Source organism: Schistocerca americana, chromosome 4 (assembly GCF_021461395.2).
Source record: "Schistocerca americana isolate TAMUIC-IGC-003095 chromosome 4, iqSchAmer2.1, whole genome shotgun sequence".
Classification (NCBI taxonomy): Eukaryota; Metazoa; Arthropoda; class Insecta; order Orthoptera; family Acrididae; genus Schistocerca; species Schistocerca americana.
The window spans coordinates 73,924,231-74,489,969 of record NC_060122.1 but is presented as its reverse complement, the minus strand read 5'-3'; the positions used below and the strand labels follow the sequence as shown (position 1 = coordinate 74,489,969).

General features: G+C 40.1%; 1 protein-coding gene across 1 annotated transcript; it reads right to left on the bottom strand.

Moving 5' to 3' along the window:
- Positions 1 to 152,978: 152,978 nt before the first annotated feature.
- Positions 152,979 to 565,229, bottom strand: LOC124613268 (atrial natriuretic peptide receptor 1-like). The gene is made up of 12 exons (XM_047141960.1): positions 565,107 to 565,229; positions 457,419 to 457,595; positions 365,620 to 365,779; positions 357,330 to 357,488; positions 347,909 to 348,077; positions 308,478 to 308,624; positions 297,866 to 297,989; positions 244,037 to 244,105; positions 219,336 to 219,510; positions 188,455 to 188,553; positions 153,211 to 153,437; positions 152,979 to 153,092 (listed from the first exon to the last, which is right to left on the bottom strand). Exons 1-12 carry the CDS (start codon positions 565,227 to 565,229, stop codon positions 152,979 to 152,981), a joined length of 1,743 nt encoding a protein of 580 aa, XP_046997916.1.
- Between the last annotated feature and the right edge of the window lie 510 nt (positions 565,230 to 565,739).

Below are 565,739 nucleotides of genomic sequence, written 5' to 3'. Positions count from 1 at the left end.
AATGGTTGAAATTGGTAACTAGAATTGACCTATATATGAGTTCAATTTTACTTACCGAATCCAAGCATTCGATGGTTCATAATTTTGGACGTGTTTGCAGTGAGTGTGTAAACCCAGTTTTTGTAGGATTTCTACAGTTCTTGTTGATCTCTGAACTACTGTGAAAAAGTAACGAATATTATAGGTACCGATTCTAAGTTTTCTCTGTTTTTCAAAGTAGTGAAGATAGGAATACCAAATGTAGAAACCCTACAACACTGTAGTGCACACACTTATTGAAAAAACTGCCTGAATACCAAACCGTGGAATGGCTGGAATCGGAACCTAATAGGTCAATTCTAGTTATCAGTTCCAGTATTAGTTACTTTTTCCCATGAGTTAAGAAAGCAATTACAAGTGCATAAATCCTATTGCGTTTCAGTGTACACACATACTAAAAAAACTATCTAAATAATGAACAATGGAATGTTTGGAATCCGTAATTAGCTAGATCCTATATGGCTTAAATCTACTTACTGATTTCAATATTTGTTACCTTTTGTGAATTTTAATTACTTCAGTACTTTTCTTTCAGGATTTCTGTGTCAGTTTCTCCAAATTTCATGCTAGTGTGCTTTTTACATTTCAAGTATTTTACTATTTATTTCATCTTCATGGTGTTGTGTTACATTTTAGTTTATCTGGTCCACAGCCTCCGCTTTCCGGCGATACTCCCGTTAGACTGAACAATTATTATTATAAATTAAAACTATTTTACAATATTACGATTTCACCACTCGTTATACTGTAATGAAATTTAAAGATTCTCTGTGTTTTTCTTACTCGCATAAATTACGAGGAAAAGGAATTTCAAACAAATTTGATTCTCATTTGTTTTGTTCTTCTTTATTTACGTTCCCCTCAATTCTTTTCGATATGATTCGTCGCTAAGTAAATAATTGCGTGAATTGTGACTGTAATTTGGTCGTGTGCTACTTTCCTTTCATTGCAAATATCATTCGCTGCTTTCAAAGACTGCCTTTATGTGCGTCCTTCTCTCTGATATGACGCCATTGCTCAAGTCCGGAAATGAACCGTTTCGATGTAAGATAAGTTTCAAGATCGGAGTCAATGACCTGTGGGCATTATTGTGGACTACCTGCGTCCCTTCATATTTAATAGCTTCCTCAATGTCGACGGTGTCTACTAGCAGAATAAGTGTTCGTGTCACAAAGCCAGTTACAGTAGTTTGAGGGCGTGTCAGTGAACTTGCGTTGATGTCTTGGCTACCAAATTCGCCGGATCCAAATGCGATGGAACACACGTGCGACGCTATCGCGCGCCAGCACCGCTCCCACCAACCACCGACCATAATTTATGGGAACTGCGAGACACAAGCGTAGACATCTGGCGCCACATATCTCCGAAAATGTACCAACAACTTCTTGAATCGATGCCACTCAGTATCCGCAGTATATTGTGTTCCAAAGGTGGGCCAACACACTATTAAACCGATGGTGATAATGTTTTGGCTCATCATTGTATACCTGATTTCTGTAGGCACATCACCCAGACTTGTTATTTTTTGCATTAGACAGAACAAAGTAAACAATAGATGCTAATGTTGCTACGTTACCGGTGATCTTTGGGTACTGCACAGTTGGTGAAGTATGAGTTGAAAAGAGTTCAAAAATGGTTCAAATGGCTCTGAGCACTATGGGACTTAACTTCTGAGGTCATCAGTCCCCTAGAACTTAGAACTACTTAAACCTAACTAACCTAAGAACATCACACACATCCATGCCCGAGGCAGGATTCGAACCTGCGACCGTAGCGGTCGCGCGGCTCCGGACTGTAGCGCCTAGAACCGCTCGGCCACCCCGGTGAAAAGAGTTCATTTGCGTTAAAATCGTTTCATGCCTTTTAAACACGGCTGCTGTAAATAACTTTCTCACGTTCAGAAATCCAGTCGGAAAGAGTCACCGATTCGCTTAAAATAAGACGGAGTTGCTTGTCGTCTAAAACGGAGGTCGAAAACGGAAATTTGTAAACCGTTTCATATTGCAATCTCTACAGTGTCGAGGATAATTAAAAACTGAGAACAAATTGCGCAATGTTCGATTGAAGCAGGAAATGCATGAGAACGGCTAAACATGAACTTGCAGAGACTACGTAACTGGTTTGGATCCACAAGCTCTGTGTCAGAATGCTCCCTATCAGGAGTTCTAACGCTGGAATGAGCTGTTGGGCTCGCAAAACAGACTGCTGCTGTGTTTTCTGCAAATCCAGGAAAGAGAATGGCATAGCGTCAGAAAATGTCTGCGTTTAGGGTAACGAAATGTTACTGACTGTGACTACAGATTCATTGCAGTCTACATTGCCTTCAGTACGTGAATAATACGACGTGAAAAATGTCTTCATCGCCGACGAAACTGGAAAGTTTTATCACTGCTTTCCCAATAAAACTTATTGTTTAAAGGATAGTCGGGTTCAGGTTGAGAGGGAGCGAAAATCTCAAAGGAAACAATTACCGTATTGCTAGAATGTAGTTGGATGATCTGAAAAAAGTACTTTGTCATTGGGAAAAGCTATTACTACACTGTAATCAAATTTGACGCGATGGAAAAATAGTAATTTTTTCCGTATACGTTGTTCAAAATTAAATTCTTTTAACGCAAAAAAATCCTGTCGTCTAAGTGTCGTACTAAACATTCATCACTGTATTTTGTGTTTGATGTTATTTTGTTGTTCATAGCGTTGGCAACGGGCCACAGCTTAGTCTTCAGCATGCAAAACACGGTTGGAAATTTGTGGTAATATCTTTTGGTACCAAGCTGCTGAAGTCATAGGTCCCTAAGCTTACACACTACTTAATCTAAGTCAAACTAAATTACGCTAAGGACGACACAAACACAACCATGCCCGAGGGAAGACTCGAACCTCCGACGGGGGCATCCGCGGCCAAACACGGCTGGATAACACAACACTGTAGATAAATTAAACACATTAACGAACGTGAAATCTGCTTCACCCAGGAAATAGGAAGGATGTGTTAATCGGAATACCAACTAAAAATGTTAAAGCCTGCAAAGCTGTGGCGTAAATGTAGGCCCAGAAGCGCCCTCTCTCGTTTTAGCGGTAATGTCAGGATATGCCAGACTCAGTCAGGTGCTCAAACGAAGTGCAAATGTGCAAAAAAGTGCCATTTAATCTGTCTCGTTAATGTGACAGGGAGCAATATGCAATGGAGTGACGAATGCGGAAATATACTGTTTCCGACCGAGTCTCGATTCAATCTATTTTTAACTGATGCGTGACAGATGGAAGACTCAGATCTGACTTACCAATTTTGTTATTTATCCTCGCTATTGAATCCTTTTTGGTAGATCGAAAGAAGGATCTCTCAGGTATAAATTTCCGGCGCAGGCAGATAATCGATTTCCCGTCGTGGTGGGTGTTTAATCACGGAAGCTGATAAAATAAAAAATTTAGGAAGACCATCGAAAAATTTTCCAGACGTTCTGTAGCAAAAATAAATATACTGCCAACCTTGTCAGTAATCAGCAGGAAGATTAATGTGATAATGGGATGGTTCTTGTGTAAAGGATAAATTTTAGAGATCATTTTAAAGAGGCAAACCCTCCCAGAAAAGAAAAATAGCCTAAGTTAATAGATATATCGGCAAAGTAAAAGGCTTTACTCATGAAGAACGTGTTGCGTGATTTGGGAACACGTCCAGATAGTTAACGCCGTTTGCCTCAGGCTATAAAAGCAGTAAGATTTAATTATCTGAGACCCCCTATTCACATGAATAATATAAATTAAATAATTTTAGACCACTTCATTAAGTAAAGCTCTCGGAAAAAATAATATAAAACAAGAACCTAGAACAATGCACTAGATACATGGCTGTATACTGAAGTTAAAGGAACGTGCACTAATCAGCTTCTAGTAGAGTATATATGTCAATAAATATACAAAGAACTCTAATTTTAAGGCTTCACCTACATACATACAAATAGAATTCGACAGCTAAAACAAGTTACACAATCCAAAAAGCACAGTGAAATATGTCCCTGATGGTATATTCGGAAATGGATAACACTGTTCATACAGTGTACTGATAAATGGAAATTCAGATTGCTTATTTCATAGAGTAGTAATGCCAACTCTACCGATAAAAGTCTATAGGCTACTCCGAGGCATTATCTCAGTTTTTTTGTATAAAAAACTCACAATGTCCTATGGCTCATTTCACTGTAATTTCTTACCACAATTTATCTTTTTCCCTCTGTTGGACTGAAAATATCTACATAGCAGTGCACACGTCGACGACATGCGCTTTGTTTTATTCATTCACAATACCTACTGTTGATAACAGTAAAGCCCACTTTCCTGTCCGACCTCAGTGCTGCATTCAATGCAGTCTCGGTTTTGTTTTCCAGGCAGTGATAGTTGTACATTAACTATTATATACAGAGGTACGGATAGTTTTATTTACTTAGTTTTCTTGACAAGATTAGGATCATCAGATCTTATCTCATCATATACACTAAGACAAAATAGAAAAAAAGATGCATCATGAAGGAATTATCCGAATGGGACGGAAATCGGAAGATATGATGTACATGTAGAGAAAAACAAATTGTTACAGTTTTAGAAAAATTGGATGATTTATTCAAGAGAAAGAGCTTCACAAATTGAGCTAATCAATAAGACATTGGTCCACATCTGGCCCTTATGCAAGCAGTTAATTCGGCTTGACATTGATTGGTAGAGTTGTCGGTTGACCTCCTGAGAGAAGAGGGCCCTGCCCATAATGCTCCTAATTTTCTCAGTTTGAGGAGAGATTCGGCGACGTTGTTGCCCAAGGTATGGTTTGGCAAGCACGAAGACAGGCAGTAGAAACTCTCGCAGTGTGCAGGAGGGCATTTATCTTGCTAATACGTAACACCAGAAGGGCTTGCCATGAAGGGCAACAAAACGGGGTGTAGAACATCGTCACGTACAGCTGTGCTGTAAGATTGCCGTGGGTGACAGCTAAAGGGTTCTGCTGTGAAAAGGAATGCAACCGGAGGCCATGACTACTTGTCGGGCCGTATGGCTACAACCAGTTTGGTATCCCACAACTGCTTGCTTCGTCTCCAAACAGGTCTTTGGCCTGGAATCTGAATGACTGGAGTGGAATTGTCTTCAGTGATGAGTCCCGCTTCAAATGGAGCCCCGATGAGCAGCGAAGACGTGTCTGGAAACGCCACAGACAGCGCTGGGAAACCTATCTAGCTGTCGCCTGCCATACGGCCCAACAACCGGGAGTGATGGTCTGGGGTAGCATTTCTTTTCATAGCAGGACACCTTTGGTCGTCATCCGCGGCAACCTTACAGCACGGCGGTACGTCGACGATATTCTACGCCTTGTTTTGTTCCCCTTCATGGGAAGCCATCCTGGGCTTACATTTCAGCAATACAATGCCCGCTCGCACACGGCGAGACTTTCTACAGCTCATCTTCGTTCTCGTCACACCCTGCCTGGGCCAACAAGGTCGCCGGATCTTTCCACAACGTAGAACTTTTGGAGCATTATGAGCAGAGTCTTCCAGCCAGCTCGGCATTTTGACGATCTAACGCGCCAATTGGACAGAATTTTACACGATATCCCTCAGGAAGACATTCAAAAATTCTGTCAGTCAATGACAACTCGAAAAACTGCTTGCATAGTAACAAGACGTGGGCCAACGCCTTACTCACTTCCTCGATTTGTGAAGCTCTGTCTCTGGCATCAACTGGAAAGACTTGCACCTCGGCGGCCTATCTTTCCCAAGCGGGGACTCCCGATCATCAACGCCATACGATTATTTCATTTTTTCTTGAATAAATCATCCATTTTTTCTTAAATTGTAATCATTTGTCTGTCCGTAAATGTAGATCACAACTACCGCTTCCCATTCGGATAATTCCGTCGTGGTGCATCTTTTTTTTCTTGTATTAGAGTATACCAAGATGTTCTACATATTTTACCTTACTTTCACATAACGATACAAGTGATAGAAAATGACTTACACTTAAGACGGGATGCAGAACTTAGAGATATTTAGTTAAGCAGTAGAAAGCAGTGGTGGCTGTATAGTAAAAAGCAGAGCTTACATTAGCTTATGAAAAGCGGAGTTAGAAAGGCAGTCAGGCGCGCTTGAACTGGGGGTGCACAATGAGGGTGGCACAGGGGGAGAAAGGGGAACGTGATAGAAACATAAGGAATGAAGAGGGGGGAACAGAGTAGCGTGACTGACTGATAAGCGAAGAAGAAGAACGCGTAACTGGGTGATGGATGCATTTACTTTACAGTTAGACAGGAAGAAAACGCTGATAGTTGTTCATTTTTGAGGAAATGTTATCACATTGAAGAAGTAAATGCTTCAATCTGTTAGCCGGCCTCTGTGACCGAGCGATTCTAGGCGCTTCAGTCTGGAACAGCGCGACTGCTACGGCCGCACTAGAATCCTGCCTCGGACATGTATGTGTGTGATGTCCTTAGGTTAATTAGGTTTAAGTAGTTCTAAGTTCTAGGGGACTGATGACCTCAGATGTTAAGTCCCATAGTGCTCAGAGCCATTTGAACCAACCCATTTTTCAACTTGTTCTTCAATGCGATATAGCACTGAATTGTGTGCAGAGAACAGAATAGCTTCTTACTGCAACGTACAGTAGCAACGGAGGAATAAGCACATTTTCTTTTCTTTTTGGTTGAACACAGCTGCGAAACTACATAACACTGATGAGAAGTAGCCCGATATGCTCTTCGTGTATGAGTTCACTGAATAAAATGGAAGAGTGGCACCACCACGCTATACTGAACTACACCCAGAGCGACGGCAACCTCATCACAGTAATTCTGCATCTGGCTGAGGAATGATGCTTTATTCCGTATCCTTTTTTTTGCGTTTCAGTGATTGCTTATCACAGATTTTTTCTCTGTTGTGTATGTATTTTCGCAGAAACAAACCAGATGAATCACAGCTACATTATTCCTCTGAATTTAGAGAGCCCTTTGGTCTCTTATACTAAAAGACTCAGAAACTATCCCTAAATAACCAACAGAATTTTGCCGGTGGAGCTCAGGTTCGTTCTGTATTTCAGAGCAGTTTTATTACACCGTTAGAAATCTTTTAATTACGAAAGTGACATAAAAAACACAAGACGATGCTAAAGGCCGAAGCAAGTAGTAAAGATAGGACTGAAAATTGATGTTTGAGACTTTTCCGTACTCAGCACTCGCTGTACACATTATAAAGAGAGCATCATCTACAGAATGATAAATTAGGGCTTGGGTACAGAGGAAGAGGAACGTCATGATACAGAAGAAGGAAAATGGGATAAGGAATACCACCACATTGGATCGACAGTGCTTCTGTACTCCACTTAGAAGAAGTTGAAAAATCTATTTTGCATGTGTAGTTCTTGACGAATGCATAAAAGTCCTCACTCTATTAATGCTACACTTGGCATTTCCTTTTTTGTAGTATAAAATAGCCTACTTAGCCTATTTATGACCCTAACTAACAATGGTTGAACAGATACTCAACAATTAAATTAGGCCTATATGAAAAACGAGATACTACGTGTAAACTCTAGAAAAAGTGTCGAGTAAGATGAAAATAATGGTTGAAGTGACTGCTCGTGAAAAGCAGGAAATCGGGGATTTAGACTAGGTGTGCAGAAATTTTCAATAGTCACGACATAACGTCACCACTTGATTGACATGCGTAACTGTTAGTATACAACATGCCAATTAATTCCTTCAAAAGGAAGGGCATGACCTTTCACTTATGACATGTAACTGCAGAACAAAAATAAAATTTGCAAGGCACAACATCTTCGCAAGAAATGTCTGCAAACTTTGATTTCATTAGAGAGATTCTTGTTGATTTATTCAACTCTTCCACTTCCGTCTTGTTATATTTTTCTGTAGTATATTGGAGGCTTGTGTATGAACTGCGTCACATAAATGTTGAATATGTGTGTGAGATTATACATAAAAAGGAGAAAAAAATAAGCAATGCAAAACTAAAAAACATATGGCATTCGGTAAAAATCCCTAATTCGTTCCACTTTCAGTAATTTTGGGGTGCTATGACACCATTTCGAAATTTCTCTGCAGCATAATTTATTAGAATAGTCTTGGCAATCCGTCAATCATAGCACTGTATCAAAAATTAAAAAAAAATAGCTGCTTATCCCTTCTTTTTTCTGTAGTGAAAAAGTAGCATTATCTGAACTGTTAGTCTTGTTGGCAACGAGTGAAATACCATTCCAGTTTGCTCTTCACGGTTTTAAGATAAGTTGTTACCAGACATCAAATACAAATTGCTAAGGTGGCATCGAGACGTGTAGGCAGAATCTACAGTACTACTTAACGGAATCTTACATTCAAAAACCTGCTCCGTATCCAAGTCTCGTGACCAGCATGGCAATGTACAAAAATTCTCGTTCTGTACAGCTGAATACTCAGTCCAGAGATATTTCCACCCTATGGTTTGAAGGCATGAATGCATAAATTACACTGTTGAAATGCATATATATTCGATATCGTGAATGCCCTCAAGTCATTCCAACAGCTAATGCTCACACAGATGCTGCTTATATTTAACAACTTTCTTACCTTGAAAGAATCAGTGGTTTCTACTGAAGAGGCTGCGTGTAAAATCGTAGAGGAGAATTAGCGACTTAGATCCGATTCTTCGTTCCTTATCGCGAACATTGAAGAAAAACACCGTAGCGCCGCAGTAGTATACCAAAACGTACATTCCGTGTCAGCAAAATAACCCCATGTTGTCATTGTCTCACCCAGAGATAAAAAAACGCTCCAAGATCCAGAGATAAAGTTTACAAAAAGGAAAGGAAATATGATGAAAACATTATTCTAAATTGCGTAAATATGGGTCAATATTACATTTATACAATGATGCCGTGCCCATGTATCCAGAACAAGTCAACAACTAAAGATAGTTCAAAAGTTTCTGTGCTAAATGTGTAAAAACTAATCTTAATTGTACGACAAGATGGCGATCATTATTCATCTGCAGTCGACTCTGCATGATGTCACCACTTCTCGAGTTTTGATGGTATATTTTCTTTCTAATTTGGCTTTCTATTAGCTGGCGCTCAGCAGATCGATTTGTGAACTTTTGGTATCGGCGGATTTTCGTTGCATGCAGCTGTTGGCAATTCGTTATCTTGGTCGTAGCAAGTCAGGTGATGGTATACGGTAGCAAATGAGAACCGCTCAGTCGTCGTCACGTAATAGCACAACTTGAATTCCTACGAGTGGATCGAGCTGCAATTATTTTCGTAGTCTCGCTTATCACAAATATGTAGCTGTTTTTTCTGATTGCATGACGATTTCCGAGGCTGTAGTTATGATGGAACCTAAGAGCACAGCTTGCTGCGAGAGAAATAAAATATCAACTCATTCAATTTCAGCGAGTGAAACAAAATATAAATTAATTTCATTTACTAAGCAAAGCAAATTTCGAACGAGAATATCATTGGCTATCTACCAATCTGACTGGTGACTCGTCATGTTGTCTTCCCACTATTCAATGCGCTAGCCATGTAGTTCTTAACGGTGAGAAGACGGCAGCGCTGCAGCAGAACAGTCGCAAGCCCATGGCATATTTGAACAGAGCGTCACGTATGTCTTATAGCTTCCGCGAAGCTAAAGCCTCACAAAAAAAGAGACATCGTGCCTTTACATGGGAGCCTTGTAGTGAGGCTGAATTTCGTCGTGATCCAATAACTGCATATGTTAACCATCGATGAGTCGCCTTAAGGAGAATGAGTAAAAAATATGGGCACTGTAACGAGTTGAAATGGAAGGATGAAGCGGTTGGTATGTGTTGCTCTGGTGGCAAAGTCTCACTACCAGTGCCTACCAGGAAAGCTAGAATAACACCTAAAACCTCTACTTCTGTACTAATGTAATGAATCGATGTTTTTATTTTAATATAAAAAGGCAGTACAATATATGCTTTCAGATGGCTTCATTTGGGTTGTGCACAAAAGTCAAAATGTAAGGTTCTCCACCTACTTTTAGGATTCAAGGTAAAATTTATCATACGACTGGCTCTTCGCTTCCATCATCAGCAAAAGTTTCTACAGATTTACTTCATGTGGGATGAAACCAGTGAAGCCGTCTGTAGAAGTAATGATATCCAAAGCGTGGAAAAAAGGGACGGTTTTGAATATTCATAGATCGTTGTAGAGAGACTCTAATAACCACTTTTAAGACGCTGGAGAGAAAATACCAGAAGAAGATTACAGATTGGTGATCCATCCAGACCATACACGAAATGACGAACACGAGTTATGGTACAAACCTCCATTCATAAATGAAGTAGCAGTCTTCGTCACAGGCGAACAGTTCGCAAGTCGCGACATCGTTTTCTATGCCTGCGACAACAGACTGACCACGCTGTCTGTTACAGATAAATATTATGATGCATTACAAAGTCCACTAATTTTTAACACAGGATAGAAAGTTATCATTTTCAAATAGCGCAATTGAACCCTATATCGGGTTATTCTTATGTAACAAAAAAAGTATCATGTATGAACAAATGCATGATTTTAGTATTATATCACGATACAAGCAACTGACCATCCAGTTTTATGTCTGATGCATGTAAAAGTAGAAAGCGAGTGACCGCGATACACACCATTAAATCATGTTAAGCTGACGACAAAGTGTTATATTCATCTTGAAGATGGTGTGGCAATTGATCCAAATGTATATCTTAACAATATGGACAAGACGGAAATTCTACCCTCTTAATTTGTAAACAGTCCATGATACTTGCTTGAGGATACTCAAGACGCATTCGCCTACGTGCGCAAGTATGGTTGTCCTGATTTACTCACAACCTTTACAAACTAGCGTGCAGGGAATTATTACCAAGTCACTGCTATTGACTGCTTTTAGGTTAAAAGTGAAGAATCTAATGTCAGTCTTAACTAAGGGACAAAAAAAAGAAGACACGCACCACAAAGGAATTATTCGAATGTGATGGAAATCGGTAGATGTGACGTTATGTACAGAGAAATAAATTATTACAGTTTCAGAAAAATTGGATGATTTATTCAAGACAAAGAGATTCACAAATTGAGCAATTCACTAACGCGACCGTCCATCTCTGTCCCTTATTCAAGCAGTTATTCCATCACGGCTTTGATTGACAGAGTTGTTGGTTGTCCTCCTGGTGGATAACGTGCCAAATTCTGTCCAACCGACGCCAAGATAATTGAAGGTTCCTGACCATTATGTTTCAAACTTGCTCAGTTCGGGAGAGATTCGGTGACCTTCATTGCCAAGGTAATGTTTGGCAAGCACGAAGACAAGCAGTAAAATATCTCGTCGTGTGCGCGCAGGCATTATCCTACTGAAATGTAAGTCCAAGATGGCTTCCCACGATGGGGAACAAAACAAGGCGTAGAATATCATCGACGTACCGCTGTGCTGTAGGGGTGCAGCGGATGACATCGAAAGGGGTCGTGCTATGAAAAGAAATGTCACTCCTGGCTGTGGAGCCGTATTGTGGGCGACCGTCAGGCTGGTATGCCACCGCAGTCCGGGCCGTCTCCAGACACGTCTTCGATGGGCACAAGTGCTCAGTTCGAAGCGGAACTCATCGCTGAAGACTATTCTACCCAGTCAATGAGATTCCTGGAAGAGGATTATCACAACAGTTTATTCGAGAGTTTTAAGATAAAGTTGACAGGTATAGTATTTCTCAGAATCAAGAACTATCAGAAGAAAATTTATTGGAGACTTTCAAGATAAAGCTGATTGCTCTGTCGTCAAAAAGTATTATCAGAAGGTTTTATTAAACAATTCGAAGGTAAGCTTAACTGGGAAGGTATTTCAAGGTGCCAAAATTACTAGACATTATACAGTAAAATGCAGCGCTTCGCTCCGCCGGCTCTCGACGTGAAACAGCACATTACACTTTATGAGTCACAGCTTCTTCTCGTGAATACTCTGCGGCCACTCGCACCTGCGACACCACCTAACAAGTGTCCCAAACCCTTTGATTTAACGCAACAGTTAAATAAGTGGCTGCGTAAGTGAATATTCTCAAAGCACCCTTGATTAGCAAAAACAGAAGTGTACGCGTATAACATTTTTTAACATTCTTCATTAACACAGTCAAGATAAACACAGCATTGTTCTTAAGAGAAGACTTTCTAAGTCTAACTATATCTTGCTGATACTGTTCGTTCCTAACAGTCACATCTTCTCAAGAGAAGCATTTCTAAGTCTAATTAGCTATACCTTGCCGACACTGTTCATCCTTGACAGTCCTAAATTGTACAATTAGGTCTTATTTTTCGCTTTCTTTGGCTTGCCGTGAGTCCACTGCAAGACTCTCATTTCCGTTCTACTTGGCCACAATGATTAAAAAGCTATTGCACTGACATCAACATCAAGCCTCTTTATTACTCCTGTATTCAGCATTTTTTGTAATTCTTTTTCTATACCTTCTTTTCTGCCCCGTGAGGCTTGATAAGGCGGCTTAAAATGTACTTTATGACGTTTTATTTGTGTAGGGTGTGGCGGGCCTTTTATTGTTCCCAGTTTCTAAAAAAATCTCCCTGAACCTTTCAATTAATTACGATAGCTGTCCAGCTGATACACTTCCTGTATTAAAAATTCCATTTACTTTGCTTTTCTTCCCGAATAAGCTCATTTGCTTCTTCCTCACTGCCGGCTGGAGTGGCCAAGCGGTTCTAGGCGCTACAGTCTGGAACCGCGCGACCGCTGCGGTCGCAGGTTCGAATCCTGCCTCGGGCATGGATGTGTGTGATGTCCTTAGGTTAGTTAGGTTTAAGTAGTTCTAAGTCCTAGGGGACTGATGACCTCAGAAGTTAAATCCCATAGTACTCAGAGCCATTTGAACCATTTCTTCCTCACTAGTAGTAGATATACCACTTCAGGTATCATTTACTAAATTTTCTTCTTCTGCTTCCGCTTCTTCTTCGCAAGTTGTCAGTTGTTATATGTGAGGAAAAAAACATTGTATTCTATCCACCGTCGTTTCGTCATTAAATTTCTATTTTTTCTCCTTTTGCCATGTCGTAAAACTTTGTTTTATTGTTCCCATAACCTATCTCTGTATTGTACTCTGTCAACCTATCCGAGACTATAATAACTTCTTCTCTAAAATTATATTCGAATAAGCGTCCATTCAGTATGATTCTCCTTCTGTTTCAACTTGCAGCATTACTTAACAGTCAATTTTTTTCCTGTACTCATCTACAGCTTCTTTTAGTTTGAACCCATTGATTGGCAAACTCAGTATTTCATCTCCTGACTCCAGTAATTCGTTATACACGTTGCTTACTCTTGCAAACATCTGGCTTCCCCAGTCGACTAATGATTTAGTAGCACACCCACATATTTTGACCTCAATTGTAGGTGTATCTACTGCCTCAGCTATAAATATAGTATCCTCTTCTAACAGGTCATCCGTTTGTCACTTAATATTTCCGTTTTTATTACATAAATATTTCTCTCTTATTGTTCGAGGCTTCTCCATGGACGTTTCAAGTCTTGCTAACCCGGAAACCCCTGTGTGTTTCCCGTTTTCTTATTGTCTACCAGATCCCCTTCACTTCTTATACTCCATCCTTCACATCTAGGTTCAGGCTTGGCAGGCTCTTCTTCCTCTCGACCTCCTGTGTTGCACCTTAATTTGTGTCTCCGTCGGCCTTTTTATGCGCTTCTGCTGCATAACCATCACTCTTCTTTATGCTGATCGAGACGTACTATCTTTGCCGTATCTTCCTTGAATTCGTCGGTTACGTTATTAACCTTAGCCTTGGTATCTTCTCAAATTATTTCCTGCAAACCGCTTCAGTATTCTTTGATTCCTTTACACGTTCGTGCACTGCCTATTGCACTCCCGAAACTAGATTTCTCCTCGTTCCAATATCGTTTCACACCTTGGTTTCCATTTTTCTCATCTTACACATTTTCTCATCCATATTTTCTCCCATGTTTTAAACATTTCCTTGAAGTTCTCCTCTTGTTTTTCCAATTTTTATCAATTTTCTCTCCTATGTTCCCCAATTTGTTATCAGTATTCTGAATTATTGATGGTGCGATTGCTTCGATTGACGTTTTAGTCTACTTTTGTTCCTTCCGCATTTCTCTCAAAGCTTCCATTAATTGTTCGATATCGATTTTGGAGTTTCTAGGAACATGTCATACCCACTATCTTTGCTCGCTACAACTGTTTTTCGCCTGTCTGTTCTGGGTGTGTTCACGTTTCCCGCGTTTATCGTTTGCAATGTTGCTACATTTCCATCTCCTTCTTGTGCTATGCTCTTCTCAAAGCAGAATTCAGTCTGGTCACCGTTGAGATATTCCTCCCCACTTTACTCTTTTTCCTGCTTGATTTCACTTCCCAATAAAAGTTGTTCCTCTTCTTCTACATTTGACTAATACGCATCCTCGCGTGATACACTTTCTTTTTTGATCTTATCCATCTGCAATTTCTGCTCCAAATTTGCAATTTTAAGTTTACTGTAATGTTTCCTGAATATCATATAATAGCTATCTATATTTAAAATTCTGAAATGTCACTTTTTGTTACACGAATAATTAATTACTTCTTAACCTGTGCTGCACTATTAAACAATTTCTAGAATAATAATTTTTGTTGATGGCCTTTAGCAACTTGCGACACTTGCATTCTATATTTTCTGCTGCTGCTGGCTGCTATTCGTTGTGATTTGGCGTCTGCTTGATCCCTTGTCTCGTTCTGTGGTCCGGATCTTTCTTCTTTCTTGTAGCCGTTGTTCCTTCATATCGAAACGTTTGGAAACTACCCTTCCACTCGTTCCACCCTTCCGAGGATGCACGCAGTTCGTCTTGTCTCGCATCGCCATATGTATTTTGACGTTTTATTTTTCTCTTCATGCCTGCATTCGAAGATTTGGACAGTACAGTAATGTCACCGGTAGACAAATGTAACTATAGTTGACCAGCTTAGCGCCCTCTACTTCGCCCGCTGCAGTGATTGTTTTTCTTTTATTGAATTTTTATTTTGTTCGCAAACTGCAACACCTTCCAAACTTTTCACGCTAGTTTAGGCCATAGAAAAATGATCTTTTCAGAATGTACTTCCGACGAAAAAGCGATTCTGGCAGCTAGAGCCTTAGCTTTTTGTCAATCATGCCTTTTGAGCTCTTACGATGATATTTCCATAGAAACTTTAATCTCCTAACACGTATTTCGTTATATCTAACCGAGAAGTGAAATATCAGTTTTCATTGACTTAGCTTTAAAAAATTTTTAATCTAAAGAAATATTGTCTTAAAATTTTTCATCCTCTATTTCACCCCCTAAGGTGTTGAATATCCAAAAGCACTGAAACATGGATTTTTTTTTGTTGCTAACTGAGAAGTCAAATACTAATTTTCATAGATGTGGTAGCTTTAAAAATGCTTTAGTAGTTCTTTAATAATGATTTATTTTCAAAAAATCTCACCCACTGTTTTACCCCCTTAGTGGCTGAATTTCCTAAAATCCTGAAACATGTATTTTTTTACTTCTTACTGAGAAACCAAATACAAAGTTACATAGATTTTGCTTCAAAAGTGGTTGCGTTATGAAATATTCCCACAAAAACTTTCATCCCGTATTTCACCCCAAAGGGGATTGAATTTTCAGACAGAGTGAAATGCGTATTTTTTAATTTCCAACCTAAAAGCCAAATTAATTTTTTTATAGATTTAGCTCTAAAAATGCTTTCATAATGAAATATTATCACAAAACATTTCATTCCTTATTTCACTCCTTTAGGAGTTGAATTTCCATAAACACTGAAAGACGGATTCTTGATTCCTAACTCAGAAGTCGAATGCCAGTTTTCATAACCGTAACTTTAAAAAAAAAACTTCAGTAGTTTTTATAACGATTTACTTTCAAAAACATTTCAGCCACTTTTTTATCGCCTTTGGGATCAAATTTACAAAATTGCTAAAATATGTATTTCTTATTTCTAAACGCGAAACTTAATATGTACCAATTTTCGTAGGTCTAGCTTCAAAATTGCCTTAATAGTGACATATCTTCGAAAAACTTTTCATCCCATATTTCACCCCCTTAGGGTTGGTATTTCGAAAAATCCCTTCTTAAACGACGCCCACAGTATAAGATCAACACCATCTCCAAATTTCAAGCCAGCAAGTTAGAAGATTGCCTTTTCTATCTATAGATTATTACTTACTTTAGTCTGGCTTGTTGGAAAAACAGGCATCGGCCATTCATAACTAGCCAGTTATGGAGTGCGAACATACTCCTAAAGTACATGCGCCGATAACTAGAGTTCTGATTTTGAGTCTACAGTCCATGCCTTATCTATTATCCCACGCTATTATACAATTCATTCCCTTCCAAAATATTCTAATAGTAATGAAGAGGTTGTAATATGTGAACACTTTTGTACAACACGGTTAATTTGTTTGCCTTTAAATTCAAGTATCATGTTCCTACTACTGATCTCACTCACTCTACAATTACAGTCACTCGTGTATCATGGGCTTCTATGAGTTCACCATTCCCGATCGTCATTTAATTATATAATAGCCTCCCCCAATATGAAATTGATCCTGAGCTTCAGAATTCTCTCTTTGCTCATAAACACCAGCGTCCTATTTGCGACATAGTGACGAGACATTACAGTCTCTCCCTAAACCTTTACCAGCTGCCGATGAATTTCGGTTATATGTTTCGTCCCCAGAAATCGAATAACTGAGCGGATTTCTTCACGAGACCACTTTTGCAAATGAGTCGCCATTTGTGTTCAGCGCTGTAGGTGGTGATTGGCTGAAACTGCAAAGTTGCCAAAGACATGTATCAAAATTACCGTACATCACTTATTTCTGCATAATAGACGAAACTGCAGGAATATCGGCCTTGTACCGTTTCTGATCACTCCTCCCACATTGTTTATTACAGTGGCCTGCTCTTTTTCCAGTAGCAGTTTATAGTTGTCCGTTATGGTTGTTGTTTGCGCCATATTCTCTTGTTTTAGTTCTCCTCTCCATTTCCAGTTTTCTTTTGTGTGCATATAACATGTTAACTGGACTTAAAGGAACAAATTTTTAATAGGGAACTGTTTAAGTCAATGCGACACATTGGGAATAACGTTTTTGGGGGAAACAGTCATAATTCGGCAGCATCTGTATTTGATGACATTGAGGAGATTAATGACCAGACGTGCTAGATACCGCAAACCCCTTATCTGTTTGTGACGGTTCTGATGATTGTGATCGCGATTAGAGTTCAGTAATCATAAGTGTATATTGCAACAGTCAACCAGCTTCTGTTTTGCATGCACACCGCTATTCTACATCTCCAAAACACCTATTTATGGAGGACATTTAACAGCGTATATTTATTAAAGTATCAGCCTCAGCGTTTTTCTAATGTTAGATGCCACTCCCCAGGATAAGTGTTTTTGAGCCACTTTTTTCCTTTTGTCTCTGTTATGTGATGATCACACTCTAGGTTGGCTCAGATGTTTACTTGCAAGTGTTTTATCGCCGCCATTGTTTATCAGCAATGGTGTACGGGAAAGCCTCTTTATAAGCAGAAGTTACCGTTACCTGCGTTCGGGTTCCTGCAGCAATAATTCTCTCCCACAATTCGTTACAGACGTACAACATTGTAATCTTGTTGTAAACAGCCAGACCTTGCGCAGTACAGTGATACACGCTGCGAAACTCCAGTCTTCGATTATTGTGGTCCTGTACACGAATCATTAACTGACTGGCAAAGTGTTCCAGTGGCTCCTTAGAGAATCCACGCTTGCACTGGCTTTTGTCTCATCTCCCTCCTGTATTGCTGCGTAATCTTATTTGATGGCATATATTTACATAGTTTTTTCGTCCCGTGCTCTATGTAAAGTGGTGTAAGAATTCTTCGTCGTATCTCTATTAAATTGTACGTATGTCGTGTCATCTCACTTTTTGCAGTACTTATGCTAAAGCTCCCCAGATTCTGCTACAAATTCCGATTATTTTGCTTATACAATAGTGTAAATACATGATTTTTGGAGACAAATTGTCGTCCGACCGGCTCTAGGCGCTTCAGTCCGGAACCACGCGGCTGCTACGGTCGCAGGTTCGAATCATGCCTCGGGCACGGATGTGTCTGATGTCCTTAGGTTAGTTAGGTTTAAGTAGTTCTAAGTCTAGGGGACTGATGGCCTCAGATGTTAAGTCCCATAGTGCTTAGAGCTATTTGAAGGAAAATTAACATTGTCGGTTGGAATAGTTGTGCAGAGTATATATACAATAGGCTACTACGTACAATAGACTACAGTACACCTGCAAATACAGTCAAATGGTATAGCATTTGATGTCTGACAAGACATCAACGATTCAGGTGCTAGCGGCTGGAACTCCGTATAAAGGCAGTCGTCTCTGTGCGGTGTTAGTGTATGTGTGTGCGTGCCATTACTGCAGATAGGAAACAGATGCATTTAGTGACAGGCTGTGTTGTGAACATAAACTGCGCTAAAGGCATATCACGCATTGCCTGGCGGAACGCTAGAATGAATTCTGACATGTCCACTGAGACGCTAGAGACTGAATTGATTAGAAGGTATGAGGATCTAGTTGACGAAAGGCTAGTGTTTCAACAAGATAACGCGGCTGTAGATGTTTCTGCTACAACCAAAAAGTGGTTTGTAGATACAGGTATCGATGTCTTGCGCTGTCCTGCACGTAGACCGGATTTGTGACCCATGGTGAACCTTTGGCAAACACTTCCAAGGCGTGTTTATCTCAATGGCAGGCAATTTGAGCCTGTATGTGAGCTAAAAAGAGCGATACAAGAAGAGCTGGCTGCAAGAACTACAAACCCTAACAAAATTAATCCCGAAGAGCATTTTTGAGGTAATTAGGAAGAACGGATGTTGATCAAAATACTAACAAACAGGACAGTGAGTGGATTTATACAAATTTCCATCCAGAAAACACAGACGCCTTACTTTATTACTCGTGTTATGGAAGAAATTTTATATTTGCGTCCTGATTTTTTATGTCTCATATGTGTTTACGAGTTTCTAATAAATTCGATACATGTACCTTCCAGACATCGTACTATTACTTTCATACGAACCTTCCCTTTATACCGATTTCCACTACTGCATACTTTTTCTAACTGTATCTACAAATCTCTGTAATATAAAATGGATTTGTAACTACTGCTTTACAAGTGTTAACAGAATCAAGTATTGTTCCCTGCAGTACACCCCGATACAGCATCAAGTTGCTGCTACCTTAGTGGAGTGTAAATGATGCCTCTGGAATGCTGTTCCCAACTTCGCAATGCACACTTTTTAGTGAATGATACGGAACTGTATAGTGTAGGTCAGTTTTTTCGAAGGATGTGAAAAGGTAATAACCATCATACTAATAGTAGATGCACATAGATATTACTTGTCTCAGTATAGAATGTTGATTTGCGAAGTTTCGCTTTAATAAAACACAATTGCATCGTTTGGATGTATAAAACTATACATCATTTTCTGCAAACTCTACTGTAGTGTTCGTGAGTGTACATCTCTAACGTAATGTAAAATATTCGGAATATCCGAAACATCTACTTATCCTCCTTGTCTCCCATGTCCGAAGCATACTGTGAACTACTGCGTATTGCTATACGAACTGTCTCCAGAAAGTAATGCAATTCTTTCGTTTGCTGGTACTTAAAGTGACATCAGAGGGTTTCAACCGGTTCCGTTAGGTGGGACAAGGGGGAAAGGACTCTCACCTTCAAAACGATGCCTTCGCCAGTCTGCTCTGAGCAGTTGGAGCGTCAGGACTACTGTCTACACGCACCCACGTTTAATTCATGTGTCACGAAACCCAATGGAATCGCCACTCGAGCAACGTTATGCGATTAAGTTTTGTTCGAAGCTGAACAAATCTCTTGCGGAGACCCACCAAACGATTGTGAAAGCTTATGGGCTATCGTGCTCTATCGTAGTCACAAGTTTTGGGCTGGTTGAACGCGTTTAAGGAAGGCCGGGAAGAGAGGGTCGGGAGACCACTCACTGGATGGCTGCCAACCAGCACAAGTGACTATAACTTGCCCCGTGTGTGCGAACTGTTAAGTTAAGAGTCCCAGATGATTGCAGAAACTCTCAACATTCCCAAAACAATCGTACACGTTCTGGTGACCGATAAATTGCACATGAGGAAGATGCGTGCCAAGCTGGTTCCCAAGTTCTGACGTACGACCTGAAGAATTACCAGGTGACTGTAGCGACTGGACTTCTCGAGCTCATGGAAAGTGAACCTTCTTTCATGGACAATTTCGTTACTGGGAATGAAACATGATGTTTCGAATACGACACAGCAACGAAACGTCAGAGCTGCGAGTGGCACACTTGGAATCCCCAAAACCGAAAAAAGCAAGAGTGAGCAAGTCGAAAGTGAATACTATATTGATGTCTTCTTCGATGCCGAAGATATGGTCTGCAGAGTTCGTCCATCAGGGCCAAGCCGTGCACGCTGTCTACTATGTTTATGTGCTGGAAAAACTGCGTCCGAGTACGAAAGGAGATCTCCACTCCCTGGGAGCTCCACTATGACAATGCTCCAAGCCACGCCGCTGTGTGCGTCCGTGAGTACCTGGCGAAGCACAGCTCGTCGGTGTTGCTGCAACGCACCTACTTCTTTCTATTCCCACGGACCAAGGCCACCCTGAAAGGAATTCATTTTGGATCGACTGAAGCTGATACCTTGCAGGATCTGTACTATGCATGGTAGATACACTGGAAAAAGTATGCAAGTGCACAAGCGAACTTCTTTGAAGATAATCTAACGTTTGTAACGACATCTGCAGTAAATCTACTGAATAAAAATAAATGCATTACTTTCTGGACACACCTTGTATGTTACAGTAGTGCTGTGTTTTATGACATGAATACTCAGAAGATGGTAATAATCTGCTACAGAGACTGCATACACTGTGCTTACCGTTGTATGAATACCGACATCAGCTATTCCATTAGTGGTAGTACGTGACCCAAGTGTATTTCTCTACTCCCACAGAACAATTAAATTACAAAAATAGTGCTACATATACTGGAAATACGTATTAGGGAGGGGTTTAAGTCTTTTCGACGTATTTGTACTTCTTCTTAAGACATGTTGAGTAACATATTTGCAGGATGTAATCATAATTCGGTAGTATCCCTATATTTGATGCTGTTCTGGTAAACAATGTTCTAGATTGAGAAAAAATATGTTTTCCTGCTTTAATATAACATTTAATATGTATAGACAACCATACAGACGGTCAAATACAAACAATCTATTCCACAGCTTGAGATTATATTTCCTATGAATAATCTCTAACATGCCTCCAGCTATCGCAATATTGCTTCCATGTAGGAGAAATGCTAGTTTTCTCATGAGACCATGACTTCGTAATGTTTCCTCTATTAATTAACACACATGGGGTGTTGTCTCTCTTGTATATCTAATGCCTACAGTAAAACCCTGTTGCTTCTGACGCAAATTTCGATTACATTGATTGTATAATGCGGATTTTTAAGAGTATCCATAATCAGCGTAGGTGACGAATTATAACAGCTATATATGGTGTAACAGGATTGTACATGTTTTTTTTTTTTTCATGCAATACATCTGATACAGCATCAAGTCACTACTAGCTTAGCTGGGTATAAGTTGCCTGTGGAGTGCTATTACCACAACACAAAGCATTTGGTGCCACATGATGGAGAAGGTTTTAAGAGTAGTACTCCACTGCGCATAAAGTCATGGGTTTTAATCCTCTGGAAGACCACCTGTATCAACAAACACTGCTACTTTCTCTCAATTCTACACTTTGATACTAAAAATCATGATTCTTTAATACTGTTCAGTATTTTCGAAGGGTGTGTAAAGATCATGGAATAATCATAACTGCCATGTTTAGAGCTGACCTATGGTGAGGTATTACCTGGATCGATACAGAATGTTGATGTGCAGTATATCACTTTTAAAAACTAGCTATATCCTTTGGACATACATAATTAAACTGCATTTTTTGCTTACTGTACTGTAGGATTCGTGACCGTATATCTCCAAAGCAATTTAAATATGTAGAACATAAAAATGTCTACTTATCTTATATGGAATAACTGTACACTGATTAGCAAGAACATTATGACCACCTACCTAATAGACGGTATGTCCACCCTTGACTTGGATAAGAGTGGCAGCATGTTATGGCATGGAAGCAACGAGGGCTTCAAAGGCTGCTGGACGGAGCTGGCACCACATCTGCACACCCAAGTCACCTAATTCTCGTAAATTCTGGGGAGGGGGCAATTAGCTCTGACACCATATTCAATCAAATCTCAGATATCTTCGACTGGGTTCAGGTCTGGAGAGTTTGGCGGCCAGCACATAAATTAGAACTCACCAGTGTGTTTCTCAAACCACTCAATCATTCTCCTGGCCTAGTGACAGGGCGTATTATCTTGTTGAAAAATGCCACTGCCATCAGAAAACATGATCATCATGAAGGTGTGTATGTTGACTGCAACCAGTGTACGATACTCATTGGCCATCTTGGTGCCTTGTACCAGCTCCACTGGGCCCATGGATACCCACATGAATGTCTCCCTGAGCATAATGGAGCTGATGCCAGCTTGTCCCAATTCCACAGTAAAATGGTCAAGGAGCTGTTCCCTTGGAAGACAATGGGTTTGTCCCCTCCCTTCAGCATGATGAAGAAGGTATTGTGACTCATCAGACCATGCAATGTTCTGCCATTGCGCCAACTTCCAGTGCCTATGGTCATATTTCAGTCGTAGTTACTGATGTTGTGGTGTTAAGATTGGCACAAGCATGGGTAGTCGCCTGCAGAGGCTCATCGTTAGGAGTGTTTCGTGCGCACTTGAACTCTGCCCTGCATTAAAGTCTGGTGTTAGTCCCAGCACAGTTCGCCACCTGTCTCATTTTACCAGTCAGCCCAGCCTGTGACGTCTGATACCTGCAATGAGATTGTGCCTGCCCAACCCCATGACTTCTGGACGTGGTTTCACCTTCGATTCGCCACCTGTTGAATACACTCAACACAGCACTCCTGGAACACCTTACAAGTCGTACAGTTTCTGAACTGCTCGTTCTGAGTCTCTGGGCCATCACAATCTGCCATCGGTCAAACTCAGACAGACTGCCCACCTTCCCCATTCTACACAAGGACAGCACTCTCACTGATACTACATGCACCATGCATGCATCCGACTAGCAGTCATTCCTCGCCAGGTGATGCTGTTATCGCTGGATGGGTTTTTATTGGTAGTAGGTCAGTGGTCACAATATTCTGGCTGATCAGTGTATTTGTGGGTAAGATTAGAAGTTTATAGTACTTTTTTTCTGAATACATATTGAATAACAAGGTGTGCATTATAGAGGGCACCACATGCTGATACAACATAATCATCCTTTGAAAGCAGATTCCAATGGGAATGGAGGGTAATAAACAGAGTAGATGGACAATATTCTCTCAGAATAAAGTATGAATGAGTGTTACCATTGTTAGGTGGTCATAGAGCTAGATTTTTCTAAGAATCTGTAAGAATAAAGCTGTATTTGAGACAGCTAAAGTCAACACATCTGTGTGCAATTCACTAACTAGAATTGTAACATACCCCACATCCACCACAACCCATGTGTTTTAGTTTATATAAGGGTTGGCTCTGACAGCTAGCATTGTATGTTTACAGAAGTTTTTCTGGGCAGACATTTGGAGGAAGAAGAATAAATGCTCTTGTAAACACTTTGTAGATACTATAGTTAGTTGAGGGAATTGGAATCACTGTTTGATGCTACAGGAATTAAACTACACCTGGTAGGATGGTGAATAAGAATATGCACATTCTTGTACAGAAATCTTGATTAATCATTGCATATACGTTTACACTCAGAACATGGAAAAATACGAATGGCAAATACAGGATATCTACATTTACTATACATGCTAATGTAAAGTGGTCAGATGTTGGCATACATGCAGAAAAATAATGGATTCGACGGTGCTTAACATACTAGGGAATACATGGATAACCTGTTTATAAACCCCCATTCGATAGGTCTTAAGAAAAAAAGCGCCATAAATTGTTACTCTTCCCACAAATACTATTATTCTGCAGGTCTTAAGAAATAGATTAAGGTAAACCCCTATTAAAAATTACTCCTTAAGATGCAGTTAAGGTGGAAAAACTGGAAATAGAATAGATTAAGGTCAGAAAAGAAACGAAACTGCTTTGTTTGGCGAAAACAGTTTCCAGAAAGGAAAACTGAAGACTGTCACCAGAAAAGAAGCAGGCTGTACTAATGTGTAGGCAACGCTGACTTTAAACAGAGTATATGGAAAAAAATCCAGATATGAATGGGGGAGGGGGGATGCAAAATATCTGCATGCAATGTAAACGCTACGTTAATTTGTCAAAAATTATGACGTTTTCTATTACATTAGGGGATACGTGTTGTGTGATATGTGATTTATTCGTCTGATTATGTACAATTTTCAAATAATCTGATTTGATGTACAGGAGACATGTCAAGGTTTACAAAAAGAAACTTTTTCTCTTTTTAAGAGAAATACAAACCTTTACATTGTATTTTGCATTTCTAAGTTACAGCTACACAAGTACATAAAGTAATACATGTAATACAATCCCGGCATTCAGACTGTGAAGCTGTTCAAATGGTTCAAATGGCTCTGAGCACTATGGGACTTAACATCTGAGGTCATCAGTCCCCTAGAACTTAGAACTACTTAAACCTAACTAACCTAAGGACTTCACACACATCCACCATGCCCAAGGCAGGATTCGAACCTGCGACCGGTTCCAGACTGAAGCGCCTAGAACCGCTCGGTCACTTCGGCTGGCTGTGAAGCTGTCCTCAATGAATTCTTTGACATAATAATAACACTTTTCCACCAGAAGAGCAAAGAGAAAACTTTTCCTTGAACCAGGCTCCATCTTAAATATATTACTGCCTTTTATTTTATTGAAATTTTTAACCCCATATAATCTGGCGTTTGGGCATAAAGTTTTAATCGATGTGTTGGAAGTTTTGTATGTTAATTTTTATATAAGAACACCACATACATGTGTAGTGAGGGGAGGGAAAGTATTTTTAAATTTTTTTTTTTACAGTGGTCGACAGGATTCCCATTTTTTTGCAACGCACATGTTTCTAATTACTTTCTTTTGTAATACTAGGAGTTGAATTTCCCCAGAACATTATGCCATAACGAACAAGTCACTCAAAGTAACAGTGATAAACTACCTTTCTGGTATCCATATTTGTGGCACCTGACGAAATACACATTGCAGATACCAAGCTGTTCAGTTTATTTGCTAATTAATCTATGTGTACCTCCAGATTTAAATTTTTATCAAGATTTAGGCCTAATAACTTCACTTGGTTTGCTTCTGTGATATCGTGATCGTTGCAAGTTATCTTTGTTTCGGTCCTTTCTAATGATTTAACTTCAAATTGCATCATTTTGGTTTTAGTTACATTTAGTTTTAGTCCGTTTTGATGGAAGCAAGATTCGAGTTTTTCTAAAGTATTTTTGGCTTTTTCTAGAATAATTTCATATACCTCGTTTTCAATTAGAACTGATGTATTATTATCAAATAAGACTGAACGAACATCAGTAGCAAGTGTTAGGTCATTTACGTAAAAAAGAAACAGACAGGGACCCAGTATCTAACTTTGTGGGACTCCTTGGGGAACTGTTTCCCAGTCTGAGGAATAATTGATTGCATTTGAAGTTAAAATTACTCTTTGTTTCCTATCTGACAGGTAAGAGATAAACCATTTTAAAGCAGTGTCCCTGATTCCATACATTTGTGGTTTGTGGAAAAGTAATGCATGGTTCACTAAATTGAAAGCTTTACTTCGATCACAGACTATTCCTGTGACCTTTCTACCCTTATCTAACGTGGAGCATATTTTTTGGATAAACTCATTTATAGCATTCACAGTGATTTTACCCTGTTGGAATCCAAACTAATTTTTAAAAATTATATCATTTACAGTAAGAAATTTATTAATTTGTTTTGCTGCAGTCTTTTCAAACAGTTTAGAGAAGACAGGCGAAAGAGAGATAGGGCGGTAATTCCCCATATCTTCTGTCGATCCTTTTTTGAATAGAGGTTTGATCTCAGTATATTTCAATACATTTGGAAAGCATTCCTGTTCAAAAGATTGATTTATAATCATTGACAGTGGTTGAGAAATAATGTATTACACACACTTGATTACAGATGTGGCTGTTTCATCCCAACCATGTGAGATTTTGTTTTTTAGAGACAATATTTCCTTTTCCACAACCCCTTGGGTGATTTTTTCAAATTACAAATATACAAAAGATATCCTTATAAGCCTCTTGTTGGTGATCACATTTTTGTTAATTTGTCAAAAATGATGACGTTTGCCATTATATTATGGGATATACAGAAGATACCATTATAAGCCTCCATTCTCATTTGGAACTGATTTAAAAGGGTGGTTATATTCTGGATGATGTACATTTTGTTTTTCCATGGAACTTCAGAATAAAGCACCATAAACCTCTACTGTTAGCCACAAATATTTGTAATCATTGTTTGATGCTGTCTGCCCCTGGTAGCTGAGTGGTCAGCGCGAAGGAACGTCATACCTAACGGCCCAGGTTCGATTCCCGGCTGGGCCGAAGATTTTCTCCGCTCAGGGACTTGGTGTTGTGTTGTCCTAATCACCATCATTTCATCCCCATCGACACACAAGTCGCCGAAGTGGCTTCAAGTCTAAAGACTTGCACCAGGCGAACGGTCTGCCTGACAGGAGGCCCTAGTCGCACGGCATTTCCATTTTATTGTTTGGTGCTAATTATCCATGGGAGATAAGTAGACATTTTTTTATATCTGCATTGCTTCGATTACTCCGCACATCCAGTGCCTTCCTATGCCCTATGCCAGCTGTCGAGGCCCACTGTTAGGAGTGTCCAATGCACAGTGTCGTCAGACACACTTGTTCTCTCCCAAGCATTAACGTCTGATTTAGTCCCAATGCAGTTCACCACCAGTCCCATTTTACCAGTCTGCCTAGCCTACGACATCGAATATGTGTAATGGTGGGTGGCCATCCAGCCCCACAACATCTGGATATGGTTTCATTTTGGATTCGCCACCTGTTGAATACCCGCAACACAGCACTCCTCGAACACCTGACAAGTTGTGCAGTTTCTGAAATGCATTTGCTAAGCCTCTGGGCCATCACAGTCTGCCCTCGGTCAAATTCAGGTAAATCGCCCACCTCCCCTGTTCTGCACAAGGATAGCACTCTCACTGATACTACATGCGCCATGCATGCGTCTGACTAGGAGTCATTCCTCACCAGAAGATGCTGTTATCGCCTGGACGGGTTTATATTGACAATATGGAATGGACGGTTTGTGTTTGACCCTGTGGAGGGTTGACTAATTCTATTAAATGCTAGTGATACTGAGGTGTTATATTAAAGCTGGAGAAACATATTTTTTCTCAATCCAAATCATCACTCACCACAATCCCAAGAAATGTAAGGACATTACCGAATTACATACTTAAACTGGAAGGTTGCACAGGTCACACCAATATTCAAGAAAGACAGTAGGAGTAATCCACTAAATCACAGGCCCATATCGATAACGTCGATATGCAGCAGGATTTTAGAACATACAGTGTGTTCGAACATTATGAATTACCACGAAGAAAACGGTCTATAGACACACAGTCAACATGGGTTTAGAAAACATCGTTCCTGTGAAACACAACTAGCTCTTTATTCACATGGAATATCGTCTCAGTTATGTGACTGGATTTGTGATTTCCTGTCAGAGAGGTCAAAGTTCGTAGTAATTGATGGAAAGTCATCGAGTAAAACAGAAGTGATTTCTGGCGTTCCTCAAGGTAGTGTTATAGGCCCTTTGCTGTTCCGTATCTATATAAACGATTTGGGAGACAATCTGAGCAGCCATCTTAGGTTGTTTGCAGATGACGCTGTCGTTTATCGACTAATAAAGTCATCAGAAGATCAAAACGAATTGCAAAACGATTTAGAAAAGATGTCTGAATGATGCGAAAATTGACAGTTGACCCTAAATAACGAAAAGTGTGAGGTCATCCACGTGAGTACTAAAAGGAATTCGTTAAACTTCGGTTGCAGGATAAATCAATCTAATATAAAAGCAGTAAATTCATCTAAATACCTAGGTACTACAATTGCGAAAAACTTAAATTGGAAGGAACACGTAGAAAATGTTGTGGGGACGGCTGACTAAAGACAGCGTTTTATTGGCAGGACACTTAGAAAATGTAACAGATCCACTTAGGAGACTGCCTACACTAAGCTAGTCCGTCCTCTTTTAGAATACTGCTGCACGGTGTGGGATTCTTACCAGATAGGACTGACGCAGTACATCGAAAAAGATCAAAGAAGGGCAGCACGTTTTGTATTATCGTGAAATGTCACAGAAATGATACAGAATTTGGGCTGGACATCATTAAAAGAAAGGCGTTTTTCGTTGCGACGGAACCTCCTCACAAAATTCCAAACTTTCTCCTTCGAATGCGAAAATACTGTATTTTGGTGTTGCCGACCTACATAGGGAGAAACGATCACCACGATGAAATAAGGGAAATCAGAGCTCGTACAAAAAGATATAGGTGTTCGTTCTTTCCAGGCGCTGTACGAGATTGGATTAACAAATAATTGTGAAGGTGGTTCGATGAACCCTCTTCCAGCCACTTAAATGTGATTTTCAGAGTATCCATGTAGATGTAGACGTAGAAACCAACCCCTATTAAAGATTTTGAGTATAAGATACATACTTAGCACTAATTGTAACTTAATTATTCTGCAGAAGAAGAGAAATACATGTGGCTCACATTTTGCCATTAATGGAGTAGTGGGTGTCAGTATGTATCCAATGGTAAGTGTAGTGTATGCTGACCCTTTAGAAATTTTTCCATCTTCTAAGTCTTGAGGTAATACAACGTGGTATTGTTATGACATATAGTAATATGCACTTGTTTACACTATATACCCTACGGTAAAAAAGAGATACACCACGAAGGAATTATCCGAATAGGACAGAAGTTGGTAGATGTGATATACTTGTACAGGCAAACAAATTAATACAGTTTCAGAAAGATAGGATCATTCAATCAAAAGAAAGAACTTCATAAACTGAGCAAGCACATGAAATGTTGGTCCACTTCTGTTCCTTATGCAGACAGTTATTCGGCTTGGCATTGTTTAATAGAGTTGTTGGATGTCTTCTTGAGGGATATAGTGCGAAATTTTGTCCAATTGGCGCGTTAGATCAATAAAATCCCGAGCTGGTTGGAGTGCCCTGCACATGATGATCCAAATATTCTCAGCTGAATTCTCTTGCTGAATTCTCTTGCTGAAATATAACGACGGCCTGCCCTGAAGGGCAACATAACGAGCTGTATAATATCGTCGATGTACCGCTGTGATTTAAGGGTACCACTGATGACAACGAAAATGGTCCTGACATGAAAAGAAATGGCACTCTAGACCATTAGCCCTGGTTGCCAGACCTTATGGTAGGCGACAGCCAGGCTGGTATCCCACCACTGTTGGGTATGTCTCTATACACGTCTTCGCCAGTCATAGGAGCTCAGTTCAAAGCAGGAATTGTCACTGAAGACAATCCTACTTCGATCAATCAGGTTCCAGGCTAATGGCCTGTTTAATTGATGCGTGTTGTTCTTTGTTTGTTTACTCTGGGATGTTTGAGTCCATTACTGTATTTTCTTCTTCTTATTGCACATTATTTTCTTCCAGTATTTGTTGTACTTGTTGTTTGATGTTTTCTATTTCTGACTGGGGTATCCTGTTATTTTTTATTATCACACGGATCTGATCAGCTAGTCGTCGTTCTGTTAAAACTTTTAATTCTGAGTATCTGGTAATAAATGTTGTGTATACTTGTGATCTGTATCCAGTTGTGTTGGTTCCTAGGTTTGTTGCTTGGTAATAACAGAACATGAGGTGTCGATTAACTTCTTCTGACCATCTCATCCTCTGTCTTTGTTTTCCTTCTAGGGTGATTGCAGGAAGCATGTCCTGCAAAACACCTCTATTTGGATTTAAATCATTTTCCAGTTGGCTAGCAGTGTCGTTACCATTGTGGGCGGGCATAGGGTTTAAGCGTCGTCTCCGACCATGACGGCGCTTGTCCGAGGATTCTTTAGTTCTGTCCTGAACCAACTAATCACACTAAAAGGGGGGTTAGTCCTATTAGTGGTTTGTTCTTTTCGTCGCCTTTTACGACTGGCAGAACATACCGGAGGCCTATTCTTTTCCCGGGCATCCATGGGATTTATTATTATTATTATTATTATTATTATCAAGCATCAGATATCAGATTGAGAAGGGGAAGTCACATATACTTGCGTGGATCCCTTTCCCGTTTAGAAAGTGCCGCGTACCATTGTGGAATAGCAAGGCTTCGTGCGAACGATGTGCGATTTGAGAAGTGAAGTTTGCTGAGAAATTCGCGGACGTCACTCGCACTGAAAATGTACCTAAGGGCCAGTTTAAAACTGAGTTTGAAGAATATTACAAGGGGGAAATATAAGTAGTATGTTAACGCCGGCCTCGACTGTTCTGTCCACACAATGACACGTCGGACACGGTTGGCTCTGTGGAAAAAAACTTGGCACATAGAAATTGAATGATTACGGTTGTCCAACAACCAAAGCAAACGCAGTTTTAGCGTAACTGACACTATAATTACGAGCTTGGATTTAAAACACATATAACATGTTACACTTACGTCAATAACAATGACAGAGCCTGAGTGGTTTGAAGAGTTTAGAAATCACGTAGAAATGTTCATTCATTAACCACTCTGCATTTTCCACACATACTAGTCTCACATGCAACAAAATAACAGTATATCTCTGTAGATGTGAACAAATTACAAATCTTATAATGATGCTTATATAATGATGCGTCCGTATTATACAGGAGACCAAAAGAGAGTGATATAGTCCGGCAGTGGTCGATGGGTCGCGCGCTTGCTTTTTCTAAACATTCAAATGTCTTCAGAGTGTTTTTAATATCGATGTTTGTACATGCGAGCTGAATTAGTCCATAGTTTCTTAGGCGCATCAGTGGTGCTGGATTCATTTTTCCTTGAAAATCGTCAAAATATATCATTATCATGCATAGTTAAATATTATTCGTTGACAAATAAACGGCTCTTGGCCTCTTTCGTTACTCAAATCAGTGTTTTATGTGACGTGATGTAGCGGTGTGAAACTACAACATTTCATCGCCTCCCATGTGAAGAAAGAGAATTCCTACTGTATTCTCGTGATCTACACGTAATTCCAGTGATGTTGTAGTTGCACACAGTACGTGCATTCATGTAAATTGTCAAAATCACACTCATAAATTCATTAACATATCATATACATCATAATATTTATCAAATAAGTGCATAGAAGTGTTTATGCCTTGAACTTAAAAGTCCATTGTGTAGTAACCGCAACCAACAGCGGGAACGCCTTAGGCTGCGGATCGGAGCCGCCAGGCGGGGAAGCCGCCGGCGGTGGAGCACGCACCACCAGGGTAAACTCAGGACGAGTCGGACGACAGACCAACGACAACTGACAACAACCGACCACGACCGACTATGAGGGACACAACAAGGAAGAGAAACAACGGAGGCTCGTGGAAACCACAACACCAAACACCAAACGTAAAGCCACTCGGAACCAGAGCCAGGCAAATGTCAACAACGAGCAACGACCAGAACACAGTACCGCCGAGATAGAAACGAAATCCAGAGCGAGTACCAGACTGGCTGGACTAGGGTTTTTTTTTTTTTTCCTTTACTGTATTTCAATTCCCCATCGGGGCGGGCTGGCAGCAGCATATGCGCTGCTCTTAAGCCGAAAGACATAGAACAAACAATATAAGACAGTGAAAAATATACAAAGGAGAGAATATGGTGAACATAGATATAAAAAAGGGGGACATCATGGAAGGCATTTGACAAAAAAAGGGGGCGACTGTAAAATGGAGATAAAAAACAGTTTAAAAGTAGGGCACACAAAAAGCCACACACTGCGACAATTAAAAGAACACAAGGCACAGTATGACTGGAGCATAAGAAGTATCGACTGATGGCGTAGCACATAAACACTGACGGCGAACCTCAAGGCAGTACACAATTAAAAATGACACCTCTTGACGCACAGGAGAAACAGCACTAAACACAACACTGACGTGGCACACTGATGATGATCAAAACGGAGGATCTGCCAGGCGCAAGGAGATGAGGGAGACCGGAAGAAGGGAGGGTGGGAGGGAGGGAGGGGAAGAGAGGGGGGAGATGGGCGGTGGGGTGCGCTGAAGAGGGCCAGGTAGGGAGGGATGTGGGAAGGAAAGAGGCAAGTATGGGGTGTAGGGTCTCAGGGGGGGGGGGGGGGGGAAGGAGGAAAATTCGCTCTGGGAGAAGGAGGGGAGAGAAAAAAGGGGGCGCTGGGGAGGGGGGGAACAAGGCCAGGTTATAGTCGGAAGGAAGGGTAGATGTCATGGCGTAGTTCGTCATCCGGGAGGGGGAGGCGCTGGAAATTGCCCTGATGAAGGAGATGGAGGGTGTGGAGGTGGAGAGAGAGAGGGATACAGCGATAGAGGCGCGGCAACGGGCGGGGGGTGGAGAGGAAAGAGGAAACCAGAGGGTGGAGGGGATCAAGCCGGCAGACAATGTAAAGGATGCGGAGATGTTGGAGGAACAGGAGGAGGTGGGGGAAGGGGATCAGTTCATACAGGAACTGTGTGGGGGAAGGAAGGCAGATACGGAAGGCAAGGCGGAGCACATGGCGTTCAAGGATTTGGAGGGCCTTGTAAAAGTGGGTGGGGGTGGAGATCCAGGCAACGCTGACATAACAGAGGATACGATGGATGAGGAATTTGTAGGTGTGGAGGATGGTAGAAGGATGCAATCCCCATGTCTGGCCAGACAGGAGTTTCAGAAGGTGGAGGTGGGAATGGGCTTTCTGCTGGATGGTCTGGAGGTGAGGGGTCCAGGTGAGATGTCGGTCGAGGGTGAGGCCAAGGTATCTCAGGGTGGGGGTGAGCTGGACGGGACAACCATAAAGGGTAAGGTAGAAATCATGGAGGCAAAAGGAGCGAGTGGTGCGGCCTATGATGATTGCCCGGGTTTTGGAGGGGTTGAGATGGAGGAACCAGTAGTTACACCAAGTGGTGAACTGGTTAAGGTGGGAGTGGAAGATATGTTGGAACTGTTGAAGGGTAGGATAGAGAGCCAGGAAGGCGGTGTCATCAGCATACTGGAGAAGGAGGACTGGTGGGGGTGGCTTGGGCATATCAACCGCGTACAAGAGATAGAGGAGAGGACAGAACCCTGTGGGACGCCAGCTGTGGGATAAGAAATACGGGAGATTGTGTTGTGGAGGGTGACATAGGAAGGACGGTGCAAGAGGAAGGAAGCGACCAGACGGACAAAATTGATAGGCAAGGCGTAGGTTTGGAGTTTAAAGAGGAGACCGGAATGCTGTACATGGTCATAGGCATTTTGGAGGTCAAGGTAAACAAAAATGGCGGAGCGACGGGAGTTGCGATGGAGGGACAGGAGGTGACCGAGGTTTAGGAGTTGGTCTTCAGCAGAGGGGGGTCGGAATCCACACCTGGTAAGGGGGAGGAGGTGGTGTTGGGTAAGGTGCTGATGGATACAATGGGAGAGGATGGATTCAAAGACCTTACTGAAGAGGGAGGTGAGGCAGATGGGACGATAGGAAGAGGCAGCAGAAGGGGGTTTGTTGGGTTTGAGGAATAAGAGTATGCAGAAGGTCTTCCACAGGTCGGGGTAGAAGCCAGTAGAAAGGATGACATTATAAAGATGGGCAAGGACAGTCAGGAAGGAATAGGGGCTTTCTCGAAGGAGGCGGTAGGTGACACAGTCGTGACCAGTGGCCGTGTTGCGTTTGGACCAGAGGATAAGTTTAATGTCTTGTGCTGTGATGGGACTGTTTGTCAGAGGGGGGGCAACTGCCCCAAGTACTGGAGACTAGGAGCAACTGGAGCGACCGAGGTATCGGCACGTTCCATGACGGTGGGGAAAAGAGAATAATCAAAGTGGGGTGATTTGGGAGACCTCGGAAAGGTGGGAAGCAAAGTGATTGGCCTTACTGAGGTTGTCAGGAAGGGGCGATCGTTATGGAGAAGGGGGGTAGTGGGGAGCGGAAAGGGAACCAGTAAGGCGATGGAAGGCACACCAGTACTTGGAGGAGTTGATAGGGAGGGTGGTGTTGAGTCATGTGCAGGTCTGGCGCCAGTCTCAGCGTTTCGTTGCTGTAATAAGGTTCCGTACGTGTCACTGTATTTGCCAGTGGCGTTGGAGTGTATCCCTGTCACAAGTGTGCAGGAAGGAGCGATAGAGGCGGCGGGATTCACGGAGGAGGAGGACGGCCTGCGGAGGGAGAGTGGGATGGTGTGGGTGGATGGTTTTAGTAGGAACATGGGCCTCCACAGCATCAGTAATTACTTTCTGAAGGAAGGACGAGGCATGGATGATGTCAGGATGGCGATAGATAAGAGGGTGGCTTTCGACCTGGGTGGAGATGGAGTCCTGGTAGGCATCCCAGTTGGCACGGTGATAGTCATGGACGACCTTGGGAGGGGGTGCAGACATTATGGTGAGAAGGACAGGGAGGTGATCGCTACCTGTGGGGTCAAGGTCGGTGACGGCGATACGCCCAAGGAGGTTGGCGGAGGCAATGACATCAGGGGTGGTGTCACTTTCAGGTCGGGTGTGCTGGGGAAGGGGAACAAGGTCACCTTGGATTGTGGAGAGGAACTGATGCCACTGCTGAAGGGTGGCAGGAGTGCAGCTATGGATGTTGAGGTTGGTGGCAATCACATAGGTGGAGAAGGTGTGGTCAATGTGCGAGATGAAGTCATAAGGAAGAGGAGCAATGGGGCGGACATAAATGGTGGCACAGGTAATGGACAGGGAGAGGAAGAAGATACTGAGGATAAGGTGTTCAGGGGGGTCATTGAGGAGAGGTTGTGGCCGGATGGGGATTTGCTTAAGCTGGCCAATCAAGACTCCACCCTGCGCACGAGGACCAGGAGCGTCAGTGCAGTGGAGGATGTAGGGATAGGTGTGGATAGAATGGTGGGGCAGGAGAAAGGTTTCGTTCAGGAGGAAGGTGTCAACCTGGTGGTGGGTGTGCATGAGGAGGTATTTGTTGGAGCGGAAGGAGCGAATGTTCTGGAAGATGATGCGATACTTGTGCCATGCCATGGCGGGAAGGAGGGGGGGGGGAGGAGGCTTAAACTAGGGTGTCGAGGCGGGTGAAGGTGAAGTGGGCTTGGTTGTGGGAGTAAGTGGCGAAGGTGTTCAGGTGGAAAACGGAACGAGCGGCTAGGGAGATTTGTTGGAAGGTGTGGGGGCGCTAAAAAGGGTGAATGTTTTGGAGTACAACAGTAAGGAACTAGATGATGTCCTCTGCCATTGGGGTGGACGGAGGGAATTGTTGGGATGAATAGGGGGATCAACGGGATGGACAGGGACTGTAAGCTCAGGGGTGGCTGGAGGGGGTTTAGCTTTACACTTGTGGGAGTATGTGGGATGGGGGCCATTGCATGTGTTACAGGAAGGAGGAGCAGCGAGGTTGGAGCAGTTTTTGAGAAAGTTGGAGGCCTTGCAATGGGGACAGGTGGGGGGGTTTTTGCAGTTGGGAGTCAGTTGGTCATTGTACATCAGGCACCACTGGCAACGGTAGAACTGTGGAGGGGATTTGGAGGATTCAGCAGGGTGGCGATGGTGGTATATCAGGGCACCCTGGGTGAGAAGATGGTCAATGGAGGGGGCGGACTAAGAAAAGACCCGCATGAGGTTTGTGGGGCCAGAGGCATTGTGGATACGGCGGGCAGAGTGGATTTCCAAGTCCGGGTGGGAGTTCAGTTCTGCCAACACTTCATCCTCCGTGATCACCGGGCTGAGCTTGGTGATCACAGCTGTGTAGGTGGGGGGGGGGGGGGCGACGGGGAGGCTGGGGCTGACGAGGAGTGGAAGTGGAAAGGAAGGGTGTCAGAGAGGTGTGGGGGCCAAACATAACTCATGGGAGTTTACGAAGGAGGTTTGTGTGAAAGGATGGGGATGGGGACTTGATAAGGACTGAGTCCCTGCGGGGAATGAGTTGGGAGATGGGAGCAGCAGGTAAGTACTTTCGTATTTCCATGGTGAGGGTACAAGCATTGATGAACTTAGGATCGGGAGTTGACAGGACAAAGGTGTGGAGGGTAGGGGCTGGGGTGTGGGTGGCTGGAGGAGGGGTGGTGTCCATGGAGATGACAGGAGGAGGGGGAGGTGGTGTTGACCTTTTGTGGGAAGTAGTGGGAGCAGAGTCAGTAATGACGCGCTTTTGGGGTTTTTTGGAGACTGGGTGGAGGGGAGAGGAACAGGAAGGAGAGGGAGGTGCCGGGTGGCAGATCCCTGTGGCGTAGTGGAGGTGACGGGAGAAGCAGCCGGTTCAGTGGTGGCGAAGGTGGCTTGGCACAACGTGATGTGTGCGGGAGATGCAGAGGACAAAGCGACAGGGTGGGTGAGAGAGGGGAAGCCGACCACCTGAGGGGTGGCAGCAGAGGCGGCAACAGAGGCGTATGTGAAGGCAGGGGTAGTAGTGGGAGCCATTGAGGGTGTGGAGGCTGGAGGCAGAGTAGAGGTGTGGGTATACAGCAGGGGAGGAGATAGGGGGATGGATAGGTGGGGAAAGGGGAGGTGAGGTGTAAGGAGGGAGGCCAGGGGTGGCACTCCAGGAAGTGACTGTGGGAGAGGGGGAGGTGTAGATGACAGTGGAGGTGGAAGTACTCATAGGGGACTGACGGATGGACGGATGGGCGAACAGCTACAGCAGCGAGCGGCGGGCGGGTGGGCAGGCAGACAGACAGACAGAATCTTCGAAGACAGAGATTCCACCCTGAGAGTAGCCCAGGCGTTACAATCTGACACTTTTGAAGGAGGGGATCCAACCCTCTAGATGCTGGACTAGGGTTTTTTTCTTTTACTTTATTGTGATTTTAACACCTGAATAATCAGGTAGGCTGGCAGTGGCATACAATGCCGCTCTTCAGCCAGAGGATACACAAAGAGAAGAAACACTGAAAAGACACATAAGTTACAGAACGGTGGGCAATAAAACAGTAGACACATAAAGACAAACACGAAGCCGTTCACACTCGACGATAATCCACACTGCAAACTGTTGATACGACGCACAAATACTGAAGAAGACGATGGCACTGGTGAACGATGGAGTGTGACGGTGAAACACTGAACACTAAACATGACGGCACACACGAAACACTGATGGCAGTGATCTCCGGCGCGCGAATGTCCACTGAGCGTGTGCGAGTCCGGGGACCTGCCAAGATGGGAACAGGGGTGAGGTGGGGGAGAGGGGAGAAAAAGGATGCCAATGGCTGAGGAGACGGGGGCAAGAGGAGAGGGTCAGGGGAGGGGAGGCCCAGGGGAGGAGGGGGGAGAAAGGAACGAGGGAGGGAAAAGGGAGAGAAGGGAGGGGGGGGTGCCCAGAGGAGCAAGCACAGGAGGACGGCGGGAGGATCACAGTCGGTAGGAGGGGTATATGGAGGGGAGGAGGGCATCATCAGGGAGGGGGAGCTGGCGGAAGCCACCTTGGGAGAGGGTAAGGAGGGTGGAGAGATGGAGACCGGGTGGGACGAGCGAATACAGGCGCGGCAGCGGGCGGGTGTGGGAGAGGATCGGGGAAACGAGCGGGTGAGGAGGATCGAGCTTGCGGGAGGTGTACAGGATCCGTATCCTTTCAAGGAAAAGGAGGAGGTGGGGGAAGGGGATGAGATCGTACAGGATCCGCATGGGGGAGGGGAGACGGATGCGATAGGCGAGGCGGAGAGCATGACGTTCAAGGATTTGGAGGGATTTATAAAAGGTAGGGGGGGCGGAGATCCAAGCTGGATGGGCATAACAAAGGATAGGGCGGATGAGGGATTTATAGGTGTGGAGGATAGTGGAGCGGTACAGACCCCATGTATGGCCGGAGAGGAGCTTGAGGAGACCGAGTCGGGAGCGAGCCTTGGCTTGGATTGTCCGGAGGTGGGGAGTCCAGGAGAGGCGGCGGTCGAGGATGACGCCAAGGTACTTAAGGATGGGAGTGAGGGCGATAGGACGGCCATAGATGGTGATATAGAAATCAAGGAGACGGAAGGTAGGGGTGGTTTTGCCTACAATGATGGCCTGGGTTTTGGAAGGATTGACCTTGAGCAACCACTGGTTGCACCAAGCGGTGAACCGGTCAAGATGGGATTGGAGAAGGTGTTGGGAGCGCTGTAGGGTGGGGGCAAGGGCAAGGAAGGCGGTGTCATCGGCAAACTGGAGAAGGTGGACGGGTGGTGACGGCGGCGGCATGTCCGCCGTGTACAAAAGGTACAGAAGGGGGGAGAGGACGGAGCCTTGGGGCACACCGGTGGAGGGGAAAAAGGTGTAGGAATCGGAGTTATGGATGGTGGCATAGGAAGGATGGCGGGAGAGAAAGGAGCCGATCAGACGGACGTAGTTAATAGGAAGGGCGAAGGTTTGGAGCTTGAAGAGGAGACCGGAATGCCATACGCGTTCATAAGCACGTTCGAGGTCCAGGGAGAGGAAGATTGCAGAGCGACGGGAACTAAGCTGTTCGGAAAGGAGATGATTGAGGTAAAGGAGAAGGTCGTCGGAAGAGAAGGACGGTCGAAAGCCACACTGGGTAATGGGAAGGAGGCGGTGCTGGCGGATATGCTGGTGGATGCGTCGGGTGAGGATAGATTCCAGGACCTTGCTGAAGACCGAGGTAATGCTAATAGGACGGTAGGAGACAGCGGACGGCGGTTTGCCAGGTTTAAGGAACATGAGGATACGGGAGGTTTTCCACAGGTCGGGGTAGTAACCGGTGGACAGGACTACATTGTAGAGCCTGGCCAGGGTGGAGAGGAAAGAGACAGGAGCTTCATGAAGGTGATGGTAGGTGACACGATCGTGACCAGGAGCGGTGTTGCGTTTTGTGCGGAGTGTATCAATGAGATCCTGTGTAGTGACAGGGGCATTGAGTTCCGTGTGTGCAACGTTGTCCAAGTACTGGAAACCAAGAGCGAGGGGAGGGACAGAGGTGTTAGTTCGATCGCGGATATCCGGGAAGAGGGAGTAATCGAACTGGGGATCATCGGGGATGGAAAATACATCGGAGAGGTAGGAGGCAAAGTGATTGGCCTTGCTAAGGGTGTCAGGGAAAGGGCGATCATCATGGAGAAGAGGATAGTAGGGGGAGAGCTTAGTTCCGGTAAGGCGACGGAAGGCCGACCAGAACTTGGACGAGTTTATCGGGAGGGTAGCATTTAAACAGGTGCATGTCTGTCGCCAGTCCCGGCGTTTCTTAGCCGCGAGCAAATTACGAATGTGTCCCTGTAGTTGCCAGTGGCGTCGTAGTGTGTCCGGGTCACGCGTGCGGAGGAAGGCACGGTAAAGACGACGGGATTCACGGGGGAGGACGACGGCCTGTGGGGGTAAGGTAGGATGGTGGGGGTGGACGGCGACAGTAGGGACGTGGGCCTCCACTGCCTCAGACAGTGTCTGCTGGAGAAAGGAGGCAGCATGGGTAACATCGTCAGGGTGGTGGTAGGTGAAGGGGTGGCTATCGACCTGGGTGGAAAGGGCATCCCGGTAGGCATTCCAGTTGGCACGGGAATAGTCATGGACGTACTTGGGGGGAGGGTCATTACGAGGGTCGGGGCGGGGGCGACGACCGTCTGAAACGGTGAGGAGGACAGGGAGATGGTCGCTACCAAGAGGTCCAGGACATCCACCGTTATGCGGCCAAGAAGGTTGGGGGAGGAGAGGATAGCATCAGGAGTGGAGTTGGATTCGAGACGGGTGTGCTGGGGGATGGGGATGAGGTCGCCTTGAAGGGAGGAGAGGAACCGATGCCACCGCCGTAACTGGGCAGCGGAACAACTATGGATGTTGAGGTCGGCGGCGATCACGTAGGAGGAGAAGGTGCGGTCGATGTGGGAGAGGAAGTCGAAAGGAATAGGGGCGTTGGGGGGGACATAGATGGTGGCGCAGGTAATGGTAAGGCTGGGGAAGAAGAGACTAAGGATCAGGTGTTCAGTGGGGTCGGGAAGGAGAGGTTGGAGCTGAACTGGGATCTGGCGGTGGTGACCAATGGCAACTCCGCCACGCGCAATTGGGAGGGGATTATCGGAGCGGTGGAGGAGATGGGGTGAGGTGTGGATGGAGTGGTGGGGTTGGAGGAAGGTTTCATTGAGGAGGAAGGCATCCACGCGGTGGGTGGCAGGGGTATGCAGGAAGAGGTTCTTGTTGGCGGGAAGGGAGCGGATATTAGCCCTCTATGGGCTAACCACGTCCATTTGTTCTGCCACGTGTTCGACTTCCGCGGCGGAAGGTACTAGACATTGTTTTCGCACTATTATGCTTCAGTTCATTGTCGTCGGTACCATGGTCATTTGTGTTGTCTGTCAGCGAAGAGGCGGTGACCTTCATTCTTTGAAAAATAATTGTGCAATACACTGATCTAGCTTCCATTTTCTTAAATTTAATAAATTCACTCTTGCTGAAAAGAGAGAAACTTATAATCTAACATGAAAATCAGAGGTAGGTGGCTTATACACTAACCATTGTCTGTACATTTGTACGATGTTTTAGTTAGTTTAGGGATTTTCTCTCTTTTGTAGAGTTTCTTTAATGTTTGAATTGCACGGCATTTGCTTATCGCTTAAATTTACACTAATAAACTTTCAAGGTGCAAACGAAAACAAAACACTTTGACGTTCTGCGCTGTGGGTAGTCGATGGTAGTCTGTGGTCTTGTCTCACCGTATCTTGGCATGGTTAGGTGGGCTAGACAAGGACGTTGCGAAGCTGGAGTCTCATTATGTGAAATGTTCGTCCATGTAGATAAATGTCCGCGACGTGCATTTTTTTATCATGAAACAATAAACAAAACCTGAGTTAGGTTCTGCTTAACACTAAGCTGACATCACTAATAAGGCAAGGGATAAGGATGTGAATATCAGATTTACAAAGCTAGCCTGAGTACTCGCTCGCTTCATTTATATACTGTTCAGTAATATCTTATTTTCGCTCCGAAATGAGGTACCACTGTTCGTGTTTAGTGTACAATCGGTACTTGACATAAGTCCTTAGTTTGGCTGCATTTATTGTTAGACAGGTGTCTATATTCGGGAAAATGTAGACCTAGATATTTTGAATTGCCGCTGGGCACGCGGCTGTTAAAAGTCAAGTCAGCTAGCATTGACAGAGGCGAAACACTGTTGCCGTAACTTACCTAGCCGTTCGCACGCAGTACAGGCTTGGCGGTTGTCGCCGGTACCTTCGGGTTGGCTAAGCTGCCTTCGAAGTAGTGTATTGTCTTTTCGTTGATAACTCATTACTTGACTGCATCGTGAGTGTGCTCGACGCATCTGCGAAGCTCACTACAGGGCGAACTTCACTTTGTGGTCCTTGGATCGTTGCTGTGATTCGTCGTCTGCAAGCTGGAAGACTCGCCTGCAGGTAAGGACCTTTTCAGCATGCACGCTGGAGTGAAAATTCGTTGCACTAGTTATAATTCTCAATGCCTAACGTGTCTTGTGATGTTTTGTGTTAATCGGTGATCATACACTTGAACTTAGTCACTTCCGATTCATATGAGTAAAACACAAGTTTATAATTTTGTCACTCGTTGATTCACATGAGCAGTGCACATGGTCATACTTTGTTCGTTTCAATTTACGAAGAAAAATTGCTACTGCTCACAATGTTTGCTTAATCACTAGTATGTACAGTTTATTTACTAGTCAGTTCCTTTGGTGTCGGTATAACAATTCAGTTTCGCTTTCAGAGTAACTTTAATTTTGAATTATGTCTCAAAGATACTCTTTAAAATTAATAGAGTTTTTACATATTTGTTACTTTCTTGTTTATGATTTTTAAACCATTTACTTTCATTGAATATGCATTAGAGACAATGGTGTCCCTACTCGCAACAACGAGAACGTAACTTTAGCCAACTGTAACTGTCACGGCATTCGGATATTCAATTTCATGTGTTCCAGCCGATAAAAGTAATAAAGAAGACAAATGTCCGACAATTGACTATTCGCGGTAAAATCCTATCATAAAATGCGAGATCGCGGAACGAAAGTTATCGAAACGTTTAAAAGAAATTTGGAAGATGCGCGGAGTCCCGAAGTGTTATAATCCTTTGCATCCAGTGTATGATCGCATTCCGTTTACATACCCTCCATTCAACTACTGATGCTCGCTTAGGATGGGAATACGATAGGTAGGAATTCATGGATATTTATATACTGAGACGAAAATGTTAAAGTTCCTTGAAATCTTGAAGACAAAAAAAATTTCGTTGACACTTCTGCTACATCAAAAGTATCAATGAAATCAAATTACTTCTAAATTTACATCTAATACTATTCTCTATCTATTTAGGCCTACCTTTTATTTACAATGTCCATATCAGGTTGCCTCCTCGTGGGGGGTGGTATTTACATTTGGCTTCTAATAGAAGAACAGTACAGATTTAAATTCGTAGACTCATGTGTCACTCCTTTGTAATGGTTTCACACTTCTTGATAAATAGCAAAAGGTTTTGGTCTTCGTTCTTGTAACGCTTCAATATTCTAGTAGCTTGATCATATCCTTAAATGTGGAAACTTCCATTTTGAATAGGCGTGGTCACATTATCTCGTTTTCCTGTGCTGTGCAGTATTCGCTTCGCGCGGCGATCCGTAAATATTTAAGCTGGGCGTGTCAAGGGACAAATGAGTAATAAATTCCGTGCGTTTGCCGTCAGGGTCACGTCGTACGTTGCCTTGTTTTTCTTCTTACTGCTCAATCCTCCTGGTTGATTATCTCACTTGCCGTTGGAGTTTCTTTCATCATCCGCGCGTCTATATCTGACGTTACATGCGTTGGTGACGAATAAATGTTCTCTCTCCATCGTGTCAGGGCGTCTGTGCCTCGGATAAAATTATCTTCGTCCTGCATCTAACAAAATTCATCGTGTAGGCTGTCGGTAGTCGGCTCATCGGCTACGTCCTTCCTTTGTATTCAAATAAAACCTGAATATAAATCGGCACCCATGGCCATCAGTCGCATAGGACTTCATCTTCTTAATAACTAATTTAAAACAAATCCGATAATTTCTCCTGAAAATCTGGTCGGCGATTTTCTTTAGTAATTTTCTTTTCTTCTTCCCTCTTTTCTGTGCGGCAGTGTCTTGACTCGTGGATTCATCCTTCTTTTTGTCTTTCAGCGGTCTTTTTGTAGATGTGATCGGCAAAATCTTCCTCAATGGTCATTATTATTTCCTCGGCTCGAAGCATACTTCTTAATGTCCTGATGGTGGTATAGACCCTTTATTCTTCCAGACACGGGATCGGCTATCAGATAGCAACCAATGTGTGGTTTGCGCAAAATTATGTACGGACCCTCGTACGAGTATCTCCACTATTTATGTAGACGGTGCAGTAATGAAGGTTTGTAATGCGTCCTCACTAATACTTTTTCATTAAGTTTGTAGTCTACCACTTTCCCGAGCTTCTTATCGTGTGCTCTCTTTCTGATATTCGCATGAACAGTAAGTGATATTATGGCCTGTCTGAGTTTTTCATCGAGTTCCTCTTCATCACTCTGAATTTTAGGTATAGGATCGATCCACTCGTTGAGTTCCCTTTGATTCGACATTAGTTCTGCTGGCGTGTAACCGGTTGACAAGTGGGGTAGGTTACTAATTCCACTCATTTTGTTTGGCGTGTCGGAATATTTGTGCGGATGAATCGGTTGAATTCCTTAAATACGTGTTCTGTTAAGTTTGACTGTGGTCTGAATTTCGAAATCAATATTTGCTTGATGTTGTTCCTTGCGAGAAAACTTCTGCATTGTATGCCGATAAAGTTCGAGGCATTGTCCGAAAGTATGGCCTCCGGTTTGCCGAAACGTGGAAACAGTCCTTCTCTGTTCTTCTTATAATCGACGGCGCGTTTGACGACTTCGTCGCGTACAGACGTTTATGTTTTGTAAACAGATCTAGAAGTGCCACAACGTATTTCGCACCTCCTCTTCCTGTCGGGAGCGGTCCAGCGAGGTCTGTACTTACTATCTGCCATGGTTTCTGGGTTAATATGGGATTTAATGGCATATCATTTGACAGATTAAATAGCTTGTCTTTCTGGCATACTAGACAGCTTCGTACGAGTTGGTGTATCTTTCCGTGCAAATTAGGATACATTGATATTTTCTTCTTGCATTTTTCAGGACCGAAGTGTCCCCAAGACAGGTTCCACATAGGCATGGGGTATGCACACGCACCGTCTTCCGGTTTCTGTCGTCCGATGAAAAACTACTCCCTCATGTAATTTGTAAGATTTCGCAAACCGATGTTGAGGATTTAACGTAAATATTCCCTTTACTTTATTCCATTTTCTATCGGCATCTTGAAAGGTCTTCATCTGTCTGCATAGTTGTAGGTAGTTTCGGTGAATCGGGTCTTTAATTAACAATATCTGTCCATTGCGTAATTGTTCCTCAAATTCACAATTTTCGGGCATTCCCTCCGACATGCGTGATAGGGCATCGGCTATGACATTGTTCTTTCCTTTAATGTAGACAGTTTCAAATTGGTATTCCTGTAGGAAAAGGCACCACCTTGTTAACCTCGGGTGCAGTAATTTACAAGAAAGGAGAAAGCTGAGGGTTTGGTGATAGGAATTTTTTATTTTTCGGCCATATATATAATAACTGAATCTCCCAAATGCCCATACGACGGCTAAACCTTCCAATTCCGTTACTGAGTAATTTCGCTCAAACTCCGTCAATACACGACTCGCGAAACCTTCAATTCTGATTTTCTTCTCTCGGTTTACTTGTTCTTCCAGGAAGAGACAAGCGCCTAGACCCTGAAAGGAAGCGTCGCAAGATATACAGAGGTCTTCATCTAAATTTGCATGGCTCAAGATATTACTAGAGAGTAATGCTTCTTTTATCTCCTTGAAAGCTCGTTGACACTCGTCCGTCCAATTCCACGGAACGTTCTTTCTCAACAGGTTGTGTAATGACGGGTGGTTAAGACTTTGCCCTGATAGAAAACGTCGAAAGAATGACACCATTATGATGAACCCTTTAAGTTGGCGTTTCGTGGTGCGTGTAGGAAAGTTTTCTATAGCTGCAAGTTTCTTGGGATCCTGTCGAATTCCTTCTGAAGATATCACGTGGCCTAAAAATTTGATCCCTTGTTTCCCCAATTTTGACTTCCTGGTGTTGGCAGTAACTCCGTAGTACGTTAACTTCTGAATACCTTCTCGATCAGCTGGATGTGCTTTTCCCATGAAGCGGTGGCAGTCAGCAAGTCATCGACGTACACCATCAATTCGTCTAAAATTTCCGGTCCCAGCACGTAATCCAAAGCCGGAATAAAGATTCCAGAACTGACATTCAAACCAAACGGAACTTCTTTGAACTGATACGACCGGCCGGCGATTGTTGTGACAGGCGAACCTGCCAGTAGCTACTTCTTAGGACAACGCTAGACAGATACCTTACATCTCTAAATATCAGTAATCTCTCCTCAAGCGGTTCAGGCTTCGTGCAAACCGGTGATATTATTTTATTAATGTTGCGAGCGTCCAGTACCAACCTTACGCTGCTATCTTCCTTTATAACAGGAACTAAGGGGCTGCAATAGGGTGAATCAGAGTTTTCGATAATGTTCCACTTGATCATTTTTCTTATCTCGTCTCTAACGGCTGTCTTCTTGGATTGCGGAACCGCATAGGTGGTCTTGCAGTATGTGTCATGGGGAATGACCTTCAGGTCGAACTCAAAGCCTCTTATTGTCCCTGGTTTGGTAGAAAATACGCGTGAATATCTCATTAAAAGATGGAATAAGTCTTGCTGTTGGGCGTCTTCTAGTTCACGTCATTCCGTGGTTTTCTGGGTTATTTCTTCTTCAGCCGGTATTTGCTTGTCTTCGTCACAATCGGCAATGTGTTGGCTGAAATGCAACAGGTGATCGTTGCGCGCTTTACCCTTCCGGTACAGTCGGCCCATCAAAACATGACGTTGTCTATATGCTACTCTTGTCTTGCCACGCAAAAGTTGAACCATAATTGCTTTCTCTTTGACTGTTAACTTGCGGAGTGACTTGGGTGTAGAATATGGGCGGATTGTATGTTCCAAGCCGCTTCTGATTTTGTTTAATTGCTGCTGATTACTTGCATTCGTTGCTTACTGTGGTAACACATTTTGATGGTATTGTATGACTTGGTTCTGCTGCCGAAAATTGTTATGAATTCGCGACCCATTTTGGTAGCCTCCATCGTTTTGTTCGCCGTATTGGTTCTGTCCGTAGTTGTTACGTTGGTAGCCGTTGCCGTATCTATTTCGTTTGTAGCCGTTGCCATCATGGAGGTATAAGGAGGGGAGATGGCACTATGGCCGTCTGCTGTACGTCTGTTTGAGGAGGATGCTAAGTTCACCGGACTTGGATACGATGTGACGTTATTATGACGTATACACGCTACATCGAAAACGATAGAAACCGTATATCGACTATTCGACATTTGTGAACTTTCGAGAGGTTGTGACAGGGTAGCGCTGTGCTCTGCGCCATTCGTTTAAATGTGTTTTGCGTTCCTTGCGTTTAATCGTGTATTGTACTGTGTTTGTGACCTGTGCGTGGTTTTTCGTTTGCTCGTCTCTAATTATGTGTTCAGCATTCGAGAGACTAATGAGAGAAAAGCTGAAAGAGTTCAGCATCGATGACGACGGGCAATTGCGTGGTTATTGTGAATCTCAAGCAGAAATTGATGTACTTCTGACCCAGCTGAAGTGCGTCGGTTATTCGTACTCGGAGAGAAGAAGCACTCAGCAGCCAAAATCTTTAGATGCGTCAAGACACTAACCTTTGGTTAAGATTACATTGAGAAATCCACTTCCCCTCGTATTTCATCTCCGGTCGACGATTTTTCTTCAACAAGGCCTCATATTTTTCTTTTTAAGTTCGAAATTCAATCATTCTATACACCAGTCATTACTGGACACTAAGGTACCTGTCTCTGCGGTCCGAGTGTAAAATTACTTGGAATTATGGTTGATAAAAGACTATCTTGGGATGGACATATAAATTACTTAGCTAACAAACTTGCACGAGTTCTCTTTCAGCTATATAAATTAAGAAAAAAAGTCAGCAAGAGTATGCTGCTACAATCTAATATGTACTGACAAGACCAATTGTATGAAACCACACTAAAATATTGATAATAAATAAATATTATTTTCGGCATAAGCGTTCAATACAACAATCACACAATCTAATCTGGTCGGGACATAAGAAGACACTTTTTTACGAAACGTGTTGTCTGTGGTGTTTTCAAGGCCACGGTCAGGAATATTTCTATTAATATCCAGCTCTTTTACTTTTATTTTGACGAAATACATATACGCTGCCACACTGAGCTGTTATCAGAATCGCACGTGTCAAAACAAACCACTAGCTGACGACAGTTTAGAATCTCGAACGTTCGTAAAAGTCGATAGATGTGTTAATCGACTAAAGCGTATATACGTCATAATGACGTCACATCATATCCAGGTTGGGTGAACTTAGCATCCTCCTCTGTTTGAAGGCGGTGGGCGTGGTCGGCCGCCATGTTGGATTGGTCAAAACAGTGACAGGGCTCTTGTTAGAATTGCGTGTTCTTCATATTTAACGTTTTGTCTGCGAAATAATTTCAGATGATGTTGAGTGTTACAATGTTTACATGCATAACACAACGTCAGACTAGCTTCTTCAGGCGTTTTCGTTTTGTTTTTAATGCGTTTTTGCCCCAGCTATACAACTGATTTGGTCTCGTTAACTTAAGTGTTTCTTTTGGATACGAACTTCGAATGATGAAAAATAATAGTGTACAAAGCTCTTTTCAAACTCAAATCACCTTTTACTGTATTTGTGTCGATGTAAACTGAAAGCAGAACCCGAAAGCTATGCTAGTTTACATACCGGATGATATTTCTTACTCGTTTACACACTTATACAAAATTTCATTTGTAAATACAAACATCGTTTGTGCTTCATCAAGAAAAATAAGCATATGATAGTGCTTTTGTGAATGTCAACACAGCAAACTTGTACAAGTACACACAATGGGATTTTCAGTACCATTGTAGTTTAAACATCTGAACATTATGAAATCACAACTGTTGCTCTGTATATGATTATTAATAGCACAATAGGCCTATATGTCAGATGATAATTAGGAAACCTTCCTTTAGTGTATAAGTCAATACGTCATTAAGTAGCAGTTTTGATGCTAATCATGAACTGCTAAACAAATCTCAATTACACAAATTTGTGTAAAGGACAACACTGCTATTACAATCACCAATAGTTAAATTAGGATGCCCTGCAAACATGCATGCTCAAATTTCAACCTGTAAATCAAGCTGAACACTTGCTGATAATAGGTACTTATGTGCAATAGTCTGAAATTTCACTGCAATGTATAAAACATAATGGAAAAGAGTGAGGCACCTTTACTGTTTCAACCTAACTCTTTTTTTACTATAGCATTTAAACTAGCATTAGATTTACACAATAATGTTTTATCACTCACCTTTTACAATTACTGTAACATACCACAGACTTCCATGGGATAAAAGTTGCAAAAGTAAAGGATAAAATAGGAGAGAAACAATAAATGGCATACTATGATGTTTTGTACATTTCATCTCACTAAAACACATTTTAAAGTACAAATTATCAAGCTGTGTTCTTGCATTATCAAATTGTCAGTTTCAATCTCATTATAGCCTATCCACTAACATTCCATATAATCATATGTGAAGTGTGGGACTAACAAAATTTTTGGGAAAGTCAAACAATGTAGTTTTGAGAAACATTTTAATCTCTTGGATATAGAACAATATTAATATTGACATTTAGGTTACAACAAAGCACTTACATATCTTCAATGTCCTCAGGTTACACAATATGTTTTGTGCCAGTAACAAGCCAACAAGACAATTATATCTGGACAGTGTTATAACAAATGTAAAAATAAGTAAGTGTGGATTGGGCTTTTTAATATTATGTAGCTATCAGAACATGAAGTAGTATGGCTGGAATTGGTGATAAAAAATCCCACAGAACAATGTGAAAAAAACCACTTTCATATCACAGCTGTATATCATAGGAGTGGTCCAATTTCCTGGATCAATTTACAAATGAGCCCTTGAAAGCCTTAGTGGTGTAAGTCAAGAAACACAATTTTCCTTCTGAAACCACTAAACTCTCATTACAATGAACTCCGTTACTAAATGCAGTACTCTTTAAATTACATGTAGCTACAAATTAAGGTAATCATTTCATCATCAAAATACACCACAAATAAAAATTGGCCAGCCCTTTACAAAATTCACAATGGCTATATATACCCTGGAGAAGAAACTGTTTAATGCACTGCCACCAGAAGCGCACACTACCTCATTAAAATACTTGAGAAATGTTCTCCAAAAGGGGGTAAAGCCTTGATATGTACCCTCAAACACAGCTTTGAAAGAGAAAATTAAATAACAGAGGAAAGAAGTGTGGAAAGCAAAGTTCACAAATTCATTGACCTTTAAAAAGAACTAATTTGGTGTACACTGTTCTCAATTTCCTTTCATCGAGTGAATCTGTTACACATTTTGCAGCATGTTTCTGACGTGTCAGCAGGTACCTTTTCGCAATAGATTTGATCAGCAGTTCCAAGTGATTATCTAATGGGTGCTGATCCTTCATGTGCTCTCCCAATTCCTCAAACACAGGCTTGAACAGAAAAGTGCCAAGTACCTCTGACACACATTTAGTATTAAGATCTTTCACAGGAACCCTCCTATTTCCAGCACTGTATTTTCAAAATACTTTTTCGGAACACATACAAATGTCAACAACATCGTCAGATGGTGAAATCAAACCACCTCTACTCTTTCTGTGTATAAGAGAATAGGCAGTATGACTCCCTTCCGCTCGCAACACTGACAAGAATGTTTCACACTGTAAAGCTCTCTCTAAGTGACGAACCACAAATCCTGAAATATAAACAACAATATGGGTTCCCACTTCAGAGAGAATCATTCCAGCTTCAATGTAATCATGATCATGGCTCACCAAATGGGTTTCCATTTCTAATAATTGCCTACGTTCAGTGGTGAAATTGATTTGTTGTTCTATAGTCTGACCACTGTATGTCAAAATAGGGATCTCTTCCAGGGCTATACAATTGCCTCTGTCTGATTCACGAATTTCATTGTGAATCAGGAGCCTCTTATAGGCAGATATGAAGTGTCGAGCTGTTGGATTGTTATTCCACCCACCACGACTACGGATTGCACTAAAAAGCATCTCCAAATGATCTTGGCAGCACTTATAAATGGGGAGGAACTTCAACAAAGGTGCAGGGGATTGTGGTCCAAGCTTTGTATAGAGGTGCAAGACACTAGAAATACACACTCGGAAGCCAATGAAACCTGTTTTCCTGTTACTGTCCACAACTCTTTGTCCCTGACACACAGTAAGTGTTTTGATATATGTCTGAGCCTCCATTAAAAATTCTTTAACAACCTTGAAATTATGAACATTCAAAGGCTGCTTCCACTTATTCTGCAGAAGGCTTCTGGAATTTAATATATCAAACAGGCAGTTGAATATCCTTATAAATTTTATTGTAGCATAAGCATCTTCAAAGCCTGATATCTTCATATCGCAGCAGTACTGCATTGCGTCTGCCACGGAAGTGCTGAGCAGCTGGGCTGCTAACCTAACTTTCATTTTGGTATTCACAAAATTGATGTGGCTACTCCTAATGCTGTTGCCTAAGTGGAGACCTTCTTTCACTTGTAACTTATGCAGTAGTTCAAATAGGTACCATGAAATTACATTACCTTGCCCACCCCAAATATGTTTTCTCTCCCCTAATGCATTTCTTACAAGTTTTAGCATATGGGGTGGATCTAACAGAAATGCAGCTTCAAAATTGTTACCCTGAACAAAAAAGGTGGTCTTTAATCCATCAACGTCAATATTGCACCCCAAGCATTTGGCCATAGATATATTGGAGGCACAACCGTCACACGAGAGAGACACTACTTGAATGCCACTGGCACTGGCAAGGCTAATGCATTGTTTAACCAAATGAGCTTTCTGCTCCCCAGTCAACCCACATGTCAAAAAAATACCCTACTGGTAACTTCCATGACTCATTGATTGCGACTAACATTAATACAAAGGCCTCTTTAGCTACAGGTAAACTATCCATAGCAACAGAGGATCCCATATCTATGTACCCATAATACTGTGTTCCATCAAATTCTATGTGTTGCCTGATTGCAATTTCATCCATTAACAAACTGCATAGAATTTTATTAGTCTGATCCTGATGAGAAGCTTTTGCTTTAATAATGGCAAATGCATCCGTGGTAAAGCCAGGAGCACCATCCACACCCTCGTACCACCTTGCTAGTGTTATTGGATGTGGCAGACACATGTCATAGCAGCATCTAGCATATTTACACGCTTGTGGGGAATAAAAGTTTAATGTAAGAGCAAACGAACGTAGCTCAGGACTGTAAGTTCTAGGTACACTCTTACAGTTTGCCTTTGCTGCCTGTCGTTGCAACAGCTGCTTGTGCATTCCAGGTATGCTTGCAATAACACTTAGACTGTCTTCATTCACAAAATGTTTTTTTCTCAGTTCTTCCATCACTGTACTCAAACATGCCACTTTTTTTATTAAAGGGCGCTTGGATTGCTGAAGAACTTTGATTTTCTTCCTATAATTTTAATTTTTTGTCAGCAGCACAGACACATCCCTCTTAAGGTTCCTCACTATTAGTGTTTCTTCAGGATTTACATCCAATGGTGTGGTGGGATTAGCAGGATGAGAAGCTTCAGCCTGAAAGCCACTGGTAGTGGCTTCATGTTGAGTTCTGCATGTAGAAGTTAATTTAACTATACATTTTGATGTCTGCTGCCTTTGTGTTGGTGGTCGTCTCTTCTTCTGTTCCTACAGAAAACAAAGATTGAAAACAAATAGAAACTGTTCAGTTACACCTTACAGCCTACTTATAATTATTTGCATTCCATAATGCATTTACAATATTTGTAGATTCTGATTGGACTTGTTACTATTTATTTGCACTACAATGACAGTACAGAATGTGAGGGGGTAAGAAACCTGCCTTTATGGAAAGCTGCATTTGGGGGGGGGGGGGGGGGGGGAGGGTCGATGTACTCTCAGTGCAGCAGTGCAGTAAGAAAGTGCCAATTAGGTGGTTTTGATCCACTGTATGTTTTGAAATAGTAGCAATATACACTTGAACATATGATATATTAGACAAACTATCTTACACAATTAAGCACTTTTTTCCAATAAGATAATTTGTCACTGCCCATAACAAGAATAAATGCAATGCTGTTACTGCGGCATTTAAGTAGTGTTCTTTCACTACAGACACCAATGCTTACAGGTGTGAAACTATTATCAAAGAATACTGATTCAACTTGTTGAATTTTCCAAAATGGATGATTAAGTAATTAACGAACGAAAGAAGTAAAATTAAATATGACCAAGAGGAAGAGCAGATTATGGCAGTTATAGCTTGACTTAATGCCTGAAGTCTTATTACACAGAAATAAAATTACACAAAACACAGAAACTCTCACGAAAAAAATAGAAATTTACGCCCGAAAATGTGATAAAACTATGAAAATATTGTTACATGGAATAACTCCACTGTAATCCGCACATGTTATTGGTTATAGACAAAAACATAACTGAAATTAGAGGCCTAATTAAAACATTCATACTTTCTGGCATTGTTCGTTTATTTCCTAGTTTTACAGGAATTCAGAATCAATATGCTGATTTCACGTAGACTACCTTTTGTAAGTGAGGTGGAAAGGCAGGAAAAATTGATGGTACAGCATTTTCCCTGATTCGAACACTCGAAACTGAAGTTCGGTCAATATCTTCTTCTCAAAAATGCTGGGAACATACTTTGCTCCATTTGTTATGTATCCAGTCTTTCCTTCTTACCATATGAACCCACAGAGCTCTACGAGCTTCATTGATCGGAAATCTGAAATAAAATAAGAAGAAAACAGTTTCACTAAACGTAAACAAGGCCGCACGTCTCACGAATATAAACGACAAATATTTTACGAACGGAGCCACTTACGCATGGAACGTGATTCCTTTTAACTTGGTAGCACTATTCCAACGGTTAGTACACCCGTAAACAACGCAAACCGGCATTATAAAATGTAAAAAACTTCCGCAGCTCTACACAGTAGCACAATCGGAAACGAGTCTTTTGACCAAACTGCAATGGCGGATCTCGGTTTCTGTCGGCTTCAAGTTTGTGACGTCATGTCATCTCCCCTCCTTATACCTCCATGGTTGCCATAGTTTTTCTGATTGTCATTATAAATGGGGTTCTGTCTGACTGTTCCCGCTCGCGCTGCAGCGGGTGTCGGCGGCCGGTGGACTTGGCGTTTAATATCCGTAATTGTGGTTATCCTGAACACGCGCGTCTTCATGTATCAGGTCTAAACTGTCCAACACGAATAAGAACATCTCCTGGTCGTCATCCGGAACGTTTACCAGTTTTTCCCTTATCGATATAGGCAATTTCGACTTAAGAATCACTATTACATTTTTAGTGGTGATTGGTGTATCGCAATAGCGAATCTTCCTCAAGTACTTCTCGAAATACCTCCTTAGGCTCCCAAATTCGGCATGAAAAGGGTCGGCATTATACACTTCTTCTCGAAGTCTCTGTTGTTCTCTTGAGCTCCAAAACTTATGCAGAAATTGGTGTCCGACTTCGGCATAGGTATGACATGTATCGAGCATCTCTATTCCCCATAACGCATTTTCTCCTTGAATGAATCCAACTGTATGCGTTGGCGGTCTGACCAACTTTCTGGGAATACGCCAGAAAATCCTTTTAAAAATACGACAGGTTGAATGTTTCTTTTCTCTGGTATGAATTTTTGAAAGACTCTATGCTTCAATACGCTTTCTTCTTTCAATAGATTTGCAAGCGATACTTAAGCTATTTGTTCCGGTTGTAAAGGTTGGTAGTTCTGCTTCGGTACTGATCGTGTGGAAGCTTGTTGCTGGCGGTCGAAATATTCCGGCGAGCTATTTACGGTTGGTAATTCGCTTTGGGATTCGCTCTGCGCGTCATTGTTTTGGAGATAATTTAAGCGGTGTTGCATTGTCTCAATTTGACTGTCAAATTTGCGTTTCCACTCTAGTAAATCTCTCATTAATACACGTCGAATCTGCCCTAACTTGGCTGCAGACTGTGTCTCCTGAAGTTCCGGTAGCAGCTAAGACTTCTAGTGAGGCCGATTTTGCGGCGCCTTTGAGCTCGTTCGTTACCTGTTGGAAATTTCTCTGTGTTTGGTCTCCACCCAATCTTCGTATCTCTTATTCAGTTCTGTGGTGCACGTGTCTAAGCCACGCTTTATTTTACTTCCAATATTCAACTTAGCCATGTCATCTGACAATTGTCATTTTATCGTCTATTTTCTTGATATTGTCTTCAAATTTGTTGACCTTTCCAGACACTTCTTCGTACTTTTTCAGCGTCTTCGCCGCCCCAGACTGGTACGCGGTTACTTGTAGCTGAAATTGGTCGGCAATTGATTTCATGCCATTTTCCAACTTCACAATTTAGACTGCTACCGTGGAAATGTTACTATCTATTTGCGCACGTAAGTCGGTTTTAGCCGCATCTACTTCATATTTGAGACCTTCTTTTAGTTCGCCCTTTACCGAATCTATCTTGCTTTCCACTGTACCAAATTTGGTTTTCATATTACCCTTTACTTTGTCGATTTCTGAGAGAGATCGATTTGTGAAAGAGATCAATTCTTAGTATGATGGCTATTATCTTTACACTTCCTTTGAAAAAAACTGACCTTTAGTACACAGCTCCATGTCATCCACTAACAGGAGTGGTTTGCGATTTTGGGAATAGCACTCCAGTGGCATCATGTACACCTCACTGAAGTAGTGCTGACTCGATGCCGTATGGGAGTGTATTGCTTGAAACAATATCTGATTCTGTTAATACTTGTCACATAATAGTATAATATGCCTTAAGTTTAGTGCGTAATGGTTTTATCAGACTTTGGCCGCCTACTACAGAATGTAACCTACAATGGAACTTTGAAGCAGACTTAGTAGGTCACTGTTATTACACACCCATTAAACGAATATCAAACAAGGGCAGTTTGGGCTTTAAAATCATTTTGTTTATAACGAGAAACAAGCTTCTGACACCAGGCATAGCATCAAAGATGTCAGGAACAGTATCTGTTTGTGCTGACCGCAGCCACAAAATTCAGAAACGAAACTGCAAATATTTGTCAAAACATATGAGAAAATGCACCTAACGACTCTTATGAGGGACATGCTATATCTCCAACCGCTAAGATAGTGGTGGTATTGTAGGTAGTTGTCTGGATATTTTTGATAAGATAGTTTATACAGACTGCACGTCGCTGCAAGTGTGACAAATTCGCTCGAATAAGTTTCGTAGTTAGACTACCGATCAATGGAAAGAGGCGTGACGATTCTGCTGCTGCTTGCCAGTGTGGTGGACTTGCTGAGAATGGTCTTACCTGGCTGGGCAGGTTAGCAGGTTGTGTGACCCCGCGTGAAACTGTGGTGCAACGCCTGCGGCCTTCAGCGCTGGCTGGTGGTTCCAGTACCCTCTTCCAACATAGCATGGCTGTGGCTCTTGCTGTGATTGATTTGTTAGTAAAGTCATCATAACCGACTCACTCCTTCCATAAGACATCTGGTGGCACAGAGTGACTGGGTAAAAAACGACAGCGGGCTATTAGTGTAATTCTAGATTCTAGCGATGTCTTGTGTGTGATCTGCAATTCAATTCTTAAATGGCGTTTTCTGTGTGTGTGTGTGTGTGTGTGTGTGTGTGAGAGAGAGAGAGAGAGAGAGAGAGAGAAAGAGAGAGAGGATGGACTTCCAGCTGCAGGTCTATGTCCAGTGTGAGGGATAGATTAATACTTAAGTACATTTATCTTTGTATTCTGCCTGGGGTGGTGGCAGCTGGTCCCTGCTGCTGCTGCTGGCACTTCCACTTCCAATAGCATTTCAGGTGTGTGTCTGTAGTACATGGGTGCAGATAAGAAATGTGAATCCTCAAACCCTATCATGTTCGCAATTCCATTACATGTAAATGTGAAGGACGTTATCATAAGGGGGAGAGGCTGGACGGGAGCAAGCAGTGGCTATCAGTGTATTTTTTATGAACCTTCATGTTGTAACTGCTGTGTGTCTAGATTGTACTAAATTAACCCTGCACCCACACAGTGTGATTGTTACGTGTGAGTGTACTTAAAATTCGAGAACCATGTGGGCTATGCCCTTTGATTTCACAGCCACCTTTTGTTTTATATTTCTCATCGGGAAACAACTATTTTGCTGCGAGAAAATCATAGCAGCCATTATTGGGCAACGAGTTATAATAATAACTTGCAGTAGAATAATTGGATAGTAACAACTAGGACAATACCCCAACTCACTTTTTCTTATTCTGTCTGGTAGTGGTGACTAATCTATGTTGCTGCTGATGATAACATTTCATGATGATCCTTTCTCCGTGGTATACAGAGTACAAGGGAGGAGTTAGTCTGATGATTAATAAGAGTAAGGGAGTTTTGAGGATCATTATTTTTCTGGACTGGGGGGCAGAATCCTTATTTTTGGTAATAAATAATAAAGCAAGTTATCATCTGTCACACTAGATACCTGGGTACGAAATTATAAGAGTACCGTAATAATAATAATTTCGCATGACTCAATGGCCTGATGCAAGTCTTTCTATTGGGTGTTTCTTCAAGATAGGTCATTAATAAAGGTGATAGGGGATAAGGCGGCTAGTCCATGTAACTGGCTTGTAAAAAACAATAGAACCTATATGTCATGGAAATTGGTGCGAGGGGGGGGGGGGGGTGGAGGGGAGGACATTGCCCTCAGATAAAAGTCACACAACTTCCTCAGAATGAAGGACATTGACCATGAAAGTAAGGAGGACATTGACTTTTGTCCTTGATGATAAGGAGAAAAATGGGCCATTGAGGCGAAATCTGCCTCGATTCACTACTGACGTTTGATCTCTGAAATGGTGCACAGAAATGAAAGTAGTTCATTGTTTATGTACATGACCTACCGTTTTGTTTCGCCTATCTCGACGACTTATTGGTGGTTTCTTCTTCATCACAGCAACGTTGTGAACATCTGATGCAATTTCAGTGGCTAATCGATTTTTGGGTTATCATTACTTCCTCCAAAACCGCCTTTGGTGCATCCTGGGTGACAATCCTGGGCCTCAAAGATTTATGGTTCAAATGTTTCAAATGGCTCTGAGCACTATGGGACTCAACTGCTGAGGTCATTAGTCCCCTAGAACTTAGAACTAGTTAAACCTAACTAACCTAAGGACATCACAAACATCCATGCCCGAGGCAGGATTCGAACCTGCGACCGTAGCAGTCTTGCGGTTCCAGACTGCAGCGCCTTTAACCGCACGGCCACTTTGGCCGGCAAAGATTTATGCAGATGACATCATTTCCTGAACAAACTGAGACTATTCGGGAAATTGAGACCACGAACTTTGTGAAAACTCCACCAGTTCCTCGTAATCTTGAACTTCTATCACCTTCATCCACCCAGCACAGCCTCCACTTAAAAGCCACTGACAAACACTCTTGCTGGTCCTAAAACTAAGGGCAACCGTCCCATTCCTTGAACAGACCAAATGGATGCCGTTTTCACTGCTGCCAAAATCAGCCTTGTTGATGCTGCATGTCCGGCTCACCCAGAACATGATGCTGGCTGGCACTGGTGGTTGATGCCAGCCAGCACACCTTAGGTGGAGCCTTGCAGCAGTACATCAATGATTCCTGGAAATTGTTGGTCTTATTTTTACAGACGCTCAAGCCTACACAGCTCAAATGGAGTACCTATAACATGCATCTACTCCCACCTATGAAGCAATCATCTGCTCTCACCCATAACTGGAGGCCAGGAACTTTGACATTTGCCTGCCATAAACCCATTATCTACATCTTTCAGTGAACCAACAGTCGCTCCTTATCATTCTACTTCTGCCATGCAGAATATGTCTTTCAGTTCAGAAGAAACTTTCGGCCTATCTTGGAAAAGGATACCACTGTTGCCGATTGTATGCACGAATCTCCTTTGACAGCATCCAAAACCCGTGGCACACTCGCATTAAGGCCACTGCCACACTTTTTAACCATGGCTACATGTGGTCTTGAATCTATTCAAGACTGTTGCAGTCAGGCCTGCTACTTTGTGACTTGTCAGCATAGTAGGGTTGGCTGGCACATTCATGCTCCCAATGGCGATTTCCCTGATGCTACAGGGATGTTTTCCCACGACCATAATGACATGGTTCATCCGCTTCCCATCTCTGACGGCCAGTGCTATCTTTTAACTATCTCTGATCACCTCATATGTTTGTCAGAGGCGACACCAGCTTCTGACATCTCAGCTGAAACTGTGGCATGAGCATTTGTGAGTACATGGATAGCTTATTTCAGTTCCCACTCCGTATCACCACAGCTAGTGGAAAGCACTTTGAATCCCAGCTGTTCAATAAGTTTCCCTGACTCTGAGGTACTGAATGTCACCACACTCCACGTATCACCCAGCCAGCAATGATATTGTCAAGTGATGGCACCACACTCTGAAGGCTACACTACTTTGCCACGACACAACGTGGGCAACTGCATTTCCCGTTATACTCCTTGGCTTCTCCATCTGTTTCAACATGGACTTCAGCAGATCACTGGCCAAGTTGGTCCATGGTGACCCTATTTGGCTAACTAGAGAATTTGTTGAGCTCTGTGTGACCACTTCTTTCTCCATCATACCAGCCTACCTCAATAGGCTGCACTCCCATACTGCACACATCTACCCTCAACCTGTCTCCCTTAATACCACCCACCTTCTTTTATTTGTACGGATTTGGCTGTGGTCATGCATGTAAAGGTCTAGATTGAGTGAGTCAGGTCTGGTTACCAATCTCTGAGTCCAGTCTTCACAAGATTATTGGGCAATGTGGCCATACATTGTCCTGGGGGACACCTCCACATCTGAGCTTCACTCTTTGTGCTCCTCTCAAACTTCCCTGTCTCCCCATCACCACTAAAACCTCCCAAGTAAGCACACCCAACGATTCAAGACTGCCAATTGGGGGGGGGGGGGGGCGGCGTGGGAGGAAGTGCGTGTGATGACTACCACCTGTCCACCTGTGACAGCCAAGCACAACCTGCTACAATACAGCCATCTATTGGTTAAGCTGCAAACTTATAGTGCAGGCCGCAACACAGACAGCATGTTTAACCAAGCTACAAACTTACAGGTTGACCACAGCATGATGCATCAAGATCAAGATCAAGGTGATCAAGAATTTTATACACCGTAGATCATTTTACAATGATATTGGCTTCGTCATGCAAGATGTACTAGTACATACAGAATAACAAAATAAACTTCTGTCAATACATTATAGAATACATTTGAAGCATGGCAGTGTACCAAATTACAAAGGATAGCTTTTAAAAGTTAACGCAACAAGCTATCTTATAATCTAATATAATATGATATTTTATTGTTTATAGTATAAATTTGTAATTACACACGATTAACCACAGCACAAAATAATATGTTTAACTACAGACAACTTTTAAATGCTTATATTCTCCTCAGGCATCTCAAAGAATTCTTTAATGTCATAGAATGGATGATCTGACAGCCAGCTGTACCACTTAATTTTAAAAGAATTTGTATCCATAGACTGAACATGAACTGGCATTTTATTGAACATTTTGAGTGGGTTAACTTTTTGGGAATTTCCTGTTCTCGCTAATCTGTGGCGCGGTATGTCTAAATTACCGTTAGCCCTGGTGTTGTGTTCCTGTATTTCCCTTCTGGCAATAAATTCTGAAATATTATTTTTAATATAGAGTACAGACACATAGATGTATAGATTTATAATTGTAAGTATTCTGAGTCTGGAAAAAAGAGGACGACAGCGCTCCCTATGACCTCTTTTACATATTATACGTATGACTTTTATTTTGTAATTTCAATACATTTTTGATGTGAGTGGAGTGCCGCCATATAATCAGACCATATGAAATATGTGACTGGAATAGCCCAAAGTATGTCACCCTGAGGTACTCCAAGCTCACTACCTCCCTTAGTTTCAAGAGAAGGTATGCCACCCGAGATATTTTTTCACATTCATGATTGACATGTTCCTCCCAATACAGTATTGAGTCAATGTGAATACCTAAGAGTTTTACCGACTTATTGCCTACTTCATTTGATGTTCCCATTAAAAGTTGTTGTGTTTTGTCAGGGTTGCATAGGAGCTTATTGGCTGCAAACCAGTCCAGGGCCTTATCTAGTGTTTCTTTTGATAGGTTATTCAGATCTGAAATGTTCTGATGTGTGGTAAGTAGTGTTGTATCGTCCGCATAACACACAACAGGGTGAGCTATATTTGTAGGTAAATCATTAATAGCGACAATGAAGAAGAAGGTCCAAGGATAGACCCTTGTGGTACACCTGTGCTGATTTCCATGATGGAAGAATTTAAATTTCTGACTGAAACGGATTGTTTTCGGTTACTTATCACAGATAAAGTGCTCCCTCTCACCCCATAAAACTCTAGTTTCCCCAGTAGTATGTCAACAGGAATGCAATCGAAAGCTTTGCTTAGGTCACATAATACCAGTGATACCATGTTATTATTTTCAAAAGCTGTTAAGGTTTGGTCAATGATTTCCAAGATGGCACCTGTTGTGTTCTTCCCCTTTCGAAAGCCAAACTGATTGTTACATAGGATATTGTGTTTTTCAAAGATGTTGCTTATTTGCATGTGTATCAGCGCCTCAAATACCTTTGAGAATATTGGAACAATGGAGACTGGTCTGTAGCTTTGGGGGAGATGTTTGTCTCCTTTTTTAAAAACTGTGACAACTTTTGATACCTTGAGTGCATCCAGAAAAACTCCAAATTCTACATATTTATTAAAAATATAAGCTAATCGTTTGGCGATTGAGTATATTGTCTTTTTAATTATGTTATTTGATAACCAATAACAGTCCACACTTTTAGAACCTGAAAATTTGGATACAGCTTTTATAACATCAGCAGGTGTGACAGCCCTCCATTGAAATGCCAGGTTAACAGGCAGTGGTGTTCCAACAAGGTTCATTGCAGATGAATTTGTTGCTTTGATACTGTTACTTATTTCTTTAACTGAGTTTAAAAAGTACTCATTTAATTCTTCAGGATCAAGCAGAGCTGTTTCTGTGCATTTCAGTGTATTCTCTTGTTTTATTATTTGCCAGGCTGCCTTGCATTTATTGGGAGCTCTTTCTATATAGTTCTCCACTGCTTGCTTTTTTGCCAGAAGAAGTTTAGCTTTATAGTATTTTTTGCGTTTCAGAAATGACCTATGAATGTTCACACTCTGTTCTGCCCCTTGGTCAGAGGCTTGTTTATGCATCTGGTACAGCATATGCAAGTTTCCTCTAATTTCTACTAGCTCTTGTGTGAACCAGTTCAGACTTTTCTTTTTCATTTCATTTGGATATCTATTTTTTTTTATTTTTTTTTTACTGGTGAGCAAGAATACCATAAATCTGTGTACTTTTTAAAGAAGTTACCAAAGCTAATTTCAGCTTCCCTTTTTCCAGATTGACAATTATGTATGAAGTCCCAATCTGCATTTCCTAATCTATCAACAAACATATTTATGTACTCTTCCTTCTGTCTTCGTACCATTACTACTTCAGATTCTTCAGTTTTAACTGACTGCCTCTTACAGAGTGTAAGGAGTAGTGGCTCATGATCTGCAAGTCCACTTCCTGCAAGTCTAACTGTAAAATTCTCCCTATGGACATTCACAATAATATTGTCTATACAGGCATTTTTATGTGTGGCACAGTTATTTGTACAATAGAGGTCTAATGATCTTAGCATATTTAAAAATGTCCTAGCAACTGGTCTCTGTGTGTTTACCATTTCTATGTTGAAATCACCACATACAGCAATTCTCGTTTTACTCTTCAATATTTTTTTAATTATTAATTAACATTTTTCAATAAACAAATTTACATCACTATCTGGCGACCTATATAGACTAACTACCACTATATTTTCATTCATTAGTTTTACACAACTAAACTCCCCATCTAGCTCTGAGGAGTATGTAGATACATTAATTCTGGAAAACATTATTCCTTCTTTGACAAAAATTCCCACCCCACGATTCTTTCTCTGTTGTCTACATATCATGTCTCCCACAACATACCCTTGGGGAATGAACATATTTACTTGTTCTTGTGTTAACCAGTGCTCAGATACACATATAACATCTACATGCTCAGTGTTACATAAATGTTCTAATTCTAAAATTTTATTTCTAATGCAACGTACGTTAACTTGTAGAAAAGTAAGTAGTTTGTCTCTGTATTCCTCTGAGAGCAATTTGACTTTATATTTGAAGCTGTAGGTTCCGTTAATGTCTTTAATCTTGATGCACTGTGATCATATGTGTTATGATAGTCACATACCTGTTCATCCACTTGATGACTCACTTTGTTAACTGCTTTCATCTGTGAAACCCCTGCTGATCCCACCAAAAATCCTGGTCCCTCGGTTGTGGTTTCTTTTTTCGGGTTGACTGCCGTACTCCACGTGTTGGTATTCTCATCCCTTGAGCTTGATTTGCTGTTCTTCTTTTTGCAAGTAGGTCTCTCTTCTTATATGGTGCCTTCTTTCCTTCCACCTCATTTGCTGCTTCTTCAAACTTTTGCACTGTCCTCTTGGGTAAGTTCATTGCTTGAGTAATTGTCCTCTCCACACAAACAGAGTTCACTTTTAAGGATTCTGTTGTTATTTATGCTGGAGTTGTGTCAGTAACAATTCTCACTGATTCTTTATCTGAGACTTCAGTATCCTTCCATTTTAGTTCTATTGCTGTTTTGTACACTTTCCTGTTTGTTTCCACTGATTCATAAATCCTTGTGGCAATTAGTTCTTTACCAGTTGCATTACAGTGTTGTCCATGTGCTGTATAAAGCTCCTTGTTACTAGAAGTATCAATAAAACAAGTGTTATGGAAGCCTTTCACTATTTTTTTTAGTTTTCTGCTTGCAGATTGAATTTCTTGGTTTACACAAGACCATTCAGGCAGGTCATGTCTATGTGGTACACCAACTACAATCACCTTTGTATTTGTATTTTGTAATGCTGACACGGGTTTATGTAGGGAACGAATTGCCAACTTGGTTTCATTCTTTGCTACATCATTAGCCCCTGCCCAGATAACTGCAAAATCTCCACTTGTCAACTTATGGAGGTCATTGCATTTTTTTAGTATTACACTAGTGGGGGCACCTGGTATCACCTTCCCTTCAACATCATATTTATTTGAAGGTAAGTTTAAAATGTTTCTTGCACAGTCTCTGCCATGGCTATCTGAGGCAATGAATATTTTGGGTCTCCTGTTCACTGACTGACTCTCATTAACAAAGGTTTGCATTTTCATTGCTGCACCCATAGATTGATTTCCTTTTTGAACTGCGTTCTGTGTTGTGGTATGCACACTGTGTTGTGAATCGTGATTTATGTTGGGTGCATCAAATCTGTAGTTTTTGCACATTTCTATCTTGCCTGATTCTCGCTTCTGTAGTTCGTTTGTTAGCAAACATATAATTGTTTTCGAATACTTAAGTTCCTTTCTTACTATTCTGAGTTCATTCTGTAACTTTTCGCACACTCACGTTTTTAACGGGTCTGTTTTGATTTGTCCATATCGTCACCGTGAGTACGAAAACAATCACTGCATTTCCAGCTTTTCACTCTATTCGTTGAATTTACACACGAGTAATGGAATTTCCTGTTACACTTTACACAACACACGCCATTTCTTGCTGTTTTGTTACAGTAACACGGTTTGTTCCACGCTTCCTCACTTATTTCGTAAATAGTATTCAAATTTTCCGAACTGGTCGCGGCCATTGTGCACTAGTACACAGACCTGCCAGACACATAAAAATAGAAACACAGGACCCTAATGATGGAGGCTATAAGTGTAGCACCCAATACCTACCAACTGTAACGTTATCTCATTGGGTAGGATTATGCAGCACAGTAATCTCGTATGTTCCCTCCACCAAAAATACTCTGGGCTCAGATACAACTGCACTCTCACAGACGCATTGTAGTTCCAGTAATCGCCTGAGTGATGAATTACGTAGACTCATCAGTGGTCACTTGTCTGATGGGATATGTCAGTGGTTGCAGTGATCATCTGAGTGACAGATTGTGTACAGTGTTTTCGGTGATAGCTCCTGTAACAGGGCATATACAGTGACTAAGAGGTCACGTCTGCTATGGGTAATGGTTCAAATGGCTCTGAGCACTATAGGACTCAACTTCTTAGGTCATAAGTCCCCTAGAACTTAGAACTACTTAAACCTAACTAATCTAAGGACATCACACACACCTATGCCCGAGGCAGGATTCGAACCTGCGACCGTAGTATGGGTAATGTTTCGTGAGATTGTGATCATTTCTGTGACTGACTTCTTGTATTAACAGTGTTATCTGTAAGTGTCAGCTTAGTGAGAAATTCTGCCTTTTATATGTCAGAATATACCTTTTTTACTTTCGGTGTAAATTATCACCAAAAACTATATTTTGATGAAAAAGAATGTAGTCATGAGAGAAGGTGCAAGCTGTGAGGAGAGGTGTTAGCTACCTTATGGTTTCTAGTCACACTGGCAGAAATTACGAGGACCTGTAATTCAGTACAGCTGTATCCCCATAATGATTAAAATGATTCCTCAGATCTGCAGTGTTAATTATAGTTGTCAGAAGAAATACTTCACAGTAAAACAAGTCAAATAAAATGAATTATGTTCATCTAAATATTTTGAATTTATTTATGTATTAGCTGTTACCCTTCCTGCATTTGATACCAGTACATCACCTGCCCTCATGTGTCTGCCAGTTCGAGTGAGCATAGCTCTTGGTCAAGGTTGCTACGTAGAAGGTTGGGCCAATGTGTTCGGCAGCGATCGGGCGCTTCCGTGTGTCGTCACTGTCGAGAAGCGTCAGCAGCGCGAGACGATCGCATACGGCACTAGTGCGCTTAAACTAACATTAATTCAAAATACCAATACAGGGAATGAACGTTAATATCTGCTACGACTGTGAAACTCTTATATTGTCTCTCTGGTAATGACAAAAGTAAAACTACAGATTTGTGGCTCCCCCTCAATTTATATTCTATTACTCAATATTTTTTGTTAGATAACAACACTCTGGTATGCTTCAGTCCATTTTTTATATATTTTACAAATTTTAATAGTACTGGAAACGCAACAATTACAAGAGCTTTCAGTTTACTAAACACATTTTGTGTATCACAGTCGGCAATAGTGTGTACCATCTTTTTCATGCAGGTATTAAGCAGCAACCATGCGTCTAGTTAGTTAAGACATTACTACACATAATGATACAGAAGCCCGGTTTAATGAACTCACATTCAAAAATTTTAAGAAGAATTTAAATACCTTAATCAGATCTTGAGGGGACTGCAGAAGCTCTCCACCTATGTGCTGCTTTCTGTTGCTGCTGTTTGGCCCTCTGTGCCTTTGCAGATGTGTTGAGGTGCCTTATCCGGATGAATGTTCTGGTTTGAGCGTACACTGTAATGACCTCTTGAGGAATAGTTGGAAATTTCCCAATTAAAAGTCTCGTCAGGTTTCTGATCACATTGCCGTCTTTACACGGACTGCTGCCATGAAAATTTAAAAACAGCACCTCTAACTGCTTAACAACATCAAACCACTCATCTGAAGGGATGATTAAGCCACCACGAGACAGTTTCTCAATCCACCCAGAACTTGCATGGTCTTTCGACACTTCGAGTGTCTTACCACTAGGATGACCAAGTGATTTGTGAATGGAGACGCACCTGGAGGCAATATATCCAGCGATGTAGCGGAGACCTTCTAGAGAACACTCTGAATCTTCTATCAAAGGTGGAACAATTAAGTCATGTACTGTAATGTCCCTCATTTGTTGACCACCTTCTATCATTGACAACGCTTCCTCAATGCCCAGTACAAGCCCTGTAAACAGGTTGGAAGTCAAATAATTTGTTTCAGTTTCCGCCGAGACTGGACAAGAACTGCGTAACTGAATGTCAGCAATACTTTTGTTCATAACTAAAATACGCAAACAGCTTTTAAATTCCACTGGTAAGGGATGATCATAGGCTCTGCCAATTGCTCTTATCTGGGAAAATAAGTTTTCAAGGCAGTCTTGGTTGAACCTTGAGGTCAATACATACTTCAAACCGTAGCCATGTTTTAAATCCGAAAAATAAACAAGCAGTGACCGAATCGAGGTGAGTAATCCCTTTTGGAAAGGAAGTAAAGTTTTATGATTTCCCACTCTCATTTTTCCACAGACGGAGTAGAATCTGCGAAGAACTTGCTCCTGCGTCTCCTTACACAACCCAAAAGCACTTGAAATTGGTCGTTTGCCCACAGGTACCCTTGAAATCATTACATCAAAAGTGTCGTTCACCAATTTGAAGAATTCTGCCGTGTCTTTTTCTTCAGGCATTACAAAAGAAATTGTTTCTGATACAGCGTTGGAAAAGAATTGGCAAGCAAGATGAACGCGCTGTCGATCTCTTCCGCAAACTGTCAGATGATGAGCAGTAAGCTTAGGGCACAGTTTCAGTTCTTCATTATCTTTCGACAATAGCTGATCGATTACGCGCTTTATTATCGTTCTTCTGTCACTTAATGAGAAACCATCCTCTAAAAGGTGGTTTCTGCGAAGTTTCACCATATGTGGTACATCAGCAAATACCCAAACACGTTTCGTTTCATCATCTGGGTTGGTGAAGCACGTGTTTGTGTAGTCGATGTGGAATTCCTTCCACATTTTCCCATTTTTACCCCCCAAATCAAACACTATACCAACTACGATAACTCCCACTTTCTGCGTCTCTCTGACGATACTGATCAGTGAATCCCGATTCATCGTAGTATCAAAGTTATAATATACGGGCTGCTTCCAGGTTCCACACAAACCACGTGCCACAACAACCTGTACCTGGCTATGTGGTCCGGATATGGTGTCAGTTTCTTGGTCGTAGCATATGCGACTGTCCGCATTCATTTCGTCAAAGCTTAACACACACAGCTTCTCTGCTTGATTTAAGTTTGTTGCTTGCTTATTCATTATGTACATACAATACATCAGTCAAAATTCCGGGAACACAACGAAAAGAATTGGATATCCATCGTTTTAACGTAGAAAATCCAGGTAATGGTATTCCCATTATGTTTCTTAAATAAATATAAGTTTTTCTGGACAGAGAGGGCAGAAGCAAGGTTTTGCTTATATCACCCTGGGTCCAATGGGTGCTCTTCTTTGATTTCAGAAGACATTCAATTTGTGCGTTCGTAAACACTTTTTTTTTAAAACTTGGTGTACTTTAGTTGTCACTTTAGCACTTCGTTGATACTGAAGGCTTTGGCATAGCTTTCTCTGTCTGCTTAATGCATGAGCCAGTAATTTGTTTCTCGTTCTTAGCGTGTTGTTTTCAGCTATCAAACGCTTATTTTTTTCTGTCTGTAGCGATAATTCCTTATGAAGCCTCTTCATTTCATCCTCGATGCGGCCTTTTTCAGTTTCTGTGCTTTGATCCACTTTTTTTTCGGTGACAGTGAAGCTAGTCTGTTAAGTGGACGTTTACGTGTTTCACGATCTTTCCTTCTGTCATTTCTTTCTTGGACAGAAGACGAAGCAGCAGCAGTTGCAGATGTGGCTTTAATGAGGTGCAATGAAGGAACTGCAGTCGGCTTTAAGATCTTCTTTGGCGGAAGTTTCATTAATTCAGCTTCGAGATCCCGTAAATAATCGTCTTCTTTAAAATGTACGCTACAGATAGTAGCATTTTTAATGTTAATACCATCACTTCTTCTACAGAGCTGAACTCACCGAGCACATGTTTCAGGATCTTTCGGAAACTTACGATAGGAAATACTACTCCCTTTAGTCTTCTGATTATAGTTTTCACACACAGTCACGGCACAATTCGGCATTGTTAAAGTGTCGCAGAAAGAATAAACTCGATTCAACACGATAACAAACAGCAGCAACACAAAACTTACGTGCTTCAACACATAAGAAAGCGCGCGCGCGAACTGAGCGGAGTAGACTTGGCCACTGTTTCTGTGTTTCGATACAGTGTATCGATACGTGGAACTGATTCAATGTTTCGGAACGGCTACGGTTCATTGTTTCGAAACAGTGGTTCTTCATTCCGCCCCTGTCTCGGACAACTGGACCAGATTCGATCTCGAGCCAGACACAGAAACTGTATCGTTGTTTCGAAATAAGACTGTTTCAGTCCACCTGTGATTGGAACGGACTAATTGTATCGAAACAGTGATGTTTCATTCCGCTCTGTGTCGGACGAGATTCGGGCTCGGCACAGGTACTGAAACACAACATACCACTTCATGAAACACTTTCAAGAGTGTCGAAATCTTTTTGACAAGCAATAGCATGAAGCTTAAGATATCCGAAAATAAAACTTCGTTTCTAGGTGACTGTCATATTCCGAAATGGCGTAACATCTGCTTTATAAACAATAACCAAACAATAAAACAACGCATACTATTCACATTCAAAATAATAAATATGTGAAAATCATTCAGTTAAATTACACTTTTTGATAACATACGCTTCTCTGTTCATGTACAGTAATCATATTAAGAAACGTAAGTAAGCCTACAACATTTTGAATAAAAAAAAGGCGTAGAGTGACAGTTATTAGACATATACATAAATTTGATGTAGGTATAATTGCAAGCAATCTGTTTGACATATCACTGATGGCGTAATGGTGAACGGGAAGGACTAGGAAGCATGGTGAATTTATAGTAACTGTTCGAAACATCTTGAAAGACAAATTTTTTTTGTTATATTTTGTTATTTATTCGAATTATTTGGCGTTATTTGTGAGTCTCTAGTCACTGTGCCTGGGCCCAGGAAATGACCTGGGGAGGTCTCTGCAGACATCATGAGACTCTGGCATAAAATGGGGCTGATACGCGATTACAAGAACTCAGCAAGAGAGTTATCACAGCCTCTGTCACCTCAATTCTCCAACTTCCTACCTACACGTGGTGCCCCTGTTAAGCCGAGCAACTCAGCGGAAGGTTGGGTAACCAACCCCAGCGGGAAACTGAGTCGGTGAGCAGATAGGAGTTGGAGGACAGTGGAAGGCAATGGGAAACCACCACTGAACTATCCCAAGAAAACCCCATGGCTTCGCTCAGCTCAAAATGTTCCGGAGTTTCAAGTTCCCCGATCGGATCTCCGGGGGGAACCAGGTTGAGAGGAGCTTCACGAAGAGTAAGATGGTGCAAAGAGAAGCACTGCATAGGAACATGGAATGTAAGATCCATGTATCAAGGAAAACTAGACATAGTGAAAAGAGAAATGGAGAAAATTAACATCGACATATTGGGAATAAGTGAAATGAGGTGGACTGGCATGGGAGAATTTGCTTCGGATGGCCATATGGTGTATTATTCTGGGCACGATAACAACAGAAGTAATGGAGTAGCCTTCATAGTTAGTGATAAAGTGAGAAAAGCTGTGATGGGATGCAAATATAAAAATGATAGAATGATGTCCATCAGACTTCAAGGTCAGCCCCTCAACATCACAGTAATTCAAGTTTATGCACCAACAACCGATGCTGAAAAGGAAATTATTGACCAGTTCTATGGAGATTTACAAGAATTAGTACTGTCAACACCAAAAAAGGATGTCGTCTTCATAGTTGGAGATTGGAATGCAAAAGTGGGAAATGAAGCTGTAGAAGGTATAACAGGGAAATATGGTCTTGGTACAACAAATGAAGCTGGACAGAGACTCCTACAATTCTACCAAGAAAATTCATTGATAATTACTAATACACTGTTTCAACTACCAAAACGACGCCTATATACCTGGACTTCGCCAGATGGCCAACACCGGAACCAAATTGATTACATACTTTGTAATCAGAGGTGGAAGAGCGCGGTTCAGTCAGCTACAACAAGACCTGGGGCTGACTGCGGATCAGATCATGAGCTCCTGATTGCAAAATTTCGGCTGAAACTTCAGAATGTACCAAAAAGTATCCCAACTTGCAGATACGACCTTAACTCTATACCCTCCGACTATGCTGCAGAGGTACAAAACGGATTTAATGTATTACAGCTGGAGGACAAAAGCTCGCAAGAGATGTGGACAGAAGTAGCTAATACTGTCAAGGAGGCAGCAGAGAAACACATTCCCAAGAAAAGGAACAGCAAGAAGGCTAGATGGCTATCAGTTGAGGCACTGCAAGTTGCAGAAGAACGAAGGAAAGCAAAAATCAAGGGAGATAGATCAGCTATGTTTTAATTAAATAAAGATTTTCAGAAATTAGCTAGAAGAGATAAAAATATATTCTTTAATGAACAGTGCAAGGAAGTTGAAGATAGTAACGTAATGGGGAAGACAAGAGATCTTTATAAGAAAATTAGAGAAATGAAAGGAAAATGCCAGGCAAAAATTGGAATGATAAAAGATAGAAACGGAAAAGATCTGAGTGAAGCGGAGGATGTTAAGGAAAGATGGGCAGACTATGTAGAAGACCTATACAAGAGAGAACTGCATCATGACAGGGCTCCTACTGCTGATGTTAATGTTAATTTAGAACTAGAGCCAGATATTTTGGAGAGCGAAATCCAGTGGCCCCTTGAAAATATGGCTGATAACAAAACTAGTGGACATGATGAAATACCAGCAGAATTGTTTAAAGTCACTGGAAAGGATGCAGTGAAAGTGCTGCACACAATATGTCAAAAAATATGGATCACGCAGCAGTGGCCAGAAGACTGGAAAAGATCAGTATTCATCCCCATTCCAAAGAAGAAAAGTTCTAAAGAATGCTCAGATTACCGAACAATCGCACTTATTTCACATGCTAGCAAAGTTATGTTGAAAATCTTACAAAATAGACTTCGCCAATATCTAGATCGAGAGCTGCCAGAAGAACAAGCTGGATTTAGGAAAGGAAGAGGAACTAGAGATCAAATTGCTAACATTCGGTGGATTATGGAAAAAGCGAGAGAATTCCAGAAAGATGTGTACCTCTGCTTTATTGACTACGCCAAAGCCTTTGACTGCGTCGATCACAACAAATTATGGAACGTACTGAAAAACATGGGTGTACCAGATCACCTCATTCATCTGATACGGAGTTTATACCTTGACCAAGAAGCCACTGTGAGAACTGTGTATGGAACAACGAAATGGATAAAGATTCAGAAAGGGGTCCGGCAAGGCTGCATACTGTCACCGTACTTATTCAATCTGTATGCAGAACATGTCATGAGGAATGCGAGGCTAGATGAAGGAGAAACAGGAATTAAAATAGCTGGAATAAATGTAAACAACCTCAGGTACGCGGATGATACGATCCTATTGGGAGAAAGTGAAGAAGATTTGAGAACACTCTTACTGAAGGTAAAAGACGAAAGTGAAAAGGCTGGTCTTATGCTGAATGTGAAGAAAACGAAAATTATGGCAACTTCACTTACCAATTCGTGGGATATAGCAGGAGAAACCATGGAAGTAGTGACCACATTCAGTTATCTCGGTTCCCAGATCTCTGCTGACGGTGACTGCAGCCATGAAATCTGGAGACGCCTGTTGCTCGGTAGACAGGCGATGTCAAACCTTGACAAGGTTATAAGGTCCAGAGATATAACACTAGCAACAAAGATCCGTATTGTGAGGGCTATGGTCTTTCCAGTTGTGATGTATGGATGTGAGACCTGGACCATTAGAAAGGCTGAACGGCGAAGAATTGACTCCTTCGAATTGTGGTGTTGGAGGAAACTTCTTAGAGTCCCATGGACTGCAAAGAGAACCAACAGATCAATATTGGAGCAAATTAAACCAGATTTCTCCCTGGAAGGTCTAATCTTAAAACAAAAGCTGACCTACTTTGGACACACAATGCGAAGGCATGCCTCGCTGGAAAAAACATTAATGCTGGGGAAGATTGAAGGAACTAGAAGAAGAGGACGTCAGAGGATGAGATGGATCGCTGGCATCACAGAAGCAATGTGTTCCAACCTAGAAGGTCTACGGGAGAAAGTGCAAGACAGGAAAAAGTGGCGTGATTTGGTTCATGGGGTCACGAAGAGTCGGAACCGACTAAACGAATAGAGAGAGAGAGAGAGAGAGTCACTGTGCCTATTATCCTCAATGATTCCCTTTTTGTGCATGGAAATTAGCAGGATGGGTATATTACCCATACTAACGGAATGTGGGAGTCCCAGTAGCATATCCGTTGTTTCTGCAGTTCGCTCCCACCTCCAGTTCCGTTCGTGGTGGCTCTTCTGTCTTCAGCTATGGCTGTCCTCAGCCAATTGAAAAGTATGGAAGTCACACGACACAGAAGCAGCGCATTTACTGCTTGAAATAAGAAACTGCCAAGACGCCTAAGTGATAGTTTCATACTTTCTGCGATATGATTATCACTCTCGCACCTCATTTGTATAAAATTTGTAGGTTTATTAGATGACAAAACACAAACTGTTTCACTGTTTCGAAACAGCGCTCGAAACATTACATTGTACTGTTTCATTTCTTTCGAAACAGTTTCGTGTTTCAGTTTGCCCATCTCTAGAGCGGAGTTAGCCTACGTCATGCGCAGTACGGCGAAAAATCTCTGTTCTGCGCACGCATTATGGGCCCCCCCTGGCTCTTGGTACGCGACCTCCTCCCCCCGCCCCCCCCCCCCCCACAACTGCCGCTACGCATATGCGGTGACAAGCATTGTAGTGTTGTAGCCGAACGGCGTCTTACGTGGTGGAGCGTGAGTAGAAGCGTGGGTGTATGCATCGTGCTACTGGAGTAGCGAAACATCATACAACATACGCATTGTAGAACAATTTCAATTTTTTTTAACGTGTCTCCTATTCATTGATGTACAAAACATGTCCCTCTTCCCATTTCATACTTTTAGGGAACGATTTTTTTTTTAGCTTTCTAAAGTAACCAATGTTCTACCTCCACACCAAATTTAATCGAAATCAGTTCAGTCCTATGGTCGTGAAAACATGAGTGTGGCACTTTCGCATTTAATAATACTGTCACGGAAGCGTGGGTTAAACATGTCGAGAGTTGTATAAGCAATTTATTAATTGCATTGAATCGTTTACGTAGAACATATCAACCAATAAAAACATTTTTATAAATACGATGAAGTTCAAAACTCAAAGAGGAAATTACGTTTTCAAAGAGTATATATGTTACCCTAATTCGAGTTATATACAATTCATCTGTCACTGAGTTAAAATGAAACCCTGAATACAGAAAATAGTAACAACCTTTTATGTCTGGCCTAATACGTGTACATTATTTTTACGTACGAGTAAACATTTGTTCATTCCGAAGAACTACCACCAAAGAGAAATAGTATCTAGAAATACAACTGAACGAACTCCAATTGTTGTCAACCGAGGCTGGTTCGTCAATGGGGTATCCGTCGAGAAATAGTTACCGGTATGGTTTGTGTTTGTAGTTTGAAAAATTTAAGCCACTGCGCTTCTTATTTCACATTGCTCTACTGCAGCAGAATCGCTGAGTGGCAACTGACCTCCCGTATATTTTCCGCAACTAAATCGAAGTAAGTACCGTACCGTACCTGATAATAGTAATCAATATTTCTTGTGGCTTCTTTTTGATAGGCAGTGAAATCACGTGCAGTATTTCTTAAAGTGTCATGTTGAACAAATGGTCGAACATTTGATGATGAAATTGTAAATAGCAGTCGAGTAATGAGTACGGTGTGCAAATTAATGTTATGCTATCATTAGACTATCCAGCCAAGCCATACTTAGCGCTTTGTAAGTGAAACTGAAGGTTGTGAACGCAGGTTTAAAATAGGTTAGTGAAGTACTTTACCCTAAACATTAATAGGTATAATTTCACTGTACACCTCGCTTTAGGATCAGCCATAGTATTTAAAAAAAGGAAAATCCTGTTTATTTAAAAGTCGTATTCTCTATACGTTGATAGATATATACTGCAAGTATATGCGTGTTTTTAAAGACGTGTTTATTTTATTACGATTAACATTATTTGACCAGGCTGTGTTTTGAATTATTTTATTTGCACTCTGTTTCCTGCACTGCCCCTTCTCAGGTGCATGTAGAAATATAACACACCATGGAAACAGGGAGCCAAACGTTGTTTTGTCGATGCACTTGAGAATATGCAGTGCCCGAAACTATCAGTGAGAATGAAATGATTTAGAACGCTTACTAATGGTATAATTTCCTCCTCCAGATTTATTTAGGCTGTGGTGCCCTGCCAAAAGAAATTGATATTTGCTTTTTAGTTAAACACAAGCCAGAATGTGCGCCCAGCCCATAAGCACTGGGGACATCCAGTAGTTGAGGTTTGTCCGAATCACAGTCGTTCATTAGGTTAAATTTTACTTACAACAGCGGTAGCGTAGTCTGCTGATGTTGACTACGATCGTTGAATATCTGGAATTATGTGACGTTCATATTAATGCTAACGTTTTGTTATAAAGTGCTTGCTATACAAGGATATTTAATTTATTGAGCGGACAGTGGTGCAGATGAGGGAAAAAATGCTTAGAGCATTTGTATTTTTTTCAAAAATCGGTTTCCAAGATTTGGAACCAATTTACAGAAAAAATAACTTTAATACAGTGTATGCAGGGCTATAAATTATAGAAAATTGCAAGCTATTCCGTATGTTTAACACACAACATTTTTCAGTTGCTTGTCCGTTGGCCTGTGCTTGCAACAAGATCAGCTGACCAAAGCTGCTTTCAGCAGTAACAGCCCGACACTGTTCGTGAGACCGAAGATAGAACTGGCCAAACATAGTGTCAACCCCCTCCCCCTTTTATTTTAAAAGCTCGTACAGCTGTAGTTTGTTTGCTGGTCTCCACATCGTAGCGCTAAATGAAATATTGACAAGAGTGAATGTACTCTTCACTTTTATGTTGGGTTATTTCCAAGAATGATTGCCTATCGAAGTCGAGGTGTCCAAACGATATGAGCTTGAGACCGTAAATCGATCATGTGACTCCACTGGCGGGCGTTCTGATCAATTATTTGTGATCTTCATTTTTATCTGTTTTGCATCGTTCCCTTAGTTGCTCTAAATTACACACCTCCGCGAATTATTCGTGAGTTGCTAGGGAAACCCAGATGATTTAAGTCGTTAGTTGGTTGGATGTCTGGTGTACTTGACGTTTCTTCGGCGGATTCTCTCACATGGAAGAATCTAATTCCAAGTTTATCAAGCGTAGAAAATTGTTCGGCTTATTTCGCACATATGGAGTACTACCAGTTGAGGAAAGAAAGGACTGTGTATACTGTGATGGTGCGAAGTGTGTAAAACTTCGTAAGAACAGCTTCCATGCTGAAATACCGTTACACTTTTATTGCGGACAGTGCGGAAAACGAACGAATTTGAGGAAGAACACGTGGTTCGACTATTCCAAATTATCCATCCAGACCACCGCAATGGACTTTCACATGAAAGCATACCGACGACGGGTAAGGTCAGTCGTCTCCATTGCAGTGACAAGTATTTTTGTAACGCTTTTCTTTTCTCGTTACATAACGCCCGCCACCAGAGTCGCATGGTCGATGTACGATTGCACGCTCGATATCTATCGTTTGAACCCCTCGACTTCGATAGGCAATCATTCTTGGAAATTACCTTATGTTTTATAAATTATGACAGTGTCAAAGTTGAGAGTCTTTTGCTTTCATAATTCTTAAATCAATTGCATGACACAAAAATTTCTCAAATTTTCGTATAAATGCTTTTAACCTGATACATTTTTCTCCCTGAGTTACAATTTATCGCAGGACTTGCTAAATTTTGTTGTGTGCTTTTTTTCCAATACCTGTTGTATTGCCTATTCATTTATTATACACTACACTGCAGGTAAGTTTTTTACCACAACCAAGATTTCAGAGTGGGACCAAGCCAAAGTCCTTATTTATTCTGCCTTGAAAACCATTTAAATTTAGTATTTTATCTGTAAATAACTTTCTCATATTTCCGATTCTTTGTGGTTGTTTCTTTTAGTTATTTTCTGATTTCTGTAATCCATGTTTACTGTATACTTCTTTTGCCAGAAATATTTATTTCATTAACATGTTCTGATATGTTTCGTAGAGGCTCTGCCGGTACTTCAGATATTTTCTGTATATTTTAGTAGGTCTCATTGTTACTTACCATTTTCCAGTCATCGGTACTTTACACTGAAACCCATTATGTAGGAATAATTAGGAAATTCTAATAGTGCGTCTTTCAAGTATTGCTATACTTCTGTTGTAGATATTTTTGGCTGAACCATATGCGTTACCCGTTCATTTACTCTTGTACCTATTGGCAATTTTTCTAGTTCATTCTGCTACATGGTCTCTCCAAGATATTTAAACGTAATAACTTCATCTGTTTTGTAGCTACAAACAGACCTGACATCGACGGCGTCTGAACAGAGACAGGGAATAGTGACAATGATGTCGTCATAGCGACTATGGCTACCAAAGTTAATATTGTAAATCAATTAAGAAGGCTGGGAGAATATTTTCGGTAGAAAGAGCAGATAAGCAGTTGTTAGAATCCCACCTACATAATGAAATGATATTATTTAGTTCCAGTATAACTATAGGGTCAAAGTTTGAACGGACTACGAATAGTGTTCTGAAAAAGTGTGTGCCGAGTAAGTAGATTAAGGGAAGAAAAGATCCACCAGGGTTTAACAATGAAATTCGGAAAATGCTGAAGGCTGTTGCACTCGGTTCAGAACAGAACATGCAAATGACGAGACTTAGAGATTCGCGCATACGAGTATGCAAAAGATCGATGCATACAACTACACAATCATACTTATAGCAAAGTATCTTGCTTAGGACCTGAGGGAATTCTGGTCCTCTGTAAGATCCCTAAGCAGGTCTAAGGCTTTTGTTCGTTCTCGTTGACCAACCTGGTGTAGCAGTAGAAGATAGCAAAAGGAAAGCCAAGGTTTTGAATTTCACGTTTAAGAAATAGGTCGCACAGGAGAATCGTACAAACGTGCCATTGTTTGAACAATACACAGACTCCCGTGTGCAAAGCACAGTAATAAGCGTCGTTGCTGTAGAAAAACAGCTGGAAGTGTTGAAAAACAATAACTCGACAAATCCTGATGGAATCCCCGCTCGGTTTTAGAAAGAGTAGTCTACAGCATTGGTGCCTTAGTTTTCATTTATTGCCAATCTCTCACCCAACACCAAAGTCCCAAGTGACTTAAGATTCCTATATATAAGAAGGGTAAAACAACGGACCCGCATAATTACAGACAAATATCCTTAACATCTCTCCGTTCGAATATAATAAATTTCCTTTAGAGGGAGAAGCTTCTGTCCACGAATCAGCATGGTTCAAGAAAGCATCGCTTGTGCGATCTCCTTTTCTTGTAAGAAATCGTGTGAACATTAGCTGAAAGTCAGCAGGAAGGTTCCATGTTCCTAGATTGCCAAAAAGCATTTGACACGATGCCCCACTGCAGACTGTTTACGAACTTTTCTTCTTGTACAGATGAAGCTGTGGGGTCATTCCATGTTAAAGAGACTTTGTGACAAAAAAATTAAAATGACAATATTACAAATATAACCTTAAAAATGTAAAGTTAAAAGTACATTTGTTCATTGCAAAATAATCATGAATATGAAAAAAATAAATTTCTACCTTCACTAAGTGTTTAAAGTGCACTACTCTATGGCACCAAAGAGAGGCATGTTTTATGCTATTTCCAGATGAATATTAGTTGTGTTATCTATGGCTGATTGTTCTATTGTTACAAAGAATATTGAAGTCAACATTGTTATAGCTCATAATAATTCATTTTGCTGAGGTAAGCTAATTGCATTTCTTTATTTTGTTAGTTTTATAATATATATGCAGCTTGTAACACCCGTAACAAAAAAGATACAAAAGTTTTATTTGTAATCTAGTAAATTTGTTCTGTACAATACCTTTCTGTAAAAGTGAGGTTATGCACATATTTTACAATATCATACCATTACATGGCATTTTGAAATCTTATTTAACACTCTTAGAGTTGTTACGTGTGTTACTAATTTTTGTTTCGGGTGTTACTTAACACATGCGTAACACCCGTAACTTGAATTGAAAGGTTTAATGCCACCTTAATCTTTAGTAGGCCTAGGCCCTACATTTAAATTATCACCAAATGGTATTATTACTAATGAATAAAGTTTCTTAATTATGTTTATGACATATGAAAACAGTTTTGCCGGCCGGTGTGGCCGTGCTGTTCTAGGCGCTTCAGTCTGGAACCGCGTGACCGCTACGGTCGCAGGTTCGAATCCTGCCTCTGGCATGGATGTGTGTGACGTCCTTAGGTTATTTAGGTTTAAGTAGTTCTAAGTTCTAGGGGACTGATGACCACAGATGTTAAGTCCCATGGTGCTCAGAGTCATTTTTGAAAACAGTTTTAAGCATGAAAACTAAAATTTTTATTCCACTGCATACCTTTATTTAAGCACTACACCTACGTTATAAAAGTTAATTAAGGCACTAACCTGACTCAACTGACATCCTCCTAAAAAGTTAATTAAGCCCAAAATTAGATTACATATAGTTTCTGTTTTCTATTCTAACTTTTCCAAGAACAACAATGTTGCTAACCTCAGTTTTAAATTTTATATAGGCCCAGTAAACTGCTCATTGAGGCAGACTCTAGTCATTCATAAGAGCCTATGCTTAACAATGTCTTTTACTTTTATCTCTCTGGACAGCGTTATGTTTATACATATATATGCCTACATTATCATGATTTCTGCCTTCGGAGACCATGGCACCAGTACCAGCAAGGGGAAGAGTGAAGAAGTACCAAGAAAAGATGAAAGAAAACCATGAAAACAGAGAAGCTTACTTGAAGAAAGAACGAGATGAATTAAGAATATTGCAGGTTAAAAAAAAAATTGAAAAATAATCAACGTCTTAGAGATAAGAATCGAAGAAAAATAAGAGAGAGAGAGAGAGAGAGCATTCAGAGAAAAGAAAAAAGTAGAACTCACAAGATCAAAAGTTCCAAATGAATCTTCTCCTATTGGGACTTACAAGTGTAAAATACATTTGGTAAAGCTGTGAAGAAAGTGTTGAAGGTACTTCCAAAAAGCCCCAGTAAAAAATTGGTGTTATTAAAAAGATAGTTTCCGATATAATTGGCTCTGAAACTTTGGATTGACAGCTGAATGGAATTTTTTTGCCAGTTGACATGGTAAAGGAGCCATGGATGGCATAGGAGGTGCACTGAACAGGAGTGTGTGGACAGCTGTTAGATCTAGGAAAGTTATTATTAACAACGCAATTGACTTTTATGACTACGCTCTGAAGAATTTTTCTAAAATTAAGGTACTATGGGTTGATAAGATAACAGTGGAGCATAACATTCCTATTTTGGATGAAAGGTGGAAAAATTTACAAGCAATTCCTCAAATCCAGGGCTGCCATCACTTTCGGGCTTATAACATAACTGATTTGCTGGTTTCAAAAACAGCAGAGTCATTAATGACAAGGATGTCAGTATTTATTACTGAGGATGCCAAAGTTAAAACATTACATGCAAAAAGATGCATAAACTTCTATGAAGTGTGCAGTTCTGATGATTCTGATCAGGAGACTGTTTCACCATCTGAATCACAAGACAATATTGGGAGTGCTTGTGAGTTAAGCCTAACTAATAAAATTGAAAAGTCTGATTTAAAATTTGGGTTATTTGTCTTGGTTGACATTCCAAGTGACATAAAGAAGCCAACCCTATCCAAAATTCAACACCTTTACTTGGGAATCTGCCAGAGTGAGGTTGATGAAGAGGAGGATGTGAAAATAATGTTTCTGAAGTCAGTAGGAAAAAATAAAACACTTTTTAAGCTAGATGATGTTTGTTTTGTGAAATTCAGTCAAGTAAGGCAACAACACCAGAAATCAAACAAGGTAACCGTTTGTACTATGAGTTCAATTTTGAATTGGATGTTGCTGGAAAAGTTTATTAAATGAAGTTTTTAAACCTATCAATAATAAGAAAACATTTTTATCATAAATTTATTAGGCCTACAAAATGAGGTAAATGTTAAGTAAGTAACGATATCTTGGCCTAGTTGTACTATAAAATTGTAACAAAATTTTTTGTGTAATAAATAGCTTTATCCTTCAAATATGTTCTCTTAAGTACATACTTTTATTCCAAATAAACTACAATACTTCTTTTCTTTTTATGCAATTGTAAGAGGTAGATTTATTCCTTCAAGAATCAAATCTGATGCATCTACGTAACACCCGTAACATTTAATGTAACGCCCGTAACAGCAAAAAATATAGATATACTGAGTTATGATGTCCAAAAAAATAAAAATTTATATTTCAAAATAAAATTTGGGGCAATACCTCTTCACAGTTGTTTTACAAGAATAAAAGCTTCGTCAAGTTTGCAGAAATTAGAGAATTCCCTAACTCATAACTGGGACCAGGTCTACTTTTGGTAACACCCGTAACACTACTTTTTTGATTAATAACTAGGAGAACAATAAAACAATTCCAGTATCAACATTTCTAACATGAAATATAATGTAAGCCTTAAAAGTTTTCAATATTAAATTCAATAAATATTTTTCCTTACATTATTTTTCCTGATTTTAAAATGTGTTCATGTAACACCCGTAACTATGGAATTGCCATGTGGTTGATTCAATTTGGGGCTTCTCAACTCAAATGCATTCAATTTTATTCAGGTTTTGCCAACAGAATGTTTGTAAATCAAATGTGTGAGTGTTTGGCATACCTTGTGTATTGTAGGTTAGTTTGTGGAGCCAATGATTTTATTGTGCCTCCAATTCCATCACATCCACTCGGCATTTACAGCAAAACCTTTGAGGTGATATAACAGGTTGGTGAATAAAAAATTGTTCTTGGCTGCAATCCGATCAGTGAAGAAGTATATGATTTTCTGCAGATTTGTCATTTTTTTGTTTCAGTAAACCTACAAGTTTTGTCAAGATGACAAAATGTATCATGTCTTTAAGGGTGTATGCTATTTTTAGTTTATAATTGCAGTTATTATTTTAAGTTTATTGGTGATTGGTTTCACCTCATCAGTTGGGGTGAATCCAATCACCATTGTATTTTGTATGCAGGAATGGAATCAGACTTCCAGTGGAGTGAATCTGATCACTATTTTGATTTTTGAAAAATATATTACTGTATTTGCAACAAAATTTTCTAATTTGTAGACTAAACAAATTTTTAGAATCTCATTAAACTTGAGATTTTTGCAATAGAAACACTTGACTTCTCGAAATTTGACAAACAAATATTAATTTTTAGTTGCTGTTGGTCATAATAAATGTGAACAGTATTTACTCAATGTCATAATCATCTATCCTGTAAAAAATAAATTTACCTCACCTTTTATATTATGGAACAACTTATTTAATAATTTGGGCTCTTTCTATCTCAGTTGCATCATCAGTTTCTGGAAAGACAAAATAAACATTACCGTCAAGAACTTTCTTCCTGAGAAATTTCATTTCATAGGTGTCATTAAGAGATGCTTTCAGTTTTATCAATGAAAGACCTGAACCCTTTTTCGTAGGAAATTTTACTATGGTGAAATCATTTTCTTTAAATTCATACCAATCTTTATCCTTCTCATTGTCCATTTCTTCATTTTCATTTGACTCATGCTGTTCTAGATCACAATTGCATGTTCCGAATATGGACTCCCTGCTTGCAGCCCCGTCACTATATAATTTTTATTGAAGTTGCTGATAATAATTCCTTTTCCTGGAATTAATGCTAAATGCTTTGTTTGGTATTAGAACGAACCAGTTTCTACTGCATTTTGAAGGCTGTTGCCCAAGAAACTTCTGATGAGCTGGTGCCATGTGCATTCTTATCGGTTGCTTTTGGAATCTGTGAAACGACTTTATCGGGACAGAAAGGAAATATCCCTGATTTTCTGGCCCCGATATTACATGGAATTCGGCGTACAACTATATTTTCAATTTTTTTTTCAACAATTTAGGAAATTTGGATTTTGGCAATATTTATCTTTTTTTTGTTTTCCAATCATCCAGCACATTTCTCCAAGCAAATTTTAAAAGTCTAAAAAAGGCCACATCAAGTGGGTGACACAAATGAGTAGAATTAGGTGTTAGAAGCACAAATTTAATGTCCTATTTCCAGCGCAGTTTAATCACATTACATGACAGATGACTTGAGAGATTGTCACCTATAATCAATTTAGATCCCTCTAATTGCAAGGCATAAGGCAAGACAATTTTAACGAACCATGATTAAAGCATTGTTAGGTCAAACCAACCACTTTCATTCCTATTATAACCTGTGCCAGTTACACCTCTTTCAGTTCAAGAACCATAGAGGTGTTTTGCCCTATAAACTGTGTATGGTGGGGATGACAGAGCCATTGGCAGCTGCTACTATCATCACACTGATATTTGACTGTCCACTATCCTTTCTGGATGTCTTGTGCCTCGCTTCACTATTACTTTCACTTGTCAAGGATTGTCACAAAAGTTTGTCTCATCATAGTTTATAATGTTGGAGGGAGAGACATCACTCAAGGTCACTTCAAGATTTTTAAAATAATCACTTACTGTTTCTCGGGTAACTGCTGCCTTTGTCCTCTTCACATGTTACGTACTCTAACTGTCAGTTCTTTATTTCTTTTCAGAAAAGACTTTACCCACTCATACCCAGGTCGATTGTCATGAAATCTTTTTTCAGTCCTCGTTGCTCGAATGAGGTATGCCTGTACAATGTCCCTAATATTATAATTCCTCAAAGGAAAGTCATTTTTCCCTTGTTCTGTTTGAGGGTGGAACAGGGAGAGAAGATGCTAGTTGTGGTACGAGGTACCCTCGGCCACGCACCGTATGGTGGATTGCCGAGTATGTATGTAGATGTAGATATAGGTAAAACCCCTATTTTTCACAACACAATAATCCTTCAACCAGGCTTTTTTCCTCACTATTGGTTAATGCTGGGTGGCTGCCTATTTTGTATTTGTACCTTTCCTTGGTTTTGTCATTTAATGTGTATTGCTCTGAAGTTTTCTGGATGCTTAACTTTCCTGATTTTACAGCCTTCACCACATTTAGAAGAAATTCTGGTTTTTAGTTAGGTTTCCGTGTTGGTCCCAGAACCTTTTCGTATACTTGCATGATCGGATTCACCCTACAAAAATGTAATTTTTTAATTAGGCCTACACAGTGACTAAGCAATATTAGCAATGAACAAAAAATGAAAGTGTATCACTTAAGACGTTCATGTGCAAGCAATAATATTGCAAGTTACCAGTTACACTTTGGAAGTAACAGACACCAGCAGTAGTTTTTGCACTGTTGTGTTGACTACATGAGTGTAGAACAAGAATCACACACTTACTGATAATGCAATTTGCTGGTTGCGCACACTCCAACATGCCATTGTTGTTGATAGATTAGTCAAGAATTTATGACAATGGTCAGCTGCAATGCAATTGTTAAAATGCAACATTCAGTTATCCAAACATGGAAAAACCGGTAAATGATTGGATTGATACCACCTGATCGGATTCACCTCATTGTGTGGAATGTCCACATCTTGTCTTATGGTCTTAAACTGTCCCCCTTATGACAAATGTATGTTGATTCTCTTTAACAAAGACACAATAGTTGTAAATATATAGGCTAGGCACTGTCATTATATTCAGTTTCTTAAAATAATCTCAAGATAATTCATATGGGTTAAATTCCGCAATGCACCTTCCAGTTTTCTTTTGCCTTTTAAGCAGTAATTTTGAGGCTATGGAACTGTTACGTAATACTATTCTATAACTCGGGTGGGAATGGAAGAATGCAGAAATTGCATATAATAGAAGTTCGTCACTGACACTACTCATCGGTTTTTACAGCAGATAAATGACATATGCTGGTCTCTCACATAATTTCCCTATGTGAGTGTACCAGCTGAGCTTTTGATCTATGTGAAACCCTAATAATTTGACTGTGATGTTATCATGACTGGGACCATTCAGACTGAATATAATGTCTTCAGTTGTACCATCATTCTTCTGGCGTACATTTGCCTCAAACCATATATCTATAGTCACTGCCATGCTCTGCTTCACATTTTTAATTTTGGTACCACATCCTGTGTTGTGTCATCTGCATATAGCACTGCACTTTGGTAAATCATTTATGTAAATAATGAAAAGGAAGGTTCCAAGAACAGTTCCTTGAGGTACACCCTTTACAACTGCAACACATTCTGGTATTTGATTATTTACCTTAAGGGTGTTTTGTGGTTTAGAAGTTTCAAAAAAACCGATTTTTTAATCGCATATTTCAATACTTTATGTTATGGATAATGTGTCGGCAAAACCGTTTTGCCTGTAAACTACTGCATATAGTTGAAATACATGAGCATCACACTGGCAGTCCCGTGTCGTCAAGCACTTACAGACAGTGCTCAGAGGCAGTCAGACTTGTATATGAAGATCTATCAAATGACAATTTTTTTGTAAAGATGTGTTGATACAAACACTCAAAACTCTAATTAGTCAATAAATTTGCTGATTTCGATGGTTTCCCCAAAATACAATATTCCAGTAAAGAAGTAGTCTAAATTTCAAACAATTTGGCTGCAGTTACCTTCAATGGCAGCGTCACGGGACTCGCACAGGCAATGAATGTCATGGGCATTCAACCTGGTAACACGTTGTTCGAATTTTGCAGGAGGTGCAACACGGACTGCCTTGTACGCTCAGAGCACTGCGCATCTCTGGTCAGCAAAGAAGCCAGGTCTGCAGCCTGGGAGGAAGCAGTGCACATGAATGAGATTTATAAGATCGAGGGAGGCTCCAGGTATCGCAGATTGGTGGTAAGTTGCAAAAAACCAGCAAAAACTCTTTCCATAACTTGAAACATGATTTTGTACAGGTCACATTTTTTCTGGGTGTTTAGATTGCCATAAACTACTTTGCTACTTTTGATCCGTAGAGAAATAAACTGCGTATGATCTTAATTTTTAAAAGTTAAACATTTTCCAAAATATTGGTTTTTTATGTATGTTTAAATGCCCATACAAAGTCGATTTTTCTTACTTTTTTCAAATAGCCACCATTTTGTGAGAAAAATGACATTTTTCACTTTTCAGAGGTTCTGACCATAGTCTATTTCAGACTACCATGTTACCTGAACCATGTCCATCCACTTACCAGTGCACAGTGTGCATTACAATCTTCAGTGCCATTTTGTTTAATAACCTCGTAGCATTTTGGGCAAAAAAATTGTTAATCCAGTAAAACATAGGTGAATAAATGGACAGAACCAGTGTTTAATTTATCTTTTGATTTCACTGAAACAAAAATATTGAAAATCGGGTAAAAATCGGGCTCCTAGAGAAAAAAAGAAAAAAACTTAACCAGCTGTTTTCTATTATCCAAGTAAGGACCATATCAAACACTTCTGTAAAGTCCAACAGTGTTGCACTGATAAAAATCTTTATTTTCAAAACAGTTGTATATTTTTGCTACCATGCTCCCAACTGCTTTGACTGGAGAAAGGCTGGATCTGTAACAATATTGTGGGGAGGTAAATGGTATCATTATGTTCAAAATATTGACTCATCTGTTTTTGCATGTAGTGTTCTATTATTTTGATATTATTAGTATGTCTGATATAGGTTGGTATTTATCTGGAGATGCTATATCTCCTTTCTTAGGTACTGGTTTAACTACAGATATTTTTAAACATTCTGGATAAATACCTTCATTTAAAATTTTATTGATTATTTTAGCCAATGGCTTTGCAGTTTGATTTCTGATATATTTAATGAAATAATCTGAGAGGCCATAGTAATCCTGTGCTCTAGAATTATTGAGCATAGCAATTGATTCATTGGCCATCTTCTCAGTGACACAAGTCCAGCAAAAGCTGCCCATATGCTTACTGTTTATTGCTGGCAGCAGTGTCCCTGCTTTACTCACATCCTCCATGATGCTGTCATCTGACTGGGGACTGACAAAATGTGCATTTAGAATATGAGGGGGAATCAGTATCTGGTGTACTTTAACATCACCGTTTATTTGAGTTTTAATAATTTCCCATGCAGCTTTTCATTTATGCTAGGAGAAATAAAGTTAATTGTTGGGTGTTATTACCGGCCACCAGGTTCCACTGTGACAGTTCTAGAATCATTCAAAGGGAGTCCACACTCTGTATCGCAGAAGTACCCGGATCATGCTATATTAGTTGGAGGCGACTTCAACCTACCTAGTATAGACTGGGATGTCTATGGATTATTACAGGTGGTACAGGCAAGTCATCATGTGAATTACTTTTGAACACTTTATCCGAAAACTGTCTTGAGCAGCTAAATTGACAGCCAATGCATAATGGAAATATTTTAGATCTGGTAGCCACTAACAGACCAGACCTCATCGACGGTGTCAGTGTTGAGGCAGGAATTAGTGATCATGATGTTGTCATTACGACTATGGTTACAAAAGTTAAAAAGGCAGTCAAGAAGGCTAAGAGAGTATTCTTACTAGAAAGAGCAGATGAGCAGTTGTTAGCGTCCCACTTAGTAAATGAATCGACTTCATTTACTTTCGGTACAATGGACGTGGAAGAATTATGGGCAAATTTTAAACACATTGTAAATCACAAATTGGACAAGTATGTGCCAAAAAAGTGGGTTACGGATGGAAAAGATCCACCGTGGTCTAACAGCGCAATTCGGAGAATGCTCAGGAAACAAAGACAGTTGCACTCGCGGTACAAGAAAGATCGGGAGAATGAGAACAGGCAAAAGTTGGTAGAGATTCATGCTGCCGTAAAAAGAGCGATGCGCAATGCATACAACCATTACCACCATCATACCTTAGCAAAAGATCTTGTTGAAAATCCAAGGAAATTCTGGTCTTATGTAAAATCGGTAAACGGGTCGAAGGCTTCCATCCAGTCACTCACTGATCAGTCTGGCCTCGCAACGGAAGACAGCAAAACGAAAGCTGAAATTTTAAATTTAGCATTTGAGAAATCTTTCACGAAGGAGAATCGTATAAACATACTGCCATTTGAGTCTCGTACAGATTCCCATATGGAGGACATAGTGATAGACATCCCTGGGGTTGTGAAGCAGCTGAATGGGTTGAAAATAAATAAATCGCCAGGTCCTGCATTGGTGCCTTACTTAGCTTGCATTTATCGCGAATCTCTTGCCCAACGTAAAGTCCAGAGCGACTGGAAAAAAGTGCAGGTGTTGCCTGTATATAAGAAGGGTAGAAGAATGGATCCTCAAACTTACAGACCAATATCCTTAACATCGGTTTGTTGCAGGATTCTCGAACATATTCTCAGTTCGAATGTAATGAATTTCCTTGAGACAGAGAAGTTGCTGTCCATGCATCAGCACGGCTTTAGAAAGCATTGCTCCTGTGAAACGCAACTTGCCCTGTTTTCACATGATATCTTGCGAACCATGGATGAAGGGTCCCAGACGGATGCCATATTCCTTGACTTCCAGAAAGCATTTGACTCGGTGCCCCACTGCAGACTCCTAACTAAGGTACGAGCATAAGAGATTGGTTCCCAAATATGTGAGTGGCTCGAAGACTTCTTAAGTAATAGAACCCAGTACGTTGTCCTCAATGGTGAGTGTTCATCGGAGGTGAGGGTATCATCTGGAGTGCCCCAGGGAAGTGTGGTAGGTCTGCTGTTGTTTTCTATCTACATAAATGATCTTTTGGATAGGGTGGATAGCAATGTGCGACTGTTTGCTGATGATGCTGTGGTGTACGAGAAAGTGTCGTCATTGAATGACTGTAGGAGGATACAAGATGACTTGGACAGGATTTGTGATTGGTGTAAAGAATGGCAGATAACTCTAAATATAGATAAATGTACATTAATGCAGATGAATAGGAAAAAGAATCCCTTAATGTAGCGCTTGACACAGTCACGTCGATCAAGTATTTGGGCGTAACATTGCAGAGCGATATGAAGTGGGACAAGCATGTAATGGCAGTTGTGGGGAAGGCGGATAGTCATCTTCAGTTCACTGGTAGAATTTTGGGAAGATGTGGTTCATCTGTAAAGGAGACTGCTTATAAAACACTAATACGACCTATTCTTGAGTACTGCTCGAGTGTTTGGGATCCCTATCAGGTCGGATTGAGGGAGGACATAGAAGCAATTCAGAAGCGGGCTGCTAGATTTGTTACTGGTAGGTTTGATCATCGCCCGAGTGTTACGGAAATGCTTTAGGAACTCGGGTTAGAGTCTCTGGAGGAAAGGAGGCATTCTTTTTGTGAATCGCTACTGGGGAAATTTAGAGAACCAGCATTTGAGGCTGACTGCAGTGCAATTTTACTGCCGCCAACTTATATTTCGTGGAAAGACCACAAAGATAAGATAAGAGAGATTAGGGCTCGTACAGAGGCATATAGACAGTAATTTTTCCCTCGTTCTGTTTGGGAGTGGAACAGGAAGAGAAGATGCTAGTTGTGGTACGAGGTACCCTCCGCCATGCACCGTATGGTGGATTGTGGAGTATGTATGTAGATGTAGATGTAGATATGCACAGAGTTCAGTATGTATGTATTATTCACTTTGCACTTTGCTGCTTTGATTTCAGACTTGTAAATCTTTTTCGCTTTCACAAACATGTTGTCAGCATTATTATGCTTAGATCTATCACGATAGAGTAGCATTATTGTGCTTTGATATGAGATGTACCAGTTTTTTGATTTTGTGGTTTGGTGCAGCAATCCTGCTTCAGTATTTTCTTGTAGTGTTTAGTGTGGTGTCACCGCCAGACACCACACTTGCTAGGTGGTAGCCTTTAAATCGGCCGCAGTCCGTTAGTATACGTCGGACCCGCATGTCGCCACTATCAGTGATTGCAGACCGAGCGCCGCCGCACGACAGGTCTAGAGAGACTTCCTAGCACTCGACCCAGTTGTACAACCGACTTTGTTAGCGATGGTTCACTGACAAAATACGCTCTCATTTGCCAAGACGATAGTTTAACACAGCCTTCAGCTACGTCATTTGCTATGACCTAGCAAAGCGCCATTATCAGTTACCATTGATATTGTGAATCATGTACTGGCAAGACCGACGTTCTTCATTAATGGATTAAAGTTAAGTATTCCACCAGCTACGTCCGTTTTTCTAAATTCTGATTTCCTTGTCCTGTTCCAGACCTCACGCCAGCCTGCGTGAGCTAAAACGTGTGCCTTTCAGCCTCCTCTAGTAACACGGTGTTGGCTCTCCTGCCAACCAAAACATTTAGGACAACATGTTTCAGAATGTTCAGTTAACAGCTCTAAAAATTAGTTTGTGTAGTAATTTGCATGTGCAATGTTTATTATTTCATCCCATTGTATTAAACACAATTTACTTTTTGTTTAGCTTTGGTTCATTAATTGGTGTTATAATTTTTCTATGTTCAATGGAAGTTTCAATTATTTTACTGTTAAGAGTTTGTCTGAGCTGTATTTCTCATGGTCAGAAACGCATAGTTTGATTGTGCCAAATTCTGTTTTGTTTAGATGAAAATTATATATATCATCTAGTCATATTTCCTTCCTTATGGTTTTGTCATTTATGTAACAGAAGTTAAGGGATCCTAATGTATTTAGCAAATGATCAGTTTTTCTTGTCTTAAACTTAATAGCTATATTTAGATCACCAAATATTAGTATTCTGTAATCTTTGTATTTCTGCAGTAAGAGTATTAGTTTCTCCAGAAGCTCCGCAAACAGGTCTTCATTTTGTTTTGGCAGGGGGGGGGGGGGGGGTGTATACTGAAGCTACTATGATTTCCTGTTTTGGCAGCATTATGGCTGCAGCATCAAATTTTGCTTCTATGCACAGTCCATTTACATCTGCAACTTCATAGATTAGATTAACACTATTTTTAACATATGCAGATACACCACGATGTTTAATACTTGCTCTACAGTAGGTGGATGCCAGTTCATATCCAAATGGTACACTTAATTTCTTCGTTGCTAAGCCAGAGTTCATTTATAGAAATCATAGTGCAGTTTAAGTTTTACAGACAGTACTGAAGTTCATTAAATTTATTCTTAAGAGACTGCACATTAGTATGGAAAAACATAACCCTTGTGCTTATCTTACCGTGGTTTTCCTGTAGTCCTCCAGTAAAAAATCACTGAAATGGGATGAAACTGCTGCTTTCCTCTTCCTAAATAGATGACAATTTGATGGTGGAAGACCCAGGTGCAAAACCTGCCCAATCCACCCACCCAGCACTTCCTATTCTAGTCCTGTCACAGGTTTATCCTACCCCATCAGGGGCTGGGCCACCTGTGAAAGCAGCCATGTCATTTACCAACTCTGCTGCAATCATTGCACCACTTTTTAGATTGGTATGACTACCAACTAGCTGTCCACCAGGATGAATGGCCACTACCAAACTGTGCCAAGAGCAGGTAGACTACCATGCGGCACAACATGCAGCTGAACATAACACACTGGATTATTTCAATGGCTGCTTCACTACCCGAGCTACCTGGATCCTTCCCTCCACCACTAGCTTTTCTGAACTGCACAGATGGGAGTTATCCTTACAACACATTCTCCATTCCCATAACTATCCCAGCTTCAACTTAAGGTAACATACTGTCCCCACACCCTCCACCCAACAGTTTCCATCCCCTGTGTCCTATCATCTCCTCCCCATTCTCATCTCCCAGCCTTTTTTATTTCTTTTTACCCCTCCTCGTTGCCCCATAACCTCCTGACAATGTGCCTGTTGGCAGTCTTGTTTCTGTACACTCCACCAGACAGCATTCATCTCTCTACCCACCCATAAACTACCATCCCTTCCCCTTCCCCACCCTCTTCAAATTGCTGCTTGCATCCCACATGATGTTGCATTTCAGCTGGAGATGCTGGAGTTGGCAGTTGTGTGTGTGTGTGTGTGTGTGTGTATGTTTGTGTGTGTTTGTAAAGGCTGTGTGTGTCTCTCTCTTTACTGATGATAGCTGTGTACAAAAGCTAGGTAAGAGTGTATTTCAATCATGCCTGTCTGCAACTTGATGTGTCTTCTTTACAGTAAGCAGCAATCTATTGTTTCCTACATTGTTGGGCATTTGATAAGTTTTTCCAGTGCTGACTGCTCCAGTTTTTGCAAGGCATCCATTTGTTGTGCATCTTTTGGTAGGACAATCACTTGTTCTGCAGCTTTTGGTGAGGCATCGACTTGTTCTTCAGCTTCTGGTGAGACATCCATTTGCCCTGCAGCTTCTTGTAAGGCATTCACTTGTCCAGTCTTGTAAGGCATTCACTTGTCCAGCAGCTTCTCCATCTGTAGTTGTTTCTTGTTTTTTCCTTGGTGGAGATATTTTTGGAAATCTTAGCATAATGTCCAAAAGAACATAATGTGGAATCTGCAGTGGTGATACATACTATGTTAACTGAAGGTGGTGGAGGGGGAGGGGGAAGGAAGTAATGATATCAGCTGCATCGAGACTTTGTGCGGAATCAGCGGCAATAAATGAAAATGTGCACCAGACTGGGACTCAAACCCGGGATCAAATTAAGTAAATCTTTGTATTCATTCATTTAATAAAGTGAACTAGTATTTCATATGTTGTAGTTACAATGAGCCATCTCCCAGAACAATCAAATAATTCAGTGTGGCTGGACTCTTGTAGTTTTACCCATAACACATTAGGTCGTTATGTTGCTGCAAATGACATGCAGCTAACAAGTCAAAATTGTGTTTATAAAGCTGGAAGGAGAGCAATACCTCTTTCCAGTCTCAAATAAACAGGTGACAAATTGGTTGTTGGCTACAATGCATTACACCTGTCGCCATGGCCACATACTGTGCAGGGTTGTGGCTCATTCCTTTTTGTATGTGGTTTGTGAGGTCAGTACAGTCACACTCTTAAGATAACATTGTGTTAACAGTTACTTTTGTTTTAAAGCTAGAGATGGACAATCACAGACCCAGAGGCAGAAGTAGCTATGTAATATGCATTAAGTTTTCTTATCTACTAACACTTTCATTCAGTATTATTCAGTAACTGTCTTTGTTCACATATTGTCAAACAAATGGTATGTATTCCAGTGAGCAACGGAAGTGAAATTGGATATTATTATTGATATGACCAAAGCCTACAATGTGCTGCGTGATTATGAATGCGAGAGAGATGCTCACTAAATTGAAAACAGATTTACTGTGAAAGAATTTGATATAACTACAAACTTGAATGAAAGAAGATGAGGAAATATGTCAGCAGTAAGGAACAGTGATGTGGTGACCAGTTTTTTGTAAGTGAGACTGGTGAAGTCCTCTGGCTGGACAGAAAAATCTGAGGTGTTGTGCAAGGCCGAGTATGAGTTCTCATATGCACTTCCCTTTACATGAACAATTTTATTAATTTAATAGTTTCATCTTGATTGGTTTTTTTTTCCTGTAGTTGTACCAGTAAATTCTTGGAAACATAATGAAATAAATATGCTAGTGCTGACTCTTCCTCTTAAGTATCTAGCAATCTGTTTTAGAGCAGTGGTTACTGAACATTGGTTGTTTAGTGTCCCATTTTTATTGGTTTAAGTATTACTCTTTCCAACAACTTAATCCTCAAAGTCAATCATTGCAAAGGAATCAGTGCCATTACTGATGATTGTCCACAAAATGAGCATGGGAACACTATCCTTTGTCGCACCTTGTAAGAAATCTTCCACTGATGCTGCAATTCATTTCATTAGTTGTGTTTGTTTAAGGGAAACAATTAACAAATTACATACTTATCCTTATATCAAAAAGGAGAAAGAGAGTGTGTATATTACATGTAAGTTAGACACGTGTATGTTAGAGATGTTTCCTTGTATCCAACAACAAAACAATGGGTAAACAAGTAAGCTTTAAGCCAAAATGCCTGGTCTGGCCTCGGCAACCAGAGATAGTGGTTGCGTGTGTGAGTTGTATTTGCGTGAATATGTGTGTGTGTGTGTGTGTGTGTGTGTGTGTGTGTGTTTTGTCTAATTCAGGAGGAGGCCTTTGGCCAAAAGCTTACACGTTTAGCAATCTTTTCGTTGTGCCTGTCTGCCGCTCAACATCTCCACTATGTAGCAATGTAACCTTTCCATAACACTGAAAAAAGATTGTTAATTGTTGTTAACTTTTACTCACAACATACTATTTAAAAAGATATTCATGTGTAAGTGAGGTCCTGAAACTGAAAATACTGAGTACGACATTCACTGGGGAAGTGGCATCTAGTCATGAGACTTAAATTTTTGGGTTAACTTTAACTGAAAATTTTTAAAAAGTTATGGGGTTCAGTAGAAGAATTCATTGAAAACAACAAACCTTTTTTTCAAAATTTTAAAATATAAAGTTAATGACTAGATCACAATATTTTCAAAATGTATCGCAAGGCTTAAGGAGTAGGAGGAAACTCTTTACTAGTTGTTTGATCAGATACAATTTCTTCAAGTCCTAACAGCTCAAATATTCTGTGCCTTTTTAACTGAGAGCTTTGCATTCTGGCTGTAGTATGGGTTCATCCTCATTGCCACAGTCTGCACTATCTCTTTAAATAATATGTTGTGAGTAAACGTTAACAACAATTAACAGTCTTCTTTCAGTGTTATGAAAAGGTTAGATTGCTACATAGTGGAGATGTTGAGTGGCAGACAGGCCACAACAAAAAGACTGCTAAACATGTAAGCTTTTGGCCAAAGGCCTCCTCCTGAATTAGACACCATACATCTCCCTCTACACCCATCGTATGTAAATATTTCTTAAAATTCTCATGGCCAGTCATGTGCCCTACCACGAGATTAATCTGTTTCCTCTTCACATTGAGGATTACAGAAATTCTCTTGAAACAAGGCTTCGGCATCATTACCTTGCCATGTTTTTGTTTTTGGATTGCAGTCCAATATTCTTCATGCTGCCTCCTGAGCATTCATTTTACCATTACCTTAGTGATGGTTAGGACAGGTTCATCACACCTGTCCTGGCCAGCTTTTTCAGCTTGTCCACTGCTGCTAATTTTTGAGTGGCCAGGGACCCTCAGCAAGTTTATCCCCTTGCTTTCCCCTAGTCTCCCAAGGGTTTCGTGGCATTCTTCGATGGTCGTTGATCTCGTTTGGGGGCTGTCTGAATAAATTCAGATGCTATGATCCTTGCAGTACCTATGCAAATTCTCCTCCACACAAACTCTGATAACAGGTATTTCTAGCTGGAATACTGTGACCTGATTTCCTAGAGACTACTCACTCTAGACTACGCTGTAGCCTGTATACTCCAGCCGCAGCACCTTCATCTGTTTTCAACTCATCAATAAACCAGACTATTCCTTCTGAATGATGCCATAGTTTATTCATGCACTGTCCCCTTCTTTCAAATGTTACATTGAAAGATTTATTAAAGCAGCTGCAAGTTATCGTATGATCAGCCAGCATATCCCCGACCATTCTCATATGTACCATACTACTATATTGGCAAGAATTCTTGATACCCTAAAGGAATCCAGTTACTTCCAATTTTTAACCTATATGTGCATGCTGCTGCCTCTATTGTAACCCAAAGGTGGGTGGGGGCATGTCCAACATAGTCTCCATCCCAGCAGTGGATGTGCTGCTGATTCCACCTGTTATGGCTGAGCAGGCTAATCTATTCACTTTGCTAAGCTCCTTAGCAGCCACCTTCCTTTCTACTTTATTACATCTTACTGTAGCACCATAAATTATCATAGGTCTTATTACAGTGGCGTATATCCAGAACATTCACCTAGGGTTTAGACCAGTTGCTACCACAGGAACTTTTTGTGCTCTTTGTCTTGGAACCTATATCTTTTATATGAGAGGTCCATGATAGTTGCTCATCCAGGGTTACACTTACATACTTCTCTATCCCCTCTGTTGGTAGAGCTTTATCGAGGAGTGTTCCAGTATGTGTGTTGAATTTGCTTCCATGTAAATGGTTCAACAGCAGTTTTCTTGGGACTATCCCTTAGATCCTGTTTTTTGGACCAGTTTTCCACAATGTCTAGTGCACATTGTGGCATTGTTGTAAGAGTAGTAGCAAATTTGCCAATTATTAGTATGACTAAATTGTCTGCTTATTCTTCGCACAAGTAGCCTCTAAAAGTCAACTCCTCAATGAGATGGTTCTCCGCTAGGTCCCACAGTAGTGGCGACAACACCCCTCCTTATGGACACTTCCTGATAGTGTTGATCACCATTATCTTGTTTATCATAGTGGCTTTCACCTTTCTTCTACTTGCATATGGTGGTCTCATTGATACACTCTTCTGCAGCTCAGCACATGGATTCAAAGGCAGTATTGCCAAAAAGAATCTTGGTATCCAGGAAGATATAGAAAGCAGTTTACTGGAAGTGTAGAGCTTTTTCCATCTTCCCACCAAGGTGGTGAAGTGCTATTTCACATGATTTACATCTAAATCATACTCCACAGACCACCTAATGGTGTGTGGTGGAGGGTATTCTTTGTACCACTAACTGAGCCCTCCAGCTCTGTTCTACTCGCGAATCGCGTATGGGAAGAGTGATTGTCAGTAAGCCTCTATATTGGCTCTAATCTGTCAGATTTTCTGCTCATGTTCATTCCATGAGATGTATGTGGGGGGGAAGTAATATGTTCCTTAAGATTCTTCCTATGAATCTGAGACTGGCATCTGATTTCCCCTCTATTTGTTTTATGCGGTCATTGCACTTAAAGTTGCTCTGCAGCTGTTTGTCATCAATATTATTGCTGTACAGTAGTAGATTTCTTTTCCTATGTGTGTGCAAAATCTTACATTTATTTATGTTCATGGTCAACTGCCAGAGCCTGCACCATTCATCAATTCTCCATATGTCATTCAGCAAATCGCTACTGTCTTCTGTTATTGCAGCTTTGTTATAGACAACCGCATCATCTGTGAACAGCCTTCAAGAGCATCTCATGCTTTCTACTAGATCATTTACATATGTTACAGTAATGGTCCTCTCACACTTCCTTGGGTACTCGGGGAATTACCTTTACATCTGTCAATTTTGTTCTGTTTCATGTATTGTTGGTTTATGTGCAGAGGAATCTCAGTTAACCTCATCTCCCTAACTTGCACATTAACCAGTTTTTCTGTCTTTAGAAGAAAGGAGAAACGACTGATCAGTCTTATATCCCGAGCTTCAGAATGATAACAGCTTCACTATCCTCCATGCATTAGCTCAGCTGACCTTAAACAATCCGTTTATAAATCTAATTAAATCCTCTCCTGCTTGTTGCAGTAGAGCTGGAAAGATACCATTTGGGCCTGGTGATTTGAATGGCTGAAACATTCCCACTGCCAACTGCATTTTTATCAAATCAACATAGTCATTGGTAGATTCACAGTTTTCCCTGAGATTACATATAAACCAGTGTCTCTCAGAGGCTGGCTTCTGGTTTGTATTATGTGCCAGAGTGCATTGAGGGAAGTGAGTCTTGAGAGTACATCCAATATCACACTTACTGTCCCTGTATACATACATACCATCTTCCTTCTTTAGAGTAACTCTTCCATTAGTTGGTAATCTGGTGAGGATTTACAAAGTCTATCATGAATGGCTGTGCCTCTGCTTCACTCACAAATCACCTTCCAGGAAGATAGTTTTGCTTGTTTGATTGCAAAGTTGCATCAGACAAGGACCTCCCAGTATTTTACCCATTTTCCTTTCTTTTCTTGCAAGACTGAACCATCTTCTTACCAGCTTCCTTTGCACTACCAGATTGTTGTTCCACCAAGATACATTTCTGTTTGTGCACTTCTTGGTGATATGCCAGTTTTCTAAATATGAGGTCAGAATGGCAGATGTTACTGCATCTGCTATTACCTCAAAATCTACTGGGTTCCTTATTGAAGTTCAGACTTGTGAGTTTAGGTCTTTCCTGTATGATTCCCAGTCAGTTTTCCTGGGATTTGTATAGGCCATGCTGTGTTTAACATCCATTTCAACCTCAAACTTAATATACACAGAGTTGACAAAAATCATGTAATACCACCTAATATTGCGTTGGTCCTCCTTTTGGATGGTATAGTGCTGCAACTCGATGTGGCATGGAATCACTAAGTTTTTTGAAGTCCCATGCAGAAATATTAAGCCATGCCACCTCTATAGCTGCTCATAATAGTGAATGTGTAGCCAGTGCAATTCATCTGGGTCAGAGGATCCAGCCCATTCCATATAAAATGGCCCACACTATTATTGAGCTACCACTAGCTTGCATGGTGCATTGTTGCCTCATGGGGTCTATGCCACACTCGAACCCTTCCATTAGCTCGTACCAACTGAAATTGGGTCTCATCTGACCAGGCCATGGTATTCCAGTCATGTAGGGTCCAACTGATATTGTCACAAGCTCAGGAGATGTGCTACAGGCCATGTCAGGCTGTAAGCAAAGGGACTTGCTTTGGTCGTCTGGTGCCATAGCTCATTAATGCCAAATTTTGCCACACCATCCTAATGAATATGTTCATCGTATGTCCCACATTGGTTTCTGTGGTTATTTCACACAGAGTGGCTTTAGTGTTAGCACTGGCAATACTAATCAAACACCACTGTTCTCAGTCATTTAGTAAAGCTCATGAGCCACTGCATTGTCCGGGGTGAGAGATCATGGTTGAAATTTGGTATTCTCAACTCACTGTCGATACTGTGGATCTCAGAATATTGAATTGCCTATTGATTTATGAAACCGAATGTCCCGTGCATGTAGCTCTAACTACCATACCACATTCAAAGTCTGTTGATTCCTGTCATGCAGCCATAATCGCATTTGAAACATTTTCACATGAATCACTTGAGTACAAATGACAGCTCCACCAATGTACTGCCCTTTTACACCAACTGTATATTTGCTTATTGCTATCCTATGACTTTGGTCATCTCAGTATATATGTTTTCACATAAGGATGGCTCCATCACCACATGCTACAGTCTGATGTAGCTAGCCATTACAGTGGACCCAAAAGTTATGTCAGTAACTTCTTCCCTTTTTCTGCTGCTATTCAAAATTTCAAGATTATTTTCTAACAGATATTCGAGTAGGTGCCCATCTCTGCTGTTGGTGTCACTTTTTCGCCACATCAGGTTGTGAGCATTGGCATGACAACTGATGTTCATTCTGCTGTGAGTCTTGTCACTTCCTGGGAAGGAGAAGTACTGTACTCATAAGCAAGGTAAGCTGAGTCCAATATAATTTCCCTTGTGCTTCCTTCCTCACATTGTTTCATTCTGATGGTCAATAAGTCTCTAGAACATAAATGCATGTTCTGGAGTTTGAAATGTTTCCTGGGTATCTCTGTAACTGTTTTGGCTGAGGAGTGCAATACATTAGTTGGAGGGCAGGCTGCTAATGTCAAAACACCTTTTTCTCATTACCTACATCTTGACTTGAAATGATCTCCCCTCCCCACTCTCCAAATCTTACTGCTGAGTGCTGAAAACTCAACAACAGAATTTTCTGCATGCTACTAAATTTTGAGAGAATTTTCTTCTAATGTTAACTACATATCATACAATAACTTTTTACACATGGAAAATAATTCAAACAATTTTCTGATTGACACATGGAGTAACTGAGTCTACTGCCGGATGTTTGTGTCGCTCTGGCACAATATTTCGGCCACGTAACTCGTTGCCTTCTTCAGGTGCTACCTGAGACTGCCGTGTTGGAGGATCTTGTCCAGTATTTATGCCCAGAGGGCGCTGGGTGCTCTCTTTGCCGTCCGCGCCCGCCTGGCGCTGCTTGTAAGGTGTTGTTTCTTCCCCGGTGTTCCCTCGGACGTCCACGCCCGACTTGGGCGCCATCTGTGGCAGCTCTCTGAGGCCTGTCATGTGTCAGGCGTTCCGTTCGTGGTCCGTGCCCGCCAGGTGCTGCTCCTGAGGTTTTTACCCCTCCCTGGTGCTCACACGGACGTCCGCGCACGGCTCGTCCACCATCTGTGGTCGTGGCAGTTGTCTGGAGCCGGACCCACATGTGGCGTTCCGTTCATGGTCCGCGCCCGCTTGGCACTGCTCCTGAGGTGTTGGCACTTCCCTGGTGCTCCGACGGACGTCCGCACCCGGCGCCTGCCTAGTCCACCATCTGCAGTTGTGGTAGCTGTCTGAGGCCCATCTCGCGTCGGGGGCTCTGTTTGCAGTCCGCACCCGCCTGGCGCTGCTTGTAAGGTGTTGTTTCTTCCCCAGTGCTCCCTCTGACGTCCGCACCCGACTTGGTCTCCATCTGTGGCAGCTCTCTGAGGCCTGTCTTTTGCTGGGCCCTCCATTCGCGGTCCACGCCCGCCTGGCGCTGATCCTGCGGTGTTGGTACTTCCCTGGTGCTCTGACGGTCGTCCGTGCTCAGCGCGTCCATCATCTGTGGTTGTGGCGGGTGTCAGGGGCCCGTCCTGCGTCGGGAGTTGCGTTCGCGGTCCGCACCCGCCTGGCGCTCCTCCTGCCCTCTGGGCATAAATACTGGACAATATCCTCCAACACGGCAGTTTCAGGTAGCACCTGAAGAAGGCAACGAGTTACGTGGCCAAAATATTGTGCCAGAGCGACACAAACATCCGGCAGTAGACCCGATTACTCCACATGTCAAGATCTCGCTGGGAAAGCCTGAAGAGTTACAATTTTCTGATTTCTTGGCATGTATATTTCAATGACATCCACAATGAAATGAGTTACAGTTCATAGCAGCCCTACTCTCAAACCTCTTTTGTTCTGTGACTTCCTTATGCATTGTCACAGGCACCTTCCTTCCATGTAGGCCAGCACAACTACAAGGTGGGATCTGTTGCACAGAAAAAATGTTAAGAGGAGCAAGTGAGGCCAAATTTAAGCTACCACCAGTATCACCCCATTCACTAGCAATTTCATCCCCCCACCCCCATTTAGTCAACACATGCACACAGAAAAACGACTCACTTGACACATGTCCCACCTTCCAAACTACATTAAATAAATGTGCTTCAGCAGTCAACGATCGTCATTCATTGTTTCTAAATACCACGTGCAACACAGCACTTTAACAAAGTGATAAGTTACACTATAAGTTATTTAGGTTTATAGTATAAATCAACTTACCTCAATTTTCTCTGAGACCTGAAATGCTCCTTTTACACAGATAGGATTCCTGTATTAGGGCCATGTCCTCTCCTATCTTCCGAGAAGACGACTTGGAGTGCCAGTTGTCCCTATTTATCTGCAATACTTATAGCCTCCAATTTGCTGCCATAGTCACTTCTGATGTCTCTGATTATCCTGATGGCAACTTGCAAGAACACTAAGTGCAATTTCAGGTCCTGTTCTCAAACTGCCATCAAGAATTTTTGACAGAAAGCTCACTAGTGTCAAAGCTCCTTCTCAAGATGGATCAAAATTTGAGAATTCCAGCCAATAATCTTGTTAGTTGTGTTTATATGATGATTGATTATTTTTTATCAGTTGATGTTGGGAAGTTTGGTCACAGCATATGTGGGAGAGTATTAAAAGAGAGTTGTTTCAGTGAAGTATTGTTGGGAGGTACATGCCATCTCCCAGAACCTAAGACTTTGCTAGAAGAAGACAGCCAGTTTCTTTATTTCTTTGCTGTGGATAAAGCATATCCTCTCATGAAACACATAACGAGACTGTATCCTTGTAAACATCTTTTGGTATGTTAGTGCTGAAAATTTAGATTGGTTATTTAAATTAATTGTGACATGAATAAAATCAATGTGATAGTTCAGACCATTTGTTTGCTTCATAACTTAATATGGATTCCTGATAGTGTATATTCTAAGTCATATGTGCGGCACAAAGTATATCACCCTATTGAGATCTCACATCAAAACCCAGAAAATCAACAGCAGCCTGTTCTAACTAGGAACACGAGGAAACCCACAGCCATAAAAGAGATGCAATTTATTTGGCCATGGAGTGGCATCAACAAGAGTACAAAAGAAGTGGTTTACATGTCTCAAACACATTGAACAACTAAGAGCCCAGAGGCTCATCCATGCCATTATATAGATGCTATCCACATCAGTTGTCACTGGTGTAGTGCTGCATGTGCACAGCAGATGTGGTGATGGCTGTTGATGAGTAGCTTGCCCCTGGCATCCACCTCGGGTAGACGCAGGAGTGCCGTTTGAATTTCAGCTTGTGCTACACATGACGTAGTGGCCTGAATTACATCCACTGTAGGCAATACGTGTAGTAATTTGTAGGTTACTACAGTCCTTCTCTCTTGCAGGAAAAAGACCACGCGTCACTGTCCACAATGCTGTGACTGAAGAGATGTCCATTGCCTCCATGGCACTGTTGGTGGTGGCAGCTAAAGGTACCATAAGTTCCCAATCCACATGCACCAGCACATACAGACAAAAGTGATTGGGATGAAGGCACTCACAGACCCTTGCAGTCCACAGTGAGGGGTGATGTCAAGGAAAGCAACAGCGGTGGACTGGAGAGGAGAGGCTCTGGTGACAGAGACCTGGTTTCTGTCCCTGCTGATGCTGTCATCTGCTCACCACAGTGGAGGGTGCTGGAATGAGATTCAGGAAGCAAACCCACTATCAGCACTGATGGATATGGTGGAGGTGGGCACAGCCATGCCTGCTCGGCCCCTGGAGTGGCTAGGGCCAACAAAGAATGAGCCCTGTGCCCCTCCTTTTTCCAGTTACAGGCCATGAGTTGATCCTTGGTGCAACCCATGCAGGCATGGTGACTATGCTAGCTATGAATAACAGCTGGGATCCGATGAAGGTGCCATCTGAAAACCGTGGCCTAGACTGGTGCGCCGGGCATGTTCATCAACACAGTGGCTGTGCAGGAGTTATGTGGGACTCTTGGTCCCAAAATGACGTTGTTATGTAAGAGCTTAAAAAAAAATGTGAGGGCCTTCTCAACTGGGAATTCTTGACCATCTGTATCTTAAAAGTTTGGACAAGGCATTCTGCCTCACTGTTCAGTTGATGTGAGAAGAGAGCACCATGATGTGGCAAATGCCACTGTGCCTACAAAAGCCCTTGAAAGATTGTTCCACAAAATGAGGACCATTGTCTGAAGCCAGGGTGCGAGGCAAGTTTTCTGTGGGCAATATATTTGACAGGGTCATAACAGTCATGTCAGCTGCCACTGACAGACATCAAACAACATAAGGAAAATGAGATAAAGCATCAGTTTCTAGTGAGCAGAAAGTGTCTAAAAATGTGAATGAAATCAGTGTGGACTCTTTCCCAAAGCTGTTTAGGGGCTGGCCATAGTGAAAAAACAGTACACAGTGCCACTGTTCAGCACTTGCAGCAGTCCACAACAAGGTTTTCCACCTCCCTGTCAATACCCGGCCAAAATACAAGGCAGTGCACAAACAGTTTTGTGTGGGAGATCCACCATTGACCTTGATGTAGAAAGCAGAGGACCTGCCACTGCAGAGCCATCGTAACTATGACGTGGGGTGTACCCCTTCCATTTGACAGGAGAATAACACCATCCACTGTTAATCTTGCCTCCATATCCAGTTGAAAACAAAGTAGTTCCTCCTGGTTGAACGAGATGTCACGCTCTGATGGAGTGGAGACAGAGCATCTGCATTTGTGTGTTGTGACAGGAGACAAACATGGACTTATAATTGTACTGAGACAAGAACAGAACCCAGCATTGAAGGTGATGAGCAGCTTTGTCCAGTAAGGATGCCAATGAGCTAAACAGTGAAACTAAGGGCTTATGGTTGGTAACTAAATTAAATTTTGCACCTAGCAAGAAAACGTGAAATTTTTAAGACATAGAAAATAGGAAGAACTTCTTTTTCCACCTGAGAATAATTTTCCTGCACCTGTCATGATGATATCTTCAAAATAGTTAATATAATGAGAGACAACTGTTGTAACTTGTAAACAACGTTGGAAGGCGGCAGATGCACTAGTGACAACAAACATTGGCTACTGATACTGATAGAGGTGAAACACATATTAACCACAAGAAATTGTTTTATACCTCATCCAACGAAATCTGAAGGTAGGCTTTGACCAAGTCAATTTTCAGAAAGAATTAACCTCCAGCCAACTTTGTAAGCAACTCGTGGGCAAGGCAGGGGGTAAATGCCTATGACTGCCTGTCTCCACGTAGCAAAAGCTGACTGGACAGCTTTTTTTATGGTCCGTAACAGCGTAGCCCATTCACTTGAGAAGATCAGTCTATTCACTCCCAACGACGTTAAACAATTCAGCTGCATCTTAACCTTGTTGCAGGATAGCACTGACACCAGCCGCATGTGAAAAAAGTGAGGGCAGGCAAAGTGTGCAGGTGATGTGTGCCATAAAATTGTTTGCACAACCTAAGCGTGGGACAAACAAATCTGAAAACTCAGAACACAAGGAATCCAATTAATGTAACACACTTGGTCTGACACCAGATTCACCACATCTGCAATAGGAAAGCCAAAGGTAGGAAAGGCATCTAACTAAAACAAATTTTCAGTGCTCATACTATTAACCACCAAGTACATGATGGGACAGACAGCTGACTTCAAAATGTATCAACTGTGAACTGGCCGAGACTAGGAATTTGCGGTTTGTCGTAGCTTAGCAGATGACACTCAGTGCATGCTAGTGGTGGGGACCTTCCCCTGGCGTAAGTGTGTGAGTTGAGTAAGGGTGTGGTGGCTCCTGTGTTGACTTATGGCTGATCCATTGCCTGCACTGCCATGAAAAATTTTGTCTGGCATGCAGACAGTGGAAAACACAGTGATGAATTAGTATGAATACTGACATCCATAGATTCCTGCAGTGACTCCCAGGTGGGGGGAGATCGACATACTGCTGCTAAGTAACCATTTATTTATTTATTTAAATGAGGCATACTGCTTCAAGCAGGCTCCTGACTCTTGCTGTATGAAATAAGAGGGGCACAAAAATAAAATGGCGTTAATTGTTCTTGTTGGCAATGATGTGTTTGTCCGCCCTCCTCATGGTACCGCTTTATCATAGGCACCCTTAATGCCAGGTGGGAGGGTTTGTGTGCTGCAGTGACGTTGAGGGTTGTGCAGGCAGTAGCATAGCTACTGGCAGAGTTACCCAGGCCAGACAGATCTCAGTGGAGGGTCCTGAAGAAGAGTATCCTATAACTTAGGGAAGGGTGGAGTCTGACTTATGCCCAGAGTTTATAGTAGAAGGTTTCTGGCAGTGCTGGCCATTCCCCTGCTTGGGAAACCCAGGGTCACTGCACTCATATCCAACCATTGCTGGTGGCCCTCCAGCCTCATGGTATGATATGTGTTGATGAGGTGAATGGCTGTTGAGGTAAAACAGTCTCTACTGGCCAGTCTTGGGGGCAGCTGCCACCCTCCAGTTGTATAAGGCTTGCTCAGGCATGTGGGGCTCTGCCTGGGTTGACATTTGTTTCTCTAATGGTTTGTGGGATCCATATGGAGCTACCAAAATTCAAACCTCCTCCTGATGGGGTGGGTGTACCGCCAGGCAGTACCTACATTCACCCAACAGAGAGAGCTTGGTTGGTCAGTCTCCTCAGAAGAAGTCTCAGAATTATAGTAAAAGGGCACAAGTTTGTCATAATATTTTCACTATTATCAAGAGAGGAGAGGGAACCTTTGAGAAGGTCTCCCTTCTCAATCTGTGGTTGTTTGCTGATGCAGTGGTGCACGCTAAGGTGTTGAAGCTTAATGACTGTAGGAGGATATAATATGACTTACACAAAATTTCCAGTTGGTTTGATGAAAGGCAGCTAGCTCTAAATGTAGAAAAATATATGTTAATGCAGATAAGTAGGAAAAACAAACTCATAATGTTCGGATACAGCATTATTAGTGTCCAGAAGGCAAATGATTGACTTCCGTTTTTTGGGAGAATTTTAAGAAAGTGTGGTTCATCGGTAAAGGAGACCACATGTAGGATGCTGGTGCGATCTGTTCTTGAATGGTCAAGTGTTTTAGATCCATACCAGGTCAGATTAAAGGAAGACAGGAAACAGTTCAGATGCACATTGCTATATTTGTTGGTTAGTTGGTTGAAATGTGGGAGGGGACCAAACAGCGAGGTCATTGGTCCTATGGTTTAGGGAAGAATGGGGAGGGATGTTGGCCTTGCCCTTTCAAAGGAACCTTCCCAGCATCTGCCTGAAGTGATTTAGGGAAATTACGGAAAACCTATATCAGGATGGCTCGACCTCACTCGGTATGTTTGTAACTTGTTTGAACAACAAGTAAGTGCTATGGGGATTCTTCAGCAACTCAAACGGGAATCCCTGGAGAAAATTTGGAGAACCAGTATGTGATAAGATGCAAGAAATCAGGGCTCGTATGAAGGCATATACAGAGTTGTTTTTCCCTCACTCTATTTGCAAGGGTACAGGAAAGTAAATGACTAGTAGCGGTACAGGGTACCCTCCTCCATGGGTCATATGTTGGCTTGTGAAGCATCTATGTAGATTTGGATATAGATATATTTACAGGGCATTGGAGGATATTGCTGGCTCCCAAAGTGTCAAATGACTTTGTAATGGATCATTTCTTTTCCAAACTGCCATACCAAACCAAGAAAGCTTCTCAGATTTAAGGCCTTGGGTGACTACCCTGTGGGGGCTGAGTTACATAATACCCTTAACTTCTGTAAAGGCGCGATTACCAGCTCCAAAATGCTGTGGATGGACACTAAGGAATTGCGTGGAGAATAAAAAAATATGGGTGTCTCTGAAGTGCAGAACTATGAGGTATGTTCAAAAAATTCCGGAATATTCGTAATTTCACAACCGGCAGGTCAGGTCAAATGTCAAAGCCATGCTGATAGTTTTCTTTGACTAGTTCATCATGAATTCATGCGACAGAGACAAACTGTTAATCAATAATACTATTGGGATGTGTTGTGACACCTGTGAGAAAATGTGAGAAGGAAATGTCCTGAAATGTGGTGAGATAATTCATGGCTCTTGCATGATGATAATACACCTATTCATTCATCAATGTTAGTATGTTACTATTGAACAAAAAATGAAATCACTGTGATGCCTCATCCTCTGTACTTCCCATACCTGGCCAGTGCAGATTTTTTTATTCTCAGAGTTGAAAGTCCCATCAAAAGGACAAAAATTTGCAACAATAAATGAGATAAAAGAAAATTCACAGATGGCATTTCATGCAGTCTGTCAGGAGTTGTACCAAGATTTGCTTCTGGAAGTGGAAACAGTGTTGGGAGCAGTGTATCAGTTTTGGAGGAGAGTATTTTGAAGGAGACCATGCACAATAAGCAAAAGAAAGCATAGAAAAATTTTGTGGACAAAGTTCTGGAATTTTTTCAACAGACCTCGTATATTAAGAAAGTCATTGTCGCATTGGAAAAATGTGTAACATCTACAAAAATGTTAAACACTCTGTAATTACCTAAACATATTCTTGCAGCCTATATCCATCTTATGATTCAATCATTTGTTCCCAACCCAACCTATGCAATGATTCAAGTGCTAAAAATTTGACCATACCACTATGGCATGTAACAGAAGGACTCTGTGTGGAAATTGTGGAGGATCAGCTCAAGAATCAGGTGATTCTTTTATTCTTCCTTCAAAATGTATAAACTTCTCTGAGAATCACCCACTATAGAGCAGGAAGTGTGGGATTTATAAAGAGGTAAGGAAAATCAGGCGTTGAAAATTAAAAAAGCTATTAAAGCTATGCAATTTCCTGTGTGTTGCCACTCCTTTTGCTTCAGCCCTTAAGAAGCCATTGCAAAGTATGATGCCTCCATGGAAACCCAGACCACAGGTTCAAGTACGATTACATTATTTGTCAGTGTACCTGTGAGGGGAAAAAGCTGTACTTGAACATGAAATCTTCCAGAAGCCATCAGTGACGACCTTGGAACCTCAACCAAAACCTGCTGCACACCATCAGAAGTTCACTAAACTGTCATCTCTACTTATATGTCCAGCTCCTCCCCTAAGTAAGGAAAAACACCACATAAAAAGTTGTCCCAAATCAACGAAAGTGGCAGCTACGCCTTTGGATCTGCAGACCTCTCCCTTTCCGATGGTGCTTTTATTGTCAAGTATATTGATATCCACATGGAGGAACCGGACAGCTGGGCACTATCTAACAATCCCTCTGACTTCTTGGGTAAATCACCTCTGCCAAGGAAGGACAAGACAACCATTACTAATCAGTGGCTCCCACAGTGACTTCTGTGTTACAGTGGAATTTAACCCTTTGATTGCTGCGGATGTGTTAACTCATCATGCCTCGCCATTCCCATGGTGTGCCCGCATCTTTAAGTGTGGCCCTTGGGTTTTCACTAGAGCGGTAAGAACATATTGACGTGCATCATGCACTGGCCTTTTCACTTCTAGGGACGAGATTAGGCGCACTGAGTCACAGCTACCAGAGAGCAACGGACATGTTAACATGCATAGCCGTCTTTCGGAGATGCTCTTCCAGTTGCTGTTCAGTGGTGTCACTGTATAGTTCAAGAGTGTGTATATGTTTGTTGCTGTGTTTCCTCTTTGAAAATTGGACTTCGCTTCCCCTTATTTCATCAGTTTTTATGTTTTCTATGGGAGAAATGTCCCATTGCCGTGGTTGCACAGATAAAGAGATCCTGTACGTGCTCACTAGGAGTGACAGTGAGTGTGAATTATCTGATGTTGCTAGCAGTGATGTGTCTTCAACAGAATCTCGAAGCTGTAGTCCTCAGCCCTTTACATCACAGGAGAGGGCAAGAATTATTGTCAGCAGTTTCTCTGAACCTGAAGAATCAAAACGTGATAGTGAAACAGTTCAGAAAAGAGTGCGCTTAATTGGCACGTTTGACTGGAAAGAAATGGATTTCCAGTCCTTAATCCAGTACTTCGATGACTCGAGTTCAGGACACAACTGTCAACTAGATACTGACCCAAGCATTCAAAATGTTCAAATGTGTGTGCGCAAGGGACCAAACTGCTGAGTTCATCAGTTCCCAGAATTACACACTACTTAAGCTAACTTATGCTAAGAACAACACACACCCATGCCCAAGGGATGACTCGAATCTCCGGCGGGAGGGATTGCGCAATCTGTGACATGACGCCTCAGACCACGTGGCCACTCTGGGTGGCACCCAAGTGTTCTTTCATTTTTTGTTATATTTATGTCTGAAGAACTGTTGCAATTTATTGCAGACAAAACAAATTGTTTTTACATTTACATCAGAGAAATTACTACAGAATCTAAATTCTCAACTGTCAAAGTGGAAAGACACAAGGTTTAAGAACATATATTGTTTTGTTAAAATTAAGTGATTATTTGTTGAGAGATACACTTTTTAAAATACCAGTTTTCAGCAAAATTATTTCCCATGACTGTTTTTCTCTACTTTTGAGGATGCTAGACTTCAGTGATAACTGTGCGAGTACTAGAGGCGTTGTTGTTGTTGTTGTTGTGGTCTTCAGTCCTGAGACTGGTTTGATGCAGCTCTCCATGCTACTCTATCCTGTGCAAGCTTCTTCATCTCCCAGTACCTATTGCAACCTACATCCTTCTGAATCTGCTTAGTGTATTGATCTCTTGGTCTCCCTCTACGATTTTTACCCTCCACGCTGCCCTCCAATGCTAAATTTGTGATCCCTTGATGGCTCAAAACATGTCCTACCAACCGATCCCTTCTTCTAGTCAAGTTGTGCCACAAACTTCTCTTCTCCCCAATCCTATTCAATACCTCCTCATTAGTTACGTGATCTACCCACCTTATCTTCAGCATTCTTCTGTAGCACCACATTTCGAAAGCTTCTATTCTCTTCTTGTCCAAACTGGTTATCGTCCATGTTTCACTTCCATACATGGCTACACTCCATACAAATACTTTCAGAAACGACTTCCTGACACTTAAATCTATACTCAATGTTAACAAATTTCTCTTCTTCAGAAACGATTTCCTTGCCATTGCCAGTCTACATTTTATATCCTCTCTACTTCGACCATCATCAGTTATTTTACTCCCTAAATAGCAAAACTCCTTTACTACTTTAAGTGTCTCATTTCCTAATCTAATCCCCTCAGCATCACCCGATTTAATTTGACTACATTCCATTATCCTCGTTTTGCTTTTGTTGATATTCATCTTATATCCTCCTTTCAAGACACTGAGGCGTCAGTCTATTTAAAATTAGGACGATTGGTGACAAAGTTTGTAAGATGTTTCATAGTTCGTTTTGTCCACATCACAAGGTTTGTACAGATGAAAGTCTCTTGTTGTTCAAATGACGAGTACCTTTTAAGCAATTTATTCCAACCAAGTGAAGCAGATTCGGAATAAAGACATTTGTACTGTGTGACTATCAGAGTGGGTATATTCTGGATTTTGTTGTATATACAGGCACAACAATTTAGGTTCCACAATTTAGGGAAAAATGGCGATATGGTGGCAACTCTTGTGGGATCGTATTTGGAACAGGGTCATATTCTATATGTTGATAATTGGTACTCTAGCCCGCACCTGTTCCTCTGGCATCACAACCATGGGACAGCTGCATGTGACACTGTTCATAAGAATAGGTACAACATGCCAAAACTGCAGAAGCATTTAAAATGATGAGAAACTGAATTTAAGTCCACTGACAAGATCCTTGCTATCAAGTGGTGTGATAAGAGAGAGGTGTGAATGTTGACCACAAGTGACACAACACAAATGATTGAAACAGAGAAGATTGACAGAAATACTGGAGAAAAAATAAAGAAACTACTATGTATTGTAGATTACAATTCGAATATGGGTTCAGTTGACCGTTGTGACTTGTCACTGAGCTCAGTGGGATCAGTGCTGAAGACTGTAAAATGTTACAAGAAATAGTTTTTCTCATTCTGGATTTGTGCATTCTAAATGCTCATGCTCTCCACTGATTGGTAACAGAGCGAAAAATGGCAATCGCAGAGTTTTGCCCTTCTCTTGTAACAGAGACTGTATAAAAATATGCTACAGAACGGAAAAAAACTATTAGGGGAAGGCACTATGATGATGAGAATCCTGTGCGATTCGCAGGGAGACATTTTCTGGCTGTTATTGTGAGTGAACATTCAGAGAAAAGTACACTAATGCATGGATGCGTAGTTTGCACAAAACAGGAATTGCGCCAGGAAACTAGGTACCAATGCAGAACTTACAACATTCCATTATGTGTTGTACACTGCTTTGAGACTATCATACATAGAATCATTACTAATCATTGGGAACTATAATCTGAGAAAATTTACACTTCGGAATGAATTACTAAAAAAAAAAAAAAAAAAAAAAAAAAAGGCAAAAAATATAAAAAGAATTCTACATCGATTTTTAACTTCGCCAGTGCCGGTACAAAGGATTGAAAAGGAAGGGAAATAGGTGTGACAGGTACAAAATTATTGATAAAATGCCTAACTTCTTCATACATAGCAGTTTGTTGGCAAAAGATTGGACTTGGTAATTTAGATGGCGCAATATCTGTACTGTGGCAAATGTAATTATGCCGAGTATAACAAAACCCATATATTAATTTACGTACAATGCATTAAAATTATTAACACGTGACATAGATGGTTATATTCATTTATCCTTAATAGTACAAATATAGATCACATTTGGTCTACTTGTACAAAACCTATTTTCCATAACTGATTTCAGATGCCTTTGATCAACGAGAAATAATATGCCAGAGTTAAAACTCTGTTCTCACTGTGATTTTTCTTGATACTTTGCCCCTGTTGTTAGCCAATATTGGAAATAAAACTCACTGTTCTGGGGAGGGTGGGGGGCTTAAAATTTGTTGTTCGAATGAGACTGGCTATGAAGTATTGATAGAAAATGGTATATGTAAAAGAAGTATCGAATATACCCTGTTTCATCTTTTCATAAAAATCAACATCTTTTCGACTAATTTGTATGTTATTGGAAAATAGTAGGGGAATAAAAATTTTTATTCCATATCATTGTGCTATCAATCTGTTGCACCTAAATTTAATTTTCATCGTACGTTCACTCTACTAGATATGCGAGTCAAAGTTTACATTGTTTTCGGGCCTGATTTTCATGCCCGACTTTCATTCCAATTACACAACATGGAATGTTTTACAGAATATAGTTTTTTTTAGCAAAATCAGAATGAAAATACTGTATTTTTGACTTTTTACAAAATCTTCAATACTGTGCTTAATTCTTTCAATACTGGAAAGTGCTACACAAATAAAATTTTATATTTCAGAACATTGTGTTGTTAGGTTATTACATGCCAAGTTTCATGTTCATCATAGCATTAGTCCAGGAGATGCAAGAAGACAAACTTCAAAATTTTTTCGGGCGCCTATTTGTTTGGCCCATTTTACCTACAATTTTCTGGTTCAATATGGCTTGTAAAATTGTTTTCATTATTATTCTTAAGAGAACGCATAAAGTTGTGCAAACTGGCCAAATTTGATTTCTTTACAAAAACCATTGCTTGAGATGTTACAGCTCAAAGTCGACAAAAATTCACGCTGGCTCTTAGCGGCTTGTAATCAGTCCAGAAGTATTCAGCACAGGGTAAGTTGAGCAGTGTGGCCCACTCTGATCCTGGCGGCGGCTCCAAGGGACAGGCACTCAGCACAGGTAGCCGGATTAAGCCACAGGCTGCGGCACCTCAGCACGCCAAGCAGATGGTGCGCCTCCAGGGTTAAATGGATACTTGGTCACATTTGGAGGAATTACAGCTCCTGACCCTGTAGAGACCACTCTGCATGTGCTTATAAGAAACTCATTTTAAACTCACTGATACACTTGCATTAAGTGACTACCACCTCTACAGGAAGAACAATGTTTCCAGAGATAGTGTTAAGGGTGGTGTGGCTGTTTCTGTCAATATCAGTTGCCATCCTTCTCATGTCCCTATTACTATGGCCATACAAGAAGTTGCAGTGGAAGTTCTCACACCAGTTAAAATAACAGAGTATTCCTTATATCTTCAATCTCATGATCCATTGGATGCAGGTGCCCTGACAACTCTTCCAGCCACTCTCCCACCCATTCCTCACCATGTGGAATTTTAATGCACACAGTGTGCTGCAAAGCTTGGCTACCACATGCTGTAGGGGTCGAATTATTTAGCGTCTTATCCATTCAGAGAGTATCTGCCTTTTGAATTCTTGTCAGATGACACACTTTTCTACAACCAGTCAGTGACCTTTTTTTTCCTCAGTTCAGTGAGAAGTGGCCACAAGTTTGCATTCAAATCACTACTTGCTGGTGTTGACTTGTCTGTCGACCCAGATGGCGGTCAATAGGAGACCACAAAGACAGATGGCTCAAAAGGCAAACCAGTCACAATGCAGTCAGCAGGCCATCTTCGAACAACAGGATTGTGCACAGAAGATGGTGGACCACATCACCTGTCAGATCCAATAGGCTGCGTATATTCTATTCCCCATCTAGCAACCACCTCAGACAATTCCCTGCCTCTTAGTGGAATGACAAATTTCACTCAGCAACCGGAGCCAGGCGTGCAGCTTTGCATTAAAAAAAACTTATAAACGTTCAGCATGTAACCATGTTTACAAACTAATTTGCGATGTAAAATGACTCATTCCGCATTATTATGATTCATCATAGAAAATTATCCATGGAATGTGAAACTAACTAACACCATCTAACCACTGCACATTTTTGTGCCTTCAGATCTGCAATTGCACAAGCAAGATGAATGATAATAGAAGAGGAACTCCTGGAAGTAATTCGCAAATTCCATTAATTGGTCCACTTCCACTGTGCAGGTTTGGGACTCAGTAAGGCAGATTTCAGGCAAGGGCAGTACACCTCCCCTTACAGCCTTGTTGAGAAATGGGGTCTTGATGTACGGGCCACAAGACATGGCTCAGATTTTCGCTGAATGCTTTTTTAATGTCATTGGATCATCAAGACAAACCACTGTGCTCCAACTCTTTCATAGGACTGTGGAAATGAGGAGGCTCCTGTAATAAGGTGGTCTTCAACTTTCCATTCTCCATATCAGAATATGAATCAGCTCTGTCTGTGCCCAGAGATGCTGCTTCAGGACCAGATCTGATTCATTACAATTTGAAAGAAGTCATTATCATTTCCACTTTAGAAAGCACACAAGGATCATAACAACCCTAACCGTTATCAGTAGCCATTCTGGATACATGTTACTGACTGTGTTAAGGATCTGAATATATCAGACTGAATACACATCCACAGGTGGAGCAAACTGCTCCCTTGGCATCTTCAGAAGCCCAAAGTGATATTAACCAAGTGCTAGCAGAAAACACACATAAAAGACTGTTGTGATTGGCAAGCTTTTGGAGCCAGTGTCTCATTCTTCAGGCAGAAGGACTGAACGGGAAGGAAGAAGGGTGAAGGAAAAGGATTGGAGAGGCCTAAGAAAAGGAGTAGATTTTGGGAAAATCACCATGAACAGTGGGTCGGGGGAAACTTGTCGCCGCTTTCCTTCTCATCCCACATGGAGAGTAGATTTTTTATCTGTCAAATTAAATAATTTGAATATAATAGAAGGAAACATTCCACGTGGGAAAAAATATATCTAAAAACAAAGATGATATGACTTACCAAACGAAAGCGCTGGCACGTCGATAGACACACAAACAAACACAAACATACACACAAAATTCAAGCTTTCGCAACAAACTGTTGCCTCATCAGGAAAGAGGGAAGGAGAGGGAAAGATGAAAGGATGTGGGTTTTAAGGGAGAGGGTAAGGAGTCATTCCAATCCCGGGAGCGGAAAAGACTTACCTTAGGGGGAAAAAAGGACGGGTATACACTCGCACACACACACATATCCATCCACACATATACAGACACAGCAAAATTAAATAATTTTATCGATAACACTGGTCAACACTCATTTTCTTGCCAAGGATATTTGAGTGGCTTTAGGATGGGTTAGTGGTGCTGAGGACGAATATAGCAACCATTTATGCAGTTTGGCTCTAGTTTTTGAGATAATGCATGATTTATTCAAAAAATTAGAAAAAATTGCTAATACTGAACTCGAGCACTACAAACTACAATGAAAAAAGAAAATAATCTTTATAAATAGCTTCTATGAAAACCTGATAGGCATTTGTCCACATATAAAACATAATTGAAAAGTTTCTCTATAAGTATATCATTTTCCGTCCATGACGAACCGCTTCCTGCACGCTTTCCTTTTATAGGTCTCTTCAGAACAGTCACGTTGCAGATTCCAGCAATAATCTGCCATCATATGCCTGTCCCATCTTCCTTTATATCTTTCCTCTATTCCTTTCATATCTTGATGGAACCGCTCTCCTTGTTCCTCACTGAAATCACCTAGATTACGAGGAAATTGATCCAAGTGGCTGTGAAGGAAGTGCAATTTTATGCTCATGTTAGCTCCTAAGTTTTGAAAGTTAGTGAGTATGTTTTTGACCAGTTCCTCGTAATTGGGAGCTTTATGATTGCCCAAAAAACATTTTACAACAGCGACAAAACTGTTCCAGGCCGATGCTTCAGTGACAGTCATGACACTTGTAAAATTGGTATCGTTGATGAGCCTGCGAATTTGAGGACCATCAAATATTCCTGCCTTAAGGTTTTCACTACTGAGTCCAGGGAACGTATTGCAGATGTATGTGAAGCAATTACAATTTCTGTCTAAAGCTTTGGTGAATTGCTTCATTAGTCCTAACTTAATATGTAATGGTGGAAGAACAATCTTGTCCCTACTAACCAGAGGTTCATTAATGATGTTTGCTTCACCAACAGCCATATGTTCCCTTGGAGGCCATGTTTTCTGCTTCCAATGTTCGTGCTTTGCCCTACTATCCCACATGCAGATAAAACATGGGTGCTTTGTGTATCCACTTTGTTGTCCAAGCAAGAAGTTCACCATTTTCAAATCAACACAAATCAACCACTGGTGCTGCATATACTGAATTTTCTGCAGAACCATCTTAATGTTAGCATATGCTTCACAAAGTTTTGTTGAGTGGGCAATTGGAATAGATGCGTAATGATTGCCATTGTGTAGGAGAACACATTTTAAACTTCTAGTGGAACTGTCTATGAAGAGACGCCAGTCCTCTGGTCTATATTCCGGCAGCCCCAATTCAAGTAAAATTCCAGGTATATTGCTGCAATACACTATAACCTCTTCTTGGTTGAAGTATGGAAGAAGGTTTTCTTCTCTCGTCCGGTAAGCTGTTATTTTAACACTTGGATGAAGACAGTTCTTTTCCTTAAGCTTGGATGCTAACAGTTCTGGTGCTTGCTTTGAAAGATTGAGTTCTCGTATCATGTCACTGAGCTCCTTCTGGTCGAACTGCTGGGGTTGTGTCTCACGTCCTTCGTATTCCGAACCACTACTTGTACATTCCTCGCCGTGCACATCGTCATCTGATGATGTTAGCGTGGGTAATGTTGTGAAGGTTGGTACAGGAACATCGTTGCTGTGCACCACCGGTCTTCTTGCTGACTCCAAATCGGGATATTCCCACTTTCGTTTTTTGAACCTATTAAAACCTTTCACATTAACAATGCAAAAATAGCAATCATCTGTATGGTTCTTCTGCTCTCGCCATACCATAGGCACTCCGAAGTTTAAGCTTTTCCTTTTTCGTTTTGTCCACTGCCGTAAGCACTCCACGCAGCATTTACAAACTTTATGGGGTGCCCACGCCTTGTCTTGATCTCCAAGTTTAATTCCGAAATATGCCAGATACGCTTCCTTCACAAAAGGAGTGATGTTCTTCCTGTTCTTTTGAAGAACGTATTCACCACAAATGTAGCAGAACTCATCTGGATGGTTCACGCAAAGACGGCGTGAAGAACTCATGTTTTCCTAAAACAAAATTGCACAAATACTACATATTATGCAGAACTTTCTTGTATTTGCATGTCAATCACATCCAACAAACATCATTAATTGTTTTGTGTGAAATGAATACTCACCTCTTATTTGCTACATCACGATGAAAAGGTTCTATCTCCTTGAAGCTGCACTGCACATGTGTGTGACTTTCGACCATCGCCATTTTTCTTGTTTACACTGAACGCTACCTATCGGCTTTTGCGGGGGTTACCTCGGCCAACAAATGAATGTCGAGTACCGCCGAATTCAAATCTGCACAACCCTCAATATCTTCAACACACGCACCGCACAACAGGACTGAACACATGCTGACAGTGTGATGTTTGCATGATGTAATCCTCAACCACACAGATTCACTCCCTGAGCACAATTGTTTAATAAAGATAGTACAATATCACTAATTAAAAAACAGGTAGCAAATACATTACACCATATATGGACCCTACAGTTGATATTATCCACATGAAACTCTCATTTCCACAAATAACCTATATCTCAAAAACCAGAGCCAATTTGGAAAAAGTACAAATATACTCGGAATGAGTATCATAACAATATCCCATTTTCGTTCAAACTTCCCTGGCAACGAAAAAAAAAAATTATTTTGTAGAGCTGTGTAATTGATTGTTTTTGTTGTTATATTAGCTGAAAGTGACATTAAGTTAGACGGAACACAAGAAAACTGGTGCTCTGCATTACACTTTTACAGTAGGTTTTTTTTTTTCAATTTTAGGTACCTACTACTGTTTTATTATTGTTTATATAAATGGATCCCAGTAAGCAAAGACCCTCAGTTGTTCAGCTAAAGTGCACCTTCTGGAACAAGTTACAGATTATGATGTGGAGTTGCATGGCATTATGAAGATAATGGAGTGGATTTGTAGGTGTCACAGTACAAGGTTTCTTGTTTCTTCTAGCTCACACAATTTTGCATTACAAGCGGCCCAATAGAAATGTATTCTGTAGAGGGGTTGCGCGGTTATAGGCGCGCAGTCCGGAACCGTGCGACTGCTACGGTCGCAGGTTCAAATCCTGCCTCGGGCATGGATGTGTGTGATGTCCTTAGGTTAGTTAGGTTTAAGTAGTTCTAAGTTCTAGGGGACTGATGACCACAGCAGTTGAGTCCCATAGTGCTCAGAGCCATTTGAACCATTTTTTTAGAGCGGTTGGTTCAGCTCATCCATGACTCCTTACAGTGGCTCCAACTCTGTGACAAGGATGAGATCTTTTGCTGTATACCTGGACATAGTGAGATAGAGAGAAACAACATAGCTGACAAAGCAGCCAAAGAAGTATGTCGGAATGGTGTTCTATCTTGACGTGCTGTTCCATTGCACACCGTCATCTCATTAACTGACAAAAGAATTATGTGTCGGTGGGAAACTGAGTAGTTGGAGGTGACAGAAAAGGAACTGCAGTCCCTAAAATCGACCACACAGGCATGGCAGACTTCATACCAACCACACTGATGGAGAGAACTGCTGCTCACCAGACTAGGCATAGTGCATCCCTCGCCTCATCCCTAAAGTGCTGGGAGCAGGGGGGAGGGGGGGGGGGGGGGGGGAAGGGAAGGAGGTGGACTTCAGTATTTTCTAAGCTACTCCACATGCGAGAACAATCTACGTCCACAGCCCCTCTGAGTGGGGAAGTGGCTACATTCATAAAAAAACAGTATTCCATTTGAGAGCATAGATGTATCATGGCACTACACTGAACAGATATTTGAATGTTGTGCAGGGGCAGTTGAATATAGTGAAACTGAACTTCTAGTTGTTTTGTTTATAGGTCCCCTAAATCTGACTTCAGAGCATTTCTGTTCAAGCTAGAGAGGGTTCTTGATTCACTTTGTAAGAAGTACCAGAAATTAGTTGTGTGTGGTGACTTCAGTATAAATTTTGTATATGATGGTGCAAGGAAAAGGATGTTGGTAGATCTCCGAAATTCGTATGATCTGATGCAGACTGTGTTTTTCTCCAACTGGGGTGCAGGGGAACAGTAGCACAGCCATAGACAATATTTTTATTCATTCTTCATTACTAGATGCGCATTCTGTTAGTAAAAGGGTGAATGGCCTTTCAGAGCATGATGCACAAATTTGAACAATAAAAGGCTTTTGTACTCAAACAAATGTCACATATAATTACAAACTATGTAGGAAAGTTAATCGAACAGCAAGAGAGAGATTTTTAAAGCTTGTTAAGGAACAAGAATGCTAGGATGTTTATAGCGCCGATAACATAGATGATAAATATAATGCTTTCCTTAACTTATTTCTCATGCTCTTTGAGAGCTGCATTCCTTTAGACGGTTCTAAATGGGGTACTAGCAGTAATAGGCAGCCCAGGTGGCTGGATAGTAGGATAAGGATATCATGTAGAATAAAATGGTATTTATATCAAAATGTTATTGTTGTGACTCGCCGATCTTTTAAAGTGCCGTCGCACAGTTACGCGTGTCCTCTACATGCGGCGCTGTCTGCCAGCCATGCAGCAGCAGCACCACCTAAGCGGCCAGCCAGCCAGTGGCCGCTAGACTTGGACTCCGTGCTGATTTGAGTGTTACGGTGTACACACATCTTACTTTTTTTACTTGATCTGTCACTTACATGTATTGTATCGTCATTGAAATATATTTGTTCAACTTGACGTTATAACAGTTATAAGTGGTCACAATCAAGCTACAGTAGCCCATTACAAACAGTGTTGTAAGGTGCTTAAAATGAAAAATGTTACTGAGAAGGCAAAGAGTATGTGGTATGCAAATAGAATAGCTGATTCACAGGATAAAATTAAATCCATATGGTCAGTTGAGAAGGAAGTGTGTGGTCAGCAACACAAGGTTGACAAATAAAGTCAGTTCGTAGTAAAAATGTTTATGTTCCTGATAAATAAAAATGTTTCTGTCACTGATAAATCAAATATACATACAGTATTTAACAATCATCTTCTGAGCAATAATATCAATGGGATGGATAATCAAGTGGTCGACACCTTAAGTCAGATGTTTTCTGAAGACAAGTTGGGCAAATCTATGTAATGAGGAGTATGTTTGCATGAGAGCAGTATTACCAGAGATTCCGGGGTTGTTTGGAAACCTGGGTGAGCAGGAGGATGAAGATCTTCCATTATCTCTGATGAAGCAGCAGCTGTGTGAAGGTGGAGAAGTTCTGGGATATACCATTCAGCAGGGGATCCTTTGTTTATATACGTCCTATAGTGTCAAAGACAAGTTGTGTCTTCTTAAGGAATTGGTTCCTGCTGTACTTCAGTACTTTAATAAGCCCTTGTGGTGGTGGTGGAGGGAGGAGGGGGGAGTAGTTGATACCTTTTCTAGGTTTGTGAAGCTAGTCTACAAACTGACTCCTGCCAGATTTCATTTGCTCCCAGAAGACTAATCCTAAGACTATAAAGAAAAATCATCAAAAGAAAGTGATGCTGGTTCTTGCAGTAACCGGCACAGTAAATGATACATAAGAGGGGATGTACATAATAAGACAAAAGTCTTACAGATCTCCATATTGACCACTCAGAATGCCATGAAACATTGGCAGAGCCACTTCTTGTATGTGCCCCAGTCTTCCACAGATTCATCACAGGGGTGGAACACTGGCGGGTGAACAACCTGCAGCTGAGCCCATGTCAGCATAAGCAACAACCATTCCAACATGGCCACATGCATCTGCTGTTGTTGCAAAAGTGACTGGAGTAAAGCTTCCAAGGATGACCTGAACAGTAGAAAAACCACAGAATGTGAAATGAATGAAAATTCGACCCTTGACATCACCAACTGAGTTCCAATTACGAACACAAGGAAACACATGGCTGTAAAAGAGATATAGTTTATTGGGTCATGGAGTGACATCAACAAGAATACAATGATGTCAAACTCATTACAATGGCACTCTGCCTTTACACTTTTCAAGGGTGTTTAAAAACACTGTGTAAAATGTGGGAAAATGTGAAATGTGGGAAATAACATTTTATGTGGTAAAAGTTATGTATGTACAGGATCTCTACTCGCATTTTCACACTATATATATGATGTATGTATGTAATAGGCATCAAAATATGCAGAGACTTGTTTATTGTCTAATAAAGGTTAATCATTTAATAAAAACTGCTGATGTAACTGTAACTATCTGGGAAGTAGAAACATTTGACTTAATTTCATACACCGTAATGAATGTTTTTGAAAAGCCTGCAGCTCTCATTCATTATTTAAATAATGAAACACTGCACCAGTTAACTTATTTTTCACGCTGAACATGATGCATTTCAAGAATTTACATAAGTATTCTGTGTGGTGTTTGTGTGTGTGTTATTCTGCATCTCTTGCACTGTCATCGTTTTTTTTTTTTTTTTTAAAAATTGAGGCTATAAGGTACTGTGCTTCCTCAAGTACACAGAAAATCATTCGCACACAAACTATCAATCAAACTGTTTGTTTGTAAAATATCATAAAAAATACTTAAGTCAGTATAGTGTTTTTGAAACACATCTTGTTTAACATGGAAAAAATCCATAACTAGTGCTGTGTTTGAACCCAAAACATTTGAGGCTTTGAGCAACACAAACTGAGCAAAGGTATCAGCTAGTGCTACAAGTAACCAAACAGTGAATTACGCTAAATATGGTTCAACAAATGTGTCATGATGATCACAACAATCCTGAAGCTGCTCATGTGCAGTAGACAGTTTGGAAGTGGTTGCGATTGATCATGATATCTTTACTCAAATGAACCTTATTACTCCCATCAGCCACCATGCTGAGTAAAGAATGGTAGGGGCAGAAGATACAGCACAACTTATTAACAGTTTACCAGTCAGATATGCTGTATACAGTGCCTTGCTGTCAAGACAACTACCACACGAAGTTTGCAAATGCTGCTCAATGGCCGATGCCATGCCAGCATAATTTTATGACAGTTATTTCAGTTTTTTCCTTCACGAACATTTTTCTATAAAGCATAAATCGCAGGAAAATTATAAATAAGTAAATACAAAATTGGGTGTGTGTTGGCACTCTCAACATAGGAAATTTGTTGGGTGAAATAAAAAATGCCATAAATAGTGGGAAAACATTCATGCCGGGAACATAAAAGCAAGTTTATACTGTAATTTATACATAGCAACATACGGGAACGTTGGAGATTGCATTTTATCAGAAAATTGTTAAAAGTATTTGCAGACATGTTTTATAGAAATCCACCTTGAATAATTCTGTTTGATCCTATATCTTCATTCACTTCCACAAATAAATTAAGAGAATTTCAATTACTGTATGTGTCTTACAATATTTCACTTGCAATCATTTTCCATGCTTTATTTTAAACATTCCTGTTGCTATGTGTAGCATTGCTGTGATTGTAAACACATGGATGTTTTCCCACTAGACCAACAAAAATGAGTATTGAACTCAGGAAAATTCCTGATTAGAAAGTTGCACAATCAAATCAGAAATGTTCATAAACTGTAGCTGCCACAGATCAGATCATAAACTGTGACTGCCACAGACATAGCACATGGCAAAAGTAGAGCATCTCATTGACATCTGTCTGTTTTAAAATTTTATAATGTATTCTGAGCTCAAACATAATTATATATCTATGGCAGAATGGCCTCCTCCATCCCTAACAGTATACAGGGTGGTCCATTGATGGTGAGTGTGTCAAATATCTCAATAAGTGTCAAACGAAAAAACTACAAAGAAGGAAACCAGATGGCACTGTGGTTGGCCTGCTAGATGGTGCTGCCATAGGTCAAACGGATATCAACTGCATTTTTTTACAATAGGAACCCCCATTTTTATTACATATTCATGTAGTACATAAAGAAATATGAATGTTTTAGTTGGACCACTTTTTCCGCTTTGTGATAGATAGCGTTGTAATAGTCCTAAACATATGGCTCACAATTGTAGACGAACAGTAGGTAGTGGGTAGGTTTTTTAAATTAAAATACAGAATGTAGGTACGTTTGAACATTTTATTTTGGTTGTTCCAATATAATACATGTACCTTTATGAACTTATCATTTCTGAGAACTCATGCTGTTACAGCGTGATTACCTGTAAATACCACATTAATGCAATAAAAGTTCAAAATGATGTCCGTCAACGTCAATGTATTTGGTAATACGTGTAACGACATTCCTCTCAACTGCGAGTAGTTCACCTTCGGTAATGTTCGCACATGCATTGACAATGCGCTGACGCTTGTTGTCAGGCGCTGTCAGTGGATCACGGTAGAAAATATCCTTCAACGTTCCCCACAGAAATAAATCCGGGGATGTCAGATCTGGTGACCATGCGAGCCATGGTATGGTGCTTCAACGACCGATCCACCTGTCATGAAATATGCTATTCAATACCGCTTCAACCGCATGCGAGATATGCGCCAGACATCTATCATGTTGGAAGTACATTGCCATTCTGTCATGCAGTGAAAAATGTTGTAGTAACATCAGTAGAACATTACGTAGGAAATTAGCATACATTGCACCATTTAGATTGCCATCGATAAAATCGGGGCCAATTATCCTTCCTCCCATAATGCCGCACCATGCATTAACCCGCCAAGGTCGCTGATGTTCCACTTGTCACAGCCACCGTGGATTTTACATTGCCCAATAATGCATATTATGCTGGTTTAAGTTACTGCTGTTGGTGAATGATGCTTCGTTGTTAAATAGAACATGTGCAAAAAATTTGTCATCGTCCCATAATTTCTCTTGTGCCCAGTGGGAGAACTGTACACGACATTCAAAGTCATGCAATTCCTGGTGCATAGAAATATGTTACGGGTGCAGTCAATGTTGATGTAGCATTCTCAACATCGACGTTTTTGAGATTCCCGATTCTCGCGCAATTTGTCTGCTACTGATGTGCGGATTAGCCGCGACAGCAGCTAAAACACCTACTTGGGCATCATTTGTTGCAGGTCGTGGTTGATGTTTCACATGTGGCTGAACACTTCCTGTTTCCTTAAATAACGTAACTATCCTGCGAATGGTTCGGACACTTGGATGATGTCGTCTAGGATACTGAGCAGCATACATAGCAGATGTCCTTTGGGCATTTTGATCACAATAGCCATGCATCTACACGATATCGAGCTTTTCTGCAACTGGTAAATGGTCTATTTTAACATGGGTAATGCATCACAAAGCAAATACTGTCCGCACTGGTGGAATGTTACGTGATACCACATACTTTTACGTTTGTGGCTATTACAGTGCCATCTATCACAAAGTGAAAAAAGTGGTCCAACTAAAACATTCATATTTCTTTACATACTACACGAATATGTGATAAAAATGGGGGTTCCTATTTTAAAAAAGCAGTTGATATCCATTTGACCTATGGCAGCACCATCTAGTGGGCCAACCATAGCGCCATCTGGTTTCCCCCTTCAAGCTAGACAAGTTTCATTCTTAGTAGCTTCTTCGTTTGATGCTTATTTCGTGAGCTATTTGGCCCGGTCACTATCAATGGACCACCCTGTAGTTTCTCACAATGCATCCTGAAAGTCATGGATGAAGACAGTCAGTTGAAACCATCTTTCTTAATTTCTAACAAGCACTTGAGTTGGTATCTGTGCCAGTTGGGCATGTTTTGATATGAATAGTTCTTTCTTATTATTAGCCTCTCTGACCACAATAGCTTCTTGAGCTGTTTGTTGCCTGCAATGCTCATGTCTGTAGACCAGCATTTAAGCACTGTCACAGCCGGGAGACACTATCAAAGTCACGGGAAGCTGAATGGTGTGTTAGCCAGCGGTTGAAGTAAATGCTGTGATGTCATGGCTGACAGTGTCCTTGGTACGACGCAAAAAATTGGGTTTTTGGTCATTCCAGGTTCGGTAGGATTGAGTGTCGATTGGGGCCATGTAGACTGCTCATTGAAAAATCTATCTCTGAGAGATGCACATTACCTGACTTGTTCTTGGCATCTGAATTTGCAAGAAGCCTGTGACGGCTGGGTTGGTGGGATCCCGTCTGCAAGGTTCAAGAACTGTGTGTAGTGTCATCTGGTGAATAATGTCCATTGGTTTCTGATTCTTAGGAAATTCATCATAACGCCCACTTGATGGCAGCCCTTGGTTGGGCAGTTCTCAACTTACACTTCAATCTGCAAGAAGTTATAGTGAGTGTCCAATATACTGTGTGCCGTTTATTTTGGAATCGAGTGCTTCATGTGCAACCTTCACCTTTTTCAAGTGTATGCACAGTGTCTGTTTTTGAAACTTGTAATGTGGAATATGCAGGTTACTTTGATAGACATGTGGTGCAATTAGACCTCTGTGCTAAAGCATCTATCAATTTTTTTTTAACTTAATGTTATTCTCAAAAAATAAATTTCTAAATTTCAGTCACTCATTTCTGAAAGTTGTGTAATATCTACCAACAGTTGTGCTGTTGGAAATTAATTTAATTTATTCTGGGAATAGGGTCATTTTCGGCATTTTTATAAATTTGTTTGTGATTTTAATAAATATGTCAGTAAATTTGTGGCCCAGTATCCTCCCACTCAACACCAGCTCCCTACCACACTGCAGTATCACACTGATGTTTATTAACAAAGAAAGCTTAGATGCTGCTGTTGTCACCCTGCTTCTGCCAAACTGATTCTGAGTGATCAAAAATATTTAAGATATACAACAAAGACATAAAAGTAATTCAGGGAACAAGGACCTAGGGTATAAGAGTGGAATGCCGCATGTCTGTCTGTAATTGGTGTCAGCTGAAAGGAGTTCTCTAATAGCTTTGATTTCATACATGAATGATCCTGCAAGTTTTTTCTTCTTTTATAATATTCTCCAGAAAACATGTGAAACAAGAAAGAAGTAAAGCTGTGAGGACGGGGCGTGAGTTGTGCTTGGGTGGCTCAGTTGGTGGAGCACTTGCCCGTGAAAGGCAAAGGTCCCGAGTTCAAGTCTCGGTCCGGCGACAGTTTTAATCTGTCAGGAAGTTTCATATCAGCGCACACTCCGCTGCAGAGTGAAAATCTCATTCTGGAAGAATAATATAATGGATGCACCCTCCTGATACAATACCTGCATGGCTTCCTTCTGCCTGGATTGAACTTTGCTGACATCTGCAAAGCTAGAACAATTTGTATCAAAAGTGAAATGAACCAAAGAAGAATCTGCAGTTTTTAGTTGGCAAATGAAAAATGTGGAGATAATTTCAGTGCCACAAGAAAATGGAGTACTGGTTAATTTCTTTTTCTTCAGCATACTTGTTTTCAATCTCTTAAACAGGTGGAGAGCTAGTAGGCATATATATTTGCACTACTGTGGTGAGTCATGGGTTCATGTTAATTTGGCTATAATAATTTCCTATGCTGCTGATAGCTGATCACTTCATTCCTATTTCTAGTTCATTATTGGCTGTATTCTTGCATAACAGCTATTTGATTTTTTGTTGGTAACCATGTATTCAGCTGACCATAAATAGTGTTCTTCCTTTTAACTTACTTCACTAATTCCCACTATATCTGTTTTGAAACTATCCATTTCTCTTTCCAAGTTCTGTAACAAAACTACATGATTAAGTTCTGTGCTCAGCATCATAGGATGCAAGACTTCTTTTTTCACAGATAGTTGAATAAAATACAGTCTAAATTTTTGTTCTCAGTGAGCACTTCAAATCTTACTATCTCTTGTCCCCAGTATGCCTTTACCTTGATTGTTGTGTTGTATTGTTCTCAGATGCAATATTGTTTGTATATGAGTAAATTAAACACCTGTGTTAGATTGCTTATCATCGTATCCTAGTCGACATCACTGTCATAAAGTAAGCATAGAATTTGGCAGCCAATAATAGAAGCATAATCATGCAAATATCCGTACAGTTTTCTATCATACCACTTGCATATGCTTCTGTTATGAGCTACAAAATTCTATAATTACTTTTTCCAACAATGGAAAATCCAGGATGGAATGTAACAACAATATTATGAGAAGGAGAGTTGCCACTCATCATATAGCGGAGATGCTGAGTTGCAGATAGGCACAACAAAAAAGACTCTCACAATTATACCTTTAGGTCACTGGCCTTTGTCAGCAATAGACACACATATGCACATGCACACACACTCATGCAAACACAGCTCTCACACACGACTGCAGTCCTAGGTGACTGGGTGGGGGTAAGGAGAGGCTGTGGTGGGGAGAGGGAGGGATTGTAATTTGGGGGTAAGGGATTGACAGTGAAGTGATGCAGGTTAAACGGATGGCAGGGGAGAGATGGAAGGGGGGGATAGCGGAAAAGAAGATGAAATTAAAGGACTGGGTGTGGTGGTGGAATGACGGGTGTGTAGTGCTGGTATGGGAACATGGAAGGGGCTGGATGGGTGAGGACAGTGACTAATGAAGGTTGAGGCCAGGGGGGTTACAGGAACGTAGAATGTACTGCAGAGAAAGTTCCCAGCTGCGCAATTCAGGTGTTGGTGGGAAGATCCACATGGCAGAGACTTTGAAGAAATCATTGAAATGAAGGATGGCAGCTTGATAAGCAACAGGTTGGTCCACTTGTTTCTTGGCCACAGGTTGTTGGTGGCCATTCATGTGGACAGACACAGCTTGTTGGTTGTCGTCTACATAGAATTCAGCAGAGTGGTTGCAGCTTAGCTTGTAGATGACATGACTGGTTTCACAGGTAGCCATGCCTTTGATGGGGTAGGTGATGTTAGCGATGGTGGTGGTGGGAGGATGTATGGGACAGTCTTGCATCTAGGGCTATTACAGGGGTATGAGCCATGAAGTAAGGAATTGAGAGCAGGTGTTGTGTAAGGATGGACGAGTTTATTGTGTAAGTTCGGTGGATTGTGGAAAACCACTGTGGGAAGGATAGTGGGCAGGACATTTCTCACTCCAGGGCAAGACAATAGGTAATCAAAACCCTGGCAGAGAATGTAATTCAGTTGCTCCAGTCCTGGGTGGTACTGAGTTATGAGGTGAATGCTCCTCTGTGGCCGGACGGTGGGACTTTGAGAGGTGCTGCGAGACTGGAAAGATAAGGCATGGGAGATTTGGTTTTGTTCAAGGTTTGGAGGATAATCATGGTCAATGAAGGCTCCAGTGAGACCCTTGGTATATTTCCCCATCCTCCAAAACTCCCACCCACCACTACACAGAATCCAGAACCTTAACAGACCCACAACATAGTCATGAACCTTTCCTCCAGAAGCCTTAGCCCCACAGAAATATCAGTACTTTCCAAAGGCTCCACCTTTTGCCCCACTCCCAATTTCAATCATGCAGGACTTGTTAAAGACGCTCTGTTCTTCTCCTGGTCCCTACACAGGAAACTCTTTTTTGCCACCAACCTTACCAATCAGACTCAACCAAAGACCAATATTGAACCTTACCTAACTCGCTTCACTCCTCCATCCAACTGTGATCCACTGCCCCCAAACAACCACCTGTTAACTTTCCAGAATTTCTTAACTTGAACCTTACCTCACCATCATTCCCCAAGTACCTCAATATGCAGACTAACCTTACATCTGGAAAAAGGACCGCAGTCCACCATATAAAAACTGATCCTGACCTTGTAATCCTACCTGTGGACAAAAGCTCCATGACTGTTGTTTTGAACTGCAAGGATTACCTTGTGGAAGGACTCCACCAGCTTCAACTTAAAAACCTGATCCCATTCCAGTAATCCAGCAGGATTTCCTGTCAGTACTCAAATTCTTAGGTCCATCCCAGAAGCTCTCTGCGGAGTCCATGAAGCTCTCTGTGGAGTCCATCTCTCTACTCACCCCCACCACTTCCCACATGCCTACCTTCTACACGTTTCTTAAAGTCCATAAACCTAACGACCCAGGATGCTCCATTGTGGCCCGTTACTGTGCTCCCACTGAGAAAATCTCTGCTCTCATAGACCAACACCTTCAACCTATTACCCGGAACCTACCCTCCTACATAAAAGAAACCAACCATTTCCTCCACCAGCTATCCACATTTCCTATCCCTTTACCACATGGTGCCTTGCTCATCACTATTGCTGGCCGGAGTGGCCGTGCGGTTCTGGGCGCTACAGTCTGGAGCCGAGCGACCGCTACGGTCGCAGGTTCGAATCCTGCCTCGGGCATGGATGTGTGTGATGTCCTTAGGTTAGTTAGGTTTAATTAGTTCTAAGTTCTAGGCAACTGATGATGACCTCAGAAGTTAAGTCGCATAGTGCTCAGAGCCATTTGAACCAATCATCACTATTGATGCCACCTCCCTGCACACTAACACTCCTAATGCACATCGCCTTACCACTATTGAACACTACCCTTCCCAACACCCAGTGGATTCCAATTTCTTTCAAATTCCAAATTATTTCTTGTTGCGGTGATCCATGTTGTGACAATATCACAGGATATGGAATGTGTCAGAAATCTATGGTAGCACATAAAAACAAATCAAAATGATTTCATATTACAGTAAACAACAACTTAGGTTCTGCTACAGAAAATCAGTTTTGAGAGATAAATAAATATTACAAAATAAGTGTTACAGAAAATAAATATCGCAAAATATGTGTTTACAATAAATAATAGTCAGGATTACAAATATAGATTTGGGCATATATTTGCATTTAACAATACAAGATATGCTAAACACTGTAGTTCAGGAACTCTTCTATGGTATAATATGATCCTTGTAACAGGAACTGCCTTAAAGTTTTTTAAGCAAGGGCACATCTTCTACCAAACACTTAAAAATCTTACGGCCACTGTAATGGACTCCTCTCTGTATCATATTTAGATTTGCCCGTTCATAGTGGATATCATGCTTTCTTCTCATCTCATGACTATGATACTCACTATTCAGTTTAAAAATGGGTTTTCCTTTCCTTATGAAACACATCAAAGAGAATATATATTGCACAGTGGATGTAAGGATTCCAAGATTCTTAAAAAGATTCCTGCATGAGGCTCTAGGATGGACTCCACACATGATTTTTATGGCTCTTTTTTCTGCACGCTGTACTTTTTTAGCCAGTGACTGATTACCCCAAAATATAATTCCACGTGTCATAATGGCATTAAAATAACCATAAGAGGCTGCCTTCGTGGTTTCCATACTTCTATAAGAAGAAGCAATGCATAATGCGTTAAGTTGCTGAACTCAATCTTTTGCATAGATCCAGGATGTGATTAGACCAGTTCAGTTTGCTGTCAATATGCAAACCTGGGTATTTTGAGGTATCCATCCTGGTTATCACCTGATCACCTATTTTTACTACTATTCCTTAATCTCTGAATGTTGTGTGGAACTGAATGTAGTTTGTTTTAGTGTAATTTAAAAAAAGGCCATTAATGTTGAACCAGTTCACTGTTTCACTTAAAACTTTATTTACTGTTTCCTCAAGGTTTTCTACTAAATTATCAATAAGTAGTATAGTGTCATCAGCAAAAATTGTGAATCTACAATATTCTATACAGAGAGGCAGATCATTCATAAAAATAATAAAAAGTAGGGGTCCCCAAACTGAGCCTTTTGGCACTCCACGTGTGATGTTACCCCATTCTGAAGATAATGGGACTCCATTTTTGCTATCCACTATAACTTTCCATCTCCTGTTTGACAGGTACGGGTCAAGCCATTTCCCTGATTAACCACTTATACCAAGATGTGCAGCTCCTTGTAAAGGAATCTGTTGACTGACACAGTCAAACGCTTTTATTAGGTCACAAAAAATCCTAACCACCTTCAGTTTCTTGTTGATAGATTCCAAGACTTTGCCAGCAAATACAAGTATTGCATTTTCTGTTGACAGACCTTCCTGAAATCCATATTGACTTTTTCTGAGGATATTTTGATGCCTGAGATGCTTAACTATCCTGGTATGCATTAGTTTCTCTAAAATCTTTGAAAAACTTGACAGTAGTGATATACGCCGATAGTTAGTTAGCAGCATCCGTCTTATCTCCCTTCTTATACAGCGATCTTACAACTGCATACTTAAGCCTCTCAGGAACTATTCCTTGCTTATGTGATGCATCAAAAATGTGTCAAAGGACTTTACTTATAGGGCTGCAGAAGTATTTTAATAATTTGTTAGGAATATTGTCAATCCCAGTAGAGTTTTTACTTTTCAAGAATTTAATAACTCTTTCAATTTCTTGAACAGTGACTAGTGACTGTTGTTACTTCCATGTGTTGTACTGAGCTAGGTACTTTGGCTTTCAAAAGATTGATGGCTTGGTTCACGGAGCCTTGTAAACGTATTTTTTCTGTGACTGTTAAAAATGTTTGTTTAATGTGTCTGCAACTATTTTTGGATTGCTAACAAGATGACCCTCACTTTTTATTGGATGTTTTCACTACAAACTGCATTTTTCCATGTTTCTTTCTTTACAAAATTCCAAATATTTTTTACTTTAATGCTTGAGTATTCAATTTCTGTCTTCAAACACATGTTCTTTGCTGCTTGTATGGTCTTATTCAGAACTTTATTGTAGAGTTGATAGTGCATACTCCTACTGGGATCATTTGATCTCATGGCTGCTGCATATAGTTCTCTTCTTGTTTTACAAGAAGTTTTGATGCCTTTAGTAATCCAAGGCTTGTTTCCAGATTTTTCTCTCACTGACATTTTTGGAAATGTTTCTTCAAAAAGACTTGTAACTTCATTGGTAAATATATTAAATTTTGAGTTAACATCAATTGCAGCATACACAGGAGAGCAGCCCACTAGCTGTAATTGATGATTAAAGCTTACAATGGTGTGGTCGTTCATAGGCCTAAAATTTTTACAAATGAAATTTTCTTTCCTTTTTACATTTATTTGGTTTAGAGTGAGCAATTGCCCTTCATGATAGCAGGTGTCCTATAAACGGCCAGTACAATAATGGTTGCACTGTTTGCTGTTAACTCAATGCCACACACCTCAAAATGCTGTTAATTACAGTATTTGCTTAAAGCCAGAGAGTTATACACCAACTATATCCTCACCCACAATTCCTTCTCCATTGAAGGCATTACCTACAAACAAATCTGGAATACAGCTATGGGCACCTGCTTTGCACCACACCAGCAATTCCTCCACTTCAGCAGCTGCCACCCATTCTGTAGAAAGAAGTTCCTTCTGTACAGCCTAGCCACCCATGGTTGTCACATCTTCAGTGACAAGCAGTCCTTCTCAAAATATGCCGAGGGTCTTACTGAAGTCTTCACTGACCATAATTATCATCCCAACCTTGTACAAAAACAAATCTCCAATGCCTTATCTTTCCAGTCTCCCACCACCTCTTAAAGTCCAACCATCTGGCCACAGAGGAGCATTCCCTTTGTAACTCAGTACCACCCAGGACTGGAGCAACCGAATTGCATTCTCTGCCAGGGTTTTGATTACGTCTCGTCTTGCCCTGAAATGAGAAATATCCTGCCCACTATCTTTCCCATCATTCCCACAGTGGTATTCCGCCGTCCACCAAACCTCAATATACTCGTCCATCCCTACACAACCCCTTACCTCATGTCTCATACCCCTGTAGTAGACCTAGGTGCAATACCTGTCCCATACATCTTCCCACCACCTCCTACTCCAGTCCAGTCACAAACATAACCTATCCCATCGAAGGCAGGGCTGCCTGTGAAACCCGTTATGTGGTTTACAAGCTAAGCTGCAAGCATTGTGCTGCATTCTATGTAGACATGGCAACCAGCAAGCTGTCTGTCCACATGAATGGCCACCGACAAACTGTGGCCAAAAAACAAGTGGACCACCCTGTTGCTGAACACGCTGCCAAACATGATATCCTTCATTTCAATGACTGCTTCACAGCCTTTGCCTTGTGGCTTTTCCCACCACCAACTAAACTGTGCAGGTGGGAACTTTCCCTGCAGTACATCCTATGTTCCTGTAACCCTCCTGGCCTCAACCTTCGTTAGTCACTATCCTCACCCATCCAGCCCCTTCCATGTTCCCATACCAGCGCTACACACCCTTCATTCCACCACCACACCCAGTCCTTTTACTTCCCTCCTTTTCCTCTACTTCCGCTGCCCCCCCCCCCCCCCTCCCCATCTCTCCCCTGCTCTCCCGTCTAACCTGCAACTGTTCACTGTCTGCCACCCCCACCATACTACCCCTCCCTCTACCCACCCCAGCCTTCTCCTTACCCCAGCCGCCCCCCCCCCCCCCCTCCCCGTCTCTCCCCTGCTCTCCGTCTAACCTGCAAGTGTTCACTGTCTGCCACCCCCAACCATACTACCCCTCCCTCTACCCACCCCAGCCTTCTCCTTACCCCAGCCGCCCCCCCCCCTCCCCATCTCTCCCCTGCTCTCCGTCTAACCTGCAAGTGTTCACTGTCTGCCACCCCCAACCATACTACCCCTCCCTCTACCCACCCCAGCCTTCTCCTTACCCCATCCAGTCACCACTCCAATCATGCACTGGTGCTGGCACCTCGCAGTGTGGTTTCAATTGCCTGAGACTGCAGTTTTGTGTGTGTGTGTGTGTGTGTGTGTGTGTGTGTGTGTGTGTGTGTGTGTGTGTGTCTATTGTAGACGAAGGTCAATGGCTGAAAGCTTTAATTGTGAGAGTGCCTGTCTGCGACTCAGCATCTCTGCTACATGGTGAGTGACTCTTCGCTATATGGTGAGTGACAATTTTCCTTCTCACAATATTATATGATTACTTTTTTATGGTGATGAATAGTATGGGAGAAAATAATAAACAATTTAACCCATATGCATTACATTTACTCTATTTTATCCTGTTAAGCTTGGACAATGACATGATTTGAGATATATAACAATAAAGTATAGTAACTATAACAGTAAAAGTAATTATTAAAGCAGTGAAATAAGTTTTTTTCCCTTGCAACAAAAGAGTAGGTTGTGCTGAGTAGATAACATCACTCTTTGATATATGTCTTTATCAGTCAGTCATTGATGAAGACATATTTCATGAAAGATTTAAAGATGCAGTACTAAAACCTAGTTATAAAATTTAAGTTAAGGATATATTCTCTTCCTTCAATCTCTTTTCACTCCTTCCCAACTTTTTGATGATATTGTAGATATGTATCATCTGTATAGGATTGTCTACTAGGAAAGCTGCAGACAATGTCACAAATTATGTTAAAGTTATCTTAAACATGAATATTTTAATTTTTTCCGTAACTTTTCCAAGATATAAGATTTTTCTTGAGAAACTAAATGTCATAGCACCAGTAAGATGTGTCTTTTGCATGGATGGTCTCTCATTTTCATAATGGAAAGGAGAGTGATACATCACATGCCTATTTACTGCCCAATACATTCTTGTATATATTAAGTGATTGTAGTCCCCTTAGAGGACATTTTTATCTTACCACTTAAATTGTCTTGATGACAGGGTTTAAGATTTTAGAATTCCATTTCTTGAATACATGTAGAATTCTGAACTTGTTTTATCTCACTGACACACAAACTGCTGGTTTCAGGGGCACACTTCTGTTTTAACTTCGTAAATCCTATTTCCATTTCAGCAGTCCCTAATCCAGGAATTAGTAATTCCTATCTCAGATATATTTTTGTGAGTTGTCAATAATGTGGTTTGATGTTATTGTCTTTTATCACAATTTTCTCTGGAAAAAATAGCGACTGATACATCTTCTTGATTTATTTTAATGATTGCTAGTGCCAATTTGTACTACCACACATTGTTTGTCAGTGATTGTTTTACCGTGCAAAATTGGTATGTAAAAGAAAATGCTTGCTGAAGAATGGAAAAGGATGTAGTGTCATTGACAGGAAAAGTTAGATAAATATGGAATCAAAGACTTTAAGATGAACTTATTTATTTGAAATGTTTTATTAACAAGGGTCAGCTAATAATTGTCAGTAAATGTTAAGGTCAAGTGTAACAACTCACTATGAATAAAAAACTCAAGACTTAACAAGGTTCTACTGAATATTTATGTACACATTTATATTTTTCTGCTGCTTATGCAAATGTAGTCTTTACATTCAGTTACAAGTAAGTTTTCAGTAATTTTTTTTGGTTGTATATAATTTTCTTTGCTGCACAGCCTCATTATCTTTGGTTAATATTGTTAAATTTTGTCTATCTTCTATGACACCTTCAGTTCCTTGCACGTAGAAACACAGCTTTCTGCAGTTGAGGAACGATGATGTGTCTCATTTGGAATTCGCTGTGTAAACAGAAATAAGTGTCATTTTATAAGACTTATACTTTCAATGGCCTTTTAAAATATAAGGTAATAAGAATGCTGTTTTCAGCTGAGTGCATGAAGAAGATGGTGCTGCTCCCCACCATCTCATCCCCCCCCCCCCCCCCCCCCTCTATCTCTCTCCTACACACACACACACACACACACACACACACACACACAGACACACACACACACACACACACACACACACACACACACACACTCGCGCGCGCTTGCACTAGTACACAGCAATGAAGCATAACTCTGAATCTGACAGAGATTCTCATGAATCTCAGCCTCTGCGTTTCTATGTTGAGGTTACGACAAGACATTGAACATTATTGAAAGTGTTGTATTTGCTAGTTATACATCAAAGAAATGTAAGCATATGGGAAATGATTTTATTCATCAGAGTAGGCATCATTTATTGCTACATAATTCTATCATTGAGTTAGTGGCGCATTAACATCACTTTCATTAAAAAAAATTCATGAAGCGGAACACAGTACTCAGGATTTAGTGACTCATCTATATGCAAGTGTAAATAATTGCCATTTATTACAGATGAAAAGTTTCCTTCTAACAAGTATTACAGTATGTAACGACTGTGTAGGTGGAAAGGTACAACTTATTCTATAACATTTGTCTTTCTTTGCCTTTCTTTTGTACACAAAAGAGGGACATTTATATTCTCTTAGTGCAAAGCAACATAGACCTTCACATGAAATATGATGAATTATTCACTGAGCTACCCCAATAATCTTTCCCACTGTAAAAACTGCTCCACGCACCCACATAATACCAGTTACTTTAGCTTCATCATTGGTATATCCTACAAGAAAAAAGGTAGAGCAACATGTGAAACCACACATATTGTTTAACAACATACAGATGGTCACCACCTGGCATATCACATAGGCCACTGCCATACTAGCTTAGTGCTTGAATGTCATAGAAGAACAGTCAGTGCTGGGAATACCCACTGAGCATAATTTGCAGCACAACTCAGGGGAACTAAGAGCCTGCTAGACCAACAGGCACTCTATTCCTCCCACCTGATACTAGTTCCCCTGAACTCTGGAGATGGGAACTTATTCATGCCATCCCTCTAATCTCCTGAATTTAACCAACATTAACATACAACTCTCCCTTTCTTTTTATTATTATTGTATCTTACTGTTTAATTAAATAATTCACTCAGTTATTTTCTTTATTCCATTATTATCTATATTCCCCAACCCCCCCCCCCCCCTCCCCACCTAGGTCTCTTCTTCATTTATGCTCTGTCCCCTTGTTGTTGTTGTTGTGGTCTTCAGTCCTGAGACTGGTTTGATGCAGCGCTCCATGCTACTCTATCCTGTGCAAGCTTCTTCATCTCCCAGTAACTACTGAAACCTACATCCTTCTGAATCTGCTTAGTGTATTCATCTCTTGGTCTCCCTCTAAGATTTTTACCCTCCACGCTGCCCTCCAATACTAAATTGGTGATCCCTTGATGTCTCTGAACATGTCCTACCAACTGATCCCTTCTTCTAGTCAAGTTGTGCCACAATTTTCTCTTCTCCCCAATCCTATTCAATACCTCCTCATTAGTTATGTGATCTACCCATCTAATTTTCAGCATTCTTCTGTAGCACCACATTTCAAAAGCTTCTATTCTCTTCTTGTCCAAACTATTTATCGTCCATGTTTCACTTCCATACATGGCTACACTCCTTACAAATACTTTCAGAAACGACTTCCTGACACTTAAATCTATACTCGAACTAATTTCTCTTCTTCAGAAACGCTTTCCTTGCCATTGCCAGTCTACATTTTATATCCTCTCTACTTCGACCATCATCAGTAAAGTTTGCTCCCCAAATAGCAAAACTCTTTTAGTACTTTAAGTGTGTCATTTCCTAATCTAATTTCCTCAGCATCACCCGACTTAATTCGACTACATTCCATGATACTTGTTTTGCTTTTGTTGATGTTCATCTTATATCCTCGTTTCAAGACACTATCCATTCCGTCCCCTTATCAGTTTTTAAAAAGCCTAGCCATTTCACTTTTCAGCTCTCTTCCTCTAGCCATTTTTATTTCTCACTAAACCTGGCACAGTGCTTATCAGTATACTAAGTTGGACCACCTACTCTCTCTAACACAGGAGTGTCCAGCCTTTTAGCTTACCTGGGCCACACTGGAAGAAGACAAGCATTTTTGGGCTGCACACAGCATACTTAATAAACTGAAAGCTGGCATTAGTTTTTGCTTTCTAGGTGTATTCATGGTTAGTTCTGGAATTTTGGCTTCTGAATGTGTTTCATGTTCTCTGCGCCATATACAAGGGAGAGTTATTAGGGGCATTGTGTTGGTTCTTCACAAGTTTCATTACTGACTCTTTGGTAACATGGAATGTTTGAGGATTGAACACAAACAAAGTACTCAAACAAAGTGAAGTAGACATTGCAGACTTCTGGATGACATAGTGGCTTCCCACAAAGTAAATGGCTAGTGCTGGGGTAGCAGTTTCAGTCAATGATAAACGGAGAGAAAAAATTCATGAATACAGTTCCATGAGTGGAAGAATGACACTCAGATTTAAAGTTCCAAAAGCTCATCTAGCAGTTACAGGTTTATGTGACCCAGAGCAGGGAAGGAAGGACAACGATCTTCAGAAAGACAATTTTGTCATCGCTGGTGATTTTAATATGACAGTTGGATACCTATCTATACCAGGAATTGTTAGATTATTTGGAGAAAGGACTATTTAGTAATAATGTACAGGAATTACGTATATTTGTGTATTTACCAAATTTTACAGAAAGAGACCTATTCACAACTTTACACGAGGTGCATGAGAATCAAGGTCTATGACTGATTACATACTAATAATGATAAAATGAAGAATCTTATGAAAGGCATACATGTTGATAGAGGAAGCAACATAGGTAATGATTTCCTTTTAGGCAGTAAGACATGGTTAGTATCAAAATGAGTAAAAAACAAACGAACTTCAAAACAAGCCACAACACGAGTTGTTGAAAGTATATCTCCTGTCAGAATGTAGTACTAGAAAATTTTATCAATACAGACTCTGACAAAATCTTGCTTCACTACCAACAATAAAGACATTGATTTAGAATGGAATAATGTTAACAATAAGACCTGCATCATCAAAGGAGACTCTGAAGCAGTTGGTGAAAGGAAGAAAGTGGATAGGTAAAGACAGTTCAAAATTATGCACACAGAAATTAAAGAGGACATTAACCAAAAAGAGATAGCTTACTTGAAGTTTTTGCAGACTAGACAGCAGGGAGTTTGGAAGCGTACAGAATATAAAGGAACTCCGTGAAACAAGAAGTGCTACACAAGGACACCAAGAGACATAGGACATGGTCAGAAGCATCAAAGAACAAGACGTACACAGTAGACAGCAAAGCTGATACAAATTCATGAATGCCCTAAGCAAAGAAGAAAAACACACTGCTCAATGGACAATGGGTAAATTATTACATAGACAGATGGGTTACACAAACACCTGATTATTAAGCTTGACAAAGTATGAACAATGAAACAGTAGACACAGCTACCAGGAAGAAACTGCAAGAGGCTTCAAAAGATAACAGTAAAGTTACCAGAAGAGATGGAGTAGATGCCAAACTACTCAGAGTTTATCACCAGATAAAAGACTTTTACAGTAAATAAATGAGTGTTGGAGGAATTGCAAGGTTCCATATCCTTGGTTTACAGATGAAGTAATCTCTCCCTTCAAGAAAGAAAAAAGAAGCATCTGTAAAAGTTACTGTGGTATCAGTCATTTAAACACTGGCTACAAACTATATTAACAGATAGTCAATAATCATATGAAGGATATCACAAAATGTGTTATTTCTGAGGAACGAAATGGCTATAGATCAGATCATCTGTGCACTGAAAATGTGTATATAATTAAAAACATTATATAAAAACAGAGAGAATTTAGTCCAGGAACCCATATGGCCCTTATCAACCATGTGAGCCATGATAGCCTATGGAAGATTACGTCTGAATGCGGATATCCTTATCACCTAAGACAGGCAGTGAAAAGTCTTTTTAAAAATATGCACATTGTAATAAAGGTAGGACTCAATTAGAAGAAATAGTTGTTAACCAAGGTGTAGCCCAAAGATAAGGTGTAGCCCAAAGATGTGGATGATCACCTACTCTTTCTAATATCTATATGAACTTCATCATTTGTAAAAGAAAGTGTAGAATAAACAAAGGAATTGTGATAGCAAAGATGAGTGTGTGAATGTGCATCTGTCTGCAGATAGTATTGTTGTCATTCAAACGGATGAAGATGACCTCCAAAGATAAGTATACCAGTATATACAAAATATGCAAGGAGCACAATTTAAAAGTTTCTAGTAATAACACAAAAATAATGGCATTTTGAAGATATAATTCAATCAGACCAAAAATGTTTTAATAGTTAAGTTTAAGGACATATCTTGGAATCTCTTACTTAGGCTGTGACGTAAGTTTTGATTATGACTTTGATACTGAAAATAAAATATTTATGTGTGCATCTACATAACTATTCTGCAATTCATAATTGAGTGCCCAGCAGAGACTTCATCCAACCATCTTCAAGCTATTTCTCTAACATTCCACTCTTGAACAGCGCATGAAAAAAAAGGGAGGAAAAGACACTTAAATATTTCCATGGGAGCTCTGATTTCTTGTATTTTATTGTGACAAACATTTCTTCCTACGGAGATGCGCACCCAAAAAATATTTTTGCTTTCTAAGGAGAAAGATGGTGATTGAAATTCCAGTCTTCCAACAGTGAAAAAACAACTTCATTTTGATAATCGGCAGCTTAAACTTCATGTCATATCCATTGCACTCCCTCGCCTACTTCAAAATAATACAAAACAAGCTGCCTTTCTTTGAACTTCTTTGATGTCTTCTGTCAGTCTTATCTGATGTGGACCCTGCGCCACACTGCAGTACTTAGGACAGATAGGTGTAATGTAGGCAGTCTCTTTAGTAGACCTGTTGCACCTTCTAAGTGTTCTGCCAATAAATCATGGTCTTTTGTTAGCTTTCCCCACAACATTATCTATATGGTACTCCCAATGTAAGGTATACTTAGTTGTAATCCCTTTGTATTTAGTTGAATTCATAGCCTTCATATTTGCCTGGCTTATTGTGTAACCAAAATTTAGTGGATTCCTTTTAGTACTCTTGTGGGTAATTTCACACTCATCATTATTTATTCAATTGCCACTTTTTGCATCATACTGATATCCAGTCGGAATCATTTTACAATTATTTTTGGTTCTCTGATGACTTAACCAAGATTATATAGCATCAACTGCAAACAATCTATAGGGGAGAGAGTGTCACTGAAATAATACAGTATTTGGGACGCACATAATTAAAACAAAGGTGTTTTTCACTGCAGTGGAATCTTCTCATGAAGTTTCAATCAGCAACTTCCTCCTCTGAATGCAAAAATATTTTGTTGAAACCAGCTTACATAGGGAAAAATGGCCATCATAATAAAATAAAGAAAATTAGATCTCGCACAGAAAAATATAAGTGTTTGTTTTTTCTGCGCACTATACGCGATTGGAATAATGGAGAATTACTGTGAAGGTGGTTAGATGAACCCTCTGCCAGGCACTTGAATGTGAATTGCAGAGTATCCTCATAAATGTAGATCTGAGAGTACTGCTCCTGAATTCTTTATATAAATCATAAACAGCAGACAGCCTGCAACACTCCCTTGGGGAATGCCAGATATTACATCTGCTTTACTCAATGACTCAGATACTGTGAACTGACCTTTCTGACAGGAAATCATAAATCTAGTCACACACCTAAGGTGATACTCCACGGACACACAATTTGATTATAAGTTGCTTGTGAGGAATGGAATCAAAAACCTTCTAGAAATATAGAAATGTGGAATTAGTCTGAGATCCATGTCAACAGCAGCCATTACTTTGTGTGAATAAAGAGCTAATTGTGTTTTATAAGCATGGTATATTATGAAACTGTTTTGGCTATTCGTCAATAAATAGTTTTCTTTGAGATAATGCATAAGGTTTGAATATAGTATGTATTCCACAATTGTGCTGCAAATCGATGTTAGTGATATAAGTTTGTAATTCAGCAGATTACTCCTATTTTCTTTCTTGAGTACTGGTGTGACCTGTCCAAGTTTCCATTCTTTAGGATTGGGTTTTCCATGAAGCAAACAGTTATATACAGGGTGTATCAAAAAGAATCATGTGATTTGGCACATTTGTATTTCTGAAACTCATAAACGTATACAATGAATTTTGATTTTTGATCAACAGAGAACTCAATTTTTATTTTTTTATTTTGTTTTTGTTTTTTGTTCATATCTTTTCATAGGTGTTCAACATGTCCCCCTTGAGATGCATAACATTTGTCAATGTTGTATTGAGACTGTTCCCACACTACAGCAAGCATATCTTGTGTTACAGCTTTCACAGCAGCAGTTACGCGATACCTCAGTTCATTCATTGTTGTTGGTAATGGAGGCATATCAGGGGCATGATAAGCTGTTGAGCGACACGGCGAATGGATTTCTGTGGACTCGTGAAACTATGATGGATGGATTCGACGTCTGTGCCAGACATTCGGGGTGGCCTGGCGATTTGCCTTTACAAAAACAACCTGTTTCTCAGAATTGCTCATGCCATTGTCTAATGCTCTGTGCTGTAGGAGGATCCATACCACACCTAGTACAAAAGTCATGCTGAACAGTTATTACTAACTCACACTGTGTAAAACATAGAACACAAAATGCTTTCTGTTGTCCCAAAACCATTTTTAGTAGAACTGAAGTGGACGCACACTGCTGCTACCTAGTGGGAACCATGTAAAATTCAAGAGTTAGATCTTTCCAACAGTATGCTGTTCATGCACATATCTCAAATAATGTAATAATTATGATTTTTTAAAATCAGATGATTCTATTGGGTACACCCTGTATGTTGTTGTTGTTGTGGTCTTCAGTCCTGAGACTGGCTTGATGCATCTCTCCATGCCTCTCTATCCTGTGCAAGCTTCTTCATCTCCCAGTACCTACTGCAACCGACATCCTTCTGAATCTGCTTGATGTATTCATCTCTTGGTCTCCCTCTACGATTTTTACCCTCCACGCTGCCCTCCAATCTTCTATACTCTTCTTGTCTAAACTATTTATTGTGCATGTTTCACTTCCGTACATGACTACACTCCGTACAAATACGTTCAGAAACGACTTCCTGACACTTAAATCTATACTCGATGTTAACAAATTTCTCTTCTTCAGAAACGCTGTCCTTGCCATTGCCAGTCTACATTTTATATCCTCTCTACTTCAACCATCATCAGTTATTTTGCTCCCCAAATAGCAAAACTCCTTTACTACTTTAAGTGTCTCATTTCCTAATCTAATACCCTCCACATCTCCCGACTTAATTCGACTACATTCCATTATCCTCGTTCCGCTTTTGTTGATGTTCATCTTATATCCTCCTTTCAAGACGCTATCCATTCCGTTCAACTGCTCTTCCAAGTCCTTTGCTGTCTCTGACAAAATTACGATGTCATCAGTGAACCTCAAGGTTTTTATTTCTTCCCCATGGATTTTAATACCTACTCCGAATATTTCTTTTGGATCCTTCACTGCTTGCTCAATATACAGATTGAATAACGTCGGGGAGAGGCTACAACCCTGTCTCTTTCCCTTCCCAACCACTGCTTCACTTTCATGCCCCTCAACTCTTATAACTGCCATTTGGTTTCTGTACAACTTGTAAATAGCCTTTCGCTCCCTGTATTTTACCCCTGCCACCTTCAGAATCTGTAAGAGAGTATTCCAGTCAACATTGTCAAAAGCTTGCAGCCATGACTTATTAAACTGATAGTTCAGTAATTTTCACATCTGTCAACACCTGCTTTCTTTGGGATTGGAATTATTATATTCTTCTTGAAGTCTGAGGGTATTTCACCTGTGTCATACATCTTGCTCACCAGATGGTAGAGTTTTGTCAGGACTGGCTCTCCCAAGGCTGTCAGTAGTTCTAATGAAATGTTATCTACTCCCGGGGCCTTGTTACAACTCAGGTCTTTCAGTGTTCTGTCAAACTCTTCACGCAGTATCATATCTCCCATTTCATCTTCATCTACATCCTCTTCCATTTCCATAATATTTTCCTCAAGTACATCGCCCTTGTAGAGACCCTCTATATACTCCTTTCACCTTTCTGTTTTCCCTTCTTTGCTTAGAACTGGGTTTCCATCTGAGCTCTTGATATTCATGCAAGTGGTTCTCTTTTCTCCAAAGGTCTCTTTAATTTTCCTGTAGGCAGTATCTATCTTACCCCTAGTGAGATAAGCCTCTACATCCTTACATTTGTCTTCTAGCCATCCCTGCTTAGCCATTTTGCACTTCCTGTCGATCTCATTTTTGAGACGTTTGTATTCCTTTTTGCCTGCTTCATTTACTGCATTTTTATATTTTCTCCTTTCATCAAATAAATTCAGTATTTCTTCTGTTACCCAATTATTTCTACTATGCCTCGTCTTTTTACCTACTTGATCCTCTGTTGCCTTCACTACTTCATCCCTCAAAGCTACCCATTTTTCTTCTAATGTATTGCCTTCCCCTATTCCCATTGATTGTTCCCTTATGCTCTTCCTGAAACTCTGTACAATCTCTGGTTTAGTCAGTTTATCCAGGTCCCATCTGCTTAAATTCCCACCTTTTCGCAGTTTCTCCAGTTTTAATCTACAGTTCATAACCAACAGATTGTGGTCAGAGTAAACATCTGCCCCTGGAAATGTCTTACAATTTAAAACCTGGTTCCTATATCTCTTGTCTTACCATTATATAATCTATCTGAAACCTGTCAGTATCTCCAGGCTTCTTCCATGTATACAACCTTCTTTTATGATTCTTGAACCAATTGTTAGCTATGATTAAGTTGTGCTCTGTGCAAAATTCTACCAGGTGGCTTCTTCTTTCATTTCTTACCCCCAATCCATATTCACCTACTATGTTTCCTTCTCTCCCTTTTCCTACTACTGAATTCCAGTCACCCATGACTATTAAGTTTTCATCTCCCTTCACTATCTGAATAATTTCTTTTATTTCATCATACATTTCTTTAATTTCTTTGTCATCTGCAGAGCTAGTTGGCATATAAACTTGTACTACTGTAGTAGGCGTGGGCTTCGTGTCTATCAATAATGCGTTCACTATGCTGTTTGTAGTAGCTTACCCGCATTCATATTTTTTTATTCATTATTAAAGCTACTCCTGCATTATCCCTTTTTGACTTTGTATTTATAACCCGGTATTCGCCTGACCAAAAGTCTTGTTCCTCCTGCCACCGAACTTCACTAATTCCCACTATATCTAACTTTAACCTATCCATTTCCCTTTTTAAATTTTCTAACCAACCTGCCCGATTAAGGGATCTGACATTCCACGCTCCGATCCGTAGAACGCCAGTTTTCTTTCTCCTGATAACGACGTCCTCTTGAATAGTCCCCACCCGGAGATCCGAATGGGGGACTATTTTACCTCTGGAATATTTTACCCAAGACGACGCCATCGTCATTAACCATACAGTAAAGCTGCATGCCCTCGGGAAAAATTACGGCTGTAGTTTCCCCTTGCTTTCAACTGTTCGCAGTACCAGCACAGCAAGGCCGTTTTGGTTAGTGTTACAAGTCCAGATCAGTCAATCATCCAGAGTGTTGCCCCTGCAACTACTGAAAAGGCTGCTGCCCCTCTTCAGGAACCACACATTTGTCTGGCCTCCAACAGATGCCCCTCCGTTGTGGTTGCACCTACGGTATGGCTATCTGTATCGCTGAGGCATGCAAGCCTCCCCCCCCAACGGCAAGGTCCATGGTTCATCGGGGGGACACCCTGTATATTTGTGAAGTATTGAGCTACTGTATCAACATACTTAAAAAGGAACTTGACTGGTATACAAACTGGACAAGAGGCCTTGCTTTTACAAAGTGATTTTAAACACAAATTCTAAGCTGTCTGTAGTGTCATCATCAGAAAATTGGATCTTAAAGTACAAAAAGAAGTTCTTTAGGTGATGGTAGCTCCTTTCTTATTCTAAGAAAGAGAAAACTGGATTACCATAAAAAATAAGAAAAGAAAATTGAAACAGCACAGATGATGTCCCTGAGGAGGACAAAGCACTGCACAAGGAAAGACATGATTAGAATTGAAGATGTCAAAAGGATTAATCTTCAACATGAATGAAAAAATTCCATGACAGTATTAAGTCACAGAATTCTCCAGAAGATACTGAACTACTAGCTACCTGGGAAAAGAGATATTGGCAGGCCTCAGAAAAGGTGGGAATGATTTTTTTAAAACAGGCAACAACCTTATTATTCAAGAGGAGAGGATGATGATGCCTACTAACTCAGAGATTAGCTTCTTAGGTTTCTTTCCTTCCCTTAGCCAGTACTAAGTATTTCAGTCCGAACAGTATATACTCATTTGCAGGGCCTGGGAGTCTTCAAAAAATGTGTAAAATATGAGATACTCCCAGCATATTGAATTTTCAAGCTCCTTACAGGAATGCAACTGGATAATGTTCTTGACTACTGCTTACATTTTGATTGCTGAACATCCTGTCATTTTCAAGGTGCAAATGAAATGAGAGATTTCTGTGCATGATGTAGAAGCCAATGGTTACACCCCCCCCCCCCCCCCTCCCCCCATATGAATATGCAAAGACTGAGACACTTGTAAGAAATGGATACACCAACATTTCATTCCAGGTGATTGACATGGAGGATTGTAAGACTCTTTTTGTATCATGGATATCCCCTTATATATGTCACTTACTGTGTCAGTTACCTCCTCTGCAAGAATCAGCTTTGCTTTTTTTCGACGATATGTATCATTTGCTGCCCTTCTATCACAGCAAGCTCATGCATGTGGTTACTGCTCATGTTGAATTTTACCAATGTGATTTACAGCTGCAGCATTCATATCAAGACTGGGAAACTGAGCTATGCAGCCTTATTCATAAGTGTTGGTTCATCATAGCTAAGCCTCAGAAGTCTTATGTGAACACCATACACCATAGTCAGTGAGACAAACATTCATTTGGACCTAGTTAAGAAGTTGTGTCAGTGTCCTATTGTTGACAGCATGCAGACCTGGTGCATGAAGCCTATCACATTGTCAGAATAGGACAAAGCCAAAGTACAGACAACATGGACAAAAACATGTCTGAGAGGTAGGAACAATAAACATCACTTTCTTCATGCTGCGCTTGCACTTTGTACTGCACGAGTGGGTGGCCTTCCCCAACCAGTGGGCTTGCAGATCCTTATTCTAATTCATTTCAACAAAGTTTACAAGTCAGTTGCCCTTCCATCACAAACATACTAGATGGTTAATGACACAATTACTGAAAATTTATTTGGGTTACATGCCTTTGCTACTTTGGTTTCTCTATTGCAGATGCAGTGAATCTGGTGCCAGATCAAGTGCTGGTGCCAGACCAAGTGCTGGTGCCAGACCAAGTGCCTTACATTAAAGGATTCCTAGTGCTCTGAGTTTTCAGATTTGTTTGCTCCAGACATAGGTTTTGCAAACAATTTTACAGCACACATCATGCTCGAAACACTCCGCCAGGCCTCACTTTTTTCACGTGCAGCTGGTGTCAATAGCTTCCTGCTACCAGGTTAAGATGCAGCTGAATTGTTTGATGTCATTGGGAGTGATTAAAATGATTTTCTTAAGTGAATGGGCTACACTCTTACAGACCATAAAAAAAGCTGTCCAGTCAGCTTTGACTCTGTGGTGATTTCAAAGTCTCTCTAGACATTTACCATCTGCCTCACCCACAGGAGTTGGTCACAGATTTGGCTGTGGTTCAATTCTTTTTGTAAACCAAACTGGCCAAAGCCTACTCTCAGATTTCATTGAGTGAGGTTTCTTGTGGTTAATCATATGTTTTCATCTTGTTAACAATGTCAAACTTTGTACCATAAAGTGATCATTTGAAAAAAAGTGCTGCAGAGTCGCATCGAATGCTTGTTGAGACATACAATGATCATGCTCTATCAGAAGCAACATGCAAAAGATGGTTTCAATGGTTCAGATATAACAATTTTGATGTGAGAAATGAAGAACGTGGAAGACCGCCAAAAAAGTTCGAAAACACCGAATTGCAATCAATATTGGATGAAGATGATACTTTGAGTCAGAAGCAAATGGCAGCAATGCTAAATGTTGCACAACAAACAATTTCTGACCGTTTGAAAGCTATGGGAAAGATCCAAAAGTGTGGAAAATGGGTGCCACATGAATTGAATGAAAGACAGATGGAAAACCAAAAATCATTTGTCAAATTTTGCTTCAAAGACATGAAAGAAAATCAATTTTGCATGGAAGTGGTGATGAAAAATGGATTTATTTTAAGAATCCTACATGGGAAAAATCATGGGTTAATCTGGGTAAACCATCAATATCGACTGCAAAACGAGATCGATTCGGCAAGAAGACAATGCTCTGTGTTTGGTGGGATCAGAAAGGTGTGATGTATCATGAGCTTCTAAAACCCAGTGAAACTGTGAATACTAATTGCTACAGACAACAAATGATCAATTTGAACTATGGATTGATCAAAAAATGACCAGAATGGGCCAGAACACATGGCAAAGTAATTTTTTTACACGACAATGCACCTGCACACAAAGCAAAACTGGTTCAGGATACAATCAAAACACTTGGCTGGGAGCTGCTACCCCACCCGCCGTATTCATCAGACTTGGCTCCTTCCGACTACCATTTGTTTTCATCAATGGGACACACATTGGCTGAGAAACACTTTGATCCCTACGAAGAAGTCGAAAATTAGGTGTCTGATTGGTTTGCTTTAAAAGACAAACGTTGCTATTGGCATGGTATCCACAGATTGCCAGAAAGGTGGTAAAATGTATAGAAAGCAATGGTCAATACTTTGAATAAAATGTTTTTACTTTTCAATTCAAAATTAGTGTTTCATTTTTATAAAAAAAAAACGCTCATTTCATACCGGTACACCTGGTATGCCTTTTGCTTCTGTCAGTATCAGCAGCTAATGTTTGTTGTCACTAGTGCACCTGCCATCTTCTAACATTTTTTTACGCCAAGTGAAAACAGTTGTCCCTTATTATATGAACTATTTGAAGATATTGTCATGACAGATGCTACCATGGAGGATCACCTATGTAACCTTAGTTCTTTATTTACTGTTCTACAGGCCACAGGTATCAAAGCAATCTCACTAAATCTCACTTTTTCCAGCCATCCGTTGCTTACTTAGGCCATGAAATTTCCTTGCGCGGCATGCACCCCATGGAACAACATGTCTCCACCATTACAGCTTTGCCTCATACGTCTAATCCATGAGAACTTCCAGGCATTACTCAGTAAAGTGGTGTAGTATCAAGTTTGTTTCCAGAACAGCTACTATTGGCCAACCTTTGTATCTGTCGCTTCAGTAATTTGCTCCTTTTGTTTGCTATGCATCCTGTGGATGTGCTTATGTGCAGCTGAAGGATAGCCTTCTCTTTGCACTGTGTCTTGTAACAATTCAACATGGCAAGCATCTGGTCCTGGTCATGGACACGTCCGAGCACAGGGTGGAGGCAGTTCTGGACCATTGGAATTCAGATGGCTCTGAACAGCCTGCTGCCTATGTGTTGGAAACACTAATCTTGGCTCAACAAGATTATTCTCAGATTACCCACCATAACCTCTTGGTTTCTCTTTGTAGCCATTTGACGTCCTTCCCAGACAAAGTCTCGCATCATCTTTGGAGTTTGGCTCTGTACTTGTCCTGGTACAGTTATGAGATCCAGTTTTGTCCCATGTCACAATATGTAAATCTGAATTTTCTGTCCTGGCTCCCCATGGGCCTTGACACTCATCCAACCAGGACAAACTGCTTTGTTTTCTCTGGATATGGAAGCAAGGCACATAGTGGATGACTTCCCCTTCACCAGTTGGTTTATTGCTTCTGCTGTGGCAATGGTACTCGTACTCTGGCAGATGCGTGATACAACATGGGTTGCCTAACCATCTACCAAACCAGGGATTGGACCTGCTTTGGAATTTTAACATGTTGCACTCTCACCTCTTCCTCTTGGATGGCATTATTCTCCTGTCAATGGAAGGATTTATTCCAGTGTCATGGTTCCACCAGCTCTGTGGTGGGATGTACTCTGTTTATTACATCAGGAGCCACTGGAGGATCTCTTGGACAAAACCATTTGCATGCCACCATGTGATCTGGTTGGGATTTGATTGTTGGAAATCCTTGCCATGGCTGGCCACAAGTGTTCATATCAGTAGGTGGCATCACACACTATTTGTTCAATGGCTGGCCACTACATGGTCTTGGTAAAGAGCCCACATTTATTTTGACTGCCCTTTTTAGACACTTTTTGGCTACTGGCAGTTGATGCTTTTCCTCAATTTCCTTAAGTCATTTGTTGTCTGTCAGTGACAGCAGACATGACTGTCCAGGTCCTGTTGAAGATATTGTCCATACAATGGTTGCCTTGCTCCCTGTTTTTGGACAATGGTCCTCATTATGTGGTACGGTCATTTAAGTACACAATGGCATTTACCATGTCATGGTGCATCCCTTTCATCTGCAGTTGTACAGTGAGGTGGAACAGTTTATCCAAATTTTTAAGACACAGTTGTGCAAGTCCATAGGAGAATTCCTGGCTGAGAGGGCCCTTACTTTTTTGTTTAAGTTCTTGCAGAATAATGCCATGGAACCAAGAGTCCAGCTGAGCTCCTGTGCAGCCATCAGCTGCAGATGCTGCTCAACCTCTTGCTGCCAGGCAGGTGTCTCCCAGAGGCAGCGCCAGTTTTGTCGACGTTTGCATCCAGCTCAACAGTCTGGCCAGCGTATTTGGATGATACACCCCCCCCCCCCGGATTCTATCCATCATCCACAGCAAGCGTGGTCACTGCATCTTCTTAGTTCCAACTGAATATCAATTTTTGGCATACCACCAGAACCAGTTTAATCCCAGGATGGGTGCTGGGGGCCCCTCCTGGCTGCCTGTTTCTTCATCAGCACTGGCTGCTCAGAGGACAAACAGACATGGTTGTGCCCACCTACAACAGCAGTCGAGGCTTCATCATCATCAACAGCAGGTTTGCTTCCTGAGTGTGGTACCAGTGCCTCCCACTGTGCCGAGCAAGTGTAGCCATCAGTGGGGATAGGAGCTGGGCCTCTGTCACCTGAAACTCTCTTCTCCAGTCCACTGACATCACTGCTTAGTCCATTGCCCCTTATCATGGCTCCTGTCTCACTGGTGCTGGCCCTGACCACTGGTCATCCTGAGGCCTTGTCCCACTCACTGTTATCCATACTCGCTAGTCTGGGCGGATTGGGAGCTTCTCAAGCCTTTGGCTACTGCCCATAACACCACCACGGACACCTCTTCAGTCACAGTATCATGGACGGTGGTGCCTGGTCTTTCCCCCCACAAGGAAGGAGGAGTGTAGTAACCTGCCAGTTACTACATGCAACCTGGGAGTTACTACATGCAAGCAGGGCCACTACAGCAAGCTTCGATGCAGACATTCAAATGATGCCCCTGCAGCTACCCGAGGTAGCTGCCCGTGCAGTCCAGTCCTGACTGCCGTCACCACATCTACTATGCACACACAGCACTACACCAGTGATACCTGATGTGGGTAGCATCTTTATAAGGACATGAGGACACGCATGGGTCTCCGGGCCCTCAGTTGTTAAATGTGTTTGGGGCTTGTAAACTACTTTCATTGTATTCTTGTTGAGGTTACTCCATGACCCAAACAAACTGGATCTCTTTTACAGCTAAATGTTTCCTTGTGTTTATAGTTAGAATACATGACAACTTAAACATTTGGTGAGTAGTTTAAAGTTAACAAGGAACAAGAAATGGCATATGAACAGAGATAACAGACACTGTAAACAACTAGAGCTAGAACATAATCAAAGATAAGCAATGCCAGACATTATTGCTAGTGAAATATTAATTTAATCTAGCACTGTTTGCTCACCTGTTGTTATTAACAAATAGTTCACTATCGGCAACACCTGGCATTCGTTATTTTTAACAGGATTGGTTATATTTTGAGGGAACATGGTGTGAAATGTGCTTTTTGCTAAGTAACTGAGATTAGGCCCCCTGCAGCAAATGTTATGGATAATCTTGGTTTGCACAGGCTGATGTCTACCGTATATCATGTAGCTGTGGCATGTCATACATCAGTCAGACCTCAGGACCTTGGAGGACCTGTGTATAGAGTATAAGTGTATAAGAGTGTAAGTGTTACACATGCTTACAACAGCTGAGAAAATCTGCAATTGCAGAACATCACTTTGGTACCAGTCATTGCATGGCATGTAACACCACATGTATTCTAGCATGCACTTTCAGTTACTGGGATAGTATTGTTAAGGAAGATATGAAGATTAAATCTCAAGTGACTTTATAAACAGAGTTGGAGGTTGTTGCTTAAATTCTGTTTATCAATAGAGTTGGAGGTTATTGCTTAAATTCTGCCTGGTATCCTTCTCTCACCCACCTCAAACACTGGAGGGACAGAGGTAGTGCCAGTTGCTCACCTGTTAGTTATATCACAATTGAAAATGTGTCAATCTGTTTATTTTTAGTTTTGTGGTGACACTATTTGTTTACAGTGCATCGTCTTTCTTGACACATCATATTTAGTTTCTAGTTAATGTAACCCTGACCACAAAGGTTTCCCTTGTCTCATTTGTGTATTGAAAATAATGAGGTGAATTCTGATTTATTCATTTCATAACGTATATATGATAATCATTTGATTAAAGTACAGGAGACACGTTACATACGATTAATACAATTTCACTGATATGGATTAGTATTGAAACATTAAACTAGATAAAACTGCTAAAATATTCTGTTAATCCTTCACGAAATCTTCAACTGAGTAGTAGCATCACTCTAATAGGACATCATGTAGCTTTCCTTTCAGGGAATCTTGGTTCATGCTTAGAATGTTCTTGGCTTTTAGTTCATTGTAAATTTTCATTACCATACTCTGGGGAGTCTAAGGGTATAGGTTTAAATAATGAGCAGGAAGCATAAAATTATCTTTATTTCGTGTATTGTGAGTGTTATCATAGCAATTCTCCTTGCATTATTTTAAATTGCTATATAAGAAAATGATACTATCACAGATATATAGGGAGAGAACTGTTAAGAATTTCAGTTTTTATAATACTAGATAATGTCATTTTCTTGGCTGCACAACATGTTCTAATAATTATTTTCTGTTAATTCAGTATGCTCATTGGGTTCACCTTTTGAAATATGAGTGGTCATTGGTGACATTACCCAGCTGCATTCTAGTAAGTGATTTTAATATCATGTATGAACTTGGAAATGTATTGGATTAACACTTACAGCATATATTCTATCATAATACATGTCTCATTACATTCACAAATATCTGACATGCTTTGGTGCCTGCTTATAATTCAGTAGTTTCAATTCAGCTTTGTTGTAAAGTCATCCTAACCTTCATGAACCTAAACCACTATTAAATGAAGCACAAGTCACTTTGGTCATTGCTTTGATTGTACAAGTTATGGGAGAGTGTTGAGTTCTTGGTATGACCTCTGCCATATTGCTAGTTTGGGCAACTTCTCCTTTGGACATACTGGTTGTATTTTTGCATCTTCTCTATGTATCTCTGATAAAGATGCTGCTTGCTTAGGATCATATGTTAGCTTCAGTCCTCTCTTCCTCAGACACTGTAGATACTCTTTGTTTCTGCCTTTCGATTTAGATCCTGAAAGTATGCTTTGGCAGTTGAAAACATCCATCATTTTTTGTCATGTGCAAATCATTAGTGCATGATTAGAGCTCAATTGTCAGAATCTCAATATTATTGCTGGATGTCATCTATAACAACGTTACATCATGGTTTGACCAAAAGAAATAATTTCAAAGGAGACTATGCTCCTGGGAAAATGTAGCATACTACTATGTAGGCAGTGACAAGTTAGTGTAGTTTATTCCAATATTGAATTTAAAGAAGTGGCTTTAGTTACCTGCTTTTCATTGTTGTAGAAGAAGAGAACTGACAGAGGAGGGCCAAAAATATTACATCAAAAGCAAGATGAGAAAGAGAGTAATTTTGCTCAGAAAGAATAAAAAGTATTTATATGTGTACAAAAGATAAAAATTTTCATTAAAAACTGAAAGAAAAGGTGCAGAATACAAGAATGAAAAATAGAACAAACTTAAATCTGAACACATGTCAAGCAGAGGACTTGTTGAAGAGAATAAGGAGGAGCCAATCACATCAATATAAATCAAAATGGCTACTGATTACCTGTGTAATAATTTTGTGAGTTTAGCATCACAATATTCTAATTTCATGTACACATTTTCTGCCCCATACAATTTGTACTGTATCCCTTCCTTCTTTGTGTGAGTCTGTTTCTACAAATATACAAATTAGACACCATTCGACATGCACAGTGAACATATCTAATTATTATAATATTGTCATTTACATTACTGTAGTTAGCTTTCAGTAAGTCAGTACGTAATTACAAACCAGACTGTTATTGTTCTGGAACAACAAGGGATAGCTGATGTCAATAACAGGAGCTTCAGGTGAACGGGGTGTTGTGGGCCTGTTATCTGGTTCGGAACAGCCAAGCAGCCAGTAGGTTGTTAGTCGACCTTTTCCTTTTAGTTCTACTTCACCCCTGAGCTCCAGCTTGAATGTGCCAAATTTCTCCAGGATCTCTTTTGTTGAGCTGCTCACATGGATTCGAAGTGCTGAAAAGTGATATAGTTCATTCAAGAATTTTTGTCATTAAAAATGCATGTAATGAAACATAGTTTCTGGACTGTTGTGACCATTATTACTTTAAATAAGTAATGATGCTGGCATACCTAAGGCATAAACATTACGTGGGTAACTGTGCTAAAGCAGCAATATCTGGCAAGATAACTGAAAAATCTGCATTGTGCACATATCTTCATCTCTTTATTAAGTTGATTTGGAAGCCTCCCATTTTGTGACTTTATTTTCTAGTGGCTTGCCTATACAACCTGTAAGTTTTATCACTTTTGGGGTTCAAAATTTTTTAGGTAGACATGGGTGGAGTTTACCAAAGACTTCTTTGCTACAAAGTAAGTGATATTTGAACAATTTTTACCTCAGAAGGGATACCTGATCCATTATTATGTTAACTGCCATTTAAAAGAGCATCTTTTTCTGTGCAAAATATGTAATTTTCAGAAATCCTTTTTTTCCTTGAAGGTCTACAGTTATTTAGTAAAGTTGTTCGTACAAATCAACGTTTTGGAGTATTAAAAAAGATAGGATTTTTAAGTGTAGCAGCCAGCCACAATATAATTGAAAGCTTGTTGGTCCATGGCACCTTTTGCCACTACCATTTACTAAAAAAAACTGGCATCTTCATAGCCAAGAGGCCATGCTGATACCCAGGCAAAGTCCAACCAGAGATGGGGGACTTCCTCCAGGTGAGCTGCTTGGTAAAGTAAGTGTGGGTTTCTTAAACAAGTCCTAAGACTTTGTAGAACTTAGCAAAATTTTGTGAGCCTCATGTTGGGGTAGCTTTATGATTCTCAACCTGGTATAATGACTTTCTTGAGAAAGCACCAGTGCTGCAGTGATAAATTTTTCTTCGACTTTCTGGGAATGTGTACTGCTGACCCCATATTGTTGTAGATGGCACTGGTAGGTGCTGATCAGGTCTCCAGTGTGTATATTTTAACTGGCTAGTAAAACAATCATGAAAGCCCATGGGATGCATGAAATTCATAAATGCATCATTCTCCTCAAATAAGGTTTCACAAACACTGACAATCCACCAGCTGCATGCATATAACATATTGCCTTGGTTGTGTGCTGGGTATCATCAGTTGGTTCGGATATTTTGACAAGTGACAAAAAGTCCCCCCATAAATTTTTCACTTGATTTCTTTTATTTTTTTCTCCAGATTAGGTGAAATCAACTTTTCATATTACATTGTAATGGCAACCTTTAAATCCAAATAACACTTTTTCTCTTAGAAGCTGTCGATGATTCAATTTGGGCCTTCTCAACCAAAATGAATTCAATTTTATTCAAGTTTTGCTCACAGAATGTTTACAAACCAAAGGTGTGAAGATTTAGTTTTCTTTTGGGTGCTATACACTAGCTTTTGCAGCCAATCATTGTACAGTGTCTCCAACTCCACCACATACAGATTTTCCATGGTTTGTCGCAAAAATTTCTGCTCAGTATTTACACTAAGTTTTTTGAGGTGGTAGCACAGATTGGTGAAATTCTTGAATTACATGCTTTTTCTACAGATTTGTAATTTTTTTGTTTCAATAAACCTATAAGTTTTGGCAGAAGGCTGTCAATAATTATGTAAAAACTTTGTGTGTGTTTGCTAATTTTTGATGAAATAGATAATGAGTGCACCATAATTTCACAGTTTCTCCAGTGAAAACCTGGGATACATCTTGGAGAACAAAGGAGTAATTCCATGCAGAATGAAGCAATGTGAATACTCAACAAGGCTGGAGGCTTTGCTTCACTGTTTGATTTGTTCAAACAAAGCGATGAGTGATCTAGTCAGAGATATTTGATGCCATGTCTCCCACAAAATCATCTACTGGTAATAGCTTAGTTTCATGTGATGTATGATCTGTTTTAATCCACATTTTTTCTCCACAATTTATTCATGATATGTATTCAAATACAGTTTGTCCAGGGTCTTATACTAATGCAGCATGCAAGCTTTTGATTCAGTATTGCAAAGTGTCAGAGTTATCAAAAATTGGTAGTCATTATCAATGATAACACTAGCAAGCATGAATTTCACATTATTGCAAACTGTGTACACCCTCACTGTGGGGTATGCCTTAGGAAGCAACAGTGACACACCATTTAGGTCTGAGTTCACAAAATGTAGAAAAGCATACTTCCTGGCCATGCTTGTACTGGTGAACAATGCATGTTCCTTTCACATTGCTTTTCCCATCAGTTCTGACTTGAACCCAATCCTTTCTTGTTTTGCCATCAGCCTCTTTAAATTCATTTTATTTTCAGTTTTGACTAATTGCCATTAACATACATGGGTGTAATCTGCATTTTTATAAAAGAGAAAGGTTGGCTCTCTTTCTTAAGAAATATAGCACCTGATCTAATTTTATGCTTAGTTTTGTGTATGTAATCAATTTCTTATACCTAAAAACAAAGATGATGTAACTTACCAAACGAAAGCATTGGCATGTTGATAGACACACAAACAAACACAAACACACACACAAAATTCAGGGTTTCGCAACCAACGGTTGCTTCATCAGGAAAGAGGGAAGGAGAGGGAAACATGAAAGGATGTGGGTTTTAAGGGAGAGGGTAAGGAGTCATTCCAATCCCGGGAGCGGAAAGACTTACCTTAGGGGGAAAAAAGGACATGTATACACTCGCGCGCACACACACATATCCATCCGCACATATACAGACACAATTGTGTCTGTATATGTGCGGATGGATATGTGTGTGTGTGAGTGTATACCTGTCCTTTTTTCCCAATCCGCTCCCGGGATTGGAATGACTCGTTACCCTCTCCCTTAAAACCCACATCCTTTCATCTTTCCCTCTCCTTCCCTCTTTCCTGATGAAGCAACCGTTGGTTGCGAAAGCCTGAATTTTGTGTGTGTGTTTGTTTGTGTGTCTATCAACATGCCAAGCCTGACTTTTGTGTGTTTGTTTGTGTGTCTATCAACATGCCAACACTTTTGTTTGGTAAGTTACATCATCTTTGTTTTTGGATATATTTTTCCCACGTGGAATGTTTCCCTCTATTATAATCAATTTCTTAATTTATTTTGACAATTATAAACATTAAGAAGAAGAACTACTAGGATTCTTAAAGTAATTATTTGGTTCCATTCGAAAACACACCAAAAGAACCAGCCCTTATTTAATTCCAAAATTATTATCAGATTTGTCAAAAGCATTGTGTGCATAACTATATCTGTTATTTCATCATTATACAAATAATTTGGCCTAAGATTAGTGGTAGTATGAACTGTTAAAAAGGAGGAAACTGTCAATACATTCAGTTAATTGAATGAGTTATGTTTTAATTGTAATTTCTGTAACTTAAACATTAAAAAATGTATAGTTTCAGCACCTGTTGCTGTGAGGATAAATAAAGGCCCACATTTTGGTCCTGAGACAGCCAGTCCATAGCCGATTTTCAGACGGGAAGTCTCTATCAGGTAGAACAATAATAATGCATTAACTTAACAGTGGAATTAGTGTAACACAAACAGGCCATGTATTAAAACAATGACAGTGTCTGTTCAATTTATTTTAGAAATAGTGTCACACATACCATATTATTCTTCAAGGACTGTGAACTGTGTGGTTAGATTTTTACTGATCATAGATGTTCAACAGCAAACTATTATAGCAGTATACCGTACTTACTCGAATCTAAGCCGCACTTTTTTCCGGTTTTTGTAATCCAAAAAACCGCCTGCGGTTTCGAATCGAGTGCAAAGCAAGCGGAAGTTCTGAAAAATGTTGGTAGGTGCTGCCACAACTAACTTATGCCATCGAATGTATGTAGCGCTACACAGGCATGCTTTGTAGGCACAAAGATAAATACTGGCACCAAATCCTCTGCGTCAGTAAATAAATTAAAAAAAAAAAAAAAAAAAAAAAATACTGGCACCAAATCCTCTGCGTCAGTAAATAAATTTAAAAAAAAAAAAAAAAAAAAAAAAAAGGTGGAAGACGAGCCTCTTTTCTCCACCCCGAGTTTCGACCACTGCATTTTCATACATTATCCAGCAAAGTAAATACAATTTCCATATTGTTCATCTTCGAATGTAGCAGCATTTCAATGTACTTCGAAAATGCGACTGGCAAGACTGGGATGTTTGTCAATATGGCCAACTCTACGTTCTGAATTTTTTCCTACCTGTGAGAAGAGATCGTTGCTAATAGGAACTTCTATGAATTGTGAATCACATGCAGTATTCTCTTCACCATAAGAATAATACGAATATAAACATTTTGCCATGTATTGTTTCGTGTTTGCTGCTATCTCTTTTAAATCCTGTCTGCCTCATAAACTACGAAACTAGAGTGAGACAACAGCAAATGCGGGAGAATATACAGATCTTATGCCTAGTAGTGATACAGTCAGAAATGAAGCACAGAAATTGGCTAGATTTTTATATCTAAGATGACTCTTAATTTCTGTGCAGAATTTAATGTACTAAAGAGGCGCCTGCAAAGATTTTCAAACGGAGAAAAATTTTCGCTAAACTCTCGTTCAGAACATCTTCTATCACACGCAGTGTATTATTTGGTTCTTGTTGATCATTATCAAAGAAAGCAGCAGTGTAAGTAACAACAAATAGCAGTCTCTTGTCATTGTTTCGCTAATGAAACGATTCCTCTCTTTTTTTTAATAGTGAGTGGCGGTAGTGCGCACAAAAGCAAGCCATGCCGCGAGCGGCGACAGGCCGTAAACACGCACATCAGAATGCGACATACAATGCATGACACAGTACAGTAATGCATTTTCAGCTTAGAGTGATGTAAACACCTATAACAAAGAAAAAGGCGCTTATCAGATCAAAGAAAAATAAGCAATCAATTCAAACCAGACGAAGCACGTGAAAAAAGAAGGGTACTCGTATAAATACGGACGGAGCGCCTGATGCATAGCAATGGCTACCTGGTAAAGCTTAACTGCTACGTTTACGACTCGAACCAAACTGCTGTAACTGTATCGTCATTAATTTGACCTAAATTGTCTCTCATATTACAATGGACCAACTTTGTTTCCATTTGGAGATGTGGCCTAAAACTTTTCTCTCCCCTTGAATTTCGAGTCTCAAATTTCAGGTGCGGCTTAGATTCGGGAAAATTTTTTTCCTTGATTTTGAGTCTCATTTTTCAGGTGCGGCTTAGATTCGAGTGCAGCTTAGATTCGAATAAATACGGTACTGATGTTTGCCTGCAAACTATTAATGAGGCTTATCAAAAGTTACCAATAGTGAACTGGCAATATAACTGTGTAATATTGTGGGGAGGGTGGTTGTGAACAGTGAAAGTAAAAAACTGTGAACGCAACTGTGCAGCTGTCAGCTACATCATTCACTGTAGTCAGTGTTGAATTTCCACCCCACGTTTTTCAGCCAGTATAACAATGCAGTATGTCGACACTAAGGACTATCAACGAAGAAACAAAACAGGCGAACGTCACAAGATCAACTGAGCTACCCAAGCATGACTCACGCCCCGTCCACACAGCTTTACTTCTGCCAGTATCTCGTCTCCTACCTTCCAAGCTTTACAGAAGCTCTCCTGCGAACCTTGCAGAACTAGCACTCCTGAAAGAAAGGATATTGCGGAGACATGGCTTAGCCACAGCATAGGGGATGTTTCCAGAATGAGATTTTCACTCTGCAGCAGTGTGCGTGCTGATATGAAACTTCCTGGCAGATTAAAACTGTGTGCTGGACAGAGACTCGAACTCGGGACCTTTGCCTTTCGTGGGCAAGTGCTCTACCAACTGAGCTACCCAAGCACAACCCACGCCCCGTCCTCACAGCTTTAGTTTCATATCAGCGCACACTCCGCTGCAGAGTGAAAATCTCATTCTGATCACAAGATATTGTTGGAACAACTATCATAGATAATAATTGTTGCATCACTTTCCTCTCGAAGAACATACGAGGCCAGGATATATGGCTACCAATATGGAAACATTTATAATTTATTCGATATGAGAGGGGACTAAGTTTGCAAACAATTAATTTTTCATCTTTATGTCCATGTTTAAGGAATGACTCTACAGTCATCTGCATGAGGAACTGTAATGGATAATTTTAGACCAATTCGTGGGAATTTGATATTTTGTTAAGAAAAGACACGCTTGCTAATGGTAGTTAACTGTAATATGGACCAGGAATCCCTTCTGAGATACCGGGGTTAAAAATTCACTGCAAATTTGTTTTCTGGTTACTTCACCCATGTCCACCTCAAAAACTATGAACCAAAAAGTGATAAAATTTATAAGTTTTATGTACAAGCCACTAGGCAGTAGTAAAGAGTTCAAGCTACTTCAACTTGGGATACAGGTTATGAGTCAGTGGCACTTGCAACAACTGATTTATGACTGTCTGTCACCACTGCTCCGGTCATTCCTGTTTTGGTTATCAGTATGTCCAAAAAGAAACTACTTTGTCATCTCTTGTATATTTAGTAGAATAACTTACCACTGGAGCAATGGAAAGTAAACCAAAGAGAAAGAACTAGTGTGCAGATACTATACACTAACACAGAGATGGGACGGTTGCCGAGTGACAAGTGTGATTTTAGTTCTTATCGGAACATAAGCTTTGATCATATTTTTGTTCTTTTCTTATCCAGTTCCCATTTTCGTAATATTTCGTGGCTATAGTGGTTCCTGTACAGTGAATTTTTGATAGGTGCTATCCAGGTCTGACTTCCTTTGCATATTGAACTCGTGTTCATAACGTACAGTGCACATCTGCAGATATTTTACATATATCTTTTGATGTGAATATTTACACTAGTGTTTTTTTTTTCCTTTCAAGGGAAGCTACAACATCTCTGTATTGCATTTATGAAATGTCTCAAGTTGTTTTGAATTTCTATTAAGTATTGCTTCAGTGTAATATTTACATATGTTCGTCTTACATCACTGATCACTGAACTGTGATGGTAGTGAACATCCTCACTAGGTGGAACAAACTTAACACAGTTCAGAATATTCATTTCATTTTAACATTTTTGTCTGTAATTATTTTATTTGACCATGAGTGAAAACAATGGAAGTTGTCGTGGGGAAGTGAGTAGTGGGATTCATGGTGAGAGTTGTAGCAAATTTTTGCTGGGAGAATGTGGAGGGGAGAATTCTGGGGAGGCCGTGAAGCCCTGAGAGGGTGGTAGGGAACTGACAGTTGGTAAGAAGGCAGGGAAGAGGAGGAGGAGGAGGACGTGATGTGCAATTTTGTATCAGTAATGGGTTACAGTTGCTAGAGTTTAAGAGAAAGGAGTGTCATAATTACTTCCCTTGTTTCATGATCTATACTACCAGCTCTTCAAGTATGGAATACTTTTTTTAAGACCTTGTATAACTTACATAGTTACACATGTACTTTTTGATTGACAATTTTGTGATTGTTATTAAACAATGGAAAATCCAGGATGGAATAACGACAATATTATGAAAAGGATAGATTGCCAATCACCATATAGAGGAAATGCTGAGTCAGAGTCAGGTACAACAAAAAGACTGCTAAACATTTGAGTTTACAGCCAAAGGCCTTCTTATAACATAGAAAAAAAATACACATCTTCACGCAAGCACAACCCAACGTACATGACTACTCTCACTTGCCTCAGTAGCCAGGGACAGCTGTTGCCGTGTGTGTGTGTGTGTGTGTGTGTGAGAGTGTGTGAGCAAAAGCTCGCATGTTCAGTAGTCTTTGCCTGTCAGCAACTCAACATCTCCATGGTCAGCAGTGATCTAGCCTTTTTATAATATTCTTATTGTCATTGATCCGTGTAATTATGAGAATAATAAAACAAGACAATGATTGGGGTAGGAAACAGCTTGCACAAGGACAGGGCATACAACACAGGTTATCATCTGAGCAAAATAGCTTTCCTAACTGGTATAAGCAGTGAGCGCCTATTCTGGCTGTTCTGGTGGTGTGATAGGCCTTTCCAGAGCTGTACAGTTTGTTAATGTTGAGCTGGAAATACTGCTCACTGCTGACTGGGCCACACTGCATTGGTGCGAGATGGAACTACCCTGATTCAGATTTTCCGTGGTTCTCCTAAATCATCTCAAGCAAATGCTGAAATAGTTCCTTCAGGGAGGCCAGGCTGACTACCTGTCCTCATTATAAAAACTTCCTTATACATTCTGTCTATATATATGAGCTATTATTTTCCATTAACCATGGACTTGGCAGCCAGTGGGGTGGCTTGTGTGCCACAGTGATACAGATAACTGTACTGTAGTTGCAGCCATAACAGAGGGTTATCTGTTGAGAGGCCAGACAAACGTGTGGTTCTTGAAGAGGGACAACAGTCTGGATGATTGGCTAATCTGGCCTTGTAACATCATTCCAAATCGGACTTACTGGGAACAGATGAAAGATAGGAAACTACATCAGAAGCATACAGTTCTACTGCATGGTCAAATCATGGTGGCATCCTCTTGGAGAAAATATTCTGGAAGTAAAACAATCCCTCATTTGAATCTCCAGACTACTCAGGAGGATGTCATCATCAGGAAAAACAAAACTGTTATTCTATGGATGAAGGTGGAATATTAGATCCCTTAATTCAGGTAGATTGGTTAGAAAATTTGAAAAGGGAACTGGATAGGTTGAAGTTATATGTAGTGGGAAATAGTGAAGGAAAATAGGAATGTGGTTAGGCTACTATGAATAGCATAGAAAACGCATTATCATAGTCAAGACTGACATGAAACCCACACCTACCATACTAGAACAAGTTTATATGCCAACTAGCTTGGTAGATGATGAAGAGACTGGAAAAAAAGTATGATGAGATAAAAGAAATTATTCAGATAAGGAAGATGAAAATTTAATTGTGATGGTGAACTGGAATTTGATGGAAGGGAAGGAAAAATAGTAGGTGAATATGGACTAGAGAAATGGGATGACAGAGGCAGCCACATGGTAGAATTTGGCACAGAGCATAATTTAGTCATCACTAATGGTTGGTTTAAGCATCATGAAAAAAAGATTGTGTATGTGGAAAGACATGGGATACCAGAAGGTTTCAGATTCGTTGTGTAATCATAATACAGAGATTTTGGAACCAGATGTTAAATTCTAAGACATTTCCAGGATTAGCTGTGGACTCTGAGCACAATTTATTGGTTATGAACTAAAAATTAAAACTGAAGAAATTGCAAAAAGGTGGGAAATTAAGAAGGGGTGACCTGAATAAGTTGAAAGAACCAGAGGTTGCTGAGAGTTTCTGAGGGAGCATCAGCGAGTGACTGATTAGAACAGGGAAAGTAACACATCAGCAGGTGAATTGGTAGCTTTGAGAGATGAAATAGTGAAGGCAGCATAGGATCAAATACGTAAAAAGGCAATGCCTTGTACAAATCCTTGGGTAACAGGAGACACTGAATTTAAAGGAAAGGAACAAATAAAGCAGGCAAAAGGAATACAACCATCTAAAATAATGTGACCGACAGGAAGTGCAAAATGGCTAAGCAGGAATGGCTAGAGAACAAATGTAAGGATTAAGACGTGTATTTCACTATGTTATGGATAGATAGCACGTACAGGAAAATTAAAGAGGCCTTTGGAGAAAAGAGAAGCAGCTGCATGAATGTCAAGAGCTCAGATGGAAAACCAGTTCTACATCTACATACATACTGCGCAATCCACCATACGGTGTGTGGCGGAGGGTACCTCGTACCACAACTAGCATCTTCTCTCCCTGTTCCACTCCCAAACAGAACGAGGGAAAAATGACTGCCTATATGCCTCTGTATGAGCCCTATCTCTCTTATCTTATCTTTGTGGTCTTTCCGCGAAATATAAGTTGGCAGCAGTAAAATTGTACTGCAGTCAGCCTCAAATGCTGGTTCTCTAAATTTCCTCCGTAGTGATTCACGAAAAGAATGCCTCCTTTCCGCGAGAGACTCCCACCCGAGATCCTGAAGCATTTCTGTAACACTCGAGTGATGATCAAACCTACCAGTAACAAATCTAGCAGCCCGCCTTGAATTGCTTCAATGTCCTCCCTCAATCCGACCTGATAGGGATCCCAAACACTCGAGCAGTACTCAAGAATAGGTCGTATTAGTGTTTTATAAGCGATCTCCTTTACAGATGAACCACATCTTCCCAAAATTCTACCAATGAACCGAAGATGATTATCCGCCTTCCCCGCAACTGCCATTACATGCTTGTCCCACTTCATATCGCTCTGCAATGTTAGGCCCAAATATTTAATCAACGTGACTGTGTCAAGCGCTACACTGCTAATGGAGTATTCAAACATTACGGGATTCTTTTTCCTATTCATCTGCATTAGTTTACATTTATCTATATTTAGAGTTAGCTGTCATTCTTTACACCAATCACAAATCCTGTCCAAGTCATCTTGTATTCTCCCCAGTTCTACGCAAAGATGGGAAAGCCAAAAGTGGAAAAAGTATATAGAGGGTCTATACAAGGAAGACGAAGTTAAAGGCAGTATTGTAGAAATGGAAGTGGACGTAGATGAAAATGAGATGGGAGATATGATACTATGAGAATTTGACAGATCGCTGAAAGACCTAAGTTGAAACAAGGCCCAGGAGTAGACAACACCCCATCACAACTACTGATAACTTTGGGAGAGCTAGCCATGACAAAACTCCTCCATCTGGTGTGCAAGGTATATGAGACAGATGAAATACCCTCAGACTTCAAGAAGAGTGCAATAATTCCAATTCCAAAGAAAGCAATTGCTGACAGGTGCTAAAAGTACTGAACTATCAGTTTAATAAATCATGGTTGCCAAAAAGTAACACAAATTCTCTATGGAAGAATAGAAAAACTGATAGAAACTGATTTCAGGGCAGATCAATTTCGAGAAATATAAGCACACACAAGACAAATACTGTGACTTATCTTAGAAGATAGGTTAAGGAAAGGCAAATGTACATTTATGGCATTTGTAGATTTAGATAAAGTGACACGGTTGACTGGAATATTCTCTTTGAAATTCTGAAGGTAGTGGGGGTAAAATAAAGGGAGTGAAAGTCTATTTACAACTCATACAGAAACCAGGCAGCAGTTATATGAATTGAGGGGCATGAAAGAGAAGCAGTGGTTGGAAATGGTGGGAAACAGAGTTGTAGCTTATCCCCAATGTTATTCAGTCTGTACATTTGGCAAGCAGTAAAAGAAACCACAGAAAAATTTGTAGTAGGAATTAAAGTTCAAGTAGAAGAAAGGAGGATATAAGATTAACATAAACAAAAGCAAAACAAGGAGATGGAATGTAGTTGAATTAAATCAGCTTATGCTTAGGGAATTAGATTAGGAAACGAGACAAAGTAGTAGATAAGTTTTGCTAATAGGGCAGCAAAAAACTGATGATGGCCGAAGAAAAGAGGATATAAAAAGTAGACTGGCAAAGGCAAGAAAAGCATTTCTGCAGCAGAGAAATTTGTTAACATCGAACATAGACTTATGTGTTAGGAAGTATTCTCTGACAGTATTTGTCTGGAGTGTAGCAATGTATGGAAGTGAAACATGGATGATAAATAGTTTAGACAAGATGAGAATAGAAGCTTTTGAAATGAAGTGATCATAAAAATGCTAAAGGTTAGATTGGTAGATCACATAGCTTACAAGGAGGTTGTGATCAGAACTGGGGAGACAAGAAATTTGTGGCACAAAAGACAAAAAGAGATCACTACTTTAGTACTGGAGGGAAATATTGGGGGTAAAAATTGTAGGAGGAGACCAACAGAAGAATACAGTGAGCAGATTCAGAAGGATGTAGGTTGCAGTAGTTATTTAGAGATGAAAGGGCTTGTTCAGGTTAGAGGAACATTGAGGGCTGCATCAAACCAGTCTTTGGACTGAAGACCACATCAACATGAAGAGAAATCCTGTATCATAATCAGGTGATCTCTGGATTAATAAATAAAGAAAACACTATACTGACTATTTTCTAACATATTTGCCATATTGTTAGTGATGTCTATCAAATATTGTAGCAGATTTTTAACCTCTCTGCAAAAAATATCTTTGCATGTATTTTAAGCTATGTTTTCACATTGCCCTGTTCTTTAGGTCAGCTCACACTTCATATGCCACTTCATTTGCTTTGAGTTGATCTGTGTAACCTTCTGTGACCACAAGTAAATATGGAATGTAGCCATAAGCTGTTTGTTTCTGTATGTTTATTTGAACCTTATTGACATTAAAGGGTGGGAGTTGGTATGCATTCACACACCATCAACAAGCATATCGTCTCAGTTTTCACTAAATTTCCTGCACCCCTCTCAAACAGAATAGCCATTTATAAAGTGATGAGCATTTACTAAACGTATCAAGTGGCAAATTTCTGCCACATTATGCCGCTCCACTTGAGATAGTCAGATAACACTATTTAACTCAGGCTTGGTAGGGGCAATAGTATGGGTAACTTGAAATGTTTATTTGGCCAAAACCAGTATCCAACTTAACAGGTGTCCATCTGAATAAATGCTCATGCTAAATGGGAAGACTAGAAGTATGAGTCTCCAACTACTTCCATGAAGCTAATAAGCATGATGAAATACTAAAGACTGGGCCGGCCGAAGTGGCCGTGCGGTTAAAGGCGCTGCAGTCTGGAGCCGCGCTGCTGCTACGGTCGCAGGTTCGAATCCTGCCTCGGGCGTGGATGTTTGTGATGTCCTTAGGTTAGTTAGGTTTAACTAGTTCTAAGTTCTAGGGGACTAATGACCTCAGCAGTTGAGTCCCATAGTGCTCAGAGCCATTTGAACCATTTTGAACTAAAGACTGGAAAAAACAATAGCCCTTGTATACACAGAAAAACCATTTCATGGTGTCCGAAGGATGTCAAATAGGTATTACCAATGAATTTTACAAAAAACAATGATGTAGGAAAAGACAGATTGCTACTTACCATAAAGTACACAAGTCAGGTTAGAGCCAGGCACAATTAAGACACTCACATATAGCTTACAGCCACAGCCTTTGTCAGTAAAACACTTGCCCAAACAAGCAAGCGCACATGACCTCCAATTCCAGCATCTTGGGCTGGAATCATTCTGGCCCGAGTTGCAGTCTTGTGTGCATGAGGGGTGGTTATGTGTGTGTGTGTGTGTTTGTGTGTGTGTGTGTGTGTGTGTGTGTGTGTGTGTGTGTTACTGAAGAAGGTTGTGGCCATAAGCTATAAGTGAGTGTCTTTTAATTGTGCCTGTCTGCAACTCATTTATTTATTCATCCGTAAACAAATTTCTTTGTATGGATGTCGTAATTATACATACATATGTACATTATTTTGTCACATAAGATAATGAAATAAAAGTTATATATATATATATATATATATATATATATATATATATATATGGTTATAATAGAGGGAAACATTCCACGTAGGAAATATATATCTAAAAACAAAGATGATTTGACTTACCAAATGAAAGTGCTGGCAGGTCGACAGATACACAAACAACCACAAACATACACACAAAATTCAAGCTTTCGCAACAAACTGTTGCCTCATCAGGAAAGAGGGAAGGAGAGGGAAAGACGAAAGGAAGTGGGTTTTAAGGGAGAGGGTAAGGAGTCATTCCAATCCCGGGAGCGGAAAGACTTACCTTAGGGGGAAAAAAGGACGGGTATACACTCGCACACACACACACACATATACAGACACAAGCAGACATATTTAAAGACAAAGAGTTGTCCGCTTGCGTCTGTATATGTGTGACATATTTAAAGACAAAGAGTTGTCCGCTTGCGTCTGTATATGTGTGGATGGATATGTGCGTGTGTGTGTGCGAGTGTATACCCGTCCTTTTTTCCCCCTAAGGTAAGTCTTTCCGCTCCCGGGATTGGAATGATTCCTTACCCTCTCCCTTAAAACCCACTTCCTTTCGTCTTTCCCTCTCCTTCCCTCTTTCCTGATGAGGCAACAGTTTGTTGCGAAAGCTTGAATTTTGTGTGTATGTTTGTGGTTGTTTGTGTGTCTGTCGAGCTGCCAGCACTTTCATTTGGTAAGTCAAATCATATATATATATATATATATATATATATATATATATATATATATATATATATATATATATATTTATTTATTTATTTATTTTGCGAACACAATTTATCATTGAATTACATAATGCAGCAGAACCTGCTTCAATCAAAAGAAATAGATCACAAGACTCCTCTAATACTTGTATGGGTAAATTACAATCTAGGTTAACCTGATTATTTATTTATGCCAATTTTATGCTGCATGAATTCTCTACACGAGTAAAAACTACTTTTTTAAGGAATGCTTTAAATTTACGGTGATCCTTTGTTTTTTATTTCTTTTGGCAATTTATTGTATATCTTGACACCTTGGTAAAACATAGTGGTTTGGGTTTTAGTTTCATTCATTCTGTCTAGGTACAAGCAATTACTGTTTCTGGTTTGGTGATCATGTATGCCGCTGTTTGCTAAATATTGCTCAATATTTTTGTGAATAAAAACTGTAGTTTACGAGATATATTCACTTGGTATTGTCAGAATACCCCTTTTTTTTAAATAGCTCACTGAAGTGTGCTCTTTTGTGACTCTTGCTCATTATTCTGATGGCTCAGTTTTTTCAATCTGAATACATATTTCACATTTTGGGCATTTGCACCCCAGAATGTTATGCTGTAACTTATTATAGAATGTATGTGTGCAAAGTATGTCATTCTCTGGCATGAACTATTGCACACAGTGACTATTTTTTTTCCTAAGCCTCCTAGTATGTTCATCCCATTTTAACTGTTGATCAACATACATACCCAAAAATTTTGTGCTGGCTACTAACGCTATGGTTTCATTTTGAACTTTTAAGTTTTGTCATATTCGGTTTTTTTCTTTATATAAAAGTTTGTTATTAGTCTTTTTCACATTATGGGTTACTTTGTTGTTATTTGAGCAGTCGTGAACTGCCATAAGTGCTTTTTCAGCTCTTAAATTGAACATTTCTGGTGTCCTGCCGTTACCCACTGTGTGAAGTCATTTTTATAAATAAGAAATAGTACGTGGCCTAACACACTCCCTTGAGGTACTCCCAACGTTCAAATATTCTTCATCTGAAAGATGTTTCACTAAATAATTTGAGCTACGTGAAATTTGAGATATCTCCACTCTCTGCACTCTGTCCACAAGGTAAGATCCAAACCATTTGTTTACAACCCCCCCGATTCCTGAGCTTCAAGTTTATCTTATAGTATTTCATGGTCAACGGTATAAAATGCTTTACTGAGATCTAGGAAAATGCCTGTTACTTTTTCTCCTGTATCTAGGGCTTCTAGAACTACTCTTGTAAATTTTTCTATAGCTGCTTCTGTTCCCTTTCCAGTCCTGAAACAGGGTGTATATGTGGACAAGGATAAAAAATTCCTGGATTTTTCCCGGATTTCCCAGTTAAAAAAACACTTTCTTCCGGGTGAAAATACACCTTTTCTGCGTTAAGTGACAGTATACTCTAATTCGGCACTGTAAAACTTATCAATCCTTTCAATGTTTATGGTGTTATTACTGGAGTAGAATTTCCCGGCACTTTAGAAAACGAAAATCAGGGGGGGGGGGGGGGGGGGGGGAACACGTTTTGAAAGACCTTTGATGTGCAGCAACATGTACGGTGCATATTTTCGTATTACAAAAGGTGTAAATAAGAATTCCACCAAACACTGCATGTCACTCTCCGAAGGATTGAAATCAAGATTGCGATGTGCTTTTGTAAGCCAATCATAGCACAAGTTATGTGATCTCAAAGCTGATGACAGCATAGGGCACGTGATGTAGTCAGCCAATAGCAGGTTCACTCTTAAGTAGTGCGAACACAGAAATAAGAAAAGTTAATGGTTTAAATTATAGCATTCAAATATAATATTGGTCTCGAGGATTAATAAGCTGGAAGAGAAGCTAAGCTTCCACGTATAATGTTGATCTTTTTTGCTCTTGTTACACTTTAAGATACATCACACAAATTTGCCAGTAAACATTTTAATAACAACGTAAATGTCTGATCTTTTGGCTCGAAATTCTTCCAAATGGTCGTCCTCAAAGAGTTGATTTTGAAATTAGAGTCAAATGCTTTGTGATTTATGAAATTCATCGTACATAGCTCATCTTACGTAAAAGGAAATCTGCTTTGAATGTAATGCTTTTCAAACCACCATTCGCAATATTTTCCGGCGATCTGTTAGAAATAGGTTCGTTTCAGCAGTTGCAAGAGAGCGCCAGATAACAAGCGCCACCGTGCTTGCACAGCTACGACGACGGAGGAAGCCCATATGTTCGTACGTGTAAAACATTAAAAGATCTGACATTATGTCATAAAAGAAACAAGACATCAGAGGATGCTTGAACAGCGTCGGAATTTCGTGAACCATACTAAAACGCATAATTCGGCTTAAAATGTACATTCGTATGGCAATTTTCTTGAAATACAGCGCACAGTTGAAACTAGCCAATAGTGTGAAATTAAACACTTCGTTTCAAATAAATTGACTGCCTCAACAGAAAAGATTAATAAAAGCCAAATCTCTTCAGCAAACGGGCAAAAATAACTTCATTGTTCTGTAAGGCGATTAATGTTTGACTGTCAGAAAGGTGAAAATAAAATCTAAAACTAATAAGACGTTTTAGCCCTCCGTAATTACGGGAACGTATTTTAATTCACTTGATAGCTCCCGGCCACAAAAATCCGTTTTGTTATCATTTAACGTGAGAGCAATAAACGAAGATGAAACAACAAAATCACTGAACGTAAACAGTCACGTGGAGACGACCCACCTCCCCAACACAACTCAGACTGCTCTGTACATCAGGCCCAGATTTACTAATTTCCGAACTGGGGCAATAAAAGTAGTGGCGCCCAGCACTTCTCTAACCAGAAGCGGGAAAAGGTACTACTCATACGCGACTCAACTGTGCATGCGCAACAACCCGCCCGCAATTGCTCAAATGAATCTAATTTAAACAGTTGTCACGTCACGCTCATCGGAGGTAATTTGTTGTTACAAAGCTTTGCGTAGTCTTCCTAAAGCCTTTGACACACTTTACTGTGGGCAGACGCTTGTATGAGCACTGTTTTGTTGTTGTATACGGCGCATTTCCTTTGCAACTTAAGTTTTATTTTCGTTTTTTTCCCCCTCTCGTTCATGTTTTGTTGCTGCAGTATTATTCTGCAGTAGCGGGATACAGTGATATCTTTTGCTAGAGTATTGGTTCTTACAAGTCAATATCACAAAATTGTAATTGAAAACTAAAACAATGAGTAATTCCCGGAATTCTAAACAATTCCCGGGTTTGTTTTCTCCCGGATGAAAAAATTCCCGGTTTTTTTCCGGATCTCCCGGTTGTCCCGGGTCGTATACACCCTGTGAAACCAAACTGTTCTTTGCATAAGAGTTGGTATTTATTTAAGTAGTCCATAAGTCTGTTTTTCATAATAGTTTCCATTATTTTTGAAAAAGAAGACAGCAACGAAACTGGTCTGTAATTCTCTACATTTTCTGTATCACCTTTTTTGTGTATGAGAAGAATTTTTGCGTGCATTAGATAATTAGGGAAGCTACCAGATGAGAACGACTCATTTATTATATCTGCTAAACTTGATGTGTCTTCTTTACAGTAAGTAGCAATCTGTCTTTTCCTACATTGTTGTTTCTACATGCAGTTTCCATTGTTTTACTTTAAAAAAAGGAGATAGTTCTGTTTGTTAAGTTTAGATGTAAGCCAAAATAGAGACCTAAGTAAGGTAGGGATGTGGGCTGTTATCATTACTTCTCTGTATACATACAAAGGAAGCAACAAGAGAGTACGTAGATGTGAAAGCATCAGCCAGAGAGGTAAATACCAAACTGTGTAACATTGCAGTGTTTACAGCTGGTACGACCTTTTCAGGGGAAAATGCGGAGGTGTCACTTAAATACTAGATGAAGTACTGTGACAAAATAAAACATGAAAATTAGTACAACTACAAAGAATATATGGGATGGGGAACAAGAAATTACCATTGAATTGTATGGAAGTATTCAGATTTTTGTTGTTTAGATAGCCTAATCTTTTCCCTGAAATGATATAAAAAGATTTTAACAGAAACAAATATGGACTAGCATATCACATCACATCATATCTATTCTCCCCCCCCCCCCCCTACATATAAAGTCCTGCCAGAGTATTATTACATACACTCACTGATGTTCTTTTCATTGCCAATATCTTGACTTTTCTCAAAAAGCTATACAAACCTTGGGACTAAAAGCTGTCTCAACAGATATCTCGAGGGTTCCACATCAGCACAGGGATACACAGGTATTCAACAATGTACTAGTGTGTATTAAATGTCTTATATGTAATATAGTCTAGATTAAGAATGTATGAGGAATTTTATGTTGAGCAGTTCTTTTTGATCCACTGCAAATTTCCTTACAGGAATTTTTATTAAATGTCTTACACATAATATAGTATAGGTTAAGAATATATGAGGAATTTAATGTTGAATAGTTCTTTTTAATTCACTGCAAATTTTGTTACATTAATTTTTAAAACTAATGTATTGGGTACTGATATAAATTTCATTTGTTTTGCAATGCATTTCTTTTTATTTTTTTATTTATTATTTATTTATTTTTTCACATCCCAGACACTTCTCTCTATGTATAAGAACCATGCAATATAATGGAACACGCAACAGTATGATTGTCCTTTTCCTGATGTATTGGATACTACCAAACAAGAAGTTACAGGTCAAAATCATGCAGTGGGATATAACACAGCGCTGGCAAGAAAACAAGCTTAATTTACATCACTTCAGACCAAAATTTATGCTCTGCACAACACACTCACTGTTAAAGTGTGGTTAGATTTAATGTTCCATCAGCATTGAAATCAGAGGGGATAGAAACACTTGTATCCCTTCAAACTAAACACTGTGGCCTTCTACCTTTAGAGATTATGGTAATATATTTTAAATTTTGTGAAGTTTAATTGTGGCCCTCACCATTGGTATTGCACCTTGCATATGTTGTTCCTTTAAATTATTTTATTGCTATCTCAATTGGATTTTAAGATTTCTTGTTATTAAACATGCTGGCCTTCTGCCTTTAAGGGTCTATGGTAATATATTCCGAAGTTTTGAAATGTAGTTGTAGCCCTCAGCCATTTGTGTTGCACCTTTCATATGTTGCTTTTTTGGGTTTTAAATTATTTTATTACTATCTTAATTGAATTTTGATGTTTTAAGCTTTCTTGTTGGCCTTTTGCCTTTAAAGGTCTATGGTAATATATTCTAAAATTTTGGAATTTCATTGTGGCCCTCAGTCATTTGTATTGCACCTTGCGTATGTTTTTTTTTTAAATTATTTTATTGCTATCTTAATTGGATTTTTATCTTGTTAATATTTCTTGTTGGAGGACTTCAGCTCTGAAAGAGTTGCATTCGATAACGATTCGGCTGTGTGCCACTTTGGTTGTAAAGGTTATTAAATTACAATAAATGACAATTAGAAGCAGAAACTGACCTCAACCCTTGGCCCTTTCCACAATCCTATTACCTGTTCTGCCCAGTGTGTTTAGCAGGTCTCACAGGCGTCTGTTACATTACCATGAAAGGCAATCATTACTCTTGTATAGCATATAACACCAATGTTACGAAAGTTATCCAGACCTACGCATTTTGGGAGTCGAGCTCCCATCATCTGGCTGTCTTTGATCAACCCTTCATACAAATGCACTTAAAATGTTCATGAAATACAAGAAAGATATTTGAACATGAAGTCCTCATCTTACTTCAAAATCTGCAACACCAGATTCTCTGATTTGCTTCTTTATATTCCTGTCCATTTGCCAAAATGCTCATTTTCTGTAGGGGTAGCACAGATCACATTTGGTTAATGTCACACTAGCTATAATCCTGTATACTGACTTGTTTTGTAAACAAGTATATGGCTCCAACTGACTGCAGTAAGTCACCAACTTTTGAATCTATTTCAGTGAATTTCTAGTTCTTCAAGTACATAAAGTTTCCTTCCTTTCTTCTGTACATGCACCACCTCTATATCCTCTTCAGTACCTTTTAGTAGAAGGACCGTCTCTTATATGTGGCCGGCCGAAGTGGCCGTGCGGTTAAAGGCGCTGCAGTCTGGAACCGCAAGACCACTACGGTCGCAGGTTCGAATCCTGCCTCGGGCATGGATGTTTGTGATGTCCTTAGGTTAGTTAGGTTTAACTAGCTCTAAGTTCTAGGGGACTAATGACCTCAGCAGTTGAGTCCCATAGTGCTCAGAGCCATTTCTTATATGTGTTAGCTACTTTAGATTTAGCATAAATGCCCAGTCTTGAAAGTGTCTGTGTGCTCTTATATAACTTGTTGAAAATGCTCTTCCTGTCTGTCTCATATCCGTTGTGTCACATGGGGCGCACTGTACTTCATATACATTCACTTTTCAGTTTACTTTCCTCATTCCAAACTTCATTTCTTAAACTGCACCATCTGACAAACAAAAAAGTGAAATACCAGAAGTGCAAATGAAATGGATCTCCATAGGTTGAGGCAGTATGTTACATTCTTTCACTGATTACAAAATTTAGTCAAATTTACAAAAACTTGAAAGTAAAAACTCACAAATATGACACTGCACTCCTTCTAATCTAGATGCAAGCACGTATTTGGTTGAAAGGTGCCATACTGGCACTGGGATGGAGTTGACGTACAATCTAGTTCCACATGTTCTTTCAGAGACAGATCTGGGACACAGCTGGCAACAAGAATAACTCAACATCACATATAATTCATAGAGACATGAGCCATGTGTGGATGGACACTGCCCTGCTGAAAGATGTCACCATGCTACTGTCATATGAGATATAACAAGTGAGGAAGCAAGATGTCTGTGACATATCATTGTGCTGTCAGAAATTCCTCAATCACCACCAGCTGTGACCAGATGTCATATCCAATGGCTCCCGACACCATTATGCCAGTAGTAATTGTGCTGTGGCTTTCCTAAATATCGGAATAATGGGACATCTCCACCAGTCTCTGGCCAATGGTGTGGGATGAAATTGAAAGTTGCAAGAAGTTTTTTTTTTTTTTTTTTTTTTTTTCTTTTTTCTTTGGATGGCAGGCACATATGTCAAGGGGTTACAGTGTGTTTGCCCACATTGACATCCAGCTACACTTTATGGTTGCTTCACTTTTTCTTTTCTTTTTCTTTTCTTTTCTTTTTTTTTTTTCCATCGCAATGCCAGCTGGACATGTATGGTTCAAATACATTCTGACAAATGTTCAAATATCTTTAGTTCATTTTACTTCATGACTATTTTGTGCTTCTTTTAAAGGATTGGACAAAAACAGTCAAATATTGGGAGCTTGACTTCAGAGAAGCAACTGGAATCACTCAATAGAGGAAAGTCCACTGGACCTGACGGGATACCAATTCGATTCTACACAGAGTACGCGAAAGAACTTGCCCCCCTTCTAACAGCCATGTACCGCAAGTCTCTAGAGGAACGGAGGGTTCCAAATGATTGGAAAAGAGCACAGATAGTCCCAGTCTTCAAGAAGGGTCGTCGAGCAGATGCGCAAAACTATAGACCTATATCTCTGACGCCGATCTGTTGTAGAATTTTAGAACATGTTTTTTGCTCGAGTATCATGTCGTTTTTGGAAACCCAGAATCTACTATGTAGGAATCAACATGGATTCCGGAAACAGCGATCGTGTGAGACCCAACTCGCTTTATTTGTTCATGAGACCCAGAAAATATTAGATACAGGCTCCCAGGTAGATGCTATTTTTCTTGACTTCCGGAAGGCGTTCGATACAGTTCCGCACTGTCACCTGATAAACAAAGTAAGAGCCTACGGAATATCAGACCAGCTGTGTGGCTGGATTGAAGAGTTTTTAGCAAACAGAACACAGCATGTTGTTATCAATGGAGAGACGTCTACAGACGTTAAAGTAACCTCTGGCGTGCCACAGGGGAGTGTTATGGGACCATTGCTTTTCACAATATATATAAATGACCTAGTAGATAGTGTCGGAAGTTCCATGGGCTTTTCGCGGATGATGCTGTAGTATACAGAGAAGTTGCAGCATTAGAAAATTGTAGCGAACTGCAGGAAGATCTGCAGCGGATAGGCACTTGGTGCAGGGAGTGGCAACTGACCTTTAACATAGACAAATGTAATGTATTGCGAATACATAGAAAGAAGGATCCTTTATTGTATGATTATATGATAGCGGAACAAGCACTGGTAGCAGTTACTTCTGTAAAATATCTGGGAGTATGCGTGCGGAACGATTTGAAGTGGAATGATCATATAAAATTAATTGTTGGTAAGGCGGGTACCAGGTTGAGATTCATTGGGAGAGTGCTTAGAAAATGTAGTCCATCAACAAAGGAGGTGGCTTACAAAACACTCGTTCGACCTATACTTGAGTATTGCTCATCAGTGTGGGATCCGTACCATATCGGTCTGATGGAGGAGATAGAGAAGATCCAAAGAAGAGCGGCGCGTTTCGTCACAGGGTTATTTGGTAACCGTGATAGCATTACGGAGATGTTTAATAAACTCAAGTGGCAGACTCTGCAAGAGAGGCGCTCTGCATCGCGGTGTAGCTTGCTCGCCAGGTTTCGAGAGGGTGCGTTTCTGGATGAGGTATCGAATATATTTCTTCCCCCTACTTATACCTCCTGAGGAGATCACGAATGTAAAATTAGAGAGATTAGAGCGCGCACGGAGGCTTGCAGACAGTCGTTCTTCCCGCGAACCATACGCGACTGGAACAGGAAAGGGAGGTAATGACAGTGGCACGTAAAGTGCCCTCCGCCACACACCGTTGGGTGGCTTGCGGAGTATAAATGTAGATGTAGATGTAGATGAAACGTGCAGGTGTGGATAATATTTCTCACACTTGTGTGCTGTATGCCAAACAACAGTTGAATCGCTACATCCTTACTTAAGATAGATAATATGAGCATTTCTCACCAAAACTCTTTATACACTAGCATTTGCATCCTCAGTTAACTTTAACAGAGTGGTTTTTGTGACCAATTACTAGGCTGTTGTCATAATCTGTACCCCACTTGTTAATTTATGTGAAAAAAAATGGACATAAATAATGTATTGAACCAAGAGAATACCAGCTTACAATTTACTGAAACAAAAAGAATGAAAGTAGAGCATACAGGCACAAAACTGCATGAAATTGGCATTGAATATTTAAGGTCACAAACTGTTTTAATTGTGATCTTGATGGAAAAATGCACATGAAAAAGGTGAAGAGGAAGAAAGAGAACAAAATCTGGAGGTGCTGGTTTGAAACTTTGATCCCAGCCACAGCTGTGAGTGTACTCTGACAGATTTACACTTTACAAATATCTTCATTTCACATTGTCCTCGCAACAGGTGAATCCCTCTCAACTTGATGCCCGAGTGACCTGTGGCCTCCTTTCTAACGCTCCTCAACCTATGCTTTTTTTAACTTTTAAGTGTTTTTGTTGCCAGTACAGGAATTTTGCTTCCTTAAGGTCAGTGTTGACCTTCCTGAAGGTAAGTGTTGACCAGATATTCTGTGTCTCTACTTCTCTATAAATTACTTGAGTGAATTTTCAACACAATACATGGGCTATGTTTGTTTTGATGACTGCCAAGTAGTCTGCTCAATAAGTACATTCACTTATATTGCCCTAAATAAAAAGTGAAAAGTTTTTTCACAAGCTTACTTGTCATAGCTCAAAGCTCAGTACTGTATATCACTAAAATAAGCAGACAGACAGCTTAAGATATAGCCCTCACTGAGCTTTTTCTCAATACTCTAGAGAATGCCAGTACCAATGTCACACCTTCTCAACCAAAGATAGAATATAAAAACAGCAAAACTGAAAATAAATAGAAAGAAAATTTATCATCACATGTAATAAATAAATTGTGTCACCGCAGTAACTCGTAATTTGACATAGGGTCATTCCATGTCAAGACATCCAGGCCGTATCATCCACCATCTAACATTTGAATGAAACTTGCCTTATTATTTTCCATAGGAAGTTAAGTAAACATTCCCAATTTTAGCATTTTATCGTCCCAATTTTAGCATTTTATCGTTCTCTTTTCCATTGAGGAATCAGGAGAACCAGGAAATCTGCTTTTGAACTAGGCTGCTAGGGTAATTGCATCAAGCGAACACTAGATGAGAGTGGTCGTGTGTTGTTAAAAAGAGTCTGCAAAATTTAAACAAATATGTTGGTCTCAGATTCCAATGTTGTATGGGAGGGAATGTTTGACATGGAGAGGATGGGAACTTTCAAAATGTAAGTACCGTTCTTTGTTAGTAGGTTTAATGTGAGCAGAAGTGTTTAGCTGGACCCTCAGAGAGGAAGAGGTCCAATGTGAGCAAAGTGACACGGGATTTGTAATAGGACCATGTAAAATTTAACTAGGAGAACATATTTAAAGACTACAAGATTTCTAACAGGTCAACCATACCAGAGTCTATATGGTGAAGATGTCGTCATTGTATCTAAACCAACCAGGGGCTGAAGGCTTATGGATCCCAGGGAAGCCTCTTCCAAACATAAAGAGGTTGGCATAGGAAGGAGCTATTCTGGTTTCCATTACTGTACCCTTGATCAGTTTTGTATGTATGCACATCAAAGGTAAAATAGTTGTTGGTACCAAATGAATTATCAAGTTTACTGTTACCAGTCACTGTTTATTTATCTCAACAATGCAATTCAAAGGTTTAACCATCCGTCATCAGGTAGATACTCATTTGTTAGTGTGACATGTGTGTGTTGCATTACAATTTTTGGAGGAACTTATTCCACTGTTTAGTGGAGAAACAAAACACTATTTCACAACATGGTTTTGGTTTTTTTGGCAAGAACTAGATGCATATCTATCGATAGAATAAAATAACTAAAATAGAATACCTCCAGTGGTCACAGGTTCCTTTGACTGTCATAACACACCTCATGTGTACTGTCATATTTTGTAAACCAAGATGGCATCTGTAAATCTTTAGGTTCAAGGATCATATAGCAAAAGAGAAACATTATCAAAAGTACAAAGAATATACATCATAACAACCGTATTATGGAATAAGTTTTAAAGGATTTTGGAGATTTTTGCTTCGATGTGTTGAATACATATGTTGGAAGAAATATTTTGGGTGGTAAATAAATCTGATTCTGTCAAGTTTTATAACTTAAATTTTATACTTGTTTATAGAATCAGATGGCATGTTGCAAATTTTGAGTACAGTAATTATGTTGGCTGCATGGTAAAATTATACATAAATAACTTGGGTTTGGATTCAGATATACGGATAAAAGGCTGGAGATGGGAGAAGTGGAAGAAAAAGGGAAAGATAGAGGTGGGGGAGGGAGGGGGGGGGAGAGAGAGAGAGAGAGAGAGAGAGAGAGAGAGAGAGAGAGAGAGAGAGAGTGGAAGCAGCAGTGACTGGATGAGAGCAAACTTTCCAAACCAGGGAGTTCTAATAGTATATCTGTTACATGTAATAGCTAAGTAAAGGTTGGGGTAATATGTTGGTTAATGTTTTAAAATACAGAGACGGATGTAGAATTTGTACCATTAGTTTCAGGCTTAGATGGGTACAATCTGTTCACGTGGTAGTATATGAGGTCAATCCATTGTACATTTGGGGGATGTCATGGAACCATAACTAAATATGTATGATAACTGTTAAGGTGTGTGTGTGTGTGTGTGTGTCAAATTTATTAATGTAGGGAACTGCTGAAAACAGATGATACAATTGTAAATATTGTCATTTTTGTCATTGGAGATAACTTCAGGTAATTTGGTTTGATGTTTATATATTTGGAGTGTTTCAAGGATATCAAGTATTTTACCTTTAGGTTTTTTGTGTAGGATGATGATGTGTTTCACACAGGTGGGTGGCTGTTGCTGGTGGGTGATATTTTTTTTTTATTGTGCTGCCATGTGTCCTTCGGATCTAATCTCAAACGATCTACCTGTCTGGCCTATGTAGAAGTAGTTACAGTCCAAACATTCAATCTTGTACATGCCACCTGTGTGATGAAGGATGTCTCGTGTGTTGCTGTTGTGAGGTAACTTCTGACTAATCTTGTTGTATGTGGTAAAGGATGTGTTTATGCCCTTTCATTTAAAGACCTTGTCTATTTGATATGAAATGTTACCTAGCAATGGGACTAGTATGGGAGATGTTGTTTTCTCTTTGTTTTTTTGTTTTGTGATTCCTTTCCCATTATTAAGTGTTTTAGGGTGTATACTATGGGGCTGTTTTACCCATTTGTAATAGCTGTTTGTTTTATTATTTCAATTTCTTGTTCACACTTATCTTCAGAGAGTGGTATCTGGATAGCTCTGTTGACAGTGTACCAGAATGCTGCCATTTTTTGGGCTGTGGGGTTACAGGAGAAGCTGTGGATTGTAGTATGTGTCATGATAGGCTTCTGATAAATTAAAAACTGATGTCTGTTATTCTTTATTCCAATTGTAAGGTCTAAATATTTACACTGCCATTTGCTTAGTGAATTTTATGTTTTTCATGGGAGTTGTTGAATAATTGGTTCAACTCATTGATGTTACCTACGTATCTGCAGCAGCAAGTGACATTTTTAAGGTGGTGGTGATTGGAATTCAGGATTTCTTCTTCTAAAATGTTTACAAATGTTTTGGTTAACACTCTGGAAACGTTTGAGCACATTGCCAGGCCATATGTTTGTTTGTAGAGTTTATTGTTAAACATAATCAAACAATGGAAAATCCAGGATGGAATGCAATAATATTATGAGAAGGAAAGTTGCCACTCATCAAATAATGGAGATGCTGAGTTGTAGAAAGGCACAACAAAAAGACTGTCACAAATAAATAAAGCTTTCGGCAACTCACATACATGTGACTGCAGTCTCAGGCAACTGAAGCCACAATGTGAGCAGCAGCACTAGGGCATGATGGGAGTCGCGACTGGGTGGGGGTAAGGAGGAGGCTGGAGCAGGGAGGGGGAAGGATTCCACTCATAATCCAGTACCACCCAGGACTGGAGCAACTGAATTACATTCCCTGCCAGGGTTTCGACTACCCTCAGTCATCCCCTGAAAAGCAAAATGTACTGCCCTCTCTCCTTCCACAGTGGTATTCCACTGCCCACCAAACCTACTCAAGATACTTGTCCATCCTTACACAACCTCTGCTCCCAACCCCTTACCTCATGGCTCAGACCCCTGTAATAGACCTAGACATAAGACCTGTCCCAAACATCCTCCCACCACCATCTACTCCAGTTCCAGTTCAGTCACAAACATCACCTATCCCATCAATGGCAGGGCTAACCTGTGAAAGACCTTCTCCTAAAATAAGAAACACACACACACACACACACACACACACACACATTTATGGCTCCTGTCTCTAGAAGTTTCCGTAACTTTAAGTCATTAGATTGTTAGGGATCTTCGAAGTGTGGAGGATCGCCAGTATGTGGAACTTCCTTGAAATATGATTTAAGGAGTAAACTGGCCCCCTTTGTGAGAGAAGAAAGCTAATCTCATCAAGATATGCAGCTTGCAAGTATCCCAATTTGTGGTACTCTGGCATGATCATTGAACTAAATACAACAGAAGAAGTGCTGTTCAGGACCTTTCCCACCATCCCATTGGCCCAGATGAGAGGATATTGCCCAGTTCGCATTTCTGAAGTGCTTGCTGCTGTTGCATGTTCTTAAGGATCAACTGGACAAGCTTACCAACTTTCAGAGGCATACCACTACTTGTTACAAAAAAAGGAACAAAGACATATTAATTTTATTTTCCCCAGTGATAACCACACTTTGAGAATTATGTTACCATAAAAATATCAGTGATAATCCTTTTCTCTTTATGTTATTTTATTTGATGTAATGCTGAGCAAAATAAGGTAAAAAAATGTAAGTAAATTTTTTCTTGTCTTATGATGTCACTTAAAGGAAGGAGAGATTTTTTTCCCTACAGATTATATAACAACCAAATCTGACAGACTGATTGACACACAAAAAATAGGTAATTTATATTCAAAAGGTTAGCAAGAATATTTTTGTGCGATGACAATGTTAAAAATAACAGAACTTCCCAACTTTGAAGTGCCATAAAATGGAAACAGAGACAAATAAATTGCTGAACTTTGAAATGCTTAGTTAACTCTGTAAGGAGAACAAATAAACTAAGTTTCATTTAAACCTAATAGCCAGTTGAGAAAATGCTTATTGAATGACCCAGTAAACTTTCAATGTATGTTAAAAGACTAACCACGGTACACACATATGAGGGGTGTTCAATAAATAATGCAACACAGTTCCTTTTGCAGCCAATTTTGTTGGAATAAATGCAGAATTTGTTGTGTGACAGTGTGGAATATTCCTGCTTCAGCCCCTATGGTTTATGAAGTTCCAACAGGTGGTGGTACTACTGTCTCTAGAAGTTTCCGTAACTTTATGTCATTAGATTGTTAGGGACGTGCATTCTAAGGAGAGAGCTGTCACTGAGCTTCTATTGGTAGCAAACCACATTGTCACAGATATTCACAGGCTCTTGCAGTATGTCTGCAGAGACCTGGCATGGAACAAAAGCATGATGAGCTGTTGGGTGACGCATCTGTCATCATCGCAACAAGGTTGCACAAACCTGTCCAGTAATCCGTGTGCCAGCTGGCCACACACAGCTGTAAGTCCTGCAGTGTTGGAACATGTGGACACTCTCATTTGAGGTGATAACAATCAAATACCTCACTGCACAACTTGGTGTGTCTGTTGGTAGAGCTGACACACTTATCCACGTGTTGAGAGTACTCAAAGGTGTATACCCATTGGGTTCCTTTACGCCTAACAGAAGACCATAAAGAGCAATGAAGGACCATCTGTGCGGAATTTCTTTTGCATCACAAGGCCGATCTTGACAATTTTTTGTCAAACATCACCACAGGCAATGAAATGTGTTCATCAGTTCGAACCGGAAACAAAACAGCAATCCATGGAGTGGAACCACACCACCTCTCCTCTGAAGAAAACATTCAAAGGTTTACCCTCAGCAGTAAAGTCATGGTGACTCTGGAGGGATTATTCTGCTTCAGGTCGTCCTCATGGTATAACAATCAAATAAGAAGTACATTATGTTATGCTCAGGAAACTGAAAAAATGACTTTAGCATGTTTGTCACCACAAAAATGCAAACAAACTTCTCCTCCTCCTTGACAGTGTAGTGCCTCACACAAGCCTGTGCGCCTGAGAGTAGCTCACTGAAATTCGTTGGGCTGTTCTTCCTCATCCACCATACAGCCTGGATCTCATACATTCTGGCTTCCATTTGTTTGACCCAATGAAGGATGTACTCTGCTGGAAGCAGTATGTGGATGAAGGAGGGAGGCTATTGACATAGCAAGATGTTGGCTCTGATGGACCAGCACAGTGATACCGCAGGGACATACAGGCCCTCCCAGTAAGGTGGTGTGGTGAGGCTGTTGCATTGAACAGAAATTATGTTGAAAAATAAGGTTATGTTGGCAGTGGAATGGGGAATAGCATGGTGTATTGGAATCCTGAATAAAACCAACCTGATTTCAGAAAGAAATGTGTTCTATTACTTATTGAACACCTTTTGTGTAACTGATTACATGGTCAGGAATCTTTCAGACTATGGCCTCTGAAATTGACATAAACCGGACTTGGTAACAGTGCAAGAGACAAGTTAGCTAGGTGAGGGTACTCACAAAGTAGATGGAAGTGTCCTTGGGGCATTGATTATCACACATTTCATGGTTAAAATGCTATTTTACATTACACTGAGCAACAGTAGATGGTTCTTGATAAATTTTTACACCTCTAGACATAGACACAAGCGTGAATAAAATAACAAGTGGCCCCTCTGAGACATCACAGTTTGATGGCATCCAACCACAAAAAGGAAACCTGTGAAGTTTTCTAGGCACCTACGGGCAGGCAACTAGCATCAGAGGCACGTCAAATGGTTGCCTGCCTGCAGGCACCTTGAACTACTTTGCAGGTTTTGTTTGTAAAGGTTAAAATTCTTAATAAATGTGGAGGGTGCCACTGAGGGTATTACTGATCTGTGAGGGTCTTAGAGAGGTCCTTTCCCACTGTATTCATGCACGGGTCAATGCCACATCTGTACATGGTCATGCCACAGGAAGGCATGAAACAGGAGGGCTCAAAGAGCATAAGCATTCTTGACTGCTTCGGATCAAGTTCAGACTTAATTGAATGGTTCTGAACAGAACCTAGTTCTCCACCTGTACACCAGAGCAAAAATGCAGTTGCATTGCACTCCAAAGTGGTAAGCTCATGTTCAGTGGATTTGCTGGCCCATGATGTTGTTAGAGAAATACTGAAGTGACTGGGAGGTGTCAGCAGTGTTAAAACTTGTCAAGAACATTGTCCTATTATTCATTGCACTGTGAAGTGTCATTTTGAACCATGAAATGTGTGGGAATCAACACCTCAAGGGAAGGGGTCACTTCATTAATGCCCTTCATGCCAGCTCATAAGGTCATTTTGTGTTGTTTCTGAGTGTCAGTGTGTCAGAAATGTTTTCCTCATCCGCCCATAAGTAAAACAGGGAGATTTGAATGCTAGGTGTCAGAGGTCTGACGTCCATCGCAGAGGTGTCAATAGAAGGGGTGAAATGTGGGTAAGAGGGGGTGCAACAATCTTCCCACTGTGTGTTAGGTTCACTGTCATAGTGGGCAGTATCATGGTGCACCCCCCCCCCCCCCCCTCCTGCCCACTCATCCTCATGTTTGTCACTGAGTGCCACACTTTTTCATCATTACAGAGGAAGGTTGTAGGCACCTTTGATCTAAATTTCAAACTTAATGCACCACAATTAAAGACAATTATAGGGTATCAAAAAAGTGATCTTTTAATTCTGTTCTGCAGTGTAGAAGTACCAAAACTTTATTGGAAAAGCAGGAAAAGTATAATTCTACATATCAACTATAGGAAGGCACAGTCTGCATGATGAAACAAATGGAAATGGTCACAGGATGGTCAACTTAGCCATCACAGAGAACCCAAGAGTTAGTTTGACAGTATTTAAATACAGAGAATACATAAGGAAACCATCATATGGGAAATGATTTGTTGGAACAAGTTGAGGTGGAGGGCCTCAACAAGAATTCACAACAATTTTCCAATTAATCAAAAACTGGAAACATGGATTTCAGAGCTCTACCTTTTTCATTAGAGGTAAGAATGGCAACTTGATTAATGCCAGAAAAATTTAGAAAGATGGAAAGAATACTTCACAGAAGTCATTAATCATCGAGAACCAGGTGAGAGGCTACATGCAGACACCATGGAGGAAAGGAAAGATGGTAAAAAAATGGAAGTGACTGAAGAAGATGTGAATATTGCAGTCAAAAGACTCAGAAACAACAAAGCCTCAGGGGAGGAGTAACAGGAGAATTAATCATAGAGGGAGGTGAGAACTTGCAGCAAAAGATATATAAACTGACCTAGCTGCTGTTTCAGAAGAATGAGACACTGCCAAAAGAATGGAAATTCTCTATAATATATTCAACATACAATAAGGGAAGTAAAACAGAATGTGGTAACTATAGAGGTATCAGCTTGCTGGATGTAACTTACAAGGTACTACTTGTCTTCATATTCAGAAAATTAGAGCTATTCATAGAGAACAACATACATGAATACAAAGCTGGATTACAACCAAATATTAACATATCACATTCTCACTCTTAAGAAAATCGTCTTAAAAATACAGTGAATGTGCTACAGATATCTACTGCCCATTTGTTGATTTTCACTACTGCCCATTTGTTGATTTTCATGGGTACAACAGCATCCACAGGAATAGCCAATGAAATGTACTGTGTGACTTCAGAATCCCTGAGAAGCTCTTAAGAATGGTGTAAACATATATGGATAGGTCAAGAGTGGAAGAACATTTCCAAGAGGTCACATCAGAAACATTCAAGAGTGAGACAGGTCTCAGACAAGCAAATGCTCTCGTGTTCTGTACAATGTCATCTGAGAGAAAGTAGTAAGGGAATGCATGCAACAGGAGTGGGCTGGAGTACACATGGGTGGTAATTTTAATTGTTTTGCATATGCAGATGATATAGTACTGCTGAATGAATCATAAAATGAGTTGAAAGAAATGTGTCAGATAATTGACCATTATGCACAGAAGGTTTGGCTAAAGGTGAACCAAGAACAAATTTGGTTCATGCAGTTAGGGAGAACACAAGTGCAGGAGGAATTTCTTGAGGTTGATGGCATGAAATTCAAGAGAATTCACCCTTTCAAATACTTGTGCTCTTGCTTTACGTAGAAATGAACGTCAAGGAAAGAATAACAGTGGGAATGAAATTCACATATTGCCTCAGGGAAACACTCAGCTCAAAATCAATATCAGTGAATACTATATGAGAATCTATAAAACAGTGGTATTCCCAACAGTCATGTACCATTCATCCAGCAGTCATATACCATTCAGAAGTGTGGAGCAAGGCTAAATGAGAAAAGGAAAAACTATTAACATTTGGATGGAGAGTAATGATGATATGACATGAGTGCATGAATCCTGCTGTATGACACATTTTGCATCACCTTGTTAAACTCCAACATCCTTGCTGTTTAGTGTTGCCCTCAGATGGTAAACGGTTCAACTATTAACGGCAGGCGATGCAGACTGCTGTATACAACATTATTCCACTTGATTCTACAAAATGTGCCATACATCATTATTTGTGCACACACTTCACACTTGGATCTTATATAAAGGAGAATGGAGGAGGAGGAACAACAAGGAACTCTATCTCTTGATGCAACAACCAACAGTCTTACAGAAGTTGAAGAGCAAAAGAATCATTTGGGCAGGCCATGTAGCCTGTAAGCCAGAAGAAAGACAGGTGAAGAAGGCACCAAACACCAGATGCCTCATAGGACGACAAAGGCAGCACTGGATGGATGACCTGGTGAAGGACATGGCAGCCCTTGGGACTGAAGGCAGCCGGCCGCGGTGGTCTCACGGTTAAGGCGCTCAGTCCGGAACCGCGCAACTGCTACGGTTGCAGATTCGAATCCTGCCTCGGGCATGGATGTATGTGATGTCCTTAGGTTAGTTAGGTTTACGTAGTTCTAAGTTCTAGGGGACTGATGACCACAGATGTTAAGTCCCATAGTGCTCAGAGCCATTTGAACCATTTGACTGAAGGCACCTGGAGGAACTGAGCACAAAACAGGAAGAAATGGAGGCAGTTCATGGAAGCAGGGTGTGGTATGCAAGACCAATGATTGCTGGATATGTATGTGTATATGTATGCTATAAAATCAGAACATCAATGTAAATATTATTCTTGCATAATGAAATATTAAGTGGTATAATCTCCTATGTATCAGTCTTCTGTTGTCAGTGAATTAATTTGACAGTACCGCTCCAGTTTTCCCTGTAACATTTCTTAGTAAAACAAGCTTTAGTAAGATTAGTGATGCTTCTTCAAACAGAAATGTGCTCAGCTCTTCTATATTGTAGTCTGCAGGAGACAATGTCCAGTTGCCTGAGAGGACTGATTAAAGAAGAATCAGATGGAATTTTGGGACCTTATTTTGCAATTCTACTTCAGAGTTATTCTTCTATTTCAGTGCACTTCTTGCAGCATTTCTGGCAGTCCTCAAACTTGTATAAAAACTAATTTTGTTTCACATTTCTTAAGCATTATTTCACAATTCTCAAATAATGCCCAGATACTTCACACTCTTAAAAGTGGGCTTAGACCTTTATCTTCATTATGTGTTAGGTCAGAGATGGAAAAGAATGTACCTCTTACTGAGTGATACAAGTTAATCAATCACCTATTTTTCAGATATACATCTCACTCAACATGAAAGGATGATGACTCAGTTTTTCAGACAGATAGACATGGGGATCTAACAGAAGCATGGCAGCATGTTTGTGGTCCTATAATTTCATGCAAGTGTGTGCAGCGATGTGTGCCTACAACAACTTGTGCCTACTAGATACAAATGCAAGAGCACTGTGTTAGAAATAATCAAATGAGACAGGACATTTTTTAAAATATTGGCCTCATGTTTGCGAAGAGGGTCTCATGCCTTGCCCTGCGATCATAATTCAGGTTCCATTAAATTGTGTTAGGCAAGTTCTGGCAAGGCTATGGCTGATCATCTGTCCTCCCCTCAGTTTTAGGTGTATATTCATATGTCATAAAACATGGTTCATATTTTTCCTTATATTAAGTTGAAAAATTTCTTGTACTAAGCTGAAAAATCCTATGTCACTGTAAAATGATCCTTGAATGAACAATTACTAATATTATCTTTCATTGGATAGAAATTTGTTGCTACCGCACACGTAGCTTGCAAATGTGAGTGTTAGATATACAGTTGATATCTAAAGGACTACAACAAAGATACCTACAATTTTCTACATTTACGTAAACAAATATAAAATGGCATGCACCATTTCAGAATTTCCAAAATTTATCAGATGTTTGGAAAAATCTACACCCCATTATGTTTTGTAATTATCTATTTTCCCTTTAATATTTACAGAAATGCATCATGTATAATACTTTTGGCAGCAAATACTCTAAATCCTAAACCTGTCTAGCACTATGGACTGTTAAGACAAATCATATACCGCTTTTCTTAAATTAAAATACTGATCTCACAGAAAAGGATCATACACACAGAAAAACTGAAAATGACTTCTTTTCAGTTTCACTTATTAACATCCAGTGCATCAAAAGTCTCCTGTAATGTCTGTGTCTTTCACAGAATGTTTGTAACTAGTGTTGACAAAATATGTACATCATTAATAGTAGCATTATAGCATTGGACAGTTCACAATAGGTCATGTTATCATTCCACTTCTTGTGCCTAGATGGCTATTTTACTACTTATATATAACATTTTTACTTTAATATAGGTGTGATCTAATATTTCAGAAAGCTACAAATTAAACTCACGTTCTCCACCTGATTCCATCCTAGAGGCTGTATTTACTGTGTCACCAAAGAGACAGTAATGTGGCATTTTCTGACCCACTACACCTGCGCACACTGGTCCTTTAAAAATGATATAGAAGTTCATTAGTACAGAAAACAGCACAGTATAATTTGACTAAAAAGATGAGTGCTATAGTTGAGCATATATAGACATCTTAAACAAATAGGTGTAATAAAGTTCCTACAGTTCAGATAGAACTATCCACAATTAATCTGCCTGCAGCTTGCCAACCAGTAAACATGGTAAATAAATGGGTGAAATTATGAGAAAGGACTGCTGGTGAATACTTACCTTCAGGAGAAATTTTAGTGCTGCTGATAGATACATCGAAAAATAAATACACTATCCTAGCTTTCGGAACTAATAGTTACTTCCTGAGAGAGAAAAAAGAGGGGGTGGGGTGGGAGTTGAAGGACTGGGGAAGGCTAAAAAGAAAGGTCAGGTGCTTCAGACCCCAGGGTAAGATGGATCCACCCGTTGTGTAGATGAGGGCAGACAAAAGCAGTGTGTTTATGTTTAAAATTTGTCAAAATGACATTGTGAACATCTGCTGAAGGAAACAGGAGACACATTGCAAACTGAAACTAAGTGAAAAGCTTTAGTTAAGGAAATATCAGCCTGTAGTTATGATGTGAAAAGAATAAAAACTGATTGCTGCTGATTTTTTACAGTAGTGGCTCAGTTATCAAAGACACAGAGACCAAGAGTAATTGTACTTATCCTTCTCAACTGTGCAGTTGAACCAATTAGTGGTGGACGTTGAGATTTTACTGTTTGACTGAATTAGTGAAATGAGCTCTAGTCATACAGAAGGTAATATAGGTGGTATTGTGTCATCAGGGAAAAAATTAAATTTGATTTATAATTTCATGATTAAATCACAATCTAGATCATGTATTTTTACTGCCACAACTAGTCTTAATCAAATTAGCCCAATAGCTATCACCAGCATCAGCAGAATGGTGACCCACAGATTTGGACTGGACTGTGTCTTCCTTTGTCTGGATCTATTCAGTGGTCTGCTGGCATTATCCTCATGGTCTGATCATTTGCCACATACTCATAGTCATTGTGGCATTCAAGTTAAATTGCTACTGAATCATTGTGACCGGTGGTCAGGTCTTCATTTCTTTTATATTGGAAGCCTCTACATCAATCTATTCTTCAGAAATACCACACAGCTTCATGCTACGGATGTGGATACCATCTCTTTTTTTTTCTCTCTTTGCTGTATTATCTTCAATTTTGTAGGTGATATCTGACAAGCAATATAGGCTTTTATACAGGCCAAAATACCATTATAATAACTCTGTCCGAACAGACCAGCCGCCGTGTCGTCCTCAGTGTACAGGTCTCGCTGGATGCAGATATGGAGGGGCATGCAGTAAGCACACTGCTCTCCCAACCGTATGTCATTTACGAGACTAGAGCCACTACTTCTCAATCAAGTAGCTCCTCAGTTTGCCCCACAAGGGCTGAGTGCAACCCACTTGCCAACAGTGCTCGGCAAACTAGAGTGTCATCCATCCAAGTTCTAGCCCAGCCCGACAGCACTTAACTTCGGTGATCTGACAGGAACCGGTGTTACCACAGCGGCGAAGCCATTGGTACTTATTCCACTTATTCCTGAAAAAGTTACATTTGTCTAAGTGGCACTTTACCTGTGTCACGTAACATAGTAAATAGGGTGCTAAGGTTTCCACAGGCAATCCTGATACGTACTGCTCATGACAATTGAGTCATCGATATAGTTCGTGCAAGCATGGATAGACATGATTAACTGCATCAGATATCTTTGGAAGATGGGTGGAGTGGAAGAGATTCCAAAAGGAAAGCACTTTTATTTGTATAAGCTGAAGGGAGTGTTGATAAATATGATGCTTTGCAACTCCTCATCTGTTGGGGTCTGCAAACGCATGTCAGCAAGGTCTGCTTTAGAAAAATATTCTCCTCTGACAAGATTTGTGAGCAGGTTTTCCAGACATGGTATGGGGTAGGCTTCCTCTTGTGCATGGGCATTGATCATTGATTTAATGTCTACGTGGAGCTGGAGGGAGCCATTGGGTTTTTGACCATTACCAAGGGTGTGGCCCAGTGCTGGTTTTAACATGTTCAGTCACTCCAGTGTCTTGGAGGGCAATAGAGTTCTTGCATAATGGTTATTTGTAAGGAGACTGGAATAGGTAGTGCCTGGTAAAAATGTCTCACTGCGTCTGGACACAAGGAGACGTGTGCGGCAATTGGTGGCAAACCACTGGGCAGTTTCTAAAATAAATGCATGGGGGCACAAAGGTCATAGGGTTCCTGGAATGGAACAGTGCCACAATAACTTCGTATTCACATTAGAATTAATGACACAGATTATTTTCAATCCACACCTTCCAAAAATTGCTTGATAGAGAAGGCCAGAACCCTGTCAGGTACAATGAAACCAAACAATGAGAAGGCATTCAGAATGGAAATGTTTCCAGATAAGTGACTGCTGACAGCAAACAGTGTTATCAGCCATTTGACCTTTCTGTAGGCAGTGATGATGCTGTATTGACACTGGAGGAGAACAGAACTGTCACCATACTCTCTCAACATATGGCAGGGCAGGAACAAGTCTGGAGCATGTAGACAGTCATACATTAGGAGCTTCACCAAGGAAACGGTTGCTCCCATGTCCACCTGGAAATGGACACCTTTGTTTGCAACGGTCTGGACCCCACTAGACATGTCAATGCAGTGTGAAGGACTGTTCAAAAGCCATTGACACACCTGAAAGTGACAAAACATGATGCCACCATCTGAGAAGTGGTTTAAGAATAATACATCTATCTGGAGTCCATTTGAAGTGTCGTCTGAACTGCTGCTACTTGTGGTCAAGCCATGAGGTACTGATTCGCTTCCTGTATGATTTTGAAACTGTGCATTTTTCAAAATATCATCCAAGAATTGTCCAGCTCAAGGGTTGTCATGCATAGTTCCAGGTTTGGAGTCAATCAGACCTCCAAGTCTCCAATCAAAGAGTCTGCATATGAGGTTTTGCATGCTGAGTTTGCGCGGGTGAAATTGGCATTGGTGACTCTATCCTTAGAGACTGGTTTCTTGGGAGTGATATGGCTGACCGGTTTGCTTGTGATATTGATTAAATTCTAGCTGTGATGCAACCACATGGAACTGTTGTGAACAATAATTCGGAAGCAACATGCACATTCCTCTAATGTTAGTGTGACTGGATTGAAGAGGGGAGACAACTTATTTGCTAAGATAATTGTATACAAGTTTCTGGGGAAGCCCTAGGAAGAAAGGGCAACTGTTGAGGAGCATCGTCCATGACATTAGATGTCAGCTGCTGTAAGTATATGTCTCAGTCCTCTTTGGCATTGTTAAAAGGCAGAAGCACAGGTGGGTGGCTCTCTGCCTGGGAAGTGACTACTGCGTGTACTAGGTGGGTAGCCCGAATCTGTAGTTGATGCTTCAAAAGGTGAATTCTTGATGGACAACTCATTTTGCTGCTGGTGGTTTTGCTGTTGTAGAAACTACTATTAGAACTGTTGTTGCAACTACTTCTGCAGTTCCAAGAGTTGCAGGACCTTTGTGTCCATGGAATTCTGCTAACCTTTTATCTTGTCAACAGTTATTGTGGCTGAAATCTGACTGAGACTCCAGACTGTAGTTGTTATCATAAAGATCGCTGACTGTGGATGAAGACAACAAAAAAGTGTGTACAAGTGGAGGCAGCATGAGAAACTAACAAGATCAGTGAGTAAGCCAAACAGAGTAGCAAAGTGGATGCGCAAGAACAGCAGTATTTTATGGATAGCAATAAGAGCATGAGGAAAATACATCACTGAAAGCTGTGCCATGGTGCAGCAGAACTTATAGTCCTGCCTTGAGCAGTCACTGTTGCAAGAGAGGTGCCACATTGTGGCAAGACAAGGCCATTGATATGGCACAAGTAGCAGCTCCACCTAATAGAAATAGTAGAGTTCCACACTCTGGTGGACCTTAAACTCACTGGGATGAGGTACCTGATGGAGGACTCTGGATCTATTGGAATGAGAAGTACATCTAATCTCAGCATTGTAGGGTTGAAACTGAAACATAATATCCACTATTTCCTCAGGCTCTTGATCATGGATTAGAAACAAACTATATGAAACAAGTAGTGGCATGTTTTGGTGTAGTGAATGTGAACATCAAGAAGGGGAATATCATATCTCAATTTTTCTCTTCTGTGTCAGTGTAAAGCAAGAGCATATTTACCATCTTATTAAAACATTTATGATGCCATTTGTCTGTAGGTGGTAGGCATTTGACATCGTGTGGTTAATACTGCATCACGAAATTACTTGAAACACATATCTTGACTGAAACAATCAGTGATGATTGCACACATTTCCCCATCCTTCAAGCTCCCTAAGACATCAGCCACAATCTAGTGAAATGGAGAAACTTCAGGAGGAACTGGTGCTACTAATTGTCCAGGGTGCAAATAAGTCATATGCTTCCCTCATTGGCATTCTGTACAGTCACAGATAGTAGAGACATGGCCTAAGGCAGCTGTTTTCATTCTATCAAGGCTCTTTACACAGCCCAGATGACTAATTTCAGGACATCATGAAAATACTTAAATATAGTGGCTGAAAATGAGCTAGGTTGATGAAGAACCATTTATACCCAGTTGGGTCATAATTTTCTTTTATACAATGTTCAATTTATTAATGTGAAATCTCCTGTGATAGCTTCTTCCTCCTCAAAAGTCATTGTGGTCTTCAGTAATGCCAGATCCCCACTTAGCTTGGATGCAATGTTTGCTAGAGCAGCCACGACTCTAGTGCTGCAATTTTCCTCCAACCAATTTGGTAAAAGATAGTCAGCATCCCTGTGTTTGCATCCATTTTTGTGTGCTATTATTACTCATATTCCTGAAAATTTAATATCTAAAAATTGTTATTTAGTCACGTCATCCAAAATAAAAAATTGTGGTCAGTCACAAAAGTAAATAGCCCTTTTTGTAAACTGTGTCAGAACTTATTGATTACCCTCACAATTACAATGCACTGTTGTCAGCCAAAGAATAATTCTTTTGGGACTTGGAGAGTACTCTGGAAGTCTAAACAGTTACTCTTTCTGCATTTTCTTGGATTTTCTCTGGAGGTGATCATAAACAATATGCATCAGTGTATGGTTCATCTCAGCATTCTCATCAAAAAGTACCAGGTCCTGAGATCATGTCAACACCTTCTGAAGGATACAGAAAGATCTTTCTTGTGCCATGCATCTCCTGCAGCAATGTCCGGTCGTAGGAGCACATTCTAAGTAAACTCTACACATCTGAGGAATTACATAACCTTTTATGGCTCTTACATTTTTCTGAATCAGAACACTACGCTTCTGTTACCTAGGTGTCCAGTATTTTTATTTCCTGGTTGACAAAGAGGTACTTTTTCAGATTCAGATGAACACCTCCAAAAGGGATGGTGGGAGCGATGCACAAATATAATGGCATAATTTTTAACTCATAGAAGCCATCAAAAATTATGAAAGGAGTCTCTTCTCAGTTAGCCTCATCAGCCTAGATGTGTTTGTAGCAAGTCAATCTCTTCAGGTAGTCCTAGGTGTCATCAGTTTGTGGCAGTTGGTATATATAAGTTTTGGCGATTTTAATGCCCATGCAGGAGAGCTGTTTAGGAGGTGGCCAGTTGTAGCGCAGAGAGATATCCTTTTGCTGTTCAAAAATGGTTCAAATGGCTCTGACCACTATGGGACTTAAACTTCTGAGGTCATCAGTCGCCTAGAACTTAGAACTACTTAAACCTAACTAACCTAAGGACATCACACACATCCATGCCCGAGGCAGGATTTGAACCTGCAACCGTAGCGGTTGCATGGCTCCAGACTGAAGCACCTATAACCGCTCGGCCACACCAGCTGGCTCATCCACTTTGACCACAGGTTGAAAGGGGGTGATAATCTCCAATGATGATACAGCATTTCACATTGGGTCAGCTGGTCGCTGTTGCCTGCACTCAGGGTGAAGATGGCCAGTACTAACCAACACTGTTCCTTGTTCAAGCTGTGATCTACTGGCAGCTGGATATAGATTCCTCTGGTGGGTGGCCAGTAATGGTAGCAAAGCATAATTCTCCACTGATGGCACTGAGCTGTGTTTCTTGAGCTCATTCAGCTTTTCAAATGTCCATACCTTCAGGGTAGGTTGCAGCTGTACATAGCAGTTAGTGACCCGGAGATCTCCTAGTCCACTTTGCTGATGCATAGATTTCTTTTGTGGAGATAAATACTTTTTCACACTACAGTAGAACTTTACAGTTTAACTGTTGCGTAGAACTCAGGTTACTGATGACAGTGGGGTCAGTGTGTCTTCAACAGTAGATAATCACCCAGATAGTTCATATGAGGACTTGTTGGAGTAGCTTTGCCCATCTAGCTCCAGTCTTCCAAACTCTACGATTGCTTGTAATGCTTGTGGGAAGTTCCAAGAATAACATAATGGCTGCATTCTGAAAAAAAGCCATGTTCTGTCATTGTTAGTTATTCTCACAATGCAGGTCCTTGTTTGCTGGATATGTTTTCCATTTGCAACAGTTAGCACACCTGCTCTTCAATCTTGGAACATTACCTTCTTCAGCTTATGACAATAAGCACCCAATAAACACAAAATGACACCTCAAAAGGGATAGTGCTTTGACAGGCTAGACATTGTTGATGACATCAGTGTGATATCCTGACATTGTGGTAACTGTCATTATGGAGAATTTTTATTTGCAGTGGCCTTATCTCCATAGGTGGTCAACCTTGATAAGTGATCCTAATGTAGGTGGCGGGGCAAGCAGCTGGAACATCTTTGTGGCAATATGGAACAACTATAGTGCATCGGAGAGAGAACTATGGCTGGAAATGGTGATAGGCTTCATTTCACAGTTCTGTTGTCTTCTGCATTTGCCTCGTGTGCATACATTGTTCTGTTGTTTATGCCCTGGATATCTGCAATGGGAACACACCAGCATATTTTATAATATTTACTTTGTGGATGTGTCATATTAATTATCTATAAAAATCTGAGTTTTCAAAAAAAGAAAAGAAAAAAAAAGTCTCTCATTCTCTTAATCAAAAAAGCAATTAACTGTCAAAGTAATGAAATCCCACAGATAATCTAATAGTGGTCACTGTGACCAGAGAGTATGTTGGCCCCAGAGATACTATATCTACAAAAGCCTTGTTTCCATAACAGTGAACACAATCCTATGCAGTCCATCAGTACCAATGGCCCACTCGTGTAACTAATGCCACATTCACCTGGAGTTGTCCCATGAAACTACTGACACCTGGAATATTATAAACACCTAAGACTCTATGGTCATAACTGTCATTCACAGTGTACAGCATCTCTATGACTGTTTTAGGCAATGAGGGGATGGTAAAACCCCATGTCTGTTTAAGATTCTTTTAATTTTACTTGAGGTTCCTCCACAGAATGGGAGGAACATTGTGTGACGATCTTGTGTTGATTGACTGGATTTGGATTTGCAATCTCTAGAGAGAGCTGTCATGTTTATTTAGGCACCAAAATGATCTTGTCTAGTATTTTTTTAGCTTTATGTTTCAAAGTCTTCAACAGAGCTCTCTTTAGGGAAATATGGTGGAAACTGTGCCTGAGATATGGATCCATGTTTGTGTTGGTTTATGATACACTGATTAGCTAAGCCAAACAAGTAGCATCCACTAAACTAGAACATCTAAGAAGAGTAGCTTTCCTTTCTTCCCAATTTCCATAATATGCTTTATATTGGGTTGTATGCTGCTCAGAACTGCTGCAAAATTTCCTTGCTGGTAAGTCCAAATCAAAAAGGTGTCCTTTACATAGTAAGTAGTCAGGATGTGCAAAGACGAGCTGAGTTTAAGGCATGTTCTTCAAAAATTTGCATGAAAAACTTGGCACCAGCCAGTGACCAACCATGAACCCATGGCTTTTGCATCAGTCATTTCATAACACACTGCCTGACAAAAAAAAGTGAAGCAGCAGAAGACATGGTCAGATGTCAATAAACTTCTTGCACATACACACCCAGCAGGCATGTAAGTGATTAGAACTGCAGTTATACATGACAATGGAAAGGAATGCAAATAATGTTATTGCTGTTTTTGTTGTTTTCAGACCTGGCAGGATATATAAACAGCATGAGCAGCATCAGATGTTGAGTGATCACTGTGAAAAATGTGGAGATTCTGTACACTTGTGTGAGGCAAGTCATCAGCACCTGAGGGAGTGTGAAAAGGGCCTCATGGTGTTTCTTGTTTAAACAGATTGTCAAATCATGCAGTATCCAGTCTTGTGGGGAAAAGGCAGTGCTTGTAGCCTTATGTTGGACTGTGTGGAAAAGTGAGGGCATAGTCATCATCAAGATTTCAGTTGACCACATCTGACCAGCACAAGGAAGAAACACCAGGTTCACCAAATGCAGTGTAACCCCTTCACATCTGCACTTGCCATCTGAGGACATGTAATGGACTCCCTGCTAAATTTTGTGTTATGCCACACCATTGACTGGAACTAGTAGCAACTGGATTAGGGATTTACTGCCTCATATATAGGGTGCCATTAACACTACAAGCAGGAGCAGGAAACATGTACAGCTGGTGAATGGTGTCAAGCTTATTTCAGCAGTGAATTGCAGTTCTGCACTTCCCTGGATGAACACTCTCAGTGAGTGTTGTAGTGACCTCAGGAGAGGTCCTATTGTTCCAATGTTCTGGAGAGAGATAGTGGTGTTACTTCTGGCAACATTGCCTTGGGACCCATTGGGTATGACTGAAGATCATGACTTTCAGTGATTGAAGGAATTCTGACGGCATAACCATACATCACAGATATCATGCATCATTGTGTTTTTCTCTCTTGCACTAGTATTGTGGTGTCACTTTTCAACAGGACAATGCTTTTTCACACATCGCTCATCTCTCTGAACTGCCTTCATGATACTGAGGCCGGTATGATCCACAGATCTGTCCATGGTAGAACACACACGCGTCTAACTCAGATGTCAACTCCATTCCAGTGCCAGTACCCATTACATCAAGGACCAATTACAACAGTTGTTGGCCAGCTTGCATCTGAAGAGGATATAACTGCTTAATGACACTCTTCCCAACTGCATTTAGGCCAGATGGGGTAAAGCATCATACTGATAAGTGTGCTCATTCTGCCAAGTGTGCTCATTCTGCCAAGTTCGATGTAAATTTGAACAGATATTGTAATCCTTGCTACTTGTCACTAAACAAAAAGTTATGGTCAATGTGTGGCAGAACAATCTGATGGTATCAGGAGAGAAGTGGTGTTCAGCAAGAGCAGATTAAATTCAGTTGGTAGTAGCTCATTTATTATTGTTATAAGTAGTTCATCTTGTTGTGAAATTGAAGTAAAGTAGTTTCTGTGAATCAGTACTGATAGAGGTTGTGATCAACAACTGAAATAAATTGATACTTGGTTCCTTTTACTGACCTCTGAGTCAGATGATACTTGCTGAAAGGCTCTAAGAAACTTTGAATCTTATTTCAAATAAGAACGCTATTCATACAGTTACAGTGGGTGGTGAATTCCACCTGCCCTTCATATGTTGGCAAAAATAAATGTTTCAAGTTGGTGGTAACCATAAAACATCTTTCAAAAGTGTTGTAAATGCTTTCTCTGAAAATTGTTTTGAGCAATTATGTCATGAGTCCACACAAATCATAAAAGGTAGCGATAGCGTACTAGACCTCTTAGCATCAGCAAATAGAGAGCATCGTGATGGATACAGGAATCAGTGACCACAAAGTTGTTACCATAACTTAAAAATCCACCAAAATAAATTGAACATGTACCCTTTTAAAAAGGCAGGTAAAAATTCACATCATCTTCCTAAGTCAGTTCCCATTTCTTCTAAACTATATAAGCATCAACCAGATATGTTTTAAATTAAGAAGAATATAGATTACAAAAATTGAGGGTTTTATACTAAGAAAATTGATAGGAGGCAGAAAAATCCTCCATAGTGCACAAAAAAGTCAGGCCATTGTTGCACAAGCAATGAAAAAATACATGCCACTTTTAAAAGAACCAAAATCTTGACAGTGGCAGTGATTTACAGATTCTTGAAAATCAGTATAGCCTTCAATGAAAGATGCTTTTAATAGTTTCCATAAAAAAAAAATACTCTATAGAAATTTGGCAACAAACCCAAAAAGATTCTGGTCTTGTATAAAGTATACCAGTTGCAAGACACAATCAGTACCTTCACAGCACAATAGCTATAGTAACATTACCAATAAGTGCCACTGAATTGAAGTTACCAAAATAACTTCATGAAAGAAGATACAGTGAATATTTTTAGAAATCAAATCAAGAAGAGCTGTCAAAATGAACAATTTAAATGTAGATACCCTTGATGTGGGTAAGCAACTTAAGTTGCTAAGGCAAGTCCTCTGGTACAGACTGTATTTCAGTGAGGTTCCTTTTGGCATATGCTGGTAAATAGCCTGATTTTTAGCAATCATATACAACTTCTCACTCAACAAAAGATTCATTCCTAAAGATTGGAAAGTTGCACATGTGGTTTATGATGATAAATATAAATAACAAATACATTTATGCTCACAACAAATAGATTGTTCAGAATTTTTGTATTCACAAAAATGAAATGTTGCATACACAGATAAAATGAAGAATGACTCTGAGGTAGCCCATGGCTCATAGATGGCAATGACAAGGATGAAACAAGGTGCCATATTACCAACATAATAATAGTATCATGTAATATGGTTACAATTTCAATTTATGAATAGGATACATGAGTTGCTTCTTACCAAGTGGTTTGATTAATACACCAGCAAACATTTCCCTTGACTGCAAGTACTCAACAACAATTTCACTTCTTTCTGCATATTGTCTAATGACTTGTCCTTTAGCACAAACATGTTTCAGTCTAGAATGCAACACAGGCTTTTGTGACAGTCTAATTTGCTGTTTTTCAGGAAAAACTATATAAAAATTTTGATGCTTATTGTTTAAGAATTCTTGTGTTGGCTGTCTCAAATACAGTGCTCCTTTAGCTGCAGAATTTAAAGTTTCATATTCAGCTTCAGTGGTTGAGTTTCCAACATCCTTCAGCTTCTTCCTCCCCCAGGAATTTACATTTTTCCCTAACAGAAAAATACTCTCATACTGTAAGAACACAGTAGTTCAACCACTTACAAAAACTGATCAAATAACCGAAACCAAAGAGTTGCAGATGCTGTAGTCCATAGTACTGTTGAGATAACAACAGACTGTTTTTACTGCCTCCAATGCACATTAGTGAAATTACAATTATATTGGCTTAAAATATTTGCTGGATAATATATATCAGTACTAATATACAGCAAACATTTCACAAGTTGTGGCTCTTCAAGCTTTCCCGACAGATATGTTGTAAATAGACTTCACGGGTTTGCCATCAGATTATGTTATGCAAATTCCACAATATTTCCTCAGAACAACTGTCCGACATCTTTAGGTGGTTTAACCTTGCTGCTGGTTAGGTACGACATATAGACCACTGCGAAGGTGCAGAAATCACCCATGCACAATGATTTGCAGATAGATGGTGCCATACTCTCTCCTGCATGTGCACTGTACGCTGTGTTTACAGTGTGGCCATATGTTACTAACTAAAAACTGTCTAGACCAATGTTATGACAGGTCTGTTATCAAAAAATCTTGATTTTCATGTTGTGATTTAAAAGCAGCCAATGAAGGGTTCCAGGTTGTGCCAGTTAAAATCCTGCATCCCTGGTGATGAGATTATCAGCTGCTTCCTTAATGACACAGTCTCAGAAAGATGATGCCAAGGATAAAACTCCTGTCTTTTCATAAATCTTGCAATGCCCTGTATTCAGACAGTGTTCTGCAATTGCCAACTTCTTTGGTTGATAAAGGTGTGTATGACGCTGATGTTCATCACAGGGTTCTCGTACTATGCGACAAGTCTGGCCTATATATGCTGCCATGCATTGACAAGGAATCTTGTACACATCACATTTCCTCAGGTCAAGATCATCCTTAAATGAACCAAACAGGTTTCTCAGTTTTTCAGATGGTTGAAAAACACACTTAATGCCATTTCTTCTGAGGACTCTACTGATTCTTCACAAAATGGCAAAAATGCCAAACTGGTGGCTGTCTTTGTATCTTCATTCTGCTTCATAGATTGAACTTGCTTGGACCTGAATGCATTACATATCTGTCTCTCAGAATAACCATTTTGTCGGATCAATGTCTTCAAATGTTGTGTTTCACTCAACAGATTTTCATAATCAGATATCACGTGTGTTCTATGAACTAACATACTTAATGCACTGCTGCAGAGGATGATGGCAGCTTGTGGCCTGCACATATATATCTGTATACGTTGGCTTGCAGTAGATGATGTGTCATAAGGTTCCATCTGCTTTCCTTCACACCAAAACATCAAGAAAAGGTAAAGTCCCACCTTTTTCCACTTCCATTGTAAAGTTTATATTTGAATGGAGTGAATTCATATGCTGAAGAAAAGCAGGTAGAGTATAAAGTCCATATGGCCACACCACAACGTATCATCCACATACCACAGAAAACAAGAGGGTTTGAGAGTTGCTGATTGTAGTGCTCTTTCTTCAGAATCCTCCATAAAATAATTGACTACCACAGGAGACATAGGGCTTCTGATGGCAACACCATCCAGTTGTTCAAAGTATTGGTCATGAAATAAGAAGTATGTTGAAGTAACCACGTGTTTAAATAATGCTACTATGTCCTCCTCAAACATGTAGCTAATGGGCTCTGAAGAGTCCTGCAAGGGCACCTTTGTAAATAAAGACAACATTGAAACTTACCAAGAGATCTGATGTTTGCAATCTAAGAGTTTTCAGGTGACCTATGAAATCTTCCGAGTTTCGAATATGATGATCACCCTTGCCTACGAGAAGTCCCAATGGTGATGTAATATATTTGGCAACAAAATAAGTAGGTGCTCCTGTGTTACTTACAATGGGATGGAGAGGCACCCCATTCTTATGAATCTTCGTAGGCTGTAGAGTCTAGGAGGAACTGAAGCCTGTTGATGCAAACCCTTAGCGACTTGTGCTGAAATCGAGCTCTTCCTGATAAGTTCCATTGTCTTTCTCTGGATCCTACTTGTTGGATCACTTTTTAACTTACTGTATACAGGATTGTTGAGCAGTTAGTGTATCTTGCTGTTATATTCTGTGCATGTTGGTTTCCACTGCGGCAGGTGATGTCATGGTCTCCTCTTAATTCTTGTAGAGCATTTCTTTCAGCTGAGGTGATGTTAAAGTTGGACCTCTTGGATGAGGCTTCAATCAAGATGTGGCATGTGACAGACCTAATCTCTCTGGCACCATCGTTAGAAAGTTTCGAAACTCTATTCCACCAATCACATGACGGGTGGGAATGGTCCCTGGCGTAGGTGCAAAATTCGGACCCTTCTCTAACACCGAAACTGAAACATCATCCAATGTCTTCTCCGTGAGATTAAACACGGTACATCATCTTGGCAAGTTTTCTTGCATTCAGGCTTTAAATCGATCGTATTTTGTCATCTGATAGCTTGTCAATCAGTCCAATCAGACAGTGCCCAAGTGGCGCTGTCTACCCAGTTCCAGGATACTGCTGAACGGTTCACGGAAGTCTTCAGATGGAGTGATCATAATTCTCTGGATACCAAGGACAATTCCTGATGCGTATAGTGCACCCTTTCTCTCATCAGTGCTGCCACCTTCCTGTCGTTTAATCCTAATGGCAGTCGCAGAATTTATACAATGTTTAAAAACTGAAAAACTCTTAGAGTGCAATTCTCGAATCTGGTAGTAAGTTTTGATGTTGTGTCTTTATTTCCAAAGGTACCCTTGCAGGACTCTTTAGAGCTCATTAGCAACATGTTTGAGAAGGACATAATAGCATTATTTAAACATGTGCTACCTTCAACATACTTCTTATTTTAAGACCAATATTTTGAACAAATGGATGGTGTTGCCATGGGAAACCCTCTGTCTCCAGTGGTGGCCAATAATTTTATGGAGGACTTTGAAGAAAAAGCACTAGTCAACCACTCTCTAACCCTCTTGTTTTCTGTGGTATGTGGGTGACACATCTGTGGTGTGGCCACATGGACTTTATACTGTACCTACATTTCTTCAGCATCTGAATTCACTCCATGAAAATATAAACTTCACAATGGAAGTGGAAAAAGATTAGCACTTTACCTTTTCTTGATGTTTTGGTGTGAAGGAAAGCAGATGGAACCTTGGGACACAGCATCTGCCTCAGGTCAATGCATACAGATCTGTATCTGCAGGCTACAAGCTGCCATCATCCTGCACAATATGGTAGTGCATTACCTATGTTAGTTCAAAGAACACATGTGATATCTGATCCTGAAAGCCTGTTGATATAAATACAACTTTTGAAGGCAGTGTTCCAACAAAATGGTTATTCTGAGAGACAGATATGTAATGTATTCAGGCCCAAGCTAGTGCAATCTATAGAGCAGAATGGAGATACTTTGGCATTTTTGCCATATTTTGGTGCCATGTCATTATTTCAACCATCTGCAAAACCGAGAAACCTGTTGGGTTTGGTTAAGGATGATCTTGGCCTGAAGAAATGTGGTGTGTACTAGATTCCTTGTCAATATGGGGCAGCATATATAGGCCAGACATGTCGCACAATACAGGAATGCTACAATGAACGTCAGTGTCATACATACCTTCATCAACCAGAAAAGTTGGCAATTGTGGAACACTGTCTGAATACAGGGCATCGTATGATTTGTGAACAGACAGAAGTTTTATCACCAGCATCATCTTTCTGGGATTGTGTCATTAGGGAAGCAATACATATCTGTGCAGCCAATAATCTCATCAACAGGGATGTGAGATTTCAGCTGAACACAGCCTGGAACCCTACATCCGCTGCTATTAAATCACAATATGATAATCAAGATTTTTTTTAAAAACAGACCCATCATAACATTGGTCTAGACGGTTTTTAGTGAGTAACATCTAGCTGCACTGTTTGTAAACACAGCGTACAGTGCATGTGCAGGAGAACCACTCTGCAGTTTTCAGCAGAGGGCTTTTGAGCATCGCACCATCTATCTGCAAATCATTGCGTATGCATGATTTCCGTGCCTGCGCATTCTTTGCGTACGTGTTCTAGAAACGGGGTTTCAATGTGCAGTTACCATCAGTCATATGTAGCTACCAGCAAGGTTGAACCACCTGAAGATGTAGGACTGTTGCTCTGAGGAAATATTGTGGAATTTGCACAACGTGATCTGATGGCAAATCTGTGAAGACTATTTATCCCACAAGTTCCTGATACGGCACTGGAAATTTATCACCCCTGTACATCCCAAATTTTTAACACAGCCACCTTTATCATTCCTGCAGGAGTACAATCACACATATTAAAACGTTTCAACACATCTGCAAAATAGCTCTTCTAGTGAAGTTTTAAATTACGTTCGTCCCCGTTTCTACTTATAAAGGTACCTAGAGAGGAGTTTGCTTCTCCTAAATCTTGAACATCAAAATGCTCAGATAGTTTGCTGATACAGATAGCCTTTCATCTCATTGTTGTTACTAAAGACATAAAAATCATCTATTTACAAAGCAACAATTGCATGTTTTCAAGCAGGCCACGGTGGCCACGTGGTTCTGGGCGCTTCAGTCCGGAACTGCGCGACTGCTACGGTCGCAGGTTCGAATCCAGCCACGGGCATGGATGTTTGTGATGTCCTTAGGTTAGTTAGGTTTAAGTAGTTCTAAGTTCTAGCAGACTGATGACCTCAGATGTTAAGTTCCATAGTGCTCAGAGCCATTTGAACCATGTTTTCAACCTGACCTTTTAATGATCACATAATCTTCATCGGTATTTGCAGCACATCCTAGGTCTAAAAGTACACATTTTGCCTTTTCATTCCACTGTATAGATGATTGTCTTAAACCATAAATGGCCTTGTGTGGGTTATAGACTTTACCTCATTCCTTTTTGATACAAAACAACCTGGTTACTTCATGAGAATAGTTTCCTCCAGGCTCCATATAAAAACAGTCTTAATAACAAAATGGTAGCTCTTAATATTGAGATTTGGAGCCAAACTTAGGAAAGACTGTACACCTCACAATAGATGAAAAGATTTCATTGTAATCTATTCCAGACTTTTGAGTAAACCCTTACCAACAAGTCCAGCAATAGTGTGCTGTACCATCTCCATTCCTTTTTTACTTAAATACACACTTGTTACATACAATACTTTTACTCTTTGGTGAGACCACAAGTTCCCGAACACTATTGTTCTGGAAACACTTTATTTTTTCTTTCATGGCCTTTCTCCAGTCTTCTCTGTCACTCCTTAACATGGTATCCTCCAGTTTCACAGGACCTTCTTCTAACTTTGAAAAATTACTTACCAAGTAGGTTACATAATCCAGGTACTCCTTGGATTTGGTTTACTGGCTAGACCTCTTCTGGAACATCAGGGCCTCTCGGCAACATCTCAGTCTCCTGTGTATCTACCACTGACTGAGTATGTTAAATGTAGTCTGTGTTTTGATTGGTGTCTACACCGTCACTTACACTACTCCTTCTGTCTCAACCTGTTCAGCGTACTGTCCATTCAGAACATACAGTAATCTTATTTACAGCTGATGCCCTTGTATTCTCATGCACTCATTCTGCAGAAAGGTCTGTAACATTTAGGCATTTCACCATAATCTTACAAAAACAAAGTTCTTTAGCTTTGGCATCCCACTCTCATCTGTTTAGATCTGGTGTATTATATGGAGAAGGGTTGAACAGCCGAAACTTTCAAATGGTTCTAAGAAGACAGTTTCCTTTCCATAACTCCTGTGGAGTCTTACCATTGAGTGCTCTGTGATGAACATTTTTCTTAATGTTAACTGTTGTAATGCAAGCCTCTACCCAATGTTTCTTAGGCAGACCAGATTCAAATAACATTCACTGTGTCATACCACAAATTGGTCTGTTAGTCCTTTTCGTTACACCATTTTGTTCTGGATATTTGCCCATCCACTCATTACTCGTGTGCACTTTGGTGTTTCCCGTAAGAGTTCGAGCAACCTGTGTGCATTCACACAGATGAAGGTCAATGGCTGGGTAGCCTTTAACTATATATATGAAAATAGTAACTGTTCTCGAAAGAAAGATGGTATCTTTTCTTTCGAGAACAGTTACTATCTTCATATATATAATTAAAGACTACCCAGCCATTGACCTTTGTCTGTGTGAATGCACACAGGTTGCCCGAACTCTACCAAAGTGTGCACGAGTAATGAGTGGATGGGCCTTTCCTGAACAGCCCTATAATATTTGTTGCTGATTGATTACATTTTGATTACACAATAAATCATACACACATAAATGTTGTTGATTCAGCTACATACCCATGATTACAATTAAAAACAACATGTTGTTTTCAACAAAGTAGAGACTTTCTAATAATATATGTCTTTAAGAATTGGCAGTGCAGAGAATTAATACTAAAAATGTATCAGAACATTTATACAACTAATACATTGTGAAAGACTGCATGGCTATACTAGAATGTTGTCCTCCATGCTCCAGATATCTGTTGTTTGGCACAGTGGTCAAACACTGGTAATAGAGCTAGCAATATCCATGTCACAGAGAATCTAAGAAGTTTTTCGACTGCTACAACATATGTCTGGAGTTGCTAAGCCCATTCCTCAGTGTTAGTCATCCTCAATCAGATTGATGCCACTGTTTGACAAACTACTTCTTGAATTAGTGATGCTGCCATCTCCTAGCTCTGCTACTTTTGGCTGTTTGTGCTTGATGTTAATATACATAATAAACCCTTATATGTTTTCATTTACTGTTTGCCTTGCTAGCAATGTGAACTTCAGCTGATCTGCCACTGACAACCATCAGTGCGAGATTTGGAATTCTGTTGAAAATGTATCGCACACACACTGGTTCCTGGTGCAATGCTTCAATATGATGCTGTAACTTGATAAAATCCTCTGTTGTGGTGATATCCTTGAAAAAGAGCACTTGATATCATACGCTACTGAAATTAGTGTTAAACTTTATTGTTCTCTGTCATATTTGGGTTCTCTGTAGACCGTCCACCTGTTTATCTGAGTGGTTACATGCTTGCCTACGAAGCAGTGGGCCCAGATTCGATTTCCGGCAGGGTTCGAGATTTTCTCTGCTCTTGGACTGGGTACTGATTTGTCCTCATCATCATTTCATCATCACCGATATGCAAGTCCCCCAGTGTTGCATCACCTGAACTTTCCCCGTAGGGCCCCCCAGCCAACAATCCGGCATTATCATTTCACTTCATTCCTATGTGGGTCACAGTGCCAAAGCACTTTGTATAACTGTGTCACCATCCCTCATTTTGTACTCTGTTCTTCAGTTATGTGGACTTGCTTCTGATTGTCACCAAATGTGTTTTTAATTTCAGCTTGAAATTTGGTCCAGCTCTTGAGCTTTTCCTTGTTGTCATTAAGCCACCACTGAGCTGTTCTGCTCAAGTAAAAGGAGGCACTGGCAGGGCACATCATGTCATAGCACCTTTCATATTTAGCAACATAATTTCAGCTCTTCAGCTTTTTTTATGAGATCATGGGCCATGTCTTGCAGAAACACTTGATGGATGCCTGATGTACATTTGATTCTGGCCAGTGGTACAACAAAATTAAGTTTTGTAGGAAGGATGTGCTGTTTGTATACTGTGTGTACTCATGTTTGTATCCACGAAGGTGATAGATTTTGTGTAACAATAATGATGTTGTTCAAGATAATCAGTGTCTAAACAAAAAACTAACATGTCCAAACCAAAAGTACATTTATTAAGAACACAACAGAAGTACACACAGAATTGAATGGCTTACAACAACAAAGAGTATTCCTGTTTACACATACACAGAATGTTGTATCAGTTTCAATTATTCCATAATTAAGTGACTCAGAAAATTTCTAGAAATCACAACTGTTAAATGATAAATATGTGCAGGAGGCAAAAAATGAACCCTTAACCCACATGTTGCCAGCCAGTGACTATAACTGCTGCATACATAGGGGATAATATGCAGGATGTAGCAACATAAGGAAACTGAGAAAAAAATGGACAGATGACCATAAGAAAAAATTATCCCTTATATCTGAAGATAAAACATAGTTTTTGGTAAATGAGAGTTAAAATTGTCAATCTAGAAGTTTGCAAACTACGGACCCACATCTACACCTGTATTCTTCAAGCCACCACACAGTTTGTCACAGAGAGAGCACTTAGAGCAACACAATAATCCTGCCCTTCATCTCCCCCCCCCCCCTTTTTCCACTTACCAATGATACATGGGAAGGAAGATATCCACACCTCTCTGTATTAGCTCCAGTTTCTCTAATTACCCAAGATGTTAGTTTAAGGAACTAATATGTTTCTGTTCTTGTTGCAGAATATGAATTCTTGGGATTTTGTTGTGAGAAAGACTCTCTGCTATGCTCCTCCTCAGATCCCTTCTTTGTAACATTTTTACCTTTTCCATAAGAGCCCCAAACCATTGAACAATGTTTTTGTTGAATGAGAGTTTTCCAGGTGACCTCTTTTGTGTGTGTGAATTACACAATTGCTTCTGGGATATTCTGTACACTTAGATTTATATGAGCACTGACATAAATCACTTCACATATATGCTCTTAAATACTTGATATAGTCATGGATTCCAGTGACTGATCAGCAGCCTTGAGGTCAAAAATATAGGATCTTCTAGTTCATTTACATGGAATACCTCATATTTTACATTTAAAAGGCCTTTGCTATGACTGGAGATGAAATATTCTCAGGCAATTTCACAGGTAGTGCCACTGTTAAGGCTATCCACTGTTACTGAAATCTTTTCCCTCAGAAACTTCGTTCTGTTATTTTGGAAGCATCACTTCTGGTAAATTCACTCAAAAGAGTGATATCAAACAAAGCACTGTCTCAGATGTGTCCCTCTTTGCTGTAAAGAGTAAGAGTCATGAAAAATGCTCACTATTATCCAGTATTTTGTAATCTGAACTATTCTGTAAGGAGAAAATTATGTCAGTTCCACCTGCATTAAAAATACTTACTTCATCTCACTTGCAGTTTAATGATACCATTCTTGGTTTTCATACCTATGTGAGTCTTTTGGACCCCATACTAGATTCCAAGCTCAGCTGGCTACCACAACTGCAGAATCTTAAGATGAGAGCCATGTAGCATATTTTCTAAGGGTATAATGCTCACCAGATCTGTGGTAATCCAGTAAAGCATCAAATGCAGTCTGGGCAGTTCTGAATGGTGAGAACTTAGTGAGAACTTGAGATGTGTTAGGTTAAAGGGTTTGGTGCACCAGGTCTCTTGATGTAGGCACTGTCAATGGCACTAGTCTCCTTGAACACTTCAGCAACCATTGTAAAGTGTAATTGGGGGGGGGGGGGGGGGGTTATTATGAGAGAATATTGGCTTAACCACCATTGTTAGAATACCTCAATCTCGTGGTGTGCTCAATTCCAAAGGGTAAATGTCTGTTGAGGTAAAAAAGTTGTAAGTGGTCAGTCTCTTAAACACCTGCTGCACCCCAGTTGTATTAGCAATCCAGTTGTATTATGCTTGTCCAGATCAGTGGGGCTCAGTAAGGACCAAAATTTATGTTCCCAATAAATAATGAGTTCATGATTATTTTCTTTTCTAAAATTAAATGTTTCCAATGGGATGGATGTACCACACTCAGAGCGTAAACACCTGACCCTACTAACAAAAGGTACTGGAAGTATAATCTTTCAGAAAAAACTGGTTGTAAAGCTACAATGAACAAAATGTCACAAAATCATGTTTTCCTTATGATACTGAAAATGAGATGATAGCATTTCTGTAGGTGCACACATAAAGCTTTACAAAGCTTTGAAGGATTAAATCTGTTGAATGGCAAGCAGTAGAAGAGAAGTACAAGAAAAAGTCTCATTGCCAAAATGTCACCTGTATTACAAACAAGGTAAATGGATTCCAAGTTCATGTGGAAGAACAGAGGCTCTTGACACAAACAAGGTTTGGTCTCCAAGATACTAAGTTTAAAGAAATTGTTGTTCCTGCGCACAGAGATGATAATCTAACACAGAAAGGATGGCATTACTGAGGAAATGACTGAAATTTGTGTGGTCATATTCATCAATGATGAATACCACTCGCAACCACTTTCCCTCAACACCTGCTTGCAAGCCATTGAAAGCTTTGTGTTGCCTGAAAACCATATGTCTTGTAAATTCAGGGTGAACTATGCATGTCAAAAATGCTACTACTACAGTTATGGAGAGCAGTGAGAGATAGTGGCAGAAAATAAGGATGAATAATCTCTCATTAATAAATGAACCACTTGATCATGGCATAGCACCATTCAGTCATTCAGGTGGAACGAAGTATTCTGGCTCATTATCATACATGAAATTACCTTTTCACCTAAGACTTCCTCCTGGATAATGAATAACCATCAGTAACTGTTGGCATATTTGGACTGATTCTGGTTGATATGCTAACAGGTATCAAGTGATGTCGCTAGGGTTGTTATCTCCATGAAAAGTGATGACACTGGCAGTGTCCAACAACTTCTCAGTTTATGTGAGAGAACAAAATTAATCCTTAATCTATTACGAAGGTTAAAATCATGTTTTTCCAAAATGCTTGTAACTATCTATATATTAAAGACAGGATTTTAATTATTTTGGGATGTTTTTAGTTTGAAATACTTCTGTATTTGTAAATGACTTCAACTCCTTTTCTATTGTATCATATTTTGATACTACAATGTGCTCCTTAAGTGAGGCACTCTAAACGATTTTAGAAGGGCACTAATGATCTTACTGTCAAACATGCCAGCAACTGGCAATAGATTTTGTGAAAAAAACTGCTGCTCAAGAAAGTAGAAGTGTTGGGCACATTAGAGACAAAGTGCCATATGCAAAATACTTTCAGTGAAACAACTCATCTGGTATCAAGGAATTGCAGATGATGATTATGAAATACATGTCTTGTGTACAACAGTGTATGGAAGTGAACTAAGGGAACATTTGAGAAGACTGGAAGCATCTGAAATGTGGTACTGCAAAAGAACGATAAATAGTACACGAAAAAATTATATATAAAACTGAGATGTATTGAAAAAAGCATTAGAGGAAAATAACTTAATTGAAAATCTTCATCTGAGTAATAAGTTAGTGACAACCTACCCAGTAATTCCAAGTTAACTTATCACTGGAAGTAGGAGAGCCAAAAAAGTGTAGTGGCAGATAAAGATCAGAATGTGTAAAACAGATTATGATGGGTATGGATATGTGTAATCATATGGAAAGATGAATAGATTTGCATAAAATAAGAAAAAGAAGGGATGGAGAGAGAGAGGGGGGGGGGGGGGCGTTTTGGAAAGATCTTTGACGTGCAGCAGCAACATGTACGCCGCATATTTTCGTGTTACGAAGATATGAATTCGAATTCCACCAAACACCATAAGTTACTTTCCAAGGCACTGAAATCTAGATTGCAACGCGCTTTTGTAAGCCAGTCATAGCTCATGTCATGTGATCTCGCCAGCTGATGACAACATAGGACACGTGATGTAGTCAGCCAATAGCAAAATCACTCTTAAATAGCAAGAACACACAAATAAGAAAAGTTGATGGTTTAAATTAATATACAGTGTTGCTACAAGAAAAACAGTGGTTTCACATATAATCGTACTCTCAAAGATTATTAAGCTTCAAGAGAAGCTAAGCTTCCACATATAATGTTGATCTTTTTTGTGCGTGTTACACTTTAAGATATATCACATAAATTTGCCAGTAAAATTTTTAATAACAACGTAAATGTCTGATCTTCTGGACTAGAAATTCTTCTAGATGGTCGTCCTCAAAGAGTTGATTTATAATTGAGGGTCAAATGCTCTGTGATTTAAGAAATTCTTCATACATTCTCACATATAGTTCATTTTGTGTAAAAGGAAATTTACTTTGAAAGTAATGCTTTTGAAACCACCATCCACAATGTTTTTCCGTGACCTGTTAGAAGCTGATTCATTTCAGCAGTTGCCACAGAGTGCCAGATAACAGGCGCCACCGCCCCTTGCGCAGCTACGATGACACAGAAAGCCCGTATGTTCGTACATGTAAAACATTAAAAGATCTTGCACTGTGTCACAAAAGAAACAAAGACATCAGAGGACACTTTCGTGAACCATACTAAAATACATAATTGGGCTTAAAGTGCACATTCGTATGTCCAGATTCGGATGTAAATTTTCTTGAGTACCAGCACTGTATTATCTCATGTTGACTCTCAGAAAGGTGGATGTAAAACCTGCAAATAACAACATATTTTAGCCTTCCGTAATTATGCCAATGTATTTTAATTCATTTGATAGCTCCCGGCCATAGAAATCTGTTTTGTATTCATTTGATGTGGGAGTAATAAATGAAGAGGAAACAGCAAAATTACTAAACGTAGACGCATACCAGGTGGAGACTACCCACCTCCCCACCACAACTCAGACTGCTCTGTGCATCAGCCCCGGATCTACGATATTTCCGAACCAGGGCAATACTAGATAGTGGCACCCAGCCACACATCCATAGCCAGAAGCAGGAGAAGGTACTACCCATATGTGACTCGATTGCGCATGCACGAGAGACCTCCTGAAACTGCTCAAACAAATCTAATGTCAACAGCTGTCATGTCACGCTCATCGGAGGCAATTTGTCGTGGGCGCTCATCGGAGGCAATTTGTCGTGGGCAGACAACTTGCTCATGAAGCGACAAAAGCGACACATCCTGGCCATTCTATGGCCATCTCTAAGAGTGATACAAGACATGACACTACTCCTACTGATCCTTTGGCCTTCCCCTCCTTGGCTATCCCTTGGGAAGAGGGTCAAGCTTGCCAGCTTGGGTTGAAACCTTTCCCTCGGTACCTGGTTTGTACCAGGACAGATGGCGAAAGTTTTGCCATGACCAAGCCTTTGTTTTGCATGGAGGTGACCGAAGATAAGTACGGCGAAGTCGAATCCTTTGAGTACAATGCAGTCTGGTTCTTTGCTCATAAAGACCTTTTCTGCTGCCCAATACTGAAGCCCTGCATGCTTGTGACCATCTTGGTGACATCCCAGTCTCTGTTGCGCCCCACCAATCTTTGAACTTGGTACAGAGCATCATTTTCCACCAGTATCTTCTTCTCAAAACTGACGAGGAGCTCCATGCAAACCTCGAGTGGTGAGGATTTCGATTTATCCGCTGTGTACGAGGCCCTAAAAACAATCACATCTATACAGGTGCATTTATCCTGGCCTTCGAGGGGGATACCCTCCCAGAGAAGGCCAAGGTGTTGATGTATCACTGTGATGTAAAACCTTACATTCCACCACCGATGAGATGCTTTCGGTTTGGACACAGGTGAGTGCCTGTGGTCCCCCACCAGTGTGCGTAAATTGTAATGTGCAGCATCCTCCACATTCTCCAGCATGCCTGGTGTATGTGAAAGAAAGACTGATCCTTAGATCGACTTACCTACAGGCTTGTCGAAAGTATGACTGGCTCCATCCTGTGCCTATAACTTCTATTTCTGCTTCAGTTATGTCCATTCCCTCCTACCCTCTCCTCTTCCAAGCCCCGCCCCATTCGCCCAACAACTTCCTCCCCACCTTCCTTCTCCCACACCCCTTCCCCTCCCCATCAGTAACCGTACCCACCCCTTCGGGTGCTGCTCCCCCTCCTCCACCGGAGAAACGCTCCCCTTTTTCGGCAGCTGCCAGTACTGGAGCTCCCTCCCGGGACTCCTCTTCCCAGCACCCCCCTGAAAGCCGATCTGCGGCTCCACATCGGCCGCGTGATCCGCAGCTGGTGGGCATCAAGATTGCCAGATGTAAGTCTGTGCCTGATCTTGCTGCAGTCTGCCCTTCTCTTCCTTCACTAGAGAAGAAGCAGAAACACAGGAACAAGGAAAAGGCCCCTCTGGTACCCCCTGAGGTGCCACCTTCCCCTCCTCCAGCCAATGAACCAACAGTGTCTATCCCCACCTATATGGACTTTACCCAATCCTTATCAGTGGCGGATGGATACTCGGCGGCATGGCCGGCTCCAGCCCCTTTCACTTCCCATTTGGACTCCAGCTTGAGAATCCTTCAGTGGAATGATAATGGATATTTGCGTCACCTCCTGGAGTTGCAGCGCCTTCTTTCTTCCTACTCTGCTGCTTGCATTTCTCTCCAGGAGACCCATTTTTTCAATTATTATTCACCCACCCTTCGTGGTTCAAAAAAATGGTTCAAAAGGCTCTCAGCACTATGGGACTCAACTGCTGAGGTCATTAGTCCCCTAGAACTTAGAACTAGTTAAACCTAACTAACCTAAGGACATCACAAACATCCATGCCCGAGGCAGGATTCGAACGTGCGACCGTAGCGGTCTTGCGGTTCCAGACTGCAGCGCCTTTAACCGCACGGCCACTTCGGCCGGCCACCCTTCGTGGGTTCCACACTTTCTGTCAGAACCAAATTGGCCCCTTTCGGCTTCTGGTGGTGTTTGCACCTTGGTCCGCAAGGACATTGTTAGTAAATGGGTTCCCTCCATACCACTCTGGAAGCAATCGCTCTCAGGTTCCATCTGGCCACTCCAATCACAATCTGTAATCTCTACCTTCCGGCTGACAGGCCACCCACATCCCTTGCCCTAACCACCCTTCTTCAACAACTCCCTTCTACCTTGCTGCTTCTAGGGGACTTTAATGCCCACAACCCTCTTTGGGGTAGTCACACGGCTACTGCCCTGGGAGGGACAGTTGAAGCTGTTCTGGCAGGGCTTAACCTCTGTCTACTAAAAACTGGCGCTCCCACACACTTTAGTGTGGCACACAGCACTTTCTCCGCCACTGACCTCTCCATCTGCAGTATTGGCCTTCTTCCTTCCAATCAGTGGGGTGTCCACAATGACTTGTGTGACAGCAATCATTACCAAATTGTTTTGACCTTCCTTCAGTGTATCTTGCTCCGTCACCCTCCCAGGTGGGCTTTCTCTAAAATGAATGGGGTGCCTCCTCCTCTGCTACCATCCCCACTGTACTACCACACAGCAGTAATGATGAGCCTACACAAACTTTGACTGCTGCCATTCTTTCCGCAGCTGCTTCAGCCATCCCTTCCTCCTCGGGTTCCCCCCATCAGAAGCTGGTACCTTGGTGGACTCCTGAAATTGCTGCAGCCATAAGAGACTGCCGCTGTGCTCTTCAACACTTCAAGCGGCACCATTCTACTGCTCTCTTTCTGGTCTTTAAATGATTCTGCGACCAGGCCTGTTACGTAAAAAAATTTCAGAAACAGATTTTCTGTGAATGACATTTGGCTGCCATATTTCCTCACACTCCCTCTTCACAAGCCTGGGCGAAACTCAGGCGAATTTTTGGCCATCGTCTTCCCACCAGTATTTTAGGAATTTCTGTGTGTGGTGGTGTCCTTACCCATCCAGACTTCGTAGCAGAGCATTCCGCTCAACAGTTTGCCCAAGCCTCTGCATCACCTCAGTATCCACTCATGTTCCTCCTCTTGAAAGAGCTTTCATAATGCCCCATTTAGCAAGTGGGAATTCGTTAGGATTGTTTACTGACCCTTTTCAACCATCTGTGGAGTGAGGGGGTATTTCCTACACAGTGGCAGGAAAGCATTGTTATTTTGGTGTTGAAAGCATTGTTATTTCGGTGTTGAAGCCTGAGAAGCCCCCTCTCCAGGTGGATAGCTACCGTCCAATCAGCCTTACCAACACCCTCTGTGAGCTCCTTGAACACCTGGTGAGTTGGCAGCTGTTTTGGATCCTTGAATCCCGCGACGCTTTGTCATTGACTCAAGGTGGTTTTCGCTGTGGCCGCCCTATGGTGGATAACTTGGTCCACCTGCAGTCTGCTATCTGGTCGGCTTTTGCCCATCAGCAGCACCTCATTGCAGTCTTCTATGACCTGCATAAAGCCTACGACACCACCTGGCACCACCACATCCTCACCACCCTTCACGAATGGGGCCTTCATGGCATTCTGCCTGTTTCTATCTGTAACTTCCTTTCTTGTCACTCTCTCCGTGTCCAAGTTGGTTCCTCCCACAGCACTTCCCTTCAGCAAGAAAATGGGGTTCCACAGGATTCTGTGCTGAGCGTCCCTCTCTTTCTCATAGCCATTAATGGACTGGTCGTGGCGACTGGGCCAACGGTGTCACCCTCTTTGTATGCTGATGGTTTTTGTGTCTACGTCGCCTCCTCCATTATGGGCGCTGCAGAACGCTGTCTACAGGAAGCAATCCACTGGGTGCAATCTTGGGCTCTCTCCCATGGTTTTCACTTTTTGGTGGCCAAGTCATGTGCCATGCATTTCTGCCCCATCCCGACCTGTTTCTCGATGGCAAATCCCTCTAAGTGGTGGACACCCATTGCTTCTTGGGTCTGGTCTTTGATGCCTGGTTGACATGGCTGCCTCATGTTCGCCAGCTGAAGAGGATGTGCTGGTTACATCTCAATGTTCTTAGATGTCTGCACAATACCACCTGGGGTGCAGACCGCTCTATTCTACTGCAATTGTACAAAGTGCTGGTCCAGTCTCGTTTGACTATGGGAGTCCTGTCTATGGTTCTGCATCACCTTCGACAGACCCCATCCACCATTGTGGGGTACGACTTGCGACTGGTGCCTTCCGGACTAGCCCAGTGATTAGCCTTCTTGCAGAGGCGGGGATTCCACTGCTGCAAGTTTTGCGCCAACAGCTATATCTTTTGTGCTCCTCATTCACTGCACCCCAAAGCACCCTAATTGTGGTCTCCTTTATCCAGACACGGAGATCAACCTCATGCGGTGACAGCCACGATGTGGGCTTACCATGGCTGCCTACATTCAATTGCTCTTTTCTGACCTCCATCACTTCCCTTTACCATTTACTACCTCTTTTCTCCTCTTACCCCTCCATGGTGCGTCTCTCGGCCACAGCTCTGTCTTGATCTCTCCATCAATTCAAAGGATTCTGTCCCTACGGAGGCCCTTCACCACCAATTCTACTGTCTCCACAGTTCATTCCAGGGTTCAGAAGTGATTTATACTGATAGCTCCATGGTTGCTGGTCACACTGGTTATGCTCACACCTATGGCTGTTGTGTTTTTACCGCAGAATTGGTAGCCATCCTGTGCGCACTGGACCATGTCTGCTTTTGCTCAGGACTGTCTTCCACTATCTGTAGTGACTCCTTGAGCAGATTACAAGCTATCGGCCAGTGCTTCCCTCACCACCAATTGGTCATAGCTACCCAGGACTCCCTTTCTCTCCTTGATCAACGTGGATGCTCAGTGGTTTTTATTTGGACCCCAAGCCATGTTGGGATCCCTGGCAATGAAGTTGCCGATTGACAGGCTCAATTGTCTACTAACCGGCCATCCCTTGCTATTGGCATTCCAGAAATAGACGTTTGCTCAGCATTATGTCATAAGGTACTGGGACTTTGGAGTGCAGAATGACACTTTCTTCCTTCGCCGAACAAGCTCAGGGCGATAAAGGATTCTACAACTATGTGGTGGTCCTCCTTACAGGCCTCTCATAAGGTTGGCTCTGCATCGGCCATACTTGGCTGACTCACAGTTGTCTCCTCCATTGTAAAGACCCTCCTCTCTGTCATTGTGGATCGATGTTGACTGTGGTTCACCTCTTACTGGACTGTCCCAACTTAACTGCCCTGAGATGGACTCTTAGCTTTCCTGACACACTACCAGTGGCTGATCTCATTTTACGGTTTCTTCGTGATGGGGGTTTTTATCGCTTTATTTAAGGGTGGGACCTTCAACCTTATTGGTGGGTGGAGGGTATGGCAGGCTATCTTTCTCCCCCCTTCATCCTGATTGGTCTGGCTTTGACTGGACTTGGTGGTTCAACCCCTCCCTGTGCCTTCCCACTCCTTTCTTTATGGGGTCTGTTTTATCTTTAGTGTCTATCTTGTCTACCTGTGCTTCTTCCTTCATGCTCATGTCATTTGTCGCTTTCTTTCCCTTCTCTCTTCTTCTGCCTTCTTCCTTCCTTCTCTGCCAATCATTTGTAATTTTATGGCCATTGTAGTTCCCTCTTATAGTGTCAGGTTTTATCAGTTTTAGTTATTACAAGGTCGGAGGGACTGATGACAGCGTAATTTGGTCCCTTCTCCAATCCCCGCAACCAACCAACCAACCAACCATGCTGACAATCTGTGGGACTCTGTATGGGTATGTGTTTCGGTGCAAACAATCCTATTTTGTGACACAAGGTACATGATGGAAATGTACAATCTTCCGTGGCATAGTGAAGAATATGTCTGTCCACTAGCTGCTTAGGGCCATTGACATCCTGTGTGGAATTGAGTATGGGCCTCCTGAACCCATTGACTGTATGTTAGCTTGAGCTATGAGATTTCGACCAACACAAATAGCAACGGCATTTTCACAAACAGCCAAAATTTAAATGCATTTGTGAACAAGAAACCCACTATGTAACATGTCCTTATTGTGGTGTGCGTACTGTAAGACCTTCGGTACACACCCCATCAGATTATTTGACTTGTCGCTCTAACGAAGTAGGTGAGTGTCAGCAATATGTCTCATGGTCTTATCGTGGCGTGTTTATCTTCTGCCGTTAGGTCAGACGATAGAAATGCCACTTGCATGCTTAGAGTAGCAGATTGACGGTGACCAACTTTAAACAGAACTTGATTAATTTCCACACACATTTATTAAAATAATAAAAATCGTAGATATTATGTAACTTGACTCTGGATGCTGTTTACAATTGACAATCTGAAGTTCCTTTGGTCTTGGTATGTTAATCTTATTCTCACATATCTCTGATACTTGACAAAGTGTCTATACATTTCTCTTCATGGCTATGTACAGGAATATGATAATCTTATTAAGCGCAGACTCAAACTTGACTATAGACTGACTGGTACAGACAAATGCAGACTGACTAATCGGAGGTCTGTACACTCGTTATAATATCTTGCGCATTCATGTATCACTGCGCGAGGGTGATCTGCGAGGAGAAAAAGTTCTACGTTAGCGGCTGCGTGACATATTAATGCGCGGATCGGCTGAAGCAGAATTTGGTCCGTCTCTAAGATAGTGCCATCTCGTAGTGCGGAGACGGATGAGCGCTGCACCTGCGCTGTTGTGCTTAGTGGGGCGCGCTCTAGTGGGAAAGTTGTGTACGCGCTGACTACGCGGAACTATGTACACAACACTTATATACAGACTGTAGATGGTTTTATTTGTAAATAGTTTTTGTGATTGTGCTGACACACTGACCGTTTACATGTTGAAGCATGTAGTACATATCATTCCAGTTTGAGGTTTGTTGCATGCCACCTTTATGGTATTGCAATTTTAAGAGCCAGCAGTGTAATTTTAATAGTAATAGAAAGGTAGCACTCCACTCATAGAAATCTTTAGGCTGAATAAATATTATATTATTAGACTCAGAAACAATTCATATATTTTATGTGAAGTTCATGATGACTGGGTAAACGACCTAGTTATACAGAGGCTTATGATTATTTTTCCTCATGCTACCATAAATGGATGTGGAAAGAGAGTGAATAACTATGTGGCATAAAATACCCTTCATGATGCAGCATACAGGGCTTTTCAGAGTACCTAAGTATCTACTAATTTGAATGTCACATGTACAACTGCACTGACAGTTGTTCAATTTTCACCTGAATGTATACCAATCCGAATTTTGAGCTGTGTGTCTGGACGATGCTTTATCGTGAAAGACTTCACTGCATCTAGGATAGCAATAGCCATTAATCCAATTTCCTTTGCATGATCATCTCCATTCCTCTTAGGCAAACCAGATACAACCATGTAGGCATCACCAATTGTCTCCACCTGAAACCCAACAAACACTTCAGTTTCATAATTGTAAACAATGTATGAGTTTAGGTCAAAAATAAATGAGCCTTTAGTAATAACATTTTTATTTTAAAAAATAATCAAATTTACTGCTTTATTGTTTTTACACGTAATTACCCATCTTATTAATGCATTTTTGCTAATCCCCAATTAACTTTTTAAAGCTACTTTCATGGGAAGGGGAAGAAAGTAACCAAAACAAATTTAAGCAAACAGTTGCATCTACAAATTGATGAAGTGCTCTGCACCAAGAGATTCTTTGAGTAATCATTCAATGAAATTCTGGGCTGTAAACTGGACAGTCAGGGACAGTCCAGTGCATATTGGTAAATTTTTGTTCGCTTAGTGTTGCAATGTGAGGCCTGGCATTGTAGTGGAGATGTAACACTCCTATGGTCTATATGCAGTGCCTTTATAAGGGGTAGGCCGCTTAAGTATTGTGAGTAACATCAAGTTGTAGGGTGTGTTAAAGGTCTGATGTCTCTGCAGGAAACAGGCCAGCAGAAAGTTTTTGCATTCCCACAATAGTGCAGCCATGAACTTACCATCAGATGACCATGGCCTGGCTTTTACTGGTGACCATGGCCTCGCTTTTATTGGTGCCAGCTTGCCTCTCCAATCACTTCATTGTGGCTTGCTTTCAGTCTGTGGTGTAGTGATGTTCTCAGATATCATCAGATTTGCCAATTTTTACCAATAAAGTACCCAGTCTTCCTAATGCTTAATCAGATCAGACAGAACAGAGATTCAGGTCTTGGTGCAGCACACAGTTTTAATCTGCCAGGAAGTTTCAGTGAAATGAAATGGTATCTTTAGAATACGACTACTGGTGTACCACAGAAATCAATATTGGATCTGCTGCTGTTCTTCCATCATATATTGAAGAACCAGAAATAGTTCTCATTGCCAGTGATGCAAGTATTATAACCGAGCCTAACAAAGTAACTTCAACACTTTAAAATGTCACTGGATTTCGGTAAAATACAATACAGTCAGTCCAGTACTGCACAAGGCCTGGTTACATCATTATAAATCATACATGAGAGTAAATCAGTCAATCAAACAGCATATTCTAAATTCTTAATGTTTATATGGATAAGAACCTGAACGGGAAGTAGATGTTTTCAGCTGTACTTCATCAGTGGACCATCTGTTAAAAAGAGACAATACAACTTTCTGCATTAGAAGAGACGGGAAAACTATGAAATTTCAAAGACAAAAAGATTTCCACTCCACAAATGGGGACCTTCTCAAAGTCTTTGGGGTGCAACATCTTGCAATTTGCAGTCATAAAATTACAAATTTAACATTCCATCTGGCACAATATTAGTCCAAACTATTGACAAAGAGAACCACCTTGGTTCAGTTCAAGGCTGTTAAAAGTTAGTTGTACTGACCAATTTGAGGTTGCTTTGGCAGTTTCCCAAATCTATCTTGTTGATTGCTGACACATGTTACGCATGATTCAAACCCAAAGAACGTAGTTTTCTAAATGCATTTATTAAACATTAACTATGACAGTAGACATGAAATGCTGTAAATCCACTCACATTACTATATCTAAAGTTTTCTAAACATACAGTGGGCTAAACATGGTGTCAAAGCTGTATAACCATTTTTAAAGTTCATATGCATATTTTCTAGATGGGGAGGTACTTTAGTTGTTAAATCAGAGAGGTGACATAATATTCATAATGATTATCTTGTACTCTATTTTTATCCTACTGTGAACAAAGGCATCCACTGACAAACGAGGAGCCACCTGTGAAACAACACATGTTGTGTACCAGCTGTTATGTAAACACTTTTTTCATTTTACACTAGTACAACTACCACCAAGTTACCAGTCAGTATGAATGGACATAGACAGAGGGTGTAGGCTGGCATCACACAATATCCTGTTGCAGAACATTGGCTCTACAACATGATAGTCTTGACCTCGGCACCTGTTTCAGCACATGTGCCATCTGGATTCTTCCCCCAGACACTAACTTTTCACAACTCCTCAGGTGGGAAATGGCATTGCAGCATGTTCTTAGTTCTCACCACCCACCTGGCCTTAATTTACATTTATTGCTTTGGTCTCAGTATTTAATCTCAGTAATTATTCCTTCTTCAATTTTAGTTTTCTCTCTCTTTTAATTTATGACCTGTCTGAATCCCACCCACCCGCCGCCACCACCTCAACTACATACAATGCACTTAGCTTTCTGCTTTTCTTATCTCTTGCACAATGCTTTCCTTCTCATTCCGTCTGGTTTCTCTCCCCTGACTGGGGTTCTGGATGACTTTTCTAAGTCTCCCTGTTTCCCAAACCTTGCCTGTCATTCTTCAGTTTCAATTTTTTCACTTCTGATCCCTTACAGCAGAATAGGTTTGAATATTATAAATGCAATTAAGAATAATTTTTACAGTGAAGTTTTTACAACTCAGTTTCATATATTTTAGAAATATCCTTAAGTACTAATGCCAATTATGTTTATTTCAAATATTTGGCTATCTTGTAAAATGGGGATTTGAGTAACAAATCACAAATCGTAACTTTGAAAATATTATAGGGCAATGTCGGACCAGGTATCGGAAGATTATTAGAAAGTTTTAAACATGCAATTTTGTGAGTGTTTGCAGTCTTTGAGAGTCTGTGTCTCAGTATATCAAGATTCAGTTTGTCTCTGGAATTGTGAGGGTGTATTGTGTCTCTGGTGGTGAAATTTATGTATATGTATAGATTAATTACAATTAATATCTGGAGCACGGTAAAGAGGAGACGGCAGTGTTCCTTGGTTGCAACTTGTTCATTATCCTGATTACTTTTGTAATTTCATTGACATAGCTGGAATGTCCCCATAGCAGTCAGCCACAGGATATGTGCAACTGAAATAGGGCAAAGTATGTAATATTCAGATGTGGGATGGCCAGGGTGTTGGACTGTTCCTTCCAATCCACCGATCCAGACATTACTCCTCTCTCCCGACATTACACCCCTTGACTTTTTTTTTGTGGGGGTATATAAAGGACAGAGTCTTAGTCACACTAGCTGCTGACATCAACAAACTGAAGGCTAGGATACAAGCTGCTGTGGGTACTACGACAGAACACGTTACGAAACACCTGGTGGGAACTGGAATACTGTCCCAACATTCTCTGAGCTACCAAGGGAGCACACGTTGAGGTTTACTAACGTAAGTGGTCTTAAAAAGTAGTAACACTAAGCTATGTAATGGCATCAAATGTAAATAATTATGTCAAACGGTTTTTCTGTAATAAATTGTTATAATCAGGGCAAGACTTTGTGCTCACCCTGTATTTCATGGTCATGTCCATAACTAACAACAGACCCACACAACAAATTAAATGTCTTATCGCACCACAAACAGCAAACCAATAACACATAACAAAAATGCATAAACAAAAATATGTATTTGATAACTCACTGAAAAAGCTTCCAAACCTTATGTCCTGAACTACAAACACTGCCAATGACTTCATACATCCAACACCAAGGCTCAAATGAACCCAATACAGCACATTACACTCAGTGCGCATGCATGCGCGCACACACACACACACACACACACACACACACACACACACACACACACCACCACCACCACCACCACCACCAGAGGGCACCATCAAACACAACAAGACGACATCTACAAACACAACCAAGTCAAACTCCATGCCGTAATGACGTCACACACCACAACACTCTTATGTCACAGGTCAAAGTAGATGGGTGGAACTGGATACTTCCATTGACCCCAAACTTTACAGTAAACTGATGTATAGATGTTATTTGTGTACCAGTCTAAAGTGTTCTGACAGAGACGATAGCAGTATACTGCTCAGATGCTGACTGCAAACTTAGGGGTATAGTTAGCTAGACTGGCGTAAGAACATGATGCAAATTCTGAAAATACATAATGCTGTTAGGTTAAATTCTGCTATTTGGCAGAAACTCTTAAGATTTTACTATGAAAAATGTTTCACGTTACTAATTCACAAAATTATATGGAATCTTATTAGTAAGTGGTTTCCCAAGTTCCATATGTATGAGTATGGTTTCCATCTTGAAATAAGTTAATGAGACATGTTGTCTGATTCAGAAAGAAATATAGCATTAAAATTTTACAGTCGGAGTTTGACACTTTGCAGTCAGTAAAGCAAAACAGATGATCAAAATTTGGAGGCTCCAGACATTTAATGTCAGTTATTTGATAAGTTAGTTACTTTCAGCTAATTCAAAATATGTCCTCAAAAAGTTGGGAGTGCCAGTTTTCAAAAGAGTGGTAATAATACTCCTTCTGCTACTTACTTGCTCACAATGATTTTCCTGTGATATGACCGCCATAGGTTTCATTAGGAGTCACTTTTAATTACCCAGGCTTCCAGTAAGAACAACTGCGTCATTATACTCATGAACATAAATACAAACAACTGAGCTATAAGCTTAACTGAGATTTCAATTAGATAATAATTATACACTGTCCCGTACAAATGGTATATTACATGTGCACTGCATTAGATACAGAATGAAAAAGTGAAAAATTTTTAGTTATTCTTGGAAGCAGGTTACACCCCAATTCTCATGTTCTCCCCCGCAGCATGTAAATTATTGTTGCTTCCAGGTAGTTATCTACTTGATCCCTGAGAGTTTATAGAGATGAAAATCCCTCTGTTATCTTTGACTATAGGCATTTTTATAAGACAGTTGAAGAGCTAAATGTGGTAAACCTTAGCACCCAATGTATGTCTATGTTGCCCTCTCTTACATGTTTTTCTCATTGCCATTCATCAAATATGATCAGGCGTGTCTTTTCATCATAGAAAGACACATTTATTGTTCATTCAGTTATTAGCATCACGTACCCCCCACAGCAGTGAAGATGTTGGTGCATGTCTGCATTCAGCACTGCCTGGCAGCTGCTGCAACACTTCACAGAATTCATGCTACACAACTGTCAGAGCAGTTCAGACATCATTCAATCAGTCATCAAGAGATGGACTCATAGTCAAACCAGTGTCACTTCATGAGTCACAGTAAACTTAAAAATGGAGTATTTCATAATGCAGTAAAGTATTCTAGCAAGTAAACTTCAATAACTCCCAGAGAATGTTCTGATAGCTGAAAGGATCCATTAGTGTGAAACTATCTGAAACTAAATTCAGATGAAACTGCAAGAATTCAAGAAAGCCCCACCATTCCCTCAGTTTGATTAACCTCTTATTGTTATTTTGGATTCTCTGTGTGTTAGGCAGGTAGTGTGGTGACATCATCACTTCTTACGAGCAATTACTCTAATTAAGCTCTACCCTCTTCATCCTGCTTTGCAAGGATGCATGACCAAGAACACCTACCCTTCTACACTGTAGTAACACGTTTCACGTTTCCGTCACACTTCACCTAGTGTAGACTGGGAACTGTCCGCTAGGCATGCCCGATCTGAACTCACTGGGGCATGGCCTGTGCTGCCTGAGTTGTGCTGCCTGTGTTGTTGTTCCGCTGGCAGAGGGTGTGGCCGAATTCTCACGTGTCCTCTGGTGGACATGACTTTACTTGCATGCCGAAGTGTGCCTCCTGCGATCTTTCTGGTGGCTACTGCGCTCCTCCTCCTCCAGGGGGGTGAAGCCACTGTGATCCACTGCGTCGGAAGGTGGAGCGTCGTGCAGTAGTAATGACCTCCATGTCCATTGGAAGGCTGGAGTCGGGGGGGATCTGCCAACCCTCGAGCCGGAACCTTTGAATACGGTTGGAAGTGACCCACACGAAGAGGCCCCCGTCGTCCCACCACCGGAGCCCGGGACAGAACGAATGACAAGCCGTCAAACTCCGGATCCCGGTCCACCTCGGGAGGGGCAAGACCCAGTGGCGGGGACGATGGGGAAGGGACGACCACAGGTGAGCCAGCCTCCTGAGAAACCAGGCCTGTGAGGGGGGACGGCTCTCGCCAGGGCATCTCTAACGATGGCGATGCCGGTACTGGAGCTACTGGAGGCTGCCAAGGCTGAGAACCATCGCAGTGTGGCGGAGTCACAGGTGGGAGGGGCGATAGCGTCCACTGATAAAACAACATGGGTGCTGGCAATGGGGAAGCCGGCGCCCAAGGGGTCAGAGAATGAGTGCCCAAACGTGGACGTAGCAGATTTTGGTGATGACGTACCTCCCGGTGCCCCACCTGCAAGGTATAGAGCTGGCGGCCATTGCGGAACAGGACCACCGCCAGTATCCAATGTGGATTCGAACCAAACCCACGCGCCCAGACCGACATACCCGGTGGAAAGCCGGGTACCCCATTTTGCGAAGACTGGCGAGGACCAGGCCGGAGGAGGTGCAGCAGGGTCCTAGGTTGGCCCATGGTGTCGTCCGGTATGCCGTCAGGAAAAATGTCAACGCCTCCTCCACAGGAAATTCGTGCACATACTTTTTCATCTGCATCTTAAATGTGCGCACCATGCACTCAGATTCTCCATTTGATTGTGGATGAAAGGGGGGAGAGCAAATGTGCCGAATACCGAAGTGCCTACAAAAATCCTGGAAGGTCTGCGAAATAAACTGAGGTCCATTGTCCAATACCAGGGTGACTGGCAGACCTTCCACAGAAAAGATTTTTGCTAGTGCCTGGATTGCAACTTCTGAAGTGGTTGAGGAGCAGCGAACCACATATGGGAATCGGGAATAAGCATCAATGACAATGAGCCAAAAGCCATTAAGAAACGGGCCCGCAAAATCTATGTGAACACGTTCCCATGCATGGGCTGCAGGCGGCCATGAAGAGAACACTGACCTGTTGGCTCGCACACTGGGAACAGGCGGCCACCAAGTGCTCAATTTCTCTGTCAATACTGGGGGCCTGTACCCATGTCTGCGAGCCAAGGTTTTAGTACGGGAAACACCCCAATGCCCCTCGTGTAATAACGTGATGATCTCCCTTTGCAAACTTGCAGGAACAACCACGCAAGGAGCTGTATCATCGGTAGCCAGAAGGAGAACTCCTTCCAAGACTGAGAGGCGGTCTCATAGAACAAAATAATTACGAAGAGGGTCCGAAGCCTGACCTGGAGGTCGGGACGACCACCCCTGCTGAACGAGGCGAACTACTTGCCTCAGAACCGGGTCAGCTGCCGTTTCCCTGGCGACTCGAGAACTAGTGATCGGGAAGCCATCAACCGCTTGGCGGGACATCACATCCAAATGAAAACACATAAGCTCCTCCCGATCGAACTTAGGATCTGGGCCCACCGGAAGATGGGAAAAATGTACTGAAATGCAGGAGGATCTGAAGCGAATTGGCACATGGTGCAGGGAATGGCAATTGAATCTCAATGTAGACAAGTGTAATGCACTGCGAATACATAGAAAGGTAGATCCCTTATCATTTAGCTCCAATATAGCAGGTCAGCAACTGGAAGCAGTTAATTCCATAAATTATCTGGGAGTACGCATTAGGAGTGATTTAAAATGGAATAATCATATAAAGTTGATCGTTGGTAAAGCAGATGCCAGACTGAGATTCATTGTAAGAATCCTAAGGAAATGCAATCCGAAAACAAAGGAAGTAGGTTACAGTACGCTTGTTCGCCCACTGCTTGAATACTGCTCAGCAATGTGGGATCCGTACCAGATAGGGTTGATAGAAGAGACAGAGAAGATCCAACGGAGAGCAGTGCGCTTTGTTACAGGATCATTTAGTAATCGCGAAAGCATTACGGAGATGATAGATAAACTCCAGTGGAAGACTCTGCAGGAGAGACGCTCAGTATCTCAGTACGGGCTTTTGTTGAAGTTTCGAGAACATACCTTCACCGAAGAGCCATGCAGAATATTGCTCCCTCCCACATATATCTCGCAAAGAGACCGTGAGGATAAACTCAGAGAGATTAGAGCCCACACAGAGGCATACCGATAATCCTTCTTTCCACGAACAATACGAGACTGGAGTAGAAGGGAGAACCGATCGAGGTACTCAAGGTACCCTCCGCCACACACCATCAGGTGACTTGCGGAGTATGGATGTAGATGTAGATGTAGATGTAGAAAGAGCGTTAGCATTGGCATGCTCTCCGGTAGGGCGAAAATGAATGTCATAATGGTGCTTAGAGAACAACAAGGGCCAGTGCTGCAGTCTGTGGGCTGCCCTATCCGGAATCTGAGAGGCGGGGCCAAATAACGATATTAATGGCGTATGGTCAGTGATTAACTGAAACTTCGTGCCCCGTACAAGAAAGGGTGAAACTTGGTAACAGTGTAGACAATGGCCAAAGCCTCTTTTTTCACCTGGGAGTAATGAGCCTGCGCGGGACTAAGAGTTTTAGACGCAAATGCCAGTGGCTGCTCGGACCCATCCACGTTGCGATGGGCCAGGACCGCCCCCACACCATACTGCGAAGCATCTGTAGCCAGGACCAATGTCTTAGTGGGGTCAAAAGTAGCCAAACAAGGCGCTGACGTGAGGAGGCCCTTCAACGAGGTGAACGCTCACTTGCAAGCAGGCAACCAATCAAAAGGAACACCCTTGCGCAGAAGGCAATACAGAGGGCGGGCTATGGTGGAAGCCCTGGGAATGAACCGGTGGTAATAGGCACTCTTGCCTAAAAAAGCTTGTAACTCCTTCAGCGAAGCGGGCTGCAGAAGGTCGACGATACCTTGGACCAAACTTCCTAGCGGCTGGACGCCCTGCCGAGAGATGGTGTAGTCCAAATACTCAATGGACGGTTGGAAGAAGTTCGACTTAAGCAGGTTGCAATGCAGGCCCACGCTGAATTTGAGAAAGAGGGTTCGAAGGTTGTGCAAGTGTTCCTTCATGCTGCGGCCTGTGACAATTATGTCGTCCAGGTAATTAATACAATGAAGGATTGTCCGACGTGACATGCTCAAGATAATGCTGAAATATCACCGGGGCACTGAATATTCAAAAGGCTAACTGCTGGTATTGGTAAAGGCCAAACGGGGTGTTGACGACCGTCAGCCGTTTGGAGTCCTCATCAACTGGTATCTGATGATAAGCCTCCGAAAGATCGATTTTTGAAAAATATTGGCTTCCCGTCACGGCGGAGAACAATTCATCAGAACGAGGCAAGGAATAGGTGATCAAAGATTCCAATGATTATAGGGAACGTATTCGGAGACCAACTGTATGGTGTCTGCAATAGAAAAACCGAAAGCTTGAAAGGCATCCAACCCAAAAAGGTTAGCGGAGCTCGCATCACTGACAACAATAAAAGTAAGAGGCCGGGTGACCGATTTGTAAGTAACGTCGGTTGTGAATTGACCCAGTAGGGGAATGAACTGTTTACCATAACTGCGTAGACGCCGGCAAACTGGCGCCAACGGGGGCGACCCAAGGTCGGAGTAAGTTTGTGTATTCAACAAGGAAACTGCCGCGCCCGTATCTACTTGCAGTTGTAATCGGCGTGACCGAACCAACACCTTGATAAAGAGTTTGTGTGCCGATGCATCGGGAGCCTGTCCAAATGAAACTTCCTGAATGTCAACGTCCATGTCCTCTGTACCTTCTTCCTCCGATTCTTTTGAGGCTGAGCGGCAAACTTAAGCAATGTGTTTTTTTTATTACCTTTGCGACAAACGGCCCAACCCTGGGGGCACTCTGATCGATCATGATGTATATAGCACAATGCACAGGACGGTAACAGGGGCCGGTGGCTGGAACTTTGTTTACGCGATGTGTGGGAGCGGCCGTAATTGCCAGATTGTATCACTCACATGTCGTCCACCCCAGATGCAGTGGATGCGGCCGTGCCGCCCTGAACCGCCGCCCGTCGCACCACGCTTCCAACTGTTGATCTGCGTGAGAGACTTCATATGATTGAGCAATGGACAGGACTTCCTCCAGGGAAGGTCTTCCAACCGCAGGGCCCGTTGCCGGTCCTCCATATCAGGGGCCAAACGAACAATGACGTTGCGCACCATAATGTGGGCATACGACTCTCGCGACTGCTCTGTGACAAAATGACACTTGCAGGGGCTAAGACCATGCAGGATAGCGGCCCATGCCCGGTAAGACTGATGGGGCTGTTTCTTGCATTGATATAACTCGACCCTAGCCACCACAACATGCGTGCGGCAGCGATAATATGAAGACAGCAACAAACACAATGTGTCAAAAGACAAGGACGAAGTTTCCTGCAATGGTGCTAGCTGCCGCAAAACTTGATACAGTGAAGGAGATATCCGAGACAAGAAAAGAGCATGATATACCTCCACATCGGCAACATGAAACGCCTGGAAATGCTGCTGAAGGCGATTTCCATATGCATCCCTATCCTCCGCAGTCTTGTCATACGGGGGAAAGGGAGGAGGGAACGCACTGGAGCAGACTGCGTGGAGAGCAACGCCGGAAGCACCTGTTTCATGGTTGCCATGAGCTCCATCTGCTGCTCAACTAAAACCCGCTCTAAATCCTCCATGCTGTGGATAAGCTGCGAAACCGGAACAACGACACCACATGCGATGGAACGACCCTACTCGTCGCCAATTGTGTAGTAACACGATTCACTTTTCCGTCGCACTTCACCTAGTGTAGACCAGGAACTGTCCGTAAGGCATGCCCGATGTGAACTCACTGGGGCATGGCCCATGCTGACTGAGTTGTTGTTCCGCCGGCAGAGGGCGCGGCCAAATTCTCGCGTGTCCTCTGGTGGATGGGACTTTACTTGCGGCAACTACTGTCCTTGACCGCCGTACCGATGTGTGCCTCCTGCGACCTTTCTGGTCGCTACTGCATACACTGTCTCACATTTCCCTCCAAAATAAATGAAGAATGGGGCCAAGAGGTCTTAACATTTGAAGAAAACTGGTTCATTACTTTCCTTGTTCTACAGTTAGTGACTGCAATGAAATGTTAAATGACAGTTTTATTCACCACCAACTTCAACAAATTCATGTGTACTACTATTTAATAATTATTATACTATTGGTAATGCAGTGTGTGTACTATTGTTATGACATCCATTCCACGAAAAGTGAGCCTCACACATCATTTTATAAATTTTACAGGAACAGTACACGTTATAAATCAAATTGAAGATCAGATGTGGAATTATTTATACCTGTAATCAGTTTTTGTTTAAGTTTACAAAATTTGAGAAATTTAGTTTGAAGATGGTGATATTTTTGATTGCTCTTTTAAATGCCAAACTTGCACAGGTATCTTTTATTTTGAGCTTCAACTGTTTAGAGATCAGATGATTTTTTTTCTCTCCATTTCATTGCTGACAGTGTTAGGAAGTGTTTGGATATTAATTTGAAAGGTAAATCAATTTTCTAATTCAATTTTTCTATTGAGGAATTTGTGTTATCCCAGCTCTAACAAAATACAAAAAAGTATTAATATGAAGCCATCATTAATCACAAAGTTTTCAAGTCTAAATTTTCTCATTTAATACCTCACCAAACTGTGTTGTAGGAAGAATATCTCTAAGGTTTCTGTTTTTTTATAAATTAAGACCTTTGAACTTTTGTCCAAACCATAACACAGCAGATGACAGTGACTAATAATTCAAAAGAATTATTTTATCATCACTGTGTTTGGTTTCTTCTTTGCTAAAATTAAATATATAACAATTCATTTTAATAATATTGGTAATAAATATTAGTAAAATAATAATCTTTTCAAATTTAAAGATGAGTTAATTGTCTTGTGTGGCTGCATACTAACAGTGACTGAAATAAGATCTTTGGAAGTATCAAGAGTTTTGACAGAAGGAAAACAGAGAGCTATGCCAAAAGGACAGAGCAACAGAAAATTGATATTTGAAAGAACACAGAGTATAAAAGCTGGAAACTTTGTGCCTGTTCATCTTGTTATGATTAAAAACATTAAAAAGTATTAGATTATTATGCACTTGTACTAGAAAAAACCAGATAGAAGTGTCATCTACAATACATGCAACCAAGGGTGAAGAAGGAGATTTTGCCAGATCCTGAAGGTGAAACTTTTGAGCCTGAGTCTGTAGTTCTAAAAGTGGTTAGTCAACCTGACATTGCAAACAACAGAGGACAGTTTCAATTTAAATGACTGCTTTGTTTAATCATAGACTTGTTACATCTTGTATTTGTTGTTGTTGTTGTGGTCTTCAGTCCAAAGACTGGTTTGATGCAGCTCTCCATGCTACTGTATCCTGTGCAAGCTTATTCATCTCCCAGTACCTACTGCAACCTGTATCCTTCTGAATCTGCTTAGTGTATTCATCTCTTCAGAAACGTGTTCCTTGCCATTGCCAGTCTACATTTTATACTCTCTCTACTTCTACCATTGTCAGTTATTTTGCTCCCCAAATAGCAAAACTCATCTATTACTTTAAGTATCTCATTTCCTAATCTAATTCTCTCAGTGTCATATGGCTTAATTTGACTACATTCCATTATCCTCATTTTGCTTTTGTTGATGTTCATCTTATATCGTCCTTTCAAGACACTGTCCATTCAAGTCAACTGCTCTTCTATGTCCTTTTCTGTCTCTGACAGAATTACAATGTCACTGGTGAACCTCAAAGTTTTTATTTCTTCTCCGTGGATTTTAATTCCTACTCTCAATTTTTCTTTTGTTTCCTTTACTGCTTGCTCAATATACAGACTTAATAACATCGAAGATAGGTTACAACCCTGTTTCACTCCCTTCCAGACCACAGCTTCCATTTCACATCCCTTGACTGTTATAACTGCCATCTGGTTTCTGTACAAATTGTAAATAGCCTTACGCTCCCTGTATTTTACCCTGTCACCTTCAGAATTTGAAAGAGAGTATTCCAGTCAACATTGTCAGAAGCTTTCTCTATGCCTAAAAATGCTAGAAACTTAAGTTTGCCTATCCTGAATCTATCTTTCAAGATAAGTCGTAGGCTCAGTATTGGCTCATGTGTTCCAACATTTCCACAGAATCCAAACTCATCTTCCCCGAGGTCGGCTTCTACCAGCTTTTCCATTCATCCGTAAAGAATTTGCATTAGTATTTTGCAGCCGTGGTTTACTAAACTGATAGTTCGGTAATGTTCACATCTGACAACACATGCTTTCTTTGGGACTGGAATTATTATATTCTTCTTGAAGTCTGAGGGTATTTTGCCTGTCTCATATATTTTGCTCAACAGATGGTAGAGTTTTGTCAGGACTGGCTCTCCTAAGGCTGTCAACAGTTCTAATGGAATGTTGTCTACTCCCGGGGCCTTGTTTCAACTTAGGTCTTTCAGTGCTCTGTCAAACTCAATGCAGAATCATATCTCCCATTTCATCTTTACCTACATCCTCTGCCACTTCCATAATATTGTCCTCAAGAACATCGCCCTTGTATAGACCCTCTATATACTCCTTCCACCTTTCTGCTTTCCCTTCTTTGCTTAGAACTGGGTTTCCATCTGAACTCTTGATATTCATACAACTGGTTCTCTTTATTCCAAAGATCTCTTTAATTTTCCTGTAGGCAGTACCTATCTTACCCCTAGTGAGATATGCCTCTACATCCTTACATTTGTCCTCTACCCACCCTGCTTAGCCATTTTGCACATCCTGTTGATCTCACTTTTGAGACATTTGTATTCTTTTTTGCCAGATTCATTTACTGCATTTTTATATTTTCTTCCTTCATCAATTAAATTTAATATATCTTCTGTTACCGAAGGATTTCTACTAGCCCTCGTCTTTTTGACTGCTTGATTCTCTGCTGCCTTCACTATTTCACCCCTCAAAGCTATCCATTATTCTTCTACTGTATTTCTTTCCCCCATTCCTGTCAATCGTTCCCTAATGCTCTCCGTGAAACTCTCTACAACCTCTTGTTCTGTCAGTTTATCCAGGTCCCATCTCCTTAGATTCCCATCTTTTTTCAGTTTCTTCAGTTTCAATCCGCAGTTCATAACCAACAGAGTGTGGTCAGAGTTCACATCTGCCCCTGGAAATGTCTTACAATTTAAAACCTGGTTCCTAAATCTCTGTCTTACCATTATATAATCTATCTGAAACCTTCCAGTACTCCAGGCCTCTTCCATGTATACAGCCTTCTTTTATGATTCTTGAACCAAGTGTTAGCTATGATTAAGTCATGCTCTGTGCAAAATTCTACCAGGCCGCTTCCTCTTTCATTTCTTACCCCCATTCCATAATCACCTACTACATTTCCTTCTCTTCCTTTTTCTACTATCAAATTCCAGTCACCCATGACTATTAAGTTTTCATCTCCCTTCACTATCTGATATTTAAAATTTGAAAATGTTTTATTTCAGAGAAAATGTTCAACTTTATTTACGGTATTCATTGTCATTGTGTATATTACTATTTTCAGTTCTAAAGAAAGACTAAAAGGATTTACATTTACAGATTTCACCGTGGTCCTAACCATAGTACTGTACTGTTGCAAATGTAACAGATATTACATCAAAATATTTCAAATATGAAGGATGTAAAAATGTTGCAACTACTGAAGTGTAATCTTTATTTACATCCAAACCATTTCAAAAACAAAATTGTCAATAAACTATTCACAGTTCACAGAGTTCTCATCTTTCGTGTAACGCAACATTGATTTGTTTTCTCTGAGTCCTGACCATAACATGCATTTATTATTTTTTAAAACTATTTCATTTTAATAGAAATCATTTGAAAAGTGTATTGGAAAGGAACGTTGTTGAATACTATAAAATTGTGTAATTTAATATTTATAAATTTGATTATTACATAAAGAAACTATGGCTGTAATGTCTCTTGTCTGTCCCAACCTTAACAATAGAATGACCCACAAATAATTGAGAGAAAGTTTCTGACTATGAGAACAAAGATAAATTTTGTCCTAAGATGTGTATCACTACTGGTAAATTAACAATTATAATCCGATACACTTGACTATAACAAGGCATGCTACAGATTCTTGTTTTATATCAGCCATAGATCACATATGTTTGCTGCCAACCCAACATTTCCATCATGAAGGCTTGTCTATCTGCCACTCTGGTGATTGTGTATACCTACAAGATGGGCATAAGATATCATGACACTCTAGTATAGAAACAGAATGTTTATGTGCCTTTTGTTGCAGCCTCCACCAGGGGGCACCAGCTACATATGTAGGCAGTGCACGCCAGGAAACAGGTGGCTCTGCTAATGACATTGTCCATACATCATGTGGGCACAAAAAATTCTTCCACATGCTGGGTACATAAGGCCGGCTCAGCGTCCAGCAAGTAAGTTCTGGTTTGAGTTCAGTTCAGTTGTTCTTGCAGCTCTGGGCCAGAAACCAGCTTTTCTCATAGTATATCCAAACAGAACTTGCCAACACAAGTCAGGATGCTCCTCTCCACTTTTCATGGCCATCGTGCCATTCTACTTCACACAGTGCAATCCCTCGCATGCACCCCCTGCAGCCATGCAGGATGTTCGTGTTCCGTATACTTCATTATTTCAAGTGGTCATGAGTAATCTTTCAGTGTGGCTTTCAGGAAAAATGTGACTGTGAATTAGTTTTGTATTGTAAGTTGAGAATCATCTTTTAGCACAGAAAGTGACTACTTGCAAATTGTAGGATAGAATACTTCTACATATCACGTCTGTAATTGTACAAATTGCTGTGCATTACTTTCTGAGAAATTGTGAACATGATTTCTTTACACTTTTACAGTAGAATACTTGTAGAAAATAAAGGAAAATTTGCCCTGTTTAACTGTAATACATAAAAGCATTTATACCATGGTTTAGTTAAACACACAGTTCCACATTATAGCTGCTATTTTTCATTCAATAAGTAATTGTAAATAATACTAGGCAATGCAGCATGGTTTACACTTTATATTGGCTGTTTTAGTACTCTTTTTTTGCACTTGTAATGATTTATCTTGGTTGTTTTAATACTGTTTTTGCACTTGGATTGATTCTTTTTGCACCTTCTTTCATAGCTAATGTTTATACATATTATATGACATTAAGCATTGTTCAGATGGCAGCTACATCATGTACTGCTGTTTCCAAAATACTGCTCAAAATAAATTGGAAAACAGTGTCTCTTGTATCTAGTAGCAGTTTGAAAAATCTGACTCAACAAACATATTCATCAATTCTTGAGTTGCCAGTAACACAAAAATGCTTACAGAATTCATTCTTGTGGTTATTACATTAATTCTGCAGATAACTGTTTAACAAAATTATTGTCTGCTATGCAACTGAAATGATAGTCACATCACAGGTTCTGTATGTTACAGTTAGTTAATTAATTAGTTTGTGCAGTCCTGCTTTCACTGTCCTGAAATATACCAACCACTAGTTACTTGAATAAATAGGCACTGCATTTTACATGCATGTGAAATGTGTTAGTGCCTTCACAAATCTATGAATCTAGTAAGTTCATTAGATAATTATATATCAAAGTAATCAGCAACCAGTTGCACAAAAGAAGTTTAATCTCTTAACCCCTTTTGGGCATTCAATGTAGTCTGGACTATAATACAACATGGTGGTAATTTGGCGATATGTGTCAACAGTGTACGGATAGTCTTTGCAAATTCTACCATCACATTACAGTTCGATAATTCTCATATGAATATTACAGCAGCCCAGAGGCATCATTTATATGAAACTGTTCTGCACAAGCATTGCATAGGATCTCAGCACAAGGCTCAGTTTTGTGAACCTGTTGCAGTTTCTGGTTCACTCTGTCTTAAGTATACCACATATTGGAAAGTTCTTCTGCATAGGCACTGTTTCCTTTTATTGCCAAAAAATTGACAGCAGATATCTTGTAATCATACTGAGTAGATGACACGTGTAGTTCTCTCAGTATTTACAGACTGAATCACAGTTTTGCTTAAGGATGACATATCCTAGACATAACACACAGCATTTTGTGTTCCTTGTTTCACGTTCTGATAACAACTGCTTCTCCTTTTGTGTAAGCAGAAGCTGGGTTTGAACTTGCACTGCATATATTAGCTGTTTTCATTTTTATTGGCTTTTTGAGGCCACATTATCTGTCATTATGGAACTTTGTTATTCGTAGCTCACTAATGCTCCCTGTGGATGATCACATTTTGCAATCAATGCTATCTTGTCTCTTCTTTTGTGTACGACATTTTTGGTGATAGTGACGATGATCATGATTTCAAGAAAAATATTTTGTAAGTCTATAATTACCAGAAAGCTGTGTTGCCCAATAATAATGTGTGCAGTATGAACACTGGGTGTGCTCCAGAATAACCTTTTTATTTCCAGTACACTTGAGGCAAAAAATTGTGACAGTTATTGAATGATGATGTTTAGTTTGCCATAAATGCATGTGAATATTATTAATAACCTCAATATACAGCTTAAACCTAGTTACAGAAATGTGAATAGGATTCATTGACATATACATTGGGTATTCTGGCCCCTGGCAGCTGTGTCGTTGAGAAGCAAGCTGTAGTCAGTTCCCAGCTCACTCAAGGAACACATCAGCTGGTATTCTTTCTGCTGGTTGTATAAGTTAATCCTGTTGCAACCCCAAGCCAGATAGAAAATTAATAATGAAATCTTAAGAAAAGGATTAAGATCAGAAGAATAAGTGGGTGAGGGAAGATTCCCAACAAACTTCTGGATAGTTTTGTTCGTGAAATCAGCTGAATGTGTTATTGTGTAGCAGCAATATGGATGCAGGTTTTTCAGTTATTTTTCTAACACTGCAACTGAAAGGTGACTCAACTTTTGGCATCAAGTACCAGCTGTGATGGACACATCCATGAGGAGCAGTTTCTATTGCACAAAACCTTTTTGAGCCACCAGATGCAGAATATTCATTCTGCTGTTTGCTTGAGTATATGTTCAGCAATTAATTTCTTCTTAAGAAGTAAACATACAAGCATCATACCTCATCACCAGCAACAGTATTGCAACATGATGCTCAATGAGTGAAACAATGAAATTCACAAAAAAATACAAAAGCAGTCACCTCTTTGAGTTTTGTTGCATTGAATTTGAGTAAGTAGCACTCCTCCACCTGACTTCTGAAGATTATTGAATGCAAATATTACACATCAGTTAAATGGCTGCAGTTGATCACGTATGGCAGTTCTCGATACTTCTTGAATGTGGAAGATCATTCATACCAGAATGATCATTTCAGAAGCAAGAAAATGCTTTTTTTGCTATGTTTTGGGCTCTTAAGCACTCACCTGACACTCAATACAAAGGTTTCAGGCTGTCTCCACCTCCTGTTAAAACCAAAGTGAACAATAAGTCACAAATGTTACAAACATCAAGATGTTTGTCCACGTGTGACTTACAATGTTCAAACAGTGTTAATAAGATGCAAAATCCAGTATGTAACTGGAAGATAAATACTAATATGTCAAATAAGAAAACAACAGTTGATAAATACACTCATAGCTCCATGCTCCAATCACCTGGTCGGATGGCTCCTTGCATCAGAAAGTGGGTAGCATGTGACCAATAACCGGTGACCACTGTCAGGCAAGGAGACTTTCAGGAATAAACTGTCCACACCTTGACACAGCCATGAGTTGTTTTGCATAACTGTTACTGTGCTGCTTTAGGAAATGAAGTGAATTGTCTTTGTTGTTCCACAAGACTGATAACCTTAGCAGAAGTCAAAATGTGGTTTAAAAATAGAGGAAGGAGAGGACTCAAATTCAGGACTTTGTGTCTACATTGTGTGGCAGTTACCCTTAGACAATAAACTGATACAGCACTGTAACAGCCTGAGAAGAAGACATCACTTCCTCCACATATTTCTGCAACCTGTTGCCCAATCGTTCGCAGGGCTAGATTTCATAGGGCTAGATGTAGATTTCTGACAGGTGGCTGGTTTCATTGGCTGCCTTAAGTGTACAATTTCAACTTGATACATCCAGTGACCAGGTTTTATGTCTAAGACTGTACACTGACCTGCTATATGTGCTTATTTCAAACAATGGAAAATCCAGTAATGGAGTGTAACAATATTATGAGAAGAAAGTTGCCACTCACCACACATCAGAGATGCTGAGTCACAGATAGGCACAACAAAAAGACTGTACAACTAAATAAAGCTTTCAGCCTGTAGGGCCTTCATCAAAAGTAAATGACAGACACGCACACACACACACTCATGCAAATGCATCTCTCTCACACACGACTGCAGTCTCAGGCAACTTAAACCACACTGTGAGCAGCAGCACCAGTGCATGATGGGAACGATGACTGGGTGGGGGTAAGGAGGAGGCTGGGGAAAGAGTGGGAGGGACTGGCGGACAATGTAGTGCTGCGGGATTGGGGGGGGGGTTTGAAAAGGAGAGACATAAAAAGACTGGGTATGTTGGTGGAATGACGGCTGTGTAGTGCTGAAATGGGAACAGGGAAGGGGCTGGATGGGTGAGGACAGGGACTAACAAAGTTTGAGGCCAGGAGGGTTCTGGGAATATAGGATGTATTGCAGGGAAAGCTCCCACCTGTACAGTTCAGAAAAGCTGGTGTTGGTGGGACACAGGCAGTGAAGTAGTCACTGAAATGAAGGATGTCATGTTTGGTAGCATGCTCAGCAGCAGGGTGGTCCACTTGTTTCTTGGCCACAGTTTGTTGGTGGTCATTCATGCAGACAGACAGTTTGTTGGTTGTCATGCCCACATAAAATGCAGCACAGTGGTTGCAGCTTAGCTTGTAGATCACCTGACCGGTCTCACAGGTAGCCCTGCCTTTGATGGGATAGGTGATGTTTGTGACTGTACTGGAGTAGGTGGTGGTGGGAAGATGTATGGGACAGGTATTGCACCTAGGTCTACTACAGGGTACAAGACATGAGGTAAGGGGTTGGGAGCAGGGGTTGTGCAGGGATAGATGAGTATGTTGAGCTGGTTTGGTGGATGGCGGAATACCACTGTGGGAGTGATGGGAAGGATAATGGGCAGGATATTTCTCATTTCAGGGCATGACAAGAGGTAGTTGAAACCCTGGTGGAGAATGCAATTCAGTTGCTCCAGTCCTGGATGTTACTGAATTACAACGGAAATGCTCCTCTGTGGCTCCACGGCGGACTTTTGGGAAGAGGTGGGAGACTGGAAAGATAAGGCACGGGAAGTTTGTTTTTGTACAAGGTTGGGAGGATACTTATGGTCTGTGTATGCTTGTCACTGCAGATGTGATGACTACGGGTGGCTAGGCTGTGTGGAAGGGGCTTCTTCATATGGAATGGGTGGCAGCTGTCAAAATGGAGCTATTTCTGGTGGTTAGTAGGTTTGATATGGACAGAGGTACTGATGTAACCATCTTCGAGGTGGAGGTCAACATCTAGGAAGGGGGCTTGTTGGGTTGAGTAGGACCAGGTGAAGCAAATGGGGAAGACGTTTTTGAAGTTCTGTAGGAATGTGAATAGGGTGTCCTCACCCTCACTCCAGATTGCAAAGATGTCATCAGTGAATCTGAACCAGTGAGGGGTTTAGGATTCTGGGTGTTTAGGAAGGCCCATGAAGAGGTTGGCATAGAATGGTACCATCTGGGTGCCCATAGCCATAACTCAGATATGTCTGTAGGTAATGCCTTCATTATACGTGCATATTTGATATTTATTGGACTGCACATCAATATTTATGTAGGATTTTATCATACTATTTGCAACACGTGTGAAAAAGTTGTTGATTGTGTTGGGTACTGCTGTGGGATTTATTACTTTCATTTATTTTCTTGTGATATCTTTTTTCACCAGTTACTTTCTTTGTAACATTCCACATGGTCTTTACCTTATTTGTTGAATTATATGTATTTATCATTATACTACTCTTATTGATTTTCTCTCTATTTTGAAATATTTTTTATAATACAGTGTCTCCAGTGAAGGAGTCCCGTATAAGCAGAGTGGTGCAGCTCAGAGCAATCAATTCAACACTGAAATTTGACAGGAAGTTGGTGTACCAAAGGAAAAGGTTGAGACCATGTACTCCATTTAACAATATGTTTTTCGGATACTGGAATACCACAGGCTAGAAATCAGTCCTATGGTAACACAGCACAGTTTTCAAACACAGTTTAATGTACCAAAAGCATCTGATGGAAAAACCATTCATAAACTCTTCAGCAAGTTTCAACTGACAGGCAGCATGGCTGATGCTCTAGTGGGGAATAAGAGCTGAGTAGTTCAGAAACCTGCTGCGGAAGGTGCAAGTGTCACATCATATCGGCAGATCAACTGACGAAAATATTTACTTGTGAGTGGCAGTAAGTGTAGCAGGCCAGTGCTCATGTTGAGTTAAACTGCTGTAGACCTAGCCTTGTGTTCATCCTGAAAGTTGTACAGTGCTCAGTCACTAGATGCCCATACCAGCTGCATATACTGTTGTGCATCTCTCTACGTAGGTGCAGATTCTCTGTTTCCCATAGGTCAATTCACACAGCAAGTTCGTTCCACTCATGGGGCTCTGTTCACCAGTTGTTGTCTAGTCACTGTTGGTCTGTAAAGTACCTGCACTGGCCACGTCATGCAGTGCCATTGTCAAACTTTTTACAGATATTAGAAAAGGAAATCTATATTAAAAATTGCAGCAGAGACTGGTCTGAAGTGGTCCAGCATGCAGAAAATACAAAGACTGAGCCTACTCCTTTCCATTCAAAATTCAAAGCCACCAGGGCTTGCCTGTACAAGACATGTGATAGAGGGTTAGAATTGCAGTCCAAATTGTCACAATGATTGATAATGAAGAATTTGATGTATGCTATATCTGGTTCAAAGATGGAGTTCACTTCCACCTGAATAGAATAAACAAAACTCGCAATTCTGGAGTTCCAAAAGCCCCATTTGTGTGAAGTGAAACCACTGATTCCTCCTAAAGTTACTGTTTGGCCTGTGGCATACTGCAGTTGCATTATTCACCCTTTTTTCATGTGAGAAATGATCACTAGTGTATTTTGCATTGCAATTTTGGAATAATTTGTTGCCACACAAAGCTTTCCAGGATCGACCAGGCACTGAGTGGTTCCTGCAAGATGCAGCCAGACCACATTGCATAGAACAGGTGCTTCACTTTCTTGATGAATACTATGGGAATAGCATCATTGCAGTGAATTATTACAAATTTACTAGGGTAGGTATGGATTGGCCTCCATATATGCCCTATATGACTTCTTGTGACCGTTTTTTGTGAGGCACATTGAGAGACACTGTCTACCAGAACCATCCCACCAAGCTGGATGAGCTCAAAACAGTATCTGTTTGGAATCTGAATCCAGTTCCATTGAGTTGCCCCTTATGGTTACAGTTTTTCTGTGGGAATGCAGTTTGAAAGTAGTTAATTAATATGTTAATTCAGGTGTTAAATTTTTCATTTATGTCATAATTTTATAGACCTGCTATCATTTTTCTTTGTTTAGTAAGATTTTGAAGTAGTTGATGTTATCTCGATTACAGCATCTACGTGTGATTCGTACAGACATGTTGTTCCCAGTACTGCCATTTATTTTCAAGCTTAATATCTGAGCTAGGTGGTCACTAAAGCCTACATTGAAAATTTTTCTGTGAAATTCTGTATAAACTTTTCTTGACTAGAAGCTGGTCTAAAGTTTTTTTGGAAGTGTGTGTTACTCATGTAGCACCATGAAAGGAGATGTATGTTGCATATGCTAATGAAGTTTTCTTACTTTTTAGGTATCAAAGTGATCTATGCTCAAAGTAATTAGAGTTGAAACTTTTTATATAACATATCTTTTATATTATTGTCAAAATTGCTTTGTAGTACCACTTGTTCTAAAACTCACCATTAGTTGTATCAGAAATGCTCATTAAAGAATCTTGCTCCCCTCCCCCCTCCTCCTTGGGTTGATAAATTTCTGTGGATGTCAATATATGAGTGGTTCAAAGTTTCTGAGATATTTCAAGCACAGTTAACTGTCAGCCACCACTGCAAAGTGCAGGAAATTCCTTGATCTATGGAAGCTTTCACTTCAAGGCTCTTGAGAGAGCAGTTATTTGGACAAACCCATATAGCCACATAATTAGTACATAAGTTTGCTACCAATTAACTTCAACACAACAGCTACTGAAAATAGGAAGTTCTTCCCTCTAGGCATCCATCCTCATGTGTTTGTAGAAGCTCAAACACATCACACATACAATGGGGATGTAGTTCAAATAGGTCCATTTATATTGGATCCATACACACATCATGAATTAAATTTACAAAACTGTGCTGAGATTCTGAAAAATGAAACATATAAATTACAAATTATGTGACATAGTACAGTTCCATGACATAGTACAGTGCAGACTAGGTCAGTTCCAGTAAAGGAAATTGAAAAATGCAGAGAACAAAATTGATTCTTCACTGAACACTGAAATATTTCTTCTGTACACAGAAAAAGAAAAGAAAAAAGAAAAGAGAGAAAACTAATCAAAATCACACATTATTAGAAACAAGAAATACAGCTTTAAGATTGGTTGCACACAGTAAAAATGTCAGATAAATTTCATGTGTTTCATATTTCAATGCAAGATATGAGAGTTGGTCATAAAAACAATTAAAAATAGATTGGAAAACATCTCAGCTTTACTAACGAACTTCCTACAGTGGCAAAGAGTGGTTAACAATAGAACTACCTCCATCCACTAAAACCCATGTGAATTGTACAGCTGAGAACTGTCTTTATTACATCCTTTAGTCCATTAACTTCATTCACTTTAGTCCCCTTACTGCTTCTTCATCTGTCCTACTTCTGTTCTTTTACTCCTGATCTTACATCCATCCCTTTATGATGTTGTTTCACTCCTCCCTCCTGGTGGCTTCAGATTTTTATAATTCTCCTTGTCCTTACTTTGACACTTTTTTTTCGCCCTTCCATTCCATTTCTTTTGTCCTCAGGCCTCTTTTCTACCTTTCCTACTCTTTCTAATTAACTACTTACTACCTACTCAATTCCGGTGTATTTGGTAGTACTTGCCTTCGCTGTATTCCCTCTTCTCAATCCCACTCTCTTTTTCTCCTCACTGTTCACCTATTGTCATCTTGATCTATGGAAGCTTTCACTTCAAGGCTCTTGAGAGAGCAGTTATTTGGACAAACCCATATAGCCACATAATTAGTATATAAGTTTTGCTACCAGTTAACTTCATCATCTAATATCTTTCCCTTCTCATTCATCATTTATGCAGCTTTCTGTCAACTGCTTAACTCCTAATTCTTACTGACAGTCCACCCTCAGTCTAGACCATCACACATATCTTTTCACAGCATTAACAGAATTAGAGAGAGGGGGTGAGGAGGAGATAATGTTTCTTTCTCTTAGTAATAGAAAGAGAGAGAGAGAGAGAGAGAGAGAGTTGGAAAGGCCAATAAATTTTAACTGTACTCACCAACAACTTAGCTCCTTATTTTTAAGATTAATTGTGATCAATAAACTGCTTCCTCAACTGACAATGGAAAGGAGGGCAGTGAATATGGACATTGCAGCATTTATAGATAACTCTGAAACTTTTGCTAAATTATGTTGAAGTAGTGCAGGTAGTAACATTGGACACAAACATATGTGTGTTTTGAGGATTAATAAACTCACCTTGTAAACATCATAAAACCCAATAATTCTGTCAAATGTACTGTAAAGATCATTCAGAAAATCGACAACCTGAAACAGTAAAGAGTAGGTTCATTCAATAGCGTATTACTTGACAAAATTATTACATTGCACATGTTGTAAGTGTTATTGTAACTTGTTCCTTGTGTATTTTGTTTAAAAGTGGAATCATGCACAATATTGCTTATGCCTCACTCTCACCTCTATGAACTGATATTACATGAATTTTATGTGATTTTAATTGTATAAAGTTCTACAGGTACAATGAAATATCATATGTATTTTGTCATGCATAAGAAGCCCCACTGTTCACCCTACCAAATATAAATTCTATCTAACAATTAAGTGAAGTGGTATGGAAAGTCCTTGATGGGATAAAAATAATGGGGGGAGGGGGTAAAGGTAACAGCTCACTGAATAGTTGAGGTGCTATATCGTCTATAGGCACATAAAAGGAATGAGGGCGTTACTCACTTTCAGATGAATTCTCTTCATAGACATAAAGCGAACACACATACACTTGCAAAGGTACAGTGTTGTTTGTGGCTACACTGTGTAAGCACTACAGCTCAACAGAGGTGAGGAACTGTGGTGGGTTGAATGGACGAGGGTAGAAAGAAGGCAGGGAGAAGGAGGGAAGGTTTGCGAACTGTGGGTGACAGCAGGAAGGGAAAGGCAGCAGGCTCACAGAATAGTAATGTGGCAACAGCAACCTCCTCCAAGCCATAATAGGGGGGAGTTATGTGAAGTGCACAGTGATGTGGAGAAGTAGACTGGGAGGAGGGGGGGGGGGGGGGGGGGCAGAAGAGGGAAAGATTATGGAGAGGTCAGTATGAGTGCAAAATGAGTGAAGTTATGGACATGTGGTGGGGTGATGGTTGTTCTGGGGCAAGGGCTAGCAAAGACTGTTACCAGGAAAATTATGAGATCGAAAGATGTGTGTTACATGGACAAATCCCTGTGTTATTCAAGGAAGCTAGTGTTGGCAGAGGGGGAGAGGTCAGATAGTATGGACTGTGAAAGAAGAACCAATGAAATCATGTATGTTGTTCTCATCAACTGTGTGGACAACTCCCCCCTAGGGAACAGTTTTGCAGTGACCCTTCATCTGGATGGACAGCTTGTTGGTTGTCATACACACATAAAATGCTGTACACAAGACACAGCAAAGCTGGTATATGATATGACTCCTTTTACAGTTGGCCAGTTATGTGACATGTCAGAGGTATAGTACATATACACACACATGTACCTGCATGCCTACACTGCCCTGGCAGACTACACTCTGCTGGCTTTGCAGCTCAGTGAATGCGTACGGAGTGTCAGATGAAGGGATGAGGAGAGGAAGGAAATGAAGAAAAGGAAGGCAGATTGGGTAAGGGTGGTTGATGGTTCAGCAGAAGAAGCAGCATCAATCCCATCAACCAGCCCACCCTTTCCAAATCCTCTCTTCTGCTCCTAACCTCCTTTCTGCCCCATCTTTCCACCAGACATACCTCCTTCTACCTGCAATGCTGGCACAATGAAGCCACCTGGGTTGCCGTAGCTGTGCAGATGTATGTGTGTGCATGTTTAGTCTATAGCTCTGAAGGAAGGAAGATTCACCCAAAAGATAGCAATGTTACAACATACTGTACAAATGTGTAAGCAAACAATCTGAGTGTGCTGTTAAATATATATATACATACACACACACACACACACACACACACACACACACACACGCACAAACTGATGAAAACAAATTGAAACACCAAGAAGAAGTTGTGTGACGTAAATGAGAATTGTAGAGCATGTTTCTACATCTGAAAGATGATTTGTATTCAAATTTTACGCCAGATTCTTAAGAATGGTGTTAGCAGTGTCACTCTGAGGACACAAATCAGGTTTGCTTTAAATACATGCTGTAACATTCATGAGTTTTACTTACCTATGAGATTGGACATTTGCTTTTAAGATGACAAAGACTCCATTATCAATACCTCATGAGTTTGAACAAGGTCCTGTAATAGGGCTACAAGAAGCTGAATGTTCCTTCCGCGATATTGTTGTAGAAAGACTTGACAGTGGCTACTGAACATGACTGCTGGCAGCGGTAGTCATGAGAGTGTATCGTTGCAAGAAGACTGGGCTTCAGACAGTCAAGTGGCATGCACTAAAGATAGGAAAGACCATCTTGTTTAAACTCTGACTCTGGTTAATTGTACTGCATCTGCTGCAGCAGTTTGAGCACCAATTGACTCTGGTAAATTGTACTGCATCTGCTGCAGCAGTTTGAGCAGCAATTGGCACCTAGTGACATAATGAACCATTACAAATTGGTTGCTTCAAGGAAAGTTCCAATCTAAATGCCATGTAACATGCGTTTCACTGAGCCCAAACCAGTGCTATTTACAACTTCAGTTGTGTCAAGCAAGGGCTCACTGGAGGGCAGGATGGAGGTCTGCTGCATTCTCTAATGAAAGCTGGTTCTGCCTCAGTGTCAGTGATAGCCGTCTGTTGGTAAGGAGGCGGCCAGCTGGGGGTCTGCAGCCATCCATGCTAGACTCACTGGGTGTATGCCTGGAGTTATTGTCTATGGTGCAATTTTGTATGACAGCAGGAGCACTCTCATGGTTATCCCACACACCCTGATTGCAAAATTGTATATTACTCTGGTGACTTGACCAATTGTGCTGCATGGCTACACTGTCCTGGCAGACTACACTCTGCTGGCTTTGCAGCTCAGTAAATGTGTAGGGAGTGTCAGATGAAGGGATGAGGAGAGGAAGGAAATGAGGAGAAGGAAGACAGACTAGGTAATGGTGGCTGATGGCTGGGCGGAAGAAGCAGCATCAATCCCATCAACCAGCCACCCTTTCCGAATCCTCTCTTCTGTTCCTAACCTCCTTTCTACCCCATTTTTCCACCATGACTTGATGCCCATAAAGAAAATAACAACATCAATGAAAATACCGGTTGAGAATGCCTGCATTGTGTGATTTGTGTACACTGTTTAAAGCAATAGTCTGTTTAATTAAGACTTTGCTAATTTCCTTCCTCAGCCTTTCCCAATCTGAGCTTGTTCTTGTCGTTTAATGACCTAGTCATTGACAGAATGGCTAACACTAACCTTCTTTCTTCCACATGTTGATTTTATTCACAACTGGCACCCAACTGTGTGTAAAATAATTACACACATCATTTCATTTAGTGTGCGACCATTAATATCTCTCTCTGTCCTCAGTAGTTCACATAAGATAAGATTTCATGCTGATTTGAATGAGTAGCATCCATGGTTCATTTAGCATCTAGACAGTGTTTAGTATGATTGAGATTGGCCTTATTATTATATTTGTGTAATCAATATTAGTAGCATCATCAAATTCAAAAGATGCTGTGTCAGAAATACCATCATAGCTAGAAGGATGATTGCTTGTTAGAGACACTTTCTTTTTATTTTGTGTTTCTCAAGGCAATTGACATTGACAGTGACAGGGAGTGTTTTCCAATAGGTTAAAATTTGCCCACATGCCATTGCTCTACATAGTGTTGACTTGTTTCCTTGGCCTGCTCGATTACCAGATCTGTCTCCAGTTGTGCTCGTATGGAACATCATCAGACGTCATCCACAACCAGCATTAACCATCCTTGTGTTGACTGACCAAGTGTGACAGGCACGGAACTCCATCCCACAAACTAAAAGTGGGGACCTGTACAACACAATGTATGCATGTTTGTGATACGTATTCGGCACATTTGTTGCCAAATATCGCATGGGACATTCGCATGTTGGATGTGCATGTGATGAAAATGAACACTTTTACCTGGTGTGAGGTGGGACCGTGGGCAGTTGCCTGCAGGTGAGAATGGCACTTGCTGAAGGAGCCACTGGTGGATTGAGGAAGGTTCAGGTCAAGAGTGTGGCTGAGAACAAAGCACAGAATTCGCATGAAACAGAAGCTTTATTCTTACAAAATAAATTACCTTGTACATTCTGCATGCATGCATGGTTAAAAATAAAAGAGAAGTCCTATAGCCTTTTATATACAGAAACTGCATACACGCGTTTACTTACTGAAGAAAGAAAGGAAACAGAAGTTGTTCAGCACAAGGCATTTTTACATCCCATTGCTGCACTGCCGTCGATTTTTGTGTAGAAATATGGTTTTAATAATCAATTGGCCTTTTAGTCTACTTCTTTGTTTGTTTATAAGTAGTCCTGTTTTCGAAAATATTCTGTCACTGGGAACAGAACTTGCAGGTATTGCAAGATATTTTTTTGCCACGACAGCTAGACCTGGGTAACTGTTTTCATTTTTTTCCCAGTAGTGTAAAGGATTATCTGTGCGTTGTAGGTATGGTTATTCCAAATATCGTTGTACCTCCAGGTCTATGCTATCACAACCACTTTTCATTAGATTTTTATTGGAAACCTCTTCATCAAAAGAAGCCCATAAGGAACTACTGACGTTTTGTACGAAATGGTACTCATGGCTAGTGTTGTTAGCAGCCGAATGAGTAGATCGTACGGTCTCTACCATGTTCACTCTGCAATCAGGTTTACAACGGCATGTTTTGAATGAATGGGATTCGTAAATGGTAATATTTCGAATCTTGGGTTGAGAACTGTGGCAACGGCATGTACTTTGTTTGTTTCTATTAATCCTAGCCGGGCTGTTAGTAAGTTGTGCAGATATTGCTGTAGCTCTTGCGCTGTCGTGGTAGCCCACTTCCCATTGCATACGGTTAGCTGTCTGATTATTGGAATAGATTTCGAAAGAGAGGTTTAGTTTTCAGTTGAGATTTCACTTGTTACCACTTCAAATGGCTCCAGTACACATAAACATTCGCTCAAAATTCGCCACTTGTCAGCTGTGAGGTTCTCTACACCTGAATACAAAGATGATGAACAGCCTGCTATGCATTCCTTTTGCTCCACTAGATGTTTTAGCATATAAAACATACTATTCCATCGGGTTTCGGTTTCCTGACTCAATTTATGAACAGGTTTTTTTCATTAGATCCTGGATCTCATGGAGTTTTTCATTAGCGTTGCAACTTGTTCTAAAAGAGCTAACATTGTTTTCTCGCCTTTTCCCGCATAAAGCTAACATAGTTTTCTCGCCTTTTCCCGCATTATGCAGAGCTCACTGCTGCTGTTCAAAGAACTTTTCACAACTAAATTGATGGTGTGTGCTAAACAAGGCACATGTTACATATCTATGTTGCCACTGCGAATAAGTTGTACGGCTGGTTGCACGTTACTGGTGTTGTCAGTTGTGATGCTTACAACTTTGTTTTCAATGTTCCATTTTGAAATCACGTTATCTAACGCCTCCCTAATATTTAGCACTGTATGCTTTTCCGGGAAACGGAATGTCTCGAGAGCTAAAGCTTTCAGGCACTAATTAGTGTTAATGAAATGACCAGTTACAGCAATATATGTGTCACTATTGAGTGAGGTCCAAATATTGGTCATTAAAGAAACAGAAGTACAGTCTTCCACGGCCAAGTCTCTGTTTATGGTAATCGTCCTCAATCATGAGGAGCAACTTTTTTCGATTTGGTATCGAGTATTGTGGGTCCAAAAAAACGTCGAAAACCAGTGTCCTCGATGACTGAAAGCGGTTGAAAATCGTCTGTTATCATGGCCATTAGTGTTTTCATCAAGCTGTTGTTGCCGTTTACTTCCTTCTATGAAGAGAAACGTAAGATTTAGATCAGTGCTCCTGCAAGGGGATATGTTATGCTCAACAACTAGTCCAATACAATTACATATCGTATCGTGCAAAAGCTAGGATAGTAAATGTTTGATTTTGGGGTATGTTGTATGTTATCAGAGTGCGATTAAAAAATCAATGCTTTTTAAGTGTGGCGGACCGCTTAGGACACTGTCCGAACTTTTGCACGGAATCCACCTTTTGTACCATATGTACCTGGATAGATATTTTGTCTGCCTCGCACTATTGGAAGAATGAGCCTCTGTATCCACGGATGTCACTGCATTCTTTTATTGCTCGATAAATTGTGCAGTTTAATATGTCTAATGATGCCCGTCGTATTTTTTGATACGTTATGGAAATTTTTACGACAAATGTTGCAAGTAATGTTATCTCCATCCTCCGTAAAATATTGCCAGCAACATGATGTTCATTTTCGAGTTTCCATATTGATTTGAACAACAACTTTACTCGATTGAAACCTGAGACATACTAGTTACGAGCACAGAGAGCAGCGAGCATGTTTGTCTAGCGGCGGCATTCAATTCATAAAACAACAGTGGCGCGGCATATGTTGTCGCAGCAAACTGGCGCGCAGTGGCACATGCCGCCGAGCTGTTTCTCGTGAGCTTCTCGAGAATTGCTTGAGAACTAAAGGCTCGAGGAATTCTCGGTGTGCTTGAATCGCCGCGCCTCGCCATCCCATCACTATCTGCTAGCACACAAGAACATGAGGCACAATGCCACATGCAGCAGTTAGTTGTGGCACACGTCCCACACTGGAGGGAATTGTGGTGAGAACTGTTGTATTACTCACTGAGTTTTACCCTTTGATGAAGTCCTGTGTTCAGTAATTATTAAGTGAGAGTGCACAATAACTGACAGTTCAGTTCTTGTGGCCATGTCCAGAAGATCAAATGCTGTTTGATGGGTGTTATTGTTATTGTTTTTGGGCTTCCAGGTGTACCAACATTCTCCATTCTGATTGAGCAAGGCAGTGTTCTTGTTTAGCACTTCTGCCTGTGTTACGCAGTGACAACTGATAAACCAGTTTCCAATTTTGTTGGCCATTAAATAAGTGGCATGTTATATTGGTGTGGTAGCTTGCTGCAAGGATTAGCGACTATTCCAACACCAGGCAGCCCCACCCCCAGTGTATTGGACAACTGGTAACTGGCTTGATAATTCTGGCACTGCACTTGTGGCAGTTACAGGGGCAGGAGGAAATGAGCAGAGAGATAGAGGACGAGATGGGTAGAGGAGGAGTTGTGTGCAATATATGTACATATGTCACATGTGCTGATAAGAATCATGTAGCTCCCCTTGGGGAGGGGTGACATGGATGTGGATGGAAATTGGGGGGGGGGGAGGGGGAGAGATAAACAGAGAGAGGGGAGAGGAGGAGATGAACAGATACAGAGGGGTGAGTAAGAGATGGTCAGACACAGAGGGGGGAAGAAGAGAATGGGCAAAGACAATGAGGAGTGGATGAATAGTCACACAGGAAGGAGGAGGAGATGAACAGAGGGGGAGGAAGAGATGGACAGAGAGAGGGAAGAGGGATGTGAGCAATATATGTGACATACACATAAGCGGGCAATGCTATGAGTAAAAATCTAGTATCTGATAAACTTTTTAAACACACCTCTTCACAAAAGAAATGAGAAAGCTTGAATTGCCAAGGTACTACTTGATCATGGCATTTCAGTGCTAAACAGTTTTTTAACTTTGAATTGTGTCCTAATGCTCAGCCATGTTTTATTAAAGTAATCAATTTAGTGAAAGTGGACAAACCTTTTCTACAGGTGTGTTCTTGTTATTTGACAGAACCCACAAACAGTGAAGCTACACATCCTCATGGAAAACAATGTGCTAAAATGTTCTGACAGAACCCACAAACAGTGAAGCTACACATCCTCATGGAAAACAATGTGCTAAAATGTTCTGAACAGTGGAAGAAATGAATGCTTCCAAGAGTGGCCTCAGATGGATCAGACTCTGAAGGGAAACATCATTTGTAGGGTAAGGATCTTAATTCTTTCAAAATTGTCTTCTCTGAAGCTCTACTTATGTTTTAATAGATACTGGTAGTAAATCCACCAATGATATTTAAATTGCAGTCACTGAACATTTATTTTGGTTCTCCACTGTATGTGAGTGGTCAGTCTATCTGACTGTGATGCAGTGCTCCTGGGTCAGTTTCCAGCACTATCCATGAATTTTTGTTTGGGGGACTGGAAGTGTGTGCACTCAACTCAAACAGAGGTTCTAGATGAATGAATGACATGAAGCAGCTCCAAAGTCTGGAAACCTGACAATGTCTGGGAGCAGTGTCGCCACACTACGTCTCTCTGTACTCCGTCCAAAAAACATCATTTGGCAGAGGATGACATGTTAGCTAATCTGATCAGAGCTGTGAGTTTCTCAGTGCCTGATCATAAAGATCGATTCTTGCTCTCATCCCCCCCCCCCCCCCCCCCTCCTCCCAAACCAATCATTGTTTTCATTTTGATATATAGACTGATCATCTTCCAAAATACAGTGTTCATACAGGTCAGTACTGTACCCTCCATGAGACTCCAATTGGTTTATTGTATATTACACGACTGGAAATTTACAACAATTTTTCCTCTTGACACCACTTAACTAGTGGCTGTGAACTGATGAAATGTCAATGAAGATTTGGTACACCTGATTGTAGTGTCCTGTGGCTCGGCAATGATTCAATGTGAATGTTCACTGCTAAATGTTCTATGTCAATAGAGCTGACTGTATAACCCTTTAAGTCTATATTCAGTGACCCACAGTGAAGTGTGTGGCAGAGGGTACTTCCCAATGTACCAAATAGTAAAGTTTCTTTTTCCTTTCCATTCACATATTCTCATTGTCATTTTTTCTCATTGTCAAGTTGAAATATTTCATAAGTGTCGTTCTGCGTCTCTTGCACTGTAGTCATCTTTTTGAGCTTATCAGGTACTGTGCCGCCTCATTTATGTAGAAAATCACACACATGCAAATTATCACCCACATTCCAGAATGAGATTTTCACTCTGCAGCGGAGTGTGTGCTGAAATGAAACTTCCTGGCAGATTAAAACTGTGTACCCGACCGAGACTCGAACTCGGGACCTTTGCCTTTCGCGGGCAAGTGCTCTACCATCTGAGCTACCGAAGCACGACTCACGCCCGGTACTCACAGCTTTACTTCTGCCAGTATCTCGTCTCCTACCTTCCAAACTTTACAGAAGCTCTCCTGCGAACCTTGCAGAACTAGCACTCCTGAAAGAAAGGATATAGCGGAGACATGGCTTAGCCACAGCCTGGGGGATGTTTCCAGAATGAGATTTTCACTCTGCAGCGGGGTGTGCGCTGATATGAAACTTCCTGGCAGATTAAAACTGTGTACCCGACCGAGACTCGAACTCGGGACCTTTGCCTTTCGCGGGCAAGTGCTCTACCATCTGAGCTACCGAAGCACGACTCACGCCCGGTACTCACAGCTTTACTTCTGCCAGTATCTCGTCTCCTACCTTCCAAACTTTACAGAAGCTCTCCTGCGAACCTTGCAGAACTAGCACTCCTGAAAGAAAGGATATAGCGGAGACATGGCTTAGCCACAGCCTGGGGGATGTTTCCAGAATGAGATTTTCACTCTGCAGCGGAGTGTGCGCTGATATGAAACTTCCTGGCAGATTAAAACTGTGTGCCCGACCGAGACTCGAACTCGGGACCTTTGCCTTTCGCAGGCAAGTGCTCTACCATCTGAGCTACCGAAGCACCCACATTGTTTGCATAACATCACAAAAATACATATGTAAAGGCTGCGTTTGACAGAGAGGATAAATTCTCGGACATGTGCCTTGCTCAGCATGAAAAAATACATAATGGGCACTGTGCTTAAACCAAAAACATCTGAGCCATGAAAAGTGAGTGAAGGTTTCAACTAGCACTACTAGTGGCCAAATGAAACATTCTAAATGGTTTGACAAAGGTGTCACAACAATAACAAAACCTTATATGTGCAGTAGAGACAATTTCGGAATTATTGTGACTGATATTGATTTGTTTATTCGAGTAAACCTAGTAACTCCCATTCAGCCAACACACTGACTGGAGCATGGCAGTGGCAGGAGATAGGGCACAAACTGTTCCAACTTTTTACACATTTACTCATTCAAATCCACTGAGTGTAGAGTGACCTGGTGCCAAGAAACTTAACCACATTATGGTTATAAACACTACTTGATGTCCAATGCCCTGCCAGTGTCATTTTGTGTCAGTTTTTTCTTCAGACTTTTTTTATAAAGCACAAATTGTGGGAAAATTATGGAATATGTTGACGCAAAATCAGGTGTGAATCAACATTGTGGACATGCAAAATTGGATAGGAGTGATAAAAAAAAGTCATAAACAGTGGGAAAAACATTAATTCTGGGAATGTAAAATTGGGGTTGTATTGTAGTAAAATCCCTGTGGGACTGATAAGCTGTGAGCAGTAGTATGTTCCTAATTTAATACTAAATCTTAAAACTCTGTAATTAGGGTTTCGCAGGATAGCAGGCAAATGTCTCCAAGCTTGTACCAATCCATATATTTCAGTATCTCCATGATTTTTATCCTTGGATCAAATGAACCTGTGATTGATAGTGGTGCACTTTGTATACATTCAATGTCTTCTGTTAATCATATGTAGAAGAGCCCCAAGTTCCTTGTAGACCCATAGTATTTTCCCAGTATCATAACAATGACTTAAAATTTACCATCTGGTTTACTTAAACCAACCCTATGTGATTGTGCCATTCAATATTCCTGCAAATAAATGCACCTGGATATATGTATGAGATGACTGATTCCAGTTGCAATGCATTAATACTTAAGTCATAGCTTGCTACATTCTTTCCTTTTGTGAAGTGCACAGTTTTACATTTCTGAAAATTTAAAGCAAGTTGCAAATTATTGTACCTTTAGCAGGTCACTAACATACAATATGAACACCAAAGGCTCCAAACACACTTGCCACTGTGAAGAAATAATGTATCCATCTGGTTTCCAGGATGTCATGTCAGAAAAATGATAGTTGGGTTTTGCATAGCTGACATTTATGGAATTCATGTCTCCTGGCATGGAGGAGGTCATTCCGTTCCAGATACCTCATCATGGTTGGGCTCAGAATATGTCATCAGATTCTACAACAAATGGATCTCAAAGATATTGGATGGTAGCCTTGTGATTCATTTCTCATACTCACCAGTCTGTCCTGCGCTTTCTTTCAAACTACTTGGTGTGGTATTTTTTTGGGTAGAATCTAAAATATGTCATGGTTAATGGAGGGGCTAACTCTATCACAAACTGTGTTAGTATCCTATGCGACTCATCGAAATTTGTTCAGTTTTGGCAACTTCAGCTATTTCTCAATGCCACAGACAGTACAGTCTGCTTACAAAGAGATGAATGATGGCAGTGAAGTGATGGTTATCATCTCTTGAGGAGTGACGAAGTGTTTCTTACACAGTCATGGGCATTCCACTCCTTCTCACAGGGGGCCAACATCTCTCTTGTGAATAAATGTTTGACCATCACAGAACCCCAGCCCTTGAAGCACTACTTCCCTTTTCATGCTGCAAATGTATCATTCTGCTACTCTTTTTCCTCTCAGTCTTTCCATCAGATGGTCACCTTGGTATCAGTTGTGCCTGGACATGGTTTGTGGATTTGGATTCTCATTTTCTTCCCTCCCAGCATTCTGCAACTTTTCATTTTTAGTTATATGGTCCCCTTCTTGGCCTTGACTCACTGCTCCTTTTCCAAATTTTACAGTGCAGTGCGAATCATGCACGGAAGGTTACCCAACACACAGTGTATATCCATCTCTTGGGCCTTCCTTCTTTCCATCCTTCCTTTCTTAAAAAGGTACTATGCCCAAAGCCTAGCATGTAGCCATTCCATTGTGGGGAGGAGGAGGCATTTGTCAAGTACCTGCACAATGGTAGCCTTCTGACCGTCCGGGGATCGTACTGTTGGTGCCTGAGCTGGAAACTCTCCACGCAAGCCAAGTAGTACGTGTTCTTCATGTTTGGGGTATAGGGACTTCATGCAATGGTAACTATTGTTGTGGCTGGATGGCACATGTGGAGAGAGCCCCTGCTCAGAGTGGGTGGTACCATGGTGGAAGATTCCCACATGAAGCAAATTACACTTTCTTCTGCTGGTGGCCACAAGGCTGCAGCAGTCACTTCAGATAGGAAAGATTACTGTAATGCAGGAGATACGACCCCATGAAATTTCCTTCCCTTGTTATGCTGTGGGAAAAGGGACAAGCCAGATGTCTGGGAGTGAAATACATCACAAAACAGTTGGTCTGTACTTGGAATGGTTGGGATGCTTTAACTGCAATGAAACCATAATTTTTTGTAGAAAACATTTAAGATAAATATGGGGAAGTTGGGTCTCAGGAGAAAATGCAATATGGTTCATTATTAATTAAAATTTCCTGTGCTGCCTAATCTACAGCTCTCCAGGCATATGATCCTATAGGTGACATACCTGTGACCACTGCCCCACAAAAAACTTTGAAAATTGTCCAAAGAATCATCTTCCACAGATATCTTATGTGCCAAGCACATGAGATACTCGAGACTAATCTCCAGTGGTGAGGTACACATTTTATCAGATGTATACAAAAAAGGCCCATGAATAATCATATGGATACAGGAGCCTTTTAAAGGAATGTACCCCTGGAAAAGGTTAAGGTCATAGAGTACAGGCATGATGTGAAACTGTAAGTCCCATTGTCAATGAGGTGCCTCAGATGTTTTATCCTTTGGGTGTATGTTGTCCCACTGCAAGGCAGACCCAAAATGCACTAACTGTGGACAAAAACTCCATGAAGGTAGCCCTTGTGAACATTCACATTTGTGTGTCAGCTGCATGGAATATCACCCTCCACACTTGCATTTTTCCCAGTTTCCAAGAAAGAACAGAAAATACAGGAATACAAATGTACTAATAATTTGCTGTGCACTGATGCACAGAAGAAATATCAATGCCTACACCTTATGGCTATGATGATCAATAACACAAACATCATGACAATCCCCCCCGCTTCAACCCTCCCCAAACCAGATCCCCCACCAATCTCCTGTCCCATGGTACCTTATTTAGGAATCACTTCCTGCACCAGGCTGGAGAAGCGTTCTCCTTCTTCTGCATCTACCAGTGACGAGGCTCCCCCTTGAGATAACTGTCCCTGCAACCTTCAGCTTGGAGGTCCAACACCAAATGATGGCTGAGGATCCCAGGGCTGTCGCTGCACTCAATGTGGATAGCCACTTGAATGAACCTCCAGCTCCTAAGGGTATGAAAGAAAAGAAGAATAAGAATTGGGACAAGGCTCATCTGGTGCCCCCGGTGGTGCCAGATCCTTCCACACAGTCAGATTCTGAGCCAATGCTTATGGATGTGGTTCCATCCCCACTGGTGACAGGCAGTGATGCTGTGGTGTGTCTGACCCTCCTGGCCACCAGTCATGAGATCATTCAGTGGAATTGTAATGGGTACTACTGTCACATGCCAGAACTACAATGCCTTATTGCCTCTTCTTCTGCAGTTTGCACTGCTCTCCGATGAACACATTTCACTGGTGACCATTATTTAATGCTCTATGGTCATCATTTATTCTATTGAACCATGCTGGTCCTGAGAGGTTATCTAGAGGGGTCTATACTTTGGTTTGCGCGGATGTTGTTTGTGAATGGATTCCCCCTTGAGCCTCATTGGAGGCAACAGCATTACAGTTGCAAACGACTTCAGTGATTACCATTTGCAACATTTACTTACCTCCAGGCAGGCTGAATTGACAACATTAAAGAAACAACTTCCCCCCACCCCCTTTCCTCCTGCATGGGGACTTCAATGCACACTGTCACTTGTAAGGGAGGAGTACCACTTTGTCTGGTAGGGGTCTTCCAATTAATCAGTTCCTCACAGACCGTCATCTGTGCCTCATCAATAATAGTTCTCCTACCCACTTCAGTGTTGCCCATGGCATCTTTTCTGCTATCACTCAAACGATTTCTTCCCCTAATGTTGTAGCTTGGATACATTGGTCACTAATGATTACCTTTGTGACAATGGCCACTTTCTGGTGAACCTTTTATTTCCTTTCCACTGCCAGGCAGACTGACTACCACATTGGGCACTTCACAGAGCCAAATGGCCTTTATGTGCCTCTGCCGTTACATTTGCTGCCTCTCTGTTGGGTTGTCTTGATGAGGCTGTGCAATGGATCTCAGACACAATCATCTGCACCTCTGGAACTGGAATTCCCCTTTCTACAGCTCCCTCCCCCCTACCCCTCAAACCATTGGCTAGTGCCATGATGGACCAAAGATACAGCAATACCTATTCAGGAATGCCAACAACCACAGCAATGACTCAAATGACATCCTTCGCAGACCAACCTTATCACTTTTAAGCAATTTCTGCTAAGGCTACCCTATCTAATCAAATGCAGAAAGGAGGACAGCCGGGATTGTTACATCCCATCTCTGGGGGTGTATGCCTCTTGACCTCAGATGTGGTTCAAGCTCTGTGGTCATATGGGCTGCCAACATTCAACCGCTGTTCCTGGTCTTGTTCTATAGGGTTGTCTTTGGACTGATTCATTGGTTCTTACATAACACCTTGCGATCCAGTTAGTGACAGCATCAGTATCCTCTTCCTTACCACCTACTTTTCTACTGCAGAAGTGACAAGTTGAGGTCATCCACCTATGTTTCACTCCCCACCAAGTTGAATCCTATGATGAATCCTTCACTTATTGGGAACTAATTCAACTGTTGCCTTGACCCATGACACAGCCCCAGGCCCTGATATGATTCACAATCAGATCATCGAATACCTGAACATTCCCCAAAGGCTACATCTCCTCACGATCTTCAATTGTCTTTCACTCCAAGGTGCTTTCCCTTAGAATGATGAGATAGCTTAGTTGTCCCAACCCTTAAGCCAGGAAAGAACCCAATGTCTCTCAACAGTTACCGACTGATTAGACTGTCCAACATATTCATTCAGCCACCTGAATGATGGTTGCTCACAGAATATGCTTGGTTCTCAAATCTCAGGGCCTTTTGCAGCTCTATCAGTATGATTTCTAGAAGAGACTATCCACAAGTGACCATCTGATTACGTTGTAAACAAGCAATCTGACAGGCGTTTCCTAAGTGGCAACACCTTGTTGCCGTTTGTTTTGACCTGCATTAGGTGTATGATGCCTATTGACATCATCAAATTTTCACCCTCCATGACTGAGGGTTTTGAGGCCCTCTATCAACTTTTATCCTTCAGTTTTTATCCCACTGGTTGTTCTGTGTGAGAGTCAGCACTTTACTCAGCTCTTAACAAGTCCAAGAGAATGGCATTCCATGGGGCTTTATGCTGAATGTTACTCTTTTCCTCTTCACCATTAACAGGTTAGTTACCTCTGTTGGGCCACTTACACCTCATCATTGTACAAGGTATGTTCACAAAGTAAGTGTACTGTGACCATAACAGGCTGTGGTTTCCCAATTTTTGAGGGTTGGCGACACTGAATGGTAGAGAAGGATCTCCTGACCAGATTGAGCACTGCAGGAACATAAAAGTACATAAACTGACATTGCAGTGTCCAGTTAAGTGAAAGTCGGCCGGTGTGGCCGTGTGGTTCTAGGCGCTACAGTCTGGAACCGCGAGACCGCTATGGTCGCAGGTTCGAATCTTGCCTCAGGCATGGATTTGTGTGAAGTCATTAGGTTAAAGTAGTTCTAAGTTCTAAGGGACTGATGACCTCAGAAGATAAGTCGCATAGTTCTCAAAGCCAGTTAAGTGAAAGGTGTTGGCAAGAAATCCCACCAAGTGTGAGCCACATACTGTGATCTGCTTCCTACTTGCCAAAGGAATAACATTTACCAAAATTGCCTCGCAAATCAAAATGGTTTATGTTGAAGGTGTCATGAAAGGAATGAGTGTGTAAGTGGTGTACGGAGTTTAGTGGAGTCAGAACAAATGTTCATGATGGATGAAATTTCTGTGATGTTTCCACTAATCCTCAAAACTTTCATATTCAAATCACTCACAGGAATACTGGGATACCAGAAACTGTGCACAAGATGGGTCCCAAAACAGCTGAAATACCACACAAGTCAATATTGCTTGCTAGTCTCTTGAGCGACCTGAATTCGAAGGTCAAGATTTTCTATTATGACTGGAGATGAAACACAGGTGGCTCATTACACACCTGAGACAGAAGGACAGAGTCACTGTGGCATCACACCAACTCCCCATTTACCAAAAAAATTCAAAACCGTAATATCGGGCAAAAAAGTCATGGCCTCAGTGTTATCAGACTGAAAATGCTTTTATCAGACTGAAAATTCATCATTTTGGTCGAGTTCTACCTCAGGGGGAGATGATCAATGGACAATGAGATTGTGAGACCCTATAAGAAATCAAAAAGTGCATCGAAAACAAAAGGAGGGGAATGCTGACCAGGGGAGTATGCTTGTTGCATGACAATGCCCATCCTGACACAAGGCACACTTGGACTCATTTGGTTGGGATGTTTTGAACCACCTCCCATATTCCCCTGACTTGGTGTCCCCAGATTATCATACAATGTGGAGATGGAGTTGGCAAGAGGGTTCTTCAAGGTGGGCATAAAGAAGCTTGTGCCACTCCTCACCACATGCACTACACACAATGGTGATTATGTGGAAAAAGTCAAAAAGTGTATCAACAATATCCTCTATTTTTCAAATACACTTTTCCTAAAAAATATAAAAATCTAGTACACTTACTTTCTGAACATGCCTCATACGTCAACAATTTTTGCAATGCCTCATACGTCAACAATTTTTGCATTTGGTACAGCTCCCACTTGGTAGCCTCTGATGAACACCAGTTCCAAGGTGCCATTTGGCAGGCCTTTACATGGGCTCTTTCCCATGGCTTCCACTTTTCTCTTACAAAAATGTGGGTACTGCATTTCTACCATTGTATGATGGCCCATCGTGATTGGGAACTCTACTTAGGTACTCAGTGCTTGAGTGTTGAACCACATTCCCATTTCTTGGGCCTCCTTTCTTATAAAAAGCTGACCTGGCAGCTCCATATTCGTCACCTGGAGACTAGCTGCATGCAGAATCATAACACTGTCTGCTTCTTTGTTCGCACATCTTGGGATCCAGATCATGTTACTCTTATCCATATTCACCGGCCCCTGGAGTATGAATGCCAAGTATAAGGCTCAGCGTGTCCCTCAGTCCAACATCAAGGCATGCATTTGGCCATTGGTGCCTTTCTGACTAGATCCATAGACAGTCTCCTTTCCAAAGTAGGGGTCTTCCCCCTTCAAATTCAATGGTACCAGTTGTTGATATCCTATGTAATCACCATTCAACAGGTCCCTGATAATTCCACATATCCCACTCTCTTTACATACAAGGGGTGCCGTCCTCCTGATACCAACCCTCACGTGTGTGTACCGGTTGGAATGCACCCCACCTCTCTCTACTAAGATCTCCATCCACCTCCCTGGCTAATGCTCCTCACTTTTTCTCACACAGTCCCCTTTGGATGGTGTCCAGGTCACAGATTAGGACCAATCTCTTCCAAGGCCTTTCAGAATCTGTAACATCCAGTTCTTCAATATTCCAGGACGATACCTCTTACACCAATGGCTCTAAAACTATAGCTCTGCTGAGCTATGTTTTTATATCACCTACCTATATGGAAAAGCCACTTGCTGCCAGCAACATGTAGTGTGTTTATAGCAGAGGTGACAGCCATTAGCAAAACCCTCCATTTTACTTAACAGGCCCCTCTTGGCCTTGTTTCAATATGTACTGACTCAGTAACCAGTCTCCAGGCTATTGACTGATGCTATTCTTGCCACTCTTTGGTCTCCGCTACTGATTACCTTCTCACTGACGTTCGTCTTATGCTCATTTGTCTTTCTCTGGATCCCACATCATGTGCGTATCCGGGTCAGTGAACTGACTGACCATTTGGCTAGAGGAGCACTTACTCACTCCCCATTCACTTTGGTGACCCCAAGAGTGTATGTGATCTCCACTCACATGGAAATGGAACATTTGGTGGGCTGCTGCACCATCTAATAACTCCACAAAATTGAGGAGACTACTGCAGCATGGAGCTCTTTATTCTGTTTCTCCCAGAAGGACTAAACAGTCCTGTGTCATCTCCACATCAGTCATACCTCATTAACCCATAGTTTTCTTTTGTGTAACACTCCACCTCCATGATGTGGTTGTGGAGCCTTACAGAAATAGCTCACATCTTGATGGAATCTATTCTCTTTTTGGACCTCCACGATAAGTAGAACTTCCAGATTCATTGGTTCTAACACTGGTGGATGATTCGTGGATGACTGAACTAGTTCTCAGTTTTCTCTGTGAAAGTGATTTTTAGTCTTGGTTATAAGGCATTATTATATCTCCAGAACAGAGTCAGGGTGTTTGGGGGTGGGGTCTGTCCTGCTATATGATCTGTCTTTGGATGCCCTGACTCTACTTCCCTGATCAGGCTACTCTTTCATCCCTGTTTTACTCTTCACTTTTAAATTCAGTTTCCCTCCTTTCTACCACGCCAAATTTTCTATTCTGGGTATCACACTTTGTTGAATAGTGGGCACTCTTGACTGTGATGGATCAGGGATAGCTCAGCAGTGAGTGGGACATTTCCTGTCACGTGCAAGCCCCAGGGATGGCCACTGCTGACTTCACTATCTACTTTCTTGCTTTTATTACTGACGGTATAAAAAATGTCCAATATGTTTCTCGCATTCTCACTTTTACTGTTATGAGTTTCATGAATAAACAGAAAACGTTCCTCGGTGGACATCTCTACTTCCTGAGGCACCACTCTTGGACCAAGGAACTGATGACATCATTGTTTGGTCCCTTAAACCCCCCACTCCCAACACTTATTTTTGGTGCAGATTATTCTTGCCAGTGTGCAGAAACTTTAACCTGCACTAACTGCACTAAAGGAAAATGTCAACTGGACTTGAAGTAATACATCTCTGAGGAACATTTTGTTGTCCACAGGATTCACATGGAAAGAAGTACAGAATAAAGAAGTCTTTAGTGCTAAAGCATAGAGACATTATTGACTGGCAGTCATGTTTTACTGTAGAAATTAACCTTATTCAGGAAGCAGCCACAGAAATAGGCTATCTTAATTAAACTTGGATGGGAAATGGTGGCAGATCGATGATGCTGTTGGCACTATGGGATGGGGAACCTCCCCTAAAAGTCTTCTTATTGGAAGTCTTGGATCGAGGACTCAACTCAAATTCTGGGCTACATCTACAGTTGGTGGCTAAAATGGTCAAATGAATTCTGAAAATTTTGAAAAGTGGTTTGCAAATATGCTTCTCCCAAATCTCCCTCAAAAGGTAGTAATTGTAATGGACAATGCTCCATATCTTAACACACAGATGGACAAAATACCCACAAGGTATGATACGAAAGAGACAATGTTGCAGTGGCTGCAAAGTATATGAGTTACCTGCAATGAGAGCATGAGGAAGCACATAGACCTGCCAAAAAGTCATATGTGGTTGATAAAATGGTTAAAAAGAGAAAGGTCACACCATTGTCCACCTGCTGGCCATGGAATTAGCACTTTAAAAATGGAAAAGGTTGGTTAGGGAGCACAACATTTCAGGCAACATGTCCAGTGATAATATGTTTAGACTGTCGTTGAATTCCATGTGTTTGTTACTGTTGACAACTGGGGAGGTTAACTGCAGGAAGGTCGAACAACTGTAAGAAAATTGTTGGTGGTGTGATGGTATTACCAAGCTCACAACAGATAAAATTATTATTGATACAGCTGAATTGGATAGTAGCAAAGGGAATTAAGAATTACTACATGTGAGGAGTAGAATGAGGCTGACTGAGTGATTTTTGTGTACTTAAAATTCAGCATTATGTAGGTTAATAAATGTTTGAAATTTTAATATTCAGCAATAGAGCAATAGAGACCATAACAGGGGATCATAAAACCTAATCGTTGTAAGGAGATGATGATGATCTTAACATTCTTTTTTTTGCCACGCTGTAATTATTACAACTGGCTCTTCTTAATTTCAAATTGTCTATGAGAACGTACATGGAGTTAGTAGCAACAAACACCATCATTCAACATGAAACTGTAAGCTTTTGTTACACCTCTGTCTCCATTCTTACTTTTGTAGATGTGCAATAGATAACAGCTGACAGCTGCCAATAGATGGCACTGTCAATGCCACTTGGAGCATAAATTGATGTGTGAGTTCCAAGTGTAGGGCTAGCATTGCTTGATGCAAGCATGGCTAATACCCCCTTCCCACAACCCCCTCACGTTTCGGCAGCCTGTGCGCTGGGAGTCAGCAGGTGGAGTTTCCTTCCTGTGGTTCCTGCACCCCACCTCCCCTCCCGCCTCCTCAAAATTTGTTCATGTCATTTTAAACAGACTGTAATACCTTTCTCATACATCTTCACAATGAAAAATAATTTAACTGTAGCTGTACTTATTGATTTCCCTTTGTAAAGGTACATTCAAAAACAGAGTTCAGCAGTTGTGATGTTCACTTTGCTACACGTAATTTCAGTTCCCTTGTCATCCACAAGTGTCTGGACAGTAACTCTGGTGCTACAGACAGCCCCTTTTATGTGAAAAGAATTTCCTTGGGTTTTGTGGGTGGTCTTTCAGTAATTTTCTGTTTTATTAGTTACTGTAGGATTCATGCATTTCCCTATTGACAGCCAAATGTGTTTCATTTAGCATCTCATACCTTTCATACCTCTTTGTTTTGCACCTATTTATGCACCTGTTGCTGTTTCTTTAGAAGTTTGTGTACAGGAACTGTATACCATGGAGGGTGCCTCCCACCAATTATAGTAAACAAGCCACAGCTCTTCTACATACTCCTGGTTTGAACTAAATATCTCAAGTTCTTCCATGAGAGATGATGTCTTCAACAAATCTGTAAATTTTTTACTGGTTTTAATGGCTCTTTGTACTTTGTTAATCAATGTTTCTAGAACCATTTTATGGTCACTAATACATTTCAGCTTGGATGTCCCGAGATAGGGTCTATTTGTTGCTTAATTATCCCAATCGATTGTTGGGTGATTACATCACCTCCAATGATAACAGCATGATTGGAAAAAATACATAATAGGGAGCTGAGATTTTCTCTGAAGGTTTCAGTGACATCTGGGGATGAGTCAGTTGGTTAGTTTCCTGTTTCATGAATCAATCACACAATAAATCATAATGACGTGGAATGAGTCATTTTACATTCACATCACAAATTAATTTGTAAATATGGCTATAAACTGAACAGTTATAAGAATTTTCTTTAATATATTGATTTGAGTTAGTAATTCCTACCTACCACCTTTTACACATTACAATAAAGCAAATTATTCTGCAGAATAGGAGGAATTGTGAAGGGAAAACTTTTTTCAGTTTCTTTCAAAATTCTACTTTGCTGTCTGTCAGACATTTCATATTGCTGGGTAAGTGGTCAAAAATTTTAGTTGCACCATTGCACACCCTTTTTGTGCTAAAGACAGTCTTAATGTAAAGTAATGAATGTAATTTTTCTTCTGGTATTGTAGTTATGTACATCATTCTTCCCTTTGAATTGCAGTGGATTATTTACAACACACTGCTTGACGAATTAAAATAATATGCTGTGAAGGAATAGTCAAAATGCCCCACTCCTTACATAGAGGTCTATACGGTGATAGTGGGTGAACACCACATATTACTCTCACAGCATGTTTTTGAGCAATGAAGACTTTCTTTCTTAAAGAGTTGCCCTAGAACATTATTCTATGTGAAATTATCGAATGAAAATGTGCAAAACATGTCACCTTACAGATTTGTCTCTCCCCAAGATTTACAATGATTCTAAGTGTCATTGTGGCTGAACTAAGCTTTTTTTTTTTTTTTTTTTTTTTTTTTTTTACCTTCTAGTGGGAGAACCATTTTTTATGATGTGAGTGGGCACACGGCGTAATTTGTACACTCGTAAAGAATAGTTATCTTTATGTTAGCAAGGTAAATATCTATGGGCAGAATCACAGTTTATCTCAGTTTAATTAAACAATGATAAAATAAACTTACATTATATGAGATAAATCACTGTTTACTTAAACAATAATTTAAATAATATTTCATTATATCAACCTATAGCCACGTACAAGTGTTACGCCACAGTAATGTCCCACTCAAAGCATTAAATACCACAGCTGCATCAAATCCCAGTCAGAAACTTACTTGATTGGTAATTATCTTGTAGGTAACTTCCTCATTGGGGGACTGTGCCACTAGCTTGGAATTTGGGTCACTTTCTAGCACACAATGTAATTTCTTTTTTTGACTAGTTCACAATTTATTTTATATTACTGCTGCTCACTTGGACATATGACAGCACAACTGAGTACTGTGTTAGCTGAAGCAATAATGAAGGAACAGGTACAGGTTCACAGTTGTAAATCAACAATGGAATGGGACAAGACAATGTTATTTGTGATTGACACACTTTATACACAGGGACCTTTGGTTAAGGGTTAATGGTTCCAAAATGTGCTTTTTCTAGTTTAAATGCTCATCAGCGAAGACACCTAAAATTTTTGAAGCATATTATTTCCTCACCATGTGTTACAGTTATCATTGGTGTAATACCCCTAGATTTGCAGAACCAAGTATGTTGTGTCTTTTTAGTACCAAGAGTGAGACCATTGGCAGAAAACCAATCAATGACACTTTTGTTCACCATTTCTTCTATTGCAGTGTGTATGCTTTGATTGAGTACAATATTAGTGTCATCTGCAAAAAGAATTAATTCTCCTTGTTTTCTATTAGATGTAAGATCATTTATATATACGAAGAACAATAGCAAACACAAGACTGAGCCTTGGGGAACCCCATATGTGATACCTCCCCAGTCAGAGGAAACTCCCGTTGTTACATTGTTTCAATTTCAAAGTACAACTTTCAGCATTCTTTTGGTTATATATGGCATTATCCATTGGTTGACTAGACCATCAGTCCCATGAAACCTCAGTTTATCTAAAAATATTGTGATTGACATAGTCAAATGCCTTATACAGATCACAGAAAATGTCAATTGGTACTCCCCCCCCCCCCTCTCTCTCTCTCTCTCTCTCTCTCGTGCTTGTAAAATTTGGTGGTCGACAGAACGACCCCACTAGAAGCTGATACTCGCCCTGGATACTGAGTCTTGACAAAACATTCTGGCATGCAGCTGAAATCTCTACCTTTGTGGAACTGGTTCTTGTCTACTGCAACAAGTACTGCACCTCCATTTTGTAGTAGCACGTCCTTCCCACACTTATATATACATATATAAAATAGAGGGAAACATTCCACGTGGGAAAAATATATTTAAAAACAAAGATGAAGTGACTTACCAAACGAAAGCGCTGGCACGTCGATAGACACACAAACAAACACAAACATACAAACAAAATTCTAGCTTTCGCAACCAGCGGTTGCTTCGTCAGGAAAGAGAGAAGGAGAGGGAAAGACGAAAGGATGTGGGTTTTAAGGGAGAAGGTAAGGAGTCATTCCAACTTGCTCTTCAATATATCCTCTCTTCCCGTTATCCTCCAGGCCTCAATCTCTGCTAATTTCAAGTTGCCGCCACTCATACCTCACCTGTCATTCAACATCATCTTTGCCTCTGCACTTCCGCCTCGACTGACATCTCTGCCCAAACTCTTTGTCTTTAAATATGTCTGCTTGTGTCTGTAAATGTGTGGATGGATATGTGTGTGTGTGCGAGTGTATACCCGTCCTTTTTTCCCCCTACGGTAAGTCTTTCCGCTCCCGAGATTGGAATGACTCCTTACCCTCTCCCTTAAAACCCACATCCTTTCGTCTTTCCCTCTCCTTCCCTCTTTCCTGATGAGGCAACAGTTTGTTGCGAAAGCTTGAATTTTGTGTGTATGTTTGTGTTTGTTTGTGTGTCTGTCGACCTGCCAGCACTTTCATTTGGTAAGTCACATCATCTTTGTTTTTAGATATATTTTTCCTACGTGGAATGTTATCCCAAAAATGTCACTGCTGTCAATTTTGGGTTTTATCAAGCTTCCTGTACCTAGTATTTATAAGCTCTATCGTTTGAGAAGTTTTCAAACCCTGGAACTTTGTTAGAAATGCTTTGGCAGTTTATTCTGTAGAACACTGCATGAAATGTATTCTTTTACAGTCATATTACAATTTTTTATTTTTTTTTGTGGTGGGGGGGGGGGAGATTATGGGCGCTGGAAGTGCATTTCATTTTCATGTGTAAAAAATATCTGTTTTGCAAAGTGGTCTGAATTCCGCATTTTGTTGTATGTGCCTAAGTAACAGACTGGGTAGTTCGATTAGAGTAGGCCAAGGGCACGCTATCAGAATACTGCCTAATACCATGACAGAAGCTTAACTGATTGGTAACTTTCTTTTGTTTATTTACACCAAATTGGCATTTGAATATTTTAATGAGTTATCAATATTTTGGTGATGCAACTCAGACACAAATGCCTGCAGTCTGAGTAAACTGAAGCTACACTTTCCTTTTCAACTTTCCTTTCCTTAATATTGTTACATTCCATCTTGGATTTTTGTTTGTAAATCAAAATAACATAGAGACATTGGTGTTGGGGCTGATAAGGACAGATATGGATTGAGGATGACAAAATTCAGGAAAGCTAAAGGTTTTGAACCCTCTGTCACTAGTGTTATCAACTAGTATATGTGAGGAACCCAAGAGAATGATAGGGGCAGGTGAAGTCTTGCATCAGTGACATGGAAAAAAGGCTACCAGAAAAAGCAAAGATAAGCTAATTCTTCAGGCAATTGGTACAACAAACACAACGTTAATTCGCCCAGCTTGAAATCCAGTATTAGTAAGCTTCTCTGGCAGCTCGGGCTGCAATGCAACTGTCACACAGAATGGAAGCAGCAATCTGAAGGTGCCACAGAAGGGGAAGGAATAGCAGGATAAGTGGGGCAGGAGACAAGAACACTATCTGGCAGAGCATGAGGAACCAGAGTGCCAGCCAGGTGTAGCATCATGCTCTTTCCACCCCCACCCCCACCCTTCCATATCCTACTATCACTTCATCCTTCCCAGCTCCTTCAGACTGCTGCTTAGTCTACGTGAAATTTGCTTTCCAGTCCAAGCTGCCAGATATGGTTGTCATGTGTGCATGAGGTTTGCTTGCTTGTGTGAATGAATAAGTGTGTTTACTTTCCTGAAGAATACTTTGGCCAAGAGCTAAATTTGTAACTGTCTTTTCATTATGCCAGTCAGCAATTCAGCATGTCATCTTTACAGTGAATAGCAATCTACTTTGTCCCGATATTGTTGATGTTCAAACCTGGAGTTTCCTTTGTCTGAAAGAGTAATATAACCACATTTTAAGGAATCACAAGTCTGGAACTCATCACAATCCCAAAGAAAATTCACACAATGTGCCATACACTTTCATTGGTAATTGTTGAAAAACACAATAATAAAATAAGAATACTTGTGTAGGATTTCAAGATAACAGTCCTATGTATATAACCTCGCAATCAGATACTGAGGTGTAGTGGGTACCATGCCGATGTAAGTCAGACAGTACTGAGCAGATAGATACAAACAATGAGTGATGGTTCTAGCATGACAGACGTGTGCTGCGATCCTGCAGCAGTTTAATGTAGTAATTGCTGTGGTCAAAAGGCATCAGTATCTTATGGACTATGAAATCTTAAAGTTGAAATAGTATATTTTGCAAATAATACTTTATTGTTTGTGAATATTACATCTTCTATTAATTACTGTTGATTTAATATGCTAATTACTAGTGTGAATGATGCTGTGAATGGAAAGTAATATAATAAGTGAATTCTTGTGTGTGTGTGTGTGTGTGTGTGTGTGTGTGTGTGTGTGTGTGTGTGTGCAAGTAAAATCTAATTTCTGCACCATTTCAGTGCAGTAATGTGTTCATTGTAAATAAGTATTGTAGTAGTTCTATTGCATGTTTGTCTGTGTGTCACGGCATCTTTGTTTTTTAATATATATATATATTTAATTTTAAATTCAATCCATTAATGCAATCTTAGTAAATGAGTGTTTGTAAAATGATTCTTGCATATAATGTTCATTAAAATAATGACGATCATTCCACATGGGACCTACAAAAGGTGCATTAGCTTATTTGATTCAGTTGCACATATTTGTCATGTATTATTGTTTTTCTGACGTGTTCTACATCCTGGAGGACCTCCTCACTATGGCTCAATTGGAATGAAAGTAAATTTAATCTAATCTAATGTATTGAGTGAGTATTGATTAGTGTGAGAACTGTCTCTGTACAGAGAGTGAACCATACTCTCAGGGGAAATTTGTAAAGTGCATTTAGCCAGTTTATGGTATTTGGAAACAAGAAACATTTTATGGTAATTCAGTTATTTAAAGAAGAGGTTGTTTTGATATATGCGGATTTTCTAAACTTGTTCATTTAATAAATTAAGCTGTGATTGATCAAATGGAAAAGACCCAGGATTGCACCATTTAATACTTATGTCAGATTGGCTATTATGGATATCAGTTATCAGAGAACAGTACATTCATGCATATTCTGTGGGCTACACAATGGCTTTGTGAAGTTTAAAATTTTTGTGAAGTTTAAAATTACATTCAGAGCTCATCTTTTATCATGTTTGTCACATGTATTACGAGCTCTGAATAGATGTGATGATTTTGTAGAATAATGAGTTAAAATTGACCACAAATATGTGTCAAAGATGAACATGTGAATATCTGATTTTTGTGTGTAAACTATGACTTTTGAATTAAATAAAATCCACGTGATGTGTTGCGCAATTTGGGACCAAGAACTGAACGTTCAAAGGGATTGAGTTGTGGAATATATGAGTGAGCATTCGTTCAGATATCCATTGTGTTATCTTTTTTAATGTGTTTGGTTAGTTACCATAAGATGTCTCTGATGAAAGGCCATGAAAACATGTAACTGTCGAAATTGTAACTTCAGATTCACACAGACTTGGCAGCATTTTTCCATCAAGCAAGCAACAATATATCACAAGGTCTCACTCACAGACTACCTTTCAATTAATAGCTCAGTAATCCCAAAACTGGAAAAATGGTAATGCTAACTCTGAATTCAGGTGGTGGGGTTGGTTCTGCTATGGGTCATCTGGTTGAAGAACATTAATTATTTCCTAACAGGTCACATGTGTGGACTGGACTGCAGAAAAAGAAATTTGCTGCAAGGTGAGTGGGCGTTATTTCTGTAAATGGAACACCTTAAACATTGCAGTTGCACACCATGCATTGTACTTGGGAATGAAAAACTGCAGTAGGTCAAACCTGCTGTCAGGAAAAGTTTAGAAATTAGACAGTGAGTGAAAGGTATCTCGGGACAGTGTGTGAGAAAATGAAAAGGGAGATCAATGCGAAAAGGACTAGAATTCTAAGATCAATGCGAAAAGGACTAGAATTCTACGGCAGGGAATGGATGGAAAACTTCATCTAGATGATGGAGGGTGCAGCATAGTGTTGGATAAAATAGTGCCAGATGCAGTTAACAGATGGCATAACAGAGCAATGCTACTGACAATGTATATATTGAATGGGGCTCTTGAAATATACAGCTGAAGGGCAAAAATCAGACCCACTGAGACAACACACCATAACTACAGCAATTAAATGGAGACAAGTGTATTTTATTTATGGTATGCTTGTGTTAAAAGACTTGCAAGGATAGAAGAGAGAGAGAATTCAGTAGATGTAAAGGAATAGGTTGAGGTTCAGTTTTATGTGAGTGTCAGTCAAATAAGCACTCCTGAACAAAAACAAGGAGATGATTTAGTAAATAATGTTTCAGTTGATAATGTACCTCAGTTATCTCCAGTTGTTGGGGTAGAACTGGAATAACATGTACAACTTTGAGAGAGAGTTTGCTGATGATACAAACATTGCAATAAATAGCAAATCAAGTGTAGTCTTAGAAAGATCAGCCAATAAAATATTTGTAGACATTAATCACTGGTTCCTAGCCAATTCTTTGTCACTAAACTTTGAAAAAACACACTACATGCAGTTCAGAACTTGTAAGGGGTGTCCCAAGAGTATATGTCTAACATATGATGACAAGAAGATAGAAGAAGTGGACGGTGTTAAATTCTTGGGATTACAGCTTGATAATAAATTCAACTGGGAGGAGCACACCACAGAACTGCTGAAGCGTCTTAACAAATCTCTGTTTGCAATGCGAATTTTGTCAGACATAGGGGATATAAAAATGAAAAAGCTGGCATACTATGCTTACTTTCATTCCATAATGTCATATGGGATTATTTTCTGGGGTAATTCATCAAGCCAAGCTAAAGTTTTCCGGGCACAAAAACGTGCAGTAAGAATTATATGTGGTGTGAACTCAAGAACATCCTGCAGAAGCCTGTTTAGGGAACTAGGGATACTAACTACAGCTTCCCAATATATTTATTCCTTAATGAAATTTGTCATTAAAAATATATCACTTTTTCAAACCAACAGCTCAATTCATGGAATCAATACTAGAAATAAGAATAATCTTCACAAGGATTTAAAGTCACTTAGTCTTGTACAAAAAGGTGTGCATTATTCAGGAACACACATTTTCAATAACTTGCCAGCAGCCATAAAAAGCTTAACAACCAATGAAATTCAGTTTAAGAGAAGCCTAAAGGATTTATTGGTGGCCAACTCCTTCTACTCCATTGATGAATTTCTGAGGAAAACCAACTGATTTGTATATAAGTACAACATAACTTTTGCACAATTTCAGTGCAGTAATGTGTTCACTGAAAATTTGTGTGTGTGTGTGTGTGTAAGTATAATCTAACTTCTGCACCATTTCAGTGCAGTAATGTGTTCATTGTAAATAAGTATTACAGTAGTTGTATTACATGTTTCTAACCTTATAAATAAATATAAAACTTTTTTATTTTAAATTCAGTGCAATAGTATTTGTAAAATGACTCTTAGTGTTCATTAAAAAATGACGATCATTCCACTTGGGACCTGTGGAATGGTACATTAGCTTATTTGTTTTAGTTTAAATATTTGTCATGTATTGTTGTTTTTCTGACATGTTCCACATCCTGGAGGACCTCCTCACGACGGATCAATTGGAATGAAAGTAAATCTAATCTAATCTAATATTTAAATTTTGACAGTAATCAGTTGTATATTCTGAGTGATACTCATTTAATGTGAATGGATAGGAAAATGGAACAGATACCATACTTGGTCTGATGCCCATTGAGAATAGAAAACAGGAATTTATGTCTGAAAAAAGTAGGGTGGAAAGTATGCAGGAAGTGTCTGCTGCACTGACAGGCACTATGAAAAATAATTTTATGGTGATAAATAAAAATATCAAATATCAGTGTAGTAGATTAATGGTAGAGCCAGTGAGGTTTAAAAATTTAAATCTGAAATCCATGTAAATAAGAAAACCAGGCTACTGAATTAAAGAAAATGAGGGGGAAAGATCTGCAGTGTTTTGACACCATGGTGGAGGAAAGTGTTTCTCAAACTGAGAAAAATTGTAAGGAGTCCTCAGAAAGTGTAGAAAGTCAATTAACAAAGATTATTAAAAAGGTGGCTCTTGGAAGCAAACAAAGAGTACATCAAATTACAGACAAGGTGCACAAAATCAAGAATGTTGCTGCTGTAGAATTTGTTTGTGAAAATGTCCATAAAGCTTTAGTCAGTAAAATTAATTTTGAAAGTGCACACTATTTAAGCTCTGTGAAATCTGTATCAGATCATGTGAAAGTGACAGAAGCTAATGTAGATCAGCTTAACCCAGATAACCCTGACGTCCTTCTGGAAGGACGATGTAACTCACTGTTGAAATTATTAATTTTTGCGAATAACGCATTGTTGCAACGGACTGTGACACATCGTTATATGAAGTAGGCAGAGTCAGTTGCACGCTGCGACAGTCAATTTGATGCTGTCGCTCATAGTGAGTGAGAAACTGTGTCTTGAAAATAGGGTCGATTTTACCATGGACGAACTGACTGACATTGTCATCGATGGGTATGTGTATTTTCTTTCATATTGCGTCAATAATTCTGAAACTTGTCATATAATATCTTAAAGAATTAACCTATATTATTTATGGGTTCATATTATGATCGAAAGTTTTCATCAGTTGTAATTCAATAATGTTTTCAACCATCCTTCCAGGAGGACGTCAGGGTAATATGTTGTCATTTTGTATTCGCAGAAAACGGTGTACACTTATGGAACTTTTGGACATGCTAGAATCAAAAGATGAGGAGATACCTAATACTGGTGTGACTGTAACATTACACCTCCTCTAAATTCAACTGATTGATGTAACAGATGAAGATTCGGGTGCTGAAGAAAATCCAAGTGTAGATAAATTACCAGCAAGTCACCTCAATGCTACTGCGCTACATGACCTAAAAGAGAGGGGCGTGGAAGCAACAGGAACAATAAGAGGAAACAGAGTTAAGAATTGTACTCTATCATCTGTAGATAAAATGATAAAAGAAAATAGAGGATCATATGAAATTTGTTCTGACTCAGCATCCGGGATTTCCATTGTACGTTGGAATGACAACAATGTTGTTACTGTAGCCACTAACTTTGACAGAGTGCAACCACTACACTCTGTAGCAAGTTTTTCCAGGGAACAAAAGAAAAGGATTAGCGTGCTTCAACCTAACTTATTACACTCCTACAATACACATATGGGAGGCATAGATCGAGCTGACCAAAATGTATCCCTATATAGATGCTCTATAAGAGAGAAAAAGTGGTATTTCCCGATCATTGCACATTTTATAGCCACTGCATTGCAAAATGCCTGGGATCTTTACAAGCACAACGAAGAACCCATAGATCACCTGACATTTCGTCGCTGAATTGTCACTGCAATTCATGAAAGTAACAAAAGAGTCACTACCAGCAGAGGACGTCCTAGTAAGAGGGCAAAACTAGATTCGAGATTTGATGGAAGAAAACATTATGTTGCTGAATTACCAACGGATGAGATAACAAAAAAGAAGCAGCAGCTGAAATGTCGAAGTTGCCGCCACAAAAAAACTACTACTACGTGCGTAAAATGTGACGAACCACGTCATGTTTGTTGCTTTTTGTCTTATCGTACTAGTGCATAAAATATGTGTATAGGTTATTTTCTTTGTTTTTTTGTATTTATTAGCTGTTTTAGCCCATAATTCAAATTTATTTATGTTTATTTGAAAGTATAAAAACCAAAACAAGTTAATTGTGCAATATCATATACTTTAAGCCGGCCGCGGTGGTCTAGCGGTTCTAGGCGCGCAGTCCGGAACCGCGCGACTGCTACGGTCGCAGGTTCGAATCCTGCCTCGGGCATGGATGTGTGTGATGTCCTTAGGTTAGTTAGGTTTAAGTAGTTCTAAGTTCTAGGGGACTGATGACCACAGTAGTTAAGTCCCATAGTGCTCAGAGCCATTTGAACCATTTTTATACTTTAAAAACATGTTCCCTTATTGTCTTGTCGTCCTTCTGGAAGGACGCCCATTTTTGGAAATGCTAAATAAAAATAAATACTCAAAATTGTTTTTACTTTCTTCCTTACAACCTTGTGAATGAATGTAGATAAGATATAAATCAATTTTGAAAACCAAATAATTCAGGACTATCTGGGTTAATAATCAGGGTATCCTGTGCAAGCTTCTTCATCTCCCAGTACCTACTGCAACCTATATCCTTCTGAATCTGCTAAGTGTATTCATCTCTTGGTCTCCCTCTACGATTACCCTCCACGCTGCCCTCCAATGCTAAGTTTGTGATCCTTTGATGCCTCAGAACATGTCCTACCAACCGGTCCCTTCTTCTTGTCAAGTTGTGCCACAAACTCCTCCCCAATTCTATTCAATACCTCCTCATTCGTTATGTGATCTACCCATCTAATCTTCAGCATTCTTCTGTAGCACCACATTTCGAAAGCTTCTATTCTCTTCTTGTTGTAACTATTTATCGTCCATGTTTCACTTCCATACATGGCTACACTCCATACAAATACTTTCAGAAACGACTTCCTGACACTTAAATCTATACTCGATGTTAACAAATTTCTCTTCTTCAGAAACGCTTTCCTTGCCATTGCCAGTCTACATTTTATATCCTCTGTACTTCGACCATCATCAGTTATGTTGCTTCCCAAATAGCAAAACTCCTTTACTACTTTAAGTGTCTCATTTCCCAATCTAATTCCCTCAGCATCACCCGACGTAATTTGACTACATTCCATTATCCTCGTTTTGCTTTTGTTGATATTCATCTTATATCCTCCTTTCAAGACACTGTCCATTCCGTTCAACTGCTCTTCCAAGTCCTTTGCTGTATCTGACAGAATTACAATGTCATCGGCGAACCTCAAAGTTTTTACTTCTTCTCCATGAATTTTAATACCTACTCCAAACTTTTCTTTTCTTTCCTTTACTGCTTGCTCAATATACAGATTGAATAACATCGGGGAGAGGCTACAACCCTGTCTCACTCCTTTCCCAACCACTGCTTCCCTTTCATGCCCCTCGACTCTTATAACTGCCATCTGGTTTCTGTACAAATTGTAAATAGCCTTTCGCTCTCTGTATTTTACCCCTGCCACCTTCAGAATTTGAAAGAGAGTATTCCAGTTAACATTGTCGAAAGCTTTCTCTAAGTCTACAAATGCTAGAAACGTAGGTTTGTCTTTTCTTAATCTTTCTTCTAAGATAAGTCGTAAGGTTAGTATTGCCTCACGTGTTCCAAAATTTCTACGGAATCCAAACTGATCTTCCCCGAGGTCCGCTTCTACCAGTTCTTCCATTCATCTGTAAAGAATTCGCGTTAGTATTTTGCAGCTGTGACTTGTTAAACTGATAGTTTGGTAATTTTTACATCTGTCAACACCTGCTTTCTTTGGGATTGGAATTATTATATTCTTCTTGAAGTCTGAGGGTATTTCGCCTGTCTCATACATCGTGCTCACCAGATGGTAGAGTTTTGTCATGACTGGCTCTCCCGAGGCCATCAGTAGTTCTAATAGAATGTTGTCTACTCCCGGGGCCTTGTTTCGACTCAGGTCTTTCAGTGCTCTGTCAAACTCTTCATGCAGTATCTTATCTCCCATTTCGTCTTCATCTACATCCTCTTCCATTTCCATAATGTTGTCCTCAAGTACATCGCCCTTGTATAAACCCTCTATATACTCCTTCCACCTTTCTGCCTTCCCTTCTTTGCTTAGAACTGGGTTGCCATCTGAGCTCTTGATATTCATAAAAGTGGTTCTCTTCTCTCCAAAGGTCTCTTTAATTTTCCTGTAGGCGGTATCTATCTTACCCCTAGTGAGACAAGCCTCTACATCCTTACATTTGTCCTCTAGCCATCCCTGCTTAGCCATTTTGCACTTCCTGTCGATACCATTTTTGAGACGTTTGTATTCCTTTTTGCCTACTTCATTTACTGCATTTTTATATTTTCTCCTTTCATCAATTAAATTCAATATTTCTTCTGTTACCCAAGGTTTTCTATTAGCCCTTGTCTTTTTACCTACTTGATCGTCTGCTGCCTTCACTACTTCATCCCTCAGAGCTACCCATTCTTCTTCTACTGTATTTCTTTCCCCCATTCCTGTCAATTGTTCCCTTATGCTCTCCCTGAAACTCTCTACAACCTCTGGTTCTTTCAGTTTATCCAGGTCCCATCTCCTTAAATTCCCACCTTTTTGCAGTTTCTTCAGTTTCAATCTGCAGTTCATAACCAATAGATTGTGGTCAGAATCCACATCTGCCCCAGGAAATGTCTTACAATTTAAAACCTGGTTCCTAAATCTCTGTCTTACTATTATATAATCTATCTGATACCTTTTAGTATCTCAGGATTCTTCCACGTATACAACCTTCTTTTATGATTCTTGAACCAAGTGTTAGCTATGATTAAGTTATGCTCTGTGCAAAATTCTACAAGGCAGCTTCCTCTTTCATTCCTTCCCCCCAATCCATATTCACTTACTATGTTTCCTTCTCTCCCTTTTCCTACTGACGAATTCCAGTCACCCATGACTATTAAATTTTCGTCTCCCTTCACTACCTGAATAATTTCTTTTATCTCGTCATATGAGGGTAAGTTGTCAGAAATAAAGTGTTACATTACAGTAGCCACTAAACAATGTTCCCTGCAGTTTGCTGATGGAATCTTCTGAAGTGGTTTACATTACAATTAGACAATTGTTATGTCTTGATTCATCAGGAAATGTGAATCCAAAAGAATTTTGGGATGATTTTCAAAATTTTTTGTATATTTTGTGGACTAATTAACAAAAGATAGGTCATTACATCAAAATTCTCAGAAGATACTAGAACATGGAATGTGACTGCTACTGAACATTATGAGATGTTAGCAATGTTTAGAGAAGCATTTTTAAAGAATATGAACTAAACAGAAACAAACGCAATTGCAAAATAGTTTCTGGGCAGGTTAAAAATTTAATCCCAGGAAGGAAACAATTAAAATGTTTGCATTAAAGTGGGTTTCTAATTTGTCATATTTGATGAATAAATTAAGAGCCTAAGCAGATTGTCATGGGTTTAGATGTGAAGCTACCTATAGACTGACATAGCAAAATTTTTGCTGCTCCCAGAGCAGCAATACATCAGTAAAAGACATTATGGAAATGAATGCCCAAACGAGCTGCAATTAAGGTAATTTTTTTTAATGTTTTACATCAGAGGACTGTTTCAGCTTATTGCCATTGTCAAGTGACCCTAGTTGGAAGTGACAACCTTACTGCATCTACTGTAAAATTTTTCTGTCACATCTCATTAACGATAATATTTCTTGTAGTTATGAAACATAAAAATACGTTTTTGTCAGATATTTTAACAATTCAGTTTTGACATTCCATGACTATGATGCTACATGTTTATGAAGTAAATATATGAATCAGAGCAAAGAACTGAAAATATCTGACAAAAACATGTGCTATTTATTTATGACCTAAACATAAGAATCACAGTAAAAAACAGTCAAAACTGAACTGTCAAAATAACTGACAAAAACGTATCTTTACATTTCATAACTACAAGAACTATTATACTTACCAAGACATGACAGAAAGGCTTCACTATAGATGCAATATGGATGTCACCTGGTAATAACAATAAGCTGACAGAGGCCTGTCGTGTAAGACATTAAAAAACATATTACCTTATTGCACCTGGTTTGGAGCATTGATTTCCATAATTTATTAGTTATTTGGAAAGGGTGGAAAAATTATTGCAGGAGGAGGAGGAGCAAGCCAGTTGGAACTTCAGGCCCCAAAGTAACATTAAAAACTGCTAGAATGGGTGGTGTTCTGTAATAATACTACTCGGAGAGGTACAAGGGGAAGGCATCGTGCAATGACAATCAAAGCAATTAAGAGACCAGGGCTCTTGTATATAGCACATTTTCATAGACATGATAATGATGATATTCAAAACAGGCAAGAGGTGGGATTAAGAGCAGCACATGAACCAGAATTGTAAACAACAACAACAAGATATCAGAATGTGCAACTTATGATAGAAGTCACACAGCTAAAGGTAAAGAGACTAATAAAGTTAGAATATACATGATTAACAGTGGCTTGGAAGTGTTTTTGAAAAGCAGAGAACAAAGTAAACACTGTAGTATATAGAATATGGTAGATGATTTAAGGGGAAAAAGCAAACATCTGATATACAGGAAAGTGTGAACAGTGAAACACATGATGAGTCTTGTCATGAATAAGGGGAGAATGCAGGTAATGAGGTATTTCAGGAGCTGAATGAGAAAAGAATGGAGGAAATATTGGTGGTAGTTAATGAAGATTTATATGTGGCAATGAGATACATGCAGGCAGATGATGAACATAATGGGTGCCAATCAATTAGTTAGGATTTAGGGAAGGATAAAGATGGCAGTGAATAAGAAGAGTTAGTAAAAACATTAATTATGGTGAATGGAGAGGAGGTAGATGTTGAGAAGTGTTTTGATCTGTCATTACTAGACAGATTGACAAATGCTAAGAGAGAGAGTAGTCAGCGCAGTCCTGTAAACATGTGTGTAACCTCCAGAAACAAAGAAGGTTTTGATAGAAGAGAAATTGTACATGATTTACTGGAGGAAGACAAAATCGATAATATTGGGAAAAAGACAGGACAACCTGTAACCACGCAGTTGTTACAACGTGAAGAAGTCCAGTGTTTAGCTGACAGTGTTGCGCTGTTAGTCACCAATGGTTAGATTCAATTCAGTTTATTGCTCATAACATGTAATTTTACATGCATGTGCATTTTCAGCTAAGTGTATAGTTCTTACAATTACAAATTTTTTAGTTTACATTGTTTCTCATTACATTTTAATTCATTATAAATTCAAGTTATAAGGGCATTTTTGGATAAGCCACTGCTAGACTCACTTTTTAAAAGTACCTCTGTCAATACTTAACTTCATTTGGTAACAAGTTATTAAAAACACCTCCTTTGACATAGGGGCTTATCACCGTTAACGTTAATCTTCTGTTAACAATATGAAAATATTTTCTATGCCTTGCTTCAAGTTGTGAATATCCACATTTCGTTTTGTGATCTTAGTGTCTTCTTTCACTAGCTTTACATTTTCAAGTATATACATGGCACTGTGAAAATATTGTGTCTAATGAATAGAGGTTTGCAAGACGTTCCTGGTTTTACTTTTACTATGATCCTCAAGGCTTACTTCTGCATTATGAAAACTCTTTTCGTATTAGTTTGGCATGTCCCACCCCACAGTACTATTCCGTAAGACAAGAAAGGACACACTAATCCATAATATACAGTCCTTAGGGTTTCAGAATCAAAATATGGTGATAATCTTCTTAATACATATAGACAGGGTGTTATTATTTTTTTTTTTACAAACATAATTAGCTTGCTGCTTGCATGAAAGTTGATCATCTATGCATAAACCCAAGAATTTACAGTCTGCACAGGTTTTTGGTACAATTTCATCTATCAAAGTATTTTGTCTGTTTGGACCACTTGGTTTTAAATGAGTAATATATTTTGTTTTAAAATCTAATGGCACAGGTTTTGATTTCAAAGGTTGATTTTTCTGGATACTAACGTTTTTAAAGGCATGTCTCTATTTAAGTGGTCAGTCATAATTTATGTAAACATGTTCCATTTATTGTTGATCCCAACGAAAGTCATAACTGATTCCCATGATTCCTGGCTTAAACTGTGTCTTGGTGTAACAATGTTGTTTGCAGATAATATTCGCCTGTGCTCATACATTTTTCTTGGTTAGAATTTGGTATTACATTTTAATTCTAGTGTTTGTCCTAAATGATCTGAGAAGTGACCATTTATTATCTGTTGAGATGATGTGGTCATAATTTGTGATAATATGGTCAATTGAACTACTATGTGTGTTAGTTATTCTGGTGGGTACTAGTCCAAAAAGATCTTTAGCCCCATAAGACAGAATATAGTCTGTAAAACGTTTACTTTGCTGACCATCCTATAAAGTGCTGGTGTTCAGATCTCCTAGTATGACAAGATTTACACTTCTACAGCATGACATTAATTTACTTAAAACTCTATCAAGTGATTTCAGAAAAGTATCAAAGCTTCTTCAGGGAGATCTCTATACGTCTACCACATAGAAAGTAACAGTGCAAAATGTGATTTTAAGGACTGCAATTTTGAAATCTTTGTCAACACAGGAATTGTTTCCGCATAGCACATTTTCCATGGTGGTTATGAACTTACGTTTTCTTCAGGAGATGGCAACCACCACCTTTATTGTGTATTCTGCAGTAGAACTTAGCTATGTTGTAGTATTCTAATTTGCATTATCGAATGTTGTTCACTGTTTTCTGGTGTTCTGTAACTATTACTACGTGTGAAGATAGTCAGTGCTAAATGATTCAAAAAGCTCCTATTTTGTTTCCTAAACCATGTACATTATAATGCAAAAGTGATAAATTATTCTCTTGTGGACTGACGTCTGCTTGAGGTTCATATGAAACACATACATTTGCATTTGGTGTTATGATGATGGAAGGCTTTATTGTCTTAAAAAACATTGCTCTTGTCCTGCTGATGTATTGTTTTACTGACCTGGTATTTTGTGGTTGATTCTCCCAAGTATTTGTTATTTTTGTCCTCGACAGGAATGGCCCCTGTAGCACATCACTGCACTTTCAATATGCTGGTCATATTTCTTGGATCCATTTTATAACTAAGTCCTTCCCTAGTCTGTTGAGATGTAAGCCATGGGATGTGTGGAATCTTCTTCTTACACAGCTTATGTCCACAAATCTAACATTTTTTAAATCTTGTGCATATATTTAGGATCTGTTTCATTGTGTTTCGCAATTCTTTATTAACTTACAACCGGATTGGCAAGTCATATTGATGTGGAACAGAGAAGACAATCATGTTTTAACTTCTCAGCTCATGTAGCCTTCTTTTAAGTGACATCACAAGGTCTTTCATTCGTTTTTTGCTATGTCATTTGTTCCCACTAAGAACATGAAAAAGTTTTATTTGTTGTTGCTTGTTTTCATGTCATGGTTCATGGAAGTCACTGCCTGAAAGTTTGCACCTGGTTTCACTATGCTAGTTATTTTGTGACTGCTTTTAGACTGAAATCCGGCTGCTGTTCCATCCTTGACTATCTGCAAATAGGTTTATTTTACAATTTTTTGCTGGTTGATGATAACGGTTTTTAGGCCTACCAGTACTTGGATGTTGCATGGTGGCACTCTTTGCTTTGTATTTTTTGTCAATATTAGTCGATAATCCAACTTGAGGAACACTTGATTTTGATTCACTGGTGGTGACTACACTCACGGTTGAAATTTGAATTGTTTTTTTCTTAGGATTGAAAGAGACTCTGTCGTTCTTTGTTTATGATGTCCTTTTTCTTTCCATGTGGTTCGACAAAGCTCATTGAAAGCTATAGTTTGAAAGCACTACAAAAGGGTTCTCATGCACAAAGATTGTGTCACCAGTACTTTTACTGTTTACATGATTTTGCAGTTCTTGTGCGCTGTTCTTGTAAGTGACTTTAATGCACTTTTCACTAGAAAGCACGATGCTTTGCTGAACTTGTCGAGTATTTGGCTCACTTTTCCCAAGCTGAAAATTCGAGATATTCGCTTTTAGAGCACTGATTATAAATTGTAAACTGGTCACACTTTCATTTAACTTCGTGATTTTGCCTTTACAATTTGCACATGCTTTCTTTTTAATGGCAAAATTAACTCTTTTCTATGGAGAAACATGTCGAACTTTCACATTGGCTGCCATGTTGAACAAAAATTGCTTTACCTTATAAGAAGGATTGGTAATAATGCCTGTAATGGATATCCAAATAATTGTAGCCACTGGAAAAGTGCAGAACATGAAATGACGTTACCTATTAACATAAATGGTATCCAGTTGCATCACAATTTTCTGATAGTTACTGGCTTGAGCACCGCCATGTTGATTGGGGTGGACTTTTTTAACAAATACAAAAGGAAATTGGACTTTGATGAAGATTGTGGTTCTGTAAATAAATGGAGAACAGTTACACTACCATTTCTAAGAAAAGCAAATTGAAAACTGAGGAAAACACACAATATTCCTATAAAATGTTGTAGGAAAAAGGACTTGGAAGGTTATCATGAATATGGTGAAGAAGGTGGGGCAGGTCCAGAGGAATTAGAAATTGATCCATGATACAACAGAGGTAAAAGTTGAGGATTCGCATGAATTACATAGGAGCTGAGTGTAAAGACCACAGAGGGCATTGCACTCTTTGCAGTGTCAGGTGAATGATGATCACCAGGTATTTGAGTTATTGGTGATATTACCCATTTTTCCTTTCACACTTTAAGTCTTCCTCTTCAGTCATTCCAAACTTTATCTATCATTTGTAACCTTCTTCACTGCTGAGAGGATGTACTAGTATCAGCGGTGCTGCCATGCTGAAGTTAGCTAGTGAGGATGTAATACATTATGGGAGTGACAAGTCGATAGTTGACAGGACACTGAAACATTCCCTTTGCGAGCGAGGTTCTTTTGAGGAAACAATCAGTGTTAATTTCCCGTGTTAATGTATGATGTATTGTGATTGTGCGGTACAATAAAAGTGATCATTAACAGTATAAAATCCACACAAGCGTTTTCCTTTATGTAGTGAAATTACTCCTATGTAAGTGGTGACCCCGTAACTAAGCGGTGTGACAGTAGACAAGTTTCTTTAGATATTTTCCGCAACGTCTCGTATCGACATGTTGTCTCCACAGAACCTCTTCCACGAGATTGACGGCATCATCCAGAATATCAAAACCCTCAGTTCAGAGCGCCACGGATTCCTACATCTCAAACTAACTTCGTCCATGACGTTATGTGTCCAACCACGCCGCGGGTGCTGGCGGGTCCCGCGCCGCCGCCATAGGATATTGCCTTGCACAACCAGCCCACAGGACACACCGATATCAGACCAAATGTGCTCGCGTTTTCTTCACCTGCGTCGATGCCGGTCCCACAAGTTTCACACTTTCCGTTTGCCGGTTATCGTGGGCCACCCGCGTCACGGTTACAAATTCGGCCCCCAGCTTTTGCTCCCGAACATCAGGAAATTTGGGTTGCTATTATGGAGAACATTTTCGTGCAGCAACAAATAGTCGACAATTTTGAACAGTTCACGCTAGTGATACGCAACTTAGACCAGCGTGCGTTGTCAGTGGTATCAGATATAATTCTGCAATCCCCACCACAGCAAACCTACGCCACCCTCAAGACGGCTTTAATTTTGCTTTGTACAAAACCTGTTGACCAGTGGATAACACAGCTCCTGTACCACGAGAAACTTGGTGACAGGTCGCCTTCAGACTTTTACCGACATTTACGTGCTACTGTGGACCCTTCCATGTTCTCAGACACATTACTTGTGCACATATGGCAACAGCAGTTACCTCCGCAGGTGTGCTTAACCTTAATTGCTTACAAGGGCCGTCCATTAAGCAAGTTGCTGCAAGTGGCCGATAGAGCACACACCCTGCTCGACTCGCGTGCCACAGTGACCACCGCCACAACCACCTTGGCCACCGACACCAGCCGAGCATGGCCGGAGCCGATTGACACGACGCCTCCAGCTTGTGCTGCCACGACCGCACGATGAGCGCCGGATGTGACCGAAGATTTCCAATCTCTCCGCGCTGCCATCGACCAGCTGACCGCCCAGCTGCAGCGGCTAGAGCCACGCGACGTTGCGGCGTCTGACACACACACGCATCGTAGCCAGCCGACGCGCCCGCTGCGTCACGCAAACAGCGGCACCAGTTTTTGCTGGTTCCACCAGCATCTCGGCGTGCAAGCTACGAAGTGTAAGGCGCCGTGCTTGCACCCAAACGCATCCCGCGGCCTGCCTTAGGCGCAGCCAACCGTGACAACAAGCAACTGCGCCTAAACTCACAGACGCATGGAAGGAGAACACCCCCGTTTCAGCACGAGCCTACGTTATGCGCATCGACTTCTCCCACATCTGTAAGGTACGCAGCTTCACAAAGACTTTTCGTTCCTGGTTGCTCTACAGGATGGATGTTCTTGGTTGACAACGGCTCAGATGTCAGCACTCTGCCTGTAAATTTCTTCCCTTCAGACAAACGTGCTGAAGAGACCACTTTGAAAGCAGTCAACGATTCAGTCATCCACACATATGGACAGAAAACACTGGCAGTGGACATTGGGCTACCACAAAAATGCAACTGGACCTTCGTTATGGCCGATATCGACCAACCTATACTAGGTGCTGATTTCCTAGCAAAACATGCATTGTCCGTGGATTTACACAAGTCACAACTCGTCCATTCTGACAATGGGTGGGTTATTCCGGGAATACAAAAATGTCCAACCTCTCATGCATGCCAAAGGTTAGATAACCTCAGCACACCCACCTGGGAGGACATCATAGCGACATCAAAACAGTTGATGACACAACAACAGGCTCCTGCTGTTTCAACCACAAAGGCGACACCCAAGCCACAACATGAAACAAGAAAGAGCAGGGCGAAGCATGAGACAGTGCACCAAATCCGTACAACTCCAGGCCCACCAGTCTCCTCACGTGTTTGCAGGCTTGCACCTGATCGTTTGCAGGAAACCAAGACCATTTTCAATGAGGTGCTACAGGAAGGAACTATACAGCCATCCAACAGTCCGTGGTCCTCTCCTCTGCACCTCACCCGCAAAAAGAATGGGTCATGGCGCCCGTGCAGTGATTATCGAGCTTTGAATGCTTAAACTGTTCCAGACAGATACCCTGTGCCACATATCGTCGCTAGGCAATGAAAACCTCGTAACTCAAATTAGTCAAATTTTACAGGAGAAAAAAAACTAATTATAGAAATCACATGGGGACCTGATTAGTCAAATGTAGTGGTTTCTGCTACACAATATGAATCTGGTCATTGGTACATAAGACTTTATTATGCACTTCAAATTGTCTGCTGGTTTTTGGAGTTACGGGGTTTTCACAGTTATTTTTTATGTAGTGATGGAGATAAGATGTATGTAACGAGTGCGCGGTTAAGAATTGAAATGAGTGAATGTTTAATTTGTTTTAAAAAATACTTACTTAAACTTTTCATTATTTGTGTATTATGAAACATCTGTAAGGATACAAGGACCAGCTTTAGTTGTTGCAAATGCGTAAACTTTACTGCTCTGATCTTTAGTGGTGAACTGTAGAGAGGGGGCACTGTAAATGAGCTGGGTATGTTTGACATCCTTCTTGGAAGTGGTTCCCATGTATCACTGAATTTCAGTTTATATTCCATTTTTCCGGAGGGATCATACTTGAGACATCGGACATCAGTCACTGTTGGATCCCCAATTTTGGATCCTGGCAGAATAGACAAATACAACAAGAGTTTATCATAGGACTTGTGGTCCAAATAACTGACAACATGAGGTCTAGGACTTTGTCTTGCGGTAGTACAAACTTCTGTGTCTGTTTTTTAACTTACTTTCTATGGTGGAGTGCATAGAATCACACTCCATTTGAGTGTGACCTTTCTCCAGAAATTTTGCACTATTATAATACCTTTGGTGAGATGAGCCAGTGCATTACTCATGACTGAGTTTTGATTCTATTACGTGCATCCGTTGCTATAGAAAATAGCTTCTGAATCATTTTGGACGTACGTCTCTATAAAATGCAAGAGTATACTGGCAAATTTTGAAGCTGTTAGTCCACCTTCACTCTCGTGCCAAAGTTAACAAGAACCATCGTTACTTTTTAAATCATAGATGGTAAAATTGTGGGCCATTAGTTTGCTTTTATAGTACAGTGCAGATGCTTTTAGTCTGGGAGAAAACAGAAGTGCTTTAAGGTCCATAGTAAACACTCTAGCTGGTCCTAATTTATCACTATTTTTCGCTTCCCTTGCCTCAGTTTTTTGGGCCATATGCAAAGAGTATTCATTGTCTGGGAGATTGCCTGTCTGGTGAGAACAACAAGAATCGCACTGGTCCTGTTTAGGCGAAAATAAGTTAAGATTATTTTCATCAAATACCTCGCAGAACTGTTTGTAAGCAGCTGGGATTTGTTCTGTTTTATTGCAAAATTCTATATACTCCCTATGTAGATCTGATTTACTCTGCCAGTTAGGTTCCAAGTAGAGTTTTGTGGAAGAACGACGGCAGTAATGCGATTCCAGATTCGGCAACTCCGCAAAAAAATCTGATGCTGATTGTCGTCCACCTGAAACTTTCATTGGTCTCTCCTGCATTTGAGGCCCTTCTGCAAGCGTTCTTCCTGGTGCAGTAGATGCCCATGTTTCGACACTTCATTTGCCTAAGCACAAAGTATTCAGAAACATAGTCTTTCAGACAGTTTTTCTCTGCCCTTCTATTACGAAATTGTAACATAGTGTGTTAGAACGGTGAGATTTATTGGATTCTGAATTATTTATGCGTCTTTTAACTGGAACATAGTAGACATGGCGTCTAACAAAAATTTTTCTTTCACCCCAAGACATATCCTGCGAGAAATGATTAAATATTAGCTGTCTCTGCTCTTCTGTAATATCCTTGCAATTCCTGTTCCAATTGAAGGAAGAATGTTTACAAGTATATCGTGGTTTCATTTCCCTCCTACTTCTGCTCATTGTTGGTCTCTTTTTGCCAAACTCATCTTTTTGCATTCCTAAACAATCCTGTCCCCTCATACGTTTTTCTTTCTGCAAACTTTGAAGTGATTGATTGCTTTTCCTTTTACGGCTCTGCTTAGTACTTTTTACTCCCACATCAACTTCGTCATCGTCGTCTTCTGTGCTGTTGTTACTGCTATGGTCATTTCTGTTTTTAATTGGATCATAACACATCACTACTGCCACTGGATATATCATCCTCACTGCTGTGTTCAAAAAGACTTTCAAACTCAAAAGTAGAATTCGCCTCTGTATTGGCTTCTTTTTCTGTATTATCTGTACTGTAAACAATAATGTCATCAATAGTATTTAAATAATTTAATCTCCTCAACTTACAATACTTGAAGTTACAACAATATAAACTACGGTTTATCCTCATTTTGTAGGTCCACTCTTTCTTTTGGTGCAGGACAAGGAGGAACCTGACTAGAATCTTCTTGTGGTGATTTTATACGATATGACTCATTGTCGGCTTGTTTCACAAGGTGAAGAGTGAATTTACTCTTTTTAAAAAATGGTTCAAATGGCTCTGAGCACTATGCGACTTAACTTCTGAGGTCATCAGTCGCCTAGAACTTAGAACTAATTAAACCTAACTAACCTAAGGATATCACACACATCCACACCTGAGGCAGGATTCGAACCTGCGAGCGTAGTGGTCGCCAGGCTCCAGACTGTAGCGCCTACAACCGCACGGCCACTCCAGCAGGCTACTCTTTTTACCCACTGCTAAAAACAAAGTAGTTTCTGTAGAATGTATAGGATTCTGTTAAGTTCTAAAATTAAAACCTCGTATGTACCGAGTACAGTCTGCTTTACGCGTTACGAAAAAGTCGTAAATCAATATTGTATGTAACGAGGTCATTATTAATTCTGTATATTAAAATACGATACATAAATACCTAAAAATACTAACATGTACTTGTAGCAATAAAGCAGTGTTGGGTCTGTCAGTCAAATAGGTTACTATCACATCAAAAAATGTTTTAATCTTGGAGCATGTGTTCACTCTGCACACTAATAATGGCGATTACCGGAGACACGAGGTTTACGGCACAAACTACATATCGTTGGTGATGTGAGTGTTTCATTATTGCTGCTAGATGGTGACACCGTATAACTAGAAGAAAGAAGGTGTCAACAGGCTATGTGGCATAATTGTCTATATTTGGTAATGGAGTTAGGTGGATTTCATTGTCAGATGGAGTTACGAGGTTTTCATTGCCTAGAGACTATATATAGGATTTCACCCATTCACTGACCGGGGCAACCATATTCAGTGTTTTGGATTGCCGTAAGGCTTATAATCAGATCCCAATGGCAGAGCAGGACATACCAAAGACTGCAGTGACAACCCTGTTGGGGCTCTTTGAATTTTTGGTGATGCCATTCGGGCTGAAAAATGCTGCCCAAACAAGGCAACAGTTTCTAGACAGCAAACTAAGAGGGCTGCCATATTGTTTCGCCTATTTAGACGATATTCTGGTGTTTTCGGGGAATGTTTCTGACTATCAGAAACACCGACAAGTGCATGTTTGGGGAACCCGTGGTAACCTTCCTGGGTTATAAAGTGTCAGCTCAGGGCATTTTCCCACTGCCAGAGAAGCTGGAGTTGTTGCGTACCCTACCACAGCCTCAAAACTACCACGACCTCCGACAATTCCTTGGGATGATAAATTTCTATCATTGCCACCTCCCCGGAACAGCAGCAATCCAGACGCTACTGAATGCCTTGGCCGGACACAACAAAATTGGCAAGCGCCCACTCCCATGGACACCCGAGATGGACTCTGCTTTTGAGGCACTGCAAAACAGCCTTCACAATGCAGTGGGGCTTGCACACCCTGCACCAGGAGCTCAACTAGCCCTAGTAGTGGACACAAGCCAAGTTTGCAATCGGTGCAGCACTGCACCAGAGTGTGCAGCCACTAAGTTTTTTCTCACAAAAACTACATATGAGTCAAACTCGTTGGAGTGCATACGACAGGGAATAAAAGTGTTGCCCTTTCGTAGAGGGCAGGCAATTCACCATATACACCAACCATAAACCTCTCATGGCAGCTTTCTACAAAATCAGCAATTCATGTCCCCCACCCCCATATAGTGTTGATATGCCATGGTGCCGACAACATTGTGGCAGACTATTTCTCACATATTAATGGGATAAGTCCAATGTTGGATTATTCTGAATTGGCAAGGGCACAGGCTTCAGATGCACAACTGCAGTCGTTGGTGGACCTGCTTACTGGCCTACGTTAACAACTTGTGGACGCCCCCTGCAGCCCATTCAGATATGGTGCGACACCTCCACGGTTAGACCACGCCCATACAACACGCCCCTCCCCCCCCGGGTTCGGACGAAAGGTATTCGACAGCATTCACAACCTGGCACACCCGGGAACCAATGCCTCAGTGAAGTTAGTGACGAACCGTTTTGTGTGACCTTTAATCAAGAAAGATACATGGGAGTGGGCCTGCAGCTGCTATTCAGTGTCAACGTAGCAAAGTGGGATGCCATGTTCATGCTCCAGTAGGACAGTTCCCAACCCCAATGACACATTTTGGGCATGTACACATTGACTTGGTTGGACGCCTCCCCACTTCAGAAGGTTACAGTTACTTGTTTACGGCAGTGGATCGTTGCACACAGTGGGCAGAGGCTACACCAATCAGGGACATTTCTGCAGAGACTACTGCACGGGCATTCTTGGATACTTGGGTGGCTCGTTGTGGGTCCCCATTTTTTGTTACAACCGACCAAGGACGCCAGTTCGAGTCGACACTGTTCCAACAACTGTCAAAACTCTGTGGCCAGCAACGGTTTGGTGGAAAGGTGGCACCGGGCTTTAAATGCTGCCCTGATGTGCCACGAGGACTCATGGACGCAAGCGTTGCCATTGGTTTTGCTGGGGTTACGGACCGGATTAAAAACAGACATCAGTTGTTCCTCGGCAGAGTTGGTTGGTATATGGAGAACCATTCCTTGTTCCAGCAGAATTCCATGCACCAGTTCCTCTCCCAGATAACACACAACTACCCCACCTCTTGCAACAAATGAGGAAGGAGGCAGAGATGTTATGTGCAGCCCCAACGTCTCAGCAAGGCACGCATCCAGTGTTCATACACAAGTCCCTTGATACTTGTTCCCACATCATGTTCCGCACAGACCTGGTATGTCATTCGTTACAGCCGCTGTACATTGGACTATACCAAGTGCTAGGACAGGACACACACACAGTGGATATCCTCCTCCAGGGAAAGTCGACCAAGGTTTCCATTGAGCAGGTAAAACCAGCTTGGACAATGCAGTCTCACAGACAAAACTTGCAACGAACCCACACCTTCCGCAGAGCCAGATAGCTGTGACCCACCGGAGCTCCACACCAGGGGACCTAATGCAGCAGCGGAATCATCAAGCATCACCCACACCCGCACTATCCGCAGGTGAAGTTTAAGTACCCCACCACCATACTAGGTGCTCCGCACTTCAAGGGGTGGGGGGGGGGGGGGGGCTTTGTGGGAGTGACAAGTTGATAGTCGACAGGACAATGAAACATTCTCTTCGCGAGCAAGGTTCTTTGGAGGAAACAACCAGTGTTCGTTTCCCGCGTTAACGTATGATGTATTATGTTTGTGCGGTACAATAAAAGTGATAATTCGCAGTATAAAATCCGCACAAGCATCTTCCTTTATGTAGTGAAATTACTCCTACAACGTATTTAAATGAAAGAAAAACAAAATGTTTGTGATATAGGAGAGCACATATAAACATTGTAATGTGTGGGTTATTAGGAAATCAATTAATGAAGGAATAAAATAACTTGTTGCAGAAGGGTGTGTTGTAGTGCTAGATGTGCTAACAAAATGATATAACTAGTATGTGGGAACTTGTAATGAGATGAAATGCTAAGCACTGGAGGGTGTGTTTCTGGGATGAAAACTGAATAATGAATTTTGAACCAGTGATGAAAAACTCACAGGATGTGACTATTAAAATAAACTGAGTAGTACAGTGGGAATATAGAATGGGTCTACTAATGTTGACATAATTAAACACAATTGTGAGAAAGTAAGAATGAAAAAAAAGTAGTATGGAAAGTTTTGTAAATAATTTTATGATTTTGGATCAAATTTCTTTCTGTGTTAGGTGAAATAATTCATAATGAAGATTTTGAGAGGCAATGTGGCCTAGCTACAAAACGTGTCACTCTATATAAACAGAGGAAAGAAACAGGTATAAACAATGATAACTATATTATGTTGTAAATTTTGTAAGTAAGTGATTTGTGCTAGCTTTAAAATTTTTGAGACATTTTACGAAAACAGCATAAAGTAAATATGTAGAATTAGTTAAGTAAGTCTAGAAATGCTATCACTAGCACCTAATTTGCTAAATTCATTTATTTGTTCTTACTTTGAGAAGCAGTAATTTCTATTTTGTGCAAGTTGCATGCACCAGCTAAAGAAAAATTCTTTGTTAATTAACATTCAATATGGAGAGTAATTAAAATATAGTTGAAGATATAATTTGTTATGAAAAGGAAAAATAATAACTTTAGAAAAAGTATATGTACTAATATTTATCTATCAGGAATGTGGTGAGTAAAATACTAGTCTTAGACAAAACTATGTTTGCAGGCTAATCACCATCAAAATGAAGCCTGGACTGTGTTTTAAATGAAAGTAGAGTGTTATGGATGACACAAAAATAAGATGCCATGACAATTTAAAATGAAATGATTGAAACTGATGAGTTTCAGTCAGGTAGGGATAGATTTTCCGTCGTATATGGACGCTTTGTTTATGTGAAATCCGGTAAATAATTTGAATTGTTCTGATGAGTTTTTGTAAAACAATAGGCCAGGTTAGAATGTACAATATTATGAAAAGGATAGTGGCCGCTCTCCATATAAGAGAGATGCAGAGTTCAGAGAGGAACAACAAAGAGACTCAGAAAATGAGTTTTCATCCAGCAAGGCCCTCATTGGAGATAGAATTTACACACACACACACACACACACACACACACACACACACTCAGATGACCTCAGAGTCTGGCTGTTGAGGCCACACTGCCAGCAGTAGCGCATGATGGGAGATGGAACCAGGTTGTGGGGGTAAGGATGAGGTAGGGGCAGGGAGGGGGAGGGATGTCTTACCCACTATTCTTCCCACCCCTCCCGCAGTGGTATTCTGCTGTCCATCACATCTACACAATATCCTCGTCCATCCTTATACAACTTCTGCTTTAATCCCCTTGCCTCATGTGTCATATTCCTGTAATAGACCTAGATTCAAGACCTGTCCCAACATCCTCCCACCACCACCTACTCCATTCCAGTCACAATCATCACCTATCCCATCAAAGGCAGGACTACCTGTGAAACCAGTTGTGATCTACAAGCTAAGCTAAAACCATTGTGCTGAATTCTGCATGGGCATGACAACCAAAAAGCTGACTGTCTGCATGATGGCCACCGACAAACTGTGGCCAAGAAAAAGCTGGACCACCCTATTGCTGAGATGCCGCCCAATGCAGTGTTCTTAACTTTAATGAGTGCTTCACAGCCAATGCAATCTGGATTTTTCCCACCAGCACCAGCATTTCTGAATTGTGCATGTGGGAACTCTCCCTGCAATATATCCTACATTCCCATGACTTCCTCTTTTCCCAGTCCAACATTACACAGTCTGTTTTTACCCCTCTCGTTTTCTGCTAATCCTTCCTGGCTCTCTGTCCAACTTCCCGACTGCACCTAGCTGCCATACCCTCTCTCCACCTTGTCCCTGTATGCTCCCACAAGCAGCACTTTACTGTCCCCCACCTTTGCTATCCCTTTCCCTCCCCACCCTAGCCACCTCCTGACCCCCACCACCTGGATGCATCACCCATTTTTTACGAAGGCCTTGTTGGCCAAAAGCTCATTTTCTGACAGTACCTACCTGCTACTCAGAATCCCTGCAATATGGTGAGTAGCAACTATCTTTTTCATAATATTGTACATTTCATCCTGAAATTTCAGTTGTTGAATAGGCTATGTTAGTGTTAGAACTGCCAAATTCAGAGTAAGAATTATGTATTGTAGTTTATTAAGTTTGAAAAATAGCCACAGTAAAGTTGTTGTTGTTGTGGTCTTCAGTCCTGAGACTCGTTTCATGCAGCTCTCCATGCTACTCTATCCTGTGCAAGCTTCATCATCTCCCAGTACCTACTGCAACCTACATTCTTCTGAATCTGCTTAGTGTGTTCATTTCTTGGTCTCCCTCTACAATTTTTACCCTCTACACTGCCCTCCAATACTAAATTGGTGATCCCTTGATGCCTCAGGATATGTCCTACCAACCGATCCCTTCTTCTAGTCAAGTTGTGCCACAAACTTCTCTTCTCCCCAATCCTATTCAATACCTCCTCATTAGTTATGTGATCTACCCACCTAATCTTCAACATTCTTCTGTAGCACCACATTTCAAAGGCTTCTATTCTCTTCTTGTCCAAACTATTTATTGTCCATGTTTCACTTCCATACATGGCTACACTCCATACAAATACTTTCAAAAACGACTTCCTGACACTTAAATCTATACTCGATGTTAACAAATTTCTCTTCTTCAGAAACGCTTTCCTTGCCATTGCCAGTCTACATTTTATATCCTCTCTACTTCGACCATCATCAGTTATTTTGCTCCCCAAATAGCAAAACTCCTTTACTACTTTAAGTGTCTCATTTCCTAATCTAATTGTATAATTATTTAAAAAAATTTTTTTGAGAGGCAACAGAACTACAGGCAATTTCCTTCCTTATATTTATTAAATTAGTAAAAATGTAAATCTCATGTGACTAGGGCCTCCCATCGGGTAGACTGTTCACTGCGTGCAAGTCTGTTGATTTGACGCCACTTTGGTGACTTGTGCATCGATGCGGATGAAATGATGAGGATTAGGACAAAACAACACCCAGTCCCTGAGTGGAGAAAATCTCCGACCCAGCCAGGAATCGAACCCGGGCCCTTAGGACTGACATTCTGTCTCGCTGACCATTCAGCTACCAGGGATGGACATTAAATTAGTGCTATTGCTCTATCTCAAACGACTTCAACAGTGAAGGAACATTAAAGTCTCATTTACTGCTCTCATTTGTTGAGGTTGTTCCTCATTCATGATTTCTATCTAATTATTATTTTATGTAAATTATAATTTTGACATGAAATATTTATTTGGAGTTGACTACAGTTTGATGCATTAATGTTGATACTGAAAGTGATGGAAATTCATGACATGAGTTTTTACAGTAAACCATGATCCAAGCAGATGTACTTGTCAGTGTTAAACTATTTTCATTAAGTAAAGTAACAAAAGAAAATCTATTACATAATAATAATAGTAATAATAATAATAAATACTACGAACTACAATATTTGCTATAGAGAGTATGATACTAGACCGTCCAGTCACATAAATGTGACTACTGCCTATGTTCGACACCAGCATGCAGAAACCACTCAAAGATGGCAGGTGGCAGCACTAGCATTGGAGGGTATGAAAAATGTGCTGGATGGGATGCAGGAAATAGTGCATTTTGTTGTGGGTAATGGAGATAGTCATTTGTCTGATGTCCAACAGGATATGATCATTGGCTTTAAGGCCAAGGATGGAAGCATTTCTGAAAGGCTATGTCTGTAAACTGTTTGTACACCACAGTCGTTAAAGTATACCATGCATGACAAAATTGTGCAATCCAAAACCGGCACTGAGGCAACTGTGGTGCACCTTCAGCCATAGGTGACAGGCTGTGGAGATGTTTACAGGAAAATAGACATGCAACTATTGAGCAGCTGGCTGCTCAGATGAACCAAGTGGCTACCAACAGTGTCTCCTCAATGACTGTTAAGTGAAAGTTGCTGTGTATGGACTTTCGCAAAAGGTGCCTGGTTCAAACAATCTATGCTGACTGCTGTTCATTGGTGATGAGGCTGGAATTTGCGTGCCAATACCACCACAACTTAATGTCTACTGAGTGATGACAGGTGGCCTTTTCAGATGACAGATGGCTTTTGGCATGTACAGTGACAAATGTCTGAAAGCAAACACCCTGTGACAGTCATAGGAACAGTCCAGGCCAGAAGTGTTAGGGTCCAGGGAACGTTTTTCTGACATTTCCTGGGATGAGTTTACCATACTTTCCTGGCCACCAGACTCCCTAGGTATAAAACTTCACCCAGGCTGTTCATGCCATGGATCCTGAGCCAAGAAACCTAGTGCAGCTTTCCATAGCACTGGAGTTGATGTGTACTCACCACAAAATAACTGTCTCACAACAGTCCACACGGCAAAAGGTGATTATTAAGGCCTTTGAGAGGTGGTCATATTAATGTGACTGGACAGTGTAATTGCTCACATGAATTTACATTGTTTTCAAAATTATGCTTCAGTCTAGTGAAGAAATTACATCTTTAATATTTAAAAAAGAGTTTGTAGATTTAGAATGTATCTGTGTCTGGGAGGTAACATTAACTTTTTGGAAAACCTTATTACTGTTGTTGTTGTGGTCCTCATTCTTGAAGACTAGTTTGATACAGCTCTCCACGTTAGTCTGTCCCATGCAAGCCTCTTTATCTCTGCACTGCTACAGCAAGCAGCATCCATTTGGACTAGTTTACTGTAGTCATTCATATCTTGGTCTCCCTTTAAAACTGTTCACTCCCCCCAAACCCCCCATCCAATCCCTATTTACCTACATTACAAAATTAACAACTCTTTGATGTGTCAGTATGTCCTGTCAATCAGTCCCTTCTATGGAAGTTGGGTCATAAATTTCTTTACATTTTTGTTTTTAAGATGCTTACAAAATGCATGCTGTACTATAAATTAGGTAAGAATATATCCACCTATAGAAGTACAGCATCAACTGTATTTGGAAATTGTGTATCTCACTGTCCGTAGCACTGTTCCTGATAGAGATTTGATTTTTATAAGATTTAAATGAGTTCATTAGCAACTTGTACCTGCATGCTGGATATTTCATACTGGTACATCTTCAATGGTTAAGTTAGTACCCCAGCTACTGAAAGATGACACACTTTTTCATGCCTAATATAAAACGTAAAAGAAGAATGCTCTAAACTTAATGTGCATGTGTTTGAATTTGCTATTGTTGTGTTGGCAGAAGAGCCAATACCGTGTTACTAGAGGAGGCCGAAATGCACGCGTTTTAGCTCATGCAGGCTGGCATGAGGAGGGAAGGACTCTACTGACGTGAGGTCTGGAACATGACAACGAATTAGAATTCAGAAAGCGGACGTAATTAGTTGATACTTAATTTTAATATCCTTGCTAGGTCGTAGGAATTGACGTAGCTGAAGGCTATGCTAAACTGTCGTCTCGGCAAATGAGAGCGTATGTAGACAGTGAACCATCGCTACCACAGTCGGCTGTACAACTGGGGCGAGTGTTAGGGAGTCTCTCTAGACTAGAGCTGCCATGTGGCGGCGCTCGGTCTGCAATCACTGATAGTGGCGACATGCGGGTCCGACGTATACTAACGGACCGCGGCCGATTTAAAGGCTACCACCTAGCAAGTGTAGTGTCTGGCGGTGACACCACAGCTATCATGAACAGAGTTAGAAACAATTTTATCCTTACAGTTTAAATATGGTATTCATTGATATTAATATGCACCACCCATCATTGCTGTATAACAATACTTTACACTGTTAATTTTAAAAAAAGAGACAATATAGCTTTGTAATAATATTATATAAGCTCTTTGAACTAACCTCCATTGGTGTACTTTGAGCACAGAGGCCAGTGAAACCAACAATATCACTGAAATAAATTGTAACAGTTTCAAACTGTTCTGGCTGCACGACTTCTCCAGCCATGAGCTGTTCTGCTACAGGTCTGGAACAAAGAACAGACAAAAATCACTCATAGTTCTATAGTTACTAGTTTCAAAACATTTTAGCTTAAGTGTAAACTCCAAAGAGAGGAAGATCCTTATAGTATTTATAAAAAAAATATTACTAAAATAAAATAATATAAAATCATGATTATTCTTATAAATGAAGGGAGAAAGTGTTCTTGATGTCAACTGCACAACTTATAACTTCAACAAAATTATAAATCTAAGGCAACCAAAGGAGTAACTGAAACCCCAAGAAAATGTTTCATGAAACACAAGTTTGCCTCTAGTATGCAAGGGCAAAACAAATTAAAGTGAATTATTTTGTTGGGACTTAATTTTGGCAGCATATATATATCACTACAGATATGTCATTTGCATAGGTTAGTCAAGAATGAAATTATTTAACAAGATTATACATGAATGCAAGAGCAAACATTCATCTAGAGGAAAATTAAAAACTGAATAATTCTCTGACAGAATAAATCTGAGAAAGTAGTACACCATAGTTTTGTTTTAACCCATTTTAATTCAAAGATATAGGTTTACATCATGAAATTGTGTACATATTTAACATTTCAACAAAAATATGCTTGTGTATGAAATATTGTTGATGTCCAAGTCAGGGAAGGAAATAATTCATAAGAATTTGAGCAATGTTACACATTGGTGCCATTCAGTGTTACCTGTTTTAGATGAATTTTGCTGGATTAACTGAAGCCTCCAATACCACTTCGTCTACTCACAACCAGTCACCTTTCAAACTAACCTACAACTTGGAGTTGCTACAGGCCAGTATATCAACGCATCTAATATTCTGTATGCACATGTGTAGACTTCACAACCACAACCAATTTGTCACCTTACAACCTAACCCTGAGCTCAGGTTACACTACAGATCATTTTGTCTACACAACCTACATCCCAAAACTTAATATAGACACAAAAAAATATTGTCAGTCTTTCTTCACATTTGTGCACCTATGATGTAACAAGCTGCATTATCATTACCTCTACATCCATACTCCACAAGCCACCTGACGGTGTGTGGCGGAGGGCACTTTGAATACCTCCATCTGTTCTCCCTTCTATTCCAGTCTCGTATTGTACGTGGAAAGAAAGATTGTCAGTATGCCTCTATGTGGGCCCTAATCTCTCTGATTTTATCCTCATGGTGTCTTCGCGAGATACACGTAGGAGGGAACAATATACTGCTTGACTCCTCGGTGAAGGTATGTTCTCGAAACTTCAACAAAAGCTGCCTACTGGTGTCTGTAGGTTCAGTTGATCCAATTTGTACAATGACACACAATTTGTACTGAATGTATTGCATCACTGACATAATCAGTTCTCTTTTCAACAGGAAGTTCTGAGACTCAAAGACAAAAACCAAATCATTTTCACCTTTTACTCTGGAAAAAATAATAAAAGACCTGAAAGAAGCATAGTTTATTTCTGTAATGATAGATGCCTCCTGCCACATGCATTTCACTTTGGTTCCTTTAGCATTTTGGTTTTGTCACCCAGATCAGGGTCGGCTATTGCATTTGAAATTGCATGCATGCACAAGATGCTGCATACTTGTGATCTCTGCTTTGCTTGGTCCTTCTCAGAAGTTCTTGGTACACAACATGGTTTCATTTACCAGTGAGGTGTAGTGTAAAGGACACTGGTCTAGTGGCTATTTGTATGAAAAGAGGCAGTCTTATGATCTACTGTCGCACTTCATTAAAAATGAATGGGAATTACTGAAAAGAAGGATGAGAATTATCAGTATCTATTTTACAGTGCATAATCAACACAGGTTCCTCCACAAGTTTGCTATGAAATGACAGTATAACACCATGCAGAAAGAATGTAAAGATTTAGTTGATGATGAAAGAACAAAAAATTTAAAAGAATTAACATGATTTGTATGGGATTTGTTGTTCTCTCCATCAAGGAGCATTTTGTGATAAATTTGCAAGCATGGAGCACGTGATGAAACTGGTGGTACAAACAGTTAATTTTCTGAAGTCTCAGACATCATTCCGCAATCAATTGTAATATTTTTTGGTAGAACTGATTAAAGAGTATAGCAACTGTAAGAGTCAATCCCTAGAACTTTTTTAAATATAAATCTCACTATTGTTGAGTTTCTGAAGGAAAAAGGAAAGCATAAATGTGAATTACAACATCTGGAATGAAGTGCAGAACTCACATTTTAGTTGGATTTGACTGCACACAGCCCACAGCAATGTGTTGCAGGATGAGAACACATTTATTTCTAATTTGATGGTGATGCATTTAAAAAATGCACTGTGGAAGTGAAAAACTCTGACAAGAAGCACCAGCCATTTTCCTAAGCTCACTGGTGTTAAAAAAATTACGGGGATTGTTTTCTAAATGTGTTGAGGAGACTGCCAGTCTTGCATATGTTTTTGAGAGCATTTTCTGACTCGGTTGAATGCGTCCCTGTGTGCATGCAGGTGGAACTGATTGATCTGCAATGTAATTCAAACTTAAAGACAAATTATTTATGTGAAAACTGTCCAGGAGTTCAATGTTGGTTTTCTGAAGCAGAGTTTCCATGTGTCGATAAAGAGCCTGTAAACATGATGCAATATTTTGATCAAAATTTGTGCATGAAAGGCTGTCTTTGATTATGAAATTACGTGGCAACATAAGTGATGAACATCAGCGAAGTTGTCTGCATCTGTTTGTTTGCTGACAGTTTGTGCCAGGTAAGAATTTTATTGTGTGTTCAGCATGTGAAAAATAATTAAACAATACTAAATATTTGTGTTCTTTGTTGTCTGTATTGTCCAAAGTGATGCAGACTGATCACCCAATTCTATACAGCTCATAATTGGTAACAGAACATGTTGAAAAAATAAAATCATTCAGTGAGTTCACTGAAGTAGAATAGAAGGAAGCTCATACTGAAACTAGATGACTCTCTCTTCTATTACCTGTTGAAAGAGTTGCTGATATTTTCTTTTTCTTTGACAAGTGTCAGACAACTCTAAGGAGTTTTTTTTTCCAAAAAATCTGCTCTCAATCATCTTTCAATTCCTTTAAGCCTCTTGAGTACTTTCCCCATCAGTGTTCTGTGCATTGTAAAACAAAATATAACTATAACTGAAGATAACTATGTTGCTCGATAAATTAGCAAGCAGATAATAGAAAAAAAATTTGACAGTAAAACAGCAGTGACATGAGTTGGAAAGTGTGGAGGCTAATGACACTGTATTAGTTTAGCAATGTCACCACAGTTTTCTATGATACTGTGTTGGATAAATTTGTGAGTGATCTGAACTATTTCTGGAAACTCTTCAGCACATGGTGCAGACTACTGCAAATAAAACCATCAGATAGATTAATTTACAAAAACCGTCTAATTTTGTAAATCCTAGTGTCTTGAAACTGAGGGAGAACTGTTTGATAAGTACTCTTGTGTAAGTAAACATTGTGAAGGTACATGGCTGGACTGGAATATGAAATCAAATGTTAAGGGTCAGTGACAAATGGCAGGAAATTTTTCTTGGTTCAGTTTTCACTAGCTGTTCCAGGTGCTAATGCATGTTTCAAAGTAGTGTTTTCAGTTACTAAAACTTTGTGGATAGATGGAAAACTATTCAAATAATACTGAGTCAGCATCACCACTTCAAAGAAAAATGTGCAAAATTTGTGTTTATATTCATCCACATTGTATATGCAATACTGCTGTTAACGTCTCATCAGTGGTATGGTAAAGTACGTGAAAATAAATTTTTATTAAGTGTATATTGATAGTAATTGTATCAAGTCATGATTTGTTACTCATTTGTCCTGAATTTTCGAATGCTATTTTGCAAATGGTCCTGAATTTGGTTGAAAATACACAGTGTATCAAACAGAATCATCCAATTTAAAAAATCATAATGATTATGTTATTTGAGATTTACATGGTTCCTGCTAGGTAGCAACAGTGAGTGCCTACTTCAGTTCTAGTAAAAATGGTGTTGGGGCAACAGGAAGTGTGTTGTGTTCTACATTTCATGCAGCGTGTGTCAGTAATAACTGTTCCGTGTGACTTTCATAGTAGGTATGGTGTGGATCCTCCTACAGCACAGAGCATTAGACATGGTGTGAACATGAACAGACTGTTTGTTTGAAAGCAAATCACCAGGCCATCCCTAAGTACTGATACTGATGTCGAGTGCATCCACCATAGTTTCACAACGAGTCCACAGAAATCTGCCCACCATGCAGCTTGACAGTTCACCATGCCCCCCATGTCCATCTGGAATGTGTTGCATTGACGTTTACACATGAAAGCATACAAAATTCAGCTACTGCAAACTCTTCATTAAGATGACAAACTACAATGTGTGGGGTTCTGTAATTTCGTTCATGGCAATATGGTGGATGACAGTTTTCTTCCACACTTGGTGTTTAGTGACAAGGCAACATTCCATTTAAATGGAAAGGTAAACCATCATAACGTGAGAATATGGGGTACAGAAGTTGTACAACATGAGAGGGACTCTCCAAAATTTAATGAGTTTCGTGGGAAGAGATGTATGATCTATTTTTCTACGTTTATTAGTTTCAGAAATATAGATGTGCCAAACTGGATGATTCTTTTAGATATGGCATAAACACATAACAGTTGAAAGTACACAATACCAGAAGCAAAAAAGTCTTAGTAAACTTAGGGTAAAAAATGCATACTTAACAGCTACATGCAATTTTTTGACTTCAATACTGTGAAGCAAATCTCTTCTACTGCAAGCTCTTTGCTTTCCATGTTTTGGGAAAAGGTATTGGGGACAAAGACAAGAAAAAAATGTCCACTAAACATTTGCTCTAAAATGCATACCTTAAGAGCTACGAGCACTTCCTCATCTTCGCTACTTGGAAACACAACTCTTCTATTGTTCAATTCCTCATAACTTTTAAATTATGCATTTTAGAGTAAAAGTTTACACGATATTTTTTTATTGTTTTGGTCCATACTAATAATTCCCAAAATGTGGAAATCAAAGAGCTTGCAGTAGAAGGGATTTGCTTCACAGTATCGAAGATGAAAAATTGCTCGTAGCTCTTAAGGTATGGATTTTTGACCCTATGTTTACTCAGACTTTTTTGCTTCTAGTATTGTGTACTTTCAACTGTATGTGTTTACGCCATTAATTATGATACACCCTGTATATTTGAACCCTAGAGGTACAATTACTTTGAGTTTTGCCTACAGAACTTCTCAGTCAACAGATTTGTTTATGAAATAGGCTGTGATTATTGTGCAGTAGCATGGTACAACTTGAACAGAGTGGATACTCAGAGCAAAGCAGCACTGGAGAAACAGTCCAGTGCTGATCAATGTGCATGATTACTGTATTTACTCGAATCTAAGCCGCACATTTTTTCCGGTTTTTGTAATCCAAAAAACCGCCTGCGGCTTAGAATCCAGTGCAAAGTAAGCGGAAGTTCTGGAAAATGTTGGTAGGTGCTGCCACAACTAACTTCTGTCGTCGAATATATGTAGCACTACACAGGCACAAAGATAAATACTGGCGCCAAAACCTCTGCGTCAGTAAATAAATTTAAAAAAAAAAAAAGTGGAAGACGAGCTTTTTTTCTCCGCCCCGAGGTTCGACCACTGCATTTTCATACATTACCCAACGAAGTAAATGCAAATTCTGTATTGTTCATCTTCGAATGTAGCAGCATTTCAATGTACTACGAAAATCCAACTGGCAAGACTGTTTGGGATGTTTGTCAATATGGCCAACTCTATGTTCTCCATTTTTTCCTACCTGTCAGAAGAGATGGTTGCTAATAGGAACATTTATGAATTGTGAATCACATGCAATATTCTCTTCACCATAAGAATAATACGAATATAAACATTTTGCCATGTATTCTTTTGTGTTTCCTGCTATCTCATTTAAATCCTGTCTGCCTAATAAACTACAAAACTACAGTGAGAAACAGCGAACGCAGAAGAATATACATATCATGTCATGTTTATATTCATATTATTCTTATGCCTAATAGTGGTAAAGTTAGAAATGAAGCACAGCAATTGAATAGATTTTTAAATCTAAGTTGACTCTAATTTCTGTGCAGAATGTAATGTATTAGAGAGTCGTCTGCAAAGATTTTCAAATGGAGAAAAATTTTCGCTAAACTCTCGTTCAGAACATCTTCTATCATACGCAGTCTATTATTTGGTTCTTGTTGATCATTATCAAAGAAAGCAGCAGTGTAAAGTAACAAGAAATAGCAGTCTCTTGCCATTGTTTCGATAATGAGACGATTTTTTAAAAAATTATTTATTTATAAGCGGCGGTATCGTGCACAAAAGCAAGCCATGCCGTGAGCGGTGACAGGCCATAAACACTAATTATCACAATGCGACAAACAATGCATGACACAGTACAGTAATGCATTTTCAGCTTAGAGTGACGTAAACATCTATAACAAAGAGAACGGCATCTATCAGATTAAAGAAAAGTAAGCAATCAATTCAAACCAGATGAAGCATGTGAAAAAGGAAGGGTACCCGTATAAATACGGACAGAGCACCTGACGCATAGCAATGGCTACCTGGTAAAGCTCAACTGCTAAGCTTACGACTCGAACCAAACTACTGTAGCTGTATCATCATTCATTCGACCTAAATTGTGTCTCGTGTTACAATGGACCAACTTTGTTTTGATTTGGAGGTGCGGCCTAAAACTTTTCTCTCCTCTTGAATTTCGAGTCTCATTTTTCAGGTGCGGCTTAGATTCGAGTAAATACGATATACTGGCACTGCAAACAGAGGAGCGTGGAGCAGTGACAGACACAGCAGCACTGATTGAATGAAACAGGTTTGTTCCTTAGCATTGTGACCAGAGCATCCAAGTAACTCTGGCTGTGTTTGAGCAATGTCAGCAGCATTCAGATGTTGCTGAAGATAGCAGCACCATGTGTGCGCCTTGTACTGTTGAGAAAATGGCATCAGTGGTCGCTTCGATAGCAGCTGTTTTTATTTTGCTTCCTTTATGGGACCCGTAATATGACAATCAGTACAGTAGATTCATTTTGTACAAGTTATGGGACAAGGTGCCAGAAGAATTACAGACTAAAAGCAAATACAGAAAACATTTCTGCAATTTATTATTTCAGGTATGAAAACAAGAGGCAATATTAATATTGAAAGTAGTACAGTAGAGAAATACACGAGGAAACATATTTTGCGAGAAAAAGTTTGTAAATTGTCTCTTATTCGGACAGCTTCATCTGAAGCTCTGTTGAAGTTTCAGCCTATTTGATAAAGAGCCTTGCACAGAATGCTCGGTTTCTACTGCAGGTTGCTCATCAAGGCACAGGTAGCCTTCTAGGTAATGACAGTTGTGCAGAACACCTGTACATTCACAATATTGCCAGCATAGTGTGATGAAGTTTCTATTGGCTTCCAGAGTATTCCTCACTTAGTGATCATTTTCCCAAAAGGACATTCAACTACTTCTCAAACTCTGGAAGGGCATCTTCTGAAATATTGTTTCTCTGTGTCTAAAACATGATGTCTGTGATAGTGGAGAGTCTGGCTGTATAATTGCCTCCTTTCTTCTTCATCAGTGATTGACAGCACAAGGAAAAGAACATCATGTAAGAGGCAGTCATTAGTTGGGGTTAAAAATAAATTGATTGATATCAAGGAGAAAAACGTGAAACTTCTCACTGAAAGAGGAAAGACAGGTCAATAAAACTGATATTTTGACAGTCTCCTACCAGATGACAGGAAAGACAGATGACAGGAAAGTAATATTGATTATGGAAATTCAGCAGCCCATTTATAAAGCGTCTATGGGTTGAACTCATTAATGTAAATATGTAACAAAGATAAAGAAACAAAAATACTTTTAAAATGAAAAATTATTTTCTACAATTTCCTTTGAAAGCAAACTCCTAAAAATGACAAAATTTGAAAATAAAAAAAATACTTTAATCCATTTTTGACATACAGAGATTCAAAGTCACTCTACATGTACATGTAAAATATGCACATAAAATCAGGCATCAGGTGAAATCTAAATAATAAATAAAAATGGTATATTCTCTATGCACTAATCTAGAAATGCCACATTCTTGTTTTCAAAAATGTTTATTAATTCATGGATGGTTCCTTAGAAAATCCCAAAACAAGTTGTTTATGATTTCGTACCAGATCTGAGCTGCTGATTCCAAGATGACTATGCATAGCAAATGGCTGAAAATTTTATGATACATTTCTAAGGCCTCAATCTCGAATAACCTTGAAATTTTTCTTGATATCTTTATCTGTTTTCAAGACACAGAGGTTCAAAGTTATCCTATTTGAACACATAAGGTCCAGCATGAGGCGAAAACATAGTTTATAAAGTGATGTATCATGAAGTAAATTGCTGTAAAATGTCTCAGTTGTCTCAGAACATCAGTTGTCATCACAACCATTGTACTTGAGCAGATGAACACTAGGATGAAGTTGTAATAAGGGAAAGGACAGCAGAGTAATAACCATCACTGTTGGCAAAGAAGAAATCAAAAGAACCGATTGTAAGTGAAGACATGAAGAAAAGACCATACCTATGGTAAACAGTTATAATCCGCAATTTAGAACAACTATTTTTCCCCCTCTTTTATTTTCTTCTTTTCTTTCTTTAATAACAAAAAAATTATTAATACTGCCTTATTGCGTCATTGTGCTGGCAGAATCCCACCATTAAATGTTTATGTGGAGTTCAGGGGTGGGGGGCAGACACATTGTGATGTAATCAAGCATGATGTACATTTTTTTTTAAATCCTTGATAACATTTGGTATCAATAATTTCATTTATAAATAGAAAAGTATTAGTAAGTTTTGCTAAGTTATATATCAATTGATTGAAACAATGTCTTTGAGAATGATGTAAATCATTTATGCCTCTTTGTTTCAAATGTTATCATTGCACTTCTGTTTGTTCTCATTTGGAGGGAAGAATAGCTGTATGATGGATTGTTGAAAAGATGTTTGTCAAAAGTGATAGTCTTCAGTTGTGGAATGAAGAGTCTTGTGGAATCTTGTGTGAGACATATTTTGTGAAACAGTTGCCTAGAATTTAGGAATAAAAAAGATTCTATGAAGAAACTTTTATTTGACATTTAACAGCCCATCAACCCAATGACCCTAGAAATACTACATTTCTTAGTACGCCAAATCTGGAGACCAAAATCTTACCCTGACTTACTAACTTCATTACAATCAGCTAAGTTATGTTTTAGTAAAGTGTACATATCCTTCACTGACATTTCCTTCAGAATAATGACGAAAGTCTGGTCTGTGGACACAAAATCATGTAAATGTTATTGAAGTGATGTGTTACAAACTATATGAGTTATACATTGTTAAACTACATGAGTTATACATTATTATCTGAGATCTACAGTCCTCAGCTCTTTACAGCACCATATCATATTTGAAACCAATTTTGGTAACCACAGATTTTTCAGTTTCACAGTATGATAAGCCCAGTAAACACTGCACAAATTGTATACTACACTCTTTGCTAACCCAGACATTCCTTGTACACATTCCAGGTTAATGGAAGTGCCGGATTACTGAAAGTGTTTTTTAAATTTAGTGTAAACACAAAGAGATTGTACTTCATTAAATCCAAAGATACATTCATTTTTGTAGAACACTAATGCTTGAGTGTGTACATATACCATAGTATCACTCACTATGAAACATATTCCAGATTTTTAGTTGTTGCAAGGTGATACATGACAACAGTGTCCTTTATCACTCAAGAATACATTGGCACTGCTTGTCTCTGATTGTTGCTTAATGTGCTCCAGCAAGAGGTCTGCAGCTCCAGCACAAGCAGAGTTAAGTTTCATGTTCTCTCCTTCTATGCCCTCTTCTTCGCCACTTACATTGTAACTTCACTGTATGTTTTTGATTATCTCTTCATTTCTTAAAGTTTTGTCATAAACAGTTGCTCATCCACCTCTGTACTCAGCAGCACCAGCTTTCTGTGAAGAACCAGCTTATCTCTAATTTCACATTTCTGCTTGAGGGCTAGCATAATGTGTTTCCTTTTAGAAGCCATGATACTGAACCACAAACAAAACCACATAGCATTGCATAACATTGTAATTAACTAATAATATTGTTGCACATGTGTATTCATTACTGTGTGCATCATTTTTGCTTGAACAGCTAGAGGCTGGATATGGACGAGATTACTGAGGGCCAGATTAGAGATAGTTCAGTGTACCTTTTTTTTCTTACTGTTTTTCAATCAAGTAATTTCCACAAACTCCCCACTTCGCCTCTTACATACACACACACACACACACACACACACAGAGAGAGAGAGAGAGAGAGAGAGAGAGAGAGAGAGAGAGAGAGAGAGAGAGAGAGAGAGAGAGAGAGAGAGAGAGAGAGAGAGAGAGAGAGATGTTTTTAGGTAAGCAAATACATTAAAACTATATTCAAATCAAAGTTTCCTACCTTGGTAGTACTTGGTACAAAAGTTCCTCAGAACGTTTCTTTTCTTGACTGAGTTGCTCTGTTTTCTCTTCAACAAGTGCTTCCAAATTGTTTGCATATTGCTCCATGCGGCGAAGCAGATCATCCATTAAGTTTTCACAGTAGCCTCTGGGTAATGAATGATAGACATTAATGTTTACAACACAAACCTTGTGTATCCTACTGATGTAATTAATTCATATACTTTTTCAGTGAGCTTCCCAAAGTTTGGATCTTTTCTTGTCAAATATTGTGACATATATAGAGGTAAATAATTATAATATGAATCTATGGTCTAAGAAAGATAGTACAAGGTAATGTTTGCATTAATTATTTGTAGAAGAATAACAGTATCTGTGCAAGTATAGGATGTAGACATAATGAAATCAAACAGCGGAGAGTCCTGGATGGAATGTAACAATATTATGAAAAGGAAAGATGCTACGCACCATGTAGCGGAGATACTGAGTCACAGATAGGCACAACAAAAAGAATGTCACAAATAATAAAAGACATGATGGTGTCATATAGAAATTTGGGTCCCTCTGGGGAGTGTGTTTGGATAGACCGAAGCTGTTAAGGTGACATCTTGCGTAAAACAAGAAATTCAGGCTCATGTCCTAGTCCAGCACAAATTTTCATTGGCGCAAATACATTGTGCAGCCAGAGTTGCATCATGAATGTGAATATGATTCTTGGATTTAATTTTGTTCAATACTGATAGAGAATAGAAGATTTGCATACTAACATTTTTACCTTTTTTTTTTATTGATGACAAGTAACACAGTCTAGAGAAACTTTTCTTGTGTTTCACTCAAATTTGCAGTCTTACTATAAAAATAATGTTCTTGTACTCTGTTCTGCAGATTAGAATATAGAGGTGGAGGAGTAGCAACATTTGTCCAAACAACAGAGAATGATGATGGTAGTATGAATGATACATACAAAACCTTACCAAAATAAAAATAAAAAGATTTTGATATTACAGGTATGGTCTACAATGAGTTAAGAGTATTCTGTGTGTACCAATCATCAAGTGGCAAAATAAATCCTTTCCTCAAAAAAAATATCCATTCTACTAGAAAAAAACTAAAATAAAAGATTGTGTAATATGTGGTAATTTTAACATTGATACAGAGAAGACACAGAGAAGTCAAAAATTTGAGGAACTGCTACTGAAATGCAACATGAAGGCAAATGTTATGGAACCAACAAGAGTGACTTTGGAAACTGAGTCAATTATTGACAAAATTATCGCTAATATACACAGCAATGTATATACAATAAAGGTTCTACAAACAGGAATTTCTGATCACTTTGGACAGCTTTGTGAAGTATTTGGAAATCTGAACTCACAAAAGGAAGATAAAAGTGCAGAAAGAGATGTTGGGCTTATCATCCAACAAAATATCAACATTTTCAAAGTGATGTTAAGAAAAAAACAGTGGACGGACACACTTAAAGCCCATGGAACAGACTAAAAATGCTATGTTTTCGAAGACACCATAACACATTACTTCAGTTTAGAATTTCCAAAAACAAAGAAATAAGCAGTGGATCATGAAGGCAATAATAGAATAGAGTGCTACCATAAGAGAAATGAAACAGAGAGAAAATATTGAAACCTACAGGCAGCACTAGAAGAAATACAGGCAGTTGATAAGAAAATGCAAAATCAATTAATGAGACTAACTCAAAATCAACAAATAAAATGAGAGCAGCTGGGAATATAATTAACTCTGAGAGGGGCTAGAAAAAATACTTACAGAAAACAAATGAAATATGACTGTAAATAACAAAATCATCACAGATAAAACAAAAATTGCCAACATTCTGAATAATAACTACACAGATGCAATGGAAAAACTAAAGCATGGATATAATAGCCAATGAACTCACCGAACTATGGGGACAGATAAGCCAAGCCACTCAATTTTAGTGAAACCAGTGTCTGGAAAGGAACTGACAAATGTTATAAAAAAGCTAAAAACAAAAAAGTTTGCTGGACATGATGTGTCAAACTATCTGATGAAGCAGGTGGCAGCAGAAATAATTACAAGACTACTGGATATTGCCAACTGCTCTTTCCAAGAAGGGGTATTTCCAGATAAACTCAAATTAGTTAAAGCAGTACCTGTATACATAAAAGGAAAGCGTGACAACCCTAACAACTAAAGGCCAGTATCTTTAGTATCGGGCTCCTCCAAAGTATTAGAAATTCTCATGCTGAACAGACTAACTACTTATTTGGAAAAAACATAATGTAATAACTCCAGCACAGCACGGATATCAGAAAGGGAAATCAATGGAAACAGCAATTGAATCATTAACAGAATCAATCGTACAGGCCTTGGACAACAAGATGGTAGTGTCTGGAGTTTTTATTGATCTAACCAAGACGTTTGACACAGTTGATCATACAGTCCTAGTAAAGAAACTAGAGAATACTGGTATTCATTGAGATGCAGCAAACTGGATGACATCATATCTAAGTAACAGGAGGCAATATGTAGCCATTAATAACTCCTAAAAATCAGAAGTTAGAAGCATTAAGTATGGTGTACCTCAAGGATCTGTAATAGGACCTGTTCTCTTCAATTATTTGTGAATAACATACAAATATGTGAAAATGAAATCAAAATATTTTATGCAGATGATATGACTGTGCTACATGTTTCCAACAATTTGGAGGCACTTGAGCAAAATACATTCACATCAGTCAGTAGTACAGCACAATGGTTCTCTGAAAATGAGTTAATTAATAATCTGAAAAAAAAAAAAACTATATACATGCTCTTCAAAAATAAACAAAAGAACAACTTATGGATGCTTTCTTAGATGAAAGAAGACTGGAAGAAGTAGCTTCAGTTAAGTTTTTGGGCATTACAATAGATAGTGAGCTAAACTGGAAACAGCTGATAAATACTGTTTTAAGTAAGCTCTGCTCTGTGATATTTATAATGAAACAACAGGCTCACTTTACTCGCTGAGACCTGTTGTGCACTGTCTATCATGGACTTTTTAAACTATGCATGCAATATGGAATCACAGTGTGTGGGGTAGTCAGCTATCACAGGAATGAAGAGAATATTCACATTACAGAAGCAAGCCATTCAAATTATATTGAAAAAGAAGCAAAAAGAATCATGTAAAAGTTGTTTCAAAGAACTAAACATTGCAAAGTTTCCATCATTGTATATATTCAAGACTATTGTGAATGCATCACATGATCACCCAAAACTGGAGACTAATGAGACTGTTCATATACACAACACAAGGGAACAGAAAACAACTGTGGTGCATTCCATTTTTGAAAAAGGACCCAAACACTGTGGCAAGTTAACACAAGCAATGTCAGTGCAACTACAAGATCTCAAAACTGAGAAAACGTTCCCCTGAACTCTACCCTCAGGTCTACAGGAAAGGTACACATACTGATCGCTACCTCCATAAGAACTCAAACCACCACCCTAGGCAAAAGAGGGGGGTCATAAAAACACTAGTGGATAGGGCCAATAATATTTGTGAACCAGGCTACTTACAAGAAGAAATAAATCATTTACGAATGGCCTTTGCGAAAAATGGTTATACAAAAAGCGAGATTAACCGAGCACTTCACCCAAATAGAAAAATGTCTAAAAATAGGAGTCAGCAACAACCATCAGTTGGAAAAGTATTTCTTCCGTTCATCCATAATATCACAAATCGCATTGGGAAAGTACTAGCCAAGTTTCACGCCTAAGAACAACAAAAGATGCTCGTCACCCCAGGGCTATATAAAATTCCGTGTAGTTGTGGCAGGGTTTACGTAGGAACTATAAAAAGAAGCATCAATACACGGTTAACAGAGCACAAAAGAAACTGTCGCTTGGGACATATCGACAAATCGGCAGTAGCGGAACATGTTTTTAAGGATGGAGATCACGAAATAAAATTTGGTGATACAAGTGTGCTAGCGAGGACGTCGCACTATTATACACGTATGTATAGAGAGGCAATTGAAAGCCACAAACATCAATACAATTTTAATCGTGAAGAAGAAGGATTAAAATTGGATAAGATATGGCGGTCGAGGTTGCATCTATCACGTGACAATCGATTGCCTGCAATCGAGAGAACAGACGATAGCCAGAGGTAGCTGCACATCGATTGCCACGTGTTCGTTGACTCACCTCGGAAAATGTTCTCCGTAGTTGAGAATGAAACGTCAGGGAGAAGAAGTTCTACAGATCGACCACGGCAACTTAGTCCGGAAGCGTTTACTGATGAAAATAGGCCTTCCTCACACTGCAGAAATTGTAACATACACCAAATAAACGAGACTGTTTTGGTATAAATGGTCTTTTTTATAACACGACAGAATATAATTCACGAAGACCAACACAAAAGAATATGAATTTGGAGCCCGTCCAATTGCCTCCCAGGTCATTATTGTGTCATGGTGGCTGCAGTGTAACACGTGTTAAGTTCGGCTCGCAAAATTTAGTTGAATTTGAAGGTGCTCTCGCAGATGGTGTTGTCTAGTACCAGTGGAAATTGTGTAAACAACAGTGTTCTGTGCAGTAGTGCTATTTTTTTTTTCTGTGCTCCGCAAATATATACGAGAAAATGGTAAACAGAAGAGTCAACAGCAGTTTCTTCAGTTTAAATTGTTCATAACAAAAATCTCTATCAGTATCACTTTAGCATATTTCAATCTAATTGTAGCTTCCTACGATAATCACTATCAGTATCACTTTAGTAAATTTCAATTTAATTCTAGCTTCCTATGATAATCTATTAGTTATTAAGCTTACTTCTCTCTGCTGGCAGCGTACAGCAGCAGTATTGGGCAAAATGCGTGAAACTGTTGAGGCCAATACCGCCAAAATTACAGCATTAAAAAAGTTTGTGTCTGAATACGAGAAAAAGGCATGAGAGTTTGAAGTAAAACTATCTGCTGCAACAGATGAGCTAGAACAGTACCAAAGGCAAAATAGTCTACAACTGTTTGGAGTAGCAGAAAATAAGGAAGAAGACACAGACAACCTGCTTATACAGGTTGGGTGTGAAAAATTAGGTGTTGAAGTGACTAAGGCAGACATTGACAGGAGCCATCAGGTGGGACAAAAACCACCAGGTGCTACCAAACAATGCCCAATAATAACTAAATTTCTCTCATACCAAAAAAGGGCAGAGATCTTTACCCAGAAGAAGAGGTTAGCAAGGACAGGGCTTACAATAAGGGAAGATCTGACACACAAACGGCTAAAGATTTTAAACAGTGCCATATCCCATTTTGGTCTTCAGAATGTGTGGACTCAGGATGGCAGACTTATCATTAAGACAGCTGGAAAGAAGACAGTCACAAACATGACAGAACTGAATAGTATTAAGTGAAGCTAATCGAGCCGAAAGTGCAAACTTAACACCATTTGCAAATTGTAACAGCCCCATACTCAGATATACTATCTTGTAATTGTACTGTCTTGTAATTGTATTAACTTTTTAATTATACCCATATTTGTATCTTCAAGTAATTGTTTTTGTAATTGTATTAACTTTGTACTATTTTTTGTACCTGTAGGTCTAACGTTTACTTAATCTTAGTTACTGCTAATACTTTTTTCATTTTCTCAGTTTATTCTCTTCCATTCTGTAATAGTACCATTGCAATTATTAGTCTCTCCTTTAGTTAATTAATCACCCATCTCTTCCGTTTAAATTGTTCATGACAAACATCTCTATCAGTATCACTTTAGCAAATTTCAGTCTAATTGTAGCTTCCTATGATAATCACTATCAGTATCACTTTAGTAAATTTCAATTTAATTCTAGCTTCCTACGATAATCTATTAGTTATTAAGCTTACTTCTCTCTGCTGGCAGCATTGGCCTCTTAAATGACTCCCCTTTCCCCTATTTCTACCCTAAGCTGTTTCAAATACACTAATTACATTTCACCTCTTACGACAGAGGATACACAGTGACACACAGCTGTCACTATTTTGGTCATATTCTCCTTGCACCGAATACCACTAATCCATTTTCTATACTCCTGCAACCTCAGGAAATCTCTTGCAGTCTCCTTTCTTTTGGCACTCACGGAGTCACGAACAGGGCGCACAAAATCTTGGACACCCCTGTGTTATGTCACTTGGCGGAAGCAGCGGCCAGTGCCCCTTGCGACATATAGTGCCCAACAAAGGGACAAACCAGTCTGCCACCCTACTCCAGGCTGCTCAGCGGAACGCGTCAGAGCTTTTAGTAGCGCACTGTAACATCCAGTCTTTACCTGCACATTACAAAGAACTTAGCCTCCTCTTCAACCAAATAAATTACCAGGTAATCCTCTTATCCGAAATGTGGTTAAAACCATACATATCCTCTGGATCTATTCTTCTCCCAGGGTACACATTTCTTAGGGCAGACAGATCAAAAAAGCGAGGTTGACGGGTATACACGCACAGATCTAAAAGCGAAAGTCTTATGTATGTCAAACCCTGCTGAAGAAAAAGAGGCTGAATTCATGTTCATTGAAATAAATATACAAAGTCAGAGGTTCTGGAATGGCGTCGTGTACAAGCCACCAAAAATAAGCTCAAGGAGTTCGTTACAGTCAGAATTACATTCACTTCAGTGTCAATACGAACATGTCATCGTAATGGGTGACTTGAACATAGACCTGCTAAGAGACACTCCCTCCGCAATAAACCTAAGAAGAGTGTTTAGTTGCAATAGCATGAACATTCTTCCATTACAACCTACACACCATACAGTCATACTCTTATAGACGTAATTGCAACAAAACAGACTGACAAAGTAAGAGATGTTGGTCAAACATCGGCCCCTGGCCTCTCAGCACATGATGTAATATTCCTGGCCTACTCTGTGCAGCCCCCAAGGATCAAATCACATTACATAACTTGTAGGAACATGAAACGTATTGACCTTGATGCTCTAACAGCCGATTGCTCAGAAATCTCATGGCATCACATTATCAGAGAACCTACAATTGACGGCAAAATTAATGAACTTGGTGATAAACTCATTGCCCTCTATTACAAACATGCACCTGTACGCAAAATCAGTGTAAGAAAATCTCTTGGTCCATGGCTGACAGCTAAATTATGGTAAATGATGAATAATAGGGATGCTGCCCACAGACGTTTCAAGACAGATCCGAAACCCGAGCGTTTCGAAGAATATAGAAAGCTACGGAACAGAGTGAAACAATGCATTTGTAATGCTAAAATCAGGCACGCTTGCTCCCTTGTATGTAGCGATATGACGCCCACAACTCTATGGAAGAATCACCGTAGCTTGGGGGGTCAGAAAGGCAAAATCGGAAACTACTTTTCATGTGTCAGCTAACGAATAAATGAATTCCTATGCACCTCTGAATACCCACATGGCTGATAATTACCATCCACAAGAATACCAAAACAGGATCACTAACAGTGATACCTTTCATCTAAAGCAAGAAAAGCAATAATGAGAATCTCTTCTGATGCAATAGGCAATGACAGGATCGGTATAACCATGATTAAGAATGTTGCCAATATCGTAGTATCTGTCTTAACTGACATATTTAATTATATCCTCGTGAACGGAATATACCCGGTTTGGGTATCATCAGGTGCCTTAAATGTTTTATTTTTTTTTTATTTTTAAATCTTTACTGAAATGACTTTGAGCATTACATTTATTCAATTATTTTGTTTAAATTTATTTGTTTTTATTTCCATACCTTTGTGGACCTCTGCTTGTCAGTCAGGAACAGGCAGGTGGCTCTGCATAGATTTAAGTGCCAGCAATCAGCAAAGAATCACACAGTCTTTCATGTAATAAGGGTGAAATGTCATCAAATTATTAGAAACAGTATAAAGAGACCATGGCAATAGCTCCTAACCACCATAAACCTTTCCACTAACAGTACAGTCATATGGAAGACCTTCAGGAGTATTTCTGGGAGAGATGGGAGGTGCTGAGTGGTTGCTGCAATGGGGAATGGAAGTCTCCAGACCAGCCTGCAAGTCATTTTCCAGATAAAGTGGCCTATTTTGCCACACTTACTGCCACTGCCAGGCAGGATTCAGCCAGTACAGAGTGGCTGCTGAGAGGGTCAGTTGGGACTTCAGTCCTTCCACTGATGAATACAACTGTTTCCTTTCTGTGTGTGAGATGGATTCTGCATTACCTGCAGCTTGTGAAGAGTCATGTTGTCATTATAGGGTCCATTACAGAACGTTGTGGGACCTTACAGAATGAACAAAGAAATCCCCTTAGTCATTTTTAACTTGATTTGGACAATAGGACAGTTTCCCAACTTGTGGAAAGAGGTAATTTTAATTCCACTTTTAAAACTTGACAAGGACTGTACATACCCAAGTACATATTGTAGTTTAGCTCCACTAGTTGTGTGGGAAAGAACTTGGGATGGATGGTGAATCACTGCACTGTATGGATATTATCCAGGCAGCTCTTTAGTTTCTTTCAGTGTAGTTTGTTTGGTTTGTCTCATTTTAGGGTGCAAAAACAACTACGGTCATATACGTCCATGTCAGAACTGTAGGACATGAGAACAAAAGAGGAGTTAAAAATGACTACATGTTAAGCACAATCAGTGGAAGAGAGACAGGTAAAGAGCAGGGACTTGGAGATCCATAAAATAATCCATAGAGACAAAGGAGGTAGTGAAATGAAGATTAAAGGTCCTTAGCCATGAAGCTACAATGGATGAAAAGTAAAAAATGTTTGACAGCCTGTGTGTCATTCACTAAAACGGCCAATAACTCAGATGGCAAATGTAAGTGGAAAAAAAAGAGCATTATCTCAAGAAATGGGGAACTGTCAAAGGTTCAGGACAGTGAGCACAAAGTGGTGGGGGATCACCACTTCACAAATCGTGATGGTTCAAAAAACAGTACCCAATATGCAACCTAGCTAAAATGATCTGCTCTTAGTGAGAGGAGGTCAGCCAAGCTGCTGGGAGAGGTTTAGTTCCCCATAACTTGTTTCCTTGAAGGGATGTCCAGTGGTGCTACCAAAGTGATGCCACCTGCTGACAGACAGCAACACAGACATCATCAGAGGAAATAGAAGAACTAGCGGGCCAAGGTACGAGGACTGCAGCTTGGCAGCAGTGTCAGTGGCATCGTTTCCCAACAGATCAACATGACCAGGGGTACGCATAAACATTACAGTGGCTTCATCAAAAATGAGCACTGCACTAAGGGATGGATGGTGTACAGAGGCTCTGAAGGGCATCAGGTGAGTTGAAACAGTGATAGAACTGAGAAACCTGTGTCGCTGGATGTACTGTGTGGCCTGATACAGGGCAAAGAGCTCAACTATAGATACTGAGCAGTGTTCCAGAAGCCGATACCGAAAATCATTGGTGCCAATGAAGAAGGCACACCCAACACCACAGTCAGTCCAAAAGCCAACAGTGTGCACAAAGGTACTATCGTGAAGTCCCATGCAAAGTCCCATGCGAAGCTCAAGAAAGTTATGGAGATAGAGCGACGCTGGACTAGTGTCCTTAGGGAGAAAATGAAGTTCAGTGTGAACACAGGCCACCACATGAAGCTGAGGTGGTGAAGGGTTCCCACCCATTGGGAAAGTGTCAGGAAACATGACGTTACGCTGCCGAAGCAATAGTCGAAAGTGAACTCTAGGAGGTAACAGAGAAGAGGGATGTGCCCCGTAGTGGTTATTAAAGGAGTTATCAAAGAAGGATGCATAGGATGGGTGGCCAGACATGGCAGACTAACAGCATGCGCATCTGCTAAGAAGAAAATCATGGCGGAATGACAGTGGTAGTTTAACAGCTTCTGCATACAGACTCTCAACCAGGCTACTGTAAAAGGCACCAGTGGCCAAACAATGGCCACAATGGTGGATTGTATTGAGACAGCGTAAGATGGATGGACGTGCATATGCATAAATGAAACACCCATAGGCTAATTTCGAATGGACATGGGACCACTACAAATGGGGAGGAGGGTGGTCTGATCTGCTTTCTAGAAAGTACCACTGAGGACACACAGGACACTGAGGACCGTATACAGTGAGCAGCTAAGAAAGACACATGGGAGGACCAAGAAAATTTTCTACCGAGGATGAATCCCAGGAATTTTGTAGTTTAAATGAGCAACAGGCCCAAGATGTAAAGATGGTGGAAGAAACCAGTAGCTGCACCAGAATTTCATACAAATGGTTTAGTCACTAGAAAAGTGAAAGCAATTGTTGATGCTCCACAAGTAAAGACGATCAAGAAAATGCTGAAGATGCTGCTCAAGGAGACAAGTCCACGGAGAACTTCAACAAATGGTAAACTCGTCAGTAAAAAGGCAGCCAAAGATGGCCAGCGGGAGACAGGCCATAACAGGGTTAATGGCAACAGCAAAGAAGACGACATTCAGGATGGAACCCTGAGGCACACTGTTTTCCTGGATAAAGGTGTCTGACAAGCCAGAACTGACACATATCTTGAAAACTCAGTCTTCTAAATATTTCTGAAGGAATTTCCAGCCTCGAAAGCCCCACATGTAGATAGTGCGGAGGATACCAGTGCTCTAGCAGATGTCTCCAAATCACGAAATACAGCCACAGTCTGGTAATTCTGCAGAAAACCATCCGTGACATGGGCTGACAAAGTGACGAGGTGGTCAACTGCAGAAAAGCATGCTCGAAAGTCACACTGTGCAGTGGTTAGTAAATTGCTAGACTCACGGTACCATACCAGACACGCATGAATCACATGTTCTATCACCTTGAAAACAGCTGGTGAGAGAAAAGAGGCAGTAACTAGAAGAAAGGTATTTGTTGTTATCAGGCTTAGGTATGGGTATGACAGTGGCTTCATGGCAGTGCCTGGGAAATGTGTCCTGTGACTAGATGTGATTGTATGTACGAAGGAGAAAGTGCTTGCCACCAACAGAAAGGTTTTGCAACATCTCAATGTGAACATCGTTTGGCCTTGGCGTGGAGGATCAGGATGAAGTGAGAGCAAGATCTAGCTCTCTCATAGTAAAGGCAGATTGTAGTACTCATTATTATGAGTAGGGAAGGGTATCACTCAAGCCTTCTCCACTTGTTTCCAAAGGAGGAAGGCAGGATAACAGTGGGTGGAGCTTGAAATCTCTGCAAAATAGTGGCCCAAGGTGTTTGAGATAGCAATAGAATCCACTATGACATCATCTGTTATGGTCAGGCCAGAAATTGGGGAATGTACCTTGGTCCCAGAGAGCTGTCAAGAGGTTGACCCACACATGGAAGAGGGAGTGGAAGTGTTAAAAGAAATAGTAAATGAAATCCAGCTAGCTTTTCTGCTATCTCAAAGAACGTAACAACAGTGCGCATGCAACTGTTTATAAGAAATACAGTTTGCCATCAAAGAATGATGATTAAAAGTACAGGGAGCACATCTCCGCACACGAACTGTGTCACGGCATACCTCAGTCCACCAGGACATGGTGTGGTAAAGATGAAGTGTGAGGAATGAATGTCCAACAACAGTAAAGATAACATTTGGAAGATATTCTACCTGGTCATCACAACCAGGGAACTGCTGTTCATTGAATGTTGCCAGAGAGAAGTGAATCCTCCAGTTGGATTAGAAAGCTGCTGTTTGTGTGTGCACAAAGGTGGGTTAGGAGCCACAAAATGTATAGCACATGGGAAATGGTCACTTGAGTATGTGTCAGAGAGAATGGACCATTCGAGATGGTGAGCAAGCTGGACTGTGTAGAAGCAGAGGTTCAAATGGGAATAGGTGATAGGTGTGTGTGGAGTCTGAAAGGAATTTGGGTGCTCCCACGTTAAGGCAGATGAGGTTCAGTTGATTGAGAAGGTCAGCCAAGGGGGCACCTCTCGGACAGGTTCTTAGAAAACCCAAAGGTGACGGTGTGCATTAATGTCACCAAGCAGCAGAGAGGTGTGAGGGAGTTGCCCTGTAAGTTGGATGAAGCCTACACTGGTGACACTGAATGACAGAGGGATGTAAACGGTACAAAGGGAAAAGATGAAGTGAGGAAGGAAAATGCAGACTACAACAGCTTGAAGCAGGGTACCCCATGAGATGGGATGCTGTCCTGGGGGGGGGGGGGGGGGGTGTAGTGAGAGAAGGTGTGGAGGGGGGAGGTCAAAGTGGACTGGAAAGAAATGCAAGAGCTCAAAGTGATCTTGAGGATGCAATTTTGTTCCCTGGAGGCAGAGGACAAGTGGACGCACAGTTCCAAGAACAGCCGTAATTCCTCTTTGTTGGATCTAAGGCCATGAATGTTCAATTGGAGGAGAGTCAAGATGAGGAAAGGGGAGGAGGGAAAAAATGAAAGGATATCACCTCAGTGGCTACCGAGTGCCAGCCTTCAAAGATTTACTGGTACTGGACACAGAGACTGGAGAATCCTGATCCATGACATCTAAAGGGGCGTTGGCATTCACTCTGTCAGTCTGCGCAGTCCAGGGCAGAAAACCAGTTGGCAGTATGTACCTGCAATATGGATGTCGGCCGGATGAGGGTATCACGTGGGGACACTGTTGAAGGCGATCTTCAAGTCGGCAAAGGAGAAGATCGTTTGCCCTTGATTGATTTGTTGGAGCCTTTCCAGTTGACAGAGGAAGACTAATATGTTTGTTTGCTGGCGAGACACATAAATACTTTGCTGGAGTACTCCTTCTGTCCTTTTTGGCTTGCCGTTGTGTAGCAGGTGACTTCGCTCTATGATGTGAAAGTTATATGGCTTGTTGCACAGCTGGAAGTTGACATTGGGCAATTTTGCAAACACAGTGCTGAATTTGAGGTTGCTCGGCTGCTTGACCATGTCCTTTGTGGAGCAAGATGTAGTGAGAACAGTACTGTAAGTGGCTGATGGTAGAACACAGGGTTTCTGACAACTAGCCAGAAACTTGTGAGCAACAGGATAGGGCATTTTTTCCTTCACCGAAATCCCCTGGAACACTCGCTCATCAAGATACATGGAGCAATATCAGGAGGAGGCTGCATGGAGGCTATTGCAATTGTTACAGCAGAGAGAAGGAGATGGACAATCACCCTCATGAGCTTCCCTACCACAGGTAACACATCTGGCCGGGTGTCGACAGGACAGTCGTGTGGTTATAATGATGACACTGGTAGCAGTGCATCAGGGTTGGGAATGTACGGTTGGACTGTTATAACTTCATAGCTTGCTTTGAGCTTTGATGGAAGCACCACTCTATCAAAACTGAGAAAAAGAGTGCATATGGGCACTAAGGATGCATCTACTTTTTTCATTACCCAATGGACTGCAACGACACCCTGAGCAGAGGGGTACATTTGTATTTCTGTCTCAGTCAGAAGTGGTCTTCAGAAGCAAAGTGCCATTGCATAAATGTGAGCAGGATTTCACAGGGCTGGAAATTGCATCAACACCATTCCCATTCTGAACAGTAAACAGATTTACTGTAGCAAAGGACTGACCGTCTTCAGCATGTGAAACCATGAGGAGACATGGTGCAGCTGGGAGGATCTTGGAATCATGAGCCTCATTCCACTACATTTAATAGACACTGACTGTGAAGAGGTGATTGGCTCATTGCAAGAAAATCTCCAGTGATTGCCAGCATCTTCGATGGCATGTTCCTTCCAACTGTCGGCCCCCTCAGAGGGGGCACACCCACCTTAGGCAAAAGTTCACACTTCAGACCACACTTCCCAAACACCTGACAGTGGGACCAATTGGCAATTTGGGAAGGTAGCAGCTAAGGCTGTCACCCCGCCCTGGCCCTGGCCTGTACCAGTGTGTATGTGCGAACCCTACCTGTTGGCACAGGACTGAAAATTACGCATTACTCAGTCACCTGTTACACGTCAGACACATGGGCCGGCCCTCAGGAGTGCACAGGGAGGAAGAAGAAAACGAGGAACCTGGAATCTCAAACACCAAAGCAGAGGAAGGATAGGAAAAGGCAAACAAAGAAAGAAAAAAAGAAATGAAAATGAGTGAAGAGACTGTTCTGATGTCGGCTACTGAAAATGCAGAATACATTCCCAAAAACATCCCAGACATGTTCCCCAAAGTAGGGGAAAGAGGATAGCAGGAGGACAGACATGTATCACAGAAGGCAAAATATGTTGCAAAGGCTGGGTCCCATGATAGACAAGCACGATCCCACCAGAGAGCAGCAATCCCCTGGGGATCGTTCAATGTTGGTCCAGGAGATATCATTTCACTTCCAATAACATGGCCCTCTCAGAAGTGACTGCAGAACAATCTTCCTGTTCCAGCACCATCTAATGGACATCTTTTTTTGACAGTGAGAAGGCCTATGATACTACTTGTAGCCACAATGTCCTTATTCAGGTACATGAACGAGGTTTATGAATGTGTCTCCCATCTTTATATGATCTTTCCTCTCAGCACCTGTTTTACATATGGAGTCAGTGATACCCTTTCTGGCTTCTTTGAGCAAGAGAATGGTGCCCCTCAAGGCAGTGTCTTAAGTGTGACAGTTTTTGCTGTAGCTATTAATGTTACACCATCAACAGTGAAACATCCTGTCCAATGTTCTTTGTTTGTTGCTGAGTTTCTTTCTTTTGTTCCTCCTTGAGCCTTGCAACAACAACTCATCAGTCGCAACTGATTATTTGATGTTTGAAGGAATGAGCAGAGAAGAAAGGTTTAAATTCTCAATCAAGAAGTCTGTGTGTACTCTCTTGAACCATTCAAATTCTGTTTTAAGCTCTCCTGACTTTAAGAAAGGGGACATTGTCGTAACTTTAAAGACACAGTGAAGTTGGTGGACCTTACATATGACTCTGAGCTTACATGTTTGCCACACCTTAGGGACTTAAAAAGACAGTGGCTGGATGTACTCAGTATGTACTCAGTAAGACCACTTGTGAAACACTGCTCACCAGATACAAAGGAAAGGTGTTTCTACATCAAATAGTGTCATATGGTGAAAAATGGATATGTTCTGAGAATCCTAAGCATTGTAAACCATGGGTGAATCCAGGCAAACCATCGACATCCACTGCAAGTCCAAATCACATTGGAAAGAAGACAATGCTCTGTGTTTGGTGGGATCAGATGGGTGTCATCTATTATGAGCTGCCAAAATCTGGCGAAACCATTAACACTGATTGCTACCAACAGAAAATGATCAATTTAAATTGAGAATTATATGAAAGAGACCAGAATATGGAAAAGGCATTACAAAGTCATAATGCTCCCTGATAATGCCCCATCACACACAGCAAAATGGGTCAGGGAAACAAACGAGGCATTCAGATGGGAAATACTAGAACATGATGCTTATTCTCCAGATTTGGCTCCATCTGATTATCATCTATTTGCATCACTGGAACACACTCTGGTGAACAATGCTTTAATTTGTATAAAAATGTACGAAAATGTCTTGCTGACTGGTTCACTCCAAAAGAAGAACCGTTTTTTTGGCATGGCATTCATAGCCTGCTGGGAGGGTGGGAGAAATGAATCAAAAGCAATAGAGATTATTTTGAATAAAATATTGTTCATCAGTTGCAAACAATAGATATGTAATTATTACAACCATATTCTGGTTTCATACTTCTACACCTGGTGTATACATGGATGATATAAAACACCAACATAGAGAGATGATGATGCACTTCAATGACTTTGTTTAGTGTTGAAAACTGAAGCAGAATATGGCTGGGAAATTAATTTTGCAAAATATCTTAAAGAGGACTGCTGTGTTTGACTTCCATGGGTGTATCACACAGTGTGGGCAAATCTGACCTCCTTCTGAGAATATTATAGTTGTTCAAAACTTTCCAGAGGCAAAAGCTATTGCAGCAATACCGAGTTTCCTTGGTCTAAAATGATTCTTCAGGAAGCTTATATCACAACTTTAGGAAGCTTATCTCAAATTACTCTGCAATTGCCAAACCTCCGAGTGATTTACTGAGAAATGATTGAAAATACAAATACGAAGATGAGCAGAGGTAAGCATCCAAAATATTCAAAGATATTCTTTCATGATATAGTTTTAAAAATCTACAATTTTAAAACCAACAACCCAAAACAAGAAACTAAACTACACACAGAAGCAAGCAAAAACGATTTGGAGCTGTGTCAATAAAAAAATCTCCAAATGATGACAAGTTCCATCCAGTTGCATATTATGAGTAAAAAAACACCTCCAGAGGATAAATACACTAGTTATAGCTTGAAGTTTTAGTTACTGTTAATTGCTTAAGGAAATTCCTGGCGTGTGTGTACTAGGAATACATTTTAAAATTTTAAAGGACTGTGCTGCATTCCAAAAGACTATGGATAAGAAGAAGCTGTCACCAAGAACAGCAAGATGGGCTTCAGTCAGGCAAGAGTATTCCTACACCATTGAACACTGGTCTGGTTTTCAGAAGAAACATGTAGGTGCCTTAAGTAGCTGTGTGAATGTAATTACCATCTGAGGGACTTGCTTTACTTCTCAATAATTCAAGAAGTACTCCATTACGGAAGGAACTGAACACATTTTAATAGTGACAGGATTCCCTAGAGCCAATGGATAGATTAGGAGTATCAGTTCTACTTCGCCTAAAATGATTGCCAAGCTTGGTATTGATAGGACTAACGAGTGGTATAAGGTGGTACCATCAGTTCAATGTGCCATGAATTCATTAAGACACCACAAAATTATTAGAAGAATAAATTATTATGTCATTTACAGAGAGGTGCTGTAAACTGAAGGAAGATGCTAAGCTAAAAGTCAGCAGGGTGCAAGAAGGAAACCATGTTAGCTTCAACCAACTACAGATGAAAGCGCCTTCAAGCACAAAATTGGTGACCTGGTAGCAACAAAACTGTGGTAAACCCACAGTGGCCACTATCTTAAGCCATCTATCTCACTCCAGATCTGTACACTGTGCCGGTCACACATTTAATTGGCCTTGCTGGTACACCACAGATGTTTCCCAATGTACTGAGCTAAGGGTCAGTTGCTGCAGATGCAGGGATTGTACCAGAGGCTCCACCATTATCCTCCAGCACAAGTCTACAACACCGGCTGCCCACACCAACTCAAAATCAGCACCACCAGCATCAATGTTGTCTTTTTTTTTTTTTTTTGTCATCAGTCTTCTGACTGGTTTGATGTGGCGCGCCATGAATTTCTCTCCTGTGCTAACCTCTTCACCTCAGAGTAGCACTTGCAACCTACATCCTCAATTATTTGCTGGATGTATTCCAATCTCTGTCTTCCTCTACAGTTTTTGCCCTCTACAGCTCCCTCTAGTACCATGGAAGTCATTCCCTCATGTCCTATCATCCTGTCCTTTTTCCTTACCAGTATTTTCCACATATTTCTTTCCTCTATGATTCTGCATAGTACCTCCTCATTCCTTACCTTATCAGTCCACCTAATTTTAAACATTCATCTGTAACACCACATCTCAAATGCTTTGATTCTCTTTTGTTCTGGTTTTCCCACAGTCCATGTTTCACTACCATACAATGCTCTAATCCAGTCGTATATTCTCAGAAATTTCTTCCTCAAATTAAGGCCGATATTTGATATTAGAAGACCTCTTGGCCAGGAATGCCTTTTTAGCCATAGCTAGTCTGCTTTTTATTTCCTCCTTGCTATGTCCGTCATTGGTTATTTTACTGTCTAGGTAGCAGAATTCCTTAACTTCATCCACTTCGTGACCATCAATCCTGATGTTAATTTTCTCATTGTTCTCATTTCTACTACTTCTCATTACCTTCATCTTTCTTAGATTTATTCTCACTCCGTACTGCGTACTCATTAGACTGTTCATTTTGTTCAGCTGATCATGTAATTCTTCTTCACTTTCACTCAGTTAGCAATGTCATTAGCGAATCACATCATTGATGTCCCTTCACCTTGAATTTTAATTCCACTCCTGAACACTTCGTTTATTTTCATCATCACTTCCTCAATGTATAGATAGGTTGAGGAGGGTGAAGGGTAGTGGGGAATGGGAACTGGGAGTTAGCAAGAAGGCAGCTAGGAAGAGGAGGTATTCAGACAATTATACTTTGTGTATATGCACTAGATTTGACCAACAGTTCCGAGTTGAGTGGAGAAGAGCCTCATGTAGCTGTAGATGTAGGGAACATGCAGCAGTCCTCAGCAGTTAGGAGGCCTAGGTCAGTTGCAAAGTTTCACAGAAATAAGAAGGTTCTGCTGCTAGGTAGTTTGCATGGTAGAAGTGTGAGCCAGCAGTTGCAGGAAGTGTTGGGGAGTGAGTACCTGGACACCAGTATTGTGAAGCCTAGTGCAGGGTTGGCTCAAGTGACTGACAGCATAGGGGAGTTATGTAGGAATTTTACAAAGGAGGATCAGGTAGTGATAGTAGGTGGAGCAGGGAACAGTCTCAATAGGGACAGAGAATATGATGTAGGTGGTGACCTGGTAAGATAGCTACTCAAACTTGTGGCACTAATGTGCATTTCATGCAACTGTTTCAGCGTCATGATCAGCCTCATCTTAATGCGGCTGTTTGGTGCGTTAACATGGGGCTGGAGAGGGCGCTGATGGCAGAGGGCACGGGTCACATGTCAGTAGTGCAAATTTTGTCTATCAGTAGATCATGATTCACTGGGTGTGGCCTGCACCTCAACAGGTATGGGAAAGGGAGGCTGGCAAAGTTTGTAGGTGACAGTGTAGTGGGTGGTGGTGGTGGTGGTGGTGGTGGGATCACTCATGCAAAAATTTCTGTAGTATTTGGTGTTAGAGCTGCACCTTTTTTAGATTGAAGTTGGCTGATTGATACACCTGCTTAAAGCAAGTCCTGCCTGCTAACTAAGGGATCACCTTCAGAGGATGTAATGTTTCCATGTAGAGAAGGAATTAGCATATTCCATCAAAGTACAAGAGGTATTAGACATAAAGTTAATGAACTGCTTATAAATGTTGACTCTGAAATTATTGGTATTCAGAGCACCAATTAAATAATTTGACAATTCAGAGGCTTCCTTTACCAGGATACAGATTAGCTGGCTGTTTCTCAAGGAGTTCCTTGTGGGGTGGGGGAGTGGCTCTGTACGTAAAAAACAGTATTCCATTTGAGTCCGTGGACACACAGCAATGAACAGATATTTTAATGTTGTGCAGGAGCAGTTGAATTTAGTGAAACTAAATTTCTAATTGTTGTTGTTTATAGGTCCCCTAACTCTGACTTCAGAACATTTCTGCTCAAGCTACAGAGGGTTCTTGATTCACTGTGACTTCAATATAAATTTTGTATATGATGGTGCAAGAAAAAGGATGTTGGTAGATATCATAAATTCATATGATCTGATGCAGACTGTGTTTTTTCAACTAGAGTGCAGGGGAACAGTAGCACAGCCACAGACAATATTTTTATTCATTCTCCATTATTAGATGGGCATTCTGTTTGTAAAAGGATGAATGGCCTTTCAGACCATGATGCACAAATTTTAACACTAAAAGAGTACTAAAAAAAATGTCACATTTAATTACAAACTATGTAGGAAAGTTAATCCAACAGCAAGAGAGTTTTTTAAACCTTGTCAAGGAACAAGAGTGGCAGGATGTTTATAATGCCAATAACATAGATGATAAATATAATGCTTTCTTTAACACATTTCTCATGCTCTTTGAGAGTTGCTTTCCATTAGAATGTTCTAAATGGGGTACTTGTTCTAAATGGGGTACTAGCAGTAATAGACAGCCCGGGTGGCTGATTAGTTGGATAAGGATATCATGTAGAACAAAGTGGGAATTACATAAAAATTTATTTTATTTATTGATTTTGTGGTGTCACCGCCAGACACCACACTTGCTAGGTGGTAGCCTTTAAATCGGCCGGGGTCCGTTAGTATACGTCGGACCCGCATGTCGCCACTATAAGTGATTGCAGACCGAGCACCGCCACACGGCAGGTCTAGAGAGACTTCCTAGCACTCGGCCCACTTGTACAACCGACTTTGCTAGCGATAGTTCACTGACAAAATACACTCTCATTTGCTGATACGATAGTTTAACATAGCCTTCAGCTACGTCATTTGCTACGACCTAGCAAGGCGCCATTATCAGTTACCATTGATATTGTGAATCATGTACCGGCAAGACCGACGTTCTTCATTAACGGATTAAAGTTAAGTATTCCATTAGCTACGTCCGTTTTTCTAAATTCTAATTTCCTTGTCCTGTTCCAGACCTCACGCCAGCCTGCGTGAGCTAAAACGCGTGCCTTTCGGCCTCCTTCTAGTAACACGGTGTTGGCTCTCCTGCCAACCAAAACAGATTTATTTAACCTGGCAAGAGTAGGGCCATCAGGCCCTCTCATACATCTAACCAGGCATTCTACTTATTTTACATTCATATGTTTTAGTAGCATGTTAAACTACATCTGGTACAAAAAGTGAAATAAACAATTAGAAAGGTACACCTGGAAAAATACATACATATAGAGTTTATATTCGAAGATCATAAGTACTGTTATAATTAGACATTATTGAAGAGACAGATTTTAGATAGGAGTGCTAGCAGCAGGGAGTATGAGGGAGACTCATGGTGAAGGGAGAAGAATAGAGAGACATGATGAAACATAATTAAGGAAATATAAAGGAAAAGAAGATTGCGTGGCTAATAGAAATAGATGAAGAGGATGGCATCTCAGGAGCAAGATAGGAGACGCTAGCTTTGCTATTTGACAGATGAGAGGATTGGCCTTGTACATTAATTTTGTGGAGAACGTTATGAGGATGATTGTAGGAAATGGTTCAACATCTTCTTAAATGCAGCAGGAGATTGAATTTTGCGCAAGGTAAGGGGCATACTGTTCCAGAGGCGGACAGCGGCAACTGAGTAGGAGTTTGCAAAAGTTTTTGTTTTGTGAGTGTGCACAGTTAGGATACCAAATAAGAGTAACCTCGTGATTCGATTATGATGGCATGACAGGTTTTTAATCTCTGAAACGAGGTACTGGGGTGCTTGCACGACGAGGAGTCGGTGAAGTAGACACAGAGTGTGGTAGTCACGCAATTTGTCTGGCCGCAGCCACCCTAGCTCGGAGTATGAAGCACTAGCATGATCATATCGGCGAATGTTGCAGGTGTAATGCACACAGCATTCATGGTTAGTTCTAGCCGTCTTTTGTTTTCACTACTCATGCCTTGTTGAATCACATCACAATAGTGGAGGTTTGGCAGAACGAGTGCTTGCACGAGCTGGCGTTTCAAGTCCTGTGGAAATATGTTCCGAAACTTTTTGATTGCATAGAGACAAGCAGACGTCTTTCGGCACACTGCGACTGTATTCTCCGCCCAGTTGAGATGCTCATCCAAAGCTACACCCCAGTTCTTAACTGTTTTTTGCTATGGTATTGGAGTACCGTCGAGCAGAATAGGAGGTAGCCATTCACGGAAACCTGAAATTATTAATTTCTGATGGGCTATTAAGATTACTTGCGTCTTTTTTGCATTTAGTTTAAGCCTCAGGTTTTTCGCCCATGTCACTACTGAAGACAGATCATCATTCATCTGAGCGATTGCAGTGTTTACATCATCAGGTCTGACGCTTAGGTAGAGCTGGAGGTTGTCGGCACAGAAATGATATTTACAGGAGGGCAGAACCGACGAAATATAGTTGACATATGAAGAAAACAAAAGTGGTCCTAAGACTGATCCTTGTGGCACTCCCGAGGAAACATGTTTCCAGGAAGATTTTTCATTTACGCAGACAACACATTGCTGTCTGTCTTTTAAGTAGCTTTCAAACCATCTCATTGCACTATCAGAGAAATTAAGCTGTTGCATTTTTCTGAGCAATATGTCAAAGTTAACAGTGTCAAAAGCTTTGCTGAAGTCCAGTAGCATCAATATTGTTGCTTTTCGATTGCCGATGGCATATTTCAGGTCATTAGTTACTTTAATTAGAGCAGTGTTTGTGCTGTGATGTTTACGGAAACCGGATTGAAATTTGTCATATAGGCTGAATTCATGCAAGTGTTCAGTGATTTGGTCATGAACAATATATTCAAGTGCTTTGGAAACAGCAGGCAGTATGCTAATTGGTAGGTAATCACTAGACAGTTGCGGGTTTTCGATCTTAGGGATGGGTTGAATTATGCTTCTTTTCCATGCAGTGGGTGTATTCTGTTCACGTGGGAAAAATTAAATATGTCAGTTAAGACAGGTACTAAGATATCGGCAACATTCTTAATCATGGTTATACCGATAATGTCGTTGCCTATTGCATCAGAAGAGATTCTCATTATTGCTTTTCTTGCCGTATTTGTTGTTACATGTTTTAGATGGAAGGGATCGTTGTTAGTTATCCTGTTTGGGGATTCTTGTGGACAGTAATTATCAGCCGTGTGGGTATTCAGAGGTGCAGAGAAGAATTCATTTAATTCGTTAGCTGACACATGAAAAGTAGTTTCCGATTTTGCCTTTCCGACCCCCAAGCTATGGAGATTCTTCCATAGAGTCTTGGACATCAGATCGCTGCATACAAGGGAGCGAGCGTGCCTGATTTTAGCATTGTGAATGCATTGTTTCACTCTGTTCCATAGCTTTCTATATTCTTCGAAACGCTCGGGTTTCGGATCTGCCTTGAAACGCCTGTGGGCAGCATCCCTATCATTCATCATTTGATGTAAATCAGCTGTCAGCCGTGGAACAGGAGATTTTCTTATGCGGATTGTGCGTACAGGTGCATGTTTGTCACAGAGGGCAGTGAGTTTATCACCAAGTTCATTAATTTTGACATCGATTGTAGGTTCTCTGATTATTTGATGCCATAAGATTTCTGAGCAATCGGCTGTTAGAGCGTCAAGGTCAATACGTTTCATGTTCCTACAAGTAATGTAACGCGATTTGATCCTTGGGGGGCTGCACAGAGTAGGCCAGGAATACTACATCATGTGCTGAGAGGCCAGGGGCCGATGTTTGACCAACATCTCTTACTTTATCAGTCTGTTTCGTTGCGATTACGTCTACAAGAGTATGACTGTGCACCGTATGGCGTGTAGGTTGTAATGGAAGAATGTTCATGCTATTGCAACTAAACAGTCTTCTTAAGTTTATTGCGGAGGGAGTGTCTCTTAGCAGGTCTATGTTCAAGTCACCCATTACGATGACATGTTCGTATTGACACTGAAGTGAATGTAATTCCGACTGGAAGGAACTCCTTGAGCTTATTTTTGGTGGCTTGTACACGACGCCAGTCAAGAACTTCGGACTTTGTATATTTATTTCAATGAACATGAATTCAGCCTCTTTTTCTCCAGCAGGGTTTGACGTACATAAGACTTTCGCTTTGAGATCTGTTCGTATATACGCGCCGACCACGCCACCTTGCTTTTTTGATCTGTCTGCCCTAAGAAATGTGTACCCTGGGAGATGAATAGATGCAGAGGATATGTGTGGTTTCAACCACGTTTCAGATAAGCGGCTTACGTGGTAGTTTAGTTGGTTGAAGAGGAGGCTAAGTTCTTTGTAATGTGCAGGTAAAGACTGGATGTTACAGTGAGCTGCTAAAAGCTCTGACACGTTCCGCTGAGCAGCCTGGAGTAGGATGGCAGACTGGTTTGTCCCTTTGTTAGGCATTACCTGCCGCGAGGGGCACTGGCCGGTGCTTCCGCCAAGTGACATAACGCAGGGGTGTCCAAGGTTTCGCGCGCCTTGTTTGTGACTCTGCGAGTGCCGAAAGAAAGGCGACTGCAAGAGATTTCCTGAGGTTGCAGGAGTATAGAAAATGGATTGGTGATATTCGGTGCAAGGAGAATATGACCAAAATAGTGATGGCTGTGTGTCACTGTGTATCCTATGTCGTAAGAGGAGAAATGTAATTAGCGTATTTGAAACAGCTTAAGGTCGAAATAAGGGAAAGGGGAGTCATTTAAGAGGCCAATGCTGCCAGCAGAGAGAAGTAAGCTTAATAACTAATAGATTATCATAGGAAGCTAGAATTAAATTGAAATTTACTTAAGTGATACTGATAGTGATTATGGTAGGAAGCTACAATTAGATTGAAATTTGCTAAAGTGATACTGATAGTGATTTTTGTTATGAACAATTTAAACCAAAGAGATGGGTGGTTAATGAACTAAAGGAGAGACTAATAATTGCAATAGAGCTATTACAGAATGGAAGAGAATAAACTGAGGAAATGAAAAAAGGATTAGCAGTAACTAAAATTAAGTAATGGTTAGAGCTAAAAAAAAATTAAAAAAAAATAGTAAAAAGTTAATACAGTTACAAAAACAATTAGTTGAAGGTACAAATATGGGTATAATTAAAAAGTTAATACAATTACAAGACTATATTTGAGTATAGGGCTGTTACAATTTGCAAATGGTGTTAAATTTGCACTTTTGGCTCGAGTAGCTTTACTTAATACTATTCAGTTCTGTCATGTTTGTGACTGTCTTCTTTCCAGCTGCTGTCTTAATGATTACTCTGCCATCCTGAGTCCACACATTCTGAAGACCGATTTGGGACATGGCACTGTTTAAAATCTTTAGCCGTTCGTGTGTCAGATCTTCCCTTATTGTAAGCTCTGTCCTTGCTAACTTCTTCTCTGCCCTTTTCGGTACAAGACAAATTTAATTATTATTAGATGAGGTTTGATAGCACCTGGTAGTTTTCGCCCCACCCGATGACTCCTGTCAATGTCTGCCTTGGTCACTTCAACGCCTAATTTTTCACACGCAACCTATATAAGCAGGTTGTCTGTGTCTTCTTCCTTATTTTCTGCTACTCGAAACAGTCAGTCATAGACTACTTCGCCTTTGGTACTGTTCTAGCTCGTCTGTTGCAGCAGATAGTTTCACTTCCAACTCGCGTATTCAGACAAAGACTTTTTAGTGCTGTAATTTCAGCAGTATTGGCCTCAACAGTTTCACGCATTTTGGCCAATACTGCTGCCGTTACAGTATCTGATATAGTGCCAGCTATCAGATCGAGATCGTTTTTATCGCGAAGCGCAGCGTTTACCTCAGAGCGGACCAGCTGCACTATACCGGGAGCCACGGCCATACCTTCCGCCAAGAGCCAGCCCGCCGCACCTGCTGCTTCCCTGCTGCTGGACGCGCTGCTGTTGACTCTTCTGTTTACCATTTTCTCGAAGATATTGGCGGAACACAGAAAAAAAAAATAGCACTACTGCACAGAACACTGTTGTTTACACAATTTCCACTGGTACTAGACAACACCACCTGCGAGAACACCTTCGAATTCTACTAAATTTCGCGAGCTGAACTTAACACGTGTTACACTGCAGCCGCCATAATGGAATGTTAGAAATAGTCAATCAAGCTACAGTAGCTAATTACAAACAGTATTGAAAGGTGCTTAAAAATGTTATTAGGAAGGCAAAGAGTATGCAAACAGAATAGCTAATTCACAGCATAAAATTAAAACCGTATGGTCAGTTGTGAAGGAAGTGTCTGGTCTGCAGCACAAGGTCGATGATATAAAGTCAGTTCACAGTAAAAATATTTCTGTTACTGATAAATCAGATATATGTACAGTATTTAACCATCATTTTCTGAGCATTGCTGGTGAATTAAATAAAAATTTAGTTTCTACAGGGAATCATACAACTTTCTTGCCTTTCCGAGATTGACATCTGAAACACTCCTCTCTGATACAGGCAAGGGGGAGATTGAGTCAATAATTAAATCACTGAAGACTAATGACTCTCATGGTTATGATGGAGTGCCTAGCAGAACATTGAAGTACTGTGCTGCACATGTTAGCCCTGCATTTAGCCATATTTGTTATTTTTCCTTTAGGAATGGTCAGTTTCCTGAGCGATTAAAGTACTCAGTAGTAAAGCCGCTTTATAAAAAGGAAGAAAGTGATAATGTAGGTAACTTTAGACCTATTTCTATTCCATCAGTGTTTGCTAAAGTTATCGAAAAGGCTGTATATGTAAGGATAATTCATCATTATATATCACACGATTTGCTTCGCCTTTGGAAGTCGTTCAACAACTGAAAATGCTATATTCTCTTTTCTCTATGAGGTACTGGGTGGGTAAAACAAAAGGTTTTGAATGCGAGGCACATTTTTTGGTTTAAATAAGGGACATGATTGTGTTGATCATAAGATATTGCTCCAGAAGTTAGACCTTTATGGAATACAGGGAGCAACTCACAACTGGTTCACATGTTATTTAGCAACAGACAGCAAAAGGTCATTATTCACAATGTTGAGAATGGCTGTGATGTAGGGTCTGAGTGGGGTACGGTCATAGGGGGTGCCCCAGGGATCAGTGTCGGGGCCACTCCTGTTCCTTATTTATATGAATGATATGCCCTCTAGTATTACACATAACTTTAAAATATTTGTTTGCTGATGACACTAGCTTGGTAGTAAATGATGATGTGTGCAACAATGGCTCAGTTTCAAATAGTGCAGTTCATGACCCCTGTTCATGAGTCTGGGTATTTTGACATTGGCCACCTCTCAATATATATATTCCTTGCTGTCATTTCTTGTTAACAATATTAGCTTATTCCCAAGAATAAGCAGCTTACACACAATTAATACTCTGCAGAAATCAAACTGGTATTTGGATCAGACTTCCTTAACTCTTACACAGAAAGGTATGCAGTATACTGCTGCATCCATTTTCAGTAAGCTACCACTCGAATTCAAAAATCTTAGCAGTAATACAAGTGCTTTCAAATAGAAACTGAAGAGTTTCCTTATGGGTCACTCCTTCTATTTTATTGAGGATTTCCTTGAAAAATTAAGATGATTCTTATTGTATTGCTTCTTGTGTTTAATTAAACTTATGGACTGACTTTTTCAGGTTCATAAACATTTTGTTTTTATCTCTTATTACTTTTATGTTGTAATTTCAGGTACTGACACATTCCATGACCTTGGAGATTTGCTCCTCAATTTGGTCCTACAGAACTTGACATGGAAATAGAGTAAAAATAATTTTGAACAGTAGGGTTTAATATGAGCACTTCATTCTTGGTTGTCCACTCTTATTATTCCCTCTATTCCTTCTATGCATCGTATGTGACCCATCTCTCCCTATAGCTTACCCCAACTTTTTTTCAGAATTTTGAACATCTTGCACAATTTTACATTGTCAAATGCTTTTTCCAGGTTGACAAATGCTATGAACATTTCTTGATTTTCCTTTAGTCTTGTTCCCATTATTAACTACATCAGAATTGCCTCCCTCATGTCTTTACTTTTGCTAAAAACCAACTAATCGACATCTAGTGCATCCTTAATTTTCTTTTCCATTCTTGTGTATATTATTCTTGTAAGCAACTTGGATGTGTGAGCTGTTAAGCTAATTGTGCGATAATTCTTGCATTTGTCAGCTCTTGCCATCTTCGGAATTGTGTGGTTGATGCTTTTCTGAAAGTCAGTTGGTATGTCGCCAGATTCATACATTTTACACTCCTATATGAATAGTTGTTTTGTTGTCACTTGTCCCAATGATTTCAGAAATTCTGATGGAATGTTATCTATCCATTCTGAGTTATTTGACCTTATATGCTCCAAAGCTCTTTTACATTCTGGTTCTGATACTGGATCCCCTATCACTTCTGAATAGACTCCTGTTCCTTCTTCTATCACATCAGACAAATCTTCCTACTCATAGAGGCTTTCAATGTATTCTTTCCACCTATCTGCTCTCTCCTCTGCATATACAGTGGAATTCCCATTGCGCTCTTAATATTACCGCCCTTGCTTTTAATGTCACTGAAGGTTGTTTTGACTTTCTTGTATGCTGAGTCTGTCCTTCTGACAATCATGTCTTTTTCAATGTCTTCACATTTTCCTGCAGCCATTTCATCTTAGCTTCCCTGCACTTCCTATTTATTTCATTCCTCAGTGACTTGTATTTCTGTATTTCTGAGTTTCCCAGAACATTTTTGTACTTCCTCCTTTCATCAATCAATTGAAGTATTTCTTCTGTTACCCATAGTTCCTTCATAGTTCCCTTCTTTGTACCTATGTTTTCCTTCTGTGATGGGCCATTATAGTGATGTCCATTCCTCTTCAACTGTACTGCCTACTGCCTACTGAGCTATTCCTTATTGCTGCTTCTATAGTCTTAGAGAACTTCAAGCATATCTCGTCATTCCTTAGTACTTCCGTATCCCACTTCTTTGTGTATTGATTCTTCCTGACTAATGTCTTAAAATTCAGCCTACTCTTCATCACTACTATATTGTAATCAGAGTCTATATGTGCTCCTGGGTACACCTTACAATCCAGTATCTGATTTCAGAATCTCTGTCTGACCATGATGTAATCTAGCTGAAATCTTCCTGTATCACCTGCCCTTTTCTAAATATACCTCTTCCTCTTGTGATTCTTGAACAGGGTACTCACTATTACTAGCTGAAACTTGTTGCATCTCATTCCTTGTTCCAAACCCATATTCTCCTGTAACCTTTTCTTCTACTCTTTCCCCTACAACTGCAGTTCAGTCCCCTATGACTATTAGATTTTCCTCCCCCTTTACATACTGTATAACCCTTTCAGTATCCTCCTACACTTTCTCTGTCTCTTCATTTTCAGCTTGATGTCGGCATGTACAACTGAGCTGTTGTTGTTGGTGTTGATTTGCTGTCAATTCTGATATGAACAATCCTGTCACTGAACTGTGCACAGTAACACACTCTCTCCCCTACCTTCCTATTCATAATGAATGCTACTCCTGCCACACTATTTTCTGCTGCTGTTGATATTACCCTATACACATCTGACCAGAAATCCTTGTCTTCTTTCCACTTCACTTCACTGGTCCCCTACTGTATCTAGATTGAGCCTTTGCATTTCCCTTTTCAGATTTTCTAGTTTCCCTACCATGTTCAAGCTTCTGACATTCCATGGCCCAGTCCATAGCATGTTACCTTTCCGTTAATTATTCAATGTTTTTTCATGTTAATCTCCCCCTTGGCAGTCCCCTCCCAGAGAGCTGAATGGGAGACTATTCCGGAATCTTTTGCCAAATGAGAGATCATCATGACACTTCTTCAATTACAGGCCACATGTCCTGTGGATAGACATTACGTATCTTTAATGCAATGATTTCCATTCCCTTCTGCATCCTCATGCTGTTGATCATTGCTGATTCTTCCACCTTTAGGGGCAGTTTCACACCCCTAGGACAAGAGAGTGCCCTGAACCTCTGTCTGCTCGTCTGCTCCTCCACCTTCTTTGACAAGGCCACTGACAGAATGAGGGTGACTTCTTATGCTGGGTGCCTTCGGCCACCAATGCTGATAATTACTCAAAATTTGAACAGTGGCGGGATTCGAACCCAAGACCAAAGGCATATTGATTATGAATCAAAGACGTTACCCCTAGACCATGGGATCTCATACATTTGTCTATATCTAGGCTGACATGAACTTCCCAGCTTCAGTCTATGCCACGCTGTGAACTATTACTCATTATGCAGCCCTCTAGATTTGGACAATGTCATGCTGCTGGCCTAGCATTGCCTCCAAGCAGCTTCTTGATTGTGCACTGTGCTATCATGTGTTGTAGTCTACTAATAAAACCATTACAAAAACCAGTGTTCGTATGTGTCGTGTGCTACAACACAACTGGTGACTGTAGGCTGAAATTGCATGTGTTCCATTGCTTGAACTATGAAAACTTGCATGTGAATTTTGGCACTTGACTGACACTTTATGACAGTGACCTTTGCCATGACCTACAGACAGTATTTACTGCATGACCACTAGTGTTTCCTATTTTCCAGTTACCACCGCTAAACCATCTTTTGCTACTGTTATGCAACAGCTGATAGGTCATCAAAAGTAAAGTCAAAAATGTATGGAGGACCTCCTGGCCAGAGTACTGTAGCAGCTGATGGTAAATCCTTTGTCATTCCTGCCATACAAGGAAAAATCAGAAGACTGGGGCTCATACAAACAAAGAGTGCGACTGCATTTTAGGTAAATGATGATGATGCTGCTAAGTTCCTTTTCTTATCATGGATTCCACCATAAAATTATTAGTTGTTGAGCAAGCTAGCCCCTTTGACACAACCAGATAAACTGACTATCAACAAAATTTGTTCTCTGTTGGTCCTCACTATCAAAAACATTGTCATATGATTTTTGCTTGTCTCTAGTTTTACCAGTGTCACAAGCAACTGATTCAATCCTATCAAGTGTGGGCAATGGAATTCCAAGGGCTAAGTTCCCGTTGCAAGCTATACCACCAAAGAATTTTATGCGGAAGACATGATCAGAGACATGATTGTCCATATAGCAGCCAATAAAGAGTTCCAGTTATAAGTTTTACTGTTTGATGACCCTTTGTTAGATGAAGTGTTGCATTTAGCACAGTCCTACTAAGTCACACAAGCCACAGGCCACCACTTAAATTTCTTGGCAGACATTGCCACAGTAATCCGTGAGCCCAAACACATGGAGGATTCAGCAGACAGTGGCGACATCGTGGCAGTATACAAACAACAGTGCATGCATCCCTCTACACAGAAGCTGAGGTCTCAAGCCACCCCATGTTGTGCTAGCCTTACCAGTCCTGTGCAGACTGTTTCTGGAAGCATGTGAGAGACAACCATCCATTCTACTGGGCAGATTGTGCTAAATGTCCAAGACAGGGTCACCTCACATTTTTAGTTGTGCATCTGTTCCCATATCACATCACAGGACTATATCAAGTGTGGGCTTCTTGCCTAGTTGTCAAAAAGGAACAATCGGCCTAACTCAGATTGTGCAGGGACTTCAAAGTCATAGTGAATGCTCAAGCCGACTTGGATAGATTGGCACTACTTCTCCAATATAGATCTCGCTGATACATACTTACAGCTTGCATTAGAAAATATTCAAAAAAGATATTAGTGATTAATGCATCATATGGTTTGTACAAATATAAATGGTTGGCTTTCGGGGTCTCCTGTACTCTGGCAATTTTACAGAGGTTCCTGAACAGCAGCTTCACAACACACACGGAACTATTTGGATCACAGTGCTGTCACACAAAATATCCATTGAGCTGGATTTAGCAAAACCTAAAGTTACTCTTTTTTATTTGGCAGGAGGCAGGATTAAAGCACAATCTCAGCAAATGTGAAATTTTTCAGCCTTCATTGGAGTATTTAGCCCACATCCTTTCTCACAAAAATATATAACAAACGCAAAAACACATCAAAGCGATTGCTTCAATTCCTTGTCCAGTGAACGTCAAGCGCTTCAGACCTTACTGGGTAAAATTAACTATTACAGAAAATTCATGAGCAGCTGCTCAGATAGCTCATCTGTTACACCAGTTCTGTAAGAAGGGAATGGTTTTCATGTGGTTGGCCACATGTAAAACAGCTTTCCAGGAGCTCAAGAAAGTTTTACTCTCAGCCCTTTGTTTCAATATTCCAATCCATGAAACAAATAGTGGTGTGACGGATGCACTGGACCAAGCGATGGGGACTCTCCTCACTTGCTCACTCACTCAAAAAAATATGAAATACTACCAAATTGAAAAGGAAGCACAGGAATAGCACCAAGTTCTGCCTTGTAATGGACCACAAGCTGCTGATCTAATTGTTCAATCCAACAGTTCATGTCCTAGATTGTACTGCTCATTGTGTCCAGCACGGGGCATTGCTCCTCTCAATGAAATCCACTTCAAAGGCACATCACAGCACGCAAATGCAGATGCTCTTTCTGCCTACCAATGGCGCTGGACTGCATGTTCGATCAGAAAATTCTTTGCTTCTGCCTGGATGACAAGTTGCAACAAGCAGTGGACAATTTTCCCATTACAGGATCCTGCATCCGCATCACAACAGACACAGATGCTGTTCTTGAAGAGGACCACAATTTCATCTTAAGAGGGTGGCCAGAGTGATTGGACAGGCAACAATCTACTCCTCTTCAGCATTACTATAGGCTGCATCACCATTTGCTTCTAGTTGATGGTGAGATCCTTTTAACAGCAGACCACACTATGTAGCATCCCACCTGCCTTATGACAACAGATCTTACAGCTGCTTCAGCAGGGGCACTGAGGCACTTACAAGATGAAGTTCAAAGCCCAGTCTCATTATTATTGGACAGGCATCGACTGAAACATAGATAACCTCCTCTGTTAATGCACTAAATGTGCACAACAGCTGTCTGTCTCATGTCAGACTTTTCACTTTGGTCAGAATGCACCAAACATTGCGAATGAGTGCATTGCGAATGAGTGCATTGCCATTTTGCATGTCTATTCCTGAATATCCACATCGCTCATCATCACTGACACTTTTACCATGCACCCATATATTGTTAACTACCATACAATGTTGGGAGAATACACAGTGACAACATTGTTGAAGATTTTTGCCATTAAGGAGCTGCCACAGATATTAGGCAGAGGCATATGATAATTTCTGCTCTAGGAATGGAGTGAAGCAATCTGTTCACATCCTTTCCATTCCCAATGAAATGGAGAAGCAGAGAGGTTCATTCAGGCAGCAGATGAAGTTCATCCAAGTTGTGTGCACAAGATGCCCTGACATTGGGCGATTCCATTTGGTGACAACAGCATATCACAGCTCTCTCATGGATATCAACCTAGTTCTCTCCTACATTTACTGCCACCCACATCCAGCCCCTGATTTCCCTCCACAGTTTAGGTCTGGCACATGGATGTGGGACCGGGGGTTTGGCCGACAAGGTCAGTGGCTCCCAGCCACCAGTTTGAGCAATGGGGCTATGGGCATTTATGCTTCATACCAGAGACTGAAGCATTGCCCAACACTAGAACCAACTATGGTTCAGCAACTGCACCCCCAGTCTGTTTCTCCCCATGCCCTATTTTCCCCTCCTGTGATGTAACAAGAGTTCATCCTCAGGTTCATTCCCCCAACCTTCTCCCCCCCCCCCTCCCCCCTGTAATTCAAATGTCAGTAATGCCAGACCATTGCAACCACAGGGGGAGGGTCCAGCCTAGCCATTAGCTTCCCCACCCTGGGGGACACCAATGCTTTAGATCAAGTTACCACAGCCAGGAACATCCTCAGAGGTGCAGCAGTGGGACAGCTACCTTCCTGGAGTGCAGACATCATTATGATGTCACCTCGAGTGTCAACTATCTCACCCCTATTCCCACCACTGCCCACCTGGTGCAGCCACTGATGGCCGGGCCACTTTCAGTCTTATGAGAATTGGCATCACTTAGTTCCAGTAAGATAAATGTAGAGGAATTGTGGACGAAGTTTAAAGTTTAAGCAGATTGTAAATTGTGGTTTGGAGAATTATACGCCTAGTAAGTGGATAAAGATGGAAACAACCAACCATGGTTTAATAACAAAATTTGGAGAATGCTGAGGAAGCAAAGGCTGTTGCACTCTTAGTTCAAATGGGAATGTACAAATGGTGACAAGCAAAGGTTATTAGAGATTCTTGCATCTGTAAAAAGATCTATGCATGAACCATACAACTACCACTGTCACACATTAGCAAAAGATCTGGCAGAGAACACGAGAAAATTCTGGTCTTACATAAAATTGATAATCGGATCTAAGCTCTCTATTAAGTCATTTGTTGTTCAGTATGGTGTGGCAGTTGAAATTAACAAAATGGAGGTCAAAGTTTTAAGTTTCACATTCAAGATAATGTTCACACAGGTGAATAGTACAATAGTATCATCATTTGACCAACGGATAAACTCCCATATGGTTTACATAGTAACAAGCATTCATGGTGTAGAGAAATAGCTGAAGGGTTTGAAAGCAAAAAAAATCAGGTCGATATGGAATTGAAGTTTGATTTTACTAAGAGTACTCTACAGCTTTGGCCCTGCATATAGCTTTGGATTTATCATAATTCTCTTGCCCAGCCCAAAGTCCCAAGCAACTGGAAAAAAGTGCAGGTGAGTCCAATATATAAGGAAATGTACAAATGGTGACAAGCAAAGGTTATTAGAGATTCTTGCATCTGTAAAAAGATCTATGCATGAAGCATACAACTACCACTGTCACACCTTAGCAAAAGATCTGGCAGAGAACACGAGAAAATCCTGGTCTTACATAAAATCGATAATCGGGTCTAAGCTCTCTATTCAGTCATTTGTTGTTCAGTATGGTGTGGTAGCTGAAATTAACAAAATGGAGGTCAAAGTTTTAAGTTTCACATTCAAGATAATGTTCACACAGGTGAATAGTACAATAGTATCATCATTTGACCAACAGATAAACTCCCATATGGTTTACATAGTAACAAGCATTCATGGTGTAGAGAAATAGCTGAAGGGTTTGAAAGCAAATAAATCAGGTTGATATGGAATTGAAGTTTGATTTTACTAAGAGTACTCTACAGCTTTGGCCCTGTAAATAGCTTTGGATTTAACATAATTCTTTTGCCCAGCCCAAAGTCCCAAGCAACTGGAAAAAAGTGCAGGTGAGTCCAATATATAAGAATGGTAAATGAATGGACCCACAAAATTACATACCAATATCCTTATTTTCTGTTTGCTGCAGAATCCTTGAACATATTCTTAATTCGAATATAATAAACTTTCTTGAGACTGAGAAGCTCATGTCCACAAATCTGTATGGTTTTAGAAATGCAAAACTCAGCTTGCCCTTTTCTCACAATATACTGTTAACTTTGGATGAAGAGCAACAGGCCAATTCCGTACTTCTAGATTTCCAGAAAGCATTTGATGCAGTGCCCCATTGCAGGTTGCTATACCAATATCCTTATTTTCTGTTTGCTGCAGAATCCTTGAACATATTCTTAATTCGAATATAATAAACTTTCTTGAGACTGAGAAGCTCATGTCCACAAATCTGTATGGTTTTAGAAATGCAAAACTCAGCTTGCCCTTTTCTCACAATATACTGTTAACTTTGGATGAAGAGCAACAGGCCAATTCCGTACTTCTAGATTTCCAGAAAGCATTTGATGCAGTGCCCCATTGCAGGTTGCTATTGACGGTACAAGTTCACAGAATAAGTTCACAGCTATGTGAGCGGCTTGTAGACTTCTTAAACAATAGAACCCAGTATGCTGTCCTCAATGGCAAGTGTCCATCAGAGAAAGTGGTATCATCAGGAGTACCCCAGGGAAGAGTGATAGGACCACTGTTGTTCTCTATAAACATAAATGAATTAGTGGACAGGGAGGGCAGCAAGCTGTGGTTGTTTGCAAATGATGCTGCGGTGTATGGTAGGGTGTCACAGTTGAGTGACTGTAGGAAGATTCGAGATGAGTTAGATGAACTTTCCAGTCTGTGTAATGATGGCAGCTAGTCCTAAAATGTGGAAAAACATAAGTTGATGTGGATGAGTAGGAAGATCAAACCCATAATGTTAGGATACAGTATTACTAGTGTCCTGCTTGACACAGTCACATCATTTAAATCTCTGGGTGTAACATTGCAAAATGATTTCAGATGGAACAAGCATGTGAGAACTATGGTAGGATAGGTGAATGGTCAACTTTTATTTATTGGGAGAATTTTGAGAAACGTGGTTCACCTGTAAAGGAGACTTCATATAGGATGCTAGTGTGACCTGTTCTTAAGTACTACTCGAGTGTTTGGGATCCGTACCAGGTCAATTTGGAGGAAGACATTGCAGCAATTCAAAGGGAAGCTACCAGATTTGTTAACAGTAGGGTCAATCAACATGTGTTATGGAGATGCTTTGGGAACTCAAATAGGAATCCCTGGAAGGTAAGCAATGTTTTTTTCAAGAAACGTATTGAGAAAATTTAGTGAACCAGTATTTGAAGCTGATTGCCAAACAATTCTACTGCTGCTAACATACATTGTGCATAAGGCAAACAAAAATACGGTATGAGAAATAGGGCTCACACAGATGCATACAGACAGTATTTTTCTGTTGCTCTATTTGCGAGCAGAACAGGAAAGGAAGTAGTGGCACAGGGTACTCTCTGCCGTGTGCTGTATGGTGGATTGCGGAGTATCTATGTAGATGTAGATATGTCTGAGGACCTGCAGAATGGAGGCTCCTGTGACCGAAGCCATCCAGGGGGCTGCTGCTGAGAAGGTTGAGGACACACACCTTGTTCTCCACTTGGTGTGAGGCTGGGCACAGTGGGGCCATTGGTAACTGCCCTTCCTCCCCCCACCCACCCCACCCCCACCCATGCCCTTAAGTACATTTCCGTCGTATAGACCCTCTACATACTCCTTCCACCTTTCAACTTTCCCTTTTTTGCTTAGGATGGGTTTTCCATTTGAGCTGGTAACAATCACAGAACTGCTTCCCTTTTCTCCAAAGGTCTCTTAAATTTTCCTTTAGGCAGTATTTATCTTTTTCCCCTGGTGATGTATGCTTCTAAATCCTTAAACTTATCCTCCCGGCTTTCCTGATTAGCCATTTTGCACTTCCTTTCAATCTAATTTTTTAGGTACTTGTATTTCCTTTCACTCACTTCATGTACTGCATTTTTATATTTTCTCCTTTCATCAATTAAATATCTCTTGTGTTATCCAACAATTTCTACTAGGTCTTGTCTTTTTATCTATTTGGTTTTCTGTTGGCTTCAATATTTCACCTCTACCCATTAGTCTTCTACTGTATACCTTTCCTGTGTTCTGACCAACTGCTGCATAATGCTCTCATTAACCACTCATTCTTTCAACTTATCCAGGTCCCATATCCTTAATTTCGTACCTTTTTGCAACTTCCTTCACTTTTAATTTATGGTTAATAACCAATCAATTGTGGTCAGAGTCCACATCTGTCACTGGAAATGTCTTACAATTTAAAAGCTGGTTTTGAAATGTCTGTCTTACCATTATATAATCAAGCTGAAAACATAGTGTCTCCAGGTCTCTTACACAAATATAACCTTCTTTCATGATTCTTAAGCCAAATATCAGCAATGATTAAATTATGCTCTGTGGAAATGTCTACCAGGCAGCTTTCTCTTTCAATCATTTCCCCCGGTCCACACAGTCACCTATAACTTTTCCTTCTTTCCCTTTTCCTGTCACTGAATTCCAGTTCCTCATCATAATTATATTTTTGTCTCTCTTAACTATCTGGATAACTTATTTTCTCTCATCATGAATTTCTTCAATTTCTTCATCACTTGCAGAGCTAGTTGGCATAAAAACTTGTACTACTGTGGTGGGTGTTGGCTTTGTGTCTTGGCTACAATAATGTGTTCACTATGCTGTTCATAGTAACTTACCCACCTTCCAGTTTTCTTATTCATTACTAAACCTGCTCTTGCACTACCCCTATTTGATTTATTTTATTTCATTCATTTATGGCCTGTATTCACCTGACCAGAAGCCCTGTTCCTCCTGCTGCTGATTTTTACTAGTTCTCACTATATTTAACTTCAACCCATCTGATCCCCTTTTCAAAATCTCTAACCTAAAAGTCCAATTAAGGGATCTAACATTCCATGCTCTGATTCATAGAACACCAGTTTGGTTTTCCCTCTTGACAATATCCTCATGAGTAGTCCTTGCCTGGAGATCCGAATGGGAGACTATTTTATCTCTGGAATATTTTACCCACGAGGATGCCATCATCATTTAATTATGCAGTAGATCTGCATGTTCTTGGGAAAAATTATAGCAGTAGTTTTCCCTCGCTTTCTGCCGTTCGAGTACCAGCACGCCAACGCCATTCTGGTTGAATTATAAGGCCAGATCCCACAATCTTCTGGATTGTTGCCCTTGCAACTACTGAAAAGGTTGTTGCCTCTGTCCAGGAACCACACGTTTGTCAGGCCTCTCAACAGAGACCCCTCTGCTGTGGTTTCACCTGCAGTATGGCTATCTTTATTGATGTCCATCCCCGGCAGCTGAGTGGTCAGTGCGACGGAATGTCAATCCTAAGGGCCCGGGTGCGATTCCCAAATGGATCAGAGATTTTCTCCACTCAGGAACTGGGTGTTGTGTTGTCCTAATCATCATCATTTCATCCCCATCGATGCACAAGTTGCCAAAGTGCTGTCAAATCAAAAGACTTGCACCCAGTGAACGGTCTACCTGACGGGAGGCCCTAGTCACATGACATTTATCTGTATGATGTGGCATGCAAGCCATTCCATGAATGGTAAGGTTCATAGTATGTTGGGGTGACATATATCCTCCCATATTTTTTTCTCCTTTCACCCTCACACCTGTATATTGAATACTTCAACTCTGTCTCATTCTCATCTTCAGTGCCCATTTCTTTCAACTGTACAGAAATATACTTGGCATTTAACCAGTTGTTTCCTTAATTTCCAACTTTTAATTTTTAATTGAAATAAATGGTTATAGTTCTGTCATGAGTTGCACTGAGAATTATATCTTTTTTTATTTCTTGATGGTGTGAGTTTCTTATGCATTTGTAATGCTGTGCACCGCCTCTTTGGAGATGTTCAGTTTTTTTCTGCTAGTATTCTTTCACAGTTAATCTGGTAATTGTGTTAAGTTTTTGCTGTGGTATGATTTTACTTCTTACCAAGTGGGGTGGCACAGTTGTTAGCGCACTGGACTCATATTCGGGAAGACAATAGTTCAAATCTGCATCCAGCAATCCTGGTTTAGGTTTCCCATGATTTCCCTAAAACATTTCAGGAATGCCAGGATGGTTCTTGTGAAACTGTGTGGCTGATTTCCTTCCCCATCCTTCCCTTGTGCTTCATCTCTCAATGACCTTTTCAACGACGGGGCATTTAACACTAATCTCCTCCTCCTCCTCCTCCTCCTCCTGCTCCTCCTCCATGATTTTACTTTCTTTTGCAACACATTTCATTTAGTGGCAGGATTCAGAATTTTAAGGGTGAGCATGTGTGTTTATGTGTACAGGGGACGAGGGAAGGTGTTGTGTATCAATGAGTGTAAAAAATTTAGTGAGATACTTCACCAATGGACAATTTGCTTATAAGTGTTTTCAAAATTTTTACACATACTGATAACTGGCTATTGTGATACTTCGTTGAAGAGCATACTCTGATGAATTGCAAATCAATATCATCACCAATTTGGAAATTTTTGTCTTGGATTAAAACTATTGTATAATCTGCTAAATAACTTTTATGATGCTGTGTTTAACATGACTTTAAGCTCCAGCAGTTACTATGGGTAATGGTAGATTATGAAGTCCTGTACCTTTTTCCTTGTGAGTTTTCTATGATGAGATGGTATGCAGTATCGAAAAATCGGCTTTAAGAGATATGCAACAAATGAAGCATCACTAATGACAAAATCAGTGACTAGAGAGATGTCAATCTGAAGAATAAAGTGTACAAAGGTTGAAATCCAACTAGAATTGATGGTCAATTTCAGTCACAAAATATCTAATAATCTGGCACATGAGTCTTTGAATAAGCAGTCTGCAACTCCTTGGTGTATATCCTGAATGGTAAATACATTAATTGAAGATCTATATATTATGAGGCAAAGAAATAGTATTCAACAACAAAAATTCCATCCATATTCAGACGATGGTGAAATTAATTGTTAATCCAGTACTCACTTGCGAATTGAGCGGATTACTTGTCGTATAGACTGGAATGTAGGTCTGTCATCTGGATTGTCAGACCATGACTGATGCATCAGATCCAATAGTTCTGATGGACAATCCTGCTCACCAACATCTGGACGAAATGGTGGGACCTCTCTAGCCGCCACTCGACTCACAATCTCTGAAAAAAGGAAAGTGTAAGGACCAATGCCTTCCCTATAGATATTTCTTTGTTTTATCTCTAGGCATGAATGTAATACAAATGTCATGAATATTGTCAGTTCGGATTTAGCTATAAGGTGTTATAAAAATTAACTTTTTAACACATGTTTTTTATCAGGAGAAACAACTTCAGCCGGAGAAAAAAGTCCTAGACCCCCTAATTATATAAGTAGGTTAGAGAATTTGAAACAAGGATTGGACTGGTTGAACTTAGATTTAATTGGAATTAGTGATGTGTGGTAGCAGGAAGAAGAAGATCTGTGGTCAACTGAGTAAGGCTTCACCAACACAAGCTCAAATAATGGAAACGTAGGTGTAAAGAAGACATGTCAAGTTGCAGACAGGCATGATTGAAAGATATTCACACATTGATTTCAGCCACAGCCCTCATCAGTAAAGACACACACACATATCGTGTAAGAAGGTATGACATTAATAAGTACAGGAGAGAACTTACAGAGTGTACTGGACAAAAATAGAGAAACGATGCAAATGGCTATTTACTGGTGTCAGGCTAACCAGCTGTGGATAAATCAAACAAAAACAGAGGAAATAATATTTAATCTCAAAGTAACTAAAAATGAAAACAAAACAGTGAAATTACTTGGACTAATCATAGACCACAAGCTCTCATGGGAAGGACAGACCAATTATCTATGTAGTAAACTAGGATGAGTACTTTCCTTATTGTATAAATTAAGAAACAGTGTGAGCAAGCAATTGCTACTCCACTCATACTATGCTTTTTTTTCATTCCCAACTGCAATATGGAATATTGCTTTGGGGTAACTCCCCAGGAGCTGAATGTATTTTCAGATGGCAGAAGAAAGCAATCAGGTGCATGGAAGGGTTAGCACCCAGAGAGTCCTGAAGAAATTATTTTAAGTCTCTTGGCGTAATGACAGTGCCAAGCATGTACATATATAACTGTTTAATATATGCCAGAGAAAATCTGAAAAAATTGAACATGAGATGTGATGTGCATGAACACAATACAAGAAACAGTCACCTGCTGGACTTGCCTTCCACAAGACTTGCTGTAGTCCATAATAACTATAAGTACTTAAGAATAAAATTTTTCAATAAGGTACCATTCTCAGCTCATACAGTACCACTAAATAAATATAAGAATACATTGCAAACCTGGCTAAAAAACAATGAATTCTATAAAACTGAAGAATTCTTAGAAACTAATCATCAAAATATATGTTTTACCTAAGTTATGAAGAAAATGTTTTGATATTATATACGCTAGTTATTTACTGTGATTCTTTTCTTATGTGTGTATTTAATTATTGTATAAAACACACACACACACACACACCAAAAGCAAGCACACCTTATGCACACATGACCGCCAACTCCAGCATCTGGATGCTGGAGTTAGTGGTCATGTGTGCAACTTTTCTTATGTGTGTATTTAATTATTGTATAAAACACACACACACACCAAAAGCAAGCACACCTTATGCACAAATGACCGCCAACTCCAGCATCTGGATGCTGGAGTTAGTGGTCGTGTGTGCAACTTGCCCATAAGCAAGTACTGATGAAGGCTTTGGCTGAAAGAAATACATGTGTTTTAATTGTGCCTGTCTGCAACTTGACATGGCTTCTTTATGGTAAGTAGCAATCTATCTTTTCTGACATTGTTGATAATCCTACCTGGAGTTTCTATTGTTTGAAATGTATGTGTAGGTTAATAATAAACAAGGTAACTTAATGTAGGTAAGCTACTATCATCATCATAGTGAGAGGTACCCAAGCTATATATGACCCACAATACTAGTTCAAGTATAAAAGCCTAAAATCCCCACAGATGATGAAGAGATTAACCAAAGTGTGATTTACCTAAAAGACGTGGTTGAAGATGAAAATTTAATTATTTCCAGCCAGAGTGGCCGTTCAGTTCTAGGCGCTACAGGCTGGAGCCGAGCGACCACTACAGTCGCAGGTTCGAATCCTGCCTCGGGCATGGATGTGTGTGATATCCTTAGGTTAGTTAGGTTTAATTAGTTCTAAGTTCTAGGTGACTGATGACCTCAGAAGTTAAGTCCCATAGTGCTCAGAGCCATCTGAGCCATTTGAACCAAAATTTAATTGTGAGGAGGATCTGGGAGATTTTTATCCCATAATAGAAAAATGAGGGGAAAAATAGTAGGAGAACATGGACTGAAGGAAGGCCAATATAGGGGAAACCACATGGTAGACCTTTGGAAGGGGGTTGGATAGATGAAAAAGAGCTGGACACACTGAATGGGATTTTGAAATCCGATTTTAAACTACATAACATTTCCAGGAATAGATGTGGCCTCTTGGAAATTATTTATTATGAACTGAAGATTAAAAGTGAAGAGGTTAATGAAGAAGTTGCAGAAAAGTAGGGAAATGGTCTGGGTAAATGGAAATCACAAAAGACTGTTGACAGTTTCAAAGAGAAGTTTAGGCAAAGACTAACTGAAACAAGGGAAAGGAATGCAATAGAAGCCAAATGGGAAGCTTTAAGAGATGCAATAATGAAGGCAACATACGCTCAAATAGGCAAAGGGTAAGGATCAATGGAATCGTTGGATAACACATGAGATATTAATTTGACAACAGAAGAAAATATAAAAGAGCAGTAAATGAGGCGTACAAATGGGAATGCAAATATCTAAGAAATTATATTGATGGAAATTGCAAAATGGAAAGTAGAAATGGCTAGAGGAGTGCAAAGATGTAAAGAGGTCCATAAGCATGGGAAAAATAAGTGTGATATACAGTAAAACTGGATGTAGTCCTGTGGAACGGCTTGCCATGCCATTTCCACCTGGCGCCTCAGTTGGACCAGCGTTCGTGCTGGACGTGCAGACCGCGTGAGACGACGCTTCATCCAGTCCCAAACATGCGCAATGGGGGACAGATCCGGATATCTTGCTGGCCAGGGTAGTTGACTTACACTTTCTAGAGCACGTTGGGTGGCACGGAATACATGCGGACATGCATTGTCCTGTTGGAACAGCAAGTTCCCTTGCCGGTCTAGGAATGGTAGAACGATGGGTTCGATGACGGTTTGGATGTACCGTGCACTATTCAGTGTCCCCTCGACGATCACCAGTGGTGTACGGCCAGTGTAGGAGATCGCTCCCCACACCATGATGCCGGGTGAAGGCCCTGTGTGCCTCGGTCGTATGCAGTCCTGATTGTGGCGCTCACCTGCACGGCGCCAAACACGCATACGACCATCATTGGCACCAAGGCAGAAGCGACTCTCATCGCTGAAGACGACACGCCTCCATTCGTCCCTCCATTCATGCCTGTCGCGACACCACTGGAGGCGGGCTGCACGATGTTGGGGCGTGAGCGGAAGACGGCCTAACGGTGTGCGGGACCATAGCCCAGCTTCATGGAGAAGGTTGCGAATGGTCCTCGCCGATATCCCAGGAGCAACAGTGTCCCTAATTTGCTGGGAAGTGGCGGTGCGGTCCCCTACGGCACTGCGTAGGATCCTACGGTCTTGGCGTGCATCCGTGCGTCGCTGCGGTCCGGTCCCAGGTCGACGGGCACGTGCACCTTCCGCCGACCACTGGCGACAACATCGATGTACTGTGGAGACCTCACGCCCCACGTGTTGAGCAATTCGGCGGTACGTCCACCCGGCCTCCCGCATGCCCACTGTACGCCCTCGCTCAAAGTCCGTCAACTGCACATACGGTTCACGTCCACGCTGTCGCGGCATGCTACCAGTGTTAAAGACTGCGATGGAGCTCCGTATGCCACGGCAAACTGGCTGACACTGACGGCGGCGGTGCACAAATGCTGCGCAGCTAGCGCCATTCGACGGCCCACACCGCGGTTCCTGGTGTGTCCGCTGTGCCGTGCTTGTGATCATTGCTTGTACAGCCCTCTCGCAGTGTCCGGAGCAAGTATGGTGGGTCTGACACACCGGTGTCAATGTGTTCTTTTTTCCATTTCCAGGAGTGTATATGGAGTGTATATGTGTATACGTATGTGCATATTAAGATCCCAGAGGAGGAATGGCTGAAATTTATAGAAAAGTTAGGTAGAGAACAGGAACTTTAAGATCTAAGAAGGCAAAATGAAAATGGATGAAGACGGGATGGGAGATATGATAACTGCAAGAGGTTTTTACAGAGAACTAAAAGACCTAAGCTGAATCATAGCACCTGGACCAGATGCCATTCACTCAGAATTATTAAGATGCATTGGAGGATCAGCCACGACCACCTAATTTGCAAGATAAGATAAATGAGACAGGCAAAATACCTACAGACCTTGTGAAGAATGTTATAATACTAGTACCAAAGAAAGAAGATGCTTACTTGTATATTACCACACAATAAATCGTAACGGCAAAATACTAGCTTCAATTATTTACAGAAGGATGGATAGACTGACAGAAACCAACTAAAAGATAGGTTTATGGTGTCCAATGTTTAATAATTAATAACTAGCCTGTATCAGTCTCAATACCTTTCAATCCTTCCACCCAGCCAAGGCAGGGAATTGAGGCCCTACGTGCCATACTGGAGGTGCTGGCACTGCGGGGTCAATGCTGATGGTGCGATGCTATACAGGTGTCCAATCAGCTCCTCCAATAATATCATGAGAGGTTTACCTGTAGTGAATCCTGGTGTCAACTCATCATTGCACACAAATGTTGACCTCCAAGAGATTTCAGTGGTCCATTATGACTCCATCTATGGGGATTGGAGAGGGGGGAGGGGGGGGGGGGCATGTGCTCCTCTGAATAAACCAACTTGAATGTTATGTATGACTTCTTATGTACCCTTAAATCCTCCACCTATCCCAAATTCCACCCTCCTAGCTTGGCCACTCTTTACAATGGTGTAGAAGTGTGACCTGTAAACTTTTAGCTTATTCTTGGCTGCCAAAAGACTTCCAGAGTAGAATATTAACATAGAATGTGCTGCTTCCTTGTGGCACAAGGGCCTGGTCAGCCCTGATGCACTATGCTTGAAAAAGTCCTCTGATTTCACTATGTCACACATGGAAGGGTGTGTGCTGGAATGCAGCCAACAGTTTCTTGTTCTCAAATGACAGGGCATTACCTGCCAGGACAATGTGTTGCTATCGATTTGGACTGGCTGGGTATGACTGCATACATGAATGTGTCAGGTGTATGCGCCTTGTAAATATGGATCTCTGTTTGTCTGGAGCTGCCTGCCTGCTTGTTCATCATAAGAGAGGGCTGAGGCACCAGCTTCCACTCGACAACATATTCCTTAATATCACCAGCCAGATGTGTTCTACCACAGCTGTTGCAATATCATCCTCATCACAGCCTGAAGATGTTGACTGTGAATGTTTAACTGTTATTATTCTATGTCACCATGATGACTGCTGGCCGGCCGTGGTGGCACATTGGTTCTGGGCACTTCAGTCTGGAACCGCGCGACCGCTACGGTCGCAGGTTCGAATCCTGCCTCGGGCATGGATGTGTGTGATGTCCTTAGGTTAGTTAGGTTTAAGTAGTTCTAAGTTCTAGGGGACTGATGACCTCAGCTGTTAAGTCCCATAGTGCTCAGAGCCATTTGAACCATTTGATGACTGCTGAGCCAGAAAACAGAATAAGAAGTCCGAGAATATCTATTACAAGATGCAACTTTATTTACAACATAATAGAGTCCTGAGCTATCTAGCTATCTTCGATTTCATTAATACAGAATTTGCCTGACAATTTTATCATTATCAATTTACTGTCTCATTTAATTGGAGCGTAGTGACGAGCTATTTATTTCATTACGTCACTGTATGTGTGAAAGTTGGGATAATTTTTTGATTGTAGCTCGATACAAAGAAGCTCTTACATAATGCACATTATACTCAAGAAAGATGAGTCATGTAGTAACTATATTGACCAATGAATGACACAGTACCTATGTTGGCCATTTCTCAGCCTTGTAAATGTACTGCATTGTTTGTCTTGTCTGCTGTCTGTATAAAGGTACTCTATGATGTTTCTACTATCATGAAAAATGAAGATGGGTTTACAGTACTGTACTGAAAAATAGAAAAAGGCTAGCTAAAGATATAGACTGCCCAGAAGCTGGAAGAAACATGAAGCTTTGTTTCACAGATAAGAACATTTGCTGTTTGTGTAATGGGAAGACGCTTGGAATATATTAATTTTGATGACAAAACATAAAATAAGTGCATCTAGTATGAATGTCAGAACAAAATTAGGAATGATACAGAAAAAGAAACCTGCCTTGCAATAAAAAAAAAAGGCAACTGTGAAGCGCAGTGACCAGCTAATGGGCTATGCCCCTTTTTAGAGGACGGTATTGTGGTGGAAGAAAGCATTTTTACGTGTTTTCATGACAATGATGACTGTAAATTCATAGTTTATATAAAGTCAAGGGCTCCCAGCAAACATATTCATGCATTCATTAGTTAATTGGCAGCAGTCTTGATAAGCAAAGGCAGTCAGGATGAATCACCTTCAATTAAAAATAGTTCAGATGTAATGAGACTGTGTAAAATGTTTTCCTAAATTGGTTCTTGCTACAGAAATGTCAAAATGGCCTCTGAGGAGATGTAAGGTTTGAGCAGAGTAAAGTAAGGCAAGACTTGGGAAAGTAGCAAGAAAAGACAGCAGGTATTATTGTGAAGACTGTGATGTTTGACTTCATTTTCCAAAATTCATTCAACTTTTTCATACTAAGGCAAATACAATTAAGTAGTTTTCAGTGAAAAACTACATTTCCAAAGTTCTATTTTTAGTACCAACAACTTCTAATTCTATCTCCATTTAGGAAAAGAAAGAGACAAAAAATTGTTGTCAAAAAACATATTTTCACTTAAAAAAATAAAAATCATCACTGAAGTAATTCTACATTTATTAGCAGTATCATATTAAAAAAAGACCCCTTTTTCAAATGTGATGGATTGACATAAAGCCTAATGCAGTAGTATCTACACACAACTCAGAAAACAACTATGAAAAAGCACAGTCTCAGCTAGTAAAATTACACTCTAGCTTCTGTCAGAGTGTTAATAGAAGGTGGTTGGATGACATAAAACAGGCAGAAAAAAAAAAAAAAAATGCGTAACAGAGAACTGAAATACAAGGAATAGTCTGGAGGTGGTCTTTTTCCAGTAGTAGATGACAAATGCCTTATTGTTACTATTATGGAGCCCAGGGACAGCTTAGTGAAAGTACAAGAGGAAGTTTCAAACAATGGAAAGTCCAGGATGGACCGTAACAATATTATGAAAAGGAAAGTTGCTACTCAGCATATAGCGGAGATGCTGAGTCTCAGGTAGGCACAACAAAAAGACTATCACAAATAATATTTTGGCCAACAAGGCCTTTGCTGAAAACAGGTGACACACACACACACACACACACACACACACACACACACACACACACACACTCATGCAAACGCAAGTCACACAGACATGACTGCAGTCTATTGCAGCTGAAGCCACACTGTGAGCAGCAACAGCAGTGCATGATGGGAGTGGTGACTGGGTGGAGGTGAGGAATAGGCTGGGGAGGTGAGGGGGAGGGATAGTAGAGTAGGGATGGTGGACAGAGCAGTGCTGCTGGGGAGGAAGCAGAGACGATGTAGGTGGAGAGAGGGTAGGGCAGCTATGTGCAGTCGGGTGGTTAGATGGAAGGCAGGGCAGTGGGAGTGAAAGGGGGGGGAGGAGTGTTGTTTCTTGGCCATGGATTGTCGGTGGCCATTCATGTGGACAGACAGCTTGTTGGTTGTTATGCCCACATAGAATGCAGACAGTGGTTTCAGCTTAGATTGTAGATCACAGGTAGTCCTGCCTTTGATGGGATAGGTGATGTTTCTGACCATAATATTGCTACGAGAGGAGGTTGTCACATGCCCAGTGACCTGAACCCAAAACATTTTTGCTGAAATAAATATGGAGAACTAAATAACATCACTGTGCCCATACTGTACCTACATAAAAATATATATAATGCAAAAGTAACAGCACACGTTTTTTAAATGCACAATACATTAAGTAAGGGTCACTGCCTTTTTAATATTAAACAGCTTAAATTATCCAAAAGCAAAAGCCATAAATTCTGAGCTCATTTTGTGCAACAAACTACCTCAAACAATAAAAAGCATAGAAAAGACAAATATGTCAAGAAAATAATGACATCAATTATTTAACCCAAAACCCTTGTGTGTAGTTTAAAAGGAGATTTATAGAATGTCATTATGCAAAAAAAGAGCACATTCCTCAGTTAAAGAATATATACAGACAAAATGGAGCACCTTCCATCAATTGATTCTGTTTGTGACACTGTTCCTGTTGCTGTTTATTTTCCTTATTCATGTTAGTTTAAGGTATCCAACAAACTGCTGAAACAAGCCTTACATAGGAAATCATTGAAGTGGTGTTGGTTGGTCAGTGGGTAGGGAGGTAGAGGATGATACTTATATTTATATGTGTACACGCTTGAGAGCAAAACACAACAATATTTTAATGTAACTTACTGGAATTGTGTTTATAATATGATAACATATTTCTGTGGAAAATCCAGGATGGAATGTAGCAATATTATGAAAAGGAAAGTTGCCACTCACCATATAGCGGAGATGCTGAGTTGCAGATAGGCCCAACAAAAAAACTGTCACAAATAAAGCTTTTGGCCAGTAAGGCCCTCGTCAAAAATAAATCTCTCTCTCTCTCTCTCTCTCTCTCTCTCTCTCTCTCTCTCTCTCTCACACACACACACACACACACACACACACACACACACACACACGCAAGAGCATGCGTGCGCCAACGCATACACACGATTTCCAGTTGCAGTTGTTATTTTGTAAAATTATCCAAGGATTAAATAAAGACTGCTTTTACCACCATAATCTATTGTTGGTTCTGATCAGCATATTGCCAGGATGTTACTGTGTGAATTGCACTTGTCAGTTTGTTATTTCTGCTCCTTTGTTGTACTTTGCATTTCAACTGTTCCAGAATCTGGAATCTCCTCATGTTTTCGATATTACCTTTCAGCTGGGTGAAAGAATAGCTTAAGATCTGTGAAAGACAGAGACTCAACATATGTTGTTCTTTCTTTCTATTTCTTGACTTGTTAGTAGTAGAGCTACAGTTCCCTTTTGTATAAAAGTTAAAATCATGGTGAAAGATGGTTTTTGGTTCTACATCTCCATTATGACTATATTTGTAGATAACTTTGCTTTAACCTTACCAGGTGGTGTGAGAAATTGTTTAGCAGCTTCAAAAGGGCCAGCTCTGAGGATTATTTCTTCCAGTATGATTCCAAAACTGTAGACATCTCCCTTTTGTGTTGCAGGGTTTCCAGGAACAGTAGTTTGTGGCAGAAGCTCAGGTGCAATCCAGAGGAGTTCTGTAAATTTATCAGGGCAGGAATTTATTCATATGGTGACTAAGAAAGAAAAATTTTACCCAGCAAGAAATTACATTCCACAAGTGTAACTTCATTTTTTGTAGTTTTATAATGAAGCTTTTACTCTGAGTATGGCAAAAATGTAATATCTGTTTAGCCAAAACACCCCCCCCCCCCCCCCCCCCACACACACACACACATGAAAAGAGAAGTATTATTAGTTAGTTGCTCTGATTCATGTAATTAGACTTTACTTGTACAACTATTTTGTAAAGCTATGAAATTAAGTGCTTTGTAGTTGGTATAGGCTACACAGTCATAAAAAGGAGATACCACATTGCCTTCTACTGCACCAAAATCTGTGCTATGAATACCCAAATACTGTTTCAAAAAGACAATATCATAATTTTAATATCACATAATTGAGAACATGTCAAATAGAAACTGTTGTTTTCTTGTGGCACATTTTCTAAACTGTGGGTCATATTTGCCATTATTGTTTATTGCCTCATCATTTAAAACTGTATTTGGTATAAACAATGTACGTTACTTAACACAGGCAGAAGATTTTATGAAAAAATATTTGAGAAATCTGTGGAGTGGATCAACATTCAGTAACATAAAAAATCCTAACATTCAAATAAATAAATATAACTCCACAGATAAAAGTCACAAGGTGTGAGGTCTGGAGACCTGGGAGGACACCAGTGATGAAGTTAATCTTCTGCTCCTGCACTTCCAATCCAATGTCCCAAAATGGTTTCATTCAGGTAATGTCAGACATGTTCACAGAATTTCACTAAGTATGTCAGACGATATCTTAATGACACCATTCCAGGATGTCGGGTTGGAAGAGGAGGAGCAGAAGATGAACTTTGTCACTGGTGCCCTCCAGGTGACCAGACCTCACACCTTGTGACTTTTATCTTTGATGTTATGTAAAGGACCACATTTTTATCCCCCCTATGACAGACTTCCTTGAAAGTTTGTGACATCACAATGTGAAAATGTGAATTCTATATTGAAAACCCAGTTGCTTCATGTGTGGCAGGAAATAGCCACTGTCTTGATATCTGTCATGTAACACATGGTTATCACACTGAATGCATAAACATTTGAACTTCTTTCTTTCCAGAATCATCTTCATAGTTTGCAAGCAATAAATGTTAGAAATCTGTTCCTTCTTTCTGAATAGCCCTGTATCAACACTAGGCAAATTACAGCATCTTTCATATCATTGCAGACTATACTAAACATTGTATCCTAAAATGATAATGTTCACATTCTACTGCATATGATAATTAAAAGTAACAGCTTATGTAGAGGAATGAAATGTTATTTAGCCTAGTAATGACTTGTTGTCACTGAATTACAGGTATCCTACGGTTCCTTTTGTGCACTGTTGTAGCCCAATTTGTCTCATCTGTTTGTGATTCTTGTTCCTCTTTCTATATCAACATCCAGGCTCCACCAACCACAGTGAAGTGCATGGCAAGTGGTACTTCTCATTGTATCAGATGTTATGGTGCCTTCCTAGTCCAGTTATGTATGGAGCCCAGAAACGATGGATGCTTAAATGCCTCTGTATATCTTGCAATTAGTTTAATCCTGTCTCCATGTTATATCCAGAATCTTGTGCATATGCACCATGTGTGGTGTCACTATGAATGTGCATTTGCATGAGCCACCAACTGTATCAGTACGGTCCGGCTGCTGGAGGCCACCTGTGGGTGGATGTGTGTGGCGACGTCTCCACTGCCCTGTCTACTGGAGACTCAAACATATATATGCATGGAGCAGCACTAATTGGAACCTCTTGTGTGTCTTTCCAGTGTGCCATTCACTTCAGTGTACTGTGTCGTGTTATGTGTGGATTCATGGAAGTCTGTTTTCCGTTGTAGTTGAGTGCTTCATGAATAAAGCCATATTTGGATTATTTTTGACCAATCTTGTGTACTATGTAATTGCAACAACTCTGGAAATGAGTTTGGAAAAGTTTCCATGAGTGCAACCTTTACATGCAGTTTCATCAGGTTTATTCATTATGGACACCATGCTACTGGCCCTGAATGGCTTACTTTGGCTGTGGCCACCATGTCGGGCTCCACTAACAGAAAAGGTACTGTTCCATCAGTCCCTCCACCCACATCCCCTCCATACAGTGATTCACCCAAGGATTGGGGCACTTAGGAGACAAAAACTCAGACAGCAGTTTTTTATATTTCAGTATGACAGACTCAAATCTGTGCAAAGCCTTCTTTCTCTCGTGGATTCTGCCTAAGGCAAATCACTTACTGTGTCAACTTGCCCCTTTACAAGAACCAGCAGCTGTTACTTTTTATCTCATGCACAGTTTATTGGTCAATTGCTATAGCAAATGAATGCATCATAGTGGCTGAGGCAAATTGCTGCAAGAAACCAAACCATTCATACAGGGTCTGGGCAGCCAAACTTCAGACCAGGCCATAAATGTCAGGTTGTTACGAGGCCCGTAATGATTATTAAACAGAGTCTATGGTGATGACACAGTTCTCTGCTTATCTACTGACAAGGAAGTGTGCCGGAAGGTTTTACTTTGTGAAAACCCTCCACTGGCTGAAGCTTTGCAAATAGCACAATCTTTTGAAGTTACTTGGATTGCAGTAACCAAACTGAAGCTTGGAGTGATGTGGCAGTAGTGTCACACAGTATGCCTACTCTAGGACGACAGGCAGCTTGTACAAGGAAGTGGCAGTGACGGCGGTAAACATGCAAGCCCAGTGCCAAGCTGACCAAGGCCAGGTAAAGCAGCTGCAACCACAACCATGACAGTGGCAGTGTCAGCTTTCTCTTTTTCCAACTTGTCATTTCTGTTTTGTCCAGCATGAACTTTCAGCATGCCCTAAGCACTGGCAGAAAGGCCACATCACTTCTGTGTGTTGTTCACCAACAGTTTCAAGATAAGGACATGGACACAAACTGTTTGATACCAATTCTTGTGACTTCTTCCAAGTTGTTTGTAGACTTAAGTGTTTTTTGCCAAGTGATGAGGCTGCAGGTTGACACAGATGCTGCAGTGGCATTTTTGAATTCTCAAACCTATGTGAGTTTAGGCTCACCATCGATGACACTAGTGATGTGCAAGATGTTCAGTTATAACAAACAGAGCATTGCACTGTTGAGACAGTTTACAGCATCTGCCTCTTAGAAGTCAGAGGTTCATCCCATTACATTTTTGGTGGTTGCTGATGCTGGTGTTGAGAACTTGTTTGGGATAGATGCATTCCAGGCATTTGGATTTTCTATCACTGACACCATTCACCTTGTGTCCGATCAGGTACTGTATTCTCAGATGGAAATACTGAGTTTGGAATTTTCAGACTTATTTTTAGAAGGTATGGGGTGTGCTATTAATTTTTCTGCTCAAATTTCTTGAAATCCATGACTCGGCCTTGTTTTTGCCATGCATTTCCTATTCCTGTCATCCTAAAACATCATGTGAAAGCAACAAGTTCCAATCTCTAGGGATGGTGCAATCTGTTGTGGCTAGTGAATAGTCATCTCTGCTAGTTGTAGTTCAGAAACTGTCAGGGAAACTTTGCCTCTGTGGCAGTTTAGTACTACTGTCAATGCACAGTCAATCCTGGATATGTATCCTTTCCCATGCCAGGAGGAACTGTGGGCTAAATTAATTATTGGGCGGCCAGTACTTTTCTAAAAGTGATTTGTCTGAAGTGTATCTGCACGTTCCTGTGGATGAAGAGTCTTGGTGAGTTCTGGTTTTGATAGTCCTCATGGTTTTTATCAATATTTGCACCTTCCTTTTAGTGTGGCTAGTGCCCCAGCTATTTTCCAACGATTATTAGAGCAACAGACTGTGCCTGTCGCGGGCTGCATTAATTATCTAGATGATACTGTTCTTACAGGCTCCTCCATGCCAATCACTTGCAAAATGTACATATTCTGTTCTCTGTCTTACAATCTGCAGGCTTACAGTGTAACCTCACAAAGTCTCAGTGTTTCCAACCTCCTATTGTCTATTTGGAGTTCAACAAATCTCAGGATGTAGTTCGCCCTCTGTCAGACCACATCTCTGCTGTGATGTCTATGCCTCACCCCTCTGGCACTGAACATAGTTTTGGCGACTGATGCCTCACAGTATGGTCTCAGAGTGGTCCTCACCCTAGTATGCCAATGGCTTGAACAACCTGTTACTTTTGCCTTGAAATCTCTCACTTTGGCCCAGCAGTGTTACTCTCAGATGGAAAAAAGAGGCTCGTGCCACTGTCTATGCTCTCCAGAAATTTCGCATTTTTTTGTATGACTCTACATTTCACCTTATTACTGAACATAAGCCCTCAGTTTCCTTGTTTAACCCTCACAGTTCCTTGTCTGACAAAGCAGCACATCTCCTCCAATGCTGGCTACTGTTCTTGTCTCACCTTAATTACGAAATACATTTTCAGTCCACACGTAAACATGCCAATGTGGATGCACCTTTCTGTCTTCCTGTGGGTCCTGATCCTGACTTTGATCATATAGAATTGCTTTACTTCAATCTTGATACTGAAACCCAGGCTCCAGTCAAAGGTTTCCTAATTATGAGCTCGTGCATAGCAGCTGCTGTTGCTGCTGACCCAGATCTCTGCCAAATGGTTCGGTTCGCTCAACAGGGCTGACCAGATAAACCATTGGGTCAGGCTTCAGACCATGTGCACAACTATTTTTCCTTAGGGTATTGCCTCTCTGTTGATGAAGGTGTTTTGCTGTTGTCCACGAAAGACCTCTCTCCCAGAGTAGTCATTCTCACCACATTACAGCTCGAGGTTCTATGACCTGTCTACCAGTGTCATTGGGGCATTTCATGCACTAAACTGTTATCTATGTTTTTCGGCCAGGGAATGACAATGACACTGGCCATTCTGTCGCAGCTTGTGAGCAGTGTCCCCAACAACATGTGGCTCCCAGGGCATCTCTGTCCCTCTGGCCCAGTCCATGCCAGCCATGGGAACGCATTCACATAGACATACTTTCTTGGATTCCCATTGGCTCTTGGTTGTGGATGCATTTTCCTGGTTTCCTTACATTCTCCAATGAGCATCAACATTGACTTAGATCACAATTTGTATGGTTTTATGGGTTGTTTCTATTGAGGGGTTGCCTTGTACCTTAGTTTCTGATAATGTGCTCCAGTTCATTTCTCACACATTTCAATTGTTTTGTTTCCATCACAGCATTCATGATGTTAAGGCTGCACCATTCCATCCTCAATAAAATGTTGAGGTAGAATGACTAGTGCATCTGCTCAAGTCCCAAATAATGAAGTTTGTTGAGGATTCTTTGCCGGATGATGCTCTTCTCAATTTTCTAAGCAATTATTGCTTCACAACTATGGAGGAGCAGAACCCAACTGAGTTGTTTCAAGGACAGCAGCCACACATGCTCCTCCATCTTCTATGGCCTGAACCGTACCTGCCATGATAGGGTTCGTTCAGGTGCTTTGTTCCAGGATCATCATTGTGGGCATGAGGGTTTGGTCACTGGCCCAAGTTGATACCAGCTACTGTCGTTCACCACTGGGGCACCATCTGTGTGACATCCGTATGGCCAACAGGCTGGTGGCATGCCACCTTGATCAGATGCACAGACCTGTTAACTGCCAGAAGCTAACAGTTTGCATGTGCACCCCCAACACTGCAGTGCACCCCTTGGTCCTCTGCCTTGATCCTGACATCACCTGCTGTGGAGGCATCACTGTCCCATTGATTGCCTTCAGTATGAGCAGCATTCAGTGGCCCCAGTTTCCAGCACTGACTGTCAGTCTGTCTCTGGCCTTGGGTACATTGTTATGATGTGCTGTTCCACTTGACTTGCTTACACTGGCCCCCTCTTCATCATTACATCAACCATCATTGCCACTGGGTCTGGCCCTGCCACCCCCATACTGAGACCTACCGGCTGATTATGATGTTGAGATGGTGATGGCACCCTTCTTTCTGGTGCTGTCGTCAGGCACTGTGCAGGCCCACTGCCCTCAGGCAAACTCACATGCCTGCGTGTTTCGACCCTATGTTCTGGTGCCTGCAAAGCTCATCTTACTGCCCCCCCCCCCCCCCCCATCGGCACCGGCTGCTGCCTCTTGGAAGACTGCAAGTGTTTCCTCCATTGCCTGGGCATCCACTTCACATGAATGAGAAGTGTGTTATATCTTGCAACTAGTGTGTGTGCACCAAGTGTGTTGTCACCGCGCTGGTGTGTTTGTATCAGCTGCCAACTGTATCTGCATGGGCTGGCCGCTGGAGGCCTACTGTGGGAGGCATGCACACAGTGAGGTCTCCACTGCACCATCCATCTGTGACTTACACATGAAGCAGTGCTAACTGGACCCTCTTGTGTGTCTTTCTGGTATGCAGTTCACTGCAGTGTACTGCATCATGTTAAGTGTGGATTCATAGGAGTCTGTTTTCAGTTGCAGTTGAGTGCTTCATGAATAATGCCATATCTGGGTTATTGGATCAGTCTTGTGCACTAATAGTTAAAACACTACAGAGCGATACATTAGGGTATGTAGTATATTCCTAGATTGATAAGTTAAAGCTGGTTCATGAAACTTTGAAAGTCAGCTTTCATCAGATTGTTTTTGTCTCTGTTCAGATGTATTCCAGTTCAGTTTTTGCAGCATTTTTGTTACTCAAACCTATGAATATTTATGCTGCTCTGGTTTGTATATGTTCAACTTCCCCTGTTAACCATATTTGGTGTGGGTCTCAAAGAGTTGGGCAGTGTGCTAAGACTTCCCAATACAGAAACACTCAGAATTGTTCTCTCCAACCACCCATGGTAGCACTGAAGAGGAATAGGCATACTCATCATCTGCAACCAATGTCATAACTATACCTATTGCACATGACTGCTTCATGTACAAACAAAGCTTCACTGGTAGTACAGCCAGCTGCTCTGGGAAGAACTGACATCACCAATTCTGTTTGAGTCAAATAAAAGAGGCAGAAATACAACCCTTCTACACACCAACAGTTTCATGATCGATACAAATACTGTCTGGCATGGATAGGTGTGAATAATGTAAAATACAGCTGTTGCTATTGAAACCACTAAGACTAGATGTTAGCAAGCTTCATATGGCCACTTACACACCATCCTTCAACACCCTTGAGCCAACTAATGTTGTGGTTTTGCTGCTGCTATGTGCAACTTCATTAGCAGCAATTTTAATGCAGAAAATTATGCATGAAATACTAGGGTCACTTGTACGACAGTTTGGTGGGGGTAATGTGAGAATTACAAATAGCAAATTCAATCATCATTGGGGCACATGACATGACGACCTTCCCAGCTGTTGATAAGTCAGTGTCATCAATGTTACAATCATTAGGACATTGACTAATACAACCAGTGACGCCACCATTAGGAATATGCTGTTGTCAACCATGTTCTAGTCATGTTTCATCCAAATTTGGATGGTGCGTCACAACACTGGGGCATAAACTTTATGGACTTAGCTCAGCCCTCGAGGACAGCATCTCATCTACTCATCTACACCTACACTCTTCCCCCCCCCCCCCCCCCCTACTCATCACCCAAATTCCTCTCACCATGAAGGAACTCCAAAATTTGTAGCCATTTGGATTGGCCTGACACACCTGCAACATTTCCACTGATGTCAAAACTAAATTATCGCAGAAGATACTCCACTTTATCAATGGACTGTGTTATTTTGTTGTGAATGACCTAGTGCCATGCTACAGTATTTGGTCTGGGGACTTCAGTGTACTGTATATCCCTAACTGCAGATGTATACCTGCAAAGAAACAAACAAACAAACAAAAAAAAATGGGAACAAAAAAATAATTAGATAACTTTATTTTTCCACAGTCAAAAATTGAAGCTGTATGACACCACCCTCCTACACTTTGTGAGTATTTCATTTTAAAGCACTTTTCTTGAACTGCTAAACATATTATACTTGAAATTTTAAAACAAAAGTTGTAGTGCTTTATTTCTTGACAAAATATGGATGGATACATGAAACAAATAAAAAAATTGTTCTTTAATAAAATAAAACTTTCAGAACACTTACTGCCATTCATGCTCCTAAAATAATGATATGGTTTGAAGAAGATAGGAAACTTACTAGTGAAATAATTATGATCCTTTATTACTTCTGCTGGAGTAGTTAGGGAGCGTAATCCAAAGTCTGTTATCTTTAACACAAATCGTCCATCAATGAGGCAGTTTCCTGAACGAAGTTTACCATGTACCCCAAGCTCACAACTGTGTAAATATGCCATACCCTGAAATGAAATTATATTTATTATATTACATATATAATTTGAATGATAGTTGAAATAAAAAATTTGAAATAAAAAATTTAAAATGAAAAAATCATTATGGAATCAACGTTGATCCAGAAATGCTCTGTTCCAACCAAGAGATTAACGTAACTACATTCCCTCAGTTTCTCTCAAACATGGTGTCATTATGATAAAACTGGTACATTTACATAAGTTGCATGAAACTGAAAGAAAATTTTGAATTTTGAACAGAGATGTTGTATCAAGGAATGAACCACAAAAGTATCAAAATAAAGAAACACCACAACTTTAATATGCTGAATAATATTAAGCCATGAAAATCATAGGAAGATTATCTGACTCTGTGATAACATATGTGATGTGTATTATACCCCAGTTCATGGAATAAATTCCTTGAGAATTTCTATTGTAAATTCCTTAAAGAGATTTGAAGGTTTAACCAGTGTTGAGCTGATGTGTATTCAAGATACAATGTGCAAGGATACAGTACTCTGGTGCTGCTATGTAACTCACCTGTACCTGTGGTCTCTGACTGCTACAAATGTTTCCTGGGTGAATTAGTGCTAAGAATTAGGAACTTTTGGTTTTCACCAGTCTTTGGCTTAATGGAACTCTTATTACTAAATGCATGCTCGACAGTATGTAATGCTTGGGCTTTATTCAACTGAACCAGAAATTATTTCATACTTTTATTGTGGCTTAGTTGAACATACCTCTGAGAAGCATTGTGTTTGGTTCGTGGATTAATAAACAATTTTGATTTGTTTTTACAGAAGTCAATTTTGTTCAGTAAACATTGTTTGCCTAAGCACTTTTTCTCCATACGTCCTGAATATAATCCATCACAACAGACTAACACATCTAACTCACCAAAAATAAAAGTTATTCTTCAATTTATTCTTAATATATTTGTCACAATGGGCTCATATGTTTTAAAATCATTAAACAGATAAGATATATCTGTGTAATTTGCTCAATTCTTCTGGTTGCCTTTTTTATGCTGTAGAATGTTGATAGCCTACTGAAGTCACTTTGAGGTGACCATTACTATCCAATTCTAAGTTGAGTAGAAAGTTTGAAATACAAGATGTATATCAAGAATGTTTATTTGTTTTGTTTTAGGGTACAAAAACAGCTAAGGTCATATGTGCCCATATCAGAACCTTAGAACACTAAAACAAAACAGGAGTTAGAAATGACTACATGTTAAGACCAGTCAGTGGCAGGAAAGAGAGCTAAGAGCAAGGACTTCCTCTTGGAGAAAGGTCAATAAAAAATGCTGTAGAGAGAGAGCGAAGGTGCCAAACTAAACATTAAATGTTGTTCACTGTAGTGCTACAACAGATAAAAAGTAAAATGGAGGCGACAGCACATGTGTTATTCACTAAGGTGGTTAATAACTCAGACGACAAACATACATTAGAAGTTATGTGATTAAAAAAAAGGGCATTCAGGGAGGAAATAGCAATTTGTTAAAATTGATAACACTGAGCACAAAGTGGTGGGGATCACCACTTAACAAATGGGGATGGCTAAAATGACAGTGCCCCATATGCAACCTAGCTGAAATGATCTCACCATTGAGAGAGGACTGAGACAAAGACGGCCAAGCTAATGGTAGAGGTTTAATTCCCCAGAGGTTGTTCCCATGAAGTGAAGACCAATGGTGATGCAAGTGACACCATCTGCAGACAGACACCAACAAGGAGATCATCATAAGGAATGGAAGAACTGGCCGGCTGAGGTAGGAGGACTGCAGCCGCCGGTTGTTGGTTTCCTCATAGGCGTCAGTGAGCGGAAGTCAAAGCAGGTCAGCACCGATGAACAGCAACTGGTACCGGCAGCGTTGGATGCTGGTTTCTACGTCTGCGTACCCATGATGTGTGAGAACTGTATACTACCCACACCAGATCTTCTTAGTTGTATCATTCTAGGCGTATCTCTTCTTAGCCTAATACGTTGAGATCTTCTCTCCAGTTTTTCTCATTGTGGCTTTTTCACTACTTCTCCCTTGTTTACATTTACAAATTTTCTCCATCGGATATTTAGGAAAAATCCAATTCAGTGAAATGGTTCTTTTGTCTTGTTACGCTCGGTTGCTATGGCAACATTTGATTGCTTATTCTCTCGGTTTTGTCTCAAAATTCCTTTTTGCTGCAGTCCTTTCACACCAGTCGCCATGTTCTAATGTTTTTTGATGACAAGAATATGTGAAGTTGGATTGCCATCTTCCCACTTATTTTATACAAGTTGACTTACTTGGTGTATACAGCCAATCTTCTTCTCTGGATAGCCGCCTATTGGAGTCTCTATAAATTACTTCTCTGAAGAATGATGCTAGTTACAAGAACCTTAAAGACTCTCTCACCACTTGCAAAATAATTTGGTACTCGAAGAATACTTTTCGGTGACTATTGGTATATTTGAGCTTCATAAAAACAGAATTCACACTTCACACATAAACATTTAACTTCTCATAAGTAACTCGTATCGTCTCACATTACAAACAGATTTAAGTCCATTTAGAAAAGAGTTGGTTTAGCAACCATGTCTCTACTACAACCATATCATAAAATATGTCTTGCCTCCAGCAAGCCCGAGATAAGAGTTTTTTCATAATTCAGAATCTTAATTGTTCTTTCGTCACCAACAATAGTCACAATTACAAACGAGCACAGAATGACACAGAAGTTCCTTGGTGGTGCCGCGTGTTTTCATTATGACTTCCATGGACCAACCGACAAGTACTTGTCAGTGCCGTTCTACTGCCGTGTCTACTGTCTTCTCATGATAAACTTTGGACCTGCACACACAGACAGGTGACACACAGTATATGGGTTCTTTTTCCCACTCACATTTAAAATATTGTGTGTTTCAGACAGTGGAAGGCTGAGTGTTTCTAGAATTTGTGCAGAAATTCTTGAAACACTACAGTGGGTGGCCAGGTAAGACACATGGGAGGACCAAGAAAGTTTCCTATCAAGCATGATCCCCAGGAATTTCATAGATTCAGTGAACAGAAGAGGAACAGTCTCAAGATGTAAAGATAGTGGAAGAAACTTATTGTGCCACCAGAAATTCACACAAACAGCTTTGTCAGTGGAAAAGCAAAAGCAGTTTCCGAGGACCCATGAGTAAAGATGATCGAGACATTGCTGAAGATGCCACTCAAGGAAAGAACTGCACTAGAGGGCAAAATCGTCAACAAAAATGGGGCCAGAGATGCCATAATAGGGTTAATGGCTATAGCAAAAATGGCAACTCTCAGGATGGAGCCCTGAGATACCCTGTTCAACTGGATAAAGATGTCCAACAAGGCAGAGCCCACATGCACCTTAAAAACTCTGTCTTTTAAAAATTCCTGAAGGAAACGGGCCAGGCAGCCTCAAAAGCTCCATTTGTAGAGAGTACGGCGGATACCAGTTGTCCAGCAGGTGTCATAGGCTTCATAGGCTTTCTCCAAATCAAAAACACAGCCACAGTCTGGTATTTCCAGAGAAAACTACTTATGACATGAGTTGACAGGGTAAGGAGAGGGTCAACTGCAGAACGGTGCACTGAGAATCCACATTCTGCAGTGGTTAGTGAATTGTGAGACTCGAGCCACCATACCAGCCAGGCACGATTCATATGTTCCATCACCTTGCAAACACAGTTGTTGAGAGAAATGGGGCAGTAGCTAGAAGGAAGGTGTTTGTCCTTACAGGGTATAGGTATGGGTATGACAGTGGCTTCATGTCAGCACCTGGGAAACATGCCATCTGTCGAGATGCAATTTTACATACAAAAGAGAAAATGCTTCCACATAAGAGAAAGGTGCTGCAACTTCTGAATGTGAACATAGTCCAGCCTTGGGGTGGAAGATCAGGTAAATTGAAAGCATGATCTAGCTCCCTTACAGTAAAGGCAGCATTGTAGCACTCATGATTTGAGGAGGAGAAGGATGTCACCCGAGCCTCCTCCACTATAGTTCAATTCTTTTATCTTGGCGGCTCGCGCATGCGCTGTGTTGCCAGTTGCACACGACACATGCGCCAATAGAAGCAGCGCCATAGTATAGCATAGTTCGCAAGCTTACGTTTAGGGGGAAGCGCGCAGTTCATAAAGTAAAGCCACCATGGCCGCATTAACCCTTTCGCTGCTACAAAGACGTGCTCCCTGCATTCCGCACTGTGCGCGATTTTGTCACTGCACTGCTCGCCTGTGCAGACACATGGTGTTCCGACTGCTTTGACACTCTTACCATTCGATTCCACAAAAATTATTTGGCCCAAAAATTTGATTTTTACACATCTTCTTGACTGATATCTTCCCCCCATAAATGACTTAATTTTGTTTCGATGTTCAATGCAGTTATTATGCAGCATTAAATATAGTAAACCATTGCACGAAATTTTGAAGAGTTTGCAGAGGTAAAAGTCCATAGAGTATACTTTCCGTATGGTCGATTTTAGTTGCCACAATGTTGAGAATGAAATGTGGACAAGATACCTAAATTTCATATAAAATTTACTGTATAACAATATCTCATTTAATTTAAGTACCACATAGGTGTCGTATGTAATATTGAGAAATATTCTGTCTTTCGCGACTGTAACAAAAGTTTTATTTACACTGAGCACGTTTGGCTTTATTTTAAAGCACTTCAATCAATCAAAAGGAAGTAGACAAAATACGTTAAACAAAACTGTGGACTTACAAAAACATTAGGACTTGAATATACCGTCTATCAGTGAGGTGCTCTGAGCTATGCCAAATATAATTTTTGTGTGTGGCACAACAAACATAATTTATTTGCTAAAACACTGATCAGCCAACACAAACGTTGAATATTGTGTTACCGCAGCACAAAACTACGAAAGGTGACTTGGCAATGGAGGAGACAAAATACTGTTCACTGAAGATGCTTCAAAAGATAAAAACGCGTCTGGTCTAAATAAGTCGCTTATTACAGTTGCAGAAGAGGAATATATTTCAGTACCATTCGTATAACTGCGACTGTGGAACAAAAACAAGAAAGAGAACATGAGTACCACTGTGTATGTCCCAAACCTTTCATTGATTGAAGTGCTTTAAAATAAATCCAAACGCGTCCGGTGTAAATAAAACTTTTATTACAGTCGCGAAAGACGGAATATTTCTCAATATTACCTACGACACCTATGTGGTACTTAAATTAAATGAGATATTGTTATACAGTAAATTTTATATGAAATTTAGGTATCTTGTCCACATTTCATTCTCAACATTGTGGCACCTAAAATCGACCATACGGAAAGTATACGCTATGGACTTCTACCTCTGCAAACTCTTCAAAATTTCGTGCAACGGTTTACTACATTTAATGCTGCATAATAACTGCGTTGAACATCGAAACAAAATTAAGTCATTTACGGGGGGAAGGTATCAGTCAAGGAGACGTGTAAAAATCAAATTTTTGGGCCAAATAGTTTTTGTGAAATCGAATGATAAACATGTCAAGGCAGTGGGAACACCATGTGTCTCCACAGGCGAGCAGTGCAGTGATGACAAAATCGCCCACAGCGCGGAATACGGGGAGCACGTGTCTGCAGCAGCGAAAGGGTTAATGAAGAGACAAAGCACTAGAAATTTCAAAAAATTGCATTCAAACGAATATAATTTGTGAAGTAAGACACTTCGATATTGTTTTTAAGTAATGAAAATATTATGCACCATACAAGGTTTGAACTCAGAACCTTTCACATAGAAGCCCACCACCTTAACCGTTACACTATCACGACTCGTCCACCTACAACATGCTATGAGGACTGTTTAACACGTCATGCAAAATACTGACAAACACAGCTGGTATAACTATGAATTACTTACGCTTCGTCGAAGTACAATAGGAAATAAACAATTACCGTTGTTCTTTATTGCGAAAAAGCAGTATAAAAGAAAGTCTGCTATCAAGACATTGCTTTTGTTCTATTACTTTATTTATGACTGAACGTTTCTAAAACTGAAGACACTCGTCCATGCTCTGCACTGCAGTCGAGATCTGGCAACGTCGTTCTCTGTTCATTGGCTGACTGTGTTTTGTGACATCAGATGCGCAGAACGAACCTAAACTCGGCCGCCAACATAAATGACGCGCACTTTAGTGTCTGATAGAGGAAGGCAGTGTGATAGCGAGTAGAACTTGAAATCTCTGCAAAATAGTGGCCTAAGGTGTTGCAGATAACAATGTGGTTCACAATGACATCTACTATGGTCAGGCCATTGGGGAATGAACCTGGACCCAGAGAGCTGCCAGAGGGTCACCCACATGATGGAGGAGGGAGTGGAACTCTTAAAAGAACTATAATATGAAATCCAGCTACTTTTTTGCTGTCCCAAAGAATGCAACTGCATTGTGCATGCAACTGCTTATAATGAATACAGTTTTCCATCGTAATGTGATGGTTATAAACATGGAGGGCACATCACCAAACGTGAATTGCATTACGGCACACGTCCGTATACCAAGGGACTGAGAAATGTTGCGGTAAAGATGAAGTGTGAGGAATGGAAAGCTCTGCGGTGGTAAGGATAACGTTTGGAAGATATTCTAATTGGTCACCACAACTGGGGAAATGTTCTTCGAAGGTCACCAGGGACGAGTAAAGCCGTGCATGTAGGTGCCATAGGAGACAATAAATGAACAGCACATTGTAAATGGTTGCTCCAGTATGTGTAGTAAGAATGGACAATTCGAGATGACAGGCAAGGTGGGCAGTGCAGAAGGAGAGGTCCAAATGGGAATAGGTGTGTGTGTGTGGAGTCTGAAAGGAATGTGGGTGCTCCCATGTTAAGGCAGATGAGTTTCAGTGGATTGAGAACGTCAGCCAACAGGACAACTGTTGGACAGGTTCTGGAAGAACCCCAAAGGCAACGGTGCATATTAAAGTCACCGAGCAGCAGAAAGGGGTGATAGAGTTGCCCAATAAGCTGTAGGAAGTCTGCCCTGGTGACATCGAGTGATGGAAGGATGTACACGGTGCAAAGGGAAAAGATGAAGAGAGGAAGGAAAAGCGGCCCGCAACAGCTTGAAGCTGGGTAGCCAGGGAGATTGTTTGACTATGAACGTCATCCTGAATTAGCAGCATGACTACCCCATGAAACGGATTGCTGTCATTGGGGCGAAGTCAAAGCAGACCAGAAAGAAAAGTGTGCACTTGCGAGGATGTAATTTAGTTTCCTGGAGGCAGGAAATAAGTGGACACTGTGATTCTATGAGCAGCTGTAATTCCTCCTTGTTGCATCTAATATTATGAGTGTTCCATTGAATGAGAGTCATGGTAGGGAAAGGGGAGGAGGGATGAGATGAAGGAGTGTCACCTTGGCTGCTGCCGACCATTTGCCATTGTTTGATTTCTTGGAGACTTTCTGGTTGGCAGAGGGAATCTCAGATGTTCATTGGCTGCAGGGATGTAAAAAGTCTTGGCAGGAGTATTCCTTCTGGCCTGCCAGTTGTGTAACATGCGATTTGGCCACTGGTGTAAAAAAATGTGGTGTCTTTTTGCACAGCAAGAGGAGAAGGAGGCAGGGAAGCTACTGTGGCACTGCACAATTTTACAACTGAGCTGCTGAATTTGAGGTCACATGTCTGCATGGCTGTGTCCTTCATTGAGTGAGGTGAAGTAAGAAGAGTACTGTAAGTGTCAGATGGTAAAATGCAGGCTTTTCAACTACCCAAAAACATTCAAGCGGCAGGGTAAGGCACCTTTTCTTCACCCACATCTCCTGGATGGCCTGCTTATTATGATTCATGGGACATTCTCAGGATGAAGCTGCATGGTTTCCATTGCAGTTGGTAAGTGGGGAGGAGGAGGCAGGCAATCACTCTTGTGAGCATCCCCACCACAATAACACATTTAGCTGTGTTTCGACAAGACATTCCAGTGTGGTTGTAATGTTGACATCGTTAGTAGTGCATTGGATTTAGAATGTACAGTCAGACTGTGATGACTTGAAAGCCTGCTCTGACACTTGATGGAAGTGTTATCCTATAAAACATGAGAAAAAGAGTACACATAGGAACTAAGGTTGCATCAACCTTTTTCATTACCTTATGTACTGCAGCTGACACACTGATCAGAGTGATAAGTCTGGATTTCTTCTTCGCTCAGACCATCGAGGAGCCTAGTGTAAATAACACCACACGAAGAATTCAGTGCTTGGTGGGCCTAAACATGAACAGGATAGCTGTGGAGGAGTGAAGCTGTAAGTAGTTGTTGGGCATGAGAATCACAGTTTGTCTCCAGATACAAAGTGCCATTACATAAACAAGAGCATGATTCCACAGATCCAGTGATGGCATCAACATCTTTCTGAATTTTGAATGGATTACCCAAAGCAAAGGACTGGCCTTCTTCAGCATGTGATACCGCAACGAACTGAGGTGCAGCTGGGAGAGTCTTTTGGACTCTTTAGCCTCACTCCATTTACGTTTATTAGACAAAGACTGAGATGGTGATTCGCTCATTGTGAGAAAATCTCCTCAGAGGGGGGATCACTCCTCTCAGGTGATTGTTCACAGCTTAGGTGACACCTCCCGAACTCCTGACAGAGGGACAAATTGGCAAATTACAAAAGTAACACCTCAGGCAATCACCCCTCCCTGAGCCTGGCCTGTACTAAGGGGTACATGTGAACCCTACCTGTCAATCTGCATCTGGGAACTACCTGTTATTCACACCAAAGAATGGGCCAGCCTTCAGGAGTGCACAGGGAGGAAGAAGAAACAAAGAGGAAGCAGAGGAAGGATAGGAAATGGAGAATGAAAACAGAAAGAAAAACAGTGTAGGGACTGTTCTGAAGTCAGGCTACTGAAAATTCAGAACACATTCCCAAAATTATCCCGAACATGTTCCCCAAGGGAGGGTGTGACAGTACAAACCCCCGTTACTAGATGGATGTTTCTAGTATGCAAGGATTGCTTTGAGGAGAGCGAGCGTGCTACACGGCGCGCGATTCGCAGAAGCACGTGCCGCACCCACGCGAGATTCCCAACGGTTGTTGGGACGCCTCCGTCGCCACGTGGCTCGCAGCTTGGGGCGTTGTTTGGTTTTTCGCGCATTACATGATAACTATGTAACTTATGGTGAAGAGCGACGTGGCAGTGGATTGTGGTCAGCAATATGCACCTTTTGAAAGATCGACCTTTATTTCAAGTCACGAGACGCAAACGTACTAACCTCAAAATCGGTTAATATCACGAATACTGAAAGATTAATAAAAATAGTAAATACCAACTTGTAGGGAGAAGCGAGCACTCATTAAAATCGTTTCATCATAGCGGATCGAGTGCCGTAGTCATATGTTAAGATTCACAAATAATTAAGCCCATAAAGAGCAATGAACAAAGTTTGAGGGAAAATTGTTTATAAAATTCAATAGAAAATTCATGACGTAAACAACAGCACTATATAATATTTTGGGTGGCATCACACATATTTTAAACTAGTTAAGTTATACTACACACTTAACTTGCAATAGTTTTCATTGTTTGCAAATTATCATTAACATTTATCACCCATAATTAATTAATTATTATATATATATATGAAGATTTTGAGCAGTGCACTCTGTAGATCGCTATAGATTATGCCTAAAAATGGTGCTACATGCAGTTCTATGTTAAAACTTTGCAGCACAGATGTCAACAAACAACTTTGCGCTAAGTGGCGAAATTTTGCAAAAACTAAAACTTGATTTACGGGCATTAGAATAACCCTAGAAATTAATGTAACATAGTAGATAAGATGTACTTTTTAGCGCAGTTCCAATGGTGTAGTTATATCTGTTGAGGGATGTATGTATCACAATTTGTAACCTCAACTGTTGAGATTGGTACTTCCATAACAAGGAGGTTGATGTCTGAGCCTATATAAGTGAGCAGCCACCTTGGCCAGGGGTCAGTCGTTTTCGAGGGTGGGTGGCGGGCAAGCCCCACTTCATGTGAACTCCCTGCAACTGCACTTCCTTCTTTATTTACCGCCTCATCGCAAGGGAAAAAAGAATAGCAGCAGGAGAGACTGGTACTTGCATAACAAGGGTGGCCCATGTGGTCGTTGAGAATTCTTTTTCGCGCCGATTTATTTCGACAAAGAGTATTCTTTAATAGTGGAAGTGTGCAAGCATATTATTTGTTGAACTGGAAGTGCTACGATTATTTGTGTGAGTACAATTTACAAGGTATACATCATCGTGAGTGAACATGTGGCGGTCTGTGATTTAGCGCCAAAACTGTTAGAACAAAGAGGATAGTGGATCTGTTCGAATTGACTAAATAACTTTAGATTATAGCAGCCTAAATTACTGCTATTGGGGGCTCGGAGTCAAATTATTATTAAAGTAAAACTGTAAACCATCTCACCAGTGCTAATTTCATTGTATGAAAGAAAAGGACAATGCCAATAAATAGTGATTTAACTATGTCGTGAAAAAACTGATTTTACTATAATAATCGCCTAATTTTGTTCCCTAGCATTAACTTTACTTATGTCTCATTTGAGGTTCGCCGATGACATTGTAATTCTGTCAGAGACAGCAAAGGACTTGGAAGAGCAGTTGAATGGAATGGACAGTGTCTTGAAAGGAGGATATAAGATGAACATCAACAAAAGCAAAACAAGGATAATGGAATGTAGTCTAATTAAGTCGGGTGATGCTGAGGGAATTAGATTAGGAAATGAGGCACTTAAAGTAGTAAAGGAGTTTTGCTATTTGGGGAGCAAAATAACTGATGATGGTCGAAGTAGAGAGGATATAAAATGTAGGCTGGCAATGGCAAGGAAAGCGTTTCTGAAGAAGAGAAATTTGTTAACATCCAGTATTGATTTAAGTGTCAGGAAGTCATTTCTGAAAGTATTCGTATGGAGTGTAGCCATGTATGGAAGTGAGACATGGACGATAAATAGTTTGGACAAGAAGAGAATAGAAGCTTTCGAAATGTGGTGCTACAGAAGAATGCTGAAGATTAGATGGGTAGATCACATAACTAATGAGGAAGTATTGAATAGGATTGGGGAGAAGAGAAGTCTGTGGCACAACTTGACCAGAAGAAGGGATCGGTTGGTAGGACATGTTCTGAGGCATCAAGGGATCACCAATTTAGTATTGGAGGGGAGCGTGGAGGGTAAAAATCGTAGAGGGAGACCAAGAGATGAATACACTAAGCAGATTCAGAAGGATGTAGGTTGCAGTAGGTACTGGGAGATGAAAAAGCTTGCACAGGATAGAGTAGCATGGAGAGCTGCATCAAACCAGTCTCAGGACTGAAGACAACAACAACAATGTCTCATTGAATAATTAATTCAAAAAACTATAACAAATGCATGGGTGTGGAAGTGTACTAATGCACCAAGTGTGGAAATCATCCCCTGAGACTTACGTGAGAGCCAAAATTTGCAATAACATTTATTAACCAACATTTGTATATGCACATTCATGTAAACTCCCTGCAACTGCACTTCCTTCTTTATTTACTGCCCCGTCGTAAGGGAAAAAAGAATAGCAGGAGGAGAGACTGGTACTTACATAACAAGGGGGTTGATGTCTGAGCCTATATAAGTGAGCAGCCATCTTGGCCAGGGGTCAGTCGTTTTGGAGGGTGGGTGGCGAGCAAGCCCCCCTTGAGGGAAAAAGATGCTGCAAAGACTGGGGCCCCATGGTAGCCAAGAATGATCTCATCAAAGAGTGGTCAGCTTTCCGGGTGGGGAGTGTATATCAGGAGAATCCTCCTAAATGTCTAAAATGTGCATTACAGACATGAATAACAAATATTGTGCTGAAAACGCATAAGATTTCTCTTGAATGGCCTAATGTCAGATCATACCCATACATATGAATCTGTCAGTGGCATTCCACACATTACTGTATGTACTGGGTATATGAAGGTCTTGGAAAGATCATCATAAACATTCAAAGCACTGAGATTCAAAGGCTTGAATCTGATGTATCTCTGAGGAGCAGGGGCTTGTATGAAGCAGATTTTATTAAAATTAACCCATACAAGATTTACTCAAGAGAGGTCACAGAACATAGGTAATGAAGTTGTTAAGAGGGGCAGTTAATTGGAAATCCAGATTATGATTTTCAATCCTTCAATAAAGATTATTAGTTAGTTTATGGAAGGAGTGGCAATTAAATGTTTTTAATTTTCTTCTGAAATAGTAGGGTTCCCAATTTGTTGTTTTATACACCTGAGTACGTTCTGGCATAACCACAAGTGCTGAGGATGAACGCAACACCAGAAAAGACAGTGAGGTAACATCAGCCAATAGCTTGTTGACAAGGACTGTGCCGCCCCAGGAGTGACATGTGCAAGAAGTGAATATAAGTGCCACTCATGCTATCCTAGGCCACTCAGATTGGCTAAGTGTATGGACATTATTGGATGGATGTATACAGGCACTTGCAGAACAGATTGTAGCGCTCTGTATCAAGTGCTTACTTGGACCCTGTCTTTAGCAAAGACAATTTCTGTTTGCACATCACTTGGGACACTGATGTAACTCCAAAGCTAAGTATTGCCAATCTGCTTTATAGAAATAAAACTGCTAATGTTATTTGCTTGAATTATTGTATTGCACTCCGAGAGTGCAGCATCCCTTAGGCACCCTATAAGCAATGAGTTGGCAAGATCCAACAACTGGCGATGAGTCTTCAAACAAACTATGTGCTGACGGCCACAGAAATTTATGTGCTTTCCGTGCTGGTGCCTTAATTCTCTCTTATCATTACCTCGCAGGGGCACTCTCTTTGCTTTAATAGTTTCTTGTCATTTTTGCTAATCAGTGCTTACAGGTGGGCACTGCAGAACATTTATTTGCTTTGTCCTACTTCTTGTCTTCCAACATGCCCACCAATCCTGTCCTGCCCATTGCATCTGGCACCACAGCTGCAAGCATTAGATGCCACACACGTAATCCAGATGTTTCAGTTTCAGATGCAGCAGATTTCTACCCTGCCCAACATGGTACAGCAGCTAGTGGCCAATGCTGCATGCCCAGCGGAACAAACATCACCTACTACAGCTACTATACCACCTTTTTCACAATTTGTGCACAAGAAAAGGAATAGCTTAAGTGGTTAGGCCAGTTTGAATTGCATCTCATCGCCCACAATGTTGCAGGTACTGTGAAACTTCCCTATCTATTATCCATGGTAGGAAGTGCAGTGTTCAGATTTATCGAGAAGTTGTATCCTAACGCCACTCTGAGTAAACTGGCATACAACCAAGTAGTACAGTTCATAACAAACTATTACAACCAACAAGTGAATGTGGTAGCAGCTAGGTATCAGTTCTTTAATTGCAAAAAAAATGGTCAGAACAAACTTATCGGAAGTGGGTAATAGATTTGCAAGGTATGACAAGGGAATCAAAATTCAAATGTGCTTGTGGTGCTTTATATTCAGATATTATGTTGCATGATGCGATTGTGTACAGTGTACCTGATGCCAAACAGAACAAATTTTGGAACAGTCCGATCCATCATTTCAGCAGGTGGTGCTAATACTAGATCAGTACAATTGTGGTGCCTTGTCGGCTCACACATTTGAGCATCCAGCTATTTCTCAGGTTGAGTCTCATTGTTGTGATCACCCCATTACGTACAGGCAGCACGTACTAGCCAAGCCAAGTAAACAACGTTCCCCACCACATAAGCATTTTGCTAAACAGGCGGCTACACAGGCGAACAGAACTAAGTCTTGCCCTAGGTGTTATTCACGGCACAAATGCCAAGACTGCCCCTTCCGAGAAGCTCAGTGTTATGCTTGTTGTAGGAAAGGACACATACAATCTGTATATTTGCAACGGAACAAACTTAATAATTCAACCCACTCACAAAACTCTCATCACAAGGCCCATGTCATATGCTGTATATTCCAAGTCTGCAACTAGAAAACGTGCAGTTTTGTCAGTGATACACCAGTCAAACAAACTTTTGTTCATTTGCTTATTTGTGGGAAACGTGGGAAATTTCAGTTAGATACAGACGCCTCTATCACATTGCTAAATCGTCACAGTATGTACTATTAGGCTCCCCACACCTATCTAAAACTAGCACACAACTGACAGCTTATAATGGACAAGACATTCCCATTCTCAGAACATGTACTCTGCCTGCCATGTATCACTCACGTATGCGAACATTGACTTTTACAGTGCTACAATCATGCAAGTGTGAGAACTTATTTGGTCTTGATTCTTTTGATTTGTTTGGCTTTAATATTCAGGACAATGTGTTGTCAGTGTGTAAATTCAATGCAAAAGACGGTGTAACTAGCTTGCTCAAAGAATTCCCGGAATTCTTTTCTGAAGGTTTATGCAAAGCTAACATTTTTTGTTGCACATATTACGTTGGAAAATAATGCTCAGCTGAAATTTTGATGGGCCAGAACTGTTCCCATTGCATTATAGGACAAAGTCGCAGTAGAACTTAAAGAATTGCAAGACAAAAGAGTTGCTGTACCCATATCAGCTAGTTAACGGGTCACATTCGCCTCTGTGTTGACTTTAAGTCTACAGTCAATCCCCAGAGGATCTCATAGACGGATTAGGCACCGGACACTATTTTTCAAAAATTGATTTGCACGACATGTATCTTCAAATACCACTTGATGAATAATCTCAAAATGTGTGTGCAACAAATACACACTTGGGCTTGTTTAAATATTTGAATTTGCCTTTTGGCAGTGCTTCCGCACCTGCCATTTTCCAATGGTATTTGATACAGCTGACTGCACAAGTACCAAACTGTTCAAACTATCTGGACAATACTATCATAGCAGGTCATACACCTGAAGAACGTATTGCAAATTCATGTGCTTCGTTTTGTGTGTTATCTGATGTACAACTGAAGTGTAGACTGGACAAGTATAATTTTTTAAAACATGAGTGGCAGTATCTTTGTCATTTCATAAACAGGCAAGGTGTACATCCTCTTCAGTCGCATTTGTTAGCCATGTAATACTTGCCAGTTCCTCCTAATATCACATAATTGAAGTCAATTTGAGGAAAAATGAACTATTATATTCGGTTCATACCGAATGCTGCACAAATCACAGCTCCACTGCATTGCTAGAATCACAAGAATGTGGTCTTTGTTTGCACAACTGAGTGCCAAGTAGCTTTTCAAAACCTTAGAATTGCATTGCTCAGTGACTGATACTTAGTTCACTTTGATCCTGACAAACCAGTTATCTTGCCAGTGGATGCTTCCTCTTGTGGAATTGGTGCAGTGCTTTTGTGCAGAATTGCTGATAAAGACAGGCTTATTGCTTTCACATCAAAAGTGTTATCCAAAGCTCAGTGTAACTATTCACAAACTGAGAAAGAGGCATTGGCTATTGTATATGGCGACACCAAATTTCTCCACTATTTGTACTTCACAATATGAGTAACAGACCACAATCCTTTGCAATCTTTGTTTCATCCAATGATGAACTGGTTCCTGTATGAACTGCCCAAAAATTGCAAAGATGGGCTTTGTTGTTGTCTCAATACCAGTATGAGATTGTGTATCATCCGACAGCTCAACATGGTAATGTGGATGCACTTTCACATCTTCTGCATCTTTCACATCTTCTGCTGCATCTTATTGCCACATCAATGTTCAGGATTCTGAATTGCTTCAGTCTTTTCCACTGAACTATAAGAAAATTGCACAGGGCATGGAAGCTGACCCAGATTTCAACATTATGCTTAAGTGCATTGGCACATCGTGGTCTCACTCATTGAACAGCATAAAGAACTCTGTGGTGTGCTGATACTTTGCCCATCAGCATAACCTTGCTGTACAGAAAGGTGTGATTCTTGTTTGAATGTCAGTGGCAAGTTACGTGTGTTGATCCTTAAAGCTTTGCAAAAAGAGCAAGTACCTCACCAAAGACACTGAGGGATTGTTCATACGAAACAGTTATCGCGTCGACACTGTACTTGGCAGGGTATGGATGTCCAAATAGAACAGATGATGTCACAGTGTCTTGCATGTGTGGAAATTCAGTCTGCTCTGCCATAAAAATTCTCTACTTGCACTAAATCACAATCGCCATGGCAATGTGTGCACATAGACTTTGCGGGACCTTTTCGGAACACTCGTTGGTTGATAGTGGTTGACTCATATAGCAAGTTCCCTTTTGCTGTGCCAATGAACTCAACAACATCACATAGCACAATTCTGGTGCTGTCTTGGAATTTTACCTAGAAGGTTTAATTGAAGTAATAGTGTCAGACAATGGACCTCAGTTCACATCAAATGAATTTGAAACATTCTCTGAACGCAATGGCATACAGCATCTAACTAGTGCACCATTCCAGCCATGGTCAAATAGCAAAGTGGATCATTTTGTCAGAACATTCAAGCAGCAGATGGCCAAACTTCGCTATGCACACACCAGGGATCAAGCACTGCAACTGTTTCTCACCTCATACTGTTCACACCCATGAGGTGGACTATCGCCGTCAGAATTGCTTCATGGCGCCACCTGCTCTACGCTCCTCAGCATCTGGCGCCAAAGGAAGGCCACAAGTATTGCTTCGTGCTACACGATATTGAATTTTACAGGGTTTTTAGCGGCAGCAGATAGTGGGCATGAGGTGAGATCATCCGTCAACTTGGCACCTGCATGTATGTTTCAGGTGCAGATGGCTTGCAACACTGCCATCAAAATCAGCTTCACCTCTGTCATGCACATGGTGATCTTTCAGTCTCTTCCCCCAGCTTCATGGGTCCAGAGGACAGCGCGGCCACAGCAGATGCCAGAGGGTGTCATCACAACACTGCATGAGGACCCTATGGAGACAGAGCCTTCGCCTCCTCTCGTCCTACCGATGGATCTGGACCCGCTCTCACCACAGCAGTCGCCACCTTCCTCATTTGGTTCATGGCAGCAGGAGGTGGCCGCATACCCTTCTTGTCTTTTTCCAGGGGATGTTTCCGCCAGAGCACAGGCCGTATGGTGGGGTATGTCTGGAAGCTTTACATTCCCTGCAGCCACAGCTTCCAGCCCGACGTTGTGCCCACACTCCTGCATCCCTCACTGTGGTTACTCTCTCTACACTTAGACGGTTCATTACTTTTGGGGGGGGGGGGGGAGGGGGGGAGGAATGTTCTGGCTTAACCACAAGTGGAAATGAAGAGGATGAATGCAAGACCAGAAAAGGCGGTGAGGAAACGTCAGACAATAGTCTGCTGACAAGGACCACGTTGCTGCGCTAGGAGTGACAAATGCAATAAGTGAATATCAGCACTGCTCTTGCTAGCCTCAGCCACTCAGATTGGCTAAGTGTATGGACATTAGAGGAAGGATGTAGACGAGCACTCAGCACTTGCAGAACTGATTATAGTGATCCATATCAAGTGCTTACTTGGACTCTGTCTTTAGCAAAGACTATATCTGTTCGCATGTCACTTGTGACAGCGATGTAACTCCAAAGTTAAGCATTGTCAATGTGCTTTGTAGAAATAAAATTACTAATGTTTTTTGCTTGAACTGTTGCATATCATTCCGAGAGTGCAGCATCCCTTAGGCACCCTATAAGTGATTTGTGGGCAAGATCCAACAGAGTACTTAAGTTCATGCTGAACCCTAATCAAGATAGTAAAGTCAAAATGAAAATCATTAAAATGATTTCTATATCTGGTAATGTTATTGTAGATTTGAAACTTAGTTTTATTATGAGAAACAGAAACCATTAAAGGGTAAATGTACTGGGAAATGAATTTAAGAACGTTCTTAACAAGGCTTCTGCAAAATATTTGACTGCAACTTTGCACAATATTCTTACTTTAATTACTTTAGGTGTACTGTCCCAGAAAACAATGCCAGAAGACAACATGAAGCGGAAATATGTTAAATAAGTCATCTCCTTCTTCTTTAGGTCAACACATTGAGAAATTTTTGAATGGACATCAAATTCTACTTTTTATAGCGCTATTGCAGTTTTGAAATTGATGTCATTATCAAGGAAATGGGAGATACCTCTAAGGGAAATACATACTGAAATGAACTTTTTGTTTAATCTATGTGCTGAATCCATTTTGACTTGTGTTTTACAAGCAGTATTTAATTTAGTGCTTGATAGTCTATGTTTACTTATGGCGCTAGCAGGTCTGTTTTTGCTTGTTTGAAATGGTATAATATAAATCTTATTGAGATTAAGACTTACACTGATTGCTGTGAAACAGTTGTAGACCTGTTCAGTTATCATTTGTACCAGGCTTGATAATGTCACCTTTGAACTCTTAATGGGTATTATTGTGTATTCAATAAATTTTACCATTTTAAATCAACGTTTAAAAACATTTGAAAATCATTTATACAGGTTAAAACTGAGAGCAGGCTCTATACCAATCCTTGTGGGACCCCACAGGTCATGTTCCCTCATTCTCTTAACCTTTTTTTTTTCATTACTGGGATGTGCTCTATCAATGTGACTTCTTTCTGTTGTGAATCTAAGATCAGTGCATGAAGGTAGCCATTAACTACTGTAACTTGCCCAGTAGGATTTTGTGAGTCTGACAGCCAATGCCTATAACAAGGCCACGCAATAAACCAGCAGGATAACATTTCTTATTTAGCTTGAGGTTATTTGTAGGTTTTGTATAGCTTTCTCTGAAGTGAATCTTGTATGTAATCCAAACAAAGAAGCAGTTAAAATGTTCAGCACATAAAAAGGAGTCTGTATTTGATCAAAGGTTACGTTCCCAAAATATATTTATAAATACTGAGAGGAAAGAAATTAGTCTGTAATTAGACACTGTTCTCCTACCTCCAGTTTTATACATGAGTGCCACTACGCCATATTGAAGACTGTCAAGAAATATGCCTGGAGTCATTAACTACGTATGAAGATAGCATAAGGATTGCCCTATCAAGTTATCTTAAGACTATAATACTCTGGTAGAAACACCAGCATAGCCAGCAGAAGTACTATGTACCAGTAATGAATTTTATTAATTTCTTTTGGCATTATTTTTTGAAACTAATATCTGCTGGTGGTGCATGCAATGGTTTCCAAAGTAGATATAGTGTATATGTATTTAGTTGTTTATTGTGGATGCAATGTTTATGCAACTCTGAGGAATTAATCATTGAGTATGATGGTATAATTTGCTTTGCATTTCTATTTGTTACCTGTTTGACAATGTTTCAATTTGTTTTTCTTTATTCTTGGATTTTTCACTTTTGAGCTTATTGCATGTGTTTCATTTTTTTAATACCAAACTACGTAATTCTGCAATGTCATATGAATTAAACAGAGCTCTATCCTACCAGCACAAAATACATTTATTCCAGGAGTTATCCATCCCTTTTCCTTGCTTCTTCTTCTTCTTTCTTTCCTTTTTTACATAAGTTGATTTTAAAGGAAAGCAGGGCTCAAAGTCTTGTACGAGTTAAATTTTCCATATTCACCTAGTACTCTTCCCATAACCGACATCTAAGCACTGTGACTGATACATTGTTTATGATGTTTCTATTATCTGAGCCTAACTAATTAGCATCACATCTGGCGATTATGGTCAGATATATCACTAACTATTGCTTTTACATCTAAAGCACAGAAGAAATTGTCAATGAGTGTTGCAATTTTTTCTGTGGTGTGTAACACATAGCTGGACATTAACAACTATATTATCTATCAGTACTACCCGACAAAAATGCAATATTGAAGCCTCCATAAACAATGATGTCCCAGTTAAGTCTGAATAACATTATAAAACCTATGTCGAGAATCTTTATTAACCTTAAGATACAGTCATACCTCCAAACAGTGCATTTTTTACTGACAAGCATTTGGAAAATTTTTCTCAGTTCGACATCGCATACTACGCTCTGACCTTAGTACCAGTTTATTTTTCTACAAGGGACATTAAGACATGAAGATTATCCAAGCAGTGACAATTCTTGGAATGAAAATTAATTTTCTGTCAGTGTCAGTAATAAGCAACTTGAGTATACCACGAATAATTTTCTGTGTCAGAAAGATTCCTTTCATCTGGCAGAGATAAATACCATATGACAATATCTTTTAACGTCTTCATATTATTTTAATATAAACATTACTTAATGTATTTGTAATTTGAAGGCATACAGGTCATCTAAGAATTTAAGAAACTGCATGAATTTTCCCTGTTTTCATCAAATGCCATACTGCTTTACCAACTATGTAGCCATACAAACTCATATGCAATACCATAGTTCCTTCTCATGGCAAAATAGCATCAGAACAACTAACAAATCACTCTGCTGATACATCCTTGGAAATTGTATACTTTACATATTCTGGTATGAAGAGCGTACAATTTTGTTGGACCAGGGTTCAGGACCAAAACCCTCCCTTCCAGGGGCACTGCTCTTACCAAGTGAGCCAACTGAGCATAACTTATGAACATCTATCACAACTACACTTCTGATAGTACATTTCTCTCACTTTCCTTACTGGTGATGTCGGCAGTAAGCTGGAGATGAACTCAGAACCTCACACTTTTGTGTGTAATGCTCTTACTGACTGAGCTGAGTCCTGATCCAAGACGCAGTTTTAATCTCTCACCTGTCAGGAATCTTCATTTCACACAATGATTGGGTAATAGAAAAACATAGTTAATTATGTGTCCAGGACATGTATGATCGTCTGTTTATGAAATGTTTTGCAATTAGCATGATTATTAATTTTAAAATTAGGTACACATACATTAGCATTAGGTAGTGAAACAAAACTGCAATCTTGAACCAAAGAGAAAAAAGAATGAGGACAAAACAGAAGAGAGTAATCATAATACTGCTGATATTGGCGAATGGATAAAAAGTAAGCCTCATTGCTTTCTTCTTAGTGTCAGTGGCATCTAGGGCTGAACTGCACTTCTACATCTGTCTATCTGCATCTCCATGGATACTCTGTAAATCACATTTAAGTGCCTGGCAGAGGGTTCATCAGACCAATTCACAATTCTCTATTATTCCAATCTCGTATAGAGCATGGAAAGAACAAACACCTACATCTTTATTTACAAGTTCTAATTTCCTTTATTTTATCATGGTGATCATTTCTCCCTATGTAGATGGCTGTCAACAAAATATTTTTGCATTTGGAGGATAAAGTTGCTGATTGGAATTTCATGAGGAGATTCAACTGCAATGAAAAAAGCCTTTGTTTTAAAGATGTCCACCACAAATCCTGTATCATTTCAATGACACTCTCACCTCTGTATTGCAATAATACAAAATGTGCTACATTCTTTGAACTTTTTCTATGTACACCACCAATTCTATCAGTAAGGATCGCACACCATGCAGCAGCATTCTAAAAGAGGATGGACAAGTGTAGTGTTGGCAGTCTCCTTAGTAGATCTGTTACATACTCTAAGTGCCCTGTAAATAAAACACTGTCTTTGGGTAGCCTTCCCCACAACATTTTCAATATGTTCCTTCCAATTTAAGTTGTTTGTAGTTGCCATCTTGTGCATGTGATTACTCCTTTGTTGTTCACTGGCATTAGTTCTGTTGACATCAAATGAGGTCAATCACTGCTCTTGATATTTTGCTCATGTCATGTTGTTTAATAGTTAAACAGTACTGTTTTTGATGTCATCCTGCCGTGACTGTTGAACCAGGTGCATCAATATTATTTGGCTTGTCTGAAGTATGTCATGGTACTTGGGACACTATGTGAAGACTGTAGCATTTTACATACGACGTCACAAATATGTTTTTGCTGATTTACAACTCTCTGGCAATGAACAATCAAAATGATCCCCATTCCTTTATTGTGACTAGTCATAACTGGCTTACATGAGCACACAGCTGCCTTACAAGCTCTGATGCTTTACCAGTGATGTCTGATTACCAGTGATGTCTGAGAAGTCATTCTTTTGGTTTTGGCTGCAAATGTGATTTTCAGCTGCATGGGGTTACTTCAAAATCTGCAACCCAGTGTCCCATTCACATATGAAATTTCTTGTAACAGTGATTGTCATAAAAAGTGGAAGCTGGAAAATTTCCAGCCTACATGAATAGCAGACTATTGATATTAAATAATACAGATTTCCTTCTGGCAGAGGCAGTTGATTCATTATCTCCATTAGTACATGGTCAAAAATTTGGCTGAATGGAGCAAAGCAGCCTCAGAGCATTGTAGTATGATGTAATTTTGGTATGACGAAAATATGTGTATTGATGTAGAAACTACATTGCCTGATAAAAATAATGAATCATCCAGAAAGAGAGGAGGAGATGAAAAGATACTTAATGGGTAATGGGTTGAGAGGTATTTGATGTTATCTGTCATGGACAGATCTGGGGATCTCAGTTGCCATGGGAGTACCTTAATATCACGTAGACAGTTCATAGAGATAAATGTCATGTGTGACTGTGCATCATCCAGTTGAAAGATAGCGCCATGATACTGTCACAAGAGAGGTAACACATGAGGATGCAGATGTCCTTGATATACCACTGTGCTGTCAGAGTTCCCTCTTCACCACCAGCCATGACATGAAATCATATTCACCCAATGTCTCCTCACTCTGCAATGCCACAACATTGTCCCTCTCCAAAACTTTGCAAGAATGGGAACTCTCCCGAAGTCCCATCCATACTGACCGACAACAGCCATCTAAGGTAGCACAGAATTGTGATTCATCACTGGATACAATGGGCACCATTCATCAGCAGTCCATGCTTCCCAGTTATTGCACCACTCTGAATGCAGCCACTAGACTTGTGGTGTTTATAGGAGCCAACACATGGGACGGCAATTCTCTAATCCGACTGCCAATAGTCTGTGGCCAATGCTGTGGGATGACTTTTTCTCAGATGACAGGTGCAGATGTGAAGGGGTTACAATGTGCTTGGTGCACAGCAAGCTGATCTTCTCTTGTGGTGACTGGACGAGGTTGACTGGCTTGACAACAAGTATGCCTGCCATTGCACTCAGACACAGTCCATGACTGGGCAACTGTCACATCCAAACACCCCACAAATCTGCATATTGCATGATTTGAACAGCTGGCCATGTAGAGACCCACAATGAGGCCCCTTTCAAACTCTATCAGGTGCTCATAATACTGTTTCACACGAGTGTGCATCGTCTCCATGTTCTTCACAGTGATCATTCAACATATTTACTTTTTCTGAGAAGTCCTTAACTAAGAAGTTATTTGTAATTAAGGTTTCTGTCCTCCAGAAGATACTTTTCTTATTTTGACTTTTATGAAAATTTAATTCCAATAGAAAATATCTTAAGATTATCAGAAATGAAGTAAATTAGGAAAATTATGAACCTGTAAAATTTACATGTGGATTGGTGAAACCTTGCAGAGAGATACATATATACTATTAGAAAATAGACAAATTAACTCTGTTCATTTTATGACTACCTAACATATACAAAATATTATATATAACAGTACTGATTCCATAAAATACTTTTACTCATACGTGGTGAGCGGTTTCAATCCAATGTGAATCATCTTCAGACTATACTCTGAAAGTACAAAAGAATAGAGGGAAACATGTAATATAATAAATATTAAGTTGAAAATATTTTATATGATGTTATACCCACTGATGATGTATAGAGATGTTGTCATGCAGCAGGAACTATGGATACCACCCACTGATGTTGACTGCTAACTATGTGATGGTGTCATGGAGCAGATGCCCTGTATGTCACCTTACATTATCATTAGCCAATAGGATACAATGTATGCAACATGTCAGATAGCATGAATTTTTGTTGTCATCTTCAGTCCAGAGACTGGTTTGATGCAGTTCTCCATGCTACTCTATCCTGTGCAAGCCCCTTCATCTCCAAATAACTACTGCAGCTCACATCCTTCTGAATCTGCTAAGCAAATTCATGTCTTTGTCTCCCTCTACAGTTATTACCCTCCATCCTTCCCTCCAGTACTAAATTGTAGATCCCTCAGAACGTGTCCTTCCAACCAACCCCTTCTGCTTGTTGAGTTGTGCCATAAATTCCTGTTCTCCCCAGTACTATTCAGTACCTCCACATTAATTATGTGATCTACCCATCTAATCTTGAGCATTTCTTCTGTAGCACCACATTTTGAAAGCTTCCATTCTCTGCTGGTCTAAACTGTTTATCATCCATGTTTCACTTCATACATAGCTACTCTCCATACAAATACTTTCAGAAAAGACTTCCCAACAAATCCATACTCGATGTTAACAAATTTCTTTTTGAAACTTCATGGCAGATTAAAACTGTGTGCCGGACCGAGACTCGAACTTGGAACCTTTGTCTTTCGCAGGCAAGTGCTCTACCAACTGAGCTACCCAAGCATGACTCACACCCCGTCCTCACAGCTTTACTTCTGCCAGTACCTCGTCTCCTACCTTCCAAACTTCACAGAAGCTCTCCTGCAAACCCTACAGAACTAGCACTCCTGAAAGAAAGGATATAGCGGAGACATGGCTTAGCCACAGCCTGGGGGATGTTTCCAGAATGAGATTTTCAATTTTCAGCAGAGTGTGTGCTGATATGAAACTTCCTGGCAGATTAAAACTGTGTGCCGGACCGAGACTCGAACTCGGGACCTTTGCCTTTCGTGGGCAATTACTCTACCAACTGAGCTACCCAAACACGGCTCACGTCCAGTCCTCACAGCTTTACTTCTGCCAATACCTCATCTCCTACCTTCCAAACATTACAGAAGCTCTCCTGCGAACCCTGCAGAACTAGCACTCCTGAAAGAAAGGATAATGCGGAGACATGGCTTAGCCACAGCCTGGGGGATGTTTCCAGAATGAGATTTTCACTCTGCAGCGGAGTGTGCACTGATATGAAACTTCCTGGCAGATTAAAACTGTGTGCCGGACCAAAAGTTTGGAAGGTAGGAGACGAGGTACTGGCAGAAGTAAAGCAGGTGAGGACAGGGCGTGAGTCGTGCTTGGGTAGCTCACTTGGTAGAGCACTTCCCCCCGAAAGCCAAAGGTCCCGAGTTCAAGTCTCGGTCCAGCATACAGTTTTAATCTGCCAGAAAGTTTCATATCAGCGCACACTCCGCTGCAGAGTGAAAATCTCGTTCTGGAAATTTCTTTTTGTCAGAAATACTTTCCTTGCCGTAGCCTGTCTACTTTTTATATTGTCTCTCCTCTGACCATCATCAGTTATTTTGCTCCCCAAATAACAAAACTCATTTACTACTTTAAGTGTCTCATTTCCTAACTTAATATCAACATCATCACCTGATTTAATTCAACTACATTCCATTATCTTTGTTTTGCATTAGCTGATGTTCATCTTATATCCTCCTTTCAACCCACTGTCCATTCCATTCAGCCGCTCTTCCAGGTCCTTTGCTGTCTCTGATGGAATTACAATGTTGTCGGTAAACCTCAAAGTTTTTATTTCTTCTCCATGGATTTTAATTCCTACTCCAAATTTTTATTTTGTTTCCTTTACTGCTTGCTCAATATGCAGATTGAATGATATTGGGGATAGGCTACAACCCTGTCCACCTGGTTTCTGTACAAATTGTAAATAGGCTATCGCTCCCTGTATTTTAACCCTGCCACCTACAGAATCTGAAGGAGAGTATTCCAGTCAACATTGCCAACAGCTTTCTCTAAGTCTAAAAATGCTAGAAACATAGGTTTGCCTTTCCTTAATCTGACTTCTAAGATAAGTCGTTGGGCAGTATTGCCTCGTGTGTTCCAACATTTCTTTGGAATCCCAACTGATCTTCCCCAAGATTGGCTTCTACCAGTTTTTTCATTTGTCTGTAAAGAATTCATGTTAGTATTTTGCAACTGTGAATGATTAAACTTGTAGTTTGGTAATTTTCATACCTGTCAAACCAACTTTCTTTGGGATTGGAATTATTGTAGTCTTCTCAAAGTCTGAGAGTATTTTGCCTGTCTCATACATCCTGCTTACCAGATGTAACAGTTTTGTCGTGACTCGTTCTTGTCATGACTGGCTCTCCCAAGGCTATCAGTATTTTTAATTGAATGTTGTCTACTCCAGGGGCCTTGTCTCACTTAGGTCTTTCAGTACCCTGTCAAATTCTTCATGCATTATTATGTCTCCCATTTCACCTCCATCTACATCCTCTTCCATTTCCATAATATTGCCCCTAGTACACTGCCCTTGTTACACTATGCTCTGTGCAAAATTCTACCAGATGGCTTCCCATTTCATTCCTTTCCCCAGTCCATATTCACCTATTACTTTTCCATCTCTTCCTTTTCCTACAGTCACATTCCAGTCCCCCATGATTATTAAATTTTCGTCTTTCTTCACTATCTGAATAATTTCTTTTGTCTCTTCATACATTTCTTCAATCTCTTCGTCATCTGCGGAGCTAGATGGCATATAAACTTGTACTACTGTGGTAAGTGTGTGCTTCATGTCTATCTTGGCTACAATAATGTGTTCACTATGCTGTTTGTAGTAGCTTATACATGTTCCTATTTTTTTATTCATTATTAAACCCACTCCTGCATTGCCGTTATTTGATTTTGTATTTATAACACTGTACTCACCTGAAATTGTATTCCCCCTGCCACCAAACTTCACTAATTCCCATTATATAAAACTTTAACCTATCCATTTCCCTTTTTGAATTTTCTATCCTACCTGCCCGATTAAGGTATGCGACATTCCATGCTCTGATCTGCAGAATGCCAGTTTTGTTTCTCCTGATGACAACATCCTCCTGAGTAGTCCCCACGTGGAAATCCAAATGGGGGACTATTTTACCCCTGGAATATTTTACCCTAGAGGATGCCATCATCATTTAACCATACAGTAAAGGTGCATGCCCTGGGGGAAAATTATGGTTGTAATTTTCCCTTGCTTTCAGCTATTCGCAGTACCAGCACAGCAGGTCCATTTTGGTTGATGTTACAAGGCCAGATTAGGCAATCATCCACACTGTTGCCCCTGCAATTACTGAAAAGGCTGCTGCCCCTCTTCAGGAGCCACACATTCGTCTGACCTCTCAACAGTTGTGGTCACACCTATGGTATGGGTATGTGTATGGCTGAGGCATTCAAGCCTCCTCACCAACTGCAAGGTCCATGTTGCGTGGGGCGGACAGCATGAATATAAATCTTAATAATGTGCTGTGTGTTATTGTAAGTTGTATGTAAATATCAATTTATAAATTATAAATTAAATATTTTACATTAAAAAATGTAAAAAAGTATAACTAACCAGTTAACATGTTAGCGCACCGCTCTCTACTGGACTTTGTATGCACAAAAGATAGGTTGCAGGACACCACTGGTTGCCTAGCAATGTGGACAGCTTACTGATAGCAATCAAAGAATCTATGCTACTGCCACACTGCATTCCATTCAGTCAGCCTCATATTTACATTGGTTGCAAGTCATCCTTCAATGCTGAGCATTAAAATTGCATGCCATATTCTACACTGTACAGAGCCTGTGTAACCATTAACAATATATACAGACTGTTGTGTAGGCACGGTTTTGAATTTAATTAAAATAGCTGCTTGAATTTTTTGTATTGGAGCTAAAATATATAGGAGCCAGCCTGACATACAATGAGCATTCAGTAAGTAACACAACACTTTTTTTCTGACAGCAGGTTGGCTTTATTCAGGATTCCAGTTCAGAAGATTATTCCCCCTCTTTTTTGATATAAAATTCCATTTTTCAACATAATCTCTGTTTGAAGTGACAGACTTGTGCCACCTTACCAGGATGGACTGGATGCCCACATGGTACCATTCTGCTAGTCAACATCAGAGTCAATGTCTTGCTGCATTAGTAACCTCACCGTCATCCATGTACTACTGCCCGTGGAGTGCACCCTTCATTGATTCAAACAGATGGAAGTCAGGTGTAAGATCTGGGCTGTAGGGTGGATGAAGAAGAACAGTCCAATGAAGTTTGTGAGCTCCCTTTACATGTGCAGACTTGTGTGAGGTCTTGCACTGTCATGTGGAAAGAGAAGTTTATTTGCATTTTTGTGGTGATGAACACAAAGTCATTTCTTTAATTTTCTGAGGGTAGCACAACACTCTTCAGAATTGATCATTGCACCATAAGGGAGGACAGCAAACAGAATAACCCATCTGGATTCCCATTAGATCATTACTATGACTTTACCAGCTGAGAGTGCAGCTTTGAACATTTTCTTCAGACACCTCTCCAGGGATAGTCGTTTTGTTTCCGGTTCAGGTGATTAACCCATATTTCATTACCTCTCATGGTTTTAAACAAAAAATTGTCACAGTCAGCCTTGTAACATACAAGAAATTCCACACAGATGGTCTTTCATGGCTCTTTATGGTTTTCTGTTGGATGGTGAGGAACCTAGCAGGCACACACCTTTAAGCACCCCAACTGGTGGATGAGTGTGTCAGGACTACTAACAGAGATGTCCAGGTGTGCAGCAAGATATTTGATTGTCATCCGTCAGTCACCTCAAATAAGAGTGGCAATATATTTCAACATTGCAGGAGTCACAGCTGTGTTGGGCCGCTAGCAAGTGGAAGATCAGACATGTTTGTGTGACTTTATTGCAGTGATGACAGGCGTCTCACCCAATGACTCACTGTGCTTTCGTACACTGACACATCTCCATAGACATTCTGCAAGCTTCTATGAATACCCACCATGCTCTGGTTTTCCACCAAAAGCATTCAATGATAGCTTTCTGTTTGGAACACACCTCCATTATGCTACGTATAGCACCACCACCTACCAGTGCATTCTGCATTTTTTTCAACTGGAATTGGCTGAGAAAAAACGTGTTGCATTACTTAAAGAAAGCCCCTCCTAAAAGTCTAAAAATGTTTCAAGAAATACTTGATTGTCAATATATAGTGAAACATAAAAGGAGCAAGCAATTTTTTACAGGCCACGAACTATATTTTTTTGAGTCTATTTGTTCAATAATACTGACTGATCTTTTCTACACTGTATGCAAATTTCAATTTATTCACGTGTATTTAGCAGCTGACCTTTACTGGCATTGTCTAAAACTTTTAAGTATTTTCAGTAGATCCATAATAGTGTTTATTCTGTATCATATGCTGCCCAAATAATGGTTTTCACTTGCTGAACCTATTGTGTGTTCAAGGAATTTGATGCAGATGTTATGTCCCATTTGCCCAGTGCATTGTTTGATGCAAGTATTGCATATTACTTCATAAATTCCAATTTTTAAAATTTGTTATTGGCTGGCCAATTATACTTTTTTACATTATATTATGTAAAAGTTTAATTGTTTAATATATAATTCGCTATTTACATATAATGTATGATATTACCAGTCCAATATGTTCATGCTACGTGAGATGTGTCACATTCATTGTATCCTATTGGATAAAGATGACAATGGTGAAGGCAAGGGGCAGGGCATCTGCCATTTAACTCCATGAAGCCACCACACGGTCAGCAGCAGACATCAATGTGTGGTATCCACAGTTACTGCACCATTCCATGTTCTCCATACGTCATCATTGGGTTTAACATCATATAATTTATTTTTAACTTAATGTTTACTATATTACATGTTTCCCTCTATTCTTTTGTACTCTAAATTACAGAGTACAGTCCAAAGATGATCAAAATCAGGTTGAAACTGGTCACCATTTACAAATAAAAGAGTTTTTAAGTGTTCAAGACTGTTCTATATAACATTTTATTACTACTGATTATGAAAAAGGTACTGATCACACCCATATACAAGAAGGGTTGTAGACGTGATCCACAAAACTATCGTCCAATATCCTTGATATCAATTTGCTGTAGAATGTTGGAACATACTCTGAGCTCAAACATAATGAGGTATTTTGAATGGAATGATCTCCTCAATGCCAACCAGCATGGATTTTGAAAACACCAACGATGTGAAACTCAACTCGCACTTTTCTCACATGACATGCTGAAAGCTTTGGATCAAGGCGATCAGGAAGAAGCTGTATTTCCTGATTTCTGGAAAGCATTTGACTCAGTACCACACCTATGCTTATTGTTGAAAGTACAATTATACAGGGTATAAAGTGAAACTTGTAACTGGAACGAGGACTATTCGGTAAGGAAGACGCAGTATGTTATCTTGGATGGAAAGTCATTGTCAGGTATAGAAGTAACTTCCAGTATGCCCCAGGGAAGAGTGTTAGGACCTTTGCTGTTCATGTTGTATATTAATGACCCTGTAGACAATATTAATAGTAAAATAAGGCTTTTTGCAGATGATGCAATTATCTATAATGAAGTACTATACGAAAGAAGCTGCATAAATATTCAGTCAGTTCTTGACAAGATTTCAAAGTGGTGCAGAGAATGACAACTTGCTTTAAATGTTCAGAAATGTAAAATTTTCACTTTACAAAGTAACAAAAAAAGTAGTATCCTATGGCTATAATATCAAAGAGTTACTGTTGGAATCAGGGAACTCATAAAAATTCCTGGGTGTAACATTTTGTTGAGATATGAAATGGAACAATCACATAGGTTCAGCTATATGTAAAGCAGTTTATTCACAGAATACTGGGGAAGTACAAATCAATCTACAAGAGATTCCTTACAAATCACTTGTGTGACTGGTTCTAGAATATTGCTCAAGTGTATGGGACCCATACCAGATAGGACTAACAGTGGATACTGAATGTATACAGAGAAGGGCAGCAATCATCACTGGTTTATCTAATCCATGGGAGAGTGTTACAGGGATACTGAAGGAAATAAACTGGAAGACGCTTGAAGATGGATGTCAACAATGCCAAAAAAAAAGTCTATTAACAAAATTTCAAGAACTACTTTAAATGATTACTTTAGGAAAATACTACAACCCCCTATGTGTCACTCACACAGGGATCACAAGAATAAGATTGCAATAATTTCTGCAAGCGCAGAGGAATCCCAATAATAATTCTTCTTGTGCTCCATATGTGAATGGAAAAGGAAGAAACCCTAAAAACAGTTACAATAGGATGCACTTTCTGCCATGTACCTCATGGAGGTTTGCAGAGTGTAGATGTATATTACTGTTATGGTCAATGAGTTTATGAAGGTCTAACATAAAGTTATACTAAACTATTACTTGGCCCATTATGATTCTATCACCACTAGTTTTGACAAAAAATGCAATATCTTTATACAGATTTCACTAATTATTCATAAATTCATCTGTACACCAAACCACCAGCTGGTAGTTCCATCAGTTCTCACCTAGCCGCCAGCATGTAATCAACTATGTGCAAATGCTACCATTATATTGTCAGTACAAGTCAAAATATATAATTAATATGCATTGTAATCAGTGTTCTTTTTTTCATACTCATTAAGTTGCACACTTATATGAACTGTGCCAGCCAGACTGCATTTGGTTTTGATGTTACTACTATATCCATGTTAAATGTTTATGTGGCTTACTCTGAGGACAATTAATAAGTGACTATTTTTTTTTGAACTGTGATTGGTGGGGATCTGATATGTTTAAAGACATGAGGGCTGACATAATTATGGAAAGGTTCCTTAAGCATATTGGTACTGTTAAAGTTCACTAATTGCAGATGACAAAGCGTGGTGTTTGTACTACAAGAAGATGATCATCATCATGTGTTCTGGAAGCAATAAATAGGCAAATATTTCAAGTCAACATCAATAGTGTTGCTCCAGTTATTTAACAACCATGTTACTGATCCAACCAGTTTCAGAAAGGAAGACATATAGATTTCAGCACTATTGAGGAGATGCAGCAGCCAACAACCATGTTAGTAAACTCACAACCCAACAAACCCCTCATATCAGTCAAGCTGCAGTGCTGATCCAATGAATTCAGCTGAGATAACGTAACTGTGAAGATGTTTATGTGTGTATGTATACGTATTCTGTTTTAGTCAGTTCCAAAAAAGGGTACTGTCCTAAATGTTAACAAGACTTTCAGTCTCAATGACTCAAGAGTAAGGTGAGTTGTTGCTCGTACCCCTATCAATATAAACAAAGGATTTATGTAACTTTACATAGACGAATATCAGCTGTGTATAGACTCATATCTGAGTCCAGATATTTTCATAAATTGTTGGAACTGTTTACGAATTATTCCTTTGCTTGTTTGTGAATATTTAGGTATTCTTTCATGATGTCTGCTGAGAGTCTGTTAAAGACATTTGCAACAGAATATACACTCTTAAACCCTAGATAGGAATGTATAGTGCATATGGAAGTTACACTGCCAGGAAAGAAAATCGCGACACCAAGAAGGAGTTGTGCAACATAAATGAAAGTTAGTAGATGTGTTTCTACATCTGAAAGATGATGTCTATTCAAATTTCACTCTAGTCACATAAGAGTGGCACTAGTAGTACCACTGTGAGGATGTAAATCAGGTTTGCTCTAAATACATGCTGCAACAGTCATAAGCATTAGTTACCTTTGAGACTGGACATTGTGAGTTGTTGTTAGTCAAAAATGCCTTTAAGAGAACAAAGACATTACTATTTGCACGTCACTGAGTTTGAATGAGATTTTGTAATAGTGCTTCGAGGAGCTGGATGCTCCTTCTGCGATATTGCAGAAAGACTTGGCAGGTATGTACCCACTGTACCTGATTGCTGACAGCAGTGGTCACAGGACTATATGGTCACAAGGAGACTGGCTCCGGACAACCACAGGCACTACCAAGGGAAAAGACCACCGTGTTTGGCATATGGCTCTGGTGCATTGTACTGCATCTGCAGCAGAAATTTGAGCAGCAGTTGGCCCCACAGTGACATAGCAAACTATTACAAATTGGTTACTTCAAGGACAGCACTGAGCCAGATGCCCTGTACCAATGCCGAACCACCACCATTTGCAACTTCACTGGTATCAAATGAGAGTGCACTGGTTGGCAGGGTGAAAGTTTGTTGTGTTTTCTGATGAAAGCTGGTTCTGTCTTGGTGCCAGTGGTGGTTGTGTGTTAGTTAGGAGGAGGCCAGTTGCAGCCAACCACACATTTAATGTGTGTTGTAAACAGTATTCTTTTTTTCCATACGAATGAAGTTGCATGCGTATATGAACTGTGTCAACCAGACTGAGTTTGTTTTTGAAGTTACTACTATGTTCATGTCAAATGTTTTTGCTGGACACACTGAACCTATACTTGTAGTTATGGTCTAAGGTGCAATTTTGCATGATGACAGGACCACTCCCATGGTTATCCCATGCACCCTGACTGCAAATATGTACGTAAATCTGGTGATTCAACCTGTTGTGCTAACATTCATGAACAGCATTCCAGGGAGTGTTTTCCAACAGGGTAAAACTCATTCACATACCACTGTTGTAACCCAACATGCTCCACAGAGTGTTGACATGTTGCCTTTGCCTGCTTGATCATCAGACCTGTCTCCAATCTAACCCATATGGAGCATAATCGGATGACAGCTCCAGTGCCATCAATACTGAGTATCAACCGTCCCTGTATTGACTGACCAACTGAAGAGCCATGGAGCTCCATCCTACAGACTGCAATGGCAAGGTTACATTGCATGCTTATCTCATGCTTACTTTACCATGTGATGTTGCAATGTTACTCACTTAAATATGTTACCTAGACAAATGCATTCCTTATTATTCTACATTAATTATATTTTAGTGTTGCAATTTTGTTTCCATCAATGTATTTTTACTTCTAGTATAGTGGATGTAAACTGAACAGTTCATTCTGAACGCATTCTTATAATTAACCGCAAGTGTTATTAGGGACTATGGCTGATGTATTGGCTCATAGTGTTGGAATCACTGGGTACCTGAAGAGACTTTTGCAAGATGTTTGGTTATTAGATTTTAGTACTGCACTTGCTCCTGTACTACCTTTTTGATGTTAGCTGCATTACCCCAGAAAATAATGCCACAGGACAGTGGTAAGTGAAAGCATGCAATGTAACCTTTGTGCATGGCGTTGTGAATTTGTGCAACTGTAAGCTGGCAATGTTATAAATGTTCATAACAAATTGCACATATTCTGTGGCAATATATCAAAATTTTAAATTTTGTGTGATGGCTTCTTCATGAGACAAAGTACCACAAGGTTCATATTGCTCACTGTTGATACCCATAATAAACTGTGCTAAGAAATTTAAGTGCTGAGAAATTTCCCTGCATTTTCCATAAAAATACAAACATAAGTGTTTCACAATTTATAATACATGTAAACTGACACCATACCAACACTTGCATACACTTTTTATCAAAACATAGCAAATGAAAGCTCACGATCATACAAAGACCAACTTTTCTGCCCTGTAGATAATTTATCACTAAAGAAAGCTAATGGTTGCCAGAAGTTGACTGTAGCAACACACCTCCCACAGTGGTTTCAATCTATCATTGAAGTAAGACATGACAGTGACTGTAAATATGGCAAAAGAACGGCACCCATCATTTAGTTTTTCACTTTATTAAATCCAGTTGGTGCTATAATGGGACAGTTCATTCACTAACAACACAGGCATGACCCAGTGGGCTGTAGAAGTGCGGGCCCTGTAGGGAATGCTACTTTCAAATGACACATAAACATTGTCAACTGGCAATATCAACACTGGTTTGTTTTCATGTACATCCACAGCAGATGCCAATTTGCTTACAGATGGTGCCCATATCACTGCTAGAAGCACAGCAAACACAGCACCACTTTCTTCCACCTTGTCACATGCCAGAAAATAGTCCAAACCATACAAATCCACCAGAGAGCATTTATGCAGCTGTCCAGTCATTAAGCCAAGAGTTCTAGTTGCCCCACCAACTTGGAAGTTATGCTTCTGCACCTACAATGAGTAGCCAGCTGTCATCTCCATGCCTCCCCCTCTTTGACATTGGCTTCCTGTGCTCACAGGTCATCAGTTCTTTATATCTGCCAGTTGTTATTGGCTTTCGTTATTGTGTTCAAGGATTGCCATCCAAGATTGTGTTTGTTTGAACAAAGATTTTATAGACTGTACACTAACTGGAGTCTGACCTGGTCATATTTACTTCAAATGTTAGTATATCTGTCACGAACTATAAGAAATAATTATTTGGCATCAATTATTGATCAAGAAGATCATTTGTGTTCAGTTAGTGTTTCTAATCTGCTAAATCTGTAGGCATTAGCTGTGAATCATTAATTTTGTGCTAATTAAAATAAACATTTTATGGTTTTATCTCTACCTGGGAACCTTGTCTGGTGTTATAAAGCCATGTAAGATCACCACAGTTGATGGTGACAAGGTTTAAACCTCAGCAGACTCTGACAGTGCTGGGAACAGTTGGTAGCTGATAAAGCATATCAGCATTGACATGCTGTGTTGTGTGGCAATACTGAATGACAAAAGTATAAGTAGATAAAAACATGATCCAATATTGGAGGTGTCTTTCAGTTTTCTGACAAATAACCGCATTTGTGTTGAAAAGGGGTAAGAGTGGCTTGTGGTCAGTGAGTGGGCTGCAGACATAATCATGGAACTTCTTTAAGGCAAAGATGAAGGTCAGGACCTCTTTTGAAATCTGTCTATAATTTCATTATTCTGGCGTCAGGGTTTTATGTGAGTGGACAACAAGATATTTAACTTCACTTACTTTACGAGACAGAGCTGCCCACAGTACATAATCCGATACATCTGCTGCATTTTTTTTTTTAAAAAAAATCATATGCTATCAGACTAGAGTACAGCCCACTTAAGGTTTTGGGAGGTTTTCGACTAGTGTTTGACATATTCCATTTAATGCCCTTGTGCAGAGGGCAGTGCAGAGGTTCCACTATAGCTGTGGCATGTGGGATAAATGGGTGCTAGTAATTAAGTTGCCCATGGGTAGACTAATTGTTTAGTATCATTGGGCATACGCAACTACTGGATATCTTCCATATGTCAAGATGTGGGACAGACCACTGAAGCACTAAATATATGGTGTAAGTATCTGACCTATCTGACAGAAGAAAGCTCATTTTTCTGTATTGCATTTAGATTTGGTTTCTTCAATAATTGGAAGCATGTCTCCAAATTTTTGATCATGTCATCCAAGTAATTTTTGCTCATGTCATCCAAGCAATTTGCATTTCCAGTGAACTCCTGGGCTGGTGCAATGGAAATCCCAAATGTCAGATAATTGCACTGAACAGCTCAAGTGGCATGTTGACCACCAGAACATGTCTGGAATCTGTGTCCAAAGGTAATTGTAGGTAAGTCTTACAGAGGCAGTTTTAACAAAAAAGATACCACCTGATAGTGGAGACAACATAGTCCATTTTCAGAATAGGATGTCTCTCAACAACTACCTTATTCATGGTTGATTTGAAATCCCCATAAACCTGTAAGGATCTAACTGATTTTTTCACCAAAACAGTGGTTAGCCCACAAATTGTTAGTGACTGGCATAAGGATCCCTTCCTCCTGTAACCATTGAAGCTCTAATCACAGCTTGTATCTTAAAGTAAATGTCACATCCCTTGTTTTACAAAATTTGGGGACTGCCAACAGTCATAATATGTGCACTTCATATTGGTAACTCAAGACATCTGGTCGTAAAGTATGGAGGCATATTTTGTAAAGAGGTCTGTGGTATGGAAGACCAAATGTGATGAGTAGAATTGTGTACTTCCAAACCTTATTTGTTGAAAATATCCAACCCAAAGATGTTATTAGCTCCTTTTGGTCCAACTATCAGTAGGTTATCCATGAAGGGCAATCTGTTGTATCAAAATGTAAGGCTACATTGACCCATTGCTGGGATGTCACTGCTACTATAGCCTCCTACTGTTTGGCAAAAAGCCAAGGTGTTGACAACTCCAGATGCAAGTATGTGAGTAACTTGATGATCCTGTATATACTCAGAACTTGACAAGAATTATATTGATGAACACATCCAAAGTTAACATATGGATCAGAGTGCGCAATAAAGCTTGAACTAGGAGAATGACCCCACAGTGTCAAACTCATAACTTAGTCTTGTGTCTCTAAGGTGTCTCCTGCCTGAAATCAGTTTGGTAGCAGAGTTGCAAACTTTGCCGTATGTCCTTAATTCTACAATATGTACATCTTGTCTTCCTAAAATAAAATTGCTGCCTTTAATGAATAATGAAACACGTAACACATGGGCATAACTTCCTAGAAGTGTGGCTGCCTTAATCCTCATGAGAGTGGGTGGTTGTGTGCTGAGGGAAGTTATTTACTGCTTGTTGATGGAGGGCCTGGTTCTTGCATGGGTGACAGATGGAAAACACATGAGATAGGTCTTGTAGAGTTGCTGACGGTCTCATCATTTGTTTGAATATTCAAATGAGTGAAAGACATGCACAACAGTACAATACGGTGTCAACAGTTTCAGTAAATTGTTCCTAAGTTCATCATTCAGTGAATTCACATGGACCCTATCAAGTAACAAAGAATCTGCCAAAGATTTTACACTTCAAATTGGTACATTGAAATTGACAGTACTATGAAAGACTCTGTAACTGCATTATACATTCACTATATGCTCAGCCATTCTTTTTGTGAGAGCTAAAGAACTAGAGGTCATGGGATTCCACATTGGGATTTAACTTTTGAAACAGTGTGTAAACCTTGGCATCTGAAAAGACTAATAAAAAGTCCCACCCATTAATGGGTATCACTTGCCATTCCATGTGTGATGAAATGCTGTTCAAAGCATGTATTGTAGTTCACCCCAAAATTTCACCTTCTTGTCAAACGTGGGGAATGATGGTGGCACTGACTAGAACCCTTTGACCATTTTGTCGAACCATGACTGGACTGGACACTTCTGGTGGCATAGTGATGCCACTCATTTTCTCCAGTAGCAATTCCTCAGTTGGCTGCACGTTTTTCAATACCAAAAGACCTTGGGTGGTCACATCTGCATTGACTGAAGCCATATTTAAGTGAGAATGCAATATGAGAACACTTGCCAATTGGCATGAATGCTTTTGGAAAAATCTCCAAGTAGCACATTCTGTGCTACACAAGTTATGATAGTGACCCAGAAGTATGGTTTCACATGGAAATCAAGTTTGTAGCAGTTGTAAAGCAGTTCACAGTCCATGTCAAGTCGATAACCAAACTGATTCTCGAGGACACTGTTCTATATGATGTGATACGCTTTGTTCAACATAGGTGGTCAACAGACAGTAAACTCCTCAATTAAGATGTGCAGCTTAATGGCTCTGCCCCCATGAGCTTTCTGTGTTTAAGGCAGTCCTCCTGCTACATGGAGATAATGGAAGACAAAAGTGATTATTCCAAAAGTTCTTCAGCAACATGACTTACTCCATCATGGCCACTGTTCAAAACTGGGGAATGGTACTGTCAAAATGTATGTTGTACACACACTCTCACATTGTTACCAGAGCCAGCAAAATCAGGCAGCTCTTCAGCATTGAAATATTTTTCATGGCCTCAGGCTTGCAATCTTGGTCTACATCTACATTTACATCCATACTCCACAAGCCACCTGACGGTGTGTGGCAGAGGGTACCTTGAGTACCTCTATTGGTTCTCCCTTCTATTCCAGTCTCATATTGTTCATGGAAAGAAGGATTGTCGGTATGCTTCTGTGTGGGCTCTAATCTCTCTGATTTTATCCTCAGGGTCTCTTCACGAGATACACGTAGGAGGAAGCAATATACTGCTTGACTCTTCGGTGAAGGTATGTTTTGAAACTTTAACAAAAGCCTGTACTGAGCTACTGAGCATCTCTCTTGCAGAGTCTTCCACTGGAGTTTAACTATCATCTCCGTATCGCTTTCGTGATTACTAAATGATCCTGTAATGAAGCGCGCTGCTCTCTGTTGGATCTTCTCTATCTCTTCTATCAACCCTATCTGGTACGGATCCAACATTGCTGAGCAGTATTCAAGCAGTGGGCGAACAAGTGTACTGTAACCTACTTCCTTTGTTTTCAGATTGCATTTCCTTAGGATTCTTCCAATGAATCTCAGTCTGGCATCTGCTTTACCAACAATCAACTTTATATGATTATTCCATTTTAAATCACTCCTAATGCGTACTCCCAGATAATTTATGGAATTAACTGCTTCCAATTGCTGACCTAATTTGTAGCTAAATGATAAGGGATCTATCTTTCTATGTATTCACAGCACATTACACTTGTCTACATTGAGAATCAATTGCCATTCCCTGCACCATGCGTCAGGGCTTCAATATCAGTTTTGCATTCCTACTCATGGAGACACAATGGCTCATACTAGTGGAAGCTTATCGTAAATTCCCTCATATGTCCAGCATGTAGTCTACGACAAAGGCTGAAACCATCCAAATATTGGCTAGCATTTCTTCCATTGAAGGTTTTCTGGCAAAGATCATCATTGACAATGGAACACGGTTTACCTCTCCACATTTCCAACAGTTTTGTGAGTCCATCTGTATTCAAGATTTCAGACTGCTCCTTTTCACCTGGCTTTGAATAGTGTGGCAAAAGCTTCCTATGATTTTTAAATCTCAGATGATGTAACTTCCGGAAGACTACATCAATGACGTACTCACTCTGTTACTTACATCATATCATTCCATTTTGAAAGATGAAGGTAGCCTTGCAAAAAAGTAGCATGCCCTCCCACTACAAGTGAACAGAGAACCAAGTACTCCACAGTATAACCAGTGGCCCATAATGACCCTCTACTGGGGGGTCATTATCAGCTTTGTGATGATATGTGGACGGTGGTTTTTACACGGCTGCAGAAAGTGCTGGCCATACAGGCAACACCACTTCATAAACCACACATAAACATTCCTGGTTGATAACACCAACACCACTTTTCTTTTATGTATAACTCCAGTGGATGTCGCAAAGGTGAGTTGTGCCGAATTCACCTACAGGCAGCATCCATCTACATCTACATCTACATCTATATCTACATGGATGCTGTGCAATCACACTTAAGTGTGTGGCAGGGGGTTCATTGAACCACCTTCACAATAATCCTATATTATGCTAATCTCGAACAGTGTGAAGAAGAAACAAACACCTATATCTTTCCATGCGAGCTTTGATTTCGCTTATTTTATCATGAGATCGTTTCTCCCTATGTAGGTCAGCAACAACAAAATATTTTCACACTTTGAAGAAAAAGTTGATGATTGAAATTTTGTGTGAAGATTATGTCACAATGAAAAATGCCTTTGTTTTAATGATGTCCATCCCAAGTTCCTTATCATGTCAGTGATACACTCTCCCCTGTTTTGCAATAATACAAAATATACTGCTCGTCTTTGAACTTTCTCGGTGTACTCCATTAAACCTATCTGGTAAGGACCCCAGACTGTGCAGCAGTATTCAAAAAAAGAATGGACAAGTGTAATGTAGGGGGTATCTTTAGCAGATCTGTTGCATTTTCTAAGTATTCTGTTAATAAAATGCAGTCTTTCATTTGTTTCCCCACAACATTTTATTTGTGTTCTTTCCAATTTAATTTGTTTGTAATTATAATTCCTAGGTATTTAGTTGAATTTATGGCCTGAAGATTTGACTGATTTATCATGTAACCAAAGTTTAAGAGATTCCTTTTAGTATCCGTGTGGATGACCACACAGTTCTCATTATTTAGGTTCAATTGCCAATTTTTGCAAAACACAGATATCATTTCTAAATCGTTTTGCAACTTGTTTTGATCTTCTGATGACTTTAGGAGACAATAAATGACAGCATCATCTGCAAACAACCTAAGACAGGTGCTGAGATTATCTCCTAAATCATTTATACAGGGTGTTACAAAAAGGTATGGCCAAACTTTCAAGAAACATTCCTCACACACAAATAAAGAAAAGATGTTAGGTGGACATGTGTCCGGAAACGCTTAATTTCCATGTTAGAGCTCATTTTAGTTTCGTCAGTATGTACTGTACTTCCTCGATTCACCGCCAGTTGGCCCAATTGAAGGAAGGTAATGTTGACTTCGGTGCTTGTGTTGACATGCGACTCATTGCTCTACAGTAGTAGCATCAAGCACATCAGTACGTAGCATCAACAGGTTAGTGTTCATCACGAACATGGTTTTGCAGTCAATGCAATGTTTACAAATGCAATAGCCGTGGCGTGGTACGTTTGTATCGAGACAGATTTCCAGAACGAAGGTGTCCCGACAGGAAGATGTTCGAAGCAATTGATCGGCATCTTAGGGTGCACGGAACATTCCAGCCTATGACTGGCGACAGGGGAAGACCTAGAACGACGAGGACACCTGCAATGGACGAGGCAATTCTTCGTGCAGTTGACAATAACCCTAATGTCAGCGTCAGAGAAATTCCTCTTGTACAAGGTAATGTTGACCACGTCACTGTATGGAGAGTGCTACAGGAGAACCAGTTGTTTCCGTACCATGTACAGCGTGTGCAGGCATTATCAGCAGCTGATTGGCCTCCACGGGTACACTTCTGCGAATGGTTCATCCAACAATGTGTCAATCCCCATTTCAGTGCAAATGTTCTCTTTACGGATGAGGCTTCATTCCTACGTGATCAAATTGTAAATTTTCACAATCAACATGTGTGGGCTGATGAGAATCTGCACACAATTGTGCTATCACGTCATCAACACAGATTTTCTGTGAACTTATGGGCAGGCATTGTTGGTGATGTCTTGATTGGGCCCCATATTCTTCCACCTATGCTCAATGGAGCACGTCATCATAATTTCATACGGGATACTCTACCTGTTCTGCTACAACATGTGCCTTTACAAGTACGACACAACATGTTGTTCATGCACGATGGAGCTCCTGCACATTTCAGTCGAAGTGTTCGTACGCTTCTCAAGAACATATTCGGTGACCAATGGATTGGTAGAGGCGGACCAGTTCCATGGCCTCCATGCTCTCCTGACCTCAACCCTCTTGACTTTCATTTATGGGGGCATTTGAAATCTCTTGTCTACGCAACCCCGGTACCAAATGTAGAGGCTCTTTGTGCTCGTATTGTGGACGGCTGTGATACAATACGCCATTCTCCAGGGCTGCATCAGCGCATCAGGGATTCCATGCAACGGAGGGTGGATGCATGTATCCTCACTAACGGAGGACATTTTGAACATATCCTGTAACAAAGTGTTTGAAGTTACGCAGGTACGTTCTGTTGCTGTGTGTTTCCATTCCAAGATTTTTGTGATTTGAAGAGAAGTAATAAAATGAGCTCTAACATGGAAAGTAAGCGTTTCCGGACACATGTCCACATAACATATTTTCTTTCTTTGTGTGTGAGGAATGTTTCCTGAAAGTTTGGCCGTACCTTTTTGTAACACCCTGTATACACACACATCAAAAAAAGTTTAGCATCACCTTGGACCCAAGAGTTGTGGAACCTGTACAGAAAATTGAAATGGAGATCAACATAAACATCATTTCCGCCCTTTTTATTGCTCATGAAAACCACACATTGCATGTTATACCCCCATACAGTGAGACCTTCAGAGGTGGTGGTCCAGATTGCTGTACACATCTCTAATACACAGCAGCATGTCCTCTTGCATTGATGTATGCCTGTATTTGTTGTGGCATACCATCCACAAGTTCATCAAAGCACTCTTGGTCCAGATTGTCCCACTCCTCAACAGCGATTTGGTGTAGATCCCTCAGACTGGTTGGTGGGTCACGTCGTCCATAAACAGCCCTTTTCAATCTATCCCAGGTATGTTTGATAGGGTTTGTGCCTGGAGAACATGCTGACTGCTCTAGTCGAGCGATGTCGTTATCCTGAAGTCATTCGCAAGATGTGCATGATGGGGGTGCGAACTGTCTTCATGAAGACGAATTCATCACCAATATGCCGCCGATATGGTTGCACTACTAGTTGGAGGATAGCATTCACATATCATACAGCCATTATGGTGCCTTCCATGACCACTAGCAGCGTATGTCGACCCCGCACAATGCCACCCCAAAACAGCAGGGAACCTCCACATTGTTGCACTTGCTGGACAGTGTGTCATAGGCGTTCAGCCTGAATAGGTTGCCTTCAAACATGTCTCATCAGTGAAGAGAAAATGATGCCAATCCTGAGCATTCCATTTGGCATGTTGTTGGGCCCATCTGTACCCCACTGCATGGTGCCGAGGCTCCAAAGATGGATATCAGGAGTGAAGTTGCACATCATGCAGCCTATTGCGTACAGTTTGAGTCATAACTCTATGTCCTGTGGCTGCACGAAAAGCATCATTCAACATGGTGGCGTTGCTGTCAGGGTTCCTCCGAGCCATAATCCATAGGTAGCAGTCATTCACTGCAGTAGTAGCCCTTGGGTGGCTTCATTGAGACATGTCATTGATAGCTCCTGTCCCTCTGTACCTCCTCCATGTGTGAACAAGATCTCTTTGGTTCACTCCAAGATGTCTGGAGACTTCCCTTATCGAGAGCCCTTCCTGGCACAAAGTAGCAATGCAAACTCTATCAAACTGACTACAGACAACATGAGCCATGTACCTCATTCCTGGTGGAATGACTGGAACTGACAGGCTGTTGGACCCCTCTTTTTATTAGATGCTGCTCATGCATGGTTGTTTACATCTTTGGGTGGGTTTCGTGACATCTCTGAACTGTCAAAGGGACTGTGTCTGTAATACAACATCCACAGTGATGTATCACATGTGATACAACATCTGTCTCCAGGAGTTGCCCTGGGGCAATGCAAAACTTTTTTTAATGTGTGTAGATAAGGAATAGCAGAGGCCCTATAACCCTACTTTGGGCAATGCCAGAAATCATTTCTGTTTTCCTCTATGACTTTCCATCAGACGATATTCCATAAACATACAATTTCCCTACAAGTCATTTGTGTGGTAAAGTGTCAAAAGCCCTCTGTAAATCTAGAAATACAGAATCAATCTGAATTCCCCTGCACATAGCACTCAACACTTTCTACGTGTAAAGAGCTAATTGTGTTTCACAAGAACAATGCTTTCTAAATCTGTGTTGACTATGTGTCAATAGACCTTTCTCTTTGAAGTAATTCGTAATCTTCAAACACAATACATGTTTCAAAATTCTGCTGCACATCAACGTTAATGATATGAGCCTGTAATTGAATGGATCACTCCTATTACCTTTCTTGAATAATGGTGTGACTTTTGCAACTTTCCAGTCTTTGGGTACAGATCTTTCGTTGAGCAAGCAGTTGTATATGATTGTTAAGTATAAAGCTATAGCATCAGCATTCTATGAAAGGAACCTAAATGGCATACAGTCTGTACTGTTACTCATGTTGGCAGCTGTTCTTGATTCGAATTCTGGAATATTTACTTTGTCTTCTTTGGTGAAAGAATTTCAGAAGGCTGTGTTAAGTAATTCTGCTTTGACAGCAGTGTTGTTGACAGTATCTCCACTGCTATCATGCAGAGAAGGTATTGATTGTGTCTTGCTGCTAGCATACTTCACATACGACCAGAATCTCTTTGGATTTTTTTCCCAGGTTTTGAAACAAAGTTTCACTGTGGACACTATTATAAGCATCTCACATTGAAGTCTGTGCTAAATTTTGAGCTTCTGTAAAAGATTGCCATTCTTGAAGCTTTTGCATTGATTAAATTTGGCATGCTTTTTTTCATTGTTTCTGCAACAGTATTCTAACCCATTTTGTGTACCATGGGGGATCAGGTCTGTTGTTTCTTGGTGTGTATGGTATAAATCTCTCAATTGCTGTCAATACTATTTCTATCCATATCACCACTAGAGTTGCTGTGAACATGGCCATATTTGCTTCCATCTTATGATGTGTCAGTCTTGGTGAAACAAAGGCCACCTGCTTGTTTGGTATTTAGGCAGCCATCACCCATGATGCTAGGATTTCCATCTGCCACACCAATCAGAAAGTTCTGCCTCTGCAGTCACTATGAGCAGTCAGCCATCGCCTCCAAGCCTCCATCTCTCTGATATTGGCCTCAAATGGATTCTGGACATCAGGACTTGGTATCTGCCAATTGTTACAGACTTTTTTTATTGTGTTCAAGGACTGACGTTCAAGACTTGGTCTGTCTGGACTTAAACTTGTACTATTTAACGATAAACATAAACTGATTGAAGTTCATCCCTGATGTATTTGCTTCAAGTGTTAGTGTATTTGATAGAACTGCAGGCTGCAATTATTCAATACTGATCAAGAAGGACATTTATTTGTTTTCAGCTAATCTTACGAATTTGTTGACTCTGTGGACATTAGCTGCAAATCATTAATTTTACATTAATTAAAATTAAGAGTTCATTGGTTTATCTCTACATGGGAACCTTGTTTGGTGTTGTGGACCTGCATAAGGGATCCTCAGTTAGTGTCTTGAAAAGAAATTACAAGATGAATATCAACAAACATATAAAAAGGATAATAGAATGCAGTTGACGTGAATCAGGTGATGCCGAGGGAATCAGATTCAGAAATGAGACACTAAAAATAGATGAGTTTTGCTATTTGAGCAGCAAAATAACAGATGAGGACTGAAGTAGAGAGGATACAATATATCTAGACTTATGAGAGGAAAAAAAAACATTTCTGGAAAACAAACAAAAAAATTTAATGTCAGGAGTAAATTTAAGTGTTAGGAAGTCTTTCCTGAAGTGTAGCTGATGTGTAGCTTTATACAGAAGAGAAATGCCGATGAGAAACTGGTCAGGCAAGAAACAAATAGCTTTAGAAATGTGGTGCTACAGAAGAATGATGATTAGATGGGTAGATCAAATAATTAATTATAAGGTACTGAACTGAATTGGGAAAGCATAAATTTATAACACAACTTGTCCAACAGAAGGGTTGGATTGATAGAACATATCCTGAGCCACCAAGGAACATCAATTTTGTACAAGAGGTAAGTGTGCTGGTAAAGACTGAAGAAGGAGAACATGATTTTAATGCAATAAGGAAATGTCTTGTGATGTAGGCTGCAGTAATCAAGCATGATGAAGAGACTTGCACAGGATAGACCTACATGAACAACTTCATCAAACTAGTCTTTAAACTGAAGATCTCAACAAAATAAAGGTTGTTATTGCTGTATTTTCCCACTCAAGGGCAGCCCCCAGTTGTGAACTATTCTAGAAATTTATCTAGAGCAGGCATCGCCTGCAGGGAAAGCAGTGATTGTTGAAATTAAGTTTGTAGGTGAGCTGCAAGTCACAATCAATACTTTTTACTGACCAATTTCCCTCAGTTTAGCAAGAACATCAGCAGTGTAATCAGCAACTACTTTTAAATCTAAATTGCACACTTTCTGATGATGCTTTCGTTAAACTGAACCAAACTGGCAAATAAAAAATAATGATTGTACCTTCTGATTGTCCTACAAACTTTATCTCAAAAATCATGGAGTGGTCCATTTACAAGAATACGGATTTCACACAATGCATCAGTGAAAGTATATCAATTCCGGAATTTGGTGTAATTCCCATAACAAACTTCTGAATGGCTTGTACATCCTCTTCTTGGAGTCTGATCTCATGCAGTTTTATGCTAGCAAAAGTCTAAATAGTGAGTTATTTGCCCCTGAAATTTTGAAAAGCCTATGCTCCATTATCTAGGCTAAATGGTGTATGTTTAAATTCATACAAAGTAAATACTGCACAAATCACAGATTTATAAATGTCATTTGGCACTACTGGAATTTGATAACAAGATCCGACCAGATTGAGTATGGAATATATTGTTGTGCCGTACAGATTCACAATGAAATATGTAGCAGTGGGCACTGGGCAGAAATATTCTCTTCTTTCATTTTCTTGTCAAAAATCACTATATGAAAACCACATTCATTCTATTTGGATACAATGTCTAGTAACAAGGTGCAAGAACTTGTAGATCCCTTATCCTATCATTGAGCCAAACTCTAGTTAATGGCATTAGAATTCTCCAGCATTAATCACTGTGACCACGTGTGCACACATGGGCCTGGTGTTTTAATTATATAGTGTAGTGTTCTCTCATACTCATAACAGATGTGGAGTTTGGTATCATTTGATCCCATAAATTTATATCTGTTTGACATTCACCAATAATTTCTCCAATGCCGCATTCATCAGTGTTACATAAGTGACATTAAATAGTCAAGTACACTGCAGAACTAGTTAAATAATTAAAAAAAACACAAAATCTATATCAACTATTAGCTGTACAACACTGACAGCAATACAATACCATACAAAGTTTCACTGTAGTTCAAGACTTAAATGTCTAGTAATGTAGTCATACAGCATAATAACACAAGTGTATTCTGTATGCAGGGGTGGACTATACCTTCCAAGATCTGAATCTTGTCAGCAGTCTGCCATATGGCAGTGCTGGTGACTCCTAGCAATCTTACTGTGTTGTTGCATCTTCTTGGCAACTGTGATTTTCAAATGGCTTACTGCCACTTAGCCATTCTGATTACTGGGCAGCTCTTCATGTTCTTTGTTCCAAAAGCCCAAAGTGTCAGACATTGCTTCAGAACTATAGAGCATCATGCAAAGAACACAAATGATCTTGTTTCTTTGATGCAGAATCATCGTCTTCAACTTTGCAGGTGAAGTCAGGTGGTCAATATAAGATTCTGTAGAAGTAAAAGGACACCTTTAATAATTTTTCTGATAGTACTAACTTCCACACAGTGTAAAAATCCATACTAGGTCACCCGGGTACCTGATTAAGGGTCAGTGTTCACAATCATAAAGTTCACAGTCTTTATTCTGGAAATCTGAGATCCATATGCATGCCAGCTGCCTTGCTTCTTCAGCTCTGGCAATGAACTGTTTGAAGTGGTCATCCTGAGCATCATCAGGAAAAGTAGCCTGAAACCTGTAGTGTCATGCTTCACTATGTTGTATGCATATATCAAGACAAGCAATATCATATCCCAGACTCTTTGTTTGATGCCACATACATCCAGAGCATATCTGAAAAAAACATTATTACAATATTCCACCCTATGGGCAATGTTGCATCACAAAATTGCTTCTGATATCAGCACTGACTGAAATACTTCCACGCTCAGACATCATAATATGTGTTACGCCATGGACCAATATTACGTCTTCTATAAGGAATCTGGCAGTTCTCATAGCTTTGGCTACAGCCTTGGTGACAACTTAACAGGTGAGACAGACAATGTATATTATTATAAATTTATTCCCATTTGCCAACTTGGAAACATCCAAGAGGTCAATTCCAATCTGATGAAATGGAACAACTGCATGAGGAATTGGTGCCCCAACTATTCATCTGAATTATCTTTTGACAGCTTCTTCCTTCTCTAAAACCTCTGGGAGCCTTGGGGAATGTTGGAGCTTCCCTGTGTTGGGCTGCAGTGTTTGTTGGTTCAGCAATGGCTGAGTATCATTACATAATGTTCTTTCCATGGATTCTGTAAAAGATATATAATGAATCCTCCTGGCTTGTCAGCCAATACAAAAAATGGTAATCAGTGACAACTGTGACTGGTCTGCCATATAAGTAAGGTCATAATTTATTGATTCCTCATATGACTGGAAGGTACTCTTTCTTAGTTATAGAGACTCTTCCTTATCTTACTCGGACAATGCTCTTAAAGGCATGAGCAATTACTCTTTCAGCACTAGAAATGCACCTATCCCATAATTCCAGTTTGCATCTTCCTGCACTGTTTCTTCTGGAGGCTGTACATTGCATTCGAAATCTTTCATGAACTATATCCAGCACATTCTGAGAAAGCTTTCACACTAAAAATATGCCAAAGATTTAGAAAATCTGTTATCTCTCTTGCTTTCTCTATAGCAGACGGGACACTTGTTTTTATTAACTAGGTGCCACAAAACTTATTTATTAGCCAATGAAGAGATGCATCTCAGGTTCAGGCTAACACCTCTGCCAGTGACACACTTCAGCACAACTGCACATTACACATTATCCATTATATGTTTGGTGGTGGCTGGTGTGTTGCATAGATGAAACAGCATAACTTTTAGCTCATAGAGATCATCACAAATTATAAAATCAGGCTTTCATAGCTGAGCCATATTGACCTCAATCTGCAAGCAGCCAGTTTATATGTCCATAGAGGAGGATAATTTCACTCCCTTCAGACAGTTCAGAGTTATCATCAATTCATGGCAACAGGCACAGTCTTTTCAGTGAATGTGACCACAGCCACTAATAATTGACACAGGAACACCGTGTGCCATCTTTCTTCTTCAATACAACCAAAGTGAAGGACTGACACAATGAATACTGCAGGCCTGGCCATAAATACATAAGAGTACAAGGGGGCAGAGATCTCTTCTGAACAGCATGTTGCAAGGCATCCCAGATATGCTCAATAATGTTCATGTCTGTGGAGTATGGTGGCCAGAGGAAGTGTTTAAACTCAGAAAAGTATTCCTGGAGCCACTCTGTAGCAATTCTGGATGTGTGGAGTGTCACATTGTCCCGCTAGAATTGCCCAAGTCTGTCAGAATGCACAAAGAACGTGAATGGATGCAGATGATCAGACAGGATGCTTACGTATGTGTCATTTGTCAGAGTCATATCTAGACATATCAGAGGTCCCATATCAATCCAACTGCACACACCCTACACCTTTAGAGAGCCCCCACCAGCTTGAACAGTCCCCTGCTGACATGCAGGGTTCACGGATTCATGACGTTGTATCTATAACTGCACACATCCATCCACTCAACACAATTTGAAATGAGACTCGTCTGACCAGGCAACATGTTTCCAGTCATCAACTGTCCAATGTCAGTGTTGATGGGCCCAAGCAAGGGATAAAGCTTTGTGCCATGCAGTCATCAATCGTACATGAGTAGGCCCTTAGCTCTGAAAGCCCATATTGATTATGTTTTGCTGAATGGTTCACACAATGACACTTGTTGATGGCCCCACATTGAAACCTGCAGCAATTTGCAGAAGGGCTGCATTTCTGTCATGTTGAATGATTCTCTTCAGTTGTCATTGGTCCCATTCTTGTAGGATCATTTTCTGGCTGCAGCAATGTCAGAGATTTGTTGTTTTACCAGATTCCTGTTATTCATGGTACACTCGTGATCTACAGGGAAGTGCTCACTTGATCACAACCTCGGAGATACTGTGTCCCATCACTAGTACACCAACAATAACACCATGTTCAGACTCACTCAAATTTTGATAACCTGCCATTTGTGGCGCCTCAAGAATTTTGAATAAATTCTAGAGACCCTCTGCTTTCCACCATCTCGAATACCCAATATTTTACATACGACCATGAGAAACAGGAGAGTGTCTACCTCGCACCAGTTTTCTGCGTGCGCAGGGTGTATGTGTGTCAAGAGAATGCCACAAGGTGAATGGTTTGATCGGTGTGGGCAAGTAGTTACCTTGGTCGTCACAGAAGTTACATGACCAGCACTAGGAGCAAGCATGCCTTACTCCATGACGGTGCTACATCGGTCATTATTGTGAAAAGTTGAATTATGTAAAGGAAAAGAAAAGACACTTACTTTTACTTTCTTGCTTACTGACTCTCTTAGAGTTGCGGATGGTGGACTTGTGAGAACTTTGAGAGATTTTTGGAACTGTATTTATTGTTAAAGTAATCAATAGTTTCTGATGGATCAGGAGTCATTGGATTTACGAAACATGATTCATTGATGTGAAACTGTTATGTGATGTTCCGTTTGTGGACGTGAAATATAGCAGGGTTGATTTAAAAGTATCCTGTGTGTACACAATCATTTTAAGAGTAGAGAAAATTCCTCCAAACAGCATCATATCTTCAGAGAAGAAGTTGGGAAGATCGTCGCATCTGGCTATCCTGAGAAGAAAATCGGCAACGCACCTCCAAGTAAGTCTAATGATAAAGGGGACGTGTGAGTCTTGCACACCAGCACCACATTGCTTGCTCTAGTCACCCGAAACCTCCAGAATGAGCGACTGACATGATACAGACTTTAAAAGGAGGAATTTTGCAACAGAAATCAAGATCTGAGTTGCCATAGCAACTGAGAGTAACAGGACAATGAAACTGTTATGCAGAATTGGATTCTGCTTAAAAGACAAAAGGGATGAAAAAGTTAATAAGTACCGAACAAAGGAAGATGCACAGAATAGTTTGACTAAGAAGATTTGGTGTGGGGAAGTAAGCAGTCTTCACACATACGTCGACCTAGCCAATGCCAACGCAGTAACTAGCCGCGACATTGACGCACTATCCTGCCAATGATGCCGACACGGTAACCAGCCTTTGTCCCCATCTGCAACTGCCATTCACCATTGCTGATTTAGAGTCTGCTCACCGACACCAATGCTGCAACCACCGTTCGACGCAACTGGCGTCCATGCCATTCACCGGCGCTGATTCTACACCTGCTCACTGACGCAACCTAGACCTCTACTGCGGGTGAGCGAAAACCAATAAGCATTTGGTATAGTTGAAAGAACTGCGGGAAAATAAACTATGGGTGTAGTTATTGTACACAATATTGTATTTTAGGTTAGATGATTACGAGGTCAAAGAAAAGTAGAGAGATGGATAATATTCAGAAAGTTTGGGAAACTTCTGAGCCAGCCATAGCAATGACTGTAACAAAGGAAAGGTCAGACTGGACTGAGGTACAAAATTTAATTAAAGCACTAAGTCTTAAATTAGATAACCAGAGACAAGAACAGAGCAGATTCAGCTTCTTTAAGACAAGAACTAAATGCTAGATTTGATGTTAAGTTAGAAGCACAGAATGTAACTTCAACTGCTCAAATTGCCTCTTTGAGAAATGAGATATGTGCTACTTTAAGTGAAAAGTTAGAAGCACAGGGTGAAGCTTTAGATTTTAAGTTTGATGTATTAAATGCTAAAGTGGATAATTTGCAATTACATTTGAAGGATGAATTAAGTAATTCCTTAACTGCCCAGATGAATCAAATGTTTACTGAATTTAACCAGAGACAGGATGTGCAACTTCCAGATTTAACTAAAAAAAATTAGAATTTGACGTTGAAGATAAATGTAACAATGTAGGAAAGGAGCTTGTTGAAAAATTAGGATCATTTCACACTGTATGCAATGTTACATTAGATGTGGTAAATCAGAGGTTGCACACCTAAAGGATACTATTGAGGAACCATATCAGATAATTCCTTTTTTATAATCGCAAATTGCAGGTGTTAACACTCGAGTTGATGAGGTGGAAAGAAATTTTAAGGAAAAACTAGCAACTTCAGACACTATAAAGATAAGTGGTCTGGAGGAACAGGTAGAGGTGATAATAGGTAGAAAAGTTGTCGAGAAAATAAACTCTAATAATGTGTCTACGAAGCCATCCTATGAACTTGATGACACTAAGAGCAATGTTGATGAGTTATAGAAAGAATTCAAACTTATGCAGGACAGTGTGGGGAACAGAGGGACTTCTACTAATGTAGTGTTAACCAGTGAGGCAATAACCGACCAACAATGGAAAGCAAATTCAGGACTATTCAGGCAGTTTCCAAAATTTAAGCCAGACGGGGACGTACAACCAACTCACTTACTGAAGCAATTTAACCAGGCATTACACAAGTCTTTGGAAGACACAAAAAAGTTCGAATTTGGAATGGGATATCTTTTGGGAGAAGCCTCAGAGTGGGGTACCATAGACATTGAAAACTTTTCTTCTTGGACAGACTTTCAGAAGAAGTTCAAAGCAAAGTATTGATCAGCCAGTGCCCAGGAGAAAATACTATCGGATTTGTGGGACCGAAAATATTAAAATAGTTCCTGTGATACAATGAGAAGATATTTTGATTGGCATTTAACAAGGGCAAAGTATTTAGATAAGGCCACGGAAGAAGAAGGGTGGGTTAGGATTCTTATAATATGTTTACCCATTTACGCTAGAAAGGATATATTGTGTATGTTATAACCTGTAATCACCAATAATTGCGTCGATATTCAAACACACTTACTTAGAAACAATAGCTTGTTACATGCTAACAACTCAGTGACGTGCGGCCGGCGCCGTTCGTAGCTAGGTGGCGCTCCCGCACTCAGCTGAGTTGCGGAGCGCCTCTATCGCTGTTTGCGCATACTGTCGTGGTGGCACTGTTAAATGTCGTGGCACTGTCACAACAGTGTAGTGGATGGAAAATGGAAGAAGAATTAATGTCCTTTGTAGATGCACTTGATGCCGTAAATAGGGACTGAAATGAGAGCATATATCAAAATGAAAGTCAAAATCACTGAAGAAATAATAATAGTAGTGGTAATTTTAAGAGAAACGAGGCAAATTTAGCGAGAGTACATCAGCATAGGTGGAATGATAGTAATGAAAATTTTCAAAAGAACTATCCACCTTCAGCTATAGGCCCAGCAATTTGTACTGAGTAATAATAGATTCCAAAGTAGTAATGTCATACCTCAATTTGGTAACCAGCCTCTGCTTACAAATAGTGAGGAAAATGTAGTGTGATCTAGGGCCAGGGCCCAGGTCATAGAAATACATTAGGAGGCCTAAATTATAAGAAATATGTTACTTTTATGCACAAAGTACCCACCAAAGAGTGGTTGTGGTTTTTACTGGAAGAACATAGCGATAACAACATTAATCCACAACCAATTATAACTGGAAGAACAGAAGATCTTGAAGTCAACATCTTTATAGATTCGGGTAGTGAAGTGTCACTTATTTCTCGGGGTTTCTTTAACACATTAAGAATTAAGCATGACTTATCTATACTACCAGTAACAGGAGTATATGCAGTCGGTATAACTGGAACTAAAAGTAAGGTTGTCAAATATGAAACCCAAGTAACTTGTAACATCGGCAATATTTCGTTCCATCAAACACTTCTGGTAGTAGAAAATACTAACCGGGATGTGTTATTTGGCCTAGACTGGCTATCAGAAATTAACACCATCTTAAATTTTGAGGAAAATTTGCTTTTTTGTGGAAAAGGATTCTATAAGTGTTGTGTACCATTTGTGACAAACAACAATAAGGGTAAACAAACAACAGATGCTCAATGTTTGAAATTAACAGCGACCGCACAATTGTCACCAGAGATGGAAAACGTGAGTCATACATTGCACCAGGCAGACATACAAAACAAAGTAAATGAATCCCCAATATTAACCAATGACCAAAAATCAGATTTAACCAAAATTCTATTAGAATATGAAACGGTATTTTCTGATAGTCCAGGTAGTATTAGTGACTGTGTATGTAAATTTAAGATCAAAGATGGTACTCCATTCTTTTGTAAACCAGTAAGCTTAGAGGAAGCAGTTAAGGAGGAGATAGATAAAATGATAGACAATAAAATAATAGACTGCAGTACGAGTGTAATAAATAATTCTTTAGTAGTACTGATAAAGGCCACAGGAGGTGTGCTGTTAGTACTGGACACGTGCACCCTAAAAAAACATATAGAAACTGAAAGAGATAGACCTATTAACATTGAGTTGTTCAAAAATGGCTCTCAGCACTATGTGACTTAACATCTTAGGTCATCAGTCCCCTAGAACTTAGAACTACTTAAACCTAAACATTGAGTTGTTGTCCAAATTTGAGAAAGCACAGTATTTTCACTCGATGGACCTGACTACTGGGTACTGGCAAATCCGGTTACATCCAGATTCAAAGAAATGTACCGCATTTCTATTTTATGGGAAACCCTATCATTTTAACGTGTTACCATTTGGACTAAATATCTCAGTATCAGTATTTATATGCACGCTGAACAAAGCATTAGGAAGAGAATTCTTAAAGGATTTAATCATATATGTCGATGACATACTGATTATCTCACCCACCTAGGGCGAGCAATGCTTGACCTTGAGGAAGACCCTAAGAGGATTTAAAGAAAAAGGTATTACAATCAAACTGTCTAAATCACACTTTGCAAGGCAAGAGCTAAATTTCTTGGAACATATCTTAGTTGTACAAGGAATTAAGCCCAATCCAGAACATATAGAGGCCATTAAGGAGTGATCACCACCAGAAATATAAGACAATTGAAGGGATTTCTTGGAATGGCAGGGTATTACAGATGCTATATACAAAGTCAAGAGCTAAATGACCCTCAAATTTTGTGTTTATTACTGAAGGGAATACCATGGAGTTTGGACCAAGAGGCACATAATGCATTTGAAAGTGTAAAGCGGGCACTATCAGAATAACTAATATTGCACCATCCGGTGATGGATGAATGATTGAAGATTTCAACTGATGCATCAGACTGTGGTATGGGGTTTAGATAGTAGAGATCATAGGTCAATAGCTTTTGCTAACTGGAGTCTCAACAAACATGAATTGAATTATGCAGCCACAGAAAAAGAATTATTGGCCATAGTATGGAGTATACAAAAATCCAAACTTCGATATATATCTGAAATATATGTCTACAGGGATCACGAAGCTCTTTCATTTTGAATGAATCGTTGATTGCTATATAGTAGACTGATGCAGTGGATGTTGTTTCGTCAAGAATATGACATTAAAAACCAGTATATAAAGGGTTCGGAGAATACTGTATCCGACACTGTGTCTCGGCTACCAGTAGGCATGAAAGAACTAAAGCATACAGAAGGACCCGGTGTGATTTTCAAAATTAATTTTTAATATTAGAATATCCACTTAACAAGGTGCAAGAAATGGCTCAGAAAATAACAGATATATCCAACATGATCCCTATTTTACAGATATATGTAATATGTGTGCTATGTGCTATGTGTGTTACGAAGTCATTACCGCCTAACTGAGATGGATGGTGGAAGAGTATAGGACATAATTTGTTCTGGAGAGACAGTAAGACAACGCATTGGCATTTATGTATAATGAATTTAGAAGAAGACTTGAGTTAGTGTGGTACATTCATAAATGGTATGGGCATTTTGGTATGAAGAAATGTACTGCACATATGAATAAGTTCTACTAGTTTAAAAAACTAGGACATACAATAGCATCATTCATTAAAACTTGTGAAATTTGTCAGGAGGTAAAAGAGGGTAAAACACATTAAATACAAAATATATCCAAGTATTCCTAAAGTGTTACACGATCTAACAGCTGCAGATTTCTTTGAACCAATTTCAAAAGGAAAAGGAGGAGTGGCCTATATTTTGTACTCCTAGATTGTTGGTCTAAGTATGTTAAGTTATACCCTATTAAGAAAGCAAACACACCAACAGTAATATACTGTCTGCAATGGTACTTTCTCAAGGTAGGAGAACAGAAACGGTTCCTTTCCGACAATGGACCACAGTTTACTAGTAACGAGTTTAAGGAATTTCTAGCATGGGAAAATATTCGTTAAATATTAATCTCCAGCTATAATCCATCTTCTAACCCATGTGAAAGGATTGTGAAAGAAATAGGGAAGTTATGCCGCACATACTGCCGTGAAATACATACATCTTGGGCAATGAAAATGAAAGACTTTGAGCTTGTTTTGAATGAGTTACTGCATTTATCAACAGGATTAACACCTCTGGAGGTAATAGGTAAACCCTTTGTTGGAGAACTCATTATTAAATGTTTCATGTGGCCTGAGCAACATATAGATGACTTCCAACTTAAACAGGAAACAGACTGTAAGAACATACTTAACAAAGCACAACAATGAGTGAGCAAATATAACGAGAAGTCTGCCAGCAGCTTCAGAGTTCATCCCTGAAGAAAGATACACATACATTTTTTCAGAAATATGACGGACCTTTCCGGGTACAAACGGTAATCCATCCCAAAGCACTATTTTTAGTAGATCCTATAACTGGATCAGAAAAGGGAAAATACAACCTAAAGGACCTAAAGTTGTACATTCCCCAGGGACGATAACAATCTGTGTTAACGGGCAGAGTGATGACTGTCGGTTCCTGCATTGTTTTCGGTGTTACTTCCACATTACTTTTCCTACACCAAATTCCCTTCTTATCTTCAACTATTCTGTAATCTATTCATAACCTCTTAAACTACCTATTATGTTAGTATTTAAGTAACCGAATATGACTACAAGACTGTGACTGATTTAAGAGAATCACAAATAAACAGTGATCTCTAAACATAAAATGGAACAAACAGAATAATAATTTAATGGAAAATTAGTAAGATGGTACAAGGTAAGCAGAATGATATTGAGATAACATGGACTGAACATAGAATTTTATGTGGGTATAAAAGATAATATGAGCAGTGTATAATTTTCTATTTACTATAGAATATTTTATACCTTTTATGAGATGTGATGTAACCGGGGAGGGTTCCACACACACACACACACACACACACACACACCACACACACACACCCACACACACACAAAACCTTTCATAATACAGATAACTGATTCTTCACCATTTGCCAATCAGTAGGTGTTGCTAAGATTTTTCTTCGGGGACTTCAAAGGTGAAGGTGAGAATGTCCATTTTGTAGGAGACGTTTAACATCATACCTCCTCTGGCTTCCCACTCAAGTACCGGCAAAGTAGGGATCCTGGGGAAGGGGGGTGGGAACAGTTTCCTGTCTTTGGGGCTATCTTCTTTCACTTCTTTGATCTTAGCAACCGTTTCTATTTTTTCCTTTCTTACTTCTTATCTGAGTTTTGGTCGATCTTTCCCTCTTTCCACATGCATATACTTCTATTGCTGAAGTCCTTCTCGTTCTCTGTGGTTTCCTATAACCTTCAACTTATTTCAAAGAAGTAGGCTGTAGAATCAGGCTGCACAAACACACATCGACATACAAACAAAGAAGCACAAAGACACAAACAAGAAAAGTACAGTTTGAGAGTTCGTAAGAACCATCAAGTGTTGTAGGGGGAAAGCATGAGCACATGATATTATAGGTCATGGTTCTACATTGAGTAATTCAAAGAAAATATATGTATATAAATAAGAATTACTTGATAACTTGTTGAATAGTGGGGCTCTCTGATAACCTAAGTAAAGATGGTATACCCTAGGATAACCTACACATATATGATAAGTAATGAATGGTATATAGAGCTACGGTAAAGAGATTGAAAAGTAAAGGACTCTAGGATACGATGTGAAGTATTAATGAGCAATATTGGAGATTGAAGTAGATTTTTAATTTTACCAGATAATATTTAGTGATAGTGGACATGAAGATGTACACTAGGGCGATGAACCATGGGGCCTACTCACAAAGGATAAAGGGGGTGGGGGCGCACCCAGCTTTTAGTTCAAATGGCTCTGAGCACTATGGGACCTAACATCTGACGTCATCAGTCCCCTAGAACTTAGAATTATTTAAACCTAACTAACCTAAGGACATCACACACATCCATGCCCAAGGCAGGATTCGAACCTGCGACCGTAGCAGGCACGTGGTTCCGGACTGAAGCACCTAGAACCGCTCGGCCACCACGGCCAGCTAACCTTTTAGTAAAGGAAGAAAAGGGCAGGTAGGCAGACAAAAGAGAGGCTGACCTATACTGTGCAGGCAGGGACACCAAGAAGGGGATTGACCTGTAGCATACAATATAGGAAGAAGAAAGGGGCATACCTACCAGAATGGCAGGAGAAAGGTTACCTATAGATTCAACACGTAGGTAAGGGACAAGCACTCTTCCTAAGGGAAAAAGGGCAGTATAGTGATGGAAATCACATATCTGGTAGTAATTATTCTGGTAAGTAGTGTTATTAAGATTTATGGATGTTGGAAAGAAAGACCTCATAAATTTTCTCCAGAGTTCCTCCAGACCACAGAAAGCTGTATAGGATAGTACTAGTCCATATGAACAAAGGAAGGAGTAGCATGAAGGATTAAATGTAAAGGATAAAACGTTTAAGGGTCCATGACACCTGGAATTTACAAGTGGAATTGAAAGAGGGAGCTTATCCAGTGAAGTTCAAGAATTTATGAAAACTACATATATATCTAGAATTATGGAGTAACTGAATATTTCAAAGAAGTGGATTGTTATTAAGTATGATGTCAATGTACATATTGAATATGTATAAAATATCGAGTTTCAAGCTAAGGGGAGGGATATGTAGTGCCTTGAGAATTTCGACACAAATTCTAGAGACCCTCCACTTTCCACTGTCTATAACACCTGATATTTTATGTGCGAGCATGAAAAATGGGAGAGCGTCTACCTCACGCCTGCTTTCTATGTGCGCAGGGTGGACATGTGTCAAAAGAATGCCACAAGGTGAATGGTTGATTAGTGCGGCCAAGTGGTTGCCTCGCTCGTCACAGAAGTTACATGACCAGCACTAGGGGCAAGCGCGCCTTACTCTGTGACGGTGCTATGTCGGTCATTATTGTGAGCAGCTGAATTATGTAACAGAAAAGAAAAGACACTTACTTTTACTTACTTACTTACTTACTTACTGACACTCTAAGAGTTGCGGATGGTGGACTTGTGAGAACCTTGAGAGATTGTTGGAACAGTATTTCTTGTAAAAGTAACCAATAGTTTCTGACAGACTGGGAGTCATTGGATTTATGAAATATGATTCATTGATGTGAAACTGTTATGTGGTGTTCTGTTTGTGGAAGTGAAATATAGTAGGGCTGATTTAAAAGTATCTTGAGTGTATGCAATCATTTTAAGAGTAGAGAAAATTCCTCCAAACAGCACAACATCCTCGGAGAAGAAGTTGGGCAGATCGTCGCAGCCGGTTATCCTCAGAAGAAGATCTGCAAAGCACTCCCAAGTAAGTCGAATGATGAAGGGGACGTGTGAGTCTTGCACACCAGCACCACATTGCTTCCTCTAGTCACCGGAAACCACCAGATATTGTAGCAGCTAACAACTGCGCCAGACACTTGTTGTCTTATACAGGTGTTGCTGACCATAGCACCATATTCTGCCTGTATACATATCTCTGTATTTGAATACGCATGCCTATACCAGTTTCTTCAGCATTTCAGTGCATTTGGCTACTATTTTCCTGATCCAAGCTTATTGTATCATTCAGTTACCATTTTGTGGTCTGGTACAGTCAACATGATTAATTACATTCACATTAGGGATCTCATCACAAGAATGTTTTTACCCAAAGAGTAAGTAGAGAAGTGATGAAAAATTAGTGAGTAACCACAGAAATGATTAATGTTAAATCATTTATAGTAAAATACAAGTCAACTACAGAAATACAATTCCACACTCTCAGTCAGTAAATGTAGAAAAAGTCATTGTACTTTTAATAATGAGAAGCAGATAAGGAGGTTTTAAATCTCTTATTTGACTATCATAGTTTTTCATTGCTTCCATATTTTTAGTGGGAGGTCGCCTTTTCCTTTATCTTCCCTGAAAGAATTGAGTCACTAATTAATCTTTAATAAACTTGGTGTTAGTAGTATGATGTCTAACTGCAACAGACTCTAACACAACTTGGGATAATGGAGGGGGAATAACATGCACAATTCCTTAATTAGTGTGACTGAAACTAAGATTTTTCCAATATGTGCCTCCTTGTCCATCATTAATTCCTGTTTAAGCTGCTGATATGACCAGCTTTGGAGTCATTGTCTATTTCATTACATGCAAACTGTAAAATCTTATTGTATTAAAATCAGTATTGATATTTTGACAATATCATGAAAAGAACAGATTGCCACTCACCATATAGTGGAGATGTTGAGTAGCAGATAGGCACAACAAAAAGACTGTTAGCAAGTAAGCTTACAGCAAAAAGACCTTCACACGACCACTGTCTCTGGCAAATATTTGACCTACATGTGTGCACTTCAGTCTGGAACCGCGTGACCGCTACGGTCGCAGGTTTGAATCCTGCCTCGGGCATGGATGTGTGTGATGTCCTTGGGTTAGTTAGGTTTAAGTAGTTCTAAGTTCTAGGGAACTGATGACCACAGATGTTAAGTCCCATAGTGCTCAGAGCCATTTGACCTACATGTGTGAAAACAATATAAATGAAATACTTTGTTGTTGTTGAGGATCTTCAATACAAAGACTGCTTTGATCCAGCTCTCCATGCTAATCTATCTTGTGCAAGCCTCTTCATCTTGGCATAACTACTGCAATCTATATGCACTTGAACCAGTTTACCAACCTTCACATGACCACTGCCTCTGGCAAATATTTGACCTACATATGTAAAAACAATATAAATACTTTGTTGTTGTTGGGGATCTTCAATACAAAGACTGCTTTGATCCAGCTCTCCATGCTAATCTATCTTGTGCAAGTCTCTTCATCTTGGCATAACTACTGCAATCTATATCCACTTGAACCAGTTTACCAATATATCCCTTTTATATATATTCCTTCCACCTTTCAGCTTTCCTGTCTTTCTTTAGTATGGGCATACCATCTGAGCTCTTGATATTCATACAGCTTCTTCTCTTTTGTTCTAAAGTCCCTTTCAGTATCCTATACACAGAACCTAACTTCTTCCTAGTTATACATTCTCTGAAAGCCTTGTATTTCTCCACTGGCCACTTCTAACTTGGCCATTGTCCGCCCCCAGTAGCTGAATGGTCAGGGCGACAGACTGTCAATCCTAAGGGCCCGGGTTCGATTCCCGGCTGGGTCAGAGATTTTCTCTGCTCAGGGACTGGGTGTTGTGTTGTCCTAATCATCATCATTTCATCCCCATTGACGTGCAAGTCGCGAAAGTGGCGTCAAATCGAAAGACTTGCACCAGGCGAGCGGTCTACCCGACGGGAGGCCCTCATCACACGACATTTCATTTCACTTTGCCATTTTGCTTTTTCTGTCAAACACCTTTTCTTAGACATCCATATTCCCTTTTGCCTGCTCCATTTGCTGTATGTTTATATATTCCCCTTGCATCAATTAAATATAAATCTCTTGTGTTATTCGAGGATAACTATGAAGCGTTGTCTTTTAACTTATTTGATCCTCTGGTGGCTTCACTATTTCATCTCTCAAAGCTACCAATTCATCTTCTATCATATTCCTTTCCCTCATTTCAGTCAATCATTGTGTCAAACGATTGGCAGCTGCTGTAAATCAGAGTGTTGGGAGAGATCCTGAGAGTCATGTTCCTGTTACATTTGTACAAGAGATATCTTAGGTACTGTCCTCTCCTGTGGATCCTGTCTCCTCTGCAGAAAGTACAGGGTCCATCACTGCTCATCCACTTGATTGAGATTGGCACATCAATGGTAGATTTAGACATCCTATATAAGATGGACAGGGATGAGGAAGGAATCAGGGTGTTGTACTGATCCTCCTAACCAATAAGTGTGAGGTGGTGTGGTTCACTGAAACTGAAACTGAGCCAGTGGGACTCATTTCACCTGTTTTGGGTAAACCAGTTTTGTCCAGTGTCAGGAGGAAGTAAATGCAAAAGGATAGGGTTCTATTAATCATCAGAAGTTTGAACATATGGTGAATGATGGTACCCCTTAGGGAAATGGCAGCAAGTGACAGGAAATAACACCAGGTGCACTCAGTGTGTATGGCTGGGGGTCTCATTCAACATGTTGAGATGGCTATTCTGGCAGTTATTTAGGAAACCGGGTGCAACCAGCTGCAGATTGCGATGCACATTGGAACAAATGGTGCCTGTTGCCTATGCTGCAAGGTCATTCTTGTGTCATTCCAGCAACTGGCGGAAAAGGCTGAGAAGACCAGCCTTGCACAAGGAGTTTGAACAAAGCTCACAATTTGCAGTATTGTCCTCAGAACCGATAAGATCTTCTGGTTCTGAGTTAAGTGGAAGGGCTGAAACACACACTTTGAAGGTTCTGTGACAAGCTCGGCTGTGATTTCCTGGACTTGTGCCATAGGGTTGTGAACTGTAGAGCCCCCTAAATAGATCAATAGTGCACTGCACATCAAAGGCTGCTACTCAGATAGCTGACTGTGTTTGTGTGTGGGAGGGGAAGGGGGGAGTGCACAAGGCTTTTTTCAGATTAAGTGACTCTCCATCCAATCCAGATAATGATAGCTGAAGGAAACCCAGAAGTATCAGTGTAAGATCGAAAGAAAAGCCTCCCACAAGTGAGAGTATTAAAATCCTAATGGTAAACTGGCAAAGCATTCACAACCTATAGCCATAGTTTGGAGCACCCATGAAAATAAGTGAAGCTCACATAATACTAAGTATAGAAAGCTGGTTGAAACCTGAAATCGAGAGCAATGAGATTTTTGGGAAAAATTTAAGTGTATATCGAGAGGACAATCAAATGGGAAATGGAGTTGGTGGATTTGTTGCAGTAGACAAGAAATTCAAATCCACCAAGATACAAATTGAAGCTGCGTGCAAGACTGTATGGGCAAGACTCAGTACGAGGGATGGGCATAAAATGATAACTGGATCCTTCTATCACCCTCCGGACTCATCTCCTGATGTAACCAAAAACTTCAGTGGAAATCTGAGTTTACTTGTATGTAAATTCTCCAATAATATGATAATGATCAGTGGAGACTTTAATCATACAACAATTACTTGGGAAAATGAAAGTTTTGTTAGTGGTAGGCTTGATAGGACATCCTGTGAAACTTTACTAAATGCCTTCTCTGAAAACTACTTAGAACAGTTAGTTAGGAATTACACTCGTGATGGAAATATATTGGATCTAATGGCAACAAGCAGACCTGACCTCTTGGAGGATGTCCACATCAAAACTGGTATCAGTGACCACGACACAATTGTAGCAACAATGATTACCAAAGCACAAAGAACAGCTAAAAGAAGCAGAAAGGTATGTACATTCAGTAAACTTGATCAAAAAATCAGTGGTGTCTTTCCTCAATGAGAAACTTGAAACTTTCAGCACAGGTCAGCAACATGTAGAGGAACTATGGCTCAAGTTTTAAAAGACTAGTTGATCATGCATTGGACAGATATGTACCGAACAGAACAGTTCATTGTGGGAGGGAATCTCCAAGTCACTGTAAAGAAACTTCTAAAGAAGCAGAGATTACTGCATAATAGGTGTAAAACAAAATGTAGGTCAATAGATAGATGCTGAATGAAACATGTTTGGCTGTCAAGAGAGCAATGCATGATGCCTTCAATGATTACTGTAGCAGAATATTGTCAAGTGATCTTTTATGGAGCCAAAATGAGTTCTGGTCATATGTAAAGGCTGTTAGTGGCATCAAAGTTAGTGTCAAGTCCCTAGGGAACAAGACAGGAACTGAAATTGACAAGAGCAAAGCAAAAGTAACTGAACTGAATGAATCTTTGAAGATAGATGTAAACTATCTCAAGAATGTCTATTAACAAAGTTTCAAGAGCTGGCTTAAAATAATTGTTCTAGGAATATATTACAACCACCTGTGTATTATTCACTTAGGGATCCTGCATGCACAGAGGCATTCAAACAATCATTCTCCCTGTGCCACAGAGGCGAATGGAACAGGAAGGAACCCTAACAACTGGAACAATAGGATGTACCCTCTGCCATGCTCCTCATGGTAGTTTGCAGAGCATGATGAAGATGTAGATTTCATACAACATTCCCCCTAATTTTGCCTTTTTTCTGGTTATATGGCTAATAGTTAAATATACTTGTTCTTTTGCTTACTGTAATTTTGTCCCCTCCCTTTTATGCTAATACTTGAAATGTAACAGCAAATTACTATTTCTAATCTGACTTACAACTATAAGTAGGCGTATCATACAATGAGGAAGGCAGTCAGCACACAGAAGTTAAAAAAGATTCTTTGTGTCACTGTCCATAATATAATCTTCTCTCTATGTGTCATTACTTGGTTAATTGTGGTTACCTCTACAATGTTGTCACTGTCCATAATATAATCTTCTCTCTATGTACTACTTGGTTAATTCGTGGCTACCTCTACAATGTTATCTACTTTATGACTTATACATCCGAAATGTGGAGTTTTATCCATAAAGATTGAATCTACACATTAGTGCCACCACATGACTGTGTGATATAATGTCTGTTAATGTGACCATGAACCATGGACCTTGCCATTGGTGGGGAGCCTTGCGTGCCTCAGCGGTACAGATAGCTGTACCGTAGGTGCAACCACAACGGAGGGGTATCTGTTGAGAGGCCAGACAAACGTGTGGTTCCTGAAGAGGGGCAGCAGCCTTTTCAGTAGTTGCAGGGGCAACAGTCTGGGTGATTGACTGACGTAGCCTTGTAACACTAACCAAAACGGCCTTGCTTTGCTGGTACTGCGAATGGCTGAAAGCAAGGGGAAACTACAGCCGTCATTTTTCCCGAGGGCATGCACCTTTACTGTATGGTTAAATGATGGTGGCGTCCTCTTGGGTAAAATATTCCGGAGGTAAAATAGTCCCCCATTTGGATCTCCGGGTGGGGACTACTCAGAAGGACGTTGTTATCAGGAGAAAGAAAACTGGCGTTCTACGGGTTGGAGCGTGTAAAGTCAGATCCCTTAATCAGGCAGGTAGGTTAGAAAATTTAAAAAGGGAAATGGATAGGTTAAAGTTAGATATAGTGGGCATTAGTGAAGTTTGGTGGCAGGATGAACAAGACTTCTGGTCAGATGAATACAGGGTTATAAATACAAAATCAAATAGGGGTAACGCAGGAGTGGGTTTAATAATGAATGAAAAAATAGGAGCTCGGGTAAGCTACTACAAACAGCATAGTGAATGCCAACTAGCTCCACAGATGATGAAAAGATTGATGAAATGTACGATGAGATAAAAGAAATTATTCAGATAGTGAAGGGAGACGAAAATTTAATAGACATGGGTGACTGGAATTCGATAGCAGGAAAAGGATGAGAAGGACAAATAGTAGGTGAATATGGAATGAGGTCAAGGAATGAAACAGGAAGCCACCTGCTAGAATTTTGCACAGAGCATAATTTCATCATAGCTACCACTTGCTTCAAGAAACATGAAACAAGGCTGTATACATGGAAGAATCCTGGAGATACTGGGAGGTATCAGATAGATTATATAATGGTAAGTCAGAGATTTAGGAACCAGGTTTTAAATTGTAAGACATATCCAGGGGCAGATGTGGACTCTGACCACAATCTATTGGTTATGAACTGTAGATTAAAACTGAAGAAACTGCTAAAAGGTGGGAATTTAAGGAGATGGGACCCAGATAAACTGAAAGAACCAGAGGTTGTAGAGAGTTTCGGGGAGAGCATTGGGGAACGATTGACAAGAATGGGGGAAAGAAATACAGCAGAAGAAGAATGGGTAGCTTTGAGAGATGAAATAGTGGAAGCAGCAGAGGATCAAGTAGGTAAAAAGACGAGGGCTAATAGAAATCCTTGGGTAACAGAAGAAATATTGAATTTAATTGATGAAATGAGAAAATACAAAAATGCAGTAAATGAAGCAGGCAAAAATGAACACGAACATCTCAAAAACGAGATTGACAGGAAGTGCAAAATGGCTAAGCAGTGTTGGCTAGAGGACAAATGTAAGGATGTAGAAGCATGTATCATGAGGGGTAAGATAGATACTGCCTACAGGAAAATTAAAGAAACCTTTCGAGAAAAAAGTACCACTTGCATGAATATCAAGAGCTCAGATGGGAACCCAGTTCTAAGCAAAGAAGGGAAAGCAGAAAGGTGGAAGGAGTATATAGAGGGTCTATACAAGGGCGATGTTCTTGAGGACAATATTATGGAAATGGAAGAGGAGATAGAAGAAGATTAAATGGGAGAATTGATACTGCATGAAGAGTTTGACAGAGCACTGAAAGACCTAAGTCAAAACAAGGCCCCAGGAGTAGATAACATTCCATTAGAACTACTGATAGCCTTGGGAGAGCCAGCCCTGACAAAACTCTACCATCTGGTGAGCAAGACGTATGAGGCAGGCGAAATACCCTCAGACTTCAAGAAGAATATAATAATTCCAATCCCAAAAAAAGCAGGTGCTGACAGATGTGAAAATTACCAAACTACCAGTTTAATAAGTCACAGCTGCAAAATACTAACACAAATTCTTTACAGATGAATGGAAAAACTGGTAGAAGCCGACCTTGGGGAAGATCAGTTTGGATTCCGTGGAAATGTAGGAACATGTCAGGCAATACTGACTCTATGACTTATCTTAGAAAAAGCTTTTGACAAAGTTGATTGGAATACTCTCTTTTATATTCTGAAGGCGGCAGGGGTAAAATAGAGGGAGCGAAAGGCTATTTACAATTTGTACAGAAATCAGATGGCAATTATAAGAGTTGAGGGGCATGAAAGGAAAGCAGTGGTCTGGAAGGGAGTGAGACAGGGTTGTAGCCTATTCCCAATGTTATTCAATCTGCATATTGAGCAAGCAGTAAAGGAAACAAAAGAACAATTCGGAGTAGGAATTAAACTCTATGGAGAAGAAATATAAACTTAAAGGTTCACCGATGACATTGTAATTCTGTCAGAGACAGCAGAGAGCAGCTGAATGTAATGGACAATGTCTTGAAAGGAGGATATAAGATGAACATCAACAAAAGCAAAACAAGGATAATGGAATGTGGTTGAATTAAATCGGGTGATGCTGAGGGAATTATATTAGGAAATGAGACACTTAAAGTAGTAAAGGAGTTTTGCTATTTGGAGAGCAAAATAACTGACGATGGTCGAAGTAGAGAGGATGTAAAATGTAGACTGGCAATGGCAAGGAAAGCGTTTCTGAAGAAGAGAAATTTGTTAACATCGAGTATTGATTTAAGTTTTAGGAAGTCGTTTCTCGAAGTATTTGTATGGAGTGTAGCCATGTATGAAAGTGAAACGTGGACGATAAATTGCTTGGACAAGAAGAGAATAGAAGCTTTCGAAATGTGGTGCTACAGAAGAATGCTGAAGATTAGATGGGTAGATCACATAACTAATGAGGAGGTATTGAATAGAATTGGGGAGAAGAGGAGTTTGTGGCACAACTTGACTAGAAGAAGGGATCGGTTGGCAGGACATGTTCTGAGGTATCAAGGGATCATAAATTTAGCATTAGAGGGCAGCGTGGAGGGTAAAAATCTTACAGAGGGAGACAAAGAGATGAGTACACTAAGCAGATTCAGAAGGATGTAGGCTGCAGTAGGTTCTGGGAGATGAAGAAGCTTGCACAGGATAGAGTAGCATGGAAGGCTGCATCAAACCAGTCTCTGGACTGAAGACCACAACAAAAACAATGTGACCATCCACATAGTTCAAATGCTTAAGACTCTTGCTTGTGACCCAGTATCCATAAAACATTTGCGTCAATATGTGGGGATAATACATGGGACAGGGCATGGAAAGGAAATGGTTTTCTCGTTTTAAGGAGGATAGTTTTGACATTAGTGATTCTCCATGTTCAGGAAGACCTTTGGGCTTTGACGAAGATCCTTTAAACACATTAATCCACAATGATTCATGTCACTATACTCAAAAACTGGCAAATGTGACTGTGATCATTCCTTCACTTTGTGAAATTTACTTGTAGTGGGGAAGGTTCAAAAACTGGGTGTATGAGTACGCACACTCTATGCTCAAACCACAAAAATCAGCAGGCAGCCATTTTTACCTATCTGCATGTTGACATCAATTGGCTTGTGAATAACACTAACCATTCCTGTCCTGTATCATTACTGGTGGAGAGAAGTGGTGTCTTTATGCTAACATAAGGAAAAGAAGAGAGTGGCTGACCCCAAACAAAGGAACAACTCCCTGTACAAAGACCTATGTGCATCCACAAAACATGTTTTGTTTCTCATGGAACAGCAATGGTGTGGTGTACTATTAAGTGCTTCTCCAATGTGCAAATATCACTGCTGACATTTACTGTCAACAGGTCAGATATCTTGCAGACACAATCCCACAAGAATGGCCAGGAATACTGTGTGAAGTGATGCTACTCCATGATTATGCCTGCCCTCGTTCTTCTGAACTGACAGAAAACATTATGCAGGAGTTGGGTTGGGAAGTCATTCCACACCCACCTTATTCACCTGATCTTGTGCGCTCAGATTTTCACCTTTTCCATTCTTTACTGAAAAACCTTCAAGGAATTTCTTTTTGGGATGAAAATGCTCTCTGAACATGGCTAAACGAGTTCTTTGCCTCAAAACCACACGATTTCTACAGATGCAGAATCAAAAAGTTTCCCCAGCATTGGCAGACTGTTGTAAATAGTGAAGGAGAATATATGACTGATGACTAAAGTCTCTGTTATGTGTATCTGTTGTGTCTATTAAACATATGGAAAAATGGCATGAACATAAGCACCAACCCAGAGGTCTTATATTTCATGTTAAGGTAGGCCTAGAGTGAAATTTGAGCCCAGTTAGACAGGGATTTAATCAAAAAGTTTACATTTCAAACATATGTACATTAACTGGGATAGCGTCTGATACTGAAGTTGTGGGTAATGAGAATACATTTGCAATTATTTTACAAACAACTCATTTGCAGACCCATGTTTACTGGATAGGGGTGTAAACTGTCACAGATTTATCAGGGTTATTTTTGTTTGTGCTGCTGTAACACAACCTACATGAGGAAAGATGGAAGTCAATTCTGGAGGTGCAAAGATTATCACTACTGCTACACAATACTTGAGAAAGAGAAACTTATCTGGAAGTTTCTACCTGATTTGGCATTGGTGCAAAAAGAGTTATCAGTTTTGCATGTTGTAGTCTGCAGTAGTGATGTTCAGTCCAGACCAGAAGACTGATCTAAAGCTAAGTTTCTCAAATCAGTGAAGACGTCTAGGAGATACTGCAAGTCTGATTGCTTCAGTCTAGCTATCTTCAGTAGCTTCAGTGCTTTAGAGACTGAAGATGAAAGCATTCAGACATTCCAAGGAGACTCAAAGCAGTCTGATATTACAGGCTATAAGGTTCACACAGCAAAAATGTCTTAGTATTGGGTCGAAGATATGGAAGCGGAATGTCAAAACTGGATTGGAACTATCTGGGAATTTACAATGACCTAACAAGTGTTTTTTAAGCTAATTAGAAGGCTCAGTAATGTCGCTTGGGATTGATGATATTTGGAGAAGGATCTTAAAAAAGATGATCATGTATCAGCAGTGTGTGCATATAACATTTTAGACCATAACCTCTATTTGGTGATTATGATATCGGGTACATTGCTGAGACTGCTCCTCACACTATTGTGAACAGCCTATTACACTTTGAGCAATCTAATGGGGCCTGGATGAAGCGGCCTATGGAATGAGTTAATGCAGAGCTTAGAAAATCACTCAGGTGAAACATAAGAATGAAAACAATCAATTATCTTTCCTTCTCATCCCACATGGTAAGTCCCCCCTGACCCATGGTTCTGGGTGACTTTTCTGAAATCTACCCCCTTTCCTAGACTTCTCCAGTCCTTTTCCTTCGCCCTTATTCCAATCATAACAGTCTTTTATGTGTATGTTATGTTACTGCTTGGTGAGCAGATTTTTTTATCTGTCCAATTAAATACTCAAGTGATACAGACATTCATCCATGAATGTGTTAGATGCATTACCCATCACTCTGTTGCATGGTTTGTGTTTGAATGTTGCTGGTAAGACACCACTTGCATGGCCAAATACCACAACTTCCGAGGCAACTAAGCAGTATCCATCCTAACTCAGTGGTTTTCATTGCATTTACTAAGATAAATTCATCTGAAAGACAGAGCTGCAGTACATATAGTTACAACTGAAATAGCTACTAGTACAACAGAGTACTGCAGCTTGGACAAAACCAAGGATAGTAATTAAAATGCAACTAGTGTCTTCCATCAAAACATCATTAAGTATGCCTCTATGAAACTACAATCATAGCACCACTGGCATCAAGGAATGTTTCAAAGATACCACGTGGGGTAGAAGAGGGCAAATTAATGGGTGCTCTAGCAGAAAGAAAAATTTAGAGTATGATCCAAGAACAACATGAAACTGAACAAATGGACTTCATAAATAAAAATTTTCAGTTGTTTTAGACATTTATTAAGATGCACCAACCTGTTATAATATACATAGTCCACTCAAAATTTCAATACGTAACATCAAATATTGACTTGTACTGCTGATTAGTCATTTTTTGATGTACATATTATGTTCTTAGCTCTCGCTAATGTCATTCTATATGTAAAAAAACCTTTTAAGAGCATGAATGTCAACAAACTATGAGATTGCTTGTATGTACTGTTACAGAACTTTATATTGTTCTCAATACATAATATTACTTTTGTATATGCTTGATGTCAGCAAACATGCTGAAATTGCTATCATAAAAAAGGCGCTAACAACTAAAAGCATGATGACATCATTTAGAAAAGAAAAGTACTGCATTGCAGAATCACAAACAATTACTTCATCACAGTGTTTAGAGTGAAACTACAGGAAGAAAGTTGGGTGAAATCAATAATGCAGACTGTGATGGTAAATCAAACTCTTCTTAAACATATTCATTTTGGTTTCCTTTAAACAAGTATGGGCAAAATTGAACAGAAGCAAGGATAAGAAGTGGTTGACTCCTGGGATTAAAGTATTTGTGACAGGAAGAGTGAGCTTTATAGACAGCCAGAGAGGCCGAGCGGTTCTAGGCGCTACAGTCTGGAACCGCGCGACCGCTACAGTCGCAGGTTCGAATGCTGCCTCGGGCATGGATGTGTGTCATGTCTTTAGGTTAGTTAGATTTAAGTGGTTTTACATTCTAGGGGACTGATGACCTCAGCAGTTAAGTCCCTTAGTGCTCAGAGCTATTTTGAGCTTTATACAAGGTCCGGCAGAAAAACCTCCCCTTTAAGGAAAGCTAATAAAAACAAAACCAAATAAGGTAGAACAATTTTATTTATACTAAATAAAAGTACATATTATGCCATTTTAGAAAATACTCTTATGGTCTTACTTTTTAAATAAAACATCCCTTAAATGGCTTCCTGCACTGTCGACACACTGATTGAGTCTTTCCCTGAAGTTATTCATTACTCTTTGAGTCATTTCAGGTGGAATAGCTTCAACCTCTTGTGTAATTGCTTCTTTCAGGGCTCGTAAAGATTGTGGACGTTGTTCATAAACTTTTGCTTTTAAATAGCCCCAAAGAAAGAAATCACAGGGCGTTAAGTCCGGCGATCGTGGGGGCCAGCCAATGTCTCCACGCAACGAGATCACATGTCCAGGAAACATTTCCTTTACCAATGCCAGTGACTGCCGCGCTGTGTGGGCTGTAGCACTATCTTGCTGGAACCACACGTTCTCTATTTCACCAAAAAGCTCCCTTAGTTGCGGTTGGAGAAAGTCGCGGAGCATGGCACAATAGCGTTCACTGTTGACGGTTAAATTCCCGTCATTTTCTTCGAAAAAGTAAGGACCGATCACTCCGGAATTGTAAACAGCACACCATACTGTTACTTTAGGGCTATGAAGTGGTCGTTGATGAAGTTCTTGGGGATTGTGTTCACACCAGTACCTGCAATTTTGGCTGTTCACTGTTCCGGCAAGGTGAAAGTGTGCTTCATCAGAAAAAATCACAATATCGTTGGGACGAATGTTCCGAAGAAGGTCTTGGCACAAACTTACACGGACACCACAGTCTCGTTCACTCAGTTCCTGCGGAGTTACAAGTTTGTAAGGATGCATTTTAAGATCTCGATGCAAGATTCTTCTCACACTTCGATCAGATATCCGTAATGCTGCCGCATGCTTTTTAGCGGATCGTCGAGGAGATTGTTGAACTGAAGCTCTAACTGCATCAACATTTCCGGGACCTGTTGCAGTCCGTGGTCGTCCAGGTGGTTTCCTTTTTAATGCGGAACCTGTCTCACGAAAGTTAGCAACCCAAGAATAAATTGTTTTCTTATCGGGAACAGGGTCCCGTCGTCCGAGCGCAAAGCGAACGCGAAAAGCACGTTGAGTATTAATAGGCGATTCGCCATTTTGAGTAAAATCTTCCACTACGAAGGCACGATGTTCACCAGACCACGCCATGGCGTACACTGAAAACGGCACGTAGGCAGCTACTTAACGACGCGCCCTCCACCACTCTGCTCCTTCTACTGTCCGCTGCACGTTACTTTGTAATCGGGGAGTTCTTTATGCCGGACCCTGTACAATTCAGTAAACAAACCATAGTCAAGATTTAAAATGTATTACCACTAGTATTGTTGAATAATCCACTCTTGTCATTAAAAAAGAAAAGCCCATGCACAACTCTCAAAAAATAAAACATTCCAGGAATAAAGCAAAAACTATTTGGAACGTTATTAAATAAGTAATCCAAATGAATTTAAGCCTGCAGAAAATTTCTCTGGAAGAAATGGTAACACTTTCAAGTCAATGGTCACTAAACCCAATGATTACTTCTTCACAGTGGCTGCAACAGATATGAATGTGTCAGATTTACTTGTAAAGACACTGCATGATGCACCACAAACACACATTAGTTTCAGAAATATAACCCTAAGAAGATTACAGAATTCATTAGGTCCTAAAACATATTAATTTTGCAGGCTATGGTGTTGTTTTTAGGACAGTATTAAAATCTTGTCCTGACTTGATAGAATTACCCTTCAGCTATATTTATAATCAATCATGACTTGAGGAATCTTCCCTGACAACTTCAAAATGCTGTAGTAAAACCCATCTACAAAACTGGAGATAAAAAAATTGATCTAATTAAAGGCCTCTTTTCAAAACTATGCATGAAAGTGGCCTATGATAGAAGACTGACTCGTTTAACTGAGCAGAAAATATCAACCACCTCTCTGCTGTAAAAGATTCTCCATCCAGAAACTTGACAAATGATGTGCTAATGGGGCTAAACCAAACAATTTCTCTGTTGGTACATTATGTGACTTTGCAAAATCTATTGTGCATATCAAAAAATTCTACGTGCCAAACTCAAGTGCTATGGGATTACTAGCATCCTTCTTACAGCGATGGAATCTTACTCCCTTAACATAAATGAAGTCAACACATATATAAAATAGTCAAGCAGCTCACTCAAGCACGTTATGCCATTAGAAGCATCTCCCATTGTGTTTACCTAAAACTAAAAGGTATTGGCATATTTTGCAATATTTCACTCCTTGTTGCCTTATGAAATTATCCCCTGGTGCAGTGAACAAAGTAAATAGAGTGATTCATTAATAAAAGTGAGCAGTGAGAATATTGTGTAAAAAAGATAAACATACATCTCACATATGGCTTTTTAATGATCTTGGAATTCTTGAACTCACTTCCCAATATATTTACTCCTTAATGGTTTATGTTGATGATAAAAATCAATTTTAACTGAACTGTAATATACACAGTCACAACACAAGACAGAAAAATAAATTGCATGTAGACTTCTTAGCATTTTTCTCCCAGGTTTAAAATGGAGTTATGTTATGTACTTTGGTAGTAAGGTATTGAAGCTCCCATCTAACATAAGGCAGCAAATTGGGAATTCCTATCAATTCATAAGAAAAATAGAAGCATTCCTCAATAACCACTATTTCTACAAATTATCTGAATATGTAGAGTCAGGATTGAAAATATCTATTAGCTACATGGCAAGTAGCAGTGTATGATATAAAGCAATAATGTACTATAAATGGAAGTCTGTATTTTTAGATATACAAAATATCTCCTTTCACAAAGACCATTGTAATCAAGTAAATATAGCAGATAAATACCAGTTATACAACAAAACGAAAGAGACAGCAGCACTTTTCAAAGCTGCAGCATTCTTACTAATTTACTCAATTCAGTTTAGAAGGCATAAGCGGGAATGACATTAAGCAGTATAGTAATTGTTTGTTAATACTATATACAGACTAAATCTATAATTTCTTTGTCTCAACCTAATGCATTCTTCATCAGTAATGGTTCTCCTACTTAATGTGATCTACACAACACAATGAATGAACAGATGAATGAGTAAAAGGAACCATTTTGCTTCTATTATCATATATACCTCCATTTGTGTCAGTTTTCACCACTAATTGTGATATACACTATAAATTTTGCACTTTGGAATCTCTATCACCCCTGCCAGCTTAGTGCCCCAAGCAGCCATTTTTGTCACTTGGCCCTTAAGCCACACCTGCATATACATTGCTTAAAGGCAGAAAACAAAATCTAAGATTCAGATAAAATGAGATTGCTTACAAGAACAATATGACATATTGTCAATTTTGATGGAACAGAGAACCTATCTGCAGTTAACATATTTTATAGTGAATGTAAAACATTTAAATGTGCCTTGCATTACAAAATGGTGGTATGTAAGGCTACAGTTACCTAAAGACCAAAATACAGCACATGAATTAATTTCAATTTGTGTCTAATAAACATATGATTCACTGATGCAACTTCAAAATGGGTTACTTCACATTACAAGTTAGAGTCGTGCATATCTAAGAAGATGCAGTATCAATATTCATGTAATTCATGTTTACTGTAGAGTTAATATCCTACATATCAGAGGTAAATGGGCATAAGAGCAATTTGCACAGTTTTAACTTAATGAAACACCTTTCTGGGTCTATAAATTATCATTACGGAATGGGATGGACTAAACTAAATTTGTAATATCCCAACACATCACTGTTGTGGAAGAAATATGGAGGTTCTACTACAGCCTATGGTTGATTTAGACTGTATTGAAGGGGTATATGTTGTAGTTTTCCACTTCAATTTGGCTCAAAAACATACATTACAACTATACATTATTTTCATATGAAAACAAACTTTTATTCAGTTAATGTGAATTTTCCTGAGAAACAAGTTTTGACTACCTACTTGTTGAGTATATCAAAGTATTCTTGATATTAAAATTCATACTGAACATTTTTTTCTTTTTGCTACAAGTGCCAAAATTTAGCTGGGTCACATTTTCTAACAAGAATTTAAAAAAAAAAAGAGAAGAAGAAGAAAACATTTGCTTACTGATTTCTATTAATCAAACCAATTTCCACAAAAAAATTAACATAATGATTCTGACTCAGTGGCTATTTGTCTCTTGCTGACTCCTATTACATATTGACTCCCTGCTTGGCAAAGTTGTCATTTAAATAATTTATGGTGCAAAATTTTTTTGCATTTTCTTCCATATGTGGGTCTCACGGGAAGCGTGCAAGGGATAAGTCCCAGCAGTTGCACTATTCATCTGTGTCCTCGGTGGCTCAGATGGATAGAGCACCTGCCATGTAAGCAGGAGATCCCAGGTTCAAGTCACGGACAGGGCGCACATTTTCAGCTGTCCACATCGAGGTACGTCAACAACACCTGTTGCCAGCTGAGGCTTTCAATTAATTATCATTTAAATAATTTACTATTTCAACAACACTTTTTCAGTGATGTTAAAATTTATGGATTTCAATTTTTATAATCCTCCTTTGAGTAACTATATTATCATGGGGGTCGTTTTTAGTTACAACATACAAATTTCTCTAAATACTATAATATTAATACTAACAAACTCACAGTGCAAATTAGAATCAATTATTGTCATTTAATGCAGTATTAAATAAGCAGAATTTTTTAAATACACTCCTGGAAATTGAAATAAGAACACCGTGAATTCATTGTCCCAGGAAGGGGAAACTTTATTGACACATTCCTGGGGTCAGATACATCACATGATCACACTGACAGAACCACCGGCACATAGACACAGGCAACAGAGCATGCACAATGTCGGCAATAGTACAGTGTATATCCACCTTTCGCAGCAATGCAGGCTGCTATTCTCCCATGGAGACGATCGTAGAGATGCTGGATGTAGTCCTGTGGAACGGCTTGCCATGCCATTTCCACCTGGCGCCTCAGTTGGACCAGCGTTCGTGCTGGACGTGCAGACCGCGTGAGACGACGCTTCATCCAGTCCCAAACATGCTCAATGGGGGACAGATCCGGAGATCTTGCTGGCCAGGGTAGTTGACTTACACCTTCTAGAGCACGTTGGGTGGCACGGGATACATGCAGACGTGCATTGTCCTTTTGGAACAGCAAGTTCCCTTGCCGGTCTAGGAATGGTAGAACGATGGGTTCGATGACAGTTTGGATGTACCGTGCACTATTCAGTGTCCCCTCGACGATCACTAGTGGTGTACGGCCAGTGTAGGAGATCGCTCCCCACACCATGATGCCGGGTGTTGGCCCTGTGTGCCTCGGTCGTATGCAGTCCTGATTGTGGCGCTCACCTGCACGGCGCCAAACACGCATACGACCATCATTGGCACCAAGGCAAAAGCGACTCTCATCGCTGAAGACGACACGTCTCCATTCGTCCCTCCATTCACGCCTGTCGCGACACCACTGGAGGCGGGCTGCACGATGTTGGGGCGTGAGCGGAAGACGGCCTAACGGTGTGCGGGACTGTAGCCCAGCTTCATGGAGACGGTTGCGAATGGTCCTCGCCGATACCCCAGGAGCAACAGTGTCCCTAATTTGCTGGGAAGTGGCGGTGCGGTCCCCTACGGCACTGCGTAGGATCCTACGGTCTTGGCGTGCATCCGTGCGTCGCTGCGGTCCGGTCCCAGGTCGACGGGCACGTGCACCTTCCGCTGACCACTGGCGACAACATCGATGTACTGTGGAGACCTCACGCCCCACGTGTTGAGCAATTCGGCGGTACGTCCACCCGGCCTCCCGCATGCCCACTATACGCCCTCGCTCAAAGTCCGTCAACTGCACATACGGTTCACGTCCACGCTGTCGCGGCATGCTACCAGTGTTAAAGACTGCGATGGAGCTCCGTATGCCACGGCAAACTGGCTGACACTGACGGCGGCGGTGCACAAATGCTGCGCAGCTAGCGCCATTCGACGGCCAACACCGCGGTTCCTGGTGTGTCCGCTGTGCCGTGTGTGTGATCATTGCTTGTACAGCCCTCTCGCAGTGTCCGGAGCAAGTATGGTGGGTCTGACACACCGGTGTCAATGTGTTCTTTTTTCCATTTCCAGGAGTGTAATTAGATGGAACCCCAGTTTCTTGAGCTGTCTATTGCTTGACAATACCTAACTTTAATTAAGTGTATATTTTGAGAATGCTATTATCCTTCACAAAACCTATTGACACACGTCAACTCCTTTTCCATATAGTTTCACAAAAATGTTATTGCAGGTGACAGATTTCTCTTTCATGACATATAAACTACATAACTTTTTGAGAAATATTCCTTGCAATTTTTTTAACTGATTCGTAGCTATAAAATTTGTTTTCATCAGGAAAATTAATTGATAAATTAAAGTCTTTCTCCTTGCAATTTTAAATATTGTCTATTAATTTGAAATTATTGCCTTTGTTGAGCAATGTTTTTCATGTAGACAGTGCTAGAAAGGTATAGAATAGTAATCATTTTTTTATCAAGTGGTTTATTGGGGCAATTAGGCCACAGTATCCATTTAACACTGCCTATATCAGAAACAGTCTGGAGCAGAACTCGAACCCTCTTTCATTGATGCTGCAGTGTGTGTGTATTATAAACACAGTCTCAAATTGAAATTGTAGAAATTTACCTTAAGGTACTTAATCTCTTGGGTATGGTACTACAGAAATGACATGTTAACCATTTCTTAAGAGGAAATATAATTTTCTGTGGATATTTTGTTTCATTTCATTTAATAACAGTTAATATACTCTAAAGCCCTACTAAACAGGGCACAGCCCCAATTACACCATAACTTGCAAAATACCAAGTGGGCTTCAGGAAAGGGAGATCCTCCCAGAACAAATTCTACACTTCAAAAACAGCATGACCTACCAAAAATCAAGAGGACAATCATATGCTATCAGTTTCATTGACTTTTAGAAAGCATATGACTCTGTTAACCTGGGATCCCTCATCTCTATACCAAATCAGTAAAACCTAGGCAATAAAACTTCTAACTTAATCAGAGAAACCAAAACACCTATTCCAAATTCATGGGAGAACTCTGTGACCCTTTTGAGATAAAAAGTGGTGTACAACAAGGAGATGGTCTCTCTCCACTGCTATTTAACTGTGCCCTAGAAAAAGTAGTCAGTGAGTGGAACACAAGATTCATAGTGGAATCCAACTAGGAACAAAAACCAAAGGAAGCAAAGTCAATTTTCTAGCCTTTGTAGATGATACAGGCCTGTGAGCCAAGACCTGGGAAGAAGCCAAAGAACAGACCCTCAAACTACAAAAACAAGCTGAAAAAATAGTTCTCAAAATCACATTTAAAAAGACAAAGATAATAACAAACATTAAAAACCCACCAAAACATTTTAAAATGGGAGAACAAAAAATTAAGATCATCAAAGAATTCAAATATCTTGGAGAATGGATCAGCAGGAATGCCATCAAGTAAAAGGCAATGGAATCTAAAAGGAAGTCGAACTGGCCTTCCAACTCCCCAAAAACACATATAATAAGTCCCTGTCATGGAATGAAAAAATAGGACATTACACTACAACAATCAACCTGAATCAAAACATTGTCCATCCGCAAACATAACCCAGTTGAGAGGATGGATATCCAAGAAGGGAAAATTTTAAGAAAAATCCTTAGCCCCAGATTCCACAACAACAAACTAACACACATAAAAAATGAAACCCTTTACCAAACTATCGAAAAACTCTTAAACAATGAGGAAAAGAAGAATTGATTTTTATGGACACATCCTCAGAAAGAACTCAAATAGATTAACAAATAAATTTTTGACTACTTCTGCAACCAAAAATTCATCCAAATTGGTATAAGGAAATGGAGAAAGACTTAAGATATCTCCAAATCATAGAAAATATGCTCATGGATAAAAAAAGGAGAGAGACAGAGAGAGAGAGAGAGAGAGAGAGAGAGAGAGAGAGAGAGAAAGAAAGAAATGTAGAGAACACTAAAGATTGACTGATTAATATACCCAAAAACAGGGTGAAATGAAAGACAAAAATTAATAATCTTCTTCTTCTCCCTCAACCTTACACTTGTTGACATGTCATTAATTATTGCTGTATATCTATTTATTATTTAGAAAGAAACTCTTGAGATAGGGGGAAAAACTGAAATATAATAGTAGAACATTAGCCAATAGAATCATTTAGCTTATTACCTCTGTCGCAAAGGTATCATTGAGCATAATGAACATTTTAAGTTGACTTTCTGTGAGCCTCGTGATGACTATTCTGCCATTATAGTACTCATTACAGATGACATATAGAAAACATAGCAAATCTTAAACATATAATTAAGAGCATTGTCATTTTTTTCCATTGCAAGAATGTCAGAAACAGAAACAGTGCTCCCAGGAGGAGTGTTGCTAGCTCTAACAATAACTGAACTGTGAGGTGTGGGACAGAGACAGAGAATGAGTAGGCAACACACAAAGCATTCTCTTTCTCTCTCAGTGCAGCACAGTTCACTTCCTGCACCTGCCTGCATTCCTTCACACCACTCTAGTATAGGTGCTGTGTGGAAATATTCCTTTCCACAATTTGTGAGATATTTGTAACCATGATCTGTGAGTTTAACGTATGTATAAATGTGCGTATGTAGAAAAACTAAGTGTTATGTTTGAACTGCTGAGAAGCATTTAGTTGTAGAAATTCAAGTAAATAAAAAAAATAAATCAAATTGGCAAGCTTGATGTTCTTTTCTCATGGGTAGACAATCATAAACTACTATTTACCATATATCGTTATAGCATAATACGCTGAAGAGCCAAAGAAACTGGTACACCAGCCTAATATCGTGTAGGGCCCCATGAGCACCCAAAAGTGCTACAGAATTATGTGGCATGGACTTTACTAATGTCTGAAGTACTGCTGGAGGAAAATGACACCATAAATCCACAAGGGTACAAGGAGTTGAGGATCTCTTCTGAACAGCAGATTGTAAGACATCCTAAATATGCTCAATAATGTTCATGTCTGTGGAGTTTGGTGGGCAGCGAAAGTGTTTAAATTTAGAAGAGTGTTCCTGGAGCCAGTCTGTAGCAATTCTGGATGTGTGGGGTGTTGCACTGTCCTTCTGGTATTACCCAAGTCCGTCAGAATACATGATGGACATGAATGGATGCAGGTGGTCAGACAGGATGCTTACATATGTGTCAATTGTCAGAGTTGTATCTAGATGTATCAGGGGCATCATATCACTCTAACTGCACATGTGCCACACCATTAAAGAGCCTCCACCAGCTTGAACAGTCCACTGCTGATGTCTAGGGTCCACGGATTCATGAGGTTGTCTCCAGCCAACTGCTCTATGCAATTTGAAATGAGACTCATCTGACCAGGCAACATGTTTCCAGTTATCGAGATCCAATTTCAGTGTTGACAGATCCAGGTGAGGCATAAAGCTTTGTGTTGTGCAGTCATCAAGGGTGCATGATTGGGCCTCTGGCTCCAAGAGCCCATACTAATGGTGTTCCATTAAATGGTTCACACTCTGACACTTGTTGATGGTCCAGCATTGAAATCTGCAGCAATTTGCAGAAGGGTTGCACTTTTGACATACCAAACAATTCTATTCAGTTGTCATTGGTCCTGTTCTGGCAGGATCTTTCTCTGGCCACAGCAATGTCAGAGATTTGATGTTTTACCGGATTCCTGATATTTACGGTACACTTGTGAAATGGTCATACATGAAAATCCCCACTTCATTGCTACCTCAGAGATGCTGTGTCTCATCACTCATGCACCAACTATAACCCCATTCAAACTTTCTTAAATTTTGATAACCTACCATTTTAGCAGCAGTAACTGATCTAACAACTGTGCCAGACACTTGCTGTCTTATATAGGAGTTGCCAACCACAGCACCGTATTCTGCCTGTTTGCATACCTCTATATTTGAATATGTATGCCTATACAGTTCCTATGGTGCTATAGTGTAAATAATTAGCATGTCATGCATCACAACATCCTATGATGTGGATTGGAATTTAAATTAAAACTGGCACATAGTTCAACAGCTGTCAATAAATCTCTCCAAACTGCAGTGGTGAAAACTCTGTATTGAACAGGAACTCAACCAACAAGTCAAAAGGGCCTAATCACAAAGACTTAAGAAACAAGGCAACTCATACAATTGTATTGCTTTAGTACCTGTTAGTAAAAAGAGTAATAAATAAATGGACTGCAATAAAATCAGAAAATGATAAATGTTTATAGGGAAGTTTGTACTAGTAATGTAAATGCATAAAATAATTGATAGAGCCGAAAGAAATTGAAATATGAAAAACAGGGCTACGTAAATGAAGTTTTCATTAAAAATGATAGAAATGAACATAAAACAGCATATAACAAGACATTCTCATAATCTGAGGAATGCTACATCTACTGGTACTTGATGACAGAAGACAGAAGAAATTAACAAAATTATGAAGAGGATAGTTACCACCCATCATATAGCATAGATGCAAAGTCACAGATAGGCACAATAAAAAGACTGTCAGAAAGAGAGCTTCCAGTGCACACACACGCGCACACGCACTTGCGCGCGCGTGACTGCCGCCCCGTTACTCACCAGGCCTCAACCTCCGCTAATTTCAAGTTGCCGCCGCTCATACCTCACCTGTTATTCAACAACAACATCTTTGCCTCCGTACTTCCGCCTTGACTGACATCTCTGCCCAAACTCTTTGCCTTTACATATGTCTGCTTGTGTCTGTATATGTGCAGATGGATATGTGTGCGTGTGCGAGTGTATACCTGTCCCTTTTGCCCTCAAGGTAAGTCTTTCCGCTCCCGGGGTTGGAATGACTCCTTACCCTCTCCCTTAAAATCCACATCCTTTCGTCTATCCCTCTCCTTTCCTCTTTCCTGATGGAGCAACCTTTGGTTGCGAAAGCTTGAATTTTGTGTGTGTGTTTGTGTTTGTTAGTGTCTCTATCAACATACCAATGCTTTTGTTTGGTAAGTTACATGATCTTCGTTTTTAGATATAGTTTTCCCTTGTGGAATGTTTCCCTCCATTATATTCATATCATTAATTTGAACCTAAAAATTACGTTTGTTATTGTCACTGTTGCATTTCGAAATCTTTTCTGTCACCTTACTTTCTCTTTTTGTTTGTGCAAGTAGTTTCACTTTGTATTCACCTTCTCCTTTTTAGCGTAATCTACCATACAATTTTATCCTGCCTATATATACTCAATAATACGTAACCCACTTCCAAACCATAACCATAACGAAAAACTTTTTTCCCGCTTCCAACACTACCACTGCTATAAAATCCACCGTTCCCAGCTCACAAACAGTTTCTTCCACCTATTAAACAACCATTTCGGCTAGTTCTAACAACTTTCACTTTATTTCCATTTCCGTTTTTCCCACATCACTGATCATTTTTAGCCGCTTCCAACAGGTTTTAACGTCATTATTTCTTTGTCAGACAATTGTTAGCCACATTTTCATAATCTGCCACCACAAAACCACTCCTTTTAATACATTTACATGCAGTGTTTTTGAAATTTTCCTAAATTTCTCCACACTTAAACTGGTTTTGGAGGCAACACAACCACCTAACCTTTGTGCACATCATTGTTTACCAACCCAAGTTCACCACAGGATCAACATAGCTCAGCTCTAACCAACACTTTTTCAACTTTTTTCACACCAGATCCCCAGTTGCTTTCTAGTTCACCTTTATCTCTACCCATATATTTTTATTTTCATTTTCATTTCAGCCTCATGTTACACTTTCCACCTTCTAATACCATGTCACCCTCACAACATCCCCACAACGACCCCATTAAGTTTTATTTACATTCCCTCCGCAAACATGCCTTTGCCCTAGCCAGATTACGCTCCCATATTTTATTTACTCAGGCTTGTCTGACATTTGGCATTACCTCCAGAGGCCTCACACTTAAAGTTCCCATCTCTGGCTGTAGCCCTTCTTTCCATCAGTCCCTATACCAGTTCCAAACTGAACAATCCGAGGCCTCACACTTAAAGTTCCCATCTATGGCTGTAGCCCTTCTCTCCATCAGTCCCTATACCAGTTCCAAACTGAACAATCCATAGCCCTCACCCGCCTAATCCTTCACCTACTCATCAACTCAGCCAATGAACACACCCGTCAACTCCTATCCTTATTAAAAGTCCTCAATCTTTCCTCTCCCACATCCACACCAGCTGTTCAGAGCATCCTCCTACAGGCCAACCGCAAATTAGAACAGCATGCCACCCTCCACCTCAAAAAACTATCCAATCTCCTGGTTTCCCACCTCCGGAAAGGCAACTCACTCACCCTCCACAACCTTTCCAGCAAACCTCAACCTCCTCTCATTGCACACACACCCAGTCTCTCCCATCTACTCAATCTCCCACGTCCAGCTCCACTCCCCCCAAAATCTGACCCACCCCCTCTTCCTCAAAATCACCCTCTCCAAACCTTCCAGGAATCTCTCACTTCCAGCCTTGCCTCTCAATCCTTCTTGAAAAACCTTAATCCTACTCCCAACATCACCACAGCTGAAGCCCAGGCTATCCATGATCTGAAGGCTGACCAATCCATCGCCATTCTTCCAGCGGGCAAGGGTTGGGTTCCACGACCGTAGTACTTGATCGTCGGGAGTATGTGGCTGAGGAACTGCGTCAGCTTTCAGACAACACTACATACAAAGTTTGCCAAGGCAATCCCACTCCTAATGTCCAGGTGGAGCTTCAAGGAATCCTCAGAACCTTAGGCCCCCTACAAAACCTTTCACCTGACTCCATCAACCTCCTGATCCCACCGACACCCTGCACCCCTACCTTCTACCTTCTTCCTAAAATTCACAAACCCAATCATCCCAGCCGCCCTATTGTAGCTGGTTACCAAGCCCCCACAGAACGTATCTCTGCCTACGTAGATCAACACCTTCAACCCATTACATGCAGTCTCCCATCCTTCATCAAAGACACCAACCACTTTCTCGAACGCCTGGAATCCTTACCCAATCTGTTACCCCCGGAAACCATCCTTGTAACCATTGATGCCACTTCCTTATACACAAATATTCCGCACGTCCAGGGCCTCGCTGTGATGGAGCACTTCATTTCACACCGATCACATGCCACCCTACCAAAAACCTCTTTCCTCATTACCTTAGCCAGCTTCATCCTGACCCACAACTTCTTCACTTTCGAAGGCCAGACATACCAACAATTAAAGGGAACAGCCTTGGGTACCAGGATGGCCCTCTCGTACGCCAACCTATTTATGGGTCGCTTAGAGGAAGCCTTCTTGGTTACCCAGGCCTGCCAACCCAAAGTTTGGTACAGATTTATTGATGACATCTTCATGATCTGGACTCACAGTGAAGAAGAACTCCAGAATTTCCTCTCCAACCTCAACTCCTTTGGTTCCATCAGATTCACCTGGTCCTACTCCAAATCCAATGCCACTTTCCTCGACGTTGACCTCCATCTGTCCAATGGCCAGCTCCACACATCCGTCCACATCAAACCCACCAACAAGCAACAGTACCTCCATTATTGCAGCTGCCACCCATTCCATATCAAACGGTCCCTTCCCTACAGCATAGGTCTTCGTGGCAAACGTATCTCCTCCAGTCCTGAATCCCTGAACCATTACACCAACAACCTGAAAACAGCTTTCGCATCCTGCAACTACCCTCCCGACCTGGTACAGAAGCAAATAACCAGAGCCACTTCCTCATTCCCTCAAACCCAGAACCCCCCACAGAAGAAGACCAAAAGTGCCCCACTTGTGACAGGATACTTTCCGGGACTGGATCAGACTCTGAATGTGGCTCTCCAGCAGGGATACGACTTCCTCAAATCCTGCCCTGAAATGAGATCCATACTTAATGAAATCCTCCCCACTCCACCAAGAGTGTCTTTCCGCTGTCCACCTAACCTTCGTAACCTCTTGGTTCGTCCCTATGAAATCCCCAAACCACCTTCCCTACCCTCTGGCTCCTACCCTTGTAACCACCCCTGGTGTAAAACCTGTCACATCCACCCTCCCACCACCACCTACTCCAGTCCTGTAACCCGGAAGGTGTACACGATCAAAGGCAGAGCCACGTGTGAAAGCACCCACATGATTTACCAACTGACCTGCCTACACTGTGAAGCTTTCTATGTGGGAATGACCAGCAACAAACTGTCCATTCACATGAACAGACACAGGCAGTGTTTGTTGGTAATGAGGATCACACTGTGGCTAAACATGCCTTCGTGCACGGCCAGCACATCTTGGCACAGTGTTACACCATCCGGGTTATCTGGATACTTCCCACTAACACCAACCTATCAGAACTCCGGAGATGGTAACTTGCCCTTCAATATATCCTCCCTTCCCGTTACCCACCAGGCCTCAACCTCTGCTAATTTCAAGTTGCTGCTGCTCATACCTCACCTGTCATTCAACAACATCTTTGCGTCTGTACTTCCGCCTCAACTGACATCTCTGCCCAAACTCTTTGCCTTTACATATGTCTCCCTTAAAACCCACATCCTTTCATCTTTCCCTCTCCTTCCCTCTTTCCTGATGAAGCAACCATGGGTTGCGAAAGCTTGAAATTTGTGTGTGTGTTTGTGTTTGTTATTGTTCCTATCAATGTACCAACGATTTCGTTTGGTAAGTTACAGAATTTCTCACACACACATGACCACAGTATCTGGCAGCTGGGGCCAGACTGCTCAATAGTGAGTCTGGCTTCAGCTGCCATATACTGTGGTCATGTGTGTGCAAGTTGCGTTTGAGTGAGTATGTGTGTATATGTTGTCTCATTTTCGACAAAGGCTTTGTTTGCCAAAAGCTCACTTTCTGACAGCCTTTTTGTTGTGCCTATCTGTGACTTGGCATCTCAGCTATATGGTGAGTAGCACCTTTCATAATACTGTTAAATTCCAACTTAGATCTTCCATTGTTTGAAGCTGACAAAATGTGACACATGAAAGAATAGAACTAATTAACTAATTACTAACTATTTGGTGTACTTGTTTGCAAATCAGAACTGCACTGGATTAAATTAATTGCTATTGAGTTCAATATAAAACAAACACAATTTACTAACACCAATTTTAGATTAACTAAATGCTTAATACCTATGACTGCAATTCTTGTGCCCCACTGGAGAAATAAATCTAGGTACACTACGAAAATTAAACTTATCACTTCAAGCCTTATGAAAATTTTTCTATGCATCTGAAATTTTAAAATTAAGCTTTAGAAAGAAATTACTTATAACTTAGTCATGGGTGTAATATGCAAGTATTTTCATCATGAAAGAGCATTTTATTGTGTTCATATTTCAATTGTTTACAGCCAACTCCTATTTCAAATTATTTAATAGTGGCGTACAATATGAGCCAGTTATGCTTCTGCCTTTGTCTGAGAAATCTTTTCGGATTACACACAGGTAATATCACAATACAGTGTCATTAACTTTCCACCTGGCAAAATGCACTTTGTGTTCTTTGGTAAACTCTTGCAAGCTATTGTTTAGGATTAGGACAGTTATTTCTGCTCAGTAGTGTGACGATGGATTCATGTTTCATTCCTGGTCACAAATATCCATAAAGAGTATAATAAACTGTGCCAAAGTATTACCAGATTCTCTATTCAAATGTCCTTCTGTTTTAGATATTGGCCAAAACTAGCAGTCTTGATTGACAAGTGTTTCTCACGATGGTTTTTCATGAATGTGATGTATTTAATTAAGAGACCTACTAAATCAACATCTTAGAGACATTCATTTCATGATCTGCCATGATTAAGTCATAAATATTTTATAGTTTCCCTATGACAAACTTAATTACCTCACTGGCACATAATTCAACTTTTGAACTTTTGTGAACAGTTTTAAACCCAGGTATATTGTTTTCTCCTATGTATATTTCGCAAAAAGACCATGAAGGTAAAATTAGGTAGATTTGAGCACACATGGAGACTTACTGACAATCATTCTCACCATGAAGCACTCATGATTGGAACAGGAAAGGCGAAAAGTGACAGTGCCACACAAAATAACCTCTGCCACACGCCACAAGATGGCCGGTGGAGTATACATGGAAATGTAGATTAACACAGAAATAAGCAGTGTTAAATACCACTGCAAAGTCTGCATGAATTTAACTGACCCATTTTTGTGGACCTGTTCAAAAATTTTAATGAAACTCTTTCTCCATCTTATGTCAGCCTAGCAATTTTATATTCTTGTTGATGAACACTAGCATGATGTGCTCTTTTGAAACTTGGAATAAAAGTATTGTAACAATCAAGCTCACTGTCACTGCTACAGCTTATCAAGAATTTTACTCTCTTTTATACCATGTTCTCTGATTTATCAGTCTGCTTTGATGGAGGCATTTTCATGTGTAATATGCTGTCCGTATATATATATATATATATATATATATATATATATATATATATATATATATATATATATATATATATATATAAAAAATGGAAGGAAACATTCCACGTGGGAAAAATTATATATAAAAACAAAGATGAGGTGACTTACCGAACAAAAGCGCTGGCAGGTCGATAGACACACAAACAAACACAAACATACACACAAAATTCAAGCTTTCGCAACAAACTGTTGCCTCATCAGGAAAGAGGGAAGGAGAGGGGAAGACGAAAGGAAGTGGGTTTTAAGGGAGAGGGTAAGGAGTCATTCCAATCCCGGGAGCGGAAAGACTTACCTTAGGGGAAAAAAAGGACAGGTATACACTCGCACACACGCACATATCCATCCACACATACAGACACAAGCAGACATCTTTAAATATGTCTGCTTGTGTCTGTATGTGTGGATGGATATGTGCGTGTGTGCGAGTGTATACCTGTCCTTTTTTCCCCCTAAGGTAAGTCTTTCCGCTCCCGGGATTGGAATGACTCCTTACCCTCTCCCTTAAAACCCACTTCCTTTCGTCTTCCCCTCTCCTTCCCTCTTTCCTGATGAGGCAACAGTTTGTTGCGAAAGCTTGAATTTTGTGTGTATGTTTGTGTGTCTATCGACCTGCCAGCGCTTTTGTTCGGTAAGTCACCTCATCTTTGTTTTTTATATTTATATATATATATATATATATATATATATATATATATATATATATATATATATATATATATATAAAATAGAGGGAAACATTCCACGTGGGAAAACTGTCAGAACTCCGGAGATGGGAACTTGCCCTTCAGCATATCCTTTCTTCTCGCTATCCGCCAGGCCTCAATCTCCGCTAATTTCTAATTTCAATTTGCCGCCGCTCATACCTCACCTGTCTTTCAACTTCATCTTTGCCTCTGTACATCCGCCCTGACTGACATCTCTGCCCAAAAAATGCCCAAACTCTTTGCCTTTACAAATGTCTGCTTGTGTCTGTGTATGTGTGGATGGATATGTGTGTGTGTGCGAGTGTACTTGTCCTTTTTTCCCCCTAAGGTAAGTCTTTCCGCTCCCGGGATTGGAATGACTCCTTACCCTCTCCCTTAAAACCCATATCCTTTTGTCTTTCCTTCTCCTTCCCTCTTTCCTGACGAGGCAACCATTGGTTGCGAAAGCTAGAATTTTGTGTGTATGTTTGTGTTTGTTTGTGTGTCTATCGACCTGCCAGCGCTTTTGTTTGGTAAGTTTCAACATCTTTCTTTTTATATATATATATATATATATATATATATATATATATATATATATATATATATATATATATATATATATATATAATGGAAGGACCTGCAAGCGCTTTCGTTCGGTAAGTCACCTCATCTTTGTTTATATATATATATGCACATTTCACTGGATAATGACAACATGGTTTGTAATATCTCTTTATATTCTACTAATTATCCCTGCACAATTCTATGAGTGAATTACATTTCCTACCTGACCATCTATATACTAGCAGAATCGATGCGCAAAGTAGTACAGTACTATTACTATTCCATGAGCGCATAATTACTCTTTGTAATATTCTCTCTGGTGTGTTGAGAGGACTTCTAGGAACTTCTCCGTGCCGAATAGCCACATTGAATAATTGTAATTTTGCTATCGAGATTACTAGAAGAAATAGATTGAAAATATATTGTATGCTACTCAAGAAAATATATACTGAGCATTTACATCAAAGGTGTCTCAGGAATTTTATTATATATGTATTCTATAATTGGAAATTTGCCTGGAGGTGGTGTTTCGTTGGTAATCAGAAGGGAACTTCCGATGAATTGGAAACAAACCTGCAATTATTAGATCCAAGAGCTCCATTATTTCATCAGATAATTAAACTCTATCAAAGCAATCTTTCCGCTTGATTTGAGGTTTCCCGACTGACTACACAATGCAAGAAAACCAAGACATTGCTTGATTTGAGGTTTCCTGACTGACTACACAATGCAAGAAAACCAAGACATTTTGTTTACACAGGATTGCAGATCGCTTCGAATCATCGATACTGTGGACAAGGAGAGTCATCGTCCAATTCTGATTAAACAAATAAAGCTTAATTATAACTTTTTTGAGCGACTGTGATGACTGTGATATGGCATCTTATGAATGAGATCATTAATAAAATACTAATAACTAACTTTCCTCCTCACCAGCAACCAGTATAAACACAATATTAATTAAAATTATGAGTTGAAATTAGTGAACTGTGGTGAATGAAACATTATATCCCAATGAAAAAATGTCAGCAGCACATTGATTACTTTTAACTTGTAATAAAATACAGAATAAGAAAAGAAGGGACAAAGGATTACATCTCATTAACGATAGGGCCATTGGGAAAAGACAGGGAAGGGAAATTGACTGTGTCCTTCACTAAGAAACTGCCCTGGCATTAGCCACATGCCACAAGATGGCTGGTGGAGTATAGATGCAAATGTAGATTAACACAGAAATATGCAGTGTTAAATACCACTGCAAAGTCTGCATGAATTTAACTGGCTCATTTTTGTGGACCTGTTCAAAAATTTTAATGAAACGCTTTTTCCGTCTTATGTCAGCCTAGCTATTTTATATTCTTGTTGATGAACACTAGCATGGCGTGCTCTTTTGAAACTTGGAATAAAAGTATTGTAACAATCAAGCTCACTGTCACTGCTACAGCTTATTAAAAATTTTACTCTCTTTTAGACCATGTTCTCTGATTTATCAGTCTGCTTTGATGGATGCATTTTCTTTTCATCTGTGGTAGCATGTATAATATGCTGTCCATATATATATGTGATAATATGCACATTTCACTGGATAATGACAACATGGTTGAAATTGGTTAACTGTGGTGAATAAAATATTATATCCCAATGAAAAAATGTCAGCAGCATATTGATTAGTTTTAACTTGTAATATTAATGATAGGGCCATTGGGGAAAGACTGGGGAGAGAAATTGACTGTGTCCTTTACAAAGAAACTGCCCTGGCATTTGTCTTAAGCAGTTTAGGTAATCCTCAATAAACATGAATTTGGATGGTCAGATGGGAATCTGAGTTTCCACCTTCACAATTGCAAGTGCAGTGTCTTATTACTGTACCACTTCACTTGGCACTGTAGGAAACAATGCAGGAAACAAAGTAAAGAAGGTATTTTATAGCAGAAAGCTTTGTTCACTTATGCAAAGGTGGGGAGCTACAAAGTAATGGAGTTTCTGGAAATAGTACAGCAAAAAGACAGAAGTCCGGATTCTTGTGACGTTGGATTCCACAGAATAAAATAATACATGTAACATGGTGATGTCTCAATATTGGTTAATTACATTCAATACTGATAGGAAGAAATTGCAGGGAAACAAAATTAAATTATTGGATACTACAGAAGATAGCACTTCCAAAACCAGGATAATGGCATAACTGGAGAGGACTTCATAGAACAAAGCTTCCTGAGACTAAATGACAGAATCAACATTTTCAAGATCACGGATGATTAACTGCAGTATGTTCAATACTAAGAAATCTAAGTTTGTATAAGTGGATTTTACATAATTTTAAATTATGTCAGTGCAGACCTTCACAATGTCATGTATGAGTGACATCCGAAAATTCCAGTCTAAATCTAGTTCTCCATTCTCAAGCACATCCTTTAGACTGCCTTTGGGACAGTATTCTGTCAGTATAAGGATGTTATTTGTGTCAACACAAGCACCAACAAACCTGACTGTGTTCTCATGTGTAACATCACGAACCTGAAAAGAAAAATATGTGTCACATTGAATCATAATAAGAAACAGCGAGCACAGAAAAAGTTGTATATACTACTATTTCTATTGTAACAGGATCCATTCATCCACATAAAGAACAACATTAGGTTGGTTGGTTGGTTGGGAGGGAAAGGGGCTAATCTACAGGGTCATCAGTCACACAATATTAGGCAGTGTCCATCAGCAATGTTATTAACATCTGAACCCATATGTCAACAGTTATTTTTATATTTAATATGACACATTATTATTATGAGGCATGTTTTTAAGTAATTACCATTTTGAAATAAATATTTTAAAAATCTACTTTTCCTCATAATTGCCTCCAATATTAAGGCAATTCTCATATCTTACAGCCAACTCTTGAATATCATACTGTAGAAATCTGCCAGCTGATTAGACAACCACTGCAATGCAGTCATTTTATTTCCATAATTGTTGGGGCACTAACCACCAAATGCTACTTCAATGGAGGAACATGTGGTAGCCAGGCAGTAGATCACATCTGTATGGATCACATTGCTCCCAGCCAGTTGATCTAATCAGCTCTCGAGTTCAATTGGCCGTGTGTGGACAGACATTGTCATGAAGCAAAATGATCCCCTTACCTCGCATGCAATGCCTTTTGTTTTGGATTGCAGCTCAATTTTTTAAGGACTCACAAGAAGTCATAGATTTTATGGTGTCACCATTAGGAAAACATCCACGAGCAGCATCCCTTTCTAGTCCCAAAAAACAGGACACATGATTATCTGCATTGAAATTGTTCCCTTGAACTTCAGTTTCTTTGGTGGCCACCATTCCCTGCACTGCTGCTTTGATTCGGGTGTAATGTAATCCACCCATGATTAGTTGCCTGTGGCAGTTTGGCTTAAGAACTCATTACCTCCCTCACTTTACCACTCTAGGAAAGTCAAGAAACTGATTAAACAATTGTTTGTGCGCACGTCAGTCAACATTTTTGGTACCCACCTGAATATAACTTTTGGTAATTTACATGTTCTGTAACAATTTGCATAAATTACACTTCTTGATGCTTGTGGGAACTCATCACATAATGCCAAAGTCATAAAGTGTCTGATCTATATCACTTTTAGGTCAAATTTCTGCACCAAATCGTCACTGATGACTGATGTCACCCACTTTGTTCCTCATTGTGCACATTTCTATGGCCATCTTCAAAAGCTCTCTTCCATTTAAGTACCATCTCATTGTTCATAATGTTTTCACCATACACTTCACTGAGCTGAAAATTAATTTCAGCTGCTTCCATTCCTTTAACACTGAGAAAATTAATCACAGCCTGTATTTCTCAATTGGTAGAATTCTCATTCAGAGGAGTCATTTCAAATACTCACAAACAAACTTAAACACTCCGAATGACACTGTAATTGGGTCTGTGGCTTGCCAACACAATGCTGTACACAGCACACACGTGCCAAATGCTGACTGAGGCGCTGCAGCTGATGGTACTTACTTAAAAACACACCTCATAAAATAGAATCTAGGGAATGCTACAAAATGAGATTTAATAGGTCATATAGTTATCTGTTAATGGGAACGAGACTAACACAATCATGTGTATGTACTTTCAGACAAGTATTGTTTTTCTAATTACTTATCTCAGGGATCTGTTTTCTCCTAGCTGTTACTTACATACAAACATGAATTGTTGTTATCATCAGTCCAAATACTTGTTTCATGCAAGTCACCACAGTAGTGTATCCTTTACAAGCCTCTTGATCTCTTTTCTTAACTGCTGCAACCCACATCCATTTTAACCTGCTTACTGTATTTATGGCAAGATCTCTCTTTATAAATATTGTCCCTCACATTTATTACCAAAATGCCTATTTTCTGATGTCTCAGGTTCTGATCTATCAACATGTTTCCTTCTTTTAGTCAAGTTGTGCCATAAATTCCTTGTTTCCCTAATTCAATCAGTCCCTCCTCATTTGTTATCTCGATCTACCCATGTGATCTTCAGCACTCTTCAGAAGCACCATGTTTCATAAGCTTCTATTCTCTTTTCATCTGAACTGCTTATCTTCCACATTTCACTTCCCTATACTCCGGACATATACCTCGAGAAAAGACATCCTACACGATCTGCAGCGGATAGGCACTTGGTGCAGGGAGTGGCAACTGACTCTTAACATAGACAAACGTAATGTATTGTGAATACATAGAAAGAAGGATCCTTTATTGTATGATTATATGATAGCGGAACAAACACTGGTAGCAGATACTTCTGTAAAATATCTGGGAGTATGTGTGCGGAACGATTTGAAGTGGAATGATCACATAAAATTAATTGTTGGTAAGGCGGGTACCAGGTTGAGATTCATTGGGAGAGTCCTTAGAAAATGTAGTACATCAACAAAGGAGGTGGCTTACAAAACACTCGTTCGACCTATAGTTGAGCATTGCTCAACAGTGTGGGATCCGTACCAGATCGGGTTGACGGAGGAGATAGAGAAGATCCAAAGAAGAGCGGCGCGTTTCGTCACAGGGTTATTTGGTAACCGTGATAGCATTACGGAGATGTTTAGCAAACTCAAGTGGCAGACTCTGCAAGAGAGGCGCTCTGCATCGCGGTGTAGCTTGCTCGCCAGGTTTCGAGAGGGTGCGTTTCTGGATGAGGTATCGAATATATTGCTTCCCCCTACTTATACCTCCCGAGAAGATCATGAATGTAAAATTAGAGAGATTCGAGCGCACACGGAGGCTTTCAGACAGTCGTTCTTCCCCCAAACCATACGCGACTGGAACAGAAAAGGGAAGTAATGACAGTGGCACGTAAAGTGCCCTCCGCCACACACCGTTGGGTGGTTTGCGGAGTATAAATGTAGATGTAGATTTATATTAAATGTTAATAAATTCTTCATCCCCACTAATGCCTTTTTTATATTATAAGTCAGCATTTGATATACTCTCCACTTCAGCCATCATCAGTTATTTTGTTGCTGAAATTGCAAACTCATCTACTTCTTTTGGTGTCACACCTTGTAATCCAATTCCCTCAGAATCAACTGATTTAATTTGATTACATTCCACTGTCCCATTCTGTTTAACTGCTCTTTGTAATACCACAACCCCTTGGGACCCTATATCCTATTCCAATCTCATCTTCACTCTCCCATACTAATTTAAACTGCTGGTTTGACATTATTTACAGTGGTCCTCACTATTATATAGACTGAAGGAAACATGCTGAATTAAAAACTAATACACCATCATAATTTACACACAATACAAATTTCAGGAACATCGTAGGAATGATTTTGCAGATGTAATTATAGAGTAATTAATGATTAAAGTTCCAATAATTCCAAGTCATAGAGAGTCAGCTATCTTTATGTTTTGAAACCAGATATTACTTGAATCCCTAATAAAAATATGACATGATGATTTTTCAGTCAGAAATGAGCATACTCATATTTTAATTAGTGTTAGATAATAGAACTGTAATTATGATCACATAGAAATGTAAAATTTTACTCATACAAAAATGAGTTATTTGCATCTAGGGCTTTCATTCAATAAAATTAATCACTTTGTACACCTGAGAAATTTAGCATGAATTTTCTTTCAGTCAGTTAACCACTATATTCAAATTAATGAAATATATTGTTGTAATGATAAAACGCTTAATTTATGGTCTTAATAGAAACAGTTTCTATCCTGTCTTTGTATGAAATTATTCACTTTCAATCTATGTGTATGTCTATGTAATTTATGAAGACGTATGTAAAAACTTTAATTGTATAAATGCAAAATCAGTATGTAATGATAACAGTAACTGTTTAAAACCATATCAATAGAGTTGATTTTGTACGCTGCCATACTTCAGTCTTAGATCAAATTTTGTAAAAACAGCATGTAGTCAGACTTTACAAGTTGTATGACGTACGCCCACCGATGAACATCTGACGTGCGAAATAAAATCCTTTGTACACAAGGAGTACTACAACTTATTCTAACCATTTCATGTGTAAATGTAATGAATAGAGTGAACAGCTGGAAATGGAGTGATTGTTTTCCTACTGAATGTGACAATATGGAGAAAATCAAAACAGACCCTTTAAAAACATGTTAAACAATGAACTCAGAATATACGAAAGGAACTTAAGCATTCAAAAACAATTATATGTGTACTAACAAATGAACTATGCAAGTGAGAATCAGCCAAGAAAGAAATGTGTAAAAACTACAAATGTGAGGCATCCAACATAAAGCACGATTCACAATACTGCGTACATACCACAACACAGAATGCAGTTCAAAAAGGAAAGCAATCTAAGGGTGCAGCAACGAAAATGCAAACCTTTGCTCCTGAGAATCAGTTAGTGAGTAGGAGACCCAAAATATTTGTTGCCTGTGATAGCCATGGCAGAGACTGTGCAATAAACATTTTAAACTTAGCTTCAAATAAATATGATGTTGAAGGGAAGGTGATACCAGGTGTCCCAACTAGTGTAATATTTTTTTAAACAAATGCAATGACTTGCATAAGCTGACAAATGAAGATTTTGCGCAGCTATTTGGGCAGGAGCTAATGACAGCAAAGAATGAAGCCAACTTGGCAATTCGTTCACTACATAAAGCCTTGTCAGTGTTACAAAATACAAATGTGATTGTAGTTGGTGTACCACACAGGCATGACCTGCCTGAATGGTCTTGCGTAAACCAACAAATTCATTCCACAAATGGAAAACTAAAAAAAAAAAAATAGCGAAATGCCTCCATAACACTTCTTTTATTAATACCCCTAGTAACAAGGAGATATATACAGCACATGGACAGCACCTAAATGCCGCAAGGATTTATGAATCAGTGGAAACAAACAGGGAAGTGTACAGAACAGCAACAGAACTTAAACGGAAGGATATTGCAGTCTCAGATAAAGAATTAGTGAGAATTGTTACTGACACAACTCCAGCACAAATAACAACAGAATCCAGAAAAGTGAATTCTGTATGTGTGGAGAGGACAATTACTCAAGAAATAAATATACCCAAGAGATCAGTGCAAAAGTTAGAAGAAGCGGCAAATGATGTGGCAGGAAAGAAGACACCATATAAGAAGAGAGACCTACTTGCAAAAAGAAGAATAGCAACTCAATCTGAAGGAGTGAGAATACAAACAGGTGGAATATGGCAGCCAACCCGAAGAAAGAAGCTACAATCAAGGGACCAGGATTTTTGGTAGGATCTGCAGTGGTTTCACAGAAGAAAGTAGTTAACAAAGTGAGTCATCAAGTGGATGAACAGGTATGTGACCATCAGATTCACACAGATGACCACAGTGCATCAAGATTAACGTACAACTTCAAATATACAGTCAAATTGCTCTCAGAGGAACATAGACAAACTACTTACTTTCTACAAGTTAACATACGTTGTATTAGAAATAAGATTTTAGAATTACAACGTTTATGTAACACTGAGCATGTAGATGTTAAATATGTGTATCTGAGCACTGGTTAACCTAAGAACAAGTAAATATATTCGTTCCCCAAGGGAATGTTGTGGGAGACATGATATGTAGAAAACAGAGAAAGAATGGTGGGGCTGGAATTTTTGTCAAAGAAGGAATAAAGTTTTCCAGAACTGATGTATCTATGTAGGCCTACTCCTCAGAATTAGATGGTGAGTTTAGTTGTGTAAAACTAATGAATGAAAATATGGTGGTGGTTAGCCTATATAGGTCGCCAGATGGTGATGTAAATTTGTTTACTGAAAAATGCTAATTAATAGATAAAAAGATATTGAAGAGTAAGACGAGAATTGCTATCTGTGGTGATTTCAACATAGAAATGGCAAACACACAGGGGCCAGTTGCTAGGACATTTTAGAATATGCTAAGATCTTCAGACCTCTATTGTACACATAACCATGCCACACGCAAGAATGCCTGCAAAGATGATATTGTTGTGGACTTCCATAGGGAAGATTTTACAGTCAGACTTGCAGGAAGTGGACATGCAGATTTATGAGCCACTACCCCTTACACTCTGTTAGAGGCAGCCAGTTACAACTGAAGGACCTAAAGTAGTAATGGTACGAGGACAAGAGTACATAAGTATGTTTGTTGATAGATTAGGAAGTGCAGGTTGGAACTGGAAAAAGAGAAGCTGAAATTACCTTTGATAACTTCTTTAAAAATTACAGAGATTTATTGTATTCTTGCTCACCAGTAAAAATAAAACATATCCACGTGAAATGAAAAAGAAAAGTCTGAACTGGTTTACAGAAGAGCTAGCAGAAATTAAATTAGAGGAAACATGCAAATGCTGTACCAGAAGCATAGGCAAATCACTAACCAAGGGGCAGAACAGAACATGAACATTCATAGGCCATATCTGAAATGCAAAAAATTCTACACAGCTAAACTTTTTCTGGCAAAAAAGCAAGCAGTGGAAAACTATATAGGAAGTGCTCCCAATAAATGCAAGGCAGCATGGCAAATAATAAAACAAGAAATACACCAAAATTCACAGAAACAGCTCTGCTTGAAGCTCAGGAGTTAAATCAGTACTTTTTAAACTCAGTTAGAAATAAGTAACAGTATTAAAGCAACAAATTCATCTGCAATCGACCTTGTTGGAACACCATTGCCTGTTAACCTAGTATTTCACTGGAGGGCTGTCACACCTGCTGATTTTATAAAAGCTGTATCCAAACTTTCAGATTCTAAAAGTATGGACTGTTGTTGGTTATCAAATAACATAATTAAAAAGACAATACACTCAACTGCGAAACCATTAGCTTTTATTTTTAACGAATGTGTAGAATTTGGAGTTTTTGCGGATGTGCTTAATGTATCAAAAGTTGTCCCAGTTTTTAAAAAAAGGGAACAAACATCTTCCCCAAAGCTACAGACCAGTTTCCATTGTTCCAATACTCTCAAAGATATTTGAGGCAATGATACACAATGTTGTATGTAGTTTTGGTTTTCACAAGGGGAAAAACACAACAGGGGCCATTTTGGAAATCACTGACCAAATGTTAACAGCTTCTGAAAACAATAACATGGTATCACTGGTATTAGGTGACCTAAGCAAAGCTGTTGATTACATTCCTGTAGACGTACTACTGGGGAAACTAGAGCTTTATGGGGTGACAGGGAGCACTTTAGCTGTGATAAATTCTTATTTAAGTAACTGAAAACAATTTGTTTAAGTCAGAAATGTAAATTTTTCCATAATGGAAATCAGCACAGGTGTATCACAAGGGTCTACACTAGGACCCTTCTTCTTCATTATAGCTATTAATGATTTACCTAAAAACATAGCCCACCCCATCATGTGTTATGCTGATGATACAACACTACTTACCACACATCAGAACATTTCAGATCTGAATAACCTAACAAAAGAAACACTTGTTAAGGCCCTGGACTGGTTTGCAGCCAATAAGCTCCTGTGCAACCCTGATAAAACCCAACAACTTTCAATGGGAATATCAAATGAAGTAGGCAGTAAGTCGGTAAAACTCTTAGGTATTCACAGTGACTCAAAAATCTACTGGGAGCAACATGTCGATCACGAATGTGAAAAAATATCTCAGGTGGCACACCTTATCTTGAAACTAAGGGAGGTAGTGAGCTTGGAGTACCTTAGGGTGACATACTTTGGGCTATTCCAGTCACATATTTCATATGGTCTAATTATATGGGGGCACTCCCCTCACATCAAAAACATCTTGAAATTACAAAAAAAAAAGTCTTACGCATAATATGTAAAAGAGACCATAGGGAGCACTGTCATCCTCTTTATTCCACACTCAGAATACTCACAATTATGAATTTATACGTCTATGTGTCTGTATTCTATACTGAAAATAATATTTCAGAATTTATTGCCAGAAAAGAAATAAATGAACAGAACACCAGGACTAAGGGTAATTTTGACATACTGTGCCACAGATTAGCAAGAATGGGAAATTCACACAAAGTAAACCCACTCAAAATATTCAATAAACTTTTTTTTTTAAAAAAAAAAGAGGTACAGCTGGCTGTCAGATCATCCATTCTATGAGATTAAAGAATTCTTTGAGATACCTGAGGAGGATATTAGCATTTGAAAGTTGTCTGTAGTTGAACATATTATTGTGTTCTGTGGTTAATCATGTGTAATTACATAGTGTATACAATAAACAATACAATACAATACTATATTATATTAGATTATAGTATAGCTTATTGCATTAACTTTTAGAAGCTATCCTGGTGTAATTTGATACACTGCCATGCTTAAAATGTATTCTATAATGTACTGACAATAGTTTGTATTCTATAATGTACTGACAATAGTTTATCATATTATTCTGTATGTACTAGTACATCTGGAAAGTCAAAGGCAATATCATTGTAAAATGATCTATGGTGAATAAAATTCTTGATTCTGGAACATCAAATTGAACCTACGGCAGCATCAAGAAGCAGCACCTTGGGTTACACAAGATACGTATAAAATTGGTGAAGGATATTTTTTTGATGCTGGTAATGTGTTGCAGAATGTGGTCTACTGAACACTGTTTTCCTTCTGTTGAACTGCGATACACATTCCAAACTTCGCAAAAACATTTTCACCAAATTTTATTACAACGTGGTGAAAGGAGCTGGGATGTGTATAAAATTGCATTGTATGCTAATGGTTATTAAGTTGTTTACAATATCCTGTGCCATATAAAATTATTGGGGCGTGAATAAAAACAACCTGTATGGAAAAGGTGGATGTGTGAATCAATGGACCAATACCAACAGCCAGCAGCATGGATTGTCAGATGAGTACCAAATATATTATCCACGTAACAGAGTAGTAAAACAATTAACAGATATGAAGTGAAATTGCATGCTAACATATCAGGCAAAAATAACTGCATGTAACATATTTTGCAAATATTACAGGAAAGGTGTTATTCAGAAGTGTTTGTCAAGTTGTGCAAAATTAGTTAAAATGAGTAGAAGCAATATATTTTCTGTACGTGACCAAGGTGGAATCACAACAAGATCTGGTTGGCGGCTACATGCATCAACACTAAATCTAAATATTCAAAGCCACTATGAATCAGCAAGTAGTATCATTTCATCTTTCCAAGGATTTTAACAACTGGAAAACCTATTGAAACAATTGTCTAAGTTACTAGATAGTAAACTGTCGGAGAAAAATAATAAAAATAGGTATGATGCTGAAAACAATTTCAGAAAAATAGACAATATTCTCAAAAAAATGAACCAGAAACTGGAAGCAATTAGGGAAGATGTTAATAAGGCACACAGACAAATAAACAGTGTAAATGAAAGAGCAGGCAATGTAGAATCTGAAGTGGATTATTTGAAGAGTTTTGCTGTTGTAGAGTAACAATTAGGTAACAATTGTGTTGATGAGCTCTACAGACAAAAATCAGAGTTGCATAATACACAGACTTGTATTGTAACCGAAAATAATTTTATGGATGAGAAACTAAAATTAAATTTTATAGTTGTTTCGGAACAAATTTCTTAGTTAAACAGCAAAGTGAAATGAAGTAACACACCCTGTCAATTGTACCAGCACCAGGGCAGACAGCTTTGCAACAGGCATGTAAGAACAAATGAAAGTGAAATTTGCCAAGTAATTTTTAGATGGAGAAGTTTTATCCTCGGTGAACCAGCATGTTAAACCAGAAATGATGTTTGTGGAGTTCAAAAAATTATTTTAAAACAGATTTTGGTCAGATAGTAGGCAGGCCAGAATACAATCAGAATTTTTGAATGGAAGTAGATTTCACAAAGAAGGTATGAAAATGCATGAATTTTGTGAGAAGCAGCTTAGGACTTAAGCACACTTAGATAAACCACTTGATGAATTAACCCAAATTACCATACTGAAGTGGTGTTTACCTAGCCATGTTCAGTGGAGTCTTGTTTACAGACCAGATGACACTATTGAGGAATTTCTGAAATACGTAGATAAGTTAGATCATGCTTGGGAGAACATTTTTCAGAATGGGGAGACATCACAACACAACAACAACAACAACAACAACAACAGTGATGTTGGTAATAGAAGTAATAATAATTTTGTTAAAAACTATCACAACCAGAGTAATAAAAATAATATGAAAGAGCAGGGCTTAGGTAATCAAAGGAGAAATGGTAACAGATCCTATCAAAATAACAATCAGAAAAACACGTAACCACCTCATTGTGAGACTGTCAGTTTGAGAGGAAGAACAGTTACAGAAATCAGGGTAGAAGCAGGAGCGGAAGGCAGAATTCAGGCCACAGACACCACAATAGACACAATGATTAACAGATAAACACAGTTGATTGTGATACAGCATTTTGGGACTTCATGTTGATGGAAATGAGTGAAGATAATAGTAAAGTAGAAAATAAATTTAATCTTGGTACACTTGATTTGACCAACTTATTTGATGAGAGCTGCGTGTTTAGTAATAGTAATATTTATGCTGATGCTGATGAGTATGGTTTAGTTAGCTTATTTTGTGACAATGAATTTTCAATATTGTCTGAAAATGATGTGGAGGAAAGTAAGGATCATATACCCAAGTTAAATTATGATTATGTGCCTGCTGGCACAAGATCTGGTACTTGTGATAGTGATTGTGATGTGGAGATGTGTAGTTGAAGTTGAGGTTCATGTAGGTGCAGATGATGTTGCTAATGAGTATTTTGATACTGTTGATGCTGATGTTGTATTTTATGATCAATTATAGTTTATGTGGAAGTACTAGACAATGCTATGAGTAATAGAATGGTAGGATATGATGATTTGGAATCAGAGAAACAGGTACATGAAAATCAGTTGATACACACTGAGGTCAGTGAGATATTACATAGTTGCTACAGTAAGGAGGATCAAGATAAGCTAATTAGTGATAAGATACTGAAAGTATTGGAAGAGAATGAGGAGTCTGTAGGAAAAGGTGATCCTGTGATAGTATTAAACACAGTTACAGTTACGGTTACACACACACACACACACACACACACACGCACACATACACACACACACTAGTCGTAAGCAGCCTTTAAGTACTTTACATCCTAAGTTAGGAGGTGAGGGTCAAGTAAATGCTGATTTATATTGTAGGGATACTGAAGATGATTTATTGACTGAAGAGGATGGAAGTAATAAGCATAAAATACTTGGTAGTCCATATATTGAAATAACTATAAGCAACTGGAAGGGAGTTTATAATTGGACAAAGGTAGCCAGGTAAGTGGTGTGTCTGTTACCTACTGATTAATTTACTAATGAGAAGAAGACGGGATTCATGCAGATCATAATTCCACAAGGTAAGTCATAACTGGTGGTAATTCACCTATTTGGTCAACATCCCCACACTAAAGAAGGCTAGACATATTTGTTTGTTATTGTCGACCTTTTTCAAAACTGGTGAGCTGTACCCTTTAAAAAAGCTACAACTAAGAAATTATTTAGTGTTTTATAAATGATTATTTTAGGAATGTTGGCAAACCACATGCTTTACTGTCAGATAATGGAAGTCCGTTCACATCTCATACATGGAAGGAATTTATTAAAAATGAGAACATTAAGCACATTTTAATATCTGTTTATTCTCAATCATGCAATCCTATGGTGAAATAAATGAGGGAAATTGGTAAGTTGCACAGAACTTAGTGTTCTAAGGATCATACGAATTGGTACACTTATATAAATTAATTTGAAGGCATTGTAAATAGTTTCCAACATACTACAGCTGGATTCACACCATATAAAATTCATTTTAATTAGAAACCTGCTATCTTACAAGCTGAACTGATTGAGTTTCCAACTGATACAGAGTTAACTGTTGAAGAGAGGGAAGAGGTGGTGAAGAAAAATATGGAGGCTTATCATGGTACGAGGAAGAAGAAGGATGACAAAAATCTTTAAGTTACACTGTTTAATGTAGGAGGCCTTGTGTTGATTAAAATTTATGAAAACTCAGTATCAGTTAACAAATAAACAAAAAAGTTTTTCTATATATACGTTGGACCATTCCAGATCTTAGACACACCTCATCAAAATGCATTTAGGTTAATTTATCCAAAGTCATGTGAGCTATTTGGTTTAAGAAACATCACACGGCTGAAGCCATATGTTTCTATTTGATCAACCATCAGGGGGGTACACTCAGTGTATACCATGTGTCTGGAATGCACAAGGTCCCCAGCTAATGTAGTACCTGCTTCAACATCTTTATAATTCAGTACCACAGTCCTTATTTACACCATTTACACTTATTTTCTAGCCATATGTCTAAATCCCTTTTTGGTGGATGAAATGCTTCACTGATTTGATAATAGTATCTTATCTCAGCATAATCATGGTCACTTGTGAAACATTTGGTATTATTTCACATCTTTATCATTTCTACAATTATTCAATGTCACTTGAATCTGAAATACCTCGTACACACATGATTGAATATTCAAAATGATTATTGTGGAGATTTTTAGCATCAGTTGACATAGTTTACATTGCATACATTTAGCCTTCTATATGAAGTTTACACGACATATATTCTATGGATTTAAATGATTTACTTATTACCTACATTATCTTGACTATAATAAATCCCATTGCTTTGCAGTGAATCTGGTGCTGCCTTTGAAAGCTTTTGATTAATATGGGTCAGAAGTGTTTTGCTTGCTGTTGTCATAGGGTGACAATAGCCTTTTTAGTGGATTTTGGCTGCATGTTTACAGATGGCTACAGTCTTGATGAAATACATGTGTTGGCTGATTAATCTGAGAAAGGCATCAGTCAGATAGGAGATCAACCTTTTCTTTGACATACTAGTCACACTTGGAGTTTACCGTAAGCTATGTTTCAGTATGTCAGGTGTATTACACTGCTTTGTACTGTTATTATACCTTTATCTATATTTGATTCCGTATCTGCTTTGTGTCATGTTTTCTATATTGGTTGTTAGCATTCATCGTATATGTGCTTTATGCTTTGATGCTGAACATTGTCATGTGGTATTTTTATGTTATCTTAAATATTTATATTTTCTGTATGTGACGAACTGATCAACATATTTTGTGTTACAGTTTAGTCTCCATGTTGGAGTTTACCACAGAATCTTTCACTTCACATATGTTGAACTACTTTTGTCTGGATACGTTCTCATATCAGTGTCATGATGTCAGTGGTATATACAGTTTTGTCATTGTGTTTCCTCAACTGCCTGTTTAGGATATTATTGAATACTTACATTGCTTTTCTTATTGAATCATTTAAGTGCTAACATATGCACTTATCTTCAAATAACCATTCCTATTAAAATGTGGTATGAAATAATTGGATAGTGACAAACATTGTTTTTCTTGTGTTAAACTACGACACTAATCCCAAACTTCACCACAAAAACATTTTCACCACGTTTTATTACAGCATGAACATGAATAATATTACATATTTGGAAGATTTTCCCATATTTGACATGAATTACAATTGTTGTTGTTGCTTTACTGTACCACTGAGCTCCTAGTAATAACTTCTGCTTTTCTTTTGGTAGCAAGTGATGTTTGTCTGAAACGTGAAGTTCCACATCGTACTGATTCACATATTTGCACACTTACTTCTTATGGAGTTTGATATTTGAACTAATTGATTATGAATTTTCTTACAGATTAGTACCTGGCAGTTTGGATTTTCAGGTTGTTCTGATCGTCACAAACATAGGCCTTGAACGTTTTCAATTTGGTTTGAGGTGTCTCATGCTCGGTTCTAGTTTCATGTAGTTTTGCTTACTATAGCCATTTGAACTGTTTTTCTGTTGTGATGCCATGGTTTTGGACTTTGTATTGAAACAGTATCGTTCATTGTATGTTAGAATGTAAATGAATTTCTTCAAATATAACTTGTTTTGTGGCCTTACAGTCATTTGCTGTAATCGCATTTCCTATGTGTGGATGAATTCTGAATGGTTGTATGCACTACTCTGGTCTCAATTAACAGATTAGAGGGAATTTTCCTGTTCATTTTCTTGTATATGCTTTAAACTTGTGCTTTTCTATGATTTGGTGTAGGATAACTCTTGATTCTGATATGTCATTCATGGACACAAATCTACATTTTGTCTGGTGTAATAGGATGGGTTTTATGCTATCAACTTGAATTTTGCTTTGTCAAACTGTATTATATACAGAGAAGAACTCTTTACACTGTGCAGTTCACCAAACACTGATTAGATTAACTAAAAATTGTGGGATATATCTATATATGAAAAAACTAATGATGATTTTGTGCTGGAAAGATGAAAATAACTGACAGCAACCTGAGTAATCAACATGACAACGCCTTGCCAGAAAAGCCTAAAGAATTACAGCTTCCAATCACTTCTTCTTTAAACTGTTCATCATCCATGTTTCACTTCAATACATCACTACATTCCAGGCAAATACTTCCAGAAAAGACATCCTGGCACTTAAATCAATATTTGATTTTAACAAATTTCTATTCTTCAGGAATAATTTTCTTGCCCCTGCCAGTCTCCATTTTATATCCTCTCTACTTTGACCAGCATTAGTTATTTCACTGCCCAAATAGCAAAATTCATCTATTTCTTTGTGTCTTCGTTTCTTATCTAATTCCCTCAGTATCACCCGATTTTATTCATCTAAATTGCATTATACTTGTTTTGTTTCTGTTGTTCATCTTATATCTTCCTTTCAAGACACTGTCCATTTCATTCAACTGCTCTCCCAAGTCATATGCTCTCTCTCTGACAGAATTACCATTTCATCAGAAAACCTCATCAGAAATATCTCAACGTTATTATTTCTTCTCCCTAGACTTCAATCCCTACTCCAAATTTGTTCTTTTGTTTCCTTTACTGCTTGCACAATGTACATACTGAATAACATAGTGAATAGGCTGCAACATTGTCTCACTCCCTTCTCAACCACTGCTTCCTTTTCATGCCCCTCAAATCTTACAACTGCCATCTGCTTTCTGTACAAGTTGTAAATAGCATTTTTCTCTCTGAATTTTACCCCTGCTACCTTCAGAATTTCAAAGACACAACTGCAATCAACACTGTCAAAAGCATTCCTTAACAAGGGGAGGCCATGACGTTTGGAATGCTGATCTGCTGCAAACTTCGTACACTCTTAGTACTCAATGAGGACAACAAAATGTGTAAGCAGTAGTGCATACTTCTGAAGTGTTATTGAGAAAATCACAAAAATAATTTCGGTCATCAAATATATACCTGTGTGCGGTCATTTTTAACATGAAGCGGCTGCAGCCGAGTGGCAGTCTGCCTTCAGCAGTGACATAGTGCAGACCGTGTTGCCCGCCATCCCAGCTGCAGTGCACATACCTGTTTGTTTATGCCAGAACACATTCGCATTTGTGGTGTTTTGATTCTAGAACGAGATGGCACACTCGTACAGAAAAGCAATTTTGAAGTTCAGTTTTGCGGACAACTATACATGACCAATGGCACATGAGATTGATCGTTTTTTAAGAGAAGAGGTTAAAACCAATCCACAGGAAATGGTGGGAATCCATTTATCAATTGTTTCAAGTGTTGTATATGTCAAGCTTATTGATGTGGTGGCTTGTGGAAGACTTCTACAACTATCACCTAATGGTTATTGTTTCTGTCATGCTGACGGGAATGTTGGTGCAGTTACAGTCGACCACATGGGAATGGGGATATGCACCATACGGGTCTTCGAACTTCCGTTTGAGGTCCCGTCTGAACGTTTGATCAACGCCTTTCGACCATACAGTACAGTTCTATCCCATGTAGCAGAAAAAAGGACGAGTTTTACCACATACCCTGTTCTAAATGGGGTGAGAGAAATACGGAAAGAACTGTGAAAGCACGTCTCCTCTTATTTGTACACAGGGGGTTGTCGAGCGATCATAATCTATGCTCGGCGTGTGGGAAAGGAGGTCATGTCCACTCAAAATGCCTCCAGCAATGTTTAGTGCAAACCCCGCAGGATGACGTTCAGGCACCACAACACATGACTGCATTACCATTGACCTTTGTGGAGGCCTTGAGAGAAGAAGTGAGGGAGATTTCCGATGGGCACCAGCAGCTGCGCACTATAGAGAACATGGACACCAAGGATTGGAACTCCGACCACCAGTTCCACCACAGCACATACAGGACCCCATACAAGAGATGCAGCTGACGGTCGCTGCAGACTCAACCTGGTGGCTGCCAGTGCTTCCAGCGTGATAGACCACGCCCGAACCGGAGGATACGCAATCCAAACAACCAATGCAGAAGCAAGGCAATGGAAACGGCATTTGCCAAAGAGAAGAAAGAAGTGCCGACTGACTTCTGCTGATGTTAGCCATAGTCCTGAGGGGTCAGTGGACGACGACAGTATTGACTTGCGACCAGTGGATTCAACAGATACCGAGATGACAGTACAGGAACTGCACAACAACGATAACTTGAATTCTCCTTCTGGTGTCTGGAAGGCAGAAGTGGAGATGACAATTGTCCATCATTAGAGTGGTGACACTGCTGCCTACCATCCTTTGGCAAGTTCCAAATATATGCTGGGGGACTGGGCGAAAGGAATGGACCAACAGGAGCAGGATGAAGATACGGACATGGCAATTGAGGATATTCCCAGCCAAGAACCGGGAGGGGCCGGGGAATGTTGAACAACTTGGTGTAGTGAGGAGTGACGGGGTTTCTGATAGCCGACGGTTTTCAACACCATCGCTTGATGACAACCCCCTATAACTGATGAACACATGCCAGGATTACCACATTGCAACGATAAACAGTGCACAATGATAGTGGATGTGGTGTGGCAGTCCTCACCAGGGAAGGTATAGGAATGGAGGAAGTCATGTCTCTTCCTTCGGCACGTGGAATAGCGATCACTGTTGAGGCGTTCGTTTCATCAATGTCTGGTTCCAGAAAAAGAAGAGAAAGGGTGACCTTTTACACTGAAGAGATAGCACCGTTGTTCACCAAACGCTGTGACAGTTATGTAGTGGGCAGAGACTTTAATTGTGTCATCAACCAAGAGGACCAAGTACCTCATTATGTGCCATGCATGGAATTGCACACTTTGATTACTGAAATGGCACTTCTGGATACCTGGGAACTGCAGCTTGGCGACAGAATAGGTTACACATATGTAACGGGACACTCGGCAAGTAGACTTGATAGATTGTATGTGATGCGCACTCTGCGGAAGGCGATACTGGATGCAGAAATCTGTCCAGCGGCTTGTACGGATCATATGGCGTATGTCTGTAAGATTTCACTAACGCGGCAGAAGATATGGTGGAGTAAGGGTCACTGAAAAATGAACAGTGCACTTTTACGTGACGCTGCATGTCGCTGGTCGATTGAGGTGGTCTGGGACACCTACGTTTGCCCCTAACAAGCACACACCTCAATTCTCCAGTGGTCGATCAAATGCGCAAAACCAATGTTACGGAGAATGCTGATACGATGTGGGCAGGACAAATCGCAGTGGAATGACACAACAGTTGATTTTTATTTGACAGCTCTGAGGGAACTGATGACCCAACAACCATTGCCGGAAAGGCACACGGTCATGCGCAGGATAAAAGCCAAGTTATTACTGATGACAAGACTAAGAATGGAAGGTCCAACAACCCTACCACAACAAAGGTCAAAAATTAATTATGATTGTTGTGGTGTCACCGTCAGACACCACACTTGCTAAGTGGTAGCCTTTAAATCGGCCGTGGTCTGCTAGTATACATCGGACCCGCGTGTCGCCACTATCAGTGATTGCAGACCGAGCGCCGCCACACGGCAGGTCTAGAGAATCTTCCTAGCACTCGCCCCAGTTGTACAGCCGACTTTGCTAGTGATGTTTCACTGACAAATTACGCTCTCATTAACCGAGACGATAGTTAGCATAGCCTTCAGCTACGTCATTTGCTACGACCTAGCATGGCGCCATTATCATTTGCTATTTATCTTGTGATACATGTACTGTCAGACCGATGTTCACCAATTATGAATTCCAGTAGTCACTTACGTTCTTTGCTACTATAAATTCCCTTACCCGTTCCAGGCCTCACGCCAGCCTGCGTGAGCTTAAACGCGTGCCTTTCGGCTTCCTCTCCTAGTGGCTTGGCTGTCTAGCCAAGTCACAACAATTGTAGTGTTGCTCACGCTGATAAATATTGCATTTTCGGGCAACAACAAAGTTATATTATGTGACAGGTATCATTAGAGCACAGTTAATAATGTCATTTCTTGAAATAATGGATAAACTAGGCACTCATCTTTTCGTGTTTCCCGCACTGGTCTTGTTGTGAACTCATGGCTCAATCATCAAAAATCTAGGTGGTGATGATTCCAAGCTCGGATGCAAAGAGGCCTAGGTGTTATTCTGCGATCTTTAAAAGTTTTATAGATGTGTTTCATAAAACATTCTTGAACACTAAACTTTTGCAAGTTAGGAGAATGATGATGTAAAATAGTAATCAGCATTCCGAATTTAAGTTGCACTTCTTTTTTATTACTTTTGTTGCAATATCACGTAACTCACAAAACATCACTTCACAATATAAAACATACTCGAAAATATCTTCCTCACTGTTAAAGTTCACATTTGATAAACTGACTACAATTTGCGTCTTTTCAACATGATGACCAAGACTTGACTCCCTAATAACTGCTTACGCACCCAAAAGTCAGAGTTACAAGTACGTCAAAGATCATAGTGACAAAAGAAAGAATACTCATAAGAATAATATCATTGCAATATAAACATATCGATGTATCAAAGTACGTCTACATTAATGAAATCAAATCTGAATGTTGTTTCAGAAATATGTTAACTACTTTACAGAAACGCAGTAGAATATTGCTGGTATCAAGAGGTTGACGTGAGGTGCCGCAATGGTTACATAATTCAAGTACCATTACAAAGGCATAATGGTCTGGGTGAGATTCGTGGGCACAGTTGCTGCCAAAGCCCCCTCAATGCACCATGTAGTATGTGAACGCCAACAATGGCGAAGGACATTGATCAAGGAACAAACCTCTGAAACTGGCCAGCAAGTTGTCATCCAATGTGATATGGCGCAGGTGTTTACCAACTACATCCACCAGTTATAAGGAACCGTACAAGTGAACCAGGAGACACTACATGATGTCATCTCTGAAAAGCCAGACGAGGACCACCACTGGATGCAGAGAGTTTCATCACAGTGATAACGGAGGATGAGCTGACAGACACAATTGCCAGGATAGCTCCAAACAAGTCCCCAGGACAGGATGGTTTCCCAACTGAATTTTACCGCTCCTTCGCATACCTCATGGGACAGACAAGGATTCAGATGTATAACGAACTCCTGTTACTGCAGACTGGGATACCTGTCAAATTCACGGAGGGTATCATCCCAATACCCAAACCATGTGGTGGAAGAAGGCCAGAAGATTATAGACCACTAACTCTCCTGAAGTGTGACTATAAGATTTTCACAAGCCTCGGATGTAAGAGTAATGTACATAAGGCGCTTGGAGATTACTGAGATATCATTGCATTAGCAGTGGCATGCCAACTGTATGGGGCACTAGTCTCTATTGACTTCGATCATGCATGCGACAGGGTGGATCATATCTTTTTACATACAGTGATGGGCAGATTGGAAATCCCACAGGCCTTCATTCTAGTGATCATGCGACTTACACAGCGTGCGATCAAAGGTCTCAGTGAATGAGTGAGGCACTGACTACATTGTCATTTGACGGTCAGTTCACCAAGGTTGCCAATTTCGATATTTTTGTATGCGATGGCATTGTAACCCTGCCTACATGGTCTCCGAAGACGGCTGGAGGGAGTGCTGTTGCCACAACTGACCTTTCATTGCCGTGCTTATGCTGACGATGTGATGCTGATGGCACGGACAGGCGACGAAGTACGTACGGCATTGGCATGGATACAGCAATATGGGATGGCAGAGGAAGCGAGCTTAACCTACAGAAGTCATACTGCATGAATGTCAGTTGAGGATTACAACTGGGGAAGGAAGGCCCGCTCATGTTAGTTAATACCATAAAATGATTAGGTATTACATTCCACATGGATGTGCAGCAGAAGCAGCAGATAACTACTGACGCATATTGAAGCTGATGCGGATAATGGTGCTGTTACAGAAATTAAGAGCATTGGATATGATTCAGAGGGTGACCTACATTAATGTGTACCTAACATCGAGACTCACGTAGCGCATGTCCTGCCTTTAATGCACACAATGACAACACGGATACAAGCAACTTTTGGAACTTACGTGAGTGTGGGGCACCTGTTCCAGATCCAATACACAACGCTTATGCTACCACCTGGAGAGGGTGGACTTGGCCTGGTAAACGCATATGAAAAGGCACGGGCGTTATTTGTCAGTATGATTTTTCGACAGTGGCGCGACCAATTTCACAGTATCTCGGGTGCGTTGGCCGATGCACTGGTGCCCACTTCAATGGTGCCCCCAGTCAATGTGCACCATATTTCACAGAAGATGTCACATTTCAGGTCTTTGTTTTTGGAGCTTAGCTGTGTCAGAGAAGCCTTCCCAACAACACGACTACTGACTACCAACGACATGAGATGTGTACCAACTCTTACTGCGCTGGTGCCCAAGCAATACCCTGGACAAGAACTGGCGACAGATATGGCACGTTATATGGAACATTTACCTCCCAATGTCGGTATGCTCAACATGGTATGTGGTGGTAAATAGGAAGTTCACAATGAGTCAACGGCAGCATGCGCTTTATTTGGCAGACGCTGCACTATGTTTAAGCTGTGCAGCAGAGGACACTGATTAACATTGTTTAGCATGTAGTGGGACAGCTCCGGTGTGGCACTTAGCATGACAGATATTGACTTCCAATTATGCTCTGCTCCTCGCACATTTTCATCAGACACCCTTTCTTCCCCACAAGAATCTTATTTTCCAGTCCAAAAAACCAGTGCAGTGACATGAGTATGGGGAATGGTTGTGGGCTATGTCTGCAATTAATTGGAAAAGGGCAAAATGGATTTTTAGCATTTTCTGCTGGATGGACATGCGAAACTGTAACAGCATAAGAAATATAGGCGAGACTTCATTAATTACCTGTGACAGACATTTACCAACCCGCCGGCCAGATAGGGTGTGATGGCTGAGAGATGAGGTGGATGAAGTATGCCAAGACAGACATCAATCACACTTAACAGAATCTTAGTTATCTTCGAGAAGATGACCCAGTCTTGTGCCAATGTCTGGAGAACGGGTTGACAGATGGCTCTATTGCTCTATCGAATATCGGATGGTGATCAGGTGTCGCCCATGACATTAATTTCATTTCATTGCTAGAGGAGCATGTTTCTTTTGTATTTGTACTATAAGGGATGTCTTCATGTCTTTTTCATTTGGACATTTTCAATTTTATTCATTTACTTACTTAATTAATTTTCTAATTAGCCACTATTTGTCAACATTTGGACATTGTAGACACTTTTATGCAGTAGTATACAAAATGTATGTCAGCAAAGCTTGTAAGTCTGACCTTGTAAAACAATTATTCTTTGTAATATATATTTATATACATAAAATAATAAAAAAAAAGAGGTCATTTACTAGTCGATAGTTATGAATATTGCATTATTTGTGATAATAAAAATTTGTAGATTGCCAAACAACATTGTAAATTTAATAAAAGTTCATCTGATTACACGTATTTTTCCCATTACATCAACTGTAATATAAATAGTAAAAAAAAAATGACTGTGTTAGAAATAAAAAAAAAAAAAAAAAACTGACGAACAGGACTGGATCCAGTGATTACGGGGCTTGAACGCAAACCACTTGGCTGCCACCATTTCATGGTAAACATGACCATGCACAGGTATATATTTGACGACCAAAACTATCTTGTGATTTTCTCAATAACGCTTGAGAAATATGTGCTAGTGCTTACACATTTTGTTGTCCTTACGGAGTACTACGAGTGTACGAAGTTTGCAGTAAATCCGGGTTCCAAACGTCGTGGCCTCCTCTTGTATGTCTACAAATGCTATAAATATAGGTTTGCCTTTCCCCTTCCTATCTTCTAAGAGAAGTCATAGGGTCAGTAATGACTCACATGTTCCTACATTTCTCTAGAATCGAAACTGATCTTCCCTGAGGTTGGCTTCTACCAGTTGTTCCACTCTTCTGTAAAGAATTGAGTTACTATTATGCAGCCATGACTTATTAAGCTGATTGCTCAGTAATATTCACACCTGTCAGCACCTGCTTTCTTTGGGTTTGGAACTATTATATTCTTCTTAAAGTCTGAGAGTATTTCGCCTGTCTCATACATCTTCTACATTAAATGGAAGAGCCTTGTTATAGCTGGTGCTTCTAAGGCTGTCAGTAGTTCTGACAGGATGTCTTCTACTCCTGGCACTGTGTTTCAAATTAGGTCATTCAGTACTCTTTCAACATCTTTTCACAGAATCCTATCTCTCATAACACCTTGACTTACATCCTCTTCTGTTTCTATAACACTGCCTACAAATTCATCTTCCTTGCACAGACCCCCCCCCCCCCCCCCCTCCCAATATACTCCTGTCACCTTCCAGCTTTCCCTTCTTTGCTTAGGACTAGTTTTCCATTTGAGTTCTTGATGTTCATACAGCTGCTTCTATTTTCTCCAAAGGGCACTTCAATTTTCCTGTAAATGGTATCTATCTTCCCATTAGTCAAAATACTTCAAAACTGTTACATTTGTCCTCTAGCCATTCTCCTGAGTAATTTTGCATTTCCTGTCGGTCAGGTTTCTTAGATGTTTGTATTCCCTTTCACCTTCTTCATTTACTGCATTTTTATATTTTTTTCCATTTGATCAATTAAACTGGGTATATCCTGTTTTATGTAAGGATTTCTACTTGGTCTTGTGTTTTTACCTTTTTGATCCTCTGCCACCTTCACTATTTCATCTTCCAAACCATTTTCAATCATTGCCTATTGTGCCCTCTGAAACACTCAACAACCTCTTGTTTCAACTTATCCAGTTCCTACCTCCTTAATTCCCTACGGTTTTGCATTTTCTTCAGTTTTAATTTACAGTTCATACACAATAAATTGTGGTCAGAGTCCATATGTGCCCCTCAAAATGTCTTACAATTTAAAATCTGGTTCCTAAATCTCTGTCTAACCATCATACAATCAATATGAAACGTTCTGGTGTCTCAGTCTCTTCCATGTGTGCAATGTTCTTTCATGGTTCTTAAACCAGGTATTGGCAATAATTAACTTGTGCTCTGTGCAAATAGTCACCAAGCACTACTAAATTTTTCTCTCCTTTACCTATCTGAATAATTGCTTTTTATGGGATAAGTTGTAGGGTCTGATCTCACCCTTGATCATCTTCTACAAGTTTACCTACCTTTCTGTAAGTAATTTGTATCAGTATTTTACAGCCATGCCATATTAAACTGAAGATTCAATAGCATTCACACCTATCAACACCTGCCATCTTTGGAATTCATATTGGTTACATTCTTCAGGGTGTATATGTGAACAGTGAAAAAAAAATCCCGGATTTCCCGGTTAAAAATATACTTTCTCCCAGATGAAAATACATTTTTCCATGTTAAGTAACAGTATACTTTTCCTCAAAACTGTAAAATTTATCAATCCTTTAAATGGTTGTGGTTTTATACACCGGCGTAGAATTTCCTGGCTCTTTAAAAAACGGCACTCAGAGGAAAAAAAAACACGTTTTAGGAAGATGTTTTGATGTGCAGCAACATGTACACTGCATATTTTTGTATTACGAAAGTATAGATTCGAATTCCACCAAACACTGCATATTACTTCCCGAAGGATTGAAATTGAGGTTGCGATGTGCTTTTGTAAGCCAGGTGTAGCTCATGTCAAGTGATCTCGCCAGCCGATGACAACGGATATTCAGATCATAGGACACTGTGATGTAGTCAGCCAATAGCGACATCACTGTAAAGTAGCGCGAACACACAAATAGGAAAAGGTAATGGTTTAAATTAATATACATATATACATAGTGTTTCTACAAGAAAAGAAAAGCTTTTACATTTAATATTGGTCACTAAGATTAATAAGCTGCAAGAGAAGCTAAGCTTTAACACATAATGACTATTTTTGCACGTGTTACACTTTAAAGATACATCACAAAAATGTGCCAGTAAATTTTTTAACAATGACATAAATGTCTGATATTCTGGGATCAAAAATATTCTAAATGGTCGCCCTCAAAGATTTGATTTTTGAATGAGAGTCAAATGCTCTGAGATTCAAGAAATTCATCAGACATTTGCACGCACAGAGTTCATCTTGCGTAAAAGGAAATTTACTTTGAAATTAACACTTTCCAAACAACCATTCGCAATATTTTCCCGCAACCTGTTAGAAATAGAATCGTTTACGCAGTTGCCAGAGCACGCCAAATAACAGGTGTCGTTCGTAGATGTGAAACATTAAAAGATCATACATTATGTCATAAAAGAAACAAGACATTAGAGGACACTCCAAGAGCATGGGAATTTTGTGAATTATACTAAAATGCACCATTCGGCTTAAAGTGCACATTCGTATATCCAGATTCAGATGTAAATTTTCTTGGAGTACCTGTACTATATTATCTCACGTTTGGTTCTTTATTAAGGCATAATGCCATATGTGCTAGAAGAAGAAAACGTGAACTTTAAATGCAGTGAACAGTTGAAACTAGCCAATAGTGTGGAATTAAACACTTAGTTTCAAATAAATTGACTGCCTCAGCAGATAAAATTAGTACAAGCCAAATTTCTTTAACAAACTGACAATAACTTCATTCTTCTGCAAGGCAATTAATGTTTGATTGTCAGAAAGGTGGAAACAAAATAAAATCTGAAACTAATTACATATTTTAGCCTTCCATAATTATGTGAATGTATTTTAGTTCACTTGATAGCTCCTGGCCACAGAAATCCATTTTGTTTTCATTTGAAGTGAGAGCAATAAACAAAGAGGAAACAGCAAAATCACTTAATGTAAACATGGGTCATGTGGAGTCTACCACCTCCCACTACAACTCAGACTGCTCTGGAAATCAGGTCCAGATCTAGGATATTTCCAAACCGGGGCAATATTAGATAGTGGCGCTCCCCCCTCCCTTGAGTATTGGAGGTACGACACCAAAAATTTAAAAATCGGCTTTTCAAAAATATCTTCATTTTGTAGTACACATCTTTCTGAAGAGTCTGATACATAAAACATATATATTTGAGGGAACATAAGACATGTTATTTGGTCTTAAGTGGGTCAAAGTGCAGTGCCATGCCTCTCCACACAGCATTCTTCCATCGCACGTCTCTTGCATTTCGCTCTGTGGAATTCAAACATGTAATATGTTGTAATGGAATGTGTGCCATCAAACTATATTCACGCCAGTGGAAATTAAAATGTCCTGTGGTGCCTCTCCTGCTCCCAGTTGGCCAGTTGGACATCCTGCCCCTCTTTATTGACATCCTGCTCCTCTTTAAAAAAATCTCAGAATTAATACTGGTCGGGATTATTTGTAACCAGCGGAACAAGAACACTTCAGAAAATTTGCAGTCTTTATTGCCTATTAGCTAATAACTTGCTGATTTGTGTGACATAAAATTAAATATAGCATACATAAATGAGTAAAGATGAGAGACAAGCAAGACAGTACACGTTTCTTCAATCGTTAAGTCCTAGCTTCTTTCCTCTTTAATCTTGACACAGCTTTATATGGCATACTTTCCTTTCTGGAAATGAATCTACTACCTCATCGAAGTTCGTTAACGTTTTGCTACATGAAAAAACGAAATGTCTTTGTCTAATATTAGAAAAGCTGTTAATACAAATTGTACCCAAGACTGGTGTGGTTTCTCGATCTGATTACGTGTATTTTGACACTGCTATATAAAATGAAATAGGCCTGCCCAGTGTTGCAGCAGTTGTTACACACACCAAATAAACAAGACTGTTTTGGCACAAATGGTCATTTTTATAACATAACGGAATATAATTCACGAAGTACCAATATCAAATGCCTATTAGGCCTAATGCAAGCAAAAATTTTGTGTTAGGAAATGGTTTCACCTTTCATTCATACTCTCTAGCTTCTGAAGCACGAGATCGAAATGTAGTAGTACTAAATTTTTAAATAAATTTTGAATAATCATATTCTCCCATAATTTGTGAGAGTCCCCGTTTCTTCTCATTTCTCATTCTAACAAACAATCGTATGACTAATTCTGTAACTATTCCTGCCAGTGTCAAAACTTATCCTCTGGTTAATGTCATCACCAGTTTAGTTATCCGGTTGGGCGTTATTACGTGTTCATACAACGCGTTTTCCATGCTACTCCCAGAATAGAACTTTAGGTGATTATTTCTTGTGGGGGTTTATAAAAGACTTTGTTTATGTGCCTTTGTTACCAACAACATTGAATGAATTGAGGTATTGCAAGCTGTAACTCAAGACATGTTCACTGCAGTGTAGGAACAATCTGAATACCACATTGACATATGCCATGCATCTCAAGGGAGACACACTGAACACCTTTAAAAACGTATAAAAAAGCACTTTTTCAGTTTCCCATTAATCAAAAAAACAAAATTTATTGTATATGTTTATTAGTTTCAGAAATATAGAAGTGCCAAATCAGATGATTCTTTTTGATACACCCCGTATATTCATCCCAACTTTCAAATTTCTCGTCTTATCTTAGTACTTTCTTGCCATCCAAGCTCCTGATTTTTACGCAGCCACTTCTCTTTTCTGCAAAGGTCTCTTTAAATTTACTTTACCGTCAAGAATACTTCTGCAGCTTGCATCTGTCCTTTATCGATTCCTGTATAAGCATTTTGCATTTTCTGTCCGTTTCATGTTTCGATGTTTCACCTGCATCATTTGCTGAATTCCTATATTTTCTTGTTTTTGCAGTTAAATTTAATATTTCCTGTGTTATAAAGGGATTTCTGCCAGCCCATATCATTCATCTATTTGTTCTGCCAATGTGTTCACTATTTTACTCTCAAAGCTACCCACTCATGTTCTGTTGTATTCCTTTCGTTTGTTTCCATCAAATGTTCTCCAATGCTCCATCTGAAACTCTCAACGATCTCCAGGTCTTCCATTTTTGCAGGTCCTATCATTTTTATTTTCTAACACTGGGCAATTTCTTCAGATTTCTTCTGCAGTTCGTAACCAATAAATTATGAGCAGAGACCATATCTGCCCCTGGAAGTGTCTTCCAATTTAAAATCTGGTTAAAAAATCTCTGCCTTACCATTACATAATCATCAAATCCTACAATGTCTCCAGGTCTCTAACATATGTACAACTTTCTTACATAAGTTCTTAAACAAAGTGTTAACGATGAAAAAATTATGTTGTTTGCAAAATTCTGTGAGCAACATTCTCCTTCATTCCTTTCACCCAATCTACGTTCCCCATTCTTTATTCTTCTCTTACTTTTCCTACTATCAGTTTCAGTCACCCATCACAATTAAATTTTCATATACATGAATAATTTCTTTTCTCTCATTGTACATTATTTCAATCACTTCATCATCTGCGGAGCTAGTTGACATATAAACTTGTACTTCTCCGAAAACTGCCTGGAACTAGTTAGTGCAAGATAACGAGGGATAATATGGCCATAAAGCAGCTTTGCTGGCAATGGATATATCAGCTTTGGAAAAATGGATGGGATGTGAAAAGCAGAAAGACAAGTATAGACTCATCTTCCCCTGATAAAAAGAAGGCAGCATTCAGCAGATTCAGATGGTTTAAATTACTTGGTTACATAATTGCATATAACTACTGTACATAACTTTGCACTTAAGTAAATAATGTAGGGTGTGCTTGTAGTGTGAGTCCTTGGATTTGCCAGATACCTAATCATTGAAATAGAAGTCATATGAAAACAAACTCTTCCAAGTAGTTTGTAAATTAAATTTAAAGCACAGTAGCAGAAATAATATGTTGAGCTGGTGTTCTTCAATCAAAATGTTTCATAGTAGAATTAAGTTATAAAGATGTATAGAACAACTGCAAAGTAAGTCATTATTTTATTATGACGACACCATTCAGTTTCGATCTCTGTAATGCCAGACAAGTATTTGTCTGTCTCATATTTCATGCATAGCTGTCATTAAGTGAAGGGAGAGGAGTGAAACTGTGCTAAAACAAGGAGTTATTCCTAATTATGTAAATCTGATAGCATGTCATAAATTAGAACTGATTTTAATTTACCGTGTTTAAGAATAGAATTATGTATTAAATGCAGAGTGAACTTAGTGTAAAGCAAAATGGATATGAAAATACGTTTTTTGTGGTTTGATGAGCGTTCGTAGTTCCGTTGCATAGCATTTTTTTGTTATCACATTGAATTATAAGATTATGTGGTGATAAATGTGTGTATAATTATATAGCGTATTTAGGTTTAAGTATTTAAATTTCATAAAAAATGGTAAACGAATTGCGGCCATGTCTAGGAATTATTTTCATTAAGGTAGTGTCACGTGACCTGACTCAGGACTGGGGATATGAGTGTGAAAATGTGGTCTTTTCATCGTTGTCCGTTGTTGTGTTAAGTGTGGAGTGACAAACTGCCGTGAGTGTAAGCATGAACACCAGTGTCCGTGAATAAACAGTGAAGGAACAACGTGAAAGTGTGTAGGTGCGAGTCAATAAACCATATGTATGAACATCACGGATTATTCCAGGATGAGATTTTCACTCTTCAGTGGAGTGTGCGCTGATATCAAACTTCCTGGCAGATTGAAACTGTGTGCCGGACCGAGACTCGAACTCGCGACTTTTGCCTTTCGCGGGCAAATGCTCTACCGAACGAGCTACCCAAGCATGACTCACACCCCCTCCTCACAGCTTTACTTTTGCCAGTACCTCGTCTCCTACCTTCCACACTTAACAGAAGCTCTCCTGTGAACCTTGCAGAACTAGCACTCCTGAAAGAAAGGATATTGCAGAGACATGGCTTAGCCACAGCCTGGGGGATGTTTCTAGAATGAGATTTTCACTCTGCAGCGGGGTGTGCGCTGATATGAAACTTCCTGGCAGATTAAAATTGTGCTGGACCGAGACTCGAACTCGGGACCTATGCCTTTCGTGGGCAAGTGCTCTACTAACTGAGCTACCCAAGCACGACTCACGCCCCCTCCTCACAGCTTTACTTCTGCCAGTACCGCATCTCCTACCTTCCAAACTTAACAGAAGCTCTCCTGCGAACCTTGCAGAACTAGCACTCCTGAAAGAAAGGATATTGCGGAGACATGGCTTAGCCACAGCCTGGGGGTTGTTTCCAGAATGAGATTTTCACTCTGCAGCGGAGTGTGCGCTGATATGAAACTTCCTGGCAGATTAAAACGTTCTGTGTGTCGGACCGAGATTCGAACCCGAGACCTTTGCCTGTCGCGGGCAAGTGCTCTACCGACTGAGCTACCTGAGCACGACTCACGCCCCCTCCTCACAGCTTTACTTCTGCCAGTACCTCGTCTCCTACCTTCCACACTCAACAGAAGCTCTCCTGCGAACCTTGCAGAACTAGCACTCCTGAAAGGAAGGATATTGCGGAGACATGGCTTATCCACAGCCTGGGGGATGTTTGCAGAATGAGATTTTCACTCTGCAGTAGTCGGTAGAGCACTTGCCCGCGAAAGGCAAAGGTCCCGAGTTCGGGTCTTGGTCCGGCATACAGTTTTAATCTGCCAGGAAGTTTCATATCAGCGCACACTCCGCTGCAGAGTGAAAATCTCATTCTGGAAACATACCCCCGGCTGTGGCTAAGCCATGTCTCCGCAATATTCTTTCTTTCAGGACGCTAGTTCTGAAAGGTTCACAGGAGAGCTTCTGTTAAGTTTGGAAGGTAGGAGACGAGGTACAGGCAGAAGTAAAGCTGTGAGGAGGGGTCGTGAGTCGTGCTTGGGTAGCTCAGTCGGTAGAGCACTTGCCCGCGAAAGGCAAAGTTCGAGTCTCGGTCCGGCACACAGTTTTAATCTGCCAGGAAGTTTCATCACCGATTATTATCTATCGAGATTGGATTTATTTGTGAGAGGGCTAGCCAATATATGACTCAGTATTAGGGGTGCACATGCAACTGTTCAGTATCTACCCCCTCTGCAGATGAGACGTGTGTAAAATAGGTAGTGAATGAGCCCAAGTACAGTTGCAATTGAGGGCTCATCTGGGATATGACTTTTTTTGTTTTCATTCGATTCCATAACATTTTGGGATTAGGTGTCCACCTGATATTAAGCTTTTCAACAGTCAGTGTTGGAACTCTGAGCTATATCGGTGCATTAGCAGTAGCAGCATGTTTGTTTTGTACAATGTACACGCTGCCCCTTGGTTACACCAATATAAGGCCACCACAATTGTGATGCAGTCATTTACACAGCCTGGTGAGTCGACCATGCGCTACCACGGGCACCAAACACACGCAATATTCCGTGCTGCGTACACATGTTGCTGCGAGTAAAACTGTCGTCCATGACATATCCATGTGTTGCTGTGGGTAAAGCAGTCGACAAAGCTGTATCCATGTGCTGCTGAGGATCAATGCCATTGTCCATGCCACCGACCAACAGGTCTATATGCTGCCAGGGGCCCACGCCATGTCTTCTCGCTCCCAATCGAGTTTACTGCATGTCCACAATGCCGACCACGTTTCATTGCATAGCTGTGCTGCCGTCACTGGCTGCATTCGTGTCACATGAGGATATAAAAGATAAGTACAGCCAGCAGCTACATTGTAAAATTGTGCTCTTTCATTAGCTATGACCGCTGAGACGCATGAATCTCAAAGTGAAGGTGAATCAGTGGATGTTAGGAGTAACTGTAGTAGCCCTAGCATGCCAAAAGAAATAGGTTGGATACGAGGAAGTGACCTGAATGCAATTTTTGTAACACTTAGTAGTAAATTAGGAGAAATATATTCAAAAATAGGGAATATAAAAACTGAAATAGTTGGAGAAACATATTCAAAAATAAGGAATATAAAAACGGAAATAGTTGGAGAAATGGATTCAAAAATAGGAGATATGGAATTGAGCTTAATGATAAAATAAAAACAGTGAGTGAAAAATTTCATCAGCTAGATCTCAAATTCACTCAACTTACAGATAAAGCCGAAAACAGAGTTAAATCTGTTGAGGGAATTACTGAGAGAGTTGATGAGGTTGAAAAAGAACTATTAGCCAAGGTGGACACTGAGCAAAAGTAATCTTGTGGGGCAGATTCAGGCACAGGAACAGAAATACACAATATTTCAGAAACAAACAGAGGCTGACATTGAATCCATTAAGATAGGAGTGCTGGATTGCCATAAGGGGATTACTGATAATAAGAAGGAATTAGAAGGGGAAATAAATGTATTGAGGGAAACAGTTAATACCGTAGCAGCAGGGAATGGAAATTTGTTGTTGGGATATCATATGGGGGCGTGGATTTCAATCAAAACCTTTTAGTGGGGAGAATAAATACCATGCAGTTGACTTTTTAGCTGCGTGTAAGGATAACCTTGTGACAGGAATGAGTGAGCAGGCAAAAATTAAATATGTTAAGAGGCAGTTGGAATAAGGAGCTCAAACATGGGCCAACCAAAATGCTAAAAAATTTTGTGATTTTAAAACCTTTGAAAACCTGATCTTGAACAAATACTGGGGCCAGGCAAAACAATTAAGATTGCAAAACGATTTTTGAATGGATCCAGTTACAAGAGGGGAAAGGAAAGTATGAGAGAGTTCTATGTTAGAGAACTGAATAAATTAAATCATCTGTATATGCCACTGGGTATATTAACAGAAATATCAACACTGAAGAGAAGATGAACAGATCATTTGCAATGGGATTTGATTCACAGTGCAACAGATTTGGTGGAAGAATTTCTTAATTTTGTAGAAGTATGGACAGAGCATTATGTTACAGACCTAAAAACATGGAACAGAGGGAGAGTGGAAGGTATCACAAAAGGGTAAACAGTATTAACTAAGAGTACAGTAATAATTATAACAAGTGGAGAGAGGACAGAAGTGATTATTCTAATCACGATTGAGATTAGAGAAGCAGACCACAAAGATATAACAGAAATTTTGGGGGGAGAAGAGATAATTTTGATCAGAGGTGGAGTGATAGAGAAGGTATGAGAATAAAGGGAATGCCATATACAAATGGACAGGGTAGGCAGTCAAAAAAAACTAATTAATGCCTCACTTAAGGTCTGCTGGGGGGGGGGGGGGGGTAATTCTGTGAACAGGGCCAGACAAGGACATGATGGGATGAGTAATGAAGTCAGCAAGGAAAATAGGGAAACTGGAATGTGTCATATGGATGCTGTCTTAGGAAATGAAAATCTGTGGGGAGGTTTCAACAATTACAGAAATAGAGTTAAAAGGTATAACAGGAAAAATGGAACAGCAATGAAGAGTGTGAGTTTAACATTGATGATACATTTAAGAGGGAAGAGAAATTACGAGCAGAGGAGGACAATACTGGTTTGTGTAGCAAAATTCATTGAAAGATCATAGACAGATGTAGTTTCATCAAAAGGGGAAACAAAAGAGGAATGTTCACCATAAGAATGGATGTGATGAACAGGTAGAGATGTCTATCAGAAATAGTATGGGGAATTGTGGAAAAGGTGAGGAGGGGATTATTCAGTGTGATGTAAAGGTTAATATGAGTGGTGTATTTGATACTGTGTAAAATGCTGGTAAATTACCTACTGATATTGTTACTGTGCTTGTGGGTGCCGGTGATAACTGTGTTAGTGACAATGAGTTCAATGTGGACATGGAAATGTGCACTGATGTGGAGAATGTTTCTGTAGGTTGCCCTGAAGATTAAACTGAAACCTATGTTTTCTTAACTGATGAAGATACAAGCCTGAACGATGTCAATTGTAGATGGTTAGGAAAGGATGAGGCTGATTATGATTTGAGTGATTGGGTATCCTATGCAAAATTACATAAAGCTTTGTTGCCTGAAGAATGAGGCAAAATAAAATTTAAAGTTACCGGGAAATTGGAAGAATTAAGTGAAGAAGAGAATGATGAGTTTGCCATTAAGAATCTGTTTGAAGGGGATATTGATGTATGTTTTGGAGAAAGACCTAAGGATATTTGCATTATGCAAGAGGAAAGCAGGAGTGAAGTAGAATGTGATTTATTACAGGAATCAGGGTTGAACAGAGTAGACATAGTGGTGATACAGCCAATAATTGATATCAATGTGGGAGGAATTACAGATATAGCATCATTAGACTCTGGCTCAGGTTTATCTGCAATTTCTGAATCTTTCTGGCAGGAAATTAAATGTTTAGGCTTAATAGAACTACCAGTTACAGGAAGCAAAATTAAGACAACAACTGGGACATGTAGTAAGCTCAGCAGCAGAGAAATATCACTGGAATTTAAAAGTAGTGATTATTGTTTTGATATTACTTGCTTTGTGGTGAAGGGGTTGGCACTGAATGAAGTTTTGGGCATGGACTTCCTGTACAAACATGACTAACATTTTTGTAAAAGACAGAGTGGTAGAATTTGATGCTGGTGGAAACAGATGAAGAATAAAATTTAAAGGGTAATTAAAAGGGTATGAGAAAATGACTCATTTACAAAGGATAGATGAGGTAGGTGATGAAATGTGTACCAAACAGCAGATATATGACAAATCAAATGAAATGGGACATTTAAATGAGAGACAAAAGGTGCAGCTTACAGGTTTATTGTGTAAACATAAGCATGTGTTATCTGACAGACCTGGAAATGTTGTAGATTTCAATTACGTTCTGAGAGTATTGCCACATGAAGTAATAAGGGCGAAACCTTATCCTATAGCAGTAGCTGATAAAGAGGCTGTAAGGGCCAGGATACAGAAGACGTTGAAGTGGGGTGTACAGAAGTGGGGAGGAGTGAGTATTGTAATCCAATAGTACTGGTGAAAAAGAGAGATGGTTCTATAAGAATAGTATTGGATGCAAGAAAGCTAAATAAAACAATAATCAAGGAAAATAATCAGCCAGAGAACATGAATGAGCTGTTGCAGAATTTTTATAATGCTAAAATTCTCTGAAGATAGCAGAAACTACACTGCTTTCTTATCTGAAGGAAGGACTTATATGTTTACAGTTGTGCCATTAAGTCATGTGTTGGGTGATGAACTAATGAGAAAATTGACAGTGTATGTAGATGACATTTTGATCACAAGTAGCAACTGGCAAGAGCACCATCAGTTGTCGGAGGATGTATTCAAGGCTGTACCTAAAGGGGAAATGACACTTAAGTTATATAAATGTGAATTTTTTCAAGCAACATTATTCTTTCTCGGTCATCAGCTAACTCCTGATGGCATTTTGCCCAATAAAGAGAAAATCTAGGCTATTGTTGACGGCAAGGTACCAACAAACACGAAACAACTGAAATCATTTATAGGACTATGTTCATTCTATAGGAAGTATATAAGTGATTATAGCCTGAATTCACCTAACTTATATAGACTATTAAAGAAAAGCATAACCTGGTGCTGGACATCTGAGAGTGACAGGGAATATAAAGCCATAAGGAATAGCTTAAAAAATATCAAATTTTTGTACTACCCACATTTGTCTTTGCCTTTCTGTATTGAGGCAGACAGCTCAGATTATGGGACAGGGACAGTACTATTTCAGGAGAGGGTAGTAGATGGGAAGACAGAGCACAGGGCAATCGCTTTTGCAAGCAGAATGCTGTCCAGACATGAATTAATGTATGGTAGCTCAGAGAAGGAACTTCTAGCCATAGGTTTCGGATTTCAGAAGTTTGGGATATATGTAGAAGGTAGGAAAGTGTTTGTTTACACAGACCATAAAGCTCTGAGCTATTTGCAATAGTGTAAGCTGTTAAATAATGGACTCATGACATGGGCCATATTTCTGGAGCAATTTAACTATAAGATAATTTAAAGGCACAGACAACAATGTGGCTGATGCCTTATCTAGGTTACCTTTCATTGGAGTAGAACATGAAGGGAATGGAGATGAGAAAGAACTACAGATACTATATATGAAAGCAGTGGGTGGAGAGAAGGAAATCAAATCCATGAGGAGACTTCAGAATGGGGACCAAACCTTGAAGTTGATCAAAACAAACTTTGGAAGTAAGGAATATGAAAAAAATGCTAAATATTATACAATTTATAAGTCGATTTTATTTAGGCGAAGAAATTTGGACAAAGAGGAGTGGAAGGTATTTTTTCCAGATGAGCATGTGGAGACATTAATCAATTACATCCACCTTAGCTGTGAGCATTATGGGGCTCAGAAATGTTTGAAAATACTGCAGGACTATGTTAGTTTCAACAACATGGCCAGGAGGGTAAAGAGACAGTTGGCTTCTTGTGACAAATGTCAAGAAGTGAAGTATAATACTACTGCAGTACATGGAGAGATGCAGAATATTGTTCATAAAAGATATGGTGAACTGCTGGCTACTGATCTGTTTGGGAGGCTGCCAACAGGCCGAAGGGGTGTGAAGTACGTTCTTTTAGCTGTTCTATTCTCCAAGTTTGTAAAGCTGTATCCACTGAAAAAGGTCACTATCCAGAATATAATTAACAAGCTAGAGAAAGATTACTTTGTGAATTTTATAAAACCTGAGAATGTTCTGTCTGATAATGGAGTGTAGTTTGTATCTAGTGTGTGGGGAAAGTTTATGCAAAGATCTGTGATCAAGCATATAAGGGTTTCAGTGTAGCACCCTGTGGGAAACTTGGCTGAGAGGTATATGAGGGAGCTGGGTAGGCTATGTAGGACATATCACAGTAAAAAGCAAAGCACTTGGGTGGAGTATATAACTGTGTTCGAGGATCTAATGAACACAGTGAAGGGTTGTACAACAGGATTCTCACCCTATGAGCTCTAGAAAGATATCAAGCCAGACAATCTAATAGCAGAACACATAGATTTTCCTCCATCTCAAGGCTTGACAAGTCAAGAGAATATGCAGCTGGCCAGACAGCGAATGTTAAAGAAAGGACATGAGAGACAGAGGAGGCATGGTGAAAGTTATAAGACAACCAAGTTCAAGGGGGGAAATAAGGTGCTGGTGAGGAACAAGAAAAAATGTGTATGTGTATTTATAATTGGAGAATTATTTGTGTTACTGTGTATGTTGCAATGCCATTGTTTGGTGGTCAACAAACTTCATTATACTGTATGTGCATGCATTAAGCAAATCTGTTGTGCAATGAATTTGCACAACTGGTATGGGTGTGAATAGAAACCTTGTTGGAAAAAGTCATATGGGAACTGAAACCTATTGTTTGTATATATATATATATATATATATATATATATATATATATATATATATATATATATATATATATATATATATATATATATATATATATAGTTATAATAGAGGGAAACATTCCACGTAGGAAATATATATCTAAAAACAAAGATGATGTGACTTACCAAATGAAAGTGCTGGCAGGTCGACAGACACACAAACAAACACAAACATACACACAAAATTCAAGCTTTCGCAACAAACTGTTGCCTCATCAGGAAAGAGGGAAGGAGAGGGAAAGACGAAAGGATGTGGGTTTTAAGGGAGAGGGTAAGGAGTCATTCCAATCCCGGGAGCGGAAAGACTTACCTTAGGGGGAAAAAAGGACGGGTATACACTCGCACAAACACACATATCCATCCACACATATACAGACACAAGCAGACATATTTGTATCTGTTTGTCTTTAAATATGTCTGCTTGTGTCTGTATATGTGTGGATGGATATGTGTGTTTGTGCGAGTGTATACCCGTCCTTTTTTCCCCCTAAGGTAAGTCTTTCCGCTCCCGGGATTGGAATGACTCCTTACCCTCTCCCTTAAAACCCACATCCTTTCGTCTTTCCCTCTCCTTCCCTCTTTCCTGATGAGGCAACAGTTTGTTGCGAAAGCTTGAATTTTGTGTGTATGTTTGTGTTTGTTTGTGTGTCTGTCGATCTGCCAGCACTTTCATTTGGTAAGTCACATCATCTTTGTTTTTATATATATATATATATATATATATATATATATATATATATATATATATATATATATACACACACACCAAATGAAAGTGCTGGCAGGTCGACAGAAACACAAACAAACACAAACATACACACAAAATTCAAGCTTTCGCAACAAACTGTTGCCTCATCAGGAAAGAGGGAAGGAGAGGGAAAGACGAAAGGATGTGGGTTTTAAGGGAGTGGGTAAGGAGTCATTCCAATCCTGGGAGCGGAAAGACTTACCCGTCCTTTTTTCCCCCTAAGGTAAGTCTTTCCGCTCCTGGGATTGGAATGACTCCTTACCCACTCCCTTAAAACCCACATCCTTTCGTCTTTCCCTCTCCTTCCCTCTTTCCTGATGAGGCAACAGTTTGTTGCAAAAACTTGAATTTTGTGTGTATGTTTGTGTTTGTGTTTGTTTGTGTTTCTGTCGACCTGCCAGCACTTTCATTTGGTAAGTCACATCATCTTTGTTTTTAGATATATTTTTCCTATGTGGAATGTTTCCCTCTATTATATATAAAAACAAAGATGATGTGACTTACCAAATGAAAGTGCTGGCAGGTCGACAGACACACAAACATACACACAAAATTCAAGCTTTCGCAACAAACTGTTGCCTCATCAGGAAAGAGGGAAGGAGAGGGAAAGACGAAAGGATGTGGGTTTTAAGGGAGAGGGTAAGGAGTCATTCCAATCCCGGGAGCGGAAAGACTTATAGTCTCTATTTCTGCATGAGTAAGTGTGGAAAATATAGAAGCAGGGAGGAAATCTGCAAATAGTTTGTTTAAAAGTAGCTGAGATGTTATTAAAATTTCTAATGTATCTGTGGCACCTGCAGTTGATACTGGTGTGTGGGGGTAGGATTGTTGCTGGGATAGTCATGTAGGGCACTTACTAAATATGCCAGTTGTAGAGGTATATGGGAAATAATTAACTTGCTTATTATTAGACATTAATGAGGGAAGAAAGGGAAAGAAGACTAATGACTAAGTGGATGCATGTAAAAGTTTTATGACCTTGGTGAGTTAATTTGCCATTTATGACTGAATCTAGTTATCCATGGAAATGGCAGGATAGAAGGGGTTCATGATATTGCCAAATATTATGTGAAAAAATGATATAGGAATACCATGGAAAAATTTGGAGTTTATTTATGTACAGTGATGCAGCTCTATGGGTGCTTAAAATATAAGAATCTGCATCTGGGAATAAATTCTATTGGTGCGGGGGTATAGAAATATGTTGGAACTCCTGATTTGGGAATATCTGAGGGGTGAAATAGAATATATTTAATTATGCCATGTCTGTGTTTGAAATGTGTGCATGTTTGTCATTTGTATAAACCTCAATAAGAGCTGATCAGTGAACACAGGATGTTCCAGGGAAGGTTTAGATAGCCTGACTCCTGGGAAATGTGGGTCTGCATGTCTAGGCAAGCATTATGAGGATTTGCTTAAATTTTGATAGGATGGCTTGGCTAATGAGAGGAAGCATTGGCTGACAAGTTTGGAAAGCCTTCATTCCAATGCATAAAGCTGTGAACACAAGGATCTAGTTACAACAACCACATGCAACTACAGAAACAACTGTGTAAAAAGTGGAACTGTTGCGTGCAGTAAGTGTGCAACATAATTATAGACTAACATGAGCATTTATATAATATAAGTTTCTTTGCATTTTGCCAGCCCACTCAGACTCAATATGAGACTATCTAATTGTATATTTAGGTTCGATACATTGTTGGATAATGTTTGTATGTTTTCTGATTACAGTACTCACACTGATTAACTCACCACTATAACACTGTTCTACATGTTTTGGTGCCATTATAGTTCTGATTAACATGTTTTGATATATATAAAATAATATGGATTGGCTGTCTGGTGCTACTTCATGTTGCCATTACTAAGGTAATGTCTCCATGAAGTGGGGGATAATATGGCCATACAGCAGCTTTGCTGGCAATGGAAATATCAGCTATGGAAAAATGGATGGGATGTGAAAAGCAGAAAGACAAGTCAACACCTTTAAAGACTCATATTTTCCTGATAAAGAGAAGGCAGTATTCAGCAGCTTCAGATGGTTTAAATTACTTGGTTACATAATTGCATATAATTACTGTACATGACTTTGCACTTAAGTAAATAATGTAGGGTGTGCTTGTAGTGTGAGTCCTTGGATTTGCTGGATACCTAATCGTTGAAATAGAAGTCATGTGTAAATGTGCTCTTCCAAGTAGTTCATAATTTAAATTTAAAGCACAGTAACAGAAATAATATGTTGGGCTGGTGTAGTTCAATCAAAACATTTCATAGTAGAATTAAGTTATACAGATGTATAGAACAATTGCAAAGTAAGTCATTATTTTATTAGGAAGACACCACTCAGTTTCGATCTATGTAGTGCCAGACAAGTATTTATATATCCCATATTTCGTGCAAAGACATCATTACATGAAGGAAGAGGAGTGAAACTGTTCCAAAACATGGAGTTATTCCTAATTATGTAAATCTGATAGCATGTCATAAATTAGGACTGATTTTAATTTTCCGTGTTTAAGAACAGAATTATGTATTAAATGCAGAGTGTAATTAGTGTAATGCAAAATGGATATGAAAATACTTTTTTTTTGTGTACAATTATATAATGTGTGTATAATTGTATATAATCCCCCCATAAACCATAAACCTTGCCGTTGGTGGGGAGGCTTGCGTGCCTCAGCGATACAGATAGCCGTACCGTAGGTGCAACCACAATCGAGGGGTATCTGTTGAGAGGCTAGACAAACGTGTGATTCCTGAAGAGGGGCAGCAGCCTTTTCAGTAGTTGCAGGGGCAACAGTCTGGATGATTGACTGATCTGGCCTTGTAACACTAACCAAAACGGCCTTTCTGTGCTGGTAATGTGAACAGCTGAAATCAAGGGGAAACGAAAGCCATAATTTTTCCCGAGGGCATGCAGCTTTATTGCATGGTAATTTTTTTTTTTTTTTTTTTTTTTTTTTTTTTTTTTTTTTTTTTTTTTTTTTTTTTTTTTTTTTAGGTCGCACAACTACAATAGTCATTAGCGCCCAGATTAAGTTAGGAATGCACTGCAAGGCACAAGGTTAAAACAGCAACTAAAAGGGACAACACTATAAAAGACATTAACAGGCATACAATTAAAAAAACAGCATAATCAAATGTCCTTAGACAGGTTTGTCAAGTGGATAAAACGAAGAACGAGAGCAGCTGCTCCTGGGTCATCCGCTAAAATGGCATCCAGAGTACATGGCAGGCCAAGATCAACGTGCAGTGTATTAAAATTTGGACAGGACGTTAAAATGTGGTGTACTGTCAGCAATTGCCCACACAGGCAGAACGGCACCGGCGTAGCCATCAGCAGATGGCGATGGCTGAACTGGCGGTGACCAATCCGTAACCGGGTCAAAACGACCTCCTCCCACCGAGAATGGCGTAAGGACGACGTCCAAGCCATGAGAAGAGGTTTCAAGGCCCGAAGCTTGTTGTCCGTAAGCGTAGCCCAATCGGCATGCCACAGCGATAAAATGCGCCGACAAATGACCCTGCTACAATCAGATGAAGGCACACAACAAGAAGCTGTCCGAGGCTGGAGGACGGCAGCCTTGGCCGCGGCATCTGCAGCTTCATTCCCAGGGATATCGACATGGCCAGGAACCCACATAAAGGTAACCAGAGAACCGTCGTCCACCAGCTGCTGAAGAGAGCATTGGATCCAGTGTACGAAATGGCGAACCGGATACAGATCACTAAGGCTCTGGATGGCGCTCAGGGAATCAGAGCAGATGACATAAGCAGAATGTCAGTGGCGGCAGATGTAAAGAACAGCCTGTAGAGGGCAAAGAGCTCAGCTGTGAAGACCGAACAATGGCCATGGAGCCGGTATTTGAAACTGTGTGCCCTGACAATAAAAGAACACCCAACACCGTCATTGGTCTTAGAGCTATCTGTATAAATGAAGATCATATTAATGAACTTCGAACGAAGTTCGACAAACTGGGAGCGGTATACCGAAGCTTGGGTAACCTCCTTTGGGAGCAAGCTGAGGTCAAGGTGAACGCGAATCTGAGCCTGGAGCCAAGGTGGCGTTTGGCTCTCGCCCACTCGAAAGGCTGCAGGGAGTGAAAAATCAAAGTGCTGAAGGAGGCGACGAAAGCGAACTCCAAGAGGTAGCAGGGCAGAGACATACAACCTGTATTGACAGTCGAGAGAGTTGTCAAAAAAGGAACGATAAGACGGGTGGTCGGGCAGTGACAATAGCCAACAGGCATATCGACAAAGCAGTATATCGCGCCGGTAGGTTAGTGGCAATTCACCGGCTTCAGCATGAAGACTCTCGAAGGTACTAGTATAGAACGCTCTGATCGCAAGACGTAAACCCTGATGTTGTATAGAGTTGAGGCGGCGTAAGATGGACGGCCGTGCAGAGGAGTGTACGAAGCTCCCATAATCCAGCTTTGAGCGGACGATCGACCGATATAGGCCAAGTAGGACGGTTCAATCCACTCCCCACGACATACTGCTGAGAACACGGAGGACATTTAGAGAACGGGTACATTGGGCAGCCAAATATGACACATGTGGAGACCAGCTAAGTTCCCTGTCAAATGTAAGACCTAAAAATTTTGTTGTCTCCATGAATGGGAGAGCAATGGGACCGAGTCTTAAGGACGGTGGGAGAAACTCTTTGTAGCACCAGAAGTTAATACAGACCGTCTTCTCGGCAGAAAAACGGAAGCCATTGGCGACACTCCAGGGGCAAAGATGGTCAAGACAATGCTGAAGACAGCGCTCTAGGAAACATGTATGCTGTGCGCTGCAATAGATGGTAAAATCATCCACGAAAAGGGAGCCTGATACATCAGCTGGGAGGCAATCCATTATTGGATTGATCGCTATGGCCGAAGAGAGCGATGCTCAGAACTGAGCCCCGTGGCACCCCATTCTCTTGGCGAAAGGCGTCGGACAGGACAGAACCCACACGCACCCTGAACTGTCGATCCATTAAAAAGGCATGAATAAAAAGAGGGAGGCGACTGCGAAGGCCCCATGTATGCATGGTCTGAGAATGCCCACCCTCCAATAGGTGTCGTAAGCCTTCTCCAAATCAAAGAACACTGCCACGGTCAGGCACTTCCGCAAGAAGTTATTCATAATGAAGGTCGATAAGGTAACCAGATGGTCAACAGCAGGGCGGCGCCTACGAAATCCACATTGTACATTGGTAAGTAGGCGTCGAGATTCGAGCAGCCAAACCAAACGAGAATTAACCATTTGTTCCATCACCTTACAGACACAGCTGGTAAGGGAGATCGGTCGATAACTGTAAGGCAAGTGCTTGTCCTTTCCCAGCTTAGGAACCGGGACAACAACAGATTCGCGCCAGCATGTGGGAACATGACCCTCAATCCAGATGCGATTATAAGTACGAAGAAGAAAACCTTTACCCGCAGCAGAAAGGTTCTTCAGCATCTGAATATGAATAGAATCAGGCCGTGGAGCTGAGGACCATGACCGGGCAAGTGCATTTTCGAGTTCTCGCATGGTGAGTGGGGCATTATAACTTTCACAATTCGAGGAGCGGAAGTTAGGTGGCCTTGCCTCCTCTGCCCGTTTTCGGGGGAGGAAGGCAGGGTGGTAATTAGCGGAGCTCGAAACCTCTGCAAAAAAGTGCCCGAAGGCATTGGAGACATCCTCAGGGGCCACAAGGACGTCATTCGTGACCGTCAAGCCAGAAACTGGTGATTGGACTTTAGTGCCAGATAGCCAGCGCAGGCCACCCCAGACAACAGAAGAAGGAGTAAAACTGTTGAAGGTGCTTGTGAAAGCAGCCCACCTGGCTTTCTTGCTTTCTTTAATAACACGACGACATTGCGCACGTAATCGTTTATAAGTGATACAAGTCGCCATCGTAGGGTGGCGTTTAAAGGTGCGTAAAGCATGTGGACCAGCACGTAAAGCGTCTCTACATGCTGCGGTCCACCAGGGGAGCGGTACGCGACGTGGAGAAGACGTAGTGTGAGGGATGGAATATTCAGCAGCAGTGAGAATGACTGCCATGAGGTGTGCGACCTGACTATCGCAGCTTGTGAGAGTTTGATCCGGAAATGTCGCCCTGGAAGAGAAGAGCCCCCAGTCTGCTTTGGAGATGTTCCAACTAGTTGAGCACGGAGAGGGGGTATGATGCAGGAGATGGATAACATAAGGGAAGTGGTCGCTCGAATACATATCAGAAAGTGCGTACCACTCAAACTGGCATGGAAGTTGGTTAGTACATATAGAGAGGTCTAAATGGGAATAGGTGTGAGTTGTGTCCGAAAGAAAAGTACTATGGCAGTACTGAGGCAGACAAGATTGAGGTGGTTGAAAAGGTCTGCTAACAGGGCATCGAAGTCTCCAGTCAACGAAAATGGTGCAGGTAGCTGAGCAATAATTTGCATCATGTCTGCCCTGGTAACGGCAGACGACGATGGACTGCAAACGGTACAAATGGAGAATGTAAAAGTGGGGAGAATAATTTGGACAGCAAGTGCTTGCAGGTCGGTGTGCAATGAGATGGGATCGTAGTAAATATAATCCTGGACCAGCAACATAACCCCTCCATGAGACGGAATACCTGCCACAGGGGGTAGGTCAAAACGCACAGAGGCATAGTGTGCCAAGTCAATTTCATCGCATGGGCGTAGCTTTGTTTCCTGGAGAGCTACGATGAGTGGACAGTGCAAGCGTAGCAGCAACTTTAAGCCCTCTCGGTTGGAGCGAATGCCGCAAATATTCCAATGAAGAAGTGCCATCGTGAGAAGAAAAAGGAAAAGGAGAAGCAAGAAGGGGTCACCTCGAAGGCCGCTGAGGGCCTGGCTTCGCGGGAGCACTGCTGCCGCTATCAATAGGCGGAGAGTCATCGTCCATTTGTTCAATAGGTTCGTCGGCCATTTTGTTAAGATGGCCGGGAGGGGGCGTTTCCTCCGCCGGTGAACGGCCAGATGTTCGGCTACCAGCGGTGCAGCCAGGCGAAAGCGGCAACTGCTGGATGGCGCAGGAGAAGAAACGCGCCATGGCGGAGAAGGAGAGCTTTGCTTCCTATGAGCCTTCTTGGAAGGTAGTTTAGTGGATGTACTGGTCGATGGCTGGGAGTTCGAGGTACGTAGGGAGTATGTACAGGATGGTTCCTTCTTGAAGGCCCGTGCATCTGACTTCTGGGTCTTCGTCTTGGCAGAAGCTGATGAAGGTGCTTGTGTGTTAGGGGTGACAGGAGGAAGAGGAGAAATTGACCGGGTGATCCTAGCACTGGCGGAACGGACGACCGTAGTCTAAAGGTCAGATCGCATGTCTGCGTCAACACCTCCCTGGTAGTCCGAGGAGAGGCGAGGACAGTACTGTATTTCCCCGCTGGGAGCAGCGTGGGCTTCCTACTAGCAAAGAGCTTGCGAGCAGCTGGGGTGGACAGTTTCTTTTTGACCCGAATTTCCTGCATACAGCGTTCATCCTTGTAGATGGGACAGTCGCGGGAGGACGCTGCATTGTCACCGTGACAGTTCACGCAACGAGGAGACGGAGGTGGACAGTCACCCTCATAGGTGTCCCTGCCACAAGTCACAAGTGACACATTTAACCGCATTAGAACAAGACTGGCGAGTGTGATTAAAATGCTGACACTGGTAGCAGCGAGTAGGTGTTGGGACAGGGGCGAACAGAAATAACATCATAGCCCGCTTTGATGCGTGACGGCAGGTGAACACTATCAAAGGTCAAGAAAAGTGGCTGGGTCGGTACAAGGTAATTGTTGATCTTTTTCATGACCCTATGGCCAGCTGTCATGCCCTGCTCAGCGAGGAAAGACTGAATCTCCTCGTCAGTCAATCCGTCGAGTGGCCTAGTATATATCACACCACGCTATGAATTCAAAGTGCGGTGAGCCTCCACCAGGATAGGGAACATGTACAGGAGTGTGGCCCGAAGCAGTTTTTGTGCCTGAAAGGCACTCTCAGTTTCTAACAACAAGGTACCATTACTCATCCTGGTACAAGATTGGACAGATCCGGCTATGGCATCTACGCTCTTCTGGATAACAAAAGGGTTGACAGATGAAAATTCCTTTCTGTCCTCAGATCTAGAAACTACGAGGAACTTGGGGGCAGGCGGTAGTACTTTTGTCACTGGTGGCTGGTCAAGTTTCCGTTTTTGGGCAGAAGTCGAGAGAGAAGAAGAAGAGAAATCCATTGCGGAGGAATCCCCCATGACTGCCAGCGTCTCTGATGGCGCACTCATCCCTTGTGGGGACCCTCTCAGAGGGCACTCCCGCCTTAGGTGAATGTTTACACCTCAGGTCACACCTCTTGAGAAACGGACAGACGGACCAATCGGCATGGTCAGAAGGTGTCAGCTCAGGCAATCACCCCTCCCTGGGCCTGGCCTTTACCAGGGGGTACGTGTGTGCCTTACTTGTCTACCCAGGGTGGGTACTTACGCGTTACCATGTCACTGGCTATGCGTATGAAGGCGTGGATCAGCCTTCAGGCATGCACAGGGAGAAAAGAAGAAGAGGGAAAAAAAGGGAGAGAGGGAGAGAAAGGACAGACTGTCTCAAATGCCGAGGCGGAGACCAGAGGGTGGACGAGAAGGCAAGGAGGAGGAGGTAAGGAGGAGGAGGCAAGGAGAAGGAGGCATGTATTGTGAATACGTAGAAAGAAGGATCCTTTATTGTATGATTATACGATAGCGGAACAAACTCTGGTAGCAGATACTTCTGTAAACTATCTGGGAGTACGCGTGCGGAACGATTTGAAGTGGAATGATCATATAAAATTAATTGTTGGTAAGGCGGGTACCAGGTTGAGATTAATTGGGAGAGTCCTTAGAAAATGTAGTCCATCAACAAAGGGAGTGGCTTACAAAACACTCGTTCGACCTATACTTAAGTATTGCTCATCAGTGTGGGATCCGTACCAGATCGGGTTGACGGAGGAGATAGAGAAGATCCAAAGAAGAGCAGCGCATTTCATCACAGGGTTATTTGGTAACCGTGATAGCATTACGGAGATGTTTAGCAAACTCAAGTGGCAGACTCTGCAAGAGAGGCGCCCTGCATCACGATGTACCTTGCTCGCCAGGTTTCGAGAGGGTGCATTTCTGGATGAGGTATCGAATATATTGCTTCCCCCTACTTATACCTCCCGAGGAGATCACGAATGTAAAATTAGAGAGATTCGAGCGCGCACGGAGGCTTTCAGACGGTTGTTCTTCCCACGAACCATACGCGACTGGAACAGAAAAGGGAGGTAATGACAGTGGCACGTAAAGTGCCCTCCGCCACACACCGTTGGGTGGCTTGCAGAGTATAAATGTAGATGTAGATGTAGAAGGAGGCAAGGAGAAGAAGGCAAGGAGAAGAAGGCAAGGTAAAAAGTAAGGAAGACAGTGAGAGGGAGAAGGACAAAGAAAGGAACCAAACAAAGGAAGGAAGAAACCAGAATAAGTGAAAAACCAAAATGACCACAAATATAAGTCATGGAACCGTCCGTCTCCAGACGCAGGTGCAAACTACCCCCTTGAGGGGGAGGGACTCCCTTTAGTCGCCTCTTACGACAGGCAGGAATACCGCGGGCCTATTCTTATCCCCGAACCCGCAGGGGGAACTGTATGGTTAAATGATGATGGCGTCCCCTTGGATAAAATATTCCGGAGGTAAAATAGTCCCCCATTTGGATCTCCGGGCGGGGACTACTCAAGAGGACGTTGTTATCAGGAGAAAGAAAACTGGTACTCTACGGATAGGAGCGTGGAATGTCAGATCCCTTAAACGGGCAGGTGGGTTAGAAAATTTAAAATGGGAAATGGATAGGTTAAAGTTACATATAGTGGGAAATAGTGAAGTTCGATGGCAGGAGGAACAAGACTTCTGGTCAGGTGGATACAGGGTTATAAATACAAAATCAAATAGGGATAATGCAGGAGTTGGTATAATAATGATTAAAAAAATAGGAGTTCGGGTAAGCTACTACAAACAGCTTAGTGAATGCATTATTGTGGCCAAGATAGATACAAAGCTCATGCCTACCACAGTAGTAAAAGTTTATATGCCAACTAGCTCTGCAGATGATGAAGAGACTGATGAACTGTATGATGAGATAAAAGAAATTATTCAGATAGGGAAGGGAGACGAGTTTCAGGGAGAGCATAAGGGAACAATTCACAAGAATGTGGGAAAGAAATACAGTAGAAGAAGAATGGGTAGCTTTGAGGGATAAAGTAGTGAAGGCAGCAGAGGATCAAGTGTGAAAAAAGATAAGGGCTAGTATAAATCCTTGTGTAACAGAGGAAATATTGAATTTAATTGATGAAAGGAGAAAATATTAAAAATGGAGTAAATGAAGCAGGCAAAAAGGAATACAAATGTCTCAAAAATGAGATCGACAGGAAATGCAAAATGGCTAAGAAGGGATGGCTAGTGGACACATTCAAGGATGTAGAGGCTTATCTTACTAGAGGTAAGATAGATACTGCCAACGGGAAAATTAAAGAGACCTTTGGAGAAAAGAGAACCTCTTGTATGAATATCAAGAGCTCAGATGGAAACCCAATTCAAAGCAAAGAAGGGAAAGTAGAAAGGTGGAAGGAGTATATAGAGGGACTATACAAGAGCGATGTACTTGAGGGCAATATTATGAAAATGGAAGAGGATGTAGATGAAGATGAAATGGGAGATATGATACTGTGTGAAGAGTTTGACGGGGCACTGAAGACCTAAGTCGAAACAAGGCCCTGGGAGTAGGCAGCATTGCATTAGAACTACTGACAGCCTTGGGAAAGCCAGTCCTGACAAATCTCTACCATCTGGTGAGCAAAATGTATGAGACAGGCGAAATACCCTCAGACTTCAAGAAGAATATAATAATTCCAATCTCAAAGAAAGCAGATGTTGACAGATGTGAAAATTACTGTACTATCAGTTTAATAAGTCACAGATGCAAAATACCAACGTGAATTCATTACATATTAATGGAAAAACTGGTAGAAGCCGACCTCGGGGAAGATCAGTTTGGATTCCATAGAATTGTTGGAACATGTGAGGCAATACTGACCCTACAGCTTATCTTAGACTCTAGATTAAGAAAAGGCAAATCTACATTTCTACCTTTTGTAGACTAAGAGAAAGCTTTTCAGAATGTTGATTGGAATAATCTCTTTCAAATTCTGGCGGTAGCAGGGGTAAAATACAGGGAGCTAAAGGCTATTTACAATTTATACAGAAACCAGATGGCAGTTATAAGAGTCCAGGGGCATGAAAGAGAAGCAGTGGTTGGGAAGGGAGTGAGACAAGGCTGGCTCTGAGCACTATGGGACTTAACATCTGAGGTCATCAGTCCCCTAGAACTTAGAACTACTTAAACCTAACTAACCTAAGGACATCACACACATCCATGCCCGAGGCAGAATTCGAACCTGCGACCGTAGCGGCTGCGCGGTTCCGGACTGAAGCACCTGAAATTGCTCGGCCACTTTGGCTGGCGAGACAGACAAGTGTGTAGCCTCTCCCCAATCTTATTCAATCTTTATATTGAGCAAGCAGTAAAGGAAACAAAAGAAAAATTCGGAATAGGTATTAAAATCCATGTAGAAGAAACATAAACTTTAAGGTTCACCGATGACATTGTAATTCTGTCAGAGACAGCAAAGTACTTGGAAGAGTAGTTGAACAGAATGGATAGTGTCTTGAAAGGAGGATATAAGATGAACAACAACAAAAGCAAAACAAGGATAATGGAATGTAGTCAAGTTAACTCGGGTGATGCTGAGGGAATTAGATCAGGAAATGAGACACTTAAAGTAGTAAAGGAATTTTGCTATTTGGGGAGCAAAATAACTGATGATGGTCAAAGTAGAGGGGATATAATATGTAGACTGGCGTTTCTGAAGAAGAGGAATTTGTTAACATTAAGTATAGATTTAAGTGTCAGAAAGTCGTTTCTGAAAGTATTTGTATGGAGTGTAGCCATGTATGGAAGTGAAACGTGGACGATAAATAGTTTAGACAAGAAGAGAATAGAAGCTTTTGAAATGTGGAGCTACAGAAGAATGCTGAAGATTAGATGGGTGGATCACATAACTAATGAGGAGGCATTGAATAGAATTGAGGAGAAGAGGAGTTTGTGGCACAACTTGATTAGAAGAAGGGCTCGGTTGGTAGGACATGTTCTGAGGCATCAAGGGATCACCAATTTACTATTGGAGGGCAGCGTGGAGGGTAAAAATCATAGAGGAGGGAGACCAAGAGATGAATACACTAAGCATATTCAGAAGGTTGTAGGCTGCAGTACGTACTGGGAGATGAAGCAGCTTACACAGAATAGGGTAGCATGGAGAGCTGCATCAAACCAGTCTCAGGACAGAAGACCAGAACAACAACAACAACAACAACAACAACAACAATTATATAATGTATTTAGGTTTTAAGTATTTAAATTTTATAAAAAATTGTAAACAAATTGCGGCCATGTTTAGGAATTATTTTGATTAAGGTAGTGTCACATGACCTGGAGTGCAAATGCAACTCTTCACTACCAACCCCCTCTGCAGATAAGCCGCATGTAAAATTGGTAGTGAATGAGCCCAAGTACAGTTGCATTAGGAACCCTGCTCATGATGGAAATATACTCCTGGAAATTGAAATAAGAACACCGTGAATTCATTGTCCCAGGAAGGGGAAACTTTATTGACACATTCCTGGGGTCAGATACATCACATGATCACACTGACAGAACCACAGGCACATAGACACAGGCAACAGAGCATGCACAATGTCGGCACTAGTACAGTGTATATCCACCTTTCGCAGCAATGCAGGCTGCTATTCTCCCATGGAGACGATCGTAGAGATGCTGGATGTAGTCCTGTGGAACGGCTTGCCATGCCATTTCCACCTGGCGCCTCAGTTGGACCAGCGTTCGTGCTGGACGTGCAGACCGCGTGAGACGACGCTTCATCCAGTCCCAAACATGCGCAATGGGGGACAGATCCGGATATCTTGCTGGCCAGGGTAGTTGACTTACACCTTCTAGAGCACGTTGGGTGGCACGGGATACATGCGGATGTGCATTGTCCTGTTGGAACAGCAAGTTCCCTTGCCGGTCTAGGAATGGTAGAACGATGGGTTCGATGACGGTTTGGATGTACCGTGCACTATTCAGTGTCCCCTCGACGATCACCAGTGGTGTACGGCCAGTGTAGGAGATCGCTCCCCACACCATGATGCCGGGTGTTGGCCCTGTGTGCCTCGGTCGTATGCAGTCCTGATTGTGGCGCTCACCTGCACGGCGCCAAACACGCATACGACCATCATTGGCACCAAGGCAGAAGCGACTCTCATCGCTGAAGACGACACGTCTCCATTCGTCCCTCCATTCACGCCTGTCGCGACACCACTGGAGGCGGGCTGCACGATGTTGGGGCGTGAGCGGAAGACGGCCTAACGGTGTGCGGGACCGTAGCCCAGCTTCATGGAGATGGTTGCGAATGGTCCTCGCCGATACCCCAGGAGCAACAGTGTCCCTAATTTGCTGGGAAGTGGCGGTGCGGTCTCCTACGGCACTGTGTAGGATCCTACGGTCTTGGCGTGCATCCGTGCGTCGCTGCGGTCCGGTCCCAGGTCGACGGGCACGTGCACCTTCCGCCGACCACTGGCGACAACATCGATGTACTGTGGAGACCTCACACCCCACGTGTTGAGCAATTCGGCGGTACGTCCACCCGGCCTCCCGCATGCCCACTATACGCCCTCGCTCAAAGTCCGTCAACTGCACATACGGTTCACGTCCATGCTGTCGCGGCATGCTACCAGTGTTAAAGACTGCGATGGAGTTCCGTATGCCACGGCAAACTGGCTGACACTGACGGCGGCGGTGCACAAATGCTGCGCAGCTAGCGCCATTCGACGGCCAACACCACGGTTCCTGGTGTGTCCGCTGTGCCGTGCGTGTGATCATTGCTTGTACAGCCCTCTCGCAGTGTCCGGAGCAAGTATGGTGGGTCTGACACACCGGTGTCAATGTGTTCTTTTCTCCATTTCCAGGAGTGTATAATGGATCTAATGACAAACCTCTTTGATGATGTCCACATCAAAAGTGATATCAGTCATCATGACATGAGTGTAGCAACAATGATTATCAAAGTACAAAGGACAACTAAACCAAGCATGTGTGTGTGTGTGTGTGTGTGTGTGTGTGTGTGTGTGTGTGTGTGTGTGTGTGTGTGTGTGCGCGCGCGCTAGCTCAAGTTCAACAGAATAATTGACCATGCACTGGATAGATATGCACCCAGTAGAACAGTTCATACTAGGAGGGAATCTCCATGGTATACAGTCACTATAAAGAAACTTCTAAAGAAACAGAGGTTATTACACAATAGGTGTAAAACAAAGCATAGGGCTACAGATAGAGAGACACTGAATGAAATGTGTTTGGCTGTCAAGGAAGCAATGCATGAACCCTTCAATGACTACTGTAGCAGAATATTGTCAAATGACATTTCACAAAATACAAAGAATTTCTGGTTGCATGTAAAGGCTGTTAGTGGCACCACAGTTAGTGTCCAGTCCCTGACAAAAGAGACAGGAACTGTAATTGAGGGTAGCAATCCTGTTTTCAAATATTGTTCAACAAATGAAAACCCAGAAGAATTGCCCCAATTTAATCCTCATAAAACTGAAAATATGAATGACATAAGTATTAGTGTCAGTGGTGTCGAGAAATAACTGAAATTGTTATAACTGAGCACAGCTCCAGGGCCCAATGGCATCCCTGTCAGATTTTATAGAGAATTTGCGTCTGAGTTATCTTCTAGCTATAATTTCCTGTAGATTCCTTGCAAAAAAAACTGAGCCCAGTTCTTGGGAAAAAGGCACAGGTCACACCTGTATACAAGAAGGGTAGAAGAAGTGATCCACTAAACTACCATCCAGTATCCTTGACATCGATTTGTTTTAGAATGTATTCAGAGCTCAAACATAATGAGGTATCTTGAAAAGAAGGACTTCCTCAATGACAAGCAGTATGGATTTCCAAAACATCAATCATGTGAAACCCAACTTTCAGTTTTCTCACATGACATACTGAAAGCTGTGGATCAAGGCAATGAGGTAGGTGCAGTGTTTCTTGATTTCTGAAAAGAATCTGACCCAGTATCAGACAATTACTTATTGTCAAAAGTACAATCATGTGGGTTATGAAGTGAAATTTGTGACTGGACTGAGGATTTGATGGTAGGGAGGACACAGCATGTTATCTTGGATGGAAAGTCATTGTCAGATGTTGAAGTATCTTTGTGTGTGCCCCAGGGAAATGAGATGTATACCAATGACCTTTCAGACAATAGTAATAGTAAAATCAGTCTTTTTGCAGTTATCTATAATCAAGTACTATCTGAGAGAAGCTGCAAAAATATTCAGTCCGATCTTTATAAGATTTCAGCATGGTATAGAGATTGAAAACTTACCCTAAATGTTCAGAAATTTAAACTTTTGCACTTCATAAAACAAAAAAAGTTGTGTCCTATTACTATAATATCAGCAGGTCACTGTTGAAAGAGAGCAACTCATACAAATACCTGCATGTAACAATTTGTAAGGATATGAAATGCAATGATCACATTGGTTCAGTCATGGATAAAGCTGGTGTAGACTTTGGAGTATGTAGAATACTGGGAAAGTGCAATCGGTTAACAAAAGAGGTTGCTCAAAAATCAGCTGCTGAGAATTTTTTTGGGTTGTATGGCCATTGTTGACTGATGAGTCGGATGTCAAAGAGCGGCCTAAATACTGTGGAATGTGGGCATGGTCTGTATTTCATGTGATAGCAGAGATAAACCTCGTCTAAGATAAAAAAATTTTAACTGCCGATTTTAGTACGTCAAAGATAAAAACTTCTCATCGATTCTGTAGCATCACAGTCCATATATATCACTGAGTATCATATCTTATTCTTTTCTGTTAAAATTATCCCCATGTTTATATATTTTGATGGCTTCTCTATATAGCTGTGGATAACAGTTCTTCATAGTACATAAAACTTCAGTTTCCGAAAATTTCACTGCGTGATCACCTGATTGAAGAGCATGTTCTGCCTGTTTTCACTAGTCGGCAAAGACTTTTATGTTCCTTCAACTGTGTATTCACACTTCTCTTTGTAGTTCCAATGTAGACCTTGCCACATGTACACAGAATCTTATATACACCACTTGCAGACAGAGGGGGACGAATACCCTTAATGGAATGAAGTTCTTGGTCTATTTTCTTAGTTGGTCTGAAAATCAGTCGAACGCCATGTTTCCTTAGAATCTTGCCAAATTGATCCGTTATTTTTTTGATGAAGGGATGCTTAAAAATCACTTTTGCAACTCATTCTAGAAAACTGCTTTAGTGTGTGGGACCCACAAAACATAGGTCTAACAGGGGATATTGAACATATACTGAGAAGGACAATACAAATAGTCACAGGTTTCTTTTCTTTTTTTAAAAAAAAAAATCTATGTGAGAGTGTCACACAGACACTGAAGGAACTGAACTGGCAGACTCTAGAAGATGGCTGTTATCTATCCTGAGAAAGTCTTCCAATAAAGTTTCGAGAACCAGCCTTACATGACTACTCTAGGGATATACTATGCTCACATAGGAATCGTGAAGATAAGATTAGGATGACACCGCACACAAAAAGGTATTCAACCAATCATTCTTCCCAAGCTCCACAGGTGAATGAAACAGGAAGAAACCCTAATAACTGGTAAAAAGGGATGAACCCTCTGCCATGCATCTCACAGAGGTTTAGAGAGTATAGATGTAGCTGTAGATGTATATGCACTACTGTGGTGGGTTTTGGCATGTCTGTCTTGGCTAAAATAACACATTCACTATGCTATTCATAGTAAATTTCCCACATTCCTACATCCTTATCATTAAACCTGTGCTACTCTTATCTGGTGTCATATTTATAGCCCTGTACTCACCCGGCCAGAAGTTCTGTTCTTCCTGAAAGTGCAATTCATTAATCTCCACTATATCTAAATTTCACCTACCCATTTCTATTTCTAAATTCTCTAATCTTCCTACGCGATTAAGGGATCTAACACTCAAATGGTCTCAGCCCTAGAATGCTAAATTTGTCTTGATGACAATATCCTCCTGAGTATGTCTCACCCAGAGATGCAATAGGATGCTGCCATCTTCAAGCCATACAGTAGAGCTGGAAGCCTCTGGTGAAAAATAATGGCTGTTGTTTCCCCTTGCTTTCAGCTGTTCACAGTACCATAGCAAGATCATGTTGACTAATATTACAAGGCTAGGTCAGTCAATCATGAGGAGTATTATTCTTGCAGATACTGAAAAGGCTGCCGCCCCTTTTCAGGAAACATGGGTTAATCTGGCCTCTCCATAGGCATACCTTTGAAATGGCAACCTGTATCATTGAGGCACGCAAGCCACCCTTCCTCAGCAATGTCCATGGTTCACAGGGGTCAGAGTATTTGCATGGTTAAAGATGTTTATCATTTTATATTACTGTAAACTTGTGACAGGGACTTCCAGTAACTAGCAGTGTCCAGAAAGTCTCATAACTTACCAAGCATTCAATAACATTTTTTAATGAAGGAGAGTACCCTTACCAAATGGACAAGGATAAACAATCAAACAAAAAGTATCATTTAAAAAACTTATAACTAATTTAAATAACAATTTTTAGGTGGAGTCACTTACAGAGAACTTCAAGCTGAGAGAGCCAGAAAAGAATATAAGATAACAGAAATTAGTATGAGAATGTGGTATATGTGATAGAAAATTGAGAAATTAGATGTGAGCTAGACATCTGTCAGTAACTGTATCAAAAGGGGAAATTCACTTGTGAGAACTACAAAATTATGAGGCGACAGAATTGTTGGCCAGTATTTACATCCAGAAGACAAAATTTTAAGCACTGCCAATAAAAACACATGAATGTATCAAAAGCCACCTTGTCTACTGGACTTGTTACTTCCTTCCTCAAGAAGGAAACAGCGATGGGTTGGATAAGGTTTGAAAAGAAGGGAAGATCATTCAGTCCCTAGGATGAGAGGGATCCACCTGTTGTGGGGGCAGGATGAGTCTTTGTCTACACAGGATACTTCTGGAGTTGAGATGGAATAAAGATTTGACAACCTCAGATGTTTAAGGACTATTATATGTATCGATTAGCAATAATTAGAATTTTGCCTCTTGAAGGTACATTCTGCCCATCCAAACATATAGTAAAAGACATCATGATGAAAAACTGCCTCAGCTGTAAGAGAAATATTTATTTATGACCAAACTAGTTGCATTGCTTTAGAACTGCATCTTCAAGAGCACATACTTATTGCATACCTTTGTTCAAGCAATAACTAGTAGATGACCCACCAATCTCTGTCCAGTTGTAATAGAAATGTTGAAAAGTTTGGTAGTAAAGTTAAAGTATGGCAGAATGTGGGGAACATCTTTCTGACACAGGAAGCCAACAGTGTAATATGAGGACATGAGGCAAGCAGTGACAGTCAAGATATTCTGCCATTGCCTTCTTTTATTGGAATGATATTCCCTTCATTCTGGCATATTTTATCTTGACTACTCTCAATGGTTTTAACACTTTTACTACAATTGGGCAGAGAATGTTGACCTGTCTACTGCTTATCACTTTGAACTAAGATATGAAATAAATATGTATCCATGAGGATGTGCCTCTAAATTCATGGACCTAGCTGGGTCATAAATAAATATCACACAGCAAAAGCTGTGGGAGTGTGTCACATAGATGGTCAGGAAACTGAACTGGCAGACACTTGAAGATAGATGCAGAGTACATTGAGGAAGCCTGCTTATAAAGTTACAAGTAAGGGCTTTAAATGATGACTGTAGAAATACACTACAACCTCTACATATTGCTGCCATGGGATCGTGAGTACAAGAAGATGAAGGGTATCAGACGGATGCCATATTCCTTGACTTCTGGAAAGCATTTGACTCAGTGCCCCACTGCAGACTCCTAACTAAGGTATGAGCATGTGGGATTGGTTCCCAAATATGTGAGTGGCTCGAAGACTTCTTAAGTAATAGAACCCAGTACATTGTCCTCGATGGTGAGTGTTCATCAGAGGTGAGGGTATCATCTGGAGTGCCCCAGGGAAGTGTGGTAGGTCCACTGTTATTTTCTATCTACATAAATGATCTTCTGGGTAGGGTGGATAGCAATGTGCAGCTGTTTGCCGATGATGCTGTGGTGTACGGGAAGGTGTCGTCGTTGAGTGACTGTAGGAAGATACAAGATGACTTGGACAGGATTTGTGATTGGTGTAAAGAATGGCAGCTAACTGTAAATATAGATAAATGTAAATTAATGCAGATGAATAGGAAAAATAATCCCGTAATGTTTGAATTCTCCATTAGTGGTGTAGCGCTTGACACAGTCACGTCGATTAAATATTTGGGCGTAACATTGCAGAGCAATACGAAGTGGGACAAGCATGTAATGGCAGTTGTGGAGAAGGCGGATAGTCGTCTTCGGTTCATTGGTAGAATTTTGGGAAGATGTGGTTCTTCTGTAAAGGAGACCACTTATAAAACACTAATATGACCTATTCTTGAGTATTGCTCGAGCGTTTGGGATCCCTATCAGGTCGGATTGAGGGAGGACATAGAAGCAATTCAGAGGCGGGCTGCCAGATTTGTTACTGGTAGGTTTGATCATCAAGCGAGTGTTACGGAAAAACTCGGGTGGGAGTCTGTGGAGGAAATGAGGTGATCTTTTCTTGAACCGCTACTGAGTACCAGCATTTGAGGCTGACAGCAGTACAATTTTACTGCCGCCAACTTATATTTCACAGAAAGTCCACAAAGATAAGATAAGAGAGATTAGGGCTCGTACAGAGGCCTATAGGCAGTCATTTTTCCCATGTTCTGTTTGGGAGTGGAACAGGAAGAGATGATGCTAGTTGTGGTACGAGGTACCTTCCGCCACGCACCGTATGGTGGACTGCGGAGTATTTATGTAGATGTAGATGTAGATATAATTAACTGCAGAACATAGGCATTTAATCAGTCATTCTTCTTGCACTCCATATGTGACTGGAGCAGGAAGAAGCTTAATAATTGATACAATGGGAAATATCCCTTGCTATGCATTCACAGTTGTTTGCAGAGTATGGATGTAGATGTAGATGAAACAGGCACTGGATAAGATTGCAGCAGTAATCACAATTTTGCCAACTGTACATTTGGTACACTTTGTAGGATGTTTAAGCTACTGTTTAACAGGTATTGATCTCTCTATTTTATTTTGCAACATGGTATTAGTAATTTCAGTTTGTCACTTTTGAAGTAGAGGTTGCATAAATAATAATTATACATGTGATCCTGTGGCCAACTATCAGGAGTTTGTTATTTAGCATTTATAATTACAACATAAAATTAAAATGTTGCAAAATAATTACTTTGTTTTACAAACTTAATTTCTGTAAAGTTAAATTGCTTTAATGAATACACAAAATATTGAAAATGAGAATTATTATTATTATTTGTCATCATGCAGACAACATATTCCACTATCTTCGTATGCAAGACTATCTTTGATTCACTTTGTAACAAAACTTTTGGTAGGAGATGTTGGTACGATAAGATTGTTTAAAGAGCAAACAGAGTGGAAAGATACACCAGTATGTATTAAAACAGTTTTTACATGTTATGTGTTCAGGCAAATTTGAACAAATGGAAGAATTACTAAATTAAAATCTTGAAATTAATTCTAAAATCACCAGTTCCATATGCTGAGTGCAAAATGGAAAGAAAAAAAAGTCAGGCAATTAATGGAACCCCCACAGTTAACAGTCATCGAGGGCATTGATCAAAAAAGATAAGTACAATATATATTCGTTCTTGTTCTTGAATAATTTTAAAAACAAAGTTGTTATTCTCGAGTAAACTATAATTACAGTAAAAAATCTCAACAAATTCAATCATCAGGAACAATAAGAGCAGGAGTGTTACAACTTCAGCTGTAAAATTTTATTGAAAAACATTCACATTTTTCAGACCACTCATTTCCCAGAAACATATTGTAACTGTCTAATCAGCTGTTTGTTTTGTCATACATGATCCATGTTCCACTGATACTATTGCAAAAGAAGACCTTCATGGATAAGGAAAAGATATAAATTGCAAGCAGAGGTCAGAAATAAATAAAATATACTCTATTAACAAGTAACAATCACTGCCCTGCTGTATTCTATTGGTTTTTGTATTACTTATGGCAAAAATTGTGAAATTGGTGGGAAAGCTACTATTTTTTAAAAAGTTGCTCCTCCCTAAGTTATACTAAGTAACTGGCTTTTATACACTTACACTTCATATTTGCAAGACTGCTAATTTGTTATTGGAAATCATGTTAACTACTTGCTATTTGCATTGAACATTATTTACTCTGAACAGAAATCTTCAGTTCTTGAAGATACATAATACAACAATTTATATGAGTCACTCATTATGGCTTTATTGCAGGACTGAGTATTTTGTGTTGGTACAGTGGTAAGTCATTATTTTCTTTGACCCAATTTGTTTCATGACTTAGAAGATATCATTAGTGAGGTCTCATTTTATTGTATTTCTAAAAATAAAAAATTGTTCTATAATAATTGTGGTTTAAAGATATGGGCCCATATATTTTGCTGTGTTTACTATGATTTTTTGCCTTAATAACAATAAGTCTTTTTGTACCTGTTGGCAGTTTTTGAACACCTTTGCATTAAAATTCAGCATTCAATTCTGAACTCCACATAATAAAATAAATATTTATGGGAATCATTTTCACGATTTATATTGTTGTTGTGTAAACTGCTGCTCACCAGAAACTGTCTTTCATTATCAGTTACAAAATTATTAATGGATAAATGTGTTGGATGAGAGCATAAGAGTTTCAAGATTCTTAAGCAAGCCTCTATATTCTTGTTGTATCATTAGGATATTGAAATGGAACCACCTTCCCATTTCTATCCTACCCATTACTATGTGCAGATCTTAGTGTCTACCTTTGTTTTCATGCAAATTATGAGCAGATCTTTATTACACATTTTACTATGTGCAGGTCTTAGTGTCTACTTTCAGTTTTGTGCCAATTGTTAATCAAATCTTATTATGCATTTTCTAGTGTGACATAATTATTGATATTAATTTTATTGGAATTATCGATATTAATTTTAGTGGTTACATTATTAATCTTCCATTTCAAAAGATGTTAATGTTTTGTCAATTGTTTGTTCTTTGGAGGAGATGTGTTTTGGAGGGAATTTGGAACGGCAGCTGAATGCAAATGGCGGGTGTGGATGGAACAATTGGACAATGAAAAAGTTTTGTATTTTTCATGAATAAACATCGATGACTCAATAATTCTGCAGTTTATTATTGCAACATACACATATAGGAAGGCCAGCTGCAGTAATACCAAGGATTCTCTTTCCTAGCGGAGAAACTACATCCAAAACAATTTAGGTTAAGTATTCCTTAACCAGCAACAAAGAACCGTGTGCTTAATTCGGTAAGTATCGATATTACTATTCAATGCAGTCTTTAACATCGATAGTAATTGGAATGCTTCCCAAGGTAGCCGGAACATTTCAATATGCAGTCATACCTTCTGCCAGACAAATTATCACAACTTCACACAATGTACCCTCCAACATGGTAAACACCAATATGCACTATGTCTCATGAAAAGGATAGCACCACTGTGAGACATGATTTATTTATCTCAGAATGTAACACTTTTAAATAATTTTCTTTGTTGACCATGAAATATTTTTAAGAGTAATACAGAAGTTTTAGATTCCCCACATTAAAAAAAGTTTTCCATCAGCTCTGTTCTGAGAGTTCCAGATCATGTACAGAAAGTTGGAAGAGAGATAACCATAATCATCATTTACGGCCTTTTTACAGCTCAAGAAGATCACACATTGCATGTTGTACCACCATACAGTGAGACCTTCAGAGGTGGTGGTCCAGATTGCTGTACACATTGGTACCTCTAATACCTGGTAGCACATCCTCTTGCATTGATGCATGCCTATATTTGTTGTGGCGTACTATCCATATGTTCATCAAGACACTCTTGGTCCAGATTGTCCCATTCCTCAATGGCAATTCGGCTTAGATCGCTCAGAGTGGTTGGTGGGTCACATCATCCATAAACAGACCTCTTCCATCTATCCCAGGCATCATCAACAGGGTTCATGTCTGGAGGACACGCCGCCCACTCTAGTCAAGCGATGTTATCCTGAAGGAAGTCATTCACAAGATGTGTACGATGGGAGCGTGAACTGTCATCCATGAAGGTGAATGCCTCGCCAATATGCTGCCGATATGGTTGCACTATTGGTCAGAGAATGGCATTCACGCATTGTACAGCCTTTATGGCGCCTTCCATGACCACCACCAGCATACGTCAGCCCCAAATAATGCCACCGAAAAACAGCAGGGAACCTCTACTTCACTGCACACGTTGGACAGTGCGCCTAAGGCGTTCAGCCTGACTGGGTTGCCTCCAAACACGTCCCCGACAGTTGTCTGGTTGACAACATATGCGACGTTCATCGGTGAAGAGAATGTGATGCCAATCCGGAGCGGTCCATTCGGCATGTTTTTGGGCCCATCTGTACCACATTGCATGGTATGGTTGCAAAGATGGTCCTCGTCCATGGACGTCAGGAGGGAAGTTGAGATCATGCAGCCTATTGCATTATTCAACACGGTGGTGTTGCTGTGAGGGTTCCTCCCAGCCATAATCCGTAGGTAGTGGCCATCCACTGCAGTAGTAGGCCTTGGGCGGCCAGAGCGAGGTATGTCATTGACAATTCTTGTCTCTTTGTATCTCCTCCATGTCCGAACAACATCACTTTGGTACCCTCCATGACGCCTGGACACTTTTCTTGCTGAGAGCCCTTCCTGGCACAAATTAACAATGCAGACACGATTGAAGATCAAACTGTGGTATAGACCGTCTAGGCATGGTTGAACATGAGCCATATACCTCCTTTCTGGTGAAATGACATCTTATAGGTGCTGCTCATGCATGATTGCTTATGTCTTTGGGCAGGTATAGTGACATCTCTGAACAATCAAAGGGCCTGTGTCTGTGATACAATATCCACATCAACATCTATCTTCAGGAGTTCTGGGAATTGGGGTGATGCATATACACACACACACACACACACACACACACACACACACACACAAATCTGCTTACCAAGTGACGACAGGAAAATATAAATATATGACACACTTTGGTAATACAAGCTTTTGGAGCCACTGGTTCCATCTTCTGGTAGGTGGCTTGAAGGGGAAGGAAGAGCAGAGAAGAAAAGGAAATGGACTGGAGAAGCTTAGGAAAAGGATTAGAGTTCAGAACAGTCACCCAATCGTCAGGGGCGAATTACTACATGGGATGAGAATGAAAAACTGATTGTTGGGGCTGCACCAGATGAGATCTGGTAATCTGAGAGCTTAAAGGTGGAAAACAGGGTGATATGTAAGACAGAGATTACTAGTAAAACATCATGCATGAGTTAATAGGAGTGAAAAGCTAAGTGCATTGCATGTAAAAGAGGGAGGGGGGTGAAAAGTAGACAGGTCACAAAATGAAAGGTGTACAAAACTAAAATGGAGTGAATAAAGGAGTCCTTGCCATTGGTGGGGAGGCTTGCGTGCCTCAGTGATACAGATAGCTGTACCGTAGGTGCAACCACAATGGAGGGGTATCTGTTGAGAGGCCAGACAAACGCGTGGTTCCTGAAGAGGGGTGCAGCCTTTTCAGTAGTTGCAAGGCAACAATCTGGATGATTGACTGATCTGGCCTTGTAACACTAACCAAAATGGCCTTGCTGTGCTGGTACTGTGACCGGCTGAGAGCAAGGGGAAACTACAGCCGTAATTTTTCCTGAGGGAATGCAGCTTTATGTATGGTTAAATGATGATAACGTCCTCTTGGGTACAATATTCCGGAGGTAAAATAGTCCCCCATTTGGATCTGCGGGTGGGGACTACTCAAGAGGACGTCATTATCAGGAGAACGAAAACTGGCATTCTACGGATCGGAGCGTGGAATGTCAGATCCCTTAATTGGACAGGTAAGTTAGAAAATTTAAAAAGGGAAATGGATAAATTAAAGTTAGATATAGTGGGCATTAGTGAAGTTCGGTGGCAGGAGGAACAAGACTTTTGGTCAGGTAAATACAGGGTTATAAATACAAAATCAAATAGGGATAATGCAAGAGTAGGTTTAATAATGAATAAAAAAATAGGAGTGCGGGTAAGCTATTACAAACAGCATAGTGAATGCACTATTGTGGCCGAGATAAACATGAAGCCCATGCCTACTACAGTAATGCAAGTTTATATGCCAACTAGCTCTGCTGATGACAAAGAAATTGATGAAATTTATGATAAGAGAAATTACTCAGATACTAAAGGGAGATGATAATTTAATAGTCATAGGTGACTGGAATTCGATGGGGGAAGCCGCCCGGTAGAATTTTGTACAGAGCATTATTTAATCATAGCTACCACTTGGTTCAAGAATCATGAAAGTAGGTTGTATACATGGAAGAAGCCTGGAGATACTAGAAGGTATCAGATAGATTATATAATGGTAAGACAGAGATTTAGGAACCAGGTTTTAAATTGTAAGATATTTCCAGGGGCAGATGTGGACTCTGATCACAATCTATTGGTTATGAACTGTAGATTAAAACTGAAGAAACTGCAAAAAGGTGGGAATTTAAGGAGATGGGACCTGGATAAACTGACTAAACCAGAGGTTGTACAGAGTTTCAGGGAGAGCGTAAGGAAACAAATGCCAGGAATGGGGGAAAGAAATACAGTAAAAGAAGAATGGGTAGCTTTGAGGGATGAAGTAGTGAAGGCAGCAAAGGATCAAGTACGTAAAAAGACAAGGGCTAGTAGAAATCCTTGGGTAACTGGACCTGACGGGATACCAATTCGATTCTACACAGAGTACACGAAAGAACTTGCCCCCCTTCTAACAGCCGTGTACCGCAAGTCTCTAGAGGAACGGAGGGTTCCAAATGATTGGAAAAGAGCACAGATAGTCCCAGTCTTCAAGAAGGGTCGTCGAGCAGATGCGCAAAACTATAGACCTATATCTCTTACGTCGATCTCTTGTAGAATTTTAGAACAAGTTTTTTGCTCGCGTATCATGTCATTTCTGGAAACCCAGAATCTACTATGTAGGAATCAACATGGATTCCGGAAACAGCGATCGTGTGAGACCCAACTCGCCTTATTTGTTCATGAGACCCAGAAAATATTAGATACAGGCTCCCAGGTAGATGCTATTTTTCTTGACTTCCGGAAGGCATTCGATACAGTTCCGCACTGTCGCCTGATAAACAAAGTAAGAGCCTACGGAATATCAGACCAGCTGTGTGGCTGGATTGAAGAGTTTTTAGCAAACAGAACACAGCATGTTGTTATCAATGGAGAGACATCTACAGACGTTAAAGTAACCTCTGGCGTGCCACAGGGGAGTGTTATGGGACCATTGCTTTTCACAATATATATAAATGACTTAGTAGATAGTGTCGGAAGTTCCATGCGGCTTTTCGCGGATGATGCTGTAGTATACAGAGAAGTTGCTGCATTAGAAAATTGTAGCGAAATACAGGAAGATCTGCAGCGGATAGGCACTTGGTGCAGGGAGTGGCAACTGACCCTTAACATAGACAAATGTAATGTATTGCGAATACATAGAAAGAAGGATCCTTTATTGTATGATTATATGATAGCGGATCAAACACTGGTAGCAGTTACTTCTGTAAAATATCTGGGAGTATGCGTACGAAACGATTTGAAGTGGAATGATCATATAAAATTAATTGTTGGTAAGGCGGGTACCAGGTTGAGATTCATTGGGAGAGTGCTTAGAAAATGTAGTCCATCAACAAAGGGAGTGGCTTACAAAACACTCGTTCGACCTATACTTGAGTATTGCTCATCAGTGTGGGATCCGTACCAGGTCGGGTCGACGGAGGAGATAGAGAAGATCCAAAGAAGAGCGGCGCGTTTCGTCACTGGGTTATTTGGTAACCGTGATAGCGTTACGGAGATGTTTAATAAACTCAAGTGGCAGACTCTGCAAGAGAGGCGCTCTGCATCGCGGTGTAGCTTGCTCGCCAGGTTTCGAGAGGGTGCGTTTCTGGATGAGGTATCGAATATATTGCTTCCCCCTACTTATACTTCCCGAGGAGATCACGAATGTAAAATTAGAGAGATTAGAGAGCGCACGGAGGCTTTCAGACAGTCGTTCTTCCCGCGAACCATACGCGACTGGAACAGGAAAGGGAGGTAATGACAGTGGCACGTAAAGTGCCCTCCGCCACACACCGTTGGGTGGCTTGCGGAGTATCAATGTAGATGTAGATGTAGAAGAGATATTGAATTTAATTGATGAAAGGAGAAAATACAAAAATGCAGCAAATGAAGCAGGCAAAAACGAATACAAATGTCTCAAAAATGAGAGACCTAAGTCGAAACAAGGCCCCAGGAGTAGACAACATTCCATTAGAACTACTGATAGCCTTGGGAGAGCCAGCCCTGACAAAACTCTACCATCCGGTGAGCAAGATGTATGAGACAGGCGAAATACCCTCAGACTTCAAGAAGAATATAATAATTCCATTCCCAAAGAAAGCAGGTGTTGACAGATGTGAAAATTACCGAACTATCAGTTTAATAAGTCACGGCTGCAAAATATTAACGCGAATACTTCATAGACAAATGGAAAAACTGGTAGAAGCCAACCTCAGGGAAGATCAGTTTGGATTCCATAGAAATGTTGGAACACGTGAGGCAATACTGACCCTTCGACTTATCTTAGAAAATAGATTAAGGAAATGCAAACCTAAGTTTCTAGCATTCGTAGACTTAGAGAAAGCTTTTGACAATGTTGACTAGAATACTCTCTTTCAAATTCTGAAGGTGGCAGGGGTAAAATACAGAGAGCAAAAGGTTATTTACAATTTGTACAGAAACCAGATGGCAGCTATAAGAGTCGAGGGACATGAAAGGGAAGCAGTTGTTGGCAAGGGAGTGAGACAGGGTTGTAGCCTATCCCCGATGTTATTCAATCTGTATATTGAGCAAGCAGTAAAGGAAACAATGAGGTTTGCCGATGACACTGTAATTCTGTCAGAGACAGAAAAGGACTTTGAAGAGCAGTTGAACGGAATGGACAGTGTCTTGAAAGGAGGATATAAGATTAACATCAACAAAAGCAAAACAAGAATAGTGAAATGTAGTCGAATTAAGTCTGGGGATGCTGAGGGAATTAGATTAGGAAATGAGACACTTAAAGTAGTAAAAGAGTTTTGCTATTTGGGAAGCCAAATAACTGATGATTGTCAAAGTAGAGAGTATATAAAATGTAGACTGGCAATGGCAAGGAAAACGTTTCTAAAGAAGAGAATTTTGTTAACATTGAGTATAGATTTAAGTGTCAGGAAGTAGTTTCTGAAAGTATTTGTATGGAGCTAGCCATGTATGGAAGTGAAACATGGATGATAAATGGTTTAGACAAGAAGAGAATAGGAGCGTTCAAAATGTGGTGCTACAGAAGAATGCTGAAGATTAGATGGGTAGATCACATAACTAATGAGGAGGTATTGAATAGAATTGGGGAGAAGAGGAGTTTGTGACACAACTTGACTAGAAGAAGGGATTGGTTGGTAGGACATGTTCCGAGGCATCAAGGGATCACCAATTTACTATTGGAGGGCACTGTGGAGGGTAAAAATTACAGAGGAGGGAAACCAAGAGATGAATACACTAACCAGCTTCAGAAGAATGTAGGCTGCAGTACGTACTGGGAGATGAAGCAGCTTGTACAGGATAGAGTAGTATGGAGAGCTGCATCAAACCAGTCTCAGGACTGAAGACCACCACCACCACAACAACAACAACAACAACAACAACGACGACAAATGTAAAGAAATGTTGAGATGGTAGAAACTGATGTAAATTAAGGCCAGGTGGGTGGTGAGAAACAAGGCATGTTGTAGCACTAGTTCTCACTTGTGGAGTTCTGAGAAACTGGTGACTGAGGTAAGAATGTAAATGGCACTTGTGGTGAAACAGGCACTGAGATCCACCACCTATAGCAGCTCTGTAACTAGCAAAAGATCCTTGTAACTGGCAAAACATATACTATCAAAGGGAAAGCCATCTTTGAAATGACACATATCATATGCCAGCTGTTCCATAAACACTGTTCCTCATTTTATGTTGGCATGACTAATAGCAAGTTATCAGTTAGGATGACCAATATCCTATAGCAGAGAATGCTCTAGAATATGACAGTTGTGACCTCGGGGCCTGTTTCACCCCCACACACCATATGGATTAGATTAGATTAGATTAGTTTTTCGTTCCATAGATCTGTGCTGAAATAACAATACTAATAGTATGAATATATACAATACATCATTTGTTTTTATTAAAAAATTCATCAATGGAGTAGAAGGAATTGGCCACTAGTTAAGTCTTTCAGGCTCCTTTTAAACTGATCTTTATTTGTAACTAAATTTTTAATGTTTGCTGGCAAATTATTGAAGATGAGTGTTCCTGAGTAGTGGACCCCTTTTTGAACTGAAGTAAGTGGTTTTAAGTCCTTGTGCAGATCATTTTTGTTCCTGGTATTGTATGTATGAACTGAGCTGTTTGTTGGAAAAAGAGATATATTATTTAGGACAAATTTCATTAAGGAGTAAATATACTGAGAGGTAGCAGTTAGTACACCCAGTTCTTTGAAGAGGTTTCTACATGACGTCCATGAATTTACTCCACAAATAATACGTATATTATACCATATGACATTATGGAATGAAAGTAGGCAAAGTATGCAAGCTTTCTCATTTTTTTGTCACCTATGTCAGCTAACACTCGAATTGCAAATACAGATTTGTTATGGTGTTTCTGCAGTTCTGTGGTGTGCTCCTCCCAACTGAATTTATTATCAAGTTGTAATCCCAGGAATTGAAGACTGTCAACCTCTTCTATCTGGTCTTCTTCATACTTTATGCATATGCTGGGTGGACACCTCTTACAGGTTCTGAATTGCATATAGTGAGTCTTTTCGAAGTTTAATGTCAGTGAGTTGGCTTTAAACCATTCATTAACCCTAGAAACACCAAGGTATTTTAGGTTACACGGAGCACCAACCAAAGGCAAATTTTGCCCGTGTTACAATAAGTTGTAAATCTTGTAATTTGTTGTAATATGTATTTATTTTATGTAATTCTGTTTGCATTGAGATATTAGTTTAACAGGAAATAGTGACAACATAATTGAAAGCTTAATTTTTTAACACTCATGGGGTGAATATAACAACCAAGAAAGGTCAAAACTTGGTCAATGAAAGTTTGTGTAAAAAAGATAAGAAGGTTTGTAATTGAATACAAAGGCTGTCTAAAGTTTCTATGCACTCTTTGATCTATTAACTGAATAATACAGCTTTGTCATTGAGAGAAAGTTTAAAAAACAGAAATGAAAACACTTGCTAAAATTCATGTTATTGTACATTGAAAACTCTCGGGAAACGCTTTCCACTTGGAGAGAATATTTTCATTTACAGATGACATTTACCTCCTGCACACAAAATGGTTGATTCTGAATGAGTCTTACACAGATGGCGCCTACAGCTTCCACATGTTAACTTGGTTTTTGTAATGTTGTCTCTTGCTCTCTGGTTACTTGCATTCTTCAAGCATAAGTAGCACCTTGTTTTCCTAGTTGGTTCTCCATTTGCAGCAATTTTGTTTACCTCTAGTTTCTTTCCTAGGATCTCTCCCATCATGCAAATAATAGGCAACTAGAGTCCTTTCAAATCCATGGATTGCTCTTCTACGTATGGTTTCAAAAGTTCGTGGCCTAATTCATGGATACAGTTTTCTGGCGTTTGATTTCCCTTCATTCCATTTAGGTGCATTCTTCACCGGAATCCTTTTCTACTTCTGTATGATATGACTCAAAATCACTTAAATTTGATAATTTGTTGTCGAGTAACAGTTCTGCAAGAACTTCTGTGCCGTTCAAGCCTCTATAACTCATCTTACAAAATGTACTTTACAATAAAGGCATCGCTCTACTGTGAGAAACTGCTAATAGTAATAACGGCAAGTCTAAAATCAACAATGAAAATGAATCTCAACAATTAGACACTCAACAAACCACTGTAAAACTCATGTTCGAGGTAGGCAACTCAATACAAGAAAGAAAAATGTACGGGCAAATTTTGCCCATGCTTGGTGGTTGTAGGGAAGGTAATATGAATTATGGTCACGTGGAGTACCAACCCCGGGCAAAATGTGCCCTTGGGCGTAAAATTCCTATTGTGTACTTGCAATTATAAAAATTTAACCATAGAAACGTACACCATAGTGTGTTATAAGGTAACAGACAAATAGAAAAAGACCCAAAAACATAGGACATTTGCCATGACATTTTTAAAAAATAAAAATGCTTGGTGTTCCTAGGGTTAATATCCATGAAAATATGATTAGCAGATCTTTCTACAACTACACTCGATATACTATTTATTGCAATACTTGTGTCATCTGCAAACAAAACGAACTCTGCTTCTGGCAGTGTAACTGATGAGAAATCATTAATGTACACAAGAAAAAGCAATGGCCCGAAGATGGATCCTTGTGGGACACCACATGTAATTCCTCGCCATTCTGATGATGACTGATGACTTAATTCACTAGTCCCTTGCACTGACACCCTTTGTTTCCTGTTAGCGAGGTATGACTTGAACCATTTTGCAGCACTGCCCGTGTCACCACTGAATTCAAATTTATTTAAAAGGATGTTGTGGTTCCCACAATCAAATGCCTTTGACAAATCACAGAAAATACCTGCTGCTTGTAATTTGTTAGTTAATGAATTAAGTACATTTTCACTGTAGGTGTAAACAGCCTTCTCGATATCAGAACCCGTCAGAAATCCAAACTGTGTTCTTGTAATATGTTATTTGTGGTCAGATGGTTGAGAAGCTGCCTGTACATTACTTTTTCTTCCCCCAGACTCTAGTTTCTCAGAACTCGACAGGTGGGAACTAGTGCTACAGTACATCCTTGGTTCTTGCCACCCATCTGGCCTCAAATTATGTTTATTTCTTCTGGCCCAGCATTTCCTCACAGTAACTACTCCTTTCTTCACTCCATTTCAATTTTCTACATCTTTCATTTTCTCATCTGTGTATTTTTTGCAGTCTCTCTCACACCTCAATTACATATAATGAACTCAGCTTTTCACTTTTATTAACTTGTGCATGATGTTTTAGCAGTAATCTCTGGCTTACATATTACCCTGTCTTCCACCTTTAAGCTCTCAGGTTTTCAAATATCATCAGGTGCAGTCCCCAACAATCAGTCTTTCCTTCTCATCCTATCTAGTAAGTCTTCCTTGATCTTGGATTCTGGGTGACTTTCCTGAATTCTACCCCATTTCTAATGTCTTTCCAGCCCTTTTCCTTCACCCCTCTTCCTTCTCCTTCAACAGTTCTGCCACTGGCTTCAAAAGCTTGCATAAGCAAAACCTTTTTTATATGTTTGTTCTCCTGCCACCACTTGATGACTAGATTTTTTGTCTATCCAGTAACATTATATTGTCAAAAATGATTATTTTCGTTGTTATATTTATGACAATATGTGCTTTAGGCTTTACCTAGGATCAGTTGGCATATAACATATTGCAATTTCGAGGCAAACATATTTAAAAACACCAACAGCCGCTCATATGGTGAGATGTTTATTTGACCTTTAAGTCTACATCACAGAGGAGCTGAAAATCCTGAACTAGCAGATCCTTGAAAATAGACTCGTACTACATCACAAGGGCCTAATTTTCATGCCTCAGAAACCAGCTTTAAGTTAAGAATCTAGGAACATACTACAATCCCTACATATTGCTCCTATTAGGACTGGAAACACAGGATTATGCTACTTACAGAACAATGTTGGTAAACATTTTCCCCATACTCCACATGCAAATGGAATGGGAAAAAGCCCCAATAACAGATACTATAAGAAGCACCCACTGCCATGCAGTTTATAGTGACTTGCAGACTATAGATATGGACAGATGTGTACAAGGGTAGACTTTCGAGTTTTTATGAATGAACATGGTGCTGCTGAGATGCAACATCATTATTGTTTTAAAATTCATCATTTGCTATTGTTACAACAATGGCAACCAAAACAGGCCCAGTAGTTCATTTACAATTTATCCTGAAAGAAGCAAAGTGGTGAAAAAATTAAAATTTCAACATGAAGCTTTCATTGGATGATTTTCTACAATTTTTATAAAGGTCTAACTCAGTAACAGCACCTAAAACTCACTTTGTTTAATTTCTGGTAACCAGTTGACTTGAGCACTCACTGTTTACAACTGGTCTGAAAACTTCTGTTGCAGTTGTGGTTTTGTCTGATACAAATATCACAAGGTTGGCCAAAATTGTATGTTCCAAATAGGATTCACACAGTGTGTAACATGACTGAGAAGGATCAGCATGTGATTTCCTGTGAAATAGAGGCATTCTTACATATGTACAAGACTTCAGCACAGAGGATTCTGCATGAACATTTAACTCTGATAGTGTTGTCTCCAATGTAATCTGCACAATTTGACTTATGCTCAAAAACAGTCTCATGTCGATTGGTACAAGGAAATTTTTAAAAAATGACTAGGGAATTCAAATACATAACTTCATAATGGATATAATGGAGGGAAACATTCCACATGAGAAAAATATATCTAAAAACAAAGATGATGTAACTTACCAAACGAAAGTGTTGGTATGTTGATACAAACAATAACAAACACAAACACACACACAAAATTCAAGCTTTTGCAACCCACAGTTGCTTCATCAGGAAAGAGGAAAGGAGAGGGAAAGACGAAAGGATATGGGATTTAAGGGAGAGGGTAAGGAGTCATTTCAATCCCGGGAGCTGAAAGACTTACCTTAGGGGGAAAAAAGGACAGGTATACACTCGCACACACACACACACACACACACATACACACATACCCATGTGCGGATGTGTGTGTGTGTGTGTGTGTGTGTGTGTGTGTGTGTGTGTGTGTGTGTGTGTGTGTGTGCGCGCGCACGCATGCGCACTAGTGTATACCTGTCCTTTTCGAGAAGCCCTGGGAGTGTATTCATGCTGACTTCGCGGGACCTTTTCTAGGTACTTATTGGCTTCTCGTTATTGACGCCTACTCTAACTTTCCTTTCGTAGTCCGTTGCACGTTGCCTACCACCGCGGCAACCACCAATGCTCTAGCTTGCATTTTATCTTTGGAAGGCCTTCCCTCTACTCTTGTTACTGATAATGGTCCGCAATTTGCCTCTTCCAATTTTGCGGATTTTTGTGCCCGTCACGGCGTCACGCATGTCACAGCCCCTCCGTTCCATCCACAGTCAAACGGTGAGGCTGAACGACTGGTCCGCACATTTAAGGCTCAGATGAGTAAACTCCTGACTTCTTCTGCTGATGATGCGCTTCTCCAATTTCTGGCTTCTTACCGTTTCACCCCTATGGGCGACCACAGCCTGGCTGAGCTCTTACACGGCCAACAGCCCCGCACGCTACTTCATCTTCTGCGGCCTTCCACCTCATGACTGCGAGTGCCTTTGCTTGGCCAGTTCACTGCAGACGACCTTGTATGGGTACCGGGATAAGGCAGGCGGCCAAAATGGAGTCCTGACCGCATCTTACGACACCGTAGCCAACACCTGTATGAAATCCAGAAGGACACGGGTGTTGCAGTGCGTCATTCGGATCAGCTTCAGCCTCGTGTGCCGGCAACGCCTGTTCCGGATGCTGCTACAGCATCTTCGGCTCTACCTGACGCTCTGGATACTGGAATCTCTCATTACTCACAACGCAGTCCTCTCACCATCATATTGGCGCCAGCACAAGAACTGACACCACCAGGAGACGTACCCATGCAGGAACCAGAAGGCCATCATCTGTCGGAGCAACTTCACTTGCCTCCTCCTCCTATGGATGCGGACACATCGCCCATGTCTCCTGTTATAACAACCGGACTTGCAGCAACGGGCAGATTGGTGCACAGGGTCCCAGCAGATTCGACCCCCACGTCTCCTGTCATCTCGACCTGTTATCATAGGGGACACTTCCGTCCGTACAGAAAGCCTCCTTCTCGAGACTTTACGGCCAGTCAAATAACACCTATGGGTGTTACCAATCTACAAGCCACCTCCATCCAGACCTGTGCAAAAAATTCAAAGGGAGGAAAATTGTTGTGACTCACCGATCTTTCAAAGTGCCGCGCAGTTAAGCGCGTCCTCTACATGCAGCGCTGTCTGCCAGCCATGCAGCAACAGCGCCAACCAAGCGGCCAGCCAGCCAGCGGCCACTAGACTTGGACTCAGTTATGATTTGACTGTTAAAGTGTACACACGCCTTACTCTGTTTTTTACGTTCCCACATTTTATGTTCTCCCACTTTTTACATACATTTTTGTCAGTCCCAAGAGAAGTCCTGTTCACTTAGTACAATGCTTTCCCGTCAGTAACGAATCCCATGTTACAACAATTCCCCTATTTTAAGTTTCTCTGACACTCTCATGACCTTTAACATTGAAATGATAATTAAATCAAAACCATAAGCTATCGACAGGTGTTGATATACATCAATGGGGACAGTTGAAAATTTGTGCCCTGACCAGACTTGAATTCGAGATCGCCTGCTTACATAGCAGATGCTCTATCCATCTGAGCCACCGAGGGCACTGTAGGGATTTATCCCTTGCACACTCCCTGTGAGACCCAAATTCCCAACTTAATGACCACACACTACATTCATAGTGCCCCTGCCCATTACACTCGTTACTCGTGGCCGACAATCTTACTGAGCCCCGTAAGAGTTCAGGCAATGCATGTGCATCCAGCGCAGAAGGAGGTCAATGGCCAGTCAGCCTTAACTATATGAAGATGGTATCTGTTCTTTCTGACATGTCTGAAAGAACAGATACCATCTTCATATATTTAACATTGATTCTTATACAGATTTCTGCAAAACGTGCATATATTCCTGCTCAAAGTCAGCCTTGGAACAAAGCAGAAAACAAAGGCAATATGCCATGTTATTGATTATGTAACAAGCATTAGGAAAGTAAGCAAACTTTTCACATTAGCATGTTGGGTCACAGCTGCCTGTGTTATAGGTTCACATTGTTTGGAATGGTGAGAAAGTATGCTGAGTCACTGCCTAATGATAATCATGATCTGACTACAGTGACTCTAGAAGCAACATTCCTTCTGCTCACTGCATTATAGTACAACAGCTTTAATTTAATTTCACAGGCACTTTTTTATGTTTTTCTTGAGTACATTGAAAACTGTAGGTTTAAGCAAAAATGTTTCGCAGTACAAAATTAAACTACATTAAATTTCCTATAAAAAAAGATCCTATTCAGCTCTTCTCTATGACTAATAGTTTCTGCATTTTAAGACATGGAAAGATCGCAGTTTATTAAAAATAGTGTTCTAATGGCATAACATTAACTTTTATTGTTAAATGAAGTGGGTTAAGAACAAATATTAAATGTGAGGATCACATATAAGTGAAGGAGAGCTGTATTGTGGGATAAATTGTGTTCTGGAAACAAACAGCTAGAGGTTCAGGAGGGAAGTTATGTCAGCGGATTGCGGTCATACACTTCCCTCCTTCATAGGTCTGTAAACTGAAGAGCAAGTAGGTAATTCCTATTTCTCTCCAACCCAGTACATCACAAAAAGCAATTACAGGGTATTTCACAAAGTTATAACAGTCCTTTCACAGTGCCTTATGCTTCACTGGTGACACAGCATACAGATGTGCCCAGGGGAGTTTACTTTCCATAAACTGCATGAACACTACATGGAATACAGATATGAATGACTAACAATACTAACACAAGAAACACATCAACACAGAATTAAATCACTGTAGCTGTTGCATTCTTCTAAGAATAGCAACTTCCCCAAACACAAGTGCTATTTGCTTTCCACTTTACAGGCAGACTACATCTTCCCAGCATTTCCTGTCCAGTTCTCACATGTCAGTTTTGCTTTAAATACATGCTGTCATGTCATGACAATTATCTACCTTTAAGACTGTATGTTGTGAGCTGATGCTAGTCAAGAACGCCTTTAAGGTGACAGTGAAAAATGTGTGGTCACAAGAAGACCAGGCTCAGGATAGCCACACAGTGCTGCTGAGGGGGAAGATGATCATGTTCGGTGTATGGCTCTAATGCATCATACTGCATCTGTAGAAGCAAACTGAGTGGAAGTTGGCACCACAGTGACACAACAAATTGTTAGAAATTGTTTACTTTAAGGACAGCTCTGAGCCAGATGCCCTGTAGCATACATTCCACTGACCCCAAACCACCACCATTCGCGACTTCAGTGGTGTCAGGCGAGAGCTCATTGGAGTGCAGGTTGGAGGCCTGTTATGTTTTCTTATGAAAGCTGCTTCTGCCTCAGTGCCAGTGATGGTTGTGTGTTTTAACACAAAATTCAGTCTCTCCTTTTCCACTCTATATACTAACATTTGATAATAAACAAGTAACAACAATGAAGGCTCTTGATCAATTTGTTGCCAAAGGAAACTATTCCACAAATGACAAAGCCAGATATATATGAGTTTGTATATACACTGAAGAACCAAGAAACAGGTATAGGCATGCATTTTCAAATTCATGAGATATGTAAACAGGCAGAATATGGCACAGAAGACAGAAGTGCCTTTATAAGACAACAAGTGTCTGGTGCAGATGTCAGATAGGTTACTGCTGCTACAATGGCAGGTTGTCAAGATTTACGTGAGATTGAATGTGGCATTATAGTCAGCGCACAAGCGATGGGACACAGCATCCCTGAGGTAGAAATGAAGTTTGGATTGTCCATTAGAACTATATCATGAGTGTACCATGTATATCAGGAATCTGGTAAAACAGCAAATCTCTGACATTGCTGAAGCCAGAAAAAGATTTTGCAAGAATGGGACCAATGATGACCGAGGAGAATCATTCAACTTGACAGAACTACAACCCTTCTGAAAATTGCTATAGATTTCAACGCTGGGCCATCAACAAATGTCAGCATGTGAACCATTCAATGAAACATCATCAATATGGGCTTTCAGAGCTGAAGGCCCAATTGTGTACCCTTGATGACCACATACACAAAGCTTTACACCTTGCCTGGGCCTGTTAACATCAAAATTGGACTGTTGATGACAGGAAACATGTTGCCTGATTGTATGAGTCTCATTCAAATTGTATCAAGTGGAAGGACGTGTTCAGGTATGGAGACAACCTCACGAATCCATGGACCCTGCACGTCAGCAGGGATTGTTCATGCCGGTGGAGGCTGAGTAATGATGTGGGGCAAGTTGGAGTGATATGGGACCCCTGATACATCTAGATACAACTCTGACAGGTGATATGTACAGAAGCATCCTGTCTGATCACCTACATCCGTTCATGTCCATTGTGCATTCTGACGGATGTGGGCAATTCCAGCAGGACAATGTGACACCCCACACGTCCAGAATTGCTACAGAGTGGCTCCAGGAACACTCTTCTGAGTTTAAACACTTCCCCTGGCCACCAAATTCCCCAGACATGAACATTGTTGAGCGTATCTGGGATGCATTGCAATGTGCTGTTCCGAAGAGATCTCTGTCCCCTTGTACTCTTACTGATCTATGGACAGCCCTGCAGGATTTATGGTGTCAATTCCCTCCAGCACTACTTTAGACAATAGTTGAGTCCATTCATACTGTGTTGTGGAACTTCCGCATGCTCGCAGGGCCCCTACATGATATTAGGCAAGTGTACCAGTTTCTTTGGCTCTTCAGTGTATTTACTGGATAAAGAAGACAGTTGTATACCCCTTTTTATTAGAAGTTGTTTTTAATCAAATAAAGAACAAGGCATGAGCTGCTTATCTAAAAAAAATTACCATTTTGACAATGTGTGTTGAACAGCTCCCTCTGTAACTGAACTGAATTTTTGAAATTCTCAGGAAAACCATGCTCATGTAACTTTAACTTGCTTTTTCTCCAGTCTTTAAAAAATGAGTTACAGCAGTGTAACCCTGACACCTCCCCCTTTGTAACACGCTGGCAAAATTTATTCGACAATCTTGATTTCATTGTCCCCACTATCAATGGCTTTACAATATGCTGTCAATGACACACAGCAGCAAGATGCCACATTTACTGATCCAGTCCTCTCCCACCAACACTACATAGGTCACTGACAACATCACACTTACAAATTAAGCAATTATTGCCCAGCTTACTTAACAACTGCCAGTAGGTACTCATCTAACACATTGAAAATAAGTCCACTAGACAAACACAAGCTCAGTGAAGTTATTTCATCTATTGATATGTGAGGGCTGGACAGGAAATGTTGGGGAGGTAGTCCGTAAATTGAAAAGTGAGCAGCACTCATGGTGGGGCAAGTTATCCTTCCTGGAAAAATGCTACAGCTGCCTTATAGGATGACTAAGAATCTATTTCCCCTCTAGCAGTGAAGAACAGTGTGCAGAGATTTTTGGAAAATCTCTTCCATGCTTTTCTCACATTATTATTACAACTTCACTTAGCGATTCACATCCAATGCTGTGTTAACACACTTTGTGAAAACTTAAAACATACTATTTTTTTTCTGGAATATTAGATTGTGTGGGCCATTAAGTCTACATGGGAATGGACGGTGTTATGTGAATGATAAAATTCTTATTCGGTGGATGAGGTACTACAGCCCAATCAACAAAGCACAGACTATGTCAACAGAGAGAGAAAAAACTGTGTAGTCAGAAATTTTGGTACAAAGGTAAGGAGTGTGTCATGAACAACATACCACAAATTCATGGAGGTGTGTTCCATCTATGCAACTAATTGAAGGCAGTCTCTTTATTGTGATATGCGTTTCACTTCTTTTATTTGTGAAGCATCTTCAGCAGCAATTTCCAGCACTGTTATCCCACATGTATGGTTCTGGAGAGGTGTTTGTTAGTCTCCATACTTCAGTTGGCCAATTTCTGGCATTCTTTCACTCACATTTGTTTCAACAAATTGCTTACATCACTTGCACTTTACATTTTGTGTTCAACATTTGTGTGCAGCATAGAGACCAACGAACATGTCTCCAGGACCATACACATGGACTATCAGAGCTATAAATTGCCACTGATACTTCATGAATAAAAAAAGCAAAAGACATATGCCTTCAATTAGTTGGACAGACAGAACATACCTCCATGAATTTTAAGTACCTAACGAATGACGAAAAACAGAAAAAATGATGATACTAAAAATCTTTATCAGTGGGGGTCTGAGCATGAGGGCAGAGGAGTGCCAGAGTGGGTGGAAGGGTGAGGGGGTTCAGTAGCAGTCACTGTCTAAAGTTTTTCTTAAATATTTCAGAAACTCCACCTTCTAGTAAAAATGTTTTCTTGTTCATATTTAAACTCAATTAAATGTCTTAAAAAAGGTCCTATTCAATTTTTCTCCAGTCAAATGTATGCTGCATTGTAAGAGATGGAAATATAGTGTTTTAAGGACCGTCTTGTGACTGTCGCGGCCCTTCTTATTTCAGTGGTTGCTAAGATTTTAATGGTACAAAACTAACATTTATTGTTCAGTAAACTGTGTTAAGAAAAAATGTTAAATGTGTGTATCACATCTAAGCGCAGAAGAACCATATTATGGGGAAAACTCTGCTCTGGGGATGTAACAGGGTGGAAAGGGAGAGCTGGAGGTTAGAAGCATGAGGGAAGTTGGGTCACCAGATTGTGGTAATGCATTTCCCTCATTCACAGGACTGTAAAACGAAGACCAGAAAGGCAGTTGTCCATTATACCACCCCCACACTGCATCACTGCAGGGTATTTCACAAAGTTACAGCAAACCTTCCACAGCTTGCCTTATGAATCATTGGCAATGCAGTGTAAGGGAAGGCCAGGGGGTGTTTATTTTGCACAAAGTGTGTTAACATTACACTGAAGATAGATATGAGTTCCTAATAATACAAATGCTAGAGAGGCATATGGACAGACACTCTGTAAATCTCTGCACACTATTCTACAGTGGTTCAAGGGAAATTTATTCTTAGTCACCCTGTACAGCAGTTGGGTTGTTCTTCTGGTAAAGTAACTTCCTTCACTATAAGCACTGCTTGCTTTTCAGTTTACAGAGAGACTGTATCTCCACAGAATTTCCTGTCCAGTTCCCTTATCTACATAAACAAAATAACTTCACTGAGCTCCTGTTCATATAATGGAGTTATTGTAATTTTATAAAGTGAAAACTTATTCGTATTTTTCAAGTGAGTTTTATGTGAAATAGGTCTCTGAGAATTGCTTAATTTGTAATTATGATGTTGCAGGTAGTCTACATAGTGTTGAAGGGGAAAGGAAAGGACTGAATTAGTAAATGTCTGACATTGGAAGCATACTTAAAAGCCATGTAACCATGCTGTAGTCACTTGGTGGTGAATTAATGAATGACCAGAAAGTTATTGCACTCCTCACCAATTAATTATGTTGCTCATAGACTGCATAAATCTCTTCAGTTTAGGAACTGCCAAAACTTCTATTGAGGAGTCACTTAAACACACCTCTACAGTAAATCTTGCAAGATGGATGCGAATATGTCTGATGGAGTAGGACTGATCTTGTATAAATGTAGAAAAATAATCTGCTGTAATGAACTGCTTCACTTGTTTCAAAATAGGTGAAGTTCCATAACACCTGGATGACCTACTTCTATTACAGAGGGAGCCAGTTTAAGCCTCGGGCTTCAGATGTTGGGAAAGCTGAAGCTGGGATGATGCATTTGGTACACTCAATCTAGTAAAGTATCTGAGCCATTGATAGTGGAGACAACAAAATCGACATTCTCAAATATGTTGACAGCATCTTACTCTTGGGCAGACTTTTCAATGCAGTAGATGGTTGACAGCTCCAGCTGTGGAACTTTTTTACGTAAGTGTTATTTAACAACTGTAAATAAATACATAATCACTTAATACACTGAAAATAAGTCCACTATATAAACACTAGCCCAGTAAAGTTATTCTGTCTATTCACATGAAAGATTTGGACAGGAGATACTGGGGGGGGGGGGGGGGGGGGGGGGGGGCACGTCTGCTGGCAAAGTGAAAAATGAACAGCTCTAGTGGTGGGAAAAGTTGCTGTTCCTGGAAGGATGCAACAGCTGCCATGCAGGATGACTTGCCAAAGATGGTCTACATCTGAACAGATTGGGCTAAAAAATATTCAGTAAGATGTTCTTAGATACTTGCCAGGTTATAAAAAATACACGAAACTGATAAGAAGTGATGGGGACTGTAGTAGCCACCAGAAAGATCGCGGGAGGCGCACATTGGCACGGCGCGTCACGGACGGTAGTTGCCGCAAGTAGAGTCCCATCCACCAGAGGGCACGCAAGAATTCGGACGCGACCTCTGCCAGCATGATGACAACAACAACAACAACAACAACTCCGGCAGCACGGGCCGTGCCCAGTCAGTTAACATCGGGCATGCCTAGGACACAGTCCCGGTCTACGCTAAGTGAAGTGCGACGTAAACGTGAACAGTGTTACAACAGGGACAATAAACTTGTGTAGCATTAAGAAAGACAAAACCAAACCATTATCTGGCAAGAAATATGCTAAGGCCCATAACTAATAGTCAAAGTAGGTATGTTATTCACTGGAATATAAATGGTTTAAACACTGATGCTTCTAACAATAAAAGCTCCCAAATAGATGAATTGGAAATCATTCTGTCAGACTGTGCAAATATTAGAGTTGTTTGTTTAAATGAGCACTGGTTTTCTGAGGACACAGTTAAAATTCTAAACAAAATAGGTAACTTCAGATTAGCAAGTAGCTTTTGCAGAAGAAAACAAGTCATGTGGAGGCTCAAGTATACTTCTACATAATGATATAAATTATGATACCAGAAACTGTTTTAATTGTTTAAATGAAGAATGTGTGCTTGAGAGCTGTTGTGTAGAAATAGTGGACTCACTAGCAAATCTTATTATAATCTCAATATACAGAATTCCAGGGACATCAACAACAGAACTATTCTTATCTAAGCTTCAAATTATGTTGGAAGACCATTGTAGAAAAAGAAAAAAAAATTGTAATAACTGCTGATTTTAACATTGATATCACATGTGATAGTAGCCACTGACTTGGTGAAGAAATATGGTTTCAAACTGAATTTCTCTGAATCTACCAGAGACAATGGGCAATCAGCAACATGTATTGACAATGTTCTAATTATGTATTTGATGATTTGTATAAATTTTGTCTTGGTCTAGGTACTTCAGATCATTGTCTATTGTTCATTGAGCTGCCGCAGACAGACAGGAACATTTCATGTATGAGGACGCATATGAGCAGGAACTTTAGCAAAAAATACTTGCTAACATTTAGTGAGAAGCTAAAAGAGAAAACATGGTCTTTTGATCACTGTAATTCAAGTGACGAAAACTTTGAGAAAGTCCTGAGTACTATATTTGGTGTTTTTAATTAAACACTTCCACCTAGACGCTGCAGCAATAAAATAACAAAGTAAAGTGTATTACCCAGGGCGTAAGACTTTCCAGTGCAAGGAAAAGGCAGATGCACAGAGAACTAAAATATAATAAAGACATTGATTTCATTAAATATGTTAGACTCTATAGAACTATATTTAAAAGAGTTGTCAGGTCAGCAAAACAACTGGCAAATAACGGATTAATTTTAAATCATAAAAATAAGACATTAAATCTGAGAGTCAAAACCTGTAACCCAGAAATTTCAAAAATTGATATTGAAAGAAATACTATTGTAAATCCAAATCAAATACCAGAGTACTTTAATGAATTCTTTATGAATGTTGCAAAGTCTGATGCAGATATAACAGATTATCACAACACAGTAAATCCCTTTGGCATAGGTGAAAACTCTGAAAGCTTTACAAAATTCTTAAAAGTTTCTGTGGAGTTTGTAAAAAATGCTATTCTAACATTAAGAAACAAAAGATCTGCAGGTTGGGATGGAATACCCAAGTGGTACACAACAGAATTGCAAACCCATTAGCTCAAATAATAAATCAATGTTTTGAAGAGGGTGTTTCCCAGGGGTACTGAAATATGCTGAAGCCAAACCACTCTTCAAGAAGGGATCGAGAGAGATCATGGGAAATTGTCATCCTATCTTGGTTCATGGTGTGGGTTCCTGTAGTCATGTCCTAGTTCATGAACCACGAGCAACGTATGAGTGGCCAAGTAAGTGGTCCCGACAGTCGGGATACCAGTTACTTTGGAATAAGGCTGGGCATCTCGGACATATTCTGAGTCGTGGTCGCCTTTGTGCTCATACGGCAAAGACTGCCAAATCCACCGGTTAGTCCCTCAGCCGTTATGGGTAAAACCCAATGGGACTCGGGGCAAGTAAGGCTAGCAACCTGCATCCCTGGTACTTTAAATATGATGCTGGCAACAATCAGAGCAAAATGCCTCGGTAGAATGCGATAGGAATGATGATGGAAATAGGATCACATTTGAGGAAGTGGAAAAAATGGTCAATAGATTGCAGTGCAATGAAGCGGCTGGGGTGGATGAAATTAAGTCGGAACTCATCAAATACAGTGGAATGTCAGGTCTTAAATGGCTACACAGGATAACTGAAATGGCCTGGGAGTCGGGACAGGTTCCATCAGACTGGACAAAAGCAGTAATCACACCAATCTTTAAACATGGAAATAGAAAAGATTGTAACAACTACAGAGGTATCTCTTTAATCAGCATTGTGGGTAAAATCTTCTCAGGTATTGTTGAAAGGAAAGTGCGAGTATTAGTTGAGGACCAATTGGATGAAAATCAGTGTGGGTTTAGGCCTCTTAGAGGTTGTCAGGACCAGATCTTTAGCTTACGGCAAATAATGGAGAAGTGTTATGAGTGGAACAGGGAATTGTATCTATGCTTTATAGATCTAGAAAAGGCATATGACCGGGTTCCTAGGAGGAAGTTATTGTCTGTTCTACAAGATTATGGAATAGGAGGCAAACTTTTGCAAGCAATTAAAGGTCTTTACATGGATAGTCAGGCAGCAGTTAGAGTTGACGGTAAATTGAGTTCATGGTTCAGAGTAGTTTCAGGTGTAAGACAAGGCTGCAACCTGTCTCCACTGTTGTTCATATTATTTATGGATCATATGTTGAAAACAATAGACTGGCTGGGTGAGATTAAGATATGTGAACACAAAATAAGCAGTCTTGCATATGCGGATGACTTAGTTGTGATGGCAGATTCGATTGAAAGTTTGCAAAGTAATATTTCAGAGCTAGATCAGAAATGTAAGGACTATGGTATGAAGATTAGCATCTCCAAAACGAAAGTAATGTCAGTGGGAAAGAAATATAAACGGATTGAGTGCCAAATAGGAGGAACAAAGTTAGAACAGGTGGACGGTTTCAAGTACTTAGGATGCATATTCTCACAGGATGGCAACATAGTGAAAGAACTGGAAGCGAGGTGTAGCAAAGCTAATGCAGTGAGCACTCAGCTACGATCTACTCTCTTCTGCAAGAAGGAAGTCAGTACCAAGACTAAGTTATCTGTGCACCGTTCAATCTTTCGACCAACTTTGTTGTACGGGAGCGAAAGCTGGGTGGATTCAGGTTACCTTATCAACAAGGTTGAGGTTATGGATATGAAAGTAGCTAGGATGATTGCAGGTACTAGTAGATGGGAACAATGGCAGGAGGGTGTCCACAATGAGGAAATCAAAGAAAATCTGGGAATGAACGCTATAGATATAGCAGTCAGGGCGAACAGGCTTAGATGGTGGGGTCATGTTACACGCATGGGAGAAGCAAGGTTACCCAAGAGACTCATGGATTCAGCAGTAGAGGGTAGGAGGAGTCGGGGCAGACCGAGGAAAGGTACCTGGATTCGGTTAAGAATGATTTTGAAGTAATAGGTTTAACATCAGAAGAGGCACCAATGTTAGCACTGAATAGGGGATCATGGAGGAACTGTATAAGGGGGGCTATGCTCCAGACTGAACGCTGAAAGGCATAATCAATCTTAAATGATGATGATGATGATGATCTTGATTCTGCAAGTCCTATCTAAAATATCTGAAAAACTTGCTGTTGAACAAATCCAAAACTTCATGCCAAAATATTCCATTATTCTAAACAATCAACTTGGTTTTTAGCTGGGGAAAACCACTAAAGATGCAGTAAACAGTTTCATTGAGGAAATAAGTACATCATTAGACAAGAGAAATAAGGTGGCACGAATTCTCTGCAAACTTCACAAAGGCATATGATTCTGTAAACCGTGCATTACTTGTTTACAAACTTGAAAAGCATGGCATTAGAGGCAGTGCCCCACAATGGCTTAAATCCTACTTATCCAATAGAGAGCAAAGAGTTAGCATTTCTTCAAATGGCGCATATTATTTTTCTGACTGGAAAAAAATATCTCAGGGTGTTCCATAAGACTACATATTAGGCTTAGTTCCCTTTCACTTTTATGTTAATGACTCACCATTAAATATCAGCTCCCCATCGGTTCTGTTCGCAGTTGATATTTCTTTCTTGGTTGAAGATCAGGATTTGGAAAAAATTACCAAATGTGTGATCAGTACTCTCAGTACCTTAGAAACTTGGTTTCAGCTAAATGGGTTGAATCTAAACATACCTAAGGCTCACATGATGCAGTTCAAAACCAAACAATCAAAATGTGAAAAGATTAAGATTGTGCACAACAACCAAGGTTTAGAAGAAGTTGAATCAGTCAAATTCTTAGGTTTAAATGTAGATAAAAATTTGAGCTGGCAGGCACACATTGAATACCTGGCAAACAAACTGAGCAGCTTTGCATTTGCAATGTAAATATTATCAACTGCAGCTGACATGGACACACAAAAAGTAGCATTACAAGATATTTCAAATCCATTATTAGGTATGGTATTGTTTTTTGGGATAACTTGAATAACTTCAAGTAGATACTAAAAATACAGAGAAAAAATCATTCGAAATATGTCCACTGCAAATCACAAAGAACCATGTTGACCATTATTTAGAAAACTTAAAATATTCACTCTTCCATCCTTATACGCATATGAGATTATTATATTTTTATACAACAGATATGAATTATTTGATGAAAACCATTTGCCCATTCACATGATGCTAGAAGCAAAGAAAACTTTATGCTCCCCACCCACTGCCTCAGACTGTATGCCCAGGGACCTCAATACATGGGGACAAAAATCTGTAATAAATTAAAAGGGAACAAGTTGATGCAGATGAATTTAGGTTCACTTAAAAGAAAGCTTATGAGGTTCTGACACTTATGCGTTATTACTCAGTGGATGAATTCATGTAGGACAAACTGGAAATTTGAGCTGGATACAATGTGATTCACATTGCAAGAAATATACTTATAGTGTTATTATTTATTATATTGCTATTATTTATTAATGTAAAAATCATTGCAATTGTTTTATAAATTTTTGATATGTCTCCTGTATGCAAACTAAATGGATTGCAAATGTACATCATGAGATGAATAAAACTTCACAATAGTCAATTTCACTCCATCATTGTAGGACAGTGTGCATAGATTTGCATAGATTCTGTGCATATGAATTTCTTTTGTTAATACTGTTAGTGATTTATATCTGTATTCCACATAATGTTAACACTGTAGGTGGAAAATAAATACCTCTGGTCACACAGCAATTGCTAGTGATTCATAATGTGTGCTGCAGAATGGTTTGTATAACTTTGTGAAACCCATTTAGTTGATTTTTGTGCTGTACTGGAATGGATGAGTGGTACAAAAGCATTCAAATATATCCCTTAAACATAATGGAAGAAATAGGCATCCTCACAAATTCAAAACAAAATTAACATAGATTCTGTGTTAACAGCAGTGCACTACCTTATTGGTAGCCTCAAACTACAAGAGAAACCTTTTTACACTGTATAAACTGGACAGAAGCCTCCACAAAACTGCTTCTACTCCATCAGAAAACTTTATCATGTGTGTTGTGATGTCACTCATGTGTTAGGGATTAGTGAATTAGTTTATTTCAACCTACCACTGAAGTATTCAACATCTGTACATCATAAATCTGACTGTGCTTTCTCTGGTTTACTGCGTGAAGCAAAAAAAATAATATTATATCTAAGAACAGGAACTACCAAATAAGTGAAGTTTGTCATTCCAGTTTGGGATGTAAAAACTTATTTTTATACCATATGTTGACAAAAACGGTGTACCAATAATGCATAATCCATTGTTATAAAACACCACATTATCCTATTTTGTCAAAAACAAAGAGCAAATGTATCTACAAAAAACACATTTTAAACAAACACTGTATAAATGTGGACAAACATTGGAGCCTATTGCCAAAGAAAATATGAAGGGGCCAAATCTACAAATTATAGAGTGTTGCACAGAGCCAAACTTAATCATAGCTAACACTTGGTTCAAGAATCATGAAAGAAAGTTGTATACATGGAAGAGAGCTGGTGAACCAGAAGGTTTCTGATTGATCATGTAGTGGTTAAGACAGAGATTTCGGAACCAGGTTTTAAATTTTAAGACATTTCCAGTGGCAGATGTGGACTCTAATCACAATTTATGGATTATGTATTGTAGATTAAAACTGAAGAAACTGCAAAAAGATAGGAATTCAAGGAGATGGAACCTGGATAAACTGAAAGAATCAGAGGTTGTAGAGAGTTTCAGGGGGAGCAATAGGAAATGATTGACAAGAACAGAGACAGGAACACAGTAGAATTAGAACTGGGGGAGGGGGGGGGGGGTAGTATAAATCCTTAGGTAAAACAAGAAATATTGAATTTAACTAATGAAAGGAGAAAATATAAAAATGCAGTAAATGAAGCAGGCGAAAAGTGAGTACAAATGTCTAAAAAATGAGATCAACAGAAGGTGCAAAATGGCTAAGCAGGAATGGCTAGAGGACAAATGCCCTTTTGTTGGCAAATGGGACATTTGGTCCATAGGACTACTTATAAAACATGATATGGGGAGAAGATGCTTTATACTGAAGCCACTGAATATTGAACCATTGCACCCTTTTTGTCAACACTTTATGGTTACGTATTTTTCTCTCTAAAGGTACTGTGGACAAGAAATCATTCCTTGTCTTTGGTATAACGGTGAAGGGTTGTTGTTTTCATGCAGTGATAATGACATTCATCCACACAGAGGGTGTGTATATTGTTCGGGTAAAATTTCCTGTTCTTCGTGATGATACCGAAGTCCTGGTCACATGGTAGGTATGAATGCCCACTGACTAGGAATTTAAGGTGGATTACTTCTGGTGTGAAGTCTGCATGCAGAACCATGAATTGACACAGTAAGGCCATTTTTATATTCTGATTTTGCCCACCACATTGATCCAAGTACATAATCACTCACTTTGTTTGGACATTGTGTTTAATGTAATGCATGAGACATGATCCCATTTCTTGCTGACCTTGGGATGCTTCGCTCTCACTCCATACATACATGGTAGCTTTCTTGGTATATGGGTCATGTATTCCAAGGCAGTATGTCCGCAATTGCTGCTTGTAGTAACAGATACCTGTCATAAGTACCAGTGTCAGTAAATTCCTCATCAAATAAAAGGCAATCATGGGTGTATCACTGTCCTGATGTCTCCCTTCTGCTGCATGGCAATGCATTCCCATCCTCGCACTCTCAGCCTTTCGTTGATGTAACTCTCTTTCACATTCCCCTTTACCCTTCTCTTCTGTGGTGTCAGCTGCAGCATGTTTAATGTTACAGAGGTCATATTTATGACAGGAATCACTTGCAGGGGGGTGAAAGGACAGATTAAATCTTCTATTAAATATCTGACCAAACATGTAGTACAAGACCGGATCATCATGCTCGGCTTTATATAAATGGTATAACTTCCCCATGCTGAGGTCTCACTGTTTCATTCTCCATGCTGAGGTGTCACTGTTTCATTCATTCATGCATAATGGCTACAATATGCTGGAAACTATTTTATGAAGTTCTGTACCACAGCCATCTTTGCTATTGATGTTTTGTTTTTAGCAGGGCATGTGCCTCACTTATCGATGCGTGGCGTCTGGTGTTGCACTTTGCGCAAAAGAACACTTGTAAACCTACCATCTGATATCTGCAAAATGTTCTTAAAGAATGTTTTACACACCTTCACGTCCCTCTCCACTCTGGAAATTGTATAGGTGTGTTGTTACTTGTCGCTACTCTGTAGTGCCACAGAAATACATGCGTGCCACAGTAACTACCTTCACCATAGCAAAAATGTATGCCGACTGCAAGTAAAATTACCTAATGTATAGAACATGTCAAATAGATGTAGCTGGAGTTCAGGTGAAAAATGTTGACCGCATTCCTTCTGACATGCACATGCTCTGAGGTGGGACATCTCTTTGGCACTACATTTCCTTTCACGTTAATGTATTCTTCCCCTTTCGATTGCTTTACTTTTCGAATGTTCCGTGCTCACAGGAGTGCATTCCAGACCCATTTTCTTCCTCGTTGTGAAGCAGTTACAGTACCAGTACTACAATCACCCTTTGATATGTCCATGGTTGACATAGTGGGTATGGTATCCTTTGATGTACCAGGTAGATTGGGCTCTGCTAACATGATATGTAACTCATCCGCTGTACCACTTGCACACTGGCTGAATTGGCCAGGTGCACATTCCACATCACAGGCATCGGTAGTTGTGTCCAATTCAAATAGGTCTGAAATGGAAATATTCCTTATCCATATGAGTCAATGAGACCGTTCAGTGTGTGTCAACCACAATACTGTGAGTCTAAACTGCAGCTGTGTCCTTCGCCAGCCGTCACGTGTTGTATGACGAATGGTACGCTGTGCCACCGGCCTACTCGCTATGCAAACATGACGCAATAGTGGCCTATGTAATATAGGCCACTATTGTGCCCCATTTTGTATGGCACTGCACAGTGTATAAACAAAATCTGATGCTCCCACATTTTCCATGGTTTCCAAATACATGTCTGGCAATTGTAGGACATAATGGTAAGGTGTAAACTTATGTTCTGTGTGAATATCTCATTTTTTCCAAAAAATGTGGGTTAGGCCACTGCTGTGCTGATAGCCTCAAGTGTAAGGCTGTAGTGCATATATCACTAGTGGTAAGATAGATGCTGCCTACAGGAAAATTAAAGAGAGCTTTGCAGAAAAGAGAAACACCTGTATGGATAACAAAAGCCCTGTGGAAAACCAGTCTTAAGCAGAGAACGGAAATCAGAAAGGTGAAAGGAGTATACAGAGGTTCTATACGAGGGAGATTTCCTTGAGGGCAATATTATGGAAATGGAAGAGGATGTAGACGGGAAATATGATATTGTGTGAAGAACTTGACAGAACGCTGAAAGACCTAAGTTGAAACTAAGCCCCGGGAGTAGACAATATTCCGTTAGAACTACAATACACATAGCCTTAGGAGAGACAGCTGTGACGAAACTCTTCTATCTGGTGAGCAAGATGTGTGAGACAGGCAAAATACCCTCAGACTTCAAGAAGAATATAATAATTCCTATTTCAAAGAAAGCTGGTGTGAAAATTACTGAACTATTAGTTTAATAAGTCATAGTTCACAGAAGAATAACTGGTAGAAGCAACTCTCGGGGAAGATCAGTTTGGATTCTGGAGAAATGTAGGAACATGTGAGGAAATACTGACCAACAACTTGTCATAGAAGATAGGTTAAGCAAAGGCAAACCTACGTTCCTGCATTTGTAGACTTAGAGAAAGCTTTTGCCAATGTTGACTGGAATACTCTCTTTCAGATTTTGAAGGTGGCAGGGGTAAAATACAGGGAGGGAGTAAAAGGGTATTTACATTTTGTACTGAAACCAAATGGCAGTTGTAAGAGACAAGTGACATGAAAGGGAAGCAGTGGTTGAGAAGGGAGTGAAGCAGGGTTATAGCCTTATCCCTGATTTTAATCAATCTTTATGTTGAGCAAGCACTAAAGAAAACAAAATGAAAAATTTGAGTATGAATCAAAATCCAGGGAGAAGAAATAAAAACTTTGAGGTTGGCCAATGGCACTGTAATTCTGACAGAGACAGCAAAGGACTTGGAAGAATAGTTGAACAGAAGGGAGAGTATCTTGACAGGAAGATATAAGATCAACATCAAAAACAGAAATTTGTTAACATTGGATATAGATCCAAGAGTCAGGAAGTCTTTTCTCAAAGCATGTGTATGGAGTGTAGCCACATATGGAAGTGAAGCATGGACGATAAATGGTTTAGCCAAGAAGAGAAGAGAAGCTTTTGAAATGTGGTGTTGGTTGGGTAGACCCCGCAACTAATGAGGAAGTAATGAATAGAAATGGAAAGCAAAGAAATTTGTAGGACAATTTGACTAGAAGAAGGGAACAGTTGGTAGGACACATTCTGAATCATCAAGGTATCACAAACTTAGGCCAGGGGGGGGGGGGGGGGGGGATCAAGGTTAAAATCATAGACGGAGACTAAGAGATGAATACAGTCAGCAGATTCAGAAGGATGTAGGCTGCAGTAGCTAGTCAGAGATGAAGAGGCTTGCACGGGATAGAATAGCACGGAAAGCTGCTTCAAACCCAGTCTTTGGACTGAAGACCACAACAAGAACAAGAATGCAGAAAAAATTTTAAAATAATTGCTTATAAATAGTTTGTAATACGAAAAATTCTTTATAGTTACTCTGCTGTATGAAGTTATTGATTTTGGAGTAATGAATCAGAAAATGATTGTTAAAAAACTATAATTTTATATGCAGCAGAGGCCACTGGCTACTGATTTAGTGACTGAATTTTAGAGCAGACTATATGCTACTGTATTTATATTGTACTAGGATTTCATAACTTAACAGTTCTATCTCCATCACTGGCATGTGGTGCTGTTCATTTATTTATACACTGTGTTCCATAAATTCTGTCGTAAAGAAGAGCATTCAGGGATGTGGACTGACTCAAATTATATATTAATGAGCAGAAGCAAACACTTCTTGCTACTTTTTTTATAGTGTACAAACAACAAATTGTGACAAACACTTCTGCAATAAAACTATAATTATGGCTTTTACTTTGTATAAGAATGTTAGAAAAACAGTAACACTGAAAACAGCTACTGCTCCTCCTCTTATACAACTCTGCTACTGTTTTTTATCTAACACTTCAAACAAAGCATTTGTATAGCTTCATAGAGACTACTATCAGCAGTCTGCATAGTGGAAAAATGATCTACCTAACACAAATATTAAGAGTCTTGAAGAATTTACAATCTTGTTGCCAATTATTCAGATAAACTGTAGAAGAAGTGATTGCAGACGTATTCTTTCACTTTCTTTTTAAATATTTGCCAATATTTTCTGCGTGGGGTCCACTGGTAATATGTTAAGGAATTTTGTTCAAAAGTATAAAATTCCATTCTGAATCCTACAGAGGAATGCACAGTCTATATGGAAATTATTTCTTCTACCAGTATTGTGGTTGTGAATTACTGGGTTCATCTCAAATTCAGTCCTGTTTCTAACCAAAAATAAAAACAGTGAGTATATATATCTCCTCTTCTACCCTCCCTCTGACATTGAGCCTTGTTAATTTTTTTGTAAACGGAAACTTGATTGGGAGTTGAGGTCACTTAAAATAAATGGACAAATTTGTTGGTAACATTGGTATGAGGAGTACGAGAGGGACCTCTCTGGCTCCTGATCCTGTGAGGATAGTAGCTTCAATGATACTATTTCAGATACTTATAATCTGTGAATGGGTAGGATTACAGAATTTTGGAAAATTTACAGCATTTTGGAAGATTCAGATTCTGTAGTAGTAGGCTAATCATGAGACAATGAGTCATAAATACTACATTTCTACTTTCTGTTAAAACCAACTGCAAGGAAGAAAACAAAACAGCACATTCTTGTGTACACAATTTTTGTTTGAAATTATACATAAAGAGGAAGAATATATTTGAAAGAAACCATTTGCTTAATGCTTTAAATGCTCTGCTACCATAGTTAAAACTGACAGAAAAAGTTAACAAACTGGCACATTTTCACAGAACAGAACAATACAAAACAGAATTTTATTTATCACAGTCTGCTTAACAGAAAACTTGCAAAATGTTTTTAAACAAATACATATTAGTAGAGTATCATGTGAAAATTTGAAGTAAATTGGCCCAGCACTTTTTGAGATTTTTGCTAACAACGTATCCCTATTACATATATTTATGTATTATAGATATTATAAATATATATCCAATGACCATCCAAACATTTAAGAGTATTGTATAAAAGTTTGAAGTTAATCAATCAAGTACTTTACTAACAATCTGTATATTACCAACTGCGAAACACTGCCAGGTTCACTAATGTGTGTGTGTGTGTGTGTGTGTGTGTGTGTGTGTGTGTGTGTGTGTTTGTTTGTTTGTTTTCATACAAATATATCAGAAAAATATGTAACACATGCTTGTCTTAACATTTATTAGAATACCATGTAAAAATTTTAAGTAAGCTAGTCGAGAACTATTCAACATTTGTTGTAATAACATTAAATGGTGGTTTGTTGTTATATAGTAGTATAGATTTCTGTCATACGTAAACATTACTGTTTTTGAAGAGAACTCTAATTATCCATGTAAATCATTTATGCCAAGGTCGTCAACCATGTTGCACACCATATTTGCATTTAATGTTATTCTTGTCATACCATTTGCTAAATTGTAACCCTGTGTTTTCTACTTTTAAGGTATGGCTCCAATCCTGCGACAGGAAGCCCTTCAGTGCCATACAATGTTAGTTTACCTTGCTAAATTTTATGATCCACACAGCCAAAGGCATAGGTAAAATCACAGAAAATTCCAACAGAGTAAATTTTATTGTTTAGTTCTACTAGAACTGATTATGTGAGATCCATGTATTGCCTTTGTAGTAGTTGTTAAGGGGTATTACTAGAAAGACGATCCAGTATTTTGTTGTGAGCTGTTTTCTTAAACTATTTTTTTTTTTTTAAGTAAAGGATGGATATCAGTCTGCAGCTAGAGTACATTTGTTTACTTTCACTATATATTATTATTACCACCACATACCTCAGTCTTTCAGACAATACACCTTGACCACCAACTAACTGGATCTAGAGATTTTTATGAACTCTCCAACAGATGGATTGGTGAAACTGATGTCTGGCGGCTTAGAATGCATTGCCTGTCTAAGTAAGTTTGCATCTTTTGATGGACCATTTTTGTCTTTGTTTTTTCACCTATTGTTAGAAAGAATTGATTGAATTTGTAGCTGTAGTGTATTGAATTTCATATCGTCTATCTCACTGCTATTGTCATCTGGGATTTAAACATATAACTTGCCAAGTCTATTTGTTTCATATATAATAATCCTCCAAATAATTGTCTTTGTCTTGCATTTGAAATTTTGAATTTTTTTATGGATATTACACTGGTTTTCATTTTTTGGTGACACACTGAAGAATTTTGCAATACTACTTGTAGTGCATTTTTAAACTTCGATTAAAGCTTGTTCTTTGCATTAAATACAATTGTCACTACCTAGTACAGTACTTTGATTCCAGATGCAAGCCAACTTTTTTCAGCTTGCATTTTAAATATACCTGACCAGCTGTTATGGAAAACTGGATTAATAATGGTGTAAAAACCTTTTTTATGGTGTAATTATATTTCTCATCTGCTGTGTGTCTTTCTCATTTTGCATCCTGTAAATTCACTGTGAACAGTGTTACTGAGTCAGCATTTACAATTCTTTGAAATCTCCTTTTTACTCTCTTAGCTAAGCCTGACTGATGGGGATGTTTTGTTGCTGCCATTTGACCATCATGGTCAGATAAAACATTTCTTATGGGTCTCTCATCTATTTCATCAAAGACAGATGAACTCAGAAACAAATTATCAATTGCCTTTGCACTGTGTCCTTTTATTTTTATTGGAACATTACTGTGGGGATTAAACCAAAGTTGGACAACAGCTACTCCAAGTACCATTGATAAGAACCGTCAGAAATGAAATTCACATTGGAATCTCCCTTCATTATCACTTAGCAGTTATTTCCAGTAATCTTTATTAATACCATCTCTAAATGCCCAATGAAGTTTAAACTATTTCCTGATCAGGGTCCACAGACTGTCAGAATTGCTATTTGTATGTTTCCAAGTTACTGCTAAAGTACAGCACTCAAACAGTTGTTCAATGCTGTATTCACTGAGGTCTGTGGTCTGGGACTTCATTCAAATTTTGTGTATATAGCCACTCCCCCTATCCTCACATTACACAAACAGTTATTTGATATTAACACTTTGTCATCTGGTGGTACCACGGTGGTGTCGTGCACGAAACAGTGGTCAACAGCTGGCGACACCACAATGATGTCACGTGCATAGTATCGCTCCGTGGCTGGCGACATCACAGTGGTGTTGTGAGCATAGTATCACGCAGTGGCCGGCGACATTCTGTTGGTGTTTTGTTTAGGTAACAATAAGTTACACACGTCAACAAGTTTTTTGTTTTTATAAGTACTTGTGCTGTTGTATCATGGCAGACAAAAGAGACGATACAATTATTTATGATGAATGCGTGGACATCTTTTCTGACATTCCAGGCGACTTGGCCGAAGACATTGGATATAAAAAAAATGAAAGTGAAACAGAACCATTGGAAGGTAGTAAAATATGCCCAAGAAGAATTATGTGAAATACCAGCTTTTCTGATTGCACAGGTGGGAACTCTCCCTCCAATATATCCTACATTCTCATAACCCTCCTGGCCTCCACCTTTATTAGTCATTGTCCTTATATATCTAGCCCCTTCCCTGTTCCCATTCCAACAGCGCATAGTGCACTATTGCACCAATGCAAACAGCCTTTGTGTTTCTCTCTCTTTCTGTTATCCCCTCTTTCTCCCCTGCTCAACATCTAACCTCCAAGCTGCAACTAGCTGCCCTACAGTCTCCCCACCTTATCCCTACACGCTCCCACTTGTAGCACTTTACCATCCCCACTTCTACCCTGTTATCCCTCTCCCTCCCCAACCTAGCCTCCTCCTTACCTCCATCCAGTAGCCTCTCCCATGATTACTGCTGCTTGTAGTCTGACTTCAGCTGCCAGAGACTGTGGTCATGTGTGTGTGAGTACCATTTGCGTGTGTGTGCGTGTGTGTGTGAGTGTGTGTGTGTGTGTTTTGTCTATTTTCAACAAAGGCCTTGTTGGCCAGAAGCTCATTTTGTGACAGTCTTTTTGTTGTGCCTACCTGTGACTCAGTATCTCTGCTATATGGTGAGTAGCAACTACCCTTCTCATAATATCGTTACATTTGTAGAAATACACTTATGTTTTTCAGTGACCTGTATTGATATGAGAAGCTTATTTTTCTTACTGAGCAATATTCTTATGTTTTGATGGGAAAGTCCAAATGCATTATAATTGCTTACCAAAGCTGTCCAAACTGCCTTTTTTTGTTTCTTCATTTACTGCAGGAACTGTGTGTATCGTTATTTGGCAGCTCTTTCTTTCAGAAACATTTACCCTAAAAGAGGCCTAGTTTCCCGTAATTCCTTCACGAAAGAAGATGAAGTAAATATTCCAGAATTCGAAACCAGAACAGCTGTTAGCATGAGTGGCATAAAAGTAGGTACCTTAGGTGTTGCGAAACAACTCAAATCACTTAAGAAAGACAAGTCTTCCAGTCCAGATGGTATACCAGTCAGGTTCCTTTCAGAGAATGCAGACACAATAGCGCCTTTCTTAGTAATCATATACAACCCCTCACTTGACGAAAGGCCTGTTCCTACAGACTGGAAAGTAGCACAGGTCACACCAATATTCAAGAAAGGAAATAGAAGTAACCCACTGAATTACAGGCCCGTATCACTGACTTCAATTTGCAGTAGGATTTTGGAGCATATACAGTACTCAAACATTGTGAATCACCTTGAAGAAAATGGCTTACTGATACATAACCAACATGGATTCAGAAAATACCATTCTTGTGCAACACAGCTAGCTCTTTATTTCCATGAAGTAATGAGTGCTGTCGACAAGGGATCTCAGATCAATTCCATATTCCTAGATTTCCAGAAGGCTTTTGATACCGTTCCTCACAAGTGACTATTAATCAAGATGAGAACATATGGAGTATTGTCTCAGTTGTGTGACTGGATTCGTGATTTCCTCTCAGAGAGGTCACAGTTCGTAGTGATAGACGGTAAATCATCGAGTAGGACAGAAGTATATCTGGCATTCCGCAAGGTAGTGTCATAGGCCCTCTGCTGTTAATGATTTCCATGAATGATCTAGGTGATAATCTGAGCAGCCCCCTTAGATTGTTTGCTGATTATGCTGTAATTTACTGTCTAGTAAAATCAGATGATCAATTCCAATTACAAAATGATCTAGAGAGAATTTCTGTATGTTGCGAAAAGTGCCAATTGGCACTAAACAGAGAAAAATGTGAGGTCATCCACATGGGTACTAAAATAAATCCAATAAATTTTGGGTATACGACAAATCGCACAAATCTAAGGGCTGTCAGTTTGACTAAATACCTAGGAATTACAATTACGAGCAACTTAAATTGGAAAACCACATATATAATATTGTGGGGAAGGTGAAACAAAGACTTTGCTTTGTTGGCAGAACACTTAGAAGATGCAACAAACCCACTAAAGAGACAGTCTATGTTACACTTGTCCGTCCTCTGCTGGAATATTGCTGCGCGATGTGGGATCCTTACCAGGTAGGATTGACTGAGGACATCGAAAAAGTGCAAAGAAGGGCAGCCCGTTTCGTGTTATCATGCAATAGGGGTGAGAGTGCCACTGATATGACAACGTGAGTTGGGGTGGCAGTCACTGTAACAAAGGCAGTTTTCTTTGCGGCAAGAACTACTTACAAAATTGCAATCACCAACTTTCTCTTCCGAATGCGAAAATATTTTGTTGACCCACCTATGTAGGGAGAAATGATCATCACAATAAAATAAGAAAGTATTCAGAATCCCAGGGATTGGATAGACAGGTTTCTGGCTACACTGAATGCGTCTGGAAATTAGTCATGCAAGTAACTTCTTATCAACATGTTCTGATGTAAACCAAGCCATGAATGGTGAATCTGTCTGAGGGGCAACACAACAATACCATTCACGTGTGATTACCCCAATCTGTTAAGAAACTTATAAAGCTCCACATTTACATGTTCAACAGAATGCTTCAGCCATGGCTTGTCATATTGCTTAAAGAAAGTCACAATCATCATATTTGTGTTAAAGGCATTCTCTGCTATGTGCTTGATGTCACCTCAATCACCCAGTTTAGGTTATGGTCCAAACTGTCCCCCCACCCCCCACCAATAACCATAACAATAACCATAACCTGTGCATTGTGCATGATAATATACTTCACCCAGATCTTTCCCTACAGAGCTTAAATCCCAGGTGATATTGCTGAGCTTTGCACTTGGCTAAAACATTCTGTACTAATCCAGACATTCCCCTCCCATAACCACACCTTAGCTGAAGGACCTTCTCAGTCTTTCTGACCCTATGAATACTACTAACCTTAACTTGCACATTTTCCCCTGTCTTGCCTGCTCACTTTGTCTACACTCTTCAGAGCTGTGTAGCTGTAGCAGACATATAGACGAAAGCTAGCAAGCTTGCAGCATCTCTTAACTCTCTTGCCTGTTCTGGTAGGTTTGACTGCAGTTCAGCCGTGTACCCAATTCCCAACTTTTTGCTCCCAACTGCAGCCCGCAGCTGCTACAATTTTTTCTGTGTTACTGTCAGATAGTCTTTGAGTTCCTAAACTGACTGCTCTTTATACTGGAATTACTCCATGACCTCTTGACACTGTGCATATTATTATTATTATTATTATTATTATTATTATTATTATTACTATTATTATTTCTTACCTTTCTCAGACGTTATGTCTGGTTAAAAATGGGAAGTGATGCGGACCTTGATCAAGCGTGACTTCCTGTTAACTGTACGGTATATGTTACATTGCATTTAGGAACTTTCGGGTAACTGAACATGTATCAATAATTGTTGTTAATAATCCAACCCACTTCAAAAGTAATAGCAGTGTGCATAGCTATAACACCAGGAGAAAGGATGATCTTCACTATGCAGGGTTAAATCTGACTTTGGCACAGAAAGGGGTAAATTATGTTGCCACAAAAGTCTTTGGTCACCTACCAAACAGCATCAAAAGCCTGACAGATAGCCAACTAACATTTATAAATAAATTAAAAGAATTTCTAGATGACAACTACTCCTTCTACACATTGGCTGAATTTTTAGATAAAAAAAAAAAAAAAAAAAAGCTTAAACATTAGTGTCATGCAATATTTTGTGTAATGCAATAACTTGTACAGAAATCTTTTATTAACCTGACACATTCCACATCATTACGAAGTGTCGTATTCATGATCTATGGAGCAAGTATTAATCTAATCTACAGATTTCTGTAGTTGTATATATATGTTTGGGTGTAGCTGTATTGCGTCGATGTACTGGTGGATATTGTGTGGTATGACTCCTGTAGTTGATAGTATAATTGGTATAATGTCAACTTTATCCTGATGCCACATGTCTGACTTCCTCAGCCAGTTGGATGTATTTTTCAATTTTTTTCTCCTGTTATCTTCCATATATTTGTTGTATTGGGTATGGATATTTCGATTAGTTGTGTTAATTTCTTCTTTTTATTGGTGAGTATGATGTCAGGTTTGTTATGTGGTGTTGTTTTATCTGTTATAATGGTTCTGTTCCAGTATAATCTGTATTCATCATTCTCCAGTCCATTTTGTGGTGCATACTTGTTTGTGGGAATGTGTTCTTGTTTTAGTTTATGTTGTATGGCAAGTTGTTGATGTATTATTTTTGCTACATTTTCAGTCTTCTGGTGTAGTCTGTATATGCTAGTATTGTACATCTGCTTGTGATGTTATCTACTGTTTCTATTTGTTGTTTGCAAAGTCTGCATTTATCTGTTATGGTATTGGGATCTTTAATAATTTGCTTGCTGTAATATCTGGTGTTTATTGTTTGATCCTGTATTGCAATCATGAATCCTCCCATCTCACTGTATATATTGCCTTTTCTTAACCATATGTTGGATGTGTCTTGATTGATGTGTGGCTGTGTTAAATGATACGGGTGCTTGCCATGTAGTGTTTTCTTTTTCCAATTTACTTTCTTCGTATCTGTTGATGTTATGTGATCTAAAGGGTTGTAGAAGTGGTTATGAAATTGCAATGGTGTAGCCGATGTATTTATATGAGTGATTGCTTTGTGTATTTTGCTAGTTTCTGCTCGTTCTATAAAGAATTTTCTTAAATTGTCTGCCTGTCCATAATGTAGGTTTCTTATGTCGATAAATCCCCTTCCTTCTTCCTTTCTGCTTAATGTGAATCTTTCTGTTGCTGAATGTATTCTATATTTGTGGCATTGTGATCGTGTAAGTGTATTCAGTGCTTCTAGGTCTGTGTTACTCCATTTTACTACTCCAAATGAGTAGGTCAATATTGGCATAGCATAAGTATTTATAGCTTTGTCTTGTTTCTTGCTGTCAATTCTGTTTTCAGTATTTTTGTTAGTCTTTGTCTATATTTTTTTCTTTTAATTCTTCTTTAATATTTGTATTATCTATTCCTATTTTTTGTCTGTATCCTAGATATTTATAGGCATCTGTGTTTTCCATCACTTCTATGCAGTTGCAGTGGTTATCCAATATGTAATCTTCTTGTTTAGAGTGTTTTCCCTTGACTATGCTATTTTTCTTATATTTGTCTGTTCCAAAAGCCATATTTATATAATTGCTTAATACTTCTGTTATCTTTAGTAATTGGCTGAGTTGTTGATTTGTTGCTACCAGTAGTTTTAGATCATCCATGTGTAGCAAATGTGTGATTTTGTGTTGGTATGTTCCAATAATATTATATCCATAATTTGTATTGTTTAGCATGTTGGATAGTGGGTTCAGAGCAAGGCAGAAACAGAAAGGACTTAATGAGTCTCCTTGGTATATTCCACACTTAATCTGTATTGGCTGTGATGTGATATTATTTGAATTTGTTTGGATATTAAGTGTGGTTTTCCAATTTTTCATTACTATGTTTAGGAACTGTATCAATTTAAGATCTAATTTGTATATTTCCACTATTTGTAGTAACCATGAGTGGGGTACACTATCAAAAGCTTTTTGGTAATCAATGCATGCGTAGTGTAGGGACCTTTGTTTAATTTTAGCTTGATATGTCATCTCTGCACCTGTTATCAGTTGCTCTTTACATCCTCGTGCTCCTTTGCAGCAGCCTTTTTGTTCTTCATTTATAATTTTGTTCTGTGTTGTATGTGTCATTAATTTCTGTGTAATGACTGAAGTTCATATTTTGTATATTGTTGGTAGGCATGTTATGGCGTGATATTTTGCTGGGTTCGCTGTGTCTGCTTGATCTTTAGGTTTCAGATAAGTTATTCCTTGTGTAAGTGTATCAGGGACTGTGTATGGGTCTGCAATGTAACTGTTAAATAATTTTATAGAGGGATACATTCCACGTGGGAAAAATATGTCTGCTTGTGTCTGTGTATGTGCGGATGGTTATGTGTGTGTGTGCGAGTGTATACCTGTCCTTTTTTCCCCCTAAGGTAAGTCTTTCCGCTCCCGGGATTGGAATGACTCCTTACCCTCTCCCTTAAAACCCACAGCCTTTCATCTTTCCCTCTCCTTCCCTCTTTCCTGATGAAGCAACCTTTTGTTGCGAAAGCTTGAATTTTGTGTGTATGTTTGTGTTTGTTTGTGTGTCTATCGACCTACCAGCACTTTTATATGTTAAATAATTTAGTTAGATGTGAATGTGTTGAGATGAACTTCTTTAGCCAGATATTTGCTATTTTATCTTTTCCAGAGGCTTTCCAATTGTGCGTAGAATTAATTGCTCGGGTGACTTCATGTTGCAAAATTATCACTTCAGACTTTGTTGTATCATCTTGTATGTGTCTGTTTCTGCTTGTATCCACCATGCATGTCTGTTATGTTGTACCGGGTTTGACCATATGTTGCTCCAGAAGTGTTCCATGTCTGTTATGTTTGGGGATTGTCTATTTTAATGTGAGTGTTATCTATTGTCTGGTAAAATTTTTCGTTTGTGTTGAATGTTTGGATTTGTTTCCTTCTATTTTCACTTTTTTTTTTTTTTTTGTATCTTCTAAGTCGTTTGGCCAATGCTTGTAATTTCTGCTTCTTTTCATCTAATTGCTCTATTGCTTCTTGTTGTGAGATTTTACCCAACCTTTTTTGTTTTTTGTCTGATATTTAATTTCTTATAAATTGTGTTAGCTGTCCGATGTCTTTTCTCAGTTTTTCTATTCCGATCTGTAGCCTGTGTTGCCATGCTGGTTTTGTGGGTTTCTTCTGTGTGTTGGTTGGTTCTGATCTCTGCCTAGTGTGTATATTTAGTGTAGTGAGTGCTCCTATATAAACCAGTAGTTTTAACTCTTCCATAGTTGTATTTTCATTTATTTTGTTGTGTATGATTGTATAGATAGTTGTTATTGTTGTTTCGACTTGTGAGTTATTTGGTGGTCTATGCAAGAATGGTCTAATGTCCGTATTTGTGTCTTTGTATTATATATATGTCAGCTGAAATTTTTCTTCTATATCTAACATGTGTGTCACTTCCTGTTCTATTTGTGCTTGTTCTGGTGGCCATCTTAAGATTTCAATTTCCTCTGATTGCTTAATTGATGCGTGTCGTCCTTTGTTTGTTTGCTCTGGGATGTTTGAGTCTATTACTGTATTTTCTTCTCCTCCTTCTTCTGATTGCACATTATTTTGTTCCAGTATTTGTTGTACTTGTTGTTTGATGTTTTCTAATTCTGACTGGGGTCCTATTATTTTTTATTACTACACGGATCTGATCAGCTAGTCGTTGTTCTGTTAAAAATTTTAATTCTGGGTATCTGGTAATAAATGTTATGTATATTTGCGATCTGTATCCAGTTGTGTTGGTTCCTAAGTTTGTTGCTTGGTAATAACAGGACATGAGGTGTTGGTTAACTTCATCTGGCCACCTCATCCTCTGTCTTTGATTTCCTTCTAGAGTGGTTGCAGGAAGCATATCCTGCAAAACACATCTATTTGGATTTAAATCATTTTTCATGTGGCTAGCAATGTCGTTACCATTGTGGACGGGCATAGAGTTCAAGCGTCGTCCCCGATCATGATAGCGCTTGTCCGAGGCTTCATTAGTATTACTATTATTATTGTTACTACTACTACTACTACTACTACTACTACTATTATTATTATTATTATTATCTTCTTTCCTTTCTCAGACTTTAGGTCTGGTTAAAAATGGAAAGTGACGCGAACCTTGATCAAGCGTGACTTCCTTTTAACTGTACGGTATATGTTACATTGCATTTAGGAACTTTCAGGTAATTGAACTTGTATCAATAATTACAGATTTCTGTAGTTGTATATATACGTTTGGATGTAGCTGTATTGCGTTGATGTACTGGTGGATATTGTGTGGTATGACTCCTGTAGTTGATAGTATAATTGGTATAATGTCAACTTTATCCTGACGCCACATGTCCTTGACTTCCTCAGCCAGTTGGATGTATTTTTCAATTTTTTCTCCTGTTTTCTTCTGTATATTTGTTGTATTGGGTATGGATATTTCGATTAGTTGTGTTAATTTCTTCTTTTTATTGGTGAGTATGATGTCAGGTTTGTTATGTGGTGTCGTTTTATCAGTTATAATGGTTCTGTTCCAGTATAATTTGTATTCATCATTCTCCAGTACATTTTGTGGTGCAAGTGTGTATGTGGGAATGTGTTGTTTTATTAGTTTATGTTGTATGGCAAGTTGTTGATGTATTATTTTTGCTACATTGTCATGTCTTCTGGGGTACTCTGTGTTTGCTAGTATTGTACATCCACTTGTGATGTTATCTACTGTTTCTATTTGTTGTTTGCAAAGTCTGCATTTATCTGTTGTGGTATTGGGATCTTTAATAATATGCTTGCTGTAACATCTGGTGTTTATTGTTTGACCCTGTATTGCAATCATGAATCCTTCCATCTCACTGTAAATATTGCCTTTTCTTAGCCATGTGTTGGATGCGTCTTGATTGATGTGTGGCTGTGTTAAATGATACGGGTGCTTGCCATGTAGTGTTTTCTTTTTCCAATTTACTTTCTTCATATCTGTTGATGTTATGTGATCTAAAGGGTTGTAGAAGTGGTTATGAAATTACAATGGTGTAGCCGATGTATTTATATGAGTGATTGCTTTGTATATTTTGCTAGTTTCTGCTCGTTCTATAAAGAATTTTCTTAAATTGTCTGCCTGTCCATAATGTAGGTTTCTTATGTCGATAAATCTCCGTCCTTCTTCCTTTCTGCTTAATGTGAATCTTTCTGTTGCTGAATGTATTCTATATTTGTGGCACTGTGATCATGTAAGTGTATTCAGTGCTTCTAGGTCTGTGTTACTTCATTTCACTACTCCAAATGAGTAGGTCAATATTGGTATAGCATAAGTATTTATAGCTTTTGTCTTTTTTCTTGCTGTCAATTTTGTTTTCAGTATTTTTGTTAGTCTTTGTCTATATTTTTCTTTTAGTTCTTCTTTAATATTTGTATTATCTATTCCTTTTTTTTTGTCCGTATCCTAGATATTCATAGGCATCTGTTTTTTCCATCGCTTCTATGGAGCCGCTGTGGTTATCCAATATGTAATCTTATTGTTTAGTGTGTTTTCCCTTGACTATGCTATTTTTCTTACATTTGTCTGTTCCAAAAGCCATATTTATATCATTGCTGAATACTCCTGTCTATTATTATTATTATTATGACTATTGTCTGATTTAGAAGTGACTGAATGGTTAAACTGTCAACTGAATCCTGGGACTGGGTGGATGATGCTACTTGGTTGCTTTCAGACTAGATGTAGTAATAGGATATGGCCATAAAAATTCAGTGTTTCATCATCTTGCAAAATGACCATCGGTACTGCAAGAAGTTGAATCATGCAGGTGATTTGCATTTAATATGATAGATAAACCACTGAGGGTGGCTGAACTGTTAGTGAAGGGACTAAATCTTGTGTCCACTTCTGAGAAACTACCCACCAAGAATTTTGTTAAGTGTCGTAGAGTATGGTGTTTTGGAACTTCACAGTTAAGACTGCAGAGGAAAAAATTGAGGCAAAAGATTCACAAATCTTAACTATGATGCCCACATAGGACACCTGAGGAAAGAAAATCACTTTGATCCTTAAGCAAGGGCTCTGGTGTAATAATTTTATGTACTGACAAGGGCAACACCAATATCTTCTTCTGGTAAAAATATGAATTTATAGCAGAACTGATTACACTGTCATTCTTGAAGGAAACTAAAGACATGAAACAACGGAAAACATGTGCTCATCCTATATCCAACTGCTTTCCTGGCAAACTTAGGAGTAGAATCACTTGCCCCATTAAGACTTTACGGTTTGCCAAATATACATAAAGAAAAGGCTCCACTGTTCCTTACTGTTAGTAAAATTAGAGCTCCAACATAATGTGGTCTTTGGTCGAAATACTGGTTTGATTCAGCTCTCCACACTAGTCTATATCATATAGGCTGCTTCACCTCCACAAAAATACCACAAAATTGTGTGACACATCCTGTAATATTTTGAAAGATTGAGGGACCAACACCAAAAAGTAATAACAGCTAATACTGAATGAATACAATGAAGGGAAGCATTAATGGTTGTATATTCGTTTTATGTGTGGAATAGTATCATATAAATTCCAAAACATCTACACTGGCAGACAACTGAAGATAGATAACAATTATCTCATGAAACGTACAAGCATTTCTGAAAAAACAGACACTGTTAATGATCCATAGCTGCACAAAATAACTTGAAATTAATTTGTGGAATGCAAAATCCTTGACATCAGATTTATTAGGTACAGATCTACTACACAATAAATTGATGTCAAGGAATTAATCTTCAGCAAATTAATTTCAAATTATCTCATGAAAGCCTCCTTACAAAGTTTAAGGAACCAGTATTATCTGAGGAGTCTCAGAACCCTGTGCAGCCCCCTACATATCATTCCCATAAGGAGCACCATGAGAGATTAGATCGATTACTGAGTGCACAGAACCATTTAAGCAGTCATTCATCACACTCTCCACATATGAATGAAATGGGAAGAAATCATAACATGTCATCCAGTGGTAGGTACTCTCAATCAGAGAGCATTGCTGTAAATGAAATCTTGTGAGGTTCCAGGGATGGTGGGACGATGTAGAGTGTAATCATTATATAATAGGGACAGCTCTGATCTCTCTCTCTCTCTCTCTCTCTCTCTCTCTCTCTCTCTCACACACACACACACACACACACACACACACACACACACACACACACACAATACAGTTGGAATGTTTTGGAGCACCAAGAAAAAACAGGATCTGTGTGTGTATGGCGGACGTACTTGCTAGCTACTATTTTTGTATCTTCCATAGTTATATACATGTATTTGTGTTTAACTTCTTTTGTGTTTCCTTTCCTCACAGCTTTCCTTCTCCAGTCTCAGAGCAGAGTGGAGTGGAGTTCAGCGACAGCTCATCATTTGTACACAGATTGTAAATCATTTAGTTTAGTGGTATTCTTGTGCACTGGTGGTGGTTGGTGAATGGTGGCAAGGTTGTGAATCTCCGGGAGAAAGACAAACGTCAATACTGACTGCAGAGCTGTCCCCTTACATTTTATAACCTGGTTTGAGGTATTTCTTAAAGCTGAAAGGAAATCTGAGCCAGCATGAGGCACCTCACCTGTTGGGACTGTGACAATTGTGTTGGAGAGGTCTGGACAAGCACAGAGGAGGGCAAGGGGGGCAGGATATGGGGGGGGGGGGGGGGGGGATTTCTTGTCATTCGGAAATCCAGTGTTATGTTAAGTGGCTTTTCCTGCTTAGTAAGATCAGCAAGAAACAGATTTAAGATTAGCTGAATGATCGGCATGAAAATTTCATCTCCAAGGCTAACAACATTTTGTATCAATGGTCAAAGTTCAAGAGAAATACACAATAATATGCTTTAGACATGTATGTTCTGAACAAAGTTGTGGGGGACAGATGGGGAGGAGGCGTGGGTGGGAAATACCCGATGCGGTTTGACAGCCCTTGTTGCAAAAGCATTGAGCTTCACTGGAAATTTAAACGTAATGAAAGCCTCACAGACAAACAAAAACCAAACAAAGCCAAAATTAGCATAAAAGAGCCATGCACTAAGCTTTCAGCAAATTCAAAAGTAATAATTCTGTATACCAATGTGAAAGAAAATACAAAGAAGTTCTGGTCACAGGTTAAATCAGTAAATCAATGGAAACCATGTTTGTCCAGTGACTAATGGCTTTGAAATGGAGGATGACACAGAAAAGACCAAAATACTAAACGTGTTCCTCTAAAACCATTTCACAGAGGAAGATATGCTCTGCAGTACCTCCTTTAAATCATCCTATGAATGACGAAATTAATTATATCAAAAATAAGTCACCATGGGATAGCATCATAACTGAAATAATGCAACAGAGAGACAGCAAATGGACCTGACAGTACACCAGAACTGTAACACATAGAGTATGAGGGGAAAAAAACATTGCCCTCTTCTAGCAGCAATGTACTGCTGTGGAGTAAAGTATTCCTGATGTTAGAAACAAGCACAGGTCATTCTCATTTTCAAAAAACTATAGGCTTATATCTTAGACATCAGTCAGTTGTAGAATTTTGGAACATGTTTTAGCTCACATCTCATGACATGTCTGGGGGTGGAAAACCACCTCTGTAGGAATCAACATGAATTCCAAAACTGAAGATAGCATGAAAATCAGCTCATTCTGTTCATCCATGAGACCCAAAATGCAGTAGATACTGGCACTCTGATAGACAGCATGTTTCTTGCGTTCTGTAGGTCATTCAATACATTCCACACTGCCACATAATGAACAAAATACAAGCATACAGAATATCAGACCAATGTGTGATTGGATTGAAGAGTTTCTAGCAAATAGAACACAGTATGCCATTCCCAATGGAGAAGAGTCTTCAGACATAAAAGTGAATTCCAAGTGTACTGCGTGTGACTGTTATAGGTTGATTACTTTTCACAATACATATAAATGACATAATAGACAACACTGGAAGTTCCATGAGCTTCCCATGGATGATGCTGTAGTACAAAGAGAAGTTGCAACACTGGAAAATTGTAATGAAATGCAGGAAAACCAGCAGGATAGACACTTGGTGCAGGGGGTGGCAACTGACCTTCAGTCTAAACAAATGTAATCTATTTTGCATACACAGCAAGAGAGACCACTTATTGTATGATTAAACAATCGCAGAAGAGTAATTTGAAGCAGTTACTTCCATAATATACCTATGAGTACGCGTATGAAGTGATTTAAAGGGGAACAATCACATAAAATTAACTGCAGGAAAAGCAGATGCCAGACTGGGATTAACTGAAAAATCCTCAGAAAATGTAGTCTGTCGACAAAGGTGGAAGCTTACAAAATCCTCATTTGACCAATACTTGAATAGTGCTTGTCAGTATGGACTGGACTGATTGAGGAAATAGAGAAGATCCATGGGACAGCAATGCATTTCATTACAGGTTCATTTAGCAAGAAATGATCAACTAACTCCAATTCTGCTGCAAGAGAGGCATTCTGCTTCATGGTGCGGTTTATTACCAAAGTTCCAGGAGTGTAGAAGAAACAACAAATGTAGTATATTGTTTATTCCTAGGTATATCTTACAAAAAGGCTGTGAAGATAAAATTAGAGATATTTATGCCTACACAGAGGCTTACCAGCTTTTGTTCTCCCTGCAGACCATTTGCAACTGGAACAGGAAAGTAGGGAAGTGACAGTGGTACACAAAGTACCCTCTCCCATACACTGTAGGGTGGCTTACAGAATATAGATGTTGATGTAGACATGCTCAGAGTAGTGTTGTCATCAATACTTTCAACAGTTTTGATCTTATGTTGAAAAATAACATTGACCTAGATAATTTTTAATCACTTGGAAATATATTCATACTTAAAGTAATATTACCTTCACAAAAAATGTAATTTTTTTCTCACCTGTTTTATCTCCCATAGTAATTTCTTACTTATGTCCAGCTTCTTCTTGATTGTGACTTTTTTAATTGCAACTCTTGTACCCTGAAAAACAAATATTATAAGAGGATTACTGCCAGGTCGCATACTAAGTTTTTAACATATTTTGAAGAATGAAAATGGAGTGAAGTGGAGGTTTCTTGAATGGAGGGGAATAGGCCTAATTATTTTTGTAGTGGTATTTATAGTCCCATGCCTTTCATCCTCTTGTTTTGTTTCCACATACATAATATGTTCTGTATCACATATTCAAACTTTTCCATTTATTTCTAGCGGATTTTGTCTCTATTAGTGCCAATGTATAAAACAGCTGACCTTACATTAGCACAAGAAATGAAGTCAAATCAAGCTCAACTTAGATATTGTCATGTTAATCTCACATTATTTTGCAGTGAACTAAGATCAACACTGACCAGCAAAATTTTGGGGATCAGTTCAGGTGAAGTCATCAGTTCACAACTTAGTTCCATTACACAAGAATAGAGTTCATAATGTGCAAATACAAATTGTAAATAAGTAAACAATAAAGAAGTTGATTCCTTTAAATACCTAGGAGACTGGATTACATACAATGCAAAAGAAAAGACAGCTATAGAA

Coding starts and splice junctions, on each gene's coding strand:
- LOC124613268 (XM_047141960.1), bottom strand. CDS start 565,229: ATGCGACCTGGCAGTAATCCTCTTATAATATTTGTTTTTCAGGGTACA. Junction 357,489..365,619: donor GGATCATAATTATTTCACTA/GTAAGTTTCCTA, acceptor ATAAATTTACAG/AACTCCTCTGGATTGCACCT. Junction 297,990..308,477: donor TTGTACCAAGTACTACCAAG/GTAGGAAACTTT, acceptor TCTTTGTTCCAG/ACCTGTAGCAGAACAGCTCA.